The sequence below is a fragment of the Lagopus muta genome, chromosome 4, assembly GCF_023343835.1.
Source record: "Lagopus muta isolate bLagMut1 chromosome 4, bLagMut1 primary, whole genome shotgun sequence".
In the NCBI taxonomy this organism is placed as follows: Eukaryota; Metazoa; Chordata; class Aves; order Galliformes; family Phasianidae; genus Lagopus; species Lagopus muta.
The window spans coordinates 15,099,482-15,588,515 of NC_064436.1; the positions used below are offsets into that span (position 1 = coordinate 15,099,482).

Genomic DNA, 489,034 nt, shown 5'->3' on the forward strand with positions numbered 1-489,034 from the left:
GCGTAACACAGTTTTTTTTAACTGTCACTTAAGTTTTTATATGGTTGTTTTTTTTTTTTAATCTGACAAAGGAGTTTTAATGTGGTACACCTGTCTTGCTTGTTTAGTTACTGATTTGGCTATGGATGTCTGACATTGAATGAAGAATCCTCTCCTTTCTTAGCATTTGGTAGTGCCCTCCTTCTACTGTTAAAAAGCTGCCTTTAGAATATGCTTGTAAAATATCAGTAGGATTAAAATCCTGCAAGCCCTTTGGGTGAAACACATAACACATGTTAGAGCTGGGACTTCACAGGCAAGCAGGAGGCATGCTCATACCCTGTCTGGAGGGGCAGCACTGGGGGGCAGCTGCTGTTGCTGACCTGTTCCTTCTGAGGTGAAGAGGTCTACACTGACGCCATACGGACGCCTTCAGAGGGTACCTTTGATGACCTTGCTTTAAGGGCGTAGTATGAAGTTTTCTTTTGTTCTACTTAAAAATGAAAGCTGTTAATCTTAGCATCCAAACTGCCTGTTGCCTTTATATCTGCAGGATTTGACATTATTTCATTTTTTGAAACGTGTCAATATGTCGAACTCCCCTTTCTGCTATAACTTCTTCCTGTTAATAAGTTCTCAGATATTCCATGGTTGGTTTTTTTGTGTTTTGTTGTTTTTTTTTTTTTTTTTTTCCTGTGTGGAATAAGTTTAAGCATAATCTTATGATACAGGCTAAGAAATAGAGACTTTTTTCCTAGGTCTTTCTTGACATAGGTATTACTAAGTAGTTAACAGCTTAAAAAAATAAGTCTTCATTCTTCTCAGTACTCTGATTGTCCATTCATTCTGATTGCCCGACACCAGTTCTCAAAGAAACAAGGCCATGTTACAGGTACGCTGCATTTGCTGGTTTGGAGTACCTTTCTTGTTACAGGAAGAGAAGCTCAGTGCAGTTCCTGTAGAGAAGTTTCAGCATGACCCTCATCCTCCAAAGCAGGGCTTTGATTGTCGCATTACTACACAGTAATACTTCCATGGGCTGATACAGAAGCCCACCTGAACTGAATTCTAGATGACCAAACTTGAGATAAGAATCAGTATAGGATCTAGAAATGCTAAGCACGCTTACATGACCTGCTGCAGTCCACAAGTTTTCTTGAAACTGGATGAAAGAATATAATTCCACTACTTTTCTCATTCTATATTTTCTAGCCTTTCAAGCACCAGAAAACAGAGGTAAGAAAAACTGCGTTGCTTTACAAAAGCCACTGACAGCCTTGTAAATTTTCATTTCAACTATAGGATTTGGAGTGGAAATAAAATTGTTAACACACTAGCAATTGTCTGCCAGCTGACTCCTACGTGCATTCTTAGTTCACCACAGTTGAACTTGAGGACATCAACCATCTACTATACATGTAAGTAACAAGTGAACACAACAGGACTGTTGGCGCTACAGCAGAAATTTGCTCGTGTGACGTACGTGAGCATTGTTAAACCCCATTTTCTGTCTTCCTTATGAGAGGAAAACACATGAAACAGAGAAAAGCAGGAATCAATGCAACATAATACATAAGGAGAAACATAAATAAAATGCAATTCAGAGCTGTGCCCACCGGCCACCCTTAGAGAATGCTAAAATGGTTTAATTAGTTGAAAAGGAGTTAGTTACTGAATGTTGCATAATGGCAAAAGTTTGTTTACATATTCTGAACATATTTCCACAGGATGGGGGGGAGAGATGGGGATGTTAGAATTAAAGGCAGTGTTAAGTATGCAAAATGTTTACTATGTATGTAAATGGGATCCTGATTAGTGACAGATCATGTGCAAATTGACAATACTCAATTTATTTTTGAATGGCAATATAGATTGTCAAGGTTGTGTATAATGATAATAAATATATAAAACGCTACTTGAACTATAAATGGCCACCGAGACCTACTTTGTCATCAGTGTTCTTAAAAGCAGCTTTGCCTGAGTTAATGGATGCATTTAACACACCTTTGTCCAAAAGACCAAAGGTAAGAAACAACAGGCATTTTTGCCTCACTCTGTCTGAATTTGCTCAGACAGGCAGGGTTTCCCTTGTGCTTCTCAATCCCAACTGCTGCAGACGTGTCTGCAGACAAACTTCCCCATGTTGGAGCCCAAAGGTACTACTGCTCTGCCTCTGGGAAAATGAGGTCATTTCCACATCTGAAGTCACATTTGACCATTTGGAAGAGTACAAATTGCCAAATGTCAATTAATTCCTCTTTCACTGAATGACTTATTCCAACTTGTGAAAAAGTTCTTTGAACTGATTGGGAAAGTTAGTGGCTTCAGGTGGAGGTGCTTCTCTGAGAAGAAAAGATCCTGCAGCACAGCCATAAAGCAAGCATTCAATGGTATTACTCATTTTACCAGCAAGGTTAGGGAGTAGACCATTAGGAGCAGACAAAGGTGGTTCTTTAAAAACAAATGAAGCACACATATATATTTATGAATGTTAACGTGCATGCAATATATGTATAAGACAAGTTTATGGAGTTACAATCTATGTGAGCTGGTTTCTGATAAATCAGTATTTACCAGAAAGAGGTTTTCAATTTAAGAACCTAAAAATCTACCTTAGGACATTCAAAGGAGGACTAGGGTAGTTTTTTCTAATAATTTCCTTACAAGTCTAAATCACAGAAAAAAATGGTATTTGCATTAGGTTTTGCTTGCAAGGAAATACAGCAACAGTCTAATTTACTAAATTATCCCGATAGGTCAAGACAAGCTACCTTAGTTCATACAAGAGAAACTGATTCTGTAAATATGCATCATCTTGGTTCTATAACAAACCATTAGATACCTACTTTGTTTTGCTTTCCATTGCCTCCATGACAGAAAAAAATGCCTCAGAGATCTGCTTGCCCCAAAAATGTGCTGAGAAACATAATTTGTCTTAATACGCTGACTTAAAGTCTTTGTCAATAAGCAAATTAGACTGGACAAAAGCATAAATTATACCCTTATGCTCAGCAGCATTTTGTTTTCATGAATAATCTCAATAAGCAAATTTTAGAAGCCAAAAGGGCAGATGGTAATGTATGAGCAGGCAAAAAAAGGAAAAAGGAATTTTTCACACAAGCCAGTATGTTTCATACAACAAGAAGTATGGTAGGCCTTACAACCAGGACATCAGCTCTATTGGCAAATCTTAGCAATGGTCTAATTGTTTCCATGATGATTCAGGCATGATGTCATCCTGGCTCTGGCATCAAATGGGTGGCTAATCTCACTGGTGCTATCTACAGAGACAGGGTTTGACTGTGCCACATAGTTACACATACAGTAACCTCACTAAGAGATGCAAAAGATAAGGAGGGAAAAAGCTTATGCTGGTACAAGTGGTGAAATTCCACTGAATTACATCTTGGTGGTACCACTGCTACCTGGCTTCATAGTTCAGCACAGTGAGCAAAAACAGAATACCTGCCCAGCTTTGATGGCATTTATATAAGCATATGGTAGTTCTGTAAGCTAGACTGAGGCATGTTGCTGTAAAGCTGTAACTCCATGGGAGGGATCAAAGCTGGAATGCCAGTAAGAATTTATCAGGCAGGGAAAAAAAGCCTTGTGACATATCTAGGTTTTAGTCAACCCAGAATAGATCTAATAGCTAGCATTTCAGAAACAATTACTTTTTGCACAAGCTTTTTTTTTTTTTGTTCACACACATCACAAAACTCCTCCACCCACACTCCTGAGCCAAGGAAAAAACATGTTGTCAGCTTCACAGATGAGTAAACTGAATCACATGGCTGACAAGTTTGACCTGTTTCTTAAAGATAGGGATTTAAACAAAACAAATACCGCTTTGAAATAAATGGATCTTTCAGTAGCGTAGAAGAGGGGTGAGGAAAGAAAAAGGCCCTCTGCATTCTTTTATGGATCAGCTGCGGTGCAGTCAGTGATGGCATGGAGCTCTCTTTTTGGTGTGAAACAGACGTTCTCCCTGGAGAACTTGCTGTCAGGCAGACAAAGGGGAGTTGCAGCCTCTGCCTCTGCGAACAAGGCATCAATGCTGACACAGCTCTCAAGAGACCTGTCCAACTCCAAGCCTCACAACTCATACAGTCTGACATCAGTCTGCACGCATTTCCTCTGAACATGCTTTACAGAGAAATGTCATTCTCAGCAACTGCATGAAATGAAACTGAAGCGGAAAAAAAAAAATTGATATTGAAAATAATAACAAAAAAGCTCAGGCTGTAAGAAAAAATGGAGCAGCTGCAGCATTGTACTGCAGCAATACTATTGTTTCTCAGCCTTAAGATATAAAATATCACGGTTATAAACATGCCATGGAAAGTTCTCAAGGAAAACCAGTCTGGTCTCTTGATGACAGGGCAGAGTATCAGGGAGGAGAACTAAAAGCTCAGTAATTAAAGCTCAGCACAGGCATTTGTTTAAGGACCGAGTTTCAAAGCAAAACCAGCATGCTGCTCCATGTACTCCAACCTCGGTCATGCTGTAAGGATACCCATGCCAATTTTAAACTGCCTTAATTCAAGTGACAAGTCTTAACAGAGGCTGATGAGCCCTGAAATACAGGCCTACTGTCAGGCCCTGCTAATGCTGGGCAGGCACTGATGCACAAGCAGTGGTGCAAATGTGAAGCTGTTTGGTCAAATTAGTCCTGAGACTGGAACGTGCAGAAAAAATACAACCTGACAGTATGTGAATTTTACTGGAAAAAACCTCACCAAGATTATTCTTGTTCTTCTTGCTGTTCACTATGAGTAAGTCTGTATACGACCAAGCTGGTAATGTCACCAAAGAAATGTAGCTTAGTGACTTCTGAGAATCTTAGACCCCAGTCTAGGAATCAAATTTAACCCTTGTACTAAGCAATGCCATTTTCGAATTTCACTGGAATTTGTAATTCTTGTTTATGTTTAGAGCTGAATGTAATCCACCACAGTTTGTGCCCTTGGAAAGGGATGTCCTATGTTTACTTCTGAAGCTCCATGGTTTAAGCAGGAACTTTCAACAAGTTCTCAGCCAAGACTGCGGACAAAACCTACGTGCATTATGTTACTGACCTATTGCTAAAACCCACAGAAATCTTACTCATGTTGTTGCTAATCTCTCTTACTTTAGAGGAAGCTGGGGAGGTTATAGCTAGGTACATCTCTGCAGTTACACAAATGCTGATGGTTGTTTCATCTCCCAGGCTTACAGAGATGGCCATTGCAGATCATTTACTCACTCAGGACTCTTCTGTGCTTCATGTGATGGTAGGTAACATTTGATGCTTCAGTGGAAGATGTTGATAGCACAAAACATGCTTCATAATACTGTTCTGTATGTACCAGGTACATGTTTCCTCCTAAAATTTAGGCAGCTCTACTGCTGAGGAGTGTAAACCTCAGGGTAAATCCATTTGTTCTCTCTTGATAAACCAAAACAAACAGAACATTCCAAAAGGTGGTATAACTCCCCTTTCCTTTTCTTTTCCTTCCCCTTCCCGTTCTCCTCTGTTCCCTTCCCCTTCCCCTCCATTCCCTTCCTTTTCCCTTCCCCCTTCCTTTTCCCTTCCCTTTCATCCAGGAAGTCTTAAAATGAAAGGTTATTTATACTCAATAGGTTGCATTTTTGCTAATTTGTAAAGACAGTTCAGATAGGAATGAACCATTTGTCATCAAAAGCATTGCTTACTATACTCATGTCTTCTTGCATGGAGGTTTACAGTGCAGTTGAAAATCCAGTTTTCTATTCAGTGGTCTTTTTGCATCCTATGAAACACACAAAACCTGCTCACAGGAAGCTCAGTGCACGGGAAAAAGCAATGAGCTGACTTCTGAAAACATATATATGGCCAAATGCTAATTAGAAAAAGGATTAGAAATGACATAAGACATTTTTTACTCTCATGACTGTTGTGTAATTCTAAATAGTTTGGAAACATAGCTAACAAAGGAACTGTGCCTCAGGGAGCAGTCTACATTTGCAAACAGAACTGGCTGTCAACCCTGGAGCTTACGCCCACTGCTGGCAACTGAATATTCAGAAAGGGAGACCAAAGAAACCTCTAGTGAGCCTCTAAATAAACTAATATGTAAGGCAACATATCTGGAGGGGGGGAAACACTGCATCGCGCAAGGATAAAAAACAACAGACTAATGAATCCTCATGTACTAAACCACATCCAGCATATGCTTCAGCCCACATGTCTATCTGTGGACTCACAACTCCAGTGTAATGAGTTGTCATCTGTCAAGGGAAAAAAATAAAGAAACACAAGAGGAAAAGGCTTTCAGAGCTGAAGCCAAGCAGCTGAAGTTCCACCTGTGTGCCAACTGCAGGCTGGTGGGCACTGGTATGCTCAAGACAAAGAAATCAGAGACTGAAGTCTTTACATGAAAAAAAAAAAAAAAAGCATCTACAATAAAGTAATGCTGCAGTGTTCTCAATGCCAAAATTGGCATGCAGAATTAAACACAGATTAAATGGAATGAGGTGATGAGCATATTCTTGCAGTAGCCAGCACTTAGAAAGTTGGGGTTCTATTTTCTCCGTGTGGAGTTTTGATTGGCTTTGCTTTAGTTTTTCAGATTATCTTCTGAAAGATTATCTTCTCAGCTTAAAACCATTCTCCCTTGTCCCATCACTATCCACCCTCGTAAACAGCTGTTCCCCCTCCTGTTTATTACATGATCCCTTCAAGTACTGGAAGGCCACAGTGAGGTCTCTCCAGAGCCCTCCTTTCTTCAGGCTGAGCAAGCCCACCTCCCTCAGCCTGTCTTCATAGTGGAGGTGCTCCAACCCTCTAATCATCTTAGTGGCTCTCCTCCAGACCCTCTCAAACAGCTCCCTGTCTTTCCAGTACTGGGGGCATCACACCTGGATGCAGTACTCCAGATGGGGCTTCATGAAGGCCGAGTAGAGAAGGACAATCACCTTCCTGCTGGCCTGGAGCCCAGGATACCATTTGCTTTCATTTGCAAGAGCACACTGCTGGCTCATGTTAAGTTTTTCATCCACTGGGATCCCCAGGTCCTTTTCTGCAGGGCTAAATGCCTCTGAATACTTTCACTAACTGTGAAAGTCACAGAACTGTGTAATTACAAACCTCAGTTTTAAAAAGTAAGTCCCTCTTCTTGACAGTGGTTGTGATTTGGTTCCTGGTGATGAAGACTCACAGAATTGCACAAAATTATCAAGCTGTTAATGCACACACGCAAACTTGCAGCACAAGCCCTGGTGCCCAAACTGCTTTGCCTGTCTTTCTTTGCCTCAACAGTTTGCTGCTGCTGAAATACGCTCCTGCACAAGCAGGCTGCTGCTGAGCTCACACCCTAGCAGGTCACAGCAATGTCTTGTGCATATGCTGCAAAGCTAAGGTGTAATTCATTCTAACACTCAGAATATAAAGTTAACACATCAAAGCAGTACTGACAGGGATCCTTTCAGCACCTTCCTGCGCCACACCTTCACTGTCTTGAGAGAGTGAATGATACATTATGTGGTTTATTTCCCTTCCTCCTTCCTTTCACCTGAGCTGAACATGTTATTTCTAGCATTTTCACATACTAAAGCAGTTCTACACAAGAGAAATTAAGCAAACTTTAAAAAAATAGACCTGAAGTTAACAAAGAACTCATCAAAATTTGTCATGTTTTCTAAAGCTTTCTTCAAAAGCACAGCCATCTCCCCTGTTCGTGGAGAGGTGAGGGATGATGTCTCTGAGTCATTCTCCAAGTGATGTGGACCTTCTTCACTAAGAGTGTCATTGCTAGCAGAACACTGTGAAGAGCCAGCAGATGTCCTGGAAATGCAGGGGGTCAGCTTGACCACCCCTGTATTTCACAAGAAAAAACTAAGCTTTTAAAAGCAATCTTATTCTAAATAAAATATACAAATAATAATAATAATACAGTAATAACAGAAAGGAATGGTTTCAACAAAAAACTACTGCAGAGTGCAAGATCAGTATGGAAAAAAACGCAGATTTGCAGTTTCTGATGAGATTCTGATGATTTTACAGCTGTATTCTTCTCAGTCTGAGAAGCCACGCTGAAACAAAAGCCAACTGTACACATTCATATAAAAACGGACACTTTTCAGGCTAACTAATCGCAATCCAAACTGAAAAGAACTGCCCTTTCTACAAATTTCAACATACGTGTCTCATGGGGAAACATCTGTCTAGAATGCCCTACAGTTTTCATTTATTACTGAAACTAAGCATCTACACTGGCTCTAAACGTAAGGCAGAACAAAATAAAGGATGGCAATCTTCTGAGATAACAAAATGGAGGAGGCAAAAAAATGTGATATTACTATCTACATTCAAGTCCAGGCTGGATGTGGCTCTGGGCAGCCTGGTCTAGTGGCTGGCGATCCTGCCCATGGCAGGGGGGTTGAAACTAGATGATCTTTGAGGTCCTTTTCAACCCAGGCCATTCTATGTTTCTATGATAAATGTCCAGTCTTTCAAATACAGAGAACATGGAAGCAGTTATCTGAGCTGCTGAAATGTAGGGAAACTTCAGATAACTAATAAAAAAATAATATTGCAGTATTTTTTCAGAGATAGTGTAATGACCTGAGAGAGGTCATTATCTTTCATAGGACAGATGAATAAGACATCAGTGCAGACCAAAGGAGAAGAAGATGCAGAGTTAAAGGGTACCAGCACAACAAATACCAGTCACACAGGGCCACAGAAACTGCACCAGACACACCAGACGTGCTCAGTCAGAAGTTCTATTTCAAACCAAATACATCATCATATTCTTAAACTTCAGAAAGGCACTTAACTTTTTGTTAAAACGTGACAATAGTGGTGATTTTTATTTTAGCAGAAAAGAAACAGAACTCAATGGCATGAAGCCAAAACTAGGTATACTTGCTTCAGCATAAATGGGTACATTTAAAGTGCGGTTAATTAATAACTGACACAACCTAGCTAAAGGCAAGACGCACTCATTGTCACTTGACATGTTTAACATGGAAATGAGATCCCTGGAGAAGGGATTGCAGAGCTGTGGGCCTTCCAGGCAAATGCACTATCACTGCTCTTCCTTCTCTTCTGTGTAGAAAATGATGTCATTTCAGTACTTTTGTTCACAGCAGCTGCAGCAAAGTAACATGGAGAGGTTCCCCCCTTAAACAAATTGGTCCCATTTTACAATAACATACATCTGGCAAAGGCTGGTAGCAGGTTTGGAATTCAAAGGACCATTTAATACCAAATACCATTTAATAATTAATCCAGAAATCCTAACCCAGTTTGTTGTTGTTGTTGTTGATGTTGGGTTGCAGTATGATGATGATGTGAGAGACCATGTGTACTAGGAATACTAGAGTCAAAATAAGGTCAAATCAACAAGGAGACTCAAACTGAGGTTTAAATATGTCATTGGGTAGGACAGAATGTCCCCCAGAGAAGAATCGGATTTAGATAAGACTCAGGAGTTCTTGTATGACTAGAAGGAGAAATATTACAGAGTGTCAGCGTGAAGGATTTCAGCAAATGAAAAGAAACTGAAGATTAATTGACGTCCTTGCCATGCGTTGGCTGAGCCAGAGTGGAGTGATTGGAACTAGCAGAACTGCCATAAAAAAAAGCTGTTTACAGAAAATAATTGGAGAACTATTGCGCATGCCTTAGCTCAGCAAAAATACAATTCTCTGATAATAAGGATTTTGGTGCCTAAATACAGAGAGAGATTAGAATTACCTTTCATCAAAGTTATAAAATACTAAAAATTGAAATGGCCATCAATGGCTCTGTCATGAAAACACGAGAAGTGCAACAATGAGCTTTAATGACAGCACAAAATTAGAAGCCATCACAAAAACAGAGGGCTGGGTATCATAGATGATGAATCAGATGACCCTCACAATTTCAATAACAAAGTGAATTCAGCTCAGGAACCATTTCCAACAAGCACCAACGACAAGGCAGCACCACCCAGGCATGCTCCACAGCAACGTCCTCTACTATTACCTTTGCAAGCTTTGAGCACATGTGCATTTCAACTTCACATTGCATCAAACGTGTCTACATCATCGTTCCAGAAAAACACAACTGTGTAGCAGCTGACTGAACATGTTCTAGAGCTTTGGAAACAATCACAGCCAATGACAAATGTGATGGAGATTTCAATTCATGCAGCAATTTGTGAAAGACAAGGGAGCAGTTAACACAGGCCGTCTCCAGATCATTCCCTTTCATGAAGTTTGGCAAGCCTGGCATCTTCAGCAGTCTAGCTGTGATACACCCAAAAAGCTAAACCCAGCATTTTCATAAGGTGCATTCCCATAGCTGATGATCTGTTACAGCTCAGCAAAACTTCAAAAGCAAATACTCAAGTGGAAGTTCTCTTTTGAACCCCTCTGTGTCTGTGGCCTACTTTCAGAGAGAAGCACCTCTGGGGTGAGCAGCCTACACGTCCAGGGAGTTGTGGAGTAACCACTCCTGTTGATGTCCATTACCCTTGTCACCAGGTCTAAGAATCTGGCATGAGCTGAACTCTGGTAGGTAGAAGTTTAGGTTCTCTGTTTGCAGTCAAACATTAAAAAGGGGAATGGCAAAACTGGGCAGCCTACACAGGTAGCTCTGTTTTGAGGGAAAAGGTGGCTAGACTCATCAAGCTAATTGTTGAACAGCAGGTCATGATGGAATTAGAGCCTGAGAACGTGCTCTGGTAGTAGTAGAAGGGTGAAAAAAGTCATTGTTTTTAACTGAACGATTCACACGGCATGGCAGAAGAGGACAGAACATACCCTGTCACAGTGATAATTCCAGAGCTGGACACAACTTCCTGCTGTACTGCAGCAGACTCAGTGAGCACACACCTGCCAGACAGGAGATCCCTTTCAGAGATCTGACCACAGCCACTCATGTGAACCCATCTTCATCGAGTTATTCCTGCATGGCTAGAGGAAGCAAGGCACTTTCAGAAGTAGCTCATTACTTGCACATCCTACTCCTCCCACATGTACTCACATTCCTAGGTGTAAGCAGCACAGCTTGGGTGACCTGTACTTTGCAGCAGCTTCTCTCTCCCAGTTAGCTCGCTGTTCTGTATAGTTTCAAAACACAGATGTGTTCTACCTCTACAGGCTATACAACCTTCATCTATGTTTCATCAGTCCCCAGTGAGGCACTGGTGCCTGATCCAGCTGGGTTTGGTAGAACTTTTGCCTGCTCAGCATGCACGGATGGGAGCATCCACACCAGCTCTGGTGTCCTGGGCAAAATGGGTAGCAGTCTGCATTGCAGGCTAGGGGATACATCTCAGACCTGGGCCCGTGCCTCCTAACTTTTGGTCTGGTCATTGTCACCCTAATGGGGAGATGAGGGAGTAAAGGGCATTTATGCACACACCGTGGGCTGTGACACACCATTAAGCCCAGGACCTGAGAAAGGTCTGAGGCTCTTTCAATTTACTAGTGCAGATGCACCCAGCAGGCACAGAGAAGAGTTACAGAGGCTGAGTTATGCCTAGGCAAGAACAAACAAGCTTAAACTGACTACAGATGCATATAAATAGAGAAGAACATCTTAAACCTTCAGAACTGTGAGTTCCGAAAGAGTCTTTGAACAATTGCAAGACCTCATACTTTTAAGATGAAAAATTGTCAGTTTTTGAAACAGACCAGAATAGGCTGCCACAGCTTAATTGTACGATCCTGGAGACTCATTGCAGCCTAATGGATAAACACAGTAAATGAAAACCAGTGAATAGGACGAGTTGTTGTAACTAAACAACTTCTAAAATGCTGAAATTACAAAGATGCATGCAAAGCAGCCTTACTATTAATTTGCTTGGCTAAAGAAATCAAGTCTTGGCAACAGCATTGCAAGGGGCAGGGGGGAGGAAATCATTTATGAATCCATTGATTCCCTCATTCAAACTTCACCTTCTCTTGGAGCATGATGGAGGCTTCTGGAATATCACAACTTAATTTCTTCTCTAACTACTCCTTGCTTTTGGTTCCTGTGACAAAAGTGACCCACTGCAATCAAGGTTTAGTGGGATATGTTTGCTGAAGCACTGTGCTGTACAAAACAGTGTGCCAAATTCAATTTGAAAATAGCAAACAGGGAGAAGTTCCATCATGAAAGAAAAAATCCTTTTAAGAATTGATGTTTTGTGCTGATTGATTCTCAGTTTAATGGTACTGAAAGAGAAAAGTGTAAAACAATGGGGTTTTTTGTTTTTGTTTTTTTGGTCTGTTTGTTTTAGAGAGAGAGAGAGAGAGAGAGTCTTGATTGGAAAATAAAAGCCACAGCTCATGGATCATTACATGCTTTCAATTCATCATTTATTCAGGATATACCAAGAATGTTGTTGAAAACATTATTAGCTGCTACACTAGCAGATATATGAGAACTCCTCCCTGCATCTGTCAAAAGCAGCAGTCCAGAATAAATATGTATGTATCAAATCTGTGAATCTATCGGCATCATGAACGTGCTTGCCAAGACACAAGCAAAGCTGCAGAACAACTAACAGTGACAGATTATCACTTGCAAACTATAACTTACTGCCCTGTGTTCAAGCACCCTGAAAGTATTCCCAGTGTGGACTCATATTTAATTCTTACCTACATGGACTTCACAAACGTATCCATATATTCTTTAACACATTTTTACAAATGCACTGACTGCTTACAAGTTATAATTTTCTATATAAATAAAGAACTGAAATCAAACCAAAAAGCAAATCGTAATCAATGAAGTTAACATGAAAAAAGCCTGCTAAAATAAAAAGTTTGTTAATGATCCAATCCAGCAAAATCTTGTATATTCCTAATGTCAGAAATAAATACAGAAATAGACTCAGTTTTATCACCTTCACATTCTGACTATGAAATTCATCACACTAAACTGTAATTGCTGGCTACTTACAACCTAAACCAGCACACGGAAATAGGTCTACATCACGTATACCATATCAGTTATGGATGAGTACTGGAACCAATGGTCAGAACAAGATAATTAACCCCCCCAAAAGTAACCTGGGATCATGCTATTTGCATGATATACGACACTTTTGAACACACCTGATTACAGTGCAAAACAGAAAAGGCATGAGCCATAAAACCCTTTGTCTTTTTTTTCTAATCTTTTTTTCATTACAATGAGCACATTCTAACTCATCTAGAAACTGCCTGTACAAAGAGCAAATTACAAGACTGTCTGAGTCGTGTAATACTGAGCATAGTACTGTCCATCAGTCTACAAAACACTATCTACATGGACATTTGTGTAAGTACTGACATTGCACCTCTGCCATTTTGTTCAAGGTCAAAGTCGATCTGCCTCTTTACTGATAGACCTGGATGAATTTCAATAGCAAGGCAATTATTGTTGCTCATAAAATTAGCCTGTGCCCTAAAGCACATACACTTCTCTAGCTACAGTGGCTAATATTAAAAGGCATTATTTCTATCTACAAATGTTGTCTTTTGCATGGTCATGCAGACTTTGAGTGCTGTTAATTAGCTGTGTAGCTGGCCCCAATATCAGTATGCATTGGTCATAATTTCAACACATGAACACAACTCACGCAACTTTACTCATCATATTTCAAACTAAAATTCTACCAATTTGAAAGTCCCACTTTTGCTGATGTTCCAAACTAATTATTCAAACCACTGATGATGTTTAATAGCGCACAGCTCCACAGACTAATCTATTTAGTCAGCCACACCGTTTCCTTTTTACATTTGAGGATTGTCAGTAACTGGAACATAGCACTTACCCACAATGATCAGGGACCCATTTTACAGCCACGAGAAGGAGATGATTCCATACAACTTGCAGAGCATCCTACTGGAAGGTGCAGCACGCAAAATGCTGTATTTTATTCCAGTGATGAAAGCTGGCAGGCAGCAAAAACTGTCAAGACTTACAGTCAACAAGCTGACAAAGACTGGAAAAGGTGGAATGCCACATCAGTGTATCTGCATGTCCAGAGAAGGGCAGAGAAGCTGGTGAGGGGTCTGGAGCACAAGTCTGATGAGGAGAAGCTGAGGGAACTGGAACAGCTGTGTCTGGAAAAGCATCTTGGGGAGACCTCAATGCCCTCTACAACTGCCTGACAGCAGGTTGCGGCAAGGTGCAGGTGCAGCCTCTTCTCCTAGGTAACATCAGTAGGGTGAGAAGTAACGGCCTTAAATTGCATGAGAGGTTCAGGCTGCAGACTTGGAAAAGTTCTCAGAAAGTGTGGCGATGCACTGGCACGGGCTGCCCAAAGAGGTGGTGAAGTTGGAGTCACCGTGCCTGGAGAAGTTCAAGAGCTGTGTGGATGTAGCACTGAAGGACTGAGGGTTGGCGGGCAGGAGGCGATGGGTGGGTGGCTGGACTGGATGGCGTCAGCAGTCTTTCCAACCGTAACGGTTCTACAATCCAGGACGCCGTACGCTCGGTGTTCCCTCAGCAGTGTTACATTTACCTCAGCGCCTCCTAACGGCCGACAGGGAACGGGTGCACGAGGCTCCGCGCATGCGCAACACTCATCTCTCCTCCCCCCCAAATTGAACGGTGGCGCCACAGGCCGTTCCGCGCGACGCGATTGCGTCAGACGCAGGCTCGGGCCGGGGCGGGGCCGGGGCGGTAACGGCGCGATTTTTCAAAATGGAGGCGCAGGGGGAGGGGGGCGGCCGCCGGGCCCGCGAGCGGGCAGGCCTGGCGCGAGGCGGGCGGCGGAGGGCGCCGTGATGGCGAGCCGCGCCCGCGGTCCCGAGGACAACCCCTAGCGAGACCCGAGGAGAGCGGCCGGCGCCATGGCGACCTGTATCGGCGAGACGATAGAGGTGGGCAGCGGGGGCCCGGCTCGGGCCGCCCCGCCATTTGCCGTGGGCGAGGCCGAGCCGGGCGGGGTCGTCCCCTTCCCGGGTGGGAGGCGGCCGCCGGTGTCGGCGCGGCGGTTAGGGTGGCCGGGGGCCGCCTCGAGGCGGGCCGCGGCCCGAGCCCGGCCCCCGCGGTGCCTCGGGCGGCTCGAGGCGCCGCGCATGACGCTGCCATGGCAGCGGCGTCGCGGCAGGCTCCCCTGGGAGCGGCGGGCTGGGCGGCGGGAAGGCGGCTGCCCCGCGACGCCACGGGAAGCGGCAGGCGCAGTGTGAGGAGAGGACGGCGCGGGGAGGACGACGATGCCGGGCACGGCGCTGAGCGGCCCCGCCGCCCTCTGCTTGCGCGGCCCCGAGTGTTCCGTGCGGGTACTGACCGCGTCTCTCCGGCGGTTATGGGCTGCGGGCCTTCTCGGGGGCGCACTCTCCGTCGCGCTGGGGCTGACGGCAGTTTTGTGTTCGCGTTGCAGGACTTCAAGGTGGGGAACCTCCTGGGAAAGGGCTCCTTTGCCGGGGTCTACAGAGCAGTATCCCTGAAAACCGGCCTGGAAGTGGCTATTAAAATGGTAAGGCAGCCAGCCGGGGGAATCTGTGGCTTCTGGGACCAGCAGAGGTGATTGTAGCAGGTTGGAGTGGCTGTGCCTGGACCTCTTGTTTCTGAGTAAGCAATGCTGAGAGCAGCATTTGGTCCTGGAAGGTGCAGCACAGTCGAAAAGCCCATATTGGTAACTATTAAAAGTGTTGATGTTGTTGTTAAAATGACTTGAGCTGAGATACTTGGTTGTAGTTGTACACTCATCTCTGTAATTGTAATTCAGAAATTGGCACCCACAAAAACATTGTTTAGACTGTTCAGCTGGAGAGGTCTTGAGCACAGGAGAAGCTTGCAGCTCTTTAACTTGTGATGGCCTTGAAACATTTCCCTCACTGTAAGGGCAAACCTTTACAAAAGGAACTCTTGTTTCAAATACATTTTGCTAGTTTTTATTACAACTTGTAGTACTGGCATTTATCTGCTTTTCTAATGCTAGATACCTCTAGCGTGTGTGCTTTGCGAACTCGGCACTGGATTTCTCTCAAAATTTTGCTACTGTTTATTCGTTATTTGAACGACTGTGTTTTTCTCTGTTTCTCTAAGATACTTGCATGAAAATGCATCTGTTTTGAAATGCATACTAGATTTAAAGCATCTAGTAGGCGAAACAAAAATCTTGATTGTATGTCAGGGTTTTCAGGCAAGACATGCATTGAACAGTTAAAATTTTGAGTTTGGTTAACAAAATGTATATAATCAATGCTGCACTACTTGAAAAATATTGTGATCTATTTTCAGATAGACAAAAAAGCCATGCACAAAGTGGGAATGGTACAAAGGGTTCAGAACGAGGTGAAAATACATTGTCAGCTAAAGCATCCATCTATTCTTGAGGTAAGATTCATGTATTTTTAGCAATAACTGCATATGTGACTTGCTGTGTGGTCTACAGGTATTCTAATTTCCTTGTTTTGTTTTTTTCTAGCTTTATAACTATTTTGAAGATAGCAACTATGTGTACTTGATACTTGAAATGTGTCACAATGGTGAAATGAGTAGATACATAAAGAATAGAAAGAAACCCTTTTCAGAAGATGAAGGTGAGACTTTTTTCTATGAAGCTCTTTGTATTTACATGTTGACTTATTCAGTAAGTTTGATTCCAGTGAAAGAGCACTTAAAACAGCTATCAATCTGAAACTGTACAGCTTAAAAACTTGTCAGAAGTGGTAACCTAGAGGTAAGTTATGATAAACATTTTCACTTGAATATTTCTGTGCTTTTAGTTCTGTTTACGTCCTTTGACAGTAGCATGTGCTATTTGCGGTTTCAGAGAAGCTTACCTTTATACACCAAATTACTGTATTGGCCTTCCAGATTCTAGTTCATCTTATGTAGGATCATTGAAAATCTCCAGTGTGTTCCAAATATGTGTGTAAATGAAGATAAAGCAGTTAACTCTGTACAAGTTATGTAAGGGCTAAGTTAGGAAGAAGTCCAGTATGAGGAAGAAATAATCAATTTGATGCTTGGTCTAGGATTGTTTGAAAGACTGGCAACTGAGGAGAAATCCTGCTATAGTTTTACTTCTGTTTCTCACAAAAGTCAGCAGACAAAAATAAAAATCCTATCCTAAATTTAGAGTTCACTGTCAGTAATTTTAAAACTTTAAATTGGCCATTATTCTTGTGAATAGTGTTGGCACAAGTCTGCAAAAAAAAAAAAAAGCTTTACTGCACTTACAAACTTAGTAATTTTTTTGTACAAATGAGTGTGAGAATTTCAGATGTAGTATGGATCATTGAAAGGCAAAGCAAAACAATGCAGCTCCAGAAGAAATAACAGGAAAGCAAGCTGCTGTGTGCACTGATTTACAGTGCAATCAGACATGCTGTTCTGGTTTCACCCCATTCAGGTTCATTGTTTGTTGCCTCTGCTGTTCCGAGAATTCCTGAGTTGGTCACACAGTTGGTCACTGCACTGCTGTTTTAATTTACCTTCTTGTCAGTTTCTAGTCTTATTCTGTCAAACTACTGCAATTAGTGACTTCTTTGGAAGCCGTTGTAGGGCTGGATTAAAGGGGTACTGTTACGCAGGCATCTGTTTAATCCAGGTCTGCTCCAGCAGAAGCAGTTCATATGATCATAACCGTTGTGCTGAAAGCTGATAGAACCACTGACTTGGGTTTAGGAAAAAAAAAAAAAAAGCCTGTTTCTTTGATAAGTGATTTCTGCAAATGTTTGTTCCTCTGCAATCGTTACCATCTGCAGAGAGAGAAAGGATTGTAATTTGTTTGAATGATTCTTAAAATTGCTGTAATTGAAACATAATAAATGGTGCTGTCCGAGCAGCATTGGGGTTTTGTTGTTCTTGCTGTAAGCTACAGCTTGAATGTTTCCTGAATTTCATAGAATTTATTTTATAATGTATTTTGTAACTTTCATACAATTTATAATGTATAAGAATAGAAATATTATGCCAGTATTATAAATATGGAAGGTTACTAGAAACTGAAATACTTCTGGGTTTGTCTCATCCAAATTGTCTCCTGTACTTTATAACCAGTGTATAATGAAGATGTTTGGCTTCATGTATTTGTTTCTGAAAGTGATGAGAGCAATTTAAAAATTTAAGGTCTCCGAAGCCTAATTTAAGGGAACTTCGCAGATACTTTGTTGGCCTGTGGTAATTGCATGTTTCTGTTATCACAGAAACAAATTGGATTACTGCATTACAGAATGGTATCTTATGGACTGTTGTAGAAGAGAGTAACGCTGTGTTGCTTCAAGCAAAAAAGCAGAAAGTGTTGTTCCTACCTCATTAGCATGACACTTAAACGCTGTTGTAACATCCTTGCTAGTTAAGAAAAGATAAAGGCCAGACGAGTAACAAACTTCAAAGGGTTATAATTTTCAGAGCTATGATTTCAGTTATTGCACTAAGGCTTTTGTTCTTGTTTTTGTTCTTTTGGCAGCCCGGCACTTCTTGCATCAAATTATCACGGGTATGCTGTATCTTCATTCTCATGGAATACTGCATCGGGACCTCACCCTTTCCAATCTCTTACTCACCAGTAACATGAACGTCAAGATTGCTGATTTTGGACTAGCAACTCAGTTGAAAATGCCTCATGAAAAGCATTATACCATGTGTGGAACTCCGAATTACATTTCGCCAGAGATAGCCACAAGGAGTCCACATGGACTTGAGTCTGATGTATGGTCTTTGGGCTGTATGTTTTACACTCTTCTTATTGGAAAGCCTCCTTTTGACACTGACACGGTGAAGAACACGCTGAATAAAGTAGTATTAGCAGATTATGAAATGCCAGCCTTTTTGTCCAGAGAGGCACAAGACCTTATACATAAATTACTTCGCAAAAATCCAGCAGATCGTTTGAGTCTTTCCTCTGTGTTGGATCATCCTTTTATGTCCAGGTGTAGCTCTGCTCGGAGCAAAGATTCAGGAACTTCAGAAGATTCCATGGACAGTGGAAATGCTACTATCTCTACCACGTTTACAGGCTCTTCCAGCATCAGTACCAGTGGCTGCTTGAAGGAGAAGAAGAAGCTGTTAGTGGGACAGCCGCTCCCAAATAAAATTACTTTTTTTCCTAAAAACAAGAATCCCAGTAACGCTTCATCTGTCGATGGGAGTGGTTCTTTTCATCAGTGGGGAATTCAAGGGAAAGAAACTGGTGCAGGTGGCAGGGGAAGAGTCATGCAACTTGCTGAAGAGAGACCGCATTCCCGCTACCTCCGAAGAGCCCACTCCTCAGATAGGTCTGGCACATCCCACAGTCAGACTCAAGGAATATCACATGTCGTTGAGAGGTGTCACTCCATGGAACTGCTTTCCAAGCCTAGAGGAGGAACAAGGGAAAACACAGAATGCTTTTCGCCTGCGAGCAGTTACACTGATGTGGGAGAAATATTCAAGGAAAAGACTTCTGGTAGTTCTGGCTCTTTTGAAGGGCAAATATCTCCACCTGTGAAAGATCAACCACAGTAAGAATGAGTTCTTATTATGATGAAATTTAGAGTTATCTTATGTTAGAAGCATTTCTTTACTTGGAACTAGACTGCGTTAAACACCAAAAGTCTCAATGCTTGTAGCTGGAATACAGCACAAAAAGGGTAATATTTGATGCTTTTGCTATGGAGACGTTCACCTTCTGCCTGCCCCCTGTCTTACAGTTCTTAGATGCAGCGTGTGTACCAGCTGGACTGTAGCTTTTATTTATCCTGCTAGAGCTCTACTAATTATTTACTTCCTTGTATAGCAATCTGAGTTCTTTATTCTCCACAGTGACTGTAGTGGAGACCCTTGCTGACTTCTCCTTGTAGAAGAGACAGAGATGAGAGGAGAAGTCATTATGTGCATGACTGCCAACATACGTACTTGCTGCTCTGGGATGTTTCAGTTCATCTTTAGCAGTGCTTTATACCAAGACAAGATTTAAAAAAAATATATAAGTTAAGGATTATACAATGAGCAACACTTTCCCTCCCAGAAAGGAGGAAACAAACAAACAAAAATATATATATAGGCAAATATAATGACCTGAAACTTATTTCTGTGTTTGTATTTCCTGCATGAGAACTCTGGTTTCTTTACAAACCAGCCCAGGTGTCCACACAAGGGATGCTAGGGTGTTGGTGTTAGATGGAGGTCTGATCTTTTCTGTGCACTGCTGTGCAACACAAACCTTTCTCATAATCTTAATCTTTGAATTCCCGGAAGTTTCTTTCCTGTTTCAATATAAGGTATATTTTGAGTTGTCTCTTCTGCAGTTGTAACATTGTAACACTTGTGCAAGCATTGTTGATGTAGTCTTGATTACATATGTAACTTCTATTTTGCAGCTCAAATTTTCTCTATCCAATGAAGCCCCCCCCTGGTTTGTTAGAGCAGAAGTCCCAGGCTGAAACCATGCAGCAGTGGCTTGGAAGCATGCAGACGAACGGTGAGTTATGAATCAGTCATGTATCTCTGCACTTGAGGTAGAGTTGTAACCTGTAACTATTTCTGCTGTTTTTCTAAATTTTATTTCTTTGAACTTAGAAGGGATTCGCCACATAACTGTGATGCTGGAATGTAGTACTAGCATCCTAAATATTGGTGATGGACTTCAGAAGACTTTTTAGATAGTACTCTTCCCAAGTTGTTGGATTGATGTAATGAGCCATACATAACTGCCTTCAGAAGAGTGGAGAAACTGTTATTTGAATGCTTCGCTTACCAAAATGTGATTGTTTTCTTTTTCAGCATTTTAGCAAAAACAAATCAAGACACAAAGAAGAAAACTAATTTTTAGAACCTACCCTTGTTATTGAGTCCTTATCTGGACTTGTAAATAAAACGACAAGATTGGCAGGTGACTCAAAAGCTCTGTTAGTTTAGATGGGCAAATAAATAAGCCTTGAAAGAAGATGTGACCTCAGTGAAAGAGAGAAAGATAATGAGGGTGCAGAAGGAGGGGTGGAGGAAAGGACAAAAGGCACAGAAGGGAAGGAGGTGTTCTTGTCCTGCATTGTGTTACATCATTTTCAAATAATGAAATTTAATCATAAAATGAAATCATAAATCCATTCATGCCTTTTTTTTGGTTCTGATATTACTGGACTCCTTACTTCTTACCTATAGGAAACTGGAATCATGTGACATATGGTCCAGATAATCCTATTTAATTTTTGGTTGTTTCTCAGCTGTTCTACAACATGGCAGGAATGGGTTGCTTAATTGGGTGAGGCACCTTTGTTATTTAAGCCCTCAGTCATGGGCTTAAATATCAGAAGTAGAGAAGGAGTAATAGGAAACTGAAGTTCAAAAATAGTCTTTTTTTCTTTTAAACAAGTAACTGGAAGGCTTTTAGCATGCACATTTAACATTTGGAATATTAAAAACACAGTTGATGTTAAACACTATTGTTAGCTAACTTGAAACATGTTAATCTTAGTGGTTATCTGGATGGCAGCTAATTAATTATCTTCCAACAGATTGATTGTTGAAGTCTTATGATTTTGTTTCACATTGCTTTTGTGAGGTGATTTGACATATAATAAGGCTGTCATAACAAATAAATTTATGACAACCTTAATTTTAAATAAACTTTTTTGAAATAACCATTGAAATTCTGTGAGGTCTAATATTGATTGAACTGAGTATTAAATAAATCACATTGCCTGCTTAAATAAGCTGCCTAAGATTTTGAAGAGCTTTTCAAAATATAGTACCAATTTTTGGCTTGCTAAGTCTCTTGAAATCTCCAATGTTCTTCTACAATGCTTTCAGCTCAGCTGAGACCACCTGAAGACCTGATTGGTAACAGTAATGCACATGGAGGCTTTCGGTATCATCTGGGTATGCAGCAAGATACATCGAGGAATGGATGGAACACCTTAAAGGATATCCGGGATCATGATGCATCCCATGATTATTCACATTCTTTGGATCAGAGAAAACCAAACAAATATATTCCCGAAGTGCTCTGCCAATCTGGAAAGGCTCAGACATCTTCATGTGGCCTTTGGCCGGCTTCAGAGCAAAACCAAGCATGGGGCCAAGAACCATCAGCACGTCAGAAACCTACACTGCGAAGTATAGTCTCACCTCTCAGTGCTTACAGGCTAAAACCAATCAGGCAAAAAACAAAAAATGCAGTGGTATGTATCCATTTTTAAAACTGAAGTTTAAAATACATGAATGCCTTTTTAAAAATCACTTAGGAAACCAAATTTTTTTCCTAAAAATCTATAGGTAAAGTTAGGTTATATGAATTTATACTGCTATTAATTTAGTTCAGAAATATTAGTGAAATTCATTGTAGTTTTTCTGAATATGGACTTACTGCAACCTTATGGCCACTTACAGCAAGTACTGTCGCTGCAATGCTTTTAGCTTACAAGCAAAGACAAACCTACAAGAAGGACCTAAGAACTACTGGACACATGTATATTGCCTACAGTTTCAAATATCCAGACTGCTTATCTGTGCAAGTTGCACTTAAACTTTTGATATGGTTAAAACACTAATACTTCTACAGATCATGTGAATAAATGAGTTGTTATTAATATGTAAAGAGTTTTGCTCTCCAGTACTTGAACATTTAAGTGCTGCTTTCTTCTTTTTTTTGTAAATGAGGGAGAAAACAAATCAAGTTCCGTTAATTCCTCTGATTGCGTGAGTGCTCTGGTTGTTGTTCCTGCTATCCAATTTCTGCCTGTTGTTCCATTTCCTACCGTCTTGCTCATCTCTTCTTCTTGTTCCATTTCTTATTATTTGCTTTTAAGAGCATAATACAGCTGACCTGTCTTGGTTTGGTTTGTCACTTAGCCACATCCTCCCTGACCAGGTTTGTACCATGAAGAAACTTTCTGTATTAATCTAGAAATTAGTGTGAGAAGTATTTAACAGTTTGCAGTATATTCTAGAAATATTCTGTTGCATGTGTTTCTAGAATAAAGCTGTGTTTATAAGACATTTGTGGAAAGAATGTGAACTCAGCCTGCTAGGAAGTAAATTTTTTTTCCAGTTTAACTTGCTTGTTTTGTTTTAAATGTTCTAGGTGAGCATTCTAGATACTGGGGAGGTGTGTATGGAGTTTATAAAAGAACACCATTCACAAGAATTTGTGAAAGAAGTTCTCAGAATATCTTGTGATGGAAATATGGTAAGAATTTGTAGTTTATTTAACGTTATTCCAAGTGCTTGCTTGTTTTCTTTCAGTGTTTGTTTTTTTTGTGGGTTTTTTTTTTTTTTTAATTCAAGCAGTTATGTGCTTGGAAATGCTTTGTCAATATGTGTGCAGACATGAGCTCTCCCTTGCTCCCATGCACTGCCACAGCACAGCCCTGTGGATTTGGACTTACGGAAGCATTGTTGAAAGATGCTGCCATTAAATAATCAATTAGAGGAGTTCATTGTAAATTATGTTAAACCATGCCTTTCTTCCATGGAAGTTGCAACTATAAATAGATATTTTTTTCTCTCTTTTGTAGATTGCAGTTTATCACCCGAATGAAGGAAGAGGCTTCCTTCTTGACGACAGGCCGCCCATTCTTCCTGAGGACAGCTGTATGTATAATTTCGACAATTTGCCAGGTAATGTGACATTTATTTTTAAACCATGATGACTAATGTGATGCTTAAATGAATCTGGAGGCTTTTACCCTCTGCTTCTCACATAATCAGGAGGATGAAACTCCCTTCAGAATGAGAGTCCAAGTAGTTTTACTGGAAGCTTTTCTGAAATTTGCTGAGAACATGAACACGTTTTTATGGAAGTGATAAAGAACTGCTTACCCTCTTTACCATGCAGTGTACTAAGCTTGAGATTATAATTATTTTTATATATTATAATATTTTTATTATTCACATTGGAAACTGTTTAAGTATTACTTGAAGAAATGTCAAGTGAACTTTAAAAAGCGTTATCTCTAATTTGCACTTCCTAATACTTATATAGCAGGGGGTGAGAAGGGGAAAAAGATATTTGAAAGCATTGACAGACTACTTAATACAAACAAGTAAAGGGCAAACCTAACCTAACTACAAGTTCTTAAAAGAAATACTGTTCTAATTGGAGAGAGAAGTCAGGTTTCACCTGGAGCCATGAAGCCAGCTGGACAATGATAGCTACTTAAATGATGCATGCAGAATTTTGCTCTTTTACACCAATGTTCTGAACTACTTTGATTGAAGAAACAGCATCTCAAGTTGTATGTTTTTGGTGAATTGGTGGAAATTAAACTCAGTTTCTTTCGTATTTGTGTCAACCACTGAAATATTACTTAGGACATTCAGCTATAAAATAGATATTCAAGCTAGTGCACAGTGTTTTATCTGACAAGTGATAAATGTTTTCAAATATTGTCGTCTTTTGTTTTAGAAAAGTACTGGAAAAAGTACCAGTATGCAGCCAAGTTTGTACAGTTAGTGAGAACAAAAACCCCCAAAGTTACATTCTACACAAGATATGCCAAGTGCATGTTGATGGAAAATTCACCTCCTGCAGATGTTGAAATATGTTTTTATGATGGTATGTATTCATTTTTGCAATTATGCCAAGTGATGTTTAAAACACTGAAATACTGTTAAACAGTGGATGCTTCAGGTTGGAGAAATGCAAGAAACATGATCTTTATCACTCTGTCTTTATCCTAGCGCTCAAAGATCAGATATTCATTAGTTTGTTTCTGGTATCTTCTTCAGTGAGTGCATTACAAAGGTATTATTGACCTACGTGTTTTCTTGTATAAGATCTTTGGCTCTACTTTTGGGAGTTAACCTGTTTACTGAAATCTGTGTTCCTGCTTCTCCAAGCTTGCCTTTGATTTCCACTGTCAACTTCAGAAAGCAGATGGCCACCTTCTCTAGCTGTGCCTTTAATAAGCCAGACTGCACTGACTTGTTTTCTCATCACAGGCTTCTGTGAACTAGTTGAATTTGCCACATGTAGATAAACCTCAATGTAAGTTACGATGAAAAAATTATGTAGGTAACAGTTCTGTGACTGAGGATCTGCTATCGAGAGAATGATGTCAAATACTAATAGGTCGTATTAACCAATTTTTGGCAATGCTGTTAGATACACTAATTTTATCTCAGATGAATGTTTAGAAAGGCAGTTCTTACAACGTGATAAATGCATGATTCAGCCTGTTTAAGCAGTGATCTCTGAGCATGGAGGGTATTCCACTAATGTCACAGTTCCAGTTGAAGTTACAGAGCTCATCCAGAGGTGGTTGTATTATTGAAGTAATTCTTAAGTTAGTGAACTGCATTTCAATTGAGTGGAATGTAATGGCACGGATGTGTATTTCATAAATACTGGCACTGTATGCAAATCAGACTAGAAAATGCTTTTTACAGGAGCAAAGATACACAAGACAGCTGGTATCACTCGTGTGATTGAAAAATCAGGGAAATCCTTCACTTTGAAAGGAGAAAATGAAACAGGTTTGAAGAAGGAAATGCAAGTATATATGGATCATGCAAATGAGGTAAATGGCTTGTTGCCTTTCAAATGCAAAGCAGCCTTAAGAAATTAGATATTCTTTCACAAATGTGCTTCTAATGTCACTTTGCGTATTTTTCATAACAGAGATAAGAGGTGGAAAGGGGCTTGTGGTGGTGACTGATATTTGTTTTTGTTTTTTAAAGAGCAAATATTGATGTAGGGATAACAGTTACGCTTGCCCCACAGTGAAGACTTAAAGAAAACTCTTACTAGAGTTTTTCTTTGCCTTAATGAAGGGATTAAACAGATCGTGCAAAGCTGCTTTACACAGTTCTTGAGAATACAACAGAACTGCTCATGCTTAACTGGGTTGCCCGCTATCTCTTCTCATGTTTCAAGTCACTCAGTTAGCAATCACAAAAGTAGTTGCTATGTCTTTGAACTTCAGAAATGGTAAAAACATCAAAAAATTCCAATTCAGCCTGTCCTCTGTGACTTTGCGAATAGAATGTAGGGATCTGTTATTCCCCTCTCTAATCCTTCTGAAAGTGGAGGAGATGTGGATCAAGGGCATAATGCCAAATGTGCTGAAATTACCTGGGACTCTTGTGGTAGTATAGTTGTTTTGTTTTTAATGGCTATTAATATTCTGGAAGAAAGCATTTCCCTACATAGGCTCACCTGCCACAGTAAACATGTGAAACAATTAGACTGTTCTCATTCAAACCTGAACAAGCTCAATCTAATTTCAGGGACATCGCATATGCCTTGCACTGGAATCTGCTATTTTGGAAGAAGAAAAAAGGAGTGAAAGTGTTCCATTTTTTCCAATAATTGTTGGAAGGTAACATTTTGACCAGTACATATTGATGCGCTTCACTGTTCCTTCTAAGCAGCCTTATGCAGCTAATGGAAGCAAAGCCAGGGCTGTTTAGCAAAGGTTCATAGTCATTAGCAGAATAATCACTGTTCTTGTGGCATGTGTCAAAATGCTGGTTTGGTCCTGCATACCTTCCTTTGGTACTAGGACAAAAAAAACCCCAAACTAACAACTAGCATGTATATTAACGAGTCTGCAGAAGACTGGTGTCATCAAGTGTAGCCTGTGGTTTATGGAATGAAAAGCTAGGTCTTCTTGCTTGCTACTTCAGTCCCTTTGGGAAAGGTAATTTTCCCCCTTGTCTCATTGTTTTTCCAGAAAACCTGGCAATACTGAATCTCCAAAGGCAATACTGCCTCTGTTATTGGACAACACCAACTGTTCAAAAGAAGTTACAGCACTGGACAGAAATACAGCTGCCAGTTCTAACCCAATTCAAACTCCAAACTGTACTCCTGTAAGTACACGAACATACAGCAAACACTGTCCAGTAGGAATTGAAAAACTGCAGGCCTATTTGAAATAATGCAATTGTTATGAATGTTTGCCTTTACTAACCATCTGTAAGCATACTAAGTGGAAATTTTTGCTTTCAATTAATTTGTCATGTATAAATTTGAAATGGACTTCTCAAATGATGTCCTCCAAAGCTTTCTCACAAATGTTTCCTGGGAACTTAGCTTGAAAATTGCATTCTCATGTTACACAGAACAGTCTTGAATTTGGCTTTGAATGGCTCGGATTTGCTATCAGGCCTGTGTAGCAAATAGCAGTCACTTAGGATGCTAGCAGTTGAGGCTAACAGTCTGAGAAGGTGCTGCATTTCTTTTGTTTTGGTTTTTTTTTTTTCAAGTTTTAAGTGTAAATATTTGTCTGTTTTCAACGGACTCTATATGTGCTATATGATTCCATGACAGAACTGTGATTAAGATTCAATAATCTAGTCCTCAAGTAATAGCAGTATCTTCATTTCCATAAAAAAACAAAAACAAAACAAAAACAAACAAACAAAAAAAAACCCCACCACAATAAACCTGTCCAAATGGTCAGCTGAATGGAGGCAATTTCATAACTTAATATGTGCAGAACAACTTTCCTAAAGATGGATTGAACTTCCTGACAATCAAATATGGGAAGAATGAGTTTTAAGTAGGAAATTTGCTTAGGACAGAGTTTCACTGATTCCCCATTTTCATAATACTGAGCCTTAGTGTAGAAAAAGTCCTCGGACATCTCATAGGCTTTTCACACATAATGCTGTTAAATGAAGCGTGTGGGGTAAATCTCTGTACATAGGAAAAGATTAAAGAAACAAGGGTGGTAATTAGCCGCTATAGTTGGTGTATAATCTGTTGGTCTTAAAAGTAAGACTGCTAATGCTGCCATTTCTGGGTTTTAGGTGGTGTCATATGAAAAGTCTACACTTAAGGCCAACGCTGCTGAAAGCACGTGCTCCTCCATTCATCAGACAGAATGCAGCCCAAATTCAGCTCAACTTCTGAAGTCAGTCTTCGTGAAAAATGTTGGTTGGGCTTCACAGGTGATAAAGGAGTCTTTTTTTTTTTTTTTTTTTTTAAAATGAGCTTTTAAAATGTGATTTGTGAAGTATATATTGTAGAGAGTTGTGCTCTGCTACAGAGATAAGAAAATTGTGCAAAGATCTTGTCAAGTAAGCATGTTAGATAAATACTGTGGTGAACTACATAAACTGAAAAACCAAAGTAATGCCAGTTGGGTATTTTATTTGCAGCTGTCACAGGTCTCTTATGGCTACTACTAACGCCTATTAGAGTGCTTTCTATCATTCACATTTCCCTCTAGATAAAAGCTGAAGTTGTTAAAATACAGTTTGCTTATGTAGAAGTAAATGTGCTATGACAAAGCATTTCAGCTTCATTTAATAGAGTAATTCTAAATGTGTTATCTTTTTTTTTTTTATCTTTCCAAATGATATTGCACTCGTGTTAGCTGACCAGTGGAGCAGTGTGGGTTCAGTTTAATGATGGATCCCAATTGGTAGCCCAAGCAGGTGTTTCTTCTATCACTTACACCTCTCCAGATGGCCAGACAACTAGGTGAGTGTCACTAGTGTCACTTGAAAAAAGTAAACTTTATAACTGTTGCTTTTTGTTGCTGTTAAAACTTAGCTTTTCATCATCTCTTCAGCTGATTAGCTTACATAAGCTTTATGAATAAAAGCACAGAATTTAAGGTAACAAATGGTGAAGATTCCTGTTTAGTCTCAGGAAACAGCTACTGCATTTAAAAGAGGGAGGGGAAGACAATCTTTTATCCTTAATTTTTTTTTTTTTTTTTTCCCTTGTAAGATACTGCTAGTTCAGGGAAAATGTGTTGGGGAGGTAACACATCAACATGGATGCACAGACCAAAAGTAATCAGATGAAGTTTTGGACATAATTTGGATGCAGGGCATTTGCCTCAGTCATACAGCCATACAGTAATATGCTTCCTCTGTGTGAAGTTGAAGATGGTAACATATAACCTGGATATTATTATAGCTTACCAGTATTTTTAGATGTACTTATTCTGAAATAATTTTTCAGTTAAATACATACAGGGATGGGAGGGAAACAGGACTTAAGCCTTCAAGTTCCAGTTAATTTGTCTATCTTAGATATACATACCTGATTTAGAGGTTTGCATTTGAATTTCATGTTCTTATTTGCTTTTGCAGGTATGGAGAAAATGATAAGTTGCCAGAATACATCAAAGAGAAGTTGCACTGTCTGTCTTCTATTCTTGTGATGTTTACCAATCCAACAGGTCCCCACTGATAAAAGCAAAGCAGGTCTTTGGGCACAAGAGCTTAATAAACACACTCACTGACATGAAAGTGACTGATTTTCCTAAGCTTATCCAGAAATTCTTCAAAATTCTGGTTTTAAAAAAAAAAAATAGGAAGGGAAAGGTTGTTCTACAATTTTTTTTTGTAAGATACTTTACAAGCACATTTTTCCTCAAAATGATGGATGAACTTGCTCAAGCAAAACATTGAGCAGCTTAATTCTATATGACCTCACATTTTTGGAAATAATCTTCTCTATTTTTTTTGTTCCCCCACTGCTTACTCAGTGATGATAATCAAGGAAAACATATCTGGCTGTTGAAGTGTTTGTGTTTGTAAATAACTTGTATTTTTACCTCTTACAAGTAATATATGTAAATATGTACATGTTTTATACCTTTTTGTTTTTATTTTTGTAGCAGCAGCTTTTAAATTCCCTGCACAAGCATTTTATACCCCCAAAAAATAAATGCAGTGGTAAGCGTTCAGCTCTCTTTGTTTCATGTTCAAGTTCACTGAGATCTTTTCCTGTAACTAGTAAAGTTCAACTGTACCAGAAGCTCATGTGTTACTTTAGAGTATCATATGTTAGCATACAGATGGGTGAAGTTCAGGGCAAATAACTATGAAAACCAAAGCTTCTTCTCACTTGCTGAGCTGAGCATTCGCACAGTGGTTTTGTATGTTTAGTATTCTACCCCTGGGCTACAGGTAACTGAAGAATGTATAGATGAAATTTCATAGGAAAGCAAATTATACATTCTGAACTGATTCCATTTGTTATATAATCGTCAGTTCTTATTAACTACAGACACTTAGTGCGATTCATAATATGTAAACTATCATAAGTAAGTAACAAACTGAACCAGCGCTGTGAGTAGCTGTTTGAAAGCATTTCTTATGTGTTGATACTCCCATTATTATTACTCATGGATAGAATGTGAGCATTCTTTCAGCTTTGTGATAAAACAGGTAGGCTGCAAGGCAGTCAGTGCTTTTAAAATATTTCTGTAGTCTTTTAATTATAGTTTGCCTGCCATTCATAGTACCAATTCACCCTTGATGATGTGTGGGCCATCTCTGTGTTTAAAAACTTGTAGTATTGCTCACACTGAAAATCTTCAGGCATAATCTACTTGGGTGTGCCAACTCAGTGTACATACAGTTGAGACAAGCATACGTAGCCAACACCAAAAAGTGAAAATGGCATAAATGCTTAGAAAATGGTTCAACTAATTTACAAAGAAATGTGACAGGGAGGTAAGTGCAGTTAAATCACAGTATAGACCAGAAAACCTTTCAGCAACAAGAATAGTTTACAAGATTCCAAGGCTGATAACCTGTAACAATCATGCAGCAGCTTAAACAACAGTGGAATTGGTGAAAATAAAACTCTTGTGGCAAAAGCATTTGAAAACCTGCAATCAATGTATTGTTAAGATGTAGTAAGTTTTCTGAATATTTACCGGTTTTATCCTTAATCCTTGAAAATAATAAAAATGCTACTGCTACATGCTTTGTCCTAACAGTCAGCACAAACTTGGTAGTAGAATACAAAATTCTAATTGCTGCTAGCCTCCTTGATAACAATTTCTAGACTCTAGTTTCTCATGTCCAAAGAACTCGTGAGTGATGTAACTCTAAGTTTTTCTTTGTTTTCACCACTAATGTAGCAAAGTCATTTTTCATAACATCTTGCAATTCTGCAGCAAGAAATACTGCATTCACTTGAGTAGGTATTGAAATAATCATCTTTTAATTCTGTAGTCATTCAGTGCTTTAACAGTTAAGTAAGATTACTTTATTACATTTAATATAGTAAGGAAACATCAGATAGCTGCTGTTTAACATACCTACTACAACTTGTATTTACTGCATTTATTTCAGGTTTTTCTTCCCCAGTAGGACTGAAACAGCAAGTGAACACATAGATTAACTTAGGCTCTGTTAAGAATGAAAAATAATTCACTTTTTGAAGTAAAAATAATTGATTCAAAGGTAAACCTGTTTCTTGCACTACATTATCAGAAAATAAGTCTACAGAAAATAGTCAACATCTAAAGAACCATCAGTTTCTTCCTTTTTCCTTAATTAGCATTAGTTCAGACTGATCACTCAGTGGTGGCACAGTGCACAGTTTCATTACCAACAATGGAAGTGTACATTATTATGCTTAGTAATTCCTTCTTAGAGAGTAAGGTTATGAAAAGCTATGTATACTCTTCTCTGTGCAGGTTAACCTTGCTATAAAAAGGCATTCAACACAACAGTACCAAAACAGTGTATTAATTACTATAGTTCAAGTAAGTCACCAAGATGAATTTTTCAATGGCTCCTAACCAACTTAAATAGCTAAATCCCACCTATTTTTGTGAAGTAGGCACCTGTTTCCTCTACAGTTGTCACACTTCAAGTCCTTGCATTGCCAATAAAGGGTTCCGAGTAAGACATTTCGTATGAACCAGTGCTCAGAAGCTAGCAAACCAGCATCCAGTAGTATAATTTACGTAGTGATTTTTCTGTACAAAGTGCTTGCAGCTTAACTAATCTCGTAGTTAGAAGAGTTACTAATCCTGATTCACAGAATCAAGATACACTGCTTCCTGAAAGGGACATTCTTAACCTGTGACCTTCATTGTTGTACTTGGTGTGCATGTGAGCATTTCAAATGTGCCTTTGTATTGATTCAACTCATTCACATCCTTCCTCTGCTGCTAGAAAAGCGGAATACAAAAAGCTCTATTGCAGCAGTACAACCATGTGTTAGGATATGCTGAATTGAAATGTGTCAATGCATCAGTACCTATGTGCAGTTCTTATCACACATCCAACAAGGTCAGTGGTTAGGCACTCCATGTTAAAAAGTAGCAATGGACTGTTATTTTTTAAATTGTTTTTGTATTCTCATTGCTTATGTATTTAACTCCTCTCTTCTTGCATCCTTCCAAATCTGACAGAAAATGCAATAAGTCTCTTGTATACTATTTCCAAGACTAACAGAGAGATTACAACCACTCCACATATTAAGCTAAATGCCCAGCGTGGTCCCAAGTGAGTGTATATTTGGCTCACAAAAACCGGTCCAAGTATGCGTGCTCCACTTCCAGAAGCAGTTAACCATCCCATGTAGACACCCTAAAACAGAGATAGGTACACAGGATTTAACTGGCCAGGAATTCCCACCAATTGTCTGAATTAAAAAGAGAAACGTCTAAGCGCTTCTTATTTTCCTGAATTTTTACAAAATAAATTATTAGTTCAATAATTTTGTGGCCTCACAAGAGCTAAGTAGAGGGGGACATTCACATCCTCCTCCCTGCTGGCCACTCCTCTTGTAATGCAGCCCAGAACACAGTTGGCCTTCCAGGCTGCAAGTGCCCTCATCTTAGTGAAGAGAGTGGGAAACAACAAATGAAACAAACTGATTAGGCATTGTGCTTACCTGAGGTTTTGGGCCTAGAATTTTTGAGTATAAAGTGTAGGACATAACGTTACAAACTGGATAGCCCAATCCTATTAGTATGTCAGAGCTGATATACTGAGCCAGATAGATCATGGGAGTATTCAGGCACCACGACTGCGTGATGGGGCAGCCTGCGGGTTCAGAGTGGTTGGATGGAAGCTGCATTGCTTGCAAATTCCAGAAAGGCATCACCATTTCAGTGGGGGTTGTTTGGGGAATGGAATTGTTCTTTATCGCTGTAAAAACAAGTGAAACATGCCATGAAGAAGAGATACAATAAAAAAGTTTCAATAAGACATGACCGTAGTTCAGCATAACTTGGAATTATACCTTGCCACTGGATATTTGGTAGTTTTTTCCCCCAAGGCAGTAAGATAAAGAATCCAATTAAGACAATCAGTAAGCCTCCATGGAGTATGGCACGTTCACCTGTCCTATCAAACAATGAAATTAAAGATACTGTTTAATTAAAATATTATTTGGGAAGGTGTTAATGACATAGCCCACTAACTTGTAGAAAAGATGCCCAGCAAAACATTGCAACAAGAATAGCAAAATCACAGTAACTTAAAACTTGTTCTTCTTGTGATTCTAGGGTAAAAGATATACAAGGAAGGGAGTTGTGTTACCAGAACAAAAACAACTGTAGTATCGCGGCTCTGTCAAAATCAGAAGTACTTCACTGTCACAGCATGCCCAAATTCACTGACAAGTAGGAGACTTCCAGAATACAGATTTGGACTGGGTATAAAACTTCCCAGGCTTAGCTAACATAAGTAACAATAACATTCCAAGAAAATCCAAGAACTCACTTTTTAGACAGCATTTTCACCACCATGAAAACAATAACTGATTCAACGCCAATCGCACTAAGGATTATTCCATTATAAAAAACAGCCTTTTCCCTGGTCCAGGAATACATATCCATCGTCAGTGGAGTAGCTATGCTGAATTGACAATGCAAAATCCCATTATTATTATTTATTAAGACAACATGTAAACAAAAATCCAAACATCTCTACGGCATTTCTGTATATATAAACAAATTGTCCTTAACATCAGAGTGGTGGAGAAGCATTTTCTTCCAGCAGGGACATCAGTGAACACAGACAGATTATAAACTATTTCTGTCATTTATAAAGTAATAAATCCACTAGACCAAATTCAATACTGCGACACGATAGCCAGTTCTTGAAGCATACGCAATATATTTCAGACGACTTATGAAAAGATGATAGAATTATTTTCTTACATAAAGAAAATAGAATGAATAGATTACCTCTTTATATGTATTAAAAAAAAAACAACAGGTAGTATAAAATTGGACTGGATGATCTTATAGGTCGTTTCCAACCTTGTGATTCTTGATTCTTGTGTATTTAAAAATATTATTGCGTAAACAATATAAAATGTTGCAAATATAACTGCACTGTCAATTGTTTCAATCATTACCAAAATAAGCTTTACTGGAGCTTTCAGAGTTAAGAAGTTGAAGATACATATATGCATTCATTCGAAACCTTTTACAGGAATGTTCCACACTGTGTACCACACTGTGCTCCATGTTTTTACTTATCACTGCACATTAATTCATTACTGTCTATCAGGATACAGCAATTTAACTGCATATGGTTTGGAACTTAGAAACACTTCTATTTATTAAGAGTATGATTAAGAAAATTAGTACAATAGAAAAATTTGACATGAATACTCTGCTAGACTATGTTGTATGTCACAGTATTTTGGGAGAACATCAACAAACTTACGTTTCAAAGACTGCAAAGACAAACAAGATGACAAAGAAAAGAAAATTTAGTGCTACAACAGCAACATGGTCAATGTTTCCTTCTGCATCCTGATCCAGAACACCAGTCTCTGAAACAAAAGAATAATCAAATTTGCAAACTAAGCTTTTTTACATGATGATTACAGACAGTAATATATATTTTCACTTTGTTAAGTATTTAACATGCAGTTTGGTGGGCAGGTAGACAGTTATGCTTTGACCATTTAAGTAAAACGTTTTTCAGATCCAAATGGAATTGATAAAACTCCAATTCTGCTGAGAGAAAATGATTTCAAATTGTTTATGCCATCTGCTGTCCCACTGTAATGCTGAGACTGACAAGTCCTGAGCAAACTGCTCTACACATCTTTACCGCGGGAAGCGGAACACCCGCAGTTCCTCTGATAAGGTCCCAAGTGCACAGCAGTGTAACTCCCTGTGTGACAGTGGAGGCTTTGTTTCTCTAACCCCCCACAAAGCATCTTCATGTGTAGCTGGAAAGGAAAACTTCCCAATTATAATCACAGGGTGAACTTCAAAGAAAACACAGATACCTTCTCCTTCACAATTGATACTGTTGCACTGCCGTCCCATGTCATCCACTCGGTGCTCCCTGGAAATGCAGAACTGTTCTCAGGAATGCACATATTCACTTGATCTATTACTAAGCATATTTCTAAATGGCAGCATCTCTTATTCTAATTACTCCCAGCTCCTTTAAATATCACCTGCACAGCCTACATTTAACTGCAGTGACCAGCACTGCATTTAAAAAACAAAATACTCTGGTGGGAAAATATTGAACATCTGTGTACTGTCATTGCCACTAGTGGGATAACTGCATAAAAATGCTCTCTCAACCTTCTTAAAAGAAAGCCACAGAACCCTGTAAGCAGGCTACCTTTATTTCTCGTTAAAGAAAAAACACGTACAGAAATCAGTGTAATGCAAAAGATCTGTATTACAGAAAGTAGAAAGTCTGAAGTAATAAGAAATAAAGATTTTCAGTTTCAGCACTCCAGATTTCAGGCTTACTATTCCTTCCAAGCAATGCAAGGTTCATTGCGATCACTAAACCGAGGGAGAATATTTGGCTATTTTTCCATTTGATTACCTGAATATAGCAAAGATGAGTATAATATTAATAATTCCTAAAAGAGCACCAAATAGAACTGGTGCTGTATACATGTTCAGCTGAAGATGAATTGATTTCCATGTTATTCCTTCCTCTCCAATAAGTGTAAAACAAGTCTGGAAAACTAAAAACAAGCATATTAAGAAAAGCACGTAGAATAAACATATAACAACTTTGCTTACCTAGTTTTATAATTGCCAAATAAAATATTTTACCTGTCAGTCTTCTTACATTTTGAGAATCCTGTTCTAAATGAACTCATGGATACCAGGGGAATCTCAACTAGCAAGAGAAGTTCTTTGTAACATTTAAGTAATACGCATATAACATATATATTGTACACAAAACGGAATGACATTTAAGTAACTCAGTTTTGAATTCTGAATGTACCAGGTTAATCTTTGTCACGTGCAGATGATTGATTTACTCTTTTTCCTAATCCTTCTGTATGGAAACCCTTGGCTCTGGGACTGGAGCCTCTCTAAAGGAGAGCTAGAGAGAATAATACTATTTTATTTTCAATAAAGTTTAAATCATTGCAGGGCAAAAGAGTGTAAGATTATGTCCTTTACCATGAGGAAACAGACAAACAGTTCCTATCAAATTATAAAAAGGAATTAGCTGAATTTATGCCCTGTGCAAATTGCAGAAATAATGCAAATTTGTTTGCTGCTTGAAGACCCTTTAATACTGCATCAACAGCTGTTTATAGCAACTAGACAGCAGTTATAAGAGCAGATATAACTCAAAAGAACGTTCTGCCCTAAACTTCTCATTGTATCACTGTGCACAGAGCACTTCAGGCCTAATGACTGATTATCTTCATCACCAACTTTAAGAGACAACTAAAGAGTAGAGGCTGCTTAGGATAACGTTGCTGGTCACTCTTCACAACACAAGCTCAGTCCAACCCATTTCTCCCATTAAGTTGATAAGGGTATCTCAGGAGCTGCATCACACCAGACCCAACAAACACCACTTGAGCTTAATTCCCTGAGTTCTCTGTAATATTTGTTACATCTTTTTATTTTTTGCCAATATGAAGACCTCCTGATGCTCACTATAAGATCAGAAAGATCTCTTGGATGTTATTTTGTACAACATGGGAAGCAAAGTAGATTTTCAGTCATTTCTGAAAGGTGGTAAGGTAACGTTAAACTCCCTTCTCAATGAATAAGCTTTCAGTACAACAAAGCAGCTTGGAAATTGTTTTTCCAGTGGTCAGTAACACAGAAGTGTCAGTTTTTAAATTACAAACAATTAGAATTTCTCTGGAACAGAGTATTTTGTGTATATTGACATATGCAAGCATATATGAGTGAATCCCATTTATTCATGACTTTACTTTGATATCATTGGCAAACTGCTTTGAAATCATCCCACATACAGCTGCTGAGAATTCCTACTTCCAAAGCCTGATTTCATCCTGCAGAATATTAGAGAAAAGTCGGCTCCAGAGAGGTGAGGAAGTAAGAAATGCTCTACCTGGTCCTAATATGAAGCCCACTGCTTGGCAGGCACTGGTATTGGCCATGGCACTTGTTCTTTCTGTAAGAGAAGTGGCACCCGCAATGTATGACCGAACCACAGCCACGTTTCCTTAAAAAACAGAAACAATTGACAAGGAAGTGTTCAAGTAAATTCTAAGTTGCATTCTTAAATTATCCAGTTATATTTTCTTATTTGACAAGAAAATAATAATCATTTACAACTACGCAATTACATGATTTCACAATAAACAATAAACACATCTATTAATTTTCAGAAATGTAAGTTTATCAGTAATTACCTGCTCCAAATCCCACAAGAGCACGTGCAGTAAGCATGTAGTATTTGTTGTGTGAATGAGGTACGTGAACATAGGCATAAAGACAATTAGCAGCTACTGAAATTGCAGTTGAAATAACAAGAGGTTCTCTCCTTGGTCTGTAGTTGGACCATAAACCAAACAGAGGAGAGGCAGCCATTTGGCCAATGCTGTACGAAGCTATAATCCACCCCAAGAAACTTGCATCTGCTGTCGGATCAATCTGCAAAAACAAACGAAGCAGCTGTATAGGGAAAGTATTAACTCTTTGTACAACATCAACAAAACCATTTTAGATTCTTGAACTTCCTAGTACTTGAAACACCTGACTCTGCACTGTAATTCTGAGTGCATATGCAGTATTACCATGCAGTAACAGTGTGCAACATGAGCTACCACCGAACACGTTAGCACGGCACGGTGCAGCATTACATAAACACACTACACTGGGCCTCAGAAGCAGTTGCTTTTGCACAGCACTTTGTATGGGCAATAAAGCTTTGCTAACCGTCTCAGTCAGGGCACCAAACCGACAGCAAGCGCTCTCTTTCTGAGATGGAAGTGGCTCATCTGCAGTGAATTAAACTATTCCTCATACAGCACCACTAACGTCACAGGCTACAGACCTAATTAAGCAATAGGGTAGAGTTTACAGGCTAGGAGCAAAGAATCACTTAAGTCACCTCTGCACATGCCTGAATCTGTCCTGATTTACAAGGCTGATGATGCATTTTCTTTTCTTCTCCAACACAGCACCAGCCTCAATTTTAACAGTATCTCTAACATTCTGCCCAGGATATGTTCTTCCAAATTTGCATCTGGAACAGTCTTCTACAATTGCATGAGAAGTACAATCCTAGCATAAATTAAAATAAAATTTTAGAGACCTTTTACATTGCTTTTGACAAGAATGCAACAAAAAAATAGAACTCTCTCTAGGAACACAAGAAATTTCCCATTACCACTATCAAGGTCTATGTGTAACAATCCAAAACAGAAAGAAGAGTTTCTAGATTCAGCTTCCTTTTGTTCAAAATGCAAACAAGTACTACATATTGTGCTTATACACTACAAATGTATTCAGATCTATAGATTTCAATTGACTCATTGTTCAACAGTGAAATAATATTGGAAAACCAAACGTCTTGGGATTATGATGTACCTTCCTCAATTCAATCAACTGACAGATTTTATACAACAGTATAAGCAGTCTGTGGATGGCAAAATAAAAGTCTCACAAATTTCCCCTTGCTGCACCTCTGTATAACACTACATAATTTCTGAGCAGAAGTTCTGTCCTCTTATTAATTCAAAAACATTAACATTTACAAACCTTTTGGAGATATGGCCATACAGACATAATTACAATTGAGAAACCTGCAATGCAGTAAAAACACAACTGAAGTTACTTTGTTTGCCATGCCTATTAGTAATTCAGTTTACTGAAACAACTACTGTGGGTTCATTGTTTTGCTCCTAAGTCTGCTATGGCTTAAAACTCAGTCTGCCACCTCAAAAAACTACGCGTTATGTGCTTGCTTAAAGAGTAGTAATTCTTCTGGAAAAGAAGGCCTATTTTTAAAAAGGATGTAATACAGTTGCATATGTGCTAAGCAAAAAACTCCAATGAAAAGAACACAGATGCACAAACAAACTGGACAGAATTTTTCCTCTCAGTGGAAAGACAACAATGTCTCTGAGTAAAAAGAATGTCTTGATACACAGATATATTTGTATTAAAGAATTTTTAATACATCAAATGAAAAAACAGCAAACAAAACCCCTCTGAAATATCTCATAATCCTCCATTTTTTTTCTAGGCCCCCAGAAAGTTGCCGGATGGCAAAAATCAACAGAGCTGTCACTTGGAGGGGCAGCGGTTTAGGACTGGAACAGGAACTTTTTCTGCAGTGGAGATGCAAAGTCCCTTAAGAGAAAACAAGCTTTGGTGTGTTCTTTGAAATAGATAACACACATTCTCACAAAGATATTATCTCTAAAGGGCCAAGCTTCTACTTTCATTTCCTGAAAGTTTTTCTTTGGACACTCTTTATAAAGTGTGACCTCTCCTTGGCTTGTTTCTATGTCACAACCACTACCTTCTACCATTACCCCAGACTACTTCAAACCCTATGAAACAAAGATTTAGATAAAATGTCATTTATTCTCAAAGCACGGCCATATTCATTTTACTAAAAGTGAACTTCTGTTTGATTTGCAAGCCTCATCTTCTTTTTTAAGAAAAAAAACCCAGAATGCACATTTCTATGGGCACAAAAGTTAAAGGAGTTAAATGTCAAAGGAGCTAAGTAGTTAAAATCTGAAAACCCTGTCATTTTCACATCTAAATGTATCCACTAAGCAAAGAGCACTGAAATCCATCCATGATTACTCACCTACACTACTGAGAAACATAGTCAGATACATGATCCAGATAGACCTCCACCTGCTCTTGTAATGCTCCTGCGTTTCCACGACATCTCTGGTTTGTGAGGGCAAAAGAGAAAGAAATCACAATCACGTCCTCTCGGGACACTGTGAACACTTTTCATGCACACGGCACAGGACAACTGCATGAAGCGCTTTAACTCCCATGCAGCAAAGGACTTCTACATAGAAGACAACACTATTTTAGAAGCAGGCTCAAAAATACTACATTGAAAGACGTAAAAATTAATAGATATAGGATAATAAAAATATGATAACACATGTGATTGTATTGTATTATAACGAAAAGGAAACAAAAAAAAGAAATAGAAACGTACCACCAGGTACCACCGCATTCACAAGTGTTGCACTAGGAGAAGCTCATCGAGAGAGATCTCGATACAATCTCTGCGTCTGGAGCATCACAGATTTCACATACACGCTTCAACAACCACGTATGAAGCCACAAAACCCCAGGCACCTCCCAGAGCCGTGACTAAAGCAAACAAACCAAAACCTCTGACCAACCGCTGCCTACGCTCAGCGTCGCAGCAAGTCTAGTTTTACTGCTAGCGAAAGGAAAGAACGACAGATGGTGCCCACACAGCAAAGGCGCTGTGAGGGAAAGCCGCAGCGGAGGGCTGCCGGGCGAAACCTCACTGCCGTTCGCTCGCTGAGGCCCGACCCGGACCGACTCGCGGGACGGAGGGCCGCGCCGCCGAGGGCAGCCGCCGGCTCCGGGGAGCCGGGAGCGACGCCGGCCGCCTGTTGCCGCGGCGCCTTCGGCCCGGCCCGAGCGGCCCGTACCTGCCCCGCCGTCGCCGCTGTTGCTGTTGCTGCTCCTGCTCCTCCTCCTCCTCTCCAGCCCTCAGTAAAGGCTCCCGCCCCTCAGCGGCCGCCATACCGAGCTGCGTCCGCTTCCGAGCCCCGCGCCGCTGGGATCCTCGGGGATCCGCCTCCCACTCCTCCAGGCCCGACGCCAGAGGGCGCGCGCCGCGGGAAGAACCGCCTCACGCCGGGTGCCCGCCGGGCGCCTGCGCGCTCCGCCTACCCCGACTCGATCCATCCCTCCCCACGCGGTGCCCAGCAGATGCGGGAGGAGCGCCAGGAGCGCCGTGCCGTCGGGTGAGTGACCTTCCCGCGCTGGGGACGAGCATGGGGAAGCTGGCGGTTTGCACGCTGCGGGCGTCCGAGGGGCCGTGAGGTGCGCGCGTCCCCGCCGCGCCTCAGGGCGAGCTGCCTCCTCGCCGCGCCGAGCGCCGCTCCCGCTCGTGGACTTTGAGCCGCCGGGTGGTGGTGGGCGCCTGCGGGCCGCCTTTCGTCGGACCCCGCGTGTGGGCTGAACGAAGCGGCGCAGGCAGCGGAGCCTCCTGGCTTAGGCCGCTATGTTTATCTCGCGCTGTTCTGCCTCCAGGCTGGTGAGATCTCTGTGTGGCTCGCTTGTGACTCGTCGTGAGGAATTCTTCGTTTATTTTTCTTGAAGGCGTTTTTCTGCTGTTGGGGGGGGAGCGTGATCTTAGTTGGAAGAGAGAATTTTGTTTATTTATTGAAGTAACACGGCCGGGAAAAGTTCAGGGCTCCCAGTAAGCCTTTCAGAAATGAATCTAGCCTGTAGTTTTATAGATAGTCTATCTAGGATTTCTTGTTGCTTTCTTTGTGAGATAATGTTCTAAAATGAAAGGATATTTTAGCAGGCCGCTTATTAACGTGTCTCTACCTCTGTTTCTGTATTTCAGTTTCGAAATACAGTTCTGTGAAGCTTCCTGTGTAAGCCGTGCACTGGCTGTATGCTCAGAACACAGCTGCTGGCTCTTGGCCTGCAGAACTGTGCAGCATCTTCCTCAGGTCATGATTTCTAACTGAAGTGACTTTCAAAGGGATCTTGTTGCCCCCTCCCTGGAAGCATTTAAGGCCGGGCTGGATGGGGCTGTGAGCAAACTGGTCTATGGAAAGTGTCCCTGCCTGTGGCAGGGGTTTGGAACTAGATGGTCTTAAAGGTCCCTTCCAGCCCAAACCATTCTATGGTTGTTTCTTTGAGCTTAAGCTCTGCAGTAATAAATCTTTAGCCACATCAATAACATTTGCCACTTGTGATAGGAGAGGTATTTGTATTCCTCTTTCCCTGTAGACATTGATGGGCAGTGGCTGAAGTTTTGTCCCACCCATTGCTTACTCTCATAAACAAATAGGGGATTCCTATTGTATTTCAGTGATATTTCTGAGGAGTTCCATACAGCGTTCTTTACACCCTTTGAATTGTTCTTGTGGTGTTTTCTGCACTCTTTCCAGTAGTAGCTTAGTCTTGAAGCGTTCTTATTGAAATCTCCTGAATTACTTACTTGACTCCATTTAATCAATGAAGTAGAATAAAGAATGAAACAACCCATTAATCTCAGCCAATGTTCCATTTGAATGTAATGTATTTTTCTAGGAACCTTAGCACTCCTTTATTGTAACAGAGAGCTCATGCCAGCATCTGAAGTCATGGCTAAATCCTCCTCGTCATTTTTTCCTCCCTGGCTTTTATTATGGAAAGAATTTAAAAATCTCCAGGCTGCTTTGCAAGACTTCAAAGCATTCATTCAAACTTCTTTCACGATTGCTGGTGAGCAGTGCAGTGATGTAACTGCTATTCTAGGGTTAGCGCATCTCACAGATTGTTCTGCATGTATTACTCAGGCCTGTCCTTCCCAGCCTGCAGGATGCTCTCTCAGGCCAGCTGCTCCCTGATCTCCCCCAGCATCAGGAACATCCCAAGCTGTCTCCCTGCTCCAAGCAGCAGAGGTGCCCTGTGGAGGCTGTCTGACATCCCTACAGCACATGGGGTGGTTGTCTCCATAGCCATAGAATCATAGAATGGCTTGGTTTGGAAGAGATCCCAAGGATCGTCAAGTTTGAACCCCCCTGTGCTAGTATATCATTACAGTATATTGCTGGTCACCTCCAAAGCTGAGCTATTGCTTCCCGTTTCTCACAGTGCTTCTGATAGCAGGTTTGCTGTGCTTTGGCAGATTCTGCCAGGAGCGAGATGGTGGTCTTTGGGATCTTTTCTCAGGAAAGCTTGAATTGAAGACTGCGAGAGGAAACTTTTTTTTTCAGAGAAGAGTACACAAGGTTGTGGGGTGCTAGTTTTCCTTTGGTTTTCTGGTACCAGGAAATACTGTGTGAAAGAGAGCAGGAAGACTGGGCAAAGTCTTCATTACTTCATTACAATCAAAAGGTGGCTAGAATTTTAAGAACCAATTTTCAGTGGTTTATTTCAGTTGAGAAGAAGATAGCTGTACACAGATCTCTTTGTAAAAAGCTTGGTTTTGGTAGCATGTCTATGGTGGAAGATTCCTCTCTGTCTTTCCCCACCTACCTGTTTTGACACCAAAATACATGACTTGAGGTTGATACCAGCTACCAATGCTTGTGTTGTTGTATTTATGTTATTTATGTTGGTTCATAGCTTATATTGCATGACTTAACTCCCGAACAAGGGAATATTTCTCATGCGTGTATTTCAGTACCAAAGTAATTTATTTTTCTAGTGCAGGCAGATATGAATCAGCTATTTGAGATAGGCTGGTAGAGTAACACCTAATGCTTTCTGCAGTGTTAAAATAAAAGTTTCTGGTGATAGTATGTTTTTATTTCTGTCATATAATGACAGAATATGACTTTATGGGTTGCTTGTTTTAGCAGTAGCCTATTCAATTTTGTTATTAACTTTTGATAAGCATTAAAGGTTTTTTTTTTGCTTATTTTTTTGGTATCTTGAGTCTTAATGATGTATTAAGTATTGATTATTTGTTTTTAGGAGAGCAAAGGAATGTATTAATCTAACCACACTTTGAACTCATTACATTCAGACAAGTTCAGAATGACCATATTAAAATACAGTCGAATAAATTTAATTGGAATCAGCATGAGAAGCATGAACGAAATCACATTTTTTGGGGGTGTTGTGAAGTTATTCAGGCCTTTTACTATAGAGGCATCTGGAAAAATTACAGGGTAGGGTAGGTGAAGGCAACTTATTAACCAAGTCTTTTATTATTATATTTTTTTGTTGTCTTAGGTGTAGTGCAGACTCTGGACCTCATTTTCATTGAATAACCCGTATCCTGCTGAGCAAGAAACCAGATTGTTCTTGTTTGTTTGTTTTCCTTCCTTATTGGAAGAGCACAGTAGTGACTTCAAGTTCTCTTCAGTAAGTATTGCTTTGAAAGTAAGACAGAGTTGGCCTAAAGCCTTGTTGGCTTTAGTTGTATTTGAGCTAATGCATTCTCTGTGTAAAAAAAATGATGCTGGTGAAAGGATTCTGATGGTGTGTTTTGTTGGCTTTTTCGATTCTTTTGTTCTCTGAAGGTAGTGAGAGCTTTGTTTTCAAAATCATAAGAAATGAGTTGGGGAAAATTGGAAAGGAAGGGTTAAAAGAAGAGGTTTCCATTCTGAGACGCACTGATGGAAATTCATTTGGATTGAAAAATATTTACCATTATGGCTATATTGACAGGGGGTAGAGATCAGTGCTTTTCTTCTTATTGGTCTAAGTAAAATACGCTTAGAACAGGCTGGAGATGTAATACTGTGACCTCATGTGCTTATTCTGTAATCTTTTCATCAATAATGTGATAACTTTCTGGTTTCTTAGGTGTGTCAAGTTCCTACTGCTGCATTCCACTTCTTTCTTTTTTTTTTTTTTTTTTTTTAAAGCAAAGGCAGAATTTGTGTTAACTGCCTTTATGCTTTGTTTAAAAGGCAAAGAAATGACCTAAGTATCAAGGTTAACTTCCTTGTAATAAAGTGGTATGGCTTTTCATTGAAACAGGTGCCAGAATAAGAACCAACTTAGACTAATAAGCAATGAACTTGCCCCTCAAGTTAACCCCTTTAACTGCCTTGTTTTTACCTGTTCTTTTTTCTAGATGTCAGTTTGCTGCTAATGGGTGTAAGTAAATTAGATGTCTTGTACAGAAAGCTTCTCCTCACTAAACTCTTCATCAGAGGATGGGGAAAGCCAGAGGATCTGAAGAGGTGACTTGTTTAAAAAAATAATAATAGCACAATCTGTCCTTTATATTAAAAGGAAACAAAACAAAATACTGGTGCTCTTCTGCGTGCTTTTTTGAAAAGTTATGCTGAAGTTTGTTATGGTCAGGATATCGTGTATTTCCATACTGAGGGAGTAACTGAATTTAGAAGTCTTAAAGGGATCTCTGAAATGTTTTTCTGTTTAAAGAGGATTTTCTTGAGAGAATGTGTGTGTCCAATCACATTTTTCACTTTGGAATATCAACCAACCCATTTTAGGTAGTGGCTCTCAAAAGTCTTGACCAAGAAGAAGACTAACTAATTCTTTCCAGAGGAACTGTTCTGTTTAACATGAAGATGATCTCGCTAACTTTCTGTAATGGCTGAATAAAAATGCATTTTAGAAGGGAAAGGTGTATTCAGAAACGTCTCTCATCCCCAAAGCAGTGAGCTCATTTTCTAAGAGGAGATCTTACCAGCGGTTAGAAGTATCTGAAGGGCAATTGTCCAGAGCATGAGGCTGGGCACTTTTAGGTGGTGCCTAGCGAGGGGCAAGGGGCAGTGGGGTGATTTGGAACACAGGGAGTTCCATCTCAGTATGAGAAAAAAGCTGTTTTGTTGGGGTTTTTTTGAGAGTGACAGAGCACTGGATCAGGCTGCCTAGAATGGTTGTGATCTCCTTCTTTGGAGATATTCAAGACCCGTCTGGAAGCTTTTATGTGTAACCTACTGTAGAGAACCTGCTTTAGCGGAGAGTTGGACTTGATGATCTCCAGAGGCCCCTTCCAACCCTTATGATGCTGTGATTCTTTTTTGGTGTCTTTAAAATAAGAGAATTACCAATGAATTTTTAAATATTTGCGTTTTTTTTTTTTTTTTTTTCTTCCAAACTGTAACACTTGAAAATTAAACACTTGCATATTTTAATTGTTATTTTTGTTTTAACCTTTAAGTGAATGAATATATTGTGTGTCATGTAGTATACAAATAGGAAATGATAAATCTCTATTGCATAAGCTAATTTGTATGTGTTTGAAAATCAAGGAAGGAAACTTGTAACAAAAGCTTTGTTTGCTGTGGATAGTGATGGAGTTGTGCAGGCTGTTTGTTTTTTCAGTCTCATTCCTTAGTTGATGTATCTCAATAGCAGAACAAAATTGTTGAATTTTTAAAACATTAATGCAGTTCTGTTAGAATAAGCAAAAGTGTGTAGTTCACTTGGTTGTGACTACAGCATTTCTGTATTGTATGTTGTGCGTTTGTCTGAAATGGGATGTTTATCAAACCCTTTCCATGAAAACTTTTAGGTTGGAGGACTCAACTATGTTTTGCTGACCGTTCTCCCCATCTTTTCACCCCACTTAGTCTGTGGGGTAACTTCTGACTAATTCTGCTGTTAGCTGTAAGGGGTCTGCAAGGGTAACCACTCGTGTCAAACAGAAATGATGGTATCAGCTACAGCTCCTCCTTTTCATGAGCTGGAGGAATGGCATGAAATCCAAAGCTGTAAGCAGTACATGGGACAGACTCGCTGGCCTGCTGATCTGAAAAGAGGGAGAACTTTTTCTTCGTGCTACCCCTGGGTGGATAGACAAGCTGTTCCCTGGCAGCTTGTCTTCACTCAGATGAAGAAAGAGAGAACACTGCCTCTTCACACCAGTGGGAGGAGAGAGTACACTCCCTAGCATGCTGATCATGCTGGGAATAGTGATAGTGTTTGTTTTCAGTATGAAAACCCATTAGAACAATTTATGAGATTTCTTAGTGTTAACTGAGATTGACTGATGTCACTGACTATCTTGACTTGGATGTAATCTGAAGATTTGCTGAGCACACCATCGATGTGGTGACCTGTATCCTAGTTCTTTTTCCTCAGCTCATTAACAAGGGTTGAAATTCCTCAACATGTAAAAGGTTTTCCTTTCAATAGGTTTATATTCTCCAGACTACAGAGAAAATATGTACATGTATTTTTGTAAGAATTAGTGTCAAGCAAAACATCTTTGCATTTAGTTCATCCTCCATACTCATGTCTCATATCTATACTCTTAGAAATATTTAGTGCTATGTTCTGTGTAAGAAAAGCAGGTTATACAGGACAGCAATTTTGGTGTGGTGATAAACTGCTTTGTATGGTGGCTTTCTTTGCTTTTAGGAAGGTGAATGGGTTGTTCCTGTTGTACCATTCTTCTGTACTGGCCATCCAAATCTGCTGTTTTAGTTCTATCAGGTGATATATTTGCATGTGTTTAGAGACGTAAGAACTAGTGACTCCTAGCTCCACTAGGACTCAGCTGTGTTTTGCCCTTTCACCTTCTACCACAGTGCTAAGTTTTGTTTCATCTTCTGCAATACTTTGTAGCCCATTTAAGTAGCAGAAGGAAGCAGCTCGGTTTGCCCCTAAGCCTTCCCTTCCCCAGGCCGTGTGTACTTGGTTTCTTCATTCTTTTTTTCATACATGATGTGTTCCAGTTATTCTAGCAGCACTCTTCTCAACTGTGGAATATGTCAGCATGTCTTAAGGACAGTGGTCCCAGAACTGGGCCGAGTATTCCAGATGTCATTTTATGAGTGTTGAGTAGAGGGTGGTCTCTTCCTTTGACTTTCTGTCTGCCTTTTTGCTGAATGCTGAGGCGATACCAATGGTCTGCAGAGCTGCAAGGCCATGCTGCAAACTCATGTTCAGTTTGCTGACTGCCAGAAGCTCTATGCCCTTTCCTGCAGAGCTGCTACCTGGCTGGGTGGTACCTGGCTTATATTGTTGCACAGGTCTAGGTGCAAGACTTGGCAGTTGGATTGTTGAGCTTTAGGGTGTTTGCTGACTTGTTCTTCCAGCTTATCCAGGTGGCTTTGAAAGGTATCCAGCTATCAGCCTCACACTCCAATTTCTGTCATTTGTGAAATTCACTGAATATGGCTTGTGGCAGTTACACCTTGAGCCACTGACACTTTGACGTTGGTGGTTTTACCTTTTCCCCCTTCTGTCCATATCTCCCCAGTATGTCTTCAAGGGTATGTAAGAGTAGGGGGTCCCAATGTCTTCATTTAGCTCTGAAAAATGGCAGTTGTTTTTTTTAGGTATCAGGCTTAAAATACTATTTAAAAGCTGTGTAAGCTCTAGCAATATATGGACTTTTTTCCCCCTTCTTTTTAACTTAAAAATGTTCTTACAGACCTGTGCCATCATAGTCTGACTGATCTGTAAATGTTTGATACTTTTATAGATTTAATATTTTAAATAGACTAAAAATTGAATCTTTTCTTTACTTGTTTGTGTTCAACAGAATATTTGAATTCAGAAAGATTATTGGAAACAGGGAAAAATGCCAGACACTGGTTTCAAGAGATTATCCAGTCTTTATTGACAAGGTATGTAAATGCAAAGGATACAGTTTAACTAAATTTATTTGCCTAATGGTACAAAAATGTAAAATAAATTTAGTCCTTTCCAGGTTGATTTTAAAGAGTAGAAGTTTGAATTTTGATATATGTGAATCTGTATTTTCCTGATGTTATTACAGGATGTTCTGCCTCTGGGACTGTCAGTTGGGAACTTGCTTTAGGGACTGTGTGCACATAGGGTGATAAATACTCCCCTGATGATACTCACTTTCCTTTTGCTCATCGGTGATTTTCTAGCTGGTGGCATGAAGTAACTTCACGTGTGGTCCCTGTTGCTCTTATCAAGAAAAGGATACTAGAACTTTTCTGTGAAGGATGTAATAATGCTGCAGTGGCAAAATAAATGTAGTGTGAATTTCCAGACTGGTTAGAGAAAGGAGGCCCTATGGTTTCAAGTGAAATGCAGATGTAAGCAATCCTTGCCCTGAAGACTTTTCAACCGAGGAAGTGTGAATAAAGGGGTCAGAAAAAGCCAATTGTTCTTAAGTCTAATAAATACACTTGTGATCATTTATGTGGCAAGCTAAATGCTTTCACCAGTAAAGTGAAATTAATAAACTTCACAATTAATTTTTGAGCCACTGTGAGTAGAATTAGGAGGCAATGGCAGAAAAGTAAAGCTTGGTTGGAAGGGGTAGGAGAGTGGGTGATCATATTTGTTATTAATGGAACTGAAGTAAGCTGTAAGATTGAAGTAGTGGTTGTTCAGATGCATTTAGATTTTTTTCTCAGTCAATAACTGGGAGTGGAGAGCATCAGATTTTAATTGCTGAAACTCAAAAAAGGCTCAAAACATGGTTTATATAATTGAAACATATGCTACTGGAGCAGCACAGCTTGAGATTATTACTTGGTTCTTTAAAAGGTCATTTATAAGGAAATATGAAAATATTTGGCTGTGTTGATAGATATCTATCATTCCTTCTGCAGGTTGAGGAACAATCAGACTGTAAAATCCTTGAGGGGCACTTCATTTCCCCTTTAGCTCATTATGTTCCGGGTATCCTGCCTGTTGAGTCTCTTGTAGCCAGGTAGGAGAAATCAAGTGTATTTCCTTTCTGAAGCTACTGCTGGAGAGAAATGAAAATGATACATCAGTGGTTTTACCATGAAGCCAGTATATCGCTACATCAATTATCTGCAAAATAAACTGCCTTTTTTTTTTCCAGCCTACATGTTGGAATATGTTTTTACCTTAAAGTTTCAAGTAATCTTATTTGTGTGATAGTTTAATCTGTGTGGATAACATACTTTGGTAGGGTGCTTTATTGTGAAGTATAGAGTCATATTTGGGAAAGACTGATCGGTTATGTTCTGCAGCCAGGAAAAAAGTAAGCATTACAAGAGATGGAAGTTTTGCTGTAATTATGTGAGAATTTATCTATGACTAGAGGAGAGCTTCTGTTATTACTAGTAATAACATGGAAAACTAAGTCTAATCTTAGCTGAGAGTGGATGGGTGGATGATGTAACTCTTTATGAAAAGCTTAAGCCACAGTGAGAAAAGTTAAAACCTGGGATTACCTGACTGCTTGTCACAGGATTTGATTCTGAAGTCTTGTGGGATTGGTTTGTTTGTTCTTGAGTGCAGAAATTATATTGCCCTTGACTATGGAATTTGTTTGTTTTCTGAACAAAGATGATGCTGGAAATCAAGGTTACTAGAGCTTGGACAGGAGCTGTTTGTTTTATACAGAACAAGAGAAATTATTTTTATAAAAGAAACTCCTTACATTGTATTTGAAGGAACCATTCAAATTCCATAAAAAAAAATACCGTCTGTGTGCAGATATAAGTGAATGTAATTGCAGCAAGAGAATCTGTTACACTTTGCCAAGCAAAAAAAAAAAAAAAAAAAAAAAAAAAAAGTACCCATTCAGACATTCAGAAAGCTTAATGATCTGTAATAGTCAAGATATTAGATTGCATTTTTGCTATTTTGGCACTAAAACTGCTTTGGAGTTGAGAAAAGGATAGTGTAATTTTTAGGTCAAAACTAAAAGCAAACGCTTTCATGGCATTTGTTTTCTTTTCCCCAAGCTTTGTTTACTATCTTAAAGGCTGAACATACAAATTCAAGCATCCCTAATTAGTACCATAACTGAAAATCTAGTATACTGCCTGTTTTCTTGTGTTCCTTTGCACTGTGAGGCTATGTTATGCCATTGCATTGGGCAGTAGCACTGTTAGAGTTTTGAAACTTCCCTTAAAATTGTCATGCATCGCTTTTTTGTTGTTTGTTTGTTGTTTTTTTCCTGAATGTAATTCAGTTGTAGGTTTGTGCTCCATCTTGTGGAGAAAATATTAGTGCCTTAGAAATTATGTATCTTTTGTCTCCCAATACGTTTCCTGTAACTAACTTCTGTGTAGCAGCAGAAGGCACTAGATGTTGTATAAAATTGTTTTGTGTTTGTGGGTTTTTTGAACTGTTTATATTTCATTTTAATGTAAACATTTTGCTCACCTTATTCTTCAGTTTCAGCTGTTGTGCCGTCAGGAGAAAAATAGCAATATTGCCTAGGAGAGCTGGGCATTCATGTTCAGGCAGCTCTTTATCTGCAGTTCCACTTCTCTGCTCTGCACAATTTGAACTGTGATGATGAGGTAGTGGTCTGTTTTAGGAGCATGATCTTTCTGCTTGACTTCTATTGGTCTCTGGAATTTATACTGTCATACTCTTGGATTTCTTTCTTTGCTGGATGTGTTTATGAAAGATGATATTGCTGTATCAACAATTTGCCTGAGTGTGTCACAGAGTGTGTCGGTTTTTGTTTGTTTTTTAAACTTATTTATCTGGAGCAACAGATACTCTTACTTTGATGTTTGTTTCTCGTAGGTTTCAGTTCATAACACCCAGAAGATGGAAGAGCAAGCACAGACCTGTATGCATTCATTTAGCAGGCACTGGGGATCATGTAAGTAAAATGTGAAATGAATTAGTGAGAAAATAAATATTGGATTTGATCTTCTTATGATTATGCATCTTACCTTTAGCACTTCTGGAGGAGGCGCACATTAATGGCTCGTCCAATGATAAAAGAAGCCTGTATGGCTTCCCTATTGCTGGAAAATCCCTATTATATCCTTTTGTGGAAAACAGGATTCTGAGGCAGTTTTCAGCATTTTCTGCACAGGGTAGGAACCCACAGAATGGGACACGAGGTGGAACACAGCATAACGTGCTACTGTTACACGTTCTGATTTTGCTGAAAACGTCTTCTACAACTCCTCGGTGCGGTCATCAGAGTGAAAGTTCTGGCATTAATCTGTTTTCCCATTCATCATCAAGCTTACTAATGTGATTGATTGGTGTAGTCATGGCAGAGGGAAAACTGTGCATTCTTTCTGCATCATACTGCATGACTTCTGGACGTATTAATGACAGAAAAGAATGTTATTTCCTTTGCTTTCCTTTTTCAAACGCTTATGAGAAATTTTATCTTGGCATTTAAGATCTGTTTTGGAGTAAAAGTTTCCATCAACTCATCAGCAACCTTTGGAACAATGTTACCTCATTTCGTTACATAGAATCTCAGGTTATACTTTCTGTATACCCGCATAGCTGATAGAAGTAAAACCTAATGTTATAAATTACATAATCCAATGGTATTTAATGTGATTTACTTCCAGTTAAACATTTGGAATTTAAATTCCTAATTATAATTAATCACTGTGCTATTTATGTGATTTATTTTTTATTTTAATTGCCAATTTTTATGTAGACAATTCTTACTTTCCTTAACTTGAGACTTCTACATGGCTGCAGAAAACCTAAGGATCAAATGTAAGTATTGCAAAATACAGTCTTGTCAAAATACTACTACTTTTTTTTTTTTTTTTCCTTCAGGAAGCTCAAATGAATATAAACTTTGTGAGCATGTTGAGAAAAATGAAATCCCCAACATCCATATGTTAACAACATAAAATCATCAGCCTTTGTTGGACTACTTTACTTTTGTTTGTGTTAAGAGATCTCTGTGATTGTGAAAGTTTGCATAAGATGGCATTGCAGTGTAAGAATGAGACAAGTGTGAATGCAAGCAACAGTTTGTTTTCCTGATCAGCTACTGTATTTGTCTGCATGCTGCAGTTATTTCAGTCAAATATGAGTTTGTTCAGAGTTGATCTTGTTATTTTCGTATCTCAGCTTTACCTTTTTCTAGATATTTCGAAAGGACCACAGTAAGACATAATGAGTTGCTCGTTTGTTAGCCTGTTCAAAGAATGCAATGAGAAAATTCTAATTCCAGAAATGGTTTCTAAGTTTATTTTCAAAGCTGGTGCAGAACTTTATTTTGACGTAAGAACCAATTTTTTGGTTTACCAATTAAGGTAAAAACCAAGAGAAAACACAAAATTGCCAGCTGATTGTTATAAAAACTACTTTTTTAAGCAGGAAAAACACTTTTAAAAAATATATTACATTTAGAGGTATAAGATTATAGGAGAGGGACAAGAGTATGTGTGCTGGAATAGGTCAAGGTTTGTTTTTGTTTTTCCTTGTAGTTCGGTAATTGATGCAGAAAAGTAATTTGGTGAGGATATTTCTAACTCCTTTTTCTATTGTCCTAGCTTGACAGCTTAGTATATGAATGATGTAGACAAGGATTCTCTGAAAGGCAAGTGCTCAGTCAAATACCCCAAGCAATATCTGTCAGTCTTCAATACAAGCTTACAAAGCAGCAGCAGTGTTTTTAGTTAACGCAGTAGTAACAGTGCTTAGTAAATAGAGCAGCTATGGAGGATTGATGAATCTTTCATAACAAAGCTGTCAGAAGGAATTACGTTAGCTGCTCTGCAGCAACTGCATTCATTTCTCCTGTGACTAGCACAGTATATTTCTTTCTCCTTATTTAGAGGTATGTTAATTGCTCTGTAAAATACTTCCACTTTTTGAGAGTTGCTCTGATGGTTCAGCTGAATAGCTTTCACCTTTTTTTTTCCTTTGTTTTGATGCTTTAGAGTACACTACATGAATTTCTCAGTACCGTGACAAACTTCCCACTTTACAATTTCATTCTTACAATGACACTGCTGAGTTCTTCCAAAGCTGGCATACTGATTGCTCTTCAAATGTTGTGTGCAATTTTTCAGTGATGTGAAACAGGTAAATAAGAGGAGGAAAAGGAAAAAAAAGGATTTTTTTCTGCATTTGAGATAGTGTATGTGTAGGATTGAACTGCTCTGATTCTATTTCTAAAATACCCATTATAACTTGACAGCACAGAAGGTTACTGCTAATGAGATTCTAACGTTGCTAATACTTGTTTCTAAACGACCAGGTGGTGAGTGATGTTAGAAGCTTAGCAGGTGTCTGTTCCTGGTCCTTGTTTAGAAAAATTGCCAGAGAATCTGGACTTGCTTCTTATGTTGAATCAACAGGAGTTAAGATCCAAAATTCTCTGGGAATGTGATGAGGCTTTGTATGAAAGTATGCATAGAGTGATGACAGATGTCAAAATCTAATCTTAGAAAATAAATCCTGTCTTTTCCTTTTCTGGGGAGAAAAGACGGTCATGTTTAAAAAATGTCTCGGACCTGTTTGTGATGGGAGGAGCTCTTGTTCTAGAATCGGCAGCTCTTTTGCACTGGCTAGAGAGAGAAGGCTATGGACCGCTAGGGATGACTGGAATATCCATGGGAGGACATGTAAGCTTTCATATTTCCTGTTTAGTACTTTTTTTTCACTTCTCATTTGATCTTTTAGCACATTTGTTTTATTTGTTTCACGAGCGAATTATCCTCGCGCCTCAGGGATCTGAGCTGAGGGCTTTTGGCACATAAACTGTTTTTACAGAATGCATCCTGTGGGCTTTCTATGAATAACCTTTCCTAACCTGTGTGAAGGAGCATTTCTACTTGTTTTTAACCTTTCCTCTCGGAAGGACTTGAAGATAAATATCAAGAGTCATGAGAAAAATCATCAGCAATTCTCATGCTCAGTAGTCCTGAATTAGTATAATCCTTGGTAAATACTGACAAATCATAGCAACCTTGGTCAGCCATCTCCTCTGAGGCTTCGAATGAATATCTTCTCACATAGTTGTTTTTTATCCCAGTGGGGAAAAAATCTTTTTTGACAGAAGATCCATATTGATCAATTGCTTGTTTAACTTCCTTTCCTCCATTCTTCTCAAAGTTGTTTTTGAATGCATTGAGTGAAATGCATTCTCTCTACAGAGGTACCGTAACTACCATAACTTTCGTGACTTCTGGTGTTGGGTCTGTTCTCAATGTTTTTCCTCATCTTTGATATGTATTAGTGAGGATTTCTGGAGTGTGGTGGGTAACATTTTATATGTGACTGTGCATGTTACAACTGAAACAGCGGTGTATTCACAGCAAGATGCTTGAAATCCTAATGCACAGTATTACTGTTGTCTCCACAGATGCATGTTGCTCTGAAATACATGTATAGAAAGCCAATTAAAACAACGTACCTCCATTTTGATGATCCCTTTCAGTTTATTTCTTGTCAAGAACTAAGTAGATAATTTCAATGATAGTGTCTACTGAAAGAAAAATAATTTTCCTCCAAAGCACAATTTTACTACTCTAAATGTCATGCATGTTTAAAATACCTTACGTTCACATAAATATCATCCTGATGAGACAACTTCTGTGTTAAATGTATCTCCCCTGTCTTATTTATAAGCTGGATTGTAATTATTAAACAGATGTGTCTTCTGTTAGCAGCAGGCTACTACTTAGGCTTCTAGGTGAGTACTGTAGGAATGACAGAGTGCTGTATCCCATACCAGTTGTCATATGCAGCATGAGTATAGCAAGAGGCAAGATCAGAGAAAGTAAGCTTGGAAACTCTCTTGGAATATTTTTCATTAGTCCAGAAGCATACATTTTTGACTCGTTCTAACAAATCTGAAACAGTCTTTAGAATGTATTTTGTAACTGAAAGGAAATAGCACTAATTCAGTTCTAATGATGGAGAGAGCTGGAACTAAGGACAAAGACATCTGGCTTTCTGACTATTGTAACATATGTATGTGATGCTTCTGTCCCTTTTTATTATCAAAAATAATTTGAATAAAATTATGTAAGTTGTATAAGTCTACTTACTAGAATGTCTAGGACAAACATGGGATATTTTGTAGGAGGGATTTTACATTGCTTAGTATGTTGAGCTTTTCTCCAATATTTCTGACGTGATCAGAATAGTTACCAAAATATGTCCTGATTTAAAAACAATAATTTAGATTTTGAAGGACAGGAAAACAGTCCCCTTAACATACTGAATTACTTCTCGTCTATGTTTTGTTTTAGAATATAAATTCAAAAGTGTGAAACTTTAAATAGTTCTTCTTATAGATTGCTTTAGTTTTGCCTTGAAATAAGCTTGTGAGAGCCTGATGACAAGGCTGCGTAAAGTTTGTTGTTGTTTGAAATAACTGTAAGAACAAATACCCCATCCAGAATTCTTGTGGTTACTAACTGTTCATGTGTGAAATTAATCCTGTCCACAGCAATATTTGTTACTGGGGAAATCACTGAAGAGCAGACTGAACCTTCTGAATTCCAAAGATGTGGAAGGATATCCAATTGCCCCAGTCCTTAAGTGCTTTGGTGGTACTTATTTTATGCTGTATAAACAAATAAATTGGAGATGAGACAGTTCTTAAAATACCTTCAAAAATATTATGAATTTAGGATTAAAATATGTAATAACTGTGTTTAATTCTAGATGGCTTCCCTGGCAGTGACGAATTGGCCTAAACCATTGCCATTGATTCCATGTCTTTCGTGGTCAACAGCTTCTGCAGTCTTCACTACGGTAATTGCCCAATATTTTTATATTAATATAATGAAATGTGATCAGATACACGAGGTAAAATGTTTGGGTTGGCTACATTTGCCTTTGTTGTTAGGCATTTCATTGCCTTCTGGCCTTTATTAATAACTAGTGGCAAAAAGCTTAAGATACACCAAGTGATGCGAAGACAGCTTTGAGCTACTTCACTGGGTCATGTCCTAAATGAAGGGAAAGGACTGATATGTGACACAGTGATTGCAGTCCTTTTCTGAATGTGGAAGGGTGAGGAAGGAAAATGAAAACTTTTTCTGGTCAAAGCCTGGCTTAAATAGCTGGATGATAATGTAGTCACTGTTTTTGCTACTTCTACCGGGTAAGTGATTTAATAGACCGACATTCATAGTCATCTCTGGTTTAGTTCAGTCTAAATATGTGTTTTATTATTTTTATTTCTTTGAGGAGAAATGTATTTCCATGTGTGTTTGCTGTATTGTATACAGGTTGTGTGTCCTGTGTGTTTGCTTAAGACACATGCTTAAAAGCTTCCAGTAATTCTAAGAGTTGTCTGGAAACTTAAGGCAGAACTGCACTGGAAAAATCAAATCCCAGGAACAAATCAATTTTCTTTGCATGTCGTTATTTTAGAACAGTCTTTGGTTTTTGCTTGTGTACTAGACTCTTGTGTTTATAACTTCAGGGTGTGCTGAGTAAGGCAGTGAACTGGAGAGAGCTTGAGAAACAATATTATACACAAACTGTTTACGAGGAAGAAATCATTCAAATGCTTGAATACTGTGGAGTAAGTATAGTTCATTTTCACTATTTGCAAATGTTTACATGTGCCTAATATTTTAGTTGAATAATACCTGTTAAGTATAGCACTTACTACAGAGTTAATGCAATCCATAGTGTTAAATGTATTCAGTCAAAACATGGAAAATACAGGTAATTCATCCCAGTAAATGGCTTTGTAATCTGGAAAGCTGTTAGTCTGACACATCTAATGATGAATTTTTGTCCTTTGAATTTGGAATTGCTTCCAAATACTCAATTTGAATAGACTAAGCAGAGGAAAAAAAAAGAAAGAGAGACAATTACATACAGGAAGTTCAGTTTATGACATCCTATTATTTGGAGGAGGTAAATTTGTAGATTTTTTCAGATTTTTTTAAATCAAACATCAAATCTGGTCAAATGTATTTCTTGCTGTTGCCTATTTTCCTTTTTCTGTTTAAAAAAACAAAACCATTGTTTACTTTTGGCTATTTTTTTTTAAAGACAGTACGACTATTTTGAGAGACACAAACCTGAGAAAAGCATAGGTTTTATGATTTATTTGCTCAGAAATGTAAGCTTGCCGAACTGTAGTCATGAATTCAGAGTTTAATGCAGAAATTAAAAGAGACAAACATTTGTCCTGTGTATTGCTGTAGGTAAGTACTTCCTTGAGCTGACAAATGTAGAATTAAAATATCAAAAGGCCATGGCAATTGGGATTTAATTCACTGTGTGACATATAGACTGAAAATAGCAAGTACTGCCAGCAGTTCTCTTTGCCTCCTTTTTACTGAATATTGTTATTGTATGATTTGAAGACTAACATGAACTAGCTGAGGTAAACGAGTCCCTTAATAAATGACTTGTCTTTGTTTAGACAGATTCTTTCAAGATGGGACAAGATTTTGTTAAAAACTTTCCTGACAATGTGGATCGTCTGGAGGACATAGATGTGGCTTCCAGAATGTTCAGCTTTGATTCATCAAAGAAGACTGAGTCTAAAGAAGCTGTCCACAGCTTTACCACAAGTAGAAGTCCTCTAAGTGCCTCATCAGAAAGACTTCTAATGCAAGATGCTCCTAAAATTCAATGCATAAATCAAACGTTTTCAACCAGCAGCAATAAAAACTTAACCATACAACAGGGACACAGGATAAATAATAGAACGAAGAGTGACACTTTACAGAGAGAATCACTAAGGTTCATGAAAGGAGTAATGGATGAATGTACTCATGTAGCTAACTTCTCAGGTATGTATTTATTTGTTTCAATATGGAGTTGGGAAAACTAAATTAGAATACTATGCAAGGATAGGTATTCTCTGATTGGGCAAACCTGCTGTCACTTAGATGGAGTATGAAAGCATTCTGAGTCTTGTTCTGTAAAATCTATTTAACACTCAATTTCCTGGTGATTGGTTTGTTTCTTAACGACCAAATGATGATCAAGTCAGTTGAAAATGTGCCTTTCTGTATCTGTGCACCTTTTTTCTGTGCCGTGCTGTGGCTATTTTCAGATATGACATAGTGCTCATTCATATGATTTAAAAGAGCAAAGTGTTTATGTGATATGACTAATATCTGGATCTAATTCATCTGCTGTGTCCTGCTAGTAAGGTTTTTCATGCAGATTAAATTAAATCTAATTGGGCAGAAGCCTAGTATTGACTTCAGTCAGAAAGTAGCCTACATAGATGAGAGCTAAACTTGAATGATACCTGAAGACAAATGAGACCCGTAAGAATAAACCCTGGTCCTTCTGGGTTGATGCAGTTTGAATATAGCATTTCCCAAGACAAGCACAGCATATAGAGGGAATTGTAGCCCAGTGAGTCTTAAATCTGATGAAGCCAAATTTGGTATCTAGAAAAAATCACTTTTAATGGTTTGCTTGCAGGCAATGCAAACAAGTGATTTCTTCCTAGTACTGATTGAGGGAGTTCAGTTGAGATGAAGATTTGGAATGGCTTTTGTAGACAGTCTGTGAAGACAGAATGGTTCTACTGTGCATATACTAAGTACTCAAACATGTATCAGAAAGTGCTTCAATTTCTAACAGGTTTCACCTCAGTTTTGTAATTCTGGCATTCATTGCCCCTCTGCCAAATGTAAATAGTTAAAATAATAATAATATTTTTCAAAATCAAATATTTATACTTAAAATAGATATGTTAAAAAGAAAAAAAAAAAAAAGAAAATTAAAACTTTATTCTAATTACAGATGTTCTTTTATATCTAACCACTTATCCAGGTATCACTTAGCTAAAGCACTGACCTTTCTTGAAATTTAAGAGGATGTGTGATCTCAGTGAGGTTGTTAAGGTGATGTAGTCCTTTGTCCCAGTTGTCTCTCAGGTCTCTTGATGCTCTGGGAGATACTGCATCCCTTGCCAGGGTATGCTTGACATATATCTGTAGAGGAGATCTGAAAATCCACCTAATGTTCAGATTTCATGGAAAATGGAAGGAAAAGATGGGATCTACCTTAACACTGTGTACCTTCTATACATTATTTACTATATATGAAAGGAAAGGGTCTAAAGTTTTTTGTGACCCTCCCCTTGCAAATGCCTTAGTTTGTCCCTATCTGCCATACCACATGTATTTTTCTGAAGAGAGTGGTGGTCTGTGCTCTACTTTTGTGTTAATTTTCTAAACAACCTGTTAGTATTATTCCAATTGATAATCAGATTGGTGCAATTGTGGTGATAAGTAGTAAGTCTGTACAACAGTATGTTAGGATCTTCATGCTACAAACAAAAGCAAAAAAAAGTAGGAAACAGGAAAAAAAACATGCTGCACTTGCTGTCTGTCTGACTTCTAATACTGAAAGTTTTTTTTTTTTGTTTTGGTTTGGTTTTTTCCCCTCTTTGAGGGAAAAATAATACAAAGCTTCTACTCTACTGAATTCCAGATATCTTCTAGTTATTTTCCCTGGGCAAGGGGGGTAGCCCTCTTAGAACTGACTTGCATGCTATAGAGTCTTGTCTTTAAGGAGAAAGACAATTTTCTTCTACTGTAGCATCAAAAATTGCTGGAGACATTAAAAAATATAATTTGACTAAAGGTTACTGGTATTTTTTTAGTAATTGGGAGCATATTGAAGCAGAAATCTTCAGCTAAAGTATTTCTATCATTTTCTAATCTTTGATTAATTCAATTTTGAGTTGTTTTTCTTTAGTTCCAGTTGACCCCAGTTTAATCATAGTTGTGCAAGCTAAGGAGGATGCGTATATTCCTCGAACTGGAGTGCGCAGTCTGCAAGAAATCTGGCCCGGATGTGAAATCAGGTATCTGAATGGAGGTCATGTCAGTGCCTACCTCTTCAAACAAGGACTCTTTAGGTAAGGTAGATAGGAAATCATAAAAATAATACAGAACTTAAAACCATACTTTTGAGATATCACTTTCCTTCTAACAAACGAGTCTATAATTAAAGCAACAAATACCAAATACTGCTTGTGAGATCAAATGATGGGATCCTAGAGAATGTCACAATTCTGTTCTGTGAGTGAGGATGATGTGTAATGTATCTCAAATCATTCACTAAGCCTTTGAAAACAGGGTCATCATTATCGCTCTTGCTTTCCTATAGTTCTTCATTTGTTTCCTGGACACCAGAAAGTACTTTCTGAGCAGTGACCTCTTACGTTGTGTTACACAGCTGTTGCCTTTTTGCAGATGTTATCTTCTGTGAGTAAATAGTTGAAGAATTAAGACATAAGCTTGATTGCAGATGAGTGGTACTTGCACAAAGTCATGCCTTAATAGTACTAGGTGTCGACTTTTTAGAGTCAGTTACATAAATCAGTTATAAAAATGCATTTATAAACCTGCAGTTCCTTAGTTTGGAAAAGGTAAATACTTGTGGTGTTAATTTTAAAACATAAGAAATTAGCGACTGAGTATACATCCCATTTAGGAAGTCTAGGCAACATCAGAAAGGAATAGCAGTATACCAGGTCAGCATATGTGAACTCCCAGCTTACTGCTGTTTTAAACCATCACCCTCAAAAATAATTTATGTTGCTTGTCTGACATACTTCCTGACATGTTTGAATACAAAAATCCTCATCAAGTAAAACTTGAATTCCTGTGAAAGGTGGGTAAGTAGTCTGATTAACTTCTGAAACGTATTACTAGATTGAAGTGAGATATAAATTAAGGAAAAAATGCCATATTTTTACTGAATGCTATTTTCAAGTTGTGGTGATATGCTTAATTTTGAAATAAATGCAAATCAGCAATTTTGTCTATTGTTTCCTAAATTATACAAGTGATTTACAATTAACTTGTTTCTTCCTGCTTTAGGCAAGCAATTTATGATGCATTTGACCGCTTTCTTCAGAAATATGCTGTTTAACAGTTTTCGTCATGGATTCAAACTGATCTCATTTTATTTCCCATTATTGGAACTCATCTTTGGAAAACAAGCCTCTTGCAGTGTTAAGTAGTTGATGGTCAGTTAATTTGAATGTTGTAGGTAACAAATACAAAAAATGATCAAGTCCCAGTATTACTTTTCTTTCAACCAAGTGCCATTCTGACACGCTTCAGCTTTACTTGTGAAGAGCAATGGTAGCATTTGTTAGTGCACGAATGGTTCATGTATTTCTTACTTTATTGCGTTATGTATAAATTCTGAGTAAATTCTTATTTGTGTATCTGTTGAAAACAGACTGATTTAAATATTGATAGAACATAAAATTTGCTGTAGGGCTAAGATGCTGTCTTATGTTTAGTGTATTTACAGTTTGTTCCAGCTACCATGTTTTCCTCTTGCTTCCCTGACACTTGCTATTCCTACTGCATTTTAATATGGCTTGGCCAGCACTCTGCCTCTTGTGTTTGTCACTGATTTTCTCTTATTCTGAATTGAAAATGAACTACAGTGGATGAGGCAGAATTAAATCTTACGAAAAGCTTTCAAAACCTGAATGAAGAGTGAGGGAGACATTTTAATTCAATGCATCCATTACATTTTTCTGCTGTTTATAATTAAATGGTGCCATTCCGGAAGACTCATGTAGCTATTCATTGTTTTTACAGAACTGGAATAACTCTAAATGGAGTGTCCAGTAATTCATTTTTTTACATACATTCAATTGGATAATGAAGATTTTTCTAGTAGATTTTGTAAAAAATTGCTAAAGGGAATAATAATGTAATAACTTTTATTGATAAACAGTGGCAGAAAGACTCTGATTCTAAGCAGATAAACCAACAGCAGATTATATGGTGCTATAAACATCTCCTTGAAAGCAGGGGTCCTTTTTAAAAAGCATTCAGTGCTGATATGCAAAAACACATTGTAATTGTTAAGAACTTATGTGAGACTAAGGGTTATCAAAGCAGTCACATGAACTTCTTGTTTTTTGGAAGTTTTTTTAATCGACCTTTAAAAAAGAAAAAGGTAGGGTTAGGAACACATTTAAGTAAATCCCATCTGTTGCTGCTTCTTTTGGGATCAAAAATGCCAACAAAGTAAAGTGAAATTAACGGTCATCATGAATCAGCCGTGTGTGGTAGCTGTCCATATCCTATATAGTGGTAATGTCCTGCGTCGTTCTTTTAAAGCAAGTTTGCAGGGAAGTTGAAAGCCAAAACGCTTCAATATTAATTTTAGTACTGTAATGGCTGATGTTACACAGAAACTAACAGAGAAATCCAGGTATTTCTTGAGATACATGACTTACGTATCTTTCAAATCATACGCCTTATTGATTTCCATGGTTACCATAATGGTTTTTAATAGTGCATGAAGCAATCAAAGCTCTGTTTGTTCCAGCGTATTATCTTGAATTTCAGTCTGGCAGACAGAACTGATAACTGCTAGTATTGCTGGTCAGATAAACTGAGATAAAACCGAATGCAGCAATTTGTGAAAACCAAAGACAGTTAACATCAAAATGTACTGAAAATTCACAAGAAGTGATGTTCTGTTGGAAGTTAAATTGCTTCAGGTGTTCTTATCATCATTTCTGCTAGGCATTGTTGTTTTTTTATCTGTATTGGAAGCGGGTGTAAAGTGACTAGCATGTTTCAAAATCTTAAAATACTGAATTTTGGAAGACTGGGAATGAAATATGTAAGCTCTGAATTTTAAAATTAAATACTTGAATACTAAACTGAAAGTTTTACGGGTTTTACCTTGATAACTAACTCACCTGTCAACTAAGGATGTTTTACAAGAAGGCTGTCGGCTGTTCACCAAATCTTTTGCATCTCCATGCGTGGCCACATTTAAATGTATTTATGTGCTTTGTCCTGTTTCTGTTGCAGCTGTGAAAGAAAGGGAGATAACTGGTGGCAAGGGACAGGGCGTGAATAAATGGAAGAGGAAAAAGATTATTTTATAAGGCCAGGACTAAGCTTTAAAAAATCAACTTCTCTACACTACAAATGTAACATGCCAACATAAATATTTCTAAAGTGTACGATACTAGGAATTACACAACTGTTGGGAACGTGACATCCTGAGGTTAGTGTTCTGATGATGTTATTAATGAGTTGAACTTTCCAAAAGGGCATACTATGCAATGAAGCAGATATGTATGAATGTAACTCCTGTTTCTGAGAAAGGCTTTTGAAAGCAGTCAAGGACTAGTCTCCAACAATTGTAAATCACACTTTGCTATGTAACTAAAGCAGTGTTGCCAAATAATAGAGTACAGTAAGGAGCATAGAAAAGATTTCTCAGGTTAAAAAAAAAAAAAAGAAGGAAATTATGTATGTGGTTCATGTCTGCCAGATATCAAACACAGGAGGCCATCAGCTGGTCTGTGTAGGTGGGAAAATTGATGTATCAGTGTTTTAATTTTAGGAAAATTGGCTTTTAAAAATAAATTTTGAGTCCTAAGAAAGTATTATTAGCAAACCATTTTTGATGTTAAGTGAGAATGTGATATTTGATCCAGAAATAGCTTGAGAAAAATATCCCAGTGGCAGGTAAGCCATTCTGCATATCTTAAACTCCCTGTAAAACTGACCTTGATCATTTTTCAATGTTATGTTTTTCAATAAAAATCCTACAGAATTGTTGCATGGTGTTCTTTTCCCTTGTGAACACAAATTCAGAGTAACTCTCACTGTCACCCTTTAATTCCTAAATATTCCTTCTAGCACCGTAACATAAGAAGAGTGCTTAATCTAAGGCACAAGATAAAGGCTTTACATAATAAACAATGTAACTGCTTTCATGTTCTTCTACATTCAGCTCCTATCTGTCAGCTAATTAAGATATCACTGTGAGTCTAATTTTAGGCTTCTCCATGGCTTCATTGAACTTTTTCCTGCTTGTTCCTGTGCTCCACAGAAGGGTGTACTGTGCTGTAATGGACTCAGAATGTATTGTAGAATTGTGCAAAAGTAATTGTTGATGGTTGTTCTTCCATCTGTGTGGGGGAAGGCAGAGTTGGGCTGGTGGAGTGTTGTTCAAGAGGAGAAAGGAGGTGGCTTCATCAGCAGCAGTAGTCCCTCAGACAGATGAGAATATCGCACGCGAGCTGAAAGGCTGCTTTGGACAGATAGCTGTGCATGTTACTGGCCTTTCATTTCTGAGGCTTGCAGATGTTTATATACAAAGAAAAAGAAAACACTGGAAAACTGTTGTGCCTTGCTCTGTGGAATTGGAGCAGTCAATCTAACTGCAGTTTGCCAACTGTGTCCAGCAACCGAGGCACAATTGTGTTGCAGTGTTCAGTTACGGTGGCTAAGAATTGAAGACACTAGTAACACCTCAGCATGCTAAGATTGACAAAATGTGAGGGGGACAAATGGTGTGGGAAGTGGGCTTTGCAGTTGGAAGAAGCAGCTTTGAAATGTGTCTAACCAGCGTCAAATAGAGCTGTAATTTTTCTTCTGAAGTCCAAAAAATGCCCCTGAAACGTGACCAGTGAGCTTGTGTTGTAGCAAAGGTAAATCATTTGTGTTGTGTTACTCTTAAAAGTCGAAACACCCTTTCATGGCAAAAAGACATCTTGGCACCAAGTAATGGAGCCTAACTTTGTCTTACTAGAATGCTATATAAACTGAAATGGATACTCTTTAAATAGCAGATTTTATTATAAAGATTCTTGCTGTGATATATTTGCTTTGGGAGACACTACATATTTTTATTAATATTTTTATTTTGTCTTGTCACTTTTCTTTATACATGTTGATTGTAATTACAGTTGGTGGGGCAGGGAGCTTTCTTTATCTTAAGTTGTCAGGTTCTGTGTCAGTGTGGCTGTAATGATAAGTTACTAAGTGTTGAAGGAAAGTTTGTATAGTCTGTAGGCATGTCATTCCCCATGCAAAACCATGACATGAGTAAAATGCTGTTCTGTAATGCTACCATGTTACTGCTCCCCTGCCCAGCTTTCCTCCACCTCTTAACCGATTTCCTGCTTTTCCCTGGTCTTCAGGTGCCAGTACTGCAGTTCCTCATGTCCTGGCTGCCCTACAGACCTGCTGCCTTCTCCCCAACACTTAGAGAAGGAAAAGGAAGCGGGAGGGGTGTGCTGTTCTACCAGTGACTAGGTAGGGCTCTACGCTTTCCTATTGCTCTGGCAGTGGTCTTCAATGCCTCTGTCTAACCTCTGACTTTGGAACACCAAATAATTGCAAATTGTTCTGAACTGACAGTGTGGGAAATACTCCTCAGAAGCATAGGGGTAAATGTATGCAGATAATGCTCTTAGGCACTGGCAATTTCAAATTATTTCAAATGAATTTGTCACTGTGATGTGCTATTGGCATGTCCTTGCCTTGTGAATGTTGTGCACCCGAAGAAGCTGAACTCTTACTTGCTAAGAAAAATGCTTCTAGGTGTAGCAAGTTTTCAAACCACTTAAATTGCTTTTTTTTTTTTTTTTTTTTTTTTTTGCTATTGATTAAAAATGAAGAAAAATGACACGTCACTTGTACAGAAAGTGCTTCAGAAGCATTTGTAAATGTAGTGCTAGGAAAGATCTCACTTATTTCCAATGTTTTCAGCTTAAATCTGTACTGACAGCAATGTGTGCTAAGTTTGGCCAGATTTGTATCTACGTAACCTCAGTAAAGTAATGGTGTCTCAAATGAGAGGTGTTTCCACCGAGGCAAAACTCCAGAAATTTGATTATTTGTAACGTTCCTTTTAGAAGTACTTAACTAGCTTTTAAAGGAATTGTTTTCAGACCTTTATCGTTTCGTACGATCACGTAATTAAGGGAGGGAAAGGCCTGTGAAAACCCCACGTGCCCCACCCGTTAAACTCGAGACGTGACCCCGCGGCCAGATGAGCGCCGCTGCCTCCGGGGCCACGCGCCTCGCGCTCAGTCCGGTGGCGCAGCTCAGCCTGACCGGCAGCTTTCGAGCAGCGCTGCAACACGCATCCCATCTAACGCAGCTTTTAATGCGGTTTGCGAGGCAGGCCCCGGTCCCGAGTAAAGCGAAGCGCTCCCGGCCGCCTTTCCTGTCGCTGCGCGCGGCGCCGAGCCGCGTTGTGCCTGCCGGCCGCTTGGCGCGTCCCCCCGAAGTCCGGGGCGCGGCGCGGCCCTTGTGAGCTCACCGCGCCGCCGGGGCGGCCGCCGCCCTCCGAGCCGGCGGCTGGCAGCGAGCGGCCTCTTTCGCTCCTCCTCTCCTGCCCCCGCCGCGGTCGCCGGCGGAGGGGCCGCCGGAGCTGACAGGGGAGCCCCGGTAGGCGGGGCGGAGCGGCGGCGGCCGGGGGAGGAGAGACGGCCGCCCCGCCTCGGCGCCCCGCCGCCTTCCCCTGAGGGCCGCTCGCGGCGGCCGGCAGGGCATGTCCACCGCGCAGGTGTCCGCCGCGCCCGCCGAGCCCCCGGCCTGGGGCGCCGAGGGCCGAGACGGGCCGGCTGAAAGGGCCCGGCAGAGAGAGGCCGGATCGCTCGGCGGGAATGAGGCCGCGGAGAGCGGCGGCCGGCGGGAGCCCGAGCCCGACGAGCGGCGGCGGCCGGCGGTGGCCGAAGCCCCTCCGCCCAAGGAGAACCCGTGGACGAAGCGCAGAGCCGCGCAGGACGGCGAGGCCGACGGGCAGCACGCGCTGTGGGACCCAGGTGCGGGGCGAGGCGGCGGGCCGGGCGAGGCGGTGGGCCGGGCGGGCGGGGTGCTGGCCGGCGCCGTGAGTCGCTTTCGGTTCCGCGGAAACGCCGCGTGTGTCGGGGAGAGCGCGTCCCGTCCAGTCCCATCCCTTCCCTCCTCCCCCGGCTCCGCTTTCCGCCGCGCTGCACGCGGCCGGCCCCGAGAGCTTCTACATACATGGGCACGGCGGCTCGGGGGAAGGCTGCGGCCGCTGCAGGCCCGGCACCGCGAGCGGAGCGCTGAGCCGCCCGTGCGGTGCTCCTGACATGTAGGAGCGTTACTGAATCCCCGCTGCTTTCCTGTAGGTCAGCTCTTTGTTTTTGTTTTGCTTTGGTTAGTTGTTTTGTTTTATTTTGTTTTTACCTATTTATACAATTTCCCCGTTCGGTTCGCTCCTGAGTTTTGCTTTTTAGAAGGTTGGGCTTGCAAAGGCCTTAGTATTAACAGCTGTAGTCAGCTCGCTCGTGCTGACGGTTCAGGCTGCTTCTGTGGGAAGAGATGGAGACCAAGATGGGCAGCTTGGTACAATTTGCTGGCCTTTAATTACCCCAAATGTAAAATAAAGCTGTGTGAGAGCTCCATATGGACCGCGGGCTGCAGACCTGACTGAAATTGCCCAGCGTTAGCTTTGGGCCCCTGTGGAGTTCCTTGAAGTCAGCACTTCTTAGAGTGCTGCTGTCAGCCTGAAGCAGCTGCCAGCCTCACATATTTAGCCTGGCGTGTATTCCTTGTGCTCTGGCCTGTGCTCCTGAGGGCTCCTGACAGCCCCACTTGTGTTCTCCTGGTCTCTTTTATCCTGGAATTAACTGTGTGCCTCCCTCACAAAGAGAAATGTATCCCTTGACAGTTTCAAGCAGACATCTGCAGGCAGACAGAAATGCTCTCCAGACTACAGAACTTTTACTGAAATGAAGATGAAACCTTTTGGCAGCACGTGTGCCATCAGTACCGTGGGGCTGTGCTGTCTGTGTGTACTGACGCACTCGTAAATGCCGACTTAGCGTCCCAGTGCTGTGCTGCAGCTGCAGTCCTGCCCGTACATGACAGGGAGCTCGTCACCTGCCCGAGCTGCTGGGGCAGTCCCAATAGTAATACAGCAGTACAGTAATGCCTCGTGAGCCTGGTCAGGCCTGTGCTGGAAATGCTGCTCTTTGCTGAGGTTTTGTTTTCTGCTTAAGGCAAAACAAAAATAGTTGTTGGGGGAAGAGAGAATGGAGGTGTGGAGTTCATGCGCCACGTACGTTATGTGTTAAGTTTGATTATTTCAGAGAGCTTTAAACTTTTTCATCTGTGCAGAAGTTATTATTTATGAAATTACCACCTAACCGAGCTGTTGCACTGGAGTATCTTATTCAGTTGCAGAATTCAACAAATAGAGGAGTCGCTGGTGGCAGTGGTACCAGTAAAAGGCAGGAGGGGTGTGCTGCGGTGTGACTGCCACGGTGAGCTTTGGAGTGGCTGATCCAGCAGGGCTTGACTGTGTGTGTGCCCCCGTCCGCAGGAGTTGTGTTCTGAAGCAGTGAATTGACAGCAGCGTCAGTCGCACTAGGCCTTTGTAAGTGTGGTAGTATGGAAATTGCATATGTGAAATAGTAAGTAGGTGAGCAGAAGCACTGCTGGGATGGAATGTAAAACCATTCATACAGGGGATAATAAAACGGAAAAGAATCTCGCATCAAAGTAGCAGCTGAATCCTGTTCAACTCGTTAATCTTGGCCTAATTTGTTGAAAGTTTCCTGACACATGCATGTACGGCGCCGTGCTCAGTGATAGTTACACTACGAGAAGGCTGCTTTCAGGCAGTCATGCACTGTGGTGTTACTCATCTGTACCACAGGCAGAACCAACTCCTTTTGAAGGCAACTACTAAATCACTGGACAGACAATAGAAGGAAAAAGTAATGGAAAAAGCTTAAAAGTCTTTCCTGGTGAAAGAGTTCTGTCCAAGCATTGTTACCTTTTAATTTTGGGTGTCGTGTATGTCAGTAGGTTTTAATAACACGGTGGTAAACCAAGCACGTCATATGAACGTATTTGATGTTTTTATGGTGTGTTTGTTACTATAGTTGGGTGTTTTGAAGTAAGCCTTTTATTAAACTCCTAAATAGAACAATTTCAGAATGATACAACGGATGCTGCTAATCTGCAGTTAATTCATGGAGAAAGACGGGTAGCAAGATGGAATTGCCAGTGAAGTTCATGGGTTCCTATCTAACTCCAGGATCTGTGGTACAGGAAGGCAGCTTTGGCAGGGGCTGCCCATGGTTAAAGGCCGTTCTTGCAGCACACACCTTCCTCCCTGCTTCTCCTGTACTGCTGAGCTTTCACTGCGTCTTCATTTCTTCAAGTTGAATCTCGGTAATTAAGAGAGGAACGCTGCAAGGAGGAAGTGCCGTGTAATCATGTTGATAACCATTTTTTACCAGGTAACAAGATAAGTTTTGTTTTAAATGGAGCCAAGGAGATGTGTCGCTACTGAGGCTGTGTAGCAACCCAGCATTATTCCAGTTTTCCTTGTCTTTCCTTTGAATTTTGTTTTATCTTAGCCTGCCCTTGGAGCCAGGCTCTCCCAAAAGAGGTTAGTTACCCTTCCTCCACTTACATAATTCCCAGCTTGGAGTTGTTGAACTGATTTTATTCAAAAGTTTTCCCACCTCTTTGATGAAATACTGCCTTTTTTTATTAGCTTCTAAAAGGGAACCCAAACAACAAGTTCTGTGGTCTGTATAGCTGAACTCTAATGAGTCATTAGGTAATTGCTCTAGAACAGTCCATGAAGTTTATGGAAGTACTCTTTAAAGCAAAATATCTGTGGTGAGTTTGCTTCCTAGTGTTCTTTGATATTGTAGTTAATGAAAGTAACTGCATGCTTTAGTCTTTCATATTTTGCTCAATTTGTCATTCTTCACTCCATTGATTTCTGGACATTGAGGACTGCCTTCATCTGGTTGATGTTTCAGTAGCAGAAACTGACTCATGTGTGATATTGATTAGCAATTGTCTGTTAATAAGCAGTTGTTGCAGGTTATTGTTACACCTTATATGTAAAGGTGTCCTGTGTTATTAAGGATAACAGACTTTACAGTTTTGGTCAAGAGATACAGCATCAGCAATTATCCGACCCCTGAAGGGAGTAAAAGCATTCTCAAATCTGCTGTCTGTGTTTTCCAGACCTATGACAGTGCATAGAACACAGCATACATCTGTTTGCATGGTATGGTATTTTTGGTTACTAAACTGGAGACTGTTAGGAGAGAGAAATGCATCCTGCTGCCTTGAGCCTCCATGCAGACCTGGCTGTGCTCTGGCACGTGCTGGTGCTTCAGCGCGAGAGCTTTTGTAGAAACTGAGCCACAGGTTGTAACTTTCTATGAAGCAGCTAATAACCCAATAATAGTAGAAATGAAGCAGAGGTTAAGAAGTGTAATGATGAACGCATCATATGTTGGGGTCTTTTTTTCTATTGATTGTTCAGCACTTGTTACACTGAAAAGCTGATTCTGACTATGAACACGTGGAAGCATGCTGGTGACATGATGCAGTGCCTTGGTTTGTTCAAGTAGCGTGAGGAAGTTGGTCCAACTAATGCTGTTTTGCTATAAAATGCTTCAACTGCTGTAGGAAAGGATGTTAGCATAGATGACTGTTCTTTAATTTCCAAGAATCTTGGACCATAAACTCATGCTTTAAATTTAAACTAGCGTATGTTCCAAGGGATTATTTTGTCACATTTGCAAGACATTTATTTGTTAAAATAAATAAAAGGTTTATAAAATAAATAGGCTAAAATAAATCTAATTTGCCTTATAGTTGGTGATACTTTGGTGATGCATCTTTATGTGTAAAGTTTGCTCCTCTACCTCTGCACAGCATCTGGTTTCACCCTTTCTTTGCTGCTGCTTGAGGATTGCTGTTGTTATGCAATTTGTCTTTTGTCTTTTGCACACTGTTGTCTCATACCTTGAAATACTGCACTTGACACATTGGCACATCCTTGTCTTTCTACAGAAGATACCTTGTGTTAGGATGTGATGTATGAAAATACTTGAACCATTTTTAAAATGGCTTTGAAAGGTTATTTCAGTTTTCGTGTGGATGGAATCTTCACTGGCATTCACTGATTGAATTCTGATTGTTAGCAACTAAACTTGCTCATCCTTGATTGATTTTTCTTTCAGCCCACTCCTTCAAAGTTCAGCCAAAACCCAACAGGTAAATTGCGGACAGCTGTATATTTTCAGGGGCTGCTGGCTTCTGCTGTGGCCATAAAGTGAAGATACCATTTCTGGTAGTCAGCGCTGTTACATGATTCTGAAACCAAAGGCTGGGTTAACATTCAGCATGGAGCTTTTATCTAAATGTATGGTAGAGAGAGCTTTGTCTGCGTACTGGAGGCTGTACTCCATGAAAATGTGACAGACATGATTGAGGTGAAACTTTTAAGGGAGCCCGTGTTTTGTACTTTCACTCTCACCCTCCTCCCCCCACTCCTTATCTTCTCTTTCATGCTTCACACCAAAATCCAGCTCCCAAATGATAAGCTGGCTGGCCAGGAGAGCTCAGTTACATCTGGGTCCGAAAGAGACCCTGGAAACCTGGAGGAGCTCTTGCTCAGCATGGGCACGATCAGCCAGGCAATGTTGTTGCCTGATGTTAATTTTCTTTTCACTTAGTGTGCAAATATATCTTTTAAGTCTTAGATTACTACATGTTAGATTTATAAACAGATAAGAAAGGTTACCTACAAAACAAGTTGGGTCTCATTTTACTTGATTCAAGGTGGCCTCTGTTGCTGCCTTGAATAATATCCTATGACTAAGTACTGCAGTGAAGCCAAGTTGGCTTTTTTTCTGTTTAATTCCTTGCTTTACCAAGGATGCAGTGAGAGAAGTTGTGACAGAGCAGTCCTTGGGTAGCAATTTAAGTAGAAGTGCTGTGAGGTGAAAAAGCTCTTTAGTAAGGTAACCAAACAGCTAAAGGAGAGCTCTGTTCAGAGAGCAAACACTATGGTCAGTTTGCTGTGGTGGGCAATTGGCAGCTTTGTTGTTGGCACAAATTAGCTTGTTGCTACATGACTGCAACCTTTTTTTGCCTAATTTCATAGAGGGTGGCAGTTTACTTCTGAATGGTAAGTAAAAATTGGGATCATACATTCATTATGTGCACTGGGCATAAGGGTGGGGTTCCCAGGGTGAAGCTGCAGTGAGGAAGATTAGCGAAGTCAGTGGATGCCAGAGAGATAAGGGCTGAGGAGATGATGTTATCCTCAAGGAACTAATAATCCCCTAGTGATTTCAGCCATGCTCAATGGTTTGAGCTTGACTTTCAGTAAAAGGCTGAAAAAAACTTTTCCATTAAAGGTTGTAGCTGCTTCTCTATGGGAGAGAAAACACAGTGAGAGTGAAACTAAGGCAACTGGAAGAATGTAATTAAAAAAATGTGCATATTGAGAAGAGAACGAAGGTAGGAGAAACTAAAAGGTGATTTTATCTGTCTGGACCTACTCTCCCAGGAGAAGTTATCTGGTAATAGTTCTGTTGCTATTGAGTTGGGGTTTTTTCCCCTTGAATACTCAACAAAAAAAGCTAGAGTGCAATTAAATGGGAGGAAAGTGAGAAAATTGTGTTCATGTGCAGAATGGAAATTGCATCTATATTAAAGGGCGTAATGACTTCAAATGGGCACTGTTGCTCAGGAGGAGTATTGTTATTATGAAGGTTAGGTCTTCTCGTAGGGTGGTTCTGAAAATGTCTGACTATCAGCTTTCTGGCAGCTAGTTACATTTATCATAAACAGGTTTTGTAACTTGCGGAATCTGAATGTAAAAATGTATCAGTACCAACCTTACATTTATTTTGTCTTTGCACCTTTCCTTTTATTTTTTGTTCTGTTGCTTTGATTTGTTTCTTACCAGTGTGGCTCACTTGTTTAGCAGTTGCGTGATTGCTTATGAATTGAAATTACTAAGAATTTGCCAATGTGTAACAGCTTTTTTTTCATGCTCATGTAATGGTAAATTTCCTAAATGAATCACATGATTTAAACATAGCTTCTAATATTTGGGTATCTGTTTGTTTGGGATCTCATTTTTGCTCATACCTGAATTAAAATACCAATGATTGCGATACCAATGCGATAGGCTTGGCATTGTAGCTCATCAAATGCTTACATGCTGTGATGTAATATTCTGTTCACCTGTTTTTTTTTTTTTTGAGGCTATTTACACTTGTTGTGAGTTTTTGATGTCATATGTCATATTAGCTATCTTGTGGTAATACTCTTGTAGCAATTACATTTAGGAATGTTCATTGGCTTCAATACCGAGGCCACTTAAAAAAACATTGGTGTAATATGCTAGGTAGCAAAGAAATTGTGAAAACATACTTTGTGCTTCGTAAGCACAACTTATTACATCACCTGAAAGTATTTTTTGCTGTTGTTCTTTTTCAGAACTAGAGAATTCCACTAAACATGTAAAAGCAGCGAAAGCCAGGACGAGGAAATGCAGCAAGGTTTGTATTTGCCAGAAGAACATTTAGCTTGGAGTTAGTGGGCTGCTTGAATTAGAAGTCCCAGTTAATGTAACCTGCTTATCTAAACTGGCATTTAGCTCTGCTGATAATACAGTAGGAAAATGAAATCGTTTCAAGGAAATATTTCTGATTGTGAATATTGACAGTAGCAAACAGCTGCTGCTGTTAAAAAAGGAAAAAAGAAAAGGCAAGATATTTTGAAGTTAAGAACAGAAACTTCTACTTCATCTTCTTATAGTTTGACAATGGTTAATTTTGAAGACAGAAAAAGGTTTAAAAGAAAAAAGGACAAGAAAATTGAAATTAGAAAACTCAAGTGGTGTGTGTACAAGGGGGTTTGAACAAGTCACAAGATTATGTAAAATGGGAAGGGGCTATTATGAAACAATGTAATTTGAGAATGTGGAATGATAGGTTGGTTTTGGAAATGCTATTTCTGTATTATGTTAATAATGAGTGTACTTCATTTTTTGTTGTAAAATTACTATGGCAGGAGAGACGTTGAATCTTCTTACTGAAGAGTTAAATTTCTAACATTTTGTGTAGCCACGCCTTCTTAGATTGAGTAAAACTAGTGCTCAAAGGTCTTCCAAATGCTAAAAGCTGTTTAAAGGGGAAGATACCTTTAAAGCAAGTAGGGAGCCATCTGTAAGACAACAATTAGCCTTGAACGTGTTTCTTTCTATACTTCAGACTGAACTCGTTAGTCTGTTCTAACAATTTGGCTTGCTTATCATCTTTATTTGGCCATGACCACTTGCATGTTCTGAGTGAAGGCATTCTTTAGTTGCTATCACATGGTAGGTAAGATGTGTTTTACCTCGTTTTGGATGTAACTGCAAAGATTGGTTACTTCTGCTGTCAATCTATTCTGTTTAAAATAGCTGCTTATTTATTTTGTGTATTTTCCAGCTTTTAAGAATTGCTAATTCTAACAGCTTTGTTCAAATGGGGATAGTCTTGTCATCAAAGTCAAGACAGTCATCTTCTATGTTTTAAAAGGGGCTAGATCTAGGAAGTAACACAAACTGACTGTCTTTGCAGGCTGGTGATTTCGTTGATATCGGAGACTGGCCAACACCAAGTGAAACAGCAAACAATGAAGTAAGTATTTATTGTTATCTGCAGTACTATTTTATTAAGAATCACGTGGCCTTCTGTGATTAATGTGGTTGCCATATTCTAGACTTTGTATATTATAATAATAATAATAATAATATATGTTACATATATATAATAATAATTCCAAATGCTGGGCTGTGCATAACTGTCTATCCTAATACAAGAATGTCTGAACCCTTCACAAGCATGCACACATGCATTCTTTCTAGCTTTGCCTGTGTGAACACGCAGAGTAAAAAAGTGCTGTATTTAATCCACCATGTTTTTCTTTTATTTCCCTTTTCTGTTCTTTGAGAGGTTTATAAACAGCCACAGACCTGTAATTTTTCGGACTGTGAGCACGCTCCACTCTCTTGTCCTCAAACTGTCCTATGCATAGGTGTCCTGGGAATTATCAGAGGAATGGGGATGGAGAAAGGATTTATTTTCCTATTGCCAACGTCATCAAATTCTTTATTTTACAATATCTCAAGTGATACGTGCATGCTATCTCAGACCTCTTTTGTGTTACGTTATTTAAAGCAACAGAGCGTAGACAATTCCTGTATATCTGGTGCTGTTTCACTCTGTCCTTTAGTCCTAGCAGAGCATCCCTGATTTTTCTGCTTTTTCATGGTGAGGGAAACCAGAAGATTTGGATTCAGCACTGTGTGTTGTATAATTCAAAACATCCAAGTAGACGCTGAAAAAAAGCATATTAAGGTAGTTCAGTATGAGTCGTTTGTCCTGTGGGCTCAGATTCTAACACCTTCCCTTTCCCCTAATTAAGTCCTATCTTTATTGTTTATGTCAGCAACTGAACATCCTCAGGTTTCTCACCAGGCCTTCCACATTGCAGGTCAAACTTCTAGATGTCTGTACATTTGACGCAGCACTATGTTTTCTTCTAGGTAGAATTTGCCTCTTCGAGTAGCTTTTTGTACAGAGAAAATCTTTGATGTTTCTAGAAGAATTTTTAAAACCTGAACAGATTACATGCAGATAAATTAATGGTTATTCAGTTACTGAAATACCAGCTGAAATATTTTAGTGGAGGCGTACGTGCCACTAAGGTGCAGGATTTATATAAGATCCTTGATTTAACTTCTCTTTAGTATTGATAAGTTCTGTCACTAACATTCGTGCCAGTTGTTGAGATGCTGCTGCTCCAATTCTGCTCAGGGGAGCAGTGGTGATATATTTAACAATACGAGGCAGGCATGTTGATAGACTCGCCCTCTAAGACTGCTAATTTACTGGATAACATTCACTGGGCATCAAACTCCTGTTTGATTCATAAAACTAGAAACAGTTTCATCTGTGCATTTTATACCTTTGATGCAAAATGCACATCCTCTTCACTTGTCACAGTCTCAACAGACTCAAAAATGCCATTCCTGAAGATTATGCTTTCTATTTCACTATGGAATGCTTCTTATTTGTAATTTTTCAGATACACCTCTTGTAATACATGAGATGTAGGAGTCTCTATAGTGCAATTAAGTTCTATAATAATGCTTACAAAAATAAATTCCATACCATAAGTGTTCTGATTCTCAGAAAAGGAGAGGGTCTACCGAGCTTAGTTCTGCCAGATTGAATAGCATTCAAAGAATTACATTTTATATCTTTTAATAATACTTTCAAATGTTAATGCTGATCTAAGTCTACAATATGCTTATTTTACCATCTCCTTTTTTTGGGAGTGTCTGGAAAGCATACACCCATATCTTTTGTATTCTGCAGTAGCACAGTGCTTTAACATCTGCCGGTTGTGTGAAATTTAGTGTGACTGATGATTTCTGTACAGTACTAATCAGAGCAGCTGAGACAAAAACACAAATGTCTGATGTTTTCTGAAGTAGTCTTTTTCAGGAGTATTTTTTTTTTTTTTAATTAAGATTTTTTGCTTTCCCAAATGGTCTAGATTGTATTGCATGAATGTTAATTAAACTTCTGTTGGCTTCAATATGTGAGAATTTAATCACAGAAATTCATGTAGTGTCTGTTATACCAAACAATCAGTTTGTATTTTATCTTGGTTGATTTGTTTAGGAGAAGATTTTGTATTCAAAGTAATTATGGGGATAGTACTGCCATATCTACTGTATGCATTCCAGCAAGTTCAAAGCAGTCTCCACAAGATAGGAGAACTTCAGTTTGGCAAAAATGGTTGTAAGGTTGAATTTTGTGTGAAGATATCATACCAACTTCACATGACGTTTTCCACTATTTAGTGAAATGCTGTTTGCTTCATGTTCTTTGAAGCTTGCTGTTATATGGGATTTGCAGCATGTTGGCACTACTAAAATGCAAACAGTTCTAAGTAAATGCTATATTCTAATTTGGGGGGGGGGATGTGAATCTAATTATACAGCTCCACATCTGTTTTTGGCTCATGTTCTGATTTAATGAAATAGATTTGACAGAGTTAAGAGCTGTGGCTCCTTATAGTTTACATGGACAGCTGAGATTGGTAAATCAAAAAATCACACAATGCTGTGCATTCACAGTTCTGTGAATAGAGCTTTTAAAAGTCAATCAGTCTTAACAGTAGATACCAGTAAGTACATAATGTTTCTTTCTTTCCTGTAGTATGAAATTCAGCTTTGAGATATTGAAATGTGAGTGTTGTACGTTCTGTAGCTTTGCATCTTCATGTTAAAAAGCAAACCAGACCCTGTTCCTTTTAAAGTATTGTTTTCATAGTCTTGCTAGACTAGCAGAAAATAGTTATTTTTTTAAAAAAGACTTCACAAAGCAACATAGTTGTTAAATCTCACCATCCTGAAGATTTCAAGAACAGCTAATAGTAAAGGAATTTTAATAGGTGAAAGAAATTTATCTTTTGCTATCACCAGCTGTGCTGTCAGGAATAATTACCAGTATTTTTTTCAGTGCAAGTCTGTAAGTTACAGTAAGAAGCCCACAAATAGAAAAGAAAAGGAGGAGAAATTTGATCAAAAAGGCAATAATGGAACTAAGGACAACCTGGAGGCTAACCCAAATGGTCCAGGAGATAACATTAGTGAAGATGAAGGTCAAACTAACAACCAAAGGAAAAAAGGTTTGTCTGGATACTAAGTATAATGCAGTAATTAATTGTTGATACATTTATGTTAATTCCAATTGAATGACCTGATGGAATATTTTGTCTTTCATTTTTTAGGTAATAACAGGATACATTGTGTTAGGAAGATGAAAACTGGCCTCCTCTCTCAGATTTCAGAGTGTCCTATTTAATCAAATAGGAATTCTGGAGAATAAGCAATTCATGTCTTGCTGATGGTTATATGGAGCTCTGACAGAAAATCACTGGAAAATTGTGGTTTCATTTGATTATCATCTTTAGTATTTTTATTCATTGAATAGTTAGAACTATGTTCATTTAATTTTCATACACATATGTGCATGCATAGCACTGTAGGTGGCATCATTTTAATTTTCATATTTTGATACTAGCTTACACCTTGAAGTATCACTTGATAACTAAACCAGATTTGTTATTTCCCCTCGATCCAATATGTTACATTAAAAATAGGAAGCAGTTGTTTTTCTTAGTCAGTAAACTTGAGTGAAATGAAGACAGAACTGAGGTAGCTTTATAATATTGCTGCCATCAACTGCTTTATTTCTTGATTCCTTGCTGATAGTTCTTTAGATACTAAAGACCTTTGTTAATCTTGCTGTTTGTATATTAAAAAATAAAATCCTGTAGTGTTTTTAATTTTTTTAATCTAAGTTAAAGTACAAAGCAAAGCATACCACAGGAACAAACTTGTTTTTTTTTCCCCTCTAATGTGGATTATGAGTGTTATGTGTTACAAAGTTCACAATATCAATCAAGAGTAGAACAGTGAATATTATCACTAAGTAAATGGCCAGTAGATGTTCAGGCCAGCCTTCAGCAAGGTACAGCTTTGCTTACTGTTTTTGATGCACAGAAATGAATTTAATCTGAATGTCTTGATGTAAAACTGCTGTACCACAGCAAAATTCTCAGGAAGTTTTGTATGGCTAGTGATTATAATCTTGATTTCAGTAATTAACCTCACATGCTATTTTTTACATAACGCTTCATGTGCAAATTGAGAAATTATTTAATAATGAATTTAGTGTATGTATTTAACTGTATACTTATGGAGCATGCATACATCTAAAAATTAGAAAGCTCACCTTCATTTACTTATTATAAGGTTACCATTCATTTTGAGAAGTTCTTGCTTACTGCATCTGTTGTTGTTCAATCATTTCTTACATCTTAAAAATACAATTGGTATTTAAGCTGCTTTTCCTAGTTATTTTCACATGGGAATTTACTGTTATTTACAATTTTAAAAGCAGTCTTAAATAGAATCTTAAATGGGATTTGAAACTTGAAGCAATATCATAATTAAGAGAAAGTTTTTAACTTCTTCAGGTAACAAGCAAAAATGGGTTCCACTTCACTTGGATGATGTAAGGTCAGATAGTCAAGAAAGATCAAGCTCTCGAAGTAGCTCAAGATCTCAGCTGGAAACAAACAAGTTGATACTTCATAACAACAGGCGGAATGACACAAGAAGTAAGTAGTTTTCAATCTCTTTGGGTCTTCCTGTTTGTAGCAAATGAAGTGTGACTTAAAACTTCTTGGCTGTTAGCGTAAGTCCAGTCAAAGTTAACCAGAACATTGGGAGTGCTACATTGCCCTTCTTTTTTTTCTCTGATGGGTGAAACCACGTGAGTAGGCATTAGTTTTGCAGCTGATGTTGAAACTTGACTTTGCCAGTACTAAAATACAAACCAAAACAAAAGAATAGTGTTAATATTTGCCAGTAATTCATAAAAATAAATTAATTGTACCATAGTGTAATCTTCAAGTTTTAAACTGGAAAGTCTTGTTTAAAACATTATATTAGATAATTATTTTTTAATTCTTCACATATTCATCAGAATTGTAACATATCAGTCAATGACTCTTTGAGTAAAAGAGCTTGGTAACAGTCTACTTTTACAGTCTGTGCTGGTTCAGAGCCATGTGTTCTTCTGATGGCTAACGAGTATGTGTTGGGCTACAGTTTCACAGTGCAGAAAGTCTGATAATGTTCTTTAAAAGGTTGCTCTGTCCTGCTCTACTCCTGTTCCCGCGGTTTGTTGTGGCCAGAGCATTTGCTTGTGGGACCACGCTTTGAATTCTGCATTGGCAATTCTTCTGGTACTGTTCTCTTCTTTTGCGTTCACTTCTCCAATATATTTCTCAGCATGGCCATGCAAAAAGCTGTACTAGCACAACAGAGAGTACAGTGCTCCGTAGCTGGTACTGCCTTTGGTCCTCAGGTGTTCTAAATACAGCTTGTCAGAAAGTAGAGATCTCAGGCTGACTCTAACTCTATGGTCTGTATATTTGTATTTAAGTTTCTGAATTGTGATTTGCATTAACAATTCATGTGTTTGTTCCCTATAATAATAAGTGCTGGATACCACTGAGATGAGTTTTGTTTTTGAAGTCATTTTAGAAACACTGATACAAGGGTTTTATCTGGATGTCTGAGGAACAGAAAGGGGCAGGGCAAGGATTTTTACTAGTGCTTCACTTTACTCCAGCAATTATTCCTCAGGAGCTCCATGGTCAAACAACCACAAACTTCTAGTGTAAACTTTACATCAAGGCTATGATTGCTTAAGATGAATTTCAGGGTGAGAGAGCATAAAACCTCTTCAGTTCTTTGGAAATATTGGTTATTTAAATTCAAACAAACATACCAAACCTGTGTCAGGCTTAAATATAACAGTTACTCTTGGATGTGTTATTTGTAGGGCTTTTGCATGTGCCTAGGAGCTGTGTGTACACTCAGTGCAAAAATGAAACTGGCTAGGGGAAATACTTCAACTAATGCCACATTTGGAATCTCTAAGAGGCTGAGGTCCAAATTCCCATAGAGAAAGACATGTACTGACTAGGACATTTGTAAATTCAAGTTATTATTTGGCAGAAGATAGAATACAGAAACTTGAATGTACAAGCATACAGATTAGGTTGCAGTGTTTCTTAAAGATAATTGCTAGTAAAGCGGGATTTCTAATAGGAATTTTAAAAAGTGTCTTTAGTCAGCCCTCTGTTGAAGTTAGCAGATCTCAGAGACATCAGATGAGGTTTGTACACCCAGCCATTCTTCTAACAAAGGAGTTCCCTGGAATATGGGGATGATTTTACAGAGCTTAGATTTACCTGTGATATCAAAAAGGGATTCTTAAGTTAAAAGCTCCGTTTAGGGGAAGATCAATAGAGAATAAGATATTGCTGTTTAAAAGGCTGAGTCAGGGGAGTGGTAAATGTCTGCTTCTGGGAACAAAAGGGAGGTTCCAGGGAGCCTTGGAAATCTTCCCCAGAGCAGAATTATCAAGAGCTAGCAGCCCTGGGTAGCTCTCTGTAACTACTGGGAGTTGTCCACAGGAGCGGAGAGTTATTACCATGCCTCAAAGGAGAATGGCATGATGATGCATTCCTATCCTGGACTTACTGCATATATTGTGATCCCTGAGTTGGCATGAGTGTCCAGTTGCTTCGGAAGCATTTGAGACTGACTGCCAGTCAGCTCATTTACTCATTATTGCTAGCAGCTCCTCCCCATTCACACTTAGGCACTGCTATACAAACCTTTCTTCAGCAGTTTCATTTCCTTCAACGTTTCAGAGTATCCAAAAAGTAGACAGTGCTTTTCTGTGCTGTTTTTTAACGTTAATATCTAGGAATGAATCGGAGACTAATTAATTGCACTGTGAAGTTTAATTATGATTGTATGATATTTTTTTTTCTTTTAAAGATTGGCATCGTGATAGAGAAAAGAGAGACGATCACGATGAAGTGTGCAGTGTGAGAAGTGAGGGTGGCAGTGTTCGAGAATTCTCCAGAGGCAGAGGAAGAGGCAGAGGCAAAGGAAGAGGACGAAGCAGAGGAAATCCTAGAAGTATGCAAAGAAATAGATGAGTGGCATCTGTTTTTTTAAGCTCTATTTGTAATGTTGATGTTCTCATATGAAGTTAGGGTTATCTCAAGGTACATATCCTGTAGCTTGATACTTTCAAGTAGTTTGTGGGATTTCTGTTTCTTTCAAATCAGACGTTGAAAGCCAATCATGAAGTTGTGTTCTTGTTATGTTTATGTCTTAAAATATGTTTGTACCAGACTGAATTAATTTTTATTTTCACCTGCATTTTGAAGGGAACTTTGACTATTCAGTTGGTTATCAAGAACTGTATGGTGAAATAACTGACCAAGCATTTCAACCTGAGCTTAACTCTAGTATGATGTATTACTACGATGATGGAACAGGAGTGCAGATGTATTCTGTGGATGAAGTTCTTCTGAAAGAATATATAAAACGTCAAATGTAAGTAGACTGTTTAGTATGCAAATATTTTGAAAGATCATTTAATAAAAGGATTAAACACTCTTTGGAATGAGTTATTACCCATAAAATGGTGGGGATGAAGACATTTCAACTTGGTTTTGATTTGACCGTTACCAGTGTCTGTTTGAACTTACTCACAAATGGGGTGAAAAGCCATGAGCGATGGGGAGGAATTTTAAGGCAGCTGTTCTGCATCTTGTGCTGTAGCGTGGCTCTAACTCATATACCTTCTTTATTTATGGTACATAGCCCTTTTTTATGTTGTCATGTAATTGAGATATGGATGTCTCTGAGCTTGTGTTTTTCAGTACCATTGGTCTGTTTGCTTATAAAGCTCTTCTTGGGTGGTGCAGCTAGAGGTTTCCCTTATTTGCTCTCGATTTCACTTTGAGTGTTCTTGTTAGTTTTATGTTTTCAGAGTGTTTCACTTGGAACATTCAATGAAAGAGTAGTTTTGCAATGATACTTGATTTTCTAGTAATCTGAAATGTTTACTTTCTCATGTATACCATTAGGAATGAGAAACCATCTGGAAGACTGATTATCAACAGGAGACATGTCAAAAGGGTCTGGAAACCACTAGTTCATTTTAAAGAGACAGTTTCCACCACTGGCAGATATTTCATCTTCTGTACTTGTAATGGCATTTCCCCATGATGCCTGTGTGGTGGTTTTTTATTGCCCTTGTATTCCATAAAGCAACTTGCTTATTTTATTCTTGCTTCTTTTGTTACAGTTGTCGAAAAAAAGGAAGAAAAAAGCCTGTATAAGGGCAGAAAGTATCTGGCATGTGACTATCAACTTCAAAACTTCTATTGCAGTCTTTTTTGTTACTCTTGCTACCAGGCCCCTATGACACCTGACAGTGGACATGTACCCCCATGTCAGGATAATCGGCCTGCACTGTCCTCAGACAAGTGAGGGAGGAGCACAGACACTCCACTGTTGGCCAGATTTCTGGGCATGCAGTGTAGAATCCAGACCTTCTAAGGTAGGACATGATGATGTCCCCCTTTGGTGAGAAAAATGTCAGTTGCAGCATTGGTCACATCTGACTTCTGGTTATATTTGTGTCTTATTTTAGCAAAAAGAGGTTGGCAGGTGTCCATGAAAGACAGCATAGCTGGCTAATCACTGCCATTGGTTGCTTGTCTGATATAGTCTCCCAAGGCATTTGGATTATGGAATTTGCTTTTCAAGAGAGAGAGATTCTTGAGTAGGTTTAGAATATACCTTTACCATTTTTGTGCTCCTTTTAAAAAAAAAAAAAAAAAAAAAAGTAGTTTTATTATTCATTTTTTATATCACACAAAAATGATGGGAAACCAACTTTATTCATCAGCTACAGTGATGTTCATCAGTGTCATTAACTCATCCATGGAGGTGGTTTGGTCTGCCTTTTGTAATTGAGTTCTAAAATATTAAAGTGATTGTGCCAAAGAAGGAGGCATGTACAAAAGAAAGCTGAACAGAATTGTTGGATGTTGGAGTTCCTTATGGAGTCTGAGATAAATGAGGAGGTGTTAGAGAAGAGAAATTGTTTTCTGTAGTGTATTGATGAGTTTTAGAACAGTTCACCTGCTTAAATAAGGAAAAATGTTAGATGCTGTGTCCAACTGAGTTGATATGTAATTACACTAAGTACACTGCTGTCAAGCAGTTTATGCTTGTCCCAAGAAACAGCTTGATGTGCAAGAGGAATATTACAAGAATATCATTACCACTTTTAATTATGGGCTGAAATAATCAGCCTGGAATGTTTCAGTGCCTTGAAACTCCTCAATATGCAACATACAGTAGAACTCCAAGTTCTGTTAAAAACAGATAAATAAAAGCTCAGATGTGCATCCAAGTCTATATTGATTCAAGAATAAATAAAAAGATTCTGAGGAAAGTAAGAAAAGTGAAGCTGGAGGGTGTGAGTTTGTGTTTAGATTTGTCCCTCTACTTAAACATCCTTGTGCATTGTCTTTGTTTATCATTAATGTTCTTTCAAATTCCTTTTTCTAGAATGATGGACATCAAATGAGGCAGTTTGAGTCAAGTTCAGTCACTGTCCATTTCTGCTTGTGGAATTTTTAACTAGGTGAATCATTACAAGATTTTTACCTTTACTGTATGACTGTAAAGGTACCATTACGAAAACATTGACATGGCTTTTGTACTTGTCTATCTTATAGACTTTTAGGGGAAAAGAGTTACACTGGTTCAGCACAATAGGTAGAATATTCTTGAGAGAAGCCTTTGTGCACAATTGCTTTGCTGATCGACTTAGTCAGATCTAAGTAAAAGCTTAATTCTCTAGGAGCTATGTTCTCTTAGCTGCTTGTTTCAATTTAACGGCAGTGTGTTCATTTGTCATATGTCTTACTGTCCAACTTCGAAGCTTTTGTTTTCATTCTGTCCTGGAGCTGAGTGTTTCATGTAGACAGCTTTTGCTTTAAAAAAATTTTTAGCCACCATAAGTTTTAGAAAGAAATGGTGTCAGGCTTCTCTTTGGTTCACTGACGGCATTGCAATCCGCTCCTTTTGGTGACTTGAACCTTGAGCCAGCTTCAGTGGAGATGTATAGCATTTTATTCATTGTTGGAATCAGACTTTATATTTGCATGTGTGTTTTTTCCTCAGCATTTTAATGCTTTTTTGTTTTATTTTGCACTACCTCTATTTGAGTCACAGAATAAACATTTCACTGCTTATTTTTTCCTGTACCTGATGAGTAGTAGTATTCCTTGGATGCAGTATGCTAAACTATGGAATGATGTGCAAACCCTGTTAGAGGCTTAGATTTTAGTCACAATTTTTTTTCTGTTCTCTTCCATAGGTTGTTTTCTTACTCCCATGCTTTGTATGTGTGATCATAATTTCAATTCTCCGCTTTTTCTCATCACCAAGTATAAAAGATCCTGACATCCTTATCGTTTCACACGACGACTTCATTGTTTAAGATGTTGTCTTTCTGCAACTTTTTTGTTACTTGTCTCTCTTGTTCTGTAGCATTGTCAGATTCATGAAATGGTCCTTGTCCATCTTCTCCTTATTAACTAAGTATCATTTATTCATTTAGCCTCTACCTTTCTCCATGTTCTGTTGTGCTGTTTGGTACAGTTTCATGAAAAATACACGATTACTGGTTTGGTTCTCTCATCTTCCCTCAAGCATGCTTCAAGTAGTGGTTCAGAGTGCGTGTATGTGCCTCAACACTCAGATAGGACACATAAACCTTGTAATGTACTAGAAACTGGGAAAGGATACAGTTCAGAATGAGGTTGCACTGCTGAACAGGAAATAAGATGTGAGCAGTAATTGTCCTTCATCTTATATGGAGGCTAAGAGAATGTTGTTTCTATCTGTTCATGTAAGTAATAAGGAGGAATGGGTGAAAGAAAAACAGAATCTTTCCACACACAGCTCATGCAAAGGTTGATGTGTATTCTTGTGTGCTGTACTGGATTATAAGTCATTCCTAAGATGATGAGGATGCATGCATGCTGTTCCAAAAGATTTGTTTTTAACAATATAGCTGTTGAAAGAATAATGTTGTTGATTACAAACTGCGCTCTATTTTTAATGGAAGACTTTACCAAGGAATATTTTGGCTACTGTTTCAGGATTTACTCTGTTATAATAGGCTCATATATACATCTTTTTTGTTTCTCTGTCCAGTGAGTATTATTTCAGCACAGAAAACTTGGAAAGAGACTTCTTTATGAGGAGAAAGATGGACCAACAAGGATTTCTGCCTATTTCATTGATTGCTAGCTTCCACAGGGTACAAGCTCTGACTACAAATGCTACACTCATTTTGGAGGTAAAATAATTTCAGAAACGTGTGTAGACAGTTTTGGTGCTTTTTTTTTTTTTTTTTTTTTTTTAAATATGGATTTTTGCACAGTGCCATTGGAACTGAGGGTAGAATGCTGCAGAAAATGTTTTCATCTGCAGTTTGTAAACATTCTGAGAGTGAGGCTACAGAAGGGGGAGATGATGAAGGGCAGCAATTAGATGAAGATATCTCTACATCTGTAGACAAACCAAAGAATTATATCCAAGATATAAAAGACGTAGGGTCAGTAATTTAGTGCAGTAGATTAAGCTTACTTTGTTTTTCTTGTCAGACTCCTACTCACTTCTGAACTTTGGGTATCCTGTTTTGAGTCAGAAGTTGAGAGAAATGTGGTCTTTAACACCCTCACAAGGTGTTCTCATGTGCATATAATATATAAACTCCTTGTTGCATGATACAGCAGAGTCCTTGTACATAGCAAAAAATGTAGGGTCATTCCAAGGTCATTCTTTTAAGAAAACAAAAGGAGGAAAATGTAAAGGGGATGTTATCTGATGCTGAGAATTTGTAATATTGCCAAAACCTAAGAAGCATATTAAGCCTATTAAAGAATATACTTGCAAGTCTCTCTTTTGTAGAGTCACTCATCTTCTGTTATTTCTTGAGGATTCTATGTTTTGAGAGGTTGAAACATGGCAAATAGGTGTTCTTAATATAGGCAGGTACTTTGAAGAAACTTCTGATGATTCCTTTGCAAGCTAATCATCATATATTTAGAGTGAGTTGGATAGTTGCAGAAGTGAGTTGGATAGTTGCAGAAATACCCTGACACGTGTTTTAAAACAAATAAAACCAGCTATAGGTTATGAAGGTTCCACATCACAGACCTCCATGTGAGCACTGTCAAGAGAGCCACATCTCTGTGTGTGGAGTGAGAGCGGCAAACATGTTTTGCTTGTTTTGCTCTGTTTCTTTTTTAGAGCAAAAAGAGTTGTAGAGATTATTCGAGTATTCAGTAGTCAAGATTGGGTTTTCACTGAGCCTGCCACTACTGTAATTTAGGGCAACTGTTAGATGGACAAAATCTTCAGGATGTTAGCACAAATTCTATTGTTTGGTCAGTGTCTCTTGCTAAGGTGGACCAGGTATTTCTAATAGTTTACAAGACTTTTAGGGAGAGTGATTCTTGTGCCTTCAGTCTGAGTGGGAGAACTGGGCTGCCGAATTACTTTTCTACTAAAATAAGAACACTTTGCCTTAAGATTTCTGAAAGGGAACAGATCTTTATGCCCTTCTCTTCCAGGTGAAATTTTTTTTTAGAAGGCTGAAATGGGTATCTGTTTAAATTACGGCATAACACATTTGGCCAAGCTGAAGTGATCTTAACAATGTGTTCCTGAATGATGTTGAATTCTTCTCTGGCAATAATTTTCCTCAGGTCCAGAGATACTTTTCCAATAGCAGGCTTGCCTAAATTGTAAACACTGCCAGCAAGCAAGGAAATAGAAATTATTCTGCAGAATCCACTTGCTGTTTAGCTCCTCTTTTATTTCCATTGACTTTCATAAGATGAATGTCAGCTCTCTACTGATCTTGTACACTGATCAGTGTATTGCCCAATCCTTAAGCTGGTGGTTGTCATGCTGCTGCTACAGGGAGATGTTTTTCTGCTTCTAGCACAGAAACCTGTTGCAGTAAATTGCTGATCTGACCAGAAGCATACTTGAGATGTTGTCCTTCTCATGTGGCTCTGAGGCTGACTAGTACTTCAGCAGCTTACTGATACGTGAGCCTCATCAGTTTAAAACAGAATTGATGATTGTAGTAGAGGATCTCTAGGACTACAGGTTATTCACTTGCCTGAACTGCAGACCTTACTGTTTCACAGCTCTCTGTCTATGGTCTCTCCAAATCCTTTAGTGCTAATTTTCTACTTAGTGTCTGCAGCCAAATGTGGTATGTTTTGGATGCTACTGAGGATGTCTGGGAGGAGTCTTTTTGGTGTGTTGCTAGTCTAAGGAGTGCTTTGCTGTTACATAGTTACCTTAAATCACATTTAAATAAGATAGCCTAAGAGAAACTGGTAGCATTCTTTCATAAGATCTAAAATAAGCAGCATAGAGCGAGTGTTTACAGAGACCTAGGCTGCAAAATGAAAGTGAAAATAATCTTCGTGTACTTGAACTAATGAACTAAGCTTCCGTAGCAGTTTCCTTTAGTTAATTGAATTCATGCTTCTCCTGAGGGCGATAATTAGTTTCCCTTGCACCTGAAGTTGCATGTGGTGGAAGCAGCTTCTGTCACAGGGTTGCGCTATCCTGCACCCCACCCCAGCCCCATAATGGATCATCCTCTAGAAAATGAACACCTTCAAGAGAAGCTTCAGCATACTGTTATCAGATCATTCCTGGACTTCTTGTCTAGGAGTATGTTAGATTTTATACCCATTTTATTTTTATTCTCTTTGAAGTCTAGTAAGTTAAGGAAAAAAATATATAGTTTTTTACACCATACAATCATACTGTTTTCTTCTTAACCAGAAGATAGTCTGAGCATCTTTTGTAATTAAGATACAGGTTGCCTTACTTCATAAATGCACATATGCTTAATAGACTAGAAGTCCTTATGTGTACTTAACTGGCTGGGGAACATCTCATTGTTCCAATGAATGACAAATTTCTCCACCCTTTGATCTTTGGTAATTCTTTTACAGAAGTTCTCTGGGTCTTACTGTCTGTATCAGTCTTCATGCTAATGTCAGAAAGGAAAAATATTTGCAGTTTGTTAGCTTGTGATTTTATTCACTTTTTTTTTTTCTTTCTATCTTACTATGGGAATGGTTGAACACTTATAAATTGCGCGGAGAGATTGAGCCGTATCTATCCTTGAAGGTGCTCAAACACAACTGGAAATGGCTGACCCTGCTTGAGTAGAGGGTCTAGACAATCTTGAGAGGTCCTTTCCAGTCTTGACCACTCTGATTCTGTACTGTCTGTTAGCTATGCTTAGAATTAAGAAGAAAATGCGTGGGGTTGGAGTTAATTTTGGGGAACTAGAATTGTGGATAGAAGAGCTAGGGAGGAGTTGGTTTGGTGCCCTCTCACAAGGAAGGGGTTGCAGACTGGGGAGAGGGAGGAAGTGATATTTGATGAAATTAAAAAAAGATGATGAATGGTTATCCTTGAAAATGAAAAGATTGTTTGCACCAGTAGAAGAAAGAACAGTCATTATGAAGAACGAGTGCAAAAAGCTTGAATTCCCTTTTTAAGTACTACAAAAAGAGTTGACTGTCTTCCGTGGGCATAAGAAGGTGCTGGATATGTAATGTTTTCTTAAGCTGCAATGTGCTTGTCCAACAGGCCCTAAAGGACAGTACAGAAGTTGAAACTGTGGATCAGAGGATAAGAAGAAGGGTTGATCCAGAAAAGTGGCCAATTCCAGGTCCACCTTCCTGTAATCTGTCAACAACTGACTTTTCTCAGCTCATCAATTGTCCAGAATTCATACCAGGCCAAGTCTATGGCTCACATACTGGTAAAGGATTTATTTAATAGAAACTTAATTTTGGGGCTGTCTGTCTAGCTGAGGAAATTTGCCTCTTGATACTGTTTTCATAATAGAAATTCTGCATTTGGTAATGGTTTATTCAGCTGATATTCCTGCCAGCTCTACAGTTGTGGCTGATATGGTTAATATGAAGTAGATAAAAAGGTCTTCTGTGTGCTATAGTTGTGACCATTCTCCAGAAGAAGGTGTAATGGCCTGGAGTCCTTTTTTATTACCAACAGCAGAAGCAGTAGTACTCTTCAGATAGTCATAAAATCTACTTCATTTTGATACTAGCTGAAAGCTAACTGTATTTTGTGTACGCTAGTTTTGGATGGGTATTTCATTCACACTATTAATATGGAGATTGTTTTGTTTGCAAACAGTGTTTGGCAAGTAAATCTTTTACTGAAATGTTGGCTCAAGGTAAATGGGACGAATAAAGACTGAGTTAGGCAGCCATCCGGAGAGCTGGTGCCTGGTATAGGGGAAAACGTATCTCTAATAAATGAATTCTTGTTTTCTGAATAACAGATGATTTCTCTGAGTCTGTTATATACTTTTAACTTAAGTAAGCTGGTATATTAGTATTTTCCTAAAATACTATGAAAATTGGTGTCCTAAACTGAAAACAAATTCTGCTTAATCAATGCTAACTTGAACCACAGAGGTGGCAAGTAGTGGCTGAGGTTAAAGGAAAGTCCCATGTGCAAAAAAAAAGCAAAAACCAACCAAACAAAAAACAACACAACCTACTGTTTTTCAATGCTAGAATCTGCACCAAGTTCTCCAGGAATGGGAAGCTTGTTGAGTCTGAAGGAAAACACTGAAACAAATAATTTTCAGACAATATCTAAAGGGTTGTCTACAAGTTTGCCTGATTTGGACTCTGAACCGTGGATAGAAGTGAAGAACAGGCATCATGCATCCACTGTCAGAGTAAAGGTAAAATGAGAAAGAACTTTATTTAAATAAGCAAATGCAAAACCTCCCCGCTTTCCAGTTATAGTATGAAACTGTTGTTGTTTTTGGTTTTTTTCCTACACTTCAATACATGTGATACTTGATTATATTAATTATATATATGTGGGGACTGTTCACCGTATCCAGACTTAGAATAACCAAGTGCATTTCAAATCCTGCTCCAGAGCTCACTGTAATGAAATGTAATTTTTTTTTTTCTGCTGATGGACAGTTGTACATGTGCTTTATTGAAAAGCTGTTGTGCTATGAGTATTATTCTAAAATCTCATGATGCTGAATTACTTAGAATAATAATTTACTTGTAAGCTTGATAAATATCTTAAAGTGACTGCATCATTTATAATTCTGTATGTTCATTACTGAAAGTGTTCGGTCATGCTCTATTTGTCTTTTATTTGGATGATCATTATCTATTTCAAGTATAAAATGCTTCACCTTTTCTTCTTTAGGAATGCGTTCCTATACCTGATCAAGTATCAGGCCAACAACAGCCACCCCCACCTCCAGAGGAACAAGAACAAGAAGAACTTGACTTCTTGTTTGATGAAGAGATGGAACAAATTCAGGGTCATAAGAATAAATTCACTGATTGGTCAGATAGCAGTTCAGATTATGAAATTGATGATCAGGATGTAAACAAGATTTTGATAGTAACACAAACACCACCATATATGAGAAAACATCCTGGTGAAGGTCATGCTGGTAACCATGTGTATCACAGAAAAATAACATCAGAACTTGCTAAAGTTATTAATGATGGCTTATACTATTATGAACAGGATTTGTGGACAGTGCAGAGTGAAAATGACACTACAGTAATGGTAATTAGTTTTTCTTTCTTTTTTTTTTTTTTTTTTTTTTTTTAAAGCTTTAAACAGTGCCTGTGTGAACAGGGCCAAAGTTATTTTGGCTGTCTGCTGCACAACTAAACTATTGGCCATTCAATATTTGAAGGGATCTTATGAACAGGAGGGGGAATGACTGTTTACGAGGGTGTTTAGTGATAGAATAAGGGGGAATGATTTTAAACGAAGACAGAGAGGTTTAGGTTAGATATTAGGGGGAATTTTTTCACACAGAGGGTGGTGACGCACTGGAACAGGTTGCCCAGAGAGGTTGTGGATGCCCCATCCCTGGAGGCATTCAAAGCCAGGTGGATGTGGCTCTGGGCAGCCTGGTCTGGTGGTTGGTGACCCTGCACATAGCAGGGGGTTGAAACTAGATGATCATTGTGGTCCTTTTCAAACCAGGCCATTCTACGATTCTATGATATGATAGACATTTTTGAAAGAAAGTTGACAGTTGAATTCAGTAGAAATGTAAATTATGTGTATTTTCATGATGATGTAGACAGTTGAAAGCAAAATTTTCTCTTGTCAGAGATTTGACCAGAAGTACAGAATGGATATTTGTAGAACAATTTTTAATGTTTTGGAGATGGTTCAACTTTTCCAATGTTTTCTTGTTTTATACATAGCCTGTTTCGTAAAAAGCACTTTCAAAACCCTAGTATAGAGGCAGTATAAGGACATATTTTTGATGTAAGATAGAGAGGACATTATAGTCATTTTTAAGTAGTTTATTTAGAGGTTGCAGCTTGTAAGAGTGTGCAGCTGTGTGAGCAAATTGTAGTTGGGTTTGCACACCTTGTTTTATTATAGCAACCCTTTTATTTCCTAGCTTGTATTTGAGGCCCCTGTCATTTAAGCTTTCAAAACTTCAGAAGGAGCTTGTTAGTTTTGTGTTTTTCTTCTACTGATTTATTTTCATACAGTAAATAGATATAAAATTACAGATGTGTTGAACTCCAGCACTTCATAGGCTCTGGTCAACTGGGAGCACCACTGTCCTATCACTTACTGATTTTGGTTTATTAAGAATCCACTTTTTGTGAAAGCGAGCCCAGTGAGTGGCTGATCTGTAGGCAGTGCTGCTGTATCAATAGTAGATACGGTTCACATAGAAATAAAGTTACCCAAAGACTAAAATGATGAGATAAAGGAGCTTTACCTGTTGGTAAGGACAAATGTCTGTTATATGGGAAGGAGGAAAAGGGTGAAAATAACTTAAGCATGAATGAAGCATGTGGGTACAAAAGGGAGTTGACAGAGTTAGCAATGAATGTAGAGAATAAAAGCAGGAAATTAAGGTGGGATTCAGAATATGGAATCTTTATTATGAAGAAAATGATCCAAGAAAATCAACAGATTGGAACAAGACAGTCAGAAATGGCACACAGGAAGAGAAAATATTTTCTTGTTGTTGTGGTGTTCTTGGCCGTAACCTAAATGAGGTTTTTTTTTTTTTCCTTATATTCCATGCATGCATGCTACACTACCTTCAGTTGAGCAGGAGCATGAGTGCTTTGAGGTGCTGCTGTTTCATTTACAACACTGGCATTTCTTCATATGTAGCCTGAGGAAGGGAGCAGGTCATCTCCTGCCATTCTAAGTTGCTTTTCTTGTCAGACTTGAGGCAGAAGGCAAACTGCTTTGGTTTTGGCAAGAGATGGGTTCTCAGTCATTTCTGTTTCTTACCCTGTTAAAAAATCTTGAGCATGGCCCCATTGGCCTCTGTGTGCCCCTGTGGTGGCCTGTTTCTTGCAGAAAGCTCAGTGTCAGTTGTGTTGTTCATGTCAGCTAGGAACTCCCATTTACATTTAAACAGATCTGTACTGGCTTGTCTGAGTTTAGTTGTATGTGAATTCTAGGTTGCTGATTTTCTCTTAGGATATTCAGCCTTTCCTCAAGATGATGGCCATTGTGTTTTGTGTTTTCACTTTTTGTTTTCTCTAATTCAGCGAGAGGTTGAGAACTTCAGGAAGCTAAATCTCGTTTGTAAGGAAGAATTTGATAATCTTACACCAGAACTGATTGCTGATCGTTCCCAAGAATTTCCTCTGGGTTCTTCAGAGTTACAGATAGGTAAGCAATGAAACACAGGTATTTCTGTTTTAGAATCTCTATAACAAAGCACATATTTTAACTTTTTCTGCTTGTATAATGTTTTATATTTTGTTCAGTCGGCAGTCTGAGAGAATTTTTCTTTGCAAATTTTTCCAATTGTCAGTTCTTGATCAGTATTGGAAGTTTCCGTTGTGTTAGAAGAAGCTGATACTGGTAGTACTTCTCAGAACAGGCACGATTATCTATAGGTAGCATTCTGTCCTGTTATGCAAAAAGCACCTAGCTGTGCTGTATGGTAACTTGCCAGGTGCACTGTGTTACATAATAACTATGGAGGTGAAACATGTTCTAGATTGGTATTATTCTGGGAAATGAAAATAGAAGGAAGTGGGAAGAATTTTCTACTCATACCACAACTTCACCAACAAGTCGCAATGTCCAAACATCACATTTTAGGGTAATTCTGATCTTCTTAACATTTACTGGGGTACATGCTACTATCTTCAAAGTTGTTGAAGAAAAGCACCTAACCAAAAAGCAAGAATGTGTTTACACTTGTTTTCTTTGCCATTGTAAATACAGAAGAACAAGCAGAAAAGAGAGGATATAGGTTTTATAGAAAGTCGTGTTTGAAATGTTTATTTCATCACTTTGAGCAGTCAGTCAGTACTGCTTCTGCACCAAGTGCTTTTTGTTATTTCAGTTACCCTTTAGGGGATGATGATAGTTCACTTGAAGTGAATCATGCCTTTAAGATACTTGGTATTTAGAGGAGCTTAAGATTTCAAAGCTCAATTTTCTTTTGAAAATGAAGTATTTCTTTCCTTTTTGCTGATTTAGCAGAGGAACCAGTTTGTAATTTGTTCAGTACTGAAGCACTTCCAGCAGCAACAGTGGCTCGGTCACTGCCAACTGTAGTTCCGGAATCTCCCCGAGTTCACCCCGGTTTCACCCCACGAACACCTCGCACCCCAAGGCTACAGGATCCCAACAAAACACCCAGGTTCTACCCCGTTGTTAAAGAAGCACAATCCATTGATGTGAAGGTAAATGGAAAGGCTAAATATCTTTTAAAATCTATGGAAAGCCTATAAAATTCATGTGTGTAATGTAATTTATAAGAATGTCAAGGCAAAAATGAAACAATTGTACTCGATAATTGTTTTCCTTCAAAAATGTCATATTCATCCTTTTTTATTTCTACAGAATGGTTCCTGATTTTTCTCTGTAACATTTCTTTAAAGTCCATGATGAAGAAGCGTAACATCTAAAGTTTTAAAACTTGTTACATAAGAATAAGCTTAATAACGTTATGAAGCTGGAGCATCTCGTGACTTTATATTTGGTTAGATATAACATAGAATGGGCAGCATGCTGTTTTGGGAGGATAAAAGTGAATGAAATCAAATTGTGAAAATAAATGCTTCATTTACTTCCTTAGGCTCCAAGAAAAAGAAAAACACGGCACAGTACAAATCCTCCCTTAGAATGCCATGTCGGTTGGGTGATGGATTCCAGAGACCACAGGCCAAGAACTTCCTCTGTGAGGTAAGGGTTGGTTGGTTGGTTTTTAAAACTTCTTTTTGTAGCGTCGTTTGTTCTCACCACCGGTGCAGAAATAGGCTGTGATTAATTGAGAATTTCTGCATGCAGTGGAAGCAAAAGGGAGTGATGGAAGAAAGGTAAATGGGGACTAGAGACAAACCTAGAATTTAGAAGTAGGACCATGTAGACGTGAGCTATTAGCTTAGTCTCATTCTGTTCTTTGCTGATCCGTGATACGATCTCGTTAATGTTACCTGAAGTACTGATGCTCATTGATGGTCAGTGACTCTGTTTGCCTTTAAGCAGTCATTTAAAATCAAGTATTACATTAATCTTAGTTAGCAGCATCAAAAACTTTTCAAAGATAATAGCACAGAAGTAGATGTGCACCCAAAAACAGGGATGACTGGGAATCCAAGTACACATCACAGTGCTTGTCGGGTGATCATACTGTACTGACAGTGCTTGTATACAGCTGAAATGTTGAAAGCTGATTCTGTGGAAAAGCACTGTCTGTAGAACAGAAATGTTTCTTTTGCAGCAGTTCCAATGCTTCACCTTCAGAAGGAGCTCCACTCGCAGGAGGTTATGGTTGTACTCCAAATTCTCTTCCAAAATTTCAGCATCCTTCTCATGAACTGTTAAAGGAAAATGGCTTCACACAACAGGTGTACCATAAGTATCATCGAAGGTGTCTGACAGGTAAGCCACTTAATGTACTTCCTCACTTTTTAGCAAGAAATAACCAGTTGTCACTCGATAGCAGTTTTCTCTGTGTTGTTCTTGATTCCTCATTTTTCTTGGGGAAAAATGGTGCTTTTATTTTATGATACTTTCTTTCTATTTAACTTCTAATTCCCTGACCAAAAAAAAAAAAACCAACTCAAAATCCTTGACGTTTTCCAGCAATTTTTTCTGTATTAATATTCATTGCTAAAAGAAATATTCAGTCCTTGAGAGATGATAATTAGTTGACTGTGAGATTTAATAAACAATGTTAATGAAAATATCTTTTGAAAGTTCAGAATTACAATTCTTGAAGATCTTATGTCAGTGTTACTAATGAAAAAGCACTTGAAAATAATCTGTTGAAGAAGTAAGAATTTGGCCTGTGTGTTTGTTTCCTTTTCAGAGAGGAAACGGTTGGGAATTGGCCAGTCCCAGGAAATGAACACGCTTTTTCGTTTCTGGTCCTTTTTCCTGAGAGATCACTTCAACAGGAAAATGTATGAAGAATTCAGACAGCTTGCTCTGGACGATGCAAAAGAACACTACAGGTATGAGGTTTTTTCTTGAAACTGAAATTTAAAATTTTTTTTTAAAAAAGCTTGAGGTCTTTACCAGTCATTTTAATTACAGTGGGTTTTTTTCATATATCTTTTTTTTTTTACGTGTCCTTTTTTTACTTACATCTTAAGAGAACATTTCTGTTGTTAGATTTGTCTCTTTGTAAATCTTTAAAATAGCAGTCTGTGCAAGTTAACACCAAAAATGTGTTTGTATGTATTTGTGCTTTGTGCATAAGTAGCTAAGTGTATGGTATTGCCTGACCTGTAGCTGGTCCTGAATTCTCCAAAACCATGGAGCTTGTTGACTCTGACAAGTCAGCTCTACTCTTAGGAAAGTTTCTGTGATTTTTCTCATCCATTCTTGACCTCAAATTTCTTGTCTTCCTACAATAGCAGAAAAAATTACCACTGCCACATTAGCTCTTCAGTATTCCCTCTCTTCTTCCCACACACTTCTCTTTCGTGCACCAGCCTCTATTTCTCTTAATCAAAGACACAGGGTAGCCCAGTGTATTGAATGCTAAGTGAGGAAGTTTATAAAAATTATGAAGTTTGGATACGTTGTCTCTCCAGAGTGTAAGGTCCGTAGGATGCAAAGGTGGTTTAAATCATCATTTTATACCTGTTGAGAGCTTTCTTTATGCTTTTGTGATTATCCAAGTATGTATTTTCCAAGAGAAACTTCAGAAGGCTCTTAAGGGATAGCACATAAATGCTTGACAGAAGGAGGTCCTATTTCTGCTGTCCTTATGTCTGCCAAATGTAACATGTTGTAGCATCAGAAAGAGAAGTTGATTCAGATCCTTCCTGAAAAAATAACTTTTGTATATTTATCTTTAAAAAATACTTCAGGCAAGTGCTACTGGCATTAATATTTCCCTAGTTAAGTGTTCCTTAAAGTTGTACTGATTACTTACATGCAACTTGACTTTAGGAGCTCTCACCATTGCTTAATTTCATATATTCATAGCGATACTGTAGTTATCTGATGAATGACCTCAGCACTCAGATAAAAGGTGTGTGTCTGCATGGTATGAGTTCAGTGTTATACAGGAGCACAATGACTGGTTTGGTAGTGGGAGATGGATTAAAACATCCTTTGGCCTCAGTTCACTTACCTAGAAAAGCGAGCAATTTATTTTGACCTCCACTTGGCTGCCCAAGGCAGACTTGACACACGCATGCTAAGAATTCAGGTGGGTCCACAAAGCATTAAACTTGGAAGGTAACCAGTAATAACTGTAGTAACTTCTAGCAGTAGGGCTCTTTTTTTGTGACTTTCCCACTTTCTCAGCTAGTATGGATTAGGAAAAAGTTGAGTGTGACAAGTTTAATGCTTCCAACTAAGGTAAATGAAGGTAGATACCTTACCTCAGCTCAGAGTAGATGATTGAAAAGCTTATGATTGAGTGGAATAAGGGAGTGGCAAGTGGACTGGTGTCAGTTATTTATTCCCTCTAATAGAAAACAGGAGGGGTATGGAAGGAAACCAGAGTCCAAAAACGTTGGAGGCCATTTTTCATAAAGTGTGTGAGCTGTGGGTCTCTTGACATCTTGAAAATGTAGAAGCATTCATTTTGAAATTGCAGGCGTGCATAGAGTCTATAGTTCAGAAATTGAAGCTGTGTGACAGAACTGATATTCCTAAGTTAGTTTTGCCTATTTGTGAAGGTGTTTCAGAAAACAGAACTGTTTAATAAAAACTGAATGTAAAAGGAAGCATTTTTTGTGGAAAGGGAAAAATGAGACTATGCTATTTACATAAATGCAAGGAGAGATTGAAAACTTGCATGCTTTTGAGCAATTAGAGTGTAGTCCTAAGATTCCCATACCTGTTTGTTCTCTTCTAGGTACGGGTTGGAATGCTTGTTTCGATTTTACAGCTATGGCCTAGAAAAGAAATTCAGGCGAGACATATTCAAGGACTTCCAAGAAGAAACAAAGAGAGACTATGAAGCTGGTAATTATCATAGGCCAGTCACTGCTTACAGCAGGGTGACTTCAGCTGGGAGATAATCCCCTTTCCTTGGCACTCACTTGTTTAGTAAGCTCAGTTTTAGTGTAGTTTTTAAGAGCACCTTTAGTTTATCTTTCATTTATAGATACGGGTGAACAATTAGGTTTTTAGTTAAGTCTAGCCTTTGTAAATGGGTAAAATTATCTTCTTTTGTTATTAGGTCAGCTTTATGGACTGGAAAAGTTTTGGGCTTACCTAAAATATTCTCAGCACAAGACACCAGCCATTGACCCCAAGCTGCAAGAATACCTCAGTAAATTTAGGAGACTGGAGGACTTCAGAGTGGATGTAAGTTTCTACACCTATTTTTAAGTAATTTGGCAAATCCGTTACTTCAATTTAAACAGTTTCAAAACAGTACTTCAGTTCATGAAAAGGTAAATTTACAAATCCCATCAAGTCACTACAAGGCCTGATTAGAAAAAGTTAAATGGAAATGAAAAATGTGTTGTTCTGTTTCAGGTGTTATTTTTCAAAGCTGAAATATGGTTAGTATATGAAAAGTGCTGAATTTCTCTTTTTATTGTATGATGTGAATAGCAAAAATACATAAACGGACATTTTACTGTCTAATAAAATGAAGTGCTGAGGAAGGAGAACTTTGAAGGTTTTTTCAACTCAGTGCATAGTTTATTTGTCATCTGTTAAGACTGTCTACTTCTATGCTCTTCAGGAATTTGGCAAATTAATTAACACCTAGCAGTTCTTTAATGAATTGTGACAGGCATTGTCCTTTGCACGCCAAATTCAGCATTACCTTCATATTGACAGCTGATTTCTTGAGCTGCATGATTCCAGACTGCAGTACTGCTGTGTTTGTTGTAACAGGGTTGTGATGTACTGCTCCAGTGCTGTCATCCTCTTCACCCCTCCTTTCTGGGAATTGTGGCAAATACTGGCTATTATGTAGTGCTCCAAGGTGTTGAAGTCCTAAACTTGTCATGTTTTACACTCATAGCTTAATGGCCAGGAAGGTTTAAGAGTATCAGTGGTGAGTTGTGAATAACTATTAGTATTACTGTGCCTCACTAAAGGCTCAATTAAAGAATGCTCCTTTCTGCTCCCCTACGCATAGGAAAGGGCAGATACCTGGCCTCACAGAACAACTCTTAACAAGGTACTGATGTTAATTTTCAGCCTCCGTTTAGTGAAGAATGTGGCAGGAGGCAGTTTGCTGCAGCAGGTGAGGATTCGGGTCATCGCAGACATCCGGCTCGTTCCTGTAGAACATTTCCTGTGGCTCAGCCTGCAGTGCTGGAGCACGTTACCAGTGGGAACACTGTGCAAGCACCCAGAGCAGGCCATCCTACTGCTGCCACGAAATCAATAGAAAGTGATGTACCAGAAAAATAGACTAAGCCTCGCAACCCTTGAGAATCAGCTTTTTCATCGCTCTTTTTAGTTGGAGATCTCCAAGGTGAGCCCATCTAGTACATGATTAAAAGTGTATGGGAAGACAAAGGACTGCATTCTTTTTCGTGGGATTAAGTTCCAAAACACCCTAGGAGAGTTGTTCTTGGTTTTGGGATCATCAAAAAGGTCCTAGGGAAGATTGATTGGCTTCAGTATTGCTTTCCCCAAGCTTTTGTTTACAAAAACTGCATTCCTTGCATATGCATAAAAATACTTTGGGGATGCCTTACATTTCAGCTCATGTTTCTTAAAAAAAAAAAAAAAAAAAAAAAAAAGTATGGTATATCCATCTTACTGACTGCGCTTTCTTTGTCCCTTTGTTTGTATTTTACCAAAGCAAAAAAATTACAGTATTCATATAATTTTAAATGTAAAGAAAGATCTATGTGATTGGTTTGCTTTTGAATCTGTAACTATAAAGGTATGCTTTGTGTGAAAGTGCACTCAAGAATGTGCAGCTATATATGATACAGCACTGCTGGACTCTATTTAAAGACATAGTTTCTATTTTTTTCGGGGTCTCCATAGTTAGCATTAAGTATGGAGTTGAGTGGACATAACTGGGATAGCTTTGCAGATACTTCTTTCAATACTGATTCTTAAAAAGCCACAGTAAAACACAGGGGAAAAATGGATCTGTTGATTCAGCGTCTTAAATTGACACCTAGCATCTGCAGTTGGTGCTGGTCATTCAAGTAGCTTCAGCTGAATTCTCATATGATGATCACAGAATCACAATAAAGCACTCTAACATCAGAGGCATCCTTTTTTTTTTTTTTTTTTTTTTAAGATTTTTTTTCCTCTGTATTTCAAGGAATAAAAATTAGTTTGGAAGGAAACAAAGTATTCCTTGTAAACTTTTTTTTTTTTTTTTTCTTAATTTTACAATATTTGAATGAAGGTCTGCTTAAATTGTGCTCACTAAGGTAAGATAATTTCACACAGGTCTAAGCACAATTTCACTGAACGTAAGTTATTGAAATATATGTTCATTTCTGTAGCTAAAATATGTTTATATCATGCAATTTCTTTTCCTTTCATTACTTTCATTTAAAAAACACTGCACAAACTGAGTGGGTCACTTACTTCTTCCAAGGGAAAATGAGAAGAATTTCAGCTTTCTAACCAGTTAGCTACAGAAGAGCCCTCTGTTGAGAAATACATCTAGCACAAATGCCTTAACCCATGAAGTTGTCCAAACAGAATGACCATCCAAAGTCAGAGTGTCAAACTGCTGTCAGCTCTTAGAAGTTGTCATAGTGAGTCTATTATTATTTTTTCATTGTCTTGTGAAACTCAATGAATTATGCATTGTAAATGAGTACATGAGCAGTGGCCTTCCCAGCAGCTAAAAGAGTTACAGTACAAAATAGAACAGGCCCCCTGTAAAAGGCTCTAAGTGAAAATTAACAACTAATTTAAGCAGCATCCTTTCCATAAGCTGAAGTAACACACCTCAACCCTGTGTTTGATCCATGACTCTTGCTATTCAGAAAAATGATGCAAATGTAAATTTGAATTGAATTTGTATATACAAGTAAAAGATTAAAAATATTTCACTTTTTTTCATTGGAAAATGTGCAGACTAAGCTTATGGTGTGTAATTTTGTGATATCTTGCCAAATTTTATAAAAACAACCCAGAAAACCCTCCAATAATGTTGTATTACAAGCTTTGTTGTTACTGTTCCAAAAGCATGAAGAAAACACTTGCATGGACTCTAAGGCTGTAGGTTTGCCTCTGCTGGTTCTTAAAATGCAAGCCAGCTTTTTTTCAAGTTTCGTGATGACTTTTCACATGCCCGAGTGCTTTTTTCGAAGAAAAAATGACAGGTGAGTAGAAAATATGGCTGAAGCTAAGGGGAGGGAATACTTTACCTCTTACAGCTTTGTTTATAGTGTGGCCCTTTATTTTGGCAGATGCAGGGGACACAGGTCTGGCTTATAGCTTTGCCTTCCTTCAGGAACGCCCCCTTTGTTGTCCCAGAGACTCAGACCCTCCTTCCCTCCTTGGTTCCCTGTCAGAGTGGTAGAAAGAATGACAGCTCCACTGCTGTGCTGTTCACATGCTGAGATGAGAACACAAACATTAAAGGTTAGAAAAAAGCCCCAGGACTACTGGTTAAGCAGTTTGTTCCTCTGTAGGGTTCAAAGTTGTTAATTACCTTTCTGTAACCGGCATTCCTGTTGTGCAGCCATATATTTATCTTTGAGCAGGCATGCATACGTACAGCATCCTTTCTGCTGCCTTCTACATCCATTTAAGGTAACCTTCAATTCATTCGTCTTAAGACTGTATCCTAACAGGTTTTTGCTAAGTACTTATCAAGTTTTTGACTTTTCACATGTCTAAAAGCTCTTGTGTGCTTAATGATAGAATGCCTTCTTCTAGAGACATTCCTCAGCAAATACTTCAAAATTATACTATGCTAAACGCTCATTCATTAAGGTTTTCCTTCAGTCTTGCTCAGAAGGCTTTGTAGGGAAAGAAAGCTGTTGTTCCTTATGGAGAGCAGATATTTTCCTACAATGAGAAGCAGTAGCCTGTCTGCATGACAGACTCTTCTGGAGTTTAGCAGGGATTTGGGTGTCTGTGGGATAAATGGGCAGAAAGCTCGTACTCACAGCAGCCTGTGCTCTGTGTGCACTGGAATCAGGCATCTTGTGCTGAGGTGAAAAACCACCCTTTTGCAACTCCAGACTGAGGAAGAGACTTAACTGTTGGCTGATGTTCTTTTGCTGAGAAATCTCACAGCTACGCTGGGCTATGCCTGTAATCTTAAAGCTTTTCTCTCTGCTTTCCTTATCCTAGAGTTTTGGAGGGGAAAAAGGCAGTGCCCTTTGCTTCAACTTCTGCAAACTCCACTAGAAATGCAGCAAACAAACCCCCAAAATCTAACCTAGTCATGGGATTTATGTAGAAAATCAGCTTTTAACTTGTCTGTGGTGGCATTATTATATGCCCAGATGACATGAGACTTCAGCTACAATGCCACTGTGATAGAAAATTCTGAAGAAACGTAAGCATCTAGTTTAGCTGTTTTAAGGCAACACTTTGGATTAATACCTTCAAAGCTCATCAGTCGTGGTTTCTTTCCAGTAAAAAGTGATGCCTTCAACTACATAAAATGAAATGACAGCCTTCACGCTCCCATAAAATCAGGGCCCAAGTCAGGCAGCAGAAATGTGTTTTTACTCCAGAATGCTCATGGACAATGACAAATCCAGACCTGCCTCCACAACTTCTCACATCCAGAGTTTTATTCTTAGGTGTTTACATAGTATGCTTGTAGGCTTTACTCAGGTACCTAGAAATTGTGACAGCTCAGTAAAGTATCATCGTCACGGAAAACAGTTCGTAACCAGAATGGGGATAATTGGGTTTTTTTCATTAATTTTGTAAAAAGGCTGTTCTGCCAGACTGGAACTGTGAAACGCAGCCAAGTTGCAAACTTCTGGTACAGCAAAGTGCACAGAAACGCAGGAAACTCCACAGAGGGGAATGCTCCTGGGTTGGGTGCACTGGGTGTATTTTTCTCGTTAAAAATACTTCACCTGCATTTGAACTAACCTGGGTGGACATACCTGTTCATATTGAATTAAGTTTTCTATATTTAAGCCCTCAAGGCCAAAATGATTACTAGGACTAAATTGCCAAACTGACAACTGCAAATGCATCATTCCATCCATGGCTGAAAAAGCAATCACTGGTTGAGCTTTTTTTCCCCCCACAACCTATTCTTTAAACCATAACATGGAAATTGGAGGGAGCTAAGACTGCAAGAAGCAAGCTAAGGACTTCATCACAAACATACTCTATGCTTAGTAAGGCAATTTCTAGAACACTTTGTTTCTATATTAGACAGTCAGTTATGCTTCATGAAAAACTACACAGCTTTGATCCTAAAACACCAGCAAAAAAATCAACAGCCATGAAGCAGGAATAAAACACAGGAAGAAAATTATTGTTCGAAAAGTAGAACTTTGAATATATTTTGTTCTATTACACAAAACAATGCATGTTTCAGGGCAGGGGGAAAGCTACCAAGTCCAGTTTAACTATTTCTTGACCTTTTCACTAAAGAGGCTGAAGCTGATCTGATTTCACAGGGAAAGAAAAAAAGCAAAAACAAGAGCAGAAAAATAGCTTAGATTGTGATGGTTTATGACAGCTATTTAAAGTGTAGCAAAACAAGAAGCAATTTGAGAGTGCATCGAACTGCATATGCTGAAAAGATAGAAAATGCAAATCTTAACCAAGAAACAGCAGATCTGTGTCAATAAAAAGATAAGAACATGTACAAGCATGTGGAAGGCCAGTTCCATAATCTCCAGTGAAAATTTGCTATGTTCAAGATTAAGTAAAAATATTTGTTTTAAAAAAAATCAAGATTTAAAAATACATTTCCTACCATCAAAACAAAAACTTGGCAAGTGGTGTACAAATAGGCCAGAAACATTTTAACAAATGACTGCTTCTAACCCAGAGCAACACTAACTCTAGCCCAAGAAAAGAATTGATGGAAAACCGGAAATGTTTTTTGCTTCTACTGAAGATGAGACCAGCCCCTTACGTTGCCAAACAAAAATTTTGTCAATATCAACCTGTCACTTTTATTAGTTTAACAGTGAATTTTTACCAAGTGACTGCTACAACTACTACAAGGATGAGTGTCTCCAAAAAAGTTATGATACTGATTTCACTGAAGCTTCCAAGGATGTGATGTTCTGAACTGTGAGTGCCTACTGTATGCATTGACTTCCTGTTAAAATGAAGAATGTGGTGTGTTCTAAAGCACTGTTTAAGTTGTCATCCTCTTATCACTAGTGACTTTTAAGGCAAGATAAATAAGCCAAAGTCAGATCCACTCTGCATCAAAATACAGGGTTTTATCTATGCAACATGGTACTGCCAAAATAAGATTTTGTGTTGCAGTCTTCAGATACTGCTAAGTTGCTTGAAAGCAAAAATAATCCTTCTACTCATCTTTGATCCCTTTTTTATTTAACCGATCTTAAATCATAAGTATTGGGGCATTGCTCTCTTAAAAAGTGTTTGAATAATTAAAATAAAAAAAAAAACACATTCATTAATTTTGATCTGATTAAGCTTCACGTGCAGTTCTTTGAGCATGGGAAAGGAAAAGGCTGCACTGGGTTAGGAAGGCACAGCATATGAAAACAAATGCTCTTTGCCCAGTAAGAAATTTCTACATAAAACAGGCGCAAGCAAGATAAACAGCTCAAGCTACAGCTAGGCCAGGTGTAGCAATAGTAATAGCTGCAATGAGTAAATAACAGGGTAATTCATGGTGGGTGGTAGGAATCTCCATCCATGGCTCTGTACAGTAGAAGCTGTAATACAATCAACTGTGAAAGTATTTTTATGTGGAAGGCTGAAAAAACTTTATCTGATTGTCCCATTTGATACGGGCACGAGACTTCTATTCCCAATCTACAGCCATATGCATCTTGATGCTGTAATGAGGTGCAAGAGCTTAAGCAAGAGCTAAAATGTGATAAGCGTACTCCAACTACAGTGTAAACCTTTTGGATTTAGTTAAAATGAAGCAGTTAGGTGTCTGGATAGCAAATTAACACTCAAGTACTCTTAGCAGCTGTCCTGCACAAGAAAGCTTTTCTTTATTTGTTGGCAGCTTCTGCTCTTCCATCTAAGTAGTATTCCTGTAGTTAGTTATACTAGCCTAACCAACACTGCAGCAGTGTTCAATGATTAGCAGATAGATACTTATTACAGTAATAATGCACAAACAGAATATTGGATACTGCATCCATGTTAACAAGGGTGTGACATAAACAGAAACCAGCACCTTAAATGGCACACACTAACTGGCCAGACATGTACCTAGCTGCATTGCTCAGTTCCTGTGAGAACCCGCAAATGGAGCCTGACTTGAAATGGCTTCAGTTCTGTTATTTCTTCTGCTGTGATAAAATTATTACGTTTCAGGCTTGCATATGCAAGGAAAAGAATTTAATCTGCCTTCTAGGACACGTGAGTTATGAGTGATTCAGTGGAGGATTTTGTTTCATTTATATTAACACAAAACTCTTTCAGTCCAACAGTAATAAAAACATTGTAGTTCCTGAAATTTCAGGGTTGACAATTCAACATAATGGATATATAGAAATCTGTTCCTGTAAACATACCACAGATAAAATCTTCAAGCACAGCTGCAGATGTAACTCATAAAACCATAAGCCAGGAACTTAATGGGGTCACAGTTAGAAATCTGGTAAAGTAGGCAGTGAAGTTTCTGCAAGATGTTTGCATTACTCCACATGTATTGATCTCCAGCTGCAAGCGCCATGAAACACACTGCTTTTATTGTACATTATGTTATTTCCTAGAATGCTTATATACCATTACTTGATTTTTTTTCCACCATAGATGCATTGGCATAGGTTTAATCCTTTAACTACAACTTACCTGAGTCCTTCAGTTTCTTCAAAAGGTGGGACTTGAAAAGAAAATCAACACCCCTGGAGCTAGGAACATTAATAACAGCGACTCTTTCATATCCAAGACTTCTTCCCCTTACTTTGTATTCCACCATAATCCAGCTCTGCTTCACAGCTTCTACATAGAGTCTGACAGCCCATTTGGTATTGTACATGCTTTATTAAAATGGTACTCGTATTTACAATATCTGCAGAAACAATCCTTCTCAAGTCTTGCATTCAGACAGACACGCACACAGACACACGCGCGCACGCCCCTTCACTCTACAGGGGTGTGAAGGCTGTGCTCCCAAAAGTTAGGCAGCTTCTGGAAGAGGAGGAAGGGTGACTTTTTTTTTTTAAATTACTTAAAAAGAAGCGTGGGAGTATGCATTTGGCCATCACAATGCTAATTTAAGTATATGTAGTATTAACATATGGCAGTAACACTGAGTATTCCTCTTTTACATTCTATACACAGAATGACATCAAGGTTTTCCAGTCAACAGAACATTCTAACTTCAGTCTCAATGTTGCTATGTAGTGACTATGAAAGAGGGTTTTCCCTTAAAACAATTCAAGTCTATGCAAGCGAAATAAGGCACAATTAATATTTGATTTGATTCAGACGAATGGGAAAAAGGAGTGGGAGGGAGGCAGGCTTCAGATAATAGTTGTTGAAGAGGAAATAGTTTTACCCTATCCTTTTGAGAGAAGGATGAATTTTACCCCCATCCTGATCTATGTGGACTTCTCTTAGAGAACTGAAGTATTCTGCCAGGGCTACTAAGGCCCACGTACAAAACAAAATTGGAAATTCACATTATAACACCAGTGTCAGTAGTCTAACCTACTGATACTGATGTACATGAGCACATCTTTGTTTAATGCTGAAGGAGAAGACAAACATGAAACAAGTTTCAAACCTTTCACTGAGCTTGAAGACTCACATCTTTAGAGAGTTTGTAATATATGCTATTTGAAAAGGCTTCAGCTTACTGATAAAAAGGAATAGCAGTTTTGCCTTTAAATCCCTGGCCCCTCTTCACTAAGCCTTACCAGACATTACAAATAAACTGCAACAAAAAGTTTGGCAGCACAAATAATGTCTAGTATTCCAATCTTCAATTGTGACTTTATTATTTTCCTTGTACAAAACCTGTTGAATGTTTTTCGCAGCAGATGAACTGTACCCAAAGATGCAGGACATTCTGTGATGGGGAAAAGAGGTTGCAGTTCCGAAGGCCCCTGACTTTGGTTGTTTACAAAGTTCATTCCTGTTTAGTGTGATCCTTGGTATCTTCCTCATCTGTATATTCTGATGGTTCTTCCCCTGGTTTTAGGAGTCTACCTACGTAGTCGTATTTTTCTGAAAGAGATTCATGATTCCATTACAATCAAAAACAGCTTCATTCGCAAGTTAGCCTGCACTGCTGCTACTTCATTTTTCCCCCCCACACATTAGGGTTCTGAACATGAATCACTGGCATTGATGGCAATTTATCAGTGAGCTCAGCTGCTAAAACAGTCTTGATACTACTGCTGCTCACTACTTGTTCTACTCTCAGTACTTCGGTTTTGTTTCTAATCAGCTTGGCTTTTATCACATAAAGGCTGAAAATAGTGCTATTAGAACAAGCACGAATTTCCTCTGCCTGTTTCAATTTCAATTAATGTGAAAAAATTGTTTCCTCTCCCTCCAGAGGCATACTTCCATACATTTTAGAAATTATTTCAAGACAAACTTGTTCAACTCTTAATGCCCAAATAACTCTCTGTCCTAGTCATAATTCAATGGGATCCAAAGCAAACAACCTGAGAGCAGGAATTCCACTGGCTAAGCTACTCTATGCTGAATAGCTGACAAGAGGACACCTTTCTTGTATAAAACTATCACGGTAAAAAAGTTGTAGTGGGATGTAGTGGAATCTTCTCTAAAGAAGAAAGCCCTGAAATTCATGGTCTTTTCCTAGGAAAGCCACATTGCACTGTTAATGTCACTATCAACATCTCTTTTAAAGATGTCCCAAACCCAAGTCAGTCATTTTATATTACAAGCATTTCCTTAAGCTAGAGATGTACTAAGAGCAGTTACCTTTAAATTGCATTTCCCACTCTCTTACACTTTCCATCTGTACAGCATTTAAGTCCGATAGGTCATCATATTCATCTCTGAGTGCATCTTTATCTAGACAGAAAGTTGCTAGTCCCCTGGAGGCATCTCTGCCAGCAAATATTCCATATGGACCCTCTGAAAACAAAAAGACAAAACCAATACCTTCAGGTCTTTGCTCATGGTGACTCATGTCAATTCTTCAGTCTGCCAAAGCCATACATGAAAAGTCCCATGCTTTTGCAGCTTTGACACTATGGCTGTCCAATGTTCAACAACACTGCAATTCAATCTTAGCTATCATTAGGAGATAAAGTCTGCCAAGAGAAGCAGAGTCAAGAAAACAGTTTTGAAGGGGTATCTGGAAAAATCGCTGACCCTTGATGCAAATCAAGTGATGTTAATTCCAAAGAGATGGGAGGCCAGAATTCAAAAGAAATCCACTTCCATTAAGCAAAATACAGAGCATCTACAAGTCGGGCATGAACAGAACCAAATCACATGGACACCTGAGTAAGAAATCCATCTAGAGTGCCAGCCAATTACTTCACTTGCAGAGCCATCATAACTTAGCAATCAGTGGATCTTTTGACACATTTCTTACTACTGTGAACGTCACACTGCAAAACACAATTTAGAAACCAAAATCAGTCCTATATCAAGATGTTTAGTTTACTCATTTATCACACTCAGACACTTTTCACAAAACTGTAAGAGGTAGTAATGGCTGCCAATGGCAACATAATGGAGAGCTTCTTCAAGCAATAAGTCTTGCTGTAGTCCAAACCCGCTGCCATTCAAATGATATCGTTGTTGATGTTCTGAATGAGGAACCCAGGCCCACAGTGTTATCAACAGCTTTTACAAAAGATCACGCACAATCGGTAAATCCTTAAGAGGGACTATAAACTGCAATTTAAGCTCCCTGCCAACAGTACTTTGCCCCAGACTTTTTCCTTCCCATGAAGCATTTAAAACAAAGTTTCCATAAGCTCTATTTATATATCATTCTCATAATTTTGACTAACTGTTGTCAAAGGAGCACACTGTCCCTCCCTGAAGCTCTACATCTGGGGTTTTACGGAGCTCTACAGCCACTGCTGAGATGCCACCTCTTGATCCATCAGCTTGATGCCAATTGTTTCTGCTGAAGAATTATACTCTATTACTCAGTACCAAGCCCTGAACACCCTTCCATCTCAATAGCACATTTAGTTGAAAGTGTGAACACCTTTAGAACATACGTTTGCGTTAAGACGATCAGTGCAAGATTTCTCCCAATATATGATAATGCCAGATGCCACTATATGGCTACATCTTTTCTAAAACTGATTTTAAGCACTTGTGTTTCAGTGTGTTTACTACAAGAGCATTCGGGAATCGGATACAAACAGTCACACCAGGTGCAAGCACTCAGCAGGATGCTAACAAGTGAAAACAAGCCTTCAGACTCAGCACCTGAAATTCCAGCTCTGTGAATTTAACTTAAAAAATGCCACATTCTTTCATCCATTATTACTATTGAATTAAAAACATTTTAAGGAAACAGTAAAAATGAAAGCCTGGCTTCACCTTACTTACAGGGCTGGCAAAGTAGAAGTTCAGATATCTCAATATATGAGCAATCTACTTTAAGATTTAAAGCTTCCACTCAGGCAACTTTACACAGATTAATTTTAAATGTTGTAATTAGTACAGAATATACACAGCTGTATTTTGCTATGACCCCTTGTCTACTATTCACTTTTATATAAATACTGATACAGTGGTCCTAAAAAGGTATTTTGCACATCAGGTCCTGTGAGATCATTTAGGAAGGTGCAAGCATAGACAACTCTGAGTAAGAAACAGGCTGTGTGAACATTATCTTGTGGCAGAGACATGAGTGCAATCCCTGAAGTGCTCCCACAGAGTTCTTTCATGACCAGATGCAATTTACTCTGCGAGTCCTACCTACAGCCCTTCTTTTATTTCCCTTTGTCTGCCTGTCTATTTAGACTGGCTCCTGCTATAAATAATTCATTGTGCCACCAGTACACATACTGAAGAGATTGTAAAAAGAGATGCTAGTAGCATACATATGTAGACTAAATCAATTTTTCAAGACTACAACAGACTCTAGGTTGTTTTCTTTCTCCATACCTCCACAAAATTAGCTACTTCCTAGTTGAGTACTTCACAAACTCCTCCCACGTCTATTTGACATCTCAAAACAAGAGTAGAACTCATGTAAGTATCAAAAAATCACTGAAATATCTCCACGTAATTTGGCTACACACGGTCATGAGCCTTACGTTAAGAAAGCTTTGCTCCTTGAAGAACGTTTTTCTTCCCATCATTGCTTTCACGTATTACAACACTCTGTTACCAGCCTTTGTTGTAGTGTTAGCTCAGCTCTGAAACCAAACTGTTATCAAAACTACGTATTTGCCTGCCTATCTCTATCTCTGTAATACCACATTTATACACTGCCCTTTTCCCCATATAAAGCCCTCAATTACCTTACAACTCTACCTTAAATAAAATATGCCCTTCTTTAATCTAAGCACATGCAAATACTGCTACCCACTGCCTGGTACCACTCCCAGGAAGCAAGGATTCGCCCTTCCTTGTAAAATCCAAAAAAAATCTGCCCTTCCTGACAGATGTGTTCCAGCCTGACATTCACCTTTACCTACAAATGAACTGGGCAGGCCTGAGACACGGCAAAACCCAAGTCTCCTCAGTCAACAAATAAACCTCTCTAACTCTTGCTCTCAGGAACAGGATTTCAGCATCTCTTAGTCCTGTTTTGGATCTTAAATGAAGATTTTTCTTTGCTTGCATACGTTAAGAAACAGCAGATAAGAAAAAACAATATTAGCACACAATATTTAGACACTTGGGAGATATTAAGCTATCCAAGCTGAGGGTTTTATTTGGAAGCATTTTTTCCAGTCACTTGGATCTTGGAACACAGCCTGCATTTGAATTTTCAAATGATTTCACCAGTAATTCTCCAAAGCCTATGTTGGTGCTCAAACTTGGAGTAGATCTTCTCAGTGTACCAAAAGGACCACTTCAGTTATCTGTTGATTTTGATCCCACACTGCTGCTCCAGAACCAGTAATGAAAGTGAACGCTGTGCACCGAACTCCAGATTGCTCTGGCTGTCAGTACAGGAACCTGTGCCACAAACAGCTGCACATGGACTTGGTATCTAACCTAGTGATACTTCAGCTATCCTACTGTGTTACATTTCATGGGATTAACGCACGTTCCTTGAGGAAGCCATGCAAGCTAATGAGCTTCAATTTAAACCAGTTTTCATTTCTGAAAGCAGCCAAAAAATACTTCTGAGAAATCACCAAACATGTTGACCATAGCAGGTGTTCTTAGCATCTGTGCATCCCATGCAGCCACTGGAATACAGCCCTATTGCACCTGCAAGCTCAAAATTCATGGACAACATTCCTTTAGCTGCAGGAAAGAATAAAGGCAAATCTCTCTTAATGTAAGTTAAATGACTGAATGGAGAAAGAGCAAGAAATTGCTGACAGCTGCACTAACTTACCACTTTGTCTACCTTCTCTGCTAAAAATCAAAGCAAATCTCTATCTGCTTAAAGTTTTCCATCCAAATCTTGAGACATCTGTTCAGTGTTGCTCCTTTTATGAGAGAACTAAAAAAGCTACAAGTTCAACAAAGCTGTCTTGAGATACAACTTGAGAACAGAAGCTTTCTAATAACATGGATCATTGAAATTCAAGGTAACATCATTTTAACTTTAAACCCACTCCAGATTTACGGGAATGGAAAGATGTGGATCAGTTTGAAGTTACAACTTGCACGGAAAGTAAACATTCTTAGGAAAATAATCCATAAAGCCTACATGCTGAAATGGGAACTGCTCAAGTCTAAATCAGACTTCTTAGGCCCAGGCCTCCCTCTGCCTTCTGCCAGCTTTCCCTCCAACTCTGTGGAAGAAGTGCAATAAACAGTGACCTAACTTGAACTGGAGAGGCTGTCAGTGAGCACTGCTCAGACAGCCTGCAGCTCAGCTGTCAGGAGGCTTTGGCACAGATCTACACTTGGACAGGACACAGATCTCAAACTTCGCCTCAGGGAGAAGTACTCTGCCCGTAGTTTGGTCCATTATAAAGTAAGCAGTGCTAGCCAGGGTCTTGATTACATCAAAGAGATGCACCACTGCGTGCTGGATTTAACATCTATACGTCATTAATAACAATGACACTATTGCACCACATACGTCACACTTGGCCAAGTCCCCAGATCCCCGATTTAAATGATTTTACTAGGGATTTACTCAGCCAGCTGATATCAAGCAGTTGTTCAAGTGTTAAGGAACATATTCAGCTAATCAGTAAAGGGAGAGAGCAGCTGTTGGTCAGAGTGTAGAAGCTGCAGAGGGCAGAGAGCTGCATTCTCCTGCATACTCTGCACTGCTTCCTGCTCTCAGGGAATGGGGACCCTTCTGTCCCAGTCCCTTGTACCAGAAGCACAGAGACAATCTCTTCTCAGTAGCCATTTCTGAACCTTTTCAGTTCACTTGTTCTGGTAGTACCTTACTTTTCCCAGAAACACTGGTTTCTTTGAGAAGCTGAGTCCCAGGGAGAGACCACCTCCCTTGAATAACACCAAAGAGCAGGCAAAAACAAAAAAAAGCAAAAGACCCACGCCTCACAGGAAGTACTGCTCCCCCCATCTTATCCTCTGTACTTGTCTTGTCTCTTAACACTCAGCCTGTGGTGTTCTGCACATAAGGCCACCCGTAACAGACTTCTCCAGACACAGCACACATGCTCCACGTGCAGCACTTCACTCTAGCCCTACCCTTGTACATGAAGTACAAAAGCATCAATCAGAACAACTTTTAAATGCAAATTTAATTAAGTTCACAGTACTGAATTCCCAAGGAATTGAGCAGCATCATTTTATTCTAGAGAAATGATGGAAGAAATGAGTGTTCAGATTTTTTTCAAAGAATTTAATATCGGATATTGTAGTTGTCAATTGCATTTGCAGCACAAAACAAAGCCAATTCTCCCCTAATGAAAAATGAACTAAAACATAGATATTTATGGAAGGAAATACTACCACAGCCTAATCTGTTCTTCTTGGAAAAATGGAAAGTAGGGATCTTTGTGACACTTTGACAGACTTGAAGTGGGATGAGAAATGAGCAGACAGTGACAATGTATTATAGGAAAACTATCAGGAAATTGACTGTTTTACATAATGAGAAATGAAGACCCAAGAAGTGATGTGGAACAGTTGTGTACATTGGATTGCGTACAACCTTGCTTTGTCACGCTCAAAAATGAGTATTTTTCATAACTACACAAAGTCGATCGAAACTAGTTTATAGCATTATACTACCATGCCAATTTAAACTCTAAATATTAAGATTACTTTATCTCTTACTATGCCTTTCTATTGACCAATATACCTTGAGGAATCTTAACGTTACAATAAATGAAACTGTAAAAACTGTCTCCTGTGATAAAGATATAAAAAAAACCAAGCACACACTAAAGGTATCAACCATTAGGCTCTCAGTCATGAGATGTGGTTGTGGATGGAGAGATCACCCCACCACAATTTATTTGATATTCTGGCTCCACAGTTTCTAAAGTGAGCCATTAATTGTTTGCTTGATTACTTGCAGAGTTTGCAGATGATAAAGGAAAAGGTAATTAAGATTAATAATCAAACAAAGCATTCTAGAACTCAAACAGGGACAAACAAAAGTGATATTTATGTAATACAACTAAAAGTGAAACACTGAAACAAAGGGTGTGCTTGCAGGACAGAAGACTATCTTAGGAATTGTGAAGAACCTTCTAGGTGATGTTTTTAGAGAGCACAATATAAGAGAACTGATTCTTGGAGGCACAGACAGTTAAATGTGTGATACAAACTTCCTGCTCTCACCTGAAATGCACCAGACTTCCAAAGACTAATTACCACTAGGATAAATTGTGGAAAGCTTAAAAGAGTCAACATTAAAAAAAAAATTGAAAGATATTCTGATTAAATGTTCAAGAAATGGAAACTTTCAACCATGGCTGTTTGAAAGGATGAGATTAACAGTCTATCCACTTCTTTTAGATCTTAACTGCAGATCTTCAGTGGGCTCTTCACTGAAACAGAGCAAAGTATACCAGGATTCTGTGGACAGAAATTTAAAAAGAGAGCAGATCTGCTAATAAAGCCAAGAGCTTCGCAAGACTTTCAATGGAATCTCACCTGTTGGACAAAAATGTGGGCTAGAGACAATTCCATGTATTAACCTTATGCGAAAAGTACCAAAGTACGATTTGCATCCATTTGCATCCTATTGTGAAAAAAGAAGAGACTTTCCAGTGCCTCAACAAAACACAAGCAGCTCCCATTCCAAGCTTGTGCTGTCAGCCAAGTCAGTGCTCTCAACTGCTTCTTCTTCTGTTTAACAGAACTTCACCATCGTTCTGTAGGTAAGCTTTGCACTTCTGCTGTACTCCAGCTATGAAGCACAGAATTACCAAGGAAGCTTCTGCAGACATCTGGTTACTGTGACAGACGTCCCTGTGGAGAGGTGCAGCTTTAAAAGCTGAAGACTTCTCCTCCTAACTCTTCTCAGATCTTTTAAGGCCTCCAACCACTCATTAGTTTTTTTTCTTCCTGGTCAGAAAACAATTGCAAGAAAATACTACTCGACATGCATCACACAGACTGACCACATCAGCATGATGTGATAGAAAGTACAGAACTGATGGATAGGTTGAGCACCAATTTCTAAATGTGTACACATAACAAAGATCCGACAGAAGAAAATTATACTGGGCCTGTTATTAAAAGGCATCTTTCAAAACAGGGAAGAAAAAAAAGACAAACAGAACACACGTCCCTCTACACAAAAGCAGGATGCAGTGCTTTAGGGAAACCAGCTGCTGGTACTTATCAAAGAAGCAGGCTGATGTCCTTAAACACCAACTTTAGTTTCTTCACAGCAATGGGCCTCCAGAGGCAGAGGATGCAAAGCAGTGATAGTATCTACAGGGAACAGCCCAGAAATTGTCTGTTACACAAAACAGCCAAAATTAATGTTCAGACTGTGATTCAATGTTATTTCATGGGGTAATTTTTGAAGAAATCTATCAATTCAGACTGGTGCTATAAGTTTCACGTGCACACGTGTTGTTAATCTGTGTATAAGAAACACAGAAGCACTGGAGTTGGAAGGGACCCTTAAAGGCCAACTCCCCTGCAATAATCAGGGATACCTGCAGCTCAGTCAAGTTGCTCAGAGCCTGATCCAGACTGACCTTGAATGTCTCCAAGGATGGAGCATCCACCATCTCTCTGGGCAACCTGTTCTACTGCCTTACTACCTTTACTGTAAAAATAATTTAAAAAAAAAAAAAATGTAACTTCCTCCTCATATCCAAGCTAAATCTCCCCACTTTTAGTTTGAAACCATTTCCCCTTGTCCTATCACAGCAGACCCTGCTAAAAAGTCTGTCCCCTTCTTTCTTGGAGCCTCTCTTTACATACCGAAAGACCACACTTAGGTATATATCCAGAGCCTTCTCCAGGCTGAACAGCCCCAGCTCTCTCAGCCTGCTGTCGTAGGAGAGGTGTTCCATCCCTTGGTTCATTTTTGTGGCCCTCCTCTGGACACACTCCAGCAGGTCCTTGTCTCTTCCGTACTAAGGACTTCACACCTGGATGCACAATTTCAGCTGAGGTCTTCTCAGCGCAGAGCAGAGGGACAGGATTATCTCCCTCCACCTGCAGGCCACGCTTCTTTGAATGCAGCCGAGGATACAGTTGGCTTTCTGGCCTATGAGAGCACATTGCTGGCTCATGTCCACTTGCCATCCACCAGTACCCTCAAGTTCATTTCAGCAGAGTTCTATTCTTACATCCCCCAGCTTGTACAGATAGTGTGGGCTGCCAGAACCTTGGTGCAATATCTTGCACTTGGATTAGTTGAACCTCAAGAGATTCACCTTACCTGTATTTTTCTATCAGCACACAGGTCTCAGTTTAAAAATCCCTAAAGCATGAGACAAAAGAACTTCCTAAGTAAGTGTTTAGAAGCTGCAGCACACCAGACTGTATCTTCTCAGCTTCACTCATTAACAAGTGTAATCCAGGCACAGCTCAGAGCCTAGTGCTAGCTTTTCCAATACCCAAACAGAAAGCATTTTGATTTACTTATGGCAACTTCCGTTTCTGTGACTGGCAGCAGAGCTGGTATCAGATCCCCTGAGCGTGACAAGAGCACAAGCATGGTTCAGTTGTACAACTGCTTGTCACAGGTTGGGACCAAACACCTGCAGCACTGCACTTTTATGTTTTTTATTTTTATAACCTATGACTTAAAAACAAAACCAAATACAAAAAAGCCATCTAACTTGATCTATTTCCTAGGGAAAAAAAAAACACAGCATCCTCTCTCCTCCGCCCTCATACAAAGGCACTTGTCACACCTTCTATGAAAAACTCCTGAGTAATTTGATTAGATCCGGTTTTCCAAACCACCATTGTTTCAGGAAGAAAATGAGCAGCAGCCATAACTCTCACTTCCTTTGACACTGTGTTAGCACACACAGCTCAGCAAACTTGCCCAACTCATTACATGAAACCATGCATATTTATTCCTCTTAAAGGATCCACACAGTGAGCACGGAAACCTAACGTTGGCTCTGACGCACACTTCTTTATGTGTGAAAGATACGTTTCAGCACTAAAGAACCCTATTGTCTACCTTTCTGCCTGAGAGAGCAGGCTGCTTTCCACACACACCTAGCTGGTGTCGGCACAGTCAGCCCACCAGCTCCCCCTGCTCGCCTCCATCCTGATTACAACTCCTGCTGTTATGTCACCTGCACCTTTAGGTAAGCAACCAGCTGGCTTTACTCCTCCCTGAGCTGTAGCAGCTAGAAGGCAGGAAGCGCCGCTCGGCTGCACGTGGCAAACCTACCGGCGGAAACAGAGAAAAACGATTAAAGCACCGCAGTCGCGCGTCTTCAGGCCGCTGGAAAACCACCCGTGAGGCGGCGTGTCTCGGCATGGCACCGCCGGGCCCGGCAGGGCGCTCCTCGCAGCGCCCGGACCGCCGCCCCCTCGACTCCCCCGGGCCCGGCCGGGCCGCTCCCACCTCCCCCGCCCTTCGCGACGCTCACCGGGCCCGTAGAACTTGCTGCCTTTGGTCACGTCGAAGACTTTGCCATTGACCGCCAGGAGGATGCGGGGGTTGCGGGTCCCGTCGAACTCGTGCAGCTGCTCCAGGGAGAAATCCCGCCGCTTCATCCGCGGCAGCAGGGCGGCCTGGCTCTGCTGGGCCGCGCCCCCCGGCCCGCTCCGCTTCCTCCAGCGCAGGTACAGCAGGTACGCGGCCAGCAGCACCAACACCAGCAGCACCGCGTAGAGCAGCATCCCGCCACCCGCCGACTCCCCCGCGCCGCTGTCGCCGCCGCTCCCCGAGGTCCTTAGCCGCCCATCCCCGCCGTCCGCCATCACCGCCAGGCCCGCGCCCGCCCGACGCCACCCCGCCCCCTTCGGCTCCGGCCCCGCCCCCTTCGCCGCACGCCGCCTCCGATTGGTCCTCGGCCCACGGGCACCTCCCCCGCCGGCCACGCGCCCCGCCTCTCAGTTCGCAAGAGGCGCGGCCGCCGCTACTGCGCCTGCGCGGAACGGGTTCTGTACTCTCTCGCGCGAGGCGGAGGAAGAGGGGGGGCGGCTTCGGGAGTTCGATGTGCGGGGGTCCCGCGCGGTGTAACGGCCGCAGCGCGTGCTCAACGGTCGCAGGAGGCGGTGTGCGCGCGCCCCGCCCCTTTGAGTCGGGTGTGGGCGGCCCCGCCTGCCGGAGGCGGGGATGCGCGCCTCAGAAGGCGGCGCGCTTTGGGGGGTTGTGGGTGGCGGGCGTCGTTGGAGAAGGGGTCGAAGGGCGGCTGTGCTGGCTGCCGTGGTGACCGCCACGTCGTAAGGCGCCCTTTAAGCGGTCCTTGAGAAAGTGACACGTCTGCTTACGGCTCTGGTGCAGAGGTCCTTCCCGGCTTTGTTCCTGAAAGCGGTCAGGCGTGCCCATGAGGTGACGCGGCAGCAGCCCGGCGGGGAAGCCCTTGAAGGGGCTGCTCGTTGCGTTTCGCTGCCCGTAAATGCGGGTAAGCAGCGCCGTCCATTTTGGGCCGTCAGAGCTGAGTGACTAGAGTTACTGTTTGTGCTGTAAAATCTAGCAGTGGCGGTGCGTACATCTTGTGTATCTGAGTGATGCAATACGCGAGCAAGAAGGAGATTACATGGTGAAAGACTAAAAGCTTTCTTATTTTCAAGGAGAGACTCGGTCATTTTTGTAGGACTACGCCTACCTGTAGCACCCGTAACGTCTTCGCGTTCCCAGACGAAACGGCATCAGTTTCTGGAGAGCTGCTACAGGTAGCTGGGCGATGCCCGTCGCTCCGCCTGGCGCTGCGCTGTGAGGCAGCAGCGCTTTGCACCCGCTAGATTTTGTCACGGCAGCTGCGTGCAGTAGAAGCATTCCTCCTACTAACAGCTGTGAGAGCGAGACACCATTTCGTAACTCGGTTACAAAAGCTGGAGAGCTCAAATATTTTCACACAGATAGGTAAACAGTGCAAGAACCCGGCAGAAAATAACACTTAGCGATGCTTAGCGTTTTCATAAAGCTCTGCATTTTCAACACCTGTAATGGCCAGGTGTTTAATCTTCTGCCTTTTGAGCCTGTTTGGTAACGACAGCCTTTGTGAGCAAACAGGGTGAAGTTCTCATCAGCTAAGGACCCGCAATTGAAATCCATGGGTTGCTCTGAAAGTGATGCCTCCTATTTATTTCCATGGAAACTCCAACAGATCCAAAGAGCATAATAACACTATTTGATAGGGCACGTTCTCAGCTACTAAACAATATTTTTCAGGAGTCGCTACCATTAGCTATGTGTTTTTTGCCAGTAATGAATAAGAGTCTGCGTGCCACACGCATAGCTATCTGTACCAGTGGAGGTGACCCACTGTGAGCACTGCTGAAACACACCAACCAAAGCCTCCCTGAACTCACATCCACTGTTTGGTCTTCATAAACATTCAGCCAGCATCAATGAATGTGCAATTTCTTTTCTGCGTGGAGTTCAACTACAGACCTTCAGTTACATCATGGGCCAACATAATAAAGTAGGTGTTACTTTTCGAGCAGCTCTCTTACTGCTATTTCTCTTCCTTCTAATCAGAGTAGCTTATATTATTAAACTCTATTAAGAGAGTATTTTTATCTTAATGAATTACATCTTGAGTGTATTTAAGAACAGGGTTTTTTTTATCATGGAAGCGTAAAGTGCTTGGGTACAGCTATGGTGTAGTTTAGGAAAAAATGGAGATGTACTTTTACCTATGGGTCTGCTTTCTTCAGGAGTTTAAATTAGAATTTCTACAAATTTTTTACTATGTTCTGCTAATTACCTCTGCATTTTAAAGATGGTTTTAGAAAATAAAAACAAGTACTAAGAAATGTGAAGTACTTTTAACCATCTTCCTACCGAGTTACTGTCTCCAAATTCATACTGACCAATGTGCGTATCTCTGAAAGTACGTGGCTTCCCTTTGGATGAAAGTGGTGTTCTGCTTTCTTCTGGGAGGAATTATTTCACAAACCTGTGGCTACTAGAGGCCTTGGGGTCTTCATTTGTCTGTTCTGACTGCCCTCTTACAATTGTATTACTACATCAGTTTATTCTGTGAGCTTTGGATATAGTACAGGAAAATAGTGGCTGTTGCTCATCCCAGGATGCGAGCTGGAAACAAAGAGAAAGTGAAATTGTTAAAAGGTCAAATGTAAAAGAATTTTGCTTGAAGTGATTTAAACACTAGAAAATGACAAAATAAAATACAAGTAATGTAATACAACATTTTTTTCACTCTGCTCCTAGCTTTAATTGCCAGGGAAGCTTGCTGGTTCTCCACTGTGACTGTCTGCAGAGTTTCTGCTTTGACTGTGTTTGGTTTGCCAAGATAGAAAGCCTCTCCCTATGAAGTGTAAAAATGACCTTCCATAAACCTATGACCAATTAAAGGTCTACAAGTGACCCTTACCGCAGTTTTTGCTTCTACTATTCTGTATGTGTATTTTGTTGTTCTTCTGGCATGAATAAATCTAATTGGCAGCTGACTGTCACACACCCTGATCCATTATTCAGGAACCCAAATGTTGCTAACGTATATAGTTGTGTGTGTAGTAATTACACCAACATGATTAGAAGACTGAAAAGAACATCAGGTGTTCTGGATTACCTGTTAAAAAAATGAATACTTTGCCGAGTTCTAAAATTAAAATAGAAATACTTTTGTATCATCTTCCCAGAAAGAGTTTTGTCAGCCCTGGAAGTATATATATGAAAGAATTTCACTGATTTTCTAATTTCATGTTATTGCTTTGTAGTTTCTGTTTTTGAATGATGTTTTTTACTAACAAATTTTGAGGAGAACCTAGAAAATGAGTAATTTAATAACTCTATTCCTGTGTAATCTAATCTGTTGTTACTTGCTTATCCTTTAGTTCTTGGAGGTTAATAGCCATTAACTTCCATAGCAGTATCTCTGCCCTATCTGACATAACTTGTTTTAGCAACGAGGGAAAAATCTTTTAAAGTTGCTGGTCTTTGGAGTGAGAAGTTCAGTCTTTTCTTCCATTAGTGTACATTTTCTCCTTCAAAATTGCTCCTGCAATGTTAAAAACGTGTTAGATATCAACAGATAAAGTTTTTCATTTCCCAAAAGCTATTTCCTAATCTTTGTGAATGGTAAGATAACTGAAGTGCCCAGTGATAAGATTGCAGCAACAGGTGAAGTTCATCTCCAACAAAACAGTCTGACTTTGTTCATCTGTTAGAAACGTACTCTGTCTGATGTTGTGTGTCACAGGAGGGTCTCTGTAGTTCAGACTGGGACCAGCAGAAACTCGTGGGCACCAGTGTAGTGCTGAGCAGCTGGCCGGCTAGTCGTGCCTTCCCTCAGAACCAGGGCCACGTTTCTGGTGACCCTGTGCTCTGCTTTGGGCATAGCCACCTGGGAGCAAGAGGACAGGTTTTTGGTATAAATGAGACATACTCCTGCACTCAGTAACTGCCTTTTCCTGTTTGACTGTTGATAGTATAGGAGAAATTCTAAATGCCCAGGCCTATTGTGTGACTATGTTAACTCAGGGTATAACAGGATATGCTGGCAGACAATGGAGGCATTGCGTGAGACCTGCAGAGGAGTATTCTTCATCAGGTCTCCAGGAAGGAGCACAAACGAAAAAAAAAGCATATTATGCAGATAGAAGAGAGGAAACTGGGGGTAAGACCTGTATGGAGACTTGGGAAGTAGATTATTCGCAGGTACATTGCAGTTCGTGAGCTCAGGAACAGGTTTTCTTGCCTTCTCTCAACTGCAGTGCCTCCTAGTTAAGGTGGTGAAATAAATTATGAAACAGCATATGGGCAATGTAGAATTGAGGTCAGAAAATCAGTTGAACGGCTTAGTGCAGCTGCAAATAACCTCAGTGTTTCCATTCTCCCAACTCAGTTCTCACCCATGCAGGTGTGACCTTTAGCATAGTGGGCAGAATTGTACCTTGTGTATTTTATTACAATACTGGCATGCCAAGCTCTTAAGTAACCAGGTAATGTTTATCTGTACAATGATACAGTTTAAATCCTGTGAAGTCAGTGAAAGCTTTCCCACTGACTTCAATTCCACAGACTTAAAAATATTGGAAATCTTAACTTGGTTTTCATGAGCTGAGGATCTTTTTTGTTTGCTATTGTTATCTTCCTCTCTGGCAAGCACTGTTAATGTAGACACTTCTTATTTAGTTTTAGAACTAATACTGAATTAGACTATCCAAAATAGGATCTCTTCATTGGACGAAATGTATCAAGGTTAAAACTCTGCAAACATCATTGTAAGTCTTCAGCTGTTGTTTTTGTTTGTTTGTTTGTTTTTATGGAAAATGTGCACATATGCAGCTCCAGTTCATGGGCAGGCATTCATTGTAAGGGATAAGCTGCTGAATTTCTCTGTTGACGAGAATATTGGTATATTCATACAAATACAATACAAACATTCATGGCATATTTTTTAGTTTTTGCCTTCTTTTTCTCTTTTTCATTGAGGGAAAGTGAGGAAGGTGTGGAATACAGTCAGAATATGTCTATCAGGTAATGATATGTACATCAGCAGATCCCCAGAAGCATTTGCCCTTATCAAATAAATAGTACTGAAAATTTATTATGCAGTTGAAATTTTGGTTGTTTAATTAATAAGGTGAATTTTGCAGAGTCGCTTCTGTTTGTGACACTCAATGTTCACTGATGTAGAATTGTCACCAGAGTTTACAAAATCTCCTTTGCATTGGCTGAAGAAATTTCTCTACTGGAAGAAGGTACCACCTCCTTGTTTAGGAAAGCAGCATAGCCATGGTGTTAAACTTTGTAAATTGGGGCCTTTACCACAAGCAAGCTAGGCAACAAATTTCGTTTGTATTTCTGACTATATACATATTTAATGAATTCTCTCTTATTTTGCAGGTGCTCTGAGTACGGAAGAGCCATTTTGGAGACTGAATAAGGCCATTGCTACACATAGCAAACAAATGCATTTCCAACGCAGTGACATCACTGTGGAGCTGCAAGAGAGAAACATCAAATTGTGAGACTTACTGCAGGTGCTACAGGAACAAGGAATAAGAAACTTTATGTCAAGGTAATAAAAGAGGAAAGCTGCTCTAGACCACTGAAAAATGAGGCACTTGCCTCAGTACATTTCTGGAAAAAATTGGATACTACAGCAACGCCTAAGATATACTAGAATACTTCATAAGTCTCTCATTATTAAAGCATTTTGAAAGTCAGTATATAACACTGTTAAATCAAAACAGCAGCCTTTGACCTGCCTTTTACATTCACCAAGCAGAAGCCTGTATGACTAAATAAAACACAAGACATCAAAAAAACAGGCTTGCTGTGTATGTATCTGTATTTTCTCTCTTTGAGCCCTCCCTTCTTTGCATTTTGAATGTTGTCCAGAGCTTTGCCGAAATGAAATGGAAAAACCATCTTCCAAACAATTAATGCAGTATTATAATTTAAAAGGCTTTTAGAATGGGAAGCTGGAGGGACATTACACAGAAATAGCCTGTAAAGTGTAAAAAAGAGTTAACTTGTCTTCAAGACTATTTCCTGTTAACATCTATGTTCAAAGCAGTCATGCAGAAGTATTTTTTAGAGACTAAATTTTGCTCCTGTGGTAACAGCAACAATTACTTCTAGTAATATGGGCTGAAAAGGATTGAGCTGTGCAGACAGTGTGAGGTGTATGTGAGAGTTCAGGCACAGGATAAAGCTTGCACAGAACTGTTTCCAATAGAAATTCAGAGATTTTCTCTGTTCCAGTGCTATCAGTGGTTGTAAGGAGGTGAAAAGTGACACAAAAATTTTTACATTATACGTGAGCGTAGCTCCAAGTGTGCAGTTACACTGCCAGTCTAACATCTTTTTTACTGAAGGGCATTACAGCCTCTTTTGCCTTAAATAAATCATCTCTTTGTTTAGACCATGGATGTTCAAAATCATGTGTACTGATTTATAAAGGAGGCATTCATGCTGTGTGGAGATCATGCTTATCCTTACTGGAAGAATCATTATACTATAGTAGGGTCACTTCACACAAGTATTTGGTCAGGAGATTTCAAACAGACTTGTATGCTTTATTCATGCTCATCTTAAAGTAAGTAAAAACACACAGAAAATGTGAAGCACTATATGCCTGTGGTTCTTGATCAAGTAATATCAAGTCCGTGCATGCTGGATTTTCTGGCAGTAAAAATTTGATCTGTGTTGGTGTGTATACATGACTGCATTTCTATCAAATCAGCCTGAGCATATGTTACAGTGTTGTTTTAGATTTTATGCCAGCTTTCTGTCAGCTGAGCAGGAAATATGCCTGCTTACTATGCACAATAGTAGAATAGTACAAACAGACAGTATCTCATCTGATATGAACTCACCTGGGACTAAATTATTTCTTCAAGGTATTTACTATCTCACAGGATACTTACCGTACTAACGTGCAGTAAACCCTAACAAGTCCTTAGACAAATCTTTTTCAAGTCTGTGCATGTCTACATCTGATTAACTGTAGAAAGACTGACATTTATTTTCCTCAGAGGTAAAAGAATGGAACAGTCACAAATTCAAACAGCATTTTATACCTTAGGCACATACAGAAATACGTTAGAATATGATGTACACAGAAATCCCAAGTGTACTTACGTATTAATGTAAACAATGAGATGGGAAACATTAATTCATAATGATAATTAGAAATATAATTCTTGAAATTAAAGGTTTAGGTTCAGGCTCATATTGTAAAAGAGGAAGATTTTATTTTGTGCATCCCTCCATGTTTCTTCTTTTAAATATGCAGCTGCTGTGTCGTGTCTTTGGCATTTCATCTTGAAGATGAACTGTCATGACAGAAGTTACTGGAGGTAAAGATAGTAAACAAGAATACTAGAGGGTGAAATGGATAATTTTTGAGTTTTCCTAAATCTAAGGGTTGAACCCATCAGTGTATACAGATATTGGTATATTTGATATAAAATTGGCTGAGATTGTTCAAGATTTCATTGGAGTTTTGCTAATTGTTATTATTTCCATTAGGATGTATGAGTTTACTGTCACTGAAGTATTGTCTGTCTCTGGCTCTGGGCTGTAATCAACTGCAATTCAACATTCAATGCCAGTTCTGCTTAACATAGCTTAAACAACCGTAGCTACTCATTTTTATACCTGCAGTTCAGTCTCTGCTGGGCAAGCACAACAATTTTTTAGGGATGTATAATGGATCAGCCCATAGAACTGATTTAACTGAAGAATAATAAAGGTTATGACAACTGATATTGTCTCTGATCTTTCTTTTTATTTTTTTTTTTTCTCTAATCTGTCTAGTTTATGGAAACAGATGGAGCTGAAAGTTTATAGCAAACCTGACAGAAGTGAGTGGTGGTGTAGGATAAACTGAAGAAATAATTGTTCCTGGCAAACTCAAGGTAAAAGCCTACCTTTACCTCCATTCCAGAGAATAATTTGAATACTGTAAGGTAGATGAAATTATGCAAATGCAGAAATACTTCTGTGAAGTACGGTATGTGTTGTAGGCTGTAAGTCAGCTTTGTTCTAGTACAACTGCATCTATACTAATTGTGCTGGTATATGTCAATGAAAATGTTCTCCTAACTGACAGAATTATGGTAATAAAACTTCTACACATACAAGACTTCCAAAAATTGGAATTATAATAAGTAACATGCCTGTCTCGTGTAAACAGCGCTCTAAACTTAGCAACAATTCTTATTATGCAGATCTTAGTTGAGAGTTTGTAGAGCTATGGATAATGTAAGATAGTGTTAATACAGCACTTTTGGAATATTCAAAAGTTGCGAATTGAGGAGTCGTTCCATTTCTCTTGAAAAATTGTAGTGAACTTGGAAAAAATTATTCTTGTCAGGGCTGAAATGTGTCTTTAGCAGTTTCCTCCTACTGTTTCTGCTACCACTATCACCTCTTAAAAGTTTGTATTTGTTTGCAGAATGACACCAGATTGTACTGGGAGATTGGTATTTTTGATAGTTTTCTGTGGAGGAATGACAGACTGTTGACTGCATATCACTATTCAGTTCTTACAAAGCACTCACGTAATGTACTCAAGACACATGCTTGGGCTTATGACCATTTAGATGTAATCTGTACTACTAGTGCTATGGTACTGCAGTCGTATTACATTATATGCAAGTGCTAAGTATGCAGGAGAAGGTAATGTAAAATGTGCCGCAGCACTGAATTTTCTGGAAAGAGATGCTTTGTTAAAGCATTAATAGAAAACTCTTCCAAGAGAAATTTGTTGAAATACACAAAGTTTTGATGATACATAGCTTTTTGCTGTGTATGTAGATAGTCAGTAATGTGATTTGTCATTTGACTTTACCTGCAAAAGAAACAACAGCTATCCTGCCAATGATTACAGTGCACCTGGGACTGAGAGGGTATAGCTACTGAGCCACAGATGCTACAGACACGTTTTCCTAAGTAGCTTTGGATGCTTAAAGACTCAGAGGAAATCACAAATCCTAAAGATTGAAAAATACTGAGTATAGTTGGCCTGATGGATCTGATTCCCTTAAATGATTGGGTTTGTTAAACTGCTAGACAGCGTGGAAAAGGATAGCAAGTGTGATGTGACTGAAGAAAGCGTGTATAACCAAGTATCCAAGTGATCTTTGGTACACAGAGACCTGATCCCTCAAATGCAGATGTAGTCCTGTATTACTCCTCCTTCTTGCTTACATTCTCAGCATCCGCCCTGGGCAGCCTGGTCTGGTATTAGATATGGAGGTTGGTGGGTTGGAGCTTGATGATCTTTGAGGTCCCTTCCAACCCAAGCCATTCTTTGATTCCAGGATGCTATGATCTTGATTGCCAGCCAGTCTTCCATCAGTGATGAGTCTTGGCATTAAGCTGCTGAGAGTCTATTAAGAACCACTGCCCTTAACTGCTGGCCACTGCTCTCTGTGCTCCCTTGCCAGTCATACCAGCCTCCAGAGAGCATGCTGTCATCAAAATGTGTCTGAGTAAGAGCATCTCATTCACAAAAGGTATAATTCATCATTAAAAAGTAATGTCTATAAAACCTTACTAATGCATTTTTTTAATGTCAAAAACCTTTCTAAACATTTTTTTTAACATACGTGTCTTTTAAAATAAGCTATATTGCACCAGTAAGGCAAAACACAGAAATCTTTTACACAGGATAACTTATAATTATATGTAATTATTGTAATTGTTATGCTGTTAACTCCCAGTGCACTTAAATCTCATTGCAAAGCAGTGGCAAGTGGAACCCCAACTTAAGATTTTCTCACAGATGATAGGAAAAGAAGTCCCCCTAAATAAAAAAAAGATGCTTAGGCTCTCATACTGCAAGGCAAAACCATCTTCTGATTTCTTGAGTAGGTCTCTACAACCTTACAGCCTTATGGAAAACCAATATAATAAATGTTCCTGTAAACAAGCATTTAAATTTTTTTTTTTAGCTTCATTTTTTGTTAACGTACATCAAGGCCTAATACCTATGCCAAAGCTTTAGCCCTCCGAATGATTTTTGAATTGCACGTAGTTATAGCTTTGTCTTCCCAGTTGCAGGCTTCATGTTGGCTTTGGAATGTTATAAGCAGTATCAAGGGTGACAACATACCTAGTGTGGAAAACTAGCCCCCATTTGCTTTATTATTCTGCCCCAACTATTAGCAGTATCAGGCCTACCTTTTCAAATTTAAAAGAAGAGGAAGAAAAAAGGTATTTCAGGTAACTTGCCCTAGTGTATGGCTATCTTGTTATACTATTTTTTCCTCAATGTCTGTCCTACAATATGTCTATCCTAGTATCTGAGCTATGAGCAGGACCATTGCAGGAAGCAATTTTGCCTCTTCTAGTCTTGGACTCTGAGGCTAAGGGAACACAAAGGGCAGGAAATTGAGAGTCAGAACACTGGAGTTATTTTGGGAAATGTTGCAGCTCTTACGCCCTGGGTGAATTTTGTGCAGTGCTTTAAATATGGACTTAGCATAGCTGACACTGAAGTACTGGGATGGGGATTATCTTAATGATACCAGTCAGAGGGATCGAGGTTTGTGCCTGTACTTCAGTGGAACCCAAATTAGATGTGGTTTTCTTTTGTTTTCCCTTTGCCTAGTAAATTGCAGTCATGTACTAAGAGCATTCAGTTGTTATCCAATTCCCAGTCTCTTCCCAGAAGGAAAGGCAACTTTCATCAAAAAGACTGGTAAAAGATTACTGGTGCTTCATGTAATGGCAGTAAATAAAGTCATGGGCTCTGGCTCTGGAAGTGGCCAACGCATGTGGGAATGCTGTGCCAAGACGGATACAGTGAATGTATTGTTTCATGTGCTGTTTTCCCAGCAGCAGCCTGTTTTAAGGCGTTCCCACGTCTCACCTCAACTGCCAGCTGCTTGTTCTTGACACCCTTTCAGCTGTGCCAACACGGATATTTATGTGGATGTTCGTGAACTGAATCAGGAGACTAATTCAGTTCAAACTGCCCAACAATATCTTCTTGCAGTGTTTTTCTTTAATACCTGTTTAGTGCCCTGAGCCCAATTCATACTGCAGCCTAAAAACCAGTTTTGTTGATAAATTAATGTGGTTGTCAAGGGAACAGGACAGGCAGGAAGGAGGGAAATGTTGCTGGAATTAACTTCAGTCAGTATTGTTGCCAGAGGCAACGTGCCTTCACGTGTGGCTTGTTGCTGCTGACAGCTGAGCTGAGCTATTACTGTTGCTCAGAGTCCAGTGTCTATGTCACAGTCAGCCTCAGCAATGCTGACACATCTGTGGGTACATTTGTATCGCTTTGCTCATTAGTGCTGATAAACTAAAGATTAAAGTAAAAGAAAGTTGCCAACTGCACAGTCTATGCCTACTAACCTGAAGGCTAATAATCTTGCAACATTTTCTGCCAATTCTTTTGTTCTTCACAGTTCAATGGAAAGTAGTTTCCAGAATGGTTTTGAAAGGGTTGCAGTTTTACCACTTGCCTAATTCAGACTAACAGAGAGCAGCCAGTGGATATGGCCAGTTCTGCTCTTTCCTCAGACTTGCATCAGGTGCAGTCACCTCTTCTTTTGCACCAAATCAAATGGTCATGCCGTGCAAGAAGTCAGTTCCCTTTGAGAATCTGATGAGAAACTTCTTTTTTTCTGTGAAAACTCTTGTAAATTGAAGTGGTTAACAAAAACAGAAGGGCTAAATGTAACTGCTTAGAAAAGGATCATTCATAACCTTCACAAGGTTTTAAAAAGGAATTCCCCATTCTCTGCAAATACAGTACTGTTTGGTGAAGTTATGGAATAAAATCTGAACTAACAGTGTGTTTGAAGCTGAAGTTCTAATTTTAATTTTTATGTTAATTTTAGTTTGCCACAAGTGTATGGCCCAAATTACTTGTCATAGGTCTTTATGCATCACTGCTGTCCCTGTGTGTCCCCTGTGAAGTTACTTATACCTGTGTAAAATACACATGAAATATTGCCGAGTCACAGCATTTTATGCACATTTGACACTCACACTGCAGCAAAAATGACTGCAATATGAGGCATCAGTGAATAAAAGTCTTGTGTTAGAAGCTGTGTTTTTACTATTGTTTTAATGGAACGTTGCAAAACTGAAAAATCATTAGTAGTCCTGCCAATGCTTTAACATTTAGAAGGTCCTATTTTCCATTTCCCCATAGCCTCTTTATGCTACTCCATTAGTTTTAAAAGGCCGTAAAGAGAGAACATTTAGCCACTCAGGAGTGTTTTCATCTCTGTGTTGCTCTTGCCTTTGGCGCAGTAGATATGTGTTAGGCTGTGGCTGAGGAGAAAGGGTCACGGCTGGCCCAACTCTCTGTTCCAGCTATTCTTAGTTGCTGGAACAGTTCCTAGGGGCCTCCGGCTGCCGTTTGGACTAAAATTGCTGGTAGCCTTAAGACTATTCAAGGATTAATTAGCTACAAAATGTGGGTAATTGTGACAGAGTAGCTAATACTGCTTATGTCTGAACAGTCTAATAAAAGGCTGCACACATGCGAAGAAAAGAAAAAAAGTCTTAAGGAAAAGAATTATTAAACAAGAAAATTTGATCTATTATTTTCAAAAAGTTGTGTTCCTTCAAGTAGGATCCTAGTATTGATTAAAAACTATGTTTTTAAATAATTTCTTCTCTGGGAGCTTCATATTCTGCTCTTTGTTTCATAAAAGCTTCCTTATATTTCTTAGAAGATGGCTGTTCACTGCAAGCACATTTCTAAGATCATTGCCTATGAAAAATCAGAAGTTCTGTTTCCACTATTAGAGACATAAGTAATTTTAAGAAGCCCATTTGGAGACATCACCATAGATATGTAAGTTCTAGATCTCCCTCTGTACAAAATGAGGTGGGGAGGGCAATAATTTTCTGCTGATTTGACAGTCTCTCTGTGCATTTTTATAGCTGCGTTTTTCTTAATTTGTACCTGTGTTCCTTTCTTCTGCTGCTCCTACAATCATTTGAGAGTACTTCCATTCCAACTCTTTTGTAGTGTGTGTCTTTGGTGCTACTTAGATATTTGCTAACAGAGTCATAAAACCTCACATCTCAGATGAATTCTCTATATTTTTTGCTGAACTGTAGGAAATTGCAGTTTTCTTAAGTGCAGGAGTCCCATGTGTGGCTGATAATATCTATTTCTTTCTGTATTCTTAAGTCTACCAGAGTTATAAGAGAACAAACTGCATAAGGTCCTTTTAAGAAGAGCAGGTTCAGAGGAAAACAGTTCCCTTTACTTCCTGTCCAGGTAAAACAGGTTGTTTTAGAAAACACTCCTTTTTGTTCTAAGATACTGCAGTATCTAATATCTTCTCAGCTGTTCTATAGGATGCTATAGCACTTCCCAGCCACCAGCCATTAATGTCACCACCCTCAGCAGTCTCTGTGTCCTGTTCGGATTTAGATCCCTACCATGTCTTTCAGATACAGCAGGCAACTTGTTCTGTTCTCCTGCCTTTTATTTTCACCATAGCTGCTAATGAGCAGCATAGGTGCTGCTTCCTGTCTTTCTCCTCCCATCCCAGTGGGCTGGCTGTAAGCCTAAATTTAATATCATTCTGAAAGTACACAGAAATACACAAGTATACAGCAGAACAGCATTTGTCTTGTTGCATGTTTATGACCGTGATCAGTGATCAAATGTAGAGTGCCAAGCTCTTCATCCCCAAATGATAGTAAGTAGGAAATCTGTGTTTTTTGGAGTTTATAAACATGAGGGAAATCAACTTTTTATACAGGTAGATAGCAGTAGGACAAGGGGGAATTGGATGAGGCCTTGGGCAACCTGATCTAGTGGCTGGCAACCTTGCCTGTGGCAGAGACGTTGGACCTTGGTCATCCTTCAGGTCCCTTCCAACCAAGCCATTCTGTATTTCTGATTCTGTGATTCTGTGACTCTATGGTTCAGTTCCTTTTCTAAATGCAAAGGGGAACTTGCTATGTTGTCTTGGTCTGTCCAGAGAATAGAGAACTGTGAACTTATGCAGGTACACAAACTGCAAAGTTCAAATCTGACTAAATTCCAGACATTTTACAGCCAGGAATACAAGTGTTCCCTTATTATGACACCTGCAGTTCCTTTTTTATCAGCTTCCAAGAGGATGTGATATAACCTAGTCTCCTTGAATAAATATATTCTTACCCTTTGTTGTGAAAGTGAATTAGAAATAACATTGCAACTGATTTACGTACATTCTCCAAAACAAAAATAAACAAATCTCTGTTACTGAATGCAGTTTTTAACTAGAACAGGCAGTTTTTATGATTGACTTTGCGGTAATAATCGGGTGATCAGCAGAGATTGTGGCTAGAATTGTTCTTCTTTTGTATCCCTTCTATTGATTTGCACTTGGGAATTCAATCAAGTGAGATGATCTGTGTTGATGTAGGAACTGCTATGGAAATATGAGAACATGGTAGCTGATTCTGCTGCTCTTTGAACTGAGAGTTTGGATGACCTGACTGGCAACTCATGAAAACATTCCTAGGTAAAGAGCAGCTGTTGTGCCGGTCTATCAGGACGGTCCAATCTGAAGACTACTTCAGATTACTTTAGCTTGTTTCAAGGATGAGGATCAAAGTTCTGTGAATGATATAGAAAATCGTTGTATAGTCTCATCACAGATTTATACAATCAAGGAAGGAAGACTCCGAAAGTAAGAATGGTGAAATATCTATACTTTTTCAAAAAAGTCTGATGGATGTTGCTGTGGTATGCATCTCCACTACTTATTCTGGGGACATTCTGGCTGAGTTGATGAAGTTACAGCCACATAAGCTACGCTTTAGAGATACCTGTCATTGCTCATCATTATTCACGTAACTTTGCGTAGATGGGAATAGCGTCTTCTGTATGGGTACTATCTTACTGTAGAAATTGAAGGCTTGAAAAAGTAAATTAATGTGGGACAAATGCAGCCTCAATCTGGATGCATGAAAAAAGATCACCCTTAAAATTTTGTAAGACAAGTCTGTGGCTTGGGTTGTCGATGTTTTGTTTTTAATTGACAGTAATTAACATCTCACATGTAAGAATGTTAAATCTTTTTTCCCCCTGTATTTACTTGTAGAACTACAATTTGTCATCTTCTTATTTAGATGCTCTCAGACATATGGCTTGATTTTTAGGTGGTCCTTTGCAGCATCAGGTGTTGGAGTTGGTGCTCAAGGGTTCCTTCCAACTCAGGATATTCTGTGATTCTATGTATTGGGTTTTTTTTTTATGCTAAAGATTTAGTGACATGTTTCCTGTCTTTCCCAATGCACCTAACATCCCCTTTTCTCTACAAGTTGTACAAAATCAAGTATCACAAATGCCTGGCCAGTTCCTTTACTGCACCCTTTATCCAACAACAAAGTGTGGTCAGAGCACACATTAGAGAGATTTGTTTGTCACTGTTCTCGGCCAAAAAAGAAATTGGCCTAGATTTCCCAGCTCAGACCAAGGGCTATGAATTGGAGTTGTTACTATAATAGAATTTCTGTGTGTTGGCACCTAAGTAGATGGAACAGAGCACTAGTAACCATACACTGACTCTGCCCTTTCGACCCGCTCTAGGTAAGTACTGGCTAAGATGGTATCTTCAAGCAGCTTCTTGATCAGTTCTTTAGTTGTTTTGGATTTCATGTCTTTTGTATGCAGGCATTCACTGTATCAAGAGCTTAAATATGAAAACAGATCTTTGGATTCCTGTGTCACTCAAACCTCATTAATATCTCACCTTAATGCCACCTAAGGCCTCTATACCACTCATCACCGAGTTTGCTGCAGTGTTCTCTAAGCTGGCCTAATGTAAGGTAGCTGTGTTGAGGGAATAGTGTTGTTTTATGGCAGAGAGCCCAGGCAAGGGAAAAGCATAAGCTTACAGCCAGAGATGGAGGAGAGAACAGAATAGCTGTTTTCCACAACTGTGCAAACAGATTGGCCTAAGCTGATTGTGAAATCACAGTTATAATCGTTAGGTATTTATTTTGAGAAGCATTTTTCTATTTTTACATAAAATGATATTGCCACTCAAGTTAAGCTAAGTAATTCATGCATAATACTGCATTATTTGGAAACTCTTTAATTCAAGAAGAACACATTATGAAAAAGATTGTAATATGCTGCTCTGTTCTGTGTGTACTATGAGTTTTGTGATATAGACTGTATATTCCTTTCCCACTGACACTGCTTTGTAATTGTGGCATGTATTTCCACTGATCTTTGCTCGTGAGCAAGCTCTTAACACAAATAACTCAAGCGTGGATATAAAGGTTATTCCCTTGATTTTCAGCATCATTCATCACTGTAATGTTCTGAGATCATCTAGAGGTTCTGAATCACGGATGAGGTAGATAAAATTAATTTCAGTACACACTGATGCATATTGACATTTAAAATTACTACCCTACATTGTTCACCCCCACTCCTTTTGAAGGAATCTATTCCCCCACTTGCGTTGGATTTCTGGAGAGGGTGGGTTTGTGGCACGCAGTCTGCACATTAGCGAGCAGTGAGAGACTTGCATTTCTGAGTAAAAGTACACTACATAACGTCTTCACATCTCATTTTCCAAAGTTAAGAGCTGACATAAAACAGACATATCTCATTATAAAGCAGCAAGGAGTACAAGGAGTTTTAAAGCACAGAAAATGAACAAAACAAGGATAGTGTTACCTCTGGATTAGGACTTGCTCCATTGAGCTTGCCTTTGAGCTTCATCGATCAGCTCTGGATACCCCTGTATTAGTGGGGAGAGAAGTGTGTTGTTGCCAACTTCTGACTTTGGAATTTGATTGTGCATAAACAGAGATCTCCTCTTAGACAGAAAATTTATCATTTTTTTCAGCTGTTGTTTTGGAATTGCAAATTACTATTTTTACTTTCAAATTCTTTCTTCCTTTGTATTTGCATGGATATTTGTGTTTGCTTCCAGTGAGCAAAGGCTATGTGTACGGTGTCAGAGTTTAACCCTAAATTGGGTAGAAATAAGTTACAGAGCACATGGAAACATGCACTGATACTCTTTGTGCCTTTAAAAAGCTAATCTGAAATAAACACTGAAATGTCAGCATGAGTATGTGCAAGCACTCTAGATAAGCAGAAAATAATTTGACACAAGGTTTAGACTTTTCAAGTGTTGGAGTTGAGCAATACAGGTACTGTAATCTTGTTACTTCTTCAGTGTGGCAGACTTAAATGTCCCCCCAAAAAAGTTAAAGCCATAAAGTTATGAATTACAAGACTTGACTACTAGAACTTTTATGTGTCAAAGAAAATAGATGATGTTAATTAAGTGAGGGGAATTCATATTATATGTCATATGTCACCCACACTTGCAGTTTTCCAAGCTGTTCTTAGCCTGTACTGTGACTTAATATATGCACAGTGGCACTGCACAGAGCACATGGGAATTCACAGGCCTCAACACAGACAAAATCCTCAGTTTTGGCAGCATTTTTTCTGATATTTGTCATTTGGCTGTAATAGGACAGATTTAACCTTGCACTCTCAGGAGCATAGTAACTAGAGCACGTTACTAGTTTGAATGATTTGAGTAGTGCATCCAATGCAAATACAGCAATTTATTGAACGATCTTTGAATGATCTGTGAGTATGAAAGATTAGGAGTTTTGAATCAGCTTTGTTATTGTTACTTCTAGAAAACAATTGCCTGACAGATATTTCATTAAAATATATTTATTTATTATTATAAATATTTATTTCATATTTCCTAACCAGAGGAGATTGAAAATTTTGGCATAGTGACAGACTAATGAAATTATGCTTCAATTCCTTGGTTTGAGAACTTTCAACTAATATACTATTCATAGGAATCAACAGCTTCTTCCTCAGTGGTTCATCCAGAACAATAGATTACCTAAATATTCTACCTGAAGGAGGACCACTCCTAAACTTAGCATGTGTTTTTAAGTAACTTGAATTGTAGTATGTAATTTAGACACACTTTAAAAATCTAATTCATGTGATATCTAGTATCACGTGTGTCTAAACTTGGTAGACCAGTAAGGTAGATGATTCACTTGATTTGCTTATGTGGGTGGTTAGATTAGTGGTATAAGTAATTCCACAGACTCCATTAGCATTGGCTTCTATAATGTTAGGATGTTGCCTCACCCAGCTTATTGTCCCAGTTTGGAGCTGGCAACTCATGATGCCAACTACCCTGGAAGGAAGTGTGTGACCTAATCTATGTATGCTTGAAGATTCCCAAAGCAACAGCTTTGCAGAGGCTTTCTAAATCAGCACTGGTATGAGAAGATTGCTGTTTGGTTAGTCTGGCATGATTAAAAGCAGACCAACACCTAGTTCCAGAACAAGGTCAAGAAATTAAAGGAGGGCAGAACAAGCCAAGAATAGCAAGTCATGCTCAGGGGCTTTGCAGGAAGCATTTTTGGCTGAGGTGTAAAGTTTTCCAAGAGATTTTTAGCAGGGAGGCACACACATTTGATGTGACACTGGATGTATTAGGGAAACGTGAAGCAGAAAATACTATTGTATAGAGAGAAGTAAAAGAGAACCTAGTTTGTCACAATTTTTCTTTTAGGCAATTGTATATATCAGGCAGACTCTACAGTTGCCAGTCCCATTCCAAGACCGTGATTCAGTCATTCAGCATTCTTGTAGCCTGGCTTCATTCCTGCAGATCATTGTCTGTAATTGTCAGAGAGGTAGGGAGGGAGAGAAAAGAGGATGCAATTTCCATTACTGACTGCAAGGTTTTTATTCCAGATGTTATTCCCCCATCTGAGATCAGGACAGCGTATGGCATTCAGAAGACCTGGCATGCTAGAGGAATATTGCATTCTTTTCCAAATAGTATCCAATGATGGGCACTATGATTATTTTAATTTTAAGAGGTCTTATTCCATGTCCTATCACCACAGGCAATTAATTCATGGATGTCACCTCATGATTTAGGATGGCGTTAAAGAACATGTACAACTTTGAATGTGGCTGCTCAGTTAGTGTGTTCTGGGCCCTGCATCAGACTTGATTTGCTTTTTTAAAAATGATGAATTTAAAGAATATGGTGGGAAGCAGCAAAATACTAGGGAGATCCAGAATGATTTTTTTTTTCCTGCAGCTTTCCTTTTACCTACAGAGCTACTGTTCTCAGGGTCAAGAAGTTGAATAGGATCGATATAGGTTGGTAGCTGAGGTGTTTGTAGTCTCCTTTGACATTTTGTTCCAGAAGAGGGCTGAAAGCAGTAGATAGTAGCACTGAACCAGAACCAGATACAGTCTTTCTTCCCTGCTCGCATGCTTTGTAAAGTTGTATCTCATTCATCCTGGCTATAACAATACACTCAGCAAGATCATCCCATGCAGTAGTCAGAGGATATTCATTCTCTACAGAAAGTCTACATATAACAGTAGTTTGTACTTAACGGTATAAAGACAAAAGAAATTCAAGCATGAAGTTATGTTTGGTGCCATTCTGAACAATTTGGGACAGAAAGGAGGGGATGACTGTGGAATAAAGAGATAAAACAGTGTAGTCACACTTATAGCCTACAACTGGAACATACTGTCAAGGGAGTGATGGGGCCTTGTCAGTGTCTGTCACTGCCTCAGCTTTAGAACAGCAGGTACAGAGAGATTTATGCAAGAGCTCTTTTTTTGCTATGTTTTCATTCCTCAGCTTAACTTTGTTCTTCCCCAATGACGCTGCTTACTTGAAGGAGTTGGGTAGATTTAGTGAGTTTTTCTGCCACAACCGATACCTACTACAATTAGCTACACAAGTGCAGAAAGGTGTGGAATCACACATATACATGATTTAATGCAAGCCTTGTTTTTCATAGGCTATGCAGTAAAATCCAAATTTTCATATGATTCCTATTCTGGGAAAAAAAAAAGTGAAATGTCTAAAGCAAACATTTCCCCAAAATCATTCTCAAAGAGTATGAATATTTTGAAGTAGTGTACTTCCAAAAAATTGGACTGAATTTAAAATAATTCTGATTTCCTTCTGTTTCCAAACTGTTTCTTTTCAGTACAATTTTTAGTGCCTTTATCCTAGAACTTTAGTACCAAGTAATCCATGTACCTTAGTACCAAGTAATCCAAGTACCAAGTAATATTTAGAACTGGCTTACATATTCTCTTACAATAAAGTTTTCCTATCACTCTTTCATTTCCACAGCCTAGTATTTCTTAAACTAGTGGTGTTGAAAAATATAGACCACTAGAAGAGAAGGGACTAAAAGCCCTTCTTGTACCTTGTTTTGTAGGCTCAGGCCTTTTCTAATGAAATTTTTTTTGCTGCCCAGAAGGGAAACATCTCCTGAATTGCTCACCTAATTGTGTGTCTTGTCTACAACCAAAAATATTCACTAGCTCTGTAAGTCCATCCAGTGGCTGCATGTGGGAATTGCATATTTTAGAAAGTAAATTCAAATTCCTTGAGATTACATTTGCCAGATACATAGTTAGTATTATTATAAGAAATAAGGATGAACTACAATAAGAGAATACTCCCAGTGTTTGGTGACGTGTAGCTCTTTATCTGTAAAAGACCCTTTGAATAATGGCAAGACAATTTATTACTACAAGAGGAAGAAGTTTTATTCATATTCAAACAATTTACTTTCTAGAATAGGAAATGGAAACCTGAGTTAAATGCTTTAGCTTATTTTCATTCTGTAATTGAGATAACTCAGGTCACTGTGAATATAAGCTTAGAAGAGTTGTCCTCAGTTCTCAGCATGCTCGTAGTTCTTCTAAAACATGCCTGTAAAAAATTCTCTCTTCTCATCATTAAATTTATTATATTATATATTATATTATTTATATAAATGCCACAAAATACTACATAATTCAGTTTAAAAACAAGTGTGGTATAGAGGACTACATTTGAACAGTGTGAGTTTCAATTCGCATTAAAAATTTATGTAGTCTATTTCCAGAAAATCCCACTTAGGTACAGTATTTGAATCTTAATGGTTCATCAAAATTAATCAGGCTAAATGGATTGTTTGAGAGTCTATAACTAGATGTAGCATTTTCCCGCAGTAATGACAGCAATTTGAGCCTCAATGTCTTGAACCCTCCTTCTAACATCACTTCCATTAGTGCCACCAGTGCCAGAGTTGTAAGTGTGGAAAACTCTGTGGAAAATGTGCTAACCTTTTGCTAGCTAAAAAAAAAAAAAAAAAAAAAAAAAAAAAAAAAAAAAAAAAAAAAAAAAAGTCGATTTGCTAAAAGCCTTTAGATAATCTGATCTTGATAAATACAAGCTTCTAAAATCAAATACTTTATTCTTCTTATGGAAGTAAATCTAATTTTGCCATTTCAAGTGAATGCATTATGACATGGTGTACAATTACAATAACCTGTTATTTTCATGCTGTTACACTGCATAGGTTGGAAAGCATAAAGAGACTGACATTTAAAACATCAGCCTAAAACTAGCTTTTCTTAAATTTTAAGTGCTTTATGTTGCAATCTATGTAAAATTTAGTCTAGAAAGTTTGAGAAGTGTGCCTAAGACACTGTCATGTAGGTACTTCGCACATATTGAAATTACAAAATGATGACTACTGCAGACTGTGGAACAGCAGTTGCATTTATACATTGTTATACATTTCAGATCTTCATTTTTCATTCTGGAACTGCTACTATTGAGGTTGCTGTGATTGTAAACTCTTGCAGTTTGTCAATAAGAATATATCAGGTTTTACAAGTATTGTTCTAATTTGTGCTGATCTATTGCTAGATATCAGAGAAGAGCACAAAATGTAATAGGCCTTTTCTCTTGGCTGTACTAGAGCTTGTCTTGACCTGTACTGCAATTAAACAATAAACCTTGGAGCATGGAGGTTACAGTCTGAAATGAAATTTACACATTTAAAAGACATTTTCAAATCAGGTGTCGTTTTTTAACTAAACAAAGCAATATTAATGAACATGTGCATACCTAACACTTTCTATGAGTGTTCTCAATATTTCCAGAGCCCATAGATTCTGCTTGAAGTTTAACAAGCTTTTGCAGTACACCCTTAATCCCTTGCTCGGGATTTCTCAGTGGAGAAAAAACTTGAATATTCTAGTTTTTGTCTGTCAGAAAGTCTTCAGCAAGTTCCAAGAGTCATCAGATTCGTTGCCCAGCTCTGCACTGGCCTTTCACAACAAAAGCAAACGAGGAAAAAGTTTTCAAGGATTGCAAGCAGTGTATTTTTTCCTAGAGTGAATACCAGTGAACAACTGGCATTGCTTTTTTTTTTTTTTTTAAACATACTGTTTTTAGTGATGTCCATCCACATGTATTTCTTAGACTGGTTTTTCTTTTATCTCTTTTTTTCGTGAATCAAGCACTCGTTGCTTGGTGCTCTTTTGCAGACAACAGAATGTGACTTAGAAAGGATTGTCAAACATCTTTGCAAAACCAGGTTAATTTAATACCATTGTATCATATAATAGTGTACTTCAAATACACAATTCATTCTAAAAAAATGTGTTGGCACATTTTATAGTGCTCTGTGTTATATTTCTCACATTTACATCCAGGGGTCTGTTTCCATTGTATTTTCACACATATAGTGATATACAGTTACACAGGTGGTGTTAGTTTATAAAATTACACGTAGCTTTTGAAAAAATTTGTTTCACAAACACTTACAGTCCCTCAGTTTATGAAGGAAGCGCAGACTGAGAAGACAGTATACTACAGATGAGCATAAACTGATCTCATTGCTTCCACTAGGAGGCAGTACCGAGCGGTGTGCTTGCTTACAGCTGTGTGTCTGGAGGCATGGACTCTTGGTCTCCTCATGAATTAATGTCTTGACAGAGCTGGAGGGCTTCTGGGTATCCAATCCTAAGAGATTTCCTCCTATAAATGTGCCTCCAGAATCTGCTGATTGACAAATAGTTAGTGAAAGACTAAACAAGTGATTTTTGTGTTCTAGAATTTTTTTCTGACAGTTTCTTATTTTCAATGTATTTAAAAAAAAATCAGTATGAAAGAATTGGCCAGTGTCATAACCCTTTTTATTTTTAGTACTATATATTTAAGGGTTGCAAAACTTCTACTTCAAGAATGGAATAGGCTCAGTCATTCTAATCCTCACAGTGAATGGTACTTCATTCTACATAGTAAAAAACATTCTCCACAATTTACAAAAAGAAAAACAACAACAACAACAAAATAGATTCAGTAGCTTCTTTGTTGGGATAGGATTTTCAGAACCGGAATTTTGGTGCTCAGATACCGCCTGTATCATCCCACAGTGCTCTCGTTTTCTTTTTGGTGTGCAATTCTCTGTCTTAGACCCCTAAATGCCACTAGAGAATCCACAGCAACTGAACTGCCTTTGCCGCAGGAGGACTGACTGCACTTAAAAGGAAGTGGGATTACTTTAACTGGGCACAAGTTTAGTATAACGAACAAAATAGGACAATCATATTCCTAAAGAAGTACAGTTTGATCCAGAGGCATTTGATTTGTTCCTGCTACAAACACTACCTTACATATTAACAGAAACTCTTCTGTGATGTACATTTAAGAACAAGCTTTTATTCAACTCTTATGATAGTGTAGTATTTGTAGTAACACTGTAGCCACAGGAAAGCTGGGGAGGGATTTTTTAAGAGGGTAGGGAGTGACAGGATGAAGGGAAGTGGATTTGAACTGGGAGAGAGTAGATTTAGACTAGATATCAGGAAGAAATTCTTTTCTGTGGGGATAGTGAAACACTGGAACAGATTGCCCAGTGAGTTTGTGCATGCCCTCTGCCAGGAAGCATTTAAAGATGAGGCTTTGAATGGGCTGTGATGGGGTTGTAAGCAATCTGGTCTATGGGAGATGTCCCTGCCTGTAGCAGGAGATTGGAACTAGATGGGCTTAAAGTTCCTTTCCAGCTGTACAATCAATGAATTTACAGATGTTATAGTTACGAGATACACCAGAGAGCTTACCTACATAGTTAATACACTAAAGCAGAAAAGATAGGACACTTACCTGTGTCCTGGGCTCACTAAGTGAAACTCCAGCAAAGCGAATCACTAGAAAAGATCCTTTCTTGTTGATAGTCAGCTCTTAAATGAGTCTAGGAGAGGTGCAGCCAGGCTCCACCCCTTCCAACAGCACAGCTGAATTACCTTCACCTATGCTCCTTTGGCTGACTCAGTGCTCGCCTCAGGTGATCAATCAGAGGTTCAGGCCATGATTCAGCAGTTTCCATACACCAGCCCAAACCTTTCTGTAATTCTATCATTCCTTTACTATTGAGAAATAAAGCTCATATGGTGGAATGTGGTCATATAAATATGCATGCCAGAGATCTTTCTGGCTAATGAAATCACTCCTTTTAGCCAAAACCAGCAATATTTTGGTTTTGCTCTCATCATGCGGTGCTGGATCATGTTTTGCATGTAACCAAAAAGCTGCAAGGATGAATGGATTGAGCTTCTTAGTCTCATTAATCCTGTGCTTACTGGCAATGACTTTCAAAATCAGAAAGTACAAGGAATGATGAAAAAAGTAGAAAGAAGGACCAGGGAGTGGAGTTGCTGGGAGCAGAACAAAGCTACTGTAACCACGGCTGTAACGTGGCTTGAGATTACCTAAGCCTCTGAGCAAAGTGGAAATCTGTTGATGAATAAATGTATTAATAAAGAGAAACAGCAGTGTTTATTAAAAACAAAACAAACAGCCCACAAATGATACTCTTATCTCTGAAGTCTTAAGTTACTTTTATCTTGTTTCACTTTAAACAGTTTGTGTTTTCCAAATAGTGTTAAGTGGGCTACTCTTGTAGTCTTCCCTGTATGATAAAGACTTTCATCCAAGTCATTGTCAGATCTGATTAGAGTGTGGGTCCTAACATCAGACAGCTCACTGTCAACATATATTGAGTCTTTACTGGCTGTCATACATATGTTATGTAGGTCACCCATATATAGAATAGATGGGAGTGAACTGTAAACTATGGGTTGTAAATACATTAAGAGTCTCTTGAAGCAAAGCTTGAGTGATTTCTGATGCCAACAGAACCCTGAGATGATTAATTTTGCTGCCTGTCAATTCCCCATGGAGCATGTCTCCTTTATAAACAGCAAGAGAAAGCCAATGGTATTCAATAGAGGAGTCGAACATAGACATTAAAATGGTAGTGCAGATATTTACAAGATGTCTTATTCTATCATTGCCAGAGGCAAATGCATACAATTGTGTTTCATTGATGTAGTTCAAACAAGAGTTCTGAGCTTATGAAATATAATTTGCTTAATTTCCTGGCTATAATGCTGTTATAACTGGATATTACATAGAACAACTCTGTGTTTTAGTTTATTCTTAGTATGTAAGTTAAGTTATATAAGTTAAAGTGTAAAAGCAGAAAACATGTTAGTGCAGAGTTAAACATGCAAGTTATGAACAGACTTAATCTACACTATGTGCTAAAGAATATAAATTTTCACAACAATGCAACAGAAAATGTTTTTGACACTAAGAATCTAAGATTTTCAAATAATTATAATCAGTAGTAGCAAAGGAAGAATAATTTAAGTCAATGATCTTAAGGGGAAAAAAAGTGAAACTCAGCTGAATTGTTTCTGAAAAATAGTCCCTAGACTTCAGTCATAAAAAAATGGTATATTTTGCAGATTGCACTGCAAATGATTCCCAAACCTGTTGGCAGAATCAGAATGACAGTGCCCAATTGTACTTGCATCTCACCTAGGAGAGTAAGAGCACTGATCTGAATGAAGAGACCAAATAACAGCATGTCCTGTGTATTAACCAATAGTATCAGGCATAAACCCTGTCACAGCAAATAATAATCTTGTTTCCATAGAATAATCTATTTTTGACTCTGTGCAGCATAGTAATCTAAAGAAATAGTTTGTGATTGTGTTGAAGGATATTGCATATTTACTATAGTTAGTCTGAAGGAACTTTAAGCATGTTAACAGCAAAATCTGTTTCACTGGTTAAAATCTAGTCCAAAAAGGCAATGGTTGCGTGGATCAAAATCTAGTCAGAAAAACAAGCAAATGTGGGTGGAATCTATAAAACAGCAAGGACCTGTATGCAGAATTATCTTTGTAACAGTGCTGAGATGCAGGGTGCGTTTATCTGTAAATGTTGATTTTAAATAACCAAAATTTCTATTAAAATTCCTTTATATCTTCTGATCTCACATTTGAAAAGTCAGATAAGGACCATTTACCTTAAGAGGATGTGATTATTCTGCACTGTCAGCCTTCACCATCATTTGTAATGCTCTGTAAAACTGCAGATTATTTTCTAACACTATCTGTAAAATAGGCTGCCTTGACAAAAGTCAGATACACTGTGGCTTGGTTCTAATTCCTAATTACCAGAGATGCACAACTTTTTCTGAACTTGGATAGTTGATCAAACTTCTTCTAAAATGCTGTAGTACGTGAAGCATAGGGAATTAATAGAAGCTTATTTTTCTAGCATTATTTAAAATTGATCTCCCTGCAGCTCTTCTTACAGTCTTGTTATAATACAGCTAACGTTATGTTAAAAATCAGTTAGAGGTTATGTGATTGCAAGTTAGAGGTGTTTTATTTATTGCCAGATTCTCTATGGTGGCAATGAAAATGCTTTCTAGGTTTCAGTCTAAAATGTGAAATAAGACTAGAAGTAATTACTCCTGTGTGAATACACAGTTCCTTCTTCTGACAGTAAATTTTTCTCAGTTATACTTTAAAGAAGTCTGAAGACACTGAGAATTATATTAAACATATTCCATGTGTGCAGAAGTGAAAAAGAAGGTTCAAATATATTAATTTCAGCCTCAGATGGGATATAACTCTTAATTTTTCCATTTGTACTCTGGACAGTATCTCATAGCTCTATAAAATTTCTTATTCTAAATGCAGGTGGGTTCTTAGAGCAATATCGAACCTGTTCATTCCCTTTAGAAATCTAGAGTAATAACTCACAGCATAGAAAAATAAAAATAAATCAGTTCTATCCCAGATATGTTACTGCTTAAAAAAAAAAAAAAAAAAAAAAGAGGAAAGAGAAAAGGAAAAAAAAACCCTACAAAACACAGCTTTGATGTTCCTTTACAGAGCTATTAAAGAATGGATTAAATATGTGGCTTTACTTCCATATGGTGCTTAACATTGGTGGTTACACATGGCATTGGAGATAAACTACAATCCCATCACTGGACGCTGCCTAAATATGCAAGAACTGGATAACAGATTCCTTCAAACACTTTGGTTCATCTCTCTTGGGGCTTTTTTTTTTTCCCACCAGCTTGCTTAAAAAAAAAAATTATATTAATATTTGTGGGATTACATCCATTTCAGAGAATGCACAGTAAATTGCATTGTAGAGTGCAATAAAGACATTTATCTGTATAAAGTATTTCATTCTGTACATGTTAGGATGATATTCAGTAATACAGATCTTCATAAAATATTTTCAATTTTTGCCTGGAAGAAAATCAATCATTTATTCAGAGGAGGAATTAGAATATGCATCTTTCCCTAAAAAAGTAAACACTTCAACTCTGTAGTTTCTAAAGATTGCAAATTGGGGAATGTTGTGAATTTTGTTTTGTTTTTCATTAGAAGCAGCTGATGAGATGGAGACACCAGCACTAGAAGGAAGGGAGTTGGTAGCTGAGAACTTTGAATGAGGATAAACCCCTAAGTGCTTATGGGTGGCAAAAATTAGATCCTTTTGTTCTGTTTGTTTTTTGTTTTGTTTTGACATCACTTAGTGCTGTCTAGGAGGCAGTCCATTAAATTTGCTGGTTTGAATACCTAAATTTCCTGCATTTTATGGGGAATGTGGGCACCCTATCTCAAGAAATTGATTTTTATTGCAACACAGAAATCCCGGATGGAAGTAGGCCAAGTTATTTTTTGTACTGTAAAAACTGAGGGATTTTTTCCCTTAAAATAAAATGCCAGAATTTTTTGTGCTCATTCAGCTTCAGACAGAAACTATAAATGAACCATTTTTCCTTTGGATGTGAGAATTTGTGCTGAGTTCTGCTAGCATGTGTAACTAAAGGAATGTGAAAAGTCTTAATCCCTAGTGCCATATGATATGACAGACTATAATATTTCAGAGTTTGCTGCCAAATCCTAATCTAATATAGGCAGACACTTTTTCTTTAGCAAAAGAGTTTCCAGTCATGTCCAAAAATATTTAACCAAAGCAGACATGGAGATTGTGATCTGTCTTGGAGAACAGAGTAGTTGGTAATCTGGATAATATTTTGTTACTCCTTTATTGCAAAAAATTAGATTCAGACTTCAGCAGTTGCTGTTTAGTGATGCCTTTATTTGGAAATGTATGGTAACTAATCATACTGGACTGATAAAATTATGCTTATGCATAGCCAAAGCATTCAGAAGCACAACAGATTAGCTTTCCACTGCAATTCTGATTCCAAATCATTATAGATCAACATTATTTCACTTCCTGTTGGAGCAGAATAGGACTATATGGAAATAACATGAAACCATTCTGTGAAATCACTTCATAAGGAAAAAATGGCATATTGCCTTTCTCAGACCACCAGATTTGTCAAGTAAAACAAATGTTTTTTTCTTGTTCTTCTTTTCTAATACCTCGCTCACAGAGATGATTTGTGAGTAAATCAAGACATTCTATTAACATTAGATTTTTAAAAAATTATTTATTTATTTTTTTAATTATCTTTTTGTTAGAGTTATGCGTAGTCAGGTGTCGTATTTAGATCCAAATTTTTAGTTATTTTTTATGTTTAAGATTTCTGGAGTGGTCATGTCTAGATTTAACATATGTTGTCTGAAACGAACAGGAAAGCACCCAAAGATAATAACGTGAGGTGGTAATTAAGTAAACAGGTAAGTTGCTTTGAATATTCTACTACATCAGGAACATAGCAGATGAAACGGGGTTTCACTTCTTTTCTGAAACAACCTGTTCTCATTTCATTTCCATCCCCTTTGCCCCCTCTACTTTCTGCTAGAAACCACTGGTGCTCATGGGATGGCACTATGCCATAGCAGGGTGTTAGGAAACCGTGTCTGCAGGTTCCATTTTATGGCAAGGTTTATGGCATCCCTTTTTAAACTCTAGAGATTAGCTCAGAACACAGTTTCCCTGTGTCACTAATATCCCACCTTTCAGACCTACGTCACTTGGGGACTGCAGGAGATTTCTGCTGAGCAGTTTGAGGGAATACCAGTGCATACAGGGATTGCATTGCTAACGGATTTGGAAGGACGTCTAGCCTAAGGTCCCTCCATGAAAAAAAACCTGTTATCTAAAGGTTCCTCCTAGATAAGAACTGTTTGGAATAAATAGCACATGTAGGCAAGAGTGTCTCCAAGAAACACAGTTAATCAGTTAAACAGGCTTTAACATATTTCATTCATATATTCTTGGCCTACCTTCTAACCATTACATTGCTTTATTTTTATTAAATATAAAAAAGATTAAAGAATTTAAAAGACATCTCTCACATCATTTGTGTCAAGACTAGCACAGAGGAAATGCATTATCAAGCCCCAGCTACCTGAGATCCACTGAGCTGCTTGAGTCATGGAATGTTAAATTAATTGGGCTGGGTGATATAAGCAATGAAGAGTGAACAAGGTCAGTCCCCACCCCGCCAAAGAAATGAAAAAAAAAAAGCTTCCTGTCATGGAGCTGCTGTGCAGCTTTGCAGAGAGGAGAGCTGCTTTCTGGAAGAGGAAACAACCTTTGCAGCTGTGAAACCTGAGAGAACAATGGAGATTGTGTACACCAGCAGTTGAGGGGAGCTGTTTTCGGCTCTCCAGGGCTCAATGCCAGACCGGTCCCTCAACAGCAATCTTTTTTCTGTAATAAATTCTAAACTTCTTCTTTTGGCCTTATTGCCACACTCTGAGCTGAAGTGAATTGAACAACTGATAGAAGGCACCCCCTGTCTTAAAAGCTGTTGGCGTGTACTGAACTCCAGCAGATCTGTTCTGGATGATGTAGGAGAGGTATGAAAAGTATGCTCCCACCATATAGAAGTCTTCTAACGCAAAAATTGGTTCATTTCTGATTACTGAAATATCTGAAGGAATATGGAATACTAACTTAGAACGATTATAACAATTGGTGTATATTGTTAAAATTACGATGTATCTAGAAAAGTGATCTTTATTCTTAATTAGTGTAGCTTTTTTGCCTGATATTTTCCTTTTGCTGGTCTGTACACCCTAAGGAGTGACACAGCAAGGAGCAGAAAGCTTAAATGTGCTCACTCTCATCAGAATGGGAAGTTTTGTCTATTAGATGATGCCTGAGCTCTCCCATCTCGACCTAATTCTAACTGAATCAGTCTCATAATACTCTTCACTTTTAATTGGAGAGTATTCCTCTTCACATTCTGTTGTGCTTTCTCATCTGCTGCTATACCTTTTCATAAAGAGGGCTGCATTTTCACTGTAAGTGAAGCAGTATTTGAGTGTTTATTGCTCCCCAGGCTAGAAAATGTCTCATAGAAGTTCCATGGCATTGTTTACAGATACATAATGGGGTATGCTGTGTGTTTTTTTTTAAACTAACATCTCTGTTGGTCTGAAAATCAGTGTACCAAACACAATGATTTTAGTGATGAATAATAGTTAGAGTCTGACTACATTATTTTGCCTGACAATCTTTTTTTAAATAAATATGTAAATTTATAAATTTATAGTTTTCTCAGCAGGCCATTAGCCTGATTCTTCTTTACTTACCTTTTCAACACATGGGACTATTTGTGTAATGAGGCATTAATTAATATAAGTTGGGAGTAACAGAAAAAGCTCCTGTGTTTTTTTCTAAGTCCATAATAAGATTATACGCTCCAACACTGTGAAACTTGGACCTACTGGAGCTAAACAAAAATTTGTTTGTTTGGTTGAAATTTTTAAAGGTTATCCCAAATACAGAATGATGATGAAAGATAAAGACAGCAATGATAAAAGTTTATGCCTGAAAATGATCGTAGAAGGAAAAGAAAAAAAAAGAAATGTAATGATTAATATTGTTTTTAGAATCATTATGAAGGCTATTTCATGGTTAATGCGTGCTTGTAGTCACTGTGGCTCTGATCCCCATGCAAACAAGACAAAAAGCATTTTCCTCTTGTTTGTAGACTGAGTTTAAACTAAAACCTAAACTTCTTATGCTTGTCTTAGCATTTTGAAAAGGAGCAAAGGAACTGTTTAAAACAAAGAGAAAATATTCTTCTAGACTTTACTTAGACTGCAAACTTCACTTTTTTTTCTGTCTTTGCTCTTTGGAAATATATTTTCCTCTTCACTCCTTCCAACTTGCCACATTAGTGGTTCTCAAAGCCGTGACTGATAACGTGCAGGTAGCTCTTGCTTACCCTACACAGGCTCTTCTGTACATTGCAGTACATACCATAATAACTCTATGGAGAAAGAGCAAAGCTGTTTTAACATGCCTGAGTCTATTCCCTTCCAGAAATCTTATGATTGCTGTTACACACTTGAAAGAGTTCTTTGTTAGGCCAAGCTATACAGATGCATGGTTTAGCTGCAAAACACACTGACATCTCATCCCAAAACATTCATCTATTGGTCATGGTGTTTATATAGGTAGACAGCTGTAATGTGTTTGTGGATGTCAGTAAGTTGTAGCAAACTAATTCTGTTATGGTCTGTTATGCATTAGAGCTAAAATAGAAACAGCAGTATCAGAATACCTGCTTAATCTTTGGGGGGTTTACTCTTTTTTTTTTTTTTTTAAAGGTAAAAATGATTTGCAAACCATAGTGGAACTGCTAAGTCACAGCCTAAAGCAGTGATTGAGTACCTGGTGGGAAGGCAGGGCCAACCCAGGGCAGCTCAGGTGCATGCAGTGTATCTGAGTGAGCAGAAGGGCTGGAGCCAGGATACACCACTTCCCAGACCTCATTTAAGGTAAGTAGGTGTGTGTGTGTCCTTTGGTTTTGTGTTTATGGCTGTATTTGAGTATGTTCTTACTTGCTGCAGCCTAGGACTTTGTAATTCTACTGTCATTGCTGTATTTTCCATTGTGTTACAGCATTATATGAACATAAAGTGAAACCTTAAAAATTGTAATGTTAGATTGAAACAACTCTGAAGGGTACTTTTTTGTTCAGTGTCATTTTGAAGCATTTTTTTCAATTTAAGGTCCTTGATTTTATTCCAGGTTCTGTGGAGTCTACTTACCACAGACTCTTATTCTCTACTTCATTATAAAACCTCCTTTATCCGTGTACTTATTTTGGCTGTTCTTTTAAGTTCATGGCTATGCTGACAATCTTGTCATGTGAACGTTCCTGCAAAGACTTTTTTCATACTACCTGCAGGAGTTTACATGCGTTTATCTTGTAAGAGTGGGAGCAAAATTATTGCCTCATCCTTAAGAATTAAAATCGTTAGGATTTTCTATTTCTTACTGAATGAGACATATGATTCTAGTTTATGGTTTTTCTATGCATTGTCAGACCCAATGTATTTCTACAGTACAGCAAAATATTATTGTTTTTTGTATCATGTAATACTGAACTTTCATAGTAAGTAGCCTGTAAGTATTAGATGAATATTCAAGGATTTTTTATTTGTGTTTTAAATTGCATACCAGGAGGGGATGTATGTTTTTTTTTTACATATATGTTTGTGTCTGTAGTCTTGAATTGGAGCCAAGACTGTGTGAAAATATTACTTGTGTGGAAGCTCTGAATGTTCTTTTTCACACTTATCATTATGCAAGCATTTTCCCTCCTTACTATCTACTACCCTGCAATTCTATTTCCTTTAAGTGATGTTATTTCTGGCTCATACTGGAAAATATTCCATCTCCTTTCAACTACCTAGACTCATTTTAAATTAAGTAGTTGCTATCCTTATCTGATGAATGATGTAGTACTTTAACCAATACTGTTAAGGATTGGGAAGATCTATAGATCAGCTGCTTGAAAATAATAAGGCTTCCAACATTGGTGCAAGCATTTCAAGTGTAAATTTTCTAAGTGGGCTCTTTAAGACTATTTGATGTTTAGTTGCTCGAAAAAACTTTACACAATTGGCTGCAAGACTTTTTGCTGGTGCCTGTATTCGTACCACAACAACACAAGAGGAATGGAATTATCATTTCTTAATGATGAAATAATCTCTATTTTTCCTGGCTGGATTATATTTAAAATCTAGATTTTATTTATTTATTTATTTATTTATGTATTTATTTATTTATTTATTTATTTATTTATTTTGACATAAAAGGAAGATGAAGCTAAGGCCAGTGATAGATTTAGTCATGAAGAAGTTGAAGTGTGGAGTAAATGGTGTTCTACATCAACTATGTGCCATTTCTATGTAGGATGTGAACATGACAATGTTAGGGAAAATTCTGCCATAATTTACTTGATTTTATATTAAAAAACAAAACAAAACAGGATGATGCTGGGTTACTCATGCAAGACAGGCATTACTTTGCAGGTTTGTGTGCTTTTCACACTAATTCAAAGCACTTGGAGGCAAGTGCCTGTATTAGGAGAATTCCTAGAATTTCTCATGATTATTTCAAGAAAAAACTTTCCTACCACCCAGAGGGCAACTTAGGGCAGGAATTCAACACAACTGACTGAATAACTGTCCTGAAGAGGCCCTTTTTCCTTACTTGTACACAGGAAACAGATGGCAACTAGCTGCCTAATTTATTGCATAAAAAGCAAAAACGAGAGTTGTATTTGCCACGAATAAAAATCGAATCAGGGAGCACATAGGAGATTGTCATAGGCCAAATGCAAAATTAAGTACTTAATGCTAAAACTAAAATTCTGAAAATGTCTGCTAATGTGCTATCTAGATTTTAGGCTTTCTAGCTTTTTCAGCTGTGCCAAGACATATCTGGAGATGCTTCTGATTTGGTGATTCTGGATAGGCAGTGTGTGTGTGTCATATCTTAGTGTAATCATGGTACAGAAACTATGTGTTTTCTTCCTTATGACACATACTTTTCCTCTATTTCTTGTTTATATATTATTAAAGATTTTAATTGTTAAAGCGGTGTTTAGGAGGCCCATTCAGGGGTGAGAGTTAATATAAAAATGGAGGAAATTTTAAGCTTTTTACAGTTAGAGATTAACACTCTGATTGTGATGGATGCTACACAGTAACAGAAGAAGAAAAATTGTATAATTGCTTCAGGCAAAAACTATTTAAGAAGATTGTAAAGATTTTAAACCTGTTTTAATTCAAAGCAGGAGAAAAACTGTGGTTGGGCTGCATGAAATGGGGAATTGGTAGAGCAAGCACCAGGAAATCTAGCTGATTCCATCAGTGCAGCACAGGTTTGAAGCTTCTGGTGAAACTAAGTAAAACCAAGATAATACTACAGCTATATACTATATATAGTTTTTTGTGTTGACTCTTTTTTTTCTTTTTTGCTTTAGTTCTAAGAAACAAATGGAAGAAATGTTAACAAAACCAATATGGGTTGTATTAATCAGTGGCAAAGGAAGAGGTAAGTTGAAACCAACATCTTGCTATTTCTCTATGTTAATAAATGTTCAACAACTAAAGAAATCCAGACAGGACAGGTTTGAATGAGTGTCTATAGAGAGTACATCAATAGATGTGTATTCAACAGTGCTGTTGTAAGACTGGCCAGTAATCACAGCCTACATTAATTCCAGAAAGTACACACAAATAATATTTCTTGGCTCCATTTTGAAAGCAGCATTTGGAAAGTTATTTGCACTAATCCTGTAACAATAACAGGATCTGTGTTTCCAGCGTAAGCATAGCTTTGAAAATGTAACTGTGTCTAATGCAATAGTCATAGAAATCCCAGACCTCTTGACCTCTGTGAAAAGGGAGAAATTTTGCCAAAATATTTGCCTCTAAACTAGAAAAAATGTCCTGTACCCTTTAGTATCCTCACCTCAGCAGTCTCTTTTTTCCTAGAGGGATGTAATATAATTAAAAAAAAATGAAGGAGGAGGAAGAGATATCAAAAGAACCCAAATCTCCTCCTTGTGTGTCTCAAAATCCCAAGCTTCTCTGCCAAAGATGTTATAATGCCTGTGATGAAGAATGGTGACTTTAAGTGCTGAGTGATTTAAAATGATACCATAAAACTATAGAAGGGCTTAGGTTGGAGGGGACCTTGAAGATGATCGAGCTCCAGCCCCCAGCCATGGGCAGGGTTGCAACCATTAATCAGGCTTCCCTGGATCCCATGCAACCTGGCTTTGAGCTCCTCCAGGGGCACCCACGGACTCTGTGGGCAACCTGTGCCAGTGCCTCACCACCTTTTGAATAAAAAAATTCTGCCTACTATCTAAGCTAAGTCTCCTTCCTCTTTTAGTTTAAAGCCATTCCCCCTTGTCCTATCACTATCTGACTGTGTAAAAAGTTGATCTCCCTCCTGCTTGTAAGCTCCCTTCAGGTACTGCAAAGCTGCAATGAAGTCTCCTCAGACCCTTTTCTTCTTTAAGCTAAACAAGCCCAGCTCTCTCAACCTTTCCTCATAGGAATCCTCACAATAATCTTTGTGACTCTTCTCTGGACCTGCTCCAACAGCTCTGAATCCTTTCTGTACTGGGGGCCCTGTGCTTGGATGCACTACTCCAGAGGAGACCTCCGGAGGGCAGAGTAGAAGGGGGCAATCTGTTCCCTCTCCCTGCTGGCCACCCCTCTTTTGATGCATCCCGGATACTGTTGGCCTTCCAAGATACAAGTACACACTGCTGGCTCATGTCCAGCTTTTCATCCATCAGGACCTCTAAGTCTTTTGCTGCAGGGCTGCTCTCAGTAAGTAAGTATGCTGTTGTACTCTCCTCTTGCCTGACAATGCATAGTGTTATCTATTCTACTTCAGTTCCTGCTCCCTTCAGTCTGAGGAGAAGGACATATGGAATTGGATTATTTTTTTTCTCTTCTACCTAGAAAGATTTGTGTATAAGCCTTACATATGTTTGTGTATAGAACAAGAAGTTATGTGAAATTCAGTGATTTATGCAGGAAAGTAGGAAGTAAAATCTGAATAATTTCAGCCTATGTTTTTCTGTTCAGAATTCTTGTTGACTTTAGAGGAATGCGAGATTAGTCTATTTTCAGAATAGAATACAATTCTCCACATTAAGTATCTGCTGGAATGATTGGATATTGGACTTTTGCATCATACTAGATGTTGTCATTTTCCTATGATATTGGTTTCTAGTCTTGTGTTTTGCGACAGGGATGTTGGTTATGATTATGTGACATATTTTAAAGGACATATTTAATGAATCTGCTCAGAATAGCAGTATCTGAAGATTGCTGCCATGTATGGCACCCTTGTTGTGAGTCTGAATAAAACTCTAAATTTTTACTTCACATTAATCAGACACAAAGTATTCTCAGCATTGTAAAAATAAAATAAAATAAAAAACTGCTTGCAAGCCAAGAAAATGACCGAGTCAAGAAGCACAATAAAGGATATTAAATAACCTTTCAGATATTTCTCCTTACCTCTCAGTTAAAAGGGAAATAATTTTCAAGACAGTAGGGTTTTACAGAGGAAGAAATATTATACACTAGTGAGGCTTCAAAAAGTGATGAAACTGCTTAAAAGGACCAGAAGGTGGCAGTACTCCATGCGTCGCTGAATTCCTAGCGCCCTCTGAGCTATCCAGTGTTCATTCTGAAGTGCTTGACATCTACTTATCTTCAGATATATCCAAGGGAACTGTGCCCTTAAAATAATAACTTCCCTTTGTGGCTACGTTTGCTTTTCATGTATTTCGTGGAAGTGCACAATATGTAAAATAAAGTATTTCAAGAGGTCTGAAAAATGTGCTTGACCAATTCCCTTTCTACTCACAGGCATTCCTGCAGACTGCTGACTCTGTCTCTTGCTATGGTCTCATGTGGCATGTTGATAAATCACAGAAGTCCGCCAGTTATACGTGTAGCTTAATTGATGTCAGGTGATCTGAAGTAAAATTTATCAAGGCTGAGATTTACTTGATCCTTTTACTTAAGAAAAATCGTGGATACTGGTAATGTAAAATAGTTCTGTATTTAGAGAAGTATCTCCAAGACACAATTTGAACAGGCTTCTTTATACTTTGAGCAGTCATTTTCAACAGAAGTAAAACTGCGGGTGTTAAGATGGAAGTAGCTGTGTTTTATCCCCCGTGACAACTATCCTCCTGCTTGTCCATCAGACCAAATCCAGCTAATAATGGATCCCTTTTTCCAATTTCAAAAAACAACTGAAGGGTCCTTGCTGTAAACAGGGGATGGTTATGGTGTATGGTGATGTATGGTATTCTGTAATTCTAAATGAACGCGATACGTTTATTAGTGACTGTTGTTGCAGTAATAGGGTTGTATGTGTGGTACTGTACTTTGCAGTTCTCCAACATTCTGCACAGTGCTGCTCTGACCATAACTGTGCCTCTGACCATGTTACATTTGCTTTTCTCTGTTCCTTCTTCCTTCGGCCTTCTCACAGGGTTGGGATTGTTATCCTTGCAGTTGTCTTGCTTTTATGTTCTCTTTCCTTTGCCTGTTGCCAACAGTGTTGCTGTTTTTTCCTAGTAAAGGACCAGAAGAGAAGTGAGCCACCATGCATTCGGTGCAAGTGGAGGTCTGTGTGTTCAAGATGGCAGTTATAAATCAGCAGTTCAGTGAGGGAACAGAGTGGCAGGGAAAGAAATCTCCTTTCTCTGTTAAAGTCCTGTATTGATCTTAATTTTTTTTTTTTTTTTTTTAAACTAACTGTATCAACTTACTTGCTACTATAAATATTAAGAAAGATACAGATTATATTCCTCACTACTACTACTTTTCCTCTTGCAGTCATACTGCTTTCATTACTAAGGAGGTGGGCTTCTCTTAATGAGAGCTATGCTACTTTGATTATACCATTTAAACCCAGAAAATACAGAAGGTGGTAAGATTTTCCTTGAACCAAATTCATTTGTTGAGCAGAATGCCACAGCCAATAGTAAGCCAGCTGTTAGTTGTATCCTCACTCAGGGTGTGGTTTTGTTTTTCTTGCTTTGAGGTTGAACTGGTCAGGTGGCTTGCTGCTGTTGAAACGGTCAATTCAGTTCCTATCTTGTCCTGGCCACACATTTGTTACTTCACTGGTGCTGTCTTCTGTATTAGTCTGATCCTACCATAAACTAGTTCTACTCACTAAACCAGAGAAAACTAATCCAACAAAAATGTGAATAGTTTTCTGTGGTTTGGTTGTAGCTGAAGCATTTTTCCTCAAACTCAGGTGAAGGAGTATGGAACTGCTTGCCCATGAACTGGATGAGGGAAGTGTTGAGTAGCACAGTGGTGTTACACTGGCTTAGCCATTCTGTGAAAACTCAGTCACAGTTTAGGAGATACTGGAAAGAGAAGGGTCGTGTGTAAAGTAGAAAAAATAGTTAATGTGGGCCGAAGCATGCCACCATGAAGAAAATGGGTCATCTACTATCTGAAAATGCAGAGGATGGATGCAAAAGGTGTTTTTTTGCCAGATGTTGGTTTTCCCAAGAAAGTCTGGTTAAGAATCTCTCTCTCCTTCCCTTAATGGTTTGTTTCCAATCTGCCAATGTAATATATTTTAGGATATATAGTGTAAACTGTACTGCTGAAATAATGTGGCTTAAGCATTTGCTCTTTTGGAGGTTTATTTTTATCCCAGTTCACTTCAGTGAAGCTAGTATCTCCTGAAAGTACACCTTTAGGATGGAATGATATGGTTCAATCCAAATTAGTAATTTAGCAGTACATCATTACTGAAAGAAGTTTTTTTCCCTGCTGATCCAGAAAAAATTAACATCCTTCTGTCAGATTTGTGAGCTGAATCAGCTTACTGTGTTTCTGTATGTGCATGCATGCGGATCTGAAGCGGTCCTCAGTCCGAAGCATGAGTGGTGGAAAAACCTGTGGCTGGGAATGAGAGGGAAGGAGAAAATAGGGTCTCAGCCTTTTGGTTACATGAAGGGTTCATGATGGCTCAAACCAGTACAAGTACTTCCACCTGTCATGTTCATCCCAAAATACTTCATTGATGAAATAGAACGAGCTACATTAATGGCTGTACTAAATCTGGAAGTCTAGATTGCAGTTTCCCTGTGCTTGTTCCTATTTTCTGTATGTCGTGCATTAACACGTTTTTTGGTGTCACGAGCGCTAATAACTGCGTACTGATTTATTTATTTCTAACTTTGTGAAACGCTGTTACTAATTTGCTCAGGTAGCAACCATGTCCTTTACTAGCAAAGTACCTCCTACAGTATTGGGGGTAACTCTGAGGGAGAGTGTTCTGGGTGCAGCTACATTGTAAATACAGTGAAGAAGCAGCTGTCACCAGCCATTACTTTTTGGTCTGAGATCTTTCATCACTGGTTATCTAACGTGGAAAAATCCACAAAATCATCTATTTATCTAGCTTATCAAGTGTCAGGGAAGACCTTTAAATGTTCAGCAGCCTCAAACTAGTTAATCACCAGAGTGACTCTCTGCAGTACATTTAGTTCATATAAATCAGTCAATTGTTTGCTAATCAGTCACAGCTGATTTCCTCATTCTTGGCTGAGATCAACAACTTCCTTCTCCTAATCCCTGAGATAGTTATTTATTCAAAGAGGACTTTCTACTCCTCCATTTCATATAGGGAATTGCTTGATATTGCCCTGTCATAATCTGCATGTGTAGCCTTATTGCAAGCTTTTGTTCTCTTTATGCTGCCTTCTATATAGTTAGTTACCCTGTTGATCAAGTACAAATCTTGAAGATCTATTTTCTTTTGTAGAAGGGAGTACTAAAGTCTTGTACTGCTACAAATCTTTTTTTTTTTTTCTTGTTATAGCATAAGTGCATTCAAATTTTATGCTAATGAAGTATTATAAAGTGCCAATCACATTCAATGAGATGAGAAATACTTTTAGTCACTTAAACATAAAGCTCCTGCTTAACCTCCCAGTATGGTAATGGAAGATCACTCGCTGACCATAAGCCTTAAAGAAGCTAAACCTGTATGTACTCAAACCTCTTGAACTCTAGTAAATGTGAATCCTGTTCATTGTGCACAGAAGTAAACAAAGTGCAAAACAGGGAGGAAGATCCCTTCTACTGTTATAGCTGTAGATATTAATTCAGCAAGTTACAAGATCCTGTAAGAATTTGAAGCTGATGAAGTATCTTTAAGATGAATTATTTCTATAAGGAATCCTGAAATTATTATAATTTAAACAATGTTAGTCTTACCAATGACCCATTAAGAACACTTACATTCAAGTATGTTGTTTTTATCTTACTGCACTCTTCAGAAGTCTGACAATTATACTGTTTTTCTAAAAGTCTGCTTTTCTGTCTGTCAGCACTAAGCAGTCAGGAATGCTATCCAATATTTAACCAAGCTTGGAGAATAAAAAGTGAATGCCATATGGACATCAGTGATTACTATCAAAGGTAGTTCCAGTTTGATCATCTTGTACATGAAAATATAGAATTTGCTAAATTTTCCTGGACAGAGGGAAATCCTCATCAGCTTTTCTGAATTAGTTTAGGGAAAAAAAGGTGTGCTGTAATATGAAAGGCCATTTTTAATGGTCAGTAGAGTTCTCCCTTGTGCGTGCTTGGAGGCATGTGGATAGTTGGGAAATCACTTTGTGATGATTCTTCTGAATTATGTGCAGCTAAATCAGGCACAGAGCTGGTGAAAGTGTGCAGGATGTGTTAGCAATTCTGCTCTAAGCCATGCTTATAAGTAAATAATATTAATCCCTTCAGTGCAATGCCCAACCAAATTATTAAAGCTAGTTTCTGAAGAAACTTAGACCATGGTGCTTAATAAAAATGTCATGTTCCTTGAGTTATTAGTTCCTCTCTCACTGCTGAGAATAGTTTTGAGCTTTTCTTTATCCAAGAATTTGTGTTTTGTGTGGAAAATGCATCCATAGTACAATACTTACACTATTACTTCAGTTGGTTAAGAACAAAGCAGTGACAATAAAGACTGTAGGAAACACTTCAATATAGGAAGTTTTGCAGATAGCTAAGGCTATCTTGGCTAGTTTGTCCATTACAGTGTCCAAAATGAGTGAGTTGACTATGTGTCTGAATAATTATTTTAGTGTCAGATTTTACAGTTTAGCTTAAAAGCACTAATGTTGTAATACAATGTTAATAACTTCTCTAAGAAATCTCATTTATATTTTTTTAAGTTGCCTCCATGTGGCAAGAAGAAAAATACCCACAAAAACAAGGCTAGTTTCTCAGTTGGCTGAAATCAACATACTACTTTTGAAACTAGAGGAGCTATATTGTGTATAAAAACCAGTGGAGAATCTAACCTACAGGTGTTAATCACATGCACAGTGAAATGAATCTATCCCTATACATTTTCTGTGGTGATCTTCCATTTTTCTATGTGGCTAATACAGGAATTACAAAGGTAGTAACTAAATTACATTTGTGAATATACATATATCATTTTAATATGCAAACTAAGCACGTTGATCAAGGATTGTTAAGAGGCAGTAGACAAGCAGGCTCAGTGAGATATTTCAGATGCACTGTTTCTGCAGATTTCCATTGTAATGCCACTCCCTGCAATAATTAACAAATTGTTTATGTAGTCATTGATATATATGACTGGTCAGCAACTTATGTTAGGTAGTTTTGCTTTCATTAATACATGCCCTTTGATTGAATAAATCTTGATGTGATTCTCAAGAGATCCATATTTCATTATTTTTAATTTAAAGATGATCAATTCCTGATATCTTTTGTTTAGAATTTTAACATGTTTTGCTATTCAAATGTCTTCTATTTTAAATAATGGTTTATGGTAGTAAGAGGAAATTAATTTAGAATATATATATCTTAACAGGACAATATTTCATGTTCCTATTGTACTTAAGACAAGCGGAAAAAATAGATGCATCTGAGTGTATCCGATATGTAGAAAAGTTCTGAATACTTTTTAATAAAATATAAAATTTTTACTAGTAATCTGCTGAAAAGAAAAGCATCTTCAGCAAGCTGAAATATCTAGGCCTATGTTCAACAAAGCCCTAAAGTACACATCTAAGTAGGCACAAAGATAATTTTATTCCACTGTGGAAATCTTGTATTTGATTTTGAGCATGCATAGTCAGACTTTGTGGAATTAGGGCACTGGCACTGTGCATTCCCATGGAAATAACCATTAAGATTCATCCTAACTTGTACAAAAGCAACAAATTCTCTCAGATGCAACTCCATACATCTGTATGCTTGCTGTTGTACAAATTGTAATTCATGAAAATAAAACAGGACTTAAGCCAAGCACTAAGGCTTCTCACATTCTTGGGACCAATGTGATTTTACTACTGGTGTAAGTGATTGTAAGTTTACAGGTGGCATCTTTTTTCTATAAAAACATCTCTCAAATTTCTAAGGGATACAGCTTCATATAATTGTTCATCATGTCTACTTTTAACAGAGCAGTGTCTCAGTGTCTGGTTAGCTTCCTTAGCTGCCATTTACTTGTTATATGCTTTCATATTGTGATTTCTGCCTTGTCAATACTCTTATGATCTGCACCGGATTTTTCTTGTAATACACTTTCGCAGGAGGCAGAGAACAGCTGCAGTCCCTTGAAGAAGAAATCTCAGCACCGAAGAGATTGTACCTAATACATCTGTGGAAATGATTGCACTTATCTGAGGCTTATTCTGTCATATAGTAAGGATGGAGTGGATTTATCTTCTTTCTCATTCTTTAGCCTTGTTTTGAAAGCAAAGAATAAGTTGTTATCATGGCTTCCTCTGCTTCCTTTTTTTGATGACTTGCAGTTTTTGCATTCAATTCTCTATGCTCCCAGCTTGCAGAGACCATGATTGTCACAAGCCCTTCTGTGCTGTGCATCCCCCAGTTTAAACTTCAGAATTATATGGAATCATCACAATATGGCTCTAGGTACCATAATGCTTCTGAAGTCTTATGCCCTTTAGAAAAAAACACTTTGCAGCTTCTTCCACACTGCCACCTTCTCACGTGTTCGTCAGGTATTGCTGTTGGTCCAAGATGCTTTATGTCAATAATAAATCTTTAAATAGCCTATGCTCAGTGCAGCATGTGTTTCTCAAAGAATGATACGATATGTCTTTGAGCAATGAAGCAGAAAGCCTGAAAGAAGGAAGTTGAGACTTTTACAGTGGTTGGAAATAGCATGAACTACTTGATACAACTGCTTAGAACCACTGAGTTTTCCCACAATGCCTACAAAATACACATTTCAACAATTGAATGAAGGTACAGAGCCCAGCTGCTGAGAGCCTTGATCCCTAGTGTCTCTTGCATGATCTACCTAAATTTCAGAGTCCTCAAAAAAGAACAGTGGATTTACAAGTCCTTCAGTGTTTGGAGAACTTGCAATCGCTGAGCAACTTTGTTAGAAAAATCATGGAATCTGGAGGCCATCTGCTCCAACCCCACTGCTCAAGCAGGGCCACCCGGAAAGGCTTGCCTAGGACCATATCCAGGTGACTTTTGAGTATCTCCAAGAAGGGAGGCACTACAGACTCTTTTGGTAGGCTATTCTATTGATTTTAATTTCATAACCTAGATTTACAGATAACATACTATATTATTTCATTTTGTGAAAGTGATTTGCTATAAGATTCATTTGCAACAAGTGGGAATTTCTTTGTTTAGCAATGAAGAGATGATGAAACAGATTCATTTTGAAGCAGGAAAAAAATTAAAATGGTGCGTCAGCTGGGGGTATGGAGGTTCATAAAAATGCCTTACTGGGTGAGATATGTTGGAACAACACAAAATAAATTTGCAGCATAGCTACAATAATTGTGTAAATATAAATGATTGGTGAAAAATAGTCCAAGAAGAGTCTTTTCGTGTATTTCACTGGGCTGTTGGTCAGTTTCTTTGTCAGGTAGGAAGAAAGGATTTCCTATGGCATGTTCTAGAAATCATCTCCTTAGAAATACAGTGCTTGTTAATGTTCATTTGTCCCACCTTTCTTTCTTTTGCTTATAAATTAACTGGCGATGAGAGTTCACAGGTCTTTATATTCAAAATATGTATGTAAGCCAAGGCTTAATCTATCTACTTTTTCAGCAGAGTCCTGACAAGCACTTAATGAGACAAGTAGTGTATGCCTATCTTTTACTGTTGAGTATTGTGTCTTTGTGGCATTTGTAAGAAATGCTTTTGAGATACTGTCTGCTAACTATCTATGTGACTTGTAAACAAATTCATAAATACACACTTCTTACAGTTTTCTTAGGGATATTGGAAGTCTAGTTATGTTGACCTCTCATCACTTTCAAACACTGACTAGCATCAGAATACCATTCAAGATCAGCTGTATTGTGTTTATGGAAGTCTATCATGTTTTATATACGAATTAGTACTCTATCTTAATTTAAATTATTCATTAAAACAATCATAGAATCATAGAATGGCCTGGGTTGAAGTGACCACAATGATCATCTAGTTTCAACTCCCTGCTATGTGCAGGGTTGTCAACCACCAGACCAGGCTGCCCAGAGCCACATCCAGTCTGGTCTTGAATACATCCAAGGTTGTGGGGCATCCACAACCTCCTTGGGCAACCTGTTCCAGTGTGTCACCATCCTCTGTGTGAAAAACTTCCTTCTAAAATTAGTTTCTCCTAGGCTTATCATTGCTAGTACATAAAATTTATGATGACTGTTGCGAAATTAAAAAAAAAAAACAAACACAAGCCATCTTATAGCCTGCAGCATATTTTCTATTCCTTTTGTTTTGTACAGTGTTGAACCACTACCAGTCCTTAACTGAAATCCAGGATAATGTTTCCTGCCTAACCAACAAATATCCTTATGTCCATCATCTATCCATATTGTTGTCATTGTTTATATATCAAGTTTTCACTTGTGGATTTTTTTTTTTTTCTTGGATTGGTAGTAGAATCTGTTTACACAGTTTTTCATTGTAGTTCATCAGTTCAAATTTTCATACAAACACCTGATAATAAATAATAGCAACTGCAGTACAGTGCAATGTGTGCAGTATGAGAATATGTATTTCCAAGACAAACATTGTTATTTATAACCCTCTAAATGTAAAGGAATTTAAAGATGCAAATAGATCATGGTAACTCAAATTTTAACAGATATCTAAACAAGATAAACTCATATTGGAGTAAGATTTAATTTTTTAAAATAACTTCTCAAAAACATATAAAGAATACCTATTTCTGCAGAATATACGTTTTTATTTTTCATCAAAATGTTGATTTTTCTTTATGCTGGAAAAAAAATGTCCAAAAGATATACTGTTATTTTTCACTTTGTCCTGTGATATGGATGAAAAAGCAGTGATTTTGATGAGATCCTAGTTCTATGGGCTATAGCATTAGAGTTTGGTTGTTGCTATTGTGTGCTGTTCATGTGATGTTATATATTCAGAGGTCTGAAGCGTTGCTGTTGTTTTCTGTCTCCAACTTCTTTCATTATTTCTTTTCATTGAAACGTGGACAAGCTTAGCTTTTGGATTTTCATTGTCATAGGAATTTGGGTATGATTTATGTAGCTTTACAACCTACACTAGGAGTACATGGATTTAGAAACATACATAAATTATCTGCTATCCACAGTAGTTTACTTTAAGGGGCTACATACCCATGAGATTATAAAATAAATATAATTTTTGATGAATTTAAATTTTTGATTGAAATACTATTTACTAACAAAAAAAAAAAAAAAAAAATTCTGCTAGCATCAAAGGTTTTCTGACTTTTACTTAATAGGCAATAAACTTAGCAGAGGTCATATGTTTGACCTCTGATTTTGCTGAAATCTGAATTGAAATCTGAAACTGATTTTGCTTCTTGATGTTCTACTCTTGTACTGTACAAGTCTTGTTATACATAGAACATGTTCTTCCTAAGTTTTATGGTATTTTCATTTTTAGATTTTGTTTTTAATCTGCGCCTAAATAAATGGGATTATTTAAAATATTTCCTTTTAGATTGTAGTCTTTCTGTTGTTCATTTCTGTTGGTTCTTGGAAGCATGAAAATTAGTTTTGATACCATGCGAAATGTCATTGGGAATATTAATAACTATATGGAAGAAAATGTTAACACAGACAACTGGTGATAGAGTCTTTGGCTACAGAACCCTCCTTATCAGGAAATAGCCTTCATCCAGGAAGCATTTTCCCTTTGGAGGCTAGCCATTAAATGAGCCTTGGGAGTGGTGGATGCAGGATCCACCCTTTCTTAGTCATTTGGGAAGCAGGTGAATTGCTTGCACCTGTGCTTCCTGGGCCAGCCACTCACTTCACCAGGTGTTCAATCATCAGTTCAGGCTGTGACATAACATTTCTTTTACAGTTTTAAATGATTTTAATAGTGAGAACTCTCCAAAGTTTCTTTTGTAAAATTCATGGTTGTATTTCAGTATTTTTTTAAGGCTTGCTGGCTGTTTTTTCCCATTATTTTTCTTGTAAGTCATATAACTTTTTTAGTGCTAATCGAGTTGTATCAGCCCTTGGAGAAAATAGGTCTCTATGAATAAATCCCTTCTTTCTTCTTAAGTGCCTAAGACTTCATACAAGGTTTCCTCTAAAGTGTGGTGAAAATATGAACATGTGGTGTAACCTAAAAATTTACAATTAATAATGTAACTGTAAGCTATTTGTCAGGGAGTCTTGAAGTGACAGACAAATTCAGAGTGGGGTTAATGCTATAGAATTTCAAAACATTTTATGTGAATGTATTTTTTGGAATTTGGTGTTTGTGTTAGCTTAGACAGGAGCATTGTGTGCTATCTGGCAGAGTGTAAATCTTCTGGACCCCAATTTTAGCGTGATCTAATTCTAATTAAGTCTTGTTTTGTAACATGGCAGCTACTAAAAATGCTTGTGCTGTTTGGCTGAGTGAGAAGAGATGCAAGGCTTGCTACCTACAAATAAATCTTTAGCATGTCTATTATATTCACTGGAGAGACTGTAAGTTAGATACTGAATTTTCAAAAGAATTTGATGTGTTTATCTGATATGCCTCAGAATTTCCAGGCTGTTTCAGAACAGCTTCAGAAGGAACCGTTTCAGGATTTCAAGGCAGTTTTAGAATTTTCGCCTTTAAGCTCCAGTGTATGAATCAGTTCCTCAAAATGAAAGTACTTGGAGAAGTTAGAGAAGGCCAGTTCTTTATACTCGCCTACCTTATGTACAAAAGAAAGAATAGCATTAAACAAAGTATTTTGTGGTAGGAGATGCAGAGGGACAGCTTGTGATGTTCTGTAGATTTTTATAATAATTCAGTGACAAAGCCTAATAATTTGTCATTACATGTCTGTTTATCTCTATAACCATGGAAATCTGCAGTTCTGCAATGGATGGGAGCAAACACTTTAGAAGTAAATTCAAATGTAAATCAAAGGGATTTTCATTCCAAGACAAATGCATAGGGTTTGAAAGTTTTTGTCTTCTAAAACGCTACAAGATTTCAGTGATGGCCTTCTGTGATGACTGCTTGAGTAATGAGATTTAATAGCCTAGGTTTGCCTCTGTATTTGCAGAATCATTCTCCCTCATTCACAGTAATCTAGAATTGAATCAATCTAGTGGTGAGGATGTGCTTTGAGACAGTTTCCCTCTTCTGGACTGACAGTGAACACGAAGTCTTGAAGTTAGGTGCTGAAGAGCTGTACATCTGCATATGCAGGGGTGCTAGGTGTGGACCAAAGGATGTCTTTTGGCTATGGCATCTCTTGAGATAATGGAGTTATTATGTATTCAGTAAAACTCACGTGAAAATCCTTACCAGTTTGGTAGACAAAGCAAAAGCATAATGTAAGCAGTCATGTAGCTATGGAAAGTCAGAATCACTACTTGCGAAGTCATGCTTTCTACTGAGCATTACAGTATTTCCGGTGTGTTTTGAGTTTTCCAGACTAAAAATAGTCTGATGTGTGTGAAGCAATTCACATTTGAATGCAGATGTGCCTTCTTTAAAATTCTGTTGTGAACAGATCTTTTGTTTTCTTTCCTGAAGGAAGGACCCAACTGGCGCTACACTTCTGGAGGGATGAGTTTTTTGTTGTTGTTTTAATGAAGCTTAGAACTGCTGCTGCTGTCAGAATCTGCTTGACAGTTTTTATGTATGAAGTTGTCTAAGTGATGGTTGCCTTTATGGTGATTTAAAAGAAATATAGCTCTCAGGTTTTAGACAAACAGAATGTTTAGAGATAAGCAGCTGTTAGTTGGATAGCAGTGAAGGACATCTGAGAGTGCTGGATAGCATAATCATAGTGAAGAATATGACTGGACTAATTTATTTATAGTTTATATTAATGAAATCCTGGCAAAATCATCTTAATCTCATAATCTAATGTTGCTTTCATTCTGCATAGTATTAAGTCCGCTTTTAAAAGGCTGTGTATATTTCATATGCTAGTGATAACATAATAGGAGCACATGGAAATCCTATAAAGGTTTGAGAAAAAACTCTCACGAGAAGAAAAACAGATGCAAAGTTATAAGCTTGCACCTGGAAATCTTTCACACGGCAGTTCTGTGTGTTCCCAACCACCCCATAAGGACAGAAACAACACAAACAGCTGATAATGTGATTGTGAGGAATGTGTTGACTGTGGTGATGACAGGGTGATACATTAACCCTAGAGAGCATGGGTGCACCTGTGAAATATTAGACTGTGCTCTTTTACTAGGAGGTCATTTAAGAAATATTTAAGAGTGAGCTGTAAGGTGGAAGGAGAGTGCAGTTAAAAGAGGCTGTGAAGAGGTGGAGGATAGACATTTGGGGATAAGCAGAGCATGCTTGCAGAACAATTTATTACAGAGCTTTGGAAGCTTACTCCTTTCTCATTAAGAACAGATCTCAATCCACATTTCCTGTGCAGGCAAGCCTCTATCAGTGTAACTAATTAAATACACTGAAATTAGTAGACAAGGAGAGAGCTCCTAGTTTATATTAAAAATACATGATTTTACATTAGTGATTTATACTTGAAAAAGTGGAAAGGGTGGGTTTAAAAAAGCTGATTTGGTTGTGATGACTGTACATTTCTGATTCGAGTTTGATTTTTAACATGCCAAATGAAACAGGAAAATGCAACATGCATGGAAAACATAAAATTGAAATTACTGTTCGTTTGGTAATGTTTGCATTTCCTGACTTGAAATGTTATCTTCAGTACTTAAAAATAAGTAATGCTTACAATTACGTTTAAAGAAAGCTTTGCATACTGGTGTTACTGTCTCTGAACGATCACTTTCCATTTTGGAGTTCCCTTGTGGTATGAAAGAAATAAGAATGAGGTTTTTTGATGTTATTTCTATTTTTATTTATTTGGTACTGTGCAATGCAGCCTTACAGAAAATGTGGCAAACATTAAGTTGGATTGTAACAGATACAGGGATCAGGATGTTACAAGTGTAGGCAAGATTCTACTCAGTCACAACACTTTGTATCTGAGAAATGCTGAAATACATTGGTCGATTTACTTCAACATTGTGTTGGAACTTGATGAGAATATGTAGTCTTGATGAGAATATGTAGTCTTATACAAAGGCTGATAAAAGGAATAAAATATTGACTGTATAAAATAGGGAGTCTTTTATGCAGGCTTGTGAACAGATGCTAGCTGACATGTTTTAGCCAGAAACTATGAAATTGATGATTAGGTTTCCTGGGAAAACACTTCTGTGAACGTTTGAGGAAAGCAGTTCTGTGCTTAAAATGTCCTTGCACTCAACTGGATGAGAACCGATTTGGCCTTTCACCAAAGAAAAATAGTCTCTTCACTGACATGACCTAAAAGGAAAGTCAGGTGCTGAATAGAGTTTAATGTTGAAGCAAATAACTGCAAGGAGACAAGTACTGAGTTTTATAGTGTGGAAGAAGTGACAAAGGATACCAGGAGACAGAAACGGTAGAACACATGGATATAGAATACTTTTTTTTTTTTTTTTTTTTTTTTTTTTTTTTTTTTTTAATGATAGATCACATTTTGTTCGTATTTCTGTTAGAATCAGCCTTAGGAAGTGACCAGTACCTGGAAAATGAATTAATACTTTGAATACTTTGGAGGTCTCTCCAGCATTACTCCACCAGTGAAGTGGAGGAAATGAGTGTGAAGTATATTTAGGAATACATTATGCTGAGTCATACCGACCTCATTAAACATTCCACTGATTAACGGCTACAGTACAATTGGTAGTGGGACAAAGTTTGAACCCAAGACAGCTGCAAGACTGCTGAAGCTTCCTTTGACAATAAAGGCACAAAGTAGCTTCTTCAGAACAGGGCTGGGCAAAGCTTACATGGAATTGTGAAGAGGGTTATCCAGAAGGTCAGGTGTTGTCAGCTGAAGAAAATGGAATAAACTAATTGTAATCTAAGTGCACCAGGGACTTAGTAAATGTTGGGCTTCTCAAGCAGTCTTCAGAAATCTGCTAAAATGGCCCTGGTCCACATCAGAATGCTGGAGGGGAAAGTCAGTGAAAGCCTTTCTGAGATTCATCTGCCTTATGCTTCATAGTGAAGGAATGTCTGACTTCAAGTGATGCTGGAGGATGCTGGGCACTGCTGCCTGCAAGCTCTAAAACTTTCTGCAGAACTGCAAGCTGTGAGGACATCATCCAATGGCTCAGAGAAATGCAGTGTTTATATAAAGGAGGAAACCGAGGAGTATGAAAGACTGGTACCATTAAGAGATTAAATTAAATGAAAAAGGATGTTTTTCAGGCTATTTGACTCTAGTGTTTGTTCACTTAAAACTATCCTAAGTGGATGGAGATGATCTTCAGAAATAGGATGTGACTACTGATAGTGGCACATAATGTTTCCAAGTATAATATTCCAGAGGAATCTGGGCTCAGAGTAGAAATACTGATGGGTTAAAATTCTAAAAAGAAGGTTGACACCACAAACTTCAGAGAAAGTATTTTATTCATTTTGAGTGAGTAAACTACAGTGCCAGAGGAAGAGCTGTTAAATCCAGCGTAGCCACTGGTGACTGGTTTGTTTTACTGCAGTTAATTATGCATGTGCTTTTGTTCTAGCGATGCTTTCACAAAATATGTGGTTTTCAGCAATTTTTAAAAATTTTTGTTGTTTTAAGTCATACTTGAAGTTGAGAAATCTGAAAAAGCCAGTTTGCCTGCCTGGAATAGGATTTACTCTAGGATAGCAAGCAAGTAGTAATCCGTAAGGTTTCTGTCAGTGAAGGGGAAGCCACAAATACTTGTAGGACGGTCAGCCTGTGGTGTCTTGTGTAATCTTGCTGAAGGGAATTTGATCCCTCAGGGTAAAGAATTTTAAAGTTGGCTGTTTGCTGTAAGATTTCTTGGTTTGCTAGCTCAGAGTGACTTGACAAGGGTCTGTACTTCCTAAAGTAATTATGATTTGAAAAATTTTGCAGTATGACGTTCTCATAATCTGTCTGATTCAAACTAGTTGAAAGGCACATATATGATAGTAAAATAAACACTGCAAGGCTTGTTTCTTTAGGAAATGATACTAAAAATCTCCTGTGCATCTCCTAACAACTTTTAAACCCCTTGGTTATTTTAAACCAAAGCAGATGAAGGAAAGCAGTCTTTAAGATACTCTATCTATGAGCTTCCTGAAAATACAATCCATTTCGCCTGCCTGCCTGTCAGTGCTCTTGTTGGCGAAAATGCAGTGGTGTCAGTTCAATTCTCATTAGTTGTTAGGTAGTCTGTAGGTGGCAGCATGGTATGAACGGCCTGATTATTTCTGTCAGATCATTGTTTTTGTAGACACAGGAGATTCCAGCAGTTAGTTCTAAAGCTATAGGAAATCAGTTTTCTAATTCTGCTGTCCATATTTCAAATCAGTTGCACTTGAGGCACCGGTATAAAGAAACCATAAAGGTGATTAATATTTGTAATGAAGCAATTGATACCTCGTAAGCCATTCACTTCAATAGACTGTTTACTAAAAATACTTAAAAACTTAAAGGTAATAATGAAATTCTATTTTGAGTACATACGTTTGGATACTAGATTGTATGTCAAAATAAACTCGTTAGTATTGATTGATGTATTGCCTCCCAAAGAAGTAATCAGATGGTAACATAGTTAAAGACAAATGAACTACTTAGTGTGACACTAAGTGTCGAAAGGCCAAATCCTAACTTGAGAGTGGAGAATAGTAACTTTGTGGTTATGTTGGGACTCATAACAGGAGAAAGACTTGTTCCAAAAGGAAGTGAGGTTTTGCTGGATCTGTAAGTCGGAGGAGCCTGCAGCCAAGTTGATCCAGCAGCTTTGCTTTAATAGGATGTGCAGAAAGGATGGGGAGAGTGTGGTCTATTTCAGTATTGTGCAGCAAGGAAAGATAAGGTCAGCTGAACAGAAGCTTTTAATAAATTCCTGACTTTTGTTAAGTTTTAAAAAGTGAAAATATTGTGACTTTTTTTTCCCCCAAATATTAGAATTAATAATAGGGATAATTCCTAATAATCACCATTGTTCAGCTTTACTGTTCACTATGATTCACTATCACTCAGCTTGAGTCAAACTTTAATGTTCAAATATCAGCTAAAAGGTGATGGATACACAGATGGCCAATATTAGAATGCAAACACTAATTGAAAAATGTACTTTACATGGTACCTGCACTTTTTGAAAATTTAGCTCCAATTATCAGCTTTGAGGTTACTCTTTCAGAGCATCTAAACTTCCAATTTGACTACTAGTTCAAACTACAGTAAGCTCTAACAGATACTTGTATGAATAAAATTTAGAAATGAAGCTTTCCACATTCCCACGTTTCTGTTTTCGTGGCAGCTTACTGGTCAGTTCAGGATTGCCTGTCAGTCTTATGCTGTCGCTCCAAGCATCAAGAGTTATCTGGCCAAAGAACTGGTCTGAGTAGGCACAATCTATGCAGGCTGCACAAGGGGTTGGCATAAGGTGAAGTTTCCCCTTTGCCTTTGTGATCTGCAGCTAGCACCAAGCCTGTCCTGAAGCAAGAGACTGTCTAACATGCTGTAGGAAACTTTTTAAACTTCTTCTGTTTAAAACACAATTTAAAAAATAGTTAAAGCATCGCCTTTCTTGTGATGTCCTTGCTTTGGTTTCCCTAACCATTAATCTGTTTTTCTTCCTTTTGTATTGATAAATATTTAGGCTCTGCGTGGGAACAGGAGCAACGGAAAATCAGGTGGTGAGATCTTGGGCAAAGGAAGGTTTTGAGACTGCATGACTGTCCAAATTCCTTAACTACTGGGTAAAAAGATACTCCTCCTGCTGTAGTTTTGTAAAGATAATTCCTTTCTTGAAAGGAAAACTCAAATGCTGTGCTGTCTCTTATGGTGCAGTTTATTTTTTTCCTTAGATTTGGCAAGAAAAAAAAAAAAACACAAAAAAACCAAAACCACTACTTATAGTTGACTTAACTGATGCACTTTTATTTTCAGACATGTAGCCTGTGCAAAAAAATCAGTTACGTCAGTAACTGCTCAATGATTTAGAGTAAGGCCCTTCGTAACAATTTTAGGCTTATAAACTGGTAATTCACAGCAGCTACCACTGCATTAGATGGAAGTGACTTGCACAAGCACTTGTAATGATCATACTATTTAAAGTGTAACTGTGGGTATGCATTAGGAAGCCTCTGAGCCAGGAAAGACTACAGGTCTCGTGAAAGTGGTCATTTATGTCCATATTTCGGTGTCTAAATGTAGACTTAGGCACTGGTTGAATTGCCTTTTGAATTTACTTTTGAAATATGTCCTTCCTAAAGTTAGCAGCAGTGCTGCCGCAGAAGGTAAAGCTTCTGTCAACAGCATATGCAGTACAGACTGGGGAATTTTGTACGTAAAATACCAACACAAACCTAAACAATCAAAAACAAGGAAAAAAAACAGAACAAAAAAGAGCAACCTGGGATCTATTCCTGTGTATAAATAAGGAAATGGATTTTGATCTATTTAAAAATGAACAGGTCAAAAATTTAAGTTTTACTTTGCCACCTCATTGTCACAGTCTGAACAGCATCTTCAGAGCTAAGTAGAGAAAGTACTACTGCTCACTACAGTACTAATGCCTCATGTCATAATACGAGAAAATGTGTTAAGGGCTCACCAAAGAACGAAGTCTCACAACTTCTGCTGATGCTTTGGGTTTTTTTCTTGAGGTAAACATAGTGCCCAAGTTATATATTGGCATAGATTTGTGCCCAAGACTTCTATGATTTTCACTTTTCACCATGAGAAGCTTATTTCCAAATGCAGCTGTATTCCTAGTGCTTTTCAAAATCGTTTTGTACAGGCTTGTCTTTGTATTTTTTTAAATCTTTTTACTCATAATGGCTGACTCTTAAGCTGTTCAGCTCTCTCTTAATCTGCTTGCTTACTCTTACCAGCTGCAGGTCTGTAGGATTGGGGCTATCTTTTGGCTTATCTATTGGCTGTCAGCTAAAAATATAAGGACAAAAATGTGTTCTGTAATATAACTTTGAAATTATGCTTGAAGTGAACTATAGATTGGCACAGAACCAAGGGAGAATGGAACTTTGAGGTTTCTCACATCGCCAGTTTGTAACCATGTGGTTTTGTTCCTTCTTGCCACTAAGACAACTCACATCTTCTGACTTTTAGTCAAGGGATTATAACATGGGGAAAGGCAAAGCATGCTAAATAGCTGTTTGGTGATTCTTGTTGTCATTTGATATGGCAGAACTTGGAAGGTTTGATGTAGCCTAGCTTTGTGAGATCAGGAAAAAAGCCAACAGGCATAGCTAATATTTAGCTGCAAGTAGTGGATGCTTGTTTTAATTTTACAGCTGGATGCTTGTGTTTTTATGAGGCTCCCATCTTAGTGGCCCGATCACATGGGATTTTGTGCAGTAGAATGAATGGCTTTGATTTCCTTCTAAATGCAGTATTAAAGGCTGTCTGATTTATAGGCATTTATAGTGGTGTAATGAACCAAAGAATGGACTGGGACTCAAGCAGTTTTATCACTGCTTTTCCCATGGGATGAGTACAGTAGCCTTACAGGTGAGCTAACCTTTTGCGTATCAAAAGTTGAGGCCTGGAGAAGCAAGTGACAAAGACATTGCTATAAAATAAAAGTGCATAAATATTTAAAAAACAAATGAATGTTACTGTCAGTTTCACTGTAGCATTTCCACCTGGGATCATGTCAGAGAGATTGTAACGCAAACATTTTAATTTTATTTCAGAGCCACTTCTCAAGCTTTGTGGCACTTAAAATGGTCGAAACTCATTCTGTCCATCTTTCTCTGTCCCTTTCATACTCCTACCTTTTCTCTCTAAAAATTTCAGGTTGAGGTGGCTCTCATTCTGACCTTACAACTGACAGGAGATAGACCTGTGGGTTTTGTTTGTTTTGTAACAATGTTGTATGAGGTGCTTCTGTTTGTGTATGTTTATCTCAGGTTTGTTTATCTGGTGCTTCTTCCATCAGCAGCTTTTTTTTCTGAAGTGAACTCTACAATGCAGAAGATTGATGGCAACCTGTACCTTCACTATGTATCAGTGTTACTATGAAGGCTTGCTGCATCTCTGTCAGAGGAAGAACATTTTCTCAGAATTAGTCCTCAGTATTATCTTTGTACATATACTCTCTATTAAGTGTGATGAGGAAAATCACTTAATTTTTCTTTCCATTTGAAGGTTAAAATGGGGACTTGTCTAAAAGCAGGTTGCGGTAAACTGGAGGCTTATTTGAAAAGTATGCCAATATATATTACCTCGATAGATTTCCTTTAGTTACCTCATCTTGAAAGCTGTTCTCAATAAACAAGAAAACAGTTTAGAAGTGATTTAGTTTGTCTGAAAATGAGAAAATCTGAGGAAAGCATAAAGCACCATGTTTCTAAATATGACTTCCGTTATGAAGAGCGATAGATAAACTATGTAATATGTTTGGCCCATTCTGCTTCTTCCTGTTCAGAACTAGCAGCAAATTAAAAAAAACTATCTGTGTCTGGATTCTGGGGTTATTCTGTAAATGTGTGAATGTTGGCTTATACTTTGTTCATAGATAGCATTTTGGTGGTGCGGTTGTTGGGGTTTTTTTCTTTTTCTTTTTTGGTTGTGATGTTAGTGTGATCAGTTTGACAGAGGTTATGCGAGTGGGCTCTGAGACAATGCTGTGTCATGACTTCACTGCCAGATGTTTTAGATGGCTATATGAATGCTGCATGTGCAAGATGCATTATCTATCAGACCTCCTTGCTTTCAGACATATTGTGAAGATTTTAATGATGATATAAATGCCAAGAAAGCTCATTTGTTTTAGTGTTCCACATAATTGCAGACATTTTGGCAGCATTCACTTAGCACTGCTTATGCATGTGCTACCCCTTCTGACTGAAGAGCTAAAATTAGGGGCCTTCTAGATTACCCTGTTTTAGAGGAGAAACTAGGGATTTCTAGGGAAATTGAGCAGCTTTAGTACAGCTAATGAGGAACATGTGCCAACCCTGACTTTTTTCAGCACAGCACAGAAGAAGATAGTTTTGTAATTCAGAGTTTTAAAATTCTTTCCATAAATACTCCATTTTGAGAATCCACTTGTTCTTAATCAGAATGAGCCAGTGATTCAGACGTGGATTTCTTCTTGCTGTGGCTTCTGAACTCTTTCCTCACAGAAGAAGCTCTGGATGAAGAGTCATGTCTACATTAAAACTCAACAGCAAAATTAATGTGCCTTTGTTTTAGAAGGAAGTGAGGGACTGTAAGTGCAGTCATAGTAAGAATTTCTGATCTAATGAAGGGTAGTCAAATCCACCATTTCAAATTTTGATGTAGTGTGAAAGAATTGTGACACTTTTAGATCTTCCAAACTACCCTTCCCAGTAACTATATCCAGAAAATCAATTCACAGGGGTGGGGTTTCTAGGCGACAGCTAGCTGTCTGTCTGATGATGGAACCATGCAAAACTGAAATTGTACTTTAAAAATCAGGAAATAGTAGATCTTCACCTACATGAAGATTTGTGTTGTGCTTTTACCTGGCAAGCAGTTAACACTGCGCTGTTGTTCTCACTTTCCCCCAGTTGCAGTGGGATGGGGGGAGAATCAGGAAAAAAAACGTAGAACTCGTAGATGGACATAAAAACTAAGGCAGAAAAGGAAGAGGGAAGTTAGAGTAATTATAAATATCCATACATGCATGCACACATACAGGTCGCTCCAAAAGTAATGGTTCCTGTTTACTGACATGGAAACTGCAACAGATACAAAGAGTAAAGTACAACAGTATTTGAGAGAGCAGATTCTCAGCTACAAAACACTGTCTTTCAACACAGTCACCACCACTGGCTATGTATTTTCACTAGCAATGAACAAGGGCCTGCATGCCATGCTCATAAAATCTGCACCAGCAGAGCTGACCCACTGTCGCTGTGGCTACTGTTGAAGTGCACCAGTGTGCTCACCATACACTGTTTGAGCTCATAAATATTCAGCAAATGCTGAATGTCAATGAGTGCAATTTTCTTCTGCGTGGAGGAATTCAGTGACACACCTTTGCTTCATCTGTACTTCCGTGTCAGACACCATTCTGTGAGAGTGCTCCTCTGCTGCCATCTGTCACATGGCAACAACATGTAATGGAGTGTTCATAGAAAGGTTCAGCCTCTACTGCCATACCATCAATGGCTGCTTCTGATGTCATGCCTAACTGATTTAATATTGTTTTCAGATATTATTTGGTGTCCTCCTCATAGATTTATGTTTTTCTCAACCCTAATACTGGACTATCCCCAGCTACTATGTGCTTGGATGTTTTCCCATGAAATATGATTTCCTACTTTTCATCCTTTCTACTGTATATAGTCAATTTTATGTGTGCAACCTTTAATTACAAGTATGTGCAAGTTTGTGTTTTGCTATTTTATTATGTATAATTTCAAAAATTACCTCCAGGATCATAACATTCTTTAATACTTTTGTACTAGCAAATTTTGCAATTTACTTATGTACTTATAAGACTTAAAAAACAAAATAAAAACAACAAAAAAACCCCCACCAACCTTAAAACTTATTAAAAACTTATAAAAGCACGAGATAATAGTTTGTCACAGAGGCAGTTGGGGCACCTTGTTTTGTTTTATTTTTCCCTTTGAGGAAAAAATAGCTTGGTCAATGAAAGATTTGACCTGGGCACACGCAGTAATGTCAGTGATAATGTGTACCTGGTCCAAAAATGTTCAGAACAGATTTAAATCTCTGTTTAGAGCTTATATTTTGTGTGAGCATTCTTCAGTATGCCTCTGCATCTAGATCTTTGTGGAAATATATATAAGAAAAACAAATTTGCTTGGAAACCATGAGAGTCTGTGATCCAAACACTGATACCTCCAGTGATGATAGTTAAGCACTGTTTTTACATCCAGAAGGTACAAAATCTGGAGTAGAATTAACATCTAACAATGTGATAGACCATACACAGTGATATGACACTGCATATCAGGGTTTATTTCTAGTAGGAAGCCATAAACCTGGATAGCTGTACTCACTTCTTACTCATGTGCTTGCAGTATATATAAGAAAGTTTCCATCTTGCTAGTTATTTTTCATGCAGGTGTTTTGGCTACTTGCATTCAGTATTTCCTCATTGAGTTTGTGTTGTCACATGTTTTATGTGGCAATTTATCATTAATGATCCCAGGAGTTATCACTATGCTCAAGTCCACCAGTCGCTGTTCTTAGATGAAATTGCAGTTGTAAAGTGCTAAAGAACTTGGTGGCTTTGAGCTTTTGCTCTTATTCGTTCTGTCATTATTTTGCAGTACTGTTATGTCTTCCTCAAATGTTGCTATGCTGTATTTGAGAATTCTTTTTTGTTTCTTTTTTTTTTGTATTTTGCTAAAAATAGAGTAAAATTGGGGTTCAATCAAGTAACTTCTTTTTTTTTTTTTTTCTGTTTTAAGATGTATTTTTGATGGCTTCACATATTTATTTATGTGAAGATAAAGACAGATTTGTGAACTTATTGTGCTCCTTTTGTAGCCATGGTTCATTGGTATATCCTTGCATCAGTCTAGTTAAAATTCTGTGCTTGCCTTTCTCTGTATTCTGGAAACTGGTAGGTAAATTTACATGCAGAGGGGCCAACTACCAAAACTGAGATACTGAGAAAACTTTTCTAACTTTACATGCATAAAACCGTGATGAATGTAAATCAACTTTGTGACACAAAGATGTAAGTAAGTGGCTTTTCATATTATATAGACTGTACTATACCTTTACTTTAAAAAAAAAAAAGAAAAGAGCTTACAGGTGTTTATTTTCTGTGCAATGGGGCTGCTTCTAGAGGCCATCTGACTAAAAGCCTACATCCTGCAATTCATAGAACTAGGGTATATCATAGACCATTGTTTACATGACTCCTTATGTTACATGACATGTATCCTCACATACAGATGTTTTTCATCATTGACTGCTAATACTGAGTGTGTGTTACAGTTCTCTATGCATTTTTGTGGCATTTTGTGTGTTTAAACTATATTCATTTTAAATGGGAACGATTATGTATTTTGACTCAAGGAAATGAAACTCATCCCTGGGATACTTCTTGGTTTGCTTTCTCTGCTTATACAATGGCCTTTTACTATTCTAGAAAAAGGCACAAACCTTTCACCAACTAAATTTTTGCATTGCATTCCTAGATTAACAATGCAAGCAGGTGATATATATATATATGAAGTCACATGAAGAATGACAAGGTGACAGAAAATGCTGCCACAGTACAGGGTAGAGCTGGTTTGCAGAAGGAAAGCACCAAAACAGAATGCAAGTGATATTGCAATAATTTCATGCTTCAAGTCCTACCTGAATAAAAAGGTAAGTTCCTTTAGTAAGAACTCCAAAGGTAAAAGGCATGGGGATTCATATTTCTTAGCCCTTAAGTGACTTTAGCTCCATTAGAGATTGGTTAAATGAATGTATTAACTGTTCTAAGTCACTTGAAAATGTGATTGCCAAGCTCTTTCTAAATGAGTGATCGGGCAAGGACAGGGAAGAAATTTCTGAAAAAATATACAAAACCCTAACTTTTCATTTTTTCTCTCTTCTCTGTATGTGGGAAAGACCTGTAGGCAACTAGTAAGAAAAAACCCTAGCTGAAAAGCTTGATTTGAAAGCGAATATTCAGACTGGATTCCATTCAGAATGGGAAGGAAAATGGAAAACTTCCAAATGCTTTTAAAGGCAAAAATGATGGGTGATAAATGTTGCTCTTCAATATTCATTTATATTACAGCTTTAGTTAAAACAAAAAATCACTTTCCATTGGAGAAACAATAAGTTGAAATGAATGCTCATTCTTCTGTTAGTTCCCACTATCCCCCATTATGCTTTCAGTATTTTCTCTTAAGTAGTCTTCTGAAAAACTGGACACAACGTTGTGTGATATTTTTATTTCACACCTGCTGTTCTTCTTCGTATGTTCAAAATCATCTGTGAAGGGTTTTAATTTCATGTAATGGAGAAATCCCTAAATGCTAAAGAAAGGTAAAAGGAAAACTTCTAGTATGAAACCCTGAATGAGCAAGTATATGCTTGTGTTTCTCATTGAAATAAATCTCAAAATCCTTAGAAGGGATGATTCAAAATCTGTCTTTTTAAATTCCTGGCTTAAATTGAGGAACTCTTACATATTTTATGAATAAGGCCATGTCACAAAACAGCTGAATTGTCCTTGTAAACTGTACCTTGAATTCTTGAGAAATTTATTTTAAATGGTGAGTTTTCTATTCTCTAGGGTTTGAAAAGAAAACAAAGTAGTGTAAGAACAAACCAACAGCACAGCTAGGATGAATCCATGGATTTGTCCTAGAATTAATGGCCTGCAATTCTTGTAAATACAAAGGCATTCTAACGTTAGCTACAATTTAAAAGTACAATCTGATTTTAGCAAATGCTACAGCAGTGTGTGTAGATAGAAACGTTGTGTTGTGCTCTGGGATCTGAATTTAGTATTCTCTTGAGTTTCAGTGTTTTTAAAGCTACTTGGTTGCCTTCATCAGCTCTTTCCTTCTTTGGTGGCTGGTTCCTTCTGCAGCGGCTTCTACTGCAGGAACAGTGTGATAGACACTCAGTCCTTTTTGCTGGTGTGAGTAGTAATGAGTTTCTATCTTTAGCCATTAAGACATTTTATTATTGCAGTTCATGTAATTTAATAAAAATCTCTTATAGTAAGCAATATACTATCTAATATTCTTGCTTTTCTTGTCAGTTTCTAGCTAGGAACTGGGAGGAGGTTGGGAAGATGGGTTGAAGTATAACTGCAGTAATACATCAGCATATAAAATGCTGCTAGCTGCAACAGTTATCTTACACCTGCAAAGGTTTTCCTAGCAAGCTGGACTGATACCCTCTGATTGGAAAGCAGGCAGGGAAGCACAACTGAATCTCACTCTGATTTCGTTTTTGAACAGTGTAAATTTTGGAGGGAGATGTTTAGGAAGTGAATGACCTGATGAGATGGAGTGTCCTGTCTTTGCAGAGTGAAAGTCTGATGTGTAGGTCTGTGATGTGGAGAAAGAGAGGAAAAAAAACAGGGAACACACACACACACAAAATCAGTGTAAATAAATGCTTACCCTACATTTTGAACGTATATGGATTCTATATGTACCTCCTACTGCATATGTGCCCACACCCTTCTTCCCATAAGCAAAGGGACAAGCATTCTGTTCCATAACATTTTTTCTCATTCGGTTTAAACGCCTTTGTTTGAAAAGGAAGTGGTGAAAGCTGAATAGAAAACAACATGATTTTGAATACAATTCCAGAAGGTATCATTAATGTCTTACTTCCTAGGAGCAGAGAACAAAGTGGACTAAATTATGTACAGGTATGTGTGAGAAAATAATGTGGAAAGATAGAGGGAAGCACTTGCTTGTGGAATGATCTGACTGGGATATCGGATCATCTCATTTTGAACAAAATATTTTTCATACAGTTTCACACTTCTGGCATTTTCCTGTCTTTCAAATTGTTCTTAATACCTCTTGGCAAGGGTGGCATTTCTTATCAGAGGGAGCGACTTTTAATTAATGCTTGTCTTTTGTGAAAGTGGCCTGAGGTACTGCAAAAACTCACAATTATTTGATTCAGTGGATGTATGGTGTGACCAGCTGACAAAAGTTTGACTACGGAGTTGGTGTGAATGGCTTATGATCAGCTTAAAAAAACATATAGCTGGGCAGAGTGAAAAGTGTTTCGAATTTTAATTTTTAATTGAAGAATAATTTTTAATTTGATGTGTACAGAAAATTCACATGAAAGCAACTGATTTTATTTCCTTTTAAACCTAAAGGAGCTGGGTTTAACACTGTTGAAGGATTTTCTGTGAGATGTTCACGCAACTCTGGTGGTGACAGTATCTTGGCTTCAGTTCTGAATTTGGTTCTAAATTTAGGATTCCTCTTTGCCTCTCCCTTGGAAATGTAGTTGTTCCCTTCTCTGCTTGGTATCAATAACAGTCTGTCTCCCTTTTAGCATTATTTCTATACTTGATACGTTCACAATATGTGAATCTCTTTATATCTTCTGTGACTATCACCATGTTCCAGGCATACATTACTTTTGTTCTCACAGAAGCAATTAACAATAGATGGATAGATGTTGACAGTTCCGGGCAGCCAGAGAAAAGAATTGTATCACATCAGGCTTAGTTCAGAATTAAAAAAAATGTTGCTGTCTCCTACCAAATTTCCACAACTGTCATCCATGTTTGCTATCTCATTTTTGGCAAGAAGTAAACAAAAATCAAGCAGAAACCTGTGAGGAGGTCATGCCTCAAGGACAGGTTATTATTATTTTTAATTTTCATCTTCATCAGGTCTCTTGTTAACGTGTTGCTACAGATGTTTATGTGGCTGCATCAGCAGTGCTAGCAGTCCTGTTGCGTGAAATGTCTTGTCTGCCATCAGAAATTACAAAGAGACAGCAGGCAACAAGACAATAGATCAGCCAGAGTGTCTGCAGATGTTTTTAATCTGATCCTCTGTTATTTATACAGTGCCATAGGTATGCACGTTGTTTCTGTAGTTATATAAAACATGAGAGCTTTGTATCCTGAGGGGCTTACAACATACAGGGTTGTAAATTAAATCCTGCAAGATTTCTGGTCATGCTATCCAGTGCCCTTTGTGTATAGCTTGCAGCAAGCATGATATGGAATATGCCCATCCTTCTTGGCTGCGTGTGAGGAGAAGAAACATGTTTAAACAGTGTACAGTGAGAGGACTATAATGAATCTTAAAGGCCCTTAACACTGCTTTAAACCTATCTCAGATCAGCAAAGTGCTCTTATTCAGGCCTGAACTGTATTCTGTTGAACAGGAGGACTTTAGAAAGTCACAAACACATGTAGCCCCCAGTGAAGATGGTATCTGCATATGTCTGTGGTTACTGCACTGTGCTCTGCTCTGTGCTCCGTGGTCTGGAGGTAACAGTGTCTGCTTCTTTGACTCAGCTCTGTAAGAAACCATTCCTTATAATCACAATTAGTCCAGAGAAACATGGATCAAAGTAACAGGCACTGAGAGGAGTTTGATGCATTTTTTTGGTGCAGCCAAATCATTAGTATTTAAGAAGATTGTGATTTTAAAATTGACTCATTCAACTCAAAATCCCATGGATAATATCTCTGGGAAGCTCAAAGTCATTATGGGCATTGTATAGGTAAAATTCTTCTGCCTGAAAGCACTGAATTATTTCTGCCTTAGCAAAAACTGCTTTTGTTTTCTAAATTGATAGCATTCCTTTTTTTTATTTTATTCATGTGTATGACCTAAGCATGTGTATCCTACTGCATGTTTTACAGATTTATTTTAGAAAATTCCAGTATGGTGAACTGTGATGTCTCTTGGCTTCTTGGCTGAAGCAGAACTTGGAAACATGCATATCTTTTCAGTGTACACATGTGTCTTACTGAGCAGTGCAGGATGAAATTAAAAACTGAAGGAGGAAAATAGAGATAACTCAACAGCTTCCATTCTAATAAAATAGAATGAATATTTCAGAAGCCTTTTTGTAAGCCTGTTTCTAAAGTGGCAAAGTTATAACAGTGATATTTTTGCAATATTTTACAGCCACTGTTCTAGAAGTCATCTTCAGAATACGTCTGAAACTTTAGTTTTGTGGTGATGTCTTCTCCCTTTGAGCTACTGAATATTGACTGGAAATTTTGACTTTTTTTTTTTTTTTTTTTTTTTTTTTTTTTTTAGTATAAAATGAGTACATTAGGAATGCGAACCAAGAAGCACTTTTATAGCCACTAATACTTGGTTAAGAAGTTGTTTACTCCCAACTGGGGACATAGTTTTCTGGCCCTGAATTGTGAATCTAGGAATGTATTGACCTTGTTTGCTTACTCCAAGCACAATTCCTATTTTTCAACATGACTGGAAGGATTTGTCCTCATAAAAATGTGTCCATATGATAGAGCTTGAAAAATTTTTAGTTATTGTTGATGTGTGGGGTCATATAAATCATTGCCTCATATCTTGAACTATATATATATGTCTTTTTTTTTCCTCTTTCTTCCCTTCTTTCATGTTATTTTTCATTTCTGAGAGGATTTCAGGATGGAAAGGGAAGCATTCCAGGAGGAAGAAGTCAGGAAGGTAGAGGCTAAGAAAAGAGTTAAGTGGGGATTTTCCTTGCTATAAAACCGTTGGGCCAGAAGCCAGGCACTTAAGAGCTGGGGAATAGGAATTGCAGAAGTTTTTTCTGTGTGTTGCAGTCTGGGGGAGGGAAGAGGAACTAAAACAGGGCATAATTCAGAGAGGGAGCCTTTTAAGACAGCTTTCTGAGAGAATGGAAGCTAGGAGAAAAGATGGCAAAAAGAGTGTGCGTGAAATATATTTGTTTTACTTAGCTCAGACTGCTGCTTAAAAAATTTTAACTGTGTTAATTAGCGCTTGCTAAATGCTGCTCCAATATGCTGAATTCCTGTCTTTGTGCTCATTCATTTAGAATTGGCCAGTTGCAGTCTGCGATTCCAAGTTTCTGGTCTTGGCCAAGCACCAGAGATAGAAGGATCATCTCCATTTAAAACTCTCTGTGTATCCCTATCTGAGACTCAGTGCACTTCCAGTTTTCACTTCCTCGTTTCACATTACAACAGGTGTAGTGAAAAGTGACAGGGATACTCAGATATGTGGAATGACTTCAATGGAAAAAACAGCCAATTAACCTAGCCTCCTTGAGGCTGGGAAAAACTTGACTCTGAGGAGGATGTGACAGATTATAAAATCCTGGGTGGCTGAGGAAATGTGGCTAAAGAAGGAGGAACTACAGTTTCTTACAACACAAGGACTGAGAGAGGTTCAAATGATGTTATTGGCTGGTAGGGTGGAAATGTGCAAGAAAGAAGGTAGTTCTGGGAAACTCACTGCCATGCTGTTATAGTAATGCCTATAGTTATACGTGGACTCAGAAGTGGTGAGACAAATGACAAGCAGGGCCTTCTGAATGCAAGGCCACCGTCTGTGGCTCAGGGATGCGCTTCGTGCTGCTCTTGTGCTCCTTATCTGCCTGTCTGCTGCTGCTATTGTCAGAGGAAGTCTGTCTGAGTGTGGCCATTCGTATGGCACAGCATGTCTTACTGTGTAAGAGGTGAAATCATCACTTTGGGACAGCACAGCTTTACTTTTGGAATCACTGAAAGTGGGTAAATACTTTAAATGCTCTTTGGATTCTGTCAAATAGTGAAGTCTTTTTGTGTCTTTTCCTGCTTTTAAGTGGTAAGGAAGTAATTACTAAAATCAAAGTCTATTCAGACAAAATAGCATTCCTGCAAAGAAGGATGCGCATGAAAATCTGCTGCATGGTACCCACCTTTGGTTTGATTTTTAAGTTTCATTATGTATCCAAGTGTAAAGAGGCTGGCAGAAATTCAAACAAGCTGATGTCAAACTATTGCTTCAACGCAGCTGATACGTATTTTACTCATAACATGTAGTTCTAACAGTGGCAGGCTGAAGTCTAACTGTAGTTGCAGGAAAAGCTGTAGTCTTTTTGTTCTGGAGTCTTCCTTGAAGCTGAGATGTTGTTGCTCAAGAGAAAAACAGACATAGTCATTGTGACTCTAGATTCTTTAGGAAGTTCAACTCCTAGCTTTTCTTTTTAAAATCTTCTTCTTTCACTTTGCATCTGTAATTTTTTTTAAGCTCGGAATAGGGCCACTGACTAAATTTTCACATCTGGATATTTGTGTTGATACAGCTTGACTGTGCCCTTGATTATATTCTGAGATTCAGTTTGGATAAACTATTTCTGCATGTGAATCATGATGTTCATATTATCTCACCTTTGCCACTTCATTTCAGGGGTTACCTTTCTCTTTAGACTTTGTGCAGTGAGAGAGAGAGAGAGAGAGAGATTCCTACAGAAAGTTGTACTGTGAACCACCTTTGACAAGAGATCCTTTGGTGAAAGGCCAGAAGTGAATACAACCAGGAGAAAAGAAAACTTGGTTGAAGGGATCTTGGTCTGTTGTTTTTCTCATCGCTCCTCTGGTGCACAGAAACAATTCTGTTAGCAGCAAGAAGACTGTATGGTAGCAATAGGCATTACTGTGGTTAAGTCCCCTGCCATCTGATGAGGTGTGAACTCCATCTGAAGCTTCTCTTGTGATGGAATTATTCATAGTGTGCCTTTTACCTGTGGCCTCCCCAGTGTCTGATAACGGACAAGTTTGATTGGACTGAAATTGCCAAGGGGTGCAGAAGTTATTTGGAATTTCACAGTATGTCTCTGTATGCTTCTGTTGGAATACCACAAGATATTCCTCCCCTTAAAAAAAATTTAGAGAAAAATCCCAACTAGTAGGCATGTGTATGATAATTGGACTTATTTAATGAAAAACTTATCATTGTGTAACTAAAATACACAGTGCTGTACCAGATTGCATTTCTGCACTGAAGTTCTGCTAACACAAATATATAGAGCTCAGTGTTGGAAATCTGTTCAAGATACGGATTTCTTTATTTTCTTTATAGGAGGAGAGGAGGAAAACATTCTGAACCACTTCTTATTTGACACAGTAATCTTAAATTATCAGGACCTAAACTTAGAAACTTGCAAGTTGAGAAGTGAGGTGAAAAAATACAAAAGACATGAAGAACAGCATTTGAAGCACTGGGCAATCAGAATGATGCCACTTGAACCAAATCTATGTTGTATAAATATTTGCAAATTTGTTTCCACTTCTGAAACTGTGAGGAAAGCCTTGACTAAAAAACAAAGATAAGGACAAATGTAACTTCAAAAGGCACCTACCATGGGAAGGAAGGCTTGGTATTAGCAGAAAAAAAGTAGATGTTTGAGTTGTGTTTTGGAACAGGATGTTCTATCCTGCAATAGTGTGCTTCAATGCTTTGCAAGATCACTGCAAAGTGTCGTGATAATCCAGGCTAGTGTTTTGGTTCCAATCTGGCGCGACCTCTATGTGAGACTGAAGGATGCAAAATAAGTAGCTCCTATATATCTGTTGTTTATGTTTGGTTTTGTTGTCCTTTAACGAAAACATTTTGCATCTTTTTCAGACTGAAACTTTGTAAACGCAGGGTTCATGAAATGTGCATGCAATGTGAATTTCAGGTGTTCATCTGGAGAAGAACATATGTTATTTGTTTGGCTGCCTTTAAAAGTCAAATTAATAGAGGAAAAAATACGAGATTCAAAGAGTATGTAATGCTCTGTAACATGGGACAGTTGGGGTGAGTCAGATCTGTGTGTTCTGATAGTGGTCATTGGTAGATCTTGGGAGAAGGTTATAATCTCCAATTTTTGAGAGTGTGTGAAGACAAAACAAAAGGGAATGAGCAATGAGAGATCCTCTGTGAAAATACATACCATTATATCTATTTGTCATGGCAGTAAGGTATAAGCTTCTGTGAGTTCTTCATTTAAAAGAAGTTGAGGCAGGAATGGAATCTGGGCCTGTGGCAGGTCTGCTTACATTTCTTCTTTCCCTATGTTTCCCAAAGACTGTAGAGTCACTTCTGGATAGTAGGCACAGCTGCACAGCCATTATTGGATGACAATTTTCTTAATCTTTTTGTTCCTTATGATAAATTATTTTTAATTAGACACGAGAAATCCTTAAGGAACGTCATTCAGATTACTTATTGAGATAACTGCTTCTTTGTATCTCCACAATATCAAAAACGTTGATATTGTTTGCTGCATCTCCTAGCACAGAGAGGGTTGCAAAACTGAGCACGTTCAAGTTAAAAAGTGGCCAGCTGACCTTAAAATGTGATCAGTGTTTGTGCTCTTTTGACAAATTTTGATAAATTATGCCTATGAACTTTGCTGATTGCCTGCAGCTACACTTAGGGTATGCAGTAGATTAATGTTCCCTTCTTGTAAAATCTGATAGGGCAGCTTTAATTCATGCCCTAGCTTTAAGATAAACTTTCTCCGAAATACACAGAAATGAAAAACCTGTAAGAGTAGGTAAGCCTCAGCATAAAATGCTATAAAGCAATCAATATTGAAATAATTTGGTTTTAATAGAATCTTACATAAGGAAATGAAAAAAAGCAGAATTCTTATGATGTACAGGGGCTGCTCTGAAAGTAATGCCTCCTATTTTATTATATTGGCTCACAACATCAGAAGTGAGGTATGGCAGTAGAAGCTGAGCCTTCCCACCAATATTCCATTATGTTCTGTTGTCGTGTGACAGATGGCAGAAGAGAGGCAGTCTGACAGAATGGCGTCTGATATGGAACTGTGTGTATGGAGCAAAGTTGCATCATTGTATTCCTCTGTGCAGAAAAAATTTCACTCATTCACATTCATTGATGTTTGCTGAATGCTAGTGGAAACCAAACAGAGGATGTGAGCACAGTGAGGAGTGGGTCGTGCGTTTCAGCACTGGTGTGACAGTGGGTCACCTCCACTGGTGCAGGTTTTTATCAGTGCAGCATGCAGTCTCCTGTTCCTTACTAGGAAAAATGCATAGCTAATGATGGTGACTGAAAAATAGTATTTTGTAGCTAACAACTTGCCCTCTCAAATAGCATTATTGTGCTCTTTGTGTTTGTTGTGGTACACATCTTTGCTTCATGTGCACTTCCATGTCAGATACCATTTTATCAGACTGCCCCTCTGCTGCCATTCGTCACATGGAAACAACATATAAAAGAATATTGGCAGAAAGGTTCAATTTTTACTGCCATATCACCAACAGGTACTTCTGATGTCATAGACTAACATTAAAAATCTCTCTATATAGGAGGCATTACTTTTGGAGCAGCTGTTGTATATCCAAGAAAATAATCATAGAATCATAGAATTGCTCGGTTTGGTAAGGAAAAGACCTTAAAGATCATCGAGTCCACCCACAGCCTATCCACACTACCCTAACAAACAACTCTTCACTAAATCATGTCCCTGAGCACCACGTACAAACAGTTTTTGAACACATCCAGGGAAGGTGGCTCAACCACCTCACTGTGGAGCCCATTTCCACTTTCAGTCTGAAAGCTCAGAAGAAAAACCTCTGCAGGAGGAACATTAGTTCAATTCATGCTGTTAATTAACACTCAATTTTTTCTGTTTGTTAGAAACTTATCTGTTTCAGAGTGGCATTAATCTTACACTGAAATTTTGCTTCAGTGAGTCTTTTAAGAACAAGGAAGAGAAAATAGAAAACCTTTTTTTTTTTTTTAAATTACAAAGTATCTGGAACAGGAACAATTATGTCACATGAAAAACACAACCCTTCAATCTCAATAATATGAATAGCTGAAAGGCGGCATTCTTAACATTGCTGAAGTTCATTGTCATTTAAGTGCCTAATGTTAGCCAATTCCAATTCCTCCATCATGCAAAGAGGAAATATGCAGTTTTGTGTGGGAAGACTATATCAAAGCAGCCTAATTTATCTTTCAGTAGAAAAACCTGACTAGGTGTTGATTATGTCAGTCAATGCTAATGTCTCTACTTCTGAAAACTGACTATAAGCAAAAAATGATAGTTCAGAACCTTACTCACAATCCTCTTTCCCTTTGTTCTCCCTTCATTTGTTGGAAGGGATGCTGTGCTGCTGACATATACCAAATTTCTTTCCACGTTTTGAAGCAGTGATTTGTGTTAGATGAATTTGGAACTTTGAGCTTTATACTAATAAAGAATCTGTCTTTTTGGGTCAAAGAGTCACTTTCTTTTTCTGAGTACTGGAGCTGAGTTGAAATCCAGAGAATTTGGCTAGGTTAACGTTTTTATTAAGGAAATTTTCCTACTCCAGTTGTTTTGTTTTGTTTAAGGAGCAGAGAAAGAGTTTGCATGTGGTGAAGTTGCTTTTCTATTTTATTCCCAGCAAGATATGGAATGTAGATGAATCTTCAAACATAAATATGGTTCTGAATAAAATAATCCAAGAAAGATCAGCCCATGTAATAACAGAACAACAAGACCCAACAGAAAAACATTTTGTGAGTTTTTAGCTGAGTAATACTAGAAGGGCTTGTATGCCTTGAACGGTCAGCGTAACTTGGTCCATAAACTTCATTGCAGTTAACAGGAACTCCTTGGTTTGACCTGGAAAACAAATGACTTTCATGGACTTATGAAGCTGTATAACACTTTCAGTAATCTGTTTTCAAACTGTCTCACCTACTCCTATTTGTGTATTTTTCCATTTCAGAGGCAAAGCAAACACAGAGGTCTAATCAAGATGCTGGATGAGTTAAGTAACCCAGCAGACTATACTGTATGGTGTTTGCATACATATAATTCTTATTGACACAGCCTGTGAGGGAAAAGAGTAAACCATCCAAAGGAAGAATCCAGACACAGAGATAGAGAATCTTTGCTTATAATGGCCTTATACACAAACGCACATAGATCATACACATGTCTTTAAGTACAGTTTACATATCCTGTCCAGTCTCATAAATACCTTTTAAAACTGTCTGATCAGGACTCTGGTAAAGCCAGTGCTTCTCAGTATTTGTTAAGGGCTTTTCATTGCTACCAAAACCCACTACTTTCAATGCTTTTTCTTCAAGAGCTAGCATTATCAGGATTAGATACCATAATAAATAGACCTCAGTCTTCACCTTTCCCAAGCATATTTCTTGGTGATAAAGAGCTATGAATGAACTGGTTTGATATTTTTGTCCACACGTATGATTTGTATGATATGTCTGTTGTAGCTTACTGGTAGTATGTGACATACAGAGAGCATTCATTCCTTTCAACCCTAAAAGCAAACTTTCCAGCTTTTCTTAGGTAGTAAGTGCCTTCAAGAGGCAGTTTAATTAGGTGAGGTTTGTTGTGACGACTTATAGTGACTCATCTTGATTGGAAGGCTACTTTGGAGTTGAGAAAGACTTTCTTTCCTCATGCAGTTGTTTTTCAGGCATGTGTCAACTATTTCTTCCATATGTCGAGCGGAGTGGATTTTTAACTACAATTGTTTTTAAGCAAAACTTGGTTCCAATGGAACCATTTCATACATTTTTGTCTAGTACACTGAGACTTTTCAGTGAGCAGAGAGAAAGTTGAAAAATACCTCACGATGTTTGTTTCATAGTCAAAATAAGTGTTTTACCAGCAGTGGATGTGAAGAGGTATTTTTAATTGTGGAAGTTTAGCTTTAATACAGCTTCATTTGCCTCCATCCTGTTGCATCTTCTTTAGCCTCATTCTGATTCCCACAGTATAAAGTTAATATTTCTCTTACAAGGTCCAAAATAACTACCTTTTCTGGTTTACTTCTACTCTTTTGTATTACATTAGCTTCTGCTGCTGGGATATCTGAAATAAATCAGCCAGCTACCAGGACTGGTCTAGCTAAGCTCTTTGAAGTGGATCTACTCACTGAAGAGTCTGCTTATACCCTAATACAGAGTGCTTCCTTACAGCCATCATCTTCTTTTGTTGCCCTTCCTTCAGGCAGGAGTGGAATGTTTTGCTTGGCATATGTGTACATCTGAGCACTGTCTTAGTTTGTTGGAGTTGCCATGAACTGCAATGCCCATGAGAAGCAATATCGACTGACTTGACTAGTTCTTGCATACTTTTGCCTTCTGTGCAGATGAGCTGCTTTTGAGGAAGAAGTTCATTAGCTTCCTACTCTGCTGTGCTTTGCACAGGCAAAGTAGAGCAATCTATATGCTGGGTTTAGATTGTAATTTTTTTTTTGCTTGTTTGTTGGTTTAGGTTTCTTTGTGTTTTTTTGGGGGGGGGGTTTACCACCCTTCAGATGCTTTTAAATGTGCTCTAGTCTAATGAGCAGATGGGCTACTGTGGTTGTGGTACTTGTTAGGGACACAAAGAATGATGAGATATGAAGGAAGAGATCTTTTTTTGTGCTTTGTCCCTAAAGTGATTATCTATGGGTTTCTAGGGCTTTAGCCAGTTGTTTGATTCAAGGACTTTGGCTGTATATTTTGGAAACACAGTTCTGTATCAAGCATGTGGTAAAGCTAATCTGTTTTCCAGTTCTGGTGTATGGAAAGGAAATGAGTGACAGTGGCTTATTCTCCATGACAGATCTACGTGTAAGTTCTACTATTCTAGTTCATATACTACCCAAAGAGGTGCCTTTTGCCTCCTTTTTAAGAAACAACATGATTTCCCAGAGAATAAGGCTGTTCTGTTTATTTGTGTCCTGGAGTGCTTATATATGCTTAGGAAGTATTGATGTACATGTTTTGTTTCCTGACAGCCAAGGAAGGTTCTCTCTAAAGAGGCAAACAGCTCAGCTAAAGATTGTAGCTGACATGGGAGAGTTGTTGATGTGACAGTACTGTGGCTACTGATGATAGGTTTATGCTGCTGTTTTTGCTGCCCTTTTTGCTGAAGGTAGGAGTATAGCACAGGCAGTGAGAACTAGACGGCTACTCATTCTGTCTGCTGGCTTTGCTTGTATTACCACTCGGCATAGCTTATAAGGAGGTCTTTTGTGTAACCCAAAGTTTGTCACTGTGCAAGCAACACCTTTGTCTCTGACTGCATTTCTTTATTGGTATATGAGGAACATAGATTTGCATTATGGGATAGAGGGGAAGATGTGTGGCTTGGGGCAGGAGGAGAGAACCTAACTGTGCCAGCTGCAAGAAATTCTTAGCCAGGTTTAATAACCTGAAACATAAAATAAATGTTCAGTTCATCATGTTGCTCTCTAGAAAGCAAAAGATTTGATTAAGACATTTTTGAGCCACCAGAGATACATTTAAATACTTTTAAAACCTTGAATCCAATGCTCATCTTCTCCTGAATGCAGAAGTATGTGTGGGGGATGTGGAACGCCTGGTTTGGTTCATAGAAATAAATGTTTATCTGTGAGCAGTGCTTTTGGGGACCTATAATTCTTTTGAAAATTAATCCCTGAGGGACTGCCAATGGCCCACTTGTTCAAAAGCCTTGAGCAAGAGCTTTAAATGAATTGCAAAAAGAAGGAAGTGTTCTGATGCTGAAAGAAGTTTCTCAACATACTGTCAGTGTATCAGGATGTGTCTCTTCCTCTCACCCTTCCTTTTGTTGAATCCTCTGTTGCTTGATCTTTTTTTGTGAAACAAAGCTGGGCTGTGCCAGGGATTAGAAATAAATTTATCCCTTCCTCAATACTTTCTTACATCTTTTGGGGGAGATACATTATATTTGTAAAAGGGTATTTTCATGTAGAAGCAAAGAATAAAATCTAAAAAAAATAAAAGTAAATATCCCACAGACCATTAAGAGCTGATTCCAAGCTCTGGATAGCATTTTTTTTTTTTTTCTGTGATAGAAAAGCAGTTAAATGAGTAGTCAAGAATAAATTTTGCTTTTAGATTGGGCATGATGAGAGTGGTTGAGAGAAAAGTGGAGCTGAGAGAGGCTTGATGTTTGATATGGAAAGGGAGGAATTTGTGTAAATCTTGTTTTTATATTTCTGTGAAGTTAAAACACCTTCAACACTGGATGCAACCAGTAAACTGAAGTTGTACCATACCAAATTTTAAACAGCAAAGCTACACTTGGGAAAACTTAGTATACAAAATGACTTCTGCAAGCATAGTGATTTGTGCTAACAAGCATTGTATTTGCGTACATGGCTATCTAAGTGTGTTAGTGTGAATTTTGTGATTGTAAGCAGTCTCTTTTCTCACTCTGTTTTTTTCCTGTTCTGCTGGTACTGTCACCTGGCAAAGCCTTTAGCCTTGTGGCCATATCTTCTTTTGTCAGGCTTTGTCCACAGCAGCTTCCACTGCTTCTATTACAGTGACCCGGACCTTTTGAACTCATGGACTAGAACCAGGTGCTGCTTTTGATGGAGGCCATTCCTAATCACATTAGTCCTTGGACTTCTCAGAACTCTCACAGCTAGGTTTGTGACACACTGTCGTGTTTCTTTCATGGTCCTTTTTCTCTGTAAAACTGCAGGTTACTTTGAGCTGAAGGAGACTGAGTAGATTCACATGTATGTTTTTGCTTTGCACATAAGTACTGTTCTGTTGGTACAGATCACTCCCTTCGCCCTATTTGTCATTTCCCTGCTGCTTCTCCAAATGGCCATGAGCCACGTACATTCAGGGGTATGATGAATGGAAAAAACATTGTTAATAGAACATGAAAATACATTTAGAAAAGAATGAAAGGGAGCTTGTCCAAAATATTTGAATTTCAAGTGGAAGTATCTAGCTTTGTTAACTGAATGTATTATTTTGCCACCTTTCTTGTAAATGACATCATGATAAAAAGACCTCAACTTGTTTTCATATGGCTGCATATTAATAGCTTCTAGCAGGTGCTCGAGAAATCAAGGCAATCTATGAAATTTTCAGAATACCCCTCCCCCAAGGGAAGCTTGTTTCTAAAAAAGTGCCTGTGTTTTTAGTCTGGCTTATCAAATGTGTGAGACTGTGATCTGTTTGTACTTCTGCTGTTTTCAGATTTCTGCTTTTAGGACTTTTTGTTTTAGTTAATATTTTTTTTGCAAGGATTCAAAGTGCATCTGACATAAGTGGAAATTCCACATGAGCTTAGCTATGCAGATGTCAAGGCACCTCTAAAGCATATCATTTTAGGGTCCCCAAAGTGCAGAAACAGTTGAGATAAAGCTTCAAGGATGGGGAAAGAAACAAACAACCACTCTCTAAAATCTTTTGTTACCTGAACTGCAATGGCTCCAACAATCCGGTGCAGAAAACTACAGAAGTATGTTTCATCTGCAGATACAGACTCATGGATATTCTTTGTAGCTGACAGTAGGCAGTGAGGCGTAATTCCTTTTGTTCCCCTGGTTATTTAGCAGAGTAAGTAAATTTAGGTCAAACTCTCAATCATTTGATCACATGCCTGGAGATGTAATACATTTCATCTAATAGCCAGGGGAAACAGTCATTTAACCAAGTAACTGTTTCATTTCTATAAGTGACTAATTTGACAGACAAGGCACAGTTCAAAGGAAAACAATAGATCTACAATGGGATTGTTCTCAGCTTGACCTTTGTGCCCAGCTGGATGCCAGTGGTGCCTTCTAACATGGAGATGTTTGCCAGACTGAGATGAGTCTGGCAACATCATGCATAAAACACAGTTTAAGTTACATTACACAGTGCGCTGCATCATGAATCCACTAGAAATAATTTGCCTCTATCTGTTCCTGTCCCATGGTTTCTGAAAGAGCATGAAGAGCGTTTAGCCAAGTAGAAAGGCAAACAGCTTTCTATACCTTTAATTTCAGAATAGTGCAAGCTTGTGTAATTTTTACCCTTGTTTATACTGAAGATCCAATTCAGCACTTCATTGCAGACACTGGCTATCAACATAGGCAGCTAAAACAGCAGGTGGATTTAAAATGAAGGGACAGCTGTATGGATGAGCTGCTGTATAAGCAGATTATAAAATATGCAGTTTAGAGAAATGAAATTTATCTGCCCTCAGTGAAAAGTCCTTTGCTTTTGGTTGCTCAATAAGTTCAGCCATCATCTCCTGAAGACCAATTTTGATACTGTTATTATAGCTGTGACGAATTTCAGCAGAAGTCATAATCAGCAGACAGCCACTGGAGAAATGGTTTTGTTAAATGAGATTTTTATTTCCTGATTTATCTGCAAGAATTTGCAAATTGTTCTCACCATTTTTTTTTCTTTTTTCTTTTTTCCTTTTCTTTTTTTCTTTTTTTTCCAGACAGAACAAGAGTTTTTCTCTGCAATCTTACTACCACACCTTTTATCCTGATGCTCATTGATGTGCCTCCTTGAGGGAAGGTTTTTATTGTACCTTCATCCATGATGAAAGTTTGCAGCAATTACCTCTCATTCTGTTCTTTCTCTGGAGTATAACATGTGCATGATTTTCTCAACTATGTGCCAGCTAATAAGCCTATTCAAAATAATGAGCCCCAAGGACACAGGAAAAACAAAATTAATATATACAATTTAGTTTCTCAAAATCTTTGATTTCAAAAGTAAAATTTATTTTGCTGTTAATCACATAGCTTTCTTTCTTGCACTTTCACTTTCCTTGGGTTCTCTTGTCAGTGCAGTTGCTTTTGAATTCTTACTTTGTTGCATTTTTTAAATTCATTGTGATACAGTGATCTCATATGTTAATGTGCTTGTGATTCCAAGTTGTATGTCAGATTGCCTGATGCTTTGCCTTTACTTAGCTTCACCCCCTTCCATTGTAAACTGCTGAAGTTGCTGTTTTGTCACTGCCTGCCTCTTACGCACATTTTCAATAATGGTACAGTTACAAACTCTTTCCGTTCTGTTTTAGATTCCCACCAAAATTTTTACGGTTCTGTCTACGTAGAGCCAGAACATCAGCTGAAGTTTTCACTGCCTGGATACTTCATTCAAAATTTCTCACATTCAGACAGATATAGAGAAACGGTTTTCAAAAGTATGTCTTGCTTCACCTTCCTTCTTCCCTCTTATGGTCAATTTCATCCATGTTCAGCACCTAGTACATAAAAAGATGTCTAATGCAACTTAAATAATGAAACTGTCAGGTTGCCACTCTTAAAAAGAGTGGAGAACTGGAAAACAACGCAGGCAAACACTGACCTCTGATTCTCTTAAATTGAGCATATATACTGAATTAGTGTAACTACTGATACCGTTTTATCTTCCTATCTGGTCAAATCCAAAATAGTGTGCTTATTCACACGCACTATCATGTATGTATGTATGTTCTATGTGGGTGATAGCTGGGCTAATGTGCTTGTTATTATTTTTTGTTTTTAAATGTGCTGTGCACCTCTGAGAATAAGATAATCTTTATTTAGGCACTTACATGGATTTATTTCTTTACTACTAAATGTTTAGAAATTAAGTAACTGGCTTCATTTCTGACATATGTTGGGAATTGTGTGTCAGAACAGTGTGTAACATAGAATTCTCTGGAGACTCTTCTCCCTTGGTTTTACTATTATTAATGTACGCATCTAACGTTGTAACTGAGAATGGAGCCAATTTTATGCTTTCTCTTTTCAGGTCTTTCCAATCCTCTCAAAGCTAGAGGAAATAAATGGGCTTGTTATTGTGTCCTATAGTTGATAAACTATAACTTGTTTGTAGGGGATGGGGAGACCAAGTCTGCAAAGTGAGGAGCCACAGCGAAGAGCACATCTGCCTCCTCATAGTGGTATTTCATCCTGAGTGCTCAGCTGCTGGCAGTCTGCTATAAAGCAGTTATTTGTTGAGTTGTTTCTTGTATACACACGGTTTCTTCAAATACTTTAAAGCTATTTACCACGATGCTTTAATAATTTCATTAAGTAAAAATAAGCTTTCAAAATGCCGTGACCAGGTAATGTCCAAGAAGTGGTCAAGTATGTGATTTGGGGATGCTGATGCTCTCTGGATTTGTAGATGGCTTTTGAGTTGAATATACAGTAGTTCATCAGGATTGAGAAGCCATCACAAAGAACTGCAGGATATAGATTCTGCTAATCTAGTGACAGAGAAAAACACTGATGAGGTTGTAACCATAACTTCTTTCTGGTTTTCAGCAGAAATCCACTGGACTTGCTTCTTTTCTGTCCTAAATGGAAGTTTAAAGTTCAGTAGAACATTAGAGTTTGTTAGATCTACTAACTTTGTCTTATTTTTTATTTCAAGTTGTGAGGACTAAAAAGAAAATGAAATGACTGTACTGATTTATCATATGGTTGTTACTGGACAGGAGGGGAGGAAAAGGAAAAAAATATTCTGATTTGGGGCTTTTTGTAGTCCTTTTTGTTCTATCTTCCAAGCAGAAGTTTATCACAGGGTGAAAGTAAGGCAAAAGCAATGCTTCTATAGCCTCAAGAAAGAAGAGGGAGATGGAGATGCTAAAGTATCTTGACAACCAAGTCCATGTCTAAGCAGATGTATTTGCTCTTCACAGTTTAGATAGATCAGCAAGAACATCTTATATTATTGCTGTATAAACAAACAATGGTAAGAACATATACCTGTGTTAAATGACATGATTTCTTTCCTAGTGCTGAGACAGATTTGCTCTGGCTCAAACCTGGCCTTGAGGATGCTGGTAGCTGCTAGCTACATTGTGAGCACAAGGACACACCGGATCAGGATAGCCTTGTCTCAGTCACACAGATTTCAACTTGCTTTGTATTTTAAGGAGGAAAAAAAAACAGAAAAAAAAAAGAAAAAAAAGAAAAAAAAAAAAAGCAGCTTAATTTGTAGATGGCTAAGGGTACTGATTGTGGTGGGTTTTTGTTGGGTTTGTTTTTTTTTTGTTTTTTTTTGTGAGTAGATGCTATCTTTAGGGGAGATTTCTTCTGTCCTTCTACTCTAAAAATAGAAGAAGTATTAAGTTTATGAGCTGTGTGTTTTATTCTTTCGATTTCAATTTGAGTAACAAAGGCACCACACCCATAACACGTAGATATTTACATCATGTGTAGCATTAGCATACAGTTTTAGTGGCTTCTTGAGAGCTAAGACAAAAGTTGTTGGTTATATCACACATTTTTATGTTGAAACACATATATATATTCTTTCTGTATGGAGTCTACTTTATTCAGAAAATGTATTAGAAATTACACATTCCCAAGTACTGGGCTTTGCCTGTGCAGAAAAATAAAAGAAAGAGAAAAAACAATTGCGATCCCAGCACCAGCAGTAACAATTTGAGGCTTTGTCCACCTGCGGTAGATAAACTGCCTACTCTGAAATCTCAAGGGAAGCAAGCTGTTTCTATGAGGTATTTAAGGATGGGGCTCATTGTACTCATCTCTTCATGGCTGACTATCTGGTTTGTTCTGTGATAAGACTAAAGACCCTCTGTAGACTAGAAACTGTTTCTACTAGTGAATAAACAAAAGAAACCCAATTCTGGCAGTTAAGACAGCTGCAGTGTTCCAGATGGCTCCACAGTATTTGAACTAACTCTAATACTAAACAGGTAGGATTTCAAAAACTAGAAGTGCTGTGTAGATTTTTTTTCACTCTTTCCTGTCTCTTTTTAAATTTTAAGACTCAGTGATGAAGACCATTGTTAAAGAAAGAGCTACAAAACACGTGGTGCTTCACACCAAAAGTTTGTGAGACTGCAAGATAAACTAAACCTTCTCTTTGATTAGAGCTCTTAAAGTATACTCATCATAGGAAGAAAACCCACGCTGATGATATCTGTAAATGATACAGGCTTGCCTAAGTGTGTATGTATATATCATCTCTTACAGTATCATATGTTTTCCAATGTGGTAAACAAAGCATTTTTGTAGAGGGAGCTGAATAGAAGTTAAATATTTTATGGCAAAATATGAACTGTGTTCTGCCAGATGGAGTCTTCATATTTATAAATTGCGAATCCAAATCTTTCTTTTAAAGGGAAGTTATTCAACAAGAAAGGCAAACAGATTAGGAACATGATGCAAGTGAATGGGCATGTACACTAATAATAGAAAAGTTCCAGGCAGTGCTGGAAGTAGTGTATTTGCAGAGAAATGTATTGATCCTAAGTTAAGAGTAGATTAGCAGAAGGAGAGTCCAGAAGGACCAAGAGCTTTGTTTCATTGATTCTTCAGTCTTCTCACAGAATTCCTGGGACTTGCTTAGAACAGCAGAGAAGATGTATTTAAAATTACCTATTGGAAAAGGATATTATAACTTTGTTCTCTTTTTCTTTGACTTTCAACAAAACTTTGAAAATATTGGTTTGAATGTTATGGTAGTTACAGTAAGTAACTTACCGTATTTGAGCGAATGCATGCTTATATCCTAGACAAAAAATAAAAATTAAAGAATTAAAAAAACAAAATTGCCTGATCTGTTTTGACTATCTGAATTATATTAGATCTTAATGTGATGATGATACTAGGCTTCCAGGCTAACCAGCTACTACTAGTTGACTATGAGTTGACAATGATTTAAGGAGATACAAAGTAGGAGTGACTCCAACCTAATGAACATTAGTTAAATAAATTCCCTGTGAGACCAACATCAGGTGGAAATGACCTTGGATGCAGTTAAAGTATCTCAAGTACACTGAAATTTATGAGGTTTTCAGTTCTATTCAGAAAAGGAATTTTTGTGTATTATAATTAGCTGCTGAATTGCAGCTCACTTTTTGCATTTTGCAGAGGCTCCTAAATCCATGAGAAGATCAGGACTGCTTTTCAGTTCAAGGCTTTTTCAGCTGAGCCTTGCACAAGAACTGTGGCCAATGATGTGGCTATGGAAAGATTTATGCTGGGCAGGGAAATTCTTTTGGGATGCCCCCTCTTTGCTCTTTGTATAGAACTCTGTGTCCTTGAAAATCTTTAGAGCACTCATGTAGATGTGTGTGGTGTGACTACGTAGGTCAGACGTTGCACATGACCTTTCCTGGTTTAACACCACAGAACTGAAGATGTAGGTTAGGCTTCACAGTCATTAGGTCTTGCAGTGACTTACTGTCTAATTTGTTTTTGTAATGGAGCTGAAGATATATATTCTTTTCCAAAAGATGGAATAGTCTCCAGTTATGTCTAAAATACTTGTAGCATAGGCCGTGAGTTGTCCAGTCTACACACAGTGCCTGATATGTATCCTTCGTTATTAATAATAATTAAAAACCCTAATGTACTGTACTTAACTCTCCTGAACTGGTTTTGATGGCATGTCAGGGCCTGCATTTGACAACAGTGACAGCCCTTGCAATAAATGCCTTCACAGCTGACTGAGCCATACATGGTGGTGTGTACCTCACTGACTGTTCCTCTTCCAGTTTGGGAATCTGTGGGGATCAAATATTTTTGATGTTTTCATCAATATCTCAATGTTATAAGGCATTGTAGCTTTGCAGACCATGACTGCCAGTTTTTCCACTGCTACTAATTAGTAACAGGCAGAGACTGTCAGACTTCACTCCTAGCACATGTTTTCTGGAATGTGAGTACCTGAAATGTTGTACCAGAATGAAGAGAACATGGGTCTAATCTGGTGATGGACTTCAACTGCATCACTACAAATGCAAAAATTTGTTGTGGGATGTTCAATATCTGGAGGACAATCACCTCAACCAGCCTGACCTCAGACAGTCAGGATGCTGTCAGTGGATGAAGGAAGAAGCAATTATGGCAGTGAGAACTCCCCAGAAGACACTGTGTCTTGTTTTCTTAGAGAAAAAACAGGCGTAGGAACATGGGTATTGTTTCACTTAAAATACTCTTGCAGTGTTTCCCTGCAGCTGCAGCCCTGAGTCTCTTCCCCAGCACTTCTTTCCCATGCTTTCTTGAAGACCATGTTGTTCCAGCACAGAGCAGGAAGGTGATTTTGGACAGCATGTGCCAAAACTGTGCTAGGTAATGTTATGAATAGACTTTTTGCACATTGAGTCATTCACGTGTAATGCTAATGTGAGTGCTGAAATACTTGTGAGAAATGAGAAGACAGTGCAGTATTTCTTGGAGACCTGTAGTTTAGGACATGAAACCCTGAAGGATAACTTACCTTCAGAATGTTTTTAAACAGTATGTTTTGTGAGGATGTTTTGTCCACAAGCCAGGCATTAATCCATAGCCCCCCACCCCTCTCTCAAAAAAAATATAAATAAATAAAATAAAAAATACAATGGAGATGTAAGGAGTTTCAGCATCACCTTCACAGATATGTTGGTAGCTCGCTTTGGCTGTTACTTCCCAATGTAACATAACCTGAAAGTGAAGGTGCTTGTCCTCAGTCCTTTGTTCCCTTTAGTCTTTAACCTGCTTTTGTTATGAAATGCATCACCCTGTTTCTACAGCTAAATGCAATTAAAGAGGTCTGTTATAACTTGTTACTAGTACTCCACTTTTTTAATAAAAGCCTTTGTGACACTTCAGAACAGTTTTCTTAATGAAGCAACTGCTTAGATGTTGGGATATATCATTTATATCGGTATATGTTGCTTAAAGGTGGGAAACAGTTTTCATTCCATGGGTTGGTTTGGCAGGCACTGCTATGACCTGTTATATGGCTTGTTAATAGCCACCCCCCTTACCTGATTCAGTATTGGCCATGAACCATGCTCCCTAAGGCTGTAATCTTGTTAATGTTCATAGGGCAACTAGAATGGGACAGAGTCAGTATTGGCATGGAGAAAGCCCTTGGGAAAACCTGAAGTGCTGAAGGAAGGTTGTCTGAATTGATAGATAGTAGTTTTTCTTTGCAAGTCCATGCTTTACCAGTGGTAGCGTGTAGTTGGCAGGCAATTTCTAAGTTGGTATCTTTTAAATGTCAGACTTTTTTAAACTAGTTGTGGTAATGAGATACCATGGTGACATTTACAAGCAGCAAGAAGCATTAGTCTGGAGATTCTAGCTCTCTCCAGCAAGCAAGAGATGAACTTTGAAAACCTGCCTCTTCAGGAGTTGCCAGTGAGTCCGTGCGTGCTGATACGCTGGTTGCAACACTGATCCGTGTTAAGATGACATGAGCAAGCAATATGTTTGCTGGCTATCAGTTTTCCTTTAGTCACATAAGCGAATTTTAAACCAAAAAGCTATAGCTGACAAAATACTAAGATAAACAATGCCAGTAAATACCACTACTTTTCCATGTGGCACTATAGTTTCTTAGGCTGTCTCACCTTGATGGTTTTGGAGGTTTATGTGTGGAACTGAGAAATCAAAGGGAAAACTCACCTGAAAGAGCTGACATGGGTGTCTGGGTTGTCAGCCATCAGAAAGAAAACCATGGGTATGTCAGAGGACCAAATAATGTAGAAAAAAATCTAAGTAAAAATGGCTCTATAAAGCCTGAAAGAAGGAAGAACATCTCTACAGGCTGAACCTCAGCTATCTGGGGAGATGAGTAGGGGAAACTTGCCTGTTATAAAAACAATAGGCTTCTAAGAAAACCAAATTAATTTGAGGGATATTTAAGTACTCAGAATTCCTGGAAATAAGGAAATAACAAGACTTTATTTTTATTCTCTGTATAAATATAAATCACCAGATATCAACAAACAATCCCTGCAGTACAAGATTTTGCTCAATTGACTGTGAATGCAGAGTAATAGCAGGTCTCTGTTATCCTGTAAAGTTGAGCGGAGTGACACCTCTGTGCTTTGCAGAACTCTGCCTCAGATCACAGAAATCTGAACTGCTGGGCCCCAGATAGGAAGTTTTAGATTTGCTTTAAAGGGAAGAGATGGCAATGGTTAGGTATGTCAGAATTCTTTTACAATTAAACTGATTTATTACATACGTTGTTTTTCATAGAGATGAATGCTGAACATTCAGACTCACAGGGTATGTTCCCAGACATAACAGTGAATGAAATTGCAACTTAAAGAATCTCTTGGTGCTTTAGTGATGGTGCATACGTGAAACAAAGAGCAGAAACTGATTCTTATACTTCTTGAGACAATCTAGACTCATATACTGGCATGAAGTTCACCTCATCTCCTGCGTCTGTGTTTTATTTCTTTACTTGAAAACATCTGTGTTCATATTACTACAGATAAAAGATTTTCATTGAAAGAGAAAGTGTCTGAGCAGTGCAACTTTTTCTTCTATTTTATCTTTTTCTACCACAGCTCTGTTAAAGTTTCCTTAACATACTTCAGTGCTGATATCTGGGCTGCAACCTGTTTGCCCTTTTAAAATGATTATTCCAGAGTTAAATGGCTCTGTAACATACCTGAAATAGATTATTAAATCATGGAAAGCATTTAAGAACAGAACCCTTATGGGAAACACGTGTCTTCTCTATCCTTTTCCTTTGTATTAATTGATTTCTTCCTCGACAATTTCCACTGATCATCACAGGGTTCATATATGTTAATGTGTTCAGAGAGGGAATGCCTTGTTGATGTGAATCTTTCCTTCTCTGCCTCACTTTAGATTATGTTGGTGTTGAATTGTCAGTCAGAACAAAAGCTGAGTTCCTTTTAGAATAAACAAAAAGTAAAGGCGTGATACAGGAGCATACTTAAAGCCTTCTAGCTGCAAAAGGCCAGCAGGATCTAGTTTAAAGTATTTTCCTTTCCTTCCAGAAATACCTGTAGTTTAGCATGGGTTTTTACTCCTAGCAAACATCTGGTTTTTTTTAAGACTTTCCTTGTTTCTTTTGATTCTTCTGCTTGCTAACAAAAGTATAGCCAAAATTGTGCTGTACTCTCATCAAACTCTGGAAGATTATTTAAATTAAGGTGTGAATCCTATAAATAGGTTTAAATATTTAGCATTTAGCATTTTGGTACTGTTTTCAACAGAACAGTTTTTTAATAAATGACAGCCTACAAATTCAGTTGAGACTTTATTGTCAGTAATACACCACACTGCAAAATACAAGTATTCAGCATAGCAGTTTGGTATCTTAGTTTTTAAAGCTCATGCTTATCATTACCTGTTTAATTTCTTTTGTTAACAGATATGTATGACAGAAGTCTAATGGGGAATTCTATTGATGTTGGCAGGAGTGAAATAGAACTCCGTTCTTTCACAGCTACTTTTTCCAGAGGTTAAAAGACTAGTAGATATTTTGATCACTAAAATAAATGTGAGAGGCTCAAGCTATATGAGGGAACACACCTCTGAAGTACAGGATGAGCAATTCCTCAGTGACAGCAACTTTCATGGACCTGAACTTGCAGACTGAATTTTACTAGCTGGCATTACAGAATCCCAGAGAAAAGCTATCTTGTTTCAAAGCATTTGCTATTTGTTTTTATATAGTAGCTTTTCTTCTAAACTACTCAAATATAGATAGCATAACTGCCACCACTCCATCAATGGCAAGGGTGCCTTTGAAGAACTGTCAACATCATTTTTCTGAATGCTTCTTACTGAAGTCAATGAAATTAAACAAATAATATGCTTCTTTCTCTCTGCAGATTCTGCAGATTGCCTTTATGGTGGAAGTATTTCTTACGTATAATACTCAGCATTTACTGAGGCTTAAGGCTTGGAAATGCCTCTTTGCTGATAAATTAGTAAAATCCATTTACTCTCTGAATTCTCTTCCAATGATTGTAAAGTGCACAATAATGAGAAAATGCACCCAGAGAAACCTCAGCTTTAATGATGCAAAGAGTGAAGCCACTTTTGGGTTATTCTGACATGTTCCAGAGGTCTTGTTTGAGAGTTTGTTCCTTTATAGCCTGTTACCTGAGATCAGTGTATGGCTTTCCCTACAGAAATAATTCCTGGGAGTGGAAGAAGAGCTGCAGCAGCCCCTGCATTGACTGCTATGCATGAGGTGCTTGGCCTATTATAACGCAATAACACTTGAATTAGCAAACTCTTTAACATGGTTGAAGCGATGACAAGAAAAGAAAATCTATTCTGCCAAGTGAGCAAGTGTAAGGTTACCTGGCAGAGAAGAAACTTCTACACTTACCTGTAAAATACTACAAAATGGAATCTAGGCTTATACAACTTCTGCTAGATACATATGGAAAGACTTTTAATGGAGAATGTCTGTGTGGTAACTGAAAATTGAGGAAAAGCTAGTATTTGGTGGGCCTCCTGTTCCAGAGAAGCTCTGTGTAAAACAGGGAGATCTGCATGCTAGAGAACTTAAGGTTTAGTCTTGGAGGATACACTATTTAGAGAGTCAGATGGTTGTGACCTAGGTGTATTTAGTGTACAAGACTTTTTTAAAGCTAAAGCTATGAAGTGCTTGTGCTTCCTTAAAATGTAAATGTATGGGTATTAAGCTGCACACAGGGTTAAAGATCATTTTGCTTCAGTAGTCGTGTGCCACAGAAGAAATGAGCTGAAGATCAGAGTGTCCTGAGTCACAGGCTTAGTAGTCATTGATTCAGAACAGCAATTGGACCAGGAAGTCTCATGAAATAGTGACAGAGAGAGACAGCATTCTGGAAATGTATCAAGGATGCCAAAGAAAGAGATAATACTTAAGCCTGTCCAAACCAAGCAAGCCTAAAGTCATGAAGACCAAATATGGAGGGCTGAATCCCAACAGCTTGATGAATGTCTGGACAGCTGTTTCAGACTGCACTGTGTTTATAAACGGAGCTGGCTGGTGAAGTCCAAATCTCATTCAGTCACAGGATACTCACACTCCAAAACACAGCAAGCCTCCTTGGCAAAAAAAAAAAAATATATCCTTCAGCAAGAGAGTGCTCTTGATCAACTAACAATGCTGCATCTAGTAACCAGGGGATCACCAATGTGATGCTTCTGCTGGACCAGTAGAGTCCAAGTGATTCCTGTCTTATTCCAGCTTATTCCCAGCTGCTATAGATATAGAATAGATAGTAATGGATACAGATAGTAATGGAAACAACATAAAGGCATATCCAAGAGGAACAGGAAAAGAAGAAAGAGGATGTGTCTTTTCATTCGTTTAAATGCATAAGACAGACTCTCCTCAATTAATAGAAGAGAATTTTGATGAAGTTACTGTACATCATCTGAAGCGGAGTAATTTAACCTTAAGTAGAAAGCTTCATTAGTGTCTTGGCAGCCAGGTCTAGCCTATCATTTCTAGTACAAAGACGCTTTGACAAGCGCTGTATACTTTAACCGTGTAGATTACAAACATGGTAGTGAAATGCTGCTGTGCTTTAGCTAGGTATTGTAGGAAGGGATGGCTCATCAGATTTTGGGTTCAAGCTAGTGCCTTTTCCTGGCAAATTTGTATAGCTGGTATACTTTGAAGTATTTTCTTTAGGTAGTTGGAACTTTCTATTTCTGTGTGTAATATCAGTTGAATTTTTTAGTTTATCTTCTGTTTTATGCTGCTTAACTAATAACTTTCTATTAATTGAAGAACGGTCTGTTTAGTGTAATCATGACACAGATTTAGACATGAAAGTAAAAATACTAAAAGATTCTGGGGGACATGGACTGAACGAGTTGAAATGTTCTGGCCACTAACATCCATTCCCTTTTCCTTTCACATGGGATCCAAGCTGTTCAATTCATTTGGTCTTTGATTCAAACTATGAAGGCTGGCACCAATGAGTATGGAAAGAAGCACTTTTGACCTTGTATCATGGGGCAAATATAACATTTCATGGCATATACAAAGCAGATTTTAATAATTATGTTGCATAATTGGGACAAAAAAAAGACAGAGGCATTAACATTCTACTTTTGTATTTCTTGTCTTTTCCTTTCTGAACTGCCACTGTAATACTGGAACAGAATAATTATTCATTTCCAAGTCTGGCACCTAAAGCAGTAAAGAATAAGGCTGTGTCTCCATGTGAAATGCAGCAGTCAGCATTTCTTACACAGATGAAATAAGGAAAGATGTCAGGAAATAAGGACATGCCAAACTGGAACATACATTCTGCACATACTCTAAGGGACACTTTGTGGTTTATCGTAGACAACAAAATAGCTTTTGAATAGCCCTTTATGTATGTACAGAAGGTATGCTGTTTGTTTGTTTTGGGTAAGAGAGGAAGACGATGCTCAAATTTTTTCTACTGTTACAATACAGAAAAAAAAATGAATGTGAATATTGTATTTCAAAATTCAAATAGAACAAGTGTCAGAAATCTACTACAATGTGATTCTGCATTCTCAATGTATGCCTGTATTTTGTTTTTAAAGAACAAAAAATGATTATGTGTTTTACGTATGACTGTGGAGATGACTTCATACGTATTTTCTTTTGCTTGTGAGAATGAGAAGATATATGTGCACACAATAGGGGTAGCATTAAATAAGAACTGAACATGTCTTAAGGAATAGTAACAAAAAGAGAACAATTTCCTTAACTTTAAAATAGAAATCATTGGTACACTGCTTTCCTTCAAAAAGAAAAAAAAAAAAACAGGGAATTGTTAACTGCCTCAAGCATATAAACACCCAGTCTGACAAAGACCTGTGTCTAATTTTATCTGTGAGAATAACCCAGTGGATGTCTTTGGAGCTAAATGTGTATCAAACAGTGCCTGTGGATATAGTACTGAAAACACTGGACACCATACTGTTTTAAGCAAAAATAACATCTTGTTTTTTAACCACTTGAAAAATCAGCACTCGGATATCTTGTATTATTTTGCACAAGAGAGAAGGAAAATACATTAGTAGAACAGCTTTATCCAAAAATTTCCTTGCTACAAGTTGGCAATTGCATCAAACTTAAAATTTTTTAAATTCCATAAAATTTTACTTTAAAAGAGCAAATTAGTAAATATTAGTTGCTGGTATTGATCTAATATGTTAAAACATAACCGTTCAAAGGTTAGATTTTATAAATCATTATTTTCTAGAAGATTCCATATATGAAGGCTGAGAATAAATTTGCAAATCTACCTGTGCTTTCTCCTTATCTATCAAGCTGATATCAAAAAAGCTGATATAGAGCTGATGTCAAAAAGTCTGTGGTTCTATGTCAATGAAAAGCAGAATTAGGCTGTTCTGTTTGGGCTGCTTTTCTCTCAGGTACACGTTCATGAAGTTTTTCAAGTTACCTCCCTAATCTCAGTGTAATAGAAGTCTGTCTGGATTTCCTCTGAGATCACAGCTTTCATCCTGTTATAATTCTCTTTGTCACTAACAGAAAAAGAAGCTTGAGCAGACATGCTTGAATGGAAAAGAAGCAAACTGTTGGTGATATAGCTGTTCATTGTTCCTGGAGTACTCACTGCATCTTTTGGTTTAATTTGTGTAATATATGTAATCAAAAACAACAAAGTGACAGAACTGTGTTTGTAGATTCAGTAGTAAGACATACCTTGTTCTGCATCTCTGTAAATCAAGTGATAAACAACCTGGTGGTGCTTTCTCTGCAGGATTGACAACCTCTAAATGCCTCAGCAGTTACTTGTGGAGCTTATCACATTTTACTTGTAAAAAGGAAGCCATTCCATTTTGCTGCAGAAATCTTAGAATGCTCTTGGCATTCCCTGTGTTTGGCTATGCAATTCTGACTAAGAATAAGACCAGAATATTTCGCTAAGTCTCACCCGATCAGAGTCCTGTGGTATGGGTGGTTTTTCCTTTAACTTCAGAGTTGCTGCCCAGACAGGGGAAATTCAGATGAAATATCAGCAGTTAATTCAGAGGCATACGGCATTCTACAACCTGAGATTTAACAGAACTTAAAAGGATTGGTGCTGGGACCAGTGTTTTTTGACATCTTTGTAGGTGACATGGACAGTGGGATCAAGTGCACTCTCAGCAACTTTGTAGATGACACCAAGCTGAATGGTGCAGCTGACATAAGAGAAGGAACTGATGCCATCCAGAAGGACCCGGACAGGCCTCAGAGGTGGTCCATGTCAACCTCATGAAGTTCAACAAGGCCAAGTACAAGGTCCTGCACCTGGGTCAGGGCAATTCCAAGCACAGATACAGGTTGAGTGGAGAATGACTGGAGAGCAGCCCTGAGAAGGATTTAGGGGTGTTGGTTGATGAAAGATTCAGCATGATCTGGAAATACAGCCCAGAAGGCCAACAGTACCCTGAGCTGCATCAACAGAAGTGTGACAAGCAGGTCAAGGGAGGTGATCCTGCCCCTCTACTCTGCTTTTGTGAGTCTCTACCTGGAGTACTGCATCCAGTTCAGGAGCCCCCAGCACAAGAAGGAAATCAAACTGTTATAGTGGATCCAGAGAAGGGCCACAAAGATGATCAGAGGGCTGAAGCACATCCCCTATGAGGACGGGCTAAGATTGCTTAGGGGCCTTCCAGTACCTGAAGGGGTACTTCAGGAAAGCTGGGGAGAGACTTCTTTTTTAGAGGGTGGGGAGTAACAGGATGAGGAGAAATAGTTTTAGTTTAAACTGGAAGAGGTTAGATTTAGACTAGATATCAGGAAGAAGTTCTTCACTGTGGGGTGGGGAGACACTGGAACAGATTGCCCAGTGAGGTTGTGGATGCCCCTTGCTGGAAGCATTCAAAGCCAGGCGGGATGGGGCTGTGAGCAATCTGGTCAGTAGGAGGTGTCCTTGTCTGCAGCAGGGGGTTGGAACTAGATGGTCTTAAAGGTCCCTTCCAGACCAAACCATTCTATAATTCTATGAATTCTTTCTTTGAGTGTTTTCTTGTTGGTTTTTTGTTTCTTTTTTGTGCTGTTGAAAACACATGACCTGATTTTCCTCTATCTGTAGACTACACAGCAACTTTATAACACAAGTTTTTAAGAACAATGTGTTTTATAGAAGTTGAGATATTAAAGCTTAGGTATCTGTATAATGAAAAACATATTAGGCTGTTATAATCACAAAATAAACAAGAGAGTAAACAAGGCAAAGTAGACTATGATAACAAAAGAGAATAAATAAAAGGCTTACCCCTATCCTGGGCACAACCACAAAACACCAGCAGAAGCAATCTCCAGAAGAGATCCTTCCCCTCTGGTAGTCAGCTCTTAAATAGGTCTAGGAGGGGGGCAGCCAGGCTCCACCCCTTCTGGCAGCACAGGTGAATTGCCTTCACCTGTGCTCCTCTGGCTGACTCATGGCTCGCCTCAGGTGATCAATCAGAGGTTCAGGCCGTGACTCAGCAGTTCCCTTAGAGCGTCCTTTTAAGAACTTGATCTACAAACATTTGGGTACGCACACTTCTGTGTATTGGAAAACAAACTCTATTCTGAGGACTAGTAGCTTTAAGATTAAAATATGTCTTTTCAGCGGGCTCATAAAGGCTGGAGGCCATTTGAAAAGTTTGGGCTGAGCAACAGAAACAGTCTTCGTGTATATAGGAGCTAGGCTCGCGTACCACACTGCATGCAGTTTGGGTAAGCTACACACGCGTGTGTAGGCATTCTGTTTACATAAATGATACATTTTTGTTTGTGATGACCTGTAGAATAAGAAGTAGAGCCTAAACTGAAGAAATGTTAAAAATAGAGTTAAGACCAAGCCTTCCTACTTCTCTGTGCAGCTGTTTTTATTTCCTCAAACTACTTCAAGGAAACTGATAACTTAGCTGAAGTTCAGGCAACGCAGTTATTAGTGTCATCTGTACACAAGAGATAACAGTGACGTAATCTTAGTGCAAAGGAAAAAAAAAAAAAAGTAACGTCACTTGTTTCTTGCAGAAGTTTTTTCCTGAGGAAATGCATGTGGCTTGTAACTGTAATGCACCTATGAGCTTCATGTCTTAGAAATTCTTTACTGTCTTTTTGGTTTTGCAAGCTATGATATATTGAGAACTATAAAAACAGGAATTCTGCATGTCGAACAGATTTTTCAATAGGAAAGCGTAAGTTGAACAGTGTGATGTTATTAATAGAGGTTAAAAATGTGAAAAAATTAAGATATCTTTGGTGTCCTATGTCTGTAATGCATCTAACAGTGGTCCTCAGACCTACCATGTTAGTGGTTTGTTTGCTTTTTATGAAGAGTCAAACGTTATCTTTTTTCCTGAAGCTTTTTTTTTTTTAAAAAAAAAAGGTAGTCTAGTCGGAACAAAATTACTGCATACAAAGATATGATATGTAATGATTTGGTCCAAAACTTGGGCTGCATGTGCACCAAAGCCTGTAGAAGTCATGAAGCTGGACAAGAACAAGCAGGCCATTTGGCTCCACAGCGCGGTGTTGTGAAATTTGGCTTGGAAAAAGGGGAAGCATCTCACCAGTAGGTAACACAAGCCCTTCACTTCTGGCTCTATTGGTGACCTTATTACACAGACTGAAGCAGTTCAGATCATGCCAAAAAATGAGAGCTGCAAATCTTCAAGGAATGTTGCAATCATGTGGGGAGGTATTAAACAGGTTTAGACTATTCCAGAGCAGGAATTATATCCAAACTACATTTTTTGTCTTGGACATCAGTGTCCTTTCAACCTACTTTCAGTAGCCTAGCATATTTTGGGTGTTTTTTTTTTTTGTGCTTCATGCTCTTGTTGCTTACCTAAACTTTCACAGTTCAGTGTATCTGTTCTGTGCTATGAAATGTAAACAGCGTTAGTGTAGTAAGCACCTTGCTAAGTATGATTCAATTTTGTGACACGTAGCTTTTAAACCTTCTGTCAACTAATTCCTTTCTGAGATGATCTTCAAACTGAGTACCATGTGTTACATTTGATATATCGGTTTATTAGAAAACATGAAGTTTGAATAGCAATTGATGTATATAATCATTCTGTGAGTATAATATGTAGGCTCAGGGGAAAATCCTAGCTTTCTGATAGTTACTGAAGAGAGAAATTTAACTCATGCTTTTGGACTCAGTGTTTTTGTACAAAGTGTAGGTAAATGGAAAGAATTTTTTAAAAAAGACCAATATCAGTGTTGTCTTCCCGGAGCCAGGCTTCTAGAGTTCCTGATAGTAAAGTATTAGCATTGCTGTGTGTACTTCCTGTAGCCTGATCTTTGCAGTCTGCTGTTTTCTCATGGAAAGACAGGAAAAAAAAAAAAAAAAGAGAGAATTCAGAGAATATCTTTGGGAATTTTAAATAGATTTAAACCATAGAAGCTGCTATACTGATTGCCTTGTGAAGGGTAACCCGCTTGCTTGGTTACTGGTCTCCCTCTCTGGGGAAAGTATGTGGCAGATGTCCCCACTGTCATTACTTGCTCGTTCTTCTCACAAGAAATGCCAGGGCTTGTGTGACTGCTGATCTTGGTTTTATCGTGTTGTACAAGGTTTGGGACCTTTTGCTGTCACTGATTCCCTTCCCTGAAATCAAACCTCTGCAAACAAGCTAGCTGTAATATCTGAGCATGTGTCAAGTACTAGTGAGTGCACAATACTTACAGCATTTTTTAAAGCACTCATGAAAGGTGTTTAAAATCCTTTAAATAGTGGGAGGACCCCAAAGAACCCACAAGAAACAGCTTTTTGTAAAGTATGAAATAAACATGTAAAGGTGCAGTGAAATCATCACGTTAGCTCCAGCCTCAGAGTGTGGCAGGGAAAATAAGTCCTGTGCTCCCTCTGTGCATCTGTCTGTCAATATGTGCTGTGTTACAGATGTTATTGATCCAGAGCACTACACCGGCATGCCAGTACAGGCTGTACTCTGGCATGTGACTGCTCTGGGGCTGGCACTCTTTCCATCTTTCCTGAGTTTATCTCCTGTAAACTTTTTCCCTTATTGTGCTGTGGCTGAAGACCTTGCTCTCTTAAGTAGCTGGGCCCTCCTCCAGAAGAGATTTGACACACTGTGGGCTCACCTTCAGCTTTGGCTGAGGGCAGAGATGCTGGTGTGGTTGGTTGAGTATTTGAGAAGCCAAGTGGGCTAGAGCTGTGACATTATTCCTTACATAAGGACACTGTGCTCGCTGCAGGATGTAAGCATTCCCCCCTACAGATACCAGGTTACAGACAGCTGGCACACTGCCTTCATGCCTGTGCTTGCACTTCCATGGGAAGAAAGTACCCTGCCTCCAGTTGTCAAAGAAAACTAAATGTGCACTGCTTGAAAAGCATATCCTGGATAAAAGCGCGAGAGATTTTTTTGTGGCTTGTGCAATTTGAGGAGCAAACATCGATGTTTACCCTGTGCCAAAATCTGCCCACATAAGCAGATCAGACTTTTTAAAAATGTTGTTCTGGAAGGTCAGAGACTATTTCGTTTGCTGTGGTTTTTTTGCTTAGTCAAGCAAAGTTCACAGGAGCCAGAGGAATGATTTGATTTCCAAGTTTTCTTCATTCTTCACTGTGTGCTTTGTTAAATACATCTGTGGTAGTCTCAGCTTTGCGCAGTAGTGAAGAAGCTCTTCCTTCTAAACAAGCAATAAACCCCTTTGTCAATTTTTAAAAAAATATCACTTCCAAATTGCTGAATGAATGGTATCAAATGGCTGAGGGGCTGTTTATCTCCTGAGTGTCTGTGTTATGTGCACAGAAGATGTGCAAGCTGTTTGAGGTATTGCTCTGAACCTTTTTGTGTGCAAAGGCTCTCCCACCTGCTACAGCTCATGTTGCTTTTCTGGAGTCAGAGGCAGAACTTTGGTTTTACACACATCCAATGTGCAAATGCAGTGTTAACAAGAGTTGACCTTCTGTAGTGTATATGCTTCAACCAGCGCTGAAGGATTACACGATTGTAATGTGTTAGGGCTGAGTCATGACACTGTCTCTGCACTTTGCCAGCAACCATTTTCAGCTGTATCTCTTTAACATAGTTTATTTGGAAAGAAGGAAGTAATTCCCTACCTGTCAAGGGTACTGTGGGTTTCCTTATGTATGTGTTGTTTGTTTGTTTGTTTGTCGTTGTTTCAACAAAGTATTTTGGATAGACTCTGATAAGCTCTCTGGAATAACAACACTCAGCACGGGCCACTTGCTGTATGCTTATGTGGCTCACTGAGATACGGGCTGTCCCATGGCTCCTCTCCACCCTTTTTGTTTTCTTTTTCTGATAGAGATGGAGTAGAGAAGGTGTAAGGGTTCTTTTGTCCTCGATACCTTGAGCCTCTTCGTTCCTCCTCTTGTGGACTTTCTCACTGCACGGTTTCTGCCTGCATACACACAGTTTAATATTGAAGCTGAAGTTCCTTTAGATTAGGCAGTGTGATGCTGCTTGATGAGCTGCCAGGCAGGCACATGTGTATGTTTTAACTGAGATTTGATCTGCAGCTACTGCACTGTCATTTGCCTGAGGTTTTCACAATGCGTTCTTCCTGTACTAGGGGCATTACCTTGGCTGCTAATTACTTCTCTCATCGTGAACAAAATTGTGCTGTTTACCTTAAAGGTGATGCATCAGCTTCATCCTGCTTAACTCGCAGACCTGCAAGTTAACCGCCTGCTTACGGCTGTTCCCCCAAGGTTCTTGCTCTACTGGTTTTCCGTCAGCTTCCACTTTGCAATTAGAGTCATTTGGAAGCACTCAACTTTCAGTAGCTGTACTTTTCAATGCCTGTTCCCACTTCACTTAAAAATGATTATGCAGCGTGAAACGTTGCATTTCTGTGCAATGATTGTCTTCATCTTGCAAGAATATTTTAAGATATCTGTGTGTAAAATGTCATAGAGGTATACTTTGTACTCTGTTATAATCCAGGCCAAAGGAGAGGATGCAGCTTAATCATTACAGACTTTGGACAGGGAGGCATGACTTTTGGTTTCTATTCTTGGTTTTACTGCTGACTTAACATGTGACTTGTGCAAGTGATTTAACCTCTGTGTGGCCCAGCTAGCCCACACATAAAATAAATATTATAATCTCTGCTTCTCAAGTTTTGTCACTGAGGGCACTACAGTAGCCTGTTGTGAATACCCTGTTTGATGATGTGTTAAACGTAAAGTGCAGCTCTGCAGATTTGTTTTTCATTCTTTCCCATCCATGCCCCTTAATGGCACTCTTCTGCTTACCAGGATACTGAGCCAGTGGCCTCTCACAACAGCTGCATTTGAATAAAACAGAGGAACTGAAAACCATAAGAATGAGGCTTGCAAGTGTAGGAAAAAGCCCATCTTTATGTGCACAGCCTCTGACTCGGCAGTTCCCTTCCACAAGTAATCATGGTAGAGTAAAAGGAAGTAACATACTACCTGAGCCTGGTGTTCCCGAGCTCAGGCATACCAAAATTCAGCTCTTGCAGTTATGGAGAAGGAAAAAAAGCCAGAGCACAAATGAATTTTTGTGGATGACTTTGTGTGATGGTCATTTGCCATGCTGCCATAAATGATGTGCTTGAATTACAAAAAACTGACGTGCGCATTTCTCTGTAGTCTGTACATAAGCTACATGAGCAAGTGGTTAGTGCAAGGGCTTCTGCAGCAGTTAAGAATATTCTACTGAAGCAATGTGTAAGTCATAAAGATTTACATGTGCCTGAGTTAAAATCTTTTCTCCCCTGCTTGTGTGAGAAGATCAACTATGGACAAAATGGGCTTCAACAGGGCCTGGCCCAACAGTGCAGCTCCTCTGCAAGGAGTAATGGAAGCAGATTCCAAATATAAAAGGAGTAGCTGGTATTATAAAATTTTAAAAAAGAAAAAAGTGAATGGAAATATTGTAGCAGAAACTGCTGCAGCAAATGTTTTCCACTAAACCCCACACAAAAGTGCTAAAAAGCCACATATTCTTTCCTGGAGTTTGTGCATCTGCTCAGAATCAATAGTTGAGAGGGAGAACTTAAACTGTATAAACATAAAAGAAAATTTAAATAAAATTTAGTATGGATTGTGCCTAGTAAAACAACTTGGAGAAGGGGCTGCAGAAGTTCAGCATGTTAGCATGTTCCTTCCTGATGCATACTCTCCAGATGCTCCTAAAACAAATGTCAATACTGATAGAGAGATGATTGAGAAAGATGCAAATTTACTTCAAGTGTGAGGTTTTATTAGAACAGAGTGCACACTTAAAGTGTAGAGGTCATTATTAGAGATTAAGGCTGAAATTCTGCCCCCCACTACTGACCATGGCAAAATCCCTACTGATTCTATGTATGGCAGATTTTTACCCATGGTCTTGAAATTTAGCCAGCAGAGGCAGCAGAAAACTGCTTGTGGTCGTCTCTCCTTTTTTGATTTTCTCATCGGTGGTCAGGTGTTTAAGGCAGAGTTACAATTTTTGTCTGCCCTGTGTGGCTTGTTTTTACCATCCTCCTTTGTCACCACAGGCAGTCCACCTGTCCTAGCAGGTTGAGCTGGGTGCTGATTTTATTGAGAAGTTAGGGCGGATCACTCATACAGTCACTTCTGCTGTCTGATGTTTTTAGGCAGGAATCATAATGGTGTCCTAAGCTGATAAAGCTGCTTCTGCAGTGAACAACTCATCGCGAACTACGCAGATCCCTTTTTTGAGAGCTGACTTCTGTTAATGATGCCCATGGCTTACCCTGGCATGCTTCATCACATACTTTCTTGTTCTACCATAGCTATATTGATATCAAACTTTATATCTGTAGTATTTGTTATTGCAGAATGGTGTCAGTGATTCCATATGCAGAGACAAAACAGACATAATCTCCAGAAGATTGGGGTATTCCTTGCTTGGGTACATTTCCTTCCTCATAAAGCCCAGACTATCTGTGTTTGCAATGCAGAAAGCTCACGTTCGGTGAGCTTTAGAAAGCACATTTTTAGCCCCTACTTACTAAAATATGGTCCACCATCTAGAACGTGTTATTGTTGTGCTTTCTACATGCATGGCCTTGCATGGATTCCAAGGAAAATGCTTCCTAAAATACAACACATAACTTAAACTTGGCTGTGTGTGCAAAGGAAAACCAATTAATGATAAAAATATTGTTTCAAATCCAAGGAGTTTGAGACAGGAACATTGTTATTGCTCTCCCTGAAGAAATCAGAGTGCATTCATATATAATGTTTTCTCAGCAGCCTGCTCTGAAATTTCCTAGAAAGAATTAAGAGAGGTGGCACAACCAGTAGTTTCAATGATCCTTTACATTAACTGAACCTCTTAAATGAACCAACAGAACTCATATTCATCCTAAGGAGTTCATGAGTGCCCCAGGGGTTGACCGCCGAGTGAGGAAGCGCTGACCATGGGTCTGTATGGAGCACGGCAACAGGTCTGTGCTGACCCGATAATACACATCAGGGAGGTCTGTGCTCTCTGTCTGCTTTAGCAGCATTGGACATTAGCATTGGAGGAAGGTTTCTGGAATCTCAGGGAAAAGACGATGGGTAATAAAAATGTCACCCTGGCAATAGGGGGCAGATAACAAGATCCAGTGTGTGGCACGGGCAAACACCAGGGATGGGGAAAGCTGAGGCCCTGAGCCTTGCAAATACACAGGATGCCTGTGGAGTTGCTCCCGTCTGTGCCTTCAGTGCTCTGGGTTCCAAGAGTAAGAGAACAGAGAGAATTTTTTAGGATGTGTAGGAATGGGAGCCCTAGTGGGTGCCGGGCAGCTGTTACGCATCTGTGCAAACTTTATCACCTGAACTCCTCTGTTGGACCCAGCCTGGTGATTACTGGGCAGGCCTAGGTGGCTGCACACAAATGCTGTGCTCACTGTGCTCTGCTCTGTAGTTCTGCTCAGCAGGGAGGCAGCCCCTTCTCCCCGTGCAGGGAGTACAGGTGCATGGTGTGAGGTAAAGTTTCGGTATGCAGAAACAGAATATCTGCATTCAAATATTCCTTATGGTTATGGAAAGTTTGGTGTGGAATTTAGTACCAATTTATGATCATTTCCCATCCTGCTAGAAAGACGTGGCTACGGCTCTTCTGGTGGGCCAGCAGTGAGGGAGCTGCAGGTGCCGCCTTATTCGTGCCCTGGCCGTTGTTTGCTATGGACGTGCGTTACAAAACTACCGCGTGCCTCAGCTTCTTTGCCTGCAAACCACAAAATGCGCGGTCCGCGGGGAACACCGTACCGCGTCATGAGCCCGCCCGACACGCACCGGGCGAGCGGAGCGGCCAGCCCCGGGGCCGTGCCACACGCCCTCCCCTTCGCGATAGGGCGCGGTGCCGCCGGCGGCCCCTCGGTGCCGGGCCCGCTCGGAGTTGCTGCCGCTGCCCGTGGCCGGCCCCCCTTCCTCGGCTTCCCGTTTTGGCAGGGGATTAAAGCAGCTCCCCCCTGTGGCAGCAGTGACCCAGAAACGAGTTTGATTCACGGAGTCCTTCCTCCATAACAAGTACAAACGTCAGTCAGAGGGAGTCTCCGGCGGTGTGTGTGTGTGTGTGTGTGTGTGTGCGTGTGTGTGCGCGGCGCGCACGGCCGCTTTCCGCGCCCCGCCGCCGCCGCGCCGAACTCATGCGGCGGCCCCGCGCCCTCCGCGCAGGGGGAGCCCGGCCGCGCCGCCCGCCGCCGCCCCGCCACCAGCAGGTAACCGTGCCGCCGCCCCGCGCCGCCGCAGCGCCCGCCGGGGAGCCGCCAGCACAGCCATATTTGATGGGTTTTTTTGTCGCTCCGGAGGCGGCGGGAGAGCAGTTGGGTGCCGAAGGTCGCTGCCTAGTGGAAATAAGAGAGTACGTCATTAACATGGCGCCGCGGCAGAGCGGGGCGGGAGGCGGCCGAGTTGCGGCTCCGCTATCCCGCGCGCAACTTGTGCCGGGCTGAGCGGGCAGAGGGAGGGAGAAAAGGAGGGAGAGAAGGGGACCCGCGGTGTCGCGCTGCGCTCCGGCCCGGGCTGCGGGCTGCGCCGCGGGCAGCGCCTGCCGCGGGGAGCGGGGTGCGCCAGAGCCGCTCGGGAGGAGGAGGGCGGCAGCGGTCCCGCCGGAGCCGCGCCGGGAGAGGGCACGGCCGGCGGCTGTCACCGCGGCCCCGCGCGTCCCGGAGCCGCCCCGCCGCTCACCGCGGGAGGAGGGGCTGTGCGCGGAGCAGCGCGCTTACGCCGAGCGCCGGTTGGGACTCGGAGGCGAAAAAAACGCTTCGACAGCGTAAAAATCGCCCTCGTTGGAACGGGGCACAAGTTGTCGCTCGGGCCAGGATTGGGGGGAGGGGGTGCGGCGGGCAGCAGGTGCAGCGGCCCCTCGCGATGCGTGTGCCCGGCGCCGCCCCGCCCGCCCGCACTCGGGGAGTTTAAAGGCGCGCGGGGCGAGAGCGGCCACGTGGGGGGCGCGGTGCAAACTTGGCGGGGCCGCGGGGCAGCTCCCGGCGGGCTCCTCCCGCCCGCGGTGCGGCGCTCTGCCCGCGGGGTGCGCCGAGGGAAAATGGAACGCCGTGGCGGCCGTTGAAACGCGGACGCGGCGGCGGGAGCCCCCCGGCCGCCGAGGCGGCTCCTGCCCCTCGCCCCGCGGCCGGCCGCGGCGGGGTCTCGGAGCCCGGTAACGGTCTGCGCTTCGCGGGGCCGGCCGCGGCGTTTGCGGTGCGAGACAAAGCGCCGCGTCGCCGCCCACGGCACCCGCTGCCGGCATGGGCTCTCCTCTCCCCGCCCGTCCGTCGGCGCCGCGCCGCGGGGCTCTCCGCGTTTCGGGGCGGGCGGAGTGGCGGGCGTTTGTTTGTGCGCAGCGCCTGCTGGCTGCCGCCTGTGACAAGAGGTGATGCACAGTTTCCAGAACTGTCTGGGAGTGGGAGGAGAGACAGACACCGACACGAGCGCGAGTCCCCGCCGCTCGCCCCGGCCCCCCCGTGCTCTCGCGCCGAGGGCGGGGGCGGCGCCGCCGCCGTTCCTGCGGTGACGGCGCTCGGGGCGGTGGAGCGGCGGCGGGGCAACAAGTTTAATTTGCGGCCGGGGCCGAGCGGATTGGTGGCGGCCGGCAGCGGGGAGGAGCGGCGGTAGGGGAAGGAGGCGGGAGCGCCGGGCCGTTCAAATGGAGAGCGGCGGCGGCGCGGCCTGGCTGCTCCGTTCCCTTCGGTGGGGTGGACGTTGGGGTGGGGACGCCGCGTGAGGAGAGGGGAAGAAGAGAGGAAAGGATTGCCGAGCCGCGCCGCGCCCGGCGGCGCCCGCGAGGCGGCAGATTTGAACTGGTTCCCGCCCGCCTGAGGGCGGCACGCAGCGCGCAGTGGAGGCGCCCGCGGGAGGAGCGCGCGCGATCGGCGGCGGCCCCCTGCCTCTGGTCCCGGCCCTCGGCTGACAGCGCCGCTGTAGTAAAGTCCCTCGATGGCCCGCAGGTGAGCTCAGCGGGATTCCGAGCCGCCGGCCGTGCTGTGAGAGCTGCCAGACGTGACGTGCAAATGAGCGGTTCGTGTGGCTGCGCAGCGGCACGAAAATGTGTGGGTTCCCCGCCGGTAGCACTATAAGTTGTGATCCCTTTTGACGACACACCTTGGTTGGCTTTTTAATTCACAATCAGGAAGATGCTTCTGTGCCGATTGCATTTATTTCTTTTTAGAGACGAGTTTTGCCGGGACTAGGAATAGTGACCACCTTAAGCAGGCGCTGTCTTTTAAGTGAGTGAAAAGCTGCCTACACTTGCAAACCTGAAGCCTTCACAAAGTGGTGCCAGAATGCGCTCGTTGTGATACTGTTTGGAGAGATTTCTCACCCTTAGCGGGATGTTGTTGGAGCGGTAGGGCTGTGCTCTCGCAGCAGTAAGGTTTTCCCTCTGGCTGCACACACTGCTTGCTCGCTGTTTTTGAGCTTTGTGTAATAGGCGTGTTTAAAATACAATAACCATAATAAACCTCCTTCTCCTTCGCAGCTGCACATTTCCCTTCTAGCTTCTCTGGTTTCATTCCCAGTTTGCTGCAGAAGAAAATGTGCAGTGTTTCCTCTTGTGCTTTCTCCCAGCTGTTCATCCTGCTGCCCGGTTCCAGTGGGACTGTCTGAGCTGACAGCTCCTTGGTGGCAGGACAGAATCGTGGTGGCTATAGGGTGGTCTGGGTGTGCTCCCAGAGCTCAGTTTGCCGGGACTTTGGGCAGTCGCTTCCCCCAGCACAGCTTGGGAATAGGTATTAGGAACCAACTTTGTACAGGTGCACCAATGAGTGTGTGGACCTTGGGTGTGGTGGCCTCAGACATGAGCATGTACTGCTTTTCCTTATCAGGTTTGGGGCAGAGGCGCTGCAGTTAGTGGGAGCAGTCTTAGTGAAGAGTGCTCCTGGCTTGGAAACTTGCTGCCTTTGTTTAAGAAACCCTAAAGGCTTTCTCTCCAAATCTGCGTCTTGGGCTTTTTGTGCTGCAGGCTGTGCCACACAGCACTGTGGTGTTTCACCATAGGTTGAAATGCGGACTCTTCTTTGTGACTATTGAACATCGCTTTCAAAGCTTTTATTGGTGCTAAAGAGTTTGAGTTAAGAAGTTTTATGTAGGTTGGAATAGTTGATAATATTTTTGGTGTAACTGTGCTTAGAAGAAAACAGCAGTTTTCTCTTCTTGCACCAGATGTCAGTTCATGAGGATCAAGGTGATGCCACGATCCAGCTACTGAATTGAGCACAGCGGAGGAAACCAAATGTGTTCATCTGCTGTTCTTGTGATTAAGACTGTGTTATACTTCCATGTACACAGTGAGTGTTCTGAAGTGATCTCTGGTGTACTGGCTGTAATTAGGTCTTTGTTTCAGGGCATTTAGTGTGTTACTTTCAGGAAAAGCCAGTTTTCAGTTTGTCTTCATTGTGTGCATCTGTCATAATTCTGCTTTCTTTCCACCCTGTCTCTGCAGCTGCTCGTTGCAGTTTGTTACATTGACACCTGTTAACACAGTTACGGTTAGTTGTCAGAGTTTGAATGATAAACTTTCTGCATGGAGTTTTATCCCTGAAGGTACTCTAGTGAGAACTCCACTGTAGAAAGCCTCTGACTTGCAGAAGTAGACTTGTTCAAATGCAGTTATTTTAAAAAATCTGTTTCTGTTTCACTATTGGCATTACAAAGGCTTTGGCACACTTTACATCTCTCTCTTCAGCCATGTCCACTCAGGGTCAAATGGAGTGACAAAGTATATCGTGCTATAACTGCTTAGCAGCAGTGGAAAAAAAAAAAGTATATATATGCAACGCATGAGTGTGTGTACATGTGTATCTGTGTATGCTCACCTGCAGTTTTTATGGCATAGTGCCTGGATTTCTGCTCTGAGGAAGCTAGAGTAAAGGATTTGGATTTTGTGTCTTTGCAACTTTCAATGTGTCTGAAAAAAAAAAAAAGAGGGATTTTGGTATTGCTGTCCTGTGCAGCTTCTGTTGTTTGTCAGTTGTTTCAAATCAATCTGCTGTAGAGGTAGGAGATGAGCAGTGCTGTGATGCTGCAGTGCATTTCTGTGCTGGGTCGTGTTGCTGTGCTCCCTGTGAAGAGTCAGCAGAAATAGCTGTGTTCTTGGAGACAGCTTGTTGGTGTGTAGGGTGAGATGTTCATGGCTCAGCTCTGCTAGAACGTGTAGATCCACTGTGTGTTTGACATTGATTCTGCATTATCATTTCGTCATTCCATTCGTACCGCATTTTACAAGTGTTGTGAAGTAGAGGCTCTCTCCAAAGTGAAGTAGAGGCTCTCTCCAAAGTGAAGCAGGCAGAAGAAATATTTCAGGCAGCGTAATCTTGTCTTTAAGATGATCACAGTATCAATTCTGCAGTGTTAACTCCAAGGTTAGATTTGTGTGTTTGCTGTTTGCCCAGTCAACAAGTAAAGCCCAGAGCTTGGCTTTCAGACCTAGTGTGATGACATGGGGGGATAAAGCTGCTGGTGTCGTCTCTGGAGCATCATGCCTCAGGTGGGGGGTACTGCAGAGCCCACTGCAGGCTGCCTGTCAGCCACATTGCTTGATCTCTGAAACCGTGGCTTTGAAGTGGAGAAGCAAGGGTCCTTCTAAGAAGTGAAGCTGAACTGTTATGCAGAATTCAGTAAGATTCTTATCTGTATCGTAACCAGCCTTGTGAACAAGTTGAAACCTCACGTTGTTGCACTGTGTAAGCACTGCTGTAAGCTGTGCCAGGAGTGCTCCCTTGTTATGGCAGGATAAGAGGTGAAGGTAGAATCAGCAAAACCTGAGTGCTTCTCTGTTACTTTGAATGGCAGCAAGCATCGAGTTGCTTCTGTGAAACTTAGGACAGGTGCTATTGCGTATACCACCAGAGTTTTAGTTAGACCAGGGTATGACAGGAAGCTCAGGGATTGCCTGATGCATGGGTGATGGGCAGCCTTCGTTGTGTTTGGACTGCAGGACTTTGTAGCTCTTGAGCACTGGGCTTACTCTACAGTTAAACAGTATATTGGGCAAGTGCCCTTTTCAGGCTGCTGTGTGCGTATGGGAGTAATGGCAGTCGATGGGAGTCGGGGGGCACTGCTTGATTGGCCGCTTCAGAGACGCACTCGTCTTGTGAAGGCAGTGGGAAGTGGTTCTGTGGCATGTGTGACACAGAGTGCTTTGTGGGAACTCCACGACCGTTCAGCAATTATGCGGTTGCCTTGAGTTGCTGGGAATTGAGCTCAGTAACCTGGGTGGTTTCCTTCTGTCTCATCGCATCATTTTTACTTCTTATTGGTATGAGTCTTAAAGGTTGGTTTATATGTGTTGCCCTTTTATTGGTATTGTGCTTACATGTGAATTTGCTTTGTTTACGTGCATGTTTGTAGCCAGCTTGTACTGTTGTGCCACAGTCTTGGTGAGCCCACCAGTTGGAATTGCCAGGCTTACTTCTGTTTCAGATATATGTTTTAATGAGATCAGGGGTGAGTTACATGCATTATATTTGCACCTGAATACATTGATTGTATGTCAAAATCCAGTCAGTCTTCATGATCGGAAGGAGAATTTCAGATAAAGGTAGCACTGACATCCCAGGCTGGGAAGGAGGAAGAGATGAGCAGTTTTAGTGGAAAGCCTGACATTCTGCCTTCTAAAATATAAAAACCTCTCCTTACTTTTAGTTGCAGCTATCCTGCAAAGAATGATATAGGATAGTCTTCCTTTCTAAAGTGACATGCATTTCCAGTGTCCTCTCAGAGTGCAAACTGTGTGCATGTGGCTGAACAGGGAAAGCCTGTACCATCAGTCTGCACCTCAGCAGCAGCAGTTCGTGGTTAGCCTTGCTGCACTTCTTGTGTGACTGTGAGGTCCCTGTTAGCTGCCCGCAGCCTGTGGTGTTTGGGGCAGAGGGACTGTGTGTGGTACCGCAGGAGAAGCGGCATTTCCGTCTGCGTGGGTTATTCTTGTTAGCTGCAGATGGTGTATTCTGGGCTATGGGCTTGAGCATCTGGTGCACGATGTTTAAAAGGAACAGTCTGAAGTTATTTTAGAAGTCAAAAAATGCTTTATTTCTTTTAACGACAGAACATCTAGGGGTTAATCGTGGGGGGTTTAACAGTTGCTTAGGGCAGCCAAGTGCTGCTTTTCTGTCAGCAATGTAGCTCCCTGAAAACGCAGTGAAGTTCAAAGGTAGGGAAGGATGATCTCTGGATTCCAACTCTCCTTTTGTATGCATCTGTAAAAGAATCTCACATAAACTTCATTGAATCGTGCATTTCCTTTTGATGTTATATTTGGGGATGTAGGCTTTTCAATACAGCCGTCTTTAGAAACCTGCCTTAGAGTGGATGGGTAAATGAACTGCCTTATTGAACGCTGTACTCCAGAGAAGTGGCTGCTGTGCTGGCTCATCTGACTGCTGGAGAATAGCTAGCTAATCCTGAGGGCTTGACAGGGAGGGTGTGAATACCATTTGCTCCTTTAAATAGCAGTCAGGGGAAAAAAAAGCAGCATCGTTTGCTGTATTTTTTTAATTTTTTTTTAAAAGATACACAGTAGAAAGGAAAAGCTTCTGGATGTTCCTTATTTCATGAATTTGCTAAGTATGGTTAGGAGAAGATGAACTCAGAATATACTTGTCCGAAGAGATGCAGGGAGCAGAATTTTGGATTTCCTTGTTCATCCCAAGGCTGTGAATGTTTCCTCTGTGTGTATATGCAGTGTTACTTTGCTTTGATTGCTTACTTTTCAGACTGTGTTGAAAAGAAACAAGAAGTGAGGATTTTGGCCAGGAATATATAAGTAGCATTTCTGAGACAGTCTAGGTATTTTTTACTTTATTCCATATCCCTTTTATTTAGTTTACAGGAGATATTTCCATACTAATGGAATATGCTCTTTTAGTTTGGTGTTCGCACTTGTTTCAGTTACAAGAAAAGTATGTTAGAAAAGGTGTGTTGAGGAGCTGGGTTCTGGCCTGATAGCAACTAGTTCTGTCTTAGCCCAGTTTGGATCTGAGTTGTTGCTTTCCAGTATTTCATAAGTAACCATATGAGTACTTGGCTCTGGAATGGTCCATTTATACCAGATCCCTTCAGAGGATTGTGATGTTCTGCGCTGGTGTGTGTGTTTCTTCATTGGTGACCTTTCTGCTTGTCATACATAGAAAATTCTGGTCTGCTCCAAAGCCATTCTTCTGGGCTGAATTCTTTACACACTGTAAGAGGCTGTCATTAATGATTCTTCATTCTCTGCCGTCAGAAGTTATATGTGAACTTTTACACGGTGGTGATGACAGATCTTGGTGAAATATTCACCAACTGTTCAATTTAATATAGTATAATATCAGAAAGGAGGAAATCTTGCAGTGCTTGGGCTCTAAAAGCAAATTGGAATTTACTGTAGGTGTAAAATAGTTTCAGATTCAGTTGCTTATGTGTTCCTAGAGAATGGAATGAATTGAATGAATTCTGTCTCAAAAATGCTTATTTCTGTGTGAATCCCTTTCTGAAGAGAAGATTTACTTCTGGTTTTTGTTTGTTTGTTTTTGTGTGTTTTGGGTGCTTTTTTTTTTTCGGGGGGAGGAGAGGGGTTTGGAAGTTGAGAGTAGTGTCAGGCTTTCTTCTCCTCACTTCGAGAATTACTCTTCAAAGTTGAAAGGGTTCTCCTGGAGGTTACTACCATGAGTCATTTCTCATTGAACAAAGTAAAGTAGTTACAAATCTCCTGAAGTGGTCAATGAGAAGAGGTTTGCTGAGAGGTTTCTGGGAAATTCCAGCTCACATGGAGATTAAGAGGTTGGGCTTTCTGCACCCACCTAGAAGCAGAAGTGTTTTCAGCATCTGATTTTCAAGTCCGTGCCCTGAAGGCACATACTAGGGCTTTGCTGCTAGGGGAACACTCAGACCTTGTTGATAGCACAATTGATACATGGCAGGCAAAGGCTCAGGGGATTTGATGATCTATCTGAAGTCCTTGTCAGTTCAGCTTAAAGTGGATGTGCCTTTCTGCACTTCTTGTCATGTTTTTTCTGCTTTTCAACTTACTCCTTTTAGTAAGTGTTTACATACAATGCTGACTGGTTATTCACAGCTTCCTATTTGTTTTTTCCCTGAATTTACTTCCATTCTGCAAGTAATACACGCAGAATACCAGCGCCGTGTGAGTAGCCAATACAAACATAAGGAACGTTTGCCTTTCCATCACTGGTTTGTGTGTGGCTGAGCTCACTATTACTAGAATTGACCAACTTTGGAGCTTGGAGGGGCAGTGTTATCAGATGATGGTGTGGTACCTGAAAAGTGTTTAGGCAAGCTGGTGGACATGTGCCTGCAGGAGGAATTGACTGTGACCTTAGCGATGGTACCTTCTGGAGCATGTATGATCCATGTGTAGTTTTTCTGTGGAAGCTTGGCTTGCTATGCTGATGTTTCTTTTTCTTTTCTGCAAGGAGAAGACTTTAATCTTTGACGTTGCAAATCTAGCACTTAACACAAAAATAAGATTGTTCCAAAGGCATATCTGCCAAAGTAAATATTTACTGAGGTGGTTAAAATGTTACTGTATTGCAAATCTAGTGTCAGGAATGGGTAGTGTGAGTTAATTTACTCAGATTCTTAGTGGTGTTCAATCTCTGAGAAACAAATATGCTTCTGTTTTGGGGTGGAATTGTTGGTGGACCTGTCATTATACCCTCCAGTTTTTTTCACCTGCTCAGAGGGTAATTACCTAATTAAGTGCCTTGGAGATATTCACTGCTCATATTTCAGATGCTGCTTAAAGTTGTTTGTTTTCCTTTATGTGTTGTAAACCCTCCGATGCCATCAGAAACACAACCTGTTGACTGCGTGTTATTATCTTGAGTTAAGTGCTGTCTTGTTGCTTTGCAGGCTGCCTGCTGTTTCCCGGGGAGATCATGAAACGACGTCGGCTTCCTAGCAGCAGTGAGAATTCTGACGACAATGGCAGTAAGTGCTCCTTTGTTGTACAGTGCAGTAGGTTATGAGTTGGAAAATGCTTTTTAATACAGCGTTTCATGTGGCAGAGGCACTTTGCATTGGTTGGCCTGGTGGAAGCACATGTGTGAGGAACCAGTTAACTTGGTTGTTCTGAGCGCGTGTGGATGTGCACTTGGGATTCCCCCCACTGTATTAACTGCCTGCTGTTAATTAATAAGATAAAACATAAGAAGTTGGTCTTTGTTTCTCTTTTTGCATCTTCAGTTGCCATCAGCATAATATACACAAGGACAGAACTTGAGTAGAGACATGTGCTAACCTTGTGTACACATCAGTATTAGGTATAAGATTGTACTAGGATTTTAAGTCTGCTTCCATGTTCCCATACTCTTTTATGCAGTTGGAAGGTATGTTGCTGCAGACTTCAGCAGTAAAGACTGTTGGTACGTGAAAATGTTTTGCTTCCATTGAAGATTGTTTTACTTAATGCATAAATTTCAACAATCTGAATTCAACACATCACTGATTTGAATGTACAATTTTTCTTTAAAAACCAAACAGAAAAACAGCATTTCCGTATTGATGTAACTAACACTGAGCTCTGTGTGGTCTCTCTCAAGTTTGGATTCCAGGGGCCTATAATCTTTTGTTTATTTAATTAAAAAAAAAAAAAAGGCAATTGGGAAATGTATAGATGTGCCAAGGTGTTTTCTTTGCCCCAACAAACAAGGTGATTGTATTTGACTGTGGAACTGCTTATCCAGTTGTCAGAGCTATTTTCCTGGTTTTAATTTGACTTTACTGGGTGCACGTCTTCACATTTTGAACCTGGTTTTGAGTAAATAAAAGAAGGTGATGCGAGATTTTTCCATGTGATTTTGAAGGATTTAGTCTGAAGATGCAGCCCTGCACTATGGCCCCAAACGGGTGACTTCCTCACCTGCATGCATTTCCAAGAAGCATCTGTGCTGCATGGAAGAGCTGCTCAAACAGCTCTTAGGGTCAAATCAGTGCCTTACACCAGCCCTACACAAACTATAGCTGAAATGAAGGAGTGGTAAAAAGGATTGAAGGAGGTGAGAAGTAGCAAGCTGATCAGGACCTCATCCATATAAGGATTAGCTATTAAAGTTGGGTGGGATTTAGTTTGGTTTTGCAGAACTACTTGAGGTTGGAAGATTTTGGAAGACATTTGTTTTTCTTCCTTAGAATATTAGCTTGGATTATTAAAAACAAACAAACAAAAAAAGTAAATTGGTATGTTTCTATGAAGAAAAGAAGTATTCTTCACCCAAAAAAACGTATATTACTACTTGTAAAGTAGACAAGTAGCAACAAACGTGATGTTAAGCATTAGAATTTTGCTCTACTGTATTCTCATTCCCTCTCTGACAGCTTTATGTAATAGTATTACATTTTGATGATAATCTTTATTTTCACTCTGTTTTTAGTCTTTGATCTCCCTTCATGTGCCTTGTTTTTCACACTTCACCAAATATGCTATGAATTCTGCAATAAATATTGCTGACTGATCTGCTAGTGGTTATAATACTTGTTTGTAATATCTTTACATATATAAATGTCTGAAGTAGAGCTCTGTCTGGAATAGTTGGGTAAGTCAACAGCTCTATGTTTTCTAAAAAAAAAAAAAAAAAAAAAACAAACAAACCAAAAAAACAAACAAACAAAAACCCAAAAAGCCCCCCACAAACCTATATTTTTATCTGTTCCATAGATCAAGATCTAAGAAAATGAAATAGGGGAAAAGAAAAATCTTGCCCTTTTATAATTAAAAGCATCCTAAATAGGAATAACTGTTTCTTGAATAAATTATATGGCAAAAAACAGTGAAATTTTACAAGTATTTTCAAGTATTGTCAGAAGTAATATATCAAATAATACAGCAGTTCTGTTTCATTACTCTTCCTTTTTTCTTTGCCTAATGCTGTTGTTTGTCCTTTTATTGAGGCAAATTTTACTGGGCAAATTTCAGATACAGGTTCATTTATGTTCGTTCTATTACTATACACATGTGGGAAAAGTTAAGTTAGTAATCAGAAAGAATGTGACCAGAAGAGAATATATATTGTACGGCCAGCATCTCCAAGGTTTCTTGTCTTTCATGCTTTCATGAGAACAATTTCTGACATTCAGGTCCTTTTCCTCCACTTCTGCTTTGATAATATCCTTACATATTTGAACTCCAAAGCACTTGCCTGATGGTTTTTACCTTAGTTTAATCTTTGCACATCTGTAGTAGAGTTACTGATCAGTCTTGCTATGTTAATTTCTGTATGGAGATCTATTATTACTTCATCAGTAGTATTTCTGATGCACTGTGCTGCTATTGGTGTTATGCAGAGTAAGCAAATTTTTTTTTTTGCCTAAAAGTCAAAAGGTAAACATTTCAGGGCTACTTGTTTGAAGTCCTTAAATAGCAAATAAATAGCAAAAGCTAGCTAGTTTTCTTTCTTAGAGATCCCACAGATAGAAAACAATTAAATAGACTATTCTGAGCTCTTCAAACAGCTGCCTTCTAATTGAAAAGTTGCAGTTTTGATCAACACTTAGTTGGAATCCTGTTGCCAAACGTCTGTTTCCCTTCAGTCATTAGCACCTCTTGACCCTCCAGTTCCTCCTTCGCATTGAACTCACTAGTTTCTTGGCTGAAAGTTCTGCACTACGCTCCCTCATCTTGTGAGGTGACGACTGGCACCTAGAAATAGGATTTTTTCAGTTCTGAATTTGGCTTTTCATACTGTACTTCAGTAGACTGTGAGATCAGGCATCTTGGATTCATTACAGGGATCGCTTGGTGTTGTATTGCTGGAGTAACCTGCACAATGATACTTGTTTGGGTTGGAATAGTGCTGCCAGGAAAATGTTTTGACGTGAAGAAGTGAACTTTATTTTATTTTAATTGAACTCAGGAGCCTGAATATTTATAAGGTAATAGAAACTGTGCTACTAATAACGCTGTTTATCTACAGAAGTAAATAAACATTGAGATCTTGTTTTCTGCTTTGTGACTACAAGGTGATCTGAAAAGAAACCTCAAACCCCAAGCTCTAAGAACATATTACACTGAAGATTTAAGCACATCTGTAGTTCTTCAGAGGAAGAAAAGGTTGTTCTACTTTTGTAAGATGAAAGAAGAGTGAATTGTTACTGTTTAGAAGTAAAATATTATCAAAACAGAAGCAAGTTTACCAGCATGGCTGCAGTTCTGGAGTATATGCATTTTTTCTTACATATTTCAGTGGGGGGCAGAAAGAGAGGGAATGAATATTATTTACAGTATTTTAAAACCTTGCAGCTTAAGAGCCCTGCTTTTCTCCTTACCGCTTCTTTTTGTCCTCTGACTTGATTCTTTCCTATATGTAAAGGGTAAACCAAAGGCCACCAGAAGTGTATAGCTCACATCCCTCAGCCTAAGTTGTGCTGTGCGTTGTTGAGCTGTGTCCCCTTAAAATCTGACATCTACATTTAGACACAAGACCAAAATAGCGTATTTGAAGCACTGCGCAAAAGATGTCAGAGTTGTGCACCTCGGTGCTGCAGTCAGTCCCTGGATATCTCAGTGTGTTCTCGGAGATTCCATTTTCTGAAATTATAGGTCACATTTGAACATCTTACCCATGGAATAGAATTGAACAAAAAATGGCTCCAGACATACTTCAGGATTTTCTACTTTTTGCCTGAGTACAAACAAGAGGAATAGTTTTGGGAGATGCTTGGGGAAGGATTTAAGGTTTTTTTGGTGTCATTTATTTACATCTGGCAACTTGTTAGTTTTTGTCCCTTTCCAGGTAATGTATTGCAGCAACTGTAACAGATGTCTGAAAGAAGGACTGAAGAGGCTTGCAGATGGAAAGTACTTCTAGGCTTTGTAACATGTCAGTCACGTCACTTCTGAGAAAGGAAAGATTTAATATTTAAGGATTATGAAATATAGGTGTGTGAGTTAGATGTACCCTCATGCTGTCATTGCTAAACTAATATTAGTTTAATTGCAAACATCTTGCCTATATCCATTGCTTTAACTCAGTGACTGGAATCTTCGGTAAGAAAGGGCTTTTCACCCCACTGGACTTGTGTTGTTTGGGATGGATCCCAAAGTGCCATCACAAGCACTGCTAAAAACATAACCTTAGGTGCATGCGTTGTTTTTGTGTGGCAGTTACTTAACAGTGCAGGTAATGCTGTGCAGCACTTTGGAAGCAAACACAACATTCCTTGTTTTTCAGTTGAATTAATTGCTGGATGAGGGATGGTGTTTAAACAATGGGTGTAAGGCAGTTGTAGCACTAAGATTTGAACAGAGCAGTGTAGAAGGTGTGGCTTTTGGAGTGATGACAGAGGGTCAGAACTTACTGCTTAGTTCATGACTAGGCTTGCTGGGATAGATGCTTAGTGATGAAGTTGCACTTTGATTGGAAAGCTTTACCTGGTTTGATAGGCTATTCAGAAATCACAGAACACCTATTGTATCTGAGGAGGGGACTTACACATCCTGATCATCGTAGGCTTTGGAGAGGCATGTGTTTCTTTACAAAACTGCTAGTACTGAGTGTACCTAACTGCACTTGGATTATAAGTCTCAACAACATGACATTGTCAGACTGTAAAGCTACCTTGAGAGATGCTGAAATTGGCTTCAGTTATCTGTAGTGAAATTGACAATAAAAGTTCATACACACCGATGGTAGAACAACGCTGTAATGGGGAGCCTTGGGCTGGGCTGCTAAAATGGCACATAGGTCCAGTGATTTAAAAAAGAGTAAGACGGACTGTTGGAATGGTGATATGTCTCTCTGTGGTCTCTTGTCCTTTCAGATTATAAAACTCAAATGTGTGCCACTGAGAAAAGTTATGACAGAAGGCAGCTTGTATTGAATTGCTGTGGCAGTGTGCAGAGGCTGCTTGATGCATGCGTCGGGTACTGAGCAATTGAGCAGCAGTGTTGTAAAGCTGCAGAGATCGTATGGATCCACGCAACAGTCAGCACCTGCAATTGGATAGCTGTGAAATAACGTTATTTCTTTCAGTAGTGTCAGTATTGACAAGTGAAAGGCAGTTGCTTTTCCTCATTTGATCTTGAATGAGATTATTGCATAATAGTATACTATTATCTACAAAGATAAGGACAAGTGCTCTAGCAAGAGAAACATGAGAAGGAGAATTTGGCTTTATAAAATGTAGTCTTAGGCTCTGTTTGTGTATGTTCTGCATTCTCAGTGATAAGATCTGAAGATAAGTGTGCAGACAGCTCTTCCTATACCCAGCATAATGGAAAACTGCTGTCAATCTGTTTGCATTTTCTTTGTGCTGGAATTCTGATCTAGACATGCAGAGTTATGTCTAAATGATACGAAGCCTTCTTGTAAGCAGTTGTGGGCCAGGCGCTAAATGAGAAGACTGTGAGCATCTATATTTTCTCTTCAGACTGCAGCTCTGTCTGACAGTTGGCAGCAGCACCTACTTTGTCTCAGAGAGCTGAGAAGGGATATAGGCATCTGGAAATGCCAGTGTTGAGCAGAAGTGACAGCCAGACATGCATCCATGCCAGAGGTGTTTTGCTCTGTTGCGCTGCATGGTGTAATGATGGAGCAGGATTGTATTTACAGTGAGAGAAGTGCTTTCAGATGCAGGGTGATCTGAGTCTTTGAAGTGTTCAGAAGCTGCAGCAGCAGGTAATTCCGCAGGGGCACAGCTGGGTGCTTTGCAGGTGGCTGTACAACAGCCTTGTGCATGATACATAATAGCTAAGCCTTTTCTGCTCATGCTGAGTAGCGTATTAGTTGTGGGGTAGAATTCCCTGAGGGTGTTAGAATTGTTTTATTAGTTCAAATGAATTTTCTGGTTTGATGGTCTTTCTTGGACTCAAAAGGTTTTTGACAGATCATTTAGCAAATTGATACAGTTAGAATTGATGTCTTTTTTTTTTTTTTTTTTTTTTTTTTTTTTTTTTTCCCCCTGTTGGGAATTGTGTGCTCTTCACAAATGCCTAGGAAGGATTCACAGTCCTTGATTGCTTTTTTTTTTTTACTGTCAGGAGGTGCATGTGTTTTATACACCCTGTAGCGGTATTATATATGGCTTACTCTGTTTTTGTAATACCCTGGAAGTCTCCTTCCTAGTACCATCAGTGTGTTAGAGCTTTGCCTCTATTGCTGTGAATTGCATCTCATTAAGTTGTTTTAGGGTTTGGGAGTTTCTTTGTCTTCAAGTGGATAAAAGTGATGGGAAAACCGAGTTATGTTTAGAGATGTAAGCCTCACCCCTTTATTCTTCGTGATGAACACGTAACCCATCTGAAGAGATCTTAATTAAAAGAACCGAGATGAGCTTGGTATTTCCTAGAGCAGTGATTCTAGCTAGGCTACTGTGTTCATCCTTAACTTTCCCAATCGTGTGAAAGGATAGGCACTTAATAAGAGACCTTTTGTGCTTAATTTCTTACGATGATAGCATTGCATCATTCAGGTATGTTTATTTAGCTCCGTGCTTTGTGGTTGACTGTTTTTCATATTCACTGTTACTCACACAGCATTTGGTGGTGTTGGTTCTCTCTAACATCTCATTAATCTTCCATCTGCTATAGAACTCATTTTCCCCGTGAGGTATTCTGTTACATTACCAAGGTTTTACATCTTCAAACTTCCAGCAGTTCAGACTTCTATGGTTTCTGCTGTTGTTTTGTTATTTTTCTAGAACAGGGTTTAACTCTATCTTGAGCCTTAGAGGTTTTTCTAGCCTTGGTGATCCTAGAGTTCAGAAAGCTGCTGATGAATAATAGTCACTTCTTTTTATTAACTGTTTGAGGATAAACTTGCTGAAAAGTGTCTGGAATCTTTCTAAAATACTCAATTAAGTTAATGTGCTTTTGTAGTACAGAAGAGCTGTTCTGAATCCTGTGTTTTGACCACAGCGAGTTCTTCCTTCCATATAATCCAGGAATGGTTCTTACTTCATGTACGTAGGCACAAATATCAGATCATTAATCACTGAAGTAGCGGTAATTGCCTGTTAACTTTGCTTTTCACTGAGGTCCCTCTTCTGGGTTACTTAACAAAATATGGACATAACGCTGCAAAGGCAAACCACATGCTCCATTTTCCTCCTGCACTTCTGTTGATATGTTTGGAGAGGGTGTGTTGCTCCTTGATGGAAGCAGCTTTGGGTAGTTGAGTGTTGTGTCTTGGCATTGTGAAGGGCATTGATATTTTGCTTTACGTGCAGCAGAAGCAGAGCTGAGGCTTTTCTTCAAGATTCTGTAAGTAGTTAAATTTCATACTGTCACAGACTGAATATTTTTCTGTGATTTGACTGACTCCTGTAATTTTGTGTGCTTTTTTGTCCAATGGTAGTTATATGAATCTGTGAATGCATGCCTTATAGTTGGGCTTTGTTTATTCAGTGAGTAAATGTTTTCCCTATTGAAGTGAAGCTCTTGCCAAAGGTTACCTGTTAGCTACGGTTACAGGGCTCAGCCAGTAGTAAAATTTGAGTCCCATGAGAAATTCCTCCACCTTTTCCTCGTAGTATTATGTATGGTCAGTTTACACTGCTCAGAAAATACAACAGTCCCTTTAGAAAGTTGCTAAAATACCACGTTTTCACTGTGCATTCACCAGTGTTATGTTCAAGGAAACAGCTATTGCAGAACTGTATTAAAAAACAACAAACAAACAAACAAAAAAAAACCACTTTCTTTCCTTTCTCAGTGTGGGAAGTTATCAAGGTGCATAAACTACTCAGTATAATAAATTCCTGAGGAAGCCTGGCTGTGTTCGAGTTGTCCCTTCACAGAATCGTAGAATGACTTGGGTTGGAAAGGACCTCAAGCATCATGAACTTCCACCCCCCCTGCCACAGGCAGGGCCACAAGTCTGCCCATTTAATACCAGACCAGGCTGCCCAGGGCCCCATCCATCCTGCCCTTGAACACCTCCAGGGATGGGGCATCCACAACCTCTGTGGGCAGCCTCTTCCAGCACCTCACCACTCTCTTGGTAAAGAACTTCCCCCTGGTATCCAACCTAAATCTTCCCTCCTTGAACTGAAAACCATTTCCCCGTGACCTGTGGTTATCTACCCTTGTCAAGAGTTGACTCACCTCCATATGTCCTTTACATATGGAAGTTTTACGTAGTGTGCTTTCATGGAGCTCTTGAAAAAGAAACACAACAACAACAAACAAAAAAAACCACACAAAAGTTCTGTAAATTCACAAGTGGTAACATTTGACTCTTCACATTGCATCCAATAGTTAATTAATCCAGTGCTCTAGCCCACGTGTATTGGGTCCAAAATCAGAAATAGACATTTAAGACTCTGTTTTGATGTCTATCATCAGATGACCCAGTAAAGAAATAGAAATAGCACTTACATATCCGTTATTTGACTTCTCACCATTGCAGTTTCTGTGTGGCATGAAAGAGGTGTGTGCATTTCCTGGGAATCACAGTGCTGAAGCTTCTGTATTTTTTTAATAACTGTGAAACACAGGCACTTAGGAAAAGTGATGGCAGCAATTCAGAAATCTTTCAAATCATCAGCCTTTGTATTGAAACACTGATGTTTGTCTAAACAAATTTTTGTGTGTGTGTTCTGACCTCAGAAAAGAAGTTTTTGTAGCGGGTTGCTGATTTGGTTTTGACCATTATGCAAATTCTGTGAAACAGGTGTTATTCACTGCTCGGTTTTGGAGTGGGATTTGGAGAGGATTTTAATGGGGCAGATCCTTTAATGTATTACTAACTGAACAAGGATGACAAAAGTGCAGCTACAACGTCATGAATTCTTCTGATGACTTTATGGTGTCTTTCAAGTGAAAGTCTTGGGGAGAGAGCTTATCCCATCCTGAGCAGTGCATCTTTTGAAGAGGTCTGTGATCCATGAGAGGATTCTGCAGGGTGATGGTGATTGTTGCTTTTATGAGCTGCAAACTTAACCTCCTACTCATAGTGTTTCTGCGCACAGGCAGAGAAGAGATGAGCAGTGTAGGAAGGTTTTTGAATTGATCCTGCTTTGTTTGTCTGCTATTAATACCCGGAGTTGCCAAGTTCAGCCTTTAGAGTTCCCCTAGTAGTTCCTGGCTTCCCACTCATCACAGGCATTGTTACAAGTCCTTAATTTCTTCACCTAAGAAGAATTTATTGGCATTTTTTTTTTTTTTTTTTTTTTTTTTTTTTTTTTTTTTTTTTGCTACTGCTGTGTAATTGGCAGTGGAAAATACCTGCTGTACCTATAAATCTTGCTAAATTTAAAATGAGTTGATTTTCGCAGTTACAAATAAACTCTGGTGTCTGCTTTGTCAATGGAGTGTAGTTTCTTCCTTTCTCTTTTTCCTTTCCTCCTGTTGCAGTATTTGTGAAAGCTAACAGAGTCTGTGTCACAAAATTTCAAGGCAAAAAGGTATAATTTGTTTGGAACATAATGATTCCGCAGACAAAAATTGTCCAACCACCCTGGCTTAGAAGGAGAGCAGCATGTTTTTGGTGGCTGCACTGACTTGGCATGTCAATTTCTATTTTGAAAAGCCTTGCTCTAGGTAGAACTGGATAACCAGTATAGGTAATGAGAATGTGAATGCATTGAACTCAAAGATTACATCTCAGGCTATGAACAGACCACCTCATGAGATACTATTAGCCTGCAGAAAGTGCATTATTGATGTTCAGAAGCAAGCATGGTACAAGATGGCTGTGTTCAAATGCTGAGTGGAAGGCTGTAAGTGCAGTGCAGCCAATGCATACATCATTAGAGATAGTATAACAGAGAAGCCACAACAGAAGTTGAAGACTGAGTAGCTTCTATTTTCTGGTTCATTTTGAAAGAGTCTTTTTCAGGTTTGCTCTAGAAGCCCAGCTCTGGTTTACCTTACTCGTATGATCCTACTGGAGTAAATAGGCCTAGTTGGGTGTGCTGAGAGCAAGGAAGCTGCAAATGATCTTTTCTGTATTCTAGGTCTGTCCACCTGGTCCCAGCATTCCAGATCTCACCGTCGGAGGTCTTCATGTTCCAGACAAGAAGATAGAAAACCTTCTGAGGTATTTCTGGAATATGATTGCCATTTTGTTGCACCTACCAAATAAAAAGTGCATGTGTGTTCTGGGCATGTATCCGTGTCTTCTGAATTGTGCTTTATTTTCTTGCTGCTCCATTTCAACTGGCACTTAGTGCCCCCTCCTTTGCCTTTTTATTTCTGGTCAGGAGATGACAGAGCTCAGCTGCCAGCACCAGTGCCTGTCAGAGAATTTTGACATAGTCTGACATCCGTTCAACATAGCTGTAGAGTCCTCTAGTGTTTTGGGCATCAGAATTGCCAGTGAAACTTTATCTTAGGTGCGCTTATTTTGTAGATTGTACTGGGTCTTGATATGTGGTCATTGTTAATGTGCTTGTCAAATCTGCTTCCTGATAGTTTTGTCTTCCGTTGTGCTTTTAGGAAGTCGGATCAAGGGAGATAAAAATGGTTTTGAGTTTCCTTGGATAGATCAACTGTTAGTAACACGTAAATGGGATCCAATTCATTCTGTATCTCCCTATCTTCAGGCTAATACTGCATCGCAAACTCTGCAGAGGCTGCGAAGAAAGCATTAGATTTAGGAGACAGGATTTCTCGATTCAACTTGCCTGATAACAAGTATTTTTGATTGATTAGCAAGTGTTTGGTGTAAAGAAACATGCTCTGTTAATCTCCCTGCAATACTCTAGCAAAATCCAGGAGAAGAGATTTCAAAGGAAGAATCTCCTTCATTCCTCGTTGTGCTACTTGGCTTTTGATCTTCATTTTATTTGGGCTTTGATTTGATTTTCCTTTCATTTTTATTTTTTTATTGCTGACTGTTAACAGCTTCTTTATTTTTGTGAATGTGCAGAGCTCTGGAAATTCACCAGAGCTGTCCATTTGCTTTCCTTAATTATCTTTTGTACATAAACTTAGACTCATTTTTGAGAACTAATCCATGAAACACTATGAAGAAATAATTTCAGATAACCAGAGATTGTGCTGTTGTTTTTGTGTGCCTGTAATCCTGTTTCTCCTCTCCCTTTCCTTGTGTTTCTTGTCATTATCTTTCCAGTTTTGTGCTGTTTTCTCTTAGTCTGGATGGACTTCCATATACTTCTTTCATATACTTTTTCATAGATTAGCTCAGTTTCACAGCCGTCTCACCTTCTCTTCCCCTGCTTTGCCATAGCACGCTATTTTAATGGTAAGTGTGCTGGCAGAAAGGTGATGCTTGCTAAACTCCCTGGGTGAAATCGTGGTCTCACTGAAGTTGACAGCAAAACTCCCATTGACTTCAGTATGGTCAGAATTTCACCCTTTAGCTTTGAAGTGTTCTGTGCTGCTGAGAGCCAAGCGCTCCAGTGAGCTCTGCTTTGCTCCAGGCAGTCTGATTTCATCAGAAATTAGAGCAGAAAGAATGGTGTTACAGAGCCGCTGGCTTGGGAAGGAGATTCTTGGCTGTCAAGTACCGTGTTAGCATCTCTCTTGAGAGAGCTTTATGAGAAGTTTATCTGAGAGCTCGGGTTGCTTTGCCTCTTGGATTGAGCAAGATTTGCACCCCATTTTATATTTCTTACTCTTCCTTTCATTTGATGGCATTTATTCAAATAACTTTGAAGTGCAGGATCCCCTGACCAGCTCGTTATGTGAGACTGTTAGCTTTGCGGATTATTTTTCGTTTCTTGTTTACAGCCTCATAGGACTTGTGTTTTAAACACTCAGTTTACATCGTTACCTGCACTTACCTCTTACTTCATACAGTAATATTAGTCTTCACTTTAAGGATGGCAGGCTTTTTGACCATGCCAAGAGAAATGCTGAGAAAAATGTAATTTTCCTACTATTTTAATGATAAAGGCAGAGCAGAAATGTACTGAGAGAGAAGTGGGGAGCACGTGAGTATTGGGAAGGAGAAGAGTGTTGAGATAGGCTGCATTGTGAGACAAATCATACTTGTGAATAGTCTTGAAAGTCTGACTAGCCATCGGGTTTGTTGTTCCCCTAAAATACTTCTCCTACTAGGTAATCTGTAGAGATTTCAGGGGTTTGACCAGTGTATGACAGGAGTTGCTGTCCTTGGGAAGCCTGTCTAATTAGCATGGTGTGTAGCTGTGGCACTTTTGCAGCTGTATGCATTCCGGCAGCTGGCTGGAATTAGTGTAAAACCACTATTGGTTTCGGACTGGTTGGAGGCCCAGGAGGTTGTCACTTTGCTCTGTTAGCAGTCCCATAAGAGAGTCCAGGAGTACTTTCCTTTTAAGACTGTGCAGTGTGGGGCTGGATAGATGCCTACTGTCTTCTTGTCCCCACGGTGCTCATTTTTTGTCACTTGGTTGCTTTTAATTCCTTTCCTTTGAATGCAACATTTAATAGTAAAAAGCTTGCAGTGCTGTGGAGGTAAGGAGTGCTGAGTGCTGTTGCTGTCATTGACTGCAGCCTTGTCTTGCAGGGAGAGCAGGGTGGGGAGAGCTGGAAGATGGACAGACAAGTACAGACTTGCAGTTCTGATTCCTGTGATAACATCCTTTGCTTTCTGAAGTGCTGACAAGCAGTGGTGAACTAGCTGGGGCTGAAGCTGCCACAGCAGTGGTGTACCATGCCTGCTGAGGAGCAGATCTCTTTGATTTCACTCTGTGGCTCGTGGAAGATGTTATCACTGCTTGCAAATGACCCAAAGTTGGCTAAGATACTGCTAGGTTTAGAGGTGGATGCTTTCACAAAGGCAAATGACAGCTTTGGTGCAGAGGTGTCTGTAGCTGACAGAATAACAAGCATGTCTGGTGAACATCAAGCTACCACCAGAATTCAAATCTGGGATTATTTTGTTGATCTTTTGGGTTGTTACTTTAAATGCTGACAAGCGTATGGGGCAAGAGTCATTTAAATAAGGCAAGAGTCATCTTGGTAGAATTTCCTCTTGTATCTGGTCATGGTGGAGTCATGCCTTGATTTCTATCACAGGGAATTTCTAGAATGCCTTTGGATTAGTCAGAGCTCCAATAGTTGTGTTTTGTTTGTTTGTTTTTGGTGGTTTTTTTTTTTTTTTTTTTAGAGGTAGTTTGAGCAAAATTGAGTCTTCCTTATGCTGGTGATCTGAGACTAAAAGCTCCTGTGGTATTTTATTGCAGCCAAGAGGGAGGTCAAGTTGGGTAGCATCATTCAGCATCAGTGTCGGGGGGGAACACAGGACTCACAGAGAAAGTAACTGAAGTCATTTGCACCTTTTGCTACCCCTTTCTCTGCAATAAAGCTCAACTTCTGTCCTGCAGTGGGAGGGGTTAGTTGACTTTTGATATAGTGACCTTATTATGCGCTGTGCTCCATGGTTACCCTGGAGCTGTGAATCATAGAGTGTAAATATCAAATGTCAGTGTCTCTGTTTTTCTCTCTTGGTCACTCTCTTTGCAGGTGTTCAGAACGGACCTGATCACTGCCATGAAGTTACATGACTCCTTCCAGCTGAACCCTGATGAATACTATGTGCTGGCAGACCCCTGGAGGCAGGAGTGGGAAAAGGGAGTGCAGGTGCCAGTTAGCCCAGGGACCATCCCAGAACCAGTAGCCAGGTATAGTTTGGAGGAATGGAAACAAATACCTATTTATGCTAGCAGCTTGTGTCTATGTTGCCTTGGCTTCTTGAGCTTTGTTTCACTTATCTAGCAAGGAAGAACAACATGTCTCAGCTTTTTGAATGGTTACAGCAGTCAAGAATTGGGTCTCTTCTGCCAATGTGTTGAAATACTAATGTCAGAGAATTATTTTTGGCCTGATGTTAGGATGAAGGGTGATGACAGAGCCTTAAGAATACTTTCCGGTTTTAAACCCAGGCTTGATCTCATTCAGCATTGCTGGGAATTCCTCGTATGATGTGTCCTGTGCTTACTCCCAAGCCGTAGGTTTCTTTTCAAGGTAAAATTAGGCAAGCCAAATTTAAGGGCTAGAGAAAATACAGCATTTTTCTTGCTGTTTTATATATTTTTTGGGTCATTTTATTTACTGACTTAGAACATTGTTCATTTTAGTTGTTGTAAGAACCATCCAGATGTGCATGTAACAATATGTTAATGTGAGATATTCCTGCTCTTGTCCGAGAAACCCTTATTTACTTTCCCTTGTTTGTTATGCTTAGAAGTTTACTTTTTCAGGTGAAACAATACACTTGTAAGGGCAGGAGCATTTTGCAGCCATGTGTCTGTTTTATGCTTAGTTAGGACAGGAGTTAGAAGTGAGGAAAGGATTATTGCCATTTACACAAGCTAGATCTCTGAGTAAGTCTAGTCTGGTGCATGAGGCGTTACTAAGTGACACACCAGTGCCAACAGGGCTAGAACAGTCTATGACACGCAGCAAAAAAATGTTTTGGATACAACTTCTATTAAGGCTTTATCTGGCAGCTTTAGCATTGGAGTAGTGGAACTACAGGAACATTTGTTAGTACTTCCTGCGTTCTCTGTACAAACCTGTATGTAGACCGCTGCACAGCTCCACCAGGTCTGTACAGTAAAGAAAACTTGTCTGCATAACAGATGAACCCTTTCCTTCTTATACCTTCTGAAGGATCAGGCCTGGGGCTCTGAGGAGAGTTCAGCACTGAGAGGAGAGCTCAGAACTTCCCCATCTGCTGTGTACTTCCGGGCATAGCAGCATTTAGTTCCCCCCCCACACTTGCCCCTTGCTCCACACTGATCTCACCAACCACCTGCCTAAATGTCCACACTTTGTACAAGCGTGCTCACGTCCTCACTGTGTTTTCTTAGAAGCATTTTCCAAGCCTGCAGGGAGGCCAGGAGACCAGTGGGCTTTATTAAAAGGAGACCTTCCCAGGTGTTCACCAACATATATCTATCTTAAATTTGAGGAGGTAGTTTGGTGGTTCTGTCAGGTCTGGGTGCTCACTGAAGAGGGAGCCAGTCTCTGAAGGGCCAACAGAGAGTGGGTTCTGGAAAGGGGAAAGGAAAACAGGGTTCCCAGAAGTTTGATGCCAGCGTGGAAGGCACCGCTTTTTTTTTTTTTTTTTTTGTTGCTGAGCTGTCTTGAATGCTTGTGTTGGTGAATACCTGCTGTACAGTGGCCTTCTGATGCCTGAGAACTATCCTGTTTGTCCTCTCATGTCATATTTGGGAAGCCCTGCCATAGCAATGCTGGAGTCTGGAACTGTTCGGTGCATAACTGTGGGAGGGAGGATTGAGATTACTATACTTTGGATCAGCAGTAGTCAAACAGTACCTGGTGTAGAACAGAAGGAAATATAGCACAGAGAGTTTGGTCAGGGTGGTAAGAGAAGCGAGAACATGTGGGGCTTCAGTGCATGCATGTGCTGAGACACAAGATTCATTTCAGTGTCCTTTAGGTGTATCACAACTTTTCTAGTTCTTCCTTCCACAAAAATAGATGAAGCTGGTCTGTTTTAAGGCCAAATTACCTTTGCTTGTTTCTTTTGTGCCACTACAGTGTCATCTAGTTGATATGTGCAGCATGCTGCCCAGAGGTTGTAATTTTGGTGTAGAGAGGTACTCAGGAAGGAATTTATGGTACAGAAGATTCAATGAGCAGTACCTAGTTTAAAATAAGTTCTCCATCAGATGTAGTAGCTTGTAATATTTTAATACTGCAGAGTATAACCAGGGATAGTCCTGGCAATGCTGTTAGCCTGGCAAAATCATTCAGGTTCTTATTCTGCCACAAATCCCTTCTGCACCATATAAGCTCAGAATTCAGCACGGGGCTCGTGTCTATGATTTCTCAGATTTATTATCTGAATTAAACTAGGTGGGGGGAAGAATTAGGGCTGTGCAGGAGAATGAAATAGGTAGAGAGTTCATAGAGATCTGTATGTGCAGATACACTCATCGCAGAGCAGGAGATCTTTCTACTTTAAGGGCCACAGCTGGGAGCAAAATAGAGGAGCAAAAGGACATCCTCCTTGCTGTGAAGCTTAGGCTGTTGTCAGCAGAAAGCTCTGACTGCACCTTGTTGCCGTCTCATGTAGGACTGGAGTACAAAGGAGGTCCTCAATACCAGTGCTGCATGAGGAATTTATTTTGGTATGTGCATGTATCTTAGAGAATGTGCAGCATCCTCTGCTGGGAGGACCACGTTGTGGCTGAACTGACAGAGTTGCCTGGAAGTTAGGAGGCAAATCTACAGCTTGCTGGGAGAACAGCTACTGTCCTTTGCAAATGGCATTTTTGCCCACAGCTCCTGACTTTGTGAAATTGCAGTACTTCAGGAATCTGATGTAAAATAAGTTATGTGCTGTAGGTATTTTCCTGTCTCCAGAACCAATACGTGCTGTTAAGCAAAATTTCAGTTGGCTTGCAGCTCAGATACACTCACATGTTTTATTTGTTGGTCAACTGGAGCCTCCAGACCCTCAGGGGAGATAGGATTCAGTGGCTACTGATTAATACTTGCAGAAAAGGGTTTCGTGCAGCATGGGATTAGTGACTGTGAAAGAGGAAATGCAGAGCCAGGATGCCAGAGCTTGGATCTACTTGGGTAAGTGAAGGGAAGGCTGTTGCGAATTGCTGATTCTCTGAGGAAAGTTCTTCAGAATTTCAAAAAGAAGGTGATGCTGTTGCTACACACACATCCCAAACACCCAGAAGCAATATACCATGGAAATTAATGTCTTTATTTGTAGTTGGTTGGTAGTTAGGAAATGGATTTTGAAGTCCTGAAACAGTTTAACACACGTATATGGCAACCACTACTACATAAATACAGCATCTACTCTAGCTTTAAAGGAGCATGAATTTCAGGTAAGAGTAGCTGAGTTCTGTCTTCCAGAGTTTTCACTGTATTTATAGTTCTGGAAACAAAATGGATTTCTAATCAACTCCAGTTAATTTCTAATAATATTGCAAATCCTTTACAAAATTGTTACGTTCTGTTTTCTGTTCCTTTCTCAGTGGTGCAAGATAGGCTTAGAAGATTGCTGTTGATTGTTAGCCACTTAGAATGAGGCATTGGGAATTCTTTAGAAATGGGTTGTTCAGCACCCCACCTACCTAGTGTGTGCTTGTCTCTTTGTTTTAGGATTGTGTCTGAGACAAAAGCTGTCACATTTACACGTCCCCGCAAGTATATTTCTTCATCAGGCACGAAGCCTCCAGAGCTGGGTTATGTTGACATTCGCACGTTAGCTGACAGTGTGTGCCGCTACGACCTCAGTGATGTGGATGTGGCATGGCTGCAACTCGCCAATGAAGAATTCAAGGAAATGGGTGAGCAGTGAGCGTTTGTGCGGGTTGTATTTTTTGTTTTCATTTTTGTTTTGTCTCAAAGCTGGCAAGCTTGAGAAGAATTTTAAGAGGGGTTGGTGGTGGAAAGAGGTGATAAGAAGTCTGAGAAGCGGCTAATCACCACCTTGGGGTAGCTGCAGTCCTGATGTAATTAAGCCCTAATATATGTGTCTTCATAACCACTGAGTTGTATCTGCTTAGATCAGAATCTGGCCACATGGTCTTCTATGGTACTTACTGTTTCACAAGGGAATTTTCATGTAATTTATATTTTGCCATCAAGGCTAGCAATCCATGCAGCATTAATCATGTATTTTTCTCTGCAATATCCCTGGTCTCATTTTCAGCTAGTGATGTTCAGTGCAAAGAAAGTAGACAAGGAGTCTTAGGAGGTACAGCATACTTAGTTCAGTTGATCACACAGGAGATTAAGCAATAAAGAGTTCTTGCAGTGGTTTATTTGAGGTTCTTCCCAAACCTTGCTTTGTGTGCTCCAGTTTTGAATCATGAAGAGAAACTGTCACAGGGGGATCAAACGTTGCCTTTCTAGGGGATAGGTTGTGTGGAGGAAGGCGCAGGGAAGGAGCAAGGTTACTTATTTGAAAGATGAGTGCTTCTTGAGTGGATTTCACTACAATTGGAGAGTCCCCAAATCAGCGCAGGACTTTTACTATATTGTTGGCAAGGGAAAAGATCCTGTGACAGGTGGAAGAGGTTTGGATGTGCTGTTAAACACTGCTGAGTTGTCTTTGCGTTGTGGCAGTTCCCTGCTTTGCCTAGTCTCAGGAGTTAACATGGCTTGAGCCCAGGTGTGGCATAGCTCAAGACCTGGTAAGCCACAAAAATGGCCATTTATAACTTTTTGAAAGTCTTTCCTTTTTAAACCCACATGTGGAAGAAACAGATGAGCCAGACTGGACCTAATCTCTTAAGCCTTTTTTTTTTCAAGTCTCTGTTGAGGTTTGGCACTGAACTTGGAAAATTAAAAAAATTAATAATGAAGAAGTTGGTCTAAGAGCTTAGGTTACTTTTCCAGGTACCATCAGGAAGGCAGCAGCAGCAAGTGTCTAACTTCTTATAAAGAGAATTTGAAAGTATGTTGTGTGATTTGTAATTGATACCCATCTATGCAATACAGATAATGTACCTTATTCTTGCCAAAACCAGAGGAGATCTACCAAGGTGTTAAACTGAGTGTGATAGCAGTTGTGATAAAGTGCAGAAGAGGGGCTCTCTGTCATGCAGACCCTGTACCTGTACATGAAGCTCATAGTACACCACAGATAGTTTCCCTACACGTAGGACCAAGATGGAAGCTGTCAGAAACACCCTGCTTGCAGTGTGGGCGTGGGGTGCTGCAGCAGATAGCTCTTCACATGTGGGCACATCATGCTTGGGCATTAAAAAGTGAACTACTTCCTGATGTGCAATTGTAGCCCTTGCTTGATGGTGTCCCTGCAGCTATGAGCTCCCGGTGTTTTCTTTGAAATCTGCAGTGTTTCAGGTATTGAAAACATATAATATTTCTTTAAAAAGCTGTATGTAAACCTTGGAAATGAAGTCACAGCACCTTCATTCCTTTCTTATAAGTCTTACCAATTACAGTCTGATGTCTCTCTGAGTTTTATATTTTTGTAAAGCAATAGTAATTGTGAGGTTAGAATTTACTTGCAAACTTGTCTAACTCCCGTGATAGCCTGCTTTGCCTTTGTAACATCTCTGGGCTGCAGGGCAACGCTCACTTGTTCATCAGTGGGATTTGGGGTGTTCCCATTTGCTGCCTTCCAGCTTCTCAGTCAGTGTAGTAGGAAATGCACTGAACTCTGCCGCAGGTGTTTACCTGTCCATAAGGGAGGTGGATGTACTTCGGTAGAGTATTCCTTTTCCAACCTGAGATCTAGGGAGGTATTTTTCTTCTCCAGCATGTGGCTCAGATATTCACAAGGAGAGCTGAAAGGAGGATTTTCATGTAAAAGCACACATTGTGAGGTTTTTATCTTCTGTATGTCTCAGTGAGTGTTAGGCATTAGGAGCTGGAGAAAGCAGGATGTCATGCTAAGCCTAGGCATCATGGTAGTGATTGAATAACTTGGAAATTCTTGTTTTAAATTGACTTTGCAAGGTGAAAATGAGTACTTTTAATAATGCAGCTTTCTCAGTTTCACATGTGTTTGTGTGTCATGTTTTTGTGGTAAAGCTTGGTGTATTACCAACTTTGGAAGTATTACATCTGTCTCTCATGGCAAGTGAGAAATGCAAGACAGAGGAGGAGCACTGACTGGGCCAGAACTCTTTTTTTTCTTTCTCTTTTCTTTCTTTTTTTTTTTTTTTTTTTTTTTTTGAAGCCAAACTTTAAGTTTGCTACAAGTATTGTACCAGATTTTGTCATTGTATTTTTTCCTTTATTAAGTCTTGGTTCAAAACACTCTCAAGTCTCTGATTTAACAGAGATTCAACATTTATGTCACAAAAAGGCAGCAAAAGCCATAGATAGATACAACCGTAGAGGCTTTTTTCAAGAAGTAAAAAAAACAGAACAAGTCTAGGAAGCCAGAATTTGAGTGATATTTAAAAAATGATTTGAATACGACGCCTCTGTTAATTTAATATCGTTACATGAATTCCTGACTATTTTTTTTTTTTTTTTTTTTTCTGTTGGGAAACTGTTTATGCTGGAATGGGCATGATTGTCTAGAGATGAAATGAAATGTGTGTGTTTGGGGTGGGGGGAGGCTGGACTATATCTGCTCAGCTGTTGCTCCAAAGCTGGAGTTGTGCATGGTCATGCATTGTGGTTTGTTTTTAAATAACAAATTCTGCTTCCCAGGGATGCCTGAGCTGGATGAGTACACAATGGAAAGGGTCATAGAAGAGTTTGAACAACGATGCTATGATAACATGAATCATGCTATTGAAACAGAAGAAGGACTCGGGATTGAATATGATGAAGATGTTGTCTGTGATGTCTGTCAGTCTCCAGATGGAGAAGATGGCAACGAAATGGTGTTTTGTGACAAATGCAATATTTGTGTGCACCAGGTATGGCAGCTAGGGAACTGAAAGGAAGTGTAGGGGTGGTAACAGAAACAGGTAGCCCAACTGCTAAAGATGATAGATTGGATTTTTCCAGTGACAGATGCTGATCTTCTAAGCTGGTGCAGACTCTCTGTTGAGCAATGGGATGAAATCAGAAATGACAGAATTGAGAAATTGTGGCAGGTTAGAAGCCTTTTTAGCATGGAACAGCAGATACAATTCTGGCATACCTGTTTTCTTGGCTGCTTCTTAATATGGAAGATGCCTTTTTTTCAGCTTGTCCTTCCTTCAGACTCAAAGGGATTTACTTTGTCACTCAGCATTTGGAAGCTGTGTTGTTCATAGGCAAGAGTGGCATTTACTTGCACATGTTTCTTAGATGTATTTGTACAAACAGTAAAGAAATACTTCTAAGAAAACAGCAAGGTATGAATCTTACCTACAAGCTGTAAGGTATTTTACAAAGTACTCTTGAGAGTAATCTTGATGTTTTTAGACCTGTAACAGTTTCGTTTTAGTCTCTGATCACATAAGATCCAACAATTGAAGGTTAAATTGAGACTACCAATGGAGGTCTCCATAAAGACAGTTTTTGGGGTGTTTGGGGGGAGTGATTTTAGTTGCTTATTTTGCACTTTTCCTTCTGAATAAGAGGGAAGAAAAAGTGCTTTGGAATAACATTGGGTATCACGCAGCAGTGCTCTTGAATTGTTAGTTGTCATCTTGTGAAATAGATACAGCCCATTTCCTGGTACGTGTAGTCTTTGTGACATTGAACTTCATCCTCTCTCACTGCTTGCGGAGCTGTCTGTTGGCATTTGCCTCACTCTTCAGTGGGGTGAACAAATTCCTGGTTGAAGAGTGGGCATTGTTCTTTTGTGTAAGAACTGGTCATTACTTCTGTCAGTGAAAGGTCTGTGAGAGGAGTGAATGGGTCATGTGCTTGGCTAAGTGCATGAAGGTGTCCCGAGATTCTTTACAAACTGATGTTTCTATAATGTTATCAATTCCATGGGAATATCTTAAGAGTTTTGAAAGACAGCGTATAAACAGCTAAGAAGTAGCATAAATGTGTGCTGTATCCTCTGTCTTCTTTCTCTTTCCTTCAACTGAGTACAGGCCTGTTACGGTATCCTGAAGGTGCCAGAAGGCAGCTGGCTGTGCAGGACCTGTGCTCTTGGTGTTCAGCCCAAGTGCTTGCTGTGTCCCAAGAAGGGTGGTGCCATGAAGCCGACCCGCAGCGGCACCAAGTGGGTTCACGTCAGCTGCGCTCTATGGATTCCGGAGGTAGGCACTGACCTGCTAGAGTGCCCATGTTCAGAGAAGCAGATTTTGGGAGAGAAGAATCCGTCTGAAACATTGTCCAGTCTACTGTGTGTTGCTGCAGGGATGAGCATAGATATATATGGTATTTCTTAACAAGGTGGTATCAAAGATTTTCATGTAGATGTAAAATCTAGCAGGATGATCTGAAAAGTAAGTAATTACGTTAACCTTTGTCAATCAGAATTGGCTGTCAGAAGGGATAACTGCTGGCAAGGCTCGTTTAACAAATGCACAAATACCATTTTAGTTTGTAAACCAAAATTGAGGAAAAGTTGAAATATGACAGTGAGAATTCCTATGGGTTCTCGTAATTGAAATACTCATCCTCTGCAATAACTTTAAATTGATGGTGTTCATTGTGAAACTCTTTTCATGCGGTGAGGAACTAATTTTTTAGAAAGCTGTACTTCAGTTCCTTACAAACTGACTAGCTTTGAACTTGCTCATTTTAAGATTTCTTTGAGATTGCTTCCTTTTTCAGTTACAGGTGTAATAATCACTCTGTTTTTTAATATTTTTTTTCTCTTAGGTGAGCATTGGAAGCCCAGAGAAGATGGAGCCCATTACCAAGGTTTCTCATATTCCCAGCAGTAGATGGGCATTGATATGCAGCCTTTGTAATGAAAAAGTTGGTGCTTCCATACAGGTAATTTAATAACATGAGTGACTGTGTTTTGTAGTTTTTTAGGAGATAAGCCTGATGCGTATCCACAGTCAAACTTTGATTTCGTGTTTGCTTCTATGAACTTAATTGCTCTCAAAGTGCTTTTGAAAGTTGGTGTGCTCTTTCCTTCTAGTAAAGTTGTAATAAAAATAACCAAGTTAACCCAGGGACTTCTAATTTCTAGATTGGCTGGTAGGTTTATTAGTACTGAAATTAAAATTTGTTGAGTAGAGAAAAGAAAATATATTTCTGTGATGTATCATGTACAAAAATGAAGTTTGAATCCTGAACGCTTCTGTTTTGAAACCCGTGTGAATGTCTATTGGTGATTTATAAGGCAAGTTGGATACTTCAGTGAGAGTTTTACGTTGCCTGTAACAAGTAAAATCTGGGCATGCTCAGCACCTTCAGAATTTAAGTCAGTGGAAGTAAAAACCTTTATTTTGATGATTGATCTAGTTGTGTTGTAGGTACTAAACATTGGAGTGATTGGGTTTTCAGGATAGTTGGGATTAGAGTGATTTCAATCTTGGCTTTTATTGCAAAGGAGACAGTGAAACTATGGGCCTTTCTTTTTTTTCTGTACTTCATTGTTGGTCCAGCTTTTATTTTACTGAAGACAGTATCTGATCACATAATACCAGGCCTTTGAACACTAAGAAAGAAAGATTGCTCTACTGATCTGCCCCAAGATTCAATTAAGCCACGTGCTGAGGAAATGGGCTCCATTTCCTCCATAGGTTGTGGGTAGATTCTGGAGCTCTTGGTGTTTCCAGGGGGAGAAAAAAAAAAAAACAACAACAAAACACGGCCTCCTGGCTGTAAATTTCCCAGCTCACATTGCTGTAGATGCAGTGCCACATTATCATTCTGGCTTCTAGTACTCAACTGAGCTCAGCTTTGATGACATAAAAATGTTTAAATTCTTGAGTGTTTCCTTTTCTTCTGTGTTGAGTCATTTGGTGACACTGTCTGAAGAAGTTGTAAAACAGCAACACAGCAGTAGTTTCAATGAAACCTGTCAGTCTGTTTCCATTCGAGGAATGTATAAAATAGTGGGTTTTAAGTAGAGAAAATAAATCTGTCCACAGTATATAAATTTGTAAACAGACTGCCTCCTTGCAGATCTGTCCCTTTTCTCTTGGCAGTTGTTACATAACCAAGAGAAACTGTTTTGTCCATTCTCCGGACCTGTTTTGAGGAGTAACGGTAGTAGTTTAAGTTGAACACTGATCAGCTGTGTGTGTATGAGGGAGAGGGGTGTCCTTGCATAGCTCCTCTGGTAACACCTCTCCCTTCTGCTGACATACACAATGATTGCCCCTTCAGACAGTTCAAAATTTGAAATTATAGAGGAGAAAAGAAAAATTCCAGTTTTTCCTGACATCTCAAAGGAATTGTGTAAAAATCTTGGTATTGTTAAAGCTAGGAATGAGAAATACTTAGATTTGTGTTGTGAAATCTTAAACAGCAGACGAAAATGTTTTACCAAAAAAGAAGTTACTATGCTATACTATGCTATGAAGGAATAGCATTACCTGGCTGAACTGGGGGGGGAGGAGAGATCCTCTGGAGAGCAATGTTAGGACATGTTCATGGTAACTAGAAAAGCAGGCAGCTGACGGTACGCATCAGGCTGGGCAAAAACAAAGCTGTGTATTCTCCTAAGTCCTGCAGATTTTTTTCCAGTGATGCAGAATTGTCCCTTTCCTCCCAGTAAAGCATCAGCCACACTAAGAGTTAAGTACTCTAAATGATAGCAGCTTAGAAACTGGCTGAAGTATTCTTTTGTACAGTTTGATTCTGCTTTTGCTCTGTTTGTTATTAACAGAGGAAAAGCCAAAAGATGTTTTTTTGTTGGTTTTTTTTTTTTTTTTTTGTTGTTGTTGTTGTTGTTGTTGTTTTCCATTTACTTTTTTATATTTATTATTGAATGTTCATTGGAAACTTTTGCAGTAAAGTTTTTTAGTATACTCTTCATATGCCATCTGGCTGCTGAGTCAACCTGAGCAGGTAAACCCAGGAAAAGATATCTGGCTTCTTTACAAAGTGCTGTACAAACATCCAGGCACAATGCATTTTCTTTAAGGTTAGATGGCTTGAGTTAAGCACAGTTAACATCTGTAACATTGATTTCAACCTCAAATTCTTTTCACTTGTGGGAGAGGTGTGTGTGTGTGTGTGTGTGTGTGTGTGTGTGTGTATTTAAATCTTTCAGTTTATGACTGGTAATAGCTATGACAGCATTTTGCAAGAAGAAGTTACTTAAAACTGAAATGAAGTGCTGAATCATCTGAACAAGTGCCCATCACTCCAGGGAACAGATGGTTCGCTGGGAAGGAAGAAAAAAATAAGAAAAAAGAATTCTCATTCTCTTGTGCCCCGTGTGAAATGAAGGCTGTAGCAATTGAAAGAGTGATTGACCGTGGTGTAATATTTGACATTATAAACTTTTGGCAATGGGAAAAAATGTAACCCATTCAGTTGAGGCCTTTTGGGTAGCATGGGTCCAAGTGCTGGGAAGACTTGAATTAAGAGCATCAAACTGGCCTGGAGCTGGCAAGTTGTATTTTCCCTCTCTCACGCTGACACAGTGGAAGGGGGAATGTTTTGCTTTGTGTAACACTGTTCTCAGCAAGTGGCTGCAGTCAAGGTAAGAACACTCCTCTTGTGGGTTTGCTGATTATCGAATGGGGGGATTGAGCCAGGGAGGGATTAACCACTCCTGTCCCACTGGGCCGCTTGGTTGTTGCCTGGCCTGAAAGCACTAAATTGCAAGTCTAATTAAAAGAGAGCCAAAAGTACAGGCTGCTTGGAAGCAGAGGCTGTTAACAGGGTCGATTCTTTCAAAGCAGTCCTGGCTGCTTAAATAGTTTTAGGCAGTGTGGCTTCCTAAGTTTATGTTTGATGAGTTTTAATCTAATTTCTGCAGTGTTCAGTGAAGAACTGCAGAACAGCCTTTCACGTCACTTGTGCATTTGACCGTGGCTTGGAGATGAAGACCATACTGGCAGAGAACGATGAGGTGAAATTTAAGTCATACTGTCCCAAGCACAGCTCCACCAAGAGAACAGATGATGAGACCTTCAATGACCACCTGTGTCAAGAGAATGGGAATGGGATTCAGGACAGCTCTCTTCCTGCCCACATGGACCCTTTCCACAGCATGGATCAAAACCAGGAGGAAGCCCACAGAGTCAGTCTCCGCAAGCAGAAGCTCCAGCAGCTGGAGGATGAGTTCTATACTTTCGTGGAGTCTCTGGAAGTGGCTAAAGCACTGCGGCTGCCTGAGGAGCTGGTGGGATTCCTTTACCAGTACTGGAAGCTGAAAAGAAAAGCCAACTTCAATAAGCCATTGATCACCCCAAAAAAGGATGAGGAGGATAATCTGGCCAAACGAGAGCAGGATGTTCTATTCAGAAGACTACAGCTCTTCACACATCTACGGCAAGATCTGGAGCGGGTAAGCTCTGCGCTGCCTGTGGTTGCGTAACGTGCTCTGGGCTTCATAGCTGAGTTTCTAAACTATGTGCCCAGTTATTGCCATTGTGTGCAGGCACTACATGCTGTGTCCTGAATCAAAGTTGTATTGTCAGCCTGGTAAAAGACAGTTAACACTAAATTTTGGGTTATGCCAAGTACCATTTCCAAACAGAGGCTTAATTCACAGGGCTCTTAGTCTGCAGCATGCAGTATCCTTGTAACTGGATTGTGCACTTAGGCTTTTTTTTTTTTTTTTTTTAAACTGATTAAGGCCAATGGCTGTGGAATGTACCACAACCCCCACAGGGAGCCTTTTCAGTCAGTAAGGGCTTTCTCTGCTCCTTTTTGCCCAAGGAGGAAAGTATATGAAACTTACCTTGACCTGGGGCCAGTCTGTTTTTTGTTTACACAACATTGAGAGATGCGTCTGTTCAGTGTGTTCAAGATTTATCTTCCCTTCGGTCTGTTAAATAAATTAAGTTTATCATTAGGTTCTCTGGATCTTAAATTATTATGTGAGTATGCATTTGGTTTTTAAAGTGTGGTGTCAAAACAGGATATGTTATTCTAGCATTGATTTTACATTTTACTACTCTGTTGTTCTCACTGATAGATACGTCTGTCACTTCCCACCCATGAATGGAAGGAAGAGTGATCAGGTTGGCAAATCCCTCCAGTTAGATTAAGGTCCATACTAAAGTTGATTGTTTTTCCTCGTGTAAGAGATTCTTATAAAACAGTTATCCTATATGTGTTGGCCCTCCTACAGTTCTGTCTACCTAAAAAGCAGTTCTGTAGGAAATTCAAGTAAGCCTTGCACGGCTTAACACCTTTGGGGGAAAGAGAGCAAGAGAGAGATCATCCATTGTGGGTCCAGCACCGGGCCTGGCTATGAAGGTGTTCTGTGTGACAAAGAAAACAAGCAGCAGCAGCAAGAAAGCAGCTGCCCTCAGCAACTCCTATTTATAGTATCAAAGAAAAAAGGGAAGGGACTTTTTCCCCCACACCACGGCCCCATTTTGGAATTGTAGTTGAATCCAGCACCAGGGTTGGTTGGAAGACAAGACCACCTGAGCCACATCTTGACCGAGACAAATGGACGCCAGCCAAACCAAAGGAGGTGGCACTAGACATCTTTCTGTGACTTGATTGTTTCTCAGACATTGTTCTGGACCTTTCCAGGAGTGTTGAGACATCAGTCAAAAGAAGGGAAGAAAAACCTAGCCTCCTCCTTGTGGCTTTACTGCCTCTTGAGTGTGGACTCACCTGGGGCTCATCCTTTATAACATCCAAGTGAAGTTGGTTGCTAAAAAAAATAAATTGTTTTTTGATCCTCTTCAGGAAAATGCCTGTTAGATTTTGCTATGAATGACATCAGTGACAGTGTCATCCATCCAGAAACGTTTTTAAGTGGTGTCATCTAGTTCATCTAATAATTAGTAGTTTTGTGGACATGTCTGTTGTTCTGTGGCTGGATCACATAAGGCAAAGAACAAAGGACCATGGACTGTATCAGGCAGGGTCTTGGCAGAGGAATCCCTTCTAATTCAAAGCTGCAGCATAATAACAGTGATGTAATATTTGTAATAATGGCTGTGGAAGATCTGGAAGTGTAATACAGCAGAACTTCAGCAGAAAAACTCACGCGTTAAAATAGACCTGCTCCTTAATCATAGAATAGCTTGGGTTGAAAGGGACTTCAAAGATAATCCAGATGTTCCAGCAGAACGTCCTTGCTGTGGGCGGAGTTGCCATCCACTAGCTGAGGCTGCCTGGTCTCGGTGTCCAACTGGGGTAATCAAGGAGAACGCTACCTGTACTTCTGATACCTTCAACATCCTTCCAAAGGACATAAAGTCTCTTAATATCTTGTAATTTCCCAGTTGCAGCCTCCTGTGACCTAGCTTGAGAGAACAGGAGCAGTTAGTAGTCCTCTGGCTCTAAGAGCCCTGGTCTGATCCTTGTAGTCAGCGGTTGGACTAACACGGTTGTCCCTTTCAAGGTTTGAACTGTTACTTGCACCCCATCCTCTTTACATCCCTTTATATCTATTGCTTAGGAGCGCCTCGAGAGCAAGGGAGTGGCTCCTCCTGTTCCAAGAAGAGACATGCATCCAATTTCCCTCATGCTGCATGGCTTTTTGCTGTCTGGCTGCTGAGGGCTGGAAGTCTGCTTAGCTTCTTCCCCTTGCAGGGACTTAACGCAGGGCTATTGGTCTGCTTGTGTGACTGCACAGTACCATGTATCGATCTCTCTCTCTGATTGCTGAATATTTCTCAGCGTGGTGATTTTCTCTGGCAACCTGGCCCCCTGTTCATAGAGTTTGTCTAGCTGTGCACACCCAGGACACCCCCTTCTGCCCTCTGGCCCTTGGGGAACCCCCAGATTCTGGAATCTCCACAACCAAAAGTCTGGGCAGCTTTGCTCTGTCGCTCCTTGGAAGGTCCATCTGCATGCACGTGTCATTCCAAGGCTGTTGTTGCCCTCCAGTCTGGGTTTCGCTTAAGCTCAGCTACTGCATCAGGTGGTCACCATGTTTGTTTCAATACAGTATGGCTCTCTGCTATTTCCTGACAGGAAGGAACTTTCTCCTTCATTGCGTGCGCTGTCTCCCTCCCTGTGCCAGTCTTCTAAAAAACCAAGAGACAATCAAAACAGTCACCTTGTTACTATTTCCAGTCCCTGCTGCCTCCCTTGTGCTGTGCTGAATAGAAAGGTCTGCCTTCACTTTGATCACTCCGTGGGCAGTGGTAGGGTTATCAGAAAGAGTGATTCTGCTGAATAGCTCTTCACTTTTTATACTACTAGTAAAGCATAATTTCCTCTTGGCTCAAGCACTAAGAAACAAATAATGCTGAGCTATTTGAGAACACTTAAGCATTTTCAGCATTCCTCTAAATTTGCTCTAAATAAATATAATTCAAGTATTGTCTGAAAAGTAGATCTGTCACCTGATGTGCAAATGTCAGTAGTCACATGCTCAGGAGCGTGTGTAGTCAATTTGCAGTATTCCACAGGCGTAAAACCTGGCTTCACCTGCCCACAAAGGGGTCTTTGGATCTTAGGATTGCTTTTGACACAAATTTCACATCCTTGTGTAACACTCCTAGTGATCAGCATCATAATGATTCCTACAGCGTATCTTTTCACTGCTTCAGGTAAAGCTTTGGTTCCCATATTTGTCATCTTACGAGTTCACTCCGTTAATTCTTTCATCATTTGCAGAGTTACAACATGCTGTCCAACTGTAGTTACCTATCATCCCTGTCCAACTGTAGTTAGCTGTCATCCTTCAGCATTCTTCATGCATTTCAGTAGCTTAGCCAACTTGTTTTTTTCCTTATATTTAGGGTTATCAATATTTTAAGTTCTCACTGTGACTAAGGCTCCTACAGTTGTTGATAGAGCAGTTCTTTTTGTGGCTTCATGTGCTTTTCCATTTCCTCTAACTATATTGGTTTGTCCAGATTGATGTGCTTTGCAGTGTGTCACTGCTATTTCTTTTGGTTTATTAACTGCTTGAAGTAATTTCATAATCTCTGTACTACAACGTGTAGGATTTCCTTGTGAAGATAGCAGTCCTCTTTCTTTCTAAATTGCACTATCAGCTTGTATTATTCCAAAAGCACATTTTGAGTCAGTATAGACATGAGCCTGCTTTCCTCCTGATAGTTCCAGGGCTTGAGTTAAAGCAATTAATTAAGCTTTCTGAGCAGATGTGTTCACTGGTAGCAGTTTTGCCTCTATTACCTCTTGCAGACTAACAGTGGTGTACCCAGCCTTCTGTTCTCCTCTCACAGAAGAGTTGCATCCATCAGTAAACAGCTCCCAGCTGGGATTCTGTTAAGGAGTAACCTTCAGGTCTGAATAGTTGGAGTATACCTGTTTACAAACTATTAAACAATCATGTGCCAGTTAACTTTCACGTGAAGATAATAATGATGCTGGATTTGGGGCACAGCACACTTTGATAGCGATATCCTCTTGTTTGAGGAAGTACTGCTTGGTATTGTGCCATCCTGCTTAGGAATAACCAATTGTGTCCTTTATGCTCCAGCACCATTGCAACAGCATGTGGTACGCTAACAGTATTGTTCAGTCCCGAGGTCAATTTTCTTGCCTCTTATATTAACAGCACAGCACACTGACCCTTGTGTGTAGCCTCCCATTGTTCTCCAGAGCCTTTTCCAGCACAATTATTTTCCTCTGGCAAAAACAAAGTGTTCAACAGCACTTTTATATCTCTTATCTGGAGTGTGATTTTCAACTATCATTTTAAAAGATCAGTATATTTTTTCCGGGTTTTCACAGTAGGACCCAGCAGATTCTTTTCAATTCATCAAATCTGAAGTAGAAAAAGGAGCCTCGACGTGCCATTCTGGTTCTATTGCCTGTCACAGTGGTGCCAGTACTACAGGGTTCTGCTGTGCTTGATTTCTACATGCAGTGGGACTAACTTCTCTGCTCCATTCACTGCTGTTGCCTCTCTTAGTCATCAGTGACACATCTTCTTCATCCCTTTTTTTTTTCTTTTCAATATTTCAAGCAGAACAACATCGAGGTAATTTCTTATTGTCATCCATTACCATTAAGATATTGAAGTTAGATAACAACAGTTGACATTTTTTCCTTGTTTTGTGATCGTTTTTCAAAGAAAAATCTGCATATGGGATGTCACCCTGATTATCCTGCCTTCTACAAACTTAATAATTTCCAAGATTGTATTATGATTCAAATTCGGCATTTCTGGCCGTTCTCCTCATCCTCCAATTGATATTACAGCCACTGTTGAGTACAATATTCTCTTAATTTTTTCTGTTAGAGGATCCCTACCACACTTATTCCTGTGTTTCAGGATGTATCCTCGTAGAGAGCAAGAGAGCACCCCATAGACTGTCCTGTTCCCATACTGTTACTCACAAAGAATGTTTTTACCAACCGTTTCCGTGCACTCCAGTCATCACTGTCCAAACATGCACAAAGCTTACAAAATAACTTTACCTATCATTACCATGCTCCATGCAATGTTTCTTTATCGTGCACTGCACCTTAGAGTCGCCTATCACTCCAGACAGGGAGATTACCCGGAGTCCTTTGAACAATACATTGGTGCATGCTTGGAGTTCAGAGAACATTTTATCCCCTCCAGCAGCCAGCAAGTCTATCCAGGCAAAGCTTCACAGCTGTCTCATTGGGGTCTCCAGAAAACTGCTGTCTGAAAAGTAGATTCAGTGCCTTGTGTTCAGTATTTCAGTGAAAGCAACATGTCTCAGGAGATTGCTTTTCGGTCTATGGATGTGATCTTTGCTGTTATAACGAAGGTGGTTCAGCTAAGGATACATGGACCTTGAGTTTTCTTGCCAAGTTGGCAACATCCTCAAAGCATCCTGATTTATGTCCTCCTCAAGGCCTACTGGCTCTGGAATGTCTCTGCTTAAAGGATGCCAAGATGCCAACTGTTTATTCTTCTGATACCCGCTACAATGTTAGCTCAGTTTTTAGAGTAAGCTTTCATTGCAAGTGTTCATAGAAGTTACTTCTGCAGTGTGAGCCTCCCAAATCTGATAAACCACCAGGTAAATGGTATTTTAGACTGTTTCTAATAAGTATTGTGGAGACTCATCCACTTTTGATGCCTTCTAGGTGCGTAATCTCACTTATATGGTGACTCGACGGGAAAAAATCAAGAGATCAGTTTGCAAAGTTCAAGAACAGATATTTAACATCTACGCAAAACAGTTGGAACAAGAAAGAGTTTCAGGTATGCTTCAGCATTGTCTTTTTCGCATGACAACACAGGCATAGGCACTGAAATGCTTGGTTAGAGTCTAATGACTGATTTTAAAGGACAAGCAAGGCCTCATTTATTCTCATATATATATATATATATATATGAATATGATATATGAATATTCTCATACGTATGATTCTATCATATGTAGTCTACCATGCAACAGCAGATTGAAAAAAGAAGATAAAAATGTGCATAGCTCTAATGGAGGGCACATTGCTATAGAAACTGGCAAGCCTGTGTTATCCTTGGAGTACTGAATGGCTTGCTGCTTCAGGTCCTGTCAGTTGTGATTCTTCAATGAGTCCTTTTGACTGAGAGACCATGACTTACACTCAAGTGCCATATGGTATCTCCTGGGTTTATGTTTTATTAGTGCCCCTGCATTAGTATTTAGTGTGTGTTTCTTTGCATCGTAGGGTAGTTTGAAACATACTTTTTTTGCCTAATCTCACTGAAAGTAGTCTTTCCTCCTAAAGGAGAAACTTCAGTTACTGTATTAATTTGGATTATCCTCAAAGTATTCAGTAACAAATTAATTTTAGATAGAATCAATCACATGGACTTGCTGATGGCTTATTTTACCCCAGTTGTGGAGTTTCTATGTCTTAATACATGTAACAGCACTAGGAATTCTATTTGCTACAGGTAGAATTGGTGTAGGATGGCTATGGGGAAGACAGCAACACGAACAGTGTGTTGTGAAACCAGGACGTAGCCACATAGTCATGATGTAAAGGTGCTGGATAACCAACCAAATGCCCATTTACACTGAAGAAACTTGACTGGCAGAAGTAGTGCTAAAATATGTACTACTTAAAAGCGGTATTTGCCTAGACATGGATTGTTTGACTTCAATCTAATTTGTTTTTACCTTTAGGTGTGCCTTCATTCTCCGCAGTGGAAAATGCAGTGTTGTTCAATAGTCCATCTTTGGGTCCCAATGCCCCTAAGATAGAGGATTTGAAATGGCATTCAGCATTCTTCAGGAAACAAATGGGCACATCTCTGACACACTCTTTGAAAAAATCACATAAAAGAGATAGAGTAAGTAATAGCTCTGGGAACAGTAGCAAATCCACGCTGAGGCAGCCCAGCCAAAGGGGAGATGGTGCAGCTCCAGGAGGCTTTTTAAATTTTGACAAGAGCTTTGCAGAAACACGGATTGTATCAGCACAGCAGAAAAATGGCATAGTTATGCCAGACCACAGAAAAAGAAGAGACAATCTTCCACAATGTGAAGTAATCAAGACAGAACTAAAGGAAAAAACTAAACAAAACCACAAACCACTGAGACCCACAGAACTCTCTCAGAGGCAATCAGAAAACAAAAGGGCTGTGAACCACTCCAGTGGTAGGTCTGCACCTGGCACACGAAGGGACATAGTGCCTAAATGCAATGGGGGTCTTGTCAAAATAAACTCCAATCAGACAGTAGTTAAAGTGCCTACGACACCCACGAGCCCAGTGAAAAACTGGGGCGGATTCCGAATTCCAAAGAAGGGGGAGAGGCAACAGCAAGGTGAGAGTCCAGAGGAGACCTGTCGCCAGAACTCCAGTTACCCCTACCTGGGCGTGGGCAGAGTTTCACCGAAGGATAGGGCAAAAAGCAAGCCGAAGCCTGACAGTGAGAATGATGGGTACGTCCCTGATGCTGAAATGAGCGACTCCGAAAGCGAAGTAGCTGAAAAAAAGTGCAGACAGCAGAGGCTCAGCCCAAACAGCACTATCAGCAGAAGGACGGACATTATTAGGAGAAGCATCCTGGCATCCTGACCGGCAATGGGGCACCGTGGTCAGTGGTCACTGCCTACAAACCAACTTCACTTTATTTATTGGTGTGAGAGGGGAGAGTTCTTAGACATGGCTACAGACCGACAAACAGATAACCCATTATTCCTGAGCTGTGTAAACATGTTTACATACACTTAAAGCTGGATTGTTTTGTTCCCCCAGCCCATTCTGTGACCAGTTTGAATCTCCTTTATTTGAAACTTCCCTGAGTAAGCAGAGAATTGGCATCACTACTAAAACAGGATTTGTGATAAACACTAAAGTAAGTCGCAAAATCATCTAGGGGGATAGGGTGGGTGGTGGAGAATTAGGCAGCATCATCCCTTTTCTCTAAACTGCACTGTTAAAATTCTCTTTCCTTCCCCTGTTTTCTGAAAAAGCACAAGCTCTTAATTTAACTAAGTGTGTATTGAATCAAAGATGGTTATTTATTTAACCATATTGCACTGCTATTCCCTGCTACAAAAGGTCAGTTGCCTTGGATGGTGGTAGGTCTTTGTCCTCCCTTTGCAGAATGTTTGTTGTTGCATTAGGTTTGAGCACAAGTGGCAGCTTAAAACCCTCTGTAGGCTACAGAGTTGATGTGTAAGTACAAGTCCGAGATGTTAAACTGGAAAAAAAAGAAAGGAACAGGTCAGGGTTGCAGCTGCCTTACACCGCAACAGCTTAAAAGTTCTCAGACTAAGTGTGGCTTAGTTCTGAGAGAGGGGCCGGGCTCACAGGTTACTGTGAATAACCTGTAGAATAACCCGTCAGCATTTCATTACCTGCCTCCTGAACACCTTGACAATTCAAGCAACAAAATGCTAAGGCACCAGTCAGTAGGATTTCCCAAAACCCAGCACATATGCACTAATGGTAACGTATTGGGAAAGCCCAGCTTATGACACTAAAGGGTTACCTTAAAATGGACATAAATATATATTTTTAAATGAAATGGAGAGGCAATAAATTGTGATTAGCCCTTTACAGTCAAATGAAGAAAAGTTATTCTATTCTGGACTAGATTTGATGGAAGAGGGAACTTGTATGCATACTTTTTTAATAATTGCAAATGGCAATAACAAGAAAGCTATGAGCAATAATATTAACAGTTCATTATGATACTTTTTTTGTAGAGTGCACATGTAACAGTGGATTCTTAGGAGCCTGTAAATTTTGGAATTCTGCGTAGATTTAACTTAGGTATGCACTGGTGAAACAAAGGTTTCAGCTGCAATGAGTTAGAGAAACACAGGCATAAAGAACAAGAGCCCAGCCTGCTGTTAACCACACTCACTTGCATTTTATTGTTAGACCCTTGCCTCTCGAGCAGGGAAGATTATAAAGTACAGTAGAACTCTGCCGTAACTGAGTCTTCCAGAGGATTCAATCAGAAAAAGGCTTATTAACACCCCGTCTTGCTATGCAAGTTGTAACTACTTAAATATTGCAACAGAATGTATCCCTGTCGTTTATGTTTCAAAACTCTGAAGTCTCAACCTTTTGATATCTTCTGGGGTGATGCTGAGGAAAGGAAGTTTGGTTTGACACGGTGTTTTTTTAAAAGACCATTGCTGGACCCAGGAATTTGGATTGACCTCATGACTTGCACAGATTGAAGCCCAACAGGGCACTGGTGAATGTGACATTACGTAGTTGCTTTTGGGATCTGTTAAAATAGAAGTACTGGTGTGATCAAAAAGCAGCAGACAGACGGAAGGTAACTGCAGGTAGCTCTACCTGACGTACAGCTACACGTTTAAGGCAGGCATTGTTTCGGTAAGAAGCTCACGACCACGTGGGGAATTCTTCAAGCCATAGATGGAATAATCTAAATTCTGATTCTAGCGTGTAACCTCGCTCCGGTGTGAAAGAGGTACCTTGTGAATTTGCACTATTCCGATTGCTAATGTTGTGCAGAATGAATGCCTTACCTGTTTTGCTCCCCGATGTTTAGGTTTATAAGCTTTCTAATGTTTCGAGTGACGCTGAACCAAAACCAAAAAGCGCTTCCCCCATCCCCATTCCAAGGGCAGTCGGATGGCTGCAGGATGGCCAGCTTGGTAGGATAGCTGTGTCCCCAGCGCTCAGCAGGAGGTGGCAGAGGTACAGCAGTGACCATACAGCACCCCCGTACTTTGTTGGGATGGAACCGTTTGCTGAATGTGTGTTCCTAGGCATTACCTTTACTTGTGCAGACTGACCGAGAGACCTTTGATGCGGATTGACAAAGTGCGTCAGCCCCTGGGCTGGTTGGACTTGTGTCAGTTGCCTGGGACGGCAGCCGTTAGGTTACGAACTCACGCAGATCTCAGTGAAGGGTTGTTACCATACGTGTTGTGCATCAGTCTGAATTGCGGACGTTGGAACAAATGGTCGTTAATTTGTAAAACCGTGTACAGAAGATTTTTCACTATGTGCCTGGCTTTGGTGTCCATTCGGCTGAAATTAATCGAGAAGGTGCATGAAGAGGAGCAGGTAGAAACAAAAAGTATATGTAGAGATGACTATTTTATATTACATGGCCCAATCCTGTATTTATTTCTCCCCTTTTTTGAAGTATTTATAAAGACCTAGTCGAAGACAGCTGTATTTTTTGTTAAGATATTCGGTAGAATTGTGCCTTTTTGTCCGTACGTGAATAAATGCTGTACATTTTTGCAGTGCGCTCACAGCGGTGTTTTAGAACGCGCAGTAATCACTGAGGTGCCATTCGGCACGAGCCGGTCCCGGCGGCTCCTTCAGCCTCTGCCCGCCAGCACTGCGGGCGCGGCGCTCTGCGCGCCTTCCGTTGGAGGCGGGGCCGCGCTCAGCGGAAGGGGCGGGGGGGCGAGCGGCGGGGCGCGCCGGACGCCGTGGCCATGGCGGCTGTCGCGGAGGAGCGGCGGGAGCCGGAGTGGGACGGGGGTTGCGAGCACTACCGGCGGGGCTGTCTGCTGCGGGTGAGGTGGTGGCGGCGGCGGGAGAGGGGAGGGCCGCGGGGCTGTGCGGGCGTTGAGCCGCGCGGTGCCGTTGCAGGCGCCGTGCTGTGGGAAGCTGTACCCCTGCCGGCTGTGCCACGACGGCGCCGAGGAGCACCGCCTGGACCGCTTCCGCGTGGCCGAGGTGCAGTGCGCGCGCTGCCGTCTCCTGCAGAAGGTGCGCGGGGGCCGGGGGGCGCTGCCGCGAGGGGGCGCCGCCGCCATTTTGGGCGGGGGCGGGCGGCGCTCCGCTAACGGCAGCATAACCCATCCGCCGGCAGCCCCAGCAGCGCTGCGAGGGTTGTGGCAGCCTTTTCGGGGAGTACTACTGCGACGTGTGCCACCTCTTCGACCGCGACAAGAAGCAGTACCACTGCGGCGAGTGCGGCATCTGCAGGTGCGGCCCGGCGCCGGGGGTTGGTCGCGGCGGGGGAGTGGCGGCTGCTGAGCCGTTATCGTTCCCTAGGATCGGCCCCGAGGAGGACTTCTTCCACTGCTCCAAATGCAACTTGTGCCTGAGCCTGAGCCTGCGGGGAAAGCACAAGGTGAGGGCGCGCCGGTTCGGGCCTTGAGAAAGAGAACGGCTGTGCGTTCTTCGGAACGGCTGCCGAGGAGCCGGAGCCGCGCGGGCGGCGGGAACGGCAGCGGCCGGCCTGCCCTCAGGGCCGCGGGCGGCCCGCGGCTGGGGCTTAGCTGGCACCTCGGCACCTGCCCTGCTTCCGCACAGGGCGGGTGTGGCAGTGTGCGGTGCTGTTCTGCTGCCTCGTTGTTACTGTTCACGCAGCCGTCTGCTGAGACTCAGAGAGTCAAACCTGTGTGAAAGCAGTCATGTTTCACGCGTCTTCTCTTATCATCCTAAAGGAATTCTTGCGTTCAAAAAAAAAAAGCTGGTATCCGTACAGCAGTGTAACTTTGTCTTTGTCTTTGCTAAGTGCATCGAAAATGTCTCCAGGCAGGATTGTCCCATATGCTTGGAGGTGAGCTACTTTGCTTTTGGCTCTGGGAACTGTGTTGGGCTGTGCTGTGAGCTGTGTTGGAACTTAACTGTTTTCTTTCTTTTGTCTGATACTTGTCTCAAAACAGGACATTCACACGTCCCGTGTGGAAGCTCGCGTTCTGCCGTGCGGTCACCTTCTTCACAAGTAAAGCTTTGCAAATATTTGGGAATTGGGAATACCTGCTGCCCTGTGTACACGTGCTGGGTGTGTCTGGTTCCTGAGGGATCATGCAATAGAGGATGGGCTCTGCTTCTTCAGGAACTATTGCAAGAAGGGTGTTCTCCTTCTTCACCAGCAAATTGTGTTGGCGGGGGAAGATTTGCTCTGAATTTTTTCTATGCGCAGTTTCCTTCTGTTGCTGTTCAGTGGCAGGAATCCCATAGCGATTCCCCCCTTTGGTGCAGAAAGCAGTTGCATAGTGTTTTTATGAGGCTGGTGCTAGTTTATGCATTAAGTTTTAAATTGTTTCCCTAGGCATTCTCAGTGCTGTAGAATACTGTGTTACTCTGCAAAATCTGCTTGCTCCATTGAGCTCCAGTGATGCGTAGCCCAGTGTGCCTTGGGAAGAATGGATAGAGCAGGACTACCTGCTTTCCTTCCTCCTGATCCACCTGTAACCTCAAGATGTCGTTTTCTCTTCTTACTGTTTGTGTTACTCTGTTTGTCTCTCTTGTTTTTTTCCTGTGTGCCGAGTTAATGCCCTTCAGACTGAGTTTTCCCTTTGCTGCTGCCCATTCTAAAGTTACTTTGTGATGCATCTTTTTTCACCAAACTCGCACTGCCATATTCTTGTCATATTGTTTACTTTCTTATGTTACTTAGAATGAAATCAGGTACGCTTTGTCGCTGTGTGTTTGTCTGCATACCAGATTATTTTGAGAGGAAGCTTTCTTTTCACTTGAACTTGGGATATTTTTTTAACTTATGTTCTGGGGATAGCTATGAACCTTTCCCCTTTGTTCAATCCAGATGTGTTGCCGATCAGTAACAGTTCTTGTTCTTCTGAACTTATTGTGTTTTCTTTCCAGAACATGTTATGAAGAGATGTTGAAAGAGTAAGTAATTCTGAACCTCTCTTGTGTGGTTGTAATCTGAGTAGATTACTTGAGGCAGTGATCACAATGTCATTCCAGTACCCAGTAACTTTAGGACAGCTCCTAAAGGGAGAGAAGGCTTTTAATTCCCAGCTCTGATTGAAGGAATGTTTCTGCTTGCTGTGTTTTTCTCTGATTTGTATGATGAGATATGGTTTAGTGCTTGTGGTACTAATAGGAATGGGAGGGTGGTTGGACTAGATGGTCTTGCAGGTCGTTTCCAACCTTGTGGTTCTGTGATTCTGAGAAACTTGTCCTTTTGAGTGGACTTGTTCTGTGGTCCTACTCCATTTTCTGAATACGGCTTTTTCCCCTTTTTGGCAGAGGCTACAGGTGTCCTTTGTGCATGCACTCTGCTTTAGATATGAGAAGGTACTGGCGTCAGCTGGATGATGAAGTAGCACAAACTCCTATGCCCACTGAGTATCAGAACATGATGGTGGAGGTAAGAGATGAGGCGTGCGCTGGTGCCTCTGCTCTTGGCAGCTCTGCAGCACACCCTTGCTGGCAGTAGAGAGCGCTAGGAACTCATCCTGCATTAGGAGCCAATCTGACTGCTAGGGATTGTTGAAGAAATGTCATGTATTGACCTGAGATGGCATCAATTGGATTTTAAAACATCAGCACCCCCTGCCGCACTAGAGAAAAACAAAACAAAACAAAAAAAACATGAAACAAAACAGCTAACAACAAAATAAAAGCAGAAAGTACCATAATATCACACAGTGGAGAAATGGTTTGGTGTTTGGAAGTATCATGCCTCCTTCTATGTTTGGTGCTGCCATAGCGAAAAACAGAAATATTTGGGAGCCTCACAGTCCAGAGTAACTGTGCTATTTTGTTCTGCAAATTATTCAGCTATTGATTTGTGCAAAGCTTGCAAATGGTGATAATTTCTGGTTCCATTTCTTTGTGTGAACTGGATGCTGTTAGTTACTAAGACTGAATGAAACTGTTATGGTTGATTTAGTTGTATCTGTTCCAGTTTAGACAGTACATCTCACTGGTTCCTGGAGTCAGGATGCAGGGAAAGAGCACATTGCTGCCTGTTCTTAGAAGGGTGTTTCCTTGACTGTCCCACACAGCAGCCTAGCTGATGATGGCAGTTCAGTGGTTACTAAAAGCATAGCTGTACAATGTTCTTGTTGAGTGTCCTGTTGATGCAACAGCCTCTTTCTCTCTCTCTCCTTCTCTGTGTACGTAGATTCTTTGTAATGATTGCAATTCCCGGTCTACAGTGCAGTTCCATCTCCTAGGCATGAAGTGTACAAACTGTGAATCGTACAATACTGCCCAAGATGGAAAATCCAAGCAGCCTGTGGAGTAGCAGTGCCTAAGCAACGTGCTGCATACGGCTGGACAAGGAAGACCCTACTGTGGAAGAGGCTATCTGTTAAAATAAATTGTCAGTAAACATTCAGAGGTGTCACAGCAGCAGTGAAGATGTTCTAGTGGTGGTGCAAAGTAGTTCTGCAAGCACTGTCATCCCCCCCTTGTGCCTGGGGCACTGTGTTGTTGGGAAGCTCCCTGCCAAGCGGAGCAGTGCCTGCTGAGGGCTGGTCCCTGGAGAGCAGCGCCCTGTAATGCCAGAGGAGGCAGCCTGGGAAAATAACCAGTGAGATGCAAAATGGGAAAGTGCTGTGAGCCGCTGCTGTCAGAGCAGAGTGCGTTGTGGGGACAGATGTTGGGAGCTTAACATTGGGTGGAGGTGTAGCTGTTCTGCTGTTAGGGAAAAAGTAGCTTTGAGGGCAGCCTTTTGCATAAAGCTGACATCTGCAAAGTTTTGCACGAGTACATTTTGTTCCTTTGAAGTGATGTATTTGTTCTAGGGCCTTGGAGGCAGCAGTGCGAGCAGGCAGAAAGGGTTGAGCTTGCAGAAATCACATACCTTAGTTTGATTTGTCGACATGCATGCAAATGATGGATGCAGAATTCATTTCAAAAGCAGTGCCTGTCTAGGCAGCCCTTGTGCTGAACGGCCTACAAACCACACTGCAGGACTGCCCTCCTCAAGTACCACTGCTCCATGTGTCTCTTCGCTCTGATTCCTTTGCCAGCCATGGTTGCATTTATGATGCTTTGATGGTTTTTTTTTCTTCTCTATTGCATTGTTGTCTTACAAAGGCCTGGACGTTCTAGCATAGCTTGATGATTTGATAGTTAAGTACAGGCAGCGAAGCACACAGCATTGTGTCAGGCTGGCTGTCCCATCCAAGTCTGGGACATGTGCTGCAGTTGATAGAGGCGCTCACGTAGCACAGGGACCAGGTTTCTGCAGCCTCATTTTTTTTGCTTTTTTTAGTGGTCTCCCATTTCAGTGTGAGCAGGGAAGCTAGGACCTAGAAGTGTTATTTATCCTTTCTTGTGTGTGATATGCTGCCTGGTGTTCTGCAGACTGAACCCCAGTTCTTAGAGAATGTCAGAATGCATTGTCCAGTCCACATGAAATGCACTAAGAAGTGACTCCTTGTCTGTGCCTCACCCTGTTGTAGAGCACCGCTTTCTCCCACTCTGAGCTCTTGCAGTCAGAAGCACCAGGAGGCAGATGGTGGCAGCACTGCAGCTCACTTTCACCGCCCTATCTTCTGCAGTACTTTTCTCACTGTTAAAAATAAATGTCAAACAATGTCTTTATTAAAACAACTTATGCAGCGTGGTGCCGTCACTTCCTGTGTGCATACCTCCTAGAAATACTCAGGTGAGCTCAAAGCAGGGTTCAGTGCTGTTCCCACCTGCCAGGCTAGTGCTGTGCAGGGGCTCTCCTGTGTGGAGGGACCTCTGGAGAGCAGCAGGCTCTGTGTGTGTGCTCCAGCTCTGCAGAGCTGCGGGATGGCACTTGCAGAAAGCAAGCGTGAGTTTTGTCTCAGGAACAGCGCTGCCTGCAGCCTGCAGGGGAAATGAGTGCAGTCAGCCAGCAGCAGCACAGGAGGCTGCACTGAGCCAGAGTGCGCGGAGTGCGCGTCACCCTCCTGAGTCATGGTGACTCCATCAAAACAAGCAGCAGCTGCTGCCAAGCAAGCAGCAAATTAACTGTGGCCTGCCATGGGTAGATCTGATTAAAATGGATACCAGAGCCTCTCGTGCCACTGAGTGAGCTGTGCTGAGATGACAGTGGCAACTGAGGCTGGCTGTATCTGGGGCTGAGCACGCTGTCTGCCCTTCTGCCCCAATCCTGCCTGTCCGCTCCCTGTCCAAGCAAGGGTGCCAGCAGCACACTGGGTGCTAAGATGTCAGAAGACCACTGATGGATTCTGACCCAGCAATTGCCATCCCCACCGAGACTTCTGCTAGCAGGAGGTGCATTTGGGTGGAAAAGTGGAGGCAGCATAGAGACGTGTTCAAGTGCTCAGGCATGCAGCGTGGCTAGGAGAGGGAATAAAGAACAAATTCCTTATTCTAGTAAACATATGGGGACAAAAGGCAGAAAAGCCTACAAGCCAGGGAGAGCCAGATGCAGCCACTTCTTTGTTATCTCCATGCAATGTGCATTTAAAGAGCTGCAATGCTCCAGGGCAGCTGCAGAGCATGAACAGTTGAGGCTCTGCTGGCAGGGGCTGAGCAGTGCATGTGTGCACTGCTGGTGGGGAGTGCACTGCATGCACTCCTGGTGGCTTGCAGAGGTCAAGGCTGGATTGATGCATGTGTCCCAGCTCTCATTTCCATAATGTTTTGCTCATTACAGCAAAGTATTTCCTGTTTTTTTTTTCTCTGCAAAAACTATTAGGTAAATGAAGTGATGGTATATCAGAGTGCAGATGTAAAGCAACCAGCAGAAAGCTCAATAGCTGAATAGCCTTTGACTGTATTGCTAAAGCTAAAAAGGTGCTGGTCAAGTCCACAGCCAGGCTGATTTTATGCTAAATTCTTCGCTAATTTTACTGCAGCTGGAAGTATTCCTATTGGGGTTTCAATTGCAAGACTAGCATGAAAGAAGGCCCTTGGTTTGGCTAAGCCTGGGGGACTGCAGCTCCATCCCAGCTGTACTTCTGCGTGAGGCTGAGAATGAAAATGTCACTGACTCCGAATCTTCCCTCTCTTGCTTTCGTATTTTCTGCTGCTCTAGCAAGGGGGTTTCTTTCCTTTTGTTTCAGTCTGGGGTGGGTGTGCTGCTCTCAGCCACTCTGATCTGAAGGTAACTGGGGTCTTAAACCATGAACATTAGGAATACAGTGTCAGGAGCTGGACCCTGTGTTGTGCACTGAGCATGGCACAGAGCCCTGACTTCTGCCAGGGACACGTTGCACAGCTGAAAGCACACGGTTCTGAGGTGCAGATAAATGTGGTGGATTAAGGTGGGTGAGGAGCTTGTTTGGGAAAGAGGAAGCTGCAGAAAGAGCTGACCTCTGACACGGACCTGCTAGCTGAGGGATCGTTTTATAGGATGATGACCGCCAAATCCTACCTGCTGTCACAGCCCTGAGGTTGGTCCTCTCCTGCTGGGGAAGTGGAGGAAGGCAGGGATGAACAGGTGGGCAACTGCTTTGTGTTGAAGCCACCTCGAGACCAAGTGCTTTCCCTGCTGCACAGTGAAACAAGGACCAGATGGGGTGGTTGTTGCTGGTGGGAAAAACTCCACATTCCAGCAGGCTGGGGATGCAAACAAGGTCAGAAAGCTATTAATAAAGCTAAGGCCCGCTGAGGAATGTGAAACACTGGGCGGGGATATAAGAGCGGAGCATTGTGGGTCCGTGGGCTCTTCCCAGAGCTGGATGAGGGCAGCAGCATCTCTGAGGCTGTGGTGCTGCCCCTGCCCCCCTGCACAGATGCCCTCTGTCCTTCCTCTGCAACTGGACTGAATGCAATTAGCAAAGCGCTCTGGGTGTCCTTGGCTGGGCTTTATTTATGATTGAGCCCTGCAACAGCGTCAGTCTGTTGGTCTGTCTTGCAGCAGGATGCCTGCATACTGCCCTGGTGGTGCTGGAAATGGGATAATTTCCCTGTTTTTTCTCCTTGATGGTCTCATTGTGGTATTGGGGTGGGAGGGAGCTGCATGTAGGACTTGTGGCTATTTTCCTGGTCGTGCTGGCAAGTGGCTTTGTTTTTCTGAGTAGAACAAGAAGCTGAGCCCTTGGAGCTGTTTAGAGCTGCTCATGAGGGGTAGGGGCTTTTGATGGAGGTGAGGGGATCTGGGGTGGACATCAGGAGGCTGCTTGCTGGTGGTGGAGTCCAAGTGAAGCTCAGACTTTCACCTACTCTGAGCACGAGGTGATGCAGGATCAGGGTAGGGGCCAGGACAGGAGTGGTTCTGCAGTCCTGAACACGTGCAGATTTCTGCTGAACCAAGCTGGAGATGAACAAACAAAAAAAGGCTAAAAATATCAATGCACGAATGTTTTTGCAGCATCCAGGAGCACAGTTGGGCTGGAGGCCAGGTTTTTGTTGAAAATTGTTGTGAGCCTTGAGAGCTGAAGGAGAGAGGGCTTCCCTGTGCCTTGGTGTGGGGACAGCTTGAGAAATGACCTTTCAGTGACAGCTGAGGATGACAGCAGCGCAGTGGCATGAGCCATGGGAATAAATTTCATGACCCTTAGCCCTCATGTTGCGATTTTGGTAGTGTTTTTTGGTTCAAAGTTACAGTTCGATGCTGGAGCTGTAGGAACATGTTGTGAGCTGTAGAAACCACTCTGATGGTTGGATTTGATGGTCGTGGAGATGCTATCCAACCTAAGTGCTTCTATGATTCTGCACAGGGCAACCTCAGGCTGAGGCTGTCAGCTCTTTCCAAGTCACTGCGTGCTTACCATGGCATTTGTGCCATCGGTGGAGATGGCCTGGATTGTAAGCAAGCTGCTCTCACCTGTGTGTTAATTACCCCATCTAACAAATGATTGTAGCCAGCACCTGTCTCAACTAGTGTCTGACGTACACCTCACTAAGAGTTCTGACATGGTGGTGTTCACTGGACAGCCACGAGTGCCATAGTTTCAAAGGGAGGGGAACTAAAGCTGAATGGGGTGGGATGGAGCAGCAGCAGCAACGCTGGCACGATGGCCTCCTCAGTGCCTCTCTGGGTAGGGCGAGCAGGGGACCTGCAGTGGGATGTGTCCTCAGTGCTGCTGTGGGTACGCGCTGTGCTGGGTGCAGCTATGCCGGCTATTTATTTTTGAATAAATAAAGTATCTCAGAGATGGGGAATCTGGCCAAAAAGGGGGAGGGGGAAGCTTTTAGAAAAATCAAGAGGCTGCTGCTGTTTTTGTGAATACACATATGTATTTCTAAAGCGGGATATCTATGCCAAAGCTTGTTGTTAAAGAAGAAAAGCTTCTAAGGCAGGTCCTGGCTGTTTTTTTTTTCCCTTTGCGTTGCCATTGTGCTTTGGGAGGCTGTGGGGCATGGCCACAGGCAGTGCTGGAGGCCCTTGCCTCTACAGCAGTCCCTCTCAGAGGCTGCTCTCATGAGGAGCCGCCATCATCAAACAGTTCAGCTGGCTTGGAGTGGGCCCTGACTGGGACATGGCACAGAGAGACATGGTTCTGCTGCCTCCCCCAGGGAACCTGGCAGAGTTTGTATGTGCAGAGCTGCTCCAGTGAAGCTGGAGGAAATGAAATAATGTGAAGACAATTACCTTCTCTGTACTTCATCACAAAATCAAATCAAAGCCCTAGTTGCTGAGTCATTTCTTTTACAGGGTGTTTTTTTTTTAAGGCACGTAAAATGTATACAGACATTGGAGTTAACAGGAGTCCTTGGTGTGCCCAGGGCTAACTTCTGGAGATTTCAACCCCCTAAGTTGGAAGCCAATAACAAGAGTTATGAGGAGTGGCTGAGGGAACTGGGGCTGTTTAGTCTGGAGAAGGAGGGGGGCTGAAGGGGGTCTCCCTGCTTTCTACCACTGCCTCCAAAATGTTGCAGTCTGTTTTCTTAGGCAAAAAGCAATAGGACTTGAGGAAGCAGCCTCAAGTTGTGCCGGGTCGGTGGGGGTGGGTTAGATTGAACGTCAGGAAGAATTTCCTTATGATGAGGACCAAGCACTAGAAGAGGGCACTGAGAGTGGTTGTGGAGTTCCCTTCCCTGGAGGTCTTTAAAAGATACATGGATATGGCATTCAGAGACATGCTTTGGTGATAGGACTCGGTAGGTCAGATTGATGCTCTTGAGAGTCTTTTCCAACCCAGAAGATCCAATGATTCTAGTAATTTACTTTTGGGCTTGGACACTTCTGGTCATGAGGCCAAGTAAATCCATATATCCCAGCTACAGCACATCGCACTTTTAATAATAATCTGAGCAAAATGTAGGCATGATGGCCATTCTCAGAGCACTGAAGTCCTGATTTGGGGACAGACAAGCATCAATGGGGCTGCATCTATTGGAACTGAAGCAGAAGGCAGCCACTGTGGGAGAATTGCTCCTCCCCCGTATTGCCAGAGCTGGCAATTCCCACCTCTGCATTCTCTCCCCTTCTTTCCCCAGCCTCACTGAAGCAGACAGCTGAGAATCAGGGCCATCTGGGGAAAAAGAAGTGGACTCTGTTATTAAGTAGTGGGGAGCCTCAGCATCCCAGGTGCAGGCAGGGTGACATTTTGGATTTGCACAGGTTCTGCCCTGTATTGCTCATGGAAAAGAACACTCCCTCCTGGGGTGCACCTGCTAGGAATTATTTGAGCCCCTAAATATAAGCCCAGAACAGAGGGTGTCCTGGGACCTACTGAAAGAAATATTGAAGCAAACATAAAATACTAGAAAATAAAAAATAAAAAAAAAAAAAACAGGAGAAACCCTATCATAAAACTTGCCCTGTGTATGCCAAAAGTTTGGCTTTCCTCAGCTGGATGGATTTGAAGGTGTAGTTATCAGCAAGTTTTTCTCTTGTAAACTCATCTGCTTTCTCCCAGAGCCAACATGCTTCACCAAGGGACTGTGACCTTGTTGTGGACCCATTTTCTAGCTGATGCTAGAAAAGGAAGTGAAGGAACACTGCCCACTCTGCACAGGTTGTGTTCTTAATTATGGCCATTTTCCCTTGATCATTCCCAGCGCCTTGGCTAGTTTTCTTGCCTGCTGTCATACCTGCTCCAAATCTGCTGTGCCCTTCAGCACAGGTGAAGAGGACTCCAAGTGCATGAGATATCTCAGATAAAGACAAACCTCAGGGCTCTGCAGCACTTTAGTGTTGTTCTCTGCTTTATTTGCTGTTTCTAACCCATCCGCCTTAAAAAAGAATGAGGAGCTGCTTGGTACCCATAGCTCATCTTCACTGGAGGGCAGCATCTCTGCCACCAAGCCCAGGTGAGAGGCCTCCACGTTGAGGTGCCTGATGAAGGCTCCTGAAAGCTGATGAAGTTTTCTCCATGAGCTCACCAGTGTGGGGCTGTGAAGGTGCTGTGGAGACTCTGTTGTGGGAGGTGACCACCCTCTTCCCAAAATAAGCCCCTGTTCCAGTGTTCAGCCAGGTGCTCAAACATCATGCCCAGAGGAAGGCTGGAGCTGCAGACCTGTGCACATACATGGGGCTTGTTCTGCCAAGGAGCCAGCAGAGAAATCTGGTCTTGCCCATCTCAGCTGTCCCCTGAATGGACAGCTTTGTGTTGCTGGTCACCAAAAAGTGAGGGGTTTGAACACAGTGCTGCCAGCCCACCTGCTCTTGTAGAAGCCTGTAGTATACACTGCAGCATTTGAAGATGAAACCAACCATAAACAACCCAGCCCCCTTTTTTTCCTTTTTGGTGTGTGCATGTGTGTAATTAACTGTGTGCATAAACTGGGGATAAAAATGGCTTCAGTGTATTTTAGAGGACAACTGTTTGAAGGATGAAAAATAGTGCTGCAGAGCAAACTATGGGTGCAGCAGTGGGGTGTTCCTTATCCCAGAAATGCAGGTGGGAAAGGCGCCTTTTCTGCAGGCTCCCACGCTGCATTGGAGGAAAAAAGAAAGGAGGAAAAGTGAAATGACATGCTTCTCTGCATAAACACACAAAAGGAAACAGCAGGAGAGTAAGCAGTTGTGTAATTGCCCATGGCGAGCTACCACAGGCGAGGGAAGGCATAGGCTTTTGCAGTGGGACAGTGCAGGGAGGTGATCTTGGAGGGAGGGACACGTAAAGCAATGGGACGCTCCGTGTTCTTTCCGGGGATAACGCAGGGCTGCCGTCTTCTGCCTTTGCCTCCCCCAGCCCTCCCAAAGGGAATTTGGGTTTATTGGGCTAGCAGCAAAGGGGCATACCTGCCCCAGGTCCCCCTCCACTTCCGAAGCAGCACCCACCCCATGTTATCAGAGAGCTTCCCACACAAAGCGCCAACACTCAGGTTTATTGTGGGCGCTGTGCACCTGCCCTGCGGCCAGCCGCCTCCTGCTGGGCCTGCTGCGGTGTGCTGCTCATGGCGGCAGCTTGGCCTCCAGGCTGCGGCCCAGCATGCGTGGCGAGGACAAGCAGCAGGTGCGTGCTGGGGAAGCGCTGATAAATAAGGATCTTCTCCTGCTAGGAGTCGTCGTAGAGGGGGTTGTTGTAGTTCCCCCAGGAGCCATAGTCGTGGTCGTCCAGCAGCCTTCCATAGGAGGAGTGCCTGTGGGGAACATGGCGCCATGTTAGCCTGCAGAAGGCAAAATGAGTCAGGGGTGCTCACATAGAGGGCCAGAAAGATATCATCAAAATTCTCAAAGCCCATATGAGTCCTTCAGAGGGACAGGAAGAACGCCCTGTGCTTTGCCACTAGGCATATGAGGAGGACAGCATGGAGCTTGTGGCACTTGCAGTGTGGGCAGCAAGGAGCTGGCCAATGCACAGCTACAGGAGCCCTCTTTATTGTTTTGTTTTTTTTTTTTAACATGCTGGCTGCTTTGGTGGTTTATTAATTCTTTTACTGTAGGGTAAAACAAAAAAAATGCACCTGGGCCTTCACAACGTCGTTTTTGAGATATTTCTGTAGAAGGCAGTTTGCCACCAGCAAACCCCACCTTGACCAGCCGCCTACAGAACACACCAAAATGGCACTGGGAAAGGATCATCGCCTCCCCCTGGGAGGGAGAATGAGCCCATGCCATGTTTTGGGGCACACCTAACAGTAAACAGGAAGGTTGGAATTAGGATGGGCTTGAGCCGTTCTGTGATTTGATGATTAACATGAGACTTGCTCATCTAGATCTTGTTGGGCCACACTGCTGCTTATCACTGCAGGCACAGCGAGGTGCAAGGCAACAGCTTGCCCTGGGGATAACTGGTGGTTATGGCTGCGTGCTGAGCAGCATCTCTGGCGTTTCAGTGAGACTTCTGTAAAGCAACAGAGAAAGCTCTGGCTTTCAATAGAGACATGATTCCAAAGACTGGGACTCAAGGCCCTGCAGAGGGCCAGCCTTACCTGATCTTGAGGTACGCCGCCGCCCCAAAGACCAGCACGACCACCACGATGACCGTCACAGTTATGGCCACGATGCTGCCTGCAGGGAGCACCAGAAAGGGCAGTGCTCAGCTCCTGGTGCCAGTGCCAGATCCATCTCCTGCACAAGCATCCCTGTGACGCTCCCCAAAAAATCCCTTCTGGAGGCTGCTGGGCCCCACTATCCTTATGTGTTGCTCTGTTCCCATAACACAGGGCAGATGGGTTTGGGATAAAACAATGGTTGTTTTTCCACTACTGCAGACCTAGAAGCCCCAGAGCTACTATCTATTTCTTGATCAGGAGCTTTAAATTCATCTCAGTCTGTGCTCTGGTAAAAAGGTTTTGGGGGGTCTAGCAGCCCCCAGCAGAGATATAACTGAGATTTCCTTGCAAAATCCAGCCCTTGGGGTTGGACCTTTAAAGGTACATTCCAACCTAAACCATTCTACGAAATCTGGGCTTTCTCCTCAGTGTTCCTGCCAGCATCAGGCAGCACCAGGTGCCAAGTCAGGGCTGGAAGCCATGCAAGGAAGCGGCTCTAGCCACCTCCACTTTCTGGTCCTTTAACCCATCTGGGCTTGCAGAAGACAGGACAAAGCTGGCTTCATGCTGTCTCCAGAAAGGAGAGAAGAAACATACATCTTCCCAACTCCTAACTCATGGTTGAGGCTTCCTTCCTTTCCTCCTTCAACATTTTAAGTCATCTTTGCAGCTCAGGGTTTTATTCACATCTGAGTGTTTGAGTGTGGGTATCCACAACCCCTTGCCTCTACAGATGACACACGCTCCTCCAGGGAGCACATCTTTGCTCTCAAAATACAGTGAAAGTGAAATTAAGTGAAAAAATAACTGGAAAAGTAAATTGTAACTGATAAGAGCAGGAAAAAAAAGTTGCATATATATTGTGTGTGCACAGAGAGGGGTGCTGCTCACCTGCACTCAAGGCATGTGGAACCTCTTCTATGGTGACACCAGTGGAGGGAGTACTTTTGCCTTCTTCAGCCATGCCCTTGGTGGGGCTGGCCACAGTCACTGAGGGGGATGTTGGCTCCATGGCCAGGCTTGATGCCATAGCCAGCATCCCTGGGGAAGGGACGTCCTTCATCAGTGCCGGTGGCTGGGTGGGGATGGGTGGTGAGAGCAGTGCTGTCCCAGGGGATGAGTGCAGGGTGCTGCTGTGAGGGGAGGAAGAAGAGAAGGATGCGGGCGTGCCCACAGGGCTTGGATTTGTCCCCGAATCTGTCGTGCCTCTCGCCATGCTGGAATGTGCTGTCCAAGGACTCAGGACTGTCTCCAAGGTTGGTGGCACTGAACTGGGGGCCACTGATGGGCTGTCTGCTGCAGTGACAGTGTTTGTGGGGGTGGAGGCAGGGGACAGCATGGCCGTGGTGCTCCCATTGCGGCCACCCGCCTCGGGGGACACTCCGTTACTGGTGGGTCCCGCAGCTGTCAGAGGTGTAGACTGGTGGGGAGCTGCTGTGGGGACAGATGTGCCCCCTGAGCCTGGCCCTGCTGATGTCCCCACCACTGGAAAGGGGGTGAGGGATGCTATGGGGTCATCACCGAGTCCTGGCAGGGAGAAAAACAAGCATTAGTAACTAGGAAATCTTTATGAGGTCTCTGTAGCCATCGCAACAATGGTAATAGGGACTTCCTTCTCCACAGCTCCTAGAAACCCAAAGCCAGCCAATGGTGGAAAGGAGGGGATTCTTCCTGCTCATGTTTCCAGGGAGTGGGTTAGAGGAGCTCAGCACTTGGAACCCCCATCCCACATATCCCAGCCTATTTCTCTTCAGGGCTCAGCTCCTATCCCAGGCTGGCACCCCTGTCCCCAGCTCCCTCAGAGCAGGCAGCAGCAAGCACCACACAGCTGGGAACTGTGACACAGGATGCCTCTTTCTTCCCTCACTGTTTCCTTGTGCATTCATTCATTCATCTCCATTTCTTAACATAAAGATGAGTCATTCTTTCCCCATTCTTTCCACTGGTCCCCACCAGTGGCTGCTATTTTTTTCTTCTTTTTTCTGTTCTCGACAGGGCCAAACTCAGCTCTAAGCCACCACTAGCAGCTCCATGGGCACAGCTAGACTGGAGAAAGAGTGTGCCAGCAGCAACTGACATCAGGGGGAATTTTTATTCCCATGTTCTCGCTTATGTATAACCCCACAGCATCCTAGCATGGAGCTACATGAGATCAGAGAACAAAAATTTCAGGACAATACTGATTTTTTCCTTACCATCCAGAAGGCCAGTTTCCCCAAAGCCCCTTGTTGGTGGCACCAGGAGAGCTGGCTCCACACCCCAGGTGCCCCCAGCCATAACTTGGGAGAAGGTGGCCACCCATTCCCATGGCCCACAGTTGGTGGCACCCAAAGGCCCCAGCTGGATTCATCAGGAGTGCTGAGCAACACCTTTCCCAAGCAACAAGAGCTGCCAAGGCAGCTGGGAGGATTCAGCGCAGCAAGCTGCATTACCACAAGCCAGCATCCCTGTCAGCAGGCATTGTTAATTCCAAAACAGAATCGCAGCAGCAGGCACATACGCCTCTGCAAAGGAAGGTGTAGAACATGCATCCACCATTTTAATAGCTCTGCACCGGTGGTGGCCAAACTAGGGCAGAAAGCAGTTGCTAGGTGGTGTCTGAGGATGTGGACATGCTGACAACCTGAAGCAAGCATCCCTTCAGCCCTGGGATTCTTGAGATCAGGGCTGGGGCTGTACTTAATTGCTTTGAAGTAATGCTTCCCACATATTTACTGGGGCACGTCAGCCGGGTGCAACTGGACCAGCAGGTTAAAGGCTGCCACCCCAGCTTCTTGCAAGATGCGTTGCTGTTCCATCAAGACCCTCAGTGGGCTAGTAGTACCCTGAGCACTCTGTTAGCTCTCTGTGAAGAGCTGGGCCTTTCATGGAGAGGAGCAGCTCACTGCCTCCCTGGACCCCCTTGCTGCTTGCCTGAAGCCTCACTCTGAACACCAGCCAGATTTGTATTAAAAAAGCTCTACTGTGAGGTAGTGTTTGCAGAGTTACCCCTTGCACTTGAAGAAAGCCATCCCATGCTGAATGTCAGGGATGGCAGGAGAAGCACGCCTGCCCCTGTTAATCACCAAGGAGACCTGCTGTGGGACAGCTTCCCTCTCAGTCCCTGTGGATCCCGAAATTCAAAACACATCCTCACCCCTGCTTGGTTTTGGGGTTTACCCAGTATCTGTGTGTCCTTTGGGCCAGCAGCACCACCATGGTCTGCCTGAACATCCAGGGCAAACTGGTAGGGATCCTGCAGAGCTGGCAGTGCTGCTGGCTGGGATGAGTCAGAAAGTTTCTGATAATACCTACATGGCACAAGTGCAGCTGGCCTCACAGCCAGGTCTGCATATGTGCCTCAACTGGGCACTCATCCCCAGCAGATCACAAGTCACAGGCATTGCCCAGGAGAGCTGAAGGGATCCCACCAGCAATCTCGGGTCCTTCCCAATAAGCCACCACATCCCACAAAAGACAGCCCATCCTCCTGGTGCTGGGTGGCACGCAGCAAGCCAGCTCCTCTCTAAGCACATCTGAAAAGGTGAAGAAATGCTGAGGTGGTGGTTCCCTTGTTTGCTCAGCACCTGGGCTGCAACTGTGAGCAGTAGCCAGAAGAGTGCACTAGAATAAAGGATTAAAAAAACACCAGAAATCTTCCTTTCAGAGCATGTGACTTCAGAGGCAAGCAGGGGTTGTCAAAGCAACTGAAGGACATCAGTTATCAAAGGATACCATGCATAGCTCAACCCTGAGAAATTTGCCCATCTAATTCCCTTAAAGCAGCAACTGCCTTGCAGGAATCTGGATGGGAGCAGAACGGGATGGAGAGCACCAGGTAACCATGCACAAGCAGCAGCTTGGCACAGCACCCTGCACCACCCATGTTCCAGCTCCACGTGAGCTCTAAGTGGCCACTGGCACGGGTAGTCTTCTTGGAGAGGATGGGAAATGAGTGAGAAAAGCCCAAATCCCTCTAATACAAATGCTTTCATTTTGAAGAGCATTAAGTGCAGTGACCTGGGAAACCCCAGGGAACACCACCGAATGTGTGGATTGATTCTTGTTGGCATGCTGCTGGCCCAGTTCCTCCATGGCAAGCAGAGGTGATGTCTCACCCTCATACAAGCTAAGCTCTGCTTTAGCAGCACATACCTAGCCTGGGCTGGGAGCCTCATTAGCAGTGCATTGCTCATCAGCACTCAGAACAGGCTGTTACACCAGCTGAGAAGCAATGTGAAAACAAGAGAGCTCCAGCCCAAGAAAAATGAAATGAGACACAACAGCTGTGCTAAAGCAACAGCACCCAGCAAGAGGTGGAAATGGTGCTCTCAACCAGCTTCCATTTGACATGCTGCACCTGATACAGCCACCAGAAGGTCCACCTGAACTAACCCACATGGGGAATGCAGCCCTCTCCCCACATTAACCCAGACCCTTGGGGGATGCTCCCCAGCCATCACATTTTGCTGTGTGCCTGCATCAGGAGGTGAGTGGTACTGCTTTGGGGAATAGCATGGCTATTTCTTTCTCTTCCTTCCCAGCCACTTATCTTGACTACAACAGCTTCCAAACTTAACCTAAACACCTTTTCTCTGAAAGATGGGAATGCAGCAAAGAGCAATGAATAAGTTCACCCAAGAGAGCTCTCTTGGCTGTCCAGAGCACACCTATTTCATGCAGCAAAGCTAGGTGCCACTTCCCATCCCAGCAGCTGCTGCTGGATAGGTACAAATAGAAACACATGGGTAAGACACAGCATCAGATTTTTTTTGCTCCTAGATCTGTAAGCAAAAATTAAGGGCAGCCTTAACATCTGCCCTCAGGATCCCCCCCAGAGGCAGATGCTGCCGCAGCCCCATGCACCACAGAGTGCTGGGGGCTATGAGCAGAGTGAGGCCTATTACAAAAGCTGCTGGCTGCAGCTGCTGTTGCTGCTGAGAGTATATGGAGAGCTTTATGGGTGATAAATTATAAATGCTGGCAGCACTATGTGAAAATACATAGCTTGGGATGGTTTATTCATGCATTGTGTTTGGAGAAGCAGCTGACCCTTCTGAACCAAGAACGCTTGCTCTGGATGAGGAGTTCAGTGGCTCCTTACCCACAGATACATGCTATGCAAGCTCTCAGCAGGAAGTGGTAGAGTGACCCCTGACTCCCTTGCTCCTACAGCATGCAGTGCTTTATTGCTGTGTGGAACAGTAAAACACTATATACTTAAATATAGGGCAAGGGTTTCCTGCCTGTAACCTCGTTAGTTGAGCCTTCATATCTGTGACCAATGCTTTCCTGTGCCGTTCTGCTGCTGCTTCTCCTTTTCTGCTGTCCCTTCTCCTTGCTTGTGGTCAGGTTACGGTGCTTCTGCTTCCCAGCCTGACACTGCCAACCTGCAGCTGTGGTGCAGATCTCCCTCATGTGAGCACATGCAGACAGCACTGGGTTCTGCCTGGATTCCTGCTTTTTCTGAGAACACTAGGAGCTGGGCAGCCTCAGTTCCCACTGCGCAGCTAGGTTGTGCTGACAGCCCCACAACATCTGGGGAGGGCATTGAGGGGAGGAGAAAGACAGGGTCCAATGCAAATGCAATAACAAAGCTTTCAGTGAAAAAGAAAAAAAAAATCCCTGGCACTCAGATCACATGTACCCTTGGTTGCTTTGACTTAATGGCTAGCTGGGCTGGCTTCCTGCATGGTCATTAAATGGGTTAAGCCTAATTGCTCCCAAGCCTGAAGCTTTCTGTAGTTCAAAGAAACAGACACGCAATGGAAACAAACATGCTGTCTGCGTTCCTCACCTGCTCTCCTGTGTCTGTCCCCTTGGGAAAGGCTGTCCCAGGCATCCCTCTGCCTGCCTGGGTACTGCCCGGGGAGAAACCCACAGGGGTCTTGGTTCAGAGTGCTCACTGTGGGGATATTTCCAACCCAGGGAGCAGCAGCTGCCTCTCTGTGGGCAGCCTAAGGGGCAGTGAGGATGGAAGGATCCTCTGGCTCTGGTGGTCCCTGTCCCCCTGTGACAATGAGGGGATGCACCTTTTGTGATGGGTGCTGTCATGGGGGAGCAGCAGCTGTGGGACAGGTTCCCCCAGCAGGGTCAGAGTGACTGCAGAGCTTTGCTTTGTGTCTTGCTGCTCCTGAGCTGTAACGAAGAAGAATAAAGGTGCTGAGATGGCTCTGACAGGGCTTTGGTCCAGTGTCCTTCCTTCTGAGTAAAGGAATGGCAAAAACTTCTCCCTCCTTTTCTCAAACGCAGTGTGAGAGATGCTGTTATTTCATTAGAGGGGCAGGAAAAAGCCTGATAATATTTGGTACTTGCCAAGCTGTGTTCTCTCTGTCACTAACTCCTGAAGAACGAGCTCAGAGCATATTTAAATAATAATCTGTACTGTTGGTTATGTTGGTTTTATTTTGTTTTAAAGGTGGAAGAGTTTTGGGTTTTGTTTGGTTTTGTTTTTCTTGTAAATACTATTTCAGTGGAGAAAATAATAATAATTATATATACATATGGGAAGCATCCAAAAGATTCGTGCTCTTGTGCATCCCAAGAGGCACGGAGTAAGAATTTTCCCAGGGGTCTTCCACAGGGTCCCACCAATGCTGCTATGGGATGCCGCACTGGGAACGACGCGTCCCCAGCCTCAGCACTGCCAGCGACCGCAGGTGGGAGACGCTCGGCTGGAGACGTCCCAGGAACAGCTGACCCGCTCCGGGCCGTTTGGTCCCCGAATGGCTGAGTGCTCCCGCACCTCACCAAGCCAGGCACGGCTCCGGTCCCGCTAAACGCTTCTTCGCCCAACGCGTTTGTCCCTGCGCGGGACTCGCAGCTCCGCCAGGCGCTTTACCGCTCCCCGAGCTGCCCCTAAAACCTCCCGAGGGCCAGGGACGCTCCGGAGCGCGCCTCTGTGGGTACCCGCAGACCTGCGCGGCTCCGGGCTGAACGCATCCCGGCTGCCCCCAGGACCCGCGGCCAGGAGGGCCGCTTCCCACACAGCCTCGGAGCGCCCCTAGCCCCACGAGGGCGAGCAGCGCGATGTCCCGCCGCGTTCCCCTCCCACGCGCGTCTCCACCGCTCACCTGCGGGAAGGAGGAGGAGGAGGGCGAGGAGAAGGCGGCAGCAGCAGCCCATGGTCCCGGCGGCGCGAGCGGCCGAGGGCGGAGGGAGGGAGGCAGAGATGGAGGGAGGAGGCGGGGGGAGGCATCGCCCGCCCCGCTCCCCGCCCCGCTCGCCGCCCGCAGCGGCACCGAGAGCGCAGCGGCACCTGCTGGCACCGGCATCGCGCAGCCACCGCTCCCCCCACTTTCGGCATCGCCCTGGCTGCAAACCCCACGCGGAAACCGTGAGAAGCCTCAGAGACCTTTCTTAGGCACCGTCCTCTGGCTCCAGCTGCCGTCTGCATAGCCGCCTCCTCCTGGTCTCATTGGCATTGGCCGCTTCTGCGTGCTCACCTCACCTGGTGACACCGGCACGGGTTTCCCCCGCCTAGTCTTGTTGGCACGGTCATTAGCAACAGATTCTTTGGCATGTTTGGTGTTAAGAGGTTCTCTCACTTTTTTGTTTGGGGAATTCACCCGCCATCGGCTTCTCTTGACCTCCTGCACCCTCTCAGCTGGAAGTCTCTTCCATCTCAGGGGGCAGAAAGGAATGGCTGAGATGCAGGCAGCTGTCTTAGCAGTGCCGCTGGCAAGGAAGGGTTCAGAGATCTAAAGAGGTGAAATAAAAAATGCTGAGGAGAAAGAGGATGCTGAAGAGGAAAAGAACACAGAGAGCCTGCTAAGCAGGAGGGACTGCTGAGTTTGGGGAGTTCTAGAAGTAGTAGCACACAAAAGACGAATGGCCGAAAGAGCCGAGAAGCTCAGCCCTCGGGTGGCGTACACGAGGCTCGGTCAGATATCCGAGAGCCGATGCCTGGGAGACCGCAGGAACTACAGCATGCGGTAAATATAGGATATCCGAGCTGCTGTGCTGGAAATAGATAGGGTTCCCCTAACGGAAGAGGGTTCTCACACCCCTGCTGCCCGGGGGCCCACACGGCCCGTTCAGAGGGACCCAAGACGAGGCACACGCGGGCCGCCAGGACCGCCCACCAGCCGGGCGTGTGCGGGAGCGGAGCCCAGGCGGGCGGCCAAGCGGGGCGGCTGCCAGTGCCGCGTTCACAGCCGCCATCCCGCGGCGTGAGGTCACCGCTTTCTTTCCAGCCCGTCATTCCTCCCCTTGAGCTCATGCGGGCGCGGACGAGCCGGGAGGCCGCCCCGGGGATGTGCCACTCTCTTGGCACCCGCAGCCCTGCACGGCAACCCGAGACTCTGCGTGAAGGTGTTCGGCGGGTGCGAACGAACCCCCTTTCTGTGGCGCTCGGGACACCCCGCACAGGGTGCAGGCGGGGAAATCCCCTCTGGGGGTCCCATCCGTGGGTTTCCGCGCCGCTGGGGGGAGCGGGAGAAGAAGGAGGCAGAGCCGCCCCCGCCCCGCCCCGTCCCGCCCCGCCGCGGCCGCCGGGCACCGGGCACCGGGCACCGGGCAGGCTGAGGCTGCGGCGCGCATGGAAGCGGCGGCGGTCCCGGTCCCGGGCGGCGGTCCCGGCCCCCTGCTGTTGTGCCTGGCTCTCGCCTCCGGTAAGCGGCGGCACCGCGGCCGCGCGGGGGAGTCCGTCCCGACTCGGGGCTCGCACGGTCCTGGAGTGCTCGCACCCCGTACTCCCAGTCCCGTCCCATCCCGTTCTTCCCGGTGCCTACCCGTTGCCATCCCCGTGCCCCGCATGCCGTGCCCCGTGATCCCTCCCCGGTCCCGTCGCGGTGCTCCCCGTGCTGAGTCCCTCGGGTTGACACCTCCCTGGAGTGGAGATGGGACGCTTCTGCCATCCGGCAGCGGGACCCTGCCCGCAGGCAGCCTCGGTGCTGGTGGACCATTGGGTGCGTGGATATGTGGACGCATGGATGTATTTTGCTGTCCTAAGCAGTGCCAGCGATAAAGGATACTAGGCAGCGAGTGCCTGCCCTGCAGGTTCCTGCGTCGGAGCAAAGGTGCTCCTCCAGCACTAAATGAGGAGGCGTCCTGCCCCAGAGCCACCCTTACAAAGTCATTTGGTTTGGCTGCCTTCAGGAGCAGCACAGCCCCACTGCTGCCCATCACCCCACCTAATTTCAGGCAGCAGGCAGCCCCTTGGGTCCCAGATGTGCCTGCTGCCATGAGCAGTCCAGGGCTTGGCCCTTTGGCGGGGCTGTGTCGTGCTCTGCCCAGCCCACACCCACACAGGGGAATGGTGCCTGACCTGTTTTGGAGCCATGGTGCCCAGCACAGGAAGATGATGACTGTGGGATCCAGCCTTGGAAGGACATCTGTGCTGGGTGGGCTGAGAGCTGGCTGCCAGAGACCCCACAGGGCTGCTATTACCCACATCATTCCCATGCCACCGCCCTGCTGAGGGGAGGCTGCCTGAGGGAGGCTTGCAGGAGGGCAGCTGTGGCAGCTGTTTGCCGTAAGGGTGGGGAAGCTGCCCTGCCGGGGTCGTCCCATGCTGGGGTGAAGTCAGCCCGCAGCTGGTGCTGGGGGGGCAGCCGGGCCTCAGCTCTCATGCTGGAGACTGCACCCAAGCTTATTGGCGTTCGGTCACACGACGTGTGCAGTTACAGCAGCACTGCCTATATATAGCCTGGAGGGACACAGAGCCAGGAAAGGCTCTGCTGCTGGCTGGGGGACTCGGGAGGTTGCCCAGTTAGTCCCTCTACCACTACCACAGGGCACTGGCAGGCAGGCCAGGTGTCCAAGTGGCACAGCACACCCGCCCACCCTTCCCCACATGATGAGGATGTGCCCCTCGTGACATGCTGCCCTGGTGAGCACTGGCCCCACCAGCAAGACCTGTCCTGTGGGAAGTAGGGCTGTGCTGGGTCATCGCTGGTTACTGCACCACCTTAAACTGCCTTAAGGCTGGGGCCAGGGTGACTGCCCCTTTCCCATCTGAGCGCATGAAGTGACACAATTAGGGTGAGTGCCTGGGTTTGCCCCCTGATAGACATCCCCCTGCAGCAGCAGCAGGGATATCACAGCACCTGGTGCTGGTGCGGTGATACCTGAAGCCACAAGGGCTGGTTTGCAGCTCAGCTACCTCCTCCCACCACCAGCACAGTTTTTGAACACCCAGGCTCTTCCAAAGAGGCCACCTGGCTACCTGGGGCTCTGCCAGCCTTCCTCATGTCCCCCAAACCCTTCCTGTTGGCTCCTGTCCCTCTGGACCCCCCAGGTCGCACCACCACGGCACGGGCAGCGTGCAGGCTGCAATGGGCCATGGTTGGGTGCCTACAGGTGTGAAGCGGCATCCATCCCTCCCTGCCTGGAGAAAAGCTGATGCTGGTGAGGCAAAAGGTCCCCTCCCCATGGCTGTCAGCCTCCCTGTCCCTGCTCAGCCGCTCTCCTTCATTCCAGGCCTGGCACTTTTCAGCTGTGTGGGTGCTGATGCCAATGTGACCGAAGGGCTGCCTTGCGAGGGCTGTGCAGGTGAGGAGGTGTGAGAGCGGAGCGGGAAGCTGCTGTGTTTTGTCTGGCGCAGAGGCCAGCTGCCGCTTATCAGCACAGAGGCGCTGGGCCAGCGACAGCCAAGGTCGCGAGCTGGCAGCAGGCCACGCTCGGGGTCCCTGCTGCATCCCATCCTGGTCCCTGCAGGTAATGTGACGCAGATGCGGCGGCGGGGACACTTCTCCCGGTGTCCTGAGGAGTACCGGCACTACTGCGTCAAGGGACGCTGCCGCTTCCTCGTGGCTGAGGCAGCTCCGGCCTGCATGTAAGTTGCCAGTGGAGGGGACGTGGTGGCATGGGGGGACGGCACGCTGCTGGGAATGGGCAGCAGGTGGTGTGACGGTTTCTGGAGCCCTGTTGTCCCATGTGCTGTGGGGCAGGTGCGAGCGAGGCTACACGGGGGCACGGTGTGAGCAGGTGGACATCTTTTACCTGCGAGGCGACCGGGGCCAGATTGTGGTCATCTCCCTCATCGCTGCCATCGTCACCCTCATCGTCTTTGTCGTCTGCATCTGCCTCTGTGCTCAGTACGTGGGGCTGGGGCGGGAGCAGCGTGTGCGGCCCTTGGGCATGGCCAGGTGCCATCTGGGTGTGGGATGCGGGGTCTGACCTGCTGGGAGGGGTGTGGGGCATCACCGATGCCTCATTCCGCTCACTTGTTTTATTTCTGTCCCCTCAAAAGCCACTGTCGGAAGCAGCGCAGGAAGAGGAAGGAAGAGGAGATGGAGACGCTGAACAAGAACGTGCCCTCGAGGAGTGAAGATGTGCTGGAGACGGACGTTGCGTGAAGGTGCGGGGGTTTGGGGGTCAGTGGTGATCCCCTAAGCCCTGACAGCTGACAGCTGCCCGCCAGGAACCTGCGGGCGGGTCCCGGCGCCGGCCGGGTGGGCGAGGGGTCGCACTTGTCACGGTGCTAATAAAAGGGTGACCGAAAGCCCGCGCCTGTCTGCGTGTTGCTAAGCTGTCCTCCCCCCGCCGTGCCCGCTTCCCCGTATCTTGCCCGCAGCGGAGGGCAGGGCGGGACGCACCGCTCCTGGCACCGTCCCGCGCGACGGGGCGTTGTGTCGCGCAGCGCCCGCCAGGGGGCGCCGCAGCGCAGGGCGAAACCGCCGCCGTCCCTTGGCGGCTTCAGAGCCGGGGGCGCTGCGGGTCTCGGCGCAGCCGGAAGAGGGCGCTGCACCGCAGTGCTGTTCCTGGCAGAGCTGGCGCGTGGCGCCGCGAGGCGCGACCGGGGCGGCAGCCGTCGGGCGGTCCTGGAGCTGCCCCGGGCCCGTTCCTCCCAACTGTTCCCCCGTCCGTCCGCCGACGCATCCTTCGGCACGGATCCTCACAGCTCGGCCTCAGGCTGGTGGCAAGAGGCAGCTCCTGGCTGGCGGTACAAAGTAAATTCCGATCGAGGCCTGACGCGGCCCCGAAGCCGCGCTTCCACCCGGCTCCCACCTCCCGATACCAGCGGGGCTCGGGGAAATCGAGCAGCTCCTCGCCTTCCCTGCCGGAGGCTCCAGCCCCTGGTGCGCGACGGGGCCCGCCTTGCTGGAAGCGCAGCTCCCGAGAGCTGGCACGTACTCGCAGCCGTGTCCGCGTGCTCCAGTAGGAAGGGACCTGACTGTGCCCCCGGCTGCAGGATTTCGTTCTCCCATTGCAAACATCACTTCGGCTCCGTGCAGGGGACAGCCCAGCCCGCGCTTCCGTACTGCGCACCTCCCTGAGGCACCGCACCGGGCACGGACACCTGCAGCACCAAGTAACCGCAGTCTGGACTTGGTGCAATCTGTAAGTCGATTGCTGTCAGAATATTACATTCACAGTTATACGCTGTACAGAAGCTAATTAGTTTGTATTCATTAATTAACCTTGGATTTCTCCACCTCATTTGCAGCTCCAGCTTATGGCTATGTTTAGTCCAGGAAGTCTCTTGTTTATTGTATCCCCAGTTCATTTCATCTCTAGCTCGGTTTCAGCTCCGGCTCATTACAATTGCAGGGGAACTGTTGGGTCACAGCTTGAAATGGTGATTGAGCGCCTGGTGAAGGGGAGTGGCTGTCCCAGGGAGCACAGGCAAATTGTTTGCACCTGTGCTCCCCATCCGACCAGAAGGGTGGAGGTATCCTGGGCTCACAGAAGGGTCAGCTATTGAAGAGCCGACCCTTATATGAGCCCCTTTTGTACTGAAAACTATCTCTTGGAGTTGGGTTGCTTGCTGCAAAGGAGGGCTTTATAGCTGAAGAGTTCCTTCATCACTTCTATGAGTTCAGCTCTTTTTTTGGCATGTGACTATTGGTTTACCTCCAAATACTTCTGGGATTGCCAAGAACCTGTTAGAAGCAATTTTGCTTCTTTCTGAATAGAACGCAGCTAGTGCTTGTAAAAACAGCCTGGCTTTAGACAAGGTTATAAGTAATCACTGTCACAACTTCAGTATGGTATGTCATAGTTGTATGTCATAAACTGTGGATTAGCTATTTTTATTTTAGATTTCTTGATTAATCAGGCCTGGAAACATCCAGCTCCCAGCATCTACGATTCATTGGATGCCTCCAACTCACTGTAGTTTGGGCTCATTTCTATGTCTAGGTAGTCATAGCTCATGCAATTAAAATTGTTAAAACAAACTAGACTTTAGACAAGGTTGTAAATCAATCACTCTTGTAACTTGAACGTTAATATTGAATGTCTTAGTTGTGTACTGTATAGATATTGACTAACTTAATTTCTATTTGCAGGCTAATTAACCCTGGATGTCTTCAACTTGCTGTGTCTCTGGTTTGCAGGCAGCTGTGCTTCTCTCCAGTTTGTTTGCAGCTCCAGCTTGTGGACTGGAATTCTCCTAGACTTCTCCAGCTCTATTTTGGCTCCAGGTAACTACAGCTCATGCTTGTTAAAACAGTTTGGGCTTTATTACAAATCAATCACTGTCGTAACTTGATTATTACTACTGAATGTCATAGCTGTACACTGTATAGATAGAAACTAGTTTTTGCTTTTGCTGATTTATTAGTTGTGGATGTCTCCAGCTCATCAGAGCTCATGCTTGCTGCAACAATCTGGGCTTTGGACAAGGTCATAAATCAATCACTGTCATACCTGTAATGTTGCATGTCATAGTTATACATTGTAAACTACTTAGTAGTCAGTTGAATTGATTGATTAATTAGTCCTGGACACCTCTGGCTCCCTGCATCTACCATTAATTGCTGTCTCTGGTTCTAGCAGTCTCTAGCTTGCTGTGGCTCTGGCTCATTTGCTTCTAGCTCATGCTTGTTTCAACAGTCTGGGCTTTTGAAAAGGCCATAAATCAGTCATTGTCACAACATGAATACTAATACATGCTGCCATCGTTTTCTAACTGTTGTACTACACAGGCCCGTTGGTAACTATTCTGGGCATTGTTTAAACATTTGAGTAAGCAATTAAGCTGAAAAGTCATGTTTTATCCAGAGAGTCTCTCATGTGGGTTCAGCCCAGTGCACACCAATGCCCTGCATTCTGGGGACAACACAACCAGTGCTGTGGTTGAGAGCACCTGCTGCTGTCTGCACACAACCAGTCCTGGGGCTTGGCTCAAGGCAGCACACGTGGGTTCAGTGTCTGAGCCCCCAAAACTGGTTCTGAGTTCCAAAAATAGGCCGCTCAGTCTCTGTTCTCAAGCTCCCACAGCATCCCAGTGCTCTTGTAACAGAGGCTAAAAACTGTGTAATGGACTGCAGACTGTGGTCCAACAGCGGCCAAATGAGCCTGTTTTCAAGCCTCAGAAATGCAGGATTCCATCTCTGCTTTCAAGAGGTGGGAAGGCACAGTTCAGTTACTCTCCCTGGGTCCCCAGGCCAACCGAATCAGCCTGGGTTTGAGCCGCTGCAAGGCAAGAATTATCCTCTGCTGCCGAGCCCCAAACTGCTCACCCAGCTGCATTCTCTGCTCTAGCAGTCATCACAGTGCGCACTGCTTTACTTTTCCGTTTGCCCAACGTCCGGCCCACGTGCGATGCCGAGGCGGAGAGCGCAGCCCCGGGCCCCCTGCCTTCATCCCCCGGCTCCGGCCGCTTTGCAGCCACACGAGCAGCGCAGCACCGGCGCCGTCCACGGCCGGAAAAGGAATGGAGGGCGGAGGGAAGATGGCGGCCGCACCGCGCAGGCGCCCTGGGGTCTCAGCGCCAGCCCCGGGCCCCGGAGTCGCGTAATGGCGGCGGCTGGAAGGGCGAGTTAGGAGCCTCGTAGGTCAAACCCCCTGCAGCGCTTGGCCTTGGTGAACTTCAGGAAGCTCATTTTGCACACAGTTTGCAATCCTGGCCCCGTCCCTTCGCTACCCCGTGGTGACTCCCTGCCTTTGCCTCTTACGGCTGAGATGATGCCTCAGCACTCGTTCCTACCCTGTATGGTACACCACAGGACAGCAATTACAACACACAAGGCAAAGGTTTGCCAGCATCACTGCATTTATTTTCTACTCTGGGTCACACCATGCTGATTCTACCACTGCATTACTCTCCAAGTACTCGGCTGATGTTTAGATGCTTTTTAAGAAAGGAAAAATATATTTCCTACAACCCAGGACAAATTTTCAGAGAAAGGGATGAAATTTGCTTATGTGATTAATTTGCACACAGGAAGTGCTGGCAAGAGGCAAGGAGTGGCTCCTCTGCTTCAGCAGTTAATCTCCACACTTCAGCGCATTGTCACCAGCTCCTCTGCAGAGGTGGGGTGGATAGCAACTGTGTTGTCAAAGTCAGCCTTGGTGGCTCCCATTTTGATGGCCACAGCAAAGCCCTGCAGCATTTCATCACAGCCCAGGCCTTGCATATGCAGCCCCACCACCTTTGAGGAAGAAGCAAGAAGCCAGTGAGACCAGACTCACAGCCAGGAGTCACACCACTGCCACTACCACCACTGGTGGCCCCCCCACCCGGACAGTCCATGGTGTTCCCTGCAGTGAGATCCTACAAGGGGACCTGCATCTTCCTAGGTGGGGATACCACTATCTGCTTCTACACACCTTCTCCTCCTTGCCAGCGCACACCAGTTTCATCACACACTTCACTTTCCTCTGGGTGACTGCATGGTACATGGGGGTGAATGACGTGGAGTAGATCTTCACATTGTCCTTCCCGTACACAGAGATAGCTTCATCTGCAGCAGAAAGCACTGCACATCAGTTTCCCTGGCCTGTTTCTCCACACAGGCACTGATTTAAGACCTACATGCCTCTCTGCGTGTTCTCCCACCCCTACCTTCAGTGAGGCCCACAGTTCCAATGGGTGGGTGGCTGAAGACGACAGTGGGGATGTTGCTGTAGTCAAGCCGGGCACATTGTTGGTTACCAAAGAGCCGAAGTGCCAGCTTTCTCCCAGCTGCAATGGCCACTAAGGAGAGGGACAGGGAATGTGAGGCAAGGCTCTGCTGGGAGACAAGGGGATGGAGAGCACCGGTACGCACCTGGGGTCAGAAGGGCTTTGCCACAAACATCTCCGATGGCATAGATCCCCTTTCTGGTGGTGTTCTGGAATTCATCCACCACCACATGGTTCTGGGCGTCCACTTTCACACCCTGCCAGGGGAATACCAGCCATGTCAGCACTTAGAACCTTGTCCTCACAGCAATGTGAAGGTCCCTGGATGGAGGAACTGAGCCTGGCAAGAATGTGCCAGACTTTTTATGGTCCCACACGGCACCAAGAAGCTCTGCAGCCCAAGGATGGCGATGCTTAAGGGTAAGGGGACGCATTTCTGTCTCACCACATGCTCCAGGCACAGCTCCTCTGTGTTCGGCTCCCGCCCAATGGCCCACAGAAGGCAGTCCACATCATGGATCACCTTCACGGTTGGCTTGTGCCCAGGCTCAGAGGATGTCACCTTCACCTCCAGCAAGCCAGTGGGGGACTTGGTGATAGCCTGGACCTGCAGGGGCAACCAGGTGCCATGATGGGATGGTGCTAGTAGGTGGGTAAGCAACCACCCTTGCTTGGGGTGCTACCCCATCCATCTCAGAATCATAGAATTGCTCAGGTTGGAAAAGACCGTCAAGATCACCAAATCCAACCTCATCTTGTCCCCCGTGAGCGCCCATACCTGTGTGTGCTTCCAGACATCAACTCCAATGTTCTCCAGCTCCTGCGTGCAGTTTGTGCTGATGAGCGAGTCAAACGTCCTCAGGACCTAGGCAGGGACCATGCAGCCCTCTGAGATGATAGGCCACACACTAGGATGCTTGATGGCCCTATCCACCTCCATCTCCCTACTGCCTGTTTTCTTGCCCCACTCTGTCACAAATAGGCTGGGACGCTTCTGCTTCATAGTAAAGCATTTCTTTGTTGTTTTAATCTTCTTTAGTTTGCTTTCTTCAAGCTATGATTCAACACGAAGCTGAAGGAAGCAGATCCCACGGCACGCACTGCTACAGAAAAGCTCTGCATGCTCTACAGCTGCAGGGATGGGCTCAGCAGCATGCCTCTGCTCTGCCTCCACCCACAGCTTCCTTGGCTAACCTGCCAGAGACGTGTGAGCAGCTGGGATGTGGCTGCAATGGGAGGCACCATGGGGATGGCCAGCAGCAGTACCTTGTCCCGACGGATAAGCAAGGAGGACTTGGAGCCCAGTGTGGAGAGGATCCCTGCGATTTCCACTGCAATGTACCCTGCACCAACGACCACGCTGTGCCTGCAGAGAAGCAAGAATGCCACGTGCACATATTTGGAGCCTGACAAGCATTAGAAACCTGGCAGCTTCTCCTGAGTCCAAACCAAGTAGTTCATCTTGGGTGCCACCACAGTGAGAGCCTTGCAGAACAGCCTATGCAACCTCCCAGGGCAGAGCTGAGAAGAGCAAGGTGATCAGCTGGAGCCACTGAGAAGCCACCAAGCTCTGGGATTCACCTCTCCACTGTGTCACCGGGATGAGAGATATCCCACCGTACCTGGGAAGTTCTTCCAGGTCGAAGAACCCATCACTGGTTATACCGAGGCTGGCACCTGCAAAGCAGCATGGTGATTTTACCATGGATAACTGCAGAAAGCTTCCTGCAGCCACATCACTTGCTTCCTGCTTGTGCTATGTGGGTACTCACCGGGAACTTCAGAGTCAGGAGGGACCGATGGGCGCCCACCTGTCGCAATGAGGATGTGAGGAGCCGTGTACTTCTTCCCACTGACTTCGATGGTGGGCTCCAGATCAGAGGTGAACTTGCCATAGCCACGGATGATGTCAATGCGAGCCTGTGGAGCAATAGCAGGGAGCCCAGGTATCGCATTAGCAGAATAAATACAGAAAATAGACAGAAAAGACTGCTTCCATGCCAGGCTCAGGGAATAAAAGCATCCACACCTTGGTTAAATTATTTTCATAGATCTCATTCAGGCGTCTCACATAAGCATCGCGCTTCTCCTTAATGGTCCTGGAAAAAGATGGAAGTTTATTGTCACCGCCAACTAATGAAGCTGCAGAGCTCATCTGAAATGACTCTCACCGCATGGCAAAGGAGGTCCAAAATAAAACAGGTGTGAGCTGCACAGCAGGCAGGTGCTTTCCCCACTGGGGCTGGCACCCAACCCCACCCAGCCTGAGCCTCACCTCCAGTTAAACCTGGCACCAGGTATCTCGAAGCCATAGTCAGGATGGTCGTGAATGAACTCGGCGTGCATGGCAGTGTTCCACATCACCTGCTCACACAGAGCATGGCCCACTCAGTGCCCTGGTGCAGCAGGCTTCAGGATGAGCCTATTACACCCAGCAGGCTCTTGTAGTTTCAGGAGAACTGCAAACACCACGGGAGCCCCGAGGTCTGCCGCAGCAAACACCAGCTGCATGACTGTGACCACCCTTTGTGTGCAAGGCCATACAAGCAGCTTCACTGGCTTGCACCACCGGGATCTTAGCTTGGCTGCGTGCAGGCAGCGCTTCCTGACACCACCCCTCTGCCCGGACCCACTCACGGGACAGGGATCTGGGTGCCCCAGGGAGGTGCAGTTGCGCAATGCTCTGCAAGCACTGCTTCCTCCCTACGCCCTTCTCTGCAGGTTGTGCCCTGACCTCGGTGCAGTTATCCGCCTTTTGCTCAGGGCCAAACCCAAGGCACCGGACTCTGTGCCGGGGCTGAAACTGATCCAGAATATAACGTTGCAAACAACAAAAAAATTACACTCACTTTTTTTGGCACGCACCCAACGTTGACCTAGGAGGGAAGAAGGGCAGGTTGTGAGCACGACTTGGACGAGGAGATGCTCAGGCAGCACTGCACGCCACATCTCATGGCCCGGAGCCGAGCGGGGTGCCGCGTCCCTCGTGCTGTGTCACAGCCTTCCGCTTCCTCGAGGCTGAGCACTGAAGGTCGGCGGTGCTCGCGGTCCAAAGGTAGAACACGAGAGGTCCACAGAGCGCGCCGTTTGCGGCCCCGTTCGGGCAGCGTCCGCCGCACGGCCGCTTCGGCAGGGGAAGCGCCACTTCTCCCCGAGCGAGCCGCCCGGCGAACGAGCCGTTTTCCTGCCCGCTGCTACATCCCTGCCCGCTAATCGCGTCCCGCCGCCTCCCCCGGGCCGCCGCCTCCGCCCAACTCACGCAGGTGCCGCCGAGGCGTCGCGGCTCCACCAGGGCGACGCGGACGCCCATCTCGGCCGCCCGACGCGCCCCCGCCAGTCCCCCCGATCCGCCGCCCAGCACCAGCAGCTCGTACGCGGCCGCCGCCATGGCTCAGCCACAGCCCGCCCTCCCGCCCGGCGCCGCCCCGGCCCCGCCCCCGAGAGCGCAGCACCACGGCTCGGGCTGAGAAGGGCGTTTATTGTTCAGGTACAGCGAGCGGGAGAAGCGCGGCCGTGACAAGTACGCGGAGGCGGGAACAACACAGGACGGGAATCGAGCTAAAAAGGGAACGCTTTATTCCGTGTTATGACAACGTACTCCCAAAAGCAGGAATCGCTCCCCTTCTCCTGGCAGCGCAGAAGGGCAGGGGGTGCAAGGGGGCCTTAAGGGCCACCCGACCCCTGCCGGGGGCAGGGCTGCACGCCCTGGGCCGGGCCGCCCGGGGCTTCGGCCAGCCTGGCCTGCTCCACTTCAGGCGCTCATCTTTCAGTAAAATCAAGAGTGGTGGGGTAAAGAAGTTAGTGTGCATTTCCCTTAAAAATGAACTCCGAAACGCTAATTCATGCCAGTTAACCACTAGAACTAAAAATTTACAAATAAGCGTAAAAGGAGATGGAAGCGTTTGAGTTACCTTGTCCTCTCTGAACAGTCCAGAAAAAAAAACCCAACAAAAAATGACTACAATACAGCAGGCAAACTGACTGTTGGACTGATTGGTATAGGATATATAGTGTTGTAAGGAATTCAGTCTCAAGTTGTGCTGAACGCTCTTCGTCCTCAGTATGGCACATTTTGGTCCATGAAGGGGATTATAAGTAGAGACGAACCCCGATTTCTGACAGAAACAAGTAAATATTGTTGCTCTTTAAAACACCAGGCGTACTTCCTTCTAAAAGGTTATGAGAGGTTTATAGGAAGTAGTCTGGGGTACGACGGGTGACATGAGGCTCTCCACGACGAGGTGCTGGGTCAAACTGAAGGCTGCAGGAAAGAAAAAGGGGTCATTGCTCTTCCACACAAGGCAGTTTCCAATACTGCAAACAAGACTTGCTCTCCTGCTGCTGGCACTTTATTTTCCCAGCTGCTTCCACCTGAAGTGTCCCAGATCTCCCACAACCCCAAATCTAAATCCAGAGGATGTAGCAGGTCCCCAAACTGATGACCAGCAGGAGGCAAACTCATCTGCTGGTAGAAATACTGCTCACAGGAGCAAACACGGCCTGGCCCTGCAGAAGCTCCAATGTTTCAGAACCAGGAAAAGGAGACAAAGCAGTACCTAAGAAACGTTTTTAAGAGCTTAAGTAGCTCCTTTTAGAGCTTGACTTAAGTTCCAGAGCAGTTTGAACTAGGTTTTCATGAAAGGACCCCTTTGGAAAGGATCAGGCTTTCCTCCTAGTCTGGAACCGTTAAGCAGGAAGAGAACAGCTTGAAGCACGTTACTTACAAGGAATATTTTAAAGTGTCATCTAGTTCCATGATAGCGGCCTGGTTCCCACAGCGGTAGCAGTAATTGGGCGCACTGAAAATGGTCACCACGTTTCGGTCATGGCACCAGTTATAACCCTGCCAGGAAAAAGAGAAAAGAAGTCTCTGTTAAACCTCAACCCTCAGTCCATCTGAATTTCCTCAAACAACAAGCCTCAAGCTATTTGTGAAACAGTAGGTTCCTTCTAGGTAGTTCCAATTTCAAAAGGCACTCTACAACATCAACAAAGTGGTGTTTACAAGCAATGTTTACCTAGCGATAATAATTTAAGCCATTCTATATGGAGGCTGGCTATTTGCCACTGATGTGTTTGTATGCAAATTGTGGATTACACAAGAAGGAAAACTAGAGATTTCAGCTAAACCCTCAGCTTTCATTCACCACAAATGAATTTTGCCAATTCACTTGGAAGGGAATTCTGACACACGCTACTCCTTACAAGACCTGCTTGAATGAGATGTAAAAATAAATCTGCTCCATTGACCCACTAGGCATTTTTCTATCAAGACATACAAGAATACACCATCAGCAGCCAAAGTTAAGGCTTAATCCCTGACATATCTGACTACTGTGTACTATAGGGCAGCCTGTTTAATACGGCATGTAAGAAGATTACTACTTCAACAAACAGGGTATGGCAGGGTCTCTAGCAATGTGCTTAGTTACAGAGCAGGTCAAAGCATCATCCTTTTACATAGCCTGTTGTTTTAACATGATTAAAATCTCTCTTAGGAACTTACCTGCCTCACCTTTATGTGTCAGCTCGTGCAAATGCACCCAAAGGTCTCACAAAAGAGACAAGAATTTACATCTACCTTTTTTTTCTTTTTGCCTGTCCAGCCGACAGTGCTTCCCCTACCTCCATGACAAGTTGGTGAGCACGGGAAACCAGTGTAAGACCATTGGCATGGTTGAATGTTTCAGAAATGTCTTGCCCAAACGTGTAGCCGGCACCACGTGGAGATATACCCCAGCCGCCACGATCATCTGGATCCGACCACAACAGATCACACATTGGACCCTTGAAAAAAAGTGAGTGTTCTTTGTTAGCTTTCATCATGATTACAAAATAGTTATAAAAATACAACTTTAAATATTTACAGTAAAAAGCCTGCCTGCATGTTATTCTCTGCATAAGCCACATATGTTTATGTAGCAATAGTTACTCCAGTCAACATCCATTCACAAGGAATGAATACGCACACAGCTGAGCAGTCCGTACTACCAGAGAACTGTGTGGCCACCTCCAGCACACACTGCTCGCCAGCTCGCTTCACCTAGCCAGAGCTGCAAAGATGTGCAGAACAGATCCACGTGCTTCTTCCTGACTCTCACAGTATAATAAAGGCCACACAGGAAAACATGTATGCAAGTCCGAGGATACACAAAGGGTTCATCAGTGCCAGCCAACTTGTAATAAATTAATGGAAGGGAAATTACCCACGTGAAGCTACGAACTAATCAAAAGATTGATGGTTAATCTTCAGCAGTTCTTCTGGCAGGGTATTAAGCATGTAATTTCCTCTGCTGAATTGTTCTTCATTGGATTTTACATATTCAGAAATATCCTGGTACTTTTAACAATCACAGGTGAGGCTCAGCAGCTTTTCTCGCTGAGCTATTAAGAAACTAAGGGGCACTACAAACTGTCTAGTACTTATCAAAGCCCTCTGCTGTTTCCCATCCATTGATCCAAGCTACGTGGTAGGGATCACGTACAGAGGTTCTTGGGAAACGGATTCAGCCATCAGATGCAGCATAAGACTGTGAAAAAACTGTGAAAACCCCAGAGTAACAAAACAATAATTACCATCTATCCACAATCAGAAGCCCCACCAGGCAGCCTCCTTCCTAATTCTGGAGGCAATTCCAACAGCTTATTTCAGATTTTCAGAAATCTCAGACAGACCTTGCCACTCTATTCTTGCTCCTGTACCCAACACGTTTCAGGACAAGCAGTTTGTTTCCATGGAGGGATCAAGACCATCTGTAAGCCCCAACAATTCCAACAGAGCAGAGCTATTTGCTAGCCTTGGAGCTCAGAGAGTGGTTTCTTCAGTCCAACTGGCACTCTCCAGCTGCTCCACATGGGACTCCTGCACATCAGCATGTCCTATAGGCTCCCTCTAACTTTGTCAGGTCCCCCAGAAGAAAGAGAGTAGCAATGAACACGGTGAAGACACAAAAATCATAGAATCATAGAATCACCAAGGTTGGAAAAGACCTTCAAGATCATCCAGTCCAACCATTCACCTATTCCCAGTAGCTCCCACTAAACCATGTCCCTCAACACAACATCCAGCCTTTCCTTGAACACCCCCAGGCTCGGTGATTCCACCACCTCCCTGGGCAGTCCATTCCAGTGCCTGACCACCCTTTCTGAAAAGTAATACTTCCTCATGTCCAGCCTGAATCTCCCCTGCCGTAGCTTGAAGCCATTCCCTCTGGTCCTATCACTAATGACACGAGAGAAGAGGCCGACCCCCAGCTCACTACAACCTCCCTTCAGGAAGTTATAGAGAGCAATAAGGTCTCCCCTGAGCCTCCTCTTCTCCAGGCTGAACATTCCCAGCTCCTTCAGCCTCTCCTCATATGGCCTGTGTTCCAGACCCCTCACCAGCTTTGTTGCCCTCCTTTGAACACGTTCCAGGGCCTCAATATCTTTCTTGCAGTGAGGGGCCCAAAACTGGACAAAGTACTCGAGGTGCGGCCTCACTAGTGCTGAATATAGGGGAAGGAAAAGGACTGGCTGAGGTGGAGGGACAGTGACACGACAGCTTAGTGTGCTGGTGGTTGGTTCACAAGGAAGTGTGCAATGGGGCACTTTCCCTTGGCAATATGACTGAGTCATCATAACAGTCAAGAAAATATGTTGCTGTGAAAAACAGCTGTGAAAACCTCACAGCTGTCCTTTTGCACATTGCTGTAATCACAGCATATTGACTTGATTGTGTTTTAACCAAATGAATTTTCATTTGCTATAGCTCTTACTGAGGCAATAACCTTCTGCAGAACAGCATGTCTCACTGCGTGAATGCATTTCTGCATGACTGTACATTTGCATTTTCAACAAACATATGTAAATTGTAGTGCATCTAGCTTCCTGTTACCTCATGTGGAACTTCCTGCAGGCGGTCCAGAGCCCTGATATGATCCAGTGTATCTATGGATGGAGAGAGGCCACCGTGGAGACAGAATATCTGTTGCAGGAAAAAAGAGCAATCCATTAAATGCATTTTTGCTATGGGAAGACTCGTCTCAGAAACAGCTGGTTTTAACCCATTATTTTGCAATTACAGTGGTCTACCCTTACGAGGCAGAAACAAATTTTAATTCTCTCAGATGGAAACAAAACTGGACGGCTGCACATTGCACACTAGTATCAGAGCAACAAACATCCTGTGCCTTCAGTATCACAGCAATATGTCAACTCGCAAGTGATGTATCATAAGGAGATTCTCACCTGCTGAAGACTTCTTTAAAATAAACAGCATCTGCAATACCCTGACACTCCTTAGGCAGCAAACAGAGGCCTTGTTGTACCATCAGCTTGTATTAATAGTTCACCCAATTCTTCCCCAAACCCACAGTAAACACCTGGGCTTTACAAAAAATTCTGGCCACAAGCTAAGACAGCTTGTTTGAGATTGTTCATGCATGGGTCAGACAGCACAGACTGCACTGTGCTACCAAACAAACAGTTTTGTTTATTTGGGGCAGGAAGCTTACCTGGCCATCTACTAGAGCTGTAAGCGGAAGATAATCAAACAGATCTGTGAAATACTTCCAGACATTGGCATTGCCGTATTTCCGCAGACATTCGTCATAAAAGCCATACACTTGTGTAATTTGTCTGCTTTCATGATTTCCTCTCAGTATTGTAATGCGTTCTGGGTAACGCACCTATTGACCAAAAAGGGGGGAAAAAAGAGCAGCTTTCCTTTAACACAAGAACTGTATAAAAGATATGGAGAAATACCAACTAGAAGTTCAAGCAGCAGACAAGCACTCAGGCCTATTATATAAAAGCATGTGTCCATTAACACATTCCAACTTACATCCATTTAGCTCAAGCCAACTGCAGTGTCAAGGGGGGAACAATTCTTTCATATCCCCTCCAAAGCACAGTTTTGCCCAAAGTTATCAAAGCTGTCCAGCCGTACCTTTAACGCTACTAGTAGAGTCACCGTTTCCACTGAGTAGTAGCCTCTGTCCACGTAGTCTCCCATGAACAGGTAATTTGTGTCTGGAGACTTCCCACCGATTCTAAAGAGTTCCATAAGATCGTGGAATTGGCCATGGACGTCCCCACAGACGGTGACAGGGCAACGTACCTCTTGCACATTTGACTCTTTTGTAAGAATTTCTTTAGCCTAACAAGAGAAAAACAAAACAAACAAAAAACAACAGAACAAAAATGCATGAAGCTCCTCTACTAGCAGGTGCAGAAGTTATTCCACTGCGTTTGCACTGGAAAATCAGTTTCCCTCTAATAGAGAAGGATGGCCACTAGAAAAAGAGCTTGTTGAATAAGCAAAGGCAATGTGCATTTTACAAACCGTTGTGCAAGAAGACAAGTTTGGTACTGTGAAGCCTGGACACACAGATTTTATTGTACCATATGTGACAATAAGCAAATTCAAAGAAGTAAATAAACAAGTTAATTCTTAACCTGTCCTGAAATTAAGGAGTGTGAATTTCAAGACTTGCTGTTGCATACAACTTCCATCACTGATGGGCTTCATCCATGAAATCTCTGCTTTTTCCAGTCATTTCTGAATTGCATACAATGACTGCAAGTGCTATTCCAGTGTCTTCATTAATGTCACATGCAGATCTCATCTCCTTAAGCACAACTGACTTGTTTGTTTGAAGCATGCCGGTCCATTTGCTTGATAGATCTCTTGGTTCAGAAGAGCTCAGGTCAATTCATCTGACCTGTGTGAACTACAGCAGCACTGGGGTTCCAGTCTGACTGCCAAAGCCAAGTGCTGCTCAGCTTTGTGATGCCTAGCAGCTTTACCTCAAGAATGACAACTGTATCACTGGTCATCTCACGTCCTGTCAGAACCTCCGTGAGAGGCTTGTGTGAACAGGGTTTGGAAACCTGTGGCCATGGCAGAACACCAGAAGAGACTGCATGTTGCCCAGGCAACTATTATGGCTTCTGAAAAACTTGGTTTACAAAAGCAAGGGTAAAGCCAGATACTATTTCACGCTTATTCCAATAGTTAAACCACGGCCTCTGAAGCTTCTTTGAGAAGTTACCTGACTTGCAGTGATACACTTGCACACAGGCTCTCTGCTCCTGCCACATTTTAGCCTGACTGCCACCCAAGTTACTGCTTTCCATCCCACGCAGCCATGAGGCTCCACATAGCAGGCTCAAATCTCTCTGCTGCCAGCCCTGACAGCTAATCTTCACCGCCTTCATCCTCTGGCATCCCTCGTGCTTCCTCCTCCCATCGCTGCACACCCAGGAACCAAGCATGCTATCCTAAAACTGGGATTTGGCAGGAACAGATTTGTGCCATGGAAACAGCACTGCAAGCAGTGCATTTGCTCAGTATCTACAAAGCCAGCTCATCATCTGAGCAAAGCTGATGCTAAGCAAGGCTGAATGTGACGAGGCAACTCGCCCGGCAGAAAAGCCGGGCACTGCTGTGGCACTAGATGAGCAGGACCACATTACTCTGCCAAATGGCAATGAGAACAAGTGGCAGAGCATTGGGCACCTGAGGCAGCTATCTGAAGGCACTGTGCTCTCAGATCACGTTATGATAAGAGACAACTGTCAGGAACAGGAATCTCTCAGCTATTCCCAGCTGTTCCCAGGACACACAGGAACCATCAAATCCATCTCGTTTGCAGAGGGGAGGGTTTCTTCTTGCTGAAGTCGTAAGGAATAAAAGCATTTGTAAACCTTACCTGTACTAAACTGGCACAAACCTCAGTGCATATGCATGAGGCACTTTTCTAGCCCGGGGCACCTACTTCCTGCCAAATTTCCAATTCTTTTCCAAGTTTAATTTAAATTCCTCTGGAGATATTATCAACTTCCTGGCCGTAACCTGGCAACAACACAACTACAGATGGAGGGAAGGCATTCCTGAATTTAGTCATCTCTCTGCACCCAGCAGTTCCTATGCTAATTACAGCCACGTAATGTAGTAATGTAGCCTATCTGCATTACTTCTTATTATGGTTGTTTTTGCTGCCTCCAGTTCATTAGCTGATATAGGCCAGAGCCGTGGCACATCTGAAGCACAGAGAGCACCCATGGGCAGGCTCAGCCAGATTCGGACAGAAAGGACAAAGGATCACCCGTGCAGAACAGTCACTCACAGGTGGCGATCTGGCTGCTCTCCAAGTCCCTTTGCTTAGGATGAGTGAGGTCCCACCTACCACATGGTAAGAAGCTGCTTACTGAGGACACCCTCAGCAGGCACCCCTGAGCACATCTGTCTTCACGTTCAAGTGTTCAGATGCCTTGCTTCTTACGCACTGGGAAAAAAAAACACTAAAGCCCACTGGCTTGGCTAATGCCCAGCCTGCCACCTGCATGGTATGTAACCTGAGGGATGTGACCCTGATTCTCAGAGACATCCTGATTATAGACTGAGTGATGTGGAGTCCACTTCGCAGTTCTAAATGGACTGTAAACTGCTGAACACATGGCATCTGAGTGCAACAGCCCTCCTGAGTTCCTCCTGTTCATGCCTTTAAAAGCACTCACGGGACCTCTCAAGAACTCCAGCCCTCAAGGAGCGACAGAAAATTCAGTCACAAAACACTTGTTCTGTGTGTTCTGACATATGCTGTGTGAAGCAAGAGACTGGGCTTCACTGGGAATTGGAGTTAACCGAACCACAACAGGTGCCAGGTATTTTCTGTCTTTTTTTTTAATTGTGCACGCTGCTCCTTTCTCAGCTGCATGAAAAGACAGGGTCTTTGTGCTTCTGGGAGAAAGATGCGGGGCATGACACAGGCATCATGCATACCTGCCAGTGTCCCAGTCCCATGCATGCATCCTGGGAACACATACAGGTAAAGAAGCATTCAAGAAACAGAGGGCAGCTGCTTTTGTGCAGTAACACCCAAAATGCTCATGTTAAATGCATCCTAGGAAGGTGGGTCAGCAGGACACTTGAAATATTGGTACTAGGAGAATCTAGAAGTTTCCCATCAGGAGAGAGAAGGAGCTGACAGCTGAAAAACAGCAGCTTCTTCAACTGCCAACCAGCTGTTACTGTTTACCCTCTTCTAGCTTACTTTGAAGACATACATGAAAAATAAAATTTGTCATGTTAATATTGCTTGGGAGCTGAGCTGACCACAGAAGTTTGCTCTCAAATGATCTTCTAAGGCAAAATGAGATCTTTAAAATCTTAAGCACCATTGAAAACATCCGAGAAAAGCTGCAATCGATCAACTCTGGTTGCCCTTTTCACTGAGCATAGGTAGCACTACAACACAAAGACTGAAAAAGCATCAATACAAAGGAAAAAATTCTATGATGCCCCGCATTACTGTCATTTATTTATGAAGGCTGTTAAATAACTAGTAAAATCATTTTTAGCTACTTTTTTTCTAGCACATCAGCTTTCTAACCATGTCCCCCATTTGTTTTGGATTAAAGCCACTTTCCAAGTATGAGTGAATAAAAGTAACTGTTGTGGAACTGCTCAGTCATGGCCTGAACCAGTGATTAAGCACCTGGTGGGAAGGCAGGGCCAACCCAGGGCAGCTCAGGTGCATGCAATGTACTCCAGTGAACAGAAGGGGTGGACCCAGAATCCACCCCTTCCCAGACCTCATTTAAGGGTTGGCAAGGGGAAGTGAGGGCATCTCTCTGGAGATTTCTATCTATTGGAGGCCTTCCACAGGTAAGCAATTTTTCTTCCCTTGTTTTTGAGTCCATGGCTGCTACATTTGGGTTCATTTTCATTTGTTGTAGCCTAGGATTGTGCTACTCTGCTGATATTGCTGTACTTTCCATTGCATTATAGCATTTCATCATTACAATAGTAAAAACCTCCTGCTCTTAAATAGGCATAATATTTACAGTGCTTGCCCTCAAAATTATGCTGAGGAGTAAGTTATTTGTTGGTTGTGAGTTTGCCAATCAAACTGGCTCTCAGCTCGTTCCCAGCAGACCAGAAGTTGAAGCTGCCTGCCATCCCGACCCTTGATCTGCATGGATAGATGCTGGAGGACGTGTCCCAGCACTTTACTGTGTTGTCACTGCAAGAAGAAACTGAACAGTCTCAGGACTCAAACACAACCTCTTAATACACTGCTCTGAAACTGGAGATCTTACACAGGCCCTGAGACTACTGCCAAGATCACCAGGAGTCTAAGCCTCTGTGAGAGGCTTAATGATCAAACACATTATCTCTCACACTACTTGGATTTGTCTATGAGACCTGTGTAGGCTGACTCCATCAGTGAGAGGATTAAGATGCATCCAGATTTTCTATGTCAGGCTTTCCCTAGAGCATAATAGAGACCCAGGCACCAGATTAACATAAGGTCCTTTCACAGCACAAAAACACAGCTTCTTCTGGAAGATTCACTGACCTCAGTGTGACTGCTGGAGGCCCTTACTTCAGGAATCAGAGAAACCAGCTATGGAGTTCCTAATTTAAATCAGCCAGTTGCAATTAATTTAACCATAGCATCAACAGGCTGAGGATCTTAAGATCTCAGAGGTGCCTCAGCAGCGTTGTTTGACAAGAGCCAGCTGGATTCTCCCCAAATGGGAGGGTAGCTGGAGTGCTGGAGCTGCCCTACCCTTCAACAGCAGAGGGCACCCAACAGCAAAACGGATGCCAACGTGGATGCACACTCCTAGAGACATCCAGGCCAGTATGTGCAAGATAAACTTCACTGCTGAAGAGATAAAATACTGCTGACTGTGATCCACCATAATGCTCTCAGAATGTGTCATGGTTTGAGTGGCATCCAGGATGCTATTTGGCTTCCTCGCTCATACTAATTTCACCGATTACTGCAGAAGAGCCTACAAGCTCATTCTACTGAAATTATTACTGTGCAGAATGACCTCGGAGAGCAGAACTGTCACAGGTACATGGCAGTAACAGCAGTATTCTCTGAAGCACCAACTGGCTTCTGCTCAGCTTCAAGAATCAGTGTATGATTACCTTTCAGCAACTGGACAAGAAATGCAAGTCTTCATTAGTGGTTAGAATCCTTCTCCTCCCACCTCTTTGCAACACAAAGCTCTCCAGCTGCTCAAAACTACTCTCTACTCCCCTCTTAGATAAACAGAGACCAAGGATGTTAAAAAAAAAAAAAAGCTACAAAGAAATAGATGGTTATAGATGGTTGTCTGCTTGTGTTTAAGAAACAGCCTTTAACTTGATTTTCTTTATGCCGTATCCTATATTAATGAAAACCTGTCTTTATTATAACTAAGGTCTCAACTCCCTCATCAGCAGAATTAATTTGCTCACTTGACCTGAATCTCAAATTGAAGAGCATTTAAAGCTTTTCATGTACAACTTTGAGAGCACTTCCTGTTATATGAATCCACTGCCTCAGTCTTTCAGCCCAGCTTTAGCTGCTCAAAGTGCAGGTTGAGGGGCAGCAGTGCCCACACGGGATCAAAAGGAGTTCCATCCAGAAAGTGCTACCCTCCTGTGAGTACCCAAATTCAAAGCAAGCGCAACCATGGATAAAGAACATGCCAGTGCACCTCTGATTAAGTGCAGACAGCATCAAAGGCTGAGCTCCATAGATATTCTCACTGCGTATTTAATGAGAGCAGAAAAAAGGTTTTTAACAACCTTCATCTACTCACGTGACTACAATAATCAAGTTAAGCACGATGAGATACAGGAAGTCTGATGTCTATTTCCCTAACAGGCTGGATACATTTATGGTGCCTAGAAGCTCCAGTAGCGACAATAATTGTTTGTTCATCTATTATAGTCTAAATATCAGCATGAATTTAGTTTTCATTTTAAGACCAGCAGAATGGGAAGTGTTTTATTGCTATCAGTGGATGACATCTTGATTAATTCTATAAAGAATATAAGATGGATTAGCTGCCAAAGTTATGTCATAACCAGGCAGATCAATTTAGTGATTCTACAGGTGGAAATTTCAAAAGCTTTCTGAGAAAGAATGACTTCTATACCGTGTATGAGCCAGGCTATCTCCAGTCCTTCCCTCATTACTTTCTGTAAGGCCAGCAAGTGAAACCAAGAATGATACACACTTGCAAGTCTGGGACTTGATCTGTTTTTGTATCTCCCGCTTTCATGTAAAACTTTCTAGATGTTTGTTTTTTTTTTGCATTTTTTTTTTTCCATTTTAACCACCTAATACAATTACTAATTAAAACCTGAAGCAGCAGTTACTACTGCACTTGACCAGAAAGGTTGTTAAGGGTTTCTCAAGTATTATCTCAAGGAAACAAACCAAGCTTTCTGACAGAACTGCAAATCAGTTACCAACGCTACCTGAAAACTAGATGCTGCAATAGCTTACAGTCATTACCAAAAACAACATGCTGTGCCTTACAAGTTCACATCCTACCTGTCACTTTTGAGGCCTGACATTCCCTTCACCTGCAGCTGCACTCTCAACTTGGCACCTCTCCCTGCTTTGCAGCCACTGACTGCAATGCAATCTACTGACAGTATTGTCCAGCTTTTGAAAACAGCAGCCACAGCTCCTTCTCTGGCTTCATTGTTAATTAAGAAGGGAAATTTTTTTTTGTAACAGCTTGGCAGTTGGAACAACAGTTCAGAACTCTTGTTGTTTTGAACTGGAAATAAATTCTTTCAGGCTCATCAGATGGATTTCACACAGGACAGCACAGCCACAAGAATCGCGCTTGCTCTCAAGAAAACTACATCTCAAGGCCCTTCTGTTGCTCCCTGCTGTAGCACCAGCCTTCCTCTCAACTGTCACAGCTCTGTGAGTGCAGAAAAAGCCATAAAGCAAATGGGCAGTCTCAGCATGGGTAAGAAAAAGAACGTGGGAAAGGAAATAGAGGCCAATGTGCAGTCAGACAGAAGGCAGGACCATGGGTAAAAGCATCTGCCAGGCAGCCACAGCTTGGAGTCCTAAAGAATATCCGCCTGTGGCACTCAAGCAACTCTACCTTCTGAAGGGCACTCTTAGCATGTTATGAGGTGATGGCACAGACCCTCTCTACCGTTCAAATCTATTGCTGTGGTGGCCTACTGAAAACTTGAGAAAAAGAAATAGTTGCATCTTCTGAAAGCTGTCACCAAGGTGTTTAGTCACTGGCCAAAATGCCAGGAACAGACACCGGAACAGATCACCTGGTCCTGAAAGAAGTCAGTAAGACACAGGTAACTGACACAACAGCAAAACCAAGCTCACTATCATCAATACAAAAAGTACAGGGAACAACGAGCTAGCTGTCAGGCACACAGGCAGAGCAGTTATCAGCTGATCTGGTGCACGGCAACGGTCCCTGCTGTCACTGAGCTAGAAAGCGAACTGCAAGAACAGTCTTAGCCGTTCCATTGTGAAGAAACCTACTTCAGCTCCTTGGCCTTGTCACATCTCATACTTGTAAAGAAATCCTACCTCAGTCATAGACTGCAGTATGGAGAAGTGTGCCTGCACACAGGCATTTAACAAAAGACAAAAGCCACCAAGACCTGTCTCCTGTCTTTGCAGCCTCCACTAAACACACCTGAACAGCGTGCTACCGAAGGGACATCCAACAGCGATCGAGAGTGGCAAACTATCATTTTTCCAACCACTTCCTACTCTATCCCAGCCTTCCTTCAGCAAGGCATAAGCTTCTCTTTCAGGCAGCACTACAGCCCACCCGCCGCCCCTCTCCGCCCTCCTCCATCCCTCAACGCACGTCAGAGGTTTCCCACAGACAGGAGCCGTTCTACACCCGACGCCTCCCGACGCTCGGAGCCGCGATGCGGGCAGCGCCGGGCGGGCCCGCGGCAACCAGCGCGGAGGCACAAACGAGCCCGGCTCCTCCCGCCCGCGGCGCCGGGCCCCCGCACGGCCACCTTCGGCACCTCAGCCTCCCTGCGCCGATCCGTCTCTCCCCGCCTCACCTTCTCGCAGAGGCTGCGGACCTGGCTCTCGCTCAGCTGCCGGCACTCGTTCAGCTGCTCGATCCACTGGTCCAGCTCCTTGGCGAAGCTCTTCTCCTCCATGACGGCGCTGCCGGCCGGGACCGGGCCCTTCGCACTGGGCGCCCGCGAGGGCCGGGCCCGCCTGAGGCTGGCAGCGCAACGGCGGGGGCGCGCGGCCTGCTGCGCTCCCCGGAATGGCGGCCCCCGGCCCTGCGCACTTCCGCCTGCCTCCGCCCCCGCCTGCACTTCCGGTCCGCCACTGCGCCTGCGCGGGGTTTCGCGCCGCGGCGTAACGGTCGCCGCCCGCCTGCGGGGTGGCCCGGCATCGTGCCCGGGGGAGCCGCTGCCGTGTAGCTGCGCCGCGGAATCGCAGGACGCCGCGAACACGGGGTACCTCGGCTCTGCTGCTTCACTGTGGGCGGTCGCTCTGCTTTGGCCCGACTGGCCGAAACGTCTCGCCTTGCAGACCGGAGTCAATAACGGAAAGCAAATGCGGCTTGCAGCCTCTGGAGCTGTGCGGCACCTGTGCGGGGTGCGAGGTCCCACCGAGCCCCCGGTTAGGCGCCGCCCCGCTGCCGTAGCGGCCTTGGCCTGGCAGAGAGGTGAGACTGCCCTCTGGAATCGGAGCGCTGAGGCACTGCGGGTAGCGCAGCGCTGCGTGCCCTTCTGCAGAGGAGTTCCTCAGCACGTGCTGCTCCTTGGAAATGCGGAGTAACGCCATAAGACGGCCGTGTCTTTTGGCTAGCTCTGGTGCACGTTAAACCACGCCGTGTATTACAGTGTCCTTTCGTTGCATCATCTTAGGGGCAAGTGTGATCAGGACTGGTGTGCATGTGCCCTTATGTACCTAACACAGCATCTCACGGCCAGCTCTAGATCACTACCAAAAAACGTACTGTGTACTGCAGTGTACAGAACTCCTTGGATCTTCTGCGTTTTTTGGGCACAAGTTTCAACATTCTCCTCATAAATAATGCTGACAGACAACATGCAATTTCCTCAGTTTCCACGGGCTGAAACAACCAGAGTTTCTGAAATTCACTTTCCCTCACATGAAGCTGGAAATCAAGGGGTGTAGCACACTGTGCACCTTTAATGAGCTTTCCAACTAAAAATACATTTAGCAAAGTAAAAGGGAGTGATATATTTACAAAAATACAATTTTTTAGTTGCTCCTAAAGGGCTTCTGCCATTTCTGGACTCACAAAAGGTGCTTTTGTGAGCTGTGAACAGCTTGGAAAACTCAGCCAAGACAGCCCCTGGACTGCTCACCAGGCTGCTGAAACCCACTGGGTCTTCCATACTATCTTGCCAAAAAGGAGTCCTGAGGGTATTTTACTTCTGAGTCTCATAAATTAAGACTTAAGCAATCAGATACATAAAGCACTTGTAATGCTTCCAACTTGGTCCTTGGTGATGACACCAGGGGCAGCTTAACTTCAGTGTGATACACACCTTGAAGATCTTTTCCACCTGGACCTGATGGCTCCACGCAATAAAGAGGTTGATGCTGACATGCTGGAAAGAGGTATGCGCCTAGGAGGGGTCCATCCAGCTCTTCCAGAAGGTCCTGCTGGTGTGGTATTCTCCTCAGCATTGTATCTCCTCCCTGTGCATCACTCGTGCACAGTGGGGCCCCTCACGTTCGCACCCCATGTGGCATGGGCACTCCCTGGTACCCCTAGCACCTGATACAGCCTTGCATATGTCTTCTGCAGTGGCTCTGCTGAGTCCCAGCACCCCTGTGACAACAGTGGGAGAGGCAGTATTGGGGGGTTGTACTTGAGGGGGCATGAGAAATCATCTGAGGAAACAAATATACATTATTTAGGGTGGTGTGAGGATGCTTGGCACACCCAGGGACTGAGCAGAACTTGTTGCCTTCCATTTGAGGCTACAGGGAGATAAAGGGGCATTTTGTGGGGCAGGAACAGGCACTGTTCTTTTAATTTCATCTACTCACAGACTGGATTCTGTACCTGAAGATGCATGGTTTGCAACCACTTGTGAGTGCTGCCTTCCTCTGTACAATCTCTAGTAATCAATGCAAATGCCTTGTTAACGTGTGGCACTGAAAAACCAAGATGGTGCTGTTCACCTTTCTGAGGAGAAAGAAAGATTTTGCTACATCTCCTCCTGTGAACATCATTAGATGTCCACAGCTTTTGGCTGCTGTTTTTGGTGACGACATCACGATAAATTGTTTCCTTCTCAAATGCAAAACACCGACATCAGAAATTACTTAACTTCAATGAATACATTAATAACTATTTAATCTCTTAACTGTACTTAAGTGTACTGAAATGCAGTGATTCTTCTGTTGTACACTTACCATTTTGAAGGATGTAATTATGAAAGACTGGTGAAAGAGGACATAAGGTTGAAAAGCCCTGGGGAGAAGATGTGAGATAACCAAAAGAGATAGATTTATATTCTGGGTCTTGGCTAAAATTATTGCCCCTCACAGGCGGACACATTTCCCTGTCTTACTCACAGGAAGCGCCCACGTGGGAGACACTGTAAGGGCAGCTCTGAGTGACTGAACCCTGAAACAGACATACTGTGCATCAGGCAAGAAGAATCAGACCAGACAGTTCAGACTACACAAGTAAGCAAATTTATTTTAAGACAGAACAAATATTGTGGCAAACAACAATATGCAAATTCAGTTGGTAACAGGGGTAAATATCAGACTTTGTTTTCAAATAGATATAAAATATATTCAGATTTTGTTTTCTCCAGAAAGCAGCTCATGTGGGGGGCTTGGAATGGGAAGGGTCTGTCCACACTATCCAACAGCCCATAAAGCCCCAGAACCAACAGTGACTCCTCTGCCAGTGGGGCTGCATGTGTGGGCTCTCCCCTCACAGGACAGAGGTGCCTGTTGGGACTCCAGCTCCTCTTCAGTAATTCCCTCCCTTCTGGTAAAAAGCCAATTCTTGGTACAGACTCCACTTTTGGTTGTGGAGGAGTTGGAGCAGCACCACAGTGTCCACCTACCTGGGGATGGAGTGGTCACAGGTGTCCTTTTTAGGCACAGACAAGCACGCAGAGAGCTGCTGGGGAGGCAGCTCACCTCCAAAGGCAGAGGAGTCACAGTAAGTCCTGGCCCCATGCTCGCCATGGAGAAAGAGGACAGGATTGCCTACTGGAGCACAGGAACGGCTGCGAACCAAGGGGGAGAGAGCTGCTTTCTGGAAAAGCCATCCCAAATAAAAGCACACATAGAAAACATTAGATTGTCAATGATGCTTTGAAACAAATTCAAGTTTATCATTTAGTGTGTGTGTGTTCACTTTGTACAAACAGAGGAGAAATACTGTGAAACTTCAAGCTCTGGTCAGCATGTCCTCAGTTAGTGTCCACAGAAGCACCATAAGGTATGGGAGAGTTAGCACCACAGAGTTGTAGGACCTAACTGATAACATGCATCATTGTTGAAAAACTGGGGACATGGAGATCCATGGGGGACATGGTACAGTCCATTAGAAACAATACAAGGCAATTTATGCGTCGTCATACAGTACAATACAGTCACTGACCAACCAACCCTTTGAGTACAGTACGGAACATGTAACACTTTGCACCCTGTTAACACTAGGGGACTAAGAGACTCTCACACTTTTCTTTCCTTCTGGCCAATTCTGGTACCAAAATGTGCAGGAAGGATGAAGAGCTTGACCCTTTCCTGACATGCTTCCCAGGATCTGCACGTCAGGAGAGACGGGTCCTGACAGCCCCAGAAGTGCTCCTTACTTCTGGCATAGTGAGAACAGGGTTAATTGAAAAAGTGCTAAATTACAGTACATTTGCATTTTTATATGTCAACTACTGAACAGCGAAACAGATCGTTTGAAAACAGAATTGGTATTGTACAGTAAGTTCACACTTAATTCTTCACCGTTTCTACACTTGTAACACATGCATTTTATTTCCATTAGTGTGATTCCAGTAGTACCAACATCCTTCAGAACAATGATCTAACATTAAACAAAACTCCCTAAGAAAAATACTGAGCATCACATAAGTTCCAGAAAAATCTGTTAATGAGCATCACAATGTACTCAGATTTACATCTAGGGTTCTTCATGCCATGAATTTAAAACACCTTTTGGTTAATATCCTGAAAATAAATCAAACCCCCCCAAAATAATAATAACAGTAATAATAATAGTAATAATAATAATAATAATAATAATAATACCACAAAAAGAACAGGTGGGGAAAATAAATTCTCTGTCTGTAGGTTATATGTGCACACACATACATGCACACATACACATTGATGGGTGCATAGGTGTGTGTGCATTTGGAGACTGCTTCCTGCAATGCACAATTAGTTCGATAAACTTGACTCATTTCAAGGTCATTCACATGGGCCAGGAAATACTTTTGGGAAAGAGCTCTAAACTATGGAAAGAAATTAAAACTGTCTCTGCTGGAGAGAACGAAAAGGTCAGTAAAACATCGTCCGTGTGCCATTTCAATGCACTTCCCATGAGCTGCCTCAAACCCAAGCAACTGAAATCCCCTAAAAGAACCGTCTTCTGCTTAAAAGGTCCTTCCAGAGAAAGAGGTGCTGTGCTATGCATTACATTCAGGCCTTATGTGTGCCGTGCAGCAGAAAGTGTTTAACTTTACCTTCCCGAAGAACGAGATGCCAACTCGGAGGGGCAAAAAACTACACCTGTGGAAAAAAACACAGAGACCTGTTCTGCGTCCCTCTTCCTTGCCAGCTTCCTTTCCCCAGAAGGAAAGAAAGCTCTCAGCTCCCCAAAGGATGACAGAATGTCGGCTCAAGTATTGAAAAGCATCCCATTGTGTCCCAGCGCCAGCCAGAGGGGCCAAGGCCCTCTGTGAGCCTTTCTGAGAGGCTGTCCTCATCAACTAGCGCCTGGGTACTGAGAGAGCACCTGAGCCGCTGGATGCTAGTTCTTTAAAGCTAGATTTGCAGGGTTAATTTGGCCAGGAGAGAAAAAAGTCTGGAATCTATGTACATTTCCACTTTAAAATCACACAATGGAGAATATAAAAGCATAACGCTTTGGGCTGCTCAGATCTTGTTGCTTTTTAACCACTTTCAATTCTGAATGAATACCCAAACCCATAAAGCTCTATTGGAGAAGAAAGCCTAGGTTGAACCAAAGCAAAAGCAGCTGGTCAGGACAATACTTGATCTGCTGAAACAAGCAAAATTATCACTTTTTTTTTTTTCCACTGGAGGTTATTTCCACCACAGCTGCTTGCTAAAAGTGAAGGAGAAGACCTAACTCATCTCTCTTCCTTCAAGCAATTGACTGTGCTGATGGAGTTTTCCCCCCTACTCATGTCACCAAGAAGCAAATCCCATCCAGGAGCATTGCCAAGGAAAGGCTCCAATGGAAGGGCTCCCTTGTGGGCCTCCTGCATGATACCTCATTGGGAAGGATGAACAGAACCCTTGCAAGCACCATGGTTTACTTGTTGCTGCAGTAAACCCATGATGGCTTTTAGAGAAGCAAAAGACATCAGTGGGTTGAGAGGGTATGGTTTGGAATATCAAAACCTGGAAAATGGTGCATCCTGAGGATCATCACCCAGGTCCAAATACTAGAAAATTATGACTTTGCCATTTGGAACAAACTCTATCCCATTGATTTTTTGCTGGAGAACTGGCAACTCAGGCCCCACACCAGCCATGCTGAAATATTGCAGGAATCTAACAAAGATAGGAAAGCACATTGACATGGCTTCTTGCCATGCGACTTGCTAAGCTCCTAATGCTTCTCTCCAATCTCAACAGCAAACCCAGTGGTTATATGCTCCATCATCTAAAACATTTGCGAATTCTTTACTTTTTTTTTTGTAGTTTTAGCCACAACGATCCCAACAGCACTTTCAGTACAGGCACAATGATGGCATGTATTGCAATGGCTTGAGCGCAGTTGTTACTGATATCTGCATCTACAAGCAGTTTCAAATTAGCTTTCCCACTGATCCAACCCAACCTGCTGCTGCAGACCGGGTTCTCCTACCAAAACCGAGAGTATCTGCCACGCACTCTTAGCTTTGGTTCTGTTTCACATCCTGCTGTCTGTGCAAATCAAAGTGTAAATTATACCATCTTGCACTATCCCAATCCCTTTTGAGATTTCTCCTATATCTTTGGTGTTAAAAACAACCATGCGCTTGGTTTTCTGATTGACCTCAAAGTTTACAGCAACCACATCTGCTTGGATGTCAATGATACAGATGTTCAGTCTATTAGGTAAAAACAATCTTTGACGGTTTCATTTCTCTCATCTATAAAATTGCTAAGAGATATGCAGTGGAAATTAGGCACCAGACAGTGGTCACATACACCTCAAAATTATCTTCTGATGGCCCCTAGGTAATTAATGCCGTGCCTAAGAGACTAAATAGACTGGGGGAAAAAAGTGGTTCAAAACTCAGTGCTAATAGTACTTACAAAAGTGCAGTGCTCAATATAATCAGAAGCAAAGTGACCACTAGTACTTAAAGTGCTAGTTTAAAAGTTTGTTTGGTTCAGTGTCCAAAACATGGGGAGAACACGTGTGATAGCTAGGGATGAAATCAAAACCAGATGGCACTGCTACTGTACATGCCACACCAAAAGTGCTTCAAATCACACCATTTCAGGGATGCATAACGCTACGGGTCAGCTTGTGAACACATACAAGCAAACAACTGACACCTTTTAGGTTACGATAAGGAACAGCTCCATTAACTCCATCACTATGAACCGATTCAGAAAGCAAAGGGCCACAGCGTACGAAAAAAACAAGAGTCTCTCAGAACAGGTACAAGTCTCTGCAACTATGATACTCAAAGTCTAGCAAAAGCAACCCTGGGAAGCTGCTGAGTGTCTGCAGCAGGCTTCACCAATGCTATCATGCAGTTTACAGAGGAGTCACGCTGCAGACTGCCTCCTTTTACAAGCTATCATACAGTTAGCCTATTTATGTACTTATTGGTGGTTTGTTTCTATACTTATATACTTGCGCTTTCTGACTACGTGTTAAGCCGGCTTTTCTCTCTTCACCACCCTAATGGTGAAAGGACAGATAGTGCAAGAACAAGACAATGAAATGTTGACAGTAAATGTCAACGTTCCTAACATCCGATCTTCATTTTCATGAATGAAAACATCCCCAAGAAGGACTTTGGATATGCAGACATCACTTTCACATGTCTAGCATGCTGTAACACACAGCTGGGCGACTACAAGACAGGAGACACGCAAGAAGGAAGGAAGCTGCAGGAAGATAGGACCAGGCAGTCAACATGTCTGCCTCCACTCAGCTCTGCATGCTCCTTGAAGGAGGCTGGGCGAGGAGAACTCTTCCTGACAGAGGCCAGATGCTGTTCTTTCTTCTCCTTAAACACACAAGACGTGCTGCATTGCTGACTTCTGCTTCTCTTATTCCAGCTGTTGGCTTTTCTCCCTCTGAATAACCATGTTGAGCTGAAAGCCCAGAAAACCTAGGGCAGACCTACGAGGACCAGGCAGCTAAACTGAGGGGAGTATGAAAGGACGAGTAGAAAGCTGGAGTAGCAGGACCTCAGGAGAATAAACAAACTGTTGAGCTTAGATGTCTCAAAAGGTTTCAGCAGGAGCCTGACAAAATGATCACTCTTCCCAGGCTCTGTTTGCATAGTTGTCAACTCTTGCGAGTATTTTACTAGGCAATCCCTAGCTGTCCAGTACCTGATGCATGCCAGCCAAGTGCAAAGCTTCATGGAGAAAGCTCTGTTTAAAATGAAAGTGTTGGCTTGCTGGAGTTTGCAGTCAGAAGCTGCTGTCTGTGTTTGGCGGTACATTCCATGCTCTGTAAATCACATCTGGATTGTCAAAATGGAGAACCACACCTTGCATGTGTATTGGGATGTTCCAGGTACAACTGTAAAGCTTTTCCTGTACTAAACCAGTGAGCAAACATCAGAGAGGTGATTTTTCAGAAACAAATAATACTAATACCCGAGGAGAAGAGGAATTTAAGAAACAAGTGTCCTGACCTGCAGTGTTGCTTCAAAGACATGTACTTAAACAAGCATAAACAGGTGAGGCATCCTGTAGCTAAGAACACAGATCCTACTCTGCAGACACAGAGCTAGAAAGAGACAAGTCTGGATAAGATCTGGGAGTTGGGGATGGGAAGCACCAGCTTCACAGCACCTGCAGTGTTGATCCAGACAAGAAAACTGCTAAAAGAATCTGTCCTGTGACCCTGGCTTTTGTGTTTCAACCTTCTGAGCAGCTGCAGGGAGCAGCTGATCTAAGCTGGCCTGATGCAGACATAGCCCTCTCCCACACAAAACTCACCAAGGAACAAGTGTACAAACTTGCACATCTCTGCTTTCGTGGCAGTGATGGAGACATGCAAGATTACGAGCAGTTATTGGACATCATGCTGGGCAAAGAAGAAGTTTCCACGCTTCTTATCACATGCACTGTGCAGATCTTGCAATGTTGTAATGTATTACATTACATTAATGTAGATGCATGGAAAATATTTAGTTTCAGTAACACCGATCTCAGTGTTGAGACCAAAACCAAACACTGTATGTACTGAAAATGTGCCAGCATGGAAAGTACAGTAGAAAAATTACTCATTTTCCCAATCATTTTTTTTGTGTGTGTTCTTTTCTGATGGTAAAGATTTTTGGTAAATGATAATCAATAATAAATCTAATGCTAGAAAACGGCATCAAATTGCAGGGTAGTTTTCCACGCTGCTGTCCCAAGGAAGGTGTCTAAGTGTGCTATATTTTTGCTTACCTACGCCTGCAACTCCTTGCAATTTCACCTCCACCTGAACTGCAGCCATTTTTAAAAACCACAGCTGTTCCACACTTTCTCCAAGAAGAGCAGCACACAGGCTGCCTCTCATGCCGTGCTGCGACCGTCTCACCGCTGCCCTGGCATAGCAGCACCTGCTGTCCTTTGGGATCGCACACAGGAAAGCAAACAGACTGTCAGGCTTTTCACACCAGGCAGGTGCTGCACAGAATTGTTGCAGGAAATCATACAGCCTGCAACCTTACCTGCAGCCTGAATGCTGCTCAGAGCTGGTTTTTAAAGGCAACGGTAAATTCACGCTTTAGTCAGCATGCTAGATTTTCATGCAGATATTCTTGGCAACTTTTCCAGTCTCTAAAAAACAACTCATTTGAAAGTTTATGAGAAGCAACGTTTTATTTTTGGAGGCAGAGGCTTTTGCTGCATGAAAGCCTGCAGATATCTGTATGCCACAATTAAAAGCTGATTTTCAGTGATGAATAAAGTGATTCCCAGACACAGCATACTGCAGAGTAAAACATGATCCAAGATTGCTCAGTACCACAGGCATAGTGCAAACTGAAGACACGGGGCCATTTTTAACTATATGCAAATTAAGAAAATCCAGATCCTGCAGCGGAAAACCAATTCTGGGAGGAAAGAATCATCCATCTTTTGTAGTCCTAGTGGTGGTGCTTGAGAAGAAGCTTATTTACAAAATGGCAATCTCCATGAAGAGGCTGTCTTATCACTGCCCAAAAAAGGCATGAATGCAGATACACACTACTACAGCTCCATAGATCCTCTGCCTGGAAAATTCCCAGAACCTGGGGACGGTGCCTGAGGAACTGAGATGTGCCAAACTGAGTTCACACCAATCGGCATGGAAGGAGCCTAATTTCAGCTCCAGCAAGGGTGCGTGCACGCTGGCACATGGAAATTAAACATTATGAGCCTTGAGTATGGGAAACTGTGTCCAATTCAACTCATACCAGCTATGAATCTAATGCAACCGACAAAAATAGCGCTCTGAAATTTGTGCTTTGAACTGCACACTTTCAGCATAGAGCAGGAAAATCATATGCCTTTTAAATTATGTATAAGTGAAAACATCTTCTCAATAAAAGCATTAATGATGTGTAAAACAAAATGATATTAAAAAAAAAATACAGCAGGCTTTAGACTTTCTGCACTTACATGATTATTTACATGTAGATGAGAAGCATCTTGTCCCTGCACAAAAATATCCATCACATGGGATGACAGAGAAATGTTTCTTTTTTCTGTATAAGAAAAAAAAAAAAAGTCATGAACTCTTGGAATGGTTCATAAAGTGCTGAAGAAAACCAAGCACTAGGTTCACAGAGCAGTGAGAAACAACCTATACCCGAAACTGCGTGGTGAGACAATCACATGGGGAAAGGAACCTCCAACTTTGGTTTATGGCCAAGAAAGACAGCAAGAACCGCCCCTTGTGTGGCCACCTGTATCCAATCCCAGTGAAGCCTGAATTGCACGGAGGGGAGTGATGCATGTGTGATAAATTCATTTACAGGACCTTCTAGCCACCGCTGCTGCTCCTTCTACTGAGGGATGCTGCCACCACAGCCCCTCTAACACAGCAAGCATTGAAGCAGCAGAAAATAGAAAGTCAGCAGGCACATAGGGACATCTGAAGTCTAACTTCAGAGCCTTTGTGCATTTTCTGAGCCTAGAAGCATTAAACAACTATCTATCTGCTTTCTAGTCCTAGCTGGATACCCACCCACATAGCTGGGCATTGTGGTCTGCATCCAGCATTATGAAACTGAAGGCAGCCAGAGAACACCGATATATTGAGCTTTTGTAACCGTGGAGCCTGATGATGGGAACATTGGACCACAGGGACAGCACATTGAAAGCAAAACATTTTATTAATGCTGGCTAAGCTTCGTAATGTACGCTTATGAGTAAGGCAGAGGTTGTATGTAGATCACTTTGCCTGCCACCAACTACAGCTTCTGGAATTAAATGCAGCAGCAGTTAAGCAGTATGTGCAGTATCTATGAGTAGAAAGAAAAGAGGGTAAAGTGCAGTTGAAACAGTAGGGGGTTTAGCTTGGCAGAAAGCAAGGTCTTTACTTGACATCAGCCAGGGACCAAATATTACATCAGGAGCAGAGGGCCCCCAAAATGCAGCCAACTCGAGTTCTTGTCTGGTTGCAATGCTGCAGCACCAACACCGTGCAGGAGAGTGAGAAAGGCCAGCCTTGGTCAGGGGCTCTGCAGGCACCAGACTGAGCGTGGGAATGGCCAGGAATGCAGGCAGGTGGGTCACAACTCATATCTAACTTAGCCATAAATCTCTGCACATGGTGGCCTGGTGCTGACTCAGATCTGTGATTTCTGTTTTGTTCTTTTTAGGCTTCCGTACAATATTTTTGGCTTTAAATGTCTTTCTGAGATGGTTTCTAAAAAATGTAAGTTTCTTACAGCAAGAATCACACCTACAATCTAAGACAAAAATATGTTTATCTTTCCTAGATGTCAGAGGTGGTTTAAAAAAACAAAACAAAACACTATTTAGGACCATCTTCTGAAGCACACCCAATATAGTTTAACAGAAACAGCTTTTTCAGCCCAAATTAGTTCACCTTCACAGCCAATCTTCTACAAGCAGCTTAAAATTGCATCAAATTCCATCCAAAGGAACACTTTGTTCTGATCTCCTCTGATATTGCAACTCTTATTTTGCATTAGTTTCTGCATCCATACAAAATTCAAGGAGGAAGGAAAAAATCCATCACTGGTAAAAGAGAGTTGTAGGTTTTACTAGTACAAACTTACTGATTTTTTACTTTTTAATAAATAACTTTAAAAAAAAATAGCTGTCTGGCTTGAAAGCCTTTTGGGGAAGGTTGAAGTGAACCCCCTCTTTAAATGCATATAAAAAAATCTATGTTCTTCCTAACTCACAGTCCAAGCCTTCTGTCGGAGTCACGTTTTCTGAAACTGGTAATATTTAGCATTGTGGAGCTGCATTGCATAGCTGGCTGGGACTGCTTCAGTTGCCAAGGCTTGTGAGCTGGACAGGATAAAAGATCTCTGCTAGAGTATTGGCAAGAATGACTGCAGAAAAGGCTCCTGGAAGACTGGATGACAAAAAGAGGCTGGTGTTTAGGCTGAGGCAAGTGAAAAACACCCATGTCATTGTCTCCTGCTTGTCGTCTTGTGCACAGCCTCACAGCTGCAAAGAGGAAGAGGTTGGCAAGGGGTTTGAACAACTGCAGAGGGCTGCCCCAGGATGTATTGTAGCAGGTCAAGGGCTGCTGCAGGGTTGCAGCATGGACAAAGAGCGAAGCCACTGCTGCATTTGCTGTGCTCATGTCAGTGCCCAAATTCTGCAGTGGCAAACCATCCCTCAGGTGTTAATCCAGTGCACCCCTCAGGCTCTGAAAGCAAGCATGGGCGTTTAGCTGATTTTTTTTTTCTTTTTCCGCTCCGTTTTAAGAGGGAAATGAACCTCTTGTATGCAACTAAAAAAATAGCAAGTCCATTGCTGTGAAAAGTTAAAATTCATTACAACCTAAAAAAACAGGGCAGTACAGACAAATGTGTGCTTTCTGTTGGACGTCAAGCATAATGAAGCAGAATGGAAGAGGATGTGAGCTTCTTCGCATTGTTAAGAGCCTAAGAAGCTGAGGAGGGTAAGAAGATCCCCAGGTCATGATTTCTCTTCCTCAGCACAGAGGGGCAAGGAAGGCTGAGTCTCTGCTGGACAGCTTTTAAGGGCCTATCTCAAAAAGAGGTTCAGATACAGACTACATGAGCAGTACCTCAGTCCTACCCCAGAGGGCTGTTGTGCAGTCTATAATATCCAAACCAAATATCCAAGCCTAGTCTTCACTTCTACCTTTCACCAATATTTCAAGAGCCTCCTCTTCTAACTTTTCTGTTCCTCTTTTGGGGGGAATGCAGAAATACTTTTGACATGATGTCTTCTCCTCTATACCTTAGCAAGCAAAAATGACTGTTTCTTTACTAGATTTGGAGTTTCAGCACTTTCTCCATTCATTTATTTACTTATTTGTAAGATGGCAAGACTCAAAGGGTCACCCTCAAGAGCACTGAGAGATGCCTGTGCTGGTATAAGTAGAAAATGCTGTTACTGAAGTCAGGGGCTGGAATGCAATGAACACACACCAATTGCATGCCACCGCTTTCAGATCCCACAGACAGAAATGTCCACATACTCCCCAGAGTGATCTCCTTCCTCCAAAATTCTATTAGATAGTGAAGGTAGGCTGAAATAGTTGTGCTCCTGCAGTATCCAGAACAGATCTGTTTTCACCTTTCCTGTTCTTTGCTCACTGAGTTAATATAATCCTGGGTTGCAAGACCACTTGCCTCCTGCTTTTTGTCCTGCTCAACAGCAGCAGGGGAGCTCATGAGATGCAGTCTCCTGTAAACGTCCATGTACAGTACAGTTCCTCTTCCACCTCCCTCCCACTCTTTATATACTCAAGCCCAGCTGGAGCATCATCCCTTCACTCCTACTTTGACCCAGGTCCCATGGGCAGGCTTTGATGGCACCTCATTGTGGTGGTTCCCTTCACCATCATCACCTGCTGCAAAACCTGGAGCCAGAGCAGGACTACAAGAGAGTGGATGGAAGACTAGCAGATGCACAACTCTTATCTCAACATCTTCGTATCAACTTTGCTGTGGCTATGCTCATTCTACAAACCTAAATTTATTAACTTGGCTAGCTCCTTGGGCTGATTCCCAAAATGTTGTGTTAGGGACTTGCTGTTACATGCACAGAAAGAAGCAACTCCATTTTGCAACCAATTTGAATGGCAGTGTTTAGCTCAAAATTTGTACTTTCAGACTGCAGCCTACTTCTGCCTTCTGAGAAACAGAATTACAGTAACACATAACACATCACAAAGTTGTGATAAGAAGCAATAGTCCATGCTCAGAGTAGTACTCCTAGTAGACACAGAAATGCTCATCTCTGGGGAAGCTGTTGCATGTTGACTGCAAGTCAGATTCTTGCATCCTAACAGCGTGTTAGTCACCAGTTAGACTACAAAAGGCATGTGGTCAAATCTGCCCTAGGTAACTACTTTGTGCAACCCTACCTGACATGAGAATGATCACAGAGTGAATAAGTGAGAGTTACTAAACAACTGCTAAGCTAAATAACTGCTGCTTTGCTGCAGCGTGACCCCCAACCTCGCAGAAACTCGCCTCAACCCACAGTTAACATCTGTGTGCTCCCAAATTCCCACTGTCCACGCAATAGCTGCGTAAGTACATGAAGGCTGCAGAACAGGATGCCTTTAGTCATTGGAATGGTTAAGGCCAAAGAACATCAGACACAGGCTGCTATCTGCACTGCTCTAGTGACCTTGATGTTTTGCAGACAGATGGAGAGAAAGAATACCAATTGAAAAGATATGTTCTGAGACAACAGGAATGAGGCTTGGTTCACCTCATCGAATGCTGTGCTTGTTCTCAGCTTTCTAAGTAAGGGTTTGAGCCAAAAAGGTATTTTCCTAATTCTGCCGGGTTGAGGCATTATGAAACCTGATCAAAGTTAAAAAGCTGTCTTCAGTATTTTAGAGATTAACAGAAAACTTCAGCCTGTAATCTCTGGGTTTGCAGCGCATACTCTAAACCTGCCAATGGGCATCAGGGTGCTTCTTCCATTTGCAGCAGATCACTGCTGCCTGCAGCAAGGTGCTTCACCAGCCTTTTGTGAGAGAAATAAAAGCAATCGTGAGGATACTACGCTTTTAGAACACTTCTAAGTAAAATCTTTTTTTATGATTATGGGTGGAACAAGAGATGAATGAGCTGAATTCACACTCACTGACAAAATTCACTTGCCAGAGAGCATTTAGAAGCTAGAAACACATAAAACAAATACCTTCAATTTCCAGAGAGGTGGGCAAAGTGGTAACCTATTAGGTAAGGTGGAGCCAGGGAGACCAGAAGTGACTGGAAAGGTATTTGGTGTGAACACAGACTTACAAACTCAGTAACATGACAAGATAGCACCTGCCTTACCTACTCAAACTCCTCTGCCTGAACTCAGGGTTGCCTTTGGCTTTTCATTTGCTCTCTGGAGGTGAGATCTTTTTTGCATCAATTCAATATTCACAAACAGAGTAACAGCAAAATCCTCGATGCTCCTTGTCCTCCCCCAGCATTTAGAGCTAGGTGAAGTTCAAGGAGGAAAGTTCTCCTCCAGTGCAATGCCAGCCTTCTGTGCAAATGCTAAACTTTGCTACCTGGGAGCCCAAAAGTTTTCTGGTTTGCTCCTGGCTGTGAAGCTGTCAAGGTCTGCTGCTGTTAGCACAAGATGTGCTTCAGCTCACCCTTTAGGACATTAATGCAGAACAGAATGGATAATTAATTTATGTTAAAAATACCAGGGCTGCATTGGCACATCCAGCCTTCTCTGAGGAAGAGAATGAAAGAAAGAACAACTGCTGTGTGACAGATGTTAGTCATTATGCTTAAATGCACTTCTGGAAGGCACTCACATATATGTGTCAAATGATTAGAGTAATGCAGGATGCTGCATAGAATAGGAGGAATTTCTTTATAGCTAAACCTACACAAAACCTTGGATCACCTTGCAATAAAAATGTTACGAAAGAAAATCCAATTAACTTTCAACAGATTAAGCTTCTGGGAGCTGGAAAAAAAAAAAAAAGAACAAAAAAACAACAGAGCTCTTCAAGCAGTTCTTTTGCATTGCTAGATGGGAGCTGCTTGAAGCACAGCTTGGAAAGAAATGACACAACTACATTACGACAAACTAGTTGAACAGCTTTTTGAGTGGCCTGACACACAGCTTCTGCCTGGGATACCAGAGTAGGTGCTTAAAACCTTTTTGGAGAAAGTAGGAACAGCATGGGTAGAAAGCAAAAATGGCTGAGAGTGAACATCAACATTTCATGTCTTGCTAACTTCCAAACAGCCAGGGAATTTTGTCCTTCCAGTACAAGATATTTCCATTTCCTACTCAAAGCAGCTGCAGTTGTTTGTCACTCTTGGTGACAAAGGTGATTTGCAACCAGATTTTGAAACACTTTGAAAGGCACAACCCCTCTAGTAACAGACATACTGATGCTATTTTTTTTTCAGGTCCCAATAAGGTACTAATGTTCAAGCTATTTAAAGCAGAATGAGTTTGTTGTGTATTGAGTATTTTACTGCTGGAAGGATCACATGAAAAAAAAACAACTGAGTGTTAGCCTGTTTTGCCTTGTGACCCCAATTAGTATGAAAAAAATAGCAGCAATGCAGAAAGCTAGAAAGCCCACTGATATAAGGAGAAGTGGGAATAAGAGGACACAAGCACAAACAGTGATGGCAGGAAAGGCAGAAGTAACACAGGTGAATGTCATTTTAAAAGAAAACCTAGTTAAAACTGGCAAAGTTCAAGTAAATGTTGGTGACTATTCAAATTACTGGACGATGAAAACAGTGTTTTACACCTGTATGCAACAATCCTTAAAGATATGGGAAAACACGGAAGAAACCTGTATTCCAAACTGCACTGGCACAGGCAGCCACTAGATTCATTCTTGTGCTTAAACAGGCATCTTGTTAGTCCTAGAAGAAACTCTTAGACCTTTAGCATCCCAGTTTAGTCAATATCATTTCTTTTGACAGTTAGATCACGAGCAGCTTTTGAGGCTTATCTGCAAGAATATGTATTTTCCTCTCCATCAGACACTCCTGGTTTACCCAAGCCTTTGGATACCTACAAAGAAAGCATACAGACAAGAACATATCCTGAGCTTGCGACTGCTGAAGCAATCCAAAGATAAATATTGTGAAGATGGCGGGTGTCAATGAAAATAACTTTCATATTCAGGTAAAGGCCTGTTTTGTGTTTTTTTCCCCTACATCTTATTCAGAAATAATAGGAGCATGAATGTTGTTAGGTGGTGTGCTGTCAACCTACCATGTACAAAAAAGATTTATATTGTTAGGCTTCATGGAAAATGTGTACTGTAGTATTTTAATAGCCCCGATTTTCTAAAACTATTAAGGAAGGGCAAAAACTACTGTTTGGACTCTATATAGCCTATGCAGAAAAAAACAGGGAGAAAAAGAAAGTCATCAGCAGGAAAAAAACCAGCCTACAGGAAGAACAGGTTATGATTTCTACAATTAGCCTGTTTAATTAGTATCACAGTCAGTCTGCTGGCAGATATCAAGAGAGGTCCTGTTGAGGTCTGCCTGTCTTGGGAACTGCTCTTTTCGACATGTAAACTGATGATTTGAAGATGGATAATAATTATTTAACCTGCAGATGGCACATCCCTGGGAAGGACCGTAAGCACTGAGAACCGAGACTGATCTTGACAAGGTCAAGAAAGAATCTGAAAAGAAATAAGATGCAATTTCGTCAGGATAAATGTGAGCTTCTGTGTCAAAGCAGAAAAAAGCCTCTCTGCAAAGACTGAAAAATGATTGCCTTTGTCATAGCTCGGCCACAGAGGAGCTGAGAGGACACAGTTTCAAGCAACGCTTGAGTCAGCAAGCATGCTGTTGCAAAACCCAGCACATTGAGTATATAAAATCTTTTATATAAAATTGTTTGTGATGCTTTTGCTTGCGGCTGGTAAGATGGCAACACATGTATGTTTCCTCATCTTAGATTTTCTGTGTTCAAGAAAGAGATCAGAACGAGCCTAAAGAAAGAATCAGCAAGAGTATGGTAAGGGCTGTGGAAGGCTTTACAAATGCCTAGAAGAGCAGACAACAGTCTTTAATTATGTAAAGAGCTGCAAGCAAGAAAGGAAACAAACTGTTTCCATAACTCCTCTTGAGAACATGGCCTGTAAGACTAAAAGAGAAAGCGTAAGAATGTAGCATGAGAAATGCAGGTTGGAGAGGAGGAAAGGTATCCAACAGTAAGCAGCGTGAACCAATGAAGCAGCTAATCTAGGGAGGCTGTGAATATCCATCACTGGAGGTTTTAAGAAAGCAAATCTTTTCATATCGTTTAAATGGAAGAAACACAGATGCCTGTGTGCTGTGTGGACTCTGAAACATACTTGTAGACACCTTCGTAACAGCAGATTTAAGTTTACTGTCAGATACTTCCTTTGAGCCATTCTTCAACCTGAGTTCCGGCCAGGTTGAAGACTAATGTGTGGAAGGGGGCTGGTTTAGCTAATCTTTGCCTAGGGGGCCACTGTTGATGTTCTCTCAAGGTCCTTGCCAACTCCATCACAATGCAGCCTATTAAACATTCCCTTGTTCTCCTCACCCTTAGGTTTGTTGGTCCTTCCTCCATGACGGGACACTGAGATGGAGTTGTCACACAACTTGTGAGATGCCATTCAAGATCACAAAAACAAATCTATTTTACAACTCAGCATCTTTCACAAGAAGACATTACACCAGTAGAGTTTATACAAAACAGCAGAGAAAAAAATATTGGAAAACTAAGTATCAGAAAGTGCCAGAATTAAGGACATAGTAACCTTAAATTCTGACCCTTGGATATGCAATTCTTTTACAACTGCCTCTTCTTCTCTAGCATACGGATTTCTTTTTGATCCATTGTTCTGCAGTCGTCCAAGCCTTACCTATGTGTACTTTCCAAACACTGTAGAGATACCTACCCACTATGTTGCATCCAAAAGATGTTAATGCTTTTATTTTAGAGACCATCAGTATTGATCACAAAAACTGCAATGCCAAATGAATCCAACTTTCTCACACTCCATTGAGGTAGGGATGTATCATTGACTACAGCTCATGGTAGCACTGGGGAACATAGGCATAGGCAGAATAAAGCCAAAGTTACCAGCAGGCCCAGTTTTCGATGCTGACAGTTTATATGGAATACTTGCCATTATTACAGCACTTCACTTGTTCAAAGCATGGCTTTCAACAGCTGCTAACACCGGCTGCTTCTGCAAAGCAGGCCTCAGAGTACAAGCCCTGGGCTCCAGGCACATAAATGCTATAGCACTGATGATCACCTGCAAAGAGCCACAGATCTTTTGCAAAGATGGCACAGAACATGTTTTTGGAAAGCTTTTCACAGTGAGGCCAACCTTTCTTTCCCCCAAATCCCTTCAGCCCATATCGCACTTTTCTTTCCCAGTGCACAGGAACAGCTGTCCAGCAGGGAAGTCACTCCCACTGGTTCCTGTAGTGTAAAAAGTACACACAGTGCTGCACAAAATGAGATGGCAGGGGTGAACTTTACAGGTAGCCAACACTTGTATGCTTCCCGAAGCTTCTGCGTGTGCCCCTGGACAAGCCTAGGCTACCTCCAGCTTGGCTGGACCTGAGCAAAGAGGGCTCGAATGCTGGCAGTGCCACGTCTTCCCCATATCATAGACGGAAGTGCTGCTCTGAAATTCCCTGGGGCATGAATCCTGTCCTTGCTCCCCACCACCCCCTCCTGCCTTTCCATTCCTCTACTTTGGTGGGAAGCATTTGTCTCTGTTCACAAGCCCCTTCTCCCACTGTTTCTTTGCCAACAAAACACACTGAAAACAACCATCAGATGGGAACACATGCAGGAACTCAAGGTTAACCAGCAGCTGACATGGAAGGTATCTTTTCCTCAAATGAATCTGTTCAGAGCAAATGATCAAGATTAAGAAGTGACCAGACACAAAGCCCTTCTACCTGTGAAAGGGACTTGCCCTACAGCGACTAAGTGATCAGCCTTGCAGCCACATCTTTAACCAAGAGCTTGGATGCTGGAGTTGTTGCCCCTTCCCATTCGACAGTACTGCTTAGTACAGGTTTAAACACTTAAAAGGCAACATACATCCCTGCAAAGAAGGTACAGTGCCCGCATTCTGAAGAGCTAGTGATTCCCATGTGCCTCATGAAGCATTTTGAGGTAGCCTGTCAACTAGGGAAATGATTACAAAGTCATTAGCGACAGCTTTATTGGGGTGGTATTTTGGTACATTGATGTTGGGCCAATGTTTGTACCTCTGAGGATGGTACAAAAACAAAACACGTTCAACACGCACAAAAAGGCTAGAGCATAACACCAGTGTATAGATTTCCAGAAGTTAATGTAAAGACAAGGCCCCTGAGGCTGCTGGCCTACGTTTTGCACGGCGCCTTGGCATGCAGCAGGAATAATCTAATCACATTAATCACAGAAATGCCAAAGCGCCATCCAAGTTCTGAAACCTCAGTGTATGCTTTGACATTTCTAAAAAAACAATTTTTATTCAATGTCACCTACCACTTTCCTTAAAATTATTAAAGAAATTAAGATGTAAGAATTCTCTGTTGGAGAAGCCAGAAATTAAGATGTAAGAATTCTCTAGCTTCTCCATTAAGTGCCAGCAAGAAAAGCTACCTGGTGATACCTACAAGTAAGTCCCCTGCCATATTTAATTTGGGGAATGCCAGTGGAAATGCACTGCTTTGGCCACACTGCTGCAGCCAAGTTGCAGATGTCAGAACCTGTCCAAGCTCTCCATAACTCCTGGCATCCTATTTTATCTTGACGCTTTAAAATACCATCAACTTGAAGGAGATACAGGTGGGGAACCAAGCATGAGCATGAGAAAATATTAGGAAGAACAACTCCAGCACGATGTAGCACCAGAATTATTGTGTAAAAACTGGTGTCAGCCTATTAAAGCTTCTTTGGGTTCAGGAAAAACAGAGCAGTGAGAGATGTGGCTTCAACCTCTTCCAAATGCCTGAGCCCTGAAGCACCTCATGCCCTCAAGCCCAGGGTGTTTTCCTGTGATCCTATGGATTTCAGCCAGTTTTAGACAAGGCTGAATTACCACAGATGTTCACTGCTGTACATGCATAGCCCCAACAGGCCAAGAGATAAGAAGCTATGAGCACCTTGGACAAGGAGGGAGAAACTGCAAAGCTTCTCAAGAACTGCAGCCCCATATGGCTGCATGCCCATCAAAGAGAGCAAAGCACAGCAGGTAGGTCTTGCTTCTCCACCTGCTCAAATCTGCTTGGTTTTGCAACCACGCAATGAAATTTTCACAACTCCAGATGACAGTAACACAACAGTGGGGTCAACAAAAGACATCACTATGGGTAGTGTGAAAAACATACAGGTGACACAGCCACTGCTGATCAGAGACAATGCCTTACAGCCCATGGATAGAAAAAACACCATCAATTGCCATGCATGTAGAGCATCATTCCTGAAGACAAGAAGAACGGCTTCAGCCTGCAGCCACTTCAGGCCGCTGCCTGTGTGCCTGTCAAGCACAATGAGCACTGAGGCTTGAGCACAACAGGGCAGCTACACAAGCACATGAGGCTCGTGCCCAGCAAACACCATGTCTGCAACCGTGCCGCTGTCATCTTTTCCAGGATTTCTGCTCAAAGCACCCATGAGGAGGACTAACATGCAAGTACCTTGTGATGCGTTCAGTGTAGCCTTTATTTCCAGTCTTACTAGGTATTTCAAATGCAACCTTTGTCTAAAAGGAATGGAGGAGCAGAAGGGGGAAGGCAGATTTTAGGGGTCACAATATGTTAAGTCACTAAAAATAAAGGACATTTTAATTTTGGAGGAAACAGCATAGAAAATTAAATTGAAGGTATACTTTTCTTTAAGAATTACTTTAAAATGTGTATATATATATACCATATGTACAGCAAAAAGTATGCAAAAGAACTAAAACCTACTTATTCACTAATTTTACATAGGGTGCAAAGTCTGCACAATAAAAATACACACTAATAAACTCTTTTCTGCTAGAAAAATTAATACACGTGGATAAAAGAGCTGCAAGTCAAGCAAGCAGCAGGCTTCCTGGCCACTACCAGCTGCCTTTCCCACAGGTTTAGGTCACCAGCACAGGTCTTGGGAAATAAACAGTGTAACCATTAGACTACAACATCTTCAGCAGAAAAAAAATGGATGCCAACTCTGATTTTGGTAATTGATTGGGATTTTTTTGAATAAAGGACAGGTCTTTTTAATCCTTACAATGGCATATTTTATGAATGTAAAGGTTTGCAGAGTAGAGGGATTTTAAAACGGCGTGGGAATGCAACATGACCCGTGGGGCAGCAACGGGCTGATACCTGCAGCTCTTGCTTTACCTGCACTGCGCCTCGAAGTAAAGTTTTCCCTTCTCTTGCCTGTGTTTTCCTTGCAGCCTCACTGAAAACCTAAGAGATGAAAGTGCTTAAAAGCCAAAATCTTAAAAGAGCCATGATAAGCAGCAGGCAAAGTGCTCTCAGTGAAATAATGCGCTTATCCAAACTGATAGTATGAGAAACTGCCTTTTAAGCCCCATCTTTAGACTGTGTACTTCAGATAAATAGATTATTTTGTTACGAGCTACTACAGGCTACAATATACTCACATAAATATATCAATGCCTAGACGTGAATATGGATTTTTATATATTGAGTACATACAAGAAACACGACAAAGAGCAGATTACTGCCATGGCTGCATCTTTCAGGGTGGAGCCCACCACGCGTGTCCCCCAGACATGATTTTTGTCACCTTCAAGCAGTGCCATGTGGGGAACCTGGCCACAGGAAGCCTTCCAGTCCCTTGTTAACATGCTGCTCTGCTAGTCCTTTGCCAAGAAAGGCAGCTTCTTCACAGCAGGTGGGGGTCAGCTGGCAAAGCCTCCACGACACCTTATTCTCAAAGCAAGACCTTGAGGGATGGCACAAGCATCTGTGCCAACGGAAGGGAAAGCTAAGCACAAGAACTTGGTGTGGCCTTGAAAATCTTGTTTGTCAGGCTCAGCAACAGCATTCAGAGCGGACCTAAACTGCTGGAGAGCCACAGCAGGCACTGCCACCAGCTCAGGCTGTTCAGCAGCACTGCATACTACATCTCAGTGTCTCGCTTTGACGAGCTCAGAGGATCTGTACCACCACACCTGTCCAGGAGCTGGGTCAAGAAGGTACAAGAGGTCCGTATCAGACACGTGCACGCAGGATACGACCTCTTCAAGATTCAGATTACAATGCTGAAGCACCCCCTGCCAGACCAGTGGCAGAAATATGCTCCTATTATTTACACAATATAAAGTGCATTAGGATTTTCTTATTGAACTGACAGACTTCTGTCTGGACCATACAATTTTGAAACAGAGTTGAGGACTTTAATAGGAATTCTCTCATGAGAAAAGAGGTTCAGATTGGTACTCTTCACCCTGTCCTCCTAGAATTGTTTTTGGCCGTTCTTTCTAGTGCAAATAAGCTTGTGTTTTCTCAAGTTTAAGGGACATGGCAGTTTTAGGGCACAGAGAATGAACATTTGAAATGCATGAGGAACACAGCATTCTCAAGCATTGCAACGGGCCCTTCTGCACACAAGCAGCTTACATTATTGCTGCTCTCAGAGGTTGAAAATGCACTGCCAAAAATAATGATGAACCCGTTTCCAAATCTAACTGGTACAATTTTGCATTGCTACATTTTGAGTTAGTCTGTTTTATCCTCCCATGACAATATTTGCAAGCACCAGTAGTCTTTATATTTCTGTGGAAACCTGTCGCTAGTGGTTTATCCATTGGTAGTCGGCTGTGAACTTGAAGATCTCATCCAGTTTTGGATACTAAGGTGCATCCCACACAGGGAGAGTACATGCATTAGTGAATCCTGTGGAACCAGCCCTGCCACACAGCCAGCACTGGATTCCTGGCTGCTATTTACAATACACTAATGCAATCAGAAGGCCAATTAATTAACTCAGGAAAAAGATTTAAAAAAAATAAGTGGGTTAAACGCACAGAGATACCAGTCTTACTAAGATACAGCCAGCTGCATTTAGACACCCTTTTGTCAAAATGGCAAGTGAGTAGCAATAACAAAAGCCATTTTGCATCTCATCTTTTTTCTTTTTTTTTTTTTTAAGCAAAAGACAGGATTAATAAACAGGCCTTTTCAATCACTTTGCCCATTGCAAGTATTTTCCTTACTAACACCAAAGGAACAGAAGGAATGCGTGACCACTTACAACACACACCTAACCTAAGCAAATTCCAACGTGGCAGCTTTTACAATGCATTGACACAGACGTGGGACTGGAAGATGTCGAGTGCGTAGGGGAGGAGTGCCACACGGGAGCAGGAAGGCGAGCATAAAAGAGTTGTACATTCATAGCTCCAGTTGGTTAGGATCTGTGATAAGTTCATTGTAACTCCAGGCACTGTAAAGGGCAGCAGCAGCCAGCGACGTGCTGACTTGTGCATCCGGGACTTGCTTGCTAAACTCTTGTTTCACACCAACTGGGACAAGAAGTTATTGTAATTGTTTGCTAACCAAACCTGTTAAAAACATTGCGACCAAAAGCCTAGAAGCAAAGATGAACCAGTACCCCATAATGCCTCTAGCTGATTCATTGAGGTCTGCTAGCAGTTCAAGTGGTGAAAATCTCTTTACAGACTTGAAAAAGTACCTGAAAGAGCAATCTGTGCAGAAATGGATGGTTGTTGTGACACTAAGCCAAATGTTTGCTTGCTGTAACTGCTATATGTAGTTTTATGTAAAGGGCAAATCACCTAAAACAGTGAAATTAACTTTCTTACTTTCTGTCACAACTGTGACATTTCCTAAAGATTCTTTGGTGATTTTGATGCAAGCTTTTTTTTTTCTTTCCTCTTTTTCTTTTTTTTTTTTCTCTTTTTTTTAAAGTTAGAACAGATTGACTGTTATTAGTACCCAAAGTAAAGCCCAGATTATCCTCTCAGTTCTCACCCCTGCCTCCCCAGCTTCTCTTGCTACGGTTAATATCATAACAGGCAATAGCTTTTGGATTTAGCGCGGCCATGCAGCGTGCAGGTGGGTCCAGACTAAGAGTGAAGATAAAAACCTTTCTGAACAGATTTAAAAAACAGTGGAATGGTTGAGTTGGAAAACATCTGGTCCACGTGCACACTTGGCCACTCTGCAAAATACAATGCAAGTGATTATAAATATCTGACTAGTCACGCATCCTTCAAAAAAACCTTAGAGGTGGGAAACACATTCTTTAAAGTACCTGGAACTCAACCAAATTCCCAATGATTTCAGAAGGCTGAAAAAGTCCCTTGAATGATATGTATCCATTTGCTAAGAAATGACCAAGAATTTTCAAAGTCTTCAGGCCTGCTAATTCTATGCATTTTCCCTCCCAGCAGAGAATTCTTCTGACAAGGACTGTAAGGTTCAGGCTGCAGAGTTGCCAGTAGACTTTGCACAAAGCTAGAAATCAAATTGCTGGATTTCAGCTCCAGCTTCAACAGGGCGGGAAGGAGGTGATGGCAGGGCACTGGTCTTATGTTGTACTAATAACATCTGTAAAGTCAACGTGACAGAAAATCTGATGCAGCCATGGCTTTGAAAATGTGTTACAGATCAATAGGACAGAGATGCATTTTGATACGAATCAAATAGTGCATCAAACCCCACAGAGATCTTCCTCACAGCAGGAGGAGAGAAGTGCCCAGGTGTTGTCCTCATGTGTGTAACATCGTGGCCGCATTCATTTCACAATTGGGAGGGAACTCTGGAACCTCAATCACAGCAGCCATCTGGCTCAGCACACCCGTTGCACAGCCTCCTGTCATAACCCACAACACCCCGGCTACAAAAATAGCTTCTGAAATTTGGAGGAATGCATTAAAAAAATCATCAGCCTCATGTGGGCAGAACACAGAGATGAAGAATGGATTATGACTTGTTGCCATGAATTTGGAAGGCTTAGCACTTGAGCACAGTTTCATATCCCGGGATACTCAGGTTATTAGGTTAGCACAAAACTATGGGATTAATAACAAATCTTCTGCTCTCCACTAGCACAGTATTAAAGGTCTGACTGGTTACTGAGATTTCTCCCACAAAGAACATCATTTCAAACTCAGTAACCAGCAGATACCAATTTTTAAACATCTCCCTCTCCTCATATATGTCTGAGCAATTAACATGAAGACAGTTTTTGCAGTAAGTGCCCTATGGCTCAGCTCTTCAGCCTTCTTACCAAGTACAGGCAGAGTTCAGTTCCAGAAAAACTGCCATAAGGTGAAACCGATACATTTCAGTGTGAGGGCTTTTTTTGTACCACGCTGAAGTGCAACACAAGCCTTATCTAGACTATTTAAAGGTCAGAATGCCGTCTTTTTTGTGCTGATACGCATAGTTTCATAGTCTTACACACTCAAAGAAGCTGACTCATACAGACTTGGGAGGTTGGTACTTTCTTAAGAAATACAGAGATATTTTGGGTGTAATATAGCATGATAACCAGACTCCCATAACATTATGTACTGACTACCAGAAAAGGACTTTACAAAAAAAAAAAAAAAAGGGGCAACTTCAAATTACTATAGATCAGTCCCTCTCACCAATATCTGCTTTTTGTTTTATTTTGCCAGACGGCCAGTTCAGTGCACTCTATTCGAGACCCTCTTGCTCTTCACCACTGTCCCCTCTGATATCCATCCTTTTTTCTTTATGGCTGTTGCAAATTCTCCTCATCTCTTCTTCATACTTGATAAAATTTTCCCCAAACCTTGTCCATGCTTTGTATGGAACTGTGATGGTGTTACGGTAGGGTGGTCTCACCTCACTTACCTTCAGAAAAATGCCATACCTGTTGGATCCCACATCAAAGTAGAACCTCTTGTTGTCCACCCGAAAGGAGGTGCCCTCAGGGAGCTCAGGGGGCTCATCTCCCCCACCCCTGCGATCCTCCATGTCCCCCTCGCCGTATTCTTCAATCAGCTGGACCAAAGCATCCCTGAACTCGATCATCCCTTGCGCCGGAAGGACAATAGTCTGCTCCTGTCCCAAGCTGTGGCCAAAATAACCAATCATGCCAGGTCCCCGGCTCATCGTCTGCCTGATCCGCAAGAAGCGGCCCCGCTGATTCTCCTTCAGGTCAAGGTAATATTTTCTGTTGTCCCTCTCGATGTACTCTGTTTTGAGGACGCTATGAGGGTGCTCTTCAGAGCCCACAGAGCCCGAGGGTGAGGGCGGCGGGTGCTGCTGGCGCTGCCTCGAGTGCTGCTCCTTGCCATTGCTGTGCTCATGCCTGTGGCCACTTTTCAGGCCCAGGTGGGCGTAGTGCTCAATGAAATCACCCAGGCAGTCCTTCAGCTCGGCGGCCACGGACAGGGAGAGTGTCAGCTTGCTTTTCCTGATGTTGTCCTGCCTGCCTCTCCCAATCCAGACCTCTGCGATCTTCAGGAATCGGCCCCGGGAGCTCTGCTTCACATCCAGATAAAATCGCTTCTTCTGGATGTCCACCCTCTTGGAGGCCAGCTCCTGGATCTCCATGCAGCCCCCCTGAGAGGGGGCCGTGTAATGGTACTGCTGCTGGGACTGGGAATAGATGCTCCTGTGCAGGCCGGAGCCTCCCACGTTCCTTCCTCCTCCGCCTCCTCCTCCTCCTCTCCCTCTTTCCATCTTTACCAATCAGCTGGAAATAACACATAACAGAGACGCAGATGACAACATCAGCACCAGGGGCCTGTTCTGCTTCCTGGCGGCGGCTCTGCTCGCTGCTGCTCCCCCTACCCACGCTGCTGCCTGCATCCCAGCTCCCCGCTGCCAGCCGCCCCCGTCGAAGCTCCGTTCCCCACCCTGGCGGCCACGTGTCCCCTGAACCCCGTTCTCAGCAGCCAGTGCTCCCGGCTCTGCGTCCTTAGGTTCTGCCTCCTCGCACCTCTCGTGACCTTTTTGCCTCAGCATTGATGATCGCCCACCGGGGCCCCCGGTGCCACAGACCTCCCTGCGTCTCCAGCCCACCCGTGGTGGCCACCCCATGCCGTTTCCCTCCCAACCCCACGCATCCTGACCCCTACACCCACCCCAACGGACGCCGAGCCCCCCATCCCCCGGGTGCTCCTACCCCTTTCCCCCTGTGGGTGCTGCCGCTGGCACTGCCCTCAGAGCTGCCCCCAGCATCCTGGCCGCCGGTGCCCCCCGGCACGGCTCCTCTGCCCCCCCCGGCACCGCATCTCCTCCTCGGTGCCCCCAGTGGCGCTTCCCGGCGCCCCCGTAGGTCCGCCCGCGCCCCGCAGCGCTCCCCAGCATCGCATCCCCGCAGCATTGCTCCCCAGTGCCCCCACAAGGGCCCCCGTGCGCCCCCGGCTGAGTCTCCCGGCACCCCTCAGCACCGCATCTCTCCCGCCGTGCCCCCAGCACCGCTCGCCGGAGCCCCTCCTGCTCTCTCCGCGCCGCGCCTCCCCCCGCCGCTGCCCCCAACTCACCCCATAGCACCCATCGCCGTCGTTGCCCTTCACCCGCCGCCGCCGCCACCGCCCGCAGCCGGCGGCCCCGCCGCCCCCCGCCGCGCAGAGCCCCGGGCTAGCGCACCCCCGCCGCTTCGCTCCGCTCCGCCCCGCCGGCCCGGCCCGGCCCCGCCCGGTGGAGAACGACGGCGGCGGCGGCGGCGGCGGCGGCAACGCGGTGGGCGCCGCCGGCTCGCCGGAGGGTGCGCGGCCCGCCCGGACACGGGACTACAGCGCCCACAATGCCCTGCGGCCGCTCGTCCCGCCGCGCACGCGTGTCACCTCGGGTAACCTCCCGCCGCCGCCGCTAGAGGTGACGCGGGGCGATGCTCGGCAGGAGGCTGTTTTGGTGACGCGGTCAGCGTGCGACGCGCGGGCTGGATAGGCGCGCAGCCGGGGCCCGGTGAGCGCCGGGGCTGCCGCCGCCTTAACGTGCCTCCGCGCAGGGCGCGGTGTGGGTGCGCGGCGTCCTGCTGTGGCAGGAGCGGCCCGGTGTTGTGGAAACACGCGGCACGCGGGCGGGGGGCGGGAAGAAGCGGGTTGAGAGCCTCGGTCCGCCCCTGAGGCGTCTGTTCTGCCGCCAGCACGGCCTCTGCGCCGGGAGCCTGTCTGCTGTCCTGCGAGGAAACCGTAGCTGTGGAGCGGATGCCTCTGTGGGGCCTGCCGGCCCGGCTCGGCCCGGGGCTGCCCGCTTCCTCGCCTTAGGCCCGGCCTTAGGGCTAGGCGTAGGCTGACGCCTGACAGCAGTAGAGCCTTACGGCTCTCCCGCGGTTTGGCTTGGGCAGCGCCGCGGGTGCCCTTGTGCCTGGAGGGCTGATTACTGCCCAGGTAATCTCGTTCTGGCCTCGTCGTGCTGATAGCTACACTCTGTACAGACTTTTGACTAATCTACTTCTTTATTTTTTAATGGAAAGGTAACACGAATGTGGATAAAATGAATAAAGTGGATTTGGAGAACAAGTATCCCCAGTGGATGCGTGCACGTAGCCAGGAGGGCATTTTGGGTGATAAGAAGGTATGCTATCACAAGGGGGGGAAATGGATTTGGTGTTAGGCTGTGTAACAAAGCAGTGTGGGTCTGTGTGCTTGTGGTGCCTCTTTTCCTGCTCAGAGAGAATAATATATCATAAAGATTGTATCTAAATTTCTAGTTTTCCGAGAATGCTAAAGTGACCTTGGATGCATTTATCTCCGCACATATAAGCAACTTTAGGTATAAAATTTCTCACTAGAAGGGACACAGCCCTGTGATGTCACAGACTGCTTTGATAATTAGAAAGCTACATCATGAGAGAAAAGCAGAAGACTCACTTAAGCAGTTTTTCTTGCATTAGGTGAAAAGAAGGAACTGGTAGCATAGGCTTTATTTCATGAAATCATAGGATGGTTTGGGTTGGAAGGGACCTTTAAGATCACCTAGTTCCAGCTCCTCCCATAGACCAGGTTGTTCAAAGCCATATTTAGCCTTGCCTTGGATGCTCTAGGGAGGGAGCATCCACAACCTTGCTGGGTAACCTCTTCTAGGGCCTCACTGCCTTCACAGTAAATAATTTCTTCCTAATATCTAGTCTAAATCTAACCTCTTCCAGTTTAAAGCTATTTTCTTTCAAGCTGTCGCTACACATTCTTATAAAAAGTCTCTCCCCAGCTTTCCTGTTGACCCCTTTCAGATACTGGAAGGCTGCTATGAAGTCCCTCTGGAGCCTTCTCTTCTTGAGGCAAGAGTCCCAGCTCTCTCAACCTGTCTTCACAGGGGAGGTGCTGCAGCCCTCTGACTATCTTTGTGGCCCTCCTTTGGACCCACTCCAACACCTCAGTGTCCTTGTGCTGGGGGCTCCAGAACTGGATGCAGTATTCCAGGTGGCATCTCACAAGAGCAGAGTAGAGGGGCAGAATCGCTTCTCTTGACCTGCTGGTTACGCTTCTCTTGATGCAGCCCAGGATACTGTTGGCCTTCTGGGCTGCAAGCACACATTGCTGGCTCATGTTGAGTCTTCCATCAACCAGCGCTCCCAGATGCTTCTCCTCAAGGCTGCTCTCAAGCCATTCTCCAGCCAACCTGTATCTCTGCCTGGGGTTTCCCTAGCCCAAGTGCAGGACCTTGCACTTTGACCTATTAAGTTAAACCAACAGTTTTTGGTTAAACTTTAACCCTTCATTAGCTGAAATGTTTCATTGTGTGAGCATAGAATTATCAGTATCTTTTCTGTAGTTTCAGGATTGTCCTCTTCCAGGCAATTTATTGTTTCTGAATCTGTATTATAAAGCTGTTTTGCACGTGATCACTTGTGATTGACAGATATTGTTCTTCAAGTCTTACTGTGCAATGCTGTCGTATTTGTTAGTACTGACATCTTACCTGTATATTTTTAAGTAACTTGATGATTTTGCAACCAGGTGAATGTTATCAGTATTCCTAGAGTTCGAGATAGTTTCTCGGTCAATAAATTTTAGTAAGTAGGTTTCTGAAGAGGAAAAGGATTGAGCTGGAGCCATTGATGTCACCTTTTCCTGCGGGCTTAAAATTTCAATTTTTAAACCAGCATTCAGTTGATGGAGGATCTCTCTCTTTTTAAATGTCACATGTAGTTTTAAACTGGGTTTTACTTCATGCATGGGGAACTTAACAGAGATCTGTTGTCTTGAAGTGCAGTGGGCTAGTTGAGATGTGGGACCAAGGAAATAAGGGGACAAAGCTGTGTGGTACAGCCAAACACTTGTAGCCCTGTGCTTTTCCAGTGCACAACTGCACCGAACCACAGATCTTGTCCATGTTGTTCCTTCAGTGTCCTCTTCAGAAATTCTTGGTTTGTTTCTGTGCTTTGTGTGTTCAGAAATTCTCTGATGTGCCTGTGAGTTACTGGTTTACGTTGAATTCCTACTGAAATAGGGATTTTTCCACGGATTATAGCTGAATGGGTTTGAATAATTCAGGCAACTACTTAAATTAAAAAATTATTGAACTTTGGAAGTGCTGCAGCATTTTAAAATAGCATTGAGGAGCTTGTGACACTGTCAGAAATAAATATTTTCCCTAGCCTTGTTATTGAAAGCTGTTGAATCTCTTTGGCTGGAAGAATGCAGAGAAATAAAATGGAGGTGAGAATTTAGCCTGCTAGCTTTCAGTCCGAGTGCTTGAAGTTTGGGAAACAGATCGGGGGTCCGAACACTTACATGTCACCTACATCAGTGCTGGGTTTGCTGGCGTACAGCACTGAGACAGCACTCAATGGCTGTGGTGCTGATGTGTCTCTGTGCTGAGGTTACATCTGACCACTAACAGAGTCTTTTCCAAATGCTGTCCCACAGACATCTAACATTCAGAGGAGCATTTTGGAAGATGGGCTGCCATTCCTAGAGTTCCGTGGCTCCATCATTTACAGCTATGAAGCCAGTGACTGCTCCCTTCTCTCAGAAGACATCAGGTAATAGCTCTTTCTCTGTTCCTTTGGAGAATCCCTTACTTTCTGAAAAGGTATTGGCTATTCTCTCTTCTTCTAGCTGATTGTGCGTTCAGAGTGCCTAGAGTTGAACGGTTTGACCAGAGAAACCTCTGGTTGCACAGGCTGTTTTGATCTCCGTGCCAAACATGTCTTGTGTGTTGGCTATAAGCACACGCTGAACCTATTCCTGGTGACACTGAATTAATTATTTCTCTGAGGATGACCCTGGCTGGTCTATAACAAGTAGTGTTTTCAGGACACCTCTTTCCAGCGTGCTGCACAGTTGTAGCTTCCCCAGTTGGAATTCTTCGGGCAGATATCCTGGCTGCACCTGGCACTCTCTTTAAGAGAAAGCATACAGTGAAAAGCCCTACTGCAGTTTCTCTGCTTTCCATGGTATTTATAGTTTCTTGAGCCTCGCTGACTTCATTGGGAGATAAGATCTGCAGTAAATCAGGTGTATATGTTATTTCATAACAAGAGTGTAGGTTTGAAGGTCATTCATTCGTGATGCAAATAGATTTTTTTTCCCCAGTTCTTGCATAGCACAGCTTACCTTACTAGGGGAAGCAGTTGTGTTCAGGACTTTCTGTTGTAGCATGATAAATAAAAAGCACGCTTTCAAGGAACTGGAAAGTTCCTTGAATTAGATCCCCTTTTGTATCTGTCTGTTTCCTGAGGTTTGCTATGCTGCCATCTGTGTACTGTGAGATCTGCTAGAAATCTGTCTGGTTTGGGAGTTACAGTGTAGCTTTCTGTACCAGCAGGAATTTCACTTGCTGAGGGTCTTAGTAGTAAAATGATTTGTGTCTTACACATGTGCAGGAGAAGATGTACTAGCTGTGCATCCCTTAGTCGTCTTTGTGAGAGGACTCACGCGTGCTGTTCTATGTGCTGGTAGAAAAACAGTTAAATGTGAGGAATATCCATTTCTTTTCAGGCAGACTTTATCAGATGGGGCTGCAGTTGGATTTGATATTGAATGGCCGCCTTCGTACACTAAAGGAAAAATGGCAAAGATAGCTGTAATCCAAATATGTGTAACCGAGGAAAAATGTTATTTGTTTCACATCTCTTCGATGTCAGGTACTGTACTGCCTCTATTCCTATTACTTAGGGCTCTCTCTTTCTTGTGATTTACTATGAGCCTTAGCATCGAGCAGTAGTATATTTCACATTATGTTTGATAGTGAAGTTTAAAAAAATACATCCATCTTCTTCCCCCTGCTGGGTATAAAGCAGGGAGTGACTCACTGAGCATTAACTGTGTGTTACAATGTCTTTAGTCCAAAGCTTGAGCAGCGCAGTACAGCATTTTAGGTTCTGAGAAGGGCAAAAGAATTAAGGATTATTTTTTCTTTCCGGGAAAGAATATTTTCATTTAGTTTTCAAAAATTGAATTCCCTGCTCACGTAATGAGCTTTCAACTCTTTGGTGCTAAAATTAACAAGAGCACCTAAATTTAGCAGGCTCTTTCCTCTTAGTGTGCTTTGAGTAATAAAACGCCTCAAAAATGACGGCCATCACGCTGCTTCTTCCTATTTTTGTGCCATTCTTTCCCAGAAAGAATACTGAATACCTGGTGTGAGGCAGCTGTGGGGAGAGGGGGGATGTGTGCCCAACATTCTGAATCCATTACAGCTGTGAACAAAAGCACCCAAATTGGAAAAATAGAAAAGCAGGGAAGGAGGCTGCAATTCTATAACCTTTGGTTTGAATGTTAGATTGAAACTGTGTGTGTGAGATGTCTCTGATTTCCCTAGGGTGTGCATGCAGAGGTATAATAGTGATAATTTAAATGTTGGTGTTCGGTCTTTTGTCATTTATAGCAAATGAGGTGGAAAATTTAATTGCCGGAGGCTGTTCAGTCCAGGAGGCAGAAATGTACAGATGCACAGAAGAGACATTTGAGGAAAGGAAGAGAAGGGGGGGAGAGATGTTTGGAGCTGAAATGCTTCTGATTCTAAAGTGAAGGTGTTTGCCTGTTGATGCCAGGCATGGATGCATGCTACAGCTAAGTGCGTGGCAGCAGAAGATGATGTTTCTACCTAAATAATCTTTTAAAGCTTTATGTCGAAGAGAGATGCACTTTGAACTGGGTGTGATGCCAGCCTTTTGGCAGGCACCACTGCCAAGTTTTGCTTAGTCAGAATGACTGATTTACGAAAACTTAGATGTGAAACAAGGCTTTTCAGTTTTCACTGGGGAAAAATGAAAATACTTTCTCCTGCAGGAGGGAGGTCTGTGTATAAACACATCTCATAAAGGACAAAATTTAACTGTATGTACTTATCAAGAAGGTTCTTGATAACACTCCGCCTCTGAATGGTCTGGAACCCAGACATTTTAGATCATACAATACTTTTTTTCTAGAAATGAGATGGAGGAAATGGAGCAGGAGTTGTCACCCTTGAAGATTTTCATATATTTTTAGACAGAGGAAATCCCTCATTCAGTAAGTCAGCTGCAGCTTCTGTGCCTGTATTCTGCTCTCCTAGATTTGCCTCTTCAGAGGAATCCCTGTGCTGCATTATGGTGGAGGTGCTCTGGATATCACAGTTCTTTCTAAAGAAGAATAACTTTTCTGGTGACTCATGTCTGAGCTGCAACTTTGCAGTCCACAGCACCCTGCTGCTTGTTATGGCTGCACATGTGTCTGTAGTGTGTCAGCAGAATCCATACAAGTACAGAGGTCAATATGGTCAGTGATGCAAAGTGATTGTTGAAATACGTAATTATTACAGTAGAAAAATGTGATAGTAAATCAAAGCCAAGCCAGATCCTAAGTGCAAGTGTATATGGGGAAATTATGAGTAGTACGTATTTGTAGAGAGAAGAATTAAGCTCGAGACTAATTCAGGGTATTCAGCTTTGTGCTCCTGAATGTATATATTTAAATAAGATGCTCCTGCAGAGGCAGATGTGACAGCTGTGTGTTTTTGCCAGATTCTGTGAACTTGAAAATGCCGTTTGATCCAGGATTGCTGTGTGATCACTTGGGGCTGAATCAAAATGTAACACGTAGCATCTGTGTGCATGCTTGCATGACTTCATTTTTTCTTTTACTCACAAGAATGACTTATCTGGGCTTTTGTGGAGCATGTGGTTGGTTGATTTTGTTTTTCAAATGCTGTTCTTGGACCAGCCCACAATTAGCACTGAAAATGCATATGCAGAATCAGTCTTCCTGGTCATTCTCCATGTTTTTGGGTTAGTGCTTCCTCTGAATGTGGAGCAGCACTAACTGGGGAAGAATACTCTGTGGAAAACAGTAAAATAAATAAATAATGCATTTGGTGTCATGAGCATCCAGGGCTGAGGATTAAAATATTTTTTCTCCATGGAGGGGTTGCTTTTTCATTGTCATGCATACTACTGATCAGTTAGACAGATAAAATGAGGTCTTTCATTTTTTGTTTTTTTTTTACTTAATTTATTTTCAAATACCAAATTAATTTGCACATTTCAGAGATTTCACTGCTGCTTGCTTCAAATGATACATTACAGCAAATTGGTGTTTGTCATCCCAGTGCACAAGCAGGAACATAAACATAACAACTTCTTGAGCGTTTCCTCCTTAAGAGCAGGTTTTTGCAAGCAGCCTTTTTGCAAGATTTTATCATTTCCATTTGGCTATGTGACGTCTTTCAGTATCTAGTTTCTCATGTTTGGGCTTAATCTATTTTAGGTTTTCCCAAGGGACTCAAAAGGCTGCTGGAAGATGAAACAATTAAAAAGGCTGGCGTAGGAATTGAGGGAGATCACTGGAAGCTGATGAGTGACTTTGAAGTCAAATTGAAGAGCTTCGTGGAGCTTGCTGACGTTGCTAATGAGAAAGTAAAGCTTAAAACCTTTTTGTTGTGGAAGGGAACCTTATTAATGTGCTAAATGAAAGGAGGCTTCTTCATCTCTACAGCATATTCTGTAGAATAATGCAGAGAAATGGTACAGCTTTAAAAAAAAATAAAAAGTGCTCCTATTTACAGAGAACTCTAGGTCTGCATAATCAGGCTGTGTGTTTCAGTGAGCTGGTTCTTAATGCATGCGGCCCCCTTCTCAGGTCTGTTCACATTTACAGCCTTTTCAATCCAGCTGCAGATGCATTTCTTGCATTTACTAATGATGGAGATTGCCAGATCGTGTCACCCTGGGCTTCTGTCAGCCATGGCATATGTGTCCCAGCAGTGGCCAAACCCACAGAGTCTGATGTGAGTCTTCTGCCAGTCTCTAGTCTAGAGCTGGTTGTCACCTGACCTGCAGCACTGCAGATATTTTTCTTCATGGCTCTGAAGTTGGTGCTACCTGCTCACATGGGGCAGCTTCCTGCCTGCTTAGGAGCAGTGTTATGTCAGGTACATCCCAAATCACAGTGTGGCTCAATGCTAATTTCATTCTGTCTGGCGTAGGTAAACCTGTGCCATCATTGAAGACAGAGGGCTGTGATGCTTTGAAGCTTCAGTTCCTTGTGGGCTGGAAACTATGCGGAGTAAATAGTTTGCTCAAGCAATAAAAGCTCTTTTTAGATTTGGAGTTTCCACGTTTCACCCCATGCTTTTTTTTTTTTTTTTTTTTTTTTTTTTTTATCTCCCAACATCCAACACCAGGATATTTTTTGAGGATAAGCACTTGTGATCTCTGATTGCAGCCTTGAAGTCTTTTGCTAAGGAGATAACAGACCAAAAATGAACTTGACAGTGAAGGTTGAGAGAACAAAGAAGAACATCTGATGTAATGGTACAATGGAAGGAGGAGAGGAGGGGGCCTAAGATCAGCCATTGGTAGGCTTTTGATTCCCAGTTCAAGGGAATGAGCTGATAATGCCAGGCTGTTGCTACTACTGCTGGACTTGACAGTCTGCATGTTTTGCAAGTGCTCTTGGGTTAGAATAGAGGAGATCTGTGCCTGTGAGCCCCGGAGCTGGAAAGAAAGCTGCCCAAACTCTGAGAAAGCCCGTCCAGACAATAGCACATAGCAGCTGTGATTGATGACTGTGATTATGAAAGCAATTGCAAACAGCAGCATAGCAGGGTGATTTCTGGAGTCTTCCAAGAACTGCTTTGTAGTACACTGAATAATGGTTAGCGTGGTATAAAGCTGCTGTCTTTGATGCATGCTTGGTTTCTCAGACTTGCAATAGATGACAAAACAGTTACAAGCTGACTTTGATATTCGTGCTTTTCTATTAAATAAAATCTTGCTATTATTTGCAAATACTGATATCCTGGAGGAGAGATGGGTTGATGTTTAAGTTTCAGGCTTTTGTTTAATCAGCCTTGTACTTACATTGTACAGATGTTTCTTTTTTGCATGTGCTGTTGTACCACCTCACAGCACACGGACTCACCTGAACCTAGGGTAATCTTTCCAGCTTGATAATGCAGGGATGCCCTACAACAGTGTAGTTTCAGAAGTGGAAAGTAGAGGTTCCCAATGACCAATATGATGAGAACAGAGCAAGGCCTAAAGAACAATTGCTGTTTTGAAGACCTCATTTGTTCTGACTAATCCAGAGCGCTCTCTGCTCCTGCTGAAGTATTAGGTGTGCTTTGTGGTTCCTGTGACTGTTTTGACAGTTATTTTCCCCTTTTAACAACTTTTTTTTTTTTTCCTCAGCTGAAGTGTAAGGAGGTATGGAGTCTAAATGGCTTGGTAAAACATCTCTTTGGGAAGCAGCTTCTGAAAGACAAGTCTATCCGCTGTGGCAACTGGGAAAAGTTTCCACTCAGTGAGGAGCAGAAGTTGTATGCAGCCACAGATGCTTATGTACGTGCCAAAATAAATCTATTACCACTTGCTCTAGCATGCAGTTTGCTGCTGTTTTTAATGCCTTTATGTTACAGACCATTCTGAACACTGGAATGTTCCATGGTCTAAAGTGGATATTAGGTGTTTGAAGGTGGGAGTCCTACAGTGTAGTTCACAGTCTGATTCCTTGTTTGTTTTGATTTGCTTTTTAATCTTCAGTGTTTGTCATAATATCTTCTATGCAGAAGATGCTACCTCTTGTATTTGACTCAGCAATGAGACAGGTTACTGAAATAACTTGAAGAACGTATTATGTTGTGTGTTTCATGTATAAAATTCAGTGTAGAAAGAAAAGAGAAAACTCAATTCCACAGAATCCTTGAGCCTCTTGTGAGGTGGCAGTATGACGTTGCGTTTGCCTTTTTCTTGAAGCCCATTTGTTAATCAGATCTCTTGGAAGCTCTGCTGTTACCGGGTTGTGCCAAGTAATACAGGCATCAAAATGTACATCAGAGGAATCTCTGTCCACTCGGACTGACTGGGAAGTGAATTTTGATGTAGGGATCATGTTAATTTTATCTGCATTTGTATGGAGTGAGCCTGAGGTCCTTCTGAGCGATTATCTCGCATGACACAGTTGATGCGTATTTCTCAAGTATGATAATTGCTCAGTGCACTTGGAGTAGTTTTTCTTGGGTTCTGTTGTCTGCTGCTGTGTGCTGTAGCTTGTTAGTGTTTGCAGATATGTTTTCTGTTGGGGGCTTCTTAGTTATCTTTCCTGAGCTGCTTAAGGACCAAAATCCAGTTTTTTCAGTTACTCCTAAATATGATACACGAGATGAAGTTAATGAGAAGCTTTGAAGAAATTTGGCCTCCTCCAGTGGGTAATTCCGCAGGGCCAACTTGCATGTGAATTATTTTAACTCTGTAAAAGTCTCTGATTTTTCACCATTTCGAAAGGAAAGGGATGTTCCTTCAGTTCTGAGTTCTGTAAAGAGATTTATCCATGTACAGCTGGGTGCTACCTGCTTCCTAGGAGAAGATCTTTCTTTGTGATGGTACTGGAATATCACCCTTCATCTCTTCTCTCCCGAGGATTTTATTTCTGTGGCCAACTTAAACAGAGGAAGGGAAACGGGGCAATGTTCCCTGTTCTCTTTTCTGACTTAGAAAGTAGTGCACGTTTTCTAGTTAAACATTAAACTGTGGAGTGCTTTGCTCTTGTGAAGACATGGGACACAAACCAATGAAGAAAGGAGCAGTGTTTTTGGTCTTCAGCTGTATTTTGGTGCAGCAGCTTGAACCAGCTTTTTCCAGGCAAAGCCTCTTTCTTGCTCTGCTGTCTTTACCACCCAGCCTGCCTTTTGGAGCCTCACAGGGAAACGTGGGAATGTAACTCCTTTCTCTTTTGTCTTTAAGATGCTTTGATTAACATCTGTAGCCTAATCAGCACATTGCTGGCTTTAGGCTGCATTTTCCTGTTAGGTTCTGTGTGCTTAATATTTCCCTTGTTATTCATAACAAGTTCTGTCTTAGTAGATTCACAACTGCTCTCTTGAAGCATTACAGTAAAGTCTGGGTGAGGTGGAGCAGATGGTGAGACTGGAGGTGGAGCACTTACAGCTCTTTGTGGCTGACTTTGTAAGATAACCACTCTGGGATCTAGTCATATGTGTCCAGTATGATGCAGACCAAAATCAGGACATTGCCTTTCATAAAAGGTAAAGTGGTTGTGATTACCAAAGCAATAAGGCAGACCGCTGGCTGTTGTATGACATGACCCAAGAACTCAGAATGTATGGGATTTGCAATAAGTTAATGCCATGGCTTGCTGAAACAATTTTTGACTTTTTTTAGTTTAGTCTTTAAAATGTGGTTTCTCTGCAGAGTATTAATATTTCTTTCTCTTTTACTTGCAGGCTGGCTTTATCATTTATCAAAAACTGAAAAATATGAATAGCACTGACAGGAAATTATTTGGGCAAAGAAGAGGTAAATTACATAGTCAGGAATAAAGAATATATTCTATTTCCAAGTAGTTCTCTTTGTATTATGTGTCAGAATCTTTTGGTTTTTCGGGAGATTTGAGACAGTTTTGAGATAGATTAGGCTGTAAAGACTCTTAAATGATGTATGTTACTTTACAGATATTATTTCACAGTGAAATGAGTGCAGTCTTGGTATGTTGTTTGCCTCTGCGTTATGAAGAGTCTGTAAGAATTCCTGCTGACATTCCAATTTGTTTCTGGAAACATGTCAGTGAGTTCATGCCAATTCTGCTGATCCAGTGAGGAAAATCTAGCTTAAGAAGAAAAAAGACCACAAAATAAATACATATGAAGTAACACTTGTCTTGTGGCATATAAATAGTGTCCAACTTTGTTTTGAAACAGTTCAGCTCTGTTTGATCAGAGAAGTGATTCTAAAGTGTTGGTTGTCCTTCACTTATGTAAGGAAAGCTGAAAAGCAGATGCAGTTTATGGCTTAAAAAGAAGGGGAAAAGTTTATTTCATTTTTGTACTGGCTGAATTCTTGCAAACAGTTAGGAGTAGGAATTAGGAGTACTATCTTGTTAACTGTGAGATACAACTGTCTGGCTCTGGTTTAATCAGCACATCTATGTTTGCAGCTTTGGTAGGGCTGATATCTGGAACCTATGGGATTAGCTTCTCTTTTCATGAGAACAGGGCTGAGTAGTTATGTTATACTAAACTGAATTCTTTTGTTACTGCAATCATCTTGAAGTGTGCTCATGCTAAGTAGATAGCTGTATGTTTCAGGCAGCTGCATTGTGTTCATTAAAACAAAAGCCTGCAGATGAGCAACAAGAACGCCCAACAAACACATTTATAAATCTCTACGGATGTATATGAGTAGGGACCTGGTGTCTCTGATGTGACATGTCAGAGCTGCTCCCCAGCACACAAGATCACACTGCACACTTTTCTCCCAGCTGATGATGGGTAGCAGTGCAGGATGCAGGGAACGCACTGTGTTAATACAACAATGTGTGTAACAAGTAGGGTTTCATCAGTTAAGAAGTTGTTAAGAGCCTGACAATTAACTTGTATTGACAATCAGGGAGATTGTTTGCTCATCCTAATTACTGAATTTCTGCCACTGGGGTGGTAGTTTCCAGTTGTGCAAAAGAAACTCGGTGAACAACTTGAACTCTGCCAGGACAATGTACTTGGCAGCTTTGTTCATCTCTGTCAACATTGAAGCTAGCAAGCAGAGTGTGTATGTGTGTCTAGGCTTTGGCTGGAAAGAGGAGATGGGACACCTTAAAACAAACAACCAAAGAAACAAAAAAGCAAACATCTTGAGTCATCTGTAGAAGACGAAGATGGAATGATGAGTTAGTTTCTTACAGCTGCAAAATCCGAGAGATTTCAGGTGTAAGTGCAATTGAAGTCCTAGGAGCATGCATTTATAACACACAGCAGTGTTTGTGTGTAGGTATGCGAGTTGGTGAAGTAAAGCATAGAAGCAGATTCAGAAAGCAGTAAGACAAAGCTCAGACAGACTGATCACTGCAGACTCGATCCTGCTCAGCTGCTGCTTTCTCAAAGCTGGAGGGTATTCTGGGGAAGAATCTACTTACAATGGTCTTGTTTTGTAGGTGTTTATAGCAGGCTGCTGAAAAAGACTGTCTTATTAGCTGTAGATCTGGTGGAAATGCAGTGACTTGTATGAACTTGTTTGTGTGTAGATGTTAAACCTGAGTTACTGTGAAGTAACCCTGGTGGCACTTCTTCTAGATGACGCGTTGTCAGACGACGTGAAGGAGCGCTTGACTTCGCTAGCTGAAGAGATGGTATACCTGGCTTCCACGATCTCTGACTCTTCGGGACAACTCAGAAATTTGCAGAGGTTAGATTTTCATTAACCTGGTTGTACTTTATCTTTTGAGATTCATGTTAATTGCTGAGGTCCAGAACCACGAAATGTGTCGATAGCTGTCTCTGTTACCTGTGCATCTTTTTTCAAGAAAAGGAAGCACAGTTCACTTGATGGGAACCTTTTGCCCTTATACATTAATATGGTGGAATGTAGCTTTTCCCTGATTTTTATTTGCAATGGGTTTGACACTGAATTATGCTGAATCTGTTTGGTTTTTTTTCTTGCTGAAATGCTCACAAGACGTTTTTAAATAGAAACTTCAGACTTGTGCGTCTACTTAGAAATCTGGAGACTGGCCTAGAGTTGTGGGGACAATACAACACACATATATGGAGAATCTTTGCAGTGTTCTTCAGCATGAAGAAATTTAATCTTTCTTCTGATGACAGAAGATTGCTAACTGCAGTTGTGTGATAAGCTTTTGCATATGAAATTTTAGACAAAATTTACCTGGAGAAGCTTTAGAATTCTCGTTTCTGTTTGTAGCTGGGATGTATGTAACAACAGTCTTTACTGTTTTGGTTCAACTTCTTGTTTTACCCTCCAGGTCTGCAGAAATACTAGCTGACATATCAGAAAATGTAAAAGCCTTAGGAAGTACACTCTTTGCTGGTTCAGGTTCTCCTTCTGTGCTGGAGAGGAGCTGTGGTGCAACTCTAACCAAACTTGAAGCAAAGTCAGTGAATGTTGAAGCACAAAAAGCTGAAATGCCTGAATTTGCTAAAAAACTTGAAGGTGACTTCAACATCTGCTCTGATGCTACACTAGCTGGCCTCTGGGAAGGAGAAGTTGATGAAGGTGAAGCAGAGGGAGGTCATGCTGTTGCTGAATATGGGGCTGCAGCAGCTGGCTCTAAGGACACAGCAGACAGAGATGACTTCATGTCATTAGACTTTAATGAGCAAGAGCTACAAATATTGGAGCGTCAGGCTGCAGAAGAAGTTCTCAACAAAGCTGTGCCTGAGGTAATGTGAAAGTCCCTCATTAGTCATGGATGCTCACCAGAGGAACTGATCTTATCCTTACTTTGCCATAAGATTTAAAAAAGAAACAAAAACTTGGTGAGAGCAATTTAGGGTGGGCTAGAGTAAGGGCTCAGACTCTGGAAAATATTTCTGTAGGTGATCAAGCACTGAGTTGCTCTTCAGTTACGTAGTTGGGAGAACTACTGAATACAGAAGCTGATATATTCATTTAGTTCATTAATTGATATTCTGATTAGCTTTCCTCTTGTAATTACTAATGAATTGTGATGTGAAGTTTCTGCAGTATGGGGACAAATTCTGCATTCAAACATCTCAACCTTGGTCATGAATAAAAAGCAAATCTTTGATGTTCTAATTGACAGCCTTCTAGTGGCTGCTTTATGTGGATTGATGCCTCTTAAATGAGGCTGTAATTTCTTTGTGTTCCAAGTCTTTCCCACATTTGGTAATACTGTTGTTTTTGCCTCTTACTATAGGGCCTTGTTGTGTGTTAACAATTCGCAGGTTTGCGTTGTTTTCCTGGGCTTCAGAGCTGAATGTTGAGCTTAGTTTATTTTTTTTTTTCCACTGAGAGGTAAATGCATACAGAGAATAGTTTGTAGCAAAAGGTAGGTAAAAATAGAAATATCTTTGTACACGTGTATTTTCTTCTTAGGAGGAATGCTTAACAGACAATGAACGAAATACCTCCTGTGTCATTGAAAGTGATGAAGAACTGGAAATGGAAATGCTTAAAGTGAGTACCTTAGGGGTTTGGCTTATCCACTTTCTGTTTTTTCCCCAGTGGTGATGCTTTCAGGTCACAGCATCATAGAGTGCAGGGAATTAAATAAATAGGTGTTGCTTACAAAAGGTGGATGGAAAAAAATGTGGGTAGATGAATTACATTTGCCATTGTAGGATCTCATATGATTGTATGATTTTGATATTCCATGTTTTGTTACATCTTCACTGTAGCAGCATAGGCTTTTGACCTACCCATTTCCTGCACTTCTGTTGATAATCATGTGTCAGTTGTCTTGCGGTGTGTCATGCATTCAGACCACTGCAGGTGCTGTTAATCTGAACAATAGGTCAAATAGATTGCTTCATTGCTGTATGTTTTGCAGGCACCTTGGGGAAACAAGTGTTACACCATTAAGGCACTTAAGATTATTCAGATGCGTTGTGTTTTCTTTACGCTGCTTTTTTGTCTTGATTCCACAGAGTTCATGCACTTCAAGCGAAGTGATCAAATGGTGTCAGTAGAGCATTCATAGGTTTTTTTTAATATTTCTGCGTATATGAAGATTAAGTGTGGGGATACAACTAAATAAGAGGCAGGATAGAAAGGCCTGTAGAAAGAAAGGTTTAATTTTGTACCAGGGAAGGACCAGACCTTTTAGATGGATGCAGTGCTTCAGGTCCATCTTCCATGCAGTAGTCACATGCCCTTATGTCTTGTTATCTCATGTATGTGTGGTATCTACCCTTTCGTATCTTGAATTAACTTCTTCTGAATTCAGTCTTTAGAAGATGTGGACAATTCTAAAGTTCTAACTGAAATGGAGTCCAGCAAAGCCAGGAAAACTCCGGACGCAGAATTGAATGTTGCACCAGATGGGGATGAAGATGAAGTCATTGAAGAGGAGGAGGAGGAATGTTGGGGTACGTTTTAAATTATAGTGCAGAATTGAGGGGGGAGGGAGAAGGTGTTCTCTATAGAATTGGTTGTGTAAACACAGTGATATTTTGTGCTTAGTTTCTTAAAGCAGAGAGTAAAAGCTGATCTGGATTTGGAAAGGAGTGATTGAGCATATGTCAAGATGAAAGCTTAAAGGTGTCCTTGGTGAAACACAGTTGACTCTTGCCATGATCAGTAGACTCTCCATCTCTTTAAACCGTTATTCAGCAAATGATTACAGGGAACGCGTGTTTGCTCAGCAGACAAAAACTAGATGTAAGTGTAATGCATTTCTCTGCTGAGTAATAGCTATAAATTTAAATGGAGTCTTGAGTGTTTTTCTTTGTCGTTCGCAGCAAGATCAGGATTCTCCCCTATGACATTTTCGGACCATGACTTCGTTAGCAAATTGCAGTGTCAGGTGTTAAATAACGTGACTTCCATAAGGTCTTAAAAGGGATGAATGGTAGAACATCCCTATTACTTCTTCTGAGCATGTCCCAAATAATGTAGTTATGCAGAGCCCATTGCTTTATTATCTCATTAACAAAGCTTTCTTTCTTCGTGAAGAGTCTCTGAGGTGGGTGTTTGTTCCTCTGTTCGTCCTTTATTTTAGCCTGTAAGTATGTTCAGAACTTGATGCATCTCTTTCTGCTGGGGTTGTCCAAAGCTTAGGCTTAAGCATCACTAACCACAAGCAGAATGTCAAGACAAAGCTTCATCTGTTTAAAATTTAGTTGCGTATAAGGCCTTTTCTGTCTCCCCTAAAGATCCATTGCTGTCAGTACCTACTGAAATCCACGTCTCATGTCTGAAGATGTATTTTGGGCATTCTTCTTTTAAACCGTAAGTATGTTTTCAATTCACTTTCTTTCCTTTTTTCAGCTTTTTAAAATCTATTTTCTACTTTGAGAACCGCTAACAAACTTGGACCTGTGCAAAATCCCTAGTGAAGGCAGCCTTTGCTGGAGTGAAATAGCAAAATAAAACTCATTTACTACAGTACTGTATTTTCATAGTAGAGGGTAAATTTCTTGCTTTATCTGATGGCAAGCCTTCTGCAAGTGAATGTTTCTGTACCTGGTCTAGCTCAGATATTTCCAAGAGAAAACACTGTAAACTAGCACAGATGTGTTCTTTGCATGGTGATAAACTTCCTTAGTCTGGTTATCCTTTTGACATGTGGCTCTAATTAAATACAGCTCTTATTTGTCTCTAGAACATCTAATGGGGCGTAATTTCAGTGTAGCACCTGCTCATAGATTCCAGCATTGCTGGAATTGAGTTCCTGATATCAAGGGGAATGGAGTGAAATCGTCCTGAATGACTTGTTTTAGAACATGTGTTGCACAGAACATATCGAAAGAGCAATGCTTGGGGCTTGAAAGGTGAAGCAGCACAAAACAAACAAAACAACAAACCACAACTGTTTAGTAAACTGTTAGAAATTACCAAGGGGATAAATTTTGTTTTAATTCTCTGCACATTGTGTATGCCTGTGAGACCATTAAAAAAATGAAACTTGTTTGGTAACACTGAAGTCCTGTTTAGAATCCTTCTACGAGAGATAATTGTAGTTTCATGAGTATTTGTGGATCAGTTAATGACATATGGGAGACATTCTTTTGCAGTCGTCTTTAGATGACTACATCAAATGTTGCTTACTTTAGTCCTGTTAAGAAATCCCCACTGATCCTACACTGGTAGGACTAACTGCAGTAAACATGGTGTGAGTGTTGCAGCATGCAAAGAGAAAACTGTCAGGCAGCCAAAAGGGTTTCTTCAGCACAATTTGCATATTATACAGGTGGTGGCAAAAATAAAATATATTCTTCTTCCTTTAATTCAAAGGGTTCAGTGGAAAGTGATTCGTTCTGTTTTAGAAGACAAAAGAGACAATCTTGTTGTCATGGCAACTGGTAAGTTATTTTTGCGTCTTAAAAGGTGGCAAGAAATCTTTCTCTTTTAGGGGAGGTTAGGGCTTGGAAACTTGAAGACTGTTCACTCTTAGGAGCACAGTGCTCAGGGCTCATCTTTTCTGCTGGAGGCTGCTGATCTTGGCCAGCTATGCTTGCTGCTTGTATTTCTGTCCAGTTCTTTTTCCACCGACCTTGGAGGGAGTGGCACTGAGTGGATGCTAGCAGTATTTATCCTGTGTTTTTGTCTGCTGATGGGGCATGCATCAACTTCCTTCTTAGGGTTCAGTCAGGTGTTAGTACAGAAGCATAAGACAACTCTGCCACAAAATATAACAACTATATGTTGTTTCACTTCTACCTTTGTGTTTTTGTTGGTTTTTTTTTTTTTTTTAAGGATATGGGAAAAGTTTGTGCTACCAGTTTCCTCCTGTTTACACTGGGGGTACAGGAATAGTCATCAGTCCTCTTATTTCCTTGATGGAGGACCAAGTTCTGCAGCTGACGTAAGTAACACAGTTGTAACAGGCTGATGTTGTGTTTCTTGTGGAAACCCACGGATTCAACTTGTGGCATTTCATAGTGTTTAAGGCTGCAGTTTCGTACAGAGAACTGTTTGTGTGTCAGCTGTGAAATATATATTTCTCCAGAAACATGTGCAAACTATAAATTGCTTGAGATCACTGGATTTCCCAGCTATGGAAACTGTAGGCTGAATTTGCAAAGGATCTGTGCTGGTGGGTGGTTCTTGAGGGTGCATCCTTCTCGATTCTTTCTGCATCCAGAGGCTCTATTTATGTAGAACAAATAGCTGAACAAACTTGGTGTATTGTTTAAGCGTGTCAGAACTATGTCGAAGCTTCATAGGGCTTCTTTTAAGTCTAATCACTTATGTCTGAGCAGATGGAAGATAAAGGCCTTTCAGATCAAGGTTATAGCACAGATGTTGAAGATGGACAGTGAAATAGGTCTGCTAATATCTGGCATCTCCACTTCTTACAACGTCTGTTGTAGCACAGTAGTAGGGAATTTGACTCAGGTGAAAGAGAAATGTTCTTAATCTGATTCCTTATTGCACTAATGAAGTATGTGTCTGGGAAACAACAAGAGGGGAGTGGATGAGCATGTGGCTGTCAGGAATAGTGACTGACTTATACTGTTTGCTTTTAAAAAGGCTTTTCCCAAGGAGATCCTTTGAGAAAAGTAGTCTCAGGCCCCGCAGCTTGAACTTATTTACCGAATGCTGGCAGTAGGCTAAAACAACAACAACAAAACCTGAGGTGGAAAGTTTTTATTTATGAGTAAATTGATACATAACTGCTTTTTTTTTTTTACTGCAGAATGTCAGGGATTTCATCTTGCTTGCTTGGTTCAGCTCAGTCGAAGGGCGTCAAAGAGAGCATTAAAGCGTAAGTCTTGTCTAAACATTGTGGGGTTGCAGTTCCTGATGTATTTGAGGGATGGAATGTGTCATCTGATCTGTCACAACAAAGTCTTGGTCCTGGCTCAGATCAAGAATCAGGCAGTCAGTCAAGAGTGTTTGCATTTACCCACTATGAGCATTTTGGAGGCATAGAGGCACTTTCTTGTGCCCTGTGCATTTGCGGAGACGATGTTTGCTGACTCTGCTTTATGCTGTGATTTATATAGGAATAGCAGGTTTTAAATCTGTATTTGTCAAAGTCATTACAACTGCTTCTTCCAGTTCTACGGGCTACAGTAAATCTGTGTTTATTCTCGTGTCATGCTGTCTACTGCCTTGCTTTCCTTCTGATCTGGAATGCCTTACTCTGCCTTCATTGCCTTCCTTTTACTGCTCATCCAGATGTCTGTCCTTGTTCTCGTTTACGTTTTCTAACAATCATGGTTTCATTTTGTTTATTTGAATTCTCCTCCTTTGACACTGTATTCTCTTGATTTTGTAGGGGTCTATACAGAGTTATATACATGACACCAGAGTTCTGTTCAGGAAATTTAGAGCTACTTCAGGATATTGACCAAACTATTGGTAAGTTGGGAATAAGGTTGGTGATGTGGTGGCAGACAGCTTCATTTCATAATTAACTTGTTTTAATGCTCTGACAGTGTTAAACTTGTTTCTCACCTTGAGCTTGTAGCTAGGGTAGTGGCTGCCAATACGTAGTGTCAGAAGACTCTGTTGTTAATCAAAAAAAGATGATTATATGCAAATAGAGTCTTTAGCATGGTCTCGGTATGGGAATGTTTCCTAAGTTCCTGAGAACAGAGAGGTTAAAACACTGTTTAAGTTGCAGGAAGTAAGAAATATGACTAAATATTTTAAAGTATTTTAAAACATCCTATTTTCTCAGAACGTGACCATAAACTTCTTTTGAAACACTGTATTAAATCTTGGTAAATAGTTTTTTTTGAACTGGTGACATCTGTTAATATTGACAATATTAACAGCGAGGAGGTCTGGAAAGAGACGAAAAGGACTCTATTAATGATAGTTAAGATTTCTGCCTTTTGTAGAGATGTACTTTGAGACCTGAAACTTGGAGAAGGAATCGGAGGTGGTAGTAATGGAAATCTGTTAGAGCTCTTAGACATTTTCACAAATGAGGTCAATATAAAAATGGGCTTGGTGAGTCCTTACAGCAGAAGACATCCTAGAAACAGAACTGAAAGCAGATTGCTGGTACTTTGAGAGGAAAGCTTGAGATTGAACAGAATATGGCGTTTGTATTTTGTAACTTCCCATGTTGGTTTGCCTTGTAAGTGCTGTGTCCATGCTGTGGTTTTTGTCTCCACCAGGTATTGCTCTCATAGCTGTTGATGAAGCTCATTGCATTTCTGAGTGGGGCCATGACTTCAGAAATTCCTTTAGAAAGCTGAGCTCATTAAAGAAGGCTCTACCATCGGTGAGGTTTTAATATGTGCTTGATTTCCAAATTAAGAGAAGGATACTACTTCATTTCACATGATAGCTTTAAGTTTCATCTTTGGTGATGTCTTTTGGGTGTACCTACCCTGCCATGCTATTTTGGGAGCTTTTGCAGTTCCTATGAGGACTCAATAAGTGAGTTTTGTGGGCTTTTTGTTTTTAACTGTTACTCGTAAAGGTTTAAATGGAGGGCATTCAGAATCTGGGCTATCAGGAACATCTGAAAAAGAGTAATTCTGTTGGATCTCTGTGTGCTGAAAAACGTTGTTCCTAAGTTCCTGGTTTAATACTGAAACATTTTGTTTATGAACCTGGCCAAGCAGCTTGCAAGGAAAGTCAGTTATAACTTCCAAACTTTCCTGAAGTGTTTACTGCACAAACTCCAAAATTTAGACCTGAACTTCACATTTTATTCTCGAAAGTTTTGTACTATGTTCTCAGAATTTAGCCATCTGTGTCAGACAGCTGCTGCAGCCGCAGTGAAGATGCGACTAAAGGAGACATTAATTAAGAAGAAAACCATGCGTTTCAGGTGTTCTGTTGCTGTCTGTGCTCCTTAACATTGTAGACTGAAGCTCTAGAAGACTAAATATTAACTGTTTTTTCAAATAGCTGAGCTGATCTAGTGAACATGAACAGATAAAAGTGCCTTTGGACATGCTGATCAGTTTTGACGCATCTGAAATCATTGAGAGGTGTCTGACTTTTTCTGCTTTTTTTTTTTTTTTTTTTAATTTCAGGTTCCCATTGTTGCATTAACAGCAACTGCAAGTCCCTCAATTAGAGGAGACATAGTGAATTGTCTGAACCTAAAGAATCCTCAGATCACGTGTACTAGCTTTGACAGACCTAATCTGTACTTAGAAGTTGGACGACAGAGTGGAAATATTCTTAGGGATTTGAAACAGTTCCTTACTAGGAAAGGAAGGTAAGGATTTAGGCCATTTTTGTTGTTCCTGCAGATATATTTGAGTACTTAAGAGGTTATCAGTAGTGCTTACCAAAAACTGGTAGCAGTCTTAAACTGATCTGGTGGGGTGGAGCTTGGGCTCTCACCCCAGCCTGCACCCGATACCATGTTAATCATTCATCGTATCTGCACCCCTGCCCTCCATCTTCTCCCAGTTTAGGAAAAAAAAAAAAAAGTTTGAGGTATCTCACAGTTTGCATGCTGTTAACTGAAGGATCTTCAGGTTCATTTGATGCTTGGAGAAGTTTAAAGCATTGTGGCAGTGTATGACGGTGATGAATCAGCTGGTGGATTCCTTGCTAAACATTGTTGTAGGTAATAAGTGAGTTGGTTATGAATCTGAAATCAGATTTCTTTATGAAGGCTAATTGAGCAGAGCAATTGCAGTGCTTTGGATAGCATGCCCACTGGTGTACCCATGACAGTGGGTTTCCTGCCCCTTTCCTCTCCTTGTCACAAGCTACAATGTTTGCCTCTACAGCAGTATAAATACATTTCACTAATTTGTATGTTGTTACATATATATTGACCTTTTAAAAATGGCAGCTGTAAAAGCACATTTCCTGATGACCTTCAGAAAATGGCAGGCCTTATGCTGTTAATCCAGCACAGACCAAAATCATCTGTTTTTTGGCACTAACGATCACCATGTAACTTTCAAGTCTATTTTTACAAAGGATAAACAATTTGTATGTAAGTACCCAATTTTTGTAGAAGGAGAAAAACACCTTCTCTTTCTTGCTTAGCAAGAGCTCATTGGCAAATTCTTCACTTTCGACTGTGAAGTCTGAAGATCCGTCTTGACTGCTGAAAGCTGTGTTGTGCATAATCTGGGAGCACAAATTTGCTTCTGTTTGATACGGCAGCTTCACAAGAAGGTGCTAAGCTGTTTTTCATCTGTGGTACCTCTAACATATGTGAGGTGATGGCATTTCATGTAAACTGGTATTATCTCTGCATAATAATATATAAAATAAGGGAGATACAGAATTCAAATCTGTTTATATCTGAGATGAGAATCTTTATATCCAAGATGGTTAACTGCTGCAAAAAGCTGTGTTTCCTTTTCAATTAGGGCAAGGCAGAGTCTTTGCCAAATGGTGGCATCTTCTGTTCTGCATCTTTATGCTCTGTTATTACTTGTAGCAGTTCTACGTATGAGTTTGAAGGCCCCACTATTGTCTACTGCCCTTCAAGAAAGGCCACTGAACAAGTTGTGTTGGAACTGAATAAACTTGGTGTGACTTGTGGTGCATATCATGCTGGCATGGGAATTCAGAAAAGGAGAGATACCCATCACCAGTTCATGCGGGATGAAATTCAGGTACTTGGGAAACAAAGTTTGTGTGTTGTTAGTTATAACTGTAGAATTTCTGGTAGAGGAAAGAATTTGGAAATATCATGTTTTGAATTTACTCTTTACATCTCCTGTTCTGGGACAGAAATTTCTGGTCTGTATTGACAGTAATATAGTTCCTCGTTTATGTTTCTGATTCCCTTAGTAAATCTCTAAACATGTATAGCATGTGAAGAAACTGGTAGCTGGAATAATGCCCTCCCAGCTTCTGTGAGCTACCTTCTTCCTATTGCAGCTGAGCAGGCACAGAGTTATCTCGAGGTTTATTCTGTTCCTTTTCAGGGCAGGTTTATCATCCTTTGCTTGAGAATAACTACCTGAAAACACTCCTAACGTTTGCCAGGCCATAGCAGCACTCTCTCAACTATAATCCTGTGCTCATGTTGTGACCAAAATCAAACTCCTTATTAAAAGTGAAGTAGAATTCAAGTGCGAGTTTGAAGCTGTTGTACCTTAAGATGGATTTTTGAGTCTGTGGCAGAAAATTGTCACCAACAGTGTGAGCATTAATAGAAACCCAAACGTATATTCCTGTTGATCGTCTGAAAACATCTAGTGTGTGGCTTCTGTTTTGTAGTGTGTTGTTGCTACAGTGGCATTTGGAATGGGCATCAATAAAGCAGATATCCGGATGGTTATTCATTATGGTGCCCCTAAGGAAATGGAATCCTATTATCAAGAAATTGGAAGAGCTGGTCGTGATGGGCTTCCTGCTTCTTGTCACGTCTTGTGGACTGCAGCAGACTTGGTTTTAAACAGGTAAATGTCTGAAGACTGCTGCTTTGACACAGATAGCTAAAGAAAAAAATGCCGTTGATGAGGCACAGGAGAATAGTGGTCAATATTAAGGTTCTTTTTTTTTTTCTTTTGGCTGGCAGGCGTCTTCTAAATGAGATATACAATGAGAAGTTCAGATTGTACAAACTGAAGATGTTAGAAAAAATGGAGAAGTACCTTTCCTCAAACAGCTGCAGAAGAAAGTGAGTACTGCGAACAGCGTGTTACTGCATGTATCTTAAGTTAGCATTAATAAGAGTTGTTGTGACTGTCACAAATGTAGCTTGTAAACATAAGGCTTCTTCAGTATCAAGAAATATAACCTACAGCATATTTATATGAATATTTCAAGTGTTCCTTATTTACTTTTCGGAAATAAACCTTCCTTTTCTTTAGTGGAATCGGGGCCAAAATTGTCTCTGCAGTGAATTAATTATGCTGATTTCTGTTTTGTTTTCTCCAGTGAATTTAATGAGTAAGTTTTTCTTCTTTTATTTAATTCCCTGCTTTCCCTTGGGTAGAATCATCCTGTCTCATTTTGAAGATAAACAACTCCGAAAGGTCTCCTCTGGCATTATGGGCACAGAAGAGTGCTGTGATAATTGCAGGTGCAGGTAAGTGTTCTCCCCTTAAAGGCTGATACAAGAGGATGTGTTCTCTCAGGCTGACTTACAAGGCAAACTATCTGAAATGATTGACTTCTTATGCGTTTGGTTTTGCAGATGTTGAGCCTGAAGCTTATCTTTGTTTGAACAGCTGTCCCTAACTTGCTATTCAATAATTCAAGAAGCCATGAGGCAGGTTATAAGCAGTAAGTTCTGCTGTGGGAAAACCTGTAAACAAAGCATGGCCTCAGTTCCCAGAATGGTGTTTAGAGCAACTTTCTCAGACCACGCAAATACTCTTTATAAGTCCTGTTGGGTAATTAATCCCAGAAGAAACTTACTGAGAGTGGGATGCAAATCTGCGTGTTTCAGGTTGAATTGCCTTACTTTAATAGAAGCTGCTTTTTTGTTATGGTGTGTGCTGACATATGTTCTTTCCAGCATGTGTAATAATTTTGGAAGTGCTGAGGGGAAACTGAGGGATCAGTAGCCCCGCAGATTTGAGTAGAAACACTTTCCTCATCTCTTGTGTACGTACATGCACACTTTCCTGAAGCTGTAGTAAATATCCATTGTTCTCGCTGGTAGCAAGAGCTCTGTGATCAGAAATAAGTTATTACAGTGTGTTGCTCTCAGCAAAAAATGTACCAGCATGGTTACATACAAGGAATAAGGAAACTGTCTGGACCCTATCCCAAATAACCAAGAGTAGAACTTATGGGAGAGATCATACCTTCAATTTGTTTGCAGTTACGGTGCTGTGCCCCAGTAAAGGGCGCACAGTGAATCTGTATTGTTGAACTCAAATGGTTTGAAATGCAGAACACTGTTCTCTTTTTTTGGAAGTGTTTTTTTTTGGTAGGTTTTTCTACTCAGCAGCACGTCCAATAACAAGGCAAAGGAAATGGGGTAGCTCTTTCCTTCTGTTGTTTTCACTTTGTGTTTACTGGGAAGTAAGAAGCAACCTCTTGGCTACTATGTGCAGCTAAAACAAACAAACAAATGTTTTATACCAAAGACTGTCCAAACATTCAAATACTAAAGCCAGAAGATGGGTGAGATGATATTCTGTCATAGCAGGTATCATAAAAAACTGTTTAGTGTTTGGTTGTGCAGCTGTCCTAATCACACATGACATTGATCTTGCTTGGTCTCACACTTTCAGTTCTAGTTCTTTACACCTATATAAGCAATTAATGATGCCTTTAAATGTAACTCAAGATGTGTATTTTATTTAGTTACTACTTAGTAGACAGTGCTTGACAAAGAGGAGGCTTGGTTTGTTTTTGCTTAATTTAGTTTTCTTTGTGCCTTTCAGAACTAATTGTTTGGCAACCTCCAGTGATTCAGAAGGTGGTTTACAGGACTTTGGAAAGCAAGCATATCAGCTGCTTTCTGCAGTAAGCGCCCTGGAAGAGAAGTTTGGAACGAGAGTCCCCATTTTGTTTCTCCGAGGTTCTGTAAGTGACACAAAAATTGTTTGCCCTCTGATAGAATAGGGATCATTAGCATGTCCTGCCCTCTTTATTAATAGACAATACACTGATAAGCATGTGTATTTTAGTACCTTTTTCTTAGAGAGCTATGTAACTGCGGAGAGGTAGGATAGATTTCCTGAAGCTCTTCTGCAGCAGCACTTCTCATGCAACAAACTAGATTGTTGCCTTTAAATGCAACGTCAATAAATGGAGTGAATCTCCAAAGCATGCTGGACTTAACCTTTGTGTAGGTACAACAAAGGAACGGCTTCTGCCACTGAGCTGTTCTTCTCATAGCTCTGCTTTTCTAAAAGGTGTAATATTCAGCCTGTTACATGGCCCAAGATCTCAGCTTAGAAATGTGTGACGTGTTAGCTATGCGTGTTTCGTGGGTTACTTTGTTATCAACAGTTGTATATTAACCCAAGCAGTGGCAGAGGTTCTGAAGCTCTTTCTGAAAATCTTGAGCTCTTAAATTCTTTATGGCAAATCTGATGTCTTTGCAGAGGCAATTCAGTGACTTCTCAGTGAAAACTCATTTCCATTGTCCTGGAAGGAATAGCCTTTCTAGAACTGAGAACAAACAGGTCTCTGCTTAAAGAATTATTGACTTAAAGAATTGACTTAAAGAATTGACTTAAAGAAAGATCATGATGATTTGTTTTCTGGCTTTGTTCTGCTGACTGACTTGGAGTGGTGAGACAGGAAGTAGCATATTAAGATGAGTGTAAATGATTTATGCCCGTCTTCACATGCAAAGCATTTGGAATACTGAGGAGAAATGCACCAGAGAGAAAACACAGAGTAAGAACAAAATCAGTTCAAATGTTTACAGTCTGGGAAAAAAAAAAATTGTTGCAGTGCTTGATAAACTTGGTGAATGATGTCATGCTTTCTTTGTGTACGAAATCTGCTAATTGTCACACAAATGTGCTTAGGGTGAAAATACATCATTGTAGATCTTAAAGTAGTTTGAATAATTTATTTGCTAGACGTTATTGGGAGAATTGTTAATCATGCCAAGCTTGCACTGCTAATGTGGAATAAATTCTTACTGCTTATGAGAACACTTTTCTCTGGACTAACGTACCCTTTAAAAATGGTGTTTTTCTTTGCTTTTTGCTTCAGTTTGTCCTTGTCTAGAACAAATGTGTGAAATAATCCACCAGTATCTCTGTAAGTTATACATGCTGTTTCTATCTGAAGATGAGTGGTGTATTGCTTCAAAAATTTATGTAGGTGATGGAAAAGTGATGGTTTTAAAGAAGTTAATGGTATCTTTTTACAACAAGCAAGTCTGGGTGGCCTCCAACAGACTTGAGGTAGACCATGGGAGGGACCTGCTTCATATTTGAAAGCTGGGTCAGGCAATAAAGTGAATAAGGTCCTCTGGGAAACCTGACATTAGAGCTGCATTGGCAGAAATATTACGCTAACCTGCTAAACCAAGAAGAATATGATGTTAACAACTGAGCTCCTTTTATCAGCCAACATGTGAATTTATAGCTATGTCAACAATGGTTTTATTGTTAATAATAGAGATTGTTAATAATTTAGAGATTGTTTGCCAATGGCTTTAAGTAGTAATTCTAATAATTTCTAAACAGTTAAAATTGTAGGATTGGCATAGAACTGGCTGTCAAAAGCCAAAATGACATGACATTGCTCATCCTGAATATAGCTGGAAAGTTTGCTGTGTTGCATCTTATTCCTTTTATAGAGATATGCAGAGTTGAACTCGCTCTCACGGTTAAACCCATATTCTGAAAATGTGCAGCTACTGGAGTAAATAATGTAACTGCAAAACTGAAAGGAATGTTGCTATGCTTTCAGATAATTCATGTTAAGAGTTGAACGAGGTCTGTCTAGATGTGAAGTTGTAAAACCTGGCTTTTATTGCCTCCTGGAGAGGTGACTCACTTCAATTCAGAGTCAGGACTTGGTGCCCAAGGGCCATTAAGCAGTAAGCTGTGCCCCCTTCCATGTGGCTGCCATTCCCTGGGTGCTGAAGGCTGAATCAAGAACCTCTTCCTGCTCCTCCTCATGAGCTGAGCAGGAATTGCTTGTCCGTCTCTTCCCTGTGAGCCCTGAGGATATGATGGACCTCAGCAAGCCTCCCTGTGCTGACCATTGCACCATGCAGGCTTTTGTTCATTGCTGGCAGAAATGTATGGAAAATGGTGGTGACCATGTTGAGAAATAGCATTTTATAGCTGAGAACTTGCTTTATGAAAGTGTTGTAACGCCCTTTGTTGTTGTTTCTATGGAAATAAATATGTGGCATTACTTTCGGAGCAACCTGTGTATATACTAGAGCACATGTACTGCATATGTATTTATGTGTTTGTAATTCAAAAAAATTGCATATTGGCTCTCTCTGTGGTAGGGATGGTCAGCACATGGGCAAATGACAGTCTGAGGCATGTCTTCCTTTTGCTTTCATACACCAGTGGTGAACTGAAACTTCTTTTCCTCTAAGACGTTTTCACTTTCTATCACTTGGGCCCCTCTTACTTCCCTGTGTCAGAAATGTTCTGAACTTTTCAGGTTCATGGGAAGTTTCCCGTTGGATGGAAGGGGCTTTAAGCTCTCTACGGTCCCTTTGGGCATTGAGACTGGGGGATCAGAGAGGACCTAATTGTGGGGCTTTTTTCTAGTCTCAACCATTGATAAGAGATGGTGAAACCAGCAACCATTCCAAACAAAAAGAAATGTTGAAGTGAATGCCCGAACATTGTAACAGGCAGCTGAAGAGGAGGAGCAGTAGAGCAAGCATTTGCAGTCAGCTTGTTGCTGTTTCTGCACCCTTGTTCTGTCATGTAACTTTATGTGCAGAGGCAGTTTTATAGTTCTGTCATATCAGTGTAGTTTGTCATTTGAAGTCATAATGTTTTCACAGCACAAAAATGGATTACATTAGCAAAGGTGAAATCACTCCTCAAGTGGCATTGAACAAGGTGATAAGCATGGTTTATGCTCATCATTGAGTTGTTTTAAGTATGGTTGTTGTGGTTACTGTGTAAAGTTGAATTAAATTTTTTTTGGCTTGTGACTTTGCAGAGAAGTTCTTCTAGTAAGTTTATGTTCCTGGGGACTTGTTCCTCGTATCTCATGATAATCTTGCAGGGTATATTGAGAACTTCCTTCCGAAAGGACTGGAGGAACCTGACAGTTTCTCTCAATTTCAGAATTCTCAGCGTCTGCCAGACAGATACAGGAAACACCCTCTGTATGGTAGTGGAAAAGACTGGACAGAGAACTGGTGGAAATCACTCAGCCAGCAGCTGATAATGGAAGGATTCCTCAGAGAAGTCTCTGGGCGCAGCAAGTTCACAACAACATGTGGGCTCACCCAGAAGGTACTTCTTGGTGTGAGTCTACCCATCACAGGCTTCTGAGTAATCTATAGCTAAGCCATTTTGTCTTTTCCTTACAGGGTAGAAATTGGCTTTTGAAAGCTGAATCTGCCCCAAATCCAAGTCTTCTGTTACAGTCCAACGAAGACTTAAACCTACAGAGAACTCCTCGAAGGTAATTATAGTGTATGTTTCCTCTTAAGCACTCTATTTTTATCATCTAGGTTATTGGTCCCTGAGGACTAGTTCTGGAAGTGGCAGATTGGACAAGAGATTGCTGCACTGGACTTAGCAGCTAAGGCTTTCCCTTTGGTACTATTATAGTACTGAAAAAATAAAAATAAAAAAAAAGATATGCTGAAGGCAGGAAATATTAGAGCAAGATTTACTTTTTTTTTTTTTTTTTTTTTTTTTGCTGCTGTGTTACATAATTGAATTGGTCTTTAACTAGAGCAGCTAACAATTTTTTTCCCAGTTTTGCAGTTGACCTACATTTTCATAAAATACAGCTTTTCGGTTTCACGTTCTCAGTCTATGTGCTACATGCCTGTGTTGAAAAAAGAATTGATTCAACACAAATGTGTGATGGTTTTCTGTGTAGCTACTTCTGTGAAATCTTAACTTCTTCAGCTCTTGGTGAATAAATCTGCAAAAGTGGTGAGGTTGTTTTTCTTTTTCAGTGGTGGTCAGCTGACTTGCCGCCAGAGTAAATTACTTTAAGGAAATGGCAAGTGAAGCTTTGCTTGTCATCCTCCACTTCCAGCTGTACTTCATAAACAGTGTTCTGTTGGTCTTTGCAAATATGGGCTCAGGCCAACTCTTTTTGAAGTGAAAGATGAAGAACTGGAGGCTTTGCTATAGAAATAAGTACTGTTGGAACAGAGTTCTTCACTGCTGGACACCTTCTCAGATGTCTCAATTGTAATTATTTATTTTTCAGTCATGCAAAATCTAAGTGCCAGTTTTCTTTTGCCTTCCCTCTTGTTTCTGTTGTGACATTTTTTAGTTGCTGTCTTTGTGCCTTCTAGAAGAAAAAATACCTTGTTTGTTTCTAAATAGGAAGTGGCAAAAATTGCACTCAGTGCAGGCTGGGAAGTTGATACTTGTTTTCTCTAGATGAAGAATCTTAAAAATAGATTCTTATGAAGACAGTTTAGTCACAAAACTTTGATTTCTCATGAAAATATCTGTTTTTTTCTATATGACAAAATTTCATGTTCCTCTTTAGCATTATTCTATTTTTATCAAACTTTGGGGTCCTCAGTGTTCTCTTTTTAAAAAAGGAGGAAAAAAAAAAGTGTATTTAATAACTTAAAACAAAAATAAAATTGTTATTTGCCCAAAGTAGCCTTACACAAAGTTCTACTTAGTTTGCTTAGTAAAGTGTACAGTGACACGGCCGTGTACAAAAAAATTAACAAATGATTCGGTCAATTCAAGTGAAAAGGAATTCTGTTTCATTACAGAAGCAGACCTTCACCTGCGGTCTCAATGCAGCGCTCCCCAGACATGAAAGGAACAAAGCAGTCCCCAGTTAAGCAGGTCTGTATGTGTACAGCTACTCTTGTGTGCTTTGGCCCTTCCTTGTTTGTATTAAAAGCCTTGCAAGTATGTCATGGTGTCACAAATGTATGTTTTCCTGCTTACGGCAGCATCACTGGAAAATAGCCTTAAAGTAGCATTCATTTGTCTCATTCTTGTGGTTTTTTTATAGATGTCCTTGTATGAAATGTTTGCCTATGAGAGAAAAGCTGGAACTCTTCCAAAAAGCAATACCATGGTTAACAGGTATGCTCTTCTAAGATTTAGTAGTGCTGATATTGTTGGTAGTGCAGTTCTTCAAACCAGTATTCCACTTTGAACAGACCATAAAAATGTTTGATTGTAAGCAATTAGTATTTAAAGAAAATAAAGTAAAAAAAGAAGATTTTAAACTTGCAGAGCAAGTTTCACAAACTGTAACAGTGCAAACTTGCTAACTGGCTTGAAAACCAGTAGGAATAAAATTAAGAAAATGTCATTAAAAATGGAGTAACTTTATATTGGGTACTTTTAATGTGGCCATTCTTTTTTTTTTTTTTTTTTTTCTCCAGTCAATGTTTTCTATGTGATGGCTGAAACTGTAATGGATTTGTAATTGTGATTTAAATAAGAAATTAAGAATAATAGTTTTCAGTTAAATATAATTAAGCCAAAAAGTTAGCAAGCTGTGACTGCATCTTAAAGATGGCAAAACTGAATGTATGTCCCATGCAGTTATTGTGAGTGTTGAGGTTTCTGTCTTTTTTGCAGTGATGTGGAGGAGACTGAGACAAACCCAGGTTCCTTGAGGTCAAAAGAAATAAAACAAGCTTTTGCAAAAGGCAGAGAAAGTAATTTGTTTTCCACGACTATGTGTAGCTTCAGGTTTAAACCCATCTTGCATTTCTGAAAAGTTCCATTCTTCTTTCCAACAAGTGTCCTGATGCTTGCAGAAGACAGGAAAACCAGAAGTCACTTAAGCTGAAAAATTGCCACTGTAGCTGTATGGAGAAAAATCATTTTAGGGACAGCTACAGTCTAAAAAGGAGTTATTTTGTACTTTGCTTGGCAAAACAAGGAGGAGATACTTATTCTAGTTTGCCTGCAGATATTGCAGTATGATGATGGCAGCCTAATTAGAGGTAAAATTTCCTTAGCACATGAACCTGTAGGCTGGTCGCTGTGATGTTCTTTCTATGCAGACATGCCCAGAGGTAACATCAGCTAACTGCTTACAGCACAGCAGCTGTGCCTTTGTCACTGATGCTTTTAAAGTGATTAGCTCTTTTTGGCAAAAATCCATGTTAGTGGCCACGGGTAGAAATGCAAGATGTTTCTTGTGGATGCTGTCAGAATACCATCACGAATGGACAAGTGCTTCTAAGAATACTTTTTCTTAACAGTACAACCATCCAGATGCAGGCAGTGATACAGGTGGTTTGTTCACAAAATGGCAGTGTTTATCTGAGTTTTTTTTTTTAATAGCAAGAGGCTATTTTTAAGTTATAGGACCATTCACAGAGGAATTTTTCATGAATTTGGCTATGTGATACTACTATTTCTGCTCCAATCAGCTCAAGTCTCATATCAGTGCTGCTGCCAGCATGAGGTGCTGGCCAAAATCTGACTGCACTGTCAAATACAGGCAAAAAAACCCTCAGAACACAAGAAAAAAAGCAAAACAAATAGAGCTGCTGCTCACTTAAATATTATACAAAGTTTGTGAATAAATTGATCGGACACAATTGCTGACTTTATACGTGACTTTCCTCAGTCCCACAGAGCGCTCACCAGTGAAATCACCTTTGAGGTCCCAAGTGCCCGTTGTTTCATCCCAAGAAAATGAACTAGAGGTAAGTCTTGAGAAGAGAGGGTATCTGGGAACTGCAGTCAACCTGTAGAGCACAGTTCTGCAGTGTTGGAGCAGCTGTCTTGGGCAGCTCTTTGACATTACACAGATGTTGTGAGTAGGAGTCCTGAAAGAGCATTTCAATGTGAAGTTCTTAAAGGGTTGCAGGGTTTTTTGTGTATTAGTGGAAAGATGAGAGAAGCTATAATTTTTCAGCTCGATTTGAATCATTTCTACGTGCTTGATTTAAAGCCTCTTTATGAGAATTTGGCTCTTTTTCACAGACTGCTCTCTATGGCAAGTTGCTGACTGCTAGACAGAAGGTAGCTAATGAGAAAGTAATTCCTCCTGCTGTCTTGGCAACCAATAAGATCCTGGTGGAGATGGCCCGAACAAGGTAAAGCCAGCACACAGAGTATTACAAAAACTCAGGAAAAAAAGTCACAAGCAAAGTCACATTTTCTTTCTGCTTTTGTTGGGTAGCATGTCTCATTTGTAAAGCAGTAGCATTTTTCCTGATCAATTTAATTTGTTATAGTACCTTGTAGAGTACTTAGTAATTAAGTTAGAAAGCTGCATATATCAGATTTGTGTCTTCATTCTAGTGTTGTTTGTTTGTTTTTAAATAAAATGCCAACTTTGCATGTGTCTCCTTAACCAAACCTCCTGTCAGCTTTACAGTCAGGGAGGAAAAAGTGCATTTCCTCCAATTCTTAGCTTCCCAACTTCTCTTCAATGTGTTCTAGTTATTTTACTATGCCCACATACTGGTAAGGGTTAATACAGGACAGGAACTGTCCCTTATATGGATAGGTGTGTAGCACAGAAGAATAATAAAAATTTAGTGTTGCTCTCAACTACTGAGAGGCAAAAAAAAAGATTTCTTTGATTTTTAGAGAGGGTATCGTAGTGCAGATCAGTATTTAATGCATCTGAAGAGCCTTCCTGAGCTGCTATGCAGCATTAGATAAGAGGAGTACTTGGAATGTGTATGTTCTTTCATGGAATATCTCTAGGCTTATGTGCTTTCAGGAGGGAATAGCAAACAAATAATATATGCAGTTAACACACACTGAAGTATTAATAGTGTATTTGAAATTTTTGCTGTAGTCGAGCTTCAAGATGCAGAAGTGCAGGCAGAGAATTTAATACCAGAGGTGATAGTACATTAATGAAATTTTCAAGTAGTGACTGATAAATCTGTAGTCCAAGTGCGTGTCACTGAGACACTTCATGATTTAAAGCATCAGTATAGGACATATCCATGCCTTTAATTGTTTATCTTGGATCAGGCCTACAACTGTGGAGAATGTGAAAAGAATTGATGGTGTATCTGAAGCCAAATCAACAATGCTGGGCCTTCTCCTGGCTGAGATTAAGGACTTCTGCCAAGCGAACAGTTTGCAGGTATGGCTTATTTTTTAAGTGTCTTCTAGCATGCAGGAGCCCTAAGGGTCATAATTTGATTTGCAGCTGTTGGATTCCTCCTTCAGTTTTTGTCCTTAAGTTTTCCCATCCAGGCAGGGCAACCTTGCTTATGTATAGGCCTTTCAAATCCAAATGTGTTACGTAGTAATGACATCAGGACGTGGCTGATGTTATGGGTTGGTGGTGTTAGGCATATTTGTAAAGACCACCTGTCTAACCAGGTTGATGGTGCCATATTATTAATAGCTTGTAACTAGTTTATTATGATATGGGTTTGGAGACCAAGGGTATAGGGAATGGCCCCAATCAGGATATTGCTTCAGTAGATGTTGATGGAAGGACTCTGTTTCTGTTAGCTTTTCTTCAGCAGACAGTGGAAGTCCAATGCCTGACTTTTGTCAACACTGTTGATTTACTTCTGAGATTTCCTGTGAAGTAGCTCTTCATCAGTCTTGCCCTCATAATAGTAAGAGGTACTACCAGAGAGGGACTGTGGAGCACAGGATTGGAGGTGATATGCAGCAGTTTAAGGAGGTGAATTCCCAAATAAATCTGTAGATACTGGGATAAGAATGTCTGGAAAGCAAGTAGAGCAGTAATGCTACTTCTGTCGTGACTGAGAAATTCTTCAGTGCGTTAAACTTCAAGTCATATTTCTCTTTAAGAGAAAGCTAATGGACCTAGGTATGGGGATTGAAGCCATTCCTGTTTTTCAATCAATCTTTGTTAAGCTTAAGTTGAAAATACATGGAGGAATTTCCCATACAAAAACAACAGGTGGAATACCACAGTTGGTTCTGATGGCATAATTTTACATATGTAATGAAGACCAACTGAGTTTTGTGTTGACATGATGTTTTTTGGCTTTTTCCTCTTGAGTTCACTGGGGCAGTCTCATACTTGTTTTATTAAGATGGAAATACATGAGTATCCATCCTGATTCTCTCTTTTTTTTTTTTTTTTTTGTGGTCAAAACCAGTCTGCATGGTGATGAATGACTCCATTTCTGTTACTTTTTTGGGTAACAGGAGGGTGATTCGTTAGTTGTTACTGAGATATGATCCTTTTACTCCTCTTTATCTGACTCAGACGGACATATTCCCCAAATCTGAATCTACAGATCAGAAAGAGACATCTCCTTGGAAGAACACTAAAGCTCTGTCTCCCTCAGAGCATGTCACTTATGTCCTGTTCCAGGAGAAAAATCTCTCCCTGGTAAGTTCCTCCCTATGGTGGTCTCTTCCTCTTTGAAAACTAACAGTGGTGATATTTTACCTAAATATGTACATTAGTTCCCTTTAAATCCTTTGCCAGTGTTGGGAGGGGTAGCTGTGAAACTCTGAAGTGGTGTCTTTAGATTGGCAGGACATGGGGCATAATTTCTGCCGTTATTTTATTGGCACGTTTTATTAGTTTTGGGCAATGTGCTTTTCTGCTACAAGTTCTAGTTCCATCCAGCACTGTATCTCTAGCGCTGCATCTCTGTGTTCACACAGTAAGGGCATGTAGAAAAATTTCCTGACCAGGAAGCCTGTGGGGAAAGTACACTAAGCATGGGGCTGTATCCAGTCATGTTCTTAAGGCTAATTACTACATGGATAAATTTCATTCTGTCGCATCTTTAAGTAGCAAACCCCTGTTCCTCTGGCTGTGCCATGTCCATGTGTAAGACTGTAATGTTGCAAAGTGAAGGTCACATGGAGATTCAGGGTAAAGCACTAAGACTACGTGTCAGTGTGACTTTCTCATTCAGACTTTCTAAAGGTGTGTCTCCTGTTACCAAGAAAAGCTAAGGTCAAATTGCAGCTAGGTTGTTCAAGTGCTATGGGGCGTGTGCCTAAACGGATATCGTACCATGTGCCCTGTAAAGATGAGCACACTGCACTTTACGTAGTGTCATTTATTGCTTTGTAATTCTGCAGTAGAAAACTGTAGTTGTTTTGTATTTTATTTTGTCCTTTCTGAGAGTATGGATAATACCTGTCAGGTAGTTGCTAGCTTGAAGTGCATGCAGGGGCTAATTAGCAAGAAGCAATTGTATAGTTACTGGATGGGTAAATTGATACTCTGCTTCCATTAATCTTCATAATTTTATACATGATTTGTGTATTATCTGTGAAGAACAGAAATAAATGGAGCATAAAAACATGAAGCCTGATCTTTAAAGGCAGAGAAGTAACCAGTCTGAAGTCTCTCCTTGAAATATGCAAGTTTAGATGGAGTAAGTTTCAGATGTTTCTTTTCAATGCAAGTATTTCCAGATAATTTATTAAACAAACTTGAAATGGAAATTTGTTTAAGTACTGTTAAACATGTTCTTCTCTGGCTCTGTGAATCACGTGGACAACTAGCAGGTCAAGTGCATCACAGCTACTTAGCAGGAAACATCTGAGGCTTTGTCAAGGGAGTACCCCACAAAATAGGAGTTGTATTGATGTTCAACTATGAGACAAAAAGCATCCATTTCCTTTGTAGTAGAATTTGCTGGGATTCAGCTTCTACTGATGGTGGAGAGTGGACAGTGTTTAGTTGTGGCATAGGAACACGTGCTATAAAGCAGGCTGAAGGTGGTCACACAAAGCACCATTCCACAGAAGAGTCTGTTTTTGTATGAAGTAGTCTAAGGTCTTATCATGCTTGTGCTAAGAAAAGTATTAGTCTTGAGAGAAATATGCTCTTTATGAGCTGGAAAATAAACTTGAGAAATATTAGAAGAAATAAAGTGTTTGTGAGTTGTTGCACAGCTAGCTATGTGCTGGTATCCCTGGTTGATTTTTGTGGTACAGGAACTTGCCAGGCTTTCAGTTGTATTTCAGGCGCTTCTGCCACCTTGATTTCCTCTTCCTTTGTTTCCCTAGAGGACTATCAGTGAGACCAGATCTCTTCCTCTTACTGAGGTTGGCACTCACTTGTTCCAAGCGGTGAAAGCTGGCTATCCTGTCAATCTGGAGCGAGCAGGTTTGACTCCTGAAGTTCAACAGATGATTTCTGATATTATCCGTAATCCCCCTATTGACTCAGGTGAGCATCACAGTCTGTCTGAAGCTTCTCATGGTAGTGACATGCTAATGAAGGGAATGAAAAATATCACAGCTCTGCTAGTGCTTTAGGTTGCACCTATCATTTTTTGAAGACTTGCGGCTGTAGCAAGGCAGAGCACTGCGAAGACAGTTGTTGCTTGCCTTTCAAGTTGCCAGAATAGGGCAATCAGGCTTCATTGAAGATCAAAAGAAGGTAGCACTCTATAGATGCTTCCATTTGACTGTATTGTGCTGGAAAAGATCCAGGCACCATTCTTAGAAGTGTATATATTTACTCAGTTGAAAGGCAAGCTAAGAAATGGGTCTGGCAGAATCTTTCCATGTGTACTGGCTTATGGACAATATGCTGAAGCAGAGCTGTAAAATTTCTGCAGGGAAGCTTGTCTGCAAATTACTTGTTTATGAGGAGGAAGCAGGATAGTGCAAGAAATACAGCTGTTCATCTTAACCCCGTCATCTGGTACCATGGGCTAGTTCAGAAGCTGGAAGCAACCACATATGGATTTGTGGCTGTGCACGTGAGGCACTGAAAGTTCAGTCTCATCCTTGGAGTTTAATTACTTTAGATTGCAGAATTCTTCTCACTTGCCACTTGCAGTACTCCTGTCCCATTGCAGATTTATGTGTCCTTTTTGCAGCAGTTACAGGCCCAACCAGACTCTCAGCTTTACTTTCTTAAACATACTGCTGTGCAAGTTCTTTCCAGCACAGCAGAAGATGGGAGGCTATTCAACCTGTGTATATAGTCTTCATCTCCATAGAAAATGGTTGACAGGAGAGGCAGGCTGGAGTAGGGTGATTATGATGTTTTACACTAAATATGAGATGGTATGTTTCTGTGAATCAGTTGGGAATTGATCCCATGAACTCGTAATATAGTTTCTTATGGGACTTCTAGGCTTTCTATGCCTTAATTCATCCTTTCCTGAGAAACAACTGACTATTTTCTTATATTGTAAAATAGATCAATGTGAGGCAGGGCAATTAAAAAAAAATCAATTGTATTTATATATTTTTTCCAAGACACCACCAAAATTCAGGAAATCAGAAAACTTGTTCCTGCAAATATTGAACTGTATCTCATCCAGATGGCTATTGCATTGTTGGAGAAAAAGGATGGCAGTAAATCTAAGTATGGTTCAGGTGCCAAAAGGATGCTGGTGTTGTCAGATGGACAGCAGGAAAAGACAGGAGCAGATCAAACGAGCAGGGGCAAAGCGTTGTGGAGTGGAAGAAAGGTTAGTAAAAATCTATAGAACTGGTTTTGTGAAAATGTTTTGTCTTTTTAGAAGCAGGCCAAATGCTGTTCGTTGTTGCTGTACGCAATACTGCTTAGCATCTCCATCTTCCCAGTCCCTGTTTTCCTCAGCTCTGAGTAAGAGTCTTTTTCTCCTCTGATATTTGACCAAGAGGTTCCTCTTCTGAAGTGCTGACCTAGCGAAGAGATCAGCCCCTGATCAGTCTTGCTGCTGTGTATACCATTATAACCCTGACTTAATAATGGGATCAGAATAGGGATGATCATCTTCTGCTCTTGTCCAGCCATTCAGGAAGTGAATGTAAAAGATTCCCTGTAAAATCCAGGAGTTTTGAGTAGCTGAGATAATGGAAGAATATGAAATTGAAATTTCTGCCCGGTATGAAAGCTCTACATAAGCTAGACCATTTATAGACAGTCCATGTTCTGCCTTTATTGGCACCTGATCACCCACCTAATTTGGGAAAACTGAATCCCTTTCTGTCTAGAAAGTTCTAAGACATTCATGAGTCCCTCTCTTGCTCAAGCCACTGGATGTAGCTATAATAACAAGAAAAGTGTCATGCTATAAGTCTGAGTCACTGGGAGAAATTTCCTCTAGAAGGAAATACTGAGCTTGCTACTGCAGTTTGAAAAGGCTAGGCCAGCTTTTCCAGCCCCATGGTTGCCTCTCAGTGTCTTCACAAGTTGCAGTTCAACACTTAATACAAAAGCCTGCCCTGAGTTGCTCCAAGCAGGATTGGTAAAAAGAAATGGAAAACTGTAAATCCTTCTGCTGCCTGCATGCACAAGGACTTCTTATCTGTTCCTTACAGAGGTTTGGGATGGTTTCTTTAACTTGGGACTAAGATAATGTTTCGTGCCTTGCCAAACTGATTGTTTCTTGCCTCCCCGAGTACTGTTTTGTTTCTACAATAAGTGTCTGAGCATGTTTATGTTGTTTCCCAAAGTTGAACTGACAATTCAATTGTATGAGCTATGGTAACTTTTTTTTCCTGCTACTGATAGCTTCTGGAGCTAGTAACAGGGACATACTAACAGAGATCAAATTCATGTTGAACAAATGAACAAACAGCAAATGTCAAAAATCTAATCAAAATAGACTTCATTCATTTCTAAGAATAAATCCTCACTCTAATAATTCCTTGTAGCAAACAGCTTTTGAAAATAGCAATGGATGTTATTTTCTTTATTTTTTTTTAACATTATGTTGTTTCTTTCATAGGATAATTTGACCAATCCTACACTGAAAGGAGGAGATGAAAAAAACCATCCGCAAGTGGTGCCCTCAGCTTCGGTAAATAGGTGTTATTAATGTAATAAATCATGTAGTAGCCATTAGCCATTAATGGTTCTCTAAGTGAGATTGAAATTGTGAATCAGAGATGCATGGTTGATGCAAAAATCTTAGCTTCAGTTGTTTCCATCAGTAATGCACAAGCATGATGTAACAATCACAGGTTAATAGATTTCAATAACGCCTTTATCAACTAACACCTTAGCTTGAAAATCATGTCTGAAAATCATAGAATCATAGAATGGCCACGACTGAAAAGGATCTCAAAGGTCATCTAGTTTCATCCTCTGCTGTGGGCAGGGCTGCCAACCACAAGATCAGGCTGCTCAGACCAACATCCAGCCTGTAAAATACAGCAGTGGCGTAAACATGCAAACAAGTATTTTGAGTTCTTGGAACCACTGGGACAGAGGATACAGTCTTCTTCCCCAGAAGGGAAAAGGAAAGGGGGGGAAAAAAAAAAAAAGGCCCAAGTGAAAATTTTAGTTCCTTTATTTATAATGAATGCGTTTCACTTGCTCAAATTTTGTTTTGGTGAAATGGATAAGAAATAGCTAGGGATATTATTAAGGAGAGGGCGTTGGAACTCCTTTTTATAATTTACTAATTTACTTCCACAAAATCTACTTTGTGCTCTCATACTGCAATACATGTAACAGACTCCTTTGTTACTGTCCTATGCAAAGGCCGCCTGGAGCAGAGATGATGCCCAGCCAGGTAACAGGGGTACAACAGACCGCAAGGAGCCCATAGAGTTGGCCTCCAGGAACCAACCAGCCCTCTGTACTGACAAAGAACTGTTTGCTGACACTCAGCCAAAGGTGAGGTTGCCAGTAGCTCTGCCAGGAGCAGAGCAAAGAGGTGGTGATTTCAGCATTGATCTTAAAGCAAAACCCAGCTTCTGTTTGAACTCTTTCTTGTGCATGTGTACTGTTACCCTGAATTGTCAGCCAGTTTCTCATGGTAACGTGCTTGATGCAGAACAACATGTCTTTTGTCTTTCCCTTGATGAGCCTGAGTACACTACTTCCACAGAAAACACCCTGCTTTAGGAAATTTTTCCCTAGTAAATCTTGGCAGCCCTCTAGTGGTAGGTGCTTCCAAACATCTCAAGGGGACATTCAGCTCCTTCTTCAAGGTTGTGTTCGATTGCTGCTCATCACACCAAGGATTTCTGCAGTGGTGTTCATGTAAACACTGCATTTCTCTAAAGATGGCTCGTATGGCTCTGAACAGCATTACTTGCTGTACAGCATGTCTCAACTTCCCAGCCTCAAACTGGAAATTGACGTCTGCATCATGTTTTGTGTTCACAAATCTATTATTCTGGTTAGGTTTATCCCTGTCCTTTACTAAGTTTGTAGGTAGGTACATTTCTGAAACAACACAGCAGCTATCTTACCAGAACACTGAATGTAATGGAACATTATTTACTTTATTGCCTTGGAGAGCTTTCAGAACATCAGTTTTAACTTTTCTGAACCGGGAACGAAGGGAATCAGTGTAATGATTTGTGCCCACCTTCTGCTCCACCGAGCTTGTGCTGGGAGCTTTGGTGGTGTACATATCTCTTGCTATTGTCTCTTCAGCAGTCTTTCTCCTGACTGTAGATCAGTCCTGGTGCAATTCCTTCCCAAGAGATGAACATCTGAACAGAAATCAGTCCCTCCATTTAAAAACTGGTGGCTGAATGGAGAGTGGAAACCCATTTATCTCATGGCTGTGTGCTCTTACTAGAATTCATGCCTTGTTTCTGTGGCATTCATTGAAAGATGCTCTGTGGAGTTGCAGAGAGCACAGCATGGTCTGCAGAACTGACACCCTTTCTGGTGAGAGGGTGAGGAGGAGGCACCTGTGGCATCACAGGTGGGCTTTAGTAGTCATCAGGGAAGGTAGCAGACACCTGGGTACCTCAGCCTGGTAACACATCTCCCTCGGTGTCACACAAAAGAACTCTTGTTACTTTATTTGCTCTTTTGACAAAATTATTTTGGTTTGTTTCAGTACAATTCCCGAGGATAACACTGGCAGAGGTGTACCAGTGCTTTATGGCAGGCCTGATGTTTCCCTGCCACCTGTTCTGGGGGTTGGACTCGATGATCTCTGGAGGTCCCTTCCAACCCCTACAATTCTGTGATTCTGTGATTCATTTATACAGTCAGCTGCTTAAAAAAAGCCCTGCAATTGAGGGAGACACAAGCCTTCCACTGCCCTCATTAAGTTGATGGGTGTCTCCTGACAGCCACTGTTAGAGGTACAGAGCTGTAAGTTACAACTGAATATAGAAATGTGGTTTTTTTATTTACCTTTCTCTCTTTGCAGAGCTCCCAGCCCCCGGGTAAGAGGAAGGTGCCCACATGGTTTGGAGCCTCAGCATCCTCTGTTCTCCCTGTGCCCCAGACCAAGAAGCCCAAAGCAGATACAAGAAGAGGCATCTTCAATTGAAGATTAGTTTTGTATGAAGTGTTTTCTAAGACATGTACAAATGTTGCGTGTATTACAGCAGTGGCTCTTTTACACGAAGCAGTGATGCTTGATCCTTTTTTCTTAATCCCTTGGGAGAGGCATTTGAACAGAAAACCAATTCTGTGTTTTTTTTCACTGTGTGAAATTCGTCATTAAACCAATCCGAGGCAGCAGCCTCCAGCTCCTCCTGCGTCCGCCATCTTTACCGGTCGCGCGTTACCCGGCGCTGCCCACTGCGGGGCGGTGCAGGCGGCGGCGCGGGGGCCGCTGGGAGCGCGGCGTTGCCCAATAGGAGCTGTGCGGCGCGGCTCGGCCTGCGCCTGGTGCTGGCGGGCGGGTGAGGCGGCAGGGCTGGGCCGGGACGGGACGGGGCTGGGACAGGGCTTGGGGGGGGAGCGGGCGGCGGCCCCGAGCTGGGGCAGGGCTGAGCCCGGGCTCGTCAGGCCGCGGGCGGGCCCGTGATTTGAGGGGTTTGTGCTCAAGGGAGGCAGCCGCTTCGGTGCGGGTACGGAGGACAGCCTCCCGTCGGGGCCCTGCCTGGCCTCGCTTCGCCCGGGCGCCGGTGCGCGGCGGGCTGCGGGCGGTGTGCTCGTGAGGGGGCTCTGGGGGCGGGCGTCGGGTCCTGGCACGCACCGCTGCTTCTCGTTGTGCGGGAGGCTCGGGGCCGGCTCGGAGCTGCTGGAGCGTCGCGTTGTGTCTCGGTGCCGGTCCCATCGAGTTCGTTCAGAAAGAGAAGGATGCGGGCAACGAATTTTCTTCAGAACGTACCCGTATCCTTAAGCAGCTCGCTGGTCCTCTAATTCCCCTTTCTGTTCTGGTTTCCTGCACAGAGTTATGGATCCAAGCTTACTGAGGGAGCGAGAGCTGTTCCGAAAGCATGCCCTCTCCACGCCTGCGGTGGAGAAACGGCCGGCGTCATCTGCTGAATCCTCGAGCTCAAAAAAGAAGAAAGTAAAGGTAGAGCAGGGTGGCCCATCGAGCTCAAAACAGAGCTCAGGTTGGTAACAGTGCCCCGCTCAACAGTTGGTTGCTGTTTGCCACTGTCTGCTTGTGTGTTTGTTGGCATGAAATGGCTTGTCCAGGAGTTCTGCTAGCTGTAGTCTTTCTGAAATTGTCTCTTTTTACTAAGAAATACAGTGCATGATGTGAAAGAATACTTCTGTCTGCAAGGTCAGACATCATTCAGTGACTTGCTGTTATTCAGTTGGAGGAACTGTTACTGACAAAACATTACTTTGTAGGCAGCTGGATTTTGCTTGGTGAATGTCAGTAAATGCTGGTGAGAGGATGCTGAAAACTGATTATCAGCTGAAAGTCGTAGACTGCTGTGAGATGAATCTTGTTATCTGTCATGTCTGGCTGGTGCATAATGGTTAGCCGTTCTCCTTTTACCTGGGAGCTAATTTCTGTTCACGAACAGTAGGGGTCCCATAGAGTTGTTTTCTGCCTTAGTTGGGAATTCCATTGTTTCCCTGCAGTGGTGGCACAGCTGACAGCATACCTCTTAAAATTAAGAAAGTAGTTCTTAAGAGCACTGCCAGGATTAGTAAGAGCAAATGAGAAGTGCGGTACAGAGAGAATTCATGTGCACATGGTGCTCTACTCTCTACAGTTTCCTTTTCTAGGGTGGGTAACTTGGGGTCATTATGAGTAGCTCTGCAAACCTTGACGTAGTACTCTGATGTGCTGTAAAGAGCAAACATCAGGAATTACTAAAATACAAAATAATGCTATTGTGTAAACGCATCGCATGCTTGCATTTTGAGTGTCATGTGCAACTCTTCTAAACTTTAAAAAAAAAAAACCACAACAAAACAATGGAACTAATAACAGCAGAGAAAAATCACAGAAGTTTGGAAAACACCTCTGAAATTATCTAATTCAGCTATCCACCTACCACCAATGCTGCCCACTAAACCATGCTCTTTAGTGCCACCTCTGCATGTTTCTTGAACAGGTTCAGGCTCGGTGATTTCCACCACCTCCCTGGGCAGTGCCCAACCACTCCTTAGCAGAACTTTTCCTAATACCCAGGCTGAACCTCCCCTGGCACAACTTGAGGCCATTCCTTCTCTTCCTCTCGCTAGTTAAAATACCAAGGGTAATGGGAGGAGCACAGCATCTCTTGTGTGAGGGAAGAATAGGGAGCTTGTGTATTTTCAGTTTCTCAGAGCCTTAAGGACAGACACCAAATGATTTTATCAGCCAGATATTTTAAAATAAATCAGAAGAGGTGAGATTTCTATTTGCCACTTTTGCCATGCTGTCCTCCAGAAAAAAATCCATGAGATATCTTAGTATGCACCTCCTGAGTGAGAGGGGTTTACAGGGAAGGAGCAATGGACATACAGTTCATGTGTGATTGTTCTGGAGGATTTGAGTAGCTATGTGAGCAAGCGACTGAGTAAAGAGTGTGATTTCTTGTTTTGTGGGGTAGGTTTTTGGTGGTTTTGAATGTGAGAATGTATGACTGTGAGGAGATATGCTTTATCTTTAATGGTGCTGGCTTTGTTTCATACAATATCAGACAGCTTTCAGGATTTTTATAATATTTTTATGCAAAGTGAGTACAGTCTCCTTTTTTCCCTGTATTTACGAACTACTGCAGAATCATCAAGGGTTGAAGAAGAGTAATGAAGAGGGAATCAGCTTTTCTCTCCTTCTTAGGAATTGGCTCAGACCAGGTGTGCAGAAAGCCAAATGACAGAAGGGGTCAAGCAGCCATGGACACCAGTTTCCCCGTGATGCTGCAGGATCCAAGTTCTGTGCCTCAAAACCCAGTTTTTGTTTGAATTGTCAGATTCCTAGGTACCTGTCAGGATATGTGCATGGCACAGAGAGATCTTGGGGAGACGGAGTAAAAAGTGATGTTGAAGAATTCCCAGCCCCCTTTACCTTGAGAGAAGTGAAAACTAGGAGAATTATTCCTCACTCTGTTGTGTAGTGACCATAAAAATAATAATTAATGTCCCAGTAAACGTATGTGAGCACAAGTAACCTTTGGTTCTGCAGAGCCTCCAAATCCCCCATCATTTTTTTATTCTGACTCTGAGAACTTGCCTTTAGCTCTTGTTTGGGGAGGTGGGGCATAGAGATCATGCTAATCCTGAAAGAACCACACAGCTAAACGTAGCTTGCATCTGAAGATTCCTTGTGAGATTTCCAATGAGAACAGTTGTCACTGTTGCCTAAAAACTATTGTTTAAACAAGCTAGTTTTGTTTTGTTTAAACAAGCATTAAACAATTGTTTAAACAAGCAAGTTGAAGAGTGCCTTGTTTACTCACTCCAGAGTAGCAGTGAGAAAATAAACATGAAGGATCATATCTTTTCATTTCTTTTTATTGATCAGTAGCAAGTCTTTACCTTGAAATCTTTGTCTCGGTGGTCTTGGTCAGCAAGAGCTGAAATCTCTGGAAGCTTATTCCACAGCTTTGCTTTATGTGAGGAAAAGAATTCTCCTGAGGCTCTGGAGCTGTGCAAGAGGAGTTTCTTCTCAGTTCCTTGTTTGCTGCCTCCTATATAAACCCATGAGTAGCTGGAGAGAGTCCTAAGACTTAATGTTGTGTGTGCTTCTCAGGAGGGTGTGAGAACACAAATCCAGTGTTACAGAAGCTAGTGTTATTTCCCACGTGCTGCCTTCTCCTGTCCAGTCTCTGAGGACTGACTATGAAATACAGTAGAAGGTAATGAGATGTCTCCCTGGTCCAGAACGCAGCAGTGACATCATCTTCACGTGTCCTGCTTTGCATCCTCAATTGTCTTGTACAAGTGTCCTCAAGTGTCTTGGGACGCTTGATTCCATTGGTTGTGCTTATAGGTCAACTTCAGTTAAGAGCATTCTATGCATGTTAGACTCATGCTGGCAAGGCTTAACGGTAGTAACTGTGTAGAGAGATGGAAGGAGATGGCTTTTCTGGATGAACCATTGGAATTTTTTGGGTAGTGGTGGCCTGGGTCTTATTCCGTCTTACTGACCAGGAAGAGCATGAGTTGAATTGATGAGCCTTTTGGTGTATGTGTGTGTCCAAACCTTTTGGAGCTTAGGCATGCTAACCCTGAGAGTGGGAGTTGGTGTAGTAAAAAAAAAAAAAAAGAAAGAAAAAAAGATGAAAGGTAGTGTTGATGGCACTGAGGTATTTCTGATGGGGATAAGGCAGCAGGAGCTTACTCGTTTGTAGGTTTTGCTTCTCTAATGTGAAGAGCATTATTTATGTAATTAACTATCTTGTCCCACATGTAGCTTCAGTCTGGTTGGGATGTTTCCTGCTGGCCTGTTCCTTTCTGTGTCCAGCAGCAAGACAGAGACTTAACAGGCTGTACTGAAGGCTGTGCTGTTGATTGTTGCTATTACAGCTGTAATTTGTAAAACCAAAACTTTACTGTTTGAAAACCTATAGATGCAACACAGTACAGAGGAATGATGTGGTAAGTTACAGGTAAAAGCTGATAGTCCAAGTTTTATGTGTTCAGCTTGTGAGAGAGCTGAGAGGGTGAATTCTGGAATGTATCTGCAGGCTGATGAAGTGGGCTGAAGTTCAGTTGTGCAAAACAAAGTCGCGTCTTGCTGTGCATCCATTCCACTGTCTCTTATGCTAGGCTTATCATGATGCAGCCTCCTTTGTGAAGCATATCAACACCTGGAAACTGTGTGCTGGCTGGGAGAAATTATTGTCACTGCTCTGGGAAGATTGCAGTCTGTCAGCTTGTGTTTTGGCAAGAACTCTGTCAGCTGTAGTTCAGCTTTGAGAAGATGAGATAGGAATAAGATCATCAATATGTTGGATTCCCTGTAGTGTCATAGTTGGCACGGAGGCAGCAGCCTTGGGACAGAAAGATGACCCTGCTTCTTCTAGACCATGATCCCACTTGAGTGTGCTTTTGTGGAAGCAGTAAGATAGTCTTAAGGTAGTGCAGTAGTCATGACTCGACTCAAAAGACATTAAACAGGTTGAAAATGAAGTAAGGGGAATGTGGTTCTCTGGAATGGGAGAAAGGAGGAAGAAGAGGTCAAATTATATTGTAGGAGGTTAGAAAAGGCTATTTTAAGGATGGATTTCATCCTGGCTTGCTTCCCTCCCACCACCTATTTTCTTTAAGTGGTGAACCCGTAGTAAGAACAACTGCTGAAGGCAAAAATTCACACAAGGCTCTCATGGCATCTCTTGCCTTTAAATCATTGTCTTTCATCTGTTTTTCCTTAATCCTTTATGTCTGTCTTGTCCCTGTGTGATTCACCACAGTGAGAGAACAGTGCTCTATCATTGTGCTCTGTAGAATTGGATTGTTGAGCATCTTTCTAAGTGTTTTCTCTGGCTAAGCAACATAGTTTTGTTCACGTTCAGCAACACCGTTTGTTCAGGCAGTCAAACATCTACTCTAGTAACTCAATATGAACAACAAAAAATGATTTAAAAACAAACAACTTTTCTTCCCCCATAACAACGGAACAGATCATCCTTCAGCTAAGTGCCCAGAAAGCCAACTGTTCAAGTTCACAGCTGGAGATGCAGGCGTAGCAGTTATCATTCTATTTAAGTCCAAAAAAAAAAAAAAAAACCAAAAAAAACCCCCCCAAAAAAGCATGTAACTCATTCGTCCATAAGGTACAAGTGGTTTGTTCAAGGTGTTACATGGTCTCCACGTGCTGATGATCAGCCTTTCTTAAACCACCTCAGTTTCACGCTTTCTGAAGCTGTTCAGCATTGCTCTAACAGGGTTGGGTTCATTCTCCAGGTCTTTCACAGTTTTGTTTTTCACACAGCAGCAGCAGTCTAGCATTTCATAGAGGAAAGCCAGCACCACCAGAGAAACTACAGTAAAGATGAATATGATCAGAATAACAAAGCAGGCAGTGTTCCAGTTATCGTGAAAAGGGTAGATTTTTTGCACTTGAAAGCCCAAGTACTGGTAAATAGATGTTGTCTCGTTCCAGTGAGTGGCGTTGAGAGTTGCCATCCTTGAAGAGTTGTCTTAGTGTATTCCCTGTCACAGATCTGGGGGCTGAAACAGAAAAACAAAGCTGTTGAGGATTCTGTTATCAAGAACATGTTGTGTTTTGTTGTTTTTTTTTTAATCCTAAATTAGAAAAACTTTATCTCAGACTGTTCTTGCACCTCCTACAAAAATACAATGCTGAATACACATACTTGCTCTCAAAGTATCAAACCAAAAGGTGCAACTTGGCAGTTTGTCTGGAATGCTGATTACTGTTCCCTGATGTATGAAGCAGCATCAGTTATTCCAGACTTTAGCAGTTCATTTTACAAGTACATGTGAAGACAAGAAGGTTACTGTTTTCTGGGTGTACAGGGGTTTCAACAGCCTGTGTCCTTACTGTTGACTTGTAGATTTGAAAGCAGTGCTTAGAACTTTCTCATTGTCATTTGAGTTTGCGTGCTTTTTTGTGTGCTTTTTTCCTCTATTGACATCCAATAAATCCTTTTTTAAAAAAAGTGTAAACTGTAACTGTCTTGGAGGATTGTTCCAAAGAACGAAGCTCAGCTTTTCATTGTTCTTCACATTCACAAAAACAATCCTGGTTTCTGAAAACTTCTTATTCTGGATTTGCCTATTAGTACTGACTTGTTAACACTACAAAACCTTCCCAACCTAAACAAACAAACAAACAAAAACAAAACAAAAAAACCCCCACAATATTTCCTGAGGTGTTCCTCATTTGTTCTTTCTGCTGATATGAAATTTCAGCTTGAGAAATGTAGCTGCCTCATTCAGCTGCCTCTAATTCTGAGTATGTTCCATAGAATCGCAGAATATCCCGAGCTGGAAGGGACCCCTAAAGGTCATTGAAGCCTCTGTGGAGCCAGCAGTTGGATCACACAAACATCTGTGCTGTGTTCAGGTGGAAGGAACACCCAGCCCAACCCCTTCTGAGATCTGCCGCCTTGTTTTCAGTCACCTTCTCCACTTAACTCATCCCTTATCCAGTGCTGCCTGTTTGTACCAACAGGAGGCAAGACTGCAGTGTGGGAGGAAGAAAGTGAGAAGCTGGCTTCAGCAGATGCGCCTTTGGCATGAGTCATATTGCTGTAAAGATGGTCTGTTTCAGAAAGGCCATTGCTAGGAAATGTGAAAGTAAGCAGTGTCTCAGTAATTGCTGCAGTTTATCTAGAACAAAAAGCAGTTTTGTCTGTCTCTGTATTTCTCTGCGTTATAGCAGATTAGATGTTTGGCAATAGCATCTTTACAGTTGGGAGCCTTTCCCCAGTTTCTTTCTTTCCCTGGCTTTGTCTCCCAAAACAGAAGGATCTTATAGTACTTTAGATATATTTTTATTACTTTAAGACTTTATATCAAAAGAGCTACACTAACTTGTGTTTATTTGGCTTAGCCACTGGAAGATGAGGTATTAATCTTTGAGTCCTTCCACCAGTTTAAAACCAAGTGTGGGAGAAGGACATAGACTCGGATGACTGTATTCTGTTGAGAAGGTAGCAAGTTTTTGGGTGCAGCGCGGGGCTGAGCAGTACCTGGGATGCCAGCCCCCTGCCTGGTGTGTAGACTCCTTGGTCGGCGTGTGCCAGTTAGCAGACAGCTCCCAAAATACACTTCTGTCTGTTCAGGTGCTGTAGAAAACATGGGATTGTGGATGGGGGGAGAGCTAAGAAAGTGTTGACGGTGTGGAAACCTGGAGTTATATTTCCCTGTCTTAATAAATGAAAGATTTTTGCTTTCAGAATGAAGCAAAAAGTGGGGATTTTCCTACATTCATTGAAAAATAGTCCTGGCAATCTACACATGGTAAATTCAGTAATTAAAACTGCGAAATAAAGGGTCAATGTTTTGTTCATTAAACTGAGCACGTAGATAATGCTGTAACAAACCTTACAGACATACTTCTGTAGTCAGCCTGGTGAGGAAGTGAAAACTTGAAAATGTCTGAAAGAGCAAGAAGTGGCAAAAGAGAACTGAGATGGTGTCTACTCAAATGGGTTCCTTTAATTCAGTTAAATTGCTTGCCATTATTTCTGTGTCATTATTGATAAAGAAAGGCGTATTAATGAAAACCAGGATGGTGCAGCCAGGTCAGCTTGTGACGTACATCTTGCTGTAATCATTTAACAGTTACACACTTGGCTCTTTATCTTTCCATCTTCACTGGATCTAATTGAAACAGATCAGCGTTGCTGTTGAGAGGGAGCCCTATCTCTAGCATGTGACAGGCATTTATTGGAGGAATTGCAGCACCTCACCCGCTGTTTCCTCTTTTAACTTTGCAGTTGAGGCTGTAGGGCTGGGGCAGGTAGGCATCAGCTGCTGCTCACTGTAATTACCAGTGTGCAAAGCTGGAGGAGCCATTGCCGAGCCATTCAAATTAGTGCAGCACTAATGAGGGTAGCATCTTTGAAAGCTGTCAAAAAATAGGCTGGTCTCACATGGGTTTCCTTCTGTTGTAATGGCACAATTTAAATTCATATTGTAAGCCAGTTCAATTTGTATGCAGTTCATCTCCTGCAACATTTAGTGAGTTAAATATTTAATGAATTTGGTTCTATAAAGAGGGAAATGACTGGCAAAAAAATGGTTTCAGAGCAGTGCTGAGGAAGTCCTGTTTAAGAAGCCAAAATAGGTATCTTGGGGTTTACAAACCCCCCAAAATACATTAACAAATCTCGATGCATTCTCACCTTTTTGTGTGGCACCCAATGCTCCAGTACTGACAATGATACCCAAAGGGGTTGTCTTCCTACTCTAACATACTGATTTCTGGAACGTGTTTCTAGCATACCCACAAACACGCATTTCTTTCAGCTACTGCAGTTGATGAGGTTTCAAAATACCCACTTGTGAGATGCATTTGTTAAATTTCAGCTTTAGTGATTGCTTTATAAGGAAAATCCTTTCCACGTCATTTCTGTGAAAACATACAATCTATAACGAGAGTGAGGCTGCAGAAAGCAAGCAGCCTCACCAGTAAGCATCAAACCCATTTTGTTTCCTGAATCTGGGCTTGCTGGGTTAGCTTTTCTCTAAGATGGAGTGGTCATCAGTTTGCCATGAGCACGCAGACGGTAGAAGTGTCTGACAGTGCAAGGCAAGCACCCCGAGTTCAGCAGAATAAAATCCAGCTAAACCTAGAGAAAAGCAGTCCTTGTTGTAAGAGGCTTTTTGCAGGCTTGTATGTTACAGGCATATTTTCTTGCAGCAATCAAGACAAACGTAAGGCAGCATTATAAAATGATGTGCACCTACCTCTTGTCTGTAAGGATGCTGAGCGGGCGCCGTGCCGTTCCCTGTTTTAATGCAGCCTATGGCACAGCTAAGATGGAGCTGTGCTGCGATTGGCTGGTGTGCGGTGCTGCTGACAACTTCCTTTATGCTCATTTCCATCTCCCCCTCACCCCCAGCAGGAAATCATTCACAAATATGACTCTTACTGCCCGGATTGAGAAAGCCACTCCTCTCATTTTTGGGATGTGCATGATGACCTTGTTAGCCAAGGGGTGCACGGCAGCGGCCCTGAGCTATCTGCTTTGCACTGGGACTCAGGCTGTGACGTTTGGGGTGTTCCTCCCTGCAGGGCCAGCCTGGCAGCAAGAGAATGACGTTGTCAGGGACTGCAGGCAGGCAGATTGAACGAGATAATCTTCGAGAGTCAATTGGCAAAACAAATATGCAGTAAGTCATCTTAGCTGTAGCCCAGCCCTGATCTTTGTTCTAGGCACTGCCCATCTCTCATTATGCATATGATTTTACAACGCTTCCTGCAAAGCAATTAATTATTTGAGTGCAAAATGAGATCCTGTGGAGGAAAATCTTTATAGGCGGGGTTTGTAGGGAGGGCTGGCTTTTGCTGTTTCTCTCTTAATTTAGTAACCAGGATAGAATGTTCTTACGTAGCCAGAGTTCTGCTGGTTATCCTGTGTGAATTTTAGAATTGGTATGTGTAAAAATGGTACTGTGTAAAGCTTCTAATAAAATGTCATAGAATTGCTTCAGAATTTGCAATTGAGTTTTGGGTTTGGATTTACCATCTCTCCACATTGACACCAGTTACTGTATCAGTCTTTACAGTAATTACTGAAAGCGGGTTTATTTGACTGAACCCCAGGTTCCCACTTTGCGTTGCCTTTCATTAGTGACTTACAGATCAACTTAAGAAGTAAGCTGAGATGCAGGGGGAGAGACATTAACAGAATTTAGCTGAGCCACAACGATTTTGGAAGCTTAATTTGCAGTTTCCCGTGAGAAACTTAGCAAGGACTAAGTTAAACTTAAACCCAGGGAACGTGACCATTTCTACCTGGTGCATTTGGCAGTACTTCTCAGAGCACGAGTCCCTGAGCTCTTCCTCTCCTTGTTGCCACTCCCATGTGTGCCTTCCAGTTGCCCAGCATGGCAAAGCCTTCACTCAGCAGTTCTGCAGCCTCTCCTGCAATTGAGGCACTTCCATTGCTCTTTCCTGTCCCTGCACTCATTTTTTACAGAAACAATAGGAACAGATGCAGGTACAGATTTTGAAATTTACAGTGGATTAAAAATAAAGAATAAAAAAAAATCCACAAACATGATGACAACGAGGGGAATTTTGCTTTTTTGGAGAAGTTACGGTTCTGAAAAACTATTATTGTTAGGTTTGAGCAACATTACGCTGGTATTGGCCCCCTGGCTTCTGGTAGCGGTTTGTGGATGTTTCTATTTAATGTACTGCATTGTGCAGTTAATACAGTGTCATTAACTCAACCTTATGAGAATGTTGAAACAAATTTTGTGCTGTAACAGACCTCGTGGTACCTGAATGCAGAAGCAGGCTTAGCAGCAGTGGTTGTGTGAGCAGTGCAACACTGATCGATGATCTTGAATTTATGATTTCTTTGTGATAAACTCTCTGCTAGGGTTACTTTTCAAACAACTGAAGAAAAAGCAAAACCACCCTCCCAAGCCCAGCACAGTAAGTACAACCTTACTTTACTGGATGAGTGTTAACTGAAATAAGTGAAACTTTCTGCTCCTGGCTCAGCAGTATGGAGCAGTCGGTAGGGAAAATCACTTTGAGTGTGCCAGTTTTATGGTGTAATACTGCAGTTTAATGCTGCAGCTGCTTGCTCTTTTCTTAGAGCTCATGTCCCAATATCTGTATGGATACTGAGTTCTGCTCAGAAGCATTCTAGAGCCAGCAGGTAGCTGTGTGTCTGAATCCCCATACTTACACACACAGTCCATTGGGAGTGACTGCTCCCAAAACGTGTTTCTATTGTTGGCGTAGAATTAGGTTCTGACAAGGGTTGTTGAAAGCATTGTTTATTTGTTTATTTTCTCCTTTCCTAGATCACAGCAATGGCTCATTTAATTTGAAAGCCCTTTCAGGAAGCTCTGGCTACAAGTTTGGAGTCCTTGCAAAAATAGTGAATTACATGAAGGTACGGTGGTTTCATGTAAAAGTATAATGTTTGGAAATGCTTCAGTTAATTTTTCTCTGTGGTAGCAAAAAGATGTTGAATATTTCAGGCCTTAAGATTTCTTTACTGTGCAAGAGGAAGAATTTCAAGAAACTAGGCTGTTAAATTTAAAATGCTGTCAGTAAACAAAGGGCCCATTATTTGCTTCATTTCTGGAATCCCAGTTATTCCAGGTCTACTTAAAACCAGGAGAATGGTTTTTGTTTGCATTAGAAATAGGAATTTGAAGATGCTATCAGCTTTCAGGATTCATGAGCTGTTTTTCAAAATAAGTTGTCATTTGGCACTTGACAGATAATTCTGTCATTTATCTCAGCTGACACAAACTGATTTTTCTCCTCATCATCGAAGACCTAACGTTGGTGCTCATATGCTACGTGTGTTGTGTCGCTCTTGGTTTTACGGAAATTGTTCTGTCATCACTTTCTGCCAGTTTTCGCTACTCTCTGGTAACTGAGCTGCTGAATAAAGAACTACAGAACACTGATTGCTCCTCTTTATTCTTCCAGACTCGGCACCAGCGTGGTGATACACATCCCTTAACTCTAGAAGAGATTTTGGATGAAACGCAGCATTTAGATATTGGACTCAAACAAAAGCAGTGGTTAATGAATGAGGTAAAGAAAAGCTTTTGGTTGGAGATTGAAGGATTGAACCTCAACTATACATTTAATTGCAGACACTATAAATATTGAAGTTCTGCTTCTGAAAAGCTGCATTGCTTCATGTTTCTGTCTTGTGCCACCTGCTATAGCAATTACTGAAATGAAAGCTATTCTGACATTTTTAAGGATCAATTACTGTTACTACAGTTAAGAGTAAGTTGTATGTCAAGTGAATTTCTTCATTGCTAGTTTCCATTCTTACAGTGTCACTGCAACTTGCTGCTGTGTTCATCTTTATGCTTTATCTATCCAAATGTCTTCATGGTACTGCAAGACTAGTAAATCAACAAAATCCTATATTTGGTATTTATACCTTATCAAGATCTCGTTTTGCTGGTATCGTACTTAGAATCCTTGCAACAAAGTAGTAAAAGCTGTTGATACATACTGGGGGGATCTCTGTAGTAAAAGTAGGATGTTTTTAATTAATACTAATATTCTGGAGAACAGAAAACTGGCAATGCTGCTGTTATGAAAATTTGGCTCCACTGAAAGCTTTGAAGAGTAGCTCCAGGTTGTTTCCATAACAAATCAGAATTTTGAGACTGAACCAAAAAGCTCATATAAAATTATCACTGAGTTGGTAACCCGTGATGATACTGCATGCACAGCAAAACTGATTTGGACCAGATCTTAAGTCATTTCAGTTGTCCATGAGTTTCTGGTCAGCTTTACTCTGAAGCAGCATCGTAAGTAAAATCCTACTGTGCAGCATGTCTGCTCTTCTCAGTTTCTGCTACAGCTGCTGGTGCCAATTGGCAGTAGCTGGGGCAGACTGACTCGTGTTTTGTTCATGCCAGGATAATGCCTTTCACATTCGTAACATCCATACTACCCAAGTTTGAACTGCCAAGTTGTCTATTGGCACTTTATGTTCAACCAAAGCACACTTTTTCTTGTGTTCCACTTTTTTTTTTTATCGTCATGCCTTTCTCAAAAAGGAACACATGCGCCTTTGAGACTTGAAGCTCCTTCCTGCCCAAAGGCATCAAGTGAACGATGCTAAGCATTTGGTGCTTTGTGCTGTAAGTCACTGTGAGTTAAGCCTAGGCTGGATCTGAGATCCAATGACTTGAGGTTTGTTTCCAATTCAGACCTCCAAACTGTCAGTGATAACCACGTGGCTGACGTACTGTAGCTCGTGAAGTACTAGTTTGTTCTCTTTCTGAAGGTTCGCAATTTATATTCCTGTTACAGGCTCTAGTCAACAATCCTAAAATAGAAGTTATAGACGGGAAGTTTGCTTTCAAACCCAAGTACAACTTGAAAGATAAAAAGGCTCTGCTCAGGCTCCTGGACAAGCATGACCAGCAAGGGCTGGGAGGAATCTTTTTAGAAGAAATTGAGGAAGGGCTACCCAATGCACATAAAGCTATAAAGGTGAGTCATGCCTGTCTGGGCTTCAGCAAAACTCTTCTGGGTAAGTTCTCAAAGGGGAAGTAAAAGCTATGAGAGAATTTTTTCAGAGTTCTTTTTGTTCATTTGGAGACTCAAGGTCTGATTTAGTACCTTTTCCTGTGTATCATCCTTTACGTTTACAATTGACCTGACATCTAAGCACAGCTGTCAAAGCTTTCTCACAAAAGGTGCTTTATGTATTATGTTGCAACTGAAGGCATTTAATTGTGCTTTTATACCTTGATCTTGGCCCTCGGTCTCTCTTCTCCGTTTTATTAGTGCATTTATTGATGGTGTCCACTTTCGATGCTTCTTTTTGTTGCTTGTTACTTCGCTGCTCTCCGATTCATTGATCTCTTTGTGGAACAGGATCTGGGTCTGTTATTCTGAAAGTAGAACTGATTTGAGATTTTTTCTTTTGCATTTCTTTTCAAGGCTTTAGGGGACCAAATTCTCTTTGTTACCCGCCCTGATAAGAGGCAACTTCTTTACTACAATGACAAGAGCTGTCATTTCTCTGTGGACGAAGGTAAGTGTTTATTTACATCTGTATTCATGGTTTAAATTCAATGTAGACGATTGAACGTCTTTTAATGTGATAACAAAATACTGGTATATCTAGGTTCTGTCAGCAGAATGATATGTATTAACGTGATGATAACAACACTAGCAAACAAGTTCAGGGATAATAACCTCTGTCATCTATTGGATGCATTGGTACATGGCACCAGGAACCCAACAATTCAAGTATAGCAGAACAGACAAGAGGAAAAGTTGCCCATCTGTGGCTTAGATGACATCTAACATTTTCCTGCATAAAAGCAGATGAAGAACAATTAAATTTCTTGGTTTGCATGCTGCTTTTTTACCCAGCTTTTTCCCAATCATGTACTTCTGTTGGCAAAGGCAATGAGGAACCAGAAGTTGAAGAGAAGGAACAAACAGACAGGGAGGAGATGTGAGCAAAACTACTAGGAAGATGTGGTTTACAACTGGGAGGGCAACCTGAGTGCAGGGTGGTGCTGCTGCCTAGAGCTGGAAGTGGAACTCCAGAGCTTCAGCATGTATTTTTTTAATCTAATGAATAGTAAAGTCCTCTGCAATCAGTGTGCCCATTGGCTGAATGCAGCAAGAGACCAGGTTATGCAATAATATATATGTATCTGCAGAAATTAATTATGCCTGTCAGGGTGTGTTGCAGTGATGATGTCAGAGCCAATATCAGATATCTGTAAGTACAGAAGGGAGAAGGCATTTCCTGGGAAAAGGCCTTATTTTAAATGACTCGAGAATACTGAATACTTACTGTTGATCACTTGTTCTGTAACATTGACATGAAATCATATTCTAAAGCATCACATTATGGTAAAAGAACAAAAAATTTTAATTGGACCTTTAACTGCTGCATGTGCAGGACCATAAAACAAAACAGTAAAGTGCTTTTTTCTTTGAGTAACTCAGAGAAACTCTTTATTTTAAACAGAATCATGCAGCTTCTTTGTTACATACCAGATGTACTCTCTGTTAATAGCTTAATTCAACAAAGATAATTTAGTAGATGTCACCTACAGCATTTAAAAATATAAAGATAGTTTCTAAATATCTTCAGCTATTGTACAGTCAGTGAATATACAGATGATATAGTACATTTGAGAGCTTAGCTTATGTAATTATTCTACTAGAGCAGAAAAAGACACTCACCCTCTCCTGGGCACATGTAGGAAACTCTGGCAGAGTAGATCCCCAGAAGAGATCCTTCCCTACTGGTAGCCAGCTCTTAAATAGGTCTAGGAGAGGTGCAGCCAGGCTCCACTCCTTCCTGCAGCACAGGTGAATTGCCTTCACCTGTGCTCCCGTGGCTGACTCATTGCTTGCCTTAGATGATCAATCAGAGGTGCAGGCTGTGATTCAGCAGCCCCATACAACTGTAATTTCTTTGTCTCTTTATGGTGGGCATCCTAACAGTGTGTGAAATGAATGATCATAAGCCTGTCAGCCTTTATTGGGGAATTTGTAACTTCCCAAATGTCTACAAGTTTAGTATTAATGCTGCCAGCCTGTTCAGATTGTGTTTCTTCAGTCCATCAGCCCATGGCTTTTAGGATTCTTAACTTTGCCAAGACCTTTAGAAATCAGCTCTCTTGCAGTCAAGTTTTAAGTTTTTTTAGCAGCTACTGGTTATATTTCAGTCCCAATTGCTGATTATTTCTTTTCCAGATAATTGGTTGTGGATGCCCCACCCCCTGGAAGTGTTCCAGGCCAGATTGGACGGGGCCCTGGGCAGCCTGGTCTAGTATTAAATGGGGAGGTTGGTGGCCCTGCCTGTATTAGGGGGTTGGAGATTCATGATCCTTGCGGTCCCTTCCAACCCTGGCCACTCTGTGATTCTGTAATTGGCACCCAGCCATTCTAAAAGAGTTAGCAGAATCTCTATTCTGTTGCTTTCAGTTTATGATAACTCCTGAACTGATTGTGAAATTGAATCAAAGGGTCCATTTTATTGAGAAGTTCTGAAGAAATCTACCAGCTCTGTCAGGGAGCCAGTAGAAATCCAAGGCTGTTCATATACAGTCTTCATATATTCTAGCACATGCAGTACTGATTGGTAGTTATGAGCAAGCAGTGCAGACCTTTGCTATAAAATAAGGGAAAATGTTTTGTTAAAAAAAAAAAAAACAGCAAAACAAAACACAAAAACAGCAATAGAAAACATAAAATGTTTAAGCCAGTTGGCTCAGTCTCCCAATGAGAAAGGCATGAAAGCCCCTCATGTCTGTGATGAGGGGACCACGAGCATGCAGTGTTTGTAGTTCAAGGTGGCCTTGCTTGCTTTCATCCGCAGGTGGCAGCATGTTCCCATCTGAGCAGAGAGGGATTTTTTTGTTGTGCTTTTGTGCTTTTTCGGGTTTTTTTGGTCATGCAGAAGATAATGCTTTGTTCTGAGACACGAGGCAGAATATTCTCTCTTTTGTGAGATTTGTGATCTGCCTGCATATGCCACAACTCTTAAAACGTTCCTGAGTGGGTTAACTTTGTTGTTGCAGCTGGAATAGGTCCTTTTTCCAAGCATGTTATCCTGAGATGAGAAAAACCCATCCTTCCTGAGCAGTCTTGCTTTGAGATTGTTTCCAGAGCCCTGGAAGCACGTCTCTTGGGGAGTCCTTGGCAGAATCATCTGCGTACAGGATCAGCTATGACACGTTCCTTGCGTTAGCTGTGCTATTTCAGCTCGTTATCTCCAGCAACATTAAAACTAAGTTTTTTAGAAGGCTGCAAATAAGCCTTGAAGAGTTCTCAGATTCTTTGATCTAGCAACTGATGATAGTTCAAAATATGTTTCTAGTTTAATGCTTATCCTTAGAAGTAAGGGCTTTGCACTCCTCAGAGCGCGGTTTTGCTGCATGACACTCCAGTTCTGAACATATGTTGGCTCGTGTTATTGTCCTCCATGATCCTCTTCCATTGCTGTCTGAGCTCCATCAGCAGTCAGTGTAGAGAGAGAGGAGCGTGGGGTAGTTTGGAGGTTGCTGCCTAAAGCAAGGGAACGAACTGTCTGGCAGTGCCTGCGTTTGCCCTGACTGCAGTTGTTTTGGTGGCTGAACAAGCTTTTCTTTCTCCTCTTTTGAAAACAAGCCCCAATGTACTTCAGCAGCGGTGCAGTACCCTATATCGTTATCTCCAGGGTACTGGGGAAGGTATGTGTAGTGAGGAATGGCTTTTGTTCTTCCTCTTATGTGATTAGCCAAAGAAGGTTCAGATTGCATGTGTTCCTTCTTCACTTCCTGACTAATTAATCTTCCGTCACTAATGTGTAGCTGAAAGGGTTTATAAAAGCCAGGCTAAATTTCAGGTGCTTCAGCCAAGGCAAGCACTGCCTTTTTGTGCTGGGGCTAAGCACTTTGCATGTGAAGCAAGCTTTCACTGGGGGCCTGAATGCTGAAAGGCCATTCCAATTGCTTCACTGTTAGAATTGATGTCTTTCACCTCTGAAGGCAACATAGGAAATACTGTAATGCCTAGAAATGTGGATATTTGATTATGCAGATGTTTAATATTCTTCCTAAGCACCTTTGAAGAGATTTTAAAGAGTAGCAGAAGCCTATTAAATTTCACAGTATAAAAATTGCTCAGGATCAGTTGATGACTTATGGTTTTGGCCTTGAATTCCAAGATGGTCCAGGCACAGCACCAAGTTAAAATCGGGCACCTTTTCTTTCTGGTTTAAATGTAGAACTGTTACAGAGCAGGACTTTACGTTCCCTACTGCTCTTCATTTCTTTCCTTCTGCCCTCTCTGCAGAAATGTTGTCGTCTGTTCTTGTCCTGTACTCAGGTTTTAGCTCAGCTCAGTGGAGACTCTTAAGCTGTTTTTAATCTCTGACAGATTTTATTACCAGTATGATACAGAAGTTTATCTCCAGAAGCCATCTCAACCTTTTTGCAAGAGCGGGCAAGACAATCAGAGCTGCAGGGTAAGCTGCAGGAAGCCACCGTGCAGCTACTTACCCATGACACTGTATCCCAAATGTAAGCATTTATAGAAGGAGAGCATGTTAGGTTATAGTAGCTCAGGGAATGATGGTGAAAATTGCTTTTGTATTTGAGGCACCCCAGGCAATAAATCTGCGGAAACATCCTTACCCCTCAGGTATTTCACAGAGGAAAGCCATTTACAAAACTTCTGTTGTGCTGCCCTCTGTTCTGCTTTGTGTATTTTTCCTGCTGGTCCAGGTTCATTGTTTTAAGTTTGTGCCTGCAGACACTTTGATGCTAGAGATGCTAGCAAATACTGAAGTGGCCTTTAGGTCAGCTTCATTCCTTCCTTCTTGATCTGGAGAAGCAGGGGAGCAGCCTGCGAGTTGTGCTAGTTCTGCCAAGCCTCTGAGTTGAAATATTTCAGTGATCAAGTTGCAAGATGCTGCATGCATCAGGATTTGTTCACTGAGGGTGCTGCAGTCACAGCTCGCTGCCTGTTTTGGTGAAGATCTGCACTGCCATCAGGACGTACGAGTCCTCTGCTGAAAACATACTGATCTCCCTTAGGCTTCACAGCCCGTGTTGCTTTGGTCAGAAACTCTTTGGAAATTTCTTTCCAGGGGATTTTTTCCCAGCTCTATCTTGTCATAGCAACCTAAGTGACAGGAGTTGGCAGCCTGCTGAGGTCAGGTGCAGCCTTCCTTCTTGACTGCTGAACAGCCTTTGCTTTCCATAGCTGTTACTTGTTCTGGCTTAGCTGTAAAGTAGTTTTCTGACTCTGAATGAAGAATATACCACCTCCATCATGCTCCGTTGGCATAAAGATCACTCAGCAGTTTACAGGACATAGGGAGGGAAAATACAGTGTACTTCAGGATTGCTATGGTTTTGTGTGCTGCAGGAATGCATGCATCTGAACCTGTGCTCTGTGCCTGGCTGGAGCAGACCGGTGTGCAGTGAGCTTTCTGCTTCAACAGTCCCCTTCCTGCTCTCCACAGCAGGTCTCTGTAGACCAGTTCCTTGTCACTGGCCCCTCTCATGAACTACTACAAGTAGTGCCCCTCTTTTTTGCTAAGAACTACAAGAAAGTCCAGGGTGACTGTGTTTCAATTTCTTCTTCAAGCAGCTGGAGAAATCACATCCTGTCATGGGTTAAGGGTATGGATTTTAGGCCTGGAGTTGGCTGAAATGTGGGTGGTTATTTCTTGAGAGTGGTGGTTATTGCCAGCTTTTCACATAGGCTCTCATGTTTCAGAGGGGATGTTACAGCAGTTCACAGTGTATTCCCAAGGTCTAAACTTTCAGTAGCTGATAGGGGCATAGTCCTTGGAGACTTTGAATAAATCTGACAGGTAATATGGAAATGGTTCACTGCCAGCCGGCCAGCTGCTCCCTCTCTTCATTTCCTGCATTTAGTTCAGTATCTGGTGTGACACAGAATCGGTTTTGTGATGTGGTGATAGATGTATTTCTTCGCTTTTTAGATGGAACCCTGAATACAAACCACAAGCATGCACAACCATGTGAATGCATCCCCACCTTTATGCTGAGCCAACCCTTTAACACAGAATATTGCCAGGGGACAGTTTTATTGTCATTTCTCACTTTCCTGGGCACTAAGGTATTTTAATCCTGTCTATGGAACTTCACCACGGAAGCTCTATTGCAGTTACTGCAGTCAAAGCTACAGTGCTGAAAGCTGCCTGATTGATGGAGGAGTATTTAAAAAGAATGGCTAAATGCAGTGAGGTGATTCTGTTGGGGCCAATTAGTGAATTAAACTATCTGTACTTAAAGCCCATTTTAGCGTTGCGGTATTGGTTCTTGGTGACTGTTAATTCATATTTCTTAACCAAGTTTAAAAGGTGATTGTGAAGCTGTAATGATGGTATAACACTGCATTACAAGAAATGCAAAATGCTGTGGTTAGATATTAACTGTAGTCTGCACTTCTGTTGTTGTTAATCCTTCAAGAGCTGACCATTTATTTTCTAGTGTTTAATTTTTCACTTCTGTTCTCCAGAAGAATGTAAGCTAGTTAACCTTAAGTACCTATCCTCAGCTTGGTGGGGTTTTTTTTGCACCAGAGCATTTTTCCATGTATCGTGTACTCTAACAAGGAGACAGGTCACTTGTGTGTGCAGCAGAACATGGTAAGAAAAAGACCACTGTTTTTTAGAAGTGAATAGTGACCAATTCTCTTGATGCCATCACCCAGCATACACTTGCCTGTCACATCTTAAGAGAACTGCCTGCATCTCTCACAGGGCTCGTCTGTGCACAGCTAAAGGCAGCAGAGTGCAGCATGGCCTGAAAGCATCTCTGCCTGGAATCTGTTTAATATTTATGTGTTTATATGCACTCTTCTCACTTCATGCATGAATTGCAGAAACGATGGTTTGGAATATGGTTTCTTTCAGAAGTGTGATAGTGAATTTGCACAGCCATCATGTGATCCTTATTTCCAGCCACCAGCGGGTCTGAGTGTCCTGCTGAGTCCCACTTGGGTGCTCAGGACAAGGAAAAAGGAAAGGGCCTGAAGGAGCATGCCCTGCTTAGCCTGAGGGATGCACTAGGACCCTTGCTTGGGCTGCAGCCTTTAAGGCTTATTGCTGAGAAGGCTGAGTGCTTATTGCTGAGAAATGTCCTGCGTGTGTTTGGCTTTGATCTTAACACAGCCTGTCCACCTGCTGCAACAGGATGAGGTGAGAGACGAGCTGTGAGAGCAGGCACTGCAAGATACCCCTAAAGCCAGGAGTTGCACCAAAAATGGATGAGCGGACAGAGAATGCTTTGGCTACAGTGCCACTCCTTGCGTTACGTTATCTGAAAGTTCATGTCTCAATGGCTCTGTCATGCTGTACAGCCTGAACACGAGCAGTGGGCTAAGCACTATCTCCTTGTAACCAAAAGTGGCACTCTGACAGGATTCAGTTCTCAAAAGCACTGCGTTACCAAAAATGAACATTTGCTGCTCTTCCCTGGCAAAATTCCTTTCTTTTGTTTCTGGAGAAGCTCGAACAGCCCTTTACTGTTGGCAATGAAAAGAAAAAGAAGGAGCTGAGACTTAAGGCATGCCCATTCTTAGAAAAACAAGATGCATTAGGAAGGGAACGGTCCAAGTGAAGGATGGAATTCTGTTCTTTATGGCTCTGAACGGGACCATTTGGTTGCAGTGTGCCCAGAGCCGGTGTGTTCGCAGCAGATTGTCACCGGAGTGTTTCATCGCCTGCTGCATAGGACAGCTTATTACGCATGCAGAAGTTGTGGTTGTTTTGACAACTGTATACTAAATTTATCTGGAAATAAAGGGAAAAATTTAGTCTTGCGTTGCTATGTGCGCCTCGTGTTTTATTTATAGATTGTTAGCCAAACCTGCTGACAGGATATATCTAACTGACTGCCTGGGGAATGAAGGGAGGTAGAACTGTACCAGCCGCTGCCGGGAGAAGGCATTCCAGAGGCTCTGTGAAACTTTACATGAGGCAGAAAGTGCTCAGGCAGATGGCAGCTGCTCTAATTAAGACTTACTGCCTCTGCCTTTTTTCTTGCTGCTGTGGTTTTTAAGGTATCTCTCTTCTTTTTATCATCAGAGGAATTCTAGTAATTTATTATCCGTAAAGCATGGTTTGTATTAGATTACAGTGATAAAGGAGCTTACTACCACTGAAGTTAAATGTCTTCAATCTTCAGTAAATTGGACTATGAGATGGGAAGTCTCCCATGACAATGGCAGCAGAAGTTGTGTAAATGAAGTTGCCATTTATGGTTAGTTATTGCCTTTCACCAGGACCAGGTTTGAACTGAGGCTTATAAAACACACTAACAGTCTGCTGTGCTACAAGGCGCTAGGCAGAAGGGTGGATGCCGTGTGGAAAATTACCATTAAACGCACACATTTTGCCTGTGGGTGCCCCTGAAGCTGGGATGCTGGGGTGCACTTAATGCAGATGTGAATCAGCTCATCTTTTTCCATGAATTGTTGGTGGCTTTTGTTGTTGGCTGCTTTTGGAAGTGCATCCGACTTTAAGAGTGGGTAAAGGCTGCACTAATTGGGTGCCTGCTGGCAGCAATAACTGCATTGCAGGCTGGCGTATCGGAGTACTTCAGTGTCTGAACTCAGATCTGTTTCATCTTTCCTTTCGTGCAAGGGCTTTGCCTAGGGTTTGTTCACCGAGTTGTGAAACGAGGGTTTGTTTGGTGTTTCAGAGTTTCGGAAACTGTGGAGAAGCATTCCCATGGATTCTATAGATGAAGACAAAGTTGAAGAGTACCTGAAACGACAGGGTATTTCTTCCATGCGAGAAGCTGGACCGAGGAAAATAGTAAGAGATACAAATTGCAGATCTTTCTGAGAAATCCCCCCCCCGCTGACCCTGTGATGTTAATTCCAAAATATGTTGCTGAGCCTATGCGCAGCTGCCTTCTGTAGCTCAAGGAAATGCAACCAATTTTAAGAAGCTGTAAAAAAACAATGCTGAAGCCAGCAGCCAGTGTTTTTATAACTTGTTTCAGCCAGCGTAATCCCAGAAACATCAAGAAGCGGGCAAATGCCAAAAATCCCTGAGAACTCCAAAGTGGAAGCTTCTGCTTAAAGCTGTACAGTACGTTAGGAGCAAAACAATGGCAGCTCTTCTGGGAGAAGGTTTTCTCTTCCCTTTTTCTTTTCTGCTGAACGGCCTTGAAATGTTGATACGAATTGTGTAACCTACCTCCCACTGCTCTTAGGCTGTTCCCCATACAGAGTGCAATATGCTCATGCTTTACTGGCAGGCCAAAATGGCATCAAGATCTCCAAAGATGCTTTCTTCCTGGCTTGTAACAAATCTGTTGTTTTTTTCTTTTTACACTTACTGTATGTGGCATACCATCTCTTTTCTGTTGTGCACCTGGCTTCAAACTGGCTTTCACAAAGCCCTTCCACACAGGATCTGTTCCTGGTTTCTGCCGTTGCTACAGTGGATGCTAGAACACCTGCTGTAATGTAGGCACTTCTCTTGTGTTCTGCATATTCTAGATGTGTCTTTGAGCACATCGTTGTGGCTGTGGGCTATCTAACTACTTCTGTAGTTGCCTCGGAACGTTCAGGGATCCCACTTTTAAACAAATGCCAGCTCTCCTTCAGCACACAAGATACCAGGAAGCTCTGCTGCATCCCCAGTGCTAATTCCCCACCAAGATTCGAATTGAATACAGTTGCTTCCTGCATAAATAAAGACCCCTCGCCTCCTGCCTACCCCCAGTTCAGCTGTTCAAGCACAGCTCTCCTTTGGAGTGAGGCAGTGGCTGCGAGCAGCACAGTGTCTCACGTCAGGTCAGATGTTGCAGCTGGAAGGCAGATCTTCTGACTACCGTTTATTTCTTCATTTAGGCTCCTGCTCAGAGGAAGAAACCCACTTCTCAGAAGAAACGTCGATTTAAGACTCACAATGACCATTTGGCTGGAGTCTTGAAAGATTACTCTGATGTCACTTCTGGCCAACAGTGACTGGCTGAATTTTGAAGCAAACAGACGTTTTTCTACAGGCTTTTTGCCACGCAGACTCAGCGACTGCTTGCAGGAAGACTGACTCTGTATAGTGATGTGTTTCCTTCATCCCAGTGACTGCCGAGATGGAGCAGATCAGTTTAAGAGCAAGTTTGAACTACTAAATTTAGAGTTTAATTTAATTAGCTAATTGGAAATGTGTCTTCAAATAAAAGGTTCGCTCAAATTGCCTCTTGGCATAGAGTGATAAATGGTGCTCAGCATGAAATACAGGAGTTCCTGTTCAGTGCTTAACTCTGCTTTTACATTGCTTAATGGGTGTTACCTGGAATTACTTAAGAGGAGCTTTTTCATAGAATTGAATACAGCATTGTTGTACCTATGGCAGGGAAACCTATTCCTAAAATCACTGCAGGCAAGTTTTTTTTACAGTCAAATACACCCACAGTTTGTTTGTTCCTGCCTTGCTATGGAGTTGAGCTTTACCGAACTGATGGTACCTGAGGCTCTGACTCAGAACAAGCCCTCTCCAGAACTCCAGGCAGGCTGCAGGGGTGCACTGCAGCTGCTGCTTCGCAATGCTCATCAGAAATTGCCCTCAGCTATTCCTCCTCACTGTAGCGGATGCACCTCTGTTACACAGGCAATTTCTCCTCACTGTAGTGGATGCACCAGTGTTGCACAATTCTACTCATGGATAGGGGAAATAAATTGACAGTGTAATACTGCAACTTTTTTCTTTTATTTTATTTTTTTTTTTTAAGTAATAAACTTACAGTGCTGGTTTCCAGTGTTTCTTCCTTAAAGAATGTGTGAGTTCATACTTATGTTTTCTTTTTCAAAGAGGTAAAGGAGTCTCTGTTGTGTTTTAGTCTTCTCAATGAATTATTGTTCTGGGCTAACATTGTCATCTTTTATCATTCTTGTTCGGGGGAGGTAGAAAACCACCTTAAAAGAAAGCTTGCTGTAGATGCCTGATGTCAGTTGCAGTACAGACTGCCTAACATGGAATGTAGCCAAATTATGTTCTCTTGATAACTTATTTTTACATACTGAACCAAAGTCAGTCAATGCTGATATTGTTTTCACAGTACTGCAGCAGAGGGGCTGTTCCTCAGCTCTTCTGAGGTTAGGATCAAAGATAAAGCAGGTGAGTGTGATACCTGCCAACAGTTTGCTGCTGCCTGCGCATGAGCTGCTGTCTTACCTGATGTATCAGGATTGGAGCAGAGGCTGCTGGATCTGGGCACACCAACAGATGAACAGAGGCTTTGTTGGTGGAAATCTGAACAGATTACGTCTGCTTGGGAAAGCAGGAGAAATTAACTTCTGTAAGTGTAGCATTTATCCTTCTGTATAGTGCACTGGCTTTTTAGAGAGTGCTCTTTTATGAAGCAGGCACTTTGAACATGGTACGTGTCAATCCTGTGTAAAGAGATGCTCAACACCAGTAGGAGGTTCCTTTTCTATTTATGTGTATATATATATATAAAAGCAAGCAGCACACTGGTTTTGAGACTTGTTCTTTCCCTTTTCCAGGCTAGCACAAGTGATTCATCTTGGAGCTTTTTATTTTTCCATTCTAGTTCTGCTTTAAAGCACCCGTGGCACACCTGCAAAACTGTTCTCTTCTGTCATCTTCATTCAAAGACAAAGACTCCCTTCTGTTTGCTGCATTTTTGAGCCATGATTTTTCTGGTGGTGCTGCTTGGACAAAAACAGAGCTCTTGGTGAGCTGTGCGTTGCTTTTCACACCTTAATGTTAATGAAGTACCTTCCCAGTCATCTTGCACAGCCTGACTCTTTGCTGTGGGCTGAAGCTTGCAAGGCAGGCTGTGATGCAGTTACCTGTGCAGTTTCTCCACTGAAGTGATTAAGAGGGAGACTAAAGATGTCTCTGGCTACTTTCAAAGATGAAAATTACATTAAGTCCAGAAATAAGAGAGCAGGAAAGGAAGATTAGCTCAGTGTGCTGTGGTGGCATTGTCACGCTCCAGTGTTCAAAGGAATAGAATGGTCCAATTGATGTCCAGTTAGGAAGACTAGACCAGTTGCTTTCTCTTTTTTGCGGAACTAACAGGGAGGGCAAAATAGGCTTTGAAATTTGTTAGGGTAGAGTCACAAAGCTTGAAAAGAGCTGACAGGATGCCTATGCTAGCCCCTGAGAAGTAGCACAGATAAACAGTCATGAAGAAAACACAAATCCAGGAAATGAGCAAGAGCTCCTCTCTTCTGTGTGAATTTGAGGAGCTGAGTTCTATTTCTGTATCAGAGGTGCTCCCAGCTGTCAGTCCTATGGCTTAGGGGGGTTTTTTTGTTTGTTTTTGTTTTCCGCAATACCTCTTTAAAATGAAATGGTGTATCTTGAAAATGTCTCAGACAGTGCCAACGTGAGTCTGTTTGCTGAAAGCATTATTACTAATAATACACTCCTGTCCTAATAACTAATAATTACACTCCTGTCCACTCGTTTGCCTCACAGCATTATGTCCAAACAGTTTTTTTGGTGAAGTTTAAAGTAAGAGGCCATAGCTGTTAAAACCTTAAGGCTATTTTATCTTCCTCCACAGTGTTCCCATCTATTTTCGCCATGCAGGGTGCTGGCCCAGCTGCTGCATCTCCTTGTCTGGATTCGCCAGGCACAGAGAGGTGTTCAGCTCCCCCTCTGTGATGCTGATGGACATACGGACAGGGCCCTGGGGAAGAGACAGCTTTCTCTCAGTGTCAGGAGCTCTCAGGTATGTCAGCGCTGCCCATGTCATCCTTTTGCTTGCCTCATTGAATCTTTAGCCTGTGGCTCTAAGAAGGCTGCAAGCCGTGGGGAGGAGGCATTTTGCCCTCTGCGTGGACAGCTGTAAACTGAAGTGGATCAGGAGAGGCGTGAGCTGAGCCCATTGCTGCACACAAGTGAGCATCCAGGCCAGACACTGCTGGGTATGTGCCTGCTCCTTTCCACCCCCAGAACAAAAGCCCTGTGTCTTGTAGCCAGTGCAGGTGAAATAGCCACAGGGAGTCACAGCTCTGAGCGTGGAGGTCTCTTGGTTTGTCTCCTAGAAGTTGCTCTGGTGAGGAGCTATTCCTCCTCCCATACAAAGATCATTCTGGAAGGGGGTGGAAAGCAGCAGGATTTTGCATGGTTGAATGAGAAAATTGACATAAGACAGTTTGTACGAGAGCTAATCTATAATTCATCATGATCATTCCAGGCTTTTAGAGAGCAGGGCAGGGAGAGGCAGGAAGCCCTGCTGCGCAGCGTAAGGCCCCCACACGTGGATGCGGCTGGCCTGCGCTGTCACTTTGATGAGCACGGGCAGGCATTGCTGGGCCACTGGGGATGGCCGGGCCCCGCTGCCTGTGGGTGAGGAGGGGCTGCAAGCTGCAGAGAATTAGAAGCAGCCTTGGTACTGACATCTCATTATTTCCAGCTTTGTTGCTTGCTTTCTGCTCGCTGCTTATGTACCAGGCCGAAATTCCTTAGTGTGTTACCGCCTCAGGGACTGCTGGCAGCTACTTTTCTGGGAAAGGGTGTCTGATAGAGCTGATGGCGTACCCGCCACCAGATGAGGATCTGATGGCTGTTGGGGAGAGGAGAGCTCAGCCCTTGGTAGGCCAGGCCCAAGACCCCGCTTTTGATTCCCTCAGTGCCACCCAGTTTTGCAGTAGAAGCTGGTCTTGTTGCTGCTTGCTGGCCTTGTCTCCACTGCTTTGGAGTGCCAGCACATGCAGCAGGTCTCAGTCAGACAGCCATGACCTTGAGAGCTTCATTTGGGACCCACATGCTATAGGCTGCGTCAGCTTTGTGAACTGAGGGTTGTGCAGAGCAGGGGAAAGGATGGTGAGGGCAGGAGGTTTTGTTAATTTTTTGACTGTGCCTGCCCTTCTGCGCTTACATCCAAGGCCTTGAAGTACTTGTGCGACTTCTTCCCATCTCCCTTAGCTATGTTGTGTTCTTCATTCCCTCCTGAGCTAGTTATTAATTATGGAGGCTGGGGAGATGAAGTCCAGACTCTGCTAATAGTTGGCTTACCCATATTGTAGAGGCAGCATTTCAGCAAGCTGCCAATAGTCCTTCTCAGCTTTAAACCCTTCCACCACGTTGGTCTCTGGCCTATGGGTGGCAGTGAGCTCAAGTCCTGCAGTCCAGCCTCCAGATCTTTTGGGCCTGCCATGCCTCCCTTGTAGTTTCCCTCCCAGCCTGCCTCACCAGCAACTGTGCAGCCTCACTTGGCCCCATGCTGCCTGCCTAAACCCTGGTGCCATCCCCTCTTTCCTCTCATGGCCCTGTTTCTCCTTCCCCCGACTCCAGCAGAGCACAGTGGGAGCACTGCCACTTGGCCTCGGGGCAACCCTGTCTGCCCTTTGCCCTCCCTCCCCAGTGCTCAGTGCTGTCTGTCTGGTCTGGGGAGCCAGCAGCAGGGCTTTCCCCCTCCCTTTGCCCTGGGAGCGAGGGCACAGGAAGTGGCTGCTCTCATCCCCTGTACCTGGCTAAGCCTTGACCATTGGGGACTGGAGAGGGAAGGCCTTGGGAGAGTGGGAACACTGAGAGTGCCTCTTCCGTCTCGTTTTTTCTAGTTGTGCCTGTGTGTACCCATGGGATTGTCCATGGCACTGTGTGGCAGCATTGGCCTGGGGCTCCCCAGCACCGTTTTGCAATGCTGTCGGCGGGGCCTTCCTGTAGGCGTCCAGCTGTCCCACGAGGAGTGCAGCCCCAGCCTGTGTGGTGAAAGGTCAGCGCAGGCAGAGGGGATGCCGGGCCTGGGCAGGCAGCCATTGCTCCCAGCCCTCATCAGCGAGTGGAAGGCCAGCCAGCACAGCACCAAAAACATTTTAGCATAGGGGAAACAAAAGAAGGGGCTCAGGATGTTAAATGTTTTCACCTTCTTTTTGCATGGCAGCTCTTGTGTGTAACCAGGCAAAAGCCATGAGCTCCCTCAGCCCGAGGCTGCTCACTGCTGTGCTGCTCCCCAGCATGCTGCGCCTTGTGCTGAAAGGGTACAGTGTGGGCTGGCTCCCATTGCTCTGAGCCAGGCAAGATGTGCTGCTCAGAGCGAAAGCTGTGACCTGCAGTGGCCGTGGGTGGATTAGCGTCCAGCACTGAGGCCTTAACCCATGGCTCATCTCTGCCAGATGTGCATGGCTGAGTGACATCGTGCCTCTCGCCCGCCCCAACCAGCGAGCTGCATGTGCTCGCGTCCTTCAGATGTGCTTGTGAGACTGAGCTTGCTGCTGGCACCATGCTGCAGGAGCCTGACTGCTGGTGGGACTCCTTGGGGGGCCACCCACAGTTATCAGGGTGGGATTTGATGGAGGAAGAACTCAGAGCTTGGTCTGATGGGATGGTTTTTGAAAATTCTCGGCGTGTTAAATAATAATAATCTGGCCCATCGTCTCTAGGTTACATTTGCCTCATCTGCAGCTGAGCTCATGGAAAATCGCAGCTTAGCTCCCGCACTCAGTGCCAAGATGGGGAGTTTAGAAACAAACCGATAACATCTTTATAAACTTGGAGTGTTTCTTACAGCTTGCTGCTCCCTCTTCCTGCCTGCTGGAGCGCTCCTAGAGGCTGAAGGGAGCCAGGCGGCCGCCATCTACCCTGCAGGCCCTGCTGCAGTACTTGGCCGGCTGGGGGGCTGCCTTTCCCTCGAGTGTTTGCTGGGATTCTTGGCCCTGTCCCCAATTAGAATCACAGTACGCCACACTCCACGCTTAACTTACAATAATCACTGGCTTTATTTTTAAAAAATTACAATAGAAAAGTACCTTTAAACATATTTCCAAAAGCGGAGAAGACAGCATGGAAGCTCCTTTCCTCTCCACAAAACCAGAACAAAACACAGGAAACGGTTTGCTACAATAGTCCATTGCTGGGATCGCTGTGCTGTCCCTGCAGAGCTACCTTGCTCGAGGCACCGCTGCCCAACCTGCTGCATGCTGGTGGCTCTGTGGCACCCCCTTCTTGCCCTCACCTGGACAGCTCTGGCAGCCTTGTTCCCTGCTGCTTGTGGCCAAAGCAGAAAATGGAGGAGGGAGAGAGGCTGGGAGTTCTGCTCAGGCAGTTAATGGAGATGGGGTTGGCATCTCCTTTGTGAAGAAACAAATGGGTTGTTTTTTTTATTTTTTTTTTTTGCTTTGCTTTACTCTTCCTCACGCCAGTTTCTCCTGGTGCAAAGAGGATGCCAGCATGCAGTCCCTGTGCTGGATCCATCCCACCCTGTGCTACCAGCAGCCTCCCTTGGGCTCTGCTCTACATAGACATGCTCTGCAGCCAGACTGGCATCACCAGGTGCTGAAGCTGCAGTAGAGCCCTGCAGCCATGGGTGCGTATCCCAGTCCCACGGCCCGGAGTTGGCGGGGATCAGAAAGTCCAGCTCCTTGCGCATCAGTCTGCATTGCCCTTAACATCTTGGAGAACATCTTGGAGAAGGCGAATTCTCACCTTGCTACGTGTGTGGACTGTCTCTGCCCATCCCTGAAGTGAGCATCACACCTTGCCGGAGCTGTGCAGCAAGCCGTTAGCATCGTGCCAAGGTAAGAAATCTGCCTGTCATGGCTGGCGCCACGTGCTGCAGACAGGAAGGGAACCCCAATGCTGGCAGTGCGTTGGGGTGCAGTGGCAATGCTGTCACCGGAGCACTGTGAACACCACAGACTGTGCTGAGGCAGCATGTGTTGTGGCCTTTGGTGTGTGGCCCGTGGATGGGGGGGCAGGCTGCTAAGGGCGTGCTGTTGGAGGTTGAGCACAAAAACTGTCATCCAGCCCAGTGTGAGATTGTCCTGTTCAGAAGTTTGGTACAAAAATACTTTCTCTTTGCTTTTTTTTTTTTTTTTTTGCAGTCTGCTTTCCTAGGGGTGTTTGAAAATACTTTTCAAACGCTACAGCAGTGCCTGTCAAACCATGCTTTCATCAGTAACACGCTCTTTCTTACAAATATACAGTGTAAAAGAGGGAAATATATTGGGTATGCTTCTCACTTTCTTCTAGGAGAACAGATGTGTGATAGAGGCTGTGGGAAAGTCTTGGAGGAATCCAGACTTGTGTGAAGTTTCTTCCTAGCCTGCAACAAAAGGGGCACAGGTTACAAACACAGCTGGGTTAGGTGATGCTGCCTGGGGGAGTAGCAGCCAGCCTGTCCCTGTGCAGGCACATCTCATGGGCATGGCACTGGGACATGGCCGCTCACGAGGGCAGAGTTAAGTTGTTTTGTGTTTAAGAGGAGTGTGACCAGTGTTGCTGTAGGGCAGGAAGCTGTGTGGCAGAGAGGGGGTGGGGTGACAGGGCAGTTGGAACTCCCACCCCCGCTGTGGATGATAAGCATGGGGACAGCCTGTGCCCGAGCACTGCGCTCCTTACCAGCACACTGTGGTTCTGTGGAGAGCGTGCGTGCCCAGCAGCCGCCGGGGGGCTCTGTTCATACCCACAAGACTGACCGTCGGCCGCCATCACACACCCGAGACCTGTGGGTGGCACGGCAGGGCTCAGGGATGGGGCTGGCATATCCCTTTTCCTGCCCAAGTTTTGGCTGGCACCGCAGGTGCGCTCCAGAGAGGATAGCCTGGGGACACCAAGCGGCTCAGGGGGCACTTACACAGCATTCAGCAGAACTGACGGGACTTCCAGCCCTGAGACCCAGCCTCGGAGGGAGGGAGCCAGCGCATCTGCAAGACATGGGGGCAGGGGGTGAGCAGGAAGAAAAACTGCGACCAATGGGACTGTGGCTGTACCCTGGGGCTGCGGTGCTGATTCCTCCAGGAGCACAGGTGCTGCCTGTCAGCGCTGCCTCGACAGGGGAAGTATGAGGCTGCAATAATATTTACCGTTGCTCTTCCTCTGGGCAGCTGGCCCCAGAGCTCACCTCCTCTCCCTCCCTCTAGCTCTGCCTGTGCCAAAGGCTGCAGTACTGTGGGCCAGCGGCATTACCTGGGCATGCAGCGAAGCAGGGTATGTGAACGCAGGAGGAGGTAGAGCAGGCGCCAGCTCCGCTGGGTACAGAGGGTACGGCCCCCACACTTCAGGGCTGCCGGGGTAAAGTGCAGGCACTGTGAGCTCATCTGCAGGAAAAGGAGGAGAATTAATCCTAAAAGCAAGGGGGAGGTGAGCAGCAGGTATAAGCTCTGCCCAAATGGCACTCCTGCCCAGGCCACCGTCACCTGCCCATGCATCATCCCAAAGCACAAGGAGCTGGATTCCAAACCCAACCACAGCTGCTGTGCCTCTCCAAAAGCTCCCCTGCACCCAGCTCCTAAGGTATCACTGCCCCAGCTGCTTGAGTAAGAAGGGGGCATCGCCAGGGCCACGTACTGGCAGGACCAGGGTCAGGATGCAAGCACTCACAGGGCTCCCTGGCGATGAACTGAGGTACGGTGTTGGGGAGGGGCGCGCTGGGGTTGGGAGTGCCCACCAGCTTGCTCTTGGCCATCTTCGTGTTGGCCTTGGCAAACTCCAGCCGCAGCGTCTGGGGGATCTCAGGGTCAAAGCGGATGCCCTGTGGGAAGGAACAGGGCAGCAGAGGTCAGTTAGCCTGAATCTCGTGGTGGGATGCTGCTGGCATCAGGGCTGTCCCCCCATTCAAAAAAGCCATTTGGACTAAAAGCCTCAGATTTTGTCCCAGTATCCCCATGGGCTGCTGGGGTGGCCGTGACCTCATGCGCTTGGCAGCGAGCATGGCCCCACAGCTCACATTCCTCTGACATCCTCGAGCTCAGCACCATATTTGGTAGTCGGTATCCCGTGCGGCCACGCTCCCAGCCAGGGATTAGCAGCATTTTGCCTCAACGTGAGTATGGGGAGGGACCAGGCTTCCCTGGGAGGTCTCCACAGGGTAATAGATACTGGGATCCATCTCTTTTGGTGTCCCCCAGGGGGTCCCGGCACTCACGTTCAGTGCATTCTTGGCAGCCTCAGCCTCTGAGCGGCTGTCAAAGCTCACGAACCCCACGGGCTGTGGAAAGAGAAGGTGAGGGGCAGTCAGGGCCATGTCCCCAGCACATCCCCAGTTGCTGAGGGCAGAGCCCAGCAGGTGGGAGCATGGTGCAGCCCCTACCTGCTTGGAGGTGAGCTTGATAAGCGACCCCTCATAGCCCTGTTGGAGAAGAGAGAAGCACCATTGGTCTTGTGTGGCTGCGGAGGCCCTCAGAGCCCCGTAGCTGGTGCAGTACCTTGAAGGGCCTGAAGAGCAGGTAGAGCTCCCGGGGCTTGATGTCCAGGGGCAGGCCGCTGACAAACAGGGTTCTCACCTGCGTAAGGGGCAGAGCGTCAGCTGGTCACGGGCCTCCAGGAGGCTGCCCAGGGCCTCCAGGCCACGCTCCTGCACACAGCTCTGTGCTCACGGCCTCAAGGAAGTGCCCGCTGTGAGCTGCGTTCCTGAAAGCTAAACCCGCCCGAGCCTGACTTTCCGGGTAATTTAGCCCCGTGGCTGCACAGCAGATAGGAGAGATAAAGGCCCTGAAAAAAAACCCTCTGAAATTAGGCCTCACAGAGATGCGGCTTCTCCTTGGTAATGACTTGTTTTCTCTGAAAGTTCAAATGCAGGTCGGCCAAGTCAGGCCAGTGCTGCGATGCTCAGTGAGCAGGGAGAGAAGCGCAGATTACAGCGGGATCTTGGAAGGGAGGGAAATCCCACTTTGGCTTTCCCCCCTGCCCAAAAAGAGAGGACAGGCAGAGGCTGGGGTAGGAATTGGGATGCGGCCTCCCTGGCAGGGAGCCGTGGGGAAAGGCTGCCCTACTCTGCCACGGAGCGGGGCTGCTTCCTGACTGAGGCTGTGGCTCTGGAGCCTTCCCAAGGCCTCGCAGATGCCGTGAGTGCAGGCCGAAGTGGGCAGTGGCAGAATCCCCTCTGCAGGGGCTGGGGACAGCTCCCAGAGGGAATCCTCCACGCCAGTGGACTGACACCCTCCATAGCACCCGCCACCCTGATCCGCTCAGGCTTTCTGCCCGCCTCGCCTTCGCCCCTCGCCACTGTTTGTCAGAGCCCGGGGCTGTCACACGGTGAGGGCGGTGGACGCGCTCCTGGCAGCCCCGTGTCCCTGACCACCCCACCCCACATCCTCTGTTCCTGCTGCTGCCCACGGCAGACCGGGGTACGGCCTTGCGCCTGTTTTGTCTCCTCCGTGCCGTCACCACCCCGCAGGTTTTCTTCTCGCCCTGGGAAGGGGACGGCGAGGGGGACCTGGCAGGCCTCGCTCCGGCCGAGAGCGGCCCGGGGGGGGGGGGTCTGTCCCAACAGCAGCGGCCGCGGGCGGTGCGTGGGGCACCGGGGCAGCGCCGTCGCCCCTCTGCTGCCCCAAGGACGCGGTCACGCTCCGTCGCCCCTGCGCCGAGCTCCGCCGGTCAACTCGGGCAGGAAGGGGACCGGCGGGAGGAGCGCGGTGACTCATTCACCAGGCATCCGATCACCTTCCCCAGCCCCGGATCGCTTTAATGTTCCACCAGCAGTGAGCCGCTCGGCTGCCCCCGTCCCGACCTCCGCCCGCGACCCGTCCGTGCGCCCGGGCAGTCAGGGAGAGGGCGCAGCGGCGGGCGACGACCTCGTGGTGCGCCGGGAGCGGTCCCGCCAGGAGCCGAACGGAGCCGCCGTCCCGGTTCCCGGCGGCCGTCCCCTGCGAGGCTGCGTGCGCGGCCGCCCTGACACCCAACGGGGCTCCGTGTCGTCGCCACCTCCGCTCCCGGGAGACGGGGCGGCGCGCCCGCACCCTGCGCGTGTCCGAGCGGCGTCCCAAACCCCTTCCGCCGAGGCAAGCCCAGCTCCGGGCCGCTCCGGCCTCCCAATCGACTTGCATCGCTTCCCGCCGCGCCCCGAGCCCCACGCCCAGGCTCACGCGACCCCGCGGACACGCGTGGGGGCCGCCCCGCTCCCGCCCCGGGACCCGGCCCACCTTCGGCGCCTTTCCCCCCCCCCCGGCCCGCTACCTCTTCCTCGGGCAGGCCCGGCTCGGCGGGGCCCTCCCGCTCGGCGGCGCCGCTGCTCATGGTGCCGCCGCCGCCGCTCCGCCACCCGCCCGCGGCTGCCTCCGGCGCGGCCCTGCGGCGGGCGGGAGGGCGCGGGGCCGGGCGGGGCGGGGCCGGGCGGGCGGCCACACGGCGCTGGGGGTGGGACGCGGGGACACGGGGTGGGACGGGAGGTGGGGGCTGGACGCGGTGCTGGGATGGAGGACAAAGGGCTGCGGTATGGGACGTAAAGTTCGAAATATGGCACGTACGGCTGGGGACGCGGACGTTGGGGTTGGGACGTGGGACGCGAGGTTGGGTACGTAGCACGTGGGGCTGGGAACAGCGTAGGGGACACGGGCCATAGGGCTGGGAGCACGCCGTTAGGGATACGGCACGCGGGCTGTAGGACGCGGAGCACAGGGCTGGGGGGACGGGACGTGGAACAGGAGGTCTGACAGGGCTGGCGACGGCCGGGAACGCGTGACAACGGCTGGCTGTGGGGAAGCGAGTGAGACGCTGAGGCTGCGCTCTCCACGCAGCGTGGCTGGCCCTGCCTTTGGGGAGGCGGAAGCCCTTGGTACGGTGCTCTCAGCCCGTTTGGACTCAGCCTTAGGAGTGTCTGATTGGGATTGGCAAGGGCCACGTCCCAACCAAGAGCTGCAACGTGCCATCTTCCCCTGCACACAGATGGGATGGGCCGCGCAGACCGCCCGGCACCCAGGCAGCAGCAGGGCTCACCTGCCCGCACCCCACTGCAATCTTGATACCTCTGAGCAGCCTCTCGCTCCAGCTCAGCACATGGCGAGGCCCGGCCTCCCTCTGCTGGCTGCTGCGGGATCCGTCACCACAACACGGGACTCGGGATGATTTCTGGCCCACAGATGTGGTATAGCAGCACCACGAGGTTAAAGGTGGTACTCAGCGCTCCTGGCAGCAGTTTGCAGCCCCCCACCATCACCCAGCCCTGAGCTTGGAGGAAAGAATGGCAACTGCACCCTGCAGCAAGAGCGGAACAACTTTATTCCCATAAAGCATGTGGAATGTTTTAGTTGCTGTGAGGGAGATGACAGGTCCAAAGCTTGTGGGAGCTATAAATAAAAGACACATGCGAGAATTGAAGGATGCAGAGCCCAGCTGCTTCCTGGGCTGTGCAATGCCCAAAGGACAAGAGATGCCAGGCATGCAACTGATGGCAGAGGGCTTTCAGCTCTTAACAGGTGTGGATGCAGCCTTCATCGTCTTCTTCAGGTGATGGTAATTGGGCAGGATTTTCATCAGGAAGTCTAGCTGCAGTGTCTGAGGCTGGAAAGAGAAACACTGTCAGCAATGGGCAGCCATGAGGGGAGCCTGGGGACAGGGGGACGGAACCTACCTGTGGCCGCTCAGTCTGCACGCGGCGAAGGCAGTCGGCACCATAGATGACGGTGTTCTCAGGGATCACCTCATAGGTGTTGACGTTGCAGCAGGCCCCGATGATGCAGCCGCTTGTCAGGATCACATTCCTGCCAACAAATGCTGTAAGGAGAGTCTCTGTGAGGGCCACCCTGCTTGAAGCCACACGCTGCTGCTCTAGCAGCAAAAACCCCAAACAGAACAAAGACAACTTGAGCTCACCTTTGGATTCAATTACGTTGTTATCTCCCACTTTCATTGCCTGTGAATCTACAGGTTATTGTCAAAGGAAAACCTTTTGCTTCTGGTTCAAAAGGTGGTGCCCCAATGCCACTTTCAAACCAAAATCTACCCCGTAAGCACCCCCAGGCTGCCCATGCCTGGGCAACATCCACACGTTTCCCTGCAGCGCAAGGATACAGCACCCAACTTCAAAGACATTGTTGGTGCCAATGATCATGGGCTTGGGCTCCACCTCCTCAGTTTCTGGAGTGATGTTTTCTGGGTACCTGCAAGACACGTGAATGTACTTTAGGTGTCAGCAGCAGCTGCCTTTAGAGCAGGGCAGGAAGAAGGCAGCCCTACACACACCCGTTGATGATAAGTGCCTGCTCCTCTATTAGGTTGCCTTCCCCGATCACAATGGGCCCTGCCTCCGCGATGATCCTGGCCTTCGGGTGTATCACCGTCCTCGGCCCTGTGGAAACAGCCCCACGTCACCAGAGCCACCACCATGTACCCCAGTGGGTGACCAGGGCCGCCAGGTGCCACCCTTACCGATGGTGACATCCCCACGGATCTCACTCTCCACACACACCACGGCTCCCGGTGCGATCTTCACGCTGTGGAGGGGACACGCAGGTGAGCGGTGCTGGGGACACAACACAGGGCGGAGACACAACACGGGGCACGGATCGGGGTCTGCAAGGAGAGCCTTGGGGGTGCAGGGGCTAGGGGGAGGGAACGGGCACTGGTGTACATGAGGGGCTGCCAGGGGACACGGGAGGATGCTGGAGATTGAGGGGACTGCTGTGGCGCTCCAAGAGACTGGCGGGGGACATGAAGGGACTACAGGGACACATGGGACCGTTGAGGCACGTCAGCAAGCCAGTACGGGGGCGCATGGCACAGCTGGGGCGCACCGAGGGGCCAGGCAGGACGGTCAGGGGGCGCACGGGGAGCTGCCCGGGGACGGAGAGGGCCGCCGGGGTACACAGTAGAACCGCCGAGACCCGGGGGCAGAGGGCGGCGCTGCGACGCGCAGGGAGGTGACCGCCGAGGCCGTTGGGGCGCGCGGGAGGAGTGGCTGCAAGGGGGCGCGCGGCGGCGGCGGCGGCGGCGGCGGCCCCAGCCCGACCTCACCTCTTCTGCGCCTTCTCCGCCATGACGCCTCCGTCTGCGCAGACGCCGGGCCGCGCTGGGCGGGGCCGCTCCGCTCCTCCCAGCCGTAGGGCGGCGCCGCCGAGCGACGGGGCGGGGTTTTCGCTCGTGGCCCTCGCGTGCTCTGCCCCTGGGTGTCTCTTCGCGGCCGGCCCGGCGGCCGGCTTGCCCGTCTCCGAGCTCCACGCGAGAGACGGGAGAACGCCAAGGAACGAGAGGAGCCCGAAGCCGCGGATCCCACGAGGAAGGTAGGAGCAGAAAGTTTTGTCCGCCGATCGCCCGCTTCTACTTTCGGTTTCCCCCTCGGTCCGGGCGCTCGGAGAACCCGGCTCCTCGCCCGAGCTTCCCTGCGGGGCCTCTCGCCCCGGGGCCGGGCATCGCGCTTCGGCATCGCACCTGGGCCGGGAAGGAGAAGCATAGCTGTGCGGTGAGGCTGCTGGGCGGGAGAATGCAGCTGGGTGAGCAGTGTGGGGATCGGCTGCACGGGTGAATTCTTGCTTTACCGGGGGCTGAAACCCAGACTCACTGCCCTGTTTGGGGTTCGATGGGGAGATGATATCATTCGCCTTTAGTGGGCACGAAATGAGGTTCTTTGGACCGGTTTTCAGGTTGCAGGAATCGAGGCTGAAGGCCTGTGGTTTGGGGATCAAACCCAGGCTCATTTGATGGCGGTGTGGGGCTCTCAAGGAGGGACTGAGCTGTGCGTTCCCAGGTTTGGAAAGCTGAGGTGGACTGCGGTGTTTCTGGGGCTTGATGTAGAGGTTTTGAAAACAGACCAAATGCTGCATTTGGGACTCAGAATGAAGCTGGAATTGGGACTCAGAAACAGCAGCTGATGTGTGATTTGGGCACTTTGGGCTCACTGAGTGGTGCAAAACAGAGGTGAAATTTAGCATTTGGGGGGGCTGAAAACCAGGCTCTCTTGACTACTGCTGGAACTCAAACTGCAGGGCTACCACACATTTTTCAGTCTTTGTAACAAGCTATTTTTGCTGATCGAAAACGGAGATGATTCCTATGTGTTTAAGTTCAGACGCGGAGACCAGGCTGGCTACTTTTGGGGCCACTCTTTGCCGGGTAAGGAGCTGGCTGGAGGGCCAGGCCCAGAGTGTGGTGGTGAATGGAGTTAAATTGAGCTGGCCACTGATAATGAGTGGTGCTATCCAGGGGTCAGTACTGGGGCCTAGCCTGTTCAGTATCTTTATTGATGACCTGAATAAGGGCATTGAATGCACCCCCAGTAAGTTTGCAGATGGTGCCAAGTTGGCAGGAGATGCTGATCTGCCTGGAGGTAGCAGGCCGGGGATCTGGACAGGCTGGATAGCTGGGGTGAAGCCAATGGGAGGAAGTTCAATAAGACTAAGTGCCTGATCCTGCACTTCGGCTGCAAAAACCCCATGCGATGCTACAGGCTTGGGACAAAGTGGCTGGGACACTAGAAGAAACAGACCTGGGGGTTATTGGTTGATGGTTAGCTGAACATGAAGTAGCAGTGTGTGCAGGTGGCCAAGAAGGCCAATGGCATTCTGGGTTGCATCAAAAACGGTGTTCCCAGCAGGAACACGGAACTAATTGGAACTCTGTTCTCAGCACTGGTGAGGCTGCACCTTGAGTACCGGGTTCAGTTTTAGGTCCCTCACTGCAAGAAAGACATCGAAGCCCTGGAGTGTGTCCAGAGGAGGGCAACAAAGCTGGTGAGGGGTCTGCAGCACAGGCCTTACGAGGAGCAGCTGAGGGAGCTGGGATTGTACAGTCTGGAGAAGAGGAGGCTCAGGGAAGACATTATTGCTCTCTATAGCTACCAAAAGGGAGGTTGTAGTGAGCTGGGAGTCAGCCTTTCCTCTCGTGTACCATGAAAAGAGCTTGTTGTGCTCTCTAACATCTTTATCAATGACATAGATGACGGAATCGAGTGCACCCTCAGCAGGTTTGCTGATGATACCTAGCTGAGTGGTGTGGTTGACACAGTGGAAGGAAGGGCTGCCATTCAGAGGGACCTCAGCAGACTTGAAAGGTGGGCCTGTGTGAATCTAATGAGGTTCAACACAGCAAAGTGCAAGCTTTTGCACTTGAGCTGGAGGAATCTCAGGCATCCATACAGACTGGAAGGAGCAGTCCTTGAGAGCAACCCTGTGTAGAAGGACCTGAGGGTCCTGATGGATGAAAAGTTTAACAAGAGCCAGCAATGTGCTCTTGCAGCTCAGAAAGCAAATGGTATCCTGGGCTCCAATCAGAAGAGGGGTGGCCAGCTGGGACAGAGAGGCTTGTTCAGCCTGGAGAAAAGCAAGCTGCAGGGTGACCTCATAGCATCCTTTCACTATCTAAATGGAACCTACAAACAGGAGGGGAGTCAACTCTTCGAAAAAGTAGATAACAGGACAAGGGGAAATGGTTTGAAGTTGAGGGAGGGAAGATTTAGGTTGGATGTCACGGGGAAGTTCTTTAGAGAGGGAGTGGTGAGGTGCTGGAACAGAGAGGTTGGGAATGCCCCATCCCTGGAGGTGTTCAAGGCCAGACTGGATGGGGTCATGGGCAGCCCGGTCTAGTATTAAATCCATGATGTCTCATAGCATATCTGAAGTTGGTCCAGCGTATCATAGAGAAAAAAATGCCGACATAAAAGCTTAAGTAGTTTTCACTTTATTTCCATATGACCTTGTCAGAACTGACAGTCCAATATTTGCCTTCGCCTTCTTACTGGATGTCTTAAGTCAACTGATAGCTTACTGTATTGCTTTAAATCTTCGTTATGCCTCCCACATCACCACCTTGGGTTCTTATATCCATTTATCTCATCTTTCTCACTGCTGTGCCAGCAAACAGCTTGGACTGGATGGTCTCCAGAGGTCCTTTCCAACCTCGACGATTCTGTGAAATAATGCATTTAGAACAGAGAGTTGTTCCGGCGTCTGTCTTTCTTTGTTCCTAAGTAGGACTGACAAGAATCAGTTGACTCTTCCTGGTTATGTCTGGGAGCTTTACGCTTATTTTTTCACCTACTTAACACTGAGACTTTTTTCTTAGCCAGACAGTGAAGTTGGTGTTGGAATGGTATCTGTGTGCTTTGACAGGAACTTCTTTTCTTCATTATCTCGTGCAGAACATGAAGATGGAGGTAAGAATTGAGCACACGTGGGATGGTTTACCTGTGAGCCACGACCCCGTAGCAATTGCACTTCAGTCGTATGATGCAGGACTGCTAATGCAAGTGAGTGCTCCCTTCTTCAATGATCCTCCAGCGCCACTTGGAGCGCCAGGGAAACCCTTCAGAAAACTGTGGGACTATGAAGGTAAGCGTAACTTCTGCTGCAAGCATCTGCTCTGTGGAGCCACTGATGTTCCTATGCAATTCCCATACCTGGTCTTTATTGAAGATTCTCTGGTTATTTTCTAAAACTTGTTCTAGTTTGACAGCTTTATTCTGAGCACTCTGGAAAAGGCTGCTGGCAAAAAAACGTGGTTGTAACCAGCACCATGGTTAAGAAAGCTCCTGAAGTAACATGAACATCATGTTGTATTCAGCTATAAATCAAGAGAGAGACTCTAGTTTTCATCACATAAACGACAGCAAAGTGAGCGGTCAATAAATAGAACTGTGCTGTTGCCTTTACAAAAGCCCTCGAGGTTGGGATTACAGCACAGCTCTTGAGTTAGAAAGCGTCAGTCGCATGCACACAGTTAGTCCAAGTCAGGGATGGCACGGGCCAGAAACCTTTGTGAAAACAGTTGATTGTGAAGGTCTTGGAATATAGCAGAACTGACAACTAGTATAAAATATTGACAGCTTGTCTCTTTGTAAGTTGTAGAAGCATTTTTCTTGAGTGACGGAAGTGAGCAGTATCTAGAAGTTGAACTTTGTCCGTAAGTACAGCTTGCTTAAAAAGTCGTGAGTGCAATTTATGTTTCTTGTTTCAATGCTCGTGAAGTGGTATGGTGTGGTGTGCAGTGCATGCAGTGCAGGGTACAGGAATGACTGCACTACGGAGGATGTACATTGTGGCAGATAAATACACTAAACTTGGCGTCACGGTATGAAAAACATGGCTCTGATTTTTGGCAGTCATGGACAACACTTACTGTTGCTGCTTTCTGGCAAAAGAAGAGTGTGGAAAGTAAGTGGTCAAGAGCATTATTAACATAGAGAACCTCACTGGTTTTAGATACCTGTTGGTTGAGTAAAAGATAAATAGCCTTTTTTTCCCCCTCACGTGTAACAGGAAGAACTTCCCTTAGAATTCGATGTGACCAGAACGGAAACCAAATGGAGGGGTAGAGCTCATCTGCCTTGGAATTATTTTCCACCAGGCATTAACAAGTTCAATGCCTTTGCAATCCACGGCTCAGGAGATCACAGAAAATATGAAGCACTTTATCCTGTGCCTCGACACAAACTTCAGGAAGGCCAGAAACCAGACTTGTAAGCATAAAATCAGTTCTTCTGTAATATATTTGCACTCTTCTTGGAGTACCTGTAGAAGACATCAATCCAAGTGCCTCTGATATTTTAACTATACTGTTCAGCCCCAGATCCACTGTACTTCGTGTAAAGAACTTCCAGATAGCAGTAATTAGTGCTTGATTTCTATGTTATCCCCTAGCTGCACAGCAAATGATGCATTCAGTGTAATTTGCATCTGTTATCACCTTCTCATCTTAAAAAAAATAAATCAGAGATGGTCTGCTCTTTTTTCTCCTTGCCTACAGCACCTCTTGAAGTGCTATTTAATGTTAATTGTACCAGAGTAATAATATCCAGCGGGTCTCTTTTGCCTTAGAGATGGCTCTGAGTTATGGAAGAACTAGAGAAGACAGATGGAATTGGAAGTGTAATGAAAGGATGCCCACTATCAACAGCAAAACTAGAGCATGTTTACACTGTGCTGTGAGTGGACTTGCTTATTTTCAGAGTCTGCAACAAGTTAATACAGGCTGTTACTTGTGTGTGGGCAGTTAGTTCAAATGAACTAGCTCTACAAGAGTGCTGCAGTTCTCATGAAAACTTGGTACTCAACATAGTGATAGATGGGTAAACTGCAGAATGCCTGTAATAATTTTCAAGAAGGGTTGTTTTTTGTTTTCTAAGAGTATGTCTTCATAGAAATCCTGACTTGTTCAGAGATGATCAGTAAACGTATTTATGGGAAGAGGTCGCTCCATGCTGCTTTAATTGCTCTTAGCTGGCCTTCACATGTAAAATGGACACTACTCATTTAGAGAATTTCATTTACTTAAATGATGCTACCAGGTGTTCTATTTACTGTTTGGCAGCTGTTTAAGTATTACTAAGAAATGAGCCTCAGTTGATTCTGCTTGGCAATGCAAAGGAGAATTCCTAGCAAGAACCAGTTTGTAACGGTTGAAAGTGAGATGCGGCCTTACAGGAGAAGAATACTTATTAGCTTCATTATCCTGTTCTGACTCCCAGTTTTCTGTAAGGAGAGGATCTCCTTGTGGAGATTTCCAATTGGTCAAAAGTTGTAAACGGTATTTGGCTGCAGTGCAGATACGTTGTAGAGCAGGTGGTCATTTTGTGTTTGGTCTGACTGCATTTTTGGTCAACGTAAGAGCTCACCTCTAAACCCTGCCTTTTAACTTCATACCGTTGTTCCTGTTTGTAGCTCAGGATTTTGCCTTCTTTCCAGTACAAGATTTTCAGAAACAGTGTTTACATTCCCAGAAAGGATGGGAAAAAACATCAGTGAAGCCTACTGAGAATGTTCTAAGATGGTACTTTGGAACTTAATGTTTTTTGTTTCTCCTTTGTCTATAGTCATCGCCTGGAATTTTTCCAAGAGTTGAATCTGAAAGAACTAATGGGAGAAGACTGGAAGCAGCCTGAATCAGACATATGGAAGTCTCACACTAAATAGCAAACTGGATTGAGGCTTACGTTTTTGCTCGCATTAAGTTTGGATGCAAGTGTATGAGAACAAGTGATGTTGAGCAGAAACTGTGGGCATGGAATGTTGTTTCTGCACTAGAAACTACATTAGAACTAACGAGATAAATATTTTTCTAAATAGCTCTTTTTGGGAAGGTCTTTTTACTTCACCAGGGGTCTCTGATAGTCTTCGCATGCTCAGCAATAGGTGAAGTAATTTATAGCCACAGAAATTAGGTAGATGGAGTAACATGTAGGTACACAGACTAAAGTCTGCAGCTCTAGTCTGTCCAACCAATTCTTTGAAAGATATTTTTTCAACTACAGCGTCTGTTTGTTAAAGCAAGGAAAATTGCCCCTCCTCAGTCACTGAGACACAGGTTATGATGCTCACCTTTCATTCTGATAGCAGACTACTTGGTGCAGGACTTGGTGACTGCTTTGAAATCTACATAGTTTAAGTTCTAGATGAATCTTGCGATGCAAACAAGCTGGCAGACTTTGTGCAGACAGTAAAACCGTAGGTCAGATGAACTGAGACAAATCTACTCTTGGAGAAGTTTAAGGTTAGCTTCAGTTCACTCACTGTTGATGAATTATAATAACGTAGATTTTGGCACTGACAGTAACCCATTTTTAAAGAAGAATTATCTGCAATATTATCGATCATACTCAGCTGTGTGTAAATTGTATTAAACTATCTACTAAACCACAATGTCTCAATATTGCTTTTTCTCATAAACTTTCATTTACATAAGTAAGCTTTCTTTCAAAAGCCCGTGTCCAGGAACCGCTCGTGTAATTTCCATAACAAGTTCTGAACCAAAAGTAATGCATCCAAATCCTTTTTGTTTGAAAACACTGATCATCCAAGAATCAGAAATGTTAACATGTGACCAGTGGTGCTAAGAAAGGAGCATGTGGAGAACCACACCAAACAGTCCAAAGGCCCAGGGGAGATGAAGTAGTGCTACATCTTCTAAAAAAACCATGCTATGCTAGAAGTTTTCTGGCTTAGTCTTCCTCCAGACCTTGCCTAGAGCCATCCGTTCTTACAGCATAGGCAGGGCTAGAAATATGCCTCACTTACCCTGCTTTTCTGCTTTCAAGAACAAGGAGGAAGAAGGAGGTATGTTGAGATCCCTGCAGTGAGGAACTTGAAATCGCAGGGGAGAAGAAACAGCTACCTGTTTCTCTGGTTGCAAACAGTGGAAAGTAGTGGGAAGGACTGAGGGCAGGAGGAGGCTATGTGAACAGCCAGCAATGGGACAGAAAGGCTGACAACAGGCGCGGACAGAACCAGGGCAGAACACAGCATGCTGCCCACTCAATCAAGGTTTTTTCATTCTACAAGCTCAAATTGCTGCTTTCTTAAAGCTCCGACCCAACTACACAGGCAAAAAGGAAGGAGATGTGTTATTAAAAGCTCCTTTGCAAATAAAGGAGCAGTGGCACATTATTTCCTACCTACTTAAGCACATACTGGGACACAGACAATTTTCTAGGTCTGAGAGAAGTGAGCTAAGAAAGGAATCCGCGTGGGCCACCTGGTGGCTGCAATTCATTTTATACCACTTTTGTACATACCCTAAAAGAAGACAGTTAGCTAGACTGTGCCTTTCCCACACTACAAAACAAGGCTACAAAGCAGACAGCTCAGTCCCATAAACAGTGATTCCAGTAAGGAGAAAGCTTAGGATTTGCCTGTGGAGGTCAAGAGATCATCCCAGCACGGGAACACAGCAGAGCCAGAACAGGATTCTGTATATTGCTGCTGCCTGTTTCCTGAGCTGAAAGGCCAGGTGTACAGAATAGGAGGGAGAGAATGATAACTATTTGCTTGCATTTCTGATAATAAGGTACTGCTGAGATTCTTAAGAAGAAGTCCAGTTCTGCACGTATGAATTTTTAAAGGTTCAAGGGAAAAATACCATGACAGCTCTCTCCTGCACAAGCAGCTTGTTAATACTCAAGTTTATTCCTCACTGCATGTCTAATATTATCTAACATAAGCAGGAAACCATCTATCTAGAAGCACCTCCTGCATTTGCTTGGCTTCTCCCCTCACAAAGTAGTGAGCAGACATCCCCAAAGATCAGCAGACAACTGCAACCTGTTCCGGAAAGCTTTCATACATCCCTTTCCCTCAGCAGCTCCTCCACCGACAGCTGAAAGAATACTGCAGAGAAGCATTCACTCGTGGGATGGTTTCAGCTTTGTATAACCAAGATGTTATAATCACAGTATACTTGTGTGTAATCAATAGATATCAAGATGTTATAACTGCAAAATAATCAAGAAAGTAAGGCAAAGCAGACAACGATAACAAAAAAAGAATAAGTGGAAGAGCTTCCCCTTCGGTTGAGCTCACCAGAAGACACCAAAAGGGAGGATCTCCAGAAGAGATCCTTCCCCTCTGGTAGCCAGCTCTTAAATAGGTCTAGGAGAGGTGCAGCCAGGCTCCACCCCTTCCAGCAGCACAGGTTAATTGCCTTCACCTGTCACCTCTGGCTGACTCATGGCTCACCTCAGGTGATTAATCAGAGGTTCAGGCCGTGGTTCAGAGTTCCCATACAAGCTTTCATCCCTCTGCTTTTTCCATCAGAACACCAAGGCAGAAATCCTAATTAGCAATCTGAAAGCACTGCACAGGCAATGAATATTTACATTTGCCACCGCGTTTGTAATATTTGCACGCTGTTCTGGTGACTTGTGATTACAGAAAGGAGGAAGAGGTCTGAGTCTGCCTTTCAAGCCTTGTGGCAGCAAAAGGAGGGCTGTTATCTGAAAGCTACTCATTTTCTGTATGCTGTGCGCTGCTTGCTGCCCGTGTGCAATACAACACAGCTGCCAGATTTGATTTAACCACGTCAGCCTGCTTCCTCCATTAAGCTGCAGAGATGACAGGGTGAAGTAGCCAGCGTGTTCATCTGTAGCTGTGGCCACTTTAAGCCTTGAACGAATATCATGAGTTTATTGCTCATGAAATAAGAGATAAAGAAATTAGAAATAAGAAATAAAACCAACCAACATTACTTGCAAACAAACAAAGAAACAAAAACAACATGCAAAAGCATTTCAGAAATGTGAATCCATACTTGCCTTCAGTGACTTTAAAGTAACATTAAAGAAATGGCTGTTCTTTTTTGTCAGTTAACAAATCCTAGGACTGGAGTTAATTCCTTTTCAAGACACCCTGATCTTTAAAGATACACGTTGCCAAGCAGCACCTGCTCATACAGACAATCAGTTTTCCCCTTGGAGAAAGTGTCACTACAGCAACCTTACGCAGCGTATGTGGCCAGGGTATATTCCTTCACAATAAAGCAATGGCCTTGAGCCCACTGCCTCCATATGCCCTTTCTCACAAAGCTGACTGACAGGAGGCAACTTCAGTACTCAAAGGTCAAATATTCAACTCTACCAGCATCCAGATGAAAATGTAACCAACGTTCCCCTTTTAAAATGAGACCTTTACAGGTTATTCTAAGGTAGGATTCTTTCTGAAGCTGTTCTGCTATTAGCAAATACTGAAAGGAGTGAAGAAGAGAACAAAGATCGCTGTGTAGCTGGGCTGTTAAAGCACTAACCTAGAGACTCCTGCATCTGCTTCGGACATTGGCTGCTCACCAAGAGTAGGACCAAGTTTTAGTAACCCTGATGGCAAAAGCATTTATGAGCTCGGTCAGAATAGCAGAGATTAGAGTAATTTCCATCTTTTGCATGCAGAGGTACTAGAATGCAGGAGAATGAGGAAGGTAGACAAGACAAGTGACACTGGTCGCTCGTATGCTTTTCAAATAAAACTGTTGTATTTGCTTTCTATAGATACCCCTTCCCAGGTGTACACTAATAACTCAGTTCCACTACTGTCCTTTAGTAATGGCAAGCAAACCAAACAACCTATAGTATAGAAAGGAATTCAAACATGATCTATCTCTCGTGTCAAGCAAGTTTTCCAGGTACTGCTACCATCAGCAGTATACCCAAGCAAGCAATTAGTTTAACAGAACTTATCATAAGCAAAAGGGAATTAAAATGTCATTGTTGACTCGAGAGCGAAGCAGGTAAAAGTTTTTCATTAGCATTAGCATCTCACTTGCCTTATATTCCTCCCCCCCCCCCAAAAAAAACCCAAAACTAGTTGAGAAGAGCCCACGGTTCTCAGCTAAGTGTCTGCCTCCAATTTCTGTTTGGGCACTTAGTACACAGTGACTTCACTCCTTCTTTAATTAAGGAAACTCTAGCACAGATTTCCACAAAAGCATCATTTTCTTACTATGAACAAATTGCATCTCAGCATAAAAGATTTTTGAATTAATATTATCTAGTAAATATTTAAACTTCATTCATCTTACTTTTTTAAGAGTATCAGTTGCTTCTTTCAGACCTTATTGAAAGCACCAGGGAGGGCGATAAGGACACTCTCGTTTCATATTCTCCCAGTCCCCTAAACCTTACTTCAAGCCTACACACCTCCATTCTGGTACCAGCTGGCTCCATAACTGTGCTGAGCCAATTAAACCCGGCCATCAGGACCACATTCAAAGTTACTGACTAACAGAAGATTGAACCACTGCCAGATAAGCAGCTGGTTGTTGTGATCCCAAGTACAGCAGACCTGTGTAGCAGTGTTCCCCCAGGGGTCAGTGATGGGTCTGATCTTGTCCAATATCTTCGTCAATGACCTCAAAGAGGAGAGAGTGTCCACTCTCAGCAAGTATGCTGATGATACGGAGCTGGGAGGAGTGGCTGACACACCTGATGGCTGTGCTGCCATTCAGCAAGACCTGGACAGGCTGGAGAGCTGGGCAGTGAGAAACTAGATGAGGTTTAACGAAAGCAGGTGTAGAGTCCTGCACCTGGGAAGAAATAGCTGCAATCATCAGTACGGGTTGTTGCATGACCTGCTAGAGAGGAGCTCTGCAGAGAAGGACCTGGGGTCCTGGTGGACCAAAGGTTGGCCCTGAGCCAGCAGTATGCCATGGTGGCCAGACGCCCATGGCATCCTGGGGTGCATAAAAAGGAGCAAGGCCAGCAAGAGAGGTGCTCCTCCCCCTCTAGTTACCCTGGTGAGGCCTCACCTGGAGTGGGTGGGGAAAATGGCTGTTAGGTGGAGCCTGGGAAGTTCTGTGCCCACATGTGAAGGATGGAGGGTGATGGAGCACTGGGTCGGGCTAACCAGAGAGGTGGTGGAGTCTCCTCTGAAGGTGTAGCTGTGCAGCCTGCTGTAGGAATCCTGCTTTGTCAGGGGGTTTGGATGCAATCTCTAGAGGTCCCTTCCAACCCCTACAGTTCTGTGACTGTAGGCATCAGGTGAGGCAGTGATATGTGGATTGCATATGGTGTAAGGCTTCTTCCCAGGGCGTGTTTGAAGTTTCTGAGACCCAATTGAGATCATTTTGGATTTTGCAGTAGAACCTAAGTATCCATTATTTTTCTGTAAGCCTCTGTTAATGAAGTCTTCCTGAGTTTGAATAATCTTCAACAGACTGTTATCCTTGTAATCAATCAATATCAGCTTGAAGAAAATCTGCCTGTGTGAATTCTGACATAGGGCTGTTTCACAATGTCTGCTTACTGCTGAAGTATTATTGCTGAAGCTGAGACTTCTCTGCATTGCAGTCCTTATCGACTAATTTGTCATTACAAACTAGTTAATTGGTCGGGAACTGGCACGTTGTGGATTCCGTCAGTGGCACACAGCACCGCTTGCTGAGGCAGTGCAGAAATTGCCATTACTCAAATGTGTAAGACTGAGATGTGCTGGACCACGTGGCATTTGTCTTGACAAAGGTGGCTTTGAATGCTAAGCAGAGGACCACGTAGTAGAACAAAGAATCTCTGTATGGTGATGGTCTCCTCTTTCTGTGTTTTTTTTTGATAGGACTGTAAGCTGGCTGGGACCTGCTGGACTTCTTATCAATTTATTGCATAAATAAATTTAGCAGTTGCGTAAGTAAATTCAGCAATTAATCTCAATATGGTTTCAGGTCAGCGCACAGGTGACATTAAAGACACAGCATCTATGTTTTGAATACAGGCAGTATGCTGGATATATCCTTACAGCAAATTTTGTCCTAAGGATCATTCAGTTCTGCTCAGAGAGCAATGTCCTTAAAGCAGTGGTGTTAAGAGAGTATATTTGTTTTGTACAGGTTGTTTACAATTTAGTGGTCTGCCACAGAATTCTCAGGAAGTTTTATTTTCTGCAGTGTGGCTCAGTGCCCTGCTATGCTCTTGAAATGCAACCCATGAGTTACTGCTGTGATGGTGCACATGGATAACTTATTCAGTCACTATGATTACATCATGGAGTCCTTTAGACTTAAAAAGTCTCTTTGGTTTTTATTCTTTGCATGTTGTTTGCAGATCCTGAAAACTATAAGTTGCATGAGCGTTAACAGGCAGACGTGACAGAATTAACATCTGTAGAGACTGCTTACAGTTTGCTTGTATTTAAACCTTGGAGTAGCTTTATTGCTGGAGAGGGAAAAAAAGCAGGCAGAACACTACTTGATTTATCCTAGTTATTGTGCTTTGCTCAGTACGACTGGAATTGGATTCCTCTAGGGTGAGCTTTAAACTAGAAGACAAACTCTCGGGGTCTGGTCAGAGCACGAATCAGTTCAGTTTGGAGTAAAATGATAGTAATAAATGTTGCATCTGTATTTTCTGACTGTAATGCCTAGCAGAACTGAAAAACAACCAAACAAAACCAAGCAGCAACAACAAAAAGACACCTGTGGAATTGAATACAGGCATTGCCCAAACGATGTTGCTGGAGCTCTGAAACTAACCAGTGGTGCCAAAACCACTGGATGTTATTCTGTCTTACAAATATCAAAGATAGAGCTGTCGCCAGGGTCTTGGGAACTATCAGGTGAAAGTGACCTTCTGCCTCAACCTGTGATCATCTTATCGGCTACGATAGCTAAGCGCTTCAGTTTGTCATTTACTTGCTATTATTCATTTAGCTGTAAGAAGAAAGGAACTGCAACTCTGACTTTTGACTCTGCATGTCAGAAAAACATCAGCCAACTGCTCCTACCAAACGTTTGAGTTGTCTTAAGACAGACCCTTTGAACTCTATGGATTCCAATGGGAAATCCCACTGCAAAATGTAAGAAACCTGATTACATTGCCCTCGTTTCTTGAGTCTTGCAAGCCAGACAGTTCATAGGAAAGGAACGAAGAAGAAGTCTAGAAGGATTATATCACTTTTCTGAGTTGCTCTTTGTTATGCCTAAGGGAATACATCCTATCTTTAGCAACTGACTTCACCATTCCCTGAAGGTTCATCTGAAGATGTACTTGTGTGGCACAGCAGGTAATAGCACTGTGGTTTAGAGATGCCTGTTCTTCTTGCCTGTAATTTCAGTGGTCTGAGGAGAAGCACAGATGTCTTGTGACATTTTGTATTTACTGAAAGCCTGTTTAAGGGTGAGTAACCCAGCTACTCTATTTCAGGGCACAAACAGCTTGAGGAGCAGGACCGGGTGAACCTCGTGACGTTCAGCCAAGTCAATTGCAAGGTTTTGCACTATGGTTGTGCTAACTCTTGCTATCATTACGTGCCAGGGGACGAAAGGATTGTGCACAGCCCCGTGAAAAGGATTTGGAGGTAGTGCTGTACAGCAAGCTGAGTGTGAGCCAGCAGAGTGCCTCACAGCCCAGAAAGCCAGCTGTATCCTGGGCTGCATCCAAAGAAGCGTGGCCAGCAGGGAAAGGGAGGTGGTCCTGCCCCTCTGCGCTGGTGAGACCTCACTTGGAGTCCTGCATCCACATGCGGAATCCTCGGTGCAGGAGAGACATGAACCTGTTGAAGCACATCCAGAGAAGGGCCACAGAAACAATCCGAGGGATGGAGCACCTCTACTGCAAGGACAGGCTGAGAGAGCTGGGGTGGTTTAAGCCTGGAAAAGAGAAGGTTCTGAGGTGACCTGATAGCAGCCTTTCAGTATCTAAAGCGGGGCAATGGTATTAACAGTATCCCTGTTCATTGCAGGGGAGCTTGGAAGGTCCCTTCCAACTCAAATGATTCCCCTGGCAATCTATGCACTTGTCTTCCCAATAATAGTTCTTATGGAGTAATTAGCATAGATAATCATCCTCCAGAATAACAGCTATGTTCTATTGGTTCTATTTCTCTACTTTTCCAGAGTTCAGGTCTCTAGAGAAGAGCAAGAAACAAATAGGAAGACTGATAGGGTGACACTAGAAGGAGAAATCATTGCTGTTCTTCATTATCAAACTATAGATGAAAAGGGTACAGTCTTTTCTTGTGACTTTTGTGTAAAACTCTTCTACCTGAGCTCATGTAGGTGCCATTGGAGTGAGCTACTGATACTACAGCTCTGAGAACTGTTTCTCTGCTTTGAAGTGGAAATAAGGCTGGGGCATGCCCCTCACAGTGAGTCTTTCTGTGGTACATAGGCAATGAATAGTACCAGAATATGTCCAACCAAATCTTTAAGAGCTAGGTTACTGATTCAGGCAGCAACATATTCTGAAAGTCTTTGGGTAGAAGTTGATCTAACGTACGTGACTGTTTAAGACCTGAATGGTTTTGAGTATTATGCACTCATGCAGAGTGGGAGCAGACCTTGCTGGATAACCTGCTGGTACTAACAAGATCCATTTTGAGAATGGAATCGTTTATATTTATTTAAAGAACTGTACTAAAATATTGAAATAAACTTGTCATGATACTGTACTAGAACATGTTCCTCTGTATATGCATTTTGGAGTGCTTGCCCCCAAACTAGCAATGGCAGTTAATTTGAATACCAGAAGCATGCATAAAAGTTGTCTGAACTTTCTCTCAGTGCCTAACCAGAGCCCAGCTGTGCTGGCCTGGGTCTGGGTGTTACCTTACCTTCTCCTATTCAACTAGCGGGCTGTTACTTTGTACCTTGATAGTGTTGAACATCAAACTGCGGACAACAGGAGTTACATTTTAACATCTTTCCCTACACGTGCCAGCCAGTACAGAAAAACCCAAAAGGCTTTTGAATTTCATGCCACTCCAGTGGATTCTGTTTTTTTGTTTGTTTGTTTTTTAATATCAAATTAAGACTGTACAGTTCCACAATTTTGCTGGCCCCTTGTTTTACTTTGGTTTGTAGTTGCCCTTGAGCAGTGAAGGTCAGCATATTTGTTGCTACAATTCTTATTTTTCTTAAAAATAAAAGCATTTATGTGGATTTCATGTCGTAGTGGCATTGGCAATAGATGATTTTGTGTTTTTTATTTCCTCTAAAGAGTATTGATACTGTCAGTGACAATGTGCTCAATGTTGCAGTTTGCAGGTAAAAGACGGGAGGGTGGTGCTCATTGAGCATAAAGGAGGCTGATGTATTCACACGACGTTGTTTTGAAAATAATATAAGAATGGCCATGTGCTAAGCTGTAGAAATGCATAACATCCTTTGTCTTCAGTTGGATAACACTGTTTAACAAAACTTGTTACAGTTTTGTAGGCGTCAAATCCAGAGGTGTTTCTGCCTCTTGGGAGGTAACTGTGCCACCATTTAGGGAACAGCTGCTACTCTGCAACTTTGGTTTGTTTGTACAGATTTGTACATTGCTTTTGCACCGCAGATTCCAGTGGGTTTGTAGTAATTACCGCTTCTGAAATCAAGCTCTGTGCTATAAAGATACATCCTGCTTAAAGGAAGAAAAACAGTTCGCATGGGGTGAGGAGCCTTATATACAGCCTATACTTTTAAATGGCACTTAGAAAACATTTTCTTTTTTTCTGTAAACAGGTAAGCTGTGGGATAAATTGTCAAGGAAGTTTCTGTAATTTTTGGCCTTAATGCTAGATAAGATCAAGGTAAGGGGGAACCAAAAAGGGCTTTGGGCTAAGGGAATCACCAGAGGCTTCTAACAGTTTGGGTAGCTGCCATTGACCCCAGGGTGCTTGCAGCCTTCAGTGCAGCTTGACCCTTATTCAGAAGGGTTAAGCAGCCTCTCATTTGGCCCTAGAGAGAGGCCTGTACATAAACACAGCATGCAGTGCAGCTCCAGACAGATGCAGCAGTTTCTGCTGCAGCTCGTGCTTGTTGTTGAGCAGGTGTCCCTGTCAGGGAAGAAGCTGTGACCCAAAAAGGGACCCAACAGGAAGACCGAGTGAAATGTGGCTCTGTTACTAATTGATACGGGACCATGGGACCCTTGTGATGCAGAACAGCGAACGGGCTGAGGACTGAATGCTTCCTTCACTCAGCTTTTTACTTTGCAAGACTGCCCTCCAGAAATTATCTCAACGGCAGTAAACAGGGAAGAGGAAAAGTAAACGTCTTCAGGGTTTCTTTATGCACAGTGATGTTGCTCTGGTGAAATGCTCTCTGGCGCAAGCCTTCCTTTACCACTTATTGCACAAATGCACAGAAAGTTCAGCTGTTATGTACGTGGCTCCCAGCTGAGGCATTGCTGCTGCTGCTACACGCTGTTTCGGCTTCAGTGGGGGCCACATATACTCTGTATCCACTGTTGGTCTCTTCCATAGTCCTTGGTTGTAGCACTGCTACAGTGAGAAAGCACGCAGCTGGGGGCAGAAGGAAGGGAGCTGAGCAAAGGCTGCAGAGCGCAGCCATCAGGTGAGCATTTCAGCCCCGGTGTGTGAATGAGGTACAAAATAGAAGCAGCTTTGCAAAGAGAGAGAGTCCTGAGCTGACACATCAATGGCATCCTGCGAACAGCTGCTGCCTTGTTTCCCTTGGTAAACACATGTTGGAGCTCAGAAGGGGTTTGTGCTGTAGGGGCAGATGGGAGGGGTGACAGGGAAGAATTCCTTAAAAAGATATAGAAGTAGTTTTAAATGAAGTTGGTGGGGATCTGTAAGTCAGGAAGAACTGCCTAATGTGTATATGACTGTTAAAAGCAACGCTGAAACGGAAGGCACGAGTTGCACAGCCAGCTCGGCCAGGTGCCGGGCTGTGAGCTGAGATCACCTGTGGGGCGGCGCTGCCCTGAGGGGCCGGGCGGCGACACCTGTGAGCGGGGCCGTGACCTTCAGGTGACCCCGGGGCGGCAGCCGTTAGGAAGAAAGGGCGGGAACGTCGAGGGGGACGGAGAGAGGGCGGCGGGAAGAAAAGCGCGGGAAGCGACAGCGGCGTTCGGGGCTCCTATTGGCTGGCGGGCTGAAGGGACAGCTATAAAAGGTGCGCGCGCGGGAAGGTGAGTCAGACGTTCTCCACAGCGCGTGAGAAGAAGCGGCGTGCCGTGAGGGAAAGGCGGCGACGACGGCAAGCGGTCTCCAGAGTTGAGGAGCGGCGGGGCCAGGGTACGGCGGATGCGAGGCAAGGCGGAGCGGGGCGGCGCGGGGTGCGGCGGGGCGGGGGCCGGGGGCCGGGTCGAGGCGGGGCGGGGTGGGGGACGCCGCTGCCGCCGCTAGCGGGCTCCGACGGATTGCAACCGGAGCCCGGACCGCCGCGTGGGCATCGATGGCGGGCGGACGGAGCCGGGGCTGGAGCCGCCTGTGGGGCTTCGGTGTCGGGAGGGAGCCGGGGCTGGAGCCGCGTCTCACGCTCCGCTGGCGGGCGGACAGAGCCGGGGTCTCCAGCCGGCACCGAGTGCAGGCGCGCTCCCAGAAGAGGGGCGCAGGCGCGACGAGCGGGGCGAGTTGCCACGTGGAAGAAGACGCAGCGAGGCAGCGGCGAGCAGCAATAATAAAACAATAAGGAGTGCTATCGCAGTGTTGAAAGCGCGCGGCTTTTACTCTCTGATTTCTAATGGCGTGGTGGAAATGGGGGAGGATGCGAGAAGTGCATTCCTGATGAAAAGGGGGAAGAAGTAAAGCGGTGTTGTGGTGTTTAATAATAAAAGTGAGTTAAAAAAGCTCTACAGCAGCTAAACTGGTGGATGCTAAGAGAAAAACTTAGCCTTCAGCGCCACATTTTGTATTCTACTTTAAGATAATCCATGGCAGTAGATGTTATAAGCTGAAAATTCTTTTGTAACTTCACACCACTAATGGCTTAGAACTCGTGGATGAGAAATGAGATGAATTTAGAGCAGCAGGAATTTCAAATCAAGCAGAAGAGAAGAGAAACATGAGGCCAAAGCACCTCCTGAACAGATGGAAAAGATTGACAATTCAGAAAAGCCAAGATGGCACAGTGGTTGCGTTTATGCAGACCAATTAATATGATAAAAGCTGTTGTATTTCCAATGAAGTTAGATACTGGGGGTCTGCTGTAAGCATGGCAGCTGACTCTTGGGCTGCTGCTATTTGTATTGCCAGATAAACTTGGCCAGTCTGCCCAACTCTGTCATCCCACCCAGCACCAGCAGGAAGCGCTCTGTACTTCAGTGAGGTGAGAAAAGCTACTCTAACAAGCTCTTTTGGAATGAACAGGCGGTGCCAGAGGGGGCAGGGAGGAAGGAGGGAGGGAAGGCTGTCCTTGGCTGGGTGGTTGCGTGCTGAGTTCCTCTGTGATTCTGGGTTTCCCTTTTCCTTCCGGTGGCGACCTGGCTGCTCTGGAGGTCTAATGGTGTCCTTGCTGATGTTTCAGGAGCTGCTGCAGGAGGCAGGAGCAAGCAAGAGGACTTGGAAGAGTGCAGACGCGGGGGGGAAGGAGAGGCACTCTGGGCAAAGCATCCGTCCCGTTAGCGGGGCCACAGTCACATTTAGTCCCATTAGAGTTTGAGCGTTGCCGGCGCCTTGGCCGGCTTTGTGCTGGGCGACCTCCCTGTAAGCAGGGCTCGGGTCTTTGCTTTTGCTGTAGTTGGGCTTTTGCCTTGCTGCTCCTTTGGCTGCCTGGGGAGCGTGGCCCCCTGTAACGCAGGGCGAGAGCCACCTCTCCGCACCTGAGTGGGAAACGGAGCTCGCCGGACCCCGAGGCCGCCCTGTAAGCAGGGTAGTGCCTTTTCCCCGCCCCTCTTCCTCCTCCGGCCCCTCGGCATCGTTGCCTGGTGGTGGCCTGTCAATGCGACGGCCCCGTACTCGGGGTGCGCGTCACGGCATCTGGCCTTTGGCTTTAGCTGGGAAGCCCCTTGGCACGTTGAGGTCTGCGGCCTCCGTGCAGGCTAGGGACAGGTCACAGGCTCTTGTCTGTTGCCCGCGGTTGTGGGTTTATTCCCAGGGTTTGGCTGCGCTGCGTTGTCCTTTCCTTCTGGAAAGTTGCGCCTGTGTGTGCGTTGCCCTTCCTTTCCTTGTTTGTGACTGTGGTGTGACAGAGCGACTGAGCTTTCCCTTTAGGCTCCCACAAAAATCGCTGCAGCCTAGCTTCGGCTTCCCAGGGGGGAATGGAGGACTTTGGTGCAGGCCGCAAAAGGGGTGTTCCCTCTCAGTCCCGCGAGCGCAGCGAGTGTCCTGTCTTCCTCTAAATTATTTAGCATAGATCAGAGCCACGTGGTAGTTCAGTGGCCGAGGCCGCCCTGTAGCCAGGGCTTGGGCCAGTCCTTTAGTGGGCGCCTGCTCCGCTGGCGGTGTGACAGCCCCGTAGTCGGGGCGTGTGTCCCAAGCTGCGGAGCCCTCTGTCCCCCGAGCAGCCCTCCCGCCCGCCCTGTAATCAGGTGCGGGGAGGCTGCGGCATTGCAGCCGGCTGCTCTAGCCATCCAGGTGGTGGGAATGACCCCTCCCTGTCCCGTCAGAGGGTGCAGGTTGAGGTGCTGCTTGTGTGTGCGGTGACCTCCCCACTCGGTGGGTCGAGTTTGCTCCCCGGGTTCCCAAAGACGAGAGGTTGGTGATGTTGTGCTGCTGCCGGGCGGGCCAGCCTGTAACTCAGGCGTTGGCGGGAGCCTCGTGCTCCGCGGGGCTTCCTGGGGAGGGTGGGGTGTGGGGGTACCGTCCTGTAGGCAGGGCTGCGCGTGCCCCCCGTGAGTGCTTGGTGAGCTGCGTTCAGAGAGACCCCCTGTACTCAGGCGGGAATGTGGCCCCGGCCTTTCAGAGGCACGGGGCTGCGAGACGTGGGCTTGGGCTTGCGCCCTGCCCGGAATCAGGGCTGGGGTCCCCACCGCGGCATTTGGCCGTGCCGCCCCGCTGCCTGGCAGCTGAGAGTCGCTCCCGCCGCTGGGGGGGAAACCGAGCTCTGTGGCTCCAGGGGTGTCGTCCACCCGCCTGTAATCAGGGTCTGGGTGCGCGAGCGCTTGTGCTCAGCTGGCAGCCTGTGTGGGGTGACCGCCCCGTTAGCGGGGTGCGGGTCGAGGTGCCCCCGGACTGGGAGAGAAGGAGCCTCCCGCGGCCGGTAGGGATGGGGGCTGCCCTGTAAGCCGGGGAGCGCCAGTGCCCCGCAGTCCCAGGCCCTTTGCAATGGAGGCAGTGGCGGGGGTCCCCTGTAATCAGGGAAGCTGACTCTTTGGCCGCTGCTATGCGTGTGTGCCCAGCTCCATTTGCCCAGTGTGCCCGCCTCTGTGATCCCCCGCAGCACCGGCTGGAAGCGCGCCGTGCGCCAGTGAGGTGAGGAAAGCTGCTCAAAGTAGGTTTTGGTGGGATGAACTGGGGAGGGGGGATGCAAGGCCTTCCTTGGCTGGGTGGTGGCGTGCCGAGTTCCTCTGCGATGTTGGGTTGGTTTCTTTTTTCCTTCGTGTGGGGGGCTTGCTGCTGTGCAGCTGTAACGGTGTCCCCGCTGGTGTTTCAGGAGCTGCTGCCGAAGAAAGAAGAAGAAGCGGCGTGGGGACGCGGGAGGCAGGAGCGAGCAAGCAAGCAAGGATGCAAGCGAGAAGAGGATGCGGAAGCGTGCAGACGCGGGGGGGAAGGAGAGGCACCCTGGGCAAAGCATCCGTCCCGTTAGCGGGGCCGCAGTCACATTTAGTCCCATTAGAGTTTGAGCGTTGCCGGCGCCTTGGCCGGCTTTGTGCTGGGCGACCTCCCTGTAAGCAGGGCTCGGGTCTTTGCTTTTGCTGTAGTTGGGCTTTTGCCTTGCTGCTCCTTTGGCTGCCTGGGGAGCGTGGCCCCCTGTAACGCAGGGCGAGAGCCACCTCTCCGCACCTGAGTGGGAAACGGAGCTCGCCGGACCCCGAGGCCGCCCTGTAAGCAGGGTAGTGCCTTTTCCCCGCCCCTCTTCCTCCTCCGGCCCCTCGGCATCGTTGCCTGGTGGTGGCCTGTCAATGCGACGGCCCCGTACTCGGGGTGCGCGTCACGGCATCTGGCCTTTGGCTTTAGCTGGGAAGCCCCTTGGCACGTTGAGGTCTGCGGCCTCCGTGCAGGCTAGGGACAGGTCACAGGCTCTTGTCTGTTGCCCGCGGTTGTGGGTTTATTCCCAGGGTTTGGCTGCGCTGCGTTGTCCTTCCCTTCTGGAAAGTTGCGCCTGTGTGTGCGTTGCCCTTCCTTTCCTTGTTTGTGACTGTGGTGTGACAGAGCGACTGAGCTTTCCCTTTAGGCTCCCACAAAAATCGCTGCAGCCTAGCTTCGGCTTCCCAGGGGGGAATGGAGGACTTTGGTGCAGGCCGCAAAAGGGGTGTTCCCTCTCAGTCCCGCGAGCGCAGCGAGTGTCCTGTCTTCCTCTAAATTATTTAGCATAGATCAGAGCCACGTGGTAGTTCAGTGGCCGAGGCCGCCCTGTAGCCAGGGCTTGGGCCAGTCCTTTAGTGGGCGCCTGCTCCGCTGGCGGTGTGACAGCCCCGTAGTCGGGGCGTGTGTCCCATGCTGCGGAGCCCTCTGTCCCCCGAGCAGCCCTCCCGCCCGCCCTGTAATCAGGTGCGGGGAGGCTGCGGCATTGCAGCCGGCTGCTCTAGCCATCCAGCTGGTGGGAATGACCCCTCCCTGTCCCGTCAGAGGGTGCAGGTTGAGGTGCTGCTTGTGTGTGCGGTGACCTCCCCACTCGTTGGGTCGAGGTTGCTCCCTGGGTTCCCAAAGACGAGAGGTTGGTGATGTTGTGCTGCTGCCGGGCGGGCCAGCCTGTAACTCAGGCGTTGGCGGGAGCCTCGTGCTCCGCGGGGCTTCCTGGGGAGGGTGGGGTGTGGGGGTACTGTCCTGTAGGCAGGGCTGCGCGTGCCCCCCGTGAGTGCTTGGTGAGCTGCGTTCAGAGAGACCCCCTGTACTCAGGTGGGAATGTGGCCCCGGCCTTTCAGAGGCACGGGGCTGCGAGACGTGGGCTTGGGCTTGCGCCCTGCCCGGAATCAGGGCTGGGGTCCCCACCGCGGCATTTGGCCGTGCCGCCCCGCTGCCTGGCAGCTGAGAGTCGCTCCCGCCGCTGGGGGGGAAACCGAGCTCTGTGGCTCCAGGGGTGTCGTCCACCCGCCTGTAATCAGGGTCTGGGTGCGCGAGCGCTTGTGCTCAGCTGGCAGCCTGTGTGGGGTGACCGCCCCGTTAGCGGGGTGCGGGTCGAGGTGCCCCCGGACTGGGAGAGAAGGAGCCTCCCGCGGCCGGTAGGGATGGGGGCTGCCCTGTAAGCCAGGGAGCGCCAGTGCCCCGCAGTCCCAGGCCCTTTGCAATGGAGGCAGTGGCGGGGGTCCCCTGTAATCAGGGAAGCTGACTCTTTGGCCGCTGCTATGCGTGTGTGCCCAGCTCCATTTGCCCAGTGTGCCCGCCTCTGTGATCCCCCGCAGCACCGGCTGGAAGCGCGCCGTGCGCCTGTGAGGTGAGGAAAGCTGCTCAAAGTAGGTTTTGGTGGGATGAACTGGGGAGGGGGGATGCAAGGCCTTCCTTGGCTGGGTGGGGGCGTGCCGAGTTCCTCTGCGATGTTGGGTTGGTTTCTTTTTTCCTTCGTGTGGGGGGCTTGCTGCTGTGCAGCTGTAACGGTGTCCCCGCTGATGTTTCAGGAGCTGCTGCCCAAGAAAGAAGAAGCGGCGTGGGGACGCGGGAGGCAGGAGCGAGCAAGCAAGCAAGGATGCAAGCAAGAAGAGGATGCGGAAGCGTGCAGACGCGGGGGGGAAGGAGAGGCACCCTGGGCAAAGCACTTGTCCCGTTAGCGGGGCCGCAGTCACATTTAGTCCCATTTGAGTTTGAGCGTTGCCGGCGCCTTGGCCGGCTTTGTGCTGGGCGACCTCCCTGTAAGCAGGGCTCGGGTCTTTGCTTTTGCTGTAGTTGGGCTTTTGCCTTGCTGCTCCTTTGGCTGCCTGGGGAGCGTGGCCCCGTGTAACGCAGGGCGAGAGCCACCTCTCCGCACCTGAGTGGGAAACGGAGCTCGCCGGACCCCGAGGCCGCCCTGTAAGCAGGGTAGTGCCGTTTCCCCGCCCCTCTTCCTCCTCCGGCCCCTCGGCATCGTTGCCTGGTGGTGGCCTGTCAATGCGACGGCCCCGTACTCGGGGTGCGCGTCGCGGCATCTGGCCTTTGGCTTTAGCTGGGAAGCCCCTTGGCACGTTGAGGTCTGCGGCCTCCGTGCAGGCTAGGGACAGGTCACAGGATCTTGGCTGTCCTTTAGTGGGCGCCTGCTCCGCTGGCGGTGTGACAGCCCCGTAGTCGGGGCGTGTGTCCCAAGCTGCGGAGCCCTCTGTCCCCCGAGCAGCCCTCCCGCCCGCCCTGTAATCAGGTGCGGGGAGGCTGCGGCATTGCAGCCGGCTGCTCTAGCCATCCAGGTGGTGGGAATGACCCCTCCCTGTCCCGTCAGAGGGTGCAGGTTGAGGTGCTGCTTGTGTGTGCGGTGACCTCCCCACTCGGTGGGTCGAGTTTGCTCCCCGGGTTCCCAAAGACGAGAGGTTGGTGATGTTGTGCTGCTGCCGGGCGGGCCAGCCTGTAACTCAGGTGTTGGCGGGAGCCTCGTGCTCCGCGGGGCTTCCTGGGGAGGGTGGGGTGTGGGGGTACCGTCCTGTAGGCAGGGCTGCGCGTGCCCCCCGTGAGTGCTTGGTGAGCTGCGTTCAGAGAGACCCCCTGTACTCAGGCGGGAATGTGGCCCCGGCCTTTCAGAGGCACGGGGCTGCGAGACGTGGGCTTGGGCTTGCGCCCTGCCCGGAATCAGGGCTGGGGTCCCCACCGCGGCATTTGGCCGTGCCGCCCCGCTGCCTGGCAGCTGAGAGTCGCTCCCGCCGCTGGGGGGGAAACCGAGCTCTGTGGCTCCAGGGGTGTCGTCCACCCGCCTGTAATCAGGGTCTGGGTGCGCGAGCGCTTGTGCTCAGCTGGCAGCCTGTGTGGGGTGACCGCCCCGTTAGCGGGGTGCGGGTCGAGGTGCCCCCGGACTGGGAGAGAAGGAGCCTCCCGCGGCCGGTAGGGATGGGGGCTGCCCTGTAAGCCGGGGAGCGCCAGTGCCCCGCAGTCCCAGGCCCTTTGCAATGGAGGCAGTGGCGGGGGTCCCCTGTAATCAGGGAAGCTGACTCTTTGGCCGCTGCTATGCGTGTGTGCCCAGCTCCATTTGCCCAGTGTGCCCGCCTCTGTGATCCCCCGCAGCACCGGCTGGAAGCGCGCCGTGCGCCAGTGAGGTGAGGAAAGCTGCTCAAAGTAGTTTTTGGTGGGATGAACTGGGGAGGGGGGATGCAAGGCCTTCCTTGGCTGGGTGGGGGCGTGCCGAGTTCCATCGTGATGTTGGGTTTCCCTTTTCCTTTGTGTGGGGGGCTTGTTGCTCTGCAGGTCTAATGTTGTCCTCGCTGATGTTTCAGGAGCTGCTGCAGGAGGAAGAAGAAGAAGAGGCGGCGTGGGGACGCGGGAGGCAGGAGTGAGGAAGGAGAGGATGCCGAAGCGTGCCGACGCGGGGGGGAAGGAGAGAGGCACCCTGGGCAAAGCATCCGTCCCGTTAGCGGGGCCGCAGTCACATTTAGTCCCATTAGAGTTTGAGAGTTGCCGGCGCCTTGGCCGGCTGTGTGCTGGGCGACCTCCCTGTAAGCAGGGCTCGGGTCTTTGCTTTTGCTGTAGTTGGGCTTTTGCCTTGCTGCTCCTTTGGCTGCCTGGGGAGCGTGGCCCCCTGTAATGCAGGGCGAGAGCCACCTCTCCGCACCTTGGTGGGAAACGGAGCTCGCCGGACCCCGAGGCCGCCCTGTAAGCAGGGGAGTGCCTTTTCCCCGCCCCTCTTCCTCCTCCGGCCCCTCGGCATCGTTGCCTGGTGGTGGCCTGTCAATGCGACGGCCCCGTACTCGGGGTGCGCGTCGCGGCATCTGGCCTTTGGCTTTAGCTGGGAAGCCCCTTGGCACGTTGAGGTCTGCGGCCTCCGTGCAGGCTAGGGACAGGTCACAGGCTCTTGTCTGTTGCCCGCGGTTGTGGGTTTATTCCCAGGGTTTGGCTGCGCTGCGTTGTCCTTCCCTTCTGGAAAGTTGCATCTGTGTGCGTGTGTTCCCCTTCCTTTCCATGTTTGTGACTGTGGTGTGACTGAGCGACTGAGCTTTCCCTTTAGGCTCCCCCAAAAATCGCTGCAGCCTAGCTTCGGCTTCCCAGGGGGGAATGGAGGACTTTGGTGCAGGCCGCAAAAGGGGTGTTCCCTCTCAGTCCCGCGAGCGCAGCGAGTGTCCTGTCTTCCTCTAAATTATTTAGCATAGATCAGAGCCACGTGGTAGTTCAGTGGCCGAGGCCGCCCTGTAGCCAGGGCTTGGGCCAGTCCTTTAGTGGGCGCCTGCTCCGCTGGCGGTGTGACAGCCCCGTAGTCGGGGCGTGTGTCCCAAGCTGCGGAGCCCTCTGTCCCCCGAGCAGCCCTCCCGCCCGCCCTGTAATCAGGTGCGGGGAGGCTGCGGCATTGCAGCCGGCTGCTCTAGCCATCCAGCTGGTGGGAATGACCCCTCCCTGTCCCGTCAGAGGGTGCAGGTTGAGGTGCTGCTTGTGTGTGCGGTGACCTCCCCACTCGGTGGGTCGAGGTTGCTGGCGGGGTTCCCAAAGGCGAGAGGTTGGTGATGTTGTGCTGCTGCCGGGCGGGCCAGCCTGTAACTCAGGCGTTGGCGGGAGCCTCGTGCTCCGCGGGGCTTCCTGGGGAGGGTGGGGTGTGGGGGTACCGTCCTGTAGGCAGGGCTGCGCGTGCCCCCCGTGAGTGCTTGGTGAGCTGCGTTCAGAGAGACCCCCTGTACTCAGGCGGGAATGTGGCCCCGGCCTTTCAGAGGCACGGGGCTGCGAGACGTGGGCTTGGGCTTGCGCCCTGCCCGGAATCAGGGCTGGGGTCCCCACTGTGGCATTTGGCCGTGCCGCCCCGCTGCCTGGCAGCTGAGAGTCGCTCCCGCCGCTGGGGGGGAAACCGAGCTCTGTGGCTCCAGGGGTGTCGTCCACCCGCCTGTAATCAGGGTCTGGGTGCGTGAGCGCTTGTGCTCAGCTGGCAGCCTGTGTGGGGTGACCGCCCCGTTAGCGGGGTGCGGGTCGAGGTGCCCCCGGACTGGGAGAGAAGGAGCCTCCCGCGGCCGGTAGGGATGGGGGCTGCCCTGTAAGCCGGGGAGCGCCAGTGCCCCGCAGTCCCAGGCCCTTTGCAATGGAGGCAGTGGCGGGGGTCCCCTGTAATCAGGGAAGCTGACTCTTTGGCCGCTGCTATGCGTGTGTGCCCAGCTCCATTTGCCCAGTGTGCCCGCCTCTGTGATCCCCCGCAGCACCGGCTGGAAGTGTGCCGTGCGCCTGTGAGGTGAGGAAAGCTGCTCAAAGTAGGTTTTGGTGGGATGAACTGGGGAGGGGGGATGCAAGGCCTTCCTTGGCTGGGTGGGGGTGTGCCGAGTTGCATTGTGATGTTGGGTTTCTTTTTTCCTTCGTGTGGGGGGCTTGCTGCTGTGCAGCTGTAACGGTGTCCCCGCTGATGTTTCAGGAGCTGCTGCAGAAGAAAGAAGAAGCAGCGGCGTGGGGACGCGGGAGGCAGGAGCGAGCACGAGGTTTCTTTTGATTGTCAGTCTTTTTCAATTCTCTTGTCTTTTGAATCTGACATTTGTGTATTTCTCTTGTTAGCTCTTTGTTGTCTCCATGGGCCTTTGATAATAAAAATCATATGCGTGTTTTTGTTGTGATGTCTGCTTTTGTTCTCTGGTCTTCTCTGTGTTTTCATGTTAAGTTATGCCTCATTTTGCATAAATCTGCTTGTTTTTGAATTGCCATCTATGCTTTTATTTCTTTCTTCCACCCAGAAGGAATATCCTTTTTTCTGTGTTGAGGTTTTATGTGGCCTTTCTATTTTGGCTCTTGTGCTTTCTTTCCTCACTTTCCTAATGTTTCATGGCATAGGTTACGAAGTATTGCCTTGGCCTGGTTTAGGTTAGCTCTGCTATTTCTGTCCCAGCTCCCTGTGCTGCTGCAAGCCCTGTTCCTGTACGGTAGGAGAAACCATGAAAACAGACATTGTTCACTCTGTTCAGAATTACTCCGTAACAACTGAAAACATTGGAGTTTTATTAGCTTTGCTGTTGTCCAAAGCATAGCGTCGTACCATCCACTTTGAGGTAAGGGTATTCTGTCTCTACTGAAACTAAGGCATTGATTTTATGCTGTTATCTTGTGTTATTCTTATGTGTCCTAACTATTTACTTCTTCCCATCTTACTTCTTGATGTTTACACAGATGTGATTTCCACATCCTTTGGTCCGTCCTTGTCCATGGTTTGTGCATGAAGTTCATTTAGTTCATGATTTTGGGCTGCATTTGTCATAGCCCTCCTTCAGTACAAGCGGAGAGGCTCCATTGTGGGATTATTGCTTGGGAAGCTGGTTCTGATTTCATCAGAATTCATTCCTCTTTAGTTGGGGTGGTTCTTATTGTAATCGTGTTATCACGGCCTGTAACAACCGTAGCAATGATGGCACCGTGGTATTGTGTAGCAGCTGTTTGTTCTTGCACAGCGTCAAATCCCTTCGAGGTACACAACAGACACCATCCAGCTTTACCCACCCCGTGCCCGCGTGTCCTTTAGAAGAAGTAATCCCACAGATAGGCTTGGCTTTGAGGCAGGAATAATCTAGATTGTCTTGCTCAGCATGTTCTTTCCGTGCCCCTCTGGGTCTTTATCCCTCTTCTGTCGTACACAGCATGTTTCATCGGACAGGATCAGCTCTGCTGGCAGATCCGCAAGTGTTGACCAACCAGGTGGCTTCTGATAAATACACGTCCCAATGTTTGGCTGGAACGTACCCACGGCTGCTACGGCAGTCTTTGATAGGCCTGCATATCATCTGATTTTTCCCGATGCTACGTGTGGTAGGGATGTGATACACCAACTCAGCGTTGTGTTCTTCTGCCCAGGTGATTATTTTGGAAATGAGTTCTGTTGTCTGGCTCAGTTCTTCCTGGGGTGCCGCGTCACCAGAAGGCTGGCTTTTCAGGGCGCAGGATAGTACTTTGGGCAGTAGCAATGTGCGTGGGGCCTGTTTCCATCCATTCGGTGGTCGCTTCCACCATTGCGCGTGGTGCTCGGCTGGCCAACAGCTGTAATCTTTTCAGACTTTTCACGGTCACGGCAGCTGTGGGGCCCTTTAGAAGGGTCACAGTACCCACAGGTCCATTCCAAGGACTGAAGCAATGGCAGAGCCCGTGGCAGGGATCGGAGCAGCTGCCGGTTGCGTTGGAAGGCTCGGAGCAGCAGCAGAGCCCGTCACAGGTGCTCTGCCGTTCCTCCATTGCTCATCATTGGGTCATCTTGCTTTGTTTTCAATTTTTGGAACTGTGATTAAATTCACTTGTAGATATTGTTACATAGTAAAAGTGAGTTAGAAGCTGCGGAAGTCTCGACATCAATGCTGCGTGCTCGTGGCTGTTGCCTAATATATCTGATATTAAAACAAACAAGCAAACAAACGAGTCATTAGTTTGCCAAATACATAAAAAAGAAATCACGTTCCAAACGAGATCTCTTCCGAGAATGCCGACTCATACTGTCTAACACTTCTCATTTATCTCATGTATTTACGGAACAGATATGTTTTCTAAATTAAGCTTATTAAGCGTTCTTTCCACGTTGCTGTACTTGGCACGTATCCTCTCAAATATTTCATAGTAACTGCTAGAGGAAAGTCAGAAAGAACTTTGCTCTTACACCCTCCTGCCCGCGCAGACAATACAAGATTAAGGAGTGCAGAAAAAAAAGTCTTCAGTTCCTTGTATGTCTGTAATAGGACGTGCCAGGATTCGGGAAGGCAAAATCCTTGCAGTTGGCCTGCAGTATATGTTTACAAAGCTATAATGAATCATTAAATTAGAGCTATTGATGGGTTTTTAATTCCAGATGGGGGTCATTTTGTTCATTTAATCTGACATCATGCATGTCAGAGAACAGGGATCTTGTCCAGGAATCTCTGAACTGGGATGTTTTGGGAAATGTTGCTGCCCATACATTCCTGTCTTCATCGGCACCGAGGCTTTTCTTTTACTTCAGCACATAGCAATGTGGGTTTCCTTTCTGCTTTTTGTTGTATTTTAAACGTCGGTTTTACTATTTCCTCATCAGGTAAACAAGAGAAATGTTGTTTTTCTGTTTATGTGGAAATTAGTACTGGGAAGTGACCGGGGTCACACGCTTGTAAAAGATGATGAATTCCTTGCAGTTGTAAAATCACCGCACACAAACTAAGTTGCTGTTAATGGCATACAGGCGGTTTGGTCGTTGCAGAGCACCGAATGCACATCACTCACTGTCTCTTCCTTCAGTTTCTTCACTTCCACACTACTTTCATGTAAGCTGAAATTTACTAGAACTCCAGAAGCGTCAGCCCAGGGCACACGTTCACGCCGCTTCCTCCTCTTTTTATAGAAGAAGAGAATGTATTTGTTTGCATCTTTTAGCAAGTCAATCTTTCAGATGCTACAAGCATCCCCATAATTTTGACAAAGATTTAATATCCACGTCACTGCTAGAACAACAACATCGTAGGGCTATTCCGAGAGCGAAGCCAAAGAAAATCAACGGACGAGGTTTACGTATGGACCTCCTTCTAAAAATGGGAGGTACCGATTTGTTATCCACCTTGTAAACTGAGAATCAGCTTAGAGGTAAATGCAGGAGCTAACACGTCCTGCTGATGGAGCATCAGGGTGCTCAGGCTTGGATATTCCAAAGGGAGTCTTTTGTTTGTCTTTGGCAGAACAATTTCTTTGTGAGAAAAAATATTCAGAGACGATAGATAGATTGCTACCTGCAGTTCACGTCAGCGGTTGAGAAGATCCGTCTGCCTCAACTGCAAGCACAAAATACTGACGTTGGAAGGGGCCGCCTGTGGTAGAACTGACTTGTTGTCTGAGCGGAAACAGAGGGAATCCAGGTAGTCTTTCTAGCTAAGTCACAAGTTACACGTGTTTCAACATGTGTTACATACTGCTTTTGGTTTGGGGTTTTTTGTTTGTTTGTTTGGTTGGTTTTTTTTTTTTTTTTTTTCCCTGCTGCCTGTATTTTGTTTGGATTTTTTGAGCTTCATTTCTAAAGTAGGAAAAATATTTTCCTTAGAGAAAGTCACCAGAATGCTGAAGGTAATTTCTGTTGAAATAGGTTATAAGCTCTTCAGATGGACTTTGCTTCCATACACCCTAGATAATATGGTAAGTCATGACCTGTGTTTGAACAGTCGTGTTTTATTTAAATGTACCAACTACTTTTATGTTGGGTTCTTCCACACACGGCTCATTTTCACGTTTTTTATGCAAATCAGTGGAACAACTGGGCAATCTTTGGTATGCAATGAAATTGAACAATGAAATTCAACATGCTCATGACTCCAGGAGCAGACCAACCTCATCTTGCATAGCACTCAGGCCCCAGAATGCACGTAAGGGATGAATAAGACGCATTAAAATGAATTAGATACCACTCTAATACTATTAAAATGATACTATTGTATATGAAAGGTTGAAAATGAGCAAGAGCAATTGTCCTTAAGTCTTTCACTCGCCGTCATCCTAATACAAAGGCACTGGAATTTCGGCAGCTTTTCCGCTGAGAAGAGAGCGCCGGTCCCTCGGAGAACTTCAGAGCGTTACAACAGATGGATTTCACGAGTAACCGCAGCAGCCTTGCCCTTCCTAAAGCCTGCTACGTAAAGATTTCAAAAGCTCTGTGTGCTTTCCACAATAAACTTTGATGGAGTTAAATTAGAGCTGTGCTGTGGGCTTTTACTCCAATTGCATCATTCAACATAGTTCATTTGTCCCAGGTATCTGGAAAACCCAAACCGGCCACGGCATTTACACAACATACAGCATCGTCGCTCTAGACTGTGGGCACGGGGAAAAGCAAAACGTACGCTTCAGAAAACCAACTACAAATGCAAAGAACCAACAGAGTAAGCACAGGGAATGTATTGCAAGCAGTCGTGAGGAAAAACTTTTACTCCACTTTTGGGGGAGGTTTATTTCAGGGAACCGGGCCATAAGGGAGTAAAAAGCCGAAGCACCAGCTTTGAGTTTTAAAATATTTATGGCAGGAAGAAGCAGCAGTAAGGCATTTATCGAGGTTGATTAAGCACGACAGCGAAGCGGGGGTGAAGCGTGCTAAACCCATAGGAGCGCAAACATCATATTGCAAGGGTTACGCTGTTAGATAAAGCAATAAGTAAAGATGACTTCAGCTCTGCATCACAGCTATGAAAACCATAGATATTTTCTGTTTGCAATACTGGGACTTGAGGACAGAAGGAGTTACATTTTTAACCAGGGTTAAGCTGGGTACAGCTGGGAGCTGGAAGCACTCAATGCTTCCTATGCCTTTTTTTTTTTTTTTTCTTTTTTTCTTTTTTTTTTAATAATTAAATTAAATAGTAACTACTTCAGAACTGCGAGTCCCAAAACATCAAGCGATTTCCGTTGAATAGATCTGGAGCAAAGCAATCGGATTTACTCCGCCCAGCACTGACACTTTTTTCCCCGCATACGTATGCTGAAGGGAAAGGGGACGCAGGGAAATTCCCTTACCTTTTAAGTTCAATAGGATACATTTCTAGAACTTACACACAATCTACAGGAGTATGAGTCAGGTAACTGGAAATTCAGATTCGGACTTCGGGCCCCCGTGCACACTGTCGGCATCCAAGAACAGCAGACAGGCAGGGAGCGGCGATAAAGGTGCCCAAATTAGGTAAAAAAGCAAAAATGCTAAGGGCTGAAAGAAAGCTTTTCTGAAGGACCGGTACAGAAAATCTGTACAGGTACAGAAAACCTGGCGGAACAGACAGGAAAAAAACACCTTCTGTTACGAAAATCTCTGCCAGTATTCAGTAAGGAATAATCTGCCTTCTCGTAGCAGTGCTCGAGCCCAGATAACTTCCTACTCTGCTATGCGGTGCACTCCGAATTGCGTTATGCTCTACTGGCACATTCTTAAGGCTATACAAACTTGAGGTCAGTACACAGCACTGTGGGATTTATACGAAAATTCCATCTTAGGAGGAATTTCTTTTGTTTGTACGGTGGTGACAACTTATCTGAACGGCGTCCTTCCGCAAACAGCGAACACTAACCAGAGCAATAAGTGCCGCTATTCATCTCTGGCAACAACGTCGATGTTCGCAAGGAGAGAGCGAGGGAACCCAGAGGGCACGCAGCAGGAAGGCTCATCCCTTGTGAAATTTTGTAGCTAACGTTTCCTTTGAAGTGCAAATCGTATGCAGGTGTCCCGGCGTCCAGGAAGCCCGTCCGCTGTCGGCGCGCTTGGCTAGATCCAGAAGAGGTACATATCTTGAATTAGCTCTCATTGCTGATCAGGTGCTTGAGGTCAGTTGCTCATTTAGAAATACATAATCATGATACGCGGGTTACTCAAGCTTCTTCAGTGTTACGCTACCGCAACTTAGATGCGAATGCGTCACCTTAGGCGCGCGAAATCCCGTCCCTACTCAGCGGGCGGCACGCACCGATTTTTACGAAAACACCACTCGGTTCGGCGCGCCGTAAGCAATCGCTTCGTGCAGCTGAACGTACGTAAAAGGCTGACGCTGTTCTACGAGCATTCTTCGCCTCGCACTCGTCCGTACTACATTCCGTGCAATGCCGTTCCTTCAGCTTACAAAGTGACGTCTCCAGGTGTTTGACGTAACGTCGCGACGTCTCAGGCCCTCGGAACGGTCTTCTGCTGTCAGCGATTATTCTTCAGCACCGTAAAGGAGAAGGAAACGCATAGGTTTAGGGGAATCCTGGGAGATGAACCGACTACGGAGGAACCTCTCCGAGGAACCTTCTTGAGAAAAGCTCTCTGAGTTTCGTGATTTAAGCATCTTGTAACTTAGGCGTGAAATTCGAACCTTTTTGCGCGCTTCCCTCAGAGAAAGGGGAGAGCGATCGGAGCATTTGCATTTGAAAAGCGTCCGTTTCCCCGAGGAGATAAGGAGTCACTTGAGCTTTCGAATACGCGCACCTCCACCTCCCTAATTGTAGGTCTTTTATCGTATTGAAGAATGAGTGACAGCATCGCCACCGTGAAAAGCGAAGATGTATTATTTGATCTTTTAGAAAAACACGGCGCTCGACCCTCCTTATCAGGTACGGATCGGGCACGACAGAACCGCTGTAACTTGCGGAGCGTTTCGGACCGCGTTAGCGTTCCGCAAAAGAATCGGACCCGAGCCGGAAAAAGAAAAGTCGTTTATTTGCGCCGTACTCGGGGCCACTTTAAAAGCAGCCGCGGAGTTCCGAGACGCAAAGCATTCGGCACAAACCCAAACTATACAAGCACCGCAGGAATCGGTTCGTTACACAAGAACCGGTAAAAACTTTGCAGGATCAAATAGCGAACCCCGAGGAACGATTGGAAAGAGAGAAACGCAATTCGGCTTTGTCGCAAATGGCTTTTAAGGACCTGTTAACGCGTAAGCATGCCAGCGATACCATCACCCACAGTTTGCCTCGAGAAAAAAACTTTTCCTCAGGAGGAATTACAAGGAACGAAGGAAAGGCTAGAAAAATTAGAAACTCCAGTAGCCCCATCGCGTCCTTTGATAAAAACTGAATCTACATTCGATAATAGCAAGGATCTAGACCCTCAAACGAACTTTAAAGAAATTCCCTTCTCAGCCACCGAACTAGCAAAACGGAAGAAAGATTTCAGCCTCTCTCCAAAGGAATCAGAGACAGAATACGTACGGAGGGTTAGCCTCACCGGTGGCGACCGGATTCGGTAAACAGAAAAGGAAGCAGAAGGTTATCGGGGACCGGGAGTATTTTTAACTACCGGTAACAGTGGTGCTCCCCGGTCATCGACACAGAGGGCTGCCTATCGGGCAGGTGGTCTCAACCCTTTAGAGAGGGGAGACCGTCTGGCCATTACTGGAACAACCGATCAGTTAGCGGAGAGCGTTCAAAAGGCCTCTCGTCTCCAAACGATGCACGACGGAAAGCTGCAGCCGCACCACGAATCACCTACGCCTGTCGATCCTGAGAGAATGACCGCTTTAATTAGGGGGCTTCCAGAGTCGTTAAAACCTATAGGCATACATTAGAAAGCTGAGAACAAAGGGAAACAAGATCGTCGATTTCACACCTTCCGTCCAAAGGCCTCACCACTCTCGCTGGTTATCCCCGTGAGACACGATCCAACGGCCGATAAGCCAGGGAAACACTCTGATCTCCCCGGCCAGACCGCGTGGATCGACTCAGCTAACCCGAGGCCATTTTCCCTGACTTTAATAGGATCCCTTAACAATTATCCTCGGAAGGCTACAGACACATCCGAAAAAGGAATAGGAAATCAACACTTGCTGGACCGTTTCCTCATTTTTTAACCCTATTAACAAAGCCCAGAAAGGGCAAGTCGGTGTCCCGTTTTATTTCGCAGAAGATCCCCGCGGGACCTTGACAGAACACAAAAAGGCTGATAGCTGCACACACCTCTTGATTACATTTTGGTCGCAATAGCATTACGTTTTGCATCGTGAGCGATATCAGTCCTCGGATCCGTTCACCTTCACAACCGGGTTCGGGGTTTTTACAGGTCATCCTGGCTCACCGGCACTCCCCGCACAGTGATACCACTTCTTTTGACCCCTCCTTTCAGCCCTTTTTACCAAACCGAGTACGATTCGCCTGTCACTCCTCCACAGCGTTTCCAAATTCCTAACCAACTGGAAAATGGATGAAGGGACCCATCCAGTATCTGTTAGATGCGGTTCCAAAAGAAATCTATCGGAAAGCCTTTTGCACTGATGCTTTTCAGCGTCACACCAGTCCAGGAGTTCCATCCAAAACCCGGTTGTTGCAAAGCATCTAAGTTTTAATAAGAGATTAAAGCATAAGCGTACGTTTCTGGGATCACCCCTCTTCGGCGGTTCGTACTGCGGGGGTCTCCTGCACACACCGTCCTGTGCAAAGTCCCGTGGACTGTAACTCTACTTGAACTTGCCGAACTAATATTTATGTCTCTCAGCATTTGAATTGCTTTGGAAGTGCTCAGGCGGAAAGTTCTCGAGACACTAAACCATCTTCGAAAACATTACACGGCAAGTCCACGTCTTGTCCAATTGGACTAGATACGCTTTCAGTGAATTAACTGAAGTGTAATCTTGAACGGCTATTCGTAAACACCACAGCCTCTACCGAAGAATTCCCATCCGGATCCTGGGAGTTCCCGGGCGGGGAAAGCAGCTGACAGGAATACCTCTGCTTGTTTTACTTATTTATTTATTAGCATTGCTTATTGGTAAACGTACAGTCATGGCCAAACGTACGGTTGTCTCTTTTCACCTTCTACCTTTTATTCATCAGGTAACATCTGTGTCACCACTGCTGAGGTATCGCCGAGTGGCGTCTGTGGCAAATTGAATCGTTCTAATCGTTGTCTAAAGATTGATGATTACGGTACAGCTGTTAAACACACTGCCCAGGGTATACGGAAAACGGCCCGTGTTCCTGTCCAAACCTGGAAAAGCCCAGACATCGATTTCTTTTCTCAGCTTCCAGGGGGGCCACGGGTCAAACGTATCCTGTTTTATCTACTGTGCGTTGCTGCAACTCTTCCGTTTGTACCTTGTACGATTCCACATTTTATTCAACTTATTCCACGTGTTGCATCCTTCATGTGCTTTGTAACCACTTCACAAGTCCACCAGATCAGGGCAACATTTGTAACCAAGCCTAAGAAGTCTTTCCTAGTAATTGCGTAAGGATTATCTTCCCCTTCTCCCCCCTCCTCTTTTCCTCCCGCTCGTTCGCTACCTTTATTTTCTCCCTTTTCCCTACCACCGTGGAAGGTCACTTAACGCTTCATTTCGAGCCATCTTTGAGGCACGGGGCGGTGTGAGCATCCTTCTTTGTTCTTTGGCTCAAAGCTTGTTTCCTCAGGTGCATTTAACGTCGCTGAGCGACCAGAAGGGGCGGAGCCGGGATCCACCCCTTCCCAGACCTCATTTGAGGGTCGGCAGCGAAGGTGAGGCACCTTGCTGGAGATCTTTGCCCACCAGGGGCTTTCTGCGGGTAAGCAGCGTTTGTTTGTTTGTTTGTTTGTTTGTTTGTTTGTTTGTTTGTGCACCTGTGGCAGCCGCCCTTATTTTCTCCTTCTTTTCTGCCAGCTTTAACCCAGCAGGTCACCACTGTGTCTTTGTGCCTTTTTCCTGCCTCCCGAGCTGGGTTTGTAGTGCCGGGGGCTGGAGAACTCTCGCGCTCTCAGAAAGACATCCTTAAGGAGTTGTTTATACGTATACACGTGTATTGTACATTTTTGTCTGTTTCTGCACGTGGTCCTTACTGTAAGCATCCTTACACTGTAAGCACTAAGCAGTAAGATTGGCAGGACTGTAAGGAAACCGTCCAGTCAGGGCCCGAACCGCTGATTGAGCACCTGGAAGGGGGGCGGAGCGGGGCGGGGGAGGGAGCACAGGTGAAAGCGATTCAGCCGCGGGAAGGGAAGGACCGGAGCCGGGCTCCACCCGTCTTACGCCTCATTTAAGGGCCGACCGCCACCGAGGCACGTTCTTTTCCAGGAGTTCCCTTCTCGGTGGCGTTCTGGTACGAGCCTACATCTTTGGAGATGGGTGAGCTGCTTTTTTTTTTTTTTGTGACGTCGTCTCTTTGCACCGGGAGCGGTGCAGCGAGGAAGACGAAATCCGAAACCTTGCCCTTTCCTTACTTTTTCTCCTCGTTCCCCTGTTCTTGTTGCTCTGGGTACTTAGAAGCCCAGGAACCGCTGAGAAAGGCGAAATCAGGTAAGGAAGGTGATGAGACTTCCTATCGTCCTTACACGGTTTAGTTTTCCTGTTATTATTTTCCAAGGAAAAATCCCCTTAGTTTGGCCCGCAGGGAGCAGGCTCGGGCGGAGGAAGGTATCTTTTCATTTGGTAATTGGAGTTGACTAGAAAGGTGTCCAATAGGGCCGTTACCACGTGCAAGCGTAGAAACCAGAGAAGATTAGAGCTTCCTCAAGCGCTCCGGGATAGGTGCTCTACGTAAACAGTGACAGAACAAAGGCTAAACTACTGAAGCTAATCACAGCCGAATGCCACTCTTTGTTGACAAGCGTACAGGAATTAAGGCTTGAGGATTTCGTTTCCCATTCGTTACAAAAACTTTAAAATTGAAAAAAAGAAAACAACTGCTCATTTTCTTTTCACGGGTGGAGGAATACATCCACACGCGCACACACAGCCGGGCCTTTGTGAAAAGCGAGGCTAAGCAGAGTTCGTTCTCGCAGCTGTAATGAAAAACATTACAAAGGGCGGTACGCAGGGCGGCAGCTCCGTTCCGAACGCAGGCACCCGGGGAACTCATTACAGGCCACGAGAAGGACTTTTCGGCGGGTTAGGGCTCTATAGCTGCAACCCGTCTGTCTCGCTCAGCCATTCTGCATATGAATGGTAGGACACACGTTAACGCTACGAACTGTAAAACGACTGGGATAGCAGCCGTTAAAGATATCCAACTTCGGGTGGCAGAGCGCCTTAACTCATAGCTCTGAGCTCATTACCGATTTAAGACAGATCTTATTTCATTGCTCTATTAGAGGGACGCATCCATTCACTTGAAATGCGCAACGCCTCCCGATTCAGTAATTGCCGCATCTTCTGTTCTGTAACCGTCCCTACAAGTTTATCACCGCTGCGAGCCACCCCCCACTTGAGCGAGCACCCCAGTTACAGAAGGGAGATGCGCTCCCTTGCGGTTTAGTTCCAAGCGTGCATTATGGCTTCAAGTAGGTAAGAAAAGGGCTCATCCCGTAAGGGGGCATAGAAACCCCCAGCCCTTGTCAGAAAAGAGCCTTTCCTATTTGTATCTCTTAAACCAACGGCACAGCCCCGTACAAAAGAGGCTCAAAGCATTCGTCAGAGTAAAGGCAATCAGGAGAGGCCGGGAGAGGGGCGGGGGTCAGAGTCAAGGGTTTCTCATCAGAGGCAGTCCTCTCGGGTATTTTTGTATGTAATGACGACCCAGGAGTCAAATGCGTATTTATTACATTTGCCCCTTACAGCAAATCAGGAGGAGCTGCTATTTGTTCAGCTCTTAAATGCCAGTGAAAACCTTGGATAAAATTTCTATAGTACAGCCTTTCTCACTGAAGATAGTGTTTAAAAAAAAAATAAGTCAATGATGTTTGCAAACATTGTTTTTTATTTTGCATTTTATAATTTGATCTGAAGCATAATGCAGAATAAGGGGTCAAGATCATTTGTTCGTAAACATACAGCATGCTCAGAAGTAGAAAGACCCAGCAGCAGCAGGCCGTACAATCATCAACCATACAAGGTTGGACAGAAGCAAGCACCCGGGTTCAGCCCACCCGAGCTACAGCCACAGACAAGGCCAGGGAGCCACTCCCACCCAAAGGAACCCAGGGGCCGCAGCCGGCAGCAAGTTAAACTAGAGCCAGCAGCACATAGCAGCAGTCGAGGAGGGCCCCCCCAGCATGACGTTAGGGCACAGGAGATTCAGACAGGAGCTAAGGAAAAACTTGTCACAAAGCAGGGGCGCTTCACCAGGAGCAGCAACAGCCCAGGGCTGCCAGAGCACAGCAGGTTGTTTTCTCATTCTGTAAAGAGAAAGAGACATTGCAATGAGTAAATGTATTAGTTTCTTTATGAACTTTTCCTCTCAGCTCAGCAACATACATTTTCGGAGCGCCTGCCCACATCACCTTCAACAGGTGAGCAAAATAACCTCCTAACTCACTGAAATTCTGTTGAGGTCAAGCCCTTAGGCACTCACTGTCATATCCTGCTCATTGAACAGCCTTTGCAATCCCAAAGCCTCTACCAGCTGCACTTTTAATTCTGCTGCTACTTACCTTGAACTAACTACTTGCAAAACTAAGTATTGGCAGGCTCTCACACAGCCATGCACCGTACTACACGCGAGCACTTAACGCAGAGGCAGAACCCCCACACAGTTCCATTTCTTTTGTTCAAGAGCTCCATACCGAGCACCAAGTATTTCTGCTATCGGCATTAGAGTTCTGGCTCAGTTTGGGACAAGGGCCACAGGCACTAACTTAGAGACGCAACACAAAGGGGTTTGCCATGAAGCACCACCTCAGGTTACCTAGCAAGAAACCAGAGAGGCGTCAGCACGCTCACCTCGAAAAGGGACCTCGAAAAGGAGTTTTTCTTTCACACAGCAGTCACCCCCACTCCGCTCTCAGGACAGCGCACCCTCCTCAGAGCTCAGGAAGCTCTATCAGATAGAAACATTTCTTGAATTCAGAGATAGGGCTGCAACAACACCAACACCAGCACCATACCGCGTTCTCTCACTCAGCAAGTCAAGCAAATCTGACTCATCTCTCTGCAGTACATACTGTATAAAAATATTTGTTATTGACTTAAATCTCCATTATTTATTTATTTATTTTTACAGAGCACACAAAGCCAAATAGCCAACGGCTTCAGCGTTCCGAGATCAATAACATCAGCAGCAACAAAACAGAAGAAAACAGAGCGCAGAAACAGGCAGCGCATCTTCATTTTTTGGAGGTAAGCAAGGATTTCTTGTTGTTTTAAGTCAGAGACAGGCAGGCATCCACTTCACCACCACAAGTCAAGCTAGCCAAGCCTAGCCATTCCTCTTCAGCGCAGATATTCTTAGGCGTCCCCATTCCAGCACACAGCACAGAGCAGTCCCACCTGCAGTAGAAACAACCTTTCCAGAAAGCCTGCAGAAGCAGATCATTTTATTTGTTCACAGGGGGGACACATCACCACCCGCTTCCCACCTAGCCGACTACAGCTCAGTTCCCAGTACTCCGGGAGCACATAGGGATGCAATCACTCTTCTTTCCCCTCACATTTCTCCTCTCTTTTCCCGCTGCAGAGGAAGGGAAGAAATAGACTTCTCCAAGAGAGAAATCTAGCTTTTCACTAGATAAAATTTAGATAACCAAGTCTTTAGGTCACCTATCCAGCGACTCAGTCGGTCCCATTTTACAGGGGGCACTCCCTGTGCCCGGGTCAAGCATTACTCGGTAGCTAAGAGAGTTTTCTACCTTTAGTTATATAGAAATTAGCAACTCAGCCTCACCCCAGAGATCTCCCAAAAGGAGCTATGGAAAGCTTTCTTTTTTCTTATTTGTTTTCCCATTAGACAGATAGCTTTCCCTAACTAGGAGATAGCAAAAACATCACAGAGCAGAAACCGGCCTCCTTCCTAACCATCTCAGTCTATATAGCTCATCAGTAAGGGAAACAACCCAGGGCCTACACAGGACATACACCAAGACAAATACCATAGGAGCACCACACCTCCAGCCGCTTATTGAAACACTCGAGGCAAATCCCCCCACCCCCCTTCAGGCACATTCAATTACTACAGAGAAAGCATCCTCTCCCATCTCAGAGAGAGCTTCAAACAGGTTTGACCCAAGTTTTGAAATAAAGCAAGTTTTCTCTTTCAGCAAAAGAAATAAAGTTTTCTCTTTCAGCAAAACTCAGCTCCCACCAGCTCCATCTCCCACCTTCAGGACCAGGAGCACCACCACAAATCAGCCATCACCACACAGGAGCCACCCCAGGAGCCGAGGAAGAGACCCCATTACCAGGGAGGCCTCTCCCCACCACCTCAGGAGGAGCCCCCACCACACACCAGGGGCTCCTCCACTTCCCCCCCCCACTCAGGGGGAGCCCCACCAGTCACCCGGGGCTCCCCCCCTCCCTCCCCCCCCCCTCAGGGGAGCCTCCACCAGAGGCTCCCCCAGGCCCTGCCAGGGCCACCACGCAGCCCCCGATCGAAATTTTTTCCGTTACTGACCATTGCCCGCCCTCCCGCCCTAAAAATATAATCTCTTTCGAGATAGTGCAAATCCCAGTCAACAGCCCCAGGCCAGAGGGGGGAAGAGCACAGCCCACACACTCAGACACCAAGTCCAAGCACGTGGCCTGTGCTCTTCCCCCCTTGTACCCTGCTCACCAACTACCCACCACCAAGACAAGACAACCACCACCACACACACCAAGTGCTACCTGGCCCATCTCCTCTGCTTCCTCCACAGCCAAGGACAACGACCTTCTTCTCCAAACAAGCTGCACCTGAGGGGAACAACACAAAAAAATATAGCAGTGCTGCAGCTCACCAAACACACCACCACCACAAAATTAATAAATAAATAAAACCCAACAAAACACCACCAGGACCCCAAGCTCCCTCACAAAACACAAGCCTAAACCGTGCAGGTTACCCTCGCTCATCACTCCTCTCCTCCAAGACCAGACTGGCCACGCACCATCACAGCTCAAAGCCACGTACACCGTCACCCTCCAACGAAACGCAGTTGTGCCCCCCGCCACCTGCTCACAGTGCACGCCACTCAGAAACAAAACAACACCGCTTACCTCGCTCCGGAGACTCTCGCCGGCGGGATGCGCGGGGAGCCTGCGGCCCTCCGGACGCAGGACTCGCGGCTCCTTCGTCTCGCCGCCGGTGAAACCGCTCCCGGACTCGGGCGCCTCGCCCTGCCACGAAGTCATCCGGTGCCGCTGCGTTCCCGGAGAAGGGGACTCCGCGACCCCAGCGCCGCTTTCGCCGAAAATGCCTTCTCGCTTCTCATCTTGCGGGTGTCAATGCCGCTCCTGCGCTTCGCGTATTGACTGACATCCGCTGCCCGTCCCGACGACGCGCGAGGCTACCGGCTTGGTCCGGCGTCGTCTCCCCTCGCCAAATCCGCTGCGACTCCTCCGGAAAAAGGTCCTTCAAGTCGCTGGCAGCTGTCACCTTGCTGAGGAGGAAAGCGGGGCTCCGTGCTGTCCAGTTCTCTGAGCCGAAGAGAAACTCCACCGCCTCCCTGCCTCTCCTGCAAGGAACGCGCAAACATCCACAACGGCATTCCAGCCGTGCGACCTGTCCCACCGCAACTCCGCGATGGGAACGAGATCGCGCTCCTCGAGATGCCCGTTGCAGGCGGGAGGGAGGGGAAGGAAACGCGTGGGACCCCAGCGGCGCCGCCGTGCTGATCCCGGAGAACCGGCAGGGGCGGCCCTACGCGAGCCCCGAGAAGACAGATCTTACCTAGTGATTCCCGGACTGCTCACCTCTTCCACCGTCTCACCGGTTCGGGATGACGAGAGCCTCCGCTGCAGCCTCCGCTCAGCCTGCAAAACGAGAAGCCTTGTCTCGGCAGCACCGAGGCCGGAAGAATGCGGCTCCTACCCACCTCACTGGGGAGCGACTGAAGCTCCCGCTAAAAAGCCCCGGAGGGACGAAAGCGCGCTGGGACTCGGGGAACCGAGCGGCGGCCGGGCGGCGATGTTTGCCCGGCTCCGCGAAGCCGGAAGAGCCCGGCGGGAGCCCCGCGCCGGCCCCCGAACGGAGCGCGGCGAAAGCCGGGCGGCCTCGTGCCGCGGGAGGCGGGCCGGAACGGCTCCCGAGCGCCGGCTGCCTCCGCGGTCTCGTCGCTACCCGAACGGCTCGCCGGCTCCCGCTGATCCTCGCCGGAGACATCTCGCCGCAACCTGAAACGAAACAACGCGACAGAAAAAGTCACGCAGAATCCCGAGATACGGCCCGAAAAGCAGCCCGGCGCGAGGACGGGACGGAGGAACGGAACCCCTACCGGCACCCTCGTGGCTCCCGGCGGTTCTGTCGTGGCTCCCGGTGGTCTCGGGCGGAGCTTAAGAGGCTTTGGGGAGGACCCGCCCCGCCTGCGGACGAGGCGCAGCTGTGCCCGCGGTCCCGCGGCAGCTGGGACTCGTTGCCTCGTTAGCGCCGGCGGGGCTCGTTAGGGCCGGCCGGGGAATCTGACAGCTGGGCACGTGGGCTCCCGATCGGAAAGACGGACTTAAGCCGCGCTTTCCGTGGCGGTTTGTTATGCGCTTCTCCTCCCCCCGTGGCGGGGTTCGCTAACGAGTCCGATCAGTGTGCCTCATTCCAACGGGTCGCTGCGCGTCTCGCGCGACGCCGTTCCGAAGAAAGCCCCCGGCCTTAACGGGTTCCGGAGGCCCCCGCGGCGTGCTGTCTCCGCTCCGCTGTCCCTCTCCCCTCGTCCGAATCAATAAGTAAAGGAATAAATAAAAAGATCGCGAACCGTGTCCAAGCTTCGTAACTGGCGTAGTGGCGATGTGACAAACTCCCGAGCGGACCGCTGCAATCGCAAGTGGAGCCGATCGGTATTGACGCGTAACGGCAGTGGGAGCTGCTGCCGTGAATACTTCACGGGATACTTTGGCAAGCGCTTAATAGCGTTTAGCTGTAAAAAGGAAGGCATTAAATCTCTCCTCTGCGATTTAGACGTGACGAATCCTTTAGCGCGCGCTCAAGGAAGTCGGATTGTCCTGCAAAGAAGTAACTACGAAGGGTTCAGCTGCATAACGACCGCGTTTTTCAATGCGAACCGGGACAGCTTGGCTTTCCGTTTTCGGAAGCCGTGCTTTTCCCTGCCGACAGCAGGCAAAAGGGCGTTGAGTGGCATTTAGCTTCCTTTTAGCGCGAACAGAAACGGTTGTGAAAACAAACCCGACCAAATATTCGGCCGTAAGAGGGGACGGTCTTTACGTCGTGCGCTCGTTTGGCTCTAGTGGCTGACCGGTGTGACGTTCGCTGGAGGCGAAGTGCGAACTATGATTTTGCCTGTGCTGCAGTCCTGGGGAAACGCTGCCGTGACAACTCTGCATTTCACGATGAAAGCGGTTCCTGTTTCAGCTTGAATTCTGCCTATTCTTCGGTAGGGCAGCGTCTTCCTTCTTAGGTGGCACTGAATCAGCAGCCCTGCGCAGTGCTTTGCTGCTTGAGGTGCCGTCCTTTTTCCTTCATCCGACAGACGGAAAGCCAGGCCTCTTTTCTTTCTGATTTTGATGGCTCTCGCGGCATTTGTTCCCCCTAAATTTGGCTTGGTGCCATCTTAATTTCATACGGTGTTCTCCTTCTCTTCCTTCCTGCCCTGAGTTGCTGCGTGACACGGCTAAGCGCTATTAAATGACCAGCGGGTTGCCTCCGAGACGGCTGCGTTTCAGAGGCGAGTCAGGTGAAGCCTGCAAATGCAGTGTGTGAACCATTCCGAGGGATAGAAACTCAAGGTCGCTGGTGCCGATATTCACCCGGACAAACTCCAGCTTCTCTGCTCCCCTCCGGTAGTTTGCTTTCATTTGTAATTTCATTACCCAGGTGAAAACAGGCAGCTGAAGGGATCGCCGTCCCCCCTCGAGAGAACGCCAGTCTCACGCTGGAGGGACCTTTCTGGGTAGGCTGGTGGCTTTTATCCTTTGCCTGAGAACCTGAGCCGCCGCGAGCAGCCTTCCTGCACAGCAACGAGAGTGGATGAGCTGCAGTGCCGGCCGGTCGGACGGCCGGTCGGTCTGCCCTACTGGGGCAACTGCACGAGCCTCAGCAAAGTTTGCCTTGCTACTCTGTCACCTGACAAGTTCCGATCAGCCCTGCAGGAGACCAAAATGTCAGAGAGTTTCTGGCTTCAGCTTGTAAAGCGGCTTTCCTGATGAACTTCACCGTACCTCAACTCGATACCTTGGAGTTCAGCGTTCTGACTGAGAAGACGCGCAAGCAGCGCCGAGAGAAACGACTGCTCGCAGGGTCTAGAGCGTGGACGGGGCCGGTGTGGAGGGAGTCGGGAAAGGAGGCAGTGCAGGGATCTCTCTGTACTGAGAAGCACAGCGCAGCCTTGGCTATAAAGGTCAGAGCTGCAGCTTCCCAGTGATTAACAGGGAGACCTAATAAGGACTTCTTGAAATTTTCACAAGGATCTTTGTTTTTTCCTCAAAAAGGCAACAGCTCATCGAGTTCCAACCAAAACTCCAGTATGCGTGTAAAATCACACGTGTGTTTTGAAGGCATAATTGCTGGGTGTTCAGAGTGGGCGTCTGGCGAGTGGAAGCTGCCAGAACCGGAGGGAAAAGCTGTTTATGGCGATGAAGCCTGTCGACCGAGCTTTATTTTTGCTGGATTTGATCAGCTGATGGAGCCTTCACTGTACTGGGGACAGAAAAAATAGATAGCTGCTTGTATAATGAGTTCTACAGAAAGAGCAGTTTGGGCCCTTTGGGTCGGCACTAGGGATCGGTGTGATCTGAGATGGATAAGCCCCTGTCCTCCTTGGAACGCTGTAAATTACCTATGCGCTTCATTACTTCCCTGGAGGCGCAGGAGGATTTTCCTTCTGTTCGCCTGACGCTAGCAAATGCTACGAAGGAAACGCAACGCAGCGTAAAGGTGTTTGAGGTAGCTCTACATTACACAGCACGAAAGGGAACGTAGGCAGTACGAAGACACGCCTGTGACACCTGAACGACGTTCGCATTGATAACTTGCTTTTAAATCATTCAATAAGACAAGTTCAGAGCAACTGGCACAACAGACAAGTAGTCAGGGAACTTTTTGTTCACTCATTCACTCATTCACTCATTCATTCATTCATGCATTTATTTATTTGTTTGTTTGTTTATGTATTTATTTATTTTTGTGGGGTTCTTCTATAAGGTGGATAGAGGTTCAAAATTGTGACTGCAGCCTCCGCTGAGCTTTTCCATAGCAGCTCTTAAGTGCCAGGGAAAACCTTGGATAAAGTTTCTTCAGTATGGCCTTTCTCACTGAACACAGAGTATTTAAAAAGAAACAACAAAAAAATGTCAATGTTTACAATCATTTTTCTTTATTTTACATTTCTGGAGCCTCAAAACTTGATCTGAAGCATGATCCAGAAAAAGGGCTTGGGGTAATTTGTTCGTAAGCGTGCAGTGTGGCGGCGTCGGCGCGCTCTTACGATCACTTCCATGGTACGCATTTGGGAGCCTCCTTCTAAGTCTGCTGGCAGCATTCCCGTTTGGTGCTTTCCATTTCGACGACATTCATCAGAGAAATTCAGACCGTTCTCCCAAATGTAAAATTGTGCAAATTTTTCTAATGGAACGTTTGCAAAAATTAATTTCACCCTGGTTAATAACGAGTTGGACGTCTGACTTTATTTCTGCATTGTTTGGATGGAGATTATGTTGCCCTTTGGAAGCAAAGGAAATGGTAAATGAAAACCATTTTTATGTGCTCATCTTGCCTTAAAGCAAATCTCCTGTTCTGGTCTGGAGCCTTTCAGGTTTCTAAAGAAACTGCCGTAGCCTCTGACAGCATCTCTGCCGAGACTAAATGGCATGCAGAGTCTTGTAGACTCTCTGTTAAGTGCAGCGCTGGTGGACAAAAGCACTTTGCAGGAGGATCTCACATGTACTGATGCCACAGAGATGGATTTCTGTGCTGTGGCTGCATTTGATTTTTCTAGCCTTCAGTGCCCTGGCAGTAGCTGCAAGAGTCTCCTTGCCCTCTGCTTCTGTGAAATGGGCACGGAAGTGCGCAGCTGCCATTTCAATAGACCTTGTAAGCTCCTGATCTCTCAGCGCTCTTCAGGGTTTTCACTTGTTTGACGTGAATCAAAGACAGGCAGGTTTTTTTGGGCAGGCCCTGTTTGAGGTCAGAAACGTCCACTTATCTAAGTTCAAACTGAATAGAGCTGCCTGCAGAGATCAGTAAGACTGATCTCTGAAGTGTTTTGTTTTGGTTTTTTTTTTTGGTTTTTTTTTTTTGGTCCTTGATGGAATTTCTCCTTAAAACTAGACTGAGGACATCTCTCATGCAGCTAGCACAGCCGCATCTCAGATCTGTTTCCCCACTTGGCTTTCAGCGTAACGCTGCTGCCCGTGAAAATACATTGCTCTCCTGATCCTTTTACGTTTAGTGGTGGTGGACTAGATCGTAGATAGCTAACATCGTGGATATAAGTTCTGAACTTAATAAAAAGCAATTCCCCACTGTTCTCTTGCACAAAAAGAGGAAAGAAAAATATGTCACAGCAGGAAGAAGAGTGAAAGCACTGCGTGTCTTTCCATCTCTAATGTTAAGCTCTCTGCTTTGCTTGCACGCAGTGATAAGATATGGTGAATAGTACAACACCTGCTTCTGTGCAGTATTTCTTTCGTGGGATGTTCCCACGTTAGTAGTAATACTGGCTCAAAGGTAGATTCATACCCTCTTATTCTCAATAGAAGCATTAGGGTCAGCCCGCAAACGGGTGAATGGACAGGATTGCACTGATGTTGGGAATGGGGCGAGAAAATTTTAACAACCTCCAGCTTTAAACTTACGTATTGAATACTGCTTTTAGATGCGGAGCGTCTGATGACGGCTTAAATATGCCTGTTTCAGCTTCTAAGCTTTTTGGATATCGGTTGGATTTTGGTATGAAATGACTATTATGTGCTGGCTCCTGTCATACTCAAGAAGCCAGATGGTTTCCAGGCGGGCAGCCGCGCTTTGTTTACAGAAAGGGGCTTGCACAGGCTGCCTAGGGGTTCAAAATAAAGGCCCTGTCCGTTCAGCTGACAGACACGTGTGTGTGCGCGTCACCTACGGTTGTGAGAGGTGACATTAAAAAGAAAAGCCTCGCCACGAGCCCGGGGTGTGCCAATAACAAGTTGCTTTGTAGTCTACCGTGGAATATATTTCAAAACATTTTTTCCTTTACGGCCTTTGTGCTGTCCCTCCTGTTTGTCACACCAGCTCTGGTGCAGCTCCGGGGAGGTTTCTGTCGGAAGCCTTGTGTTCCTGGGTGCGAGGAAGATCAACGGCGCGAGCTGCTGGCAGAAGTCGGGAACTGCGTTTGAACCGGGCTGCTAAACAGACGGTGGAAAGAGAAAACGTTGCCATTTACTTGAAGCTTTCATTCGTCCTTCTTCCCCTTTTCTTAGCAAAAGAAAGAGCAGCCGTAAAAAGGATTTTAGATAAGTAAGGGAACACGTCAAACGGTTCATACCTGTATCAGGCAAACATCCTCACTGAAATAAAGAGATGCCCAGGGAATGGGGAGAACCAGGTAGGGATGAGCAGCTCGGCAGGTCTGCTCTCCAGTTCTGTACCGCTTTCTTGTTTGGTGCCCTAACTGCAGCTGCCATCCAGCGCTCTGAGCAAGACGGAAGGGACAACTGATAAAATGTGCGTCAAACGTGTAAGCCTGTGTAAGCCTAACATGTCAACGTTCTTGAAACAGAGATGCAGTGATGACTTCAATGGCATTTCCATCTCATTAGCCCACCCTTTCCTGACCACAAAATTGATCACCAGTAAAATTTCTATTTTCTGTCTTATCAGAAAAGAAAAAAAAAAAGAATCCCAGTGTTTTTTGAAACAGCTGCTTTATGCTCTCGGCTTGCTTGGCAAGAGGCAACAGCAGCAAGGTCTCATTTTGAACCTGAGTTTAAATAAACAGACACGGAGTATTTCTGCCTGTCTTTGAAAGCTGATCCACACAAATCTCAAAGATGATTTCAGAAAGGGCATTTTTTTCTTTTTTTCTTTTTCTTTCCCTAGTTACAGCGAGGCGCTCAATCTGGAGGCAGTAAGGTGTCAGTCTCGTGACATAAGGGACAATTTGGAGTCACAAAAGGAAACTTACGGAGCAGTCTTCCTTTTCCTTAGTTACCTCTAAATACTGACAGGATGGGAATATACTTTTTTTTCCTTCAATCCTTTGCCAATTTCCTTACAAGAAAGACACAAAACTAGAAGCTATGAGCTAACTTACTCAACAATATACATATAATAATAACTGGACAACAATAATTGTCTAGCATAGCTTGATATTAAATTTATTTCAAATTTGCCATCGCAGCATTGAATGGTCCTAAGTGGTCATACATCCAAGAAGTGGTTTGGAACTTGCTGGAGAACGCTCGGTGACATTAGATTTACTCTGTCATCATTTCCACAATGTCCTTTGCCACTGTCCTTGTACACTTACTCTGAATGAGTGTTACATGAGAACTTGTGTCCAGAAGGTCTGCATCTCCGCTCTTCCGGTTGTTTGCAGGTGAACCCGCTCCACGTTTGCATCTGGTTTTGAGTAGAGGTCATTAGCAGAATAGCTGGCGTGAACAGCCAAGTTCCATTTTCATACGGTGCAGCTGTAGGCCAAAGCAAACAAACACAAATTAATTAACAGCAACCACTCCCAAGATATCCGCAAGCTCTGGAGGTGGCAATTTTGGTTTTTGTTTGCAACAGAGAGATTTAACAGTTTGGCACACACGTCAGGACTACACGGATAGCATGGCAAATTATTCCTAGCCCCCTCCAGGAAAACGAGTAGTTCTGAAACGGACGTTACCGTGCATTCCAGCATAGCTGCGGTTAAATCCACAGTTGCTAATGAAGGTTAACGACGCTGCGCTTGCCCCACGGGACGGAAACTTCTCATTGCTGTTGTCGCTGTTTTTGTCGTCCATCTGACACTTTTTTATTCTGTAGACTTTCCACAAAGATGGGTTCTGGGCCCTTTCAATCTGCAAAGTTTGAAAATAAGACATTCAGTTTTTCTTGTTAAGAAAGACATCCGAGTATCAACCATTCAGTGTCCCAAGATTCTCCTCCCAGCTACCGACACGTGGACACTAGATCATAAAATACGTTGGGCACGTGGCTCCAGATTTCAGCAGAATGAAACAGCAGAACCCAACCCAGAATGCAACAGAAACAATCCATAGAAAACTACAAGAGATAGTCTTGCTTTGTGAGATTGGCTTCTGGGTCATACGCAAAACATCCACCTGCTGAGCACACGTGGCTTAAGGGAGAAACGTTCTGCTCTGCTGAAGAAAAGAGCACGCTCACCAGGTACCTTAGAAGCAACTGCTGCATCAAATAAATGCAAATTTAAAATCGGTTCGACGTTATTGCTGTCACTAATCTCCTGGTCTTAGGGGGAACATCCTAAATAAATTCTCATGCAACTTGACTGTTGAGTACTTGGCTGCTCTGAAGAAGAAATGCTTATGTGCAGATGTACTTAGTCCCCTGTGACTCCAGGAGGAGCTAATGCTTGAAACTAACAGCTTGAGCCTGAAAAATGTACTGGGGAACTAGATGATATCACAACTGGCTTCATATAACCAAACCAGCTTAAATCAGAGCTACCCCACTGAGGAGTGGTGTGTTAGCAAGCAATCCGGTATACGCCTCTGCACTGCCACAAGTGAGCAGTCCACGCTGCTGAGACAGAACAAATGTTCTTGAAGACATCGCTAGTAACAACCTTCACTGGCAAATCGCTTTACATTGGTTTCCGCACAGCGAATCCCCTCTGCTTGCTGACCTTTGCTACCTGATCTGGTACCTGGTTCTGTGGCCCTTCCCGCTGCAGAGGGCATGGTAGCTGCATGAACACAGACGATACCCACGGGCACTTGGACTGAAATTGCCGTATCTGCGTTTTCACAGCATCATAAAACTGGATTTCATAATTAGTTTCTTACTAGGGGCAGAGATATTTTACACCAGGTTTGAAGGTCATGAGGATCACAGGCACTCGACAACTGGGTGGTTATTGATGGTTTTGTGCAACCTTTTCAGATAGTGACTTAAATACACACACACACACACACACACACTTTTAAGTCAATTAGGAAAGCAGATAAAAACTGTGTCCCTTTCTTTTGCTGTAAAGACCTGTCCAACAAATTCCAAAGGAATTTATTTTTTCCACTGTTTACCAGTCGTTATTCATTAGCTGTATGTATGCTTATAAACGATTACATGCTTTTACCTTTTCAATTTTCAGATTCAGTGATGGAGCGGTCTTCAGAAACCTTTCCTTCACTTGCTTGTAGTCTTTTGCTTCTGGTTTCAATTCCGCTATTTTGAGCTGCTGATTTTGCATGTCGTCCCATTTTTCGGGCAGTGCTGTTGATTCCTGATCTGCGGAAGAAGCACATCAATCATTTACCCAAATCCGCTGCTTAAAGTGAAATATGCCCTCCTCCTTTGAAAGCTTATACTCAATATAGCTTATCATTATTGCCTGTTCACTTACAGTCAGCCAGGAGCCTATCTTTTAAAAACAAAGAAACAAAACCCAGAAGAGTAAGATGCTTTATTTGACAGATCGTCGTTGCACTGACCTCTGATGTGTTGGAATGGTAGCTCCTAGACAAATCTGTTCTCCTTCGCTATTGGAGGAATAGAAACATCTTTGTTTGCCTTCTGCCCACACTGGGGAGGGAACAGACACTTAATTCTCAACAACTAGGAGCAGAGCATCTGAAAAAGGAGGATGGAGTTTGGAGCTCCAGCAACGCATGCTTCACCTGAAAAGCGGAGGTCTTCTTTCCTTCCTCCGATTTCATACTGAGCTCTGCTCTTGAACACTAACAGCGGCTGACGCGTTCCCTAAGCACACCTAGCACGTCAGGCTCCGTCAAATCAAGAGGGTGTCCTCTTCTCAAAAGCAACAACTTGTCCAGTAATAAAGCAAACATAAACATCTGATGGAATATGTGAGGCACTGAGAGGCGCACAACTACTTAAACCTGACGACTTCTGTTTCCAAGAGTTAAATGGAATATAAATTGATCCCGGTAAGATATAAAATGAGCCCCTGTAAAACGGAATGACAGCAGGGTGAAGAAAAGAAACCCACCGGGAAGAGTCCTGTAAGGGCAGGAGAAAGATAGCTCTTTGTAATGGAAATCGCTGAGATAAAGAGGGCCCCTCTGGAGAATAGAAACGATTTAGAAGGACAACTGCTACAGGCATGTCTAATCATTGCTAGCAAGCCTGCTAAGAACCTCTAAAGGCATTATCTACATTTCCAACAGTTTTACTTAGCTGCACGATCCTGTTATTGTCATCTCCCAGTCTAACGCTTTCTCCAGAAATGGACAAACAGCATCTCACAATATTCTACATATTCTTCCTATTACTCTGAGTCAGCCGGATGCAACCTACCTTCGTGTGTGAATACCAACCCGACTCATCGAGATGCTTTTACTAACCTGCAGATTTATCAGTACGTGTAAGCACCATACGTTGTCCATCCCCATCTGTAGCATATCCACCTTCTATATTCGCCAGGTACTTTGTCTTGTGAATGACGAGTGAGACAGCTTTCTGCTTTCTTATAAAAGCACTTTCCACGCACGTATTTGTCATACTGTCAAAGGACACGTAGGAATCTTCTTTGAATCTTCTTTACCAGGATTTTCTCTTTTTTTCAAGCTTGTATGGAACACAGTCAGCAGATACGACTGAAAAATGACAGATTTAATAGTTTTCACAGATGGAGTAGAGTTCCTCCTTGCAGTCAGTTTCTGCATCCATCATCTCGTCAGCGACTATGTCCGGAAAACAGCCTGCCTGACCTGGAACCAGTTACAGATAGCCTTGAATAGGATTATAACATCTTTAACAGAATAGTTACGATTGTTCCCGTAATCACATGGGTCACAAACGACTCAACTAACTTCAGGTTGGCAATTTAGAAATGGAAGCTTACTTTTGCTGACGCAGCAACCGATGAGGCAATGGTGTGGATGATACGGCCGGGGTACCTACCTGACCAGCCAGAGAACCGGCTCTCAGTAGGCCGCTAGGGAACGCTTTACTCCTAAAACTGCTCTAGTTTTATTCATGCAAGAGGCCTCTTCATGTTGAAACCCTAAATCTGAATTCTCTTACTTACATAAGGAACATATAAAGAATTTTGCTGACCTAATGAAAAAACAGGGAGGCAAAAATGGCTGATGTGACAGTTTTGACCTGTTCACATTCCATCCCTGTTCACGTTCCATACCCGCTCGCGTGTCTGCTAGACAGAACTCCATCATCTACTGATTTTACCAACAGAGAATTAGCTCCCTGGCTTTAACCAATGAGCTGCTTTACATATCATGCTGTGGTAACAAATATTTAAGGTTCTTCATAAACGTATGCATATATTATAAATAAATTGGAACCCCTGTTATCGAAAAAGAGTCAGCTTTAGAGCACTCGTACTCATCACCTGCTACCTACATCAAAGATGAAGTTTCCAGTCTCTTCATCAGTTTCCAGTGATGGTTTTGAAGTCTGCAGTTGCTGAATATATTTTCATTAAAGAACTACCCTTCCAGACAAGCTAATTGTTTCAGCTCTGAGATCTGCAGAATTGCACGTACCAGACCAGTTCAAAAAGAAGAGACAAACCTGCTCCAACTGCTGGGATGGTAACAGAGGCGTACTGCTGTAATTCACATTCCTGAAGCACTTTGGAGACTGGCACTTTCATATCATCTTGGGCGACAAAATGGATTATTTTTGGCATGGCAAGCTTCCTGCTTTGGTGGTTATATAGCCAGCATTAGGCTGCAAGGCTGAAACGTAAGCAGGAGTGAATGAACAATCGACAATTATATACGACATATATATGTAGTAATCGCCATTGGGAGATAAGAAACGATGACAAGTACAGCCCAGGATAAGCTCCAAGTCTCTTTCCCCATGCTGATAAACACCTCCCTCTCTTTATTTTTACTGTCTGGGATTCATTTTATGATCGTGAGCTGTTTGCCTTGTTTGCCAAATACAGTTTTGTGTGCCTTCCTTTTCGAAGTTTGCTCCGCAGACGTACAACACTTCATGCAGACCAAGCACTGCAGTCAGTCTTAACACGAGTCTGCCTGTCTCCTCCATGTAATTCTTCCCTTTCGTTGGTCTTGTGAGCTGAGCTCCACACCAGAGACTTTCTCCCTTCTGTTATCAAAATAAGGGAAGCCTGCAAACAGGCTTTTAAGCCAAATGCTTCTCCACCCTTACTCCCCATTCAATGTATTCACTAGCTCAATTTGGTCTGCAAATGCCTCTTTTAAGGCAGGAACCCAGATGCAAAGATTTTCCTTCTTAGTCATGGAGAGGGTACAGCGGTGGGTTGCTACTGAAGACAACGGCAAACATTTTTTCACTCAGGGATAAGAAAAGAAGTTGCAGGCAGGGAGTTACTCCCAATGAAACATAGCTTCTCTATTAAGGGTTCTGCTAACATCACCCAACTCACACCTGTGTTCTCCGTGGACTTGTCTATGTCCCTCAAAAGCTGTACTGGAATTAGAGGATGCAATCATAGGTAGATCTTGCCCTTTACAAAGGCTTAGATGCTCTTTTGTCTTGAAAACACCTCTTCCTTTCCTTGTTAGATGTTTTACATACATCGCAATAACCGATTTAAGACTACTTGATGTAACCCAGCGCATAGGACAGATAGGTGTACAGTAGGCACTGAGAAAGAACTCCAAACAACTCCCTGTCCTGCATGCAAGCCTTCAAAAAGGACAGAAAAGTAGCACCATACCTAGTTCAGCACACTCGTTTTCAACCTCTTTCCCAGCACCTTTAGAGACGCCTTGAAAGACAAGAAGCATATGACTCCACGGTTACTACTGTTAATTCCCTTGAAGTCCTGCCTAAGGCAGAATCAGATACTCCATACTCTCTCTCATTTTTGGTAAAAGCACAGGTTATAATTAGTTAGTATTGTTTAAATTTTAGGCTTACATTTTTCAAGTCCAAAACGATATCTTGAGAAACCTAAAAAGTCTCACTGTGCTAAAAAACACAATAAGGTTCATCTCCTTTAATCTAAGAGATGTTCTCTGAAGAGATTCTATTGAAAAATTCAAGTTATTAATTTCACTTTTCTACAAGTCTTAAAACACATTATCCAGTAGCTCAGAATAAAAGAAAACTTCCCTCTCGCCTCACCTACTCTTCCAACCACGTACACTATTTCCACACGTAATACCAACTGAAGTACCTGTTTGGAGGTTGACGGTTTTGTTTGATATGTTTACAATGACATCTCCAGTTTCCTTGGTAATATCACCAGCGGCCACCTGGAACTTCATGGAGCCGATTGTCATCTCATATACATCCTGTGCTGGGCTTGAAATGCAACCAAAGAAAACTGTAGGACAGAAATACAGACACTGAGCAGAGGAGCATTCGTGGGTACAAAGCCTGCCGAGACCGCAGTTCATCCCTGGGCTCTACCTGTGAGAACGCTGCCCGCATCAGTAACTGAAAATCATTCCTTCTCATGGGAGTCTCAGACCAGCCTTCGCTTGCTCCCATCATTGCTATTTATGCTGACATATTGGGAAAAAACAAACACGTTTTACCACACTCCTGCTATAGAGATGTTTCTTGGCAACACTTATCTGTATCAGTCTTCATGAAGCATGGAGGTACAACAGCAGCACACTTTGCAAATCTCACTCCTTTGCTCCTGTCTCGAAGGGAGTTTTGGGGCAAGTTCTCAACTGCGTGACAGCAACTTTTTTGTCTACGTATTTTTTCTAAAAACTTGATCGAGTTTTCAACAAATACTCATTTTCCACACTCTACAGTCCTACTAAACTGGACAGCACTGACGACATTTCAGGGTGCTTTTGCTGTTGATCTGAACGTAGCTTTGAGAGCATTGCAAAGAGGCCCCGTTAAGACACATAAGCGGGAACTGACCGGTTCTTCCTGGGAGATAAGGGAAGACTACATCAGGAAAAGAAAAGAACCTCGCTTCTGCCTTCTGCTTCCTTACCGTGTGGACGCTACATCCAGATAATGAATCATAAGAATGTTTTTTCCTTGCTATCTCCAGCACTGTTTCAGATGTTATGCTCATACATACTGCGTACCGCCTTTACAACATCCACTTGGACTTTGGGAACAGTATGTTCATCACATATCTAAGTATCTATCGTGAATATGCTACCTGGAAAATTTAAAAGCTAGTAATACTACTAATACCAATAATAATAGAAAACCCTACACCACCATGAACGTAGCCTCTAGAAAATAAACTTAGCCGTGCCTTCGCTAGCCTCATCTACATCACTGCCGCACCGTCTCTCACATTCATTTGAAAACGCCTAGAAAAGGAAACTACAGTCAACCCTCGTAATAAGTTCAGTGAAAGCATAGAAAGCCATTCTAAAGTGACACTGAAAAAAAGCGGGATGCAGAACACCAATCTGTTTTCCACTGGAGAGTTTTAACAGCATGCAATCCTAACGTAATTATTCTTCATAGACTTCATCTAAACCTATGGAGAGTATTCCTTTTCCAAGAGTGAAGACATCTATGCAGAAGTTGCAGCAAGTCCATCTGCAGATGAGCCTTACGTATGGAAGAATCAAAAGAGTAATTACGCTTTCATCTGCATTATTACCAGGGAATAGAAAAGGACAGGAAACAAGCGGTGCTGCACAGGACAAGCTACGTTCAAAAGAGCCTGTCAGCAAACGGCTCTACGCTTTATACGATAACAAGCAGCCTGCAGATTCTCTGGAGAACAACACATAGCCACATACCATGAGACAGGTTCAAACAGAATAGCAGGTAATTGAAAGAGAAAAGCACCGTGACTCACCTGGAGATTTTTACATCTTTTGGATGCAACAGAAAGTGAACCTCCAGAAGAGAATTGGTTTTCTTTTTACTACTGAATTCATACACCTTGCCAAACAGCAATTTAGCAACAACGGGGCTTGGGAACCCTAAGATCCCTGTTCCAATCCCTGGGAAAGCAGTGGACTTTACAGATAGTTCCTCAGCAGTCTGCAGGCATTTTGTGACGAGCCTGCCCACGATCTGTAAAGCACAACTATTTTTTCCACGACTGAAAGTTACTTTTTCCAGAAGGTACAATTCAGCTAAAAGGTAAAGTACTATCTCTTAGCATCATCTCACGCGCATCAGAAAGAACACAACAGTCAACAAGGTGTGAGCAACACAGCTAAAAAAATAGCCCAAACTCGCTCATCTCCTGTGATAGCCTCCCTCATTTCAAAGAAGTTGCGTCAAATCTTCCGTAAAGCCCATTCAAATTAAGAGTTTAAGTAAATAAAAACTCCTGTACCTTCACTGCAGATTCACTTCCCTCTGACCATCGAGGTGTGACAGCATGAAACACATAACTGCAACTCAGACTGTAACCTCTTGCTGTGAACACAGATCCTTCACCAGGTGATTTTCCCAGGCCTTCATCAATTAAATCTGCCTGAAGCCTTGGCCTTGTCTTTCTTAGCAAAGCTTTGGCGAGTTGTCCTTTCTCAAGCTGCAGATCTCCACCAACACCGATGACAACACCATCTGTCTGAAAAACACGCAAGCAAGAACTCCAGCTTTAAGTAAAGTCTTCAAAGGTTTGCATCGATTCATCAAATAGAGCCTACCTGCTGATTTGCAAGTAAAGTTCTAGGGCAGCAATTGGAGTTAACAAGGCTTTGGAATAAAATAGAGAAATCATGCTTAGTTCTAGTGCCATGAGCCTGCTTGAAGCAGTATAGAAGCTGAGTTAACAGTAGAACAAATGTCAATCTGAAAGAGAAAAAGTTAAAATTCTGCATTCCCCATTCCCCAGGTCAGTACTGCACAGGCACAGCATGAGTTGGACAGTAGTGGCCAAGGACTCAACAGTCAGTAAGGATGCCTGGGATTTCTCTGGCCCAGGATTAAAACCTTGCACTGTGCTGTGTTGAACCTCATTAGGTTCACCCGGCCCCACCCTTCGAGTCTGCTGAGGTCCCTCTGAATGGCATCCCTTCCTTCCACTGTGTCCACTGCGCCGCTCAGCTCGGTGTCAGCAGCAGACTTGCTCAGGGTGCACTTAATTCCATTATGGGCGCCATTGATGAAAATGTTAAAGAGCACTGGTCCCAAGAAAGCCTTCTGCGGGGCACTGCTTATTACTGGCCTCTGCCTGGACATAGAACCATTGATCACCACTATTTGTCTGTGGCCTTTCACCTCCTCTGCTGAAAGGCATGAGGTCCAAATGACTCAGCTTTAGTGTGAGCCTGGACGACACTTTCAGAGACAATTAAGCTACAGGGAGGGATTGGACGTCCTTTCCCTTATTTTGACTCGTGTCTCAACCACTACTGGGAAGGTCCAGGATAATGCCTGAGAAAGGGTCAAGTCGTGGAATGGGACTCAGCCTCGCTTTCTTTGGTTTGCCTGTTGTTTGGTGTCACAACCAATCCTGGATCAATAAGGGTTCCCTTAAGTAATCCTGTATCACATGGGAAAGTGCAAAACTCATCAAAATAGCCAATCTCAAGCCTTGATTGTTTCAACAAGCACCTCACCTCCCAACAGTCAGTTTGTGAGCAACGTGCTGGTGCATGTGCAATTGTAGAAACAGTAAACTCCTCTAAGGTAAGCAGAAATTTTCCTTCCGGTTGCCTCCATCCTGCAGGCTCCTCTATAATAAACAACAAGCTTTTCAGGAGGTACCACAAACCTGCTTTTATCTGGTGATCCACTTTGTTTGTTCTCTAAAATGCAAATGCAATGGGGATGGTATGACAGACTCATGGACTGTGTTTGCCCGTAACAACACTTGTCAACAAGCACTGGCTAAGGAGGATAAGCATTATCTATGAGCTGGATTACAAGTCTTACAACAAAATCGTGCTCTTCATCTTTAAGAGAAATGACTACAAGTTAACTTAGTACAACATTGGTCAAAAGTAGCTACACATATAAAATGTTTATTACATATAGTGAAATAAAACAACAGAATTAAGCTATAAATTTAGAGTAATACATATGAAGTTTCTCAGCTATCAAGGATTCCCACATGCTGGCATTTGTAGAATTCCAACACACTCAAAGCTAGATGACCAACTTTGCACAAATTCATTTGAGAACTGGAGTTCCAAGCGGAAAAGCAAGGAACAATTGTCAAACAGGAATGGGGGGAGGGGAGGGGGAAGCGGAACTGAAGAAAGGTGAGGGTCCTTGAAAACTAGCTGTAAGAATAGCTGTAGCAACACCGTTTCCCAGAGACATAGCAAACTGAGCTGAATGCTTAACAGTGAAAGGCAATGGAGGCATTTCCCAGTTGTAGCTTCTATCATAAGAGCTATTTGACATTCATGATATTTATTACTGCCTCACTACGATTCATCTAAGATCTTCAAAGTGTTCCCAAGTTACTGCTCTACAAAATGAAGAGAAATACCAACTGTATATGAACAAAGATCTTTCAGAATCTCAGTCGAATGAACTCTATTCCCTGTAAACACTTTTGTCTCAGTTGGATGTAACCAGTTCCTTTTTTAAGACTGAAACTGGTAACACGCCACAGCACTGTATCAGACTGTTTCGTCTGCTGCATTAAAGGACTTGAATTACATCAGTTTGCAGTCTTCTGATCTCCGCCATGCAAACAGAGACAGTATGGATCTTCAGCCAGCCTTCTTTGTTACCTGAGTGAAACAAAATATATAGATGAAGTTTTACAAACCTTGTTGTGCATTTGATTTTAATGGTACAATTCCGAGTTTCTCCAGCTACCTTCTTACCTCCACTGTGGTGCGAATATTATTGATGCTTCATGTTAAATATTTTCTAGTTCCTTCAGAGAAGTAGCCTTTCTCTTCCATGTAGTTAACGTGCTGAGCTGCAGTTTAAAAGAAGCAGATATCTTTATTTATTTATTTTACTAAGATTGAAACAACAGTGCAGCTTCAACACAGAAAATGTCATCCAGGAGAAAAGCTGAGATAAATGGGAATTTGGGGTAAATTGCAGAATTCACAATGCATTCTGTCGGTAATTAATTCTTGCATCTTATTTCAGATGCCAAAGACTTCCAAACGATAGAAAAATAGGTAGCAGGAGTACTTGGAAGGTATTTACAGAGAATACGCACATGTTAAAACTGCAAACATTATTCTGTATTTGATTTTTTTTTTTTCCTCCATCGAATCACTATTATTAATAAGCTATGATTCATTGTCTTTCAGCTAAGGACTGGTAATTTTAGTAGTTTAGCTCACTACTACCATCATTGTCTTTCTAATCAACATGCTGCTTGAGCTACGCTGTGCAATAATGTAACACTGAATAAGTCATCTTTGTCAATCTGAGAACCCTCAGTTAGCCTCGGTTTTGTTCTCCCTGGCAACTTTCAGGAGTCCTCCCCTGCCTTGCCTCTGGCTGCTTGCTCTTCAGAAATGTTCAGTCAGCATTTAGTGGGACATACATCAAGATAGTGAACTGAAGCAGCACTGACTGGAATCAGACACACTTCCATGAACGCCCTCCAGGAGATGGGTCAGAATCAGCACGTTTGCTCTTTGTCATCACTGCAGTAGGCTACACCAAGCTAATAAAGCTCATAAGCAAGAGCTGCAACGACTCCTTCAAGAAAATATTCTGAATATAGAAATTGTGATCCACCTTCATTGCCACACTTTGAACCGCGAGCGTAATTCGCACCCACTTTGTTCTCATGAACAGATCTGTGCTGTCAGGTCATCGTGCTGTCACCAAGTGACATTTAATCAAATATGCACCAGTTTGCTGATGACACATTCAAGACAAATCTGCTGTTCAAATTACAGTGGTAATGCTGCACACATATGTGATCACCTGTGCCTCAGGAATAACACCAAGTGAGCTCTTTTCTCACATTCAGTGGCATTTTTGTATGCGCTTCAATGGCGCTTTTTCTTACGGCTTTGTACCTTTTGTGATGCTGTAGCTGCCCTCTGTTCTGCCTGGCTCAGTCTCATCTGAAGCCTATTGATATGTTTCTGATATTCAGTCATTAATTTTTCATCCTGTGTAAATGAAGCATCTTGTTACAAATATGAAGTTCTCTTCTCTGGACCCATCCGTAGTGTAGTGAAGAGCTTACAGCAAGAGGACCTTAAAAAGCAGAGCTGTTTACCACCTACAGTAAGACTGAAAGCACAGTGCTGACACATTATAAAGAGCTTCCAGCTCTAATACGAATCATATGACTGCCCCAGTCACAGTCATCTTCAGCCTAAGTTTCACCTTCCTGAAATAAGATGCGTAAAAGACGATATTTTAATGCAGGTAATTTAACTTACACAACAGTGCAGTACAAATATTGTAGCCATATTAAAAGGAGAGAAGAGTGTAGTAGATAACAATCATATGATTGTGTTACAGATAGCTTCTCCTCACCACATGCCATGTATGAAGTCTTCACTATTCTTTAGCATTAGTTTCTGAAACCTGTTCTCACATCATCCCGGTTTTTCTCCCGCAAACAACAGAACGCTACAAAAAACAATGCAAGGATTTCTCCTGTACAGAATTGGTTACCATCCCAGATTTATGAGGCAGGCTGGACGCACAGCTGTTTTCTGAAGTGACCATTAATTGTTGAGCAATGCATATTCCAAAACAGCAATGTTCTTAATTTTTAATAGGTATTGCTTTTATCCATATACTGGAATGCGCACATGCAGTGTCAGCTCTACTGTGTATGCTCAAAAACTCATCTCTACCTGTGCCACATTATCCATAGCACAACACCTCCTTCTTCTTAAAGCTATGCATGTGTACGAAGGCATGTTTTTGCAAACATTTCTAAACTGCCTAAAATTGCCACATTAGTAATCTAATCAGTAATCAGTAATGATCTCCCCTTTGCCTTCTCCAATAATTTGACAGCAAAATTAATGCCCTTTTTGCTATTTGAATGACAGCCATCAACAGCAATTGTGTTATCCTGCTATGTCTTCTGCTCTGTCAAATATCCTTCTTTATAAAGTTTTGTTGTTTGCTTGTTTTTAAATCAGAAACATACTCAATGGGCTTCTGTTAGCACCCTAGTGTATTTGCATCAGGTTCTAACTGAAAGCAATTGTCCTATCATTCTTACCTCAATTACTTTGTTTCCAATTCCAGCTGAGCAATAAGTTCCTGATTACAAAGTTTTTGTTGACTCAGATCACTCCTATTAATCAGAAGAAAATGGATAAGAAAACATCTAAAAAAAAAAAACAAAAACAAAAGGCCAAAACCCTTTTAACCTTATTATTTCATATACATTTGTCTGAAAACTGCTATATGGAACTCGAAATGCCTGTTAATATAAGGCTGCAGTACATCTCATTGGTGCTTTCCATTCCCTTGTTCTCTTTAACCAATCCATAGAGTAGATACCATTTAAAAACAAAACAAAACAATTCAACGTCTCTTGACTAACTGCTATAAAAATGAAGATACATAGGCAGTGTTTGGAATATGAGCCAGTTACCTGGCAACCAGCACAAATAAAGGTACAAGTCTGTATCATATTTGAGTTAGGTGACTGCCCTGAGCACATTTGTACCCTCATAAATTTTTGAGCAAATGCTCAAAAAGAACACAACATGTGCCTCTACAAACATTTTTTCCAACTTCTCAAACTAGAAGTTTATTTCATGCTTACTTTCATAAAGACTGTTCTGAATAATTAAGAAGACAGGAGTCTTCATGATACAAAGCTATGTTTTTCTAAACTGAGAGAGTTTTTCTGAAAGAAAAAAAATGGAAAGATATTCCAATTTACTTTCTGTTGTAACAAGATTCACACATGTTAACAAGATGCAAAGTTTTAATGCCAGTTGTTAGCTGCTAGCTTCATTATGAGTCACGTCAGAGGGTTCTCAAGTGAACATTGCTTCTTTTTTGCTGGAAGCACATGATCTATTCCATGGCCTGCTCTCCTTCCTTTTCTACTGAGCACACCCTTGCTCCAAACAGCAACTGATACAGTAACAGCAGCCAGAAGAGCAACAACAAAATTGCACTTACTTTAACTTACTGATCCTAGCTTCTGTAGTTTCAGTAAGCACTTTTGTTTCCTCTTTCCATCTATTTGTTGCTTTTTGCTGAGCTGTCAACAGACGTCTAAGCTCAGCAGTCGACTTCTGACTGATGTCTTCCATTTCCCTAAGACGAACTTCGTATCCATGTTCTCTCACAGCATGCTCGTGCTCCATACTGCTTATCTACATTTAAAAATACAAACAGGATACAATCAAGTCTTTTTTTTTTTGGACACTTAAACTACATTCATAATCATTTGTGGAAAGCACGTAACGTGTAATAAACTTGTAATTATATGCTCAAATGGATACATATTCCCAAAGACATGGTGAGCAAATTGTGCAATGGCAATAGAAAATCATCTTAATCATTTCTGGCTTTTCCCTACAGAAACACATTTTTCTTTTTCACCCAGTCAAAATCTGTCAGGACTTTCTTGATCGCATCTTAAACGCATCAGAGGAAAATGGAGGCAAGCCACAGCTCTCATCTGTGACTGATGGTATCCTGTCTGAATAAGGGCATGTGGAATTCTGGTATGTGCTTTTGAATGGCTACCTATTTGTTAAGCTTGAATGAAGGGTTCTACGGTTGGAACGAGATTTCTTGCTTAATATGACTTCTTTTGTCTTGATGTATAAAGAGCTGGCTGGATGAGCTGCTCCTCATTCATAATTAGTAACACTGCTTCTGAAATCTTCTTTGCTGGACACATTTAGAAAGCACAGCAAGGACCAAAGCTATTATTCCTCTCAGAAGGCAAAGGTGCGTGGATCTGATAAAGTTACCTACTATTCCATTATCCCACAACGCAGTCTGCTCAGGTGCATTTAAGGGAACCCTTCACAAACAAGATCCCTCTTTCAGCTAAATGTCTTTGTTTGCAACTATTGGCACTGAAAAACTTTCTTTTCCAGAACACATAGCAGCAGTGTTTGACAACCACACTACTGCATTATTTGTTAGCCACACGGTGCTCTGATAATGCAGTGGACACTGAAGTAGAGGAGCGCTGTACTGAAAGTTGTGCAGAGATTCCTAATACAGACAGCAGATTAATGGAGATCTAGAATTAGACTAAGTGAGATCAGTTGGAGAAATCTTTTTACCATATGGACTACTCCTCCTGTGAATTAAGATAGAACACTTGGGATCTTCTAATCAAGCACAGTCAGCAGAGACTGAGCGACTAAATAAATCTTGAAGACACACAACGCTGAAACAAAATTATTTTCAAAAGAAAAAAAGCATGCATCAATCAACCTTTCACCTTCAATTTATATTTCCAAATATTTTTTCCTAGAAATGCTGTCTTATTAAGCTAACATCAGCCTTAAAAAACAGCACATAAACCTGTAGCAGAAATGTTAAGACACAGCTTGAACCAGTGATTGAGCACCTGGTGGCAAAGCAGGGCCAACCCTGGGCAGCTCAGGTGCATGCAACGTACATTTTTTTCTTTTAGTTCTTTGTGTATAGCTGCTGCATTTGAGCATATCCTCATTTGCTGTAGCCTAGGACTTGCCCACCCTGCTATCACTGCTGTACTTCTCATTGCATTAGAGTGTTACATGAAAGCAACCCAACACTCTATCCATCTCAGGAAAACAGCACTGTAAAAGAGCAGCTTTTCATTTTAATAACAATTCCAGATTCCTAAGTGATTGTTCTGTACAATAGATAGGGTTTACAATCTGAATACATAAATAGCATAAGCACCTAAAGAAAAAAAAAAAACAAACAAACAACCAAAAAAATCCCACAAAAACAAAACACAAAACAAAACACCCTAGGCTTTTCATTCTGAGAATAACCTGATCTAAAGATGTGCATCACGTTGCACTTCTTACCATTATACTACTGAAACTGCAATAACATCTGTTACCTCTGGACACAGACCTGAAATTCAGTATGCTATGTAACGTGGACTAATATGTGTATACCTGGAGATACCACACTGTAGATGACTTTACAGAGTAGTAATTTCTGCCTGAGTATTTCAGTGAGTAACCTTTCCTGTGAACAGCATTTAGACATATGGCAAGATTTCAAACAATGTAGTTTATAAAACAATGAAAATTTGAATAGCTGCTTGCAATTCTCATTCTGTAAAGGAAAGCTTTCCTTCTGTGGTCTGCTGTCCCCCTTTTATACTTCTACAGGGAGTTATAGTGCACTACTTACTTCATTTCCAGCAGTTTCAGTTTATGCTGTGTTGTTTGCAGACTCAGCTGAAGGTCACATTTGGTAGTCTCTGCAAGTAGATATTTCTGATGCCGTTGCTCTAGTTTTCTATTGTCAGATTCGTGTCCTCCGTATTCTCTGCATATCTGAAGAGCAGAATTTCATGCCAGATCATCTTTAATCATTACTACTGTGTCAGTAACCAGAGAAAGGTAAAGAGGCTACTCCTCACTGTGTCCTAGTTCCAGGGATTTAAAACAAAACTGACTATAGCTGAATTTCAGTGCTGCTTCTAAAAAGGTATTCCAAGATCTTGCATTCATTTAGTTTTCAGCATGCTGTGCTGAAGTTTGATTTGGAACATGTACCAGTGTGCTTTTAGATCGTGTCCAACATCTCCTTTTACTTTTTACACTTCCCAAAGAATGCTCTTTTTCAGTTTACTATTAAAACTTTAATTTCCCAGATTGAAACTTGAAGTACTGACATGCACATTAAATGTTCTGAAAATCAACTCAATAAATAAGGAAACTAAATATCACACAGAACCACAGAATGGCCAGGGTTGGAAGGGACCTCAAGGATCATCAATCACCAATCCCCAGGATCATAGCGTAATCCTTCGTTCCTGTGTTAGAGAAAAACACGGGAGGTGAAAATAAAATAAGATGAAGATATTTTCATACTGAGGATAGACCTTAAACATGATGTAAAGGGCACACATTGCCTTACCTTCTCAAGGTCTTCTTCCACTGCTCGCTTTTCTCTAATGGCTCGCTCTATTTGACCCTGCTTTTCACCACGTTCCTATCTCAAAAAGTCATTCAGACAAACCTCTCAATCATATTATATATATACATAGATAACTCACAATAAAAGTTCCACACACTGTTACCATATACTTTCACTGCTTGTTGTCCCTTCTGCAAACCAAGCTGTACAAAAGAGATGTGAAGACGCTCTATACTGGAAATTGTTACACAGCAGTAATAAGCTGTCTGCAAACAGGCATCTGCGAAGACCTGGTACAGATCCAGAGCTGTTGTAGGATCTATTGGAGCTATATGAGGCCCTATAGTAGATCCTACAGGACCTACACAGGTGCATTGAAGCCTAGCTCGCTCCCCTTCCCCTGACAGCACAAGAGACCCAGGATAGGATCTAGCTCACTAGTTACATATTTGCAGAGAACTAAAAACAGTATCAGTTCTATTCCATACATCTGCTTATTTGCCCTCATTTCTTTGCCTTAGCCTTATGGCAAATGCAGACAGGTAGAAGACATCAGAATCGCCAGCTGCAGGAAAGTTGCAACTCACATCCTTGTATCTTCTAAGTGTGCCTGAAACACCAGGGCTACACAGTATTGGTGCCTGTTAGCACACCATGTGTGCAGGAAACTGTTAGACTGCTGGGGCTGAAATGAAAGTTTCTTGTGCAGTCAGAAATATTTCTACTGGCCATAATACAAATTTAGACACAATTCCTTCCAGAAAACACTGTAAACAAAGCAATTCTAGTTAAACCTCTCAAAGGGGCCAAGATGAAAGTATCCCAAGCCTACTGTGATTGACCCATGTACACACATAAAAGCATTTTAAAATCGCAAAAGAAAAACACTGTGATTGCTTATTTGCAACTAATCACCAGTAACTTCTATTTAACAATAAAGAGAAACACAAGTTTAAAGAAAGTATATCAAACCTCTTTGTCTAAAACTAAGAACCCCTCTTCATCAAACTGTTAATAATATTATGTAGGATTTCACTTGACTTACTTTTACATTTAATTAAATATTTAATTGGATAAACAGACGTCTCAAACATTTTGCTACTGCAAACATAATGAAGAAAGTGAAAGGAGGTAAAATCAATTACACCTCTGAAAAATTACAAGCTAGGTAATTGGTTTACAGCATTTTCTACTTGCAACACAAGACACTGGCTTCACATTTATATAAGAACACTTCATCTGGAGTGTGCCTTAAAATAAAACAAGTCTATTTGACATGCGGATAACTGTTAAGAATCTCCAGGGAGATATGATTAGCTTTATTTTAACTGCAGATGGGACATCAACAGAGAGCAAATTCATTTGTCAATAGTTTGTTATCAAGGAGCTCCTAATTTTCAGCCACTTGTGAGAATAATGAATGTTACAAAAACAGATAACTATAAAATTTTGTAGCTTCTCTACCAAATTCTGATTTTTTTTTTTTTAGGTGTGCTGTGATACTGCATTTATTTGTAATTAGCTGTACTTCATGGAAGAGCCTTATTTGTGCAAATAGGAAAATATTTTGAAGCACTGAGATGACAAAAAACTGATCTTATAACTCAACAATTCTTATCACCTGAACATATACAAAAAGCATCGCTAAGTTCCAAGATGAGACCACATGCTACTCAACAGAATTTCTGAAATAAGTGCCACATCTTCACCTTCTCTACAGCAGTATCTGCATAGACAGCAGTGCTTCTGGTTCATGAGAGATGTGTGAATATCATTTGGGTTGGCAGAGTACTTATCTAGATGATAAGGCCAAAGAGCATAATGCTGTCAGTGTACTGCCCTACCTACTTACATTATCAAAACACAAGAAAACTACTGATGTGAGCACACATCATATATAATGATGTAACTTTTAACTCTAAGTTCATAGTTGGTTTTTTTCTAAACATCGTCACTTACTGCCTTTCTAATTCTTGCAGCAGTATCTTCTGTGAGCTGAAATATTTCATCTTTCATCTTCTTTATTTCCTCTTCCTTTTGTTTCTTCTTAAACAGTGCCTAAACAAAAATAAGAACAGAAATATTGCTGATAATACACAACTGTCAGTTGTGACATCATACCTAGCAGCAAGGAAAGAAACCACACGTAAGAGGTGTTCAGAAGAACTTTCTGCCTTGTGCTTTAGAGCAGCTGACACCAAGACCCAACAGGAAAGCAAGAACGGGAATGACACAAAGATCTCTGTTAAGCATTAGAGTACATGCACAGGAGCACACACGCTTTCCTAGATAAAGCTGAACACTTTTTCTTTTTTTTTTTAAATAGCCAATAGACTAAGTCTAAGCCAATTATTCCCCCTCCCCCCAAAAAAGTAAAAATCCATAAGCAGCTAAGAAACACATATATAAACTGCTCCAAAAAGGAAAACAGAGAACCAAAACCAACTCTTCAGTATGCCAAGATGGTGGGAATTTATGTGGGAATCACACCCTCAACTCTGATTGACCACCTGTGGCAAGCAATGAGTCAGCCCTGGGAGCACAGGTGGAGGTAATGGAGCCTGGCTCCACCTCTCCTAGATCCTATTTAAGTGCTGACTGCCACTGAGGAAGCATTTCTTTCTAGAGATCCCATCCATTGGAGAATGTTATGAGCCTACAACATCAGTAAGCATTTTTTTACTTATTATTTTTCTGTTCTGATAATCTTACTTAGCCTGATGCTCTGTATGTCAAGTCATTTTATAGCTGCGTACACTTACTGATTGTGCAAAGTTATAGAATACGATTGTAGTAAGGAATCGTTCCAGGATCCATACAGGATTCCAGAGGATGAAGGAAAGGCATTGCTGTTAAATGGGAGATGCTGATCTGGAAAAATTAAAAAGTCACAGAGCTCGTGGTGGAAGAGATGAAAAATCCTAGGTAGCATAGAGAACATGTATCATGTAGATGAGTGAAAGAAGAAACGTGTGGGAAAGGTCACTAGGAGATCTGAATCCAGTCTGTAGAAGGTTCTCTTGTCATGACATTACAGTTCATGTGTCACATTCTCTTCAACTGCTCCCATTCAGTTTGTGTTGTGTTTCTCAAAGTACTCTTAGAATTCTTCTGATCTCATTTTGTAGCTTTAGCTTAGGTGCTTCACAATGTTAGCATGAAAAAAGGGGTATTATTGTGACAATCTGTTAGACCCTCTTATAATCTCTTAGAGACCAGAGAGGCCACAGCTTAGTTAACTAACTGCATGCATTAGGCTGTTGTTTGTTAATTCATAAAATGCCCACTTTGCAAAATGAAGGATGTTTTAGCCAGAGCAATAAATTAGCAAGTGCCTGCAAATTCAGAATTTTCCTCCTAGAGCATAACACTGAATTGTTGTTTGTAATGAGACTGTTATTTATTTTATTTATCTTAAATAAGATAAATAATTCACTAAATTAATAAATAAATATTCACTAACCACCTCAGAGATGCTATTTACACCATAATTTTTATCTGGCCACTTTTCTCTGTCAAAAATGGTATGAAGAGCACTGTTCTGATGTTCTAACACGTAGCTAACTGTGAATGAGATTTATACATGTTACCAATGCTTTTCAAATGAATGTTTTTCTTGCTTTTAAATTCTGGGAAAAAATAATATATATTTTACCTTGTATTCCTCATACACAGGCTTTGGGGAAATGCTTGTAAATGTAGAAATATCTTACTAGGAAAAAGGACCTAACAAGTTCAAAGGTAGCCAGCAAGAGCAGGCAGACTGAAAACATAATTTCTAATTTCCATTTTGAACATAGCCTAATAAGTGAAGGGAATTGCTGGAGGTAAGAGCATAAAGCAAATGAGATGCAGAAGTCTGAGAACAAATACGCAAGGGAAGTAGCATGCCTGAGAGTATCATAAATCTGTAAATGTCTAAGAAGGATGTCTGTAACAGACAATAATCCTCTTTAGTGTAACAAGAAGAATCGCACAAATTACATGGCAGTGCGTTAACAAGAACCCCAGAATTCTGTCAACATTTTGATCCCTTCCACAAACAGATCAGCAGGTAGCAGGGACTCTTTAAAGTTTCAGTCCCTCCTTCCAGACAGGGTTGTCCTCCTTTGTCACAGAAATGAAATCAGCAAGAGCAAAGAAGACAATGCTAACTCTTGTATTGCAAAGGGATGAAGTTACTTTAGATTAGAAGACCATTCCTCACATTTGAAAAGCAACTTCAGGCTAAAAGAGAACATTTATCTCCTGAACTCTCAACTAGCTAGCCTGAGCAGAATGAATACTGATTACTTATTTTTTCCTACGTGCATTAAATAATCTAGACTTAATTTACTGTTGGCTGAAGTCTGTTAGGCACATTGAAGCTCAGTCTTTCCAGCAAGCAGAACTCATTAGATTACTGGAAGCCTGATTACAGCTCAAGCTTATCATGGAAACACCAAAGTGCCCGCATTAGACACAAGTGTACCAGTCCCTGCACTCTGTCTCCTGTAGGGGCAAAGAGCAGATCTTTGGAAAAATGAAGAACTGGAATAAAGGGAGACTTTTTTGGTGTGTGTGTGTGTGTGTGAATCGATACCTTTCAAACCCGCTGGATTAGATCCTGCCTTCAGGAAGTTTTGGTGGATTCTTCCATTTTTATTTGACAGCTTTTGTATCTACGCTTTTGGCATAAGCATTATCCCTTAACTGTTCAATCAAATATTGTTTAAAACATTTTATTACAGTTTCTTCTATGTGCCTTGTTGACTCCTGCAGTTTTCTAGCTCTCCTGTCTCACATGAAACGTGCCAATCAACACTGCACATCATGGTACACTGTGTTTAAAGTTTTTTTTTAAAATATCCCTATTAATTTCATTAATTAAACACTACTAATTTTATTAAATAACACTGAGGATCTCATGATGTATTCATAGGCCCGTTTTATTACTGTAAAACAGTAAGTTCAGCAGCCAGTACAGCACATTTGAATTCCATCTCCCATCCAGCACACACACTCAAACCCTCTGGAGGGTTTTTTTCCCAGACTACAGATTTTGCTGACTCATTGCACGACCACTTCAGATTTCTTTAGGATAACGAAAAGTTGAACACAAAGCTCACCCTGTTGGACCTGTATTACCAGGTAAAAAAGAAAGTCTGTCTACTTTCAACTTTCCTTTCCTCACCACAACTAGCTCATAAATTCATAATAGGCCTTGGTTTTTATTCTGACAGCCCTCTTTGTTTTTAAATATTCACTAAGATTTATACTGTATGACAAAACTAAATGATGTGTGGTCGTATCCTAAGTTTGCTCTGTTCTGCATTACTCATTTTAGTACAACAGACATAAAAGAAATTTGGTTGTCTATGTGTGTATACCTCTACATGTACATAAATGGGCACTTCGTAACTGCAGGTGATGCAAGTTTTCTGACCTCTAAGAAATGCCCTCACTCGTGACTTACCTGACTCTTTTGCAGGTTAGCTTCTTCTAACAGCTGTACGCAATCTTGGACTCCTGCAACTGCTTCATACTTTTCCCTTTCTAAATTAGCACACTTTGTGTGAAGCATTCTGATTTGTTTCTCCAGGGCTGTTCTTTCTGTTCTCATTTGTTCAGCATCTTGGACACTAACATGTAATCTGAAACAAAGGAGTAATGTTACTCATTTAACCATACAGAGCTGAACTAAAGAATTATACTTCTTTCAAACTAAGCTCGCAGAAAGCAAGGTCCCAGAGCTGTGTTCCCATTTGGCTTTTTTTTTTTTTTTTTTTTTTGGTACATATCCCATTAGTAACATCCAACAACATGTCTTTACCTTGTTTGATACTAGACTGCAATTGTTGCAGGAGTTTGTCAGATGCTGCTTCTCTTTGCTGGGCAGATACCACATCTTCTTCCTAGAAAGAACATAAGTGTTTTCCAGGCAACATCTGAGTTCTATTTATAAAAACAAAGGTACATAAATTTTTATATTTTATTAAACTTAGTTTACAAATTAGAGAACAACTCAAATTAATTTACCATCAGCAATTAGTTAACTGTCTAGTCATTCAGTTGCAACAGAAAATTACCCCTTTCTCCACAATACCTTTCTCTCCAATTGGCCTTGAAGCATCTTTGTCAATCTGATCATTTCATCAACCTTAGCACAAATTAATGCAAACTGGAGCACAACCAAGTCATGAAGGAAACTAGGAAACATGTCTTACTTTTAAGAATTGACTTCAAGAAAAATTTCTTACAACAATAAAAATTACTATTTAACAGCATAAAAAGCAAGAGTAACTTATGCCTATGTGAAAACATTGATCAACATACACAGAGTGCATGTGAACACAAGACTTCATCTTTTTTGGAATCCTGTTGGCCTGCAACAATTTCAATGCTTCTTGTGCAAGCAGCTTTAAAAATGTACAGACAAATGCTCTCTTCTAAAGACAGCAGCACACATCAGCAACTTGTGTGTGATGTCAGAGATGGAAACTACTTCATTTTCTAATACCTGGAATGCCACCTTAATTTTTGTCATGGTTTTTCTTTTTTTTCCTGTCCCACTGTCCTTCCCCAAGATACACTCAGCTAAGGCAACTAAGGTTACAAAAAATTCCCCCTCAGAAATGCATCTTCAGTGACAACTCTGCACTTAAAAACAGATCCCAGTCCTCAACTTACTGTACAGAAGAAACAAAAATAAACATGAAGACACAAAGCTTCTCTTAACTCCAACCTCCACGTAGCCTACGGTTTAGAACAGGAGTTTTGAGTGTTGAAATTTCAACTACTTTGAACGTTTGCATTTCAAAACTGTGAAGAGTATCCAATATAATTGGATTTTATATAAACTGTATTCCAACAAACAACCTTCTGTTTTGCTGTGGTATCGAACACTCTGTTCCCTTTAAATCAAATATCCAGTGCTACCAATTTCAGGGACTAGAAATAACTAGAGATACTGGACTTTACCACTACTGATGCATGCTTATAGCAAACCACTAGAAGCCATTAACTGAAACCTTTTCAACTATCACTGCCAAGACAGCCTGCAGGACAAAAAAGGCTTATGATAGAACCTTAAGTTAGGAAAGCCAATGAAAAAGTTTTTTGTCATTTTTAAATTGCCTGGTTTATACCTCAGTTGTTTCTGTAGCTGCTCTAGTTCCACATTCTGTTCTGCCACAGTTTTCAGAAACTGATTGCTCTGTAAAACAAGGAGAGAGCTGTAGAGTTTTTTTTCTGCTTTCATTTTACTGACAAAATATCAAAAATTCACTCACACACTGAATGTAATGAGATTTTTCTGCAGATTTCCACAGCTTATTTCAGTCTTCGTTCCCTTAAATACTTGAACTTGAGGTGAGCACTGCCGCCTCTTTATTAGATTTCATTTCCAGAACATTTCTAGGTATGCTGAAAAATTTAAACCTGAACACAGAGAACACAGTTGTTTTAGCCCTGATAAGAAACCTGACTCGTTAATCTTGCTCTCTACTTCTCACTCTTCACTTTTTTAGTTCAAGGAAGGACACCTTCATTCCACGACATCTTTACATCCTTGGCAAGAGACCTTGTCAAACACTTCGGAGAATGCAGACAAATGGACAGCCTCTGTCTTAACGCTGTCTCCTTCAAACAATACAGCCAGTTCACATTGCTGCCCACAATTCCTTTCCCGTATCATGATTTTAAGCATCCAGCCATTCTGTTTCTTGATACCTCTTGCTTTGGTTAGACGTAGCAGATTAGCACGCAACTTCTCAATCAAAACAACTGTTTTGAAAGCCCATGGTATTTTCTTGAGATTGCTTTCAGACAGCAATCCCTCAGCTCTAATTGTAGCTATGCTTAAAGGACAGTTGATTGAGGTTACTGACTGCAAAGGATAAAAATCCCTCTCTCTAAGTGCATTACTTTGCTACTATTAGAACTAATGAAATAGCTTGGAAACAGAACTGCTTGCAATACACAGTGGGTTGGGTTTTGCTGTTGGTTTTTTTTTTTTTTCCTCCTTACTCTACACACTGACAGCATCCAGGACAAACATGGATTAAAAAAAAAATAGTGTGGCTGCTTATAAAAAAAGGAGTTCCTGTAACATCAAGAGCTAACCTCTGAACCACCAAGACTGAAGTGTTTTGTCTTCAGGAAGGAGCCATTGCTGCTTGATTATTGACTGGTTGCTAGACAAGTTTACAAATCTGAGTGACACAAGTTCTTTTCCATCTAGATAAGCTGGAAGGATATTTTTCTTTTCGTTTGTACCTTGAGGATCCAATAGGATTTAAAAAAAAAAAAAAAAATCACTTAGGTTTTACTTACCAATTCTGTTTTCTCACTGGCTGCATGCAGGTGTGAAGTAAGCTGGTGAAAGTTAGCCAGTTGATCCTAAAAGGTAGAATTCAGCTTCTTAGAATCATCACCAACAAAGAACGTTTAAGTATCACAGTCGTAGTCAACTGAAAACGTTTTCAAAGAATTGATGTATGATGTATGTATGCAGTAGATTTACTAATGCAAAATGTATCTGAATTTCATTCAGTTACAAATTTCTACAACCTATGCAACTAATAGCAAAATAGAAAAGCAGTGCCTCTGGGAGCCTCACAGATTATGGTGATACTGTAAGCTGTTTTGCTAACACTGTAGCAGAAATGTATCCACTAAGAATTACAAGTGTCTGCCTGCACGAAGAGGCTTTATTTACTCTTTCCCTTATAGAACACCTACAGCATAAATAAGGATCTCACAGCTCATCTCTGCTTTCCGGTAGATTGTGATTCTACTCAGCCTACCTCTGATTGCTATTTCCTGCTCCTCTGTTAAAAGCAAAATGTAAAACACGGCTGATTCAGCTGAAAAGTCTACGGCACACACAAAGTGCTTTTAAGAATAAAAGGCTGCTCAATCTCATTCTTGAAAAAATGGCATCAAAATCCACTAAGAATTTGGTCATGGAAAGTAGACTCTTACAGCCCCTTCAATCTCCAACAGCTACGATTTACCAGTGACCAACAGCAAACAAATCCAATAACAGGAACAGGAAGTTGGAACAACAAAGAAACTCCTCACGGCTCCTCATAACTGTTATTTGAAATAACCATAAAACTTGAGAGAACGCAGCAGCTGTAGAAAGGAACGCGTCGCTTAGATGGACTAAAAACATCACTAACAAATTCCTGCTACATAGGGGAGCAATAATTGCACCCACAAGTCTAACATGAGGGAAATCAACTTTTTACATGGGTAAATATGTGATAGGAAAAGGGGAAATAGATTTAAACTGAAGGAAGGAAGATTTAGATGAGAATATCAGGGGGAAGTTTTTCACTGAGAGAGTGGTGAGGTGCTGGAACAGGCTGCCTAGAGAGGCTGTGGACACCCTGTCCCCGGAGCAGTTCAAGGCCAGGTTGGATGGGGCCCTGGGCAGCCTGGTCTTGTATTAAATGTGGAGGTTGATGGCCCTACATGTAGCAGGGGGATTGGAGTTTCGTGATCCTTGGGGTCCCCTTCCAACCCAGGCCATTTTATAATTCTGTGTAACAGTGATAGGACTAGAGGGAACGGCCTCAACTTGTGATTCAGGCTGAACATTAAGAAATGCTACTTTTCTGAAAGAGTGGTCAGGCACCGGAATGGGCTGCCCAGTGATGTAATGCAGTCACCAACCCTGGAGGTGTTCAAGAAACCTTTAGAAATTGTGTTGAGGGACATGATTTAGTGTGAACAATTGGTAATAGGTGGATGGTTGGACTGGATGATCTTGGAAGTCTTTTGCAACCTACCTGATTCTATGATTCGATGACCTCTGAAAAGCCCAGAAACTGTGCATCTAGTGCTTGAAATTCAATCTTTATACAACACTGTCAGTAGTTATATTGAATGTATCCCATCAAACTACAGTTTTCAGATGACAATAATTGCTTTTTGACTTCCCAAGAGGCCCTCTTCTATGCTGAAGCACAAGCATGCAGTCTGATTTCTGATCTTCCTTCACTGTTTATGCAAGGCTTTGAACCTTTAATAGAGAAGTCAATATTTGTATAAACATTGAATAATAACTTCATAATGTTGAAGTATGTTATTAATGTTCAGCACGTGGCAGTGATTAATACATGATCTGTCAGAAGTCCAGAGTGCTGTACAAAATAAAAAATCAAAAAGGAGGTTGTGATGAGCTGGGGGAAAAGGTACTCCTTAGAGCTGAAACATGAACAAACTATTTTCAGTTTCCACAGCTTATTGAACAACATCTATGCGACGTTTCCTGTATTTAGTAAGCAATTAGCCAAAACCAGTTAACTAAGCATTCAGTATTTTTAAACCGCGTACTTGCTCCTGTGCTGTGATGCTGCATATACACGCTTACAAGCTTACGCACACATGCGCATGTCTACATATTTGCACATACATACATTGAACTCCCAGAAAGACACAGACATTCACATAGATGCACACTCAGGTATGTATTTATATACACATATGCACACATAAACACCCACACAGAAGCAAAGACGCAGACGCAGGTGTGCAGGCATGGGCATTTCCCATGGATATGCACTTGCAGACACATGGAGAGATG

At 42.7% G+C, this 489,034-nt stretch overlaps 21 protein-coding genes and 5 long non-coding RNA genes across 60 annotated transcripts; 12 read left to right on the top strand and 14 right to left on the bottom strand.

Moving 5' to 3' along the window:
- The first annotated feature begins 14,652 nt into the window (after positions 1–14,652).
- PLK4 (polo like kinase 4) lies at positions 14,653–31,428 on the top strand. 2 transcript variants are annotated; one of them, XM_048943529.1, is made up of 16 exons: positions 14,653–14,790; positions 15,294–15,389; positions 16,157–16,252; positions 16,344–16,458; positions 18,333–19,365; positions 20,224–20,324; positions 21,653–22,023; positions 22,926–23,030; positions 23,359–23,461; positions 24,249–24,398; positions 25,232–25,362; positions 26,072–26,163; positions 26,518–26,656; positions 27,599–27,739; positions 28,168–28,274; positions 28,895–31,428. In XM_048943529.1, the coding sequence occupies exons 1-16, from the start codon at positions 14,761–14,763 to the stop codon at positions 28,992–28,994; spliced, it is 2,910 nt and encodes a 969-aa protein (XP_048799486.1). In that variant the 5' UTR covers positions 14,653–14,760; the 3' UTR covers positions 28,995–31,428. The 2 variants fall into 2 exon arrangements, with proteins under 2 accessions (XP_048799486.1, XP_048799485.1); XM_048943528.1 differs by lacking the exon at positions 14,653–14,790 and adding an exon at positions 15,107–15,192.
- Positions 31,429–31,557: 129 nt separating this feature from the next.
- On the bottom strand, positions 31,558–40,634 carry MFSD8 (major facilitator superfamily domain containing 8). Of its 6 annotated transcripts, none has more exons than XM_048943530.1 (12): positions 40,431–40,634; positions 39,593–39,678; positions 38,530–38,573; positions 37,179–37,419; positions 36,875–36,988; positions 35,369–35,513; positions 34,809–34,867; positions 34,235–34,343; positions 33,281–33,415; positions 32,799–32,902; positions 32,448–32,704; positions 31,558–32,140 (listed from the first exon to the last, which is right to left on the bottom strand). In XM_048943530.1, the coding sequence occupies exons 1-12, from the start codon at positions 40,523–40,525 to the stop codon at positions 31,925–31,927; spliced, it is 1,605 nt and encodes a 534-aa protein (XP_048799487.1). In that variant the 5' UTR covers positions 40,526–40,634; the 3' UTR covers positions 31,558–31,924. The 6 variants fall into 6 exon arrangements, with proteins under 6 accessions (XP_048799487.1, XP_048799489.1, XP_048799488.1 ...); XM_048943532.1 differs by having other exon boundaries at positions 40,528–40,617; XM_048943531.1 differs by lacking the exon at positions 33,281–33,415.
- Positions 40,635–40,639: 5 nt separating this feature from the next.
- On the top strand, positions 40,640–63,629 carry ABHD18 (abhydrolase domain containing 18). Its single transcript, XM_048943538.1, has 14 exons — positions 40,640–40,748; positions 43,687–43,818; positions 44,537–44,645; positions 47,927–48,011; positions 48,975–49,075; positions 50,881–50,959; positions 51,039–51,123; positions 51,801–51,828; positions 53,555–53,693; positions 55,744–55,833; positions 56,510–56,611; positions 57,467–57,839; positions 59,770–59,932; positions 60,900–63,629. Exons 3-14 carry the CDS (start codon positions 44,554–44,556, stop codon positions 60,949–60,951), a joined length of 1,389 nt encoding a protein of 462 aa, XP_048799495.1. The 5' UTR covers positions 40,640–40,748; positions 43,687–43,818; positions 44,537–44,553; the 3' UTR covers positions 60,952–63,629.
- Positions 63,630–66,318: 2,689 nt separating this feature from the next.
- LARP1B (La ribonucleoprotein 1B) lies at positions 66,319–99,297 on the top strand. Of its 3 annotated transcripts, none has more exons than XM_048943525.1 (19): positions 66,319–66,628; positions 73,104–73,165; positions 74,231–74,290; positions 77,186–77,354; positions 78,708–78,851; positions 81,091–81,234; positions 81,489–81,657; positions 85,345–85,489; positions 88,825–88,999; positions 89,784–89,956; positions 90,445–90,816; positions 92,796–92,919; positions 93,742–93,947; positions 94,343–94,449; positions 94,988–95,148; positions 95,579–95,723; positions 97,586–97,695; positions 97,913–98,040; positions 98,890–99,297. In XM_048943525.1, exons 1-19 carry the CDS (start codon positions 66,355–66,357, stop codon positions 99,103–99,105), a joined length of 3,084 nt encoding a protein of 1,027 aa, XP_048799482.1. In that variant the 5' UTR covers positions 66,319–66,354; the 3' UTR covers positions 99,106–99,297. The 3 variants fall into 3 exon arrangements, with proteins under 3 accessions (XP_048799482.1, XP_048799484.1, XP_048799483.1); XM_048943527.1 differs by having other exon boundaries at positions 94,991–95,148; XM_048943526.1 differs by having other exon boundaries at positions 93,745–93,947.
- Positions 99,298–99,418: 121 nt separating this feature from the next.
- PGRMC2 (progesterone receptor membrane component 2) lies at positions 99,419–117,271 on the bottom strand. The gene is made up of 3 exons (XM_048943537.1): positions 116,913–117,271; positions 107,722–107,877; positions 99,419–106,995 (listed from the first exon to the last, which is right to left on the bottom strand). Exons 1-3 carry the CDS (start codon positions 117,244–117,246, stop codon positions 106,898–106,900), a joined length of 588 nt encoding a protein of 195 aa, XP_048799494.1. The 5' UTR covers positions 117,247–117,271; the 3' UTR covers positions 99,419–106,897.
- A 43-nt stretch (positions 117,272–117,314) lies between these two features.
- On the top strand, positions 117,315–195,499 carry LOC125692386 (uncharacterized). 3 transcript variants are annotated; one of them, XR_007376632.1, is made up of 7 exons: positions 117,315–117,893; positions 122,309–122,483; positions 124,730–124,830; positions 148,644–148,814; positions 151,313–151,383; positions 193,027–193,106; positions 193,618–195,499. It is a non-coding gene; the product is annotated as an uncharacterized LOC125692386 (long non-coding RNA). The 3 variants fall into 3 exon arrangements; XR_007376631.1 differs by having other exon boundaries at positions 117,315–118,916; positions 193,027–195,498; XR_007376630.1 differs by having other exon boundaries at positions 193,027–195,491.
- Positions 186,063–207,712, bottom strand: LOC125692387 (uncharacterized). Its single transcript, XR_007376633.1, has 3 exons — positions 207,538–207,712; positions 192,007–192,133; positions 186,063–187,446 (listed from the first exon to the last, which is right to left on the bottom strand). It is a non-coding gene; the product is annotated as an uncharacterized LOC125692387 (long non-coding RNA).
- Positions 207,713–208,302: 590 nt separating this feature from the next.
- On the top strand, positions 208,303–260,641 carry JADE1 (jade family PHD finger 1). Of its 9 annotated transcripts, none has more exons than XM_048942804.1 (11): positions 208,303–208,450; positions 224,572–224,649; positions 234,613–234,695; positions 238,067–238,224; positions 241,697–241,884; positions 244,730–244,941; positions 246,058–246,225; positions 246,794–246,910; positions 249,861–250,391; positions 256,055–256,172; positions 257,083–260,641. In XM_048942804.1, exons 2-11 carry the CDS (start codon positions 224,598–224,600, stop codon positions 257,976–257,978), a joined length of 2,523 nt encoding a protein of 840 aa, XP_048798761.1. In that variant the 5' UTR covers positions 208,303–208,450; positions 224,572–224,597; the 3' UTR covers positions 257,979–260,641. The 9 variants fall into 9 exon arrangements, with proteins under 9 accessions (XP_048798761.1, XP_048798762.1, XP_048798760.1 ...); XM_048942805.1 differs by lacking the exon at positions 208,303–208,450 and adding an exon at positions 208,809–208,827; XM_048942803.1 differs by lacking the exon at positions 208,303–208,450 and adding an exon at positions 215,646–215,759.
- LOC125691958 (synapsin-1-like) lies at positions 215,869–218,297 on the bottom strand. The gene is made up of 3 exons (XM_048941980.1): positions 218,119–218,297; positions 216,450–217,120; positions 215,869–216,068 (listed from the first exon to the last, which is right to left on the bottom strand). The coding sequence occupies exons 1-3, from the start codon at positions 218,295–218,297 to the stop codon at positions 215,869–215,871; spliced, it is 1,050 nt and encodes a 349-aa protein (XP_048797937.1).
- Positions 260,642–260,787: 146 nt separating the features above from the next.
- RCHY1 (ring finger and CHY zinc finger domain containing 1) lies at positions 260,788–265,677 on the top strand. The gene is made up of 9 exons (XM_048942815.1): positions 260,788–260,920; positions 260,997–261,116; positions 261,220–261,335; positions 261,405–261,483; positions 261,871–261,915; positions 262,022–262,080; positions 262,965–262,991; positions 263,355–263,475; positions 264,235–265,677. Exons 1-9 carry the CDS (start codon positions 260,840–260,842, stop codon positions 264,355–264,357), a joined length of 771 nt encoding a protein of 256 aa, XP_048798772.1. The 5' UTR covers positions 260,788–260,839; the 3' UTR covers positions 264,358–265,677.
- A 6,587-nt stretch (positions 265,678–272,264) lies between these two features.
- Positions 272,265–281,571, bottom strand: PARM1 (prostate androgen-regulated mucin-like protein 1). Its single transcript, XM_048941982.1, has 6 exons — positions 281,375–281,571; positions 280,819–280,991; positions 280,442–280,726; positions 274,281–274,916; positions 273,327–273,405; positions 272,265–272,534 (listed from the first exon to the last, which is right to left on the bottom strand). Exons 1-6 carry the CDS (start codon positions 281,569–281,571, stop codon positions 272,450–272,452), a joined length of 1,455 nt encoding a protein of 484 aa, XP_048797939.1. The 3' UTR covers positions 272,265–272,449.
- Positions 281,572–281,684: 113 nt separating this feature from the next.
- BTC (betacellulin) lies at positions 281,685–284,680 on the top strand. Of its 2 annotated transcripts, none has more exons than XM_048942818.1 (5): positions 281,685–281,980; positions 283,791–283,862; positions 284,028–284,145; positions 284,261–284,407; positions 284,563–284,680. In XM_048942818.1, the coding sequence occupies exons 1-5, from the start codon at positions 281,908–281,910 to the stop codon at positions 284,666–284,668; spliced, it is 516 nt and encodes a 171-aa protein (XP_048798775.1). In that variant the 5' UTR covers positions 281,685–281,907; the 3' UTR covers positions 284,669–284,680. The 2 variants fall into 2 exon arrangements, with proteins under 2 accessions (XP_048798775.1, XP_048798773.1); XM_048942816.1 differs by lacking the exon at positions 281,685–281,980 and adding an exon at positions 281,990–283,718.
- Positions 284,681–288,294: 3,614 nt separating this feature from the next.
- Positions 288,295–292,567, bottom strand: GSR (glutathione-disulfide reductase). Its single transcript, XM_048942809.1, has 13 exons — positions 292,424–292,567; positions 292,014–292,040; positions 291,440–291,528; positions 291,194–291,263; positions 290,937–291,084; positions 290,787–290,841; positions 290,431–290,530; positions 289,943–290,029; positions 289,610–289,771; positions 289,310–289,421; positions 289,105–289,236; positions 288,870–289,003; positions 288,295–288,691 (listed from the first exon to the last, which is right to left on the bottom strand). Exons 1-13 carry the CDS (start codon positions 292,550–292,552, stop codon positions 288,542–288,544), a joined length of 1,395 nt encoding a protein of 464 aa, XP_048798766.1. The 5' UTR covers positions 292,553–292,567; the 3' UTR covers positions 288,295–288,541.
- Positions 292,568–292,717: 150 nt separating this feature from the next.
- On the bottom strand, positions 292,718–306,265 carry PPP2CB (protein phosphatase 2 catalytic subunit beta). Its single transcript, XM_048942814.1, has 7 exons — positions 306,014–306,265; positions 298,094–298,303; positions 297,660–297,833; positions 297,041–297,130; positions 294,790–294,951; positions 293,889–294,007; positions 292,718–293,425 (listed from the first exon to the last, which is right to left on the bottom strand). Exons 1-7 carry the CDS (start codon positions 306,113–306,115, stop codon positions 293,353–293,355), a joined length of 930 nt encoding a protein of 309 aa, XP_048798771.1. The 5' UTR covers positions 306,116–306,265; the 3' UTR covers positions 292,718–293,352.
- A 4,345-nt stretch (positions 306,266–310,610) lies between these two features.
- On the bottom strand, positions 310,611–334,094 carry PURG (purine rich element binding protein G). 4 transcript variants are annotated; one of them, XM_048942813.1, is made up of 4 exons: positions 334,012–334,094; positions 332,391–333,218; positions 316,011–316,096; positions 310,614–310,721 (listed from the first exon to the last, which is right to left on the bottom strand). In XM_048942813.1, exons 2-3 carry the CDS (start codon positions 333,203–333,205, stop codon positions 316,015–316,017), a joined length of 897 nt encoding a protein of 298 aa, XP_048798770.1. In that variant the 5' UTR covers positions 333,206–333,218; positions 334,012–334,094; the 3' UTR covers positions 310,614–310,721; positions 316,011–316,014. The 4 variants fall into 4 exon arrangements, with proteins under 4 accessions (XP_048798768.1, XP_048798770.1, XP_048798769.1 ...); XM_048942811.1 differs by lacking the exon at positions 316,011–316,096 and having other exon boundaries at positions 310,611–310,721; XM_048942812.1 differs by lacking the exons at positions 310,614–310,721; positions 316,011–316,096 and adding an exon at positions 316,103–322,574.
- Positions 334,095–334,441: 347 nt separating this feature from the next.
- On the top strand, positions 334,442–370,903 carry WRN (WRN RecQ like helicase). Of its 2 annotated transcripts, XM_048941489.1 has the most exons (32): positions 334,442–334,860; positions 334,947–335,047; positions 337,342–337,457; positions 338,416–338,561; positions 341,164–341,312; positions 343,089–343,238; positions 345,140–345,212; positions 346,982–347,093; positions 347,671–348,088; positions 348,765–348,845; positions 349,615–349,756; positions 350,543–350,618; positions 351,624–351,691; positions 352,086–352,194; positions 353,029–353,097; positions 353,614–353,696; positions 354,464–354,570; positions 355,334–355,521; positions 356,710–356,887; positions 357,498–357,679; positions 357,799–357,900; positions 358,219–358,311; positions 359,621–359,762; positions 362,969–363,139; positions 363,217–363,311; positions 364,603–364,678; positions 364,851–364,924; positions 366,432–366,510; positions 366,791–366,903; positions 367,799–367,913; positions 369,055–369,149; positions 370,793–370,903. In XM_048941489.1, coding segments are annotated over exons 2-32 (3,684 nt in total). In that variant the 5' UTR covers positions 334,442–334,860; positions 334,947–334,966; the 3' UTR covers positions 370,794–370,903. The 2 variants fall into 2 exon arrangements, with proteins under 2 accessions (XP_048797446.1, XP_048797447.1); XM_048941490.1 differs by lacking the exon at positions 370,793–370,903 and having other exon boundaries at positions 368,963–369,074.
- A 5,060-nt stretch (positions 370,904–375,963) lies between these two features.
- On the top strand, positions 375,964–400,922 carry GTF2E2 (general transcription factor IIE subunit 2). 4 transcript variants are annotated; one of them, XM_048941495.1, is made up of 8 exons: positions 375,964–375,986; positions 376,827–376,993; positions 387,285–387,376; positions 387,925–388,032; positions 389,278–389,460; positions 389,914–390,007; positions 398,163–398,278; positions 399,325–400,922. In XM_048941495.1, exons 2-8 carry the CDS (start codon positions 376,831–376,833, stop codon positions 399,439–399,441), a joined length of 873 nt encoding a protein of 290 aa, XP_048797452.1. In that variant the 5' UTR covers positions 375,964–375,986; positions 376,827–376,830; the 3' UTR covers positions 399,442–400,922. The 4 variants fall into 4 exon arrangements, with proteins under 4 accessions (XP_048797452.1, XP_048797448.1, XP_048797450.1 ...); XM_048941491.1 differs by lacking the exon at positions 375,964–375,986 and adding an exon at positions 376,219–376,333 and having other exon boundaries at positions 399,325–400,921; XM_048941493.1 differs by lacking the exon at positions 375,964–375,986 and adding an exon at positions 376,379–376,501.
- Positions 377,023–386,862, bottom strand: SMIM18 (small integral membrane protein 18). The gene is made up of 2 exons (XM_048941496.1): positions 385,209–386,862; positions 377,023–381,998 (listed from the first exon to the last, which is right to left on the bottom strand). Exon 2 carries the CDS (start codon positions 381,951–381,953, stop codon positions 381,660–381,662), a length of 294 nt encoding a protein of 97 aa, XP_048797453.1. The 5' UTR covers positions 381,954–381,998; positions 385,209–386,862; the 3' UTR covers positions 377,023–381,659.
- Positions 388,045–391,219, bottom strand: LOC125691753 (uncharacterized). Its single transcript, XR_007376234.1, has 3 exons — positions 391,180–391,219; positions 389,718–389,864; positions 388,045–389,293 (listed from the first exon to the last, which is right to left on the bottom strand). It is a non-coding gene; the product is annotated as an uncharacterized LOC125691753 (long non-coding RNA).
- Positions 400,923–405,147: 4,225 nt separating the features above from the next.
- On the bottom strand, positions 405,148–410,463 carry RBPMS (RNA binding protein, mRNA processing factor). Of its 2 annotated transcripts, XM_048942820.1 has the most exons (9): positions 410,348–410,463; positions 408,598–408,675; positions 408,483–408,521; positions 408,318–408,380; positions 407,774–407,924; positions 407,360–407,490; positions 407,028–407,097; positions 406,793–406,896; positions 405,148–406,496 (listed from the first exon to the last, which is right to left on the bottom strand). In XM_048942820.1, the coding sequence occupies exons 1-7, from the start codon at positions 410,405–410,407 to the stop codon at positions 407,035–407,037; spliced, it is 585 nt and encodes a 194-aa protein (XP_048798777.1). In that variant the 5' UTR covers positions 410,408–410,463; the 3' UTR covers positions 405,148–406,496; positions 406,793–406,896; positions 407,028–407,034. The 2 variants fall into 2 exon arrangements, with proteins under 2 accessions (XP_048798777.1, XP_048798778.1); XM_048942821.1 differs by lacking the exon at positions 408,598–408,675.
- Positions 410,464–411,365: 902 nt separating this feature from the next.
- DCTN6 (dynactin subunit 6) lies at positions 411,366–413,166 on the bottom strand. The gene is made up of 7 exons (XM_048940946.1): positions 413,123–413,166; positions 412,538–412,602; positions 412,352–412,457; positions 412,181–412,269; positions 411,983–412,030; positions 411,741–411,883; positions 411,366–411,670 (listed from the first exon to the last, which is right to left on the bottom strand). Exons 1-7 carry the CDS (start codon positions 413,143–413,145, stop codon positions 411,572–411,574), a joined length of 573 nt encoding a protein of 190 aa, XP_048796903.1. The 5' UTR covers positions 413,146–413,166; the 3' UTR covers positions 411,366–411,571.
- On the top strand, positions 412,509–419,730 carry LOC125691549 (UPF0462 protein C4orf33-like). 3 transcript variants are annotated; one of them, XM_048940943.1, is made up of 6 exons: positions 412,509–412,621; positions 416,241–416,430; positions 416,941–417,001; positions 417,201–417,252; positions 417,358–417,557; positions 418,911–419,730. In XM_048940943.1, the coding sequence occupies exons 2-6, from the start codon at positions 416,244–416,246 to the stop codon at positions 419,008–419,010; spliced, it is 600 nt and encodes a 199-aa protein (XP_048796900.1). In that variant the 5' UTR covers positions 412,509–412,621; positions 416,241–416,243; the 3' UTR covers positions 419,011–419,730. The 3 variants fall into 3 exon arrangements, with proteins under 3 accessions (XP_048796900.1, XP_048796901.1, XP_048796902.1); XM_048940944.1 differs by lacking the exon at positions 412,509–412,621 and adding an exon at positions 413,280–413,388; XM_048940945.1 differs by lacking the exons at positions 412,509–412,621; positions 418,911–419,730 and adding exons at positions 413,280–413,388; positions 417,916–418,897.
- A 4,349-nt stretch (positions 419,731–424,079) lies between these two features.
- On the top strand, positions 424,080–428,859 carry LOC125691552 (uncharacterized). 2 transcript variants are annotated; one of them, XR_007376162.1, is made up of 3 exons: positions 424,080–424,093; positions 424,909–424,976; positions 428,792–428,859. It is a non-coding gene; the product is annotated as an uncharacterized LOC125691552 (long non-coding RNA). The 2 variants fall into 2 exon arrangements; XR_007376163.1 differs by lacking the exon at positions 424,080–424,093 and adding an exon at positions 424,096–424,337.
- A 19,551-nt stretch (positions 428,860–448,410) lies between these two features.
- On the top strand, positions 448,411–453,955 carry LOC125691960 (formin-A-like). The gene is made up of 6 exons (XM_048941983.1): positions 448,411–448,420; positions 448,462–448,554; positions 449,643–449,726; positions 449,865–449,897; positions 452,539–452,654; positions 453,599–453,955. The coding sequence occupies exons 1-6, from the start codon at positions 448,411–448,413 to the stop codon at positions 453,953–453,955; spliced, it is 693 nt and encodes a 230-aa protein (XP_048797940.1).
- A 6,585-nt stretch (positions 453,956–460,540) lies between these two features.
- On the bottom strand, positions 460,541–467,310 carry LOC125691548 (protein mono-ADP-ribosyltransferase PARP14-like). 2 transcript variants are annotated; one of them, XM_048940942.1, is made up of 7 exons: positions 467,258–467,310; positions 466,117–466,283; positions 464,928–465,179; positions 463,700–463,851; positions 462,266–462,440; positions 461,900–462,062; positions 460,541–460,775 (listed from the first exon to the last, which is right to left on the bottom strand). In XM_048940942.1, the coding sequence occupies exons 3-7, from the start codon at positions 465,082–465,084 to the stop codon at positions 460,724–460,726; spliced, it is 699 nt and encodes a 232-aa protein (XP_048796899.1). In that variant the 5' UTR covers positions 465,085–465,179; positions 466,117–466,283; positions 467,258–467,310; the 3' UTR covers positions 460,541–460,723. The 2 variants fall into 2 exon arrangements, with proteins under 2 accessions (XP_048796899.1, XP_048796898.1); XM_048940941.1 differs by having other exon boundaries at positions 464,928–465,293.
- A 1,655-nt stretch (positions 467,311–468,965) lies between these two features.
- Positions 468,966–484,602, bottom strand: LOC125691551 (uncharacterized). 4 transcript variants are annotated; one of them, XR_007376159.1, is made up of 11 exons: positions 484,547–484,602; positions 484,274–484,355; positions 483,917–484,094; positions 480,421–480,519; positions 478,462–478,536; positions 477,730–477,875; positions 475,531–475,727; positions 474,614–474,688; positions 473,442–473,537; positions 472,275–472,372; positions 471,233–472,178 (listed from the first exon to the last, which is right to left on the bottom strand). It is a non-coding gene; the product is annotated as an uncharacterized LOC125691551 (long non-coding RNA). The 4 variants fall into 4 exon arrangements; XR_007376160.1 differs by lacking the exons at positions 484,274–484,355; positions 484,547–484,602 and adding an exon at positions 468,966–470,059 and having other exon boundaries at positions 472,105–472,178; positions 483,917–484,255; XR_007376158.1 differs by lacking the exons at positions 484,274–484,355; positions 484,547–484,602 and having other exon boundaries at positions 483,917–484,255.
- Positions 484,603–489,034: the final 4,432 nt, after the last annotated feature.

Coding starts and splice junctions, on each gene's coding strand:
- PLK4 (XM_048943528.1), top strand. CDS start 15,127: ATGCCGGGCACGGCGCTGAGCGGCCCCGCCGCCCTCTGCTTGCGCGGC. Junction 16,253..16,343: donor AGCATCCATCTATTCTTGAG/GTAAGATTCATG, acceptor GTTTTTTTCTAG/CTTTATAACTATTTTGAAGA. Junction 16,459..18,332: donor ACCCTTTTCAGAAGATGAAG/GTGAGACTTTTT, acceptor TTCTTTTGGCAG/CCCGGCACTTCTTGCATCAA.
- MFSD8 (XM_048943530.1), bottom strand. CDS start 40,525: ATGGCGGCCGCTGAGGGGCGGGAGCCTTTACTGAGGGCTGGAGAGGAG. Junction 33,416..34,234: donor GTCTTTGCAGTCTTTGAAAC/GTAAGTTTGTTG, acceptor TTGTCAATTCAG/CATAGCTACTCCACTGACGA. Junction 32,705..32,798: donor ACCAAATATCCAGTGGCAAG/GTATAATTCCAA, acceptor TTGTTTTTACAG/CGATAAAGAACAATTCCATT.
- ABHD18 (XM_048943538.1), top strand. CDS start 44,554: ATGGGTGTAAGTAAATTAGATGTCTTGTACAGAAAGCTTCTCCTCACT. Junction 57,840..59,769: donor TCATGTAGCTAACTTCTCAG/GTATGTATTTAT, acceptor GTTTTTCTTTAG/TTCCAGTTGACCCCAGTTTA. Junction 59,933..60,899: donor TTCAAACAAGGACTCTTTAG/GTAAGGTAGATA, acceptor TTCCTGCTTTAG/GCAAGCAATTTATGATGCAT.
- LARP1B (XM_048943525.1), top strand. CDS start 66,355: ATGTCCACCGCGCAGGTGTCCGCCGCGCCCGCCGAGCCCCCGGCCTGG. Junction 73,166..74,230: donor GGACGAGGAAATGCAGCAAG/GTTTGTATTTGC, acceptor CTGTCTTTGCAG/GCTGGTGATTTCGTTGATAT. Junction 89,000..89,783: donor AGTCTATGGCTCACATACTG/GTAAAGGATTTA, acceptor TTTCAATGCTAG/AATCTGCACCAAGTTCTCCA.
- PGRMC2 (XM_048943537.1), bottom strand. CDS start 117,246: ATGGCGGACGGCGGGGATGGGCGGCTAAGGACCTCGGGGAGCGGCGGC. Junction 107,878..116,912: donor CAGCAAGTTCTACGGGCCCG/GTGAGCGTCGCG, acceptor TTTTGTTTTCAG/AGGGTCCATATGGAATATTT. Junction 106,996..107,721: donor GTGGGAAATGCAATTTAAAG/GTAACTGCTCTT, acceptor AATCTCTTTCAG/AAAAATACGACTACGTAGGT.
- LOC125691958 (XM_048941980.1), bottom strand. CDS start 218,297: ATGAACAGCTGGGAGAAAGCACAAGAGGAAACACTGCACATTTTCTTC. Junction 217,121..218,118: donor TCAAAAACAGCGAGCAAGCA/GTGTGTGCAGCC, acceptor TCCCACTCCCAG/ACAGTTCTGGAAACTGTGCA. Junction 216,069..216,449: donor AGTCCCAACCGGCGCTCGGC/GTAAGCGCGCTG, acceptor TATTTCCACTAG/GCAGCGACCTTCGGCACCCA.
- JADE1 (XM_048942799.1), top strand. CDS start 218,954: ATGTGTTCATCTGCTGTTCTTGTGATTAAGACTGTGTTATACTTCCAT. Junction 224,650..234,612: donor GAATTCTGACGACAATGGCA/GTAAGTGCTCCT, acceptor TCTGTATTCTAG/GTCTGTCCACCTGGTCCCAG. Junction 234,696..238,066: donor AAGATAGAAAACCTTCTGAG/GTATTTCTGGAA, acceptor CTCTCTTTGCAG/GTGTTCAGAACGGACCTGAT.
- RCHY1 (XM_048942815.1), top strand. CDS start 260,840: ATGGCGGCTGTCGCGGAGGAGCGGCGGGAGCCGGAGTGGGACGGGGGT. Junction 260,921..260,996: donor GGCGGGGCTGTCTGCTGCGG/GTGAGGTGGTGG, acceptor GTGCCGTTGCAG/GCGCCGTGCTGTGGGAAGCT. Junction 262,081..262,964: donor TGCGGTCACCTTCTTCACAA/GTAAAGCTTTGC, acceptor TTTTCTTTCCAG/AACATGTTATGAAGAGATGT.
- PARM1 (XM_048941982.1), bottom strand. CDS start 281,571: ATGACGGGCTGGAAAGAAAGCGGTGACCTCACGCCGCGGGATGGCGGC. Junction 274,917..280,441: donor CCTCCTCCTCCTTCCCGCAG/GTGAGCGGTGGA, acceptor TCTCCCTGCCAG/GACTCGGTGATGACCCCATA. Junction 273,406..274,280: donor TCCACATGCCTTGAGTGCAG/GTGAGCAGCACC, acceptor TGCTCCCTGCAG/GCAGCATCGTGGCCATAACT.
- BTC (XM_048942818.1), top strand. CDS start 281,908: ATGGAAGCGGCGGCGGTCCCGGTCCCGGGCGGCGGTCCCGGCCCCCTG. Junction 281,981..283,790: donor GTGCCTGGCTCTCGCCTCCG/GTAAGCGGCGGC, acceptor CCTTCATTCCAG/GCCTGGCACTTTTCAGCTGT. Junction 284,408..284,562: donor TGCATCTGCCTCTGTGCTCA/GTACGTGGGGCT, acceptor TCCCCTCAAAAG/CCACTGTCGGAAGCAGCGCA.
- GSR (XM_048942809.1), bottom strand. CDS start 292,552: ATGGCGGCGGCCGCGTACGAGCTGCTGGTGCTGGGCGGCGGATCGGGG. Junction 291,085..291,193: donor ATGAAAATAATTTAACCAAG/GTGTGGATGCTT, acceptor ATTGCTCCACAG/GCTCGCATTGACATCATCCG. Junction 289,237..289,309: donor CAAAGCCCTTCTGACCCCAG/GTGCGTACCGGT, acceptor CCCTCTCCTTAG/TGGCCATTGCAGCTGGGAGA.
- PPP2CB (XM_048942814.1), bottom strand. CDS start 306,115: ATGGAGGAGAAGAGCTTCGCCAAGGAGCTGGACCAGTGGATCGAGCAG. Junction 298,304..306,013: donor TCCGCAGCCTCTGCGAGAAG/GTGAGGCGGGGA, acceptor TTCTCTTGTTAG/GCTAAAGAAATTCTTACAAA. Junction 297,834..298,093: donor CTCTACTAGTAGCGTTAAAG/GTACGGCTGGAC, acceptor TTTGGTCAATAG/GTGCGTTACCCAGAACGCAT.
- PURG (XM_048942810.1), bottom strand. CDS start 333,205: ATGGAAAGAGGGAGAGGAGGAGGAGGAGGCGGAGGAGGAAGGAACGTG.
- WRN (XM_048941489.1), top strand. CDS start 334,967: ATGAATAAAGTGGATTTGGAGAACAAGTATCCCCAGTGGATGCGTGCA. Junction 349,757..350,542: donor GGAGGAGGAGGAATGTTGGG/GTACGTTTTAAA, acceptor TCTCCCCTAAAG/ATCCATTGCTGTCAGTACCT. Junction 367,914..369,054: donor GCCAAGCGAACAGTTTGCAG/GTATGGCTTATT, acceptor CTGAATCTACAG/ATCAGAAAGAGACATCTCCT.
- GTF2E2 (XM_048941495.1), top strand. CDS start 376,831: ATGGATCCAAGCTTACTGAGGGAGCGAGAGCTGTTCCGAAAGCATGCC. Junction 376,994..387,284: donor GAGCTCAAAACAGAGCTCAG/GTTGGTAACAGT, acceptor CTCCTTTCCTAG/ATCACAGCAATGGCTCATTT. Junction 398,279..399,324: donor AAGCTGGACCGAGGAAAATA/GTAAGAGATACA, acceptor TTCTTCATTTAG/GCTCCTGCTCAGAGGAAGAA.
- SMIM18 (XM_048941496.1), bottom strand. CDS start 381,953: ATGGCAACTCTCAACGCCACTCACTGGAACGAGACAACATCTATTTAC.
- RBPMS (XM_048942820.1), bottom strand. CDS start 410,407: ATGAGCAGCGGCGCCGCCGAGCGGGAGGGCCCCGCCGAGCCGGGCCTG. Junction 407,491..407,773: donor GTTCATCGCCAGGGAGCCCT/GTGAGTGCTTGC, acceptor CTTTTCCTGCAG/ATGAGCTCACAGTGCCTGCA. Junction 407,098..407,359: donor CTGCTTCGCTGCATGCCCAG/GTAATGCCGCTG, acceptor CATGTCTTGCAG/ATGCGCTGGCTCCCTCCCTC.
- DCTN6 (XM_048940946.1), bottom strand. CDS start 413,145: ATGGCGGAGAAGGCGCAGAAGAG. Junction 412,603..413,122: donor GCGGAGAAGGCGCAGAAGAG/GTGAGGTCGGGC, acceptor TCCCCTCCACAG/CGTGAAGATCGCACCGGGAG. Junction 412,270..412,351: donor CAGGCACTTATCATCAACGG/GTGTGTGTAGGG, acceptor CGTGTCTTGCAG/GTACCCAGAAAACATCACTC.
- LOC125691549 (XM_048940943.1), top strand. CDS start 416,244: ATGAAGATGGAGGTAAGAATTGAGCACACGTGGGATGGTTTACCTGTG. Junction 416,431..416,940: donor AAAACTGTGGGACTATGAAG/GTAAGCGTAACT, acceptor TCTCTTTGTAAG/TTGTAGAAGCATTTTTCTTG. Junction 417,253..417,357: donor GCAAAAGAAGAGTGTGGAAA/GTAAGTGGTCAA, acceptor CACGTGTAACAG/GAAGAACTTCCCTTAGAATT.
- LOC125691960 (XM_048941983.1), top strand. Junction 448,555..449,642: donor TCTAAAGATTGATGATTACG/GTACAGCTGTTA, acceptor GCCTCATTTAAG/GGCCGACCGCCACCGAGGCA. Junction 452,655..453,598: donor CGCATCTTCATTTTTTGGAG/GTAAGCAAGGAT, acceptor TTTCTCTTTCAG/CAAAACTCAGCTCCCACCAG.
- LOC125691548 (XM_048940942.1), bottom strand. CDS start 465,084: ATGACAAATACGTGCGTGGAAAGTGCTTTTATAAGAAAGCAGAAAGCT. Junction 462,063..462,265: donor CAGCTATGCTGGAATGCACG/GTAACGTCCGTT, acceptor TTTGGCCTACAG/CTGCACCGTATGAAAATGGA. Junction 460,776..461,899: donor TCATGTAACACTCATTCAGA/GTAAGTGTACAA, acceptor CCGTCTGTTTAG/CAGCCCGGTTCAAACGCAGT.